Source organism: Acomys minous, assembly GCF_964271855.1.
Source record: "Acomys minous genome assembly, chromosome: 7".
In the NCBI taxonomy this organism is placed as follows: Eukaryota; Metazoa; Chordata; class Mammalia; order Rodentia; family Muridae; genus Acomys; species Acomys minous.
In genome coordinates this window covers 116,189,420-116,766,135 of record NC_140488.1, presented here as the reverse complement: position 1 = coordinate 116,766,135, position 576,716 = coordinate 116,189,420, and the positions used below count along the sequence as shown (strand labels likewise).

The following is a 576,716-nucleotide window of genomic DNA, read 5'->3' as shown; positions in this document are numbered from 1 at the left end:
CTTGTTTTGAATAGCTGGATAATAGTATTCCATTGTGTAAATGTACCACAGTTTCTTTATCCATTCTTAAGTTGAAGGACATCGAGGTTGTTTCCAGATTTCGACTATTACAGAAAAAGCTGCTATGAACATAATTGAGCAAATGTCCTTGTGGTATATGCAGTGACTTTTGGATATATGCCCAGGAATGGTATAGCTGGGTCTTTAGGTAGTAATATTTCCAATTTTCTGAGAAAGCACCAGGTTGGTTTGTAAAGTGGTTGTACAAGTCTGCACTCCCACCAGCAATGGAGGAGTGCTCTCCTTGCTCTACATCTTCACAAGCATGTGCTGGCACTTGAGTTTTTGATCTTAGCTATTCTGAAGGGTATAAGATGGAATCCCAGAATCTTTCCAATTTGCATTTCCCTGATGGCTAAGGAGCTGATCATTTCTTTAAGTGCTTCTTAGCCATTATAGTTTTCTCTGTTGAGAATTCTTTGTTTAGCTCTCTAACCTATTCCTTAGTTGTACTATTTGGTTTGTTGGTGTTTGATTTCTTGAGTTCTTTATATATTTTGGATACTAGCCCTGTCTCAGACGTGAAGTTGTTAAAGATCTTTCCCCAATCTTCCATTTTGTTCTATTGACAGTGTCCTTTTCTTTTCAGAAGCTTTTCAGTTTCATGGGTTCCAATTTATTAATTGTTGATCTTAGAGGCTGAGCTGGTGGTGTCCTGTTCAGGGTTGTCTCCTGTACCAATGAATTCAAGGCTCTTCCCCCATTTTCTCTTCTATTAGTTTTTGTGTATTTGGTTTTATGTTGAGGTCTTTGATCCACTTGGACTTGAAATTTGTGTAGAATGGCAAATATGGATCTATTTGTATTCTTCTACATGTAGACATCCATTTAGACCACTATCCTTTGTTAAAGATGCTTTGTTTTTTCCATTGTATGGCTTTGTCTTCTTTGTCAAAAAAAATCAGATGTACATAGGTTAGAATTAAGCCAAGATATTTTATATTATTATTATAAAGGATGTTACTTACCTAATTTCTTTCTCAGCTTGTTTAATGCTTGTATCAATTGAGGCTATCAATGTTTTTGAGTTAATTTTGTGTCCAGCCACTTTGCTGAAGATGTTTATCAGCTGTAGGAATTCTCTGGTAGAATTTTGGGGTCACTTCTGTGTACTATCATATCATCTGTGATTTGTGTCCCCTTGTACCCTATAGTTGTCATATTGTTCTAACTAGAACTTGAAGTACTATATTGAAGAGATATGGAGACTGGGAAATCTTGTCTTGTTACTGATTTTAGTAGAATTGCTTTAAGTTCCTCTCCATTTAATTTGATGTTGGCTATCTGCTGTATATTGCCTTTATTCTGTTTAGCTATGGGCCTTTTATTCCTGATCTCTCAAATACTTTTAACATGAAGGGGTGTTGGATTTTGTCAAATGCATTCTTAGCATCTAGTAAGACGATCATGTGGTTTTTTTCTTTCAGTTTGTTTATGTGGTGGATTACATTGATGGATTTTTGTGTGTTGAACCATCCCTGCATCCCTGGGATGAATCTTACTTGATCATGGTGGATGATATTTTTGATATGTTCTTGGACTTGGTTTTCAGATAGTTTATTGGGTATTTTTGCAATAATTTTCATAAGGGAAATTGGTCAGAAACTTTCTTTTTTTGTTGAGTCTCTGTGTGGTTTAGTTATCAGTATGGCTGTGACTTCATAGAATGAGTTTGGCAATATTTGTTTTGTTTTTACTTTGTGGAATAGTTTGAGGAGTGTTGGTTTTAGCTCTTTGAATGATTGGTAGAATTCTGCACTAAAACCATCTATCCCTGGGTTTTTTTACGTTGGGAGATTTTTATGACAGCTTCTATTTTCTTAAGGGTTATAGGTCTATTTAGGTTGTTTTCTTGATATTGATTTAATGATGGTAAGCGTTATCTATCAAGAAAATTTTCCATTTAATTTAGCTTTACAATTTTGTGGAATACAGCCTTTTGAAGTAAGACCTAATGATTCTTAAGATTTCCTCACTGTTTGTTATGTCCCCCTTTCATTTCTGATTTTGTTAATTTGGATATTGTCTCTCTGCCTTTTAGTTAGTTTGGCTAAGGGTTTGTGTATGTTATTGATTTTCTCAAAGAACAAGCTTTTGGTTCTATTGATTCTTTGCTTTCTTTTATTTGATTCTAATTTATTGATTTCAAATCTGACTTTGATTATTTCCTGTTGTCTACTATTCTTGAGGATGTTTACTTCTTTTTCTTCTAGAGCTTTCAGATGTGCTTTTAAATTGATGTATGGTGTTCTGATACAAGTTGTTATTTCAATTTTCTTATATCTGTTGAAGTTTCCTTCATGAACAACTATGTATTCAGTTTTGGAGAAGGTTCCATGATGTGCTGAGAAGGTTTATTCTTTTGAATTTGGATGGGATGTTCTGTAGATATCTGTTAGTTCCATTTGATTTATCATATCGGTTAGTTTCATTATTTCTGTTTAGTTTCTGTCTCATTGACTTGTTCATTGGTGAAAGAGGGGTATTGACATCTCTACTATTAATGTGTGGTATTCAATATGTGAATTAAGCTTTAGTAATGTGTCTTTTATAAATGTGGGTACCTTTGGATCTGGAGAATAGATGATATGCTCAGATATCTTGGTAAATTTTTCCTTTGATGAGTATGAGTATCTTTCTCCATCTATTATGATTACTTTTTCTTGAAAGTCTATTTTATTAGATATTAGAATTGCATCTCCAGCTTGCTTCTTGGATCCATTTGCTTGAAAAACCCTTTTAAGCCCTTTACTCTGAGGCAATATCTATATTTATTGCTGAGCTGTGTTTTTGTTGGCAGCAAAATGGTGGATCTTGTTTTCATATCCATTCTATTAGCCTGTGTCTTTTCATTGGGGAATTGAATCCATTGATACTAATGAGCAATGACTATTAGTTCCTGCTATTTTGATTTTTGTGGTGTTAATGTCTCTGTGTGTTTCTCTTCTTCTGTTTTTGCTTGTGTGTAATTATTTTTTCCTGTGTTTTCTTGGATGTAGTTACCCTCGTTGGAATGGAGTTTCCCTTCTAGAATTTTCTGTAGGGCTGGATTTGTGGACATATATTGTTTAAATTTGGTTTTGTCTTAGAATATTTTGCTTTTTCCATCTATGATGATTGAGAGTGTTGTTGTGTATTGTAGTTTAGGTTGGCATCTGTCATTGCTTAGAGACTGCAAGACACCTCTCCAGGTCCTTCTAGATCTCTGTTGAGTAACTCAGTGTAATCCTGATAGGTCTGTCTTTGGAAGTTATGTGGCCTTTCCGCCTTGCAGCTTTTAATATATTTTCTTTGTTCCTTGGATTTAGTCTTGATTGTTATGTGGTTGTAGGAGTCTCCCTTCTAGTGTAATCTAATTGGAGTTCTGTATATTTCTTGTATGTTTCTAGCCATCTTTTTCTATAGGTTGGGGAAATTTTCTTCTATGACTTTGTTGAAAATATGTTCTGGACCTTGGTTCTGGGCCTTTTCATCTTCTTCTATTCCTCTTATTCTTAGGTTAGACCTTTTCATTATATCCCAGATTTCCTGAATGTTTTCTGTCTGGAGGTTTTTAGACTTAAATTTTCCTTGACTGTTGTATCAATTTCTTCTATTGTATATTCTATGCCTAAGACTCTGTCTTCCATCTCTTGCATTCTCTTGATGATGAGAATACATCATTTGTACCATCTTCTGTTGTGCTTGTTCTCTTCCCTCGGTTTTCCACCTCTAGGATTCCCTCAATTTTTGTTTTCTTTGTTGCTTCTACTTCCGTTGTCAGGTTGTAAACATTTTGTTTATTTCATTTAACTGTTTAATTGTGTTTTCCTGTATCTCTTTACAGAAATTATTTGTTTCTTCTCTAAAGACCCTTACCTCTTTGATTGCATTTGCTGTATTTCATTTAGGGATTTATTCACTACCTCTTTAAAGACATCTATCATTGAGCTGGAGAGATGGCTCAGAGATTAAGAGCACTGGCTGCTCTTCCAGAGGTCCTGAGTTCAATTCCCAACAACCAAATGGTGGCTTACAGCCATCTATAATGAGATCTGGTACCCACTTCTGGTGTGAGGTAGACATGCATGCAAAACATTATATACATAATAAATAAATACATCTTTTTAGTTGGTGTTGGTGTTGGGCAAATGTTCTAAATGCAGGACTCCTCAGGGAGTCAGGCACAGCCTTGTGCCTGACAGTGGAGCTCAGGGAAGAACCTGATGCTCACCTCTGGTAGCTGTGCCTCAGGTGGGCCTGAATCTTGCTGGGGTCCTGCAGACCTCTGATCTGTTGGCTATGCCCCAGGGGAATCAGAAAGATAAGGAATATGCAAGAGAGCTCTATGATGAATGCTGCTGGAGACCCCCACAGGCCTCCTTGTCATGGCAGAGATGAAGATCAGAAATAACATGTAGTTCACCTCTGCTGGCTGTGTCTCAGGTGGATCAGGGGGGTAGGGATTTCTTAACTGCAGTTCATTTCATGTTTCAACTTTGGAATTTGCCTGAATTCCCCTCACAGCACCAAGCAGATATACTCAGACCACATCACACAAACCATTGAGGCCTGCTCAGATACAGCACTGAACCTCCAGTATGTACTTTTAACCACTGAGTTATCTTTTGAACCCCAACACTTTGTCATTAATGAGTAGCACCATATGCTTTAGAAGTCTAATTCAGAAGTGCAAGTATCAAATCCAAGTTTTTCAAACTTTTGCAAAAGAAGTATGATTCATGACTGAAAAAGAAAGTTTTCACTGTAGGAATTTGGCAATCTGTTTACTTCCTGTTCTAAATTATGCATGTTAGAATATGTTTAAAATCTTGGGCCTCTTTAGAGTCCTGTTTTCGTAGTTCCTCTGTTTATTTTAAGGTCTCATTTTCAAAACAATATGGTAGCTTGAAAAGACTTTAAAAATTACATTTTTAGGCCTACAGTATATTATATATTACTCCTTTAAAAGAAACTCTTTCTTTTTTAACTCTTCTAGGACTAGGGATGACAACAATGTACAGATATTGATTATTACCCTCCCTCTCAGAGGCAGGTAATTTGCTTTGGGCAAGCCAATTTAAAAGTTATAAGCCATACCATGAATGTAGCAAACTGATACTTCTTAGGACACAAGAAATAGGAATACAAGAAAATATATTTATATATTCATAGCAGTAAATTTGCACATGTGAATTTAATAAACCATATCCTGAAAATTTTATGTTTCTAGAAACAATGTACTGCAGGAGGATATGTGTAGTTTCTATGAAATTATCACACTCTTTAATGGAAGGAACATAAATATCTACTAATTCCTAAAGCCATTTCTATTTTGTCTTCATCCTGATAAGTGATTGTATACATATTCAATTTACAGACAATGATATTTAGACTATTTGGATTCTGAAAATTTTTAATCTGCAGTCTTAAAGTAATACCAACAAATGGACATGAGCATTGATCATTGAATTCTGTAAATATTTAGCAACACCTACTAAGTGCAAGGAACAATGCCAGGTACTAAGGAGAAATAAAATTTCCCTGAAGAAAATCTCTTCCTTAAGGTTTCTATTGTTGCAAGAAACACCATGACCAAAAAGCAAGTTGGGAGGAAAAGTTTTATTTGGCCTATACTTGAAGACCACAGTCCATCATTGGAGGATGACAGGACAGGAACCCAAACAGGGCAGAAACCTGGAGGCAGGAACTGATACAGAGGACAAGTAGAGTAATATTTACTGACTTGCTTCCCATGTCTTGCTCATTCTGGTTTCTTATAGAACCCAGGAGAACCAGCCCAGGGATTGTACCACCCACCATGGTCTGGAACCTCCTCCATTAATTTGGATCTCATGGAGACATTACTTCCACTGAGGCTTCTTCCTATCTGCTAACTAGCTTGTGTCAAGTTGACATACAAAACCAGCCAGTACAACTGACTCTTTGTCAACTTGACACACAAACATCACTATTAAGACTCAACTCTCCATGGATAAAGAAACCATGGCACATTTACACTATGAAATACTACTCGGCTATTAAAAATAAGGAAATCCAGAAATTTGTGGACAAATGGATGGGACTAGAGATGGTCATTCTGAGTGAGTTAAGCCAGAAACAGAAAGACTCACATGGTATATACTCACTTATAATTGGGCACTAGCCCAAAAGGCATGTCCCATGAAAATCTTCACTTACCAGGAGATTGGAATAGATGTGAGGACATCCTACTGGGGCTCTAGGTAAGATGAATATAGGAAATGGGGAAATACAAGAACCCAGAGGGTCCTAGAAACCTACAAGAAGAACATCATGATGGGTGGATCAGGGCCCAGTGGGGTCTGCTCAAACTATTGCACTAACCAAGGTCAATACAATAGCAAACATCAAACCTCTACTCTGATCTAGCCAATGGACAGGACATTCTCCACAGTTATGTGGAGAGGAAGGACTGACTTTGACATGAACTCTAGTGCTCCATATTTGACTACCTCCTCTTGGTGGGGATGCCTGGTGGCAGTCAAAGAAAGAATAAGCAGGACATCAAAAGACTCAACTTTTCCTTTCTTATTTATCCCCAAGATATCACATTAAAAACATAAATAACTAGTTCCATAGTCTTTACAAATTCAAACACGTTAAAATTCCAGTCCCTTTAAAATAGCCAATCTCTTAAAATCTATTTTTTTAAAGTTCAAAGTCTCTCAACTGTGTGCTCCAGTAAAACACTTTCTTACTTCAAGGGGGGAAAATCAACACAGTCACAATCAAATCAAAGGGAATTCAAGCTCCATGTCTCTAATGTCTGGGATCCACTCATGATCTTCTGGACTCTTCCAAAGGGCTTGGGTCAAGTCCCTTGCTCCATTCTCTGTAGCACATACATCTTGGCTTTTAGGCTTTACCTGGTGCCATGCCACTGCTGATGATTTCTTTGGGTCATCACCACATGGTACTAGCATCTTGAAAAACTGGGTGCTTCCTCTGCAATTGGGCTGTACTTTCACCAATATGCCAAGGTGCCAAGTGTAAACTTCTCTTCAGGACCCATTCAGTCTTAAGCTTTCAACTGCCACTGAGGCTGCACCTTCACCAATGGTCTCTCCTGGCTCAGCTGCTCCCTGTGACCCCTTCGTGCCTTCAAAACCAGTACCACCTCATGATTCTTACACATTACCAAGTTTGGTTGCCAGTATGAGGAACAACATTGGCTGCCTTGTGCTCTCAGAAAACACTTCCCAAAAGATTTTGCCTCATTGATGCAGGTCTCTTCTTAATCACTGCTAATTTCTTATCTCCAGCTCACCAGCATCAATTGTCCCTGTAATGTGAAGGTTTCACTTTAGTAGTTCTGGTTTCATGATAATCACAGCTGATTCTTCAGCATCCAGCTAACTAGAGCCACAGAATCTTACATCAAAATAGTAAACATCCCTAGTAGAGTCTTTAAACTTGCCATCCTCTGCACTGCTCTCAACATTCTTATCTTCCAAGCTCCCACAGAGCATCCCACTGAGCTCTCAACATGCAATGGCTTTTTAAGTTCCAAAGTCTTTCCACAATCCTCTCCAAAGCAATAAGCCTCTATGCTTCCACCAACTTTTGTCTTAGTTAGGGTTTCCATTACTGTGAAGAGACACCAAGACAACTGTTACACAGAAAACATTTAATTGAGGTTTAGTCTATTATCATCATGGTGGGAAGCATGGTGGCATGCATTCAGACATGATACTGGATACGCTCAGTGTGCTGCATCTTGATCCAAAGGCAGTCAGGAGAAGACTAAATTTGTTTCACAACTTGAACATACATATGACCTCAAATCTCCACCTCCACAGTGACGTACTTCCTCTAACCTGGCTATAACTCCTCCAATAAGGCCATACCTTCTAATAGTGCTACTTCCCGTGGGCAGAACATTCAAATACATGAGTCTATGGGGGCCAAACCTATTCAAACCACCACACCAACTATCCTCAGGTCTCAGTTACTGAAGAGTTAATTACTCCAATTTAGTTAGCAAGTGTAGGAAGGCTAGATGATGGTTCAGTGATCTAGACTTCATTTATTCTACAGATCTATGTGATAGACTGTAGGATTCTTACCATCACTAATGTTTAAGATTACAGAGTAAGTGTACTGTTTCCTTTATGTTTCTGTGATAAGGTACTCTGACCAAAACCAACTTAGGGGAAGAGTTTTTCTGGCATACACTTCCAGGCTACAGTCCATCATTGAAGAATTAAGAGAAAGAATGGAGCAAGAACATGGAACAGAAATCATGACGGAATGCTGCTTCTTGGCTCACTGACACGTTTATGGTCATCTACCTTTCTCTCATTTAAAAAAAAATAAATTATCTATCTACTTTATATCCCCTCCCTCCTCTCTTGCCAGTCCCTCCCTCTCCTTTTCCCTCCCCCCATCTACCTCTTCTTCCTTTCTCATAGCTAAGGACCTCCTTCCTAGGGAATAGCACAGCCCATAGTGGGTGGGACTTCCGCTATCAGTTAACAATTAAGACCATCCTCCACTGATACTCTCACAGGCCAATCCAATCTAAGCAATTCCTCAATTATAAAAGTGGCAGTTAAAGTAAGGTAGGAAAATTAGTCTGGGCACATTATATAGTAGTGTGCTAAGTTTACACAGGCTCACAAAAAAACAAACAGCAGTCCTTTCCAACTCCAAGTTCAGAGACATCACATTGGTAGCTTAAAAGTAGCTAGAGTGTTAGAAAATGTATACCATGGAAGCTAGCAAAGACTCAAACGTAAAGCTTTGTGTTTTGTTTCATGTGAAGATGTAGAGATCCATATGCAAATACTGACCTGCATTAGCTTTGTATATGAGGTGATATTGCAAACAATCCCAAGGCCTCAGTGCCTTGATACATTAAATTCTTATTTCCTCCTCATATGACAGTGTATGCCATCTTGATGGGTGGTGGCACTCATCTCTAGTCAGCAAATCGGGGACAAAATTTCTTTTTCTTTCTCTTCTTTTTTCTCTTTCTTTCTTTCTTTCTTTTTTCTTTTCTTTCTTTCTTTTTTTTTCTTTTTTGAGACAGGGTTTTTCTGTGTAACTTTGTCTGTTCTGAAACCTACTTTGTAGACCAGGCTGGCCTTGAGCTTACAGATATCCACCTGCTTCTGCCTCCCAAGTGCTGGGATTAAAGGAATGCACCACCACTGCAGGGCTCCAATTTTCTTTCGTTGTGAGCCTCCACTATCTTCACATGACTTCATACTCATCTTGAACCATCTACTCACAGATAGGATGCAGGACAGAACACAGAGAAGGTCTACCACTTCTTAGTTGCTTAAACCTCAGAATGAAACATCACTTTCATATGCTTCCAAAAATGAGGCTAATCACAAGACTCCACATGGATCCAACAAAGAAAAACAATGTTTAGCAGTGAAGGGCAGGGAAGGAAGTAACCCCTTAAAATTATAGAAGGGCCAAGCAATTTCCTTCGGGTTTACTGCAATGTGAAGAGTTGGCATCGAGACTCTCAAACAGGCTTGCTAAGCAGACTACTACTGAACAGTACCCCTAGCCATTGAGCAAATCTTTCTCTATAATCAGACAACCTACTTTCAGGAAATACCCATTATGTTGAACAAACACATTTCATGCCCTTTAAACTTGATCATTTGACCAAAATAAGTCACAAAATCATTCCATTTTAAGAGGAGGGCCAAGAAAGTTTACCCATGAGTTCAAGAAGCAGCAGAACCATATTGCAAAGAAATGTGGACACAGGGAGACATGGCCCATGAAAGAACATCTTTGATAATCTACTAAAACCATCTACAAGCAAAATCCTAGCAGCCTTGCCTACAGTTTGTTCTTCCATGTACCCTCTCTCCTAGCTTTTTTTAAAAAATGACTTTGGTTGTACATCATAGTGGCCATGGAACTTATTGTAAATATGAGCTCTAAGACTTGCATAGAATGTAGACTTCATCAACTTAAATCTGATCTAGTTTGGGCTCTCTAATAAGGTTTTTCTTCTTATCCATAGCTATGGGGTTACATGGTCTGATTAGGTTTTTATGTGGGTGCTAGGGATTTCAACTCAAGTCTTCACACTTGCACAGTAAGTATTGAGCCACCTTATCAATCTCCATAGTAGATATTTTTGGAACAACAAGAATGAAATATCAATATTTTAAAATATTTTTGTTCTTTCTATTTTCCCCATTTATGTATTGCTTTATTTATTTAATCATTTTATAGCCTGATCCCAGACCCCTCCCTCCTCTTCTCCCAGTCCCGTCCTCACTACCTCTAACTCATTTCCCTTCTCCTTCTTTCTCAGAGAAGGGGAAGCACTCAAGGGGTACCAATCTTTGCACCTCAAGTCACAGTAGGACTGAATGCATCCTCTCCTACTAAGGCCAGAAAAGGCATTCCATTTCTGGAAAGGGATCCAAAATCAAGATAAAGAATCAGAGGCAGCCTCTACTTGCAGTGTTGGGGGCCCCACATGATGGATGAGTGTGCCGCGCATATGCTACATATATGTAGGGGATTTGGGTTCAGTCCATGCAAGCTCTTTGGTTGGTAGTTCAGTTTCTGTGAGGCCCCATGAGCCCAGGGCAGTTTACTCTGTAGGTCTTCTTGTAGTGTCCTTGACCATTTCTGCTCCTTCAATCCTTCTTCCCACTCTTCCACAAAACTCCCCGAACTCAGCTCATTGTTTGTCTATGGGTCTCTGCATCTGTTTCCATCAGCTGATGGATGAAGCCTCTCAGAAGACAGTTATGCAAAATTCCTGTTTGCAAGCATAGCAGAGTATCATTAATAGTGTCAGGGGTTGGCTGTCTTCCATGGATTGAGTCTTAAATTGGGCCAGAAATGGTTTGCCATTCCCTCAATCTCTTCTCCATCTTTATCCCTACACTTCTTGTAAGCTAGACAAATTTTGGATAAAAAGTTTTATAGGTGGGTTGGTGTCCCCCTCTTTCCACTGGAAGTCCTACCTGGCTACAGGAGGTGATGACTTCAGGCTCCATATACATTACTGCTAGGAGTTTCAGTTAGCATCATACCATAGACACCCAGAAACCTTCCCCACCAATTTCTTTTCTCTCTCTCTGTGTCCTCCCTTCCAATTCCCCCACTCTTCCCCACCTAGCTAATCCCCACCCAGCTCCATTACCCACCCCACGCACTCTCTTACCCAGTTCCCTCCTTCTATCTACTTGATGTCTGCTTTATTTTACCTTCTGTGTGACATTCAAACATCTTCCCTTAGGCCATTTCTAGCTTCTTTGGATCTGTGGGTTGTAGCATGGTTATCCTGTACTATATGGCTAAAAGCCACTTATAAATGAGTACATACCATGCATGTCTTTCTTGGTTTGGGTTACCACATTCAGGTTGATCGTTTCTAGTTCCATGCATTTGTCTGAAAATGTCATAATGCCTTTTTTTTTTAAATAGCTGAGTAGTATTTCATTGTGTAAATGTTCCATATTTTCTTTACCCATTCTTTGGTTGAGGGACATCTGGGTTGTTTCCAGATTGTGGGTAGTATGAATGAAGGTGTTATGAACGTAGTTGAACAAGTGTCCCTACAACATGGTGGAGCATATTTTGGATATATGCCCAGGAGTGGTATAGCAGGGTATTTAGGAAGTGCTATTCTCATTTTTCTGAGGACGTGCCATCTTGATTTCTAAAGTGGTTTTACAAGTTTGCACTCCTACCACCAATGGAGGGGTGTTCCCCTTTCTCCATATCCTCACTGGCATTTGCTGTCACTTGACTTCTTGATCTTAGTCATTCCGATGGCTATACGATGTCAATATTTTTAAATGAGCAAACAGCATACAAGAACCATGAGGGGGCTGGAGAGATGGCTCAGTGGTTAGGAGCACCGCCTGCTCTTCCAGAGGTCCTGAGTTCAATTCCCAGTAACTATATGGTGGCTCACAACCATCTACAATGCAATCTCTTCTGCACATAAAGCACTCATATGCAATAAATAAAATAAATACATCTTTTTTAAAAAAGAACAATGAAAGAGAAGCAAAGCTCACCATTACCAAACCCCACACATTTCCTTTGCCTCACTTGGAGCTTGAAGTGACTGTGGATGATATTGATGGAGGGAAATCACAGCTGCTCTTGCTCTGTTCTGCTTGTTACAGTGCTGCCTTGTGACCATCATAGCTGAAAAAGACATGTGTCAATGCACTTGGTGCTAATCCAAATGCAACCTTTGCTTCAGATGTGCGCATTGACCTCCTTCACTCTGGTGACTACTCTGTGCTGATTCCAAAGTAAGGCAGTTTTAGATGAAGTCAAATACATCATGCACCCAGTTCCACTGGACATTCATGTGGTTTTGATTTCTCCTTTTTCTCAGTCCTACTTATGACTTGGGGAATTAGACAAGTTTCTTTGTCTGCTTGTCTGTAAAAGTGTCCTAATCATTTCAAATGAGAGAGAATACTCTGTAAAAAAAAAAAAAAAAAAACCCTGAGATCTTCCTTTCAGAGGTGAACCAGCTGGGGTCAGATTTGGAGGTCACTTGCATTCTCATAGGCTGAAAGGAGATTGTGGAGGTAGATTGTCCTCTGCCCTAGGCTTTTCTCTGGTATAAAAACAGCCCATCATCTTTCTTCTAGATTATTCTTGTCTAATTGACTGCAATGGATGCAGTGCTTACTTCTCAACCAAAATTTCTATGTTGAAATTCTAGCACCCTTGAGATCTCTCCTTGGAATATACCCAGAAGATGCTCCAGCACACAACAAGGACATATGCTCAACCATGTTCATAGCAGCCTTATTCATAATAGCCAGAACATGGAAAACACCTAAATGTACCTCAGTCGAAGAATGGATAAACTGTGGAACATTTACACTATGGAATACTACTCAGCTATTAAAAACAAGGAAATCCAGAAATTTGTAGACAAATTGATGGAATTAGAAATGATCATACTGAGTGAGTTAACCCAGAAGCAGAAAGACTCACATGGTATATACTTACTTATAATTGGACACTAGCACAAAAGGAATGTCCCATGAAAGTTTTCACTTCCCAGGAGATTGGGATAGATGTGAGGACATCCTATTGGGACCCTAGGTGAGAGAAGTATGGGAGAATGGGAAAATAGAGGGACCCAGAGGGTCCTAGAAACCTACAAGAAGAACATCATGACAGGCAGATCTGGACCCAGGGGGTGTCTGCTCAAAGTATTGTACCAACAAAGGACAACACATGCAGTAAACATTGAACCCCTACTCTGATCTACCCAATGGATAGGACATTCACCACAGTTATGTGGAGAGCGGGGACTGACTCTGACATGAACTCTGATGCCCCATATTTGACCACTTCCCCATGGTGGGGAGGCCTGGTGGCACTCAGAGAAAGAATAAGCAGGCTACCAAGATGAGACTTGATAGCCTATGACTGTATAGTGGGAGAGGACGTCCCACTCGGTCTTAGACCTAGGGAAGGGGAATAGGGTGAAAGCATGAGGGAGGGAGGAACGGGTGGATACAAGTGAGGGGAAAACAATTGAGATGTAATCTGAACAAATTAATTAAATAATAAAAAATTTAAAAAGACATTCTAACATCCAAAGGGTTGATAGTAAGGCATGAAACATTTGAGAAGGGTATAAGTCTTGATGAGGACTGAGGTCTCAGAGACCCAGCTATCCCCATTCACCTTGTGAAGACATAGCAACACATGAGGAAATGGATCCTTACTAAATACCAAATTTGCCAGTGCCTTGATTTTAGGTTTCCCAGAGAAAGAAATAAGAGCTATGCATAAGCTAGGCGGTAAGACCTTGCCCATGGTTTACTTTGTTATTTTTCAGTTACTATTTTTGTTAGCTCTTTGGTCTTTTAAATTTTTTAGTCATTTGCATCTGAATCAAATACTGCTGCAATAAGTGAATGGATATCTATGAGAACTATTTAACAGAAACCATTCATTCTCAATGAAACAGAAAATAATTTTTGTCATTCAGCATCCAGCAGGTGGCCTGGCTTCTGTGTCTGGTTGGCCAGTCCAGGCACTGCTTGCTTCCAGATGAGAATGGATGGACCTTGAAGTCAAAAGTCCCACCCATTTCTCTCTGGAGCTACTAGAATGCTTTAGGGTGGGGCTATCACTCTCATGGGACAAATGATTTTCCACTGGGTGTTAAAGTTTAGCTCTTTTTTTTTTTTTAATTGAAATTGCTAGTACCAGTTGGCAGTGGAGACTTGGGAGTTCCACAAGCCCATGTTGATACCAAAAGTGTTACAGCCCTTTGTTAAACTGCTGTGCTAAGCATGACAGAGGAAGCAGGCAGATGTCAGACTGAAACTGGCTGGCAAGCAGGTCCAGTGAGATGCCCTGTGGTGTCTCACTGGCAATCAACACAGAGCTGGCAGTGATGGAGCAGGCTTCCTTGCCTGTCAAAGCAGCTCTGCTATTGCTGCCTTGACTGCCTTGACTAGCTGTCAAGCCCTGGGCATCCAGTGGCGAGTTTTCCCTAGAATAAATGGAGGCTCAAATGGTCACGGTGGAGGAATGGCCTGAGCACAAGAGAGCATGCCAGCCAGACTTTAAACCTTGGGCAGTGGGGAGGAGTTTGTGGGTGAATGTGTCTGATTAGCTGGGGTTTGGGGTGATAAGGATACTTAATCTACTTGCATTGGTACAGTACCTCACTTACACGCAGTAGCACGTGGTCCTATCCTAAGAGGGAAAACAGTACTTAACTATCCTATAGGTGGGGTAAGAACTTCTAGGTAAGATTAAAGGTCATTTACTTAAGGCTAGGAGCTCCTTAGCACAGGGTGGGGGTACTTCCTGAAATCCCCACTTGTTTCTTGAATAGTTTTTTGTCAGGAAAGGATCATGGCTGTAATTGTCCCTCATAGCTATGTGACTTTCCTCAGGGGATCTGGGGGTCTCCAGATCAGGGGAACAGAGAACCCCACTGAGAAACGGAGTCTGTCATGATATACCAAGCTCAGTTGGCTATCCAGATACACTGAACTTTAACCTTTATATAAATATAAATATAAATATAAATACAAATGTGTTTATATATATATGTAAATTTTGTTTTCATATATGTATATAGCCATGAAACCAGCTCTGTACCCATAAAAATGGGCAAATCCATCATTTCCAAACTTTCTCCCTGTACTCCTAACACTTAATTAGTGAATTTTTGGAGACAGTATCTCTGTATGTAGCCTAGCTTACCCTTAAATTTACAGTCCACTTAACCTTGCTTTTTCAGTACTGGGATTCATTGCCTGTGAACCTTGAAGACAGTTTTCACCACAACCTACATATTTTCATTATGCATGTGTCTATCAGTGCTCCGATGAATACTCAAGGAGAGGGGGCTTGCAGAGATCCTGAAGGTTCCGTCTTTTCTCAATGAGCTCTAGCTTCCTTGTTCTCTCCAGAGTCTTAGAACCATTTATTCAACAGAAGGAATCCTCTGGACCTCCTGAATTATTCTTCCCAGCACTGTAATCCTGACCCTCTTCATGCTGGTTGGTTTTTGTCAGCTTGACACAAATCTAGATATACCTGGAATCTTAACTTAGAAAATCCCTCCAAAGCTTGGCCTGCACATCCAAGCTAGGAGGACCAAGCCAGTAAGCAGCACTCCTCCATGGCTTCTGGTTCAGTTTCTATTTCCTGTTCTTGCCCTGACTTCTCTGAATGATGGAATGCAAGCTGTAAGGTGAAGTAAACTCTTTCTTCCTCGTGTTGTTTATAGTTATGGCATTTATCACAGCAATAAAATCTGTAACTAAGACAGGCATGGGTGGTGGAGGAAAGAGAGGAGAGGAGAGAGGGAGAGAAGGAGAAAGGGAGGGATAAGATTAAGATTCTATTATCCTTCCTCTGAGTGCCACCAGGCCTCCCTATCAAGGGAACGTGGTCAGAAATGGGGCCCCAGAGTTTGTATGAAAGTCAGACCTCACTCACCACTCAATGGTAGAGAATGTCCTGTCCATCAGCTAGGTCTGGGTAGGGGTTCAAAGTTTACTGCCTATATTTTCCTTGGCTGGTGCCATAGTTTGAGCAGGAAGGACCCCAGGACCCAGATCCACCCATCATAACATTCTTCTTGCAGGTTTCCCAGACCCTCTGGATCCTTCTATTTCCCCATTCTCCCATGCTTCTCTCACCTAAAGTCCCAATAGGATGTCCTCCCCTCTGACCCACTTTCCTGGTAAGTAAAGTCTTTCATGGGACAGAGGAAGGATAACAAGTCACCAAGAAGAGACTTGATACCCTATGAGCATATACAGGGGGAGGAGGTCCCCCTCAGTCACAGTCATAGGGGAGGGGAGTAGTGGGGAAGCAGGAGGGAGGGAGAAATGGGAGGATACAAGGGGTGGGATAACAATTGAGATATAATATGAATGAATTAATAAAAATTTAAAAAATAAATTAAAAAAGATTAAGATTCTAACTTTAAACTTTTGAAGGTAAATTTTATTTTATTTTATTTTTAAAATTAAATGTATGTTTGTTTGTTTCTGTATGAGTATGTACACATAAGTATGGATACCTAATTAGGCCAAAGGTGTTAGATGCCCTGGGACTGGAGTAACAGATGGTTCAATGTGACCATGTGAGTACTGAGAGCCAACCTCTTGCTCTCTGTAAGAACAGTGAATGCTCTTAACTTTGGGCTATCTTTTTTATCCCAATTTGAGATGCTTAAATGCTGAAAAATTTTAGTAAAGAATTTTGTACTTCAGATATCTGTCAAGCACCTATTCACATAGGCCATTTTCTAAGTATCCAGGTGCTGGATATAAATTCTCTCATAACATTCCTGTGGTGAACAAACAGATTTAAGGTTTTTTTTAAATCAATTCTGATGAATTCTAGAGTTATATCTAGCAAAATAATATTCTTTGGTGTAAATGACAAAGAGAAAAACCAGACAGAGATATATGTTCTCAAAGAGCTTCTAAGCAGTGACCACAGGAATAGCAAAGTCAGGAGCCAGTGTTGAGCCCTTTAAAAGCAGTTGCTATTTTAAGCTCATCTCTGATTTAAATATTCCTGATTCTGAATAAGCAGGGAACTCAGGGAAAGCCTGAGTCACCCTCACAGTCATAACTTAACTGGCTTCATAAACTAAAACATATCCAAGCTTGGCCATTTTAGGAGCTCATAAAACCCAAATATGTTTGAAGAAGAGGTGATTTGAGTTGACCTTCAAAAAACAGAAATTAAAACACTTGCCATTTCCGGAGAACTTCCTCCCAGGAAGTCCTGCCTCAGACAGTGGAGGTCCAGTGGCATTTTCCTCATGAAATGTTCTAATCATTGCCTGTGGCACTTATATTTTTGATGATCACATTTTTGGGTGTCACTGGTGAACAAATTTGTTAATGCCATGCCTGCCAGTCCAGAGCTTTTACAAAGTTCTTTCCTTCCTACTCAGAGGTGGTCACTCCACAATGAACAGAAAGTTCTGTGCATTTTGAAGACATACCTGGAAGTACTTTTTTTCCAGGCCATAAAATGTGCACAAGACAAAAATTTTCCTGAATGCTATTTTAGTTCCTCAGTCGTATATCCATCCACTCCATAATGTGGTCATCTAGTTTTTAGACAGAGCTTTGATGGGGTTTGTACATTTTAGGGAAGTAAACATCAAGAACTTTCTTGTTTTAATGTTCTCTGAGTTGAAATATTGCTTTAACAATAAATCTTTTGTTTGAGGCCAGTCTGGTATGCAAAGCAAGTCCACAATAGCCAAGGCTACACAGAGAAACTCTGTCTCATAAAAAATCTTTTTTTTTTCATCTGTGACAGGGTTTCACCTTTTATCCTAGGCTGGCCTCAAATTCAATATGTAGCCTAGACTGTCTAAGAACTCATAACAATCCTTCTGTTTTAGCCTCCTTGAGTGTTGTGATTATACACGTGAGCCACCATATTCGGCTGAATGGTTCCCAAATACATATCATACATTACACAAAACATTCAGGATTTGCAACCACACACATTTGAAACCTTGTTCATGTTATTGGAAATTGTCAGTGGAAATAAATTATGTGATGTTAGCTTTGCCCAGGAACCTCTAGGCTTGCAAACATAACCCTCAGAAGAAATAATTGTCCCAGAATATTTGTAAAATGTTTAATTAGATAGAAGTTGACCTTTTTGGCAATTCTCGGATGTGGCCTTAAGATGCAGATTTTCTGGCTTTGGAGAGGCATGCTTGAAAGCAATGGTGGATGGGAAACTACATGTTCCAAACCTACAGATGTATGGTATGAGGTTTCTATAATGAACCTTTTGACCAAAGTGCATATAGTGTTCAATGAAATAAGATAATGAAGACTTTAGAATCTAAAATTAATTCTGGAACAATAAGTCAGCTTGTTTGTGATGTGAAGGGTTAAAGAGCATGTGCTCACAATCAGAAGATCTCATGCTAAACTTCTACTAATCCCTGAATTTCTATCACAGGCTATGACTACTTTAGCTCTCTTTGAGACTTAAGCAAAGTATAGGTGCTTCCACTAGTATGTGAGTTAATTGAGGAGGAGCACAAAATAAAGCTATCTTTACTGATTTCTTTTGAGGTTAGGTCTATGTTTGTAGCATCAATTGACTTACAACTCAATATACAGCCAAGGCTCATCTCAAATTTAAAATTTATGTGCCTTGGCTTCTCCAGTGCAGGCATTACAAGTATATACCACTATGTACTGCTTAAAGGTACCTTCTCTTTTCACTTGTTTCTTGTTTGTTTTTGTTTTTGTTTTGAGGCAAGGTGTCATATAACCTAACTTGACCTTGTACTCAACTTATAGCTGTAGATGACCTTGACCTTGAACTTCCTGCCTGAACTTCCTGAGTACTGTGATTATTCGTCTATCCCATCATACTCACTTCATACGAGGCTGGGATTGATCCCAGGATGATCAATCTTTTGTGGATGCTAGGCACACACTCTGCCAACTGACATACATCCATACTGCTGAAAACTGCCTTCTTTATAGCTATACTTACTATTATAAGACTTTCTTTGTAGAACTCTTATGAGATATCACCCTAAGGTTGAGAATGCCTTCTAGTATATTAGTTGTTATGGCCATTTTATTTGTATATATAGCATATTTTTACCAGCTATTTTATGATTATTATCTTTTCAAAGATCCTGAGTGCTGAATATTACACCTATTTAACAAATAAGAAAACTAGGAGTCCCTGATAAGACTTAGTAGGATCACTAAAACTCAAACATAGCTTTGTAGAATTCCACTGTTATATTTTTCCTGGATTTTTTCTGTACCATTTATCAGCTGACTGTACTAAAATGAAGTACTATAGACAAAGTATCTTAAATAGATAACCTTTTTTCTGAAAGTCTGAGATCAATGGGCTTGCATGACCAGGTTATGGTGAGGGTCTTTTTCTTGCTTTGAAGAAAGCTAGCTGTTGACTGTATCCTCCTGTAGGTGAGGGGGAACTGAGAAAAGGAAGGAGTGGAAAGGATTGATGGATGGAGGGAGAGAGATATACAGAGAGAAAGCCAGAGATTCTTAATTTTGAGTTTTTTCTAACAAAGGTACTAATCCCATTCAAGAGAGCTATGTTCCTATGTATCTAATCACCTGTCAAAGGCCTTTGCCTGCTAAATGTTATCACTTCAATAATCAAGTCTCCAACATATAAATTGTTGGAGCATATTCAGCATAGAACATCAGTCATAACAGTGCTTTCCTCCTTATGTTTACAAATAAAACTGTGGCTCTTTCTCACATAACTTCAAAATGGTTATCCACAAGTGTTTACAGGATTAAACTGTATTCTCATCTGCTCTCTGTTGAGTTTATCCTACCTGGGAATCAAGCCCAACCCCATTAACATTTCCATACCTTTTGCTTTAGTGAAACAAAACTATTTCATGTTTATACACACCCTATAGTCACCAGTGTATATTCTGTTCCAAGAGAAGAAAGAAGGGATGTTACATAAAAATGACTCTTAACTTCTGTTCATTGTTGGGCCAGACAGAAAGTAAACACAGAGTTTGAAGGATGACTGTGTTAAACATGGGAAACACAACAGAGCTTCATGTCTATAACTATAGTGCTGGTATAATCCTGAAGGCATTTCTTTCCATAAGAGCAGTAAGGCATAGATACCAGGGGCCATAATAGACACTGGATATAAGCACTAGGAAGGTATATCATACTGATAGAAGAGATGTCAATTTGGCAAAGTAGACGTCATTGTTGTACTTCCACATTCTGAATAAAGACCAGAAAAAAAGAAAAAGAAAGGACAATATTTGAGTACATATGAAGCATCCCATGAGGCTCTGAAAAATAACTGGTGAAGGGATATTTTGGAATCTTGAGGTAAATGTTATTCAGGGCTATTATTCTCATAGCATGACCACATTCTTGTTTAAATAACCAGCTGGTGGAGTTAGACAAGACTAAATTATAGTCCATTAATTTGAGAAGTGAACCATCTATCATGTGCTGAACATGTGCCAGACACTTCAAGTCTCTGGGGATCCAAAGACAAGGCCCACTTCCTGCCTTTTGATGGCTTACATATGGATACTTCTTATCTGCCCAAGAATTTTATTTATTTTTATTAAATGTTTTTTACATATACATTTATATTATTACACATCTATACAATAAACTACCTACAGAATGAAGAACCATGACACAATCAGGAATTATATAAATGTTACATTCTTAGTGTTTTGGCTATTTGTATTTGACAGCCTTGAAGAAAACATCTTTCCTATCTTGGTGCATCTAAAATTCTGAATGTAAATCAATCTATATCATATCTCATCATTATCAACTTAAAGCATCTATCTATACCTAAAAACATCTTAACTTCTAAGCAACTAAGTTTAATTGGAAACCTAAACTGGCTGGTCTGGTCTTCAATCCCACCAGAGACTTTAAAAGGAATAAAATTAATTACCTAAGTATACGGGGAGTGCAGTTTAGCAGCTTCCCAAATAAGAAGATGACAGAGACAGTTTGCTACCTAAGCAGTTACCCAACACCCTCTATAACATTGGAGCATCATCTTCAGCCTTCTGGCCCAGTATATCTAACAGACATATTTGTGAGGCAGGAACTATTAAGGACTTGCTTACCCTTTCTTGGCAGAGTTTGACCATTGACTCTGCCTGCAATCAAGCTTTCCCATTTTTTAGGCAGAATTCTGTCTGTGGTAGAAATGGGGTCATTTTGCCCAGTGGCTTGTTTGCCACATTTGAAGCCATCTCCACAAGGATATTCTTTGATGCTCTTCATCTTCTTTGAGGTAGGCTGGGTATTGCCCGGAGTTAACCTGTCTCATTGTCAATTAATCTTTGGAATAATAAAAACATTTTAAATGCATATTCCATACACCTCTAAGGCTTTCAAAGACTATAGCTAACTATTTTACATTATCTTTCTATAGAATCATATATATATCTTTTACCTAAGATATATATTTTTTTGATAAAAATAGACTAGTAATTGATATGACCATGATTTGATCAATTAACAATTAACTTGTATAACTTATTTATCCTAAACAGCTTGTAATAGCACTTTCAATGTATTGAAAGTAAACCTTATATTATAATTGAGTTATATGGGTACAATACCACATATTAGAGTAAATATATATATAATGTGTGAAAATAATCTTAAATTTGAATTCTATACCACTGTATCTAAAATTAAATTTATTTTTCATCTATATACAAAATCCTATACCAGTGAATTAAAAATAACCTTGTGAGTAACAATTAAGGCACTGAGGAGTAGATTCACTAATATACTTTTTATTCTATCTTCCCTATATATTTCTATATTCCTCCTTCTTTCTTTTCAACCCCTAAATCCAAACCTAAGAACAGAAAATAAAGGAAAAGAGAGACATCCCTGAGTCCAACTTTGTTTTCTCTCTAAATAAGACTTGTAATAACTTATACTAAACTCTCTCCTCTAAACATACTTAGAATGCAGTAGGACAAAAGACAAAAGTGCTGTTTAAAACAATCGACCTTTTTAATAGTGAAAGACTCCAACTGAAATGGAGTGTCTGTGACAAAAAATTTCATTCAATACATTTTTCAAATTCTTGTAGTTGTTGACTCCCAAATATTTATGGTAATGACAACCAGGAAAAGTACAGATATTGGAAATATACCAAAGTAGATTAATTCTAACCACCTAATTCTATTAATCAAGTCTTCTGCAAAAGTGTCTGACAAAAAGATTAAGCCCTGCTAAGCTCAGTTTACCCCTTACAATTCTCCTGTCTGGGAGTCAATTTCTTGATTGGATCATTCTATATGAGGTCCTAAGCAGACTGATACTCTGATGCAAGGTAGTGAGCAAGAAATGTACTTTTCCCACAAATGCATGGACTGAGGGAAAAGGATGAGTAAAGAGAAGTAAGATAGAGTGAAGAAAAAGAAAGCAAGAAAGAGAGGAAGGAAAAGTAAAAAAGGAGAGATGAGAGTGGAGGAGAGAGGGAGAGGGAGGATATAGGAGCAAGGGGACTCTCTTTCTCAACATACCATTATTTAACTTTTTGGTACTTGATTGATGTTCAAGATGCTTTAACTGGCACAGGAGTCTGGGATACTCTGAAACTCTGACTAAAGGGATGGCCTCCCTGTGTAATATAAATTTAGTTTCTCATGCACAACCCTAACCACAAAGTTAAATTAGCACCATCTTCTTTTTTAACTTGATGAGTAAAAAGTGCACCAAAGCCCATTTCTGTTGCCAGAACTTCCTCAATATCTCCTTTCTGATAAATTATACACCCTAAACCAGGTAGTTGACTAAGTCCTTAGTCACAGAAACAGAAGTTTTTCATCCGAAGTTAGTCTTTTCTTCTCTGAGTTGTCCAGGCTGCCTGCTCCATCTGTTTTGGAACACAGCAGCCTCCTGAGTAAATTAGAAACCCAGTTTTAAGAATGAACTACTCAAAGAAAAACCCCCAGCATCCTGTGCAGTCTGACTGCAGCCTCACACAAGGACTTTTAGGACAGAAAATGCAAGTTGTTTGCCATAGACTAAGAACTGCCAGACTCTGTGGTCTGATACTAGGTTGTCTGGGAAGGCTGTAATGTTACCCACTTCTGGTTCTTGCCATGCACTGAGTGCTTCTTCATCAGTTTTCATCCATGTGAACATCTGCCATTGTACCCATCTACCACATTGGGTGGAGCTGTTTCCATTGCATGCTTTTCTTAGGATGGTGGACTGAAATCTCTCTGAAACTGTAAGCCAAACTAAACACCCTCTCCCATAAGTTGTCCCTGTCAGATATTTTGGTCATAGTTACATAAAAGCACCTAAAAACCTTCTTTAAGAAGGTTTAAAAATCTGAAAAAGCAGTTTCGTTTCTATGGGTGCTAAATCCACATGACAGTTGATTTAATCTGATCCTTATTTTCCCATATTTTTTCTTTCTTTCATTTTACTCCTTTCCTCTCTTTTTGCCTACAAGTGTTTATTAAACACATGCTACACAGTAAGCTTTGTTCTAAGCAATGAGACTATAATTGTAAATGAAAGAGATAAAGTCTCCATCACATGTAGCCTATATTCTAGTAAAGAAAACAAGTCAATAAATGTGTATCATAAACAATTTTCACTTTACACTGTTCTGATACACATGCATTTTTGGGACAATAATTTTATTCACTCCAGGCCACCCAACAGCATAGTTCAAATTTTACTTGACACCATATAATAATTATACATAATTTCTTTTTTTTTACATTTTCAATGATTTATTAATTTCAATTAGAAAAATTATCACATGTTTAGACATAAGAGCCAAAGACTATATAATAATAAAATGGTGTTTCTTCCCTCTCTCCTTCCTATTCTCTCACTCTTCTTCTTCTTAGACTACCACAGATGTCTATACATGTTTACCTCCATGTGTCCTTTTTTTTGAAACCAGAAGTAATAACTGACCGGTGTGCTACTCGGCTCCTGGCCTCTCCACTAAGCATATCCCAGGGCATATTCCCTAGCCACGCATGTGGATCTCGTTTATCAGTTTCAAGAACACAAAGTATAGCAGCACATAGATATGGAGTGAGTCAAACCACTTCCTTACCAACGCACACATGTGTTTATGAAAAAGCCTTTTACTAGCCTTTCACTGGCCTCTTAGTAGTGCGAATGAGGCTGATCTAGCATCTTTGGCAAATCTCTTTGGACAAATGGCCCCAATGGAATCCGAAGAGTAATCATTTTATTTTATCAAAAAGCAACCTTTAGTTTTCTTTCTTTTGACACAGACCTTATCACAATCCTATAGGAGACATAAGGCGGTTATAACCCACCACGAGGCTGTTCATTGTTCTTACTTCTGTCTAATTATACATAATTTCTTAACGTATGAAGGTCCACTACTGGTGTGGACCTTGTAAATGAGAAGTGCATGATAATCAACCAGTCATATCATATACTTCAGAGTGAGTCACTGATTGGTCACTGCACATGGTTTATAGTTCCCACACATTTAGCAAAGTTTGCATTGTCTTCTTATCTCCACGTGGGAGAAGAATGCTATAGGTAAAATAATTTAACAATTAAATCACTACTACCATTGCATAATGTTCCACGCCACTGTGGCTGTCCTAAGTTGAAACGTGAAGATTTGTTATTTATCGTCAGTACTTTATTCAGGTGCCCAATGGACCATGAATTTATTCTTCTTATTAAAAATTATAATTTATTCATATTACATCCCAATTGTTATCCCCTCATTTATTTTTTCTTTTTAAAAATAATTTATTCAGATTACAACTCAATTATTATCCCATCACTTGTATCCTCCCATTTGTCCCTCCCTCAGGCTTTCACAGTATTCCCCTCCCCTAGGTCTATGACTGAGGGGGACCTCCTCCCCCACTTTATGGTCATAGGCTATCAAATCTCATCTTGGTAGTGTGCTAATTCTTTTTCTGAGCGCCACCAGGCCTCCCCACCAAGGGGAAGTGGTCAAATATGAGGCATCAGAGTTCATGTCAGAGTCAGTCCCCACTCTCCACACAACTGTGGAGAATGTCCTGTCCATTGGCTAGATCAGAGTAGGGGTTCTATGTTTACTACTTGTATTGTCCTTGGTTAGTGCAATAGTTTGAGCAGACCCCCCCTGAGCCCTGATCTACCCATCATGATGTTGTTCTTGTAGGTTTCTAGGACCCTCTGGGTCCTTCTATTTCCCCATCTCCTATATTTCTCTTACCTAGAGTCCCAGTAGGATGTCCTCACATCTATCCCAATCTCCTGGTAAGTGAAGATTTCATGGGACATGCCTTTTGGGCTAGTGCCCAATTATACATGAGTATATACCATGTGAGTCTTTCTGCTTCTGGGTTAACTCACCCAGTATGATTGTTTCTACTTTCATCCATTTGTCCACAAGTTTCTGGGTTTCCTTGTTTTTAATAGCCAAGTAGTATTTCATCGTGTAAATGTACCACAGTTTCTTTATCCACTCTTTGACTGAGGGACACTTAGGCTGTTTCCAGGTTCTGGCTATTATGAATAAGGCTGCTATGAACATGGTTGAACATATGCCCTTGTTTTGTAGTAGAGCATTTTCTGGGTATATTCCAAGGAGTGGAGTATACAGGTCTTGAGGAAGCCCTATTCCCAGTTTTTTGAGAAAGCACTAGATAGATTTCCAAAGTAGTTGTACAAGTTTGCATTCCCACCAGAAATGAAGGAGTGTTCCTCTTTCTCCACATCCTCGCCAGCATGTGGTGTCACTTCAATTTTTGACCTTAGCCATCCTGATGGGTGTAAAATGTAATCTCAGAGTCATTTTGATTTGCATTTTATGACTAAGGACATTGAGCATTTCTTTAAGTGTTTCTCAGCCATTTGATATTCCTCTGTTAAGAATTCTCTGTTTAGTTCTGAGCCCCATTTCTCAATTGGGTTATTTGGTTTGGTGATGTTTAATTTCTCAAGGTCTTTATATATTTTGGATATTAGACCCAGTCTACAGTCTGTTGCTTTGTTCTGTTGACATTGTCTTCTGCCTTACAGAAGCTTCTCAGCCTCATGAGGTCCCATTTATTAATTGTTGACCTCAAGGCCTGGGCTGTTGGAGTTCTGTTCAGGAAGTTTTCTCCTGTGCCAATGTGTTCCAGGCTCTTCCTCACTTTTTCTTCTAACCGATTTAGTGTTTCTGGTTTTAGGTTGAGGTCTTTAATCCACTTGGACTTGAGTTTTGTGCATGGTGACAAATATGGGTCTAATTGCATTTTCTACATGTAGACATCCAGTTAGACCAGCACCATTTGTTGAAGATGCTATCCTTTTTTCATTGAATTGATTTGGCTTTTTTGTCAAGAATAAAGTGATCATATATGTGTGGATTCATTTCTGGGTCTTCGATTCAATTCCCTTGTTCCACCAGACTATTGCTGTGCCAGTACCATGCTGTTTTAATTACTGTTGCTCTACAGTACAGCTTGAGATCAGGTATAGAGATTCCTCCAGAGGATCTTTTTACTATATATATCCCCTCATTTATATCTTCCCTTTTCCACCACCTTCTCTCTTCTGCTCTATTCTCCTCCTCTAGACCTCTGACAGGGGAGTGGCCTCCTCCCCCACAATCTGACCACAAAGTATCAGGTCTCATCTGGATAGCCTGCATCCCCTTCCTCTGTGTGCCTGCATGGTCTCCCCACCAAGGGGAGGTGCTCAAATTGGGAGCTCCAGAGTTCATGTGAGAGGCAGTCCCCACTTTCCCTATAACCGTGGGGAATGAGCTGTCCTTTGAATAGATCTGAAAAGGGCATCTAGGTTTACTGCATGCATTGTCTTTGGCTGGTGCAACAGTTTGTGCAGGTCACCCTGGGTCCAAATCCACCAGTCTTGGTGGTCTCCTTGTGGGGCTCCTGAATCCTCTCGGTCCTTCCATTTCCATACTCTTCCATACCACTCTTATGGATTTTAAAATAGGACATATCACATTCAAATTATATGGCAGTAAGTAATAGCAAGTAGTTTGCATATACTATGGCAGAAACTTGTAGCACTGGTGTGTAGGTGCTTTTATAGGCTCCTTCATTTTTTATTCCTTTCTTTTTGGGGATCTTTCCATCTCTGCCTTATAAATGCTGAGATTATAACTAAACAACACTTCACACATCACATGTTTCTAGTTGAAGGTAAATAGAATTGTAGAAGAAATGGCTCTCCATGGGCATATGGACTCACTGTTCTTTAAGAGAGATTTTTTTTAGAGATTTTATTTATTTTGTATACAATGTTTTGTCTGCATGTACACCTGCAAGCCAGAAGAGGGCACAAGATGTCATTATAGATGGTTGTGAACCATCATGCGGTTGCTGGGAATTGAACTCAGGACCTTTGGAACGCCAGGCAGTGCCCTTAACCTCTGAGCCATCTCTCCAGCCCCAAGAGAGATTCTTGATATACATACAGCTAATGGAACTGAGCTATAACAGACTTAGACAACACATAAGTTAAGAAAGGTATTCTGGTGGAAAAGATGAGGCTGTAACACTGTACTTGATGTAAGACAACAGTTCACATTAACAGATCTCTCAGCTAGTTCATGACATTGAAAATGCAATAACTGAGTTACTAACTGCTAATCCAAACTTATAATGGGGGCCCCTATTCATCAAAGAATACAAAAAATGTTCTCTCTGGATAATTTTATTTTCTTTAAAAATACTTAAATTCATTTGTTGACAGTTATATGTGTGTACACACACACACACACAAACACACATGCTCATAATTAGTGAATTCTGATCACTGTCACCCCTATCTTCTCTTATGTCTCTCTCATCCTTCTTAGCCCTTTCCACTGGAAGTTCTTTTTCCATACTTTTTTTTTAATGTTTTGTGACTCATTGAGTTTAACTAGAGTCATCTATGTGATCATGGGTTTGGATCTGTTCATTGGTACCTGGTGGGCTTATCTCTTTAGTACACAACTGAAGAAAGTAGCTGCCCTTCTCCAGAATCCATAAGTAGCCAATAATTCTGCAGGGATAGGTAGAGACCCTGTGATCCCCTTCCTGATCTATGATTTATTGTTAATAGCCAAATCTTGCGCAGGCCATTTTAGATAGACACAGCTACTGTGAAATCATATGATCTTGGTTGTGTCATGCCCAGGAAATAGCATTTCACAGCCCTTTCCTCAATCTTTACTCTTTTATATTCTTTCTGTATTCTTTTCCATGATGTTTCCTGGGCCTCAGGATGGGTGGTAAAATGTTCCTTTACATTGATCATTCAAGTGTCATTTATTTCCAGGACCTTAAAGAGCCACGTATCTCTTCACTCACTGCCTTCACTTCAAAGAGAAACATTGCTGATTAGAGTTGAGAGTGGCAATTTTCTACAGATATAAAGATTAAATATTTAGAAGGCAGCTTGGTACTATGTAAATTTAGCTGAGCAACATTCATACATTTCTCCCTTTGGCCTAAAACTGTTTCAGAGATGGATTTTTGACTAGATTTATGTTACTAGGAATGAAATCCTTCTTGTGGAGGATGTCTCATTCCAAGCAGAGAACAGTTAATTATCACCATTAACAGTCAGGCCACTATTGTACTAGTGGGACTCTGCATCATTGTAGAATGAGAAGAAGAGCTGGAAAGATGATCCAGTGGTTAAGAGGGCCTCCTGCACTCCCAATGGGCTACAGATTAGTTCCCAGTACCCATGGTGGTGGCTTAAAGCCAGCTTTTACTCCAGCTCCAGGGGATCTGATGTTCTCTTTTGGCTTCTATAAGTACCTGCACACATATGGCACATACTCATGCAGACACACACACACACACACACACACACACACACACACACACACACACATATAAAATAAATAAACAAATAAATATTTTCAAAAATAAGAAGAAAGAGGCAAACACTACTTGAACTACATTATGTTCTGAGCTAGGGGTCTCCACCTGTAGTTGAGGATGGTTTCAGACTCATGATCTTCCTGAGTGCAGCTGTGTGCTGCCACAGTTAGCTCAAGCCACTTCTGATAAGCTGCTTCTTTTATTTCTGAGGAACTATGCATAAATGAAATTTACTAATTTAATCACTTTTGAAGGTACAGTTCATTGGTTTTAAATGCATTCATACTGTTGTGTGGCCATCACCACCGTGTATCTCCGAAGTTTTTCATCATCCTAAATAGAAGCTCTGTATCTCCTAAATACTAATTTCAATTTTCCTGGTAGCATCTGTTTAACTTTTTGTCTCCACAACTTTAACTCTTCTGATATGAGTATAATCATGTAGTATTTTCCCTTTTGTGTCTGCTTTATTTCACTTAGTATAATGTCTTTCAGGTGCATCCACATTATAGCATCTATCAGAATTTCATTTCTTTTAAAGAATAGACAGTTTTCAATTTTATGTGAGTACTTCAGGTTTTAAAAATCTTTTGATTTACCCAATTTTATTAATTTTATTAGAATGAGCATACAAACTAATGATGACATTTTCTTTTTTTCTTTAGTTTCTTTCTTTTTTTTTTTTTTTTGAGACAGGTTTTTCTCTGTATAGCTTTGGAATTCACTCTGTAGACCAGGCTAGCCTGGAACTCAGAGATCTGCCTGCCCCTATATCCCCAGTGCTGAGAGTAAAACTGTGCTCCACTGGGGCTATTTTTGTATTTTCATGCTTATTTTGTTTTAGCTGATCCTCCTCCCTTCATTGTCTACAACCTAAGCCAAGAGTCTCCTTTTTTCCTTACCCAAACAAATTCTGCCTGCAGGTTTCTTGTATACATTGATTTGCATTGTTTCCATATATTTATCCACTTTGATAAGCAAAAGGAGAAAAAAGAGGACAATGAAAATAAATTTCACCTACTTTGTAATTGGACTAAGGCTTCAAAATGAACAGAGGATCAAACACCTCTGGATGATCTGATGTTCTCTTGACTTCATCCAGCATCTGATGTGTATCACTGAGGCATTTGCTCTCTTGAATTTCACTAATACTCCCGGAATTTTCTAAGAAGCTTTCTGGCTGAGACTTGTAGGACCAAGGACATGGATGACAGAGAGTCCTAAATTAGAACTATTAGCTTATGTGGTAGCTTTGAAACTGCCCAAGAAGCAGTGGCCAGATTTCTCCATCATCCAGCTAGGTTCCTACAATCACAAGCCTGCAGGGAAGCTGTCATAACAAGGCTTTTGAGATAGCAAAGGTTCTCTTCTGCCTAAAAAAGATAGTCTCTAAGGTCCTGCCAGTTGTTGTTAATGAGAATGGATACGAGGGGTGTACGTCTTTAAGAGAAACAGAAAATCCAGGACGCAACCCTGATATTTTAGTAGAAGCAAGTATGTAGCACATCATGCAGGTTATATATAATTGCATCTTCGATCAGAAAATTCTATGGTCTTCTGTTATTTTGCATTTTAAAGGGATTTGCTCTCCCAAACACCCTTAAGAAAATGTCATTCAAAAAATCATCACAGATTTTCCAGAGAGAAATTACACTTAATTGAAAATCGGAGTGTCTTGTCACCTGTCAGTGACCTTTTAATTTCAGGTTTAATATATGTTGACCACTTTTGGAAAGCCAGCATTTCAAAAAAGCTCCTGATTTAGTAGAAGCTTCTGTATTATTTGGCTGACATTATTGAGCATCTATGTCTCAAAATTTTTATCTTAACATCCTAAAAACTCTTAAAGGCTATGGTATCTTTGTTAATATAGAGCATAAGAAATAGCTCCAATTGAAGATATTAATTCACTAAGAAAAAATATGCTTGCTGCATTCCACTTGTAGAAAATCAAGGGAGAAAAAAAAGCAAATAGAGAGTCCTATGATTAAAGGTTAAGTGCAGTTTCTTTGTGTTGAACTTTCCAGAAGGAGCTATTAAAATATTTGTAATATGCAGAAATCATGCACTTGCAGAATTTTTTGCCCTCCTAAAATAGCTCCGTATTTGTCTCAACATTTTAGTTTCTCTTTCCTGCTTTGAATTTGTTTCAAAGAAAAGAGAAGTTTACATAGGACATTGTAATTTGAGATTTTATTGTAACAAAATGGAAAATTATATCAATCTTTTGAGGTTCTTTTTAAAAATATTTTTGAGATATGATGGCAATTTAGTCAATTACTTAACTTAAAAACAAAATTTCTTATCTTAAAGTTTATGTGATTGTTATTCATATGAACATTTAAAAAAATAAAGAACTACTTCTTTACAGGATGTATATTATCTGTTGCCCAGTATTAGGTCAGAAGGAAATCCCAGCATGTTTGCTATCCAGAACCTTCATTTGATATAGCTAAATAGTCTCAACTTAATTATTTGTCTTGTGGAGGAATAGTTACATTATCTACTTGTTCAGTTTCTGTAGCAATAAAGGTTTCAGAGATGCTGGGAATGTTTATATAGTTCAAGGTGATGGATAGTAGAACACAGCACTTGAAGTTGGAGTGCCAAGCCTATCCCTAACAGGAATAAATTAATTCTCCAAGCAGTGATAGAAAAGGCTAGCCCTTCTTCATTCTTAAAAACATGTGAGACCTTTCAAGCACTCAGAAAAGAAAGACTGTCCCCTACCATATCCAACTTTGAAAATGTTTGCTCTTACCACATGTCCCATTAAGTCAGTGTATCTCAACTTTGTTAATGCTACCAGCCCTTAATACAGTTTCTCATGTTGTGGTGGCCCCCAACCATAGAATTATTTTCATTGCACTTCTTTAATAATTTGCTGTATTAGTGATAACGTAAATCTCTATGTTTTCCAATGATCTTAGACAACCCCTGTAAAAAGGTTGCTCGATTCCTAAAGGGATTACAACCCACATGTTGAGAACTGCTACACTAAGCCATTTCCTACGATGATAATCCCTTCCAATGCCACCTAGTAGATAACAATTCATTCAACATTGCAGCCCTTACATACCCTGAAGTTATCCAGTGAAAGGAGAGCTGTCTTTATATGGCACATAGCTTTGGAAATCAAACAAAATCCTATATTTTTACTGAACTCCGGTCTCGGAAAAACTAGCCATTCTGCAATACATTCTTTCTAGAACAGATATGTGGCCAAGGCTTGACACAGTTCTCTAAACAAAAATTCAATGTTACTTCATGGAAGTGAATCTGTACTTTGACTTTCTTATGTCTTTGCAAACAAATGTCTTGTGAGTTAGAAAATGGCAACTAGCAACCAGATGAGACAGAAGAAAACAAGATAGCAGAGCTGAGGCTATTGGAGAACATTGCTCTTTTTGGTATCTGTACATAGTAATGCAGAAATCAGTGTGTAAGGGCTGAGGACATGGCTCACCAGAACACCTGCCTAGCCTGCTCAAAGCCCTGGATTTAATTCCCAGTGTCACAAAGAAAAATAAAAAGAAAATGAGTATGTGAATTTAAGAAACATCATGAGGCACAGACTTCAAATTGTCCTCACAGTTCTTATTATGTGACATTAGGATAGAATCTGCACTACCATGAAGGTTTGGAAATCAGGCAGATGGTCTGAGTTTCCTCTTGTTGCTGCAACAAGTTACCATAAACTTAGTGGCCCCAAATAACACAAATGTATGATCTTATACCTTGAGAGGATATGCAACCACAATTAGCTTATTTGGGCTTGGTATCAGCAGGGTTGGTTCCTTTTTGAGGCTTTCAGAGAAAAATGTACCTCATTTTCTTTTTGAGAATTTTGAGGTTTCTTGAATTCTTTAGCTTCTTCCAACTTCAAAGCCAGCAACAGTGAGTTGAGTCCCCTTTGTGTCACATTGCTTTGATGCATGACATGGCTGCTTTCTCTTCTTAGCATCCTTATGATTGCATTGGAGCCATCTGGAGAATCTGAAGTGCTTTCCCTATCTCAAGGCTCCTAATGTAACCACATCTGCAGAACCTTCTTTGTCGTGTAACAGAACATATTCATTGTTTCTGGCAATTAGGTTGTAGATATAATCTGGAGGCTTTATTCTACCTACTACAGCAACCACACTATACATTTCTATGGAATCTGAGGGTGTCAGTTCAACCAATTAACACCGAATTCCTTTAAAATATCACATTGATCACACTTCAACCCCTAATCATCACCCAACAGCACTCAATATGGTGCTTACTCTTCTCTTTCATCTTTCTAGAACATTCACATAGTAGCTGGACTCCCAGATCCAGTTCCCCACTTTTACACAGACCACTGTCACCTCCTCCTTTTGAGAGAGCCTCACTATGTAGCTCAGGTTGGCCTTGAAGTTTCTATGTAAGCCAGCATGGGTGGACTTGAGCTTGCAATCCGCCTGCCTCTACCTCCTAAACACTGAGATTATAGGTGCTTGCTGTCACCCCCAGCTTCTAGTTCCTTCTTGTCTTTAAGTAGGTTAACTATACTGGGCATGCTTCATTTAATGTGCCCTCCATTAGATATCTAAGCACTTGATGTAGTAACAGTAAGTTTTGAATTTTGAGAACTAGAATTGGTTTGGGGGGTCAAGCCCTTTGGAATCACACCCCAGTTCAGCACCTATCATTGCCTGTATGATCATAGGAAATAGCAACATCCTCAGATGGAGGATAAGGATGATGATGGTGAGGGTGATGATGATGATGAGGCTGATGGTGATATCAGTTGGTCCTGCATGAACTGGCCTCTGCCAGTTCTCCAGCCTTACCTCTGGCTATCTTCTTCCCTTGCTTGCTGTGCATCAGATACATTTACCTTCATTCTGACCCTGAAGCACAACTCTTCCCCTAAGTAGCTAAAGCCACCTGTATCTCATTATTCAGTTCTTCAGTCAATTACCTTCTAGAAATTTCTTCAACTGGTCTAATTAGAAGTAAGAGGTAGTTCCACTTTTCCCAGTCACAACTTATCTTAGCTTTCCTTTTATTCCATTCATAGTTTCCTCTCCATTTCATTTCTTCAAAGCTGTGTTGTGGGTTTCTTTTTTCTTCTAAGTACATACATTATGTTTAAATAGAGTAAAGTCACAGAAACTTAGAAAACCCAAAGAATAAATGATTACTAGTGAAACTTTAGAGACCATTGTTGACCAATAGGAAACCACCTTGCTTCCCTAATCAAAAATACAACTGAAAGCTGAACAGATGACGTATGAATTAAACACACTTGCTGCTCTTCCAAAGGACCCAATTTCAGTTCCCAGTACTCACTTCAGGTGGCTCACAACCATGTGTAAATCCAGCTCCAAGGGATCTGATGCTCTCCTCAGGCCTCTGAGTAAAACTTCACACATCTGCCCATACCCTGATAAATATACATAATGTTCAAAAACCCAACAAAAGAGCTGGAGTGATGAGACATAGGTTAAGAGCACTGGCTGATCTTCCAGGGGACCCAAGTTCAAGTCCCAGCATCCACATAGCAGCTCACAGATGTCTGTAACTCCAGCCCCAGAGGTCCAACACTCTCATACAGAAACACATGCAGGTAAAACACCAGTGCAATAAACTAAATAAAAAACATTACTAACACCCCCCAAGCAACCATAGACCTTCCCTTCAGTGCAGGAGACAGGAGAGCCATAGACACCCACTTGCTGCTATGCCACACTGCAAGGATGGAGGATATTACCCATGGGCCCATCAGTCACATGGCCAAACTGCAGCAGGAGTCACCACAATGTTTGAGGAAGTGGTAGTCAGATGGAAGAGAGAGAAGTGGAACAGCCTGAGCATTATGAAGAGAGATGGAACTGGAGACTCAAGGGTGGAGAGAAGTAGCCTATTGTGAGTGGCACCTGAGGCCGTGATGAGGTCCCAGACCAAGCTACCACTTAGGGCCATGTCTGAGTCTGTGGCTATGTAGCGGCACACTGGGGACCACATGAATGTCCAGGAGTTATGAATAACTATTCCCACCCATTGGATGTGGTGCTCTGAAGAGCCGGACTCATCTCTCATCACCAGCAGCACTTTGGAGAGTTGGGCTCTGCACCTTGCACAGGCAGCAACAGGGAAGCTGGTCTTGGTGGCAGGGAGTGTGGGTGAGCCAGCCCTGAGGTAAAGAACACAGGAGAGCTGGCCCCACCAATCCTCTGCCATGAGTAGGCATGGGTGCGAGGGTGATACCTTCACCCACTTGATCCTCTCCAGCTGATGTAGTAGGGAAAGCTGGCTCTGGGGTCATGAGAGTGGGTGAGCTGACTCTGCCCCTCACAGGTAGAAACACTCAAGAGAGAGGACCCTATACCTTGCCTTGGCAGCACAGTAGTGTTGGTGCTTGTTGAAGGGAGCAGGTGAGCCAGAGTTGAGAGTGAGAATGCAGGAGAGCTGGCTCTGCCACTCCTCTGCCATGTGGTGGAGGTGGTGGGGGCATTGGGGTGATGTCTCCCCCTCCACTATGCACCCCCTTGACACCTGCAGCAGTCAGGAGAACTAGCCCTAGGGTCATGAGAGTAGGTGAGCTGGCCATGCCCCTTAGCACCTGCAGCACTCTGGGCAGCACAGTAGAGGTGGCCCTGGTGGAGAGGACACAGGTGATCCAGCCCTGAGGGCAAAAACATGTGAGCACTGACTATGCCACTTGTCTGAATTGAGGTGGCATGGGTGTGGAGGTGATATCATCTCCTTCTTCCTTGACGTCTACAATAGCCAGGAGAGCTGACTCTGGGGTCATTACAGCAGAAGAGCTAGCCCTCCCCAATTCACTGGCTGTAGCCCTTGATAGAGTGGGCCTTGCACCTTGATAGGGCAAGAGAGTTGAGCTGGCCCTGAGTGAATCATCCTCAAGGGTATGAGAGAGGCATGCTGATCTTGCCTCCTGTTGTGGTGGCATTGGGTGATCTAGCTGGAGCAGTGCTGGAGAGCATCACCCTAGTGATGGATAAGAGAAAGGCTGAGGGCTGACCCACTCAGCTACCACCCAGACTAAGATCCAGGGCTCTGAATGCCCCACCCCAAATTCTATATAATCTGTGAAGGGCTGGTACACATGAAAAGGCTGGCCCCGTTGTTTCAAAGCTGCAAGGTCTCTATGACACAGGGCAACAATAGGAAAACTGGGAGGAGTCCTGATGATGATCCAATATTGATAGTGTCACAGAAGCCAAAGATCTTGAACCAGACTCATTGCAATAAACATTTGCAAGTGAATATGTATGGACAGAGGGATACACTGTGAGATACACTATGACATACCACAGCCTCCATGATGAGTTTTTTTCTCTTTTGTTATTTTTGTTGTCTGTTTGTGTGTGTATGTGTTATATTTTATTGGGGGAGTTGCAAAGGCAAAGGGTAGATATAAAGGGATGAGGGGAGATGAGTGGGACTAAGATGCATGATGTGGACTCACAGAAAGTCAATAAAAAGTTAAAAAGCAAAACAAACAAAAAGTAAAACAAAAAAAAAAAACCCCAAAAATACAATTGCATGAATTTATAAGGAATTCTTAATACCATTAAGCATACTATGGTTGTGCATAAATTTATGTGACATGGTGGGGAGTATCTTACCTTTTCATAAAATCATGGCAAAGAGATGCAAACCAACAGCAATGAAGGAAGCTAAGAATCTTAAAGGTCCTGGTAAACTTCCCTCCCTCTTCCAGAATAAGTCTGACCAATGCCAGCTGATCTGAGAGTGGAGAGGAATCCACCTAAGGTAGGCTGGGCCTGGGAGACTATTCTGTTTCTAGGCCTGTTGTTTGGGATTTTTATGTGGCAGAACCATCAAGGATTCTTAAGAGCACTCAGTAGGACCAGGCAAGCTATCTTGGGGTTCCTGTTGAAAAGAAAAGAAACTCTATGGAGGCAGACAGAACCCCAGGGCTACAAAATTTCAAAATCAGAAACTCTCCTATTGCAAATTAAAATATTAGCTATAATAATCCAGTGCTAGATCTAGGATAGAGCCTAAGATTAATGGTCCAAAGCCTTCTGTTATGAAAGAAGAGAAATAAAATGCATAAGGCAGTTTTCTCCTCAACTGTCATGATTAAATAACAACAAAAAGCTAGATCAATAGCTATTTATGTCATACATTATTTTTTATACATTATATAAAACACACATCAAATTTTTAAGTTATTACAGCTTGGAAAATAGAAACATATTATTTTTGTTTTTGAGACAGGGTTTCTCTTTGTAGCCTTGGCTGTCTGAGAGACTCACTTTGTAGACCAAGCTGGTCTTGAAATCATAGCTATGCACCTGCCTCTGCCTCCTGAGTGAGTGCTGGGGTTAAAGGCATGCCTCACTCTGTCTGCTTGCTAAAAACATATTCTTAGCTTTCTGATTTTAAAATCCTTTCTTGTCTGTGTGTGGGAGGGTATGTGTGTGTATATGCTGGTGACAGAGAGAGATAGAGATAGAGAGGGAGGTGAGGGAGACAAGAAGGGAGGGAGGGAGGGAGGGAGGGAGATAGAGAGGGAGAGAGAGAGAGAGAGAGAGAGAGAGAACAACAAAGGGTGATGTCAGGTATAGTTCTACTGTGCTTGTTAATTTTTGTTAACTTGACACAAACTAGAAAACCCAAGATTAGAAAGTGCCTCCTTCAGACTGGCCTGTGATCAAGACTGTAGGGGTATTTTCTTGATGAATGATTGATGTGGGAGGGCTCAGGCCATTATGCGCAGTGACACTCCTTGGCAGGTGATTCTGGGATGTATAAGAAAGCAAGCTGAGCGAGCCATAGGGAGCAAGCCAGTAAACAGCATTACTTCATGGTTCTTACCTCTGCTCTTGCTGTGATGAACTAGGATCAGTGCCCCATATTCCAAACAAGGCCTTTCATCTTTCCAAGTGGCTGTTGGTCGTGGAATTTTGTTGCAGCAACAGAAAAGCTGCCTAGAATATCTACCCCGAACCAAGTTTTTTTCTTTTTGGAGATAAGTTCCATCCTTAGCTGGGGACTTGCTCATTGGGGATAGGCTGGCTGACCAGTGAGTCCTGGGGACATGCCTATCTATATATTCGGGACATGGGAATTTGAAGTGCACACCATCATGCCTGACCTTTTGTTTTTGTTTTGTTTTTTTTTTTTGCAACAGAGATTCTCTGTGTAGCCTTGGCTATCCTTGAATTTTCTCTGTAGCCCAGGCTGGCTTTGAACTCAACAGAGGTCTGCCTGCCTCTGCCTCCTGATTGCTAGGATTAAAGGCATGTGTCACCATTGTCCAGCTTGGTGCCTGAGTTTTAAAATGTGAGTTTTGAGGATTGAGCTCAGGATGTCATGCTAGCAAGGCAAATGCTTTACTGACTGAACCATCTCTCCAGACCTGGTAACAAAATTATTTTTACACAATATTTTTATTCGTTATTTGAGAATTTTACATCATGAACTCCAATCATACTCACTTTCCTTTCCTCCCAGGTCCTTCCCTCTACCCCTGTGGGCTTCCCCAAATAGACGATGATGAAGGAAGAGAAGGAGGAAGCGAAGAACTAGAGTTCAATTTATGCTGTCTATACACTCACTATCACATGGTCAAACTCCCAGTGGCCAGCCTCTTAAAGAAAACTGAGTTCTTCCTCACCCACACCAGAAGTCATCCATTGTGGAGAGCTACGTTCAGCATCCTTATTACAACTTTTTGAGAGTTCTCTTCAATGGCTTTCTAAGTTGTTACTTGGGGGAGGGGCTGGGGATAAGGGTTGTCACAGAACCTTTTATGCTATTGTTTCATGCATAGTCAGTGCTGTTGCTAGAAATTATGTGGAAGTCCATGATCTATGTTCCTGTTAACTATAAAGGGCAAGGAAACTATTTTTTGGAGTGGTGATGATGACTGCAGACTCATGGTTGAGAAAGAAGGACTTAGAAGAAGGTTGATATCAAAATATGTAACCTGAGAATAAGTGTTTATTCTCTACATGGGTATAAATCTTTACGGTGAGCTGATATTCTAAATGCTTTTTTCACCCCTGTAAATAGTAGCTGGTTTATTTATGCATGATAACATAGAGATTGGCATACTTCTGAATATGAGGCTGATGTGCAACAGCCTAGAACATATTTCAATAGGGCAAAATAGTATTGGCAATCACAATATTCTCTCTCTCTCTCTCTCTCTCTCTCTCTCTCTCTCTCTCTCTCTCTCTCTCTCTCTCTCTCTGGAAGGGTTTTGTATACGTGCCACGCTAGCCTGAACCTGACTATGTAGCTGAGACTGTCTTCGAACTCTTCATTTCCCCTGTTTTTGCCTCTCAGGTCTCTTGTTTCTCAACATGGTTCTTATCCTTGACATCTCTTCAGAGATCTGGAGCATCTAGTCTCCTGGGGAATGGAGTCACACTGCTCAGTGCTGAATCTCTCTGTTACCTTCAAAATCCAACCTCTGTAAACCAACGTGAACAGCAACTAAAATTAGCTTCTACACACTTCTTTACTCAGGAAATTGAATATAAAAATATTTTGGGCATAAATGGTTAAAAAGTCAGTTCCCTCTTATTTTCACAAGCTTCAAATATTTCTTTATTTTCTAGGGGTTCAGAGGGTAGGAATACTTTGCTTAGTATTAATTTTTCATTGTTTGATGTGTTTGTGTGTGTGTGTGTGTGTGTGTGTGTGTGTGTGTGTGTGTGTGTGTGTGCCTGTGCATCATGCATGTATGTTTCTCACATCAAGAAAACAAAAGATGAGATTCCTTACCCACCATGGAACAAATGTAACATACAACCCTATCCCTTCCTGAGAAAATGGAAGGCCAAAAGCAGGCAGCTTAGATGAGGGTGATGAGGAACTTTTGTCATTTCCAGAAGGAAGCATGAGTCACAGTGTGTGACATTTTGGAGGACTGAATCAGAGCTGTCAAGGAAGTGAGTTCTCGGACAATTTAACTTAGAATCACAATGTAATTTAATTTAATGCCTGCCTTCCTAATTGTGTCTTTCTCTAAGATGGCTGCAGACATAGACTTTCCAATGATTTCTATTAAAGAACAGTAAGTAATTTAACAGCTGAAGAAGTAGTCTAATCCACTTTTGAGGCAGCCAGGCCTGAAGATTATAATTAATATATATGTTTTGGAAAGGAGAAAAGAATGTGGTTAAGAGAAAGAGGGAGGACGCTGTTAGAAATCTTATTAATAAATGAATAAGGATGAAGATAAGCTATAGTGTTAGAAAAAATAAATTATTATGGAAGGCTAAGCTTCTTAATAAACATTAGGTTTTTCTTTTGTTTGTGGCCACATGTACTTGAGAAAAATCTTTCTACATTCTGAAATTCCTCATGACAGCAAGACGTTGTTTTCTTGTACAAAGGCTCAGTAAGGTTCCAAAATGCTACTGAACACTCCACATACTATTTCAGAGGATTATAGCTATGACTGAGATCTTCAGAATAAAGAGAAATATTAATTTGAGCATCAGTGGAAGCAAGACACAGGTTTGGGGTAGTGTTATCATTTGAATAAGAAATGTCCTGTATGAGCTCATGTGTTTGAACTGTGGTGCCAAGCTGTTTGGGGAAATTTGCAGAATCCATAGAATATATGCCATGGCTTGTAGAAATTGGCTACTGGGGGGTTGGGCTTGAAGGTTGTCACTGTTGCTCCTTCTGGCTAAGTTGTGTGCTTTCTGACCTGCCAAGATCTGAGGAAATTATAGCCACAAGCCTTCACAGACCTAGTCACTTCACTATGACTTCCCCACATTGTGTTTGTGTTGAAATACTGTGACAGAAGCAACTTAAGAGAGAAAGGGCTTATTTCAGCTTGCAGTTAGTTTGAGGGTACAATTCATCATAGAGGGAAATAATGGGTAGCAGGAGCTTGAAGTAGCTGGTTGCGATGTATCTACATGCAGGAAGCAGAGAGTAATGAATGCTTATGCTCAGATCTCTCTGTGTCTCTGTCTCTGTCTCTGTCTCTGTCTCTGTCTGTCTGTCTGTCTGTGTCTCTCTCTCCCTCCCTCCCCCCTCCCCCCTTTCTCTGTGTCATCCACACTTCTATGATGAGTCTTCTCTCCTCTGTTAATCCATCACAACCATTGGCAAAAGCTAGCCTATTCTATATAATTCTTTGTAGGCATGCCCAGAGATTTGTCTCCTGGTAAGTGTAGAGCCTATCAAGTTGATACTCACTATTAACCACTACCACTGCCTTCCCTGAAACTGAGCCAGTGTATACCCTTTCTCCTTCTCTACCTTGTGTCAGGCATTTCGTCATTGCATTGAGAAAATTAACCAATATAGGTATGTAGCAAGCAGAGGAAATTGTGTCAAGATACCAAGAGGGGATGTGTTTTCAGGAGTGGTTGGGAACTATTACTATGAGAGTTGGGATAAAATTACTAAAGGATTGCTTCAAATTAGAAGCACAGAGTAAAAAAAAACTTTCATATTATTATTTCGGGGCCTACTGTACCCAATCTCCACTCTATCTTGAGGGCTATGAAGGGCTTAATAGAATGGCTGTTTCTTGTGCTTGGTTTGCCTCACAGTTAAGCACTTGCTGCTGTTGAGCTTGGAAAATCTGTCTGTAACACTTAAACTGAAAAGATCTTAGAAATACACACACACACACACACACACACACACACACACACACACACACACACACACACACACACAGGAAGAAAGGAGAGAGAAGAATGTTTATTTCACTTGGGGAGAAATTAAGGACACACACACAGACATAGACACAAACACACACAGACACACACACACACATTCATTCATTGTGGCCTTGAGATTTATTTGGGACAGAAAGGGATAGCAAGCTCCCTAGACTTGGCTGTATTACAAACTTGTCCGTCTGTCCCTATGGAGATATGAAAAGATATCACTGTCAGTATTCAAAAGACCCTTTAAAAGTTTCTCTCTGAGACAGGCTTAAATGGGACCAGGATATGTCCCTAGGACTTTGTATGTGGCCTTTTGTCCCATACAACTTCGAAATACTTAGCAGACCACACAACTTTCCCTCTTATGAGACATCCTGGTAGCATCACAGAAAGCATGGTGGGTAGAGTGGCAAATAGAAGATAACATGATACTTAATTTGAACACTTGGTTTCAAGTCTCTAGTTTGTCCCAGCAAGCTATGAACTTGGATATTCCCTGCCTGGGCTGCAGTGCTCCTTGCTAGAGGGAAGACCAGGGTAACAGAGTTGAGGAATGACTTAATGCCATTAGGCAATTAATGGGACTGGGAAGGTAACGCTATAGTGCTCTGAACTTTCCCACACATGTTGTAGGAGATTTCCTCCTTGTCTATAAACTGAGTACAACTCAAAGCTGCCTTCTTCTTTTTCTACCTAATTGTACCACTGCTTTAGCTATACCTTCTTCCTGTTTCATTTGAACTATTGTCTATTAGTAACTGCCCAACAGCTTCCAATTTATCCTTTAATTTTCATCTGTCTGTTCCTTCCGTGACTCTCCACCTGTGTCCATACTCCTTGCTGCTCCATCTGATCAAGTATTGGCTCTTTCGAGAGCCCTTCCCTGATCACGTGTCTACTCCCCAGTACCCAATCTACTTTATTCTTTTTTATTTCCCCACTAGCACTTAAAACAAATGTCTGTAATTATTTAATTATCTGAATGTGAAAAGTATTTTAGAATATTTTTAGATCTACAGGTCTAAAGGTGAAAACATAGTATATTCATAACCCACTTTCTCCTACTATTGGGGAACTGGATTACTATGGAGCATTTGTTATAACCAAGGACCCCAAAACTGATATACTACTAAGCAACACTAGCAACTTATTCAAACTCATTTAGTTTTTTTGTTTGTTTGTTTGTTTTTGTTTGTTTGTTTGTTTGTTTTGTCTATTCCATGGGCCCCTTCAGGCTTCCACATAACATTAAATAGATTTCTTTCATTTCTTCTCCTCCCCCACCTCCCGCCAAGTCAGGGTCTTACTATGTAGCTTCGGCTAGCCAAAAATTTTCTATGTAGACTAGACTGCCCTTAAACTCATAGAGACCTGCCTGCCTCTGCCACCCAAGTACTCGGATTAAAGGGGTATGCTACTACCCATGTCCTTTAGTTTTATCTTATCTGTGACACTTTTTCAGATTTTCTTTGGTTTTGATGAACATGACAGTTTGGAATACTGATCAGCTGTTTTCTGGGATGTCTCTCAAGTGGAATTTTCTTGGTTACACAGCCGCATGTGGTTTTGGGCAGAAGAATATACAGACAAGTTTCCTATCTTCTCATATTGTATCAAGGGCACAAACTACTAAATGATCTGTTACTGCTGGTGTTCACTTTGGTTACTCAAGACAAAGTCTGAAGTTTCTCTCTCAGAAAGTTTCCTTTTTGTTGTTGTTGTTTTTTGTTTTTGTTTTTGTTTTTGTTTTTCGAAACAGGATTTCTCTGTGTAGCCTTGGCTGTCCTGGACTCACTTTGTAGACCAGGCTGGCCTCGAACTCACAGCGATCTACCTGCCTCTACCTCCAGAGTGCTGGCATTAAAGACGTGCGCCACCACCACCCGGCCTTCCTTTTTTGTTTTTACTTTATGTTTTGTCCTCTGGACATAAATTCACCTTCACACTAAGAGTGTAGAGTTAAACTCTACCTCCTTATGGATTGAGTCTAAAGAAGGAGTGGGAGGAAGAGGGGAATCTGCCTAAACTCTTTTGGAATTCTGTACCAAAGATCTGTGCCTTTTCCATTTATGTCTTCAGCTACTGATTGATATGAGGATTGATTTGTGGGTATTTCTTTTATCCCCTGAGTTCTATTGTAATATTGTATTATGTTTTTGTTTGTTGGTTGGTTTGGGTTTTTTTTTTTTTCTAAAATCATTCTATCCATGGTCACTGGGAACATTAACTTGGCTCCTCTGTTCCACTGAGCACTTCCTAAACTTCTTGCATTATAAAATGCTCCAGTGTTATCTGATGTATTTTCTCCTCTAACCACAGAACCAAGGATTTTAAAACACTGTCTTCTTTTTTATTTGCTTTCAAAGTTTAAATAAGCTATGAACAATTATACATAATTATAGGACACAGTTTAATGATTCAGAGTATTTATGTCTTACGTAATAAGTGTCACAGGATGTTTAGGTTATCTATCAACTCAAACATTCACAATTTCTTTGTCAGAACATCCAGAACTTTTTATTTAGCTACTCGGAATTATATGGCATATTATTGTTATCTATACTTACCCTACTTCTCTGTAACAGAAAATCTAAACTCATTCTCTTACCTGCCTGACTTTAGCCCTGGTAACAAATCTGCCACCCTTTCTGCTCTGTCTCCGTCTATGGAGTTATTGTCTTCAGATTCCAGAATATTATAAGCCATGATCTGGACACTGCCTGTACTCATTACTCTTTGGAATCTGTACTTTTAGGTTTTCTTAGAGAAGAAACTTAGGAAATATACATGTAGATACTCATACTCATGTGTGGACTTACGTCTGTAATTATTTATGCACCTCTCCGTCTGTAGCTGCAGCAAGCTAAAATGTAAGTTCACACTGATGTTTCCACATCTATTTTGACATGGACTATTTCATTCTGCTTTTCTCACATTATGTGTCTGGAACCTCTCCTACCAACAGTGAGAAATCTAGCTCCTGCCATACAGTTTACTTAGTCATACATATCAGAACACAGATATGGCAATGTTATTAGAATTGTCTACCTGTTTGCCCCTAGAGGAGCAATTTTATCAATTAGAATGTAGTTCAATAGATAGTCCCTTCTGCTTTCAGTCTATATTGTATAGTGAAAATACCATTTTATATTACTAAGATCAATATGTATTTCATCCCCAAGTTCTTCAGCTAGGTCATATGTTTGATTTGTAATACCATTAGATTTTTTCTCACGGTCTGTATCTCATTCTAAATTCTTCAACTTCTTTTTTCAAAAATTGTTTTTTTTTTTACATATAAATGTATATTATTACACGTATATACAATAAACTACCTATTGCAAGAAGAACAATGACACAAACGGGAATTATATAGATGTTACATTCTTAGTATTTTGGCTATTTGTATTTAACAGACTTGAAGAAAGCATCTTTCCTATCTTTGGTGCATCTAAAATTCTGAGTGTAAATCAGTCTCCGTCACATCTTGTCATTATCAAGCTAAAACATCTATCTAGACCTAAAAACATCTTGACACCTAAAAAACTAAGCTTCATTGTAAAACTAAGCTACCTGGTCTTCAACTCCATCAGAGACTTGAGAAGGAATAAACTTGATTACCTGAGTGTGCCGGGAGTGCAGGTTAGTAGCTTTCCAAATGGGAAGATGACAGGGACAGTTTGCTGCCTGAAAACAGTCACCCAAAACTCTCTATAACATTGGAGCATCACCTTCAGCCTTCTGGCCCAATATATCTGACAGACATATTTGTGAGGCAGAAACTATTGAGGACTTGCTTACCCCATCTTGGCAGAGTTTGGCTGTTGACTCTGCCTGCATCCAAGCTTGTCCATTTTTTAGGCAGGATTCTATCTATGGTAGAAATGAGGACATTTTGCCCAGTGGCTTGTTTGCCACATTTGAAGCCATCTCCATAAGGAGGTTCTTTGATGCTCATCATCCTCTTTGAGGTAGACTGGCTATTTCCAGGAGTTTAGAGACATGTAGAACATGGCATTTAAAAATGTTTTTATTATTTTAAAGATTCAACTTCTTAGCTAATTTTTAAATTTGAATTCACCAAGCTTCATTGTGTTTACTGTTAAGGTCTGTGTGTTATGACAAATCTACACTTTGAAAAAAACTGTGCTTCCTGTAAACACAATTATTATGTGTCCCAAGCTTCCTGGCACACACAAGATAATAGGCTTCATAAAGGTGGAGATTTACATTTGTTGTTTGCTTGCTTGTGTTTTCTCTCTCTCTCTCTCTCTCTTTTTTCTGAAACAGGATCTCACTATATACACTTGGATAACCTGGAACTTTCTATCTGAACCAAACTGGCTTTAAAATTAACTAGCCCCTGCTTCCTGGGTGCAGAGGTTTAAAGGAATGTGATACTGTGCCTTACTGGAAGTGCATTTTTGATTGCTTGATGTGTGTGTGTGTGTGTGTGTGTGTGTTCTAGTTCCATAGGAGTACTCCAGACACATAGTATGTGCTCAGTAAATATACTTGTAGAATGAGTGAAAGTCTTTTGTTTTTCTACTCTCCCTTACACATAGGAAAGTTTATAAAAGCCAAGTAGGAACACATTTGTCCCAGGCCTTTGTGCAGGTCCTTGCCAGCTTCTCTTTACAAGGATAGGTTATACATCCCACCCAATAGAATATGCATTTGATGTATAGAGCTCTACTATAGTATATTAAACTAGTTTCTATAGTAATTTCTTTAGCTTTCTTGCTCTGTGTTCATTTGATACAGTTTTAACTATATATAGAGGGTTTTTTTTTTTATATTTCACCTTATAGGAACTAGAAGAGGAATAGGTTATGTACAGTTTCTTTATGGGTCTTATGCTGTTAAGCAGAAAGTCGTTTTATTTTACTTTTTGTTTTCACTTATTTTATTTTTACAATAATAAAACAGGGAAATAGCCCATCTATCTATCTATGTATCTATCTATCTATGTATCTATCTATCTATCTATCTATCTATCTACCAATCTGTCTCACATATATATTAGTATGTGTCCATTTCAGGGTATTTAACCCACATCCTCTTATAATTCCAAAACGTAAACCTTCAAAAGGGATGGGATAACCATTGAGATGTAAGAAGAATAAATTAATAAAATAAAATTTAAAAATTTTTAAAAAAATAAAAAAATAAAATGAAAAAAAATTCAAGAGCTACAGGAATACAGACAAGGAAATCTCAACAAAATGTGTAACTTAAGGCATGCTCCTAAACCTTTAGAATGCTTCCAAATTACTTGGAAAGCTTTTAGAAAAAAGCTTTTCATTGCATTGAAATTACCTGATTCAGTACCTTCATATGAGACCTATGAATGCATATCTCTAACAAGTTCCCATGTGATAATAATGGTGCTAATCTGAATATCACATCACTGTTTTAAGCAAAAGAAGGAAGGTGTTTAAATTGGCAATAAAATCCCTGACAGAAACCAGTGTGAGATAAAAGGATGTGTGGATAACCTCAAAGATCATAAGAGGGCAAAACATGTCTATAATAACCAAATCAAATGTTTAAAGAAGCCTAACCTCCAACTTGAATAAGACTCTTTTGGCTAAAGACAGGACAATTTCTTCTTCAAAAAGGGTAACTATCAGAATCAAGAACCATTAAGTATGTTTAAATCCACATGTTTCTAATGTTCTAGTGAACCGTTGGTCAGCATCAGGATATAATGAAAGGGGAAAACATGCATTGATTTTGATTTTAATACATCAACCCTCTCCCTGAGTAACAATTATAAAACAGAGGCAATATATTTTTATAGAAATATTTAGTCATAAAATAGGAAGTAATAGAAATAAGATGTCATTATTTTATATCTTCTCAATTACTTAGCAGATCCAAGCAATGAGCAGAACAGCAACTAATATTATAAAAAAAAAGAGAGTCATACTTTGGGACTTTATCAATGAGAAAAGAAAACATCACCTACAATATTTAGCCAACTGAGATTTTTGAACAGCATGGCATTTTACTTCATCTCTCAGCACAAAGCAGAAAACAGAGATTCTGATTGCATATTGCTTACTATGCATAGGTACTAATTGCAGATGCTACCTCCTTAGTTAGCATTTTATTGCTGTGAAGAGACACCATGATCAAGGCAACTCTTACAAAACAAAGCACTTAATTGGGGCTGGCTTACAGTTTCAGAGTCCATTAGCATCATGGTGGGAAGCAAGGCAGTGTGCAGGCGGACATGGTGCTGGAGAAGGAGCTGAGAGTTCTACATTTTGATCCACAGCAAGCATTGGACATAGTTTGAGTATAGGCAAAACCTGTCCCCACAGTGACACCCTTTCTCCAACAAGGCCACATCCACTTCGAAAAAGGTACAGCTCCTAATAGTGCAACTCTCTATAGCCAATCATTCTCTCTGTCTTGTAAATAGGAGTATCCTTGATAAGGGGTGAGGGCTACACTTATCTGTACACATAAGGACAAGTATAATTTCAAAAATAAAAGAAGTAATAAAAAAAGAATTAACATAGGGTGCTATCCTTCCTCTGAGTGCCACTAGGTCTCCCCATTCAGGGGACGTGGTCAAATATGAGGTACCAGAGTTCATGTGAAAGTCAATCCTCACTTTCCACTCAACTGTGGAGAATGTCCTGTCCATTGGCTAGATCTGGGTAGGGATTCGAAATTTACTGCACATATTGTCCTTGGCTGGTGCCATAGTTTGAGCCCATCATAATGTTCTTCTTGTAGGTATCTGGGACCCTCTGGATCCTTCTATTTCCCCATTCTCCCATGATTCTCTCATCTATAGTCCCAATAGGATGTCCTACCCTCTGTCCCAGTTTCCTGGTAAGTGAAGGCTTTCGTGGGACATGCCCCTTGGGCTAATATGCAGATATAAGTGAGTATATACCATTTGAGTCTTTCTGCTTCTGGGTTAACTCACTCATTATGATCATTTCTAGCTCAATCCATTTATCCACAAATTTCTGGACTTCCTTGTTTTTAATAGCTGAGTAGTATTCCATAGTGTATATGTACCACAGTTTCTTTATCCATTCTTCTACTGAAGGACACTTAGGCTGTTTCCATGTTCTGGCTATTATGAATAAGGCTGCTATGAACATGGTTGAGCAAATTTTTTTGTTGTGTGCTGGAGCATCTTCTGGGTATATTCCAAGGAGTAAAATAGCTGGGTCTTGAGGTTCACAGTCATAGGGGAGACGAGTAAGGTGAAAATGGGAGGGAGGGGGGAATGGGAGGATACAAGGGATGAGATAACAATTGAGATGTAATATGAATAAATTAATAAAATATATTTTTAAAAACTTACAATAGGCAATTGGTATAATAAAATGAGATTTCCAAGTTTAAAAAAATCAACAAATGAAAAATACCAAAATGAAATACAATTCTTTATAAATTAAAAAATAAATTTTAAAAATTAAAAAAAAATGTACCCAGCCCACTGAAATATGCTCAGTAAGTGAAAACTACTTGACACTTGAATATTCTGGCTAATAACAGTTACTGTGATTCTCAGAGGCATTCTTGACATTGACTATGACTATCCCTGCTACTTGTCAGCAAACAACACATATTATCCAAATTCTTAGAGGATAATTGAACTTGAAAGTTTTAAGGTAGAAATAATTTTGTTATTTACATAAACACAGCACACATGTAGCGTGAAATAAAAATTTTCATAAACCTTCATTATAAAGTTTAAAATGTTCAAGAAATGTATCATTGAAAATGTAGCATTTTTGGACTCACACGTTGTTTCTCTCATTGTACGAGTTTAATTCTGTGAAGACAATGTTAATTTGAAATCCTTAGGTCCTCTAGCTTTTTTGGTGGGGGATTTGGTCCTTTTTTGAAGTTTTTTTGTTAAATATTTTTTATTTTTACATATATATCTATATTATTACACATACATACAATAAACTACCTATAGCAAGAAGAACCATGAAAGAATTAGAAATTATAAAATATTACATTCTTAGTGTTTTGGCTATTTGTATTTGGCAGCCTTGAAGTAAACATCTTTCCTATCTTGGTGGATCTAAAATTCTAAATGTAAACCAATATCTATCATATCTTGTCATTATCAACTTAAAATATCTGTCTAGATCTAAAAACATATTAACCCCTAACCAACTAAGCTTCATTGTAAAACTAAACTATCTGATCTTCAACCCCATCAGAGACTTACGAAGGAATAAACTTGATTGCCTGAGTACACCAGGAGTACAGGTTAGTAGCTTCCCAAATGAGAAGATGACAGAGACAGTTTGCTGCCTGCTCAGTCACCCAAAACTCTCTATAATGTTGGAGCATTATCTTCAGCCTTCTGGACCAAAATATCTGGCATATTTGTGAGGCAGGAACTACTGAGGACATAGTTATCCTGTCTTGGCAGAGTTTGGCCATCAACTCTGCCTGCATCCAAGCTTGCCCTTTTTAGGCAGAATTCTGTCTGTGGTGGAAATGATAACATTTTTGTCCAGTGGCTTGTGGTCCAGCACTTCAGACTGTCCCACACAGGACTCTAATTAAGCCTGGAATTTCTCAACATTTAGAAACTGGACCACAAATGCTGTTCCTAGCTTGTTTAACCATTTCCGCAATTTTATTTGGGCTCCTACAAAAGTATTATTAATCCCAAATCAGCTGGAAGAAAACTTAAGAGAACAATGCTCCATTTCCTTTAAGGAGGGTTGGGTAGATTTTTGGTTGCTTTCTTGAGCTATAGAGAGTTATTTTCAATGGGAGTTGGTTATAAGTTACTATTGGTCTTATTTAGAGAGAAAACAAGGCTGAACTCAGGGATATCTCTCTTTTCCTTTATCTTCCATTCTTAGATTTGGAGTTAGGGGTTGAAAGGAAAGAAGGGGGAATATAGAAATTCATAGGGAAGAGAGAACAAAAAGTAAATTAGTAAATCTACTCCTCAACTCAATGCCTTAGTTGTCATTCACAAGGTTATTTTTAATTCACTGGTATAGAATTTTGTATATAGATGAAAAATAAGTTTAATTTTAGATACAGAGGTACAGAATTTAAATTTAAGGTAATTTTACACACATTATATATATTTCTACTCTAATATGCAGAATTGTACCCATATAACTCAATTATAAGGTTTATTTCCAATACTTTGAAAGTGCTATTGCAGGCTGTTTAGGATAAGTAAGTTATACAAGTTAATTGTCAGTTGATCAAATCATATTCATATCAATTACTAGTCTACTTTTATCACAAGAATATACACATTAGGTGCAACAGATATGATTTTATAGAAAGATAAGGTAAAATAGTTAGATAAAGTCTTTGAAAACCTCAGAGTCACACAGAATATGGCATTTAAATGTTTTTTTTTTTAAGATTAATTGGCAATGAGACAGGTTCACTTCTGGCAACACCTAACCTATCACCAAGAGGATGATATGCATCAAAGAACCTCCTTATGGGGATGGCTTCAAATAGGGCTTCTGTTTTGTTGTCCCGATTTCAGATAAGATGGTCACAAAAAAGATAAGTACACTGGAAATGGTTTTCAACATTAACAGAAATAAGGTAGACATAATTATAATCAGAACATGGCCATATCATTGGATACATCATAGCAGCCCCATTATATTATTAGTAGCTGGTCTTTTTTTTTTAATGTGCTTTGTTTTAGTAGTGTGTGTGAGGCCAGAGGTTGACATCAGTTTCTTCCTGGATAACTAACTCTTCACTTTTTGTATCTAAGCAAGGTTTCTCATTGAGGATCAGAGCTCTCATCTTCAGCCTTGGAGAGCAACTATTTTATTTCTTGGGCCATCTCTGCAACTATGGTCAGTGCTGCTAGAAAGAAAAGAAAGGTTAGGTAGAAGCTTTGATATTTTCCTATAACCAGCCTGACTTATAAGAGATGAGGGGCTCATACACAAAAAGGAAGGAGAAGGAAACTTTAAAGAAGGAAGGACAGATTGAGCCACATGGAAGGCTACAGAAAGAGCATCAAGATGTGTAAGACTGAAGAAAGTGATTAAAAAGAGAATGATTTTGTGAAAAATAAAAACAGGAGAAAGTACTTTTGGAAATTGGGAACAGTTAAAAGAAAGCAATCAACAATAACAACAACAACAACAAAAACTAGACTCAACTATAGTCTTGTTTATAGCTTTATTGAACCAAATGGAAATTTCAAACTTTTTAATAATCTCATTTCATCAGCTAATGTGCTTAATTATACTTTACTAAAAATATTTGCATCTGAGTCAATGATCTTCTCTATAAAGTATATCCATGCAGGGGTAGAGACCAGTTTATGTATCTGGCTTATTTACGGGGTTTATGTCCTCAAAGTTCATCCATGTTTTATAATGTATTAGAATTTTATACCTTTTAAATTAATTGCTTGTAGTACAAAATAATAAGTTTCATTATGATATTTCCATATATATAAATCATTTTCTTTTGTTCACATACATCACTCATTTGCCCTTTTCATAACTTTTAAAAATTGTATAATATTCCACTATGTGGATACATTGAAGTTTGTTTAACCCTTCATATCTTGATGAATATTTGGGCTACTTCTACCTTTTATCTAGGTCAATAATGCTGCTATAAATCTTTGCATCTTTTGTCTTAGGAAAGTAGAAAGTTGAACTAGAGAAGAGAGGCATGGTAAGACTTTAGGATACTTTCTTTCTAGGTCATTGGAGCTAACTTTGCTTGGGTAAATGAACCAGTACTGAGTCCAGCCCAAGTTATTAGAGCTTCACACAGGAATTTGGAAGCAAAATCTCTATTGGTGATCAAGGCTATTTAGTGTCGCCTGCAAACATATTTGTTTTTGTCTCCTGAGGCTCTTAAAAGAAAGTAGGGCAGGTGAACTGAAGCAATTCCATTGTATTCCCTTTAGGAAGGGTCTCTTACTCAACATGGGGCTTACAGTTTCAGCCACATTAGTTAGCTAGGAAACCTCAGTAATCCTTCTGTCTCCAGCATCCTTTTCTGGTCTCTGCATGGATGCACATAGATACACACATGCCCCCACATACACATGCATACACAATATCTATAATGAAAAATGAATTTGATAGGAAACAATGTATAGAACAACATATTTTAAGACATGCACAATATGCAAGATGGGTGTTTTGTTGGTATCGAGAATTTTTCTCAGAATACTGATGGTTTCCTTACTTTTCTTTCTTTTTTTTAATGGTTTATTTTCTAAAGTAAGATGCACTTCTTAGAATTTAGAGAGTTTCTGTTGAGTTGAATTTACATAATGTATACATACACAGAAAAGCATAGATGGCCTTCATCTTGGGTGGTATTATATCTCTTTTCTCCAAATTCATGTGTTGAAATCCCCACCCCATGTAGAAATCAGTCTTTTGTCTAACCAGAGACCAGAGTTATCTATTGCTTCAAATTTCTCAAACATAAGCTTGGATTAAGGCATTTACAGAAAAATTGAAACTTGAATGTTATTTTAATTCTGTATGGAAAATTAGGGAATATGCATAAAGCTTTTCATGCCAAAAATGCAATAGTTGTCTCAAGCTAAAGTTCTTTATAGTTGAGTTATAATGTGTCCTACCTACCTTTATTTCACGGAAAATAATTTTTACTTAGACAAAGGACTGACAGACAAATCATGATTATTTGACTAGTGTATTTGGTAGATATTTTCATGAAAATCAGCGAAATGTGCGTGCTATTTCAAGGAAAACAACTGACAGTATTTGTTGCCAAAGATAAAATTCCAGATTTCAATAAAAAGTTAGGATCTTGGAAAGCTTATATGTGCTACCAGGAGCTTGCCAGCTTCCCAATACTTAAAGATATTTTCTGAAGAGATTCATGTTGATATTAAGAAATATGATAAAAAGTTTCTTTTAAAAATAATGAAGTACATCAACATTGGGAAGATTCATCTAACACACCAAACTGATATTTTTACAGATGACCAATCCATAGTTTTATAAAATTACATATGAGTTAAAAAAAAAAGTACAAGACATGTCAGTGAATTTTACTGTAACAGAGAATAAAAGATCATTTATGTAGTCTTAGCTTCAATAAAGAAACCAACTATTTTTGTATATCAATATGTGTGTGGTGTGTATATACATGTGTACATGTGTACACATGTGTGAAGACTCAGTGTTAATGTTAGGTGGCTTCCTCAATTGCTCTCAATTTACTTATTGAGGTATGGTCCAAGTATCCCCAGGATCTGGCTCCTCTGCACTGGGATCAAAGGCTGGCTTCTGTGTTCATCTGGTTTGTACACAGGCTCTGGGATTTGAACCCCAGTCTTCACTCAGGATTGCATGCCAAGTGATAACTTTGTTGTGCAATGCCCCAGCCTTTATGTCAGCTTCTATGGAACTATCATTTGTCACTTTTTGGTATAATTTCTAAAGGGATCATCAACATTTTTCTAAGAGATTATTAAAATATTCCCCTCTATTTTCAAACTACACATTTGTATAAGATGAATATTATATTTCTGCAAAATTATGATGACTAGAATACAAAAATAGATATGAGAATCTAGTTATATTTTATTTAACCACACTATTAAAAGATTTGAAAATGTAAAACAATATTAATCTTTTCATTCTTTTTACTAAAATGTTTTAGTTATGCTAACTTATAGTTTTAATCTTGGTACTTTCAAAATGAAGTTGCAAATTAATATCTTAAATCTTTCAGTTTTACTGTAATATAATAAGTGCTTTATAACTATAACTCACATTAATTATGCTCATTGGAGCTTTCACATTTCAAGACTATAATGATGTTCTAGACTGCAAAATTCTAGAGTTTCTGCTATAATGCAAGTAAATATTTCTTTGAATAAGGTTAAAACAACTGCTTCAGAAACACATGAGCAGCTTTTTGGAAAATATATATTCCTGATCCTTGTTTTGAATTGACTTGGGGTTTTTAAAAGGCCATTACAAACTGGCCATACTTTGAAATTGCCAAACAAAACAAATTTTGACTTTAATACACTTAAGGCAGTTCATTGATAGTGAAGTCAGTTTTCCCATGTGAAATTATAGATAATCACACTCACATAGCGCCTCTTTTTCTATTCTGCCAAAGAACCGAACTTCCATATCTAACCAATGGACAGAGCATTCTCCACAGTTGAGTGGAGAGTGGGATATGACTTTCACACGAACTCTGGTGCCTCACATTTGACCATGTCCCCTGGATGGGGAGGCCTGATGACACTCAGAGGAAGGACAGCAGGTTACCAAGAAGAGACTTGATACCCCATGAGCATATACAGGGGGAGGAGGTTCCCCTTAGTCACAGACATAGGGGAGGGGAGGAAGGGGAAAATGGGAGGGAGGGAGGAATTGGAGGATACAAGGGATGGGATAACAGTTTAGATGTAATATGAATAAATTAATAAAATATATTTTAAAATGAATTATTGCAACTGCATTAGTGAAAGTTCTCTAGGCAGCTTTCCTTAGAAAACAACTTAGGTTCGGATAGAAGTTAACATATTGGAGTGGGATACATTTGAAAGATAGTGAAGGAGCTTAGCATGCTCTCTCAAGGCTTTTGACTTTTTATGATCTGGTAGAAAAGCTGGATCTATGGCGGCCATTTAATATAGAACAAAAATGTTGGGAGTTGATGCTGTGTGACTGAGTTGAACACAAAAGAACGGATCCTGGCAACTATGGCATACAGAAGCTGTTTTTCTGAAAAACCACATCTGGATCTCTAGGAATCTCATGTTTGATCTTTTGCCTCAGGCAAGAGGCCAACCATAAAAAACACATGGAGTATGAGGATATGACCACATGTTTGATTTGTCAGATATAGTAGCAGAAATGTAAAACACTTTGGCCATAGACATTAACATGTATACGCCTGCACCCTTACACGTATGTGTGAGGGTATATTAGGAATTTCAGTGTGTAACTTTGAGCAATGTCTCCATGTGATTGCTCTCCTACATAAAACCAGATGTGCTCTTTTGTGAAATATCAAAGCAGGCACCTATATACAGGCTAATTGTTGTTGGACTAGCTAAGTGATGCCGTGGGACAGAAGCCAAGGACTGGAAATAAGTTTTGGGTACATGGCACATGATTTCTCTTTTTTTGTGTGTGACATCCCTGTTATAGCTATGAGTAGGTTTTCACATACAAATGAAAGGCAATTGTATCCAATACTTTATATACAAATACAGAAAACGATTGTTTATAATAGCACTTGTCATTTTTCTGCCTTTTTCATGAAGTTCTGTGTCCACCTCTAATCCTTTTCCTAACTCTTGACTCTTGTTGCTGCCACACACATTCCAAATAGTCTTTTTCTTCCTTCCATTTTCTCCAGTTGACCTTTATTTGTCAAAGCTAGTTCTCAAAAAAGGCTCCTGAGTTGTATGCAGCATAACACATCAAGTACTTTGTTGTAGTCTTTCTATGAGGCAGAGCGTTTGCCTAATGAATCAGGTATGTGTTGTAGAAGCAATGCAGGAATTCAACATTGATTTGAACAAAGAAGTCAAAGAAATAGAATCCAAAAAGACAAGTCCACAGTGGCCCAAATATTAGAAGGACAAATTCGATTTGTATACTCTTAGAATATCAGTCAGTATAACAGGCTGTATTTGTGCATTGTTGTGGTGCCTGCCTCTTCCCTTAGTCCTTATGTTCTCCTACTGGCTGGGCTGTTGGCCAGAGAATGATATGCTCTGATTGTTCATGGTTACCCCTTGCCTTCCCCTTTCTATCTGACTCCAAGAGGTCCTGTGTGGTCACCTTCTACTTCAGAACCGTCCTGGAGTGCCAGAACATTATTCCCTCTTTGTTCTTAGATAAGATTTCTATTTAGATACCTTGCTCTGAGCTAGACATTTGTTATGGGTTTTTTATTCCACTTGGCTCTTGCCACAGTTTCATGAGGTAACAATTACCACCTCCTTTTCACATATAAATAAAAGAGAATTTCAGAGAACTGAGTTATTGGAAGCTACAAGAGCTAGTATCTACCAGAGCCAACTGTTTTGCATACTCCGTCAAGTGGACTTCTCATTGTCAGTCACTCCTATAATTTTGACTTGCCTTCATTTCCAACATGGATATAGTGAACTTGTGTAAGTATCTAAATAGTCAATACTGATATGCTCTCAATAGTCTCCTTATGGGAGAATTTGAATCTTGAAAGAAATGTCTTAGAAATGAGAAAGTTTTTGTTGGAATTCTCATGGAGTGGTGGCTGAAGGTAATAGTCATATGGGATGGTAGGGGGAAAACTCCCTTGGTATGTGAAAGTGTACCATGTTAAAAAAAAAAAAGATCCTAATCTTTCAGCTATTGTGCCATGTCTGGCAAACAGAAACTTTTTGTTAACCCCATATGGTGTTTTAATATTTACCAACAGTTAGATTTTTTTTTAATAAAAAAATTAGATGACTCAAGTTGAGAGTGGTGATGCATGCTTATAATCCTAGCACTCAGGAGGCTGAGGCAGGAGGTTAATGAGTTTAAATCCAGCCTGGGCTCTATTGATATTAGATAAGTGAAATCTTTTCTTAAACTAAGCATTACCACATGATTTTTAAAGACCATTAGAACTAGCTTTCGGGAAAAGGAATTTGGAAGATACTGGAGTCTTTATGAAGGAGCATCTGGAAAACACTAAACAGAGATTAGTTGGCAATTCTAGTAGGAGCTTAGATCAGAATAGTGATAGAAATGTACTATAGATGATAAAGGCTACACTCATGAGGTTATAGATTAGAAATGACATTCTAGAAGTTGAACAAGAAATAATTCATGTTGATCTGGAAAGTAATTTGTCTATGTTTTGTTCATGACCTGACAGGTTGAGGTAGCCTGAGTTTAAAGATGTAGCACCAATTAGTTTAATAGAGAAAGTTTTAAGTTTATTATTCCTGCCATGTCATAGCTACTTCTATCTACTTTTAGCCAAATTCCACAATGAGAATCAGAAGAAAAAAAAATAGAACAGACGGATTTGAAACACACGCAGTCTCTCCAGAAAGGGAAAGAGTTAAACATTATAGACAAAGAAAGACTGTTTGATAAAGACATTAACATCATTAAAATGAAGCCAAACACCTTGCAGAATTGTGGGCATCTCAGGAATTAGGCAGAATCCATCTATGAGTGAGAGACTCTAGAGTGTAAAATTATAAATACACTGGAAAGACTTTTTCTTGATATAGTAGAGTTGCCAGTCTATTATTATTGAATATGTCTCCCTAGGGAAGTGTTTGCCTAAGTTCAGAAATCATACATATTCTCAAAAGCAGTTGTAGTTGTGCTCCAAGGGGGCCTGGTTATTATTGAAACAGGTGGGATATCACAACACTGTCCACGTGGTACTGTTTTTGCAAGAGTTATAGGGTCACTGAAGTTAAACTCAGGTATTTAAGGAAGTCAGACAATGTCTGTCAGTGTCAAACACCCCATAGAAACTCCTGAGAAGGCAGTGATTGGAGCTATGAGAACAATCCATAAAGCTACAGTGAAGACCCTAATATCTAGATGTGGGTTCCTTTCTCCAGGAGGCCAGGCTGGGAATCTGGTCACAGAGTTTTCTTCAGCCTTCTGGAGGCTAGCTGAGGAAGGCTCTCTTGGGAGAACCGGTCATGAGGAAGGCCTCCTTGGCAGTGAGGGAGCTTTCTGGTCAGTTTCCCTAGCTTGAGAGATAGCGGGGTGGCCACCACTTAGACAGTATTGAGACAATGGAATTCCATGTCCCTTCCAGTGGGTGGGGAAAGGGAGCCTCAGACTTGTAAAAGGCCAGGTAACTGACCATGCTTGGTTAAAAGAAAGACAGTCAGGAGTCGAAGAGCTATATTTTTTGATTAATTAAACATTTTTTACATATACATTTATATTATTACACATCTATACAATAAACTACCTATAGCAAGAAGAACCATGACACAATCAGGAATTATATAAATGTTACATTCTTAGTGTTTTGGCTATTTGTATTTGACAACCTTGAAGAGAACTTCTTTCCTATCTTGGTGCATCTAAAATTCTGAATGTAAATCAATATCTATCATATCTCATCATTATCAACTTAAAACGTCTATCTAGACCTAAAAACATCTTAACACCTAAAAAACTAAGTTTCATTATAAAACTACGCTACCTGGTCTTCAACTCCATTAGAGACTGGAGAAGGAACAAACTTGATCACCTGAGTATGGTGGAGTGCAGGTTAGTAGCTTCCCAAATGAGAATAGTCACCCAAAACTCTCTATTATGTTGGAGCATCTTCTTCGGCCTTCTGGCCCAATATATCCCAATAATTCCTGCCTCTCAAATATGTCTGCCAGAAGAGCTAGATTTTAATTCACTAAGCTTAATGATAAAATAAAGACAAAGACTGGGAGCTACGGAGGGAGAAGCGGGAGAGTGGGTGTCCCCACTCCAGACCTCTGGGTTTTTAAACCAAGAGTATCTGAATTGCAGGAGCTGCACCCAGGCAGCTTGGATATGTATTTCTTCAAAGAACCAGCTTTTGACACCGTTTGGCCTAAGGACTTTGCTGTTTGCTTTGAAAGTGTCTCTGCAAGGAATTAGCCTTTAGGGTCTTATGGCCTGTTGCCAGCAAGGGGTACACTCACCTATTTCCTAGCACGAAAGTTACCGGGAGGGAGCTTCTGTCTCCTTCACCTATAGACAAAGGCCCACATCTAGGAGATGGCAGGAACTTGGAACATGTGCTGATTAAATTGACAGGCAATAAGAGGCTACTTTGGGTACAAATGGCAAAGCCCATAGGGATTAAGCTCCTTAATCCTTTTGGAGCTCACATCAGGATATCACATGTCTCAGATGCCAGACATGGAGCTACAGGATCCCTCCCAATGGATTTCAGTCTCACTTTGTTTTCATCCCTCCTCCCTATTCCTTCATTTTGGAATAGGACTATTACTCTGTGCCCTGGTGGATTGGAAATATGTAATATTCCTTGTGATATTTATGGTGGCTCACCGCTAAGATATTGCTCTGAGTCTCAGTAAAGACTTTTGAACTTGGCCTTTAAAATACATTGGATCTGTTCAGACATTGGGCACTAGAAGTTGAACTAAGCAGATTTTTGCATTATGACATAGTTATGAGTCTTTGGGATCCAGGAGGAAGAATGTTGTACTTTGAAGATGGAATTTCTTTCACAGGCTCCTGCTTTGAATACTTTGCCCCTGAGCTAGTGAGACTATTTGAGGAGGTTATGAAGACCTTAGGAAGCTGTACCTGACTGGAGAAAGTGGGCCTTTAAGGGAAGTTTTGGGAATATATTACCCTTGGCTTGTTCCTATCGCACTATTTTCTGGTCATCCAAGAAGTGAACAGCTTTTTTCCCCCCATTTACTTCTTCCATCATGGTGTACATGAAAAAAAGCAATCATGGACTGAACTCTCTGAAGTTTTGGACCAAACTAAATCTAGGTTTTAAATAGCCAACATTTTTATTTTAATAACCATGATTATAACCATAGCTTAAATCAACTCAGCTTTTACTTTACAGCAGATACTATGCTAATTTATTTCAATGAGATATTTTATTCAACTCTTATAACAATCTCAGAATTATTTATTTTTATACATTTTCTCCAGTCAAAGAAACACAGACCAAGAAGATTAAATAATTTGTCAAAGATCACAAAGATAAAATGTCTTAGAGTTAGAATTCATGCCTACATAGAAAGAGATAGTACTTATGGCAAAAGATAAGAGTCTTTTTTTTATTGGCTCAAAAATCTTTACTTTTAAAAATCTATATTAACCAGATAGGACACAGAGTCTTGGAATTTTGTCTTCTTTCTTTTTGCACCCAGTTCATACCATTTTTCTTGTAACTTTTGCTTTGCTTATGGTTGATAGTAGGCCATCTAGAATCCCAAAGTTATCTTGGAATTTCCTCCTTGCCTTCTTGGACTGAAGATCTTAAAAGCTATTTATTCCCTTCATTTTGCTCATTCCAATATGCATTTAATTTGGCTAAGTGATCCAAGAACTCACATCAGAACAAGAACACTTTATTTTCCATGTACCACATGAAATTTTTTGACTTGAGTTTGTTTGTTATGTGCTGAGAATTACATAGAGTGGAAAAAGTTGAGCAGACCTTGATTCTTTGCTAATGTTTAGATAGAAGCAATGATTGCCACTTCAGCTGGAAATGACTTATTTCATATAGGTGGACATGTGGCACATGCATGTGCCTGAATGATTTTACGCCATTTAAATAATACATAACAATAATGCAAATATATCTGTTATTCCAGTAGACACCATCCTTCTGTGTTACTTGGGACTCAATGGGAGTAGATATGCTCCATTTTCTTGTTCTCAAAGAGTTATATTTTAGCAAAAGGAAAACAGTATGATGTGTGTTGCTTTTGTTTTCCTGTTAGCAGAAAACAAAGGTGTAATTGCAAGTTTTTAAACCCTGAAGTCAAGTGGGTGGCTGTAAAATGTCATCGAAATCAACTCAATTAGACATTTGGATGGAAAGTACCATGATGCATGAGCACTGATTAGACTGGCTTTCTATATTCTGAAGCAACATAGTGTGAAAAGTGTATTCAACAGCATTATTTGAAGCAAAAACTAGTCCCAAACCAGGAGTGATCAGAGTAAGCATGTGGGATAAAAATATTTTTTCTGGATATAGGCCAGAAGTCAAAGGAAGGCAGGGATCAAGATGTCACATTGTATATTAAAGCACAGACATCATTCAATACTAAGTGGTAAAGCAGGTGTCCAGGGAAGGTGCCCCAAAGACTCATTATTAGCCACCATTAATACACCTATGGTATCAGGCTCTGCTACTGTGATCTCTAGTTTCTCTGTTTTCTGGGACTAGAGACATAAAATAAAGTAGGAGAGTGATGAGGAAAGAAAACATTAAGCAAAATAAAATGAAGAGCTAAACAGGTGCACTACACCAGAAAAAGAACTGACAATCAGGTAAGTATAGCCAGATGATGGAAAAATCCAATGTAACTCCTGGAAGGAATTTTAAAAATCAAGGAAGTCTGACTCAGGAAGCATGTGGAAAAGATTTTTCATATTCAGTGCACGGGATTTGTCATACTTGGTTGGGTTAGGTTTTTGTTTTAATAACGAAAAATGGTCAACTAAAGGAATTACCATTATTTGACCTTTAACATGAGACTACCAGGGATGAGATAGACCAATAAATTGGTACCATCTAAAAAGGAAAAGCAGATGCTCCTTCCTGTAGAGAGCCCAGAAACACTTCAACATCCCATATATCAGAAAAAGAATGTCACCCATCTCTTTTTTTGAGTGTAGGCAGCAGAATTTTGTAGACTTTACTGAAGCATTCACATTTCAGTCTTTCAAATGAAGCTGAGAACTCAAGAGGTAAATATCAGGGAAGGCTTCCGATGACTATGAATGAAAATAATCACTGGAAGACTATGTCAGAAACTGGGTCTAAAGAAGTCCTCCAAAGATGATAGACATTGCTGAATCCCTTCTATGCCATCACCAAAGGCCTGCCAGATGAGGTAAACAACCATAACAGAGTGTTTTAATTGCATGATCTCTAAAAGAGGAGTTCTAACTACATAAGCAAATCCAGAGAGTTATTGGTTTTTGAACTTACAATACCCAACAGTACAAAAGTGATATTTTCAAGAGATCTGAACCCTCAAAACATAAAATGGTTTGAGCAATTGGATGATAGGACATGACCATGAAATCCTCCATTGGATGAGACAGGGAGGTCATAAGTCTGGATACTAGTGTAGCTACCATTTATTGAGATTTTTTTTTTCAAAATGATGTTTGGACAGTTGAGGGCATCTATCTTAATTTCACATCTTGTCACTCTTCAGATTAGTGTCACTTTGAGGTCACTGTGTTTTCTAGTGGGTGACCAAAGATAAGTCAAAATGTAATAAGAGCAAGTGTGTGCAAAAATAATTGTGATCTGTGGTCCCTACTACCTTATCTATCTCAGTGATAAACTGTTATACATATACAAACAGTCATAGAAACACACAAAAAGTTCAGGGCAGGGAATATGATCATATCTGATTGGCTTTTTTTTTTCAGGAATTAGAATGAAGTTATTCTGCCTCATTGAAAAGCTGGTAAATTTTGTCTGCAGTTGGATCCCCGTTAAAGGATCAAGGTTGTAAATGTACTGATGTTTCTTAATATAGAAGAACTAGAGAGTTCAGTTGTATTTTCTTTTTGAGTTCTTAAATCCCTTGAGGAGCATTTTCACAATGGGTTGTGCTAAGGTAGTGCTAGTTCAGAGTACTGTTTTCACTCTTTAAGTTCCTAAGTGGTAGACTAAGGGAGGCCTTAACATTAGGTGGCCAAAGGCAATGCCAACTAATGACTAAACCAGGATGGAAAGAAGCTGTTTGGGAACTGTGATGAAAAATGGACTACAGAATTTTTTTCTGGATGGAGACTGAATTATAAGTTTTAAAACTTTTATATGTGTTGATTGGCTGGGACAAGAACGGGCCTTACATTTTAGTCATTAAGTAGACCACACATAGGTTTATCTTATATCTTTATTCCCAATGAGCTCAAATAACCCATCTGTGCAGCCTCCAAATTAATTTATATCACTTCATAAATATTAAAGGATCATATATTTGTACATATCTACAAGTATACTCTAGGTTGGTGATAACTTTAACATGACCAGCAGTAAAAGTTACTGGCATGAAAGTCTGTTATGCTATATGTATGTCTATCTTGTTCTGCATCTGAATGCATGCAGTTAATATTTTGTAGGTTTCTCCTTTTTCCTATTTGAGTACTTGATCCAGTATTTTTACTAACTATATATTTACATAATTTCCCAGTAAAGTTTTATGCTCTTTGAAGCCAGACTCTCCACGAGAAAGCTGATTTTATTTGGAACATTGTCCAGTAGTAAAAAAAAAAATCTTGTAGAAACTGCAGGGGGAAACCTGCAGTTCTGTTTGTATTGGGCTTCTTGTGGAGGCACTCAGAAGTCAATCCAAAATGTAATAGAACAACACTGAAAATGAGAGTGCCATAGGTAAGTTACCCAAACTCTTCAAATATTAGAAACATATTTGGAATGAAAATCATAGGTATTTACAGAGAAAATACCAAAAACCCAACAACGGGTTTATATTCAGAACAATGAACATTCAACAACAATAAACAAACAACCCAAATAAGAATAAGTTCTTCATCAAAGATTATATATGTGTGGCTTTCTCTCTCTCTCTCTCTCTCTCTCTCTCTCTCTCTCTCTCTCTCTCTCTCTCTCTCTCCCTCTCTCCCTCTCTCTCTCTCTCTCTCTCTCTCTCTCTCTCTCTCTCTGTTGGTGATTGAACCTAGGGCCTTTTGAATGCTAGTCAAATTCCTTACCACTGAGCTATATAACTAGCCCCAAAATGACATATGAATGGCAAGTAAGAATGTGGACAATATCAACAGTCATTAAGGAAATGCAATTTAAGGTCACAAATCATAAATTGTCATATGACAAAGAAAGCCACTATTTAGTGTTAAAGCACACAATTGATCAAGAGAATTTAAAGATGATATAAATATGCAGCATCAAAACACCTAAATATATAAAGGAAGTATAAGTAGTCATGAAGAAATGGAGAACAATTTGGCAGTAGTAGGAAATTTGGATACTCAATTTCACCAATGGATAAGTAAACCAGACAGGAACTGCATAAGGAAGTACTAGACTTGAACTGCACTTTGGACCAAATGTGCCTGACATGTGTGTGTAGAAGTTCACATCCTCTAGTAGCAGATTGTCCACTGTCCTTGTGCACACATGTCATATTAACTGGAAGAGAGAGAGAGAGGATGGAGGGAGATAGAGACAGAGATGGAGAGACACAGAGAAAAACAGAGACATAGAGACAGACAGAGACCATAAGAGTGAGATCATGAAAGGGCATTGTCAGGTAATTGGCCATGTAATGGTAATTTGGGTAGAGATCAACTCAGAGAAGCATTTGTTGGAAGGCATTAAAACAGCAAAAAACAAAAAAGCCTTTAGAGGACACAAGATGACTTCCTGACACTTGGCACAATACCTATGGAGAGGGTTTGGTGACTACTATGGATACCAACTTTAAGAATGTGCATAGGCTAATGTATATCTGCCACCACCATTAATATCTTCAGTCACTATAAATGGGAGGTGACACTGGTGAGAACGCAGATAGGCAGGAGTCAATGCACAAGCTTATGCTGACCAAGTTCAGGGCCACATGTTAATAGTAGATCATTAGCATCCCTAGAACTCTGAATTTGTCAGCACCATTGTGGTGCTCCAATCTTGCTGCTGTAGGTTCCTAACACCATAGGTTTAATTCTATCATAACTTGTGAGACTATCATCTGTAGGAAACCTGGGAATACCAGCTTCCAATTGCTGGGTTAGAAATTGTTACTGTAATTTTTAAAATATGAAAAATTTGAAGACCAATTTGACTTATTTGTTATGTGTCTCTTAGAACTGGAAGCTAAGCTGGTAGCTCTCAATACAACCTTAAGTCACAAATTCCAATGTTATCTTTTATATATTTATCTAATGTGCTAGATAAACAGAGACTAATGGAGAGAAACAGGGTAGACAATGTAGGTTCTAATTCAGGCTCACAGTATTCTGTTTATAATGCATTGCCATCTCTGAATGCTCTCAATTACCAGAGTGAAACCTGAAAAGAATTTAACACAGTAATGGCATCAAAAATACAGGATCTTCTCAAAAAAAAATTCTGCCTTCTCTAGAATAATAATGAGCAAATACAAAGGCCTTTTTTTCACACAGCGCTGGACAAATTATAAGGGCATGGTAAGTCTTGGCTGATTTTTTTTCCTTTTCAAGTACTGCTTTAATGAGAGTTTATAGTTATGCAAGAATTTACCTCTCTAAAAATACTGTTAGTACTAAGGAGGATGCGTTATAGATTTTAAAAAGGGAACTGGCCACGGGGATAGGACTTCCTTGAGTAGCACACCATACTCTAGAGTCCCTTTTGACCATTGCTACTTCTCAATCAAATATAGTCTTCAGGTTTTGCATTGAGTAGATGAACTAGTTGGCAGCTGCTTCATAAAAATTCTGACAAACTTGGTGGCATAAAATCTAGTTTTAGAGTTCAGAATCTTGAAGTCAGTATCGCTGAGCCAAAATCAAACTGTTTGGTAGAACAATGTTCCCCAGGAAACTCCAGAAAAGATTCCAGTCCTTGCTTCTTCCAGCTCTGGTGATTGCCAGCCTCCCCTGGCACACCACTCCTAAAGGCAAGGCCAATACGTTCACATTTCTTTCCATTCCATCTTCATTTTCTCTTCTTCTGTTTGTGTTTCAAATCTTCATCACACCTATACTATAGCCCCTGATGACTGCACTTAGGCCTCACATAGATAATGCAAGATTTTATTTTCATTTCAAGATTCTTTACTAAATCACACCTGTAATTGCCTTTTCCCAGCAAAAGAGTCATGTTTCCAAGTTCCAGAGATGAACTCCTGATAACCTAGCGAGGCATTATTTAATATAATACACTGTATTAATTTTATAGAAATTTAATGTATCTATATAAACATGTATGAGTGTATACATATATAAAACTAGGATATAAATTTATAAGATGAATGTCAATATTACATAAACTCAGATTGGTATTATCTTGTTGCTCACTCTCTTTTCTGTAGGGAACGTTATGAGAAACTCAGAACTACTGCTAGATGAACCTAGAAAAGACAAGAAGTGGAGGAGGGGCTTTATTCCAAATAATGCTCTCTTGAGCCCAGTATATTTTTTCCAGTGCAGGATGAACTATTAAAGTAGTCCAGATGTACAGGTTATCTCTCAGAATCTCTTCATTGCAAATATTCATGGAAATACATGGACACACATCTGTGTGGCTTACTGAGCATGCGCATAACATTTTTCATTAGGAAGTTTACCTAACTGCTACTGTTTGTGGCACCCAGGAGAGGTTTAATGGTGTTTCATAGGAGGCATGATGCATGGAGTGAAGGATATTTTCAACTCCATCTTTAAGTGAAGAAGCAATTCTTTCCAGTAGAGATCTACAATGTCACATTTCTGACAATAGAATAGTTTCTAGCCAAGAAGGTGAAGGTATTGAATGATGTTGCAAGGAACCAGAGAGAAATAAGTGATGAATAAATAAGTGAGTGGAGGAAGAATAGGAATGTTAGCATATGGAGCTCCCCTCCCAGGATAATTAGCAAAATCAAAAGCCCATATTTTGTAAAGCATTTTGCCTGGAGGAGTTCTTTATAGAAAATTTATGTAAACACATTTTTAAAATTACTGTTGAGAAGCTTTGTTTAATGGAAGGGCAGATACTCAAGCTGGCTCTGGGTGACTGGGAACTGAAGTCTGAACAAGCACAGCTACTGACTGAGTTTTAATGATTCACGAAGGGGCAAACAAGCAAAATTAGGTGGAGACAGGCAAAAAGCCCTAGAAAATTGCCCATGTATTCAAGGGCTTTCATTTTGGGGAACATATGGGCTTTACTGTACTTATCTTTCATCGTACTTTGTTTGCCAATTCAGTAATGATGTAAGATCTATGGAAAGGAAAATCAACTCCCACCTCTCTCTGTGAAAGCTCCTTTAGTTTCTCAGGCTTTACATTTTCATCCTTTTGCTAATGTATTTTAACTAGAGGAGGCATTTGACAGAGATTTTATTCAATTTGTTTTATTTTATTTGGTTTAAATGTTTCAGTCTCCCAAGACTATTTTTCCAAATTATATTTAAGTTTCTGATGTCTACTGGTATGACAAAACACTACCAACCCCACATAGACATATACATGCGCATATTCACAATAGGGCTTGAGGTACAGAAAGTGTTTAAGAATATCTCCAATTACCTGACTCTAAAGAAGACATATTTAATATATGTAAATATATATAGGTAAGAAAATTCTTTTTATTATAAACGGGATTCGTTTCAGTATACTAAAAAGTATACTTGACATATAAAATATTTTATTAGTGTTTAGCATTTTGTAGATACTAAAAAATAAACTGAATTATTTAATAGACAAAAATTATAATTGACATTTTTCATGAGCACAGCAAGAGATGGCTTCCTCTCTCCTCTCAACCTGGTGCCATAAAGTAGGCTGGCCCACCATCAACCCTAGTAAGAATTTATTACTGTGACACTTATCAGGCTTCACGCGTTATTTGACCTTATACAGTTTCCCCAAACCCTAGCTTGTAGGTGAAGTAACTTCCAACACCCCTTTTCTGGCCAATTGTACACAGCCACACAAACCTTGTTCCAGAGACCCCAGCCAAATCCCCCAGGGGCATTCATACCCTCTTCTCTTCCCAGTTAATTGAGCTGTCTCATTGAAGCTCTCTCCAGATAAGGCTGTTTCTCATGCTCTCACCACTGACTAGGATTCTGCATTGCACCCACCCTCCCTCTCTACATTTCCCTGCAATCAAGTTCAGGTCCCCAAGAAGCCTGGATATTGCAAGGAGAGAAGCCAAACTGGGGTATCACAGAAGATTTGACACCCTCTTCTGGACTCCATAAGAACCTGCATACACATGAGTCACACACACACACACACACACACACACAGAGAGAGAGAGAGAGAGAGAGAGAGAGAGAGAGAGAGAGAGAGAGAGAGAGAGAGACAGACAGACAGACAGACAGAGACAGAGACAGAGACAGAGACAGAGACAGAGACAGAGAGAAAGTTTAACAAAGAACTAGTTCAGTTGGTACTTTTACCATAATATGTTCGTTGGGGAGACGGTCTGATGTATTTTGATGCTAATTACTGGTTACAGTTTCTGTGACTTGCCTTTTGCTTAATAGCAGGGCAAAGATGGCTAGACTCTACCAAGACAGGGTAAGCAAGTCCTCAATATTTCCTGCCTCACAAATATGTCTGTCAGATATATTGGGCCAGAAGGCTAAAGATGATGCTCCAACGTTATATAGAGTTTTGGGTGTCTGCTCAGGCAATAAACTGTCTGTCATTTTTTCATTTTGAAAGCTGCTAACCTACAGTTCCTTTTTATTCAGGTAGTTAAATTTAGTCCTTCTCAAGTCTCTGATGGGGTTGAAGAGCAGATAGTTAATTTTAAAATTAATCTTAGTTGTTTTAAGAGTTAAAAAGGTACTTTTAAGTCTAGATAGATACTTTTAGGTTGATAGATTTGAGCTTTAATAGATGTTAATTTAGCTTCAAAACTTTAGATTTACCAAAATAAAATAAATAATATTTTCTACATGGTTACTAAATACACTTTAATTAAAAATTATGCATTTAAGTCTTGCCTATTATTTTTCATAATTGTACTTACTGTATATAAAAATGGCCTTTTTTATTTAGACAAAAAAGGAGAGGTGTTGAGGGATAATCTGATGTATTTTGATGCTAATTACTGCTTACCATTTCTGTGATTTACCTTTTGCTTAATAAAAAGCCACCCTACCTGGACAGGACAAAGGAGATAGGTGGGGCTAAGAGAGAAAAAAATTCTAGGAAAAAAAAAAAACAGCCACAAGGAGAAAGAGAGAGACCTGAAGGAAAAGTGGAAGACCAGCCATGGGTTAGATGGCACATGGCTGGTGTGGATGGAGAATCTGGCCCAGATAAAGAACATGAACAAGTATATGGGATTATAGATGAAAGGTAGTTTGATAGAAGTTATTAGAAACAGATGGATGGGATTGAGATAGGAATCCCATGCTTGAGGCCCTACTATGAAAAGTAATTTAGAGGATTGATATCTGCCCTGTACCAGGTTAACTAAGGCTATTTTAAAATATAATAAGTGTCTGTGTCTTAATTGATCACTAGTTGTGCCTACAGGTAATACATGTAATTTTAAAAACAATATATGTTTGTTTATTAATGTGGGTTTTCTTGTGTTTTGCCCTTTTGAAGTTTTCCATCCTGTCACATGTCACATAAGACTGCCAATGTCTTATGAAGATTCTAATACTGAAAAAATTAAAAATATAGAAGGATAGCTGAGTCTCGGAAATATCTAAAACACCAAAATCACATTTGTATATTGAATAGTCAAATGAAGAAAGCTCTATGTCATTAAAAAATTTTTAAGATAAATTTAACTGTGTGTATTTTGTCTAAAAAATGCTCTTATGGGATATATGGATATAGATTAAAATAGTATAATTATTACTATAGTGAAGGAAGGTAACTAATATATCATATCACATAGTTGATGTATTTTCTTGTAAGAACTATTAAAGTCTACTTAATATAAATCCTAGTGAAATACAGTTTTCTTGACTGTAGTTATCATGTGATACATTAAATTTACTTATCTCACATATCTGCTTTGTGGTATTCTTGGAGTACTTCTTTATTTCTTTCCCTCCTCATTTCCTCTGGAATCCATTGTTTAGTTAGTTGTTTGACTTATTTGAGACCTCAAGACATTAAGACACGAAAACATTAAGACCTCAAGCTCGTCTCAAACTCACAATCTTCCTGCCTCAGCCTTCTGAGAACTGCAAGTATAAGTACATATCAGCATTCTCAGCTATCATTATTTTATTTTCTATTTCTCTGTGGTTCAAATTTTACTTTTAGACTCTACTTATAAGGAAGGTCTGTGTTAAAGTTGATTTTATAGGTGATATGATGAGAGAAATGTAGAAAATGGGACTCTAATTAGGGAGGGAAAGGGCAATAAATACAGGAGAAAGGAGGAGGAACATCAATCAATAGTTAGGATTCCTGAAAAAAATAAAATAAATTATACTATTAATTACTTACTTAAAAAATAACATGTAATACAAAAGTTGGTGTATAAATCTGTATATAAAGTTTAAAAGACCTGGCAAGGCTTCCACCAAGAGCCAAAAACAGTATAACAAAACCTCTAACACTGGACAGGAGAAAGCCTCTTTTCAATTGTTAATAAAGACTGTGTAAAAGACTCCTAAAATATTAAGGGGTTACTGCTAGTGCCCTTGGTTGCCTTTCCAAAGAAGAAAAGAATTGCAATTTCTGAAAACACTATGAGCTTCAGACACAGGGTCCAGGGAACCCTGAGCTGAAATTAACTTGAAAGCCTCTTCCTTGAGGACTAGCTTTCGTGGTACCAGAAAGTACCATGTAAGCTTACAAAGAAAAGAAGCAACCAAATTCTCAAAAAAAAAAAAAGAAAGAAAGAAAGAAAAGAAAAGAAAAGAAAAACCACATGCACGCGCATGCACACACACACAAACTAAAAAAAAAAAAAAAAAGGTGGGAAATTATTCCTAGTAAACCTAGCCAACTACCCAGGACTACTGAAGTCCTGAATCTTGGAGGAGAGCCTACAACTGTAACTTTACTAAACCAGCATAATTTCTAACTACCTTGTAAATATTTATTCTTATACCCATTTATATACACAGATAAATGTATTTAGTCCTCACCTCTCATCAAGGAAAATTGTCTTTGCAACTGATGGAAACCATTATAGAAAATGAAAACTGATCAAAATACAGAGTTGTGGCGCTTAGGCCCTATCAATACACCTGCAACACAACTTCTACAGCCTAAGGCTCAGAGATTGTTATAGAAAGGGTGATAAGATTATAAAAGCCAGAGGATCAGGGAGTTTTCTGTAAGGAATTTCAGAAGCTACATCCTTAACATCTCAGCAACATGGACAGCCAAATAGGAGCTGAACAAGAATGATAACAGTACATATTCTAATGAAATAGGGTAAACCCCATTAGGCCTCAACCCTATATGAAGAACTACAGGCAAGTAAGAAATGCTGAGTTAGCCGGGCAGTGGGGGCGCACGCCTTTAATCCCAGCACTTGGGAGGCAGAGGCAGGCAGATTGCTGTCAGTTTGAGGCCAGCCTGGTCTACAAAGTGAGTCTAGGACAGCCAAGGCTACACAGAGAGACCTTGTCTCGAAAAACCAAAAAAAAAAAAAAAAAAAGAAATGTTGAGTTAGAGGAATAGTCTTCCCCAGAAAATGAGCACAACATTCTGTTATCCAATACCAAATAGCCCAGAAAACATATAAACACAAGTAACATTATAGAGACTAGACAGGTCGTACTTACATATTTCTGAATTTATATGTATTAAATAAATATAAATATATAAATGTGTGTATGTAGCAGTCAATGAAAAAAGAGTTCACGAATTTAAACAAGAGCAAGGAGGGTTATGTGGGAGGTTTTAGAAGGAGGAAATGGAAGGGAAAAGTGGTGTAACTGTATTATACTCTCAAAAAATAAAAGAAATAATTTAAAAGATGAAAATCCAACACCTCTTCATGATAAAAGTCCTCAGGAGACTAGGGATACAAGGAACATACCTAAACAAAGTTAAGGCAGTTTACAGTAATAGCCAATATTAAATTAAACAGATAGAAATTGAAAGCAATTCCACTAAAATCAACAAGACAAGGCTGTCCATTGTACCCATTTCTATCCTATATAGTACTTAAAGTTCTATCTAGAGTAATAAAAAAACTAACACATATCAAGGAGATACAAATTGGGAGTGAAAGTCTTATTATTTGCAGATGTTATGATGGTATACATAAGTGATCCAAAAAACTCCACCAAGAAATTCCTATAGTAGATAAACACCTTGGTGAAGTGTCTGGATACAAGGTTAACTAAAAAAACAAACAAACAAAAAAAAAACAGCATCCTTCCAATATACAAATGGCAAAACAGACTGAGAAATCAGGGGAAAACCCCTTTGCGGTGGTCTCAGATAACATAAACCATCTTAGGTAACCATAGCCAAGCAAGTGAAAGGCTTGTATGATAAAGATTTTAAGTCTTTGAAGAAAGAAACTGAAGATATAAGAAAATGGAAAGATCTCCCTTGCTCATGGATCACTAGAATAAGCATCATAAAAATAGTGACCCTACTAAGTTGTATTTACAGATTCAGTGTGATCACCTTCAAAATTCCAACAAAATTTTTCACAGTTCTTGAAAGGGCAATACTCAACATCATATGGAAAAACAACAACAACAAAAAATGAGGATAGATAAAACAATCCTGAACAATAAAAGAACTTCTGGAGGTATCACCACCCAATTTCAATTTTTTTCTACTGAGGTAGAGTAATAAAAACTGCATGATATTGGCATTAAAAAGACACACTGAGCAATGGAACCAAATGGAAAACCCAAACACAAATCCATATACCGATGGACATCTATTTTTTGGTAAAGAAATACATATTAGAAAAAGACAACATCTTCAACAAATGGTGCTGGTCAAACTGGATGTCAGCATGTAGAAGATTCCAAATAGATCCATAATTATCACTCCCTGCAGAAAACTAAAGTCCAGTAGATCAAAGACCCCAATGTGAAACCAGATATACTAATCCTAATAGAATAGAAAGTGGGGGATAGCTTTGAACTCATTGACACAAGAAAAGACTGTCTGAACAGAACATTAAAACAGGCACTAAAACCAAAAACTAGCAAATAGGACCTCAAGAAACTGAAAAGCTCCTATAAGGTGAAGGACACTGCCAATTGGACAAAGTGGCAGCCTATAGAATGGGAAAAGATTTTCACCAACCTCATATCTTATAAAGAGCTAATATCCAAAATGTATAAAGAACTCAAGAAACTATGCATCATCAACAACAACAATAAAAATCCAATTCAATTAAAACTGGGGTACAGATATAAATATAATTCTCAATAGAGAAATCTCAAATGGCTGAGAAACAAATAAATGTTCAATATTCTTAGATATCTGGGAAATACAAGTCAAAAATACTTTGAGATTCCTCTTAAACCTATCAGAATGGCTCAGATTAATAACACAAGTGATAGCTCATGCTGACAAGGTAGTGGAACCAGAGGAATACTCCTCAATTGCCATTGCTGGTAAATGTACAAACTTGTGCAGTCATTATGGCAATCAGTATGGTAGTTTCTCAGAAAATTGGAAGTCAGTCTGCCTCAAGATCCAGCTAAGTCTGTACACTATAATCACTAATGGGAATGTGGTGACCCATTGTTTTGCATTTAGGGATACACAAATGAAAATAATGTGGTTTTCAAGTCCCTAGTGATCTAATACTTAGCTTTCCTTCTATCCATTTCCCCCCTCATTTTCTGTAGTTCAGCCATACCAACATTTTTGGTACTTTCAATGGCCTCAACACTGCCAAAGGGCTATTGCATACACTGCTAACTGCTGGTGATAGTGTTTCCTTCTTCCATATACTTCAAACCTATGGACAGACTTCAGTTTCTGAGAAAATCCACATATAAATGCTTTTCACTCCAGAGAATTATCCAGAGGAAGACCCCAGGGGAAAAGGAAGGTATGTGCAGGATCTTTTTTATAGACAAGTGCTTAGTAGCTTTAATATGTATATATACATACATATATACATATATATACATACATATATATGTGTATGCACGCACGCGCTCGCGCGCACACACACACACACACACACACACACACACACACACACACACACACATACATCCCTCATCAGTTCCCCAGAGGTAAAAGCCATGTACTTAAAAATTTATCATGACCAAGGTCTGGTTGACAACTGACTTGATCTTGAAACATAAGTGAAAAGACTCAATCCTTTTACTGTTCCCTTGGTCCTGGTATCAAAGAGCTATTATTCTTACAGGCTTTGGAGAGTAGAAATGAACAAGCTCCCCATTTTAGCCCTCGTGAATACTCAACTTTAGGAGATGAAGGTTAGTTGAAAATTTAGAACTAACAAAGTTGCCTAGTTGGACAAATATACTATTCTCCCCAATCTAATATTTAGTGTTTATGTATTTTGTCCTATTCACAAACTGTGACAGACCTTAACTTTTGATCAACTTAGGATTTCATCACTGACTTGCTAATGCTCCCAAGCCATTCTGACATTGACACTTTCCAGACAAAGTCAGGACTGACTAATAGTCTGTTCACCAAAACTTACCATTTCCATCACAGTTTTCTGTTTTAGACTTCTCCTGCATGCTTTCTAACAGCTTAATATTTAAACTTCCATTTATGGGAACACACTTTGCTAAGTGAAGCCCTATTTGGAAAAGTCACATGAGTCACATAGCTAAGTTGTGACTACAACTTCACTTCTTGCAGAACTGCTCACGACAAGAAAATAAATGACAACAATCTTTTCCAGAAATGAGAGAACAGAGCGCAAAATCCTTAGACGTAATTAGATGTTAGGAGTCAACCATTTATGTTATGGGCCTTCCTTCATGATGAAATCACACTTTTGTAAGGCTATAACCACCCCAAACTTTCTGGGAGGACATGGCCAGAAGATAGTGACCACCTACTGTAGATTACCAGAATCTATGTATCATTGTATTAAAATTAACATCTATATTAGTTGCTTGGTGTACTACTTCAGTAAGTGCTATAAGCAACACATTTATAGCTATATTAAAATGCTTTAATGCTGGGCATAGTGGTGTATGCCTTTAGTTCCAGCACTCAGGAGGCAGAGTCAGGCAGATCTCTGTGAGTTCAAGACCTGCCTGGCCTATGTAGCAAGTTACAGGCCAGCCAGGACTACAGAGTGATATTCTATCTCAGAATTTCAAAAATGCTTTCACTAAACAGGTTAAGTTGTATCTCTGTTATATCTTATCCACTTTCTTTCATTTTAAAGCAACTGATGAATCTATGTATGTACCTATGGTTTCTATAACATTAGTCTGATATGTTTAGGATGATATTAAGCAGTTACATGTAAGGCTTTCTTTTGGACAGTTAATAAATGAGAGTCACTTATGACACATGGACTTTATTACAGTTATGGTTTATGTGTCATCCTCCGATGGAATGGCTGGCCTGAATTCAACTATGAACTTGCTTTTCTGCATTAACTGAAACATTCAGGCTAGATTCCTCATTTCTGACAAAGCCATACAAGTATGCCTGAAACACAGCATCTAAAATACAAGCTTCTTTAAACATGAAAGTGGATTATCAGTTTCCTTTAGTGTAGAGATTTCTGGGTGGGACTCAAACTTGTTTCTGCTTGTTAAGGTTTAGAGCTTAAATCTGCATGCTGCAATCACTTTCAGACTGAAAAGGCATTATCAGAATCTGGCATGAGAGAGTAAGAAATTATAGACAGAGTACTCCCAAAAAGTGTTTGCCAAGTCCTCACATACAGGTAAAGGTAATATAAATATATTTTCTCTGAAGGTAAGCTACTGTTACCAATGGCAACAGAGAAAACAAGACTGGAGTTGTTGAAGCAAATAAAGAAACAGGTAATCCTCACAGTGCCCATTGGAAGTGGAGATGGTGCCAAGCTTCAGGTTACAGATTTGACATTCTGTGAGGCCAGAAAGGGTGTACCATTGCTTCAGATTCCAATTCTGAGGACAGCTTTTAGAAAATAGAAATAACATCTTTTATATATTTAAATTTTGACTTGGCAGTGAATTTGCTTTTGGTTTTATACTGATTCACCCAGAATATGCCAAAGAATGTACCAGTAAAATATCTGAAGAGTCTATAATAAATCAGATAATGGAAAAGATTGGTTTGTGAGACTTTCCTGAGTGATTTCTACCTATTCTTCTTCAATTGGAAATTGAATGAATCTTCATTCCTTCAGACACTGGAGGTCAGGATAGACCAGCAATGACCTTCCCAGAAAATGAGTAATACTAACATCAAGGGACTAATTTCTGGAGGCCTAAAGGAAATCCTCATTCATGACTTTTAGGTGGGGTTCACCCTCTCAAAAAAAATTTCCTAAAGTTCCAGAGGCCCGTGCACATTTGAAATGAAAATAGCCATCCAATCAATGCAAGCTTGTTGTGATGGTTCTGCCAAGCTCTTTCAGCTCTCACCTAAGGTTTCTCCACTTAGAGTGGCTTGTCCTTTACATTTCTTCCCTCTAATTAATTTCTTCTCTTCCTTCCTTCCTTCCTTCCTTCCTTCCTTCCTTTCTTCCATTTCTCAAACGATTTCTCATTAATCTTAGTGCCCGCACCCAAACCTTCCAATTCTTATGAAAAGATTACTTAGAATGCTTCTTTCCTGGAAATCATGAAAGTCATTACTACCCACGTTCTTTATAAGAATATGAACAAGCTATAGCCAAGTACAGTTAAGACAATTTATGGCTACAAAGAGAACTTTTATAACTCATTAAAATTCTATGCTGTGTTTATAATAGGTTAGATGTTGAAATAAATTTAAAATGACATTGCTTTATTAATTCAAAACGCTTATTATGTTTCTACTATATGGCAGTTACGGTGATGAAAATATTATGATAATTCTATATCACTAATGACCTACAAATATTTTGTGGTTTTATGAAGAAGATGGTTCAGAAAGACATTAATAATTATATAGTGCTATGTAAATCTATGATTAGTTTGTGTTCAATGAGTAGTTAAAGCAGGTTGACATGAATTTGGTGTCATCTCTTGTAGTCTTAAATAAAAATCAGTGGATAGTGATGGGGACTTGGAAGATAGCCCAATCAGAAACACATTTGCCTTGTATAAGCATGGGGACCTGATTTAGATCTCTAGAACACATGCTGAAATAAAAACGTAGGTCTAACAATACATACTTGTAATCCTAATACTGTGGAGGTTTATGGGCCACCCATCCTGGTCTACTTCACAAGTGCAGGCCAGTGAAAAGACCCTAAAATATGGAAGGCACTTGAGAAATGACACTTAACATTGTCCTCAGGCCTCTAACATGCACATGCATACACAGAAAGTTAACAAGGAGACCTTGTGCCCTCTTCCCCCATTCCTAGTTTAGCTATACTTTGAATGGTTCAGTGTTTATCTTTCCCACTGGATTATAAGTTACATGAAGGATGGTTCTCTTTATCAAAGTAGGTCTATAATTCAGCTCAGTGCCTCACACATAGGAGGAATAGAATAAATACTGGATGAATTAGTGGTTAAAGGAATGTTAAATGTAAACACATGTTGCAAAAATTAGCCAGGAAAACAGTAAGAAATGCAATGCAAGTAAGTATATGTGGGATGAAGGAGGAACTGAAACTAGACGACTAAAGAAGGCGCTTTTTATTTAGTCTTTGTCTCTCTTTAGGGACTATAAACATTGTTAAAGCCCATAAGATGTTGTTATGGATATGTGTGTGCGTGTATGTGCATGTGTGTGTGTGTGTATATGTGTATATCTGTGTGTCTGTGTGTTTATGCACATGTATGCATGGGAGCACATGTACTTGTATATGAATGCCTATGAAGGCAAAATATAAACATCTGATGTTTTCCTTTATTGATCTCCACCCTTTTGAGACATAGTATCATACTGAAACTAGGCTTTACCAGTTGGGTAAGAGGACTGGCCAATGGACTCAAACGATATACCTGTCTCCTCTCTAGCACCAAGATACAGACAATGTGTGTATGCACACATGCGTGTGTTTGCATATGTGTGTGTGTGTGTGTGTGTGTGTGTGTGTGTGTCTATGCTTAGCTTTTACATGGGTGCTGGGGATCTGAACACAGGTCCTCATGTTTGTGGAGCAGGCAAGCTACTACCTGAGCCATCACTCTATCTATCATTGTAAATTTTAAACAGAAAAGTGACAAAGTTAGACTTATCTTGTTGGAAGACCATCTTTTTGGTATTGAGGAGGGAGATTGACAAAAGCAAGTGCTGTATGACAGTTACCAGGCTGTCTGCAATGTTCAGGAGAAGCATTCAAGGTAGCATCAGAGGGAAAGACTCAAAGGTTTTAAGAAATACTGACAAACTAAAATTCCAGGAATCTGGACTTCACTGAGTATGGGTGATCATGTGATGAGTGCAAGGCTCAAGAAGACTCCAACAACAATGGCTTGCTTTTTTTCTTATTTATAACAAGCATAGATGCTTTGGGGCCTCTCTACATTTCTCTGATCAACAGCAGACATTTGTGTCTCCCCTGCACAAAGGTGATTTGAAGGGCTCAGAATTGTGCTGAAAGTCGTCCTTATTTGAGGACAATGAGTGGGGTTTTTTCCTCCATGAAAGCATATATATATGTAATAGCATCTTTTTTTCTAACTCTGTAACATCAGCTATGCATCTTAACAGCTCAGTTCAATTTTCCCATTTACTGCACAGAGCTAGTTTTAGATTTCAGAGATTTAAGAGCCCATTCTCATGTAAATATCTTTACTTTAGATTTCACACTTCTAACTTGGTTTCCAAGTCTGAGATTTCTATGACTTTCCTTCTTAAGTGTCATGATTTAAGAACTCACAGAACTCGAAAGGCTGCAATGAACAGTCAAATAAAAAAGTATGTAGGATGAAGTCTATAAGGATACCATATAGCTGATGTTTTGGCTACTTTTAGGGTTCTTCTTTCTCTCTCCAACTGTTCTTCACCCTTTTTTATCTTTTCAAACCCTTAACACTAGATAGGAGAGAAAAAAGGATAGAGAGGAAAGTTATTGTTGGAAAACTTCCTCCTGATTAGAGGCATCAAGTTCCTTGGGGCAAATTTGATCTTCACTGCTGGGATATCAAATTTCTTCTCATGTTTTTTCTGTTCATGACTACTTGAAAAACCACAACCAACAGCAACCAATAGCATTCAACCATCAATCAGCCACCACCAGCAAAAAATAGCAACCCTGCCTCTCAGGGCCATAGAATTTATATATCCTCTGAAAAGTTCCCAGAATTCCCAGTGTCACACATTCACATTAACTATTTGTAGCTGGAAAAACTATGCCCCCACTAGAGAGCAAGGCAAATTATAGTCATCTTCTGTGAAGCAGCCTCTTATGCCCACACTTTGGGTTAAAACAAAAAGATGTTATATTCTTATAACATCTCTGAGGGTTTTTTTTAAAGAAACCAAAATTACAAAATTTTCACAAATTTCTCCAGTTCTGTTTTAAGCCATTAATTATGTTGGGTGTAGTGAGAAATTATAAACGGAGACATTTTCCATCAAATAAGCACTCTTTGAATCACTAGCCAAGGGTTTCAGGAGACCTCTTCTGCTCAATTCTAATCTTTATAAGTTTTGATAGCATCCACAGGTTTTCATTTCCTGTGGAGATATAAACAAGTTAGTAACGCCAACTAAAAACTTTTGCAGATTTCCATCTGATGTTAACACATCCTAATAGTTTATAAGCTTATTTAATTCCACAGTGTTTTTTCTATAACCTGAAGAATCTCAGTTGCTCTTGTCAGAAATGGCTGGTACTTTTTGCTATGGGACCTCAAGCCAGGCCCTCAAATCCATTTCCCAATGGTAAGAGATTGCCTTGGATATATCTCTTGGACCTACACTCATTGGTCTAATGGCAGCCCTTACCACATTGCCTGCACAGCCCTGGAAGCCTAGGCCTTCTTTCTGATTTATATTTAGAAATAACATTGGTGCTGGAAATGGCTTGTTTACTACTTTTCCAGTGCAAAGTGCCATATTTCTTGCAGTTAAGCACCAGGCATTTTGAAATCTGAGATTTTTAGCAGCCTTGTCACAGTCTCTTTCCAAATGACCCATTTTTTTTCAATTGAAGCATTTTGATATCTGAGACCTTTATCTATAGTTTGACCTATGATATTAGCATGGTACACATGGAAACCAATATCAGTCATTTTCCATATCCATTCATCCATAGGCAATGCTCATGCTTTTAACAGTCTAATAACCTTTTTATATTTGGTATTTGCATTTTTATACAAAAAGTTTTCTATCAAAACCTGTCTGGTATCAGGGTCTGATATGACTTTGTTCACAGCTGAGACTAATCTTTGTTAAAAAAACAAACAAACAAACAAAACACAAACCAAACCAAACCAAACAAACAAAAAAACCAATCAGTGAAGGTTTCTCCAAAGACTTGTACAATCTTTATAAATTAGGTAGACCCTTTATCAGGCTCCTCATTCTTGTCTAACCTCTTAAAGGTGTCATGCAACATTGTTCTATAGTAATAGAATCAAGTTGAATCTGTTCTTGAACATCGGAGTCCTACTTTTCACCCAGCAACTGATCATTTACTATCTTTATTCCCTTCACTCTATTGTGTTGTTCAATATTCTCAGCTTATTTCTTTCACCATGTTAGCCACTGTAATTGTGGAATGGCTTGTAGTATAACCGTAACCAATCACTTCTAGTCTTAGGGAATAATTCTATTTTGAATAGTCCAGTTATTTAGAGTTTATATCACAAAAGGTGAATGTATCCCATAAGAAATCTCAGCCTCTATAAATACCTTAGATCTAGAGGACGCCATCCTATCTCATCACAAACTTGTTCCACATGTTAACGGCATATGTTGTATGACTACTGGGAAAGCTGATGGTGATGGTCTTGTAATCCCGGGCTGTCTCTTCTACTCTGGTTGCAGCAGCACAGTTCCTTTGAGATTAACCCTTTCTCTCAAAATGGGCTATTTTATAATTTTGCTGATCCTGGCATTCTGCACATTCTCCTCCTCCTCCTCCTCCTCCTCCTCCTCTTCCTCCTCCTCCTCCTCCTCCTCCTCCTCTTCCTCCTCCTCCTCCTCCTCCTCCTCCTCCTCCTCCTCCTCCTCCTGCTTTTCCTCCTCCCAGTGGCCAACCAGGCTCCTCATGATGCCCAGGGGCTTCAGGAACTGGAAACTGAAAGTGCATGGTGCTAGGCAGGGCTGCAATCTGCCTTCCGCCCCAGTTTCTCCCTCTTCCATCCTGTAAGAAACTGCTGTTCTCTTGCTCAGTCATCTGTTCTGGGCCTTTTATTTCTCCTCTTTCCAGTGCGTCTCACTTCCCAAATGCTTCCCCCTCTACCCACAACTTTTCCAGTTGCACAACCAACTCTGCAACCCTTTCAGAAAAGAGAAAGCAGAGTAAACCCTTTTGTTTTCCAATTTCAGCCAGTTTTTGTGTCTCAGGTCCCTCCATTTCCACCCACATTTTTTCAACTACTCAGCCATTCTCCCAACATTTTTTGAGACAGAAAATAGGAAGAGAAAAAAACCAAAATTCATCTGAGGAGCAAATTGGAGGGTAATGCAGCAGAAAGCAGAAGCAGCAGCAATAGTTTTTTTCTTCTTTTTTGAAACAAATTATCCATTCTTTTGTACTCTGCTATCTCCTCTACGGCATTTGAAATCTGATTTCCCATTTCCCCTAGCACCTCATCTGGGCACCACATGTAGCCTGTATTTTGGCTACTTTGTGAGTTCTTCTTTCTCTCTTCCACCCTTTCAAACCCCTAACACTATAAAGGATAGAAAAAAAGGTAGAGAGGAAGGGGGGGAAACTTATCATTAGAAAACTTCCTGCTGATTAGGGGCATCAAGTTCCTTCAGGCAAAGTTGATCTTCACTTCCAAGATATCTAATTTCTTCTTCTCATTTTTTTGCATGACTACTTGACAAACCACACCCAATCTGTAGATTGCTGCTTCTTCTATCAACAGTGTGATTTCTGTGTTTTAAAGAAACAAAAATTACAAAATTCTCTCTACAGTACTCATTTCAGAAGCCTTTGTCATCATTGATTTGAGATGTCCTTCTTGCATGTGGTTGTGTGCAACAACCCAGAAGCTCTCAAAATACCTCTGTTTATGGCATTTTATAGAGATTCTACTAAGTAGACATAATTATTAAATTACTAGTCATTGGTGATTGATTAAAAATAATCAATTAATTAAAACATCTATTTCTTCTCTTCTCCCTGACAGTTTAAGATAGAGCTCAAAATTCCAAGCTTCCGATCAACTTTGGGCTTTCCTAATGATCATGACCAATTTTGAAACTATTTAGGCCCCACCAAGAGTCATGCTATTAGAACAAAAGACACTCTTGAGGCAAAAGAGATGGCTCTACTACTGTTAAGAATGCTTACTATTCTAGCAGAGGACCTGGATTTAATTCCTAGCACCCACATGGCAGCCCACAAGACCTGTAACTTCAGTTGCATCGGATCCAGCATCCTTTTCTTCCCTCTTCATGTTTTTACAAGCATGAAGACACACACACACACACACACACACACACACACACACACACACACACACTTGAAAAAGATATCCTATCAGCTGTAGGTAATCCACTAGCTCAATACTGAGGTTTACCTTTCTACCTGGGTAACTGGAAATAGAAGACTCTTAAAGAGCTACTCTTTTGGAAAGATGACTTTACAATCTTTAAAGAGTTTCTTTCACCCAAGTTTCCCTTTGAGTTTTCATTTTGAGTGAATGTTTTGTTTCTCAAAACCTCAGCAAATTCAAAAGTTGCTCTGATGGGAAATGAGAAAACTCTGCCAATGATTGCCCCCATTCCCCAAATATCTGAACCTATCTCTATATGGACAGTGATGCTCAGTATTTATATACCATGTTCATTTAGTGCCTTGGCCTTGGGAGTCTCTGAGCAGCATAGAGGAAATTAGTAATTATGAGCCTCCTACAAGGCCCTGAAGAGTGAAGCTACTGAGAGTTTATAACTTAAGCAAGTGTGTCCTTCCTTTGTGTACAAAAGTTCAAATTACCATCAAATCCACCTTCCAAAGCTCATTAAATATCAATATGAGTATATAAGCATAAAAGTGACCATCACCTATTCTGAAACTACTTAGATTCCACCAAGTTTGATCTCATTAAAACAAAAGGCACTGTTGAGACTGTAAAGGTAGTACAGTGGTTAAAAATAGTTAATGCTGAAAAACAAGACTCAGGCACAGTAGGTCTGCGGGGTTCAAAAGATGAGGTCCTAAATGCATTCTGAGGAGGATGATTGTGTTCCAGAGCTACACAGATATGTACACCCTTGAGAGTGGCCTGATTGGGAGGAAACACTTAGCGCAATGTATTAGCACAATGTATTAAAAATACCCAAGCCAAGATCATCCAAGATGGTGTCGATCGCACACTGTGTCTGATCCACAAAACAGCAGTGACTGCACAGCCACCAAAGGACCATACTGAGAGCTCCAAAACACAGTGCTGGTGTTTCCCAGAAAGAAAGAAATCTGGTCATGTGGATCTTCCATGCCCTCTGACCACAGGGCCACGGGACCATGCTCAGGTGACCTCCCAGGGACCCTGGGCCTTTGCTGCTGCTGCCACCACCACTTTTTGTGTTGTAGCCCAGCACAGTATGGGCCAAGGAGATGGCATTCGAGGAGGGGGTGCTATTCGAGTCAAGCCAGAGCAAGGACTGTACTACCCACACCACAGGCTTCAAGGACCTCCTCTCATGGACTAGGGCCATGCTCAGTGCCAAAAGCTGGATCATGCAGAGGTGGCTACTAGGGGCAGCACCAAGGCAGGGGGCCCATGGTGGATGGAGCATGTGATGGAACCAGAGACTTGGGAGACACGAATCAACAGAGCCACAAGTTCCCTGGGACAAGAAGCTGAGCTGGGCCAATATCAATGGTTTCTGTAAGCTACTCAAGGAAGACTTTGAGGGGCCTCCACTTGCCGCCTGCTTGATGACCCACAAGATCTAATTTCCTCTATGCTGCTGAGAGAATCCCAAGGCCAAGGCATGGATTGAACATGGTATATAAATACTGAGCATCACTGTCCATATAGAGATAGGTTCAGATATTTGGGGAATGGGGGCGATCATTGGCAGAATTTTCTCATTTCCCATCAGAGCAACTTTTGAATTTGCTTAGGTTTTGAGAAACAAAACGTTCACTCAAAATGAAAACTCAAAGGGAAACTTGGGTGAAAGAAACTCTTTAAAGATTGCCACCTGCTTGATGACCCCTTGATGGTCAGCAACAATCTAGTGAATTGAATGGGAGCAGGAGAGCTGGCTCCTAGGATACAAAAACAGGAGAGCTGGCCCTTAGGACACAGGAGCAGGTGAGCCAGCCCTGGGGACATGGAAGCCTGAGAGCTGGCCCTGCCTTGAGGACACAGGAGTTCTGGTAATGATAGTGTAGGCCTCCAACCTACCTGACTAGTAGCAATGAACATTTGAAAGTAAACATATGTTGGGGCTGGAGAGATGGTTCAGAGGTTGGGAGCACTGGCTGCTCTTCCAGGGGTCCTGAGTTTGATTCCTAGCAACCACATGGGGGCTCATAACCATCTGGTGCCCTCTTCTGTAATGCAGGTGTATATGTAGGCAGAGCACTGTATACATGATAATTTTTTAAAAAAGAAAGTAAACATACGTGGACAAAAGGCTATACTGGGTAATATACTACAGCTTCTGTGACGAGATTGCTTATTTGTCTGTTCGTTTTACTTTACTGGGGAGAGGAGAGAGATTTTGGTGCATGATATGTAAATTGTAGACATTCAATAAAAGTAAAAAAAAAATAAAATAATTAATGCTCTTGAAGAGGACTGAGGTTCATATCCTACTACCCACATGGCATATCACATGTAACTCTAGTGCCCTGGGATCCAACATTTTTTCCTGGCTTCATCAGGCACTGTACTCTCATGGTACATATAAATGCATGCAAGCAAAAATATTTGCTTTCTTTTGGGGGTGTCCCCAGTTTCTCCTCTTCTTTTACTCATTTGCTTCCTTCCAAGTTCTTCAGGAAGAATCAACAAATTCCATCACTGGGAGTTAAGTTTCATTTCTCAAAGGAACATAAACATTTCAGTAAATGTCATCGTCTTTATTAAAAAATGTTAATCTATAATGTTTGAACTAGGGAAAAAGATAGAAGAGACACTTGCTAGAATCCTTAGGTTCATCCCTACAGACAAACACCAATTCTGCCCACACACCTCATTCATTCAAAGGATGAGTCTGGTGTTTATAACAGGAAAAGGTGTATAACATCAATTTTATTTCATAATTCATAATGTAAAATCAAACAGTTACCTCAATTTTTAGCTCTGCCAGATGGACTTTGTGCTCACTGCTATATTAATAAGCAGACTTACCACACTGCATTTAGATATCATGAGTATAATGGCATAGATGATCTCAAAAGTCTCCAACTATGAAGCATAGAAAACATAGGGGAGGGGAGTAGGGGGGAAGCGGGAGGGAGGTGGAATGGGAGGATACAAGGGATGGGCTAACAACTGAAATGTAATATGAATGAATTAATAATAAAAATAAAAAGTGATGTTCCTATCAAATTCTACCTGTGATCTGAGAATAACATTAGCAAAATAAAAGAAGCATAAGTTTACTTGTTTATATTCAGCTACTATTCCATGTTGAATTACTGTACCATAATGTTATAAAAGCCATTGCATAATAAATTTATGAAATATGAAGTAAATCTTCCACCTACTTCTGAATTCTCTTCTCAGGGTTGACACAGTCAAAATATTCTTTTTATATCATTAATTTTTTAAAATCTACTTTTATTATGATTTGTATTTAAATGTATTCTTTGGTGGTTTCACATGTTTATAATGTATTTTGGTTGCTCTACTTGCCTCTATCTTTTCCAATCTCCCTCCCACTACTATAACCCCTCCTTTCTCTTGAAAAGTCCTTTTCTCACACTCATATTTTTGGTCTGGTTTGCTTTTGTGACCTACTGAGTTTAACCAGGGCTACCTGTGTGACTTTAGGTTTAGAACCTCTGTGGGAGGCTGGTGAGTACATCTGTGGTGCATGGCTAAAAACAATGAATGAATGACCTCTCCCAGAATCCATTAGTAGCCAACAAGTCAGCAAGAAGGAGTAGGAGCCGATAATCCCGGAAGAAGCAACTACTGTGAGATCATGGTTGCAACAGCTGTGTCATGCTCAGACGACAATATTTCACACTCCTCTCTATCTTCTAGCTCCTAGATTCTTTCTTTTGCAGTTTCCCTGAGTCTTAGACAGAGCATTTAAATGTTTCTTTTCTTGTTTATTCTCTTTTTATTAAGTTTGTTAATACTGGCATTGTATAAAGAGTTTGAAGTGTTGTATCTATTTCTATTTCATGGAATACAATGAGAAGCATTGGTTATAGTTCTGCCTTAAAAGTCTCATAATCTCTTCTGTGAACCCATCTAGAACTAAGTGTTTTCTAGTCTGGAGAAGTTTTTTTTTTTTTTATCCTGTTTCAACCTCCTTGCGTATTTAATAGGTCCATTTAAATTGTTTGACTAATCTTAGTTAAACTTTGTAGGTCATATACTTCTATAAATTCATTCTTTTATATTATGTTTTACTTAGTTGGCTCATACATTTATCTATAAATTTGTCCTTTTCTTTTGTGTTTATTTGATGTCTGTTGTGATATTTCTCTATGCATCTCTAACTTTACATTTTAATTAATTACTTAATTAATTTCTTTATTCATTTTACATCCCAATTGTAGCCTCTTCCCTCCTCTCCTCCTGGTCTCACCCTCCCTCTCTTTTCCACATATCCCCCTACCCCTAAGAAAAGAGGAGCATGCCCTACCTACCCGTGCCAGCTGGTCAAGTCACAACAGGATTGAATTCACCCTCTAACATGGTGGTCTGGCAAGGGAACTTTGCCAGGAGGAAGTGACAAAAAAAGCAAACAAGAAAATCCTTGTCAGAGGCAGCCCCTGATCCCCTTACAAGACATACACAAGATCAAGTTGTCCATTGGGTACATATATGTAGGGGGCCTAGATCCAGTCCATACATGGACCTTGATTGGTGTTTCAGTCTCTGCAAGCTCCCCTGGGCCCAGGTTAGTTGGTTCTGTTGGTCTTCTTATGAAGCCTCTGTTTCCTCTTGGTCTTTCTATTCTTCCTCCCACTCTTCCACAAGGCTTTCTGTACTCTGCCAATTGCTTGGCTGTGAGTCTCAGCATCTGTTTGGATCCACTGCTAGATGGGGCTTCTCAAAAGACAGCTATGCTAGGCTCCTGTCTGCAAGTATAGTGTCAGGGGTTGGCTCTCTTGCGTGGTATGGACAGGGATAAGTTGGACATTCCCTCCATCTCTGCTCTTTAGCCCCTCACATCTTCTAGGAAAGGCAAATTTTGCCTCAAAATGACTGTGTGTGGGTTGGTGACCCCCCCACTAGGAGTCCTGTCTAGTTAGAGGGTGGCCTCTTCAGTCTCCATGTCTGCTAATAGGAGAGGTCTCAGTTAGAATCACCCCATATCCTCCAAGGACCCTACTAGGTCATAAGTCATCAACCTGTCTCAGAGATGCACCAGGCCACAGTCTCTCTTCTTTCTGCAAGTCCTCTGTCCTGCTCCCGCCCCTACTCTCCCCACATCAGAATCCCACCCTCATTTCCCCCAGCATGCCCTCTCCTATCCTGTTCCTTCTCGTCCAACACTTCCTCTGTCTATTCTATTTCCCCTTCTCAGTGATATTCATGCATCTTTCTTTTGGCCCTTGTTACTTATCTTTTATGGGTCTGTGAATTGTAGTATGGTTATCCTGTAGTATAAGCCTAATATCCACTTATAAGTAAGTTCATATCATGTGTGTCTTTCTAGGTCTGTATTATCTCACTCAGGGTGATCTTTTCTAGTTTCATCCATTTGCCTACAAATTGAATGATTTCCTTGTTTTTAATAGCTGAGTATTATTCCATTGTGTAAATATACCACAGTATCTTCATTCATTCTTCAGTTTGAGGGACATCTAGATTGTTTCTAGATTACAACTATTACAAATAAAGTTGCTATGAACATAGTTGAGCAAATGTCTTTGTTATATAATGAGGCATCTTTTGGATATATGAACAGGAGTGGTATAACTGGGTTTTGTGGTAGAACTATTTCCAGTTTTCTGAGAAACTGCCAGACTGATTTCCAAAGTGGTTGTACAAGTTTGTACTCACACCAGGAATGGAGGAGTGTTCCCCTTTCTCTACATCCTTGCCAACATGTGCTGTCACTTGAGTTATTTATCTTAGCCTTTCTGACAGGTGTAAGATGAAGTCTCAGAGTCATTTTGATTCGCATTTTCCTGATGACTAAGTGCACTGACCATTTCTTTAAGTGCTTCTAGGTCATTTATGAATCCTTTGTTTAGAATTCTCCATTTATCTCTTTACCCTGTTTTTTAATTGGATTATTAGGCTTGTTTGTGTTTAATTTTTTTAAGTCTTTACATATTATGGATATTAACCTTTTGTCAGATGTAGGGTTCATCAAGATTTTTTTCCCAATCTGTATGCTGCCAATTTGTTCTGTTGACAGTATCCTTTGCCTCCCAGAAACTTTTCAGTTTCAAGAGGTCCCATTTATTAATTTTTTATCTTAGATCTTGAGCTATTGGTGTTAGGTTCAGGAAATCTTCTGTGCAAATGAGTTCAAGGCTCTTACTCATTTTCACTTCTAATAGATTTACTGTATCTGGTTTTATATTAAGTTTTTTGATTCACTTGGGCTTGAGTTTTGTTCAGGGTGATAAATATGGATGTATTTGCATTTTTTTGCATGCAGACATCCAGTTAAGCACCACTTGTTGAGGATGCTTTCTTTTTTTCCATTATATGGTTTTGGCATCTTTCGCAAAGATCAAATGTCCTCCGGTATGTATATTTATTTTTGGGTCTTTGATTCTATTCCATTGATCCACCAGTCTGTTTCTATGCCAGTACCAAGCAGTTTTTCTTTGACTGTTGCTTGTTAGTATAGCTTGAAATCAGGGTTGGAGATACCTCTAGAAGGTCTCTTCTTGTATAGGTTTATTTTAGTTATTCTGGGATTTTTGTTTTTCAATGTAAAGTTGAGAATTGTTCCTTTAAGGTCTGTAAAGAATTGTGTTGGAATTTTGATGGGAATTTCATTGGATCTGTAGATTGCTTTTGCTAAGATGGCCAATTTTGCCATGTGTATCCTACCAATCCATATGCATAGGAGATCTTTCCATCTTCTGATATCTTTTTAAATTTCTTTCTTCAGAGACTTGAATTTCTTGTTATACAGGTCTTTCACTTGATTGGATAAAGTCACACCAAGATATTTTATATCATTTGTGGCTATTGTAAAGGGCGTAGTTTCTTTAATTTCTTTCTCAGCCCATTTGTCACCTGTATAAATGGGGGCTAGTGGGCTCTTTTTAGTTAATTTCATATCCAGCCACTTTGCTGGAGGTATTTATCAGCTCTAGGAATTCTCTGGTGGAATTTTGGGGTCACTTATTTATACTATCATATCATCTGTACATAGCAATACTTTGACTTCTTCCTTTCCAATTTGTATCCTGTTGGCATCTCTTGGTTGTCTTATTTCTCTAGCTAAGACTTCAAGTGCTATATTGAAGAAAGGTGGACAAAATGGGTAGCAGCCATGTCTTGTCCATGAATTCAGTTTAACTTGATGTTGTCTACTGGCTTACTGTATACTGCCTTTTTTGTGTTTACATATGGGCCTTGTATCCCTGATTTCTCCAAAACTAAACATGAAGGGGTGTTGGATTTTTGTCAAATGCTTTTTTGGCATCTAAGGAGATGATCATTTTTTTCCTTCTTTCAGTTTGTTTATATGGTGGATTACACTGATGGATTTCCATACATTGAACCATCCTTGCATGCTTTGGATGAAGCCTACTTGCTTCATGATATTTTTTATGTGTTCTTGTATTCTGTTATGAGAATTCTATTGAGTCTTTTTGCATCAATGTTCATAAGAGATATTTGTCTGAAATACTCTTTATTTGTTGGGGCCTTGTGTGGCTTAGATATGAGGGTAATTTTGGCCGCATAAAATGAGTTTCACAATGTTCCTTCTGTTTCTATTTTAGGGAATAGTTTGAAGAGTACTGGTATTAGCTCTTCTTTGAAAGTGTGGTAGAATTTTGTTGTGAAACTGTCTGGCTCTTGGCTTTTTTTCCCTTTGGTTGGGAGACTTTTAATGACTACCTCTTTTTTTCTTAGGAGTGATATATCTGTTTAAATTTTTTACCTGATTTTGATTTAATGTTGGTAAGTATTATCTATCAAGAAAATTATCCATTTCATTTAGATTTTCCAATTGTGTTATGTACAGGATTTTGAAGGACAATCTAATGATTCTCTTTTTTTGTATTTAATTTTTATTTTATTCTTCATAATTTTTTTCTCCTTTATTAATTTATTCTTGTTACATCTCAATGGTTATCCCATCCCTTGTATCTTCCCATTCTTCCCTCCCTCCCATTTTCCCTTTATTCCCCTCCCCTATGACTGTGACTGAGGGGGATTACCTCCCCCTGTATATGCTCATAGGGTATCAAGTCTCTTCTTGGTAACCTGCTACCCTTCCTCTGAGTGCCACCAGGTCTCCCCCTCCAGGGGACATGGTCAAAGGTGAGGCACCAGAGTATGTGAGAAAGTCATCTCCCACTCTCCACTCTACTGTGGAGAGTGTTCTGTCCATTGTCTAGATCTGGGTAGGGGTTTAAGGTTTACCACCTGTAATGTCCTTGGCTGGTGCCTTAGTTTGAGCGGGACCCCTGGACCCAAATCTGCCTATCATAATGTTCTACTTGTAGGCTTCTAGGACCCTCTGGATCCTTCTACTTTGCCATTCTCCCATGCTTCTCTCATCTAGAGTCCCACTAGAATGTCCTCCCCTCTGTCTCAGTTTCCTGGTAAGTGAAGGCTTTCATGGGACATGCCCCTTGGGCTAATATGCAGATATAAGTCTTTAGATTTCCTCAGCATCTGTTATTTTACCCTTTTTGTTCCTAATTTTGCTCATTTGGATACTCTCCCTCTGCCTTTTAGTTAGATTGACTAAAGATTTGTCTATCTTCTTGATTTTTATCAAAGAACCAGCTTTGGGTTTGCTGATTGTCTTTGTTGTTTGTTTGTTTGTTTTTTGGGGGGAAGTTGGTAAAGATCTGACAATAATTTTATTTTATCTTTTCCCCACCTCTGAAATTGGTATGATAACATAAACCAAGGTCAGCATGCATGCATTCTATACTTAAAAGTTTTAGTTTGTAATCAATCTCACTGTTATTAACTGGATTACAACCAAGGCAGAAATAAAAGAAGATCTAGAATTCCAAGCCTAAAAAAAAAGTTTTACTTTGATAAGATTGTGCCATCAATGGCTTGATTAAAACTACACCCGTGACAGAGGAACTTAGACCTTACTTGTAGTTTTACACAATTATAATTTTCATGGCTCCAAGTGATTTTTACTTTTTCTTTTTTCAATTTTTTTAATTTATTGTAATTTATGCACAGTACATCCTGATTTTTATCTCTGAGTTCTTATTTTCCAGTTCCTACCATCCCTCCTTCTTCTGCCCTTTTCCTCTCCCCTAGACCTCTGACAAGGCAGGCTCCCTTTCCTCACTGTCTGGCCACAGCTTATCTGTTAAGCCCTGCTTTGTGGTTGAGTATGTGGTCAGTTTTGGAGATTCCATGAGGTGCTGAGAAGAAGATTCTTTTGTGTTTGGATGGGCTGTTCTGTAGATATTTGTTAGGTCCAACTGATTTATAACATCCGTTTGTCTTGTTATTTCTGTTTAGTTTCTGTCTCCATGATCTGTCCATTGGTGAGAGAGGCATGTTGAAATCTCCTACTATTAATGTGTGAATGTGTGATTTAAGCTATAATAATTTTTTCACAATGTAGGCACCCTTGCATTTATGGCATATATGTCCAGAATTAATATGTCATCTTGTTTGATGTTTTCTTTGATGAGTGTGAAGTGCCCTTTCCCATCTCTTTTGATTAATTTTGGTTGAAAGTCTATTTTTTAGATATTAGAATAGCTATTACATCTTGCTTCTTGTGTCTTTTCGCTTGGAAAATCTTTTCCCAGCCCTTTATTCTGAGACAATGTTTATCTTTCTTGCTGAGATGTGTTAGCTGTGTTTTCCTGTATTTCTTTAAGGGATTTATTCATTTCTTCTTTAAAGGCCTCTATCATCTTCATGAGACTGGATTTAAGCTTGTTTTCTTATTCTTCAGCTGTATTAAGATGCCTTTAATCTCAGCACTCACGAGGCAGAAGCAGGTGGATCATTGTGAGTTCAAGGCCGGTCTGGTCTACAAAGCGAGTACAATATAGCCAAGGATATACAGTGAAATCTTGTCTCAAAAAACAAAGATATCTAGGACTTGCTATAAAATTATACTTGGGTTATGGTGTTGACATATTACCCAGGTTCCTGTTGTGTTCTTGCACTGACCTTCAGCCATCTGGTTGTCTCTTATATTGGCTGGTGGTCCTTGAAGGTCTCTGACTTCCAAGAATGCACCTAAGTCTAATGTCCAACAAATGGAGGGTGAAGCTCACCTCTTCTGGATTTGCCCTGTAGTCTGCTGGTTCTGGAAGTCTGTAGGTCTCTGTCTTCATCAGATGACCACTGAGGGCCTCCAGGGATCAGGGCACTGGACTGGGAATGAGATGTGCCAGGACTGGGAGGGTCTCTCCACTGCTAGATTTGACAGGAGGATAAGGGAGACTGGGAACTGTGGTCCGTGTGGTCTCACCTGATGGTCCCTGGTGGCTACTGGCCTGTCTTGCTGAGGTGGCTGTCAAGGGCTTCCAGGGAATGAGGTGGTGGTCCCTAAGGCCCACTGGTTTCCAGAAATGCAGTTAGTGCTGAGGTCCAGTAGATGGGCAGCGCAGAAAGCTGTATATAGCTTACCACTGCTGTTTTTGTCCAGTGGCCTGGTATAAGCAGGGGGCTGGTTTAAAGAGATCACACATGTCTTCTCCATGTAGCCACCAAGCACCTCCAGGGACAGGGTACTGGACCCAGAATGGGATGCATGGGAAATTGGGCAAGTCTCTTTTCTTCTTGGTTTGCTGGGAAGATAGGGTAGGCTAGGAATTATGGTTCAAGGGGTCTAATTTGGTGGTCCCTGGTGCTCACTGGCCTCTGTGAATACAGGTAAGAGTGAGGTCCAGTAGGAGTTCAGGGATCTAGGTGGAGGTGAGCACTTCTGTGTTTGCCCAGTGCCCTGGTACAAGCAGGGGACTGGTTCATAGAAATCTCACCTGTCTTCCCCAGGTGGCTGACAAGGACCTCCAGGGCAAAAATGGGCACTGGACCCAGAAAGGGTTGTACATGGCACAGACACTTCTCTAATTTTATTAATTGGTTATTCTATCTTTCTTTTGGTTAATGTGGTAAATGGCTTGTCAATCTTGTTTATTTTTTTAAGAATCAATCTCTATTTAACTGATTTGATTTTAGTATCCATTTTAATAATTTGCCCTAGTTTTTTAAATTGTTTCTTCCTATCTACTGCTCTTTGGGTTTCTTTTACTCCATATTTTCTAACCTCTTGAGGCTCAGCATAACACTTATTTAGGCTTTTTCTGATTTTTCCCAGTTATTCACATAATAATTATCTCTATTGGGGAAAATGACATGAAATGAAATTAGGACAACTTAGGAAAATTCAAGCTATAAGGTTACCAGGATCAAGAAGTGGTAAAATGTTTCTCTTTTAGACAACTGTAAGTATCTCTTAGATCAGTACTGGAAATAATCCAATTAGAGGAGACACTATCATCATCTTCAAAAGATCATCAGGTGTATTATACTCTAAAGATTCTAAGGAGAAGTTCATCTTCCTTCCATTTTATTTTAAATTCTAATTGATGATCTGAAGCCAGATATCTTTAAAAACAGAGCCTTGTCATACTGTTAATAGAATCTTTGTGTTTAGTGCTGTATACTAGGAACCCAAAATGACTATGATTTGTAAAGACTTAGGTATTTACTTGAAGCAGTATCATAAGGTGGTTAATGTGTCTGTATCTCATAACTGGAGGATGGAAGGGAGGATATTCTGGAAAGTTCTAGGGATAAAAGGTAAGGATTTGATAGGGAATAACTTACTTCATTTATTCTTTAGCTAGGTAGTTTAGGGGCTTAATTTATTTAAAGCCATAGATTTAGCTTTAGCTTAGAAAGAAAGTGAAACTCATTATACAAGTACAAAAGGCAATGACAAATAACCTGGCAGAGTATATGTCCAGGCTGGAATATGGACAGGGGTCAATATGTGTCTGGCTATTGGCTTTACCAAGGCCTTTGGCAAGTCAGCATTGTAAGTTCAGAAGCTAAGCAAAAAGATGGTCAAAAGGATTCCTGTTTACATCTGAAGATTTGGGACAAGTAGGAACCACAAACAGCTGTGATGAATCAAAGCAACCTTTAGAAAATGGGTTTTCTAATGGGCTTTTAGCAGACTTGGTAACTGACAGAGCACCTTGTCTGGGAGCTGGTTTTGATGGTTCCTTAGTCTTGTTCAGCAGTTTATTGCCATCAAAATTATGGTCCAAATACACTTGAAGAGTGCTTGACAGCTTTGCTGTTAAAAATAACTGGAGGAAGCTCTTGAAATCCTAAGGTAAAATGACTATCCCTTTCTTGAGGGTACAACAGGTGGCTTCCACGGCTGGAACTCCTTGAAATTTCTTGCATTTTTTTGATTTCTTTATCTTCAAGTGGATCTAAGTTGGTGAAGGTGATGTCCTTTGGAAGGCTCTTTTCATCATGTCCCATAATTCCTGCATAGTCCATTTTTGAGTTTAAAAAACCCAAAAATATAATGATCTAAATCTTGTAATTGTGTCTTCTCTGTGTTCCATCCTATTGCTGATGTTTCACATTGATCTATATATTAGACTTATTGAAAACTTCATTTTCACCTTCATTTAGTTTTTCAATATTTCTATGTCTTTATTTAATTTAAATTGCATATCTTGCATTGTCATTATTTCATTCAGCCATTTATTTGTGTCTTCTTAGATTCAATCAGGCATTTAATTCTATGATCTTTAAGTTCATTCATGGCTTTGTTTCCCTTTTAAGCATGTTTATAATCATTCTTTTGAATTCTGTGTCCTTTGAATTCCATATTAGTTGTTCTTATTGGGGGCAATTATTATGGGGCTGATAATTTGGAAGCATGGGCAGGACATATTGTCTTGGGTTTGCTTGTTGGTTTGTTAGTTGGTTGGTATTACTTGACTTGTGAAAAGACCTGGGCATCTGGAGAGAGGTTGGTGATTTGTGTCTTTTAGTATAGTTTTAGTCCACTGAGCTGGAGTCCTGAGGTAGGGCAATAAGCTGGCAGCTTGAGAAAGCTTCTGAGAGGACAGGGATGAGGGGATCAGGCTTTTTATTAGGTTTGGCTGCATGGAGTGGCTGAGCATCTGCAGAGGGTTTTGGAATGGGATGAGCAGCATCTATGGGAAGATGAATTTTCACCAGATCTAGCCATGTGAAATGGCTGGGTGCTTGCAGAAAGTCCCACCAGTTAATTTTCAAAATTAGCATTCAAAATAAGGGGTTCATTCTGGCATTTTCACACATATATATGCAATGTTTCTATTCATTACCTTTCCCGTTCCCCACTCTCCTTCTCATGCTGTGTCCTGTCCTTCCCAGGAATGGTTTCCATATTCTTTTATGTTACATGCATCCCATTATTGTTGCCTTTACCTTACATTCCCCCGTTAAATCTTTTTCTCCATCATCATGGACTCTTTTATATATTCCTGACATACAGACATGTGCACAAAAATTTAAACTTAGATTTTTTTATGAAAGAAAATATATAGTTTTACTTTGTTCTGGTTCATTTTGCTAAATATAATGATCCTTAGCTCCTGTGAATGTCATGGTTTCACTTTTCTTTATAGTTGGATATATTTCCATTGTGCGTATGTGTCATATTTCATTTCACTTAGTCAATTGATGGATATCTAGGCTGATTCCATGTCTTAGCAGTGAACATGGATAGAAAATATCTATGTAACAGGCCATGTCATTCTTTGGATAAAACAATATACCATATATGGTAGCTCTAATTTTGTTTTTTAAAGTCTGCTCAACATTGACCTTAATAGAGGGTGCACACCTTTCTCTACATCCTAACCAACATTTATTGTTATTTTTCTCTCAATGATAGCTGTTATAACAGTGATTATATTATATTATATTATATTATATTATATTATATTATATTATATATTTATCTTCTAGGGCTATCAAATGTCTGAAATCTTGTCTGGCTTGTGAGTGCTGTCATAATTGCTGATAGGTTCATATGTACAACTGCCCCTGTTGTGCACAAAAAGCACTTATTCCTGGAAGTTATCTACCAACTCTACCTGTTACATTCTTTCTGTTCCTTCTTCAAGAAGATTCATGAGCCTTAGGGGAAGTGATATTATATATATATATATATATATATATATATATATATATATATATATATATATATAATAGGAGAGAAATAGAAACTCAAAGGAATTTTAATTTGCATTTCCCTTGTGTCTTAAGGATGCTGAACCCATTTTCAAAAATTGACAATTTATATATATTTTTAGAACTACCCATTCAGTTCATCAACCCAATTATTGATTGAGTGATTTGAATTTTTGTAGTTCTTTATGAATTGAAGATATCAGCCCTGTGTTTCATATATAACAGGTAAAGATTATTTTCACTACCCTGTAGTTTGTCTCTTCATTATTGTGACTGTTTCTTCACTTGACACTATTATTATTCTCTTACAGATCTCTGCAGGTATTTTGTTTTACAAAAATGAGTTTCAGCCTTTCTATGACAGAATACTTCTCATTGAATAGTATTGCTAAAAATAAGCACAAAGGATAACATATTCTATATTTTATTGTAGTTTATTATTATAGCATGCATCCTATTAAAACTTCATTTACTTTTAAAATATTTTATAAAATTTTAGAATTTCATATAATGTATTTCATATTCGCCATCCTTCCCCTTCCATATTCACCCCAAGCACTTTCATCTTCTTGCTTATTCAACTTCAAGTCCTCCTTTAAAAAATAAGTCCAATTTGTACTGCCTAAATACTCTTGGAAGTAAGTCTTGCCTTGGAGTGTGGTGGACCTACCAAGGGTTTACACCATTAACCAATACTCACTCTTCTACCTCAGCAACTATCAAATGCCTGAAATTTTATCTGGCTTGTGAGTGCTGTCATAATTGCTGTTGGGTTCATATGTGCAGCTGCCCCTGCTGTGTATAGAAAACACTGTTTCCTGGAAGTATCCACCGCCTCTACCTGTTACAATATTTCTGTCTCCTCTTCAAGAAGATCCCTGAGCATTAGGCGAAGTGATGTGATAAATAGATGTAATTTTTAAAATAGAATTATAAGCACTGCAATATTCCAAATCAGAATATTGATTTTTTTCTTTTACTGGTAGTTGAGCTCTTTTTCAAATCAGTTACTTTAACCATATGCACTTTTACATTCAATTAAATGTGAGCAAACTGGTAAGAGAAATGTATGCAAAATTGTATTTGTCAGGTGAATTTTTTACTCTGTGCTAATGTTTCATCAACTGAGTCCATATTATTTTATATAATATATAGTTTCTAAAAGTTCATCAGTGTTTCTGGCATGTCTTGTCAAAGATATAGTTATTTCAGACAGTAGGTGCCAGTCATGGTACTTTTTAGAAAGAAAAAATAAACCACTCTTTCCTTTAACTCTTCTGTTTCTCAAGAAGAACATTATGCTGGGTAGATCTGGGCCCACGGGTCCCGCCCAAACTATGGCACTAGCCAAGGACAATACAGGCAGTAAACTTCGAACCCCTACCCAGATCTAGCCTATGGACAGGACATTCTCCACAGTTGAGTGGAGAGTGAGGACTGACTTTCACACGAACTCTGGTTCCCCATATTTGACCACGTCCCCTGGATGGGGAGGCCTGGTGGCACTCAGAGGAAGGATAGCAGGCTACCAAGAAGAGACTTGATACCCTATGAGCGTATACAAGGGGAAGAGGTCCCCCTCAGTCACAGTCATAGGGGAGGGGAGTAAGGGGAAAATGGGAGGGAGGAAGGAATGGAAGGATACAAGGGATGGGATAACTATTGAGATGTAATATGAATAAATTAATAAAATATATTTTAAAACTCTTCTGTTTCTAATGAATAACAAATTACACAATCTTAAGGAAACATTGGAATGTCTTTAATCACAACTATCACTTAAGTTTTGAAGAGAAGAATTCAAAGAAACATGACCATTGAACTTACTGGAATTTTTTTCACAAAACATTTTTAGCCTTTCTTAAAACCTAGGCTCCAAGCTTAAATGCTAAGCTCTGCAACTCAGCCAGACTTCCTGCTGTGTAAATTCATCCTCTTAACTAGATAGTTGCTAAGTTTCCATTTTAACCTGAAATGGCTTGCCCATTCAGGGCTCATGGAACACTTAGAGACGAAAAGTTTAACACTTATCCAAAGTGTTGTACCAGCAATAAGGCATGTCTTTGACAATGGTACAAAACAGCTTGTTTGGATACATGGTGGTTCCTTTTCAAAATAATTGGAATGAATTAGAATAATCTTCTCCCCAAATAATTTGCTTAAATGTTTAATGCACGCAGATGATAAAATTAGGGCTTTGGTAATTCTAGTGCCCACAGGGTTTTTGTCTAGGGACAGGGTTTACATGAACCTACATATCTTCTAGAAGGTGTTAAACTAGAGGAAAATCAGGCAGGCAAACAACTTTGTTTTGTTTCTTAGGCCTTGTAATAGCTAAGCTACTGGATAAAGATGTTTCTACTTCTCAAGAAGGGTTTTACCCCTCAGTTAATCCTTTCTGGAAATGCCTTCACCAACCTGCCCATAAATGTGTCTGTTAGTTGATTACTGACCCTCTAAAGTTGTTAATCAAAGTTATCCTCCATAGTGACCAAGCAATTAGCCTGAAGTTCTACAGCTGGTTAATGGTGGAACTGGGATTAGAACTCGGATTTCTTCTTAGTCAGATTGGTGCCCCCTCCAAGGCCTGAAAACACTCTTACTGATGTGTAATATCTATTGAAGAGTTTCCATGTGTCTGTATGTGTATGAAACATTTTATATGTTCTAAGGTAGATCCTATTGTTGTTATATTATAATTAGCAGTGGTCAAGTAATCTGCCTAAAGTCACACAGCAGGTTAATGATAAAGCTTGGGTTTTAACTCAGAAATGGTTTTACAGACTTTTGTCTTAAGCATTCTATTACAAAAGGATGAGATATAGACTCAATTTGTTGATTAAAATGAATAGTTCATACTATATACCCAAATATAGACTATTCATATAGTATAGACTATTCATAATTAGAAACTATTCATATATTATATATAATTCATGGTATAGGCTTATTAATATACATATATATTTGAGACAGAGTCTCACTTTGAAGCCTTGGCTGGCTTGGACCTTACTATGTAGACTAGGCTGGTTTCAAACTCACAGAAATCTGTCTATCTTCCTCTTAAGTGCTGGCAAATGGTCTGATGCTGTGGACAATCTGAAGCAGCCCCATATTCCATACCTGGAATTAAAATGAAAAAATAGTCATATAACGTAACTGGGTGTTTTATTAATTTATTCAGATTTCATCTAAATTGTTATTCCCTTACTTGTATCCTCCTGTTCCTCCCTCCCTCCCTCTTTCACCCTACTCCCCTCCCATAGGTCTGCAACATAAGGTTTTTTAATGAACCAAAATTTCCCACTATACCAGGCATAGAGCCAGGAATAGCTGAGAGTTCAAGCAGAAAATAGAGAAAACTTGGAACGTGTGTGGGTATTGAAACCTCAAAGTCCAACCTCAGGGATATACTTCTTCCAGTAAGGCCATACCTCATAAACCTATCCATAGATGGCTACTAACAAGGGACAAAGTATTTAAATATCTGAATATATGGAGGATGTTTCATGGAAATCACCACAGTTTCCTTTTAAAAGTTTTATGAATTAGGTTATACTTAGGTTTATGTCCTCTTCAAGTTAATTTCACTTAAATGCACACAAGTATGTTTATAGCAGCTTTTCTCATAATTGTTAAGACATAAAAGTAATAAAAATGTTCATCAAGTAGGCAACTGAATAAATAAGTCTTGGCCTATCCAAACAAGAAAATCTTTAACACTAAAAGGAAACGAGCATCAAAATATGGACAAATCATGGAGGAACATTAATTCCACATTAGTAAGTAAAAAGAACCAATCAGAAAGTATACGATATTATGGAAAATATAAATTTGTGGGGACCATTAAAACACCAGTGGTTACCAGAGAATGGGAGAAGAATGAATAGCTGGAACTCAAGATTTTTAAGGTAGCAAAAATATTTCCTGTGAAGCTACTCTGATCGATACTTGTTATTATCCACATGTCCAATCCATATGCAACATCAAATGAGTTATCTAAACTATGTGCATTAGGTAAGAATAGTGTGGTGGTTTGAATGAAAATGGCTCCCATATATTCACAGGAAGTGGGACTATTAGGAGATGTGGACTTCTTAGAGGATGTATGTCACTAGAGATGGGCTTTGGGATTTCAAAAGCTCAAGCCTAGCCCAGCATTGCTCTCTCTTCCCACTGCCTACCAATCCAGATGTAGAACTCTCTGCTCCATCTCCAACATCATGTCTGCTTGCATGCTGTCATACTTACTACCATGACAATAATGGACTAAACCTCTGAAACTGTAAGACAGCCCCAATTAAATGCTTTCCTTATTAAGTGTTGCCATAGACAGCCAGTCAATGGTAGTACATGCCTTTAATCCCAGCACTCATAGGCAGAGGCAAGTGGATCTCTGAGTTTGAGGGCAGGCTGTTCTACAGAGCAAGTTCCAGGGTAGCCAAGCATACACAAAGAAAGCCTGTCTCATAAAGCCAAAAGCCAAACCAAACCAAAAAGAGTTGCCACCATCAAGGAGTCTTTTTCACAGCAATAGAAACCCTACCTAAAACAAATGGCATCATGACTTTTCAATGTGGCCTCAACAGTTGTCCACACATATATTACTTGGATGTGTATGTTAATAAGAATGGAAGGTGTGTGGGTGTATGTGTATGTGTGTGTGTGTGTGTGCATGTGTGTGTGTAACACATTTTTTTATCAACTTAAACACTATTGTGAATAATCAAAAGAAAAACACCATGGAAAACTAGTTATATATCATTACACATATATACAATAAACTACCTACAGCAAGAAGAACCATGAAATAATCAGAAATTATATATATATATATATATATATATATATATATGTTACATTCATAGTGTTTTGGCTATTTGTATTTGACAGCCTTGAAGAAAACATCTTTCCTATCTTGGTGAGTCTAAATTCTGAATGTAAATCAATATCTATCATATCTCATCATTACCAACTTAAAACATCTATCTAGACCAAAAAACATCTTAACCCCTAAACAACTAAGCTTAATTATAAAACTGAACTATCTGGTCTTCAACCCCATCAGAGACTGTAGAAGGAATAAAATTAATTACTTGAGTATACAGGGAGTGCAAGTTATTAGCTTCCCAAAAGACAGAAACAGTTTGCTGCCTGAAAACAGTCACCTTAAACTCTCTATAATGTTGGAGCATTATCTTCAGTCTTCTGCCCCAATATCTCTGACTGACATATTTGTGCGGTAGGAACTATTGAGGACTTGCTTACCTTGTCTTGGCAGAGTTTGGCCATCGACTCTGCCTATATCCAAGCTTGCCTATTTTTAGGCAGAATTCTGTCTGTGGTAGAAACTAGGAGGACATTTTGCCCAGTGGCTTTTTTGCCACATTTGAAGCCATCTCCATGAGGAGGTTCTTTGATGCTCACAATCTTCTTTGAGGTAGGCTGATATCTTAACAAAACTAACTTATTTTGGAGAAAGCATGCCGGGATTGAGTACAGGGCCTTATGAATGCAAGGCAAGCACTATACCTATAATTTCTACCCCATCCCTAAAACAAGGTTTTAGATAGTGCTGATAAGGAAGATGAACCAAGGGACAGCTCAGCAAGCCAAGAAAAATTCCCTTGGAAAAATGTTTATGCCCCTCCATATGGACCTCTCTCTTGGAACACCTACTACCTCCCCTCCTCTGGATGATATGGATTAATGCACTTCCTTGTAGGAGGAGAGATAAGAACTCAGAACTCTTGGTTCATATGTTTGTTTAAGTCTGTTCAATTTCTGTCAACTTTATTCTCTGAGTTCACTCTCACTTTAAATGAACATATAGCTTTACTAGTAGTTCTTTATGCCTTATCCAACTCATTGTTTGAGACACAAAAACAAAGACATTGGTAACATCATAAGTTACCCAAAGATCCCTCCAGTAATACTTTTATGCCAAGTTTAAAAAATAATCCCAAAGCTTCTTTTAAAAAAGATTAGTATGTGTTGGTTTAATTAAAATATAATTAAATGATTTCTTCCCTTACCTTTCCCTCTCCAATTTCTCCCATGTTCTCCTCTCTGCACTCAGTAACTCTCAAATGCAGGACCTCTTTTTATTTGATTACTATTGTTACACACAAGTGCATATCCATGTACACATGGATATACATATATCCCCCTGAGCCCATTTAGTATTGTTTGTATAAGATTTCAGGGCTGAAAATTTGATATCAGATAACCAATCATTTTGATGTAAATATTACTACTATACCTTTTACAGAGAACAAGAGAATATAAGCAACTTTTGAAAGATCACAGAACTAGTATGTTTGAGAGCACATATGTCTAGCTTTGTTGATATTTGATGAATGTTTTCATATTCTTTATTGGCTTGTAATGACTCAAATATTGTTGCTTAATTACAGCTAATTTGTGTAATGGTCGGTGATAGGTTCAGGAGATGACAAAAGTGTTTTCCTGACACTTTGTTGCAAAAACTGACTGTACAGCCACAAGTATGTTCCATGGAAACTCTTATCTCTCCAAAAGAAGTTACAGGCCAGGGAGAGTGGCAGAGGTACATATATATGCCAAGTGGTTTACTTTCAACATCATCTATCAGAAAATCTGAGTGAGGTCTGGGCAGAGGCCAGCTGTGTGACCCCAGAAAAGACATAAAACAAGTATACTGTCTCTGCCTAATAGACACATTGTATATAGTAGACCACAAAGTCCTTTAAAATTAGTAAATATGTAGTTGAAAGTATTCATTTACTTAGAATTGGTATAATAAAGTGAAAAGACACTGATTTAAGCATTGATGCATGGTAGGCCAAGCCCACTTAGCCTAATATATGATTGTAGCTATATTTTACTCGTTTGAGCCAAGAATTAACTTCTCTATCCAAAATTATGCCAACAAAATATCCGTTTTAGAGAGCCGGCATTCCTCTTTCTGTGCTTCCTGACTTCAGGAGCTAAGCTGATTTCCATGACTTCAGCCACCTCATGTTCCTGCTGCTATATCATGATGGACAGAAAAGCCTAAGCTAAACTAAATTCATTTTCCCTTACATTGACTTTCTAATATCGTTTGTCACAGGAATGAGAAAAATAACTAATCCAGAAAATCTGTACTGAGATATAGAGCCATTTTGTGATAAAACTGACAGTGTGGCTCTTAGACCTTTTGAAATGGCTTGTGAGAAGAATGTAGAAGAACTTGGAACCTCAGCTGAGAGAATCCCTACAATATTCTAAGCAGAACCAAGTGGGCAACTCTATTAATTGAACTGATTTTTATTATGTATATATGTATGTACGTACGTATGTATGTATTTATGTATGTATGTATGTATGTGTACATATGTACGCATGTCTGTCTGTCTGTTTGTATCTCTTTCTCTCTCTCTCTCTCTCTCTCTCTCTCTCTCTCTCTCTCTCTCTCTGTGTGTGTGTGTGTGTGTGTGTGTGTGTGTGTGTGTGTGTGTGTCAAAGGACAAGTTTGTTGAGTCAGTTCTCTATTTTTGCCTTTACATGGCTTTCAGGGATTGAATACAAATCATCAGGTTTGCATAACAAGTGTTTATGCTCACTGAGCCATTTTGTCTACCCCAATGATGAACCATTCTTGCAGGAGCCTAGAAAATGAGAATGCTTAAAGAAATGTATAGATTGGAGACTTACCTCATGAGATTTCTAAAGGGAGGAACGACTCCATTGGGAACTGTGCTATAGGTCATTTGTGTTACATTTTAAACCAAGGACAAAGAATGGAGTTGCATTTTATGAATGTCCTGGAATTTTGAGTGAGAGTGAATTCAAAATTAATATATTAAGTTGTTGGACAGAGGAAATTTGAAGACATCACAGCATCATTGTCATAGTTAATGTTCTGTGTTCTTAAGTTAGACCTCGGAGGGAGGAAGGAAGTGAGGGACAGATGGGAAGGCACAAAATAAATGTGCAGTTTGGTTAGGAAGAGATCATCGAGAAAAGCCAGCTCTTACTGTTGAAGAGGAAACATTTCACTTTGCACTAGTGTGGTAGTGAACGGGCCCCAAGTGTGAGAATACCACTAAGGAGAACCAGGGCTCAAAAATAACCACCTGAAGAAGTAAGTACATTCTCAGCATCAGGGACCAAAGCTCCCAGAGATCACTGCAATTGTGATAGAATTGGAGGGAGGTGCAGATTACATTTTGAGCAGAACATGGATGCATTGTTCACGTGGCACTGGCTTTGCAAGTTTGCAAAATGTAAAACTAAGTTGGTGGTGAATATTTGTACCAAGGTTCCAGAAAGCTGCTGAGTCTATGCTGTATGTGGCAGTATCAGGTTCCCTGCAAGGAAGCTCTGAGAGACCAATGCACAATTTTTTAAGGAGTGGAACCCAAGGTTCAATGCAGATACCAGGATGTTGGAGAAACCAAGGTCCAGGATTGTGGAACATTTTCTGTGGAAAACTTCAGGCATGGATGGGATATCTGATACATTCAGATTAAGTTGATTGGAGCCCAGATGATGTCATTAGGAGTTCCAGATTTTAGACATAGAGCTATAGGTTTTGTGTTTGTATTGCTTGATTTTGTCTCTTTTTTTTTTTTTTATCTTTCCTTATTTTGCCTTTATTTCTCCATTTTGGAATGAGAATTCTGTGACATTTGTGCCATGGTATGTTGGCAGAATATAACTTAAAAAAATATCTGAGTATGTTGGCACACGCCTTTAATCCCAGCATTAAGGAGGCAGGCAGATCTCTGTGAGTTCTAGTCCAGCCTGGTCTACAGAATGAGTCCAGGACAGTCAGGACTATAAGAGAAACCCTGTCTTGAAAAAAACAAAAACAAAAAATTGCATAGCTCTTTTAAGTATCAGAGGAGACTGAATTTTTTGCTTTCACAGCATTGCGACTTGTCATACTTAACATCAGCTGTCAGTCTGACACAAACCTAGAGTCATCAGGGAAGAACAAACTTTGTCTGCAGTTTTGCCAAAATCAGATTGGTCTGAGGCCATGTCTGCAAAACATTTTCTTAATTTTTAATTTATGTAGGTGGGCCCAGGCCACTGCGGGTAGCGCTATCACTAGGCAAGTGGACCAGGCTGTGTAAGAAATAGTTGAGCAAGCCAGGGAAGAAAGCCAATAAACAGTGTTCATTTATGATTTCTATTCCAAGCTTCTGCCTTGAGGTTCTGGCTTCCCTTGACAATAGACTGTAACCTGTAAGTCAAATAAACCCTTTCCTCCCCAAGTTGATTTCAGACTATAAGACTTTTGTTTTTGTTATTTTTTATTTTCCTATTTTTATGCATACATTTATATTATTACACATATATACAATAAACTACCTACAGCAAGAATCATGAAGCAGTAGGGAATTACATATGTTACATTCATAGCGTTTTGGCTACTTGTATTTGGCAGCCTTGAAGAAAATCTTTCCTAACTTGGTGAGTTTAAAATTCTGAATGTAAATCAATATTTATCATATCTCATCTCTATCAACTTAAAACATCTAGACTTAAAAATATCTTAACACCTAAACAACTAAGCTTAGTTGCAAAACTAAACTATCTGATCTTCCACCCCATTAGAGACTTGAGAAAAAATAAAATTATTTATCTAAGTAAACAGGAAGTGCAGGCTGGCAGCTTCCCAAATGAGACGACAGAGAAAGTTTGCTGCCTGAACAGTCACCCAAACTCTACATAAAGTTGAAGCATCATCTTCAGCCTTCTGGCCCAGTATATCTGACAGACATATTTGTGAAGCAGGAACTGCTGAGGACGTGCACAGTTTGCCTGTATCTAAGCTTGCCCATTTTTAGGCAGAATTCTGTCTGTGGCAAAAATGAGGGCATTTTTCCAGTGGCTTGTTTGCCACATTTGAAGCCATCTCCATAAGGAGGTTTTTTGATGATCATCGTATTCTTAGTGATAGACTGGGTATTGACAGGAGTTAACCTGCCTCATTGTCAAAGAACATCTTTAAATACCATATTCTGTAGGTCTCTTAAGCTTTAGAAGAACTTATCTATTTTACTTTATATATCTATAGAATCATATCTATCTGTTAAACCTATAATATATATTCTTGTGATTAAAAATAGACTAGTAATTTATATGTCCATGATTTGATCAACTAACAATTTGCTTGTGTTACTTAATTATCCTGAGCAGGCTACAATAGCACTTTCAAGGTATTGGAAGCAAACCTTATAGTTGAGTTGTATGGGTACAATACTTTGTATTAGAGTAAATATACATACATATATGTGTGTGTTTGAAGAATAATGTTAAATGTGAATTCTATACCAATGTATCAAAATTAAACTTATTTTGCATCAATATACAAAATTCTACACCTATGAATTAAAAATGACCTTGTGAGTAACAATTAAGGCATTAAGTTGAGGGGTAGAGTAAATAATCTACTTTTTGTCCTATCATCACTATATATTTCTATATCCCTCCTTCTTTCTTTTCAACTCTTATCTCCAAACTTAAGAATGGAAGATGAAGAAAAAGAGAGATATCCCTGAGTCCAACCTTGTTTTCTCTCTGAATAAGACCAATAAAAATTTTGATGTTGGAATGAATGAGTTTTACATTAGGAAATAGCTGTGAGAAAAAGGGGGAAATGTCTATGTTTGTGATGAGCGGTGTTTGGGTAATAAGTTAAGAGTTGGATTGTAGTTTCAGTTGCCACTGTGATTGGATTGAGAGCTACCTAGGGCACATCTTTAGGTTCCTCTATGAAGAGGATTTTAATCCAAAGGACAAGGTCCTCCTATTGGACAGCACTTTCCCATGATGTTGTGGGTTTACATTTTTTTTTTTCATTTGGAAGCTGCTAACTTGCACTTCTGATTTACTCAGGTTATTGAGTTTTATTTCTTCTCAAGTCTCTGATGGGTTTGAAAACCAAATAGTTTTGTTTTACAATTAAGCTTAGTTGTTTAGGGGTTAAGAAGTTTTTAGGTCTAGACAGATGTTTTAAGTTGATAGAGATGAGATATGATAGATACAGATTTGCATTCAGAATTTTAGACTCACCAAGATAGGAAAGATGTTTTCTTCATAGTTGCCAAATCAAATAGCCAAAACACTATGAATGTAACATTAATATAATTCCTGATTGTTTCATGGTTCTTCTTGATGTATGTAGTATATTGTGTTTATGTGTAATAATATAAATGTATATGTAAAAAAAGAAAAATAATTTTAAATATCACCTTCAAAAAATGAAAGGGAAAAATAAAAAAAAATGATCACCAGCTTTTTACTACCTTTTAATGTCAGACAGGGTGGTCAGCTTTCTCATACGTCTGCCACCATACCTTACTACCATGATGAACTGTATTCTCTTGTAGATTGTGAGCCCAAATAAATGTTTCCCCTTTAATTTGCTTCTGTCAGGCATTTTTGTCATTGTAAGAAGAAAATTTACTAATAAGGCCTGAGGCACCCAATGAAATTTAGGCCAAATTATTATCTTGCCATCCAAGCCTGACTCCTCTTAAGGGACATTTCTTTTTTTCTTCTTCTTATCTTTTAGGTAAATTGTGCAGATTCCCAGGAACAAGTCCAATTGAGCCACAATGGAATGATCGCAAGTACTCATTTGGAGGATAACTTCCCAGGAATCAGCAGTTGCATGAAGAAACCAATTAATTTTGTATTGTCATCAAAATGTTGAGGTTGTTGGTCACAAAGTTAAACCATTGTTTGATTACATTGTATTCTTACCTGTGGACCTTCTTTTTGATGGTATTATAAACTCTTTTAATTATTTGGGGGAAAAGAAACAAAACGTCCTTCACGAAGTGTAAAAACAATGGAAACAACTTTCTCCTCTGGTAAGAGCAAAAGGAAGAAAATTTTTTCTTAACATGATTGTATTCTTCTACATTTTATTACCTAAGATTAACTACCCATACCTTTTATGTAAAGTATGGAAGAAAAGAGGGAAGGAAGGAGAAGGAGAGAGGGAGGAGCGAGATATTATGAAGAAAGGAAAGAACTAACAAGGGAGGGAAGGAGGAAAGAAAACATGTCAGGTCTTTGTAGTCCCCTTTAAAAAGGTTTTCTGGAGTCTTGAGGATACAGGTCAGTGGTAGAACTTTTCACTAGAATTCCTAGCCCTGGACTCAAAGCTCATTAGCACAAAACAAAATGTTATCCTTCATTTAACATCTGTTTTAAGCAGAACACACTTATTCATCTGTTAAGGGACACCTAGGTTGTTTCCAATTTCTGGCTGTTGTGAATAGAGCAGCAATGAACATCTTGAGCAAATGTCTCTGAAATAGAACGAAGCATCCTTTAGGTGTATGGGCAAAAGCTGTATAGCTAGATCTTGAGCTATATCTATTTCCAGCATCCTGAGGAACTGCCATATTGATTTCTGTAGTGGCTGTGTGAATTTGCACCCCCACCAGCAATGGATGAGTGGTTCTCTTACTCCACATCCTCACCAGCATGAGCTGTCACTAATTTTTTTTTATCTTAGCCATTTTGACAGGTACAATATGGAATCTCCAAGCAATATTGATTTGCATTTCCCTGATGGCTAAGGATGTTGAACATTTCTTTAAGTGTTTGTCAGCCATTTGAGTTTCCTCTTTGAGAATTCTCTGTTTAGCTCTGTACTATTGCTCTGTGGCACAATTTATGATCAGGGGTGGTGGTGCCTCCAGCAGTTCTTTTATTATTTAAGATTATTTTTAGCTATAATGGATTTTTGTGTTTCCGTGTAACGCTGATGATTATCTTTGAATATCTACGAAGAAATGTGTTAGAATTTTGAAAGGGGTTACACTATATCTGTAGATTGTGGTAGGATGGCCATTTTTACTATATTAATCCTACTGATCCATGAGCAGAGGAATGCTTGTCATTTGTATGTAACTATTTGTTCAGAGTTTTTAATCTAAGTTGTGAGCTCTCAGAGAACATATAGTATCCTGGTTTGTCTTACTCCATAGACTCTGCCCTGCCTGGCATTTTGCTTTACAGTGGCTAATTGAAATATTCAATAAATAATTGTAAAGAAATTTACACTACACAGGATCGTGATTTAAAAAAAAAAAGTGACTTACATTAATTGTGCGATTGTGAAAATGTGATGCTTCCCCTCCGACAAATTCCTTCTAGCTGAGCACATATTTTTTCCTTTCTAGTCCTAATATACTCAATTGGTTTAATCTATGTTGTAAAACAGCCAATCAATTCATAGAAAAATACAGAACCACTTTTTGGTTTCCTGAGCACCTAAATTGTATCAGTAGCTAAGGCAAACACAATTAGTAAGTTGCATTGTGGAACTCATCTCAGACTTGATGGAAATATTCTCCCTGGGTATGATGATATCCAGCTCTAGTTAATGGCACCAGAAATCCTGCCTAGTCCAAGGACATGTCAAATAAAGCTGCTTGGGTAACCTTAATCTATAAGAGAAAATATGACAAAAATGAAAAAGTAACATCTTTTCAGTATCCAACTGTCCTAAAACTTAGGATTTATTCCCTTTAGGGCTGGAAACCTTTTTTTTTTAAGTTTAATTTTTATTATATATAGTTTAATTTAAAACAATTTTTAATTTTAAATATATTTTGATCACATTCTTCCCCTCCCAAAGTAAATGAAGAATTACTCTTTTGGTCCTTCTTCCCTTTCCCTGCAACTCACTATGGAACTATCCCAAAAAACTTTTTTTTTTTATCAAAGAAAGTGTGTCACATGCATTTAGCAATTAATGAAAGACAAAGGAATTTAATTTCTCTTGATTTTTTTCTAGGGCAAAATTCAGTACTTTCCAGACCATTGGAAATTCCCTAAATTGGCAATTGTTATGCGTTAGGCTTTTTTATTCCTCATGGTATGTGCACATTTTCTTACCCTTCATAAAGTTGTTATATTCTGTTTGTATTGTTTAGAAGAGTTGTTGGATCTTAAACTAACAGGAAATTTTGTGGTTTTTTTCCTCCAGAAAAACCTAAGCAAATCCTTTGGCACATTTTCTTCCCTTGTTGGATCCTCTACATAATATTGCAAATATTTGGTCACATGGGAGACTTTCTTAGTGAGAGTCATGATTCAGAGCAAACCATTTCCATTTTTAAAACTTCCATATGTTTCAATTGTCTGCTTTGCTGGGCTTTTATAAGAAAGTAGGTATGTGATAAAGTGGAAAGAAAAGGTAGAGTGAAGTAGGCATTCATACATGCAAATTTGTATAAGAAGAATAGTAGCTGCCCAACAGATGCCAATTCTTACTATTGCTAACCTGATTTTTATTATTTCATTATCCACATGTAATCAAGGCCTCCTTCATAAAACACACTCAAAATCACAGAACAAAGCTGAAGTCTCTGGTCTCAAAGAAGTGATGTTGGTTCCAAAGTAGAGTGAATGATAAATTACTTCCTAATCCCACCCCTCTCTTCTTTGTTAATAACTAAGTATCTGCCAATAAAATAGGGAACTATGTGAGCAAGAATGTTAAGTATTCTCAGTCACAGCTGAGGACATCTGGGTGTAACACCAAAATTAGACCTCACACTTGGAGTTTGATAAGAAAAAAATAATTTGAAGTTTAGGTTAGGATGAATAACTCTATACTTGTTTTTAAATGTTCCTAAGATTTACAAACAGCTATTGAAAAAGTATAGTCAGTAGATTCTATTTCATTTGTTATTCTATGAAATATTTTTGCAACAGTTTCTTAAAATAAAAAGTTGTTTCCACAAAAGAAAACCCAGAAACTACTAATTCATTACTATTCAACCTTCAGTAAAATTACAGCGAGGGGAGCAAAATAAAGAATTCTTTATGCTTTCCTATTTAAATGAGCTGAAAAAAATATTTAAATGATGAACATAAAATGAAGAGCATTCTTTTTTAATTGAGTTTTAAATTTCCCTTTATTTATATAATCACTTTACAGTCAGATCCCAGCCCCTCCCTCCTCTCCTCCCAACTCCACCTTCATATCTTCTCCCCTCAATCCCTCATCCCCCTCTCCTCAGAGAAGGGAAGGCCCGTAAGGAATGCCAACTCACCCTGGCATCTCAAGTTGCAACATCACTAAGCACATTCTCTCACACTGAGGCCAGACAAGGCAGCCCAGCTAGGGGAAAAGGATCCAGCGGCAGGCAAAAGAGCCACAGACAGACCCTAATCCCATTGTTAGGGGACCCACATGTTGACCAGGCTGCATTTCTGCTACATATGTGTAGATGGGTCTAGGTCTGTGAATATTCTTTTGTTGGTGGTTCAGTCTCTGTCAACCCCCATAGGCCCAGGTTCGTTTACTCTGTAGGTCTTCTTCTGTCCTTGACCCCTCTGGTTCCATCTATCCTTCCTCCCACTCTTCTACAAGACTCCCAAAGCTCATCCTATTGTTTGGCTGTTTGTCTCTGCATCTGTTTCCATAAGCTACTGGAAGAAGTCTCTCAGAAGACAATTATGCTAGGGTCCTGTCTGCAAGAATAGCAGAATATCATTAATAGAGACAGGGGTTGGGTTTCTCCCATGAGATGAGTCCCAAATTGGGCAGGTCATAGATTTATCAGTCCCGTAATCTCTGCTCCATGTTTATCCCTATACTTCTATTAGGCAAGACAAATTTTGCATTAAAGGTTTTATGGTGGGCTGGTGTCCCCCTCTCTTCGCTGGGAGTCCCACCTGGCTACAGAAGATGAAATTTTCAGGCTCCTTAACTAACACTACTAGGAGTCTCAGCAAGGGTCACCCATAGACAAAATGTATATCTTTGTTGCTGAGATGTGTTTCTTGTATGCAACAGAATGACAGATCCTGTTTTTTCATCCATTCTCTTAGGCTGTGTCTTTTTATTGGGGAATTTAATCCACTGACACTAAGAGTTATCAATGGTCAATGATTGTTACTTCCTGTTATTATGATGTTGGTGGTGTTAGTGTTTGTGTGTGCTTCCCTTCTTTTGCTCTTGCTGGTGTGGAATTATTTATTTCCCGTGTTTTCTTGGATATAGTTAACCTTCCTTGGTTGGAGTTTTCCTTTTAGTACTTTTCATAGGGCTGGATATGTGGATAGATATTGTTTAAATTTGGGTTTGTCTTGAAATATCTTCTTTTCTCCATCTATGGTGATAGAGAGTTCTGCTAGGTATAGTCCTCTAGATTGGCATCTGTGGTCTCATAGGGGCTTCAAGACATCTGTCCATGACATTCTAGCTTTTAGAGTCTCTGTTGAGAAGTTAAGTGTAATTCAGATAGATCTGCTTTTGTAAGTTACTTGGCCTTTTTCCCTCGTAGCTTTTAATATTCTTTCTTTGTTCCGTGGATTTAGTGTTTTGATTATTATGTGGTGGGAGATTTTCTTTTCTGGTCCAAACTAATTAGTGTTCTGCAAGCTTCTTCTATGTTTATAAGCATCTCTTTCCTTAGGTTAGGGAAATTTTCTTCTGGTTTTGTTGAAAATATTTTCTGGTCCTTGGAGCTGAGCCTCTTCACCTTCTCTTCCTATTATTCTTAGATTAGGTCTTCTCATAGTATGCCAGATTTCCTGGATGTTTTGTGTCAGGATTTTTTTAGATTTATCATTTTCCTTGACTATTGTATCAATTTATTCTATTGTATCTTCTATGCCTGAGATTCTCTCTTCTATCTCTTGTATTCTGTTGGAGATGTTTGTGTCTGTTGTTCCGGTTCTCTCTCCTAGGTTTTCCATCTCTAGGATTCACTCAGTTTGTGTTTTCTTTATTGTTTCTACTTCCATTTTCAGATCTTGAATAGTTTCATTTCCTTCACCTCTTTATTTGTGTTTTTCTATATTTCCTTAAGGGATTTGTTTCCTCTTTAAAGGTTGCTACCTGTTTGATTTATTTTCCTGTATTTCTATAAGGGATTTATTCATTTCCTTCTTAAAGGGATCTATCACCTTTAGAAGGTCAGATTTCAGGTTATTATTTTGTGCTTCATCTGTGTTAGGATATCCAGGGCTTGCTGTACAAATATAGCTGGGCTCTGGTGGTGCCATATTGCCTTGGCTCTTGTTGCTTGTGTTTATATGTTGGCCTTTAGCCATCTGGCTGTCCTTGGTGTTGGGCAAATGTGCCCAATGCAGGACTCATCAGGGATTCAGGCAACAACTTGGGCCTGACAATGGAGCTCAGAGAAAAACCTGATGCTCAATTCTGGTGGCTGTGCCTCAGGTGGACCTGAATGTTTCTGGGGTTCTGCAGGCCTCTGCTGAGTATGCCCTAGGTGGATCAGGCAGGTATGGAACAGGCAGAGAAGGCTCTACAATGAATGTCCTTGGTGCCTCTTTGGGATGGTGGGAGATGGAGGTCTGGGACAGAGTGCAGCTCACCTCTGCTGCCTGTGCCTCAGTTGTATCAGTGAAGTACTTTCTTTTTAAGATATCTCTCTCCAGTTTTATAACTGATAAATGCCTTTTCACTTTTATTTAATACCCTTGTTAAGTAGATATGGTTTTAGTCATCAATGTCAATAGTTAAAGTGAGAAAGTAAGTAATTTACCTTTCTGTGGATATCTCTATTACTAAATTATGCTGTGTTTTAAAATAATTTTTATTTTTTAATTTATTCATTTATTTATTAAATTTATATCCTAATAGTAGACCCCTCCCTCCTCTCCTCTTGATCCCACCCTCCCACCCTCTTCTCCCTATCCCCTCTCCCTTACTCCTCATAAAAAGGGAGTCCCCCAAGAAGCCTCCCTAGTACATCAAGTCATATCAAGACTGAGTTCATACTCTTTCCATGTGGCCTGGTGAAGCAGCACAGTCTCTTCTATGGTACAAACCAAACAGAGGTCAAAAGAGGGTTTTCACTTGCTCTAATCTTATGCATTGCACATAGTGGCTATGGAGATTTTTAAAAAATATTTATAGGACTTGAGTGACATTCTTGAGTTATCAGTGCTTACCTCTTCATTGCACAAATATTCTTTGGCAGGAAAAGAAATGAAGCCTATTAAATATAGTATGGAGATACCAATTCTATTCTCAAAACCATTTTTTTAGAGTCGGAATTATGCTCGGGCTGGTCAAGCCAGATTATAAAAACTATATTTATCTCACTGCCTTCCCCTGTTCATTTAAGATTATTATGCATACCCTATGAGTAAGTCACAAACGTACTGGATTTCCCAGAGTTTCCCATCAGCTCTCACCATAATTCAAGTAAGTCCCTTTGTGTTGTTTCTTTCATTGTCAATGATACCCTCAATATATATAGCAAACATTTGGAACAAATTAAATAGCCCTTAGAAATATGTTTCATACCTGCGATGTGAAGGCATTCATCACCAAACCAATGCATCTTCAAGAAGTATGGAGGCGTCAATAGATTCACTGGTAATCGCTAACCAAGGGGGAAAATGGGGGATGTTCCATAATCATGTGTGCATGTGGCTGTACAGTGTGGGGGCGGAGTGTGGGGGGTGAGTGGGTGCGCACACACGTTCACGTGTGCACCTGTGTGTGTTCCTATTCCAAGACATAGATCTCCTAAAACCCTTATAATTCTATGAGTATGAAGGTAATAAGAGTTTTTTTAATGACACCATCCTGTTGTGCAGCATAGGATGATTTTGAACTCATGAGCATTGTGCCTCAGGTTCTAAAATGCTGAGATCATAAGCATGAGTCACCATGCCTGACTTAGGAATATTTTTTCTTATAACATTTCATCTTCGTGCATGGATCCTGACACAAAAACTTCTAGACTCTCTGAAATTATAAGAATCTTTTTTTTTTGTGCTAGAGTTCCCTAGCCCCAGGATGGGAACTGGTCATCAGAAAAACAAAACAAAACAAAACTAAGGCATGGTTAAAGGATTAGAATTTTTCAGACCCATTTTTCAACTTCAGGGGGAGAATGAGTTTAAAGGCCCTCAGCAATAAACAATGATTTAGTTACCCCTGCTTATATTAATGAAACACCCATCTATACAAACTCTGTACAGCAGAACAGAACATTTCAAACTTGGTGAATACCTTGAAGTTATGAACGAGTGGCATACATACAAAGTGCATCAAAGTCCTGTACCCTCCTTACTGTTCTTTCCTTACCTGTCTCCTTTTCTTACAGCTCTTCCGAGACAAAAATAACATTGAGTCTTGCGAACCCTGGAAGCCTTGCGCTGCTTCTTGGCTTTGGCTTTGGAGGTTGACGGGGATGGTGCTTTATCCACCTTGGGCACTGGGGCCTTCCTGGCCATTCTGGTCAGTCTAAAGCTTTGGAGTAGATTGGACCACAGCACCTAGCACTGCTGCTTATCTACCCTGCCAGAACAATGGCGGGCCCCACCCCTCAGCCCTGATTGCAATAAACTTCAATATAAACCAGTAAAATAAACATTTCTCCAAATTATCTGAGACAACAGGGGGTAGCTATGTGATCCTCAATTGATAGTTGATCAGAAGTAAAAAGTAGCAGTGGTCACTTCTGCTTTGTAATTGACAGCAAGACTTTTGTTGTTGTTGTTGTTGTTTTGTTTTGTTTTGTTTTTTGAGACAGGGTCTCTCTGTGTAGCCTTGACTGTCCTGGACTCACTTTGTAGACCAGGCTGGCCTCGAACTCACAGCAATCCACCAGCCTCTGCCTCCCAAGTGCTGGGATTAAAGGTGTGCGCCACCATACCCGGCTCTTAACAGCAAGACTTAACTTTTGCCCATAGGGTCACAAAAGAGTGGTAGGATGCTCCTAGTGTAGAGACTTAGAAAACTGTGCAGTGTATCAAAACCCCTCACCAACCCTAGGTATTTGATACTACAGTGTTTTACTTAATTCTTTTCTTTTTAAATATTTTAATTATATATAAACAGATATGAATATCAAATTTATAACACAAATAAGTTAGGTACTAGCCTTTTGATATCGAAATCAATTGTCCTACAGTGCATCCAGTTCTATTGGTTGCTTTGTGTTCTGAGACAGGATCTCACTATGTGGCACTGGCTTTCCTGGAATAGACTGCATAGACCAGACTGGGCTTAAACTCACAAAGACTTGTGTGACTCTGTCTCCTAAGTCCTGGGACTGAAACCAAGTGCCATCCTGCTCAGTCACTGAATAATGACTGTTCAGTACTGTGCCAAAGTAAGTGCTGCTAAGCTCTGCCCTAATCCTCCTCCAAGTGTTGTTTCCTGTCTTCCTAGGGATTCCTAAATGAAACCTCCTTCTCATTCAACATCTACTAAGTAATCAAAGTAGAGCATGTCCTTTAGCTCAACCAACAACAGAGTTATGGCTACCACTGGCTAGTTTTGCTCAGTCACCCACCACTGCCATGTGAAACAGTTTCTAAATTGTCACTCAGACTATATATTTCTATTTGGGTTCTGTTTTAGCTTTCTAAAAGTATATGAAACATTTATTTTTCTTTTCTTTCCTTTTTTTTTTCTGAGACTGGGTTTTTTCTGTGTAATAGCCCTGGCTGTCCTTCATCTTGTTCTGTAGCCCAGGCTGGCCTCAAACTCATAGATCCCCACCTGCCTTTGCCTCCAAACTGCTGGGATTAAAGGTGTGAGCCACCACACCTGGGTTATTTTTCCTTGTTAGAGGAAAAATGCATGTGTGACGAACTAATGGCAGCTGTGATGAAGAGGTACAGAGACATGCTGCTGTAGTGAGGCCAATAGAATTTGTTATGGGAAACATCTTCTATAATGTTAGTACCTAGCAAAGCCATAAATATTCCCCAAATAGCCTCATTCACTGTAATAGCCTCGCCCCTTGCCTGTCACTCTAGAGACAGGGCAGCAGACAGTTAAACTCAGTTTGCAGAATAAGTTATTAACAACCTATCCAGCCAAGTACAATCCTTATTGAAAGTACAATCCTTATTTTTCCGCAGCACATCTGTTTGGAGCTCTGATTAAAAGGGCAGATTCCTACTCCACATTTGCCAAACCAGAAGCGCCATTATAGAATCAAGGAATTCATGTTTTAACCAAATTCAAGGAAATGTCCACTTACAGGAACATTTAAATTACTCTGTCCAAGTGGCAGTGGCAGCAGGGAGATGTAACTCTGATGGAGCATTGCCTCTTTAGGAATCTCCACTCACATAAAGCTAGGTTGTTACAAAAAAAAAAACTTCCTCAAATAGACTGAGCAAAGTTAGTGAGTTAATTAAGCAAAGCAAAGAAATAGCACATGATTCAGATTTAGATGAAGAGAGAGAGGGGGGGGGAGGGAGAGAGAGAGAGAGAGAGAGAGAGAGAGAGAGAGAGAGAGAGAGAGAGAGAGAGTAGCACACACATACAACAATGATGTTGGCTTCTTAAGAGAAAGTCATTCTTATATGGGACTTAACAATAGCCATATGTGAGTATATGACTTTTAATGTTACATTGCTCAAAGCATGTCACCTATAAATAGGTTTAAACATGAAGGAAAGTTTAAAAACCAAGTTAAAAGTTATGAGCCACTTTACTTATTTCTCTTAAAGACCTTTATTTTTTAAAAAGAAAATTATAAGGTCATTGTTTTGAGGTGCATTAGTCAGACTTATGGATGAGAAAGGAGTGCTGATAAATTCAAAGGTAACATTCTGACCTCAAATTAGTATAACTCATTTATTTTCTAACATCCTTCTTTGAGGTATCACTTGGGGAAGAACAATATTGTCTCTGAGTCAATTTTGAGTTTTATAGGTTTGTTCTTAAGGTTTTGATTATCAGACAACAGGAAATGCAAATTAAATCACAAGTAAGAGTCTTCTTTCTCTTCCCATCTCCCCTTTGTTTGCTGTTTTTCCACAAAAGTTTAGAGTGTTACTCCTATTCATTTGGCAATAGTTCATGTTGTTCTAAAGAGTATGACTAAAGCATTTCAAACTTATAATGTGGTAATACTACTGCTGGGGAACTAATTATATGCCTGAAAAAAGGACAGTAAGCCAAAGTGTTGAGTCTTTTTTTTTGTTAATTTATTCAGATTACAACTCAATTGTTATCCCATCACTTGTATCCTCCTGTTCCTCCCTCCCTCCCGCTTTCACCCTATTCCCCTCCCCCTAGGTCTATGACTGAGGGGGACCTTCTCCCCCACTATACGGTCATAGGCTATCAAGTCTCATCTTGGTAGCCTGCTTATTCTTTCTTTGAGTGCCACCAGGCCTCCCCACTAAGGGGAGGTGGTCAAATATGAAGCACCAAAGTGGTGAAGAGCCTGAAAGTGTTGAGTCTTTAAAACAAAATTAATGTGAGCATATGTAAATTGACATAAAGCTAATACTTCTTACCATTTCATACAAACTTAAAAAAAATGTGTTGCCTCTTGCTATGAACTAAATTGTGTCTCCTCAAAAATCACATGTTGATGCTCTTCTAGTGTAATGTCATTAGGAGATAGGAACTTTGGAAGGAAATTTGATGAAATAACAAGGGTGGGGCTTCCGTAATGGGATTAATACAAGAAGAGACATCATTTTACTCTTGATCTCTTTCTCTTTTCCATTCAACTAGACAAGGACATAGCAGCCATCTATGCCAGCTCTTGTTAGCACCCCACTCTTGGATTTCTCCAGAATTTTATGAAGAGACCTGTATCCAATTTAATCACCCAGCCGCCAGTATTTTGTTATATCATTTAGAATAAGCTAAAATACAGCTTCAGGCACATGTCTGATTCTCACTGACTTCTGAGTAGTTTGTTGAAATGTGGTAACTAGCCATCTTCCACTAGGTTTTCCATTTCCTGAATACCACATGCCCTTGATTATTTCCTATTTGTGAAGTGACTGTTAACCATGTTCAGAATAACCATCCCCCAAACCCAGAGTTATTATATTTTAATACTTTAGTTCATTTATTATCTATTCATTTTTGAAAAAATCTTAGAGATCTTCCTACCCCAACCCCATGAGCTAGATCTATAATAAGTGATGAAATTAATCAAATTTATGTGTTTTCTATCAGTGTACAACACTCAGCCTCATGAGAGGATGGTAAATCAAAAAACTTCTAGATTACCAGAAATCTTGGAGTAGAAAGAAGGAAGTCAGGAAGGACTCTGTGGTACTAAGATCATAGCTGTAGAAAACACATCAGATAGAAATACATGACTCTACACTTTCCTAGATGAAAAAGACTTTAAACTGAAAGACAGAGTGAAAGAATCCTAAAATCTGCTACCCAGATGCTTCTTCAGTAAGTGAGTTTCTCTCCGCTCCTGAGAGTATTAGGACAGATAATCTTTAATGTGAATACCTTCATGACCGCCTTCAGCTACAAAGGACCATGTTTGCACATGAATTATTGTAGGACGATAGGGTTTGACTAAATCATTTCAGAGAGGGAAAACTGAGAGAGAACCATTTCTAGCTAGAGGGTTTCCAGTACAATCAGCTAAGTCTATAATATCAGCTATGTGTGTTGTTGAGTTGATATTACAGCTTTATGTCTGCACATGCGTACTTTTTTCTCATCTGCACATGGATACCCTCTTCCCTTCCCTTCTTTTCCCTTCCCTTCTCTATTTTTCCATCCCTTTATAAAATGACATTCTACTAAATACTCTAAATTCAAGACAAGATAATTCCAAACTTGGTACATTCATTGCATTTAATTTTAAGTTTTGTTTGCTAGAAGCCTCTGAAAGGTTTTTTTTTTGTTTTTTTTTTGTTTTTTTTTTTTTTTTTTGCATAAAGGAATACTATACTGCTGCATGTCAGTCATGAAAAAATACCAGAAAACCCTAGTCAGAAGGACATTTGACAAAATAATTGATCAAAATTCCTCAAAAGTGTCAAGGTCATGAAAAATAAGGCAATAGTGAGGGATTTATCTATCTATCTATCTATCTATCTATCTACTTCTGTACTTTTTTATGTTTTAAGATGATAATATAATCATATCCTTCCTCCAAGACCTCCCATATAATCCTCCTTGCTTTCAAATTCATTATTGCTCCCTTTCATTCTTTGCTGTTACATATAAGTATATATAAACATATTTACATATATATTTACAAATATATAAATACAACTTGCTTTTGTTGTGTATGCTGTTATTTGTTTCTATGTTTTCCAGGCTGACCATTTGGTATTGAATAAAGAGTTGGTGGGATATTTCTTGTGTTTCCTAGTAATGCTAGAAGCTACATACATAAAGTCTCACCAACATGGCTGCCTAAACCTGAGCTGAACAAAGACAATAGAGGTAGATATGCTAAAGTGGTTGGAAAAGAACCCATGAACCCTAGACCTACACAAAGAACTACAGGCAATTAATAATACTGACAGCAGGACAGATTTTTATAGATGATAGGAGATGAAATTAAACAGAAATAAGAGGCAAATGTGATGTGTGATCTTGGCTAGGTTCCTAGAACAAGAAAAGGATAATAAAAAAAATCACTTGCTAACACACACACACACACACACACACACACACACACACACACACAACTATTGAAATTGGAACAAGCTTACTTAAAAGTATTGTATCAACATGAAATTTCTGGTTTTGCTAAGTCTACTATGGTTGCATGAGGTGCTAATAATTAGGGAAACCAAAGTAAGTGGAAGTATAGTATATCATTCCTTTCTTTTGTTGTTGTTGTTGTTTTTGAGACAGGGTTTCTCTGTGTAGCCTTGGCTGTCCTGGACTTGATTTGTAGACCAGGCTGGCCTCAAACTCACAGTGATCCACCTGCCTCTGCCTCCCGAGTGCTGGGATTAAAGGCGTGTGCCACCACGCCCAGCTCAGTATATCATTTCTTCAATCTTTATGTCAACTCAAACTCCATAATGTTACACAAATATCATCGAGGCTGCTACAGGAATAATAACTCATAAGAGTGCAAAGGTGAGAAATGAGGATGGAATAGTAGCTATTAGCTATATTAACCAACAGAGAGACATTTGACGGCAGAAAAAAAAGGAGAACTCTGTCAACTACATCTCCTCATTTCTGTCTGAGGCTTCTAACCTGAAGAATTCATAAACTGGGCTATAATGTTCTTATGGCTTGAGTTTGAATGTTCTCCATACGATTATGCATTTCAATATTTGATCTCAAGCTATTGACAGTCTTCTAGGGAAGTTGTGGAACCTTTGGAATATATAGCACAGATAATTGGAAGTAGATTACAGAGGTGGGTCCTAGGCTCCTTCTTAAATTTTTTTTTTAATCTCAGTCTAAGAACATGCAATGAACTTACTCCATTTTTACATTATAATTTGATTACAATGTTTTTCTTTCTTCTCTCCAAATTCTCTTATATGCACCTCTCCTTTTCCTTCAAATTCATGTATTTAAAAAACCTAATTGTCACTGCATGCATATATGTATATAGATATAGATATATAGATATAGATATATTCTTAAATATAACTGGTTGAGTCTTTATAATATTACTTATATGTATGTTTTCAGGGCTAACTATTTAGTATTGGAAAAACAATTGTGTTCCTCCCTAGTGACGATTACTTCTCCAACTCCCAGAATTTCTTAGTTGCCAGTAGTTCTTTGTGTAGAAAGTTTAGGCCTTGTGGTCTTTTCTCCATCCACTTTGACATGTGTATTGGTTATACATGTTCAGCTCATGATTGGGCACTCATGTTGGTGATGCTTTATGGGTGTAGCTTCTGACATTTCTAGGAGACACAATATCACAGCAAACTCCCTGGTCCTCTGGCTGTTACAATCTCTCTGCCTACTCTTCTGCAGTGCTCCCTGAGCCTTAGTTGGTGGAGTGTTTTGTAGATTTATCTATTGTGACTGGACTCTACAACTCTGCATTTTGACTGGTTTTGGTTTTCTATAGTGATCTCTATCTTTTGCCAAGGGAAGTTACCTCGATGAGGGGTAAAGAGTGTAATTATCTGTGGGTATAAGGACAACTGTTTAAGTTGTTGTTAGGGATTATACTGGTTTAATAAAGTAGCAGTTGTGGGTTCTCCTCCAAGATCTGTAACTTCACTAGCAATGAGTAATTAGCTAGAGTTCCAGAATCAGGCATGGTGTCTTCTTGTTGAGCAAATTTTACTTCTAATTAGAGAGTTGTTGGTTACCAACAAGATATGTGTGCCACTACTGCATCCTTAGGGTTATGATGGCAAGCTGGTTATTGATGTAGTTCCTAGGTATCAAAGTGGTTAGGAGTATCAGCTGCTTCCATTCTTTGGAAACTTTCATTGTACTTTCTAGTACCATGAAAGATAGTCCTTAGGGAGTCTGGACACACAACCTTGCTGTCAGACTTCCTCCTCCATAATTTTTCTACCTGGATGAACCTGTGAAACCATGAGCCAAAATAAATATTTCTTCCATTAAGTTGCTTCTGTCAGGCATTTTGTCACACTGGTAAGGGGAGTAACACATAGAAAATTGGTACTGGGAAGTGGGATTATTGTTGTGATGAAACTGGCCTTTGATTTCTATGCCACTGTAGATGTCAGAGAGTGTCTTCTAAAACACAAAATTCAAATGAGAAATAGATACTTGTAATAGAAAGTCCAAAATGTTCAAGTTTCAATAGAAAAAGCTCACCTGATATACTAGGTCCCAGGAAGATCTCAAGCTACATAAGAGAACAGCCAAAAGGTTCTAACACTACAAAGGTACATACTGTTATACTTATGAAAAAATGATTTTAATGTTTCCATCATAAAACATTTCAGTGATGACCAACAATGAGAAATTATGAACATATATGAATCACAGGGAAAAACCCTGGAAAGTTTTAGTGAGTAGATGGAACATCTTAGCAAAAATATAAAAAATATAAAGAAGGACAGAAATGAAGCAAAGATGTAAAAAATGTAAAAAATTAAATGAATATTTTAGAGGTGAAGATACAACAACTGAAATAAAATTCTTAATAGAGGGGCCTCACAAAAGAATAGACTATAGACTGGACAGATGAAAAAATCAGTGAATTTGGAGGTAGAAAGGGAGAAATTATTTAATTTAGGCAACAAAATTAAACTAAAAAAAATCAAGCCACAGCATCTGAGATGTATGCAACTTTCATGTTATTGAGTCTTAAGGGTTAAAAAAAAAATGCTTTGGTAGAAAAAAATTTAAAGAACTAAAGATTGAAAATCCCCCAAAGTTAGAAAAAAGAAAAAACTAGTCCTATAAATGACAGTTTCAGGAGAATGATCAAATGCTAAACAGGATGAATGCAAGAAAATGTATGTTCAGTCATATCACAGTCACATATCTGTAAAAAGACAAAAGTCTTGAAAGAAACCAGAGGCAAATGACACATTTCTCATTGGAGGCAAGCAATTTGAGTAACTATATATTCTCATAAAATACAATAAAGATAGAAGTGCCACAACATCTTTTTTTTCATTTTTTATTAATTTATCCTTGTTACATCTCAATTGTTAGCCCTTCCCTTGTATCCTTCCATTCCTCCCTCCCTCCCGCTTCCCCCCTTCTCCCCTCCCCTATGTCTGTGATTGAGGGAGACCTCCTCCCCCTATATATGCTTTTAGAGTATAGAATCTCTTCTTGGTAATTTGCTATCCTTCCTCTGAGTGCTGCCAGGCCTCCCCATCCAGGGGACGTGGTCAGAAAAGGGGCACCAGAGTTCGTGTGAGAGTCAGATCTCACTCTCCACTCAACGGTGGAGAATGTCATGTTCATCAGCTAGGTCTTGGTAGGGGTTCGAAGTATTCTCCTCGGCTGGTGCCTTAGTTTGAGGAGGACCCCAGGACCCAGATCTGCCTGTCATAAAGTTCTTCTTGTAGGTTTCCAGGACCCTGTAGATCCTTCTATTTTCCCAATCTTCCATGCTACTCTCACCTAAAGTCTCAATAGGATGTCCTCTCCTCTGACCGACTTTCCTGGTAAGTAAAGTTTTTCATGAGACGTATCCCTTGGACTAGTGTCTCCATATCAGTGAGTATATACCGTTTGTCTCTTTTTGCTTCTGGGTGAACTCACTCAGTTTGATAATTTCTAGATCAGTCCATTTGTCCACAAATTTTGGGAATTCCTTGTTTTTAATAGCTGAGTAGTATTCCATAGTGTAAATGTACTGCAGTTTCTTAGTCCATTCTTCTACTGAGGGACACTTAGGCTGTTTCCATGTTCTGGCTATTATGAATAAAGCAGCTATGAACATGGTTGAACATATGTCCCTGTTGTGTGGTAGGGCATTTTCTGGGTATATTCCAAGGAGTGGAATAGCTGGGTCTTGAGGAAGCCCTATTCCCATTTTTCTGAGAAAGAGCCAGACAGCTTTCCAAAGTGGCTGTACTAGTTTGCATTCCCACCAGCAATGAAGGAGTGTTCCTCTCTCTCCACATCCTCGCCAACATGTGGTGTCACTTGAGTTTTTGATCTTAGCCATTCTGATGGGTGTAAGATGGAATCTCAGTGTCATTTTGATTTGCATTTCTCTGATGACTAACGAGGACGAGCATTTTTTTAAAGTGTTTCTCTGCCATTTGATATTCCTCTGTTGAGAATTCTCTGTTACGTTCCAAGCCCCATTTCGCAAATGGGTTGTTTGGTTTTGTGGTGTTTAATTTCTTGAGTTCTTTATATATTTTGGATATTAAACCTTTGTTAGATGAAGAGTTGGTGAAGATCTTTTCCCAGTCTGTAGGCTGTCGTTTTGTTCTACTGACAGTGTCTCCTGCCTTACAGAAGCTTCTCAGCCTCATGAAGTCCCATTTATTAATTGTTGACATTAAGGCCTGGGCAGTTGGTGTTCTGTTCAGGAAGTTGTCTCCTGTGCCTATGTGTTCCAGGTTCTCCCCCACTTTTCCCTCTAACTGAATTAATATCTCTGGTTTTAAGTTGAGGTCTTTAATCCACTTGGACTTGAGTTTTGTGCATGGTGACAAATAGGGGTCTAATTGCATTTTTCTACATGTAGACATCCAGTTAGACCAGCACCATTTGTTGAAGATGCTATAGTTTTTCTATTGAATAGATTTGGCTTCTTTGTCAAAAATCAAGTGAGCAAATGTGTGTGGATTCATCTCTGGGCCTTCAATTTGATTCCATTGATCCACCAGCTTATTGCTGTGCCAGTACCATGCTGTTTTAATTACTGTTGCTCTGTAGTACAGCTTGAGATCAGGTATGGAGATTCCTCCGGAGGATCTTTTATTGTGTAGGATTGTTTTTGCTATTCTGGGCTTTTTATTTCTCCATATGAATTTGAGAATTGATCTTTCAATATCTTCAAAGTATTTTGTAGGGTATTTTGATAGGGATTGCGTTGAATCTGTAAATTGCTTTTGGTAAGATGGCCATTTTAACTAGCCACAACATCTTTTAAGTGCTGAAAGAAAAGGTCAACTAGAATTTTATGTCTAGTGAAAATGTTGTGCAAAAACAAAATGAAAGATATATTAAGATTGTATAAAACTAGGAAGAAATTACCAGGAAATTGACACAAAATAATTGCTAAAGAAAGTTATCTTATAGAATTTCCTTCCATTCCTGAGGTTTCTAAATGGTGCTTGAAATTTGACTAAAATTATAGTGATCAGTAGTATGACTTTTAATATCAAGAGGAAATATTTATTGGTGAAGAGTAAAGGGTCATAAAAAGATGATATTTTAGTATTTCACTGAAACTGGTAAAAAGTTGATACTAGTACACAAATACATTATTTACAGGTACTGTGAAACCTACAACAACTGGCAGAAGTACCACACAAAGATAACATAAAAGCACTGTAAGAAAATCAAATGTAATTCTAAGCTATATTTTACGCAAACTGCAGGAAAATAAAAACAGCAAAAACAAACAAACACTATAATAACAGACTTAAGCTTTGAAATACCAATAATTATAACAGAGAAGCTGCTTGAAGCATGAATTATAGGAAAATGTTTGCTGAGTGAAAAACATGATCTTATCAATTCAATGCAAAGGAAATGAAAACGTAATGTACAGCCACATAAAGAGGTTGGGATTGGCTACAATTATGTTAGATAAAGTAGACCTGGGAACAAAGGAAGTGTCCAGAGACACAGAGGGACACTATGTAATAATAAGAAGGTTAACCCACTCCTTCATCCTAATTGTGTAACCTCCAAACAAAAGCAGCAGGATATGAGGTGCAACAGTGCAGGAAGAAATATACAAACCCACGATTATAGTCAGTTTCAAAGAAACAAGCAAACAAAATATAAGGAAAGCATTTAATTGGGACTAGCTTAACGTTTTAGATGTTTAGCACATTATCATCATGGGGAGCGTGGCCTCACATAGTTAGACATGGTGCTGGAGAGGTAGCTGAAATTTCTACATCTGGATCTTCAGGCAGGAGAAAAAGAGAGCCACTGGGCCTGGCTTGGAATTTTGAAACCTCAAAGCCCACTCCCAGTGACACTTTCTCCAGCAAGGCTACAAGTACTCCAACAAGACCACACCTTCTAACCCCTTCCAAGTAGTGCCACTCCCTGATAACTAAGCATTCAAACATGTAAGTCTACCGGGGCCATTCTTATTCAAACTATCACACTACTTATTAAGGAAATGCAATTAGGACTATAAAAGCTGTATAAAAGAGTAAGCAGGCTACCGGGAAGAGACCTGATGATGGACTGTGACCATATGGTGGGGGAGGAGGTCCCCTTCTGTCATAGACCAAGGGGAGGGGAATGAGATGAAAGGAGGGAGGGGAACAGGAAGATGCAAGTGAAGGGATAACAATTGAGATGTAATCTGAATAAATTACATAAATAAAAGATTTTTTTAAAGCTGTTCTTACACATTTATTAAAGGAGCTAAAATAGTACAAATTCAAAATTCTAAGGCAAATAAAGAATCTAGCTCGTTTATACTTAGTTGGCAAGAATATGAAATGGCATACCATTGTGGAAAACAGTCTGGCAATGTCTTTTTTTACACATAAACTTACTATGTAATTCTGCAAACAACATAAATTTACACATAAAGATTACATTATTGTTTCATTCCTGCTTTCGATAATGTACTATATAAAATATATCTCCAAGAAGAAACTGAGTGAAGATTACATAAGACCCCCTCTAAATTATCTTTACAACATTTTATCAATTTACAGTTATCTGAATATAAAAAGTAAAAACTATTTTAAAAATCAGGAATCATCTTACTTTATAAGATACAGAAAAACCAAATAAAATTTAAAATTATTTAGTGTGTTACAATGCCATTCTCAATTTATTCAATATGTTAGTTTTACTGGTTTCTTTTAAATTATTTATTTATTTATTTGTATGTGTGTGAATCTATAGACACCACACACATCCAGGTGTCCTTGGAGTCAGAAGATGGCATTAGAGCCCCTGGAACTGGAGTTATCTCTGGTTGTAAGCCCATCCCCTATCTCCCACTCCCTTGCGGTGCTAGGGAGTAAGCTCTTCTGCAAGATCAAGGAGTATTCTTTACTGTTAAGCCATATCTTCAGCTCCTCTGTACTGGTTTCATTAACAGAAATCATATAATAAAAGTATAGACGCAGACAAATTGATTTTAGATTCTGGTACTCATCTGCAACCATAACTAGTGGAGCGTAAGTAAATGTTAAACAACAGCATTTGTTGGGCAAATAGGCCCTATCCGAGATGTTTACCTTTTCCACAACGCGATTACTTGCACTGTGGTCGATTTCAGTTTACCAATGTGACCATCAATTGGTATGTGACCTATCTGAAACTTTAATAATCACCTTTAGTGAACCGATATTAATTGGTTACAACACGCTAGTGAAAGTTGGGTAAAGGGTGCTTGTATATTGTTATCGAAAATTTACTTCATTTTTTAATTGTGTATATGAGTGTGTGTCTATGTGTGGATTATGCATGGGAGTTTGAAAAGGCCAGAAGAAGGCATGAGATTTCCCTGGAGTGGAAGTTACAGGTGATTGTGAGCCACCTGATGTTGGTGCTTGGAACTAAACTGTGGTTCTTGCAAGAATAGTATGTGCTCTTAACCACTAAGCCATCTCTCCAGCCCCTTTGCATTCAATCAAAATACAAATATTTAGTATTTATTCCTCTTTTCTAAAATTTAAGCTTTGTCACAAAAATAAATCTGTGACGTGAGTTCCTGGTAATTGTATTTGGATTAAGATAAAATGATCTTCTTAAATTTAACAATTGTAAAAATCTAAATAAAAAAGTTTCCTTTGATTTTTATCAGGTGCTCAAATAACTGTGAAATGGGGAGCATCAAAGCAAAGTTCATTATCAGAACTATTGAAACCCCATCATGCATTGGCTGAGTACCATTCTGTGCCAGAGATCTATTGTCGTGAGGACTAATTTCAGGAGAGGGATTTTCTATGTCCCTTTCATTAGCATCAGGAAGCTTTTGCTTAGACAAAAGGTTTTTTCAGTGTGCTGGCCAATTAGAGCCTCTACTGTTATAATGAGTTAAAACCAGATTCATCTAAAATTCTAACAGTAAAACAATGCTACCCCGGCATGGAATTTTTATGTCTGAAAAGGATTTTACAGGTCTGTTCCACAATCATTTAATTAGCTAGTTGATTTTCCCACTGGATGCAATTGTATTGTATTAGCCCTTCTTTAGAGATGCCATGGCAGAATATCTGCGATGGCATCAGTTGAATGCTAGATAAAAGACAGGACCTATAGCTGTCAGCCCCTGAGCCCTATTGTCACCTCCTAGTGATCACCAATTCAGTTGCCAGCAGTTCTTTGGACACCCACTCCTCCCTCTGCTCCTTAAAGAGAATGATTTGGGGACCTTTTATTCCAACCCTGGCTTCACCATTTTCCGGTACCTGATAAAGCTGCATTAGAAATGCCTTCAGATTTGCATTTTCAACTGTAAAAGCAGCAGCTTCCTGGTCTGTACTTTTGCTCACCCCCAGGACTGCTGTAAGGAGCATGTAAGAAAATGTGTATGAGAACGTGTGACACGTGAGGTGTGCTACATTCATGTGATTACAAATATCTCACAAGTGAGTTCTGCATCAGTTTCATCTCTAAGGAACCTTTTCTGGTATAAAACAACTCTCTCTGTTTCCTATTCTTAATGATATAATACAAGTTCTATGAGGTAGAACAATCATCATTCACTGCTGATTTATTATGTACTAAAACTTGCTAAACAAAAGTATCTCTCAATCCATATTCATCAAATAAATAAAATAGTGTTATTTAATTTGGTTGCGTGTTCATAAGCCATTCATAATACATATATTATCACTTCAGTCTCTTAAATGCAAATGTAAACAGTATATGGAACTGATTGGATTTGGTACAAGTAACAAACACTTTAGCATTATTACTATCAATAGCTTCTCTAAAGAAGAAATGGAGAAAAGAACAGCTTGTGATTGGTATTAATGTTTTCACTGACCACTGAATATTTTCTTTATTGTTAAGCATCCAAACACTGACTCTCCCATGAGGTGCATTGGCAGAATCTAGCACAATATTCTTTGCCTCAGATGAAGACAACATGTCTGGCCAATGTCTTTATAATCTCATCTCATCTCTTGCTGCCAGGAAGCTGCCCACAGCCTGCTTTCTTACAATATCCCTTTGCAGATAGCCTTTTGGGGTGGGATTGTTTCAAGAATGCTCTTCATGGCAAAGGCAAGAGTTTCCTTAACAGAAGATGGCAGTGTGGTTTGGCCCAATATAGACCCTTCTTTCAATGTCATGTACCCTTATAGACTAGTCTATTGGTATCAATTCTCACATTCATTCCCAAACTGCTGAGAAAACTCCAGTGTCCATCAGTTACCTGTTGTTGCATGCAAACTTGGCAGGTTAACACAACCCTGAACTTAATAGGCTAAAACAGTAGCTACTTTACTTGCTCAAATTTTCGTGGTGCCATGATTAGGAATGGGCTAAAATGGGTGACTTTCTGATGCTCTGGCCAGTGGTAGCTACTACAACTGTAGTAGTTTTGTGGATCAACTAGAATTGAACAGTCTAAGATGAACTTGATTGTACAACTGTAGGTGATATTAGATTCCAATTGAACCAAATATCTCTAAGTAACCCCTAGGAGCCTAGCTCAGGCTTCTACCTATTGTGTAGCATTCCAAGAAGTAAAGCTCTGCCTGCTCTAGAGAAGGCTAAAAGAATGCAATCATATCAAGAAAGAAAGTTTCTCTAGCGAATTAAGTGGGAGGGGAATAGGTCTATAGAATCATTTTGAGAAATCCAGTACAGCAGAAATTAGAGGACCTGTCTTAATAAAGCAGAAGGCAAATATCCAGTTCTGAAAGTTCTCTTACTTCCGCATTCATACACATATCCACACAGGTGCACCACCACCACCACTAGAACAAACAAAAACCTGTGGGTTGATTTCCCTGATGAATATAAGTGCAAAAGTCAACATAGGTAAACAGTGAATGCCGTAGCGTATTTGGAAGTTCACCTACTTTGATTAGGTGGGATTCACCCACAGCATGTAAAAATTACTGTATTGGCTGTGTCAGAGGCTCCCTGCTTGACTAGAGGCTATGCCAGCCTCGAGGACTCCAGGAAACCTGCCAACTCACAGACCCCAATCATTCTTTTAATACTTATCCACCCTACCCCCACTGCCCCAACATCTTCTAGTCTCTGTGTCCCAGCCCCCTACTCAGAAGCCACACTGGCTGCCAGAACTCTAGGTAGACCACCTGTCTGCAGATACCCTTCACTCCCTCAGTGCTCCCTAATACTATACCCAATTCCCCCTGCATTTCTCCTCCTTGCTGTGTCCCAACCCCCAACTCTAGTAGAGACTTCCCATGCTCCACCATAGGCCATTCCAGCCACCGCAAGTTTAGCCTCCAATAATGGTAGAAAACCTCTGATCATCTACAAGCCACACTGACCAGAAGACTAGAAAGGAAACAGAAACCAAGGAACAAAACACCCATCTAACAGACACAAACTGAGAAATTAGCACCTAGATTTATGATCACATCAAATCTACATGCCTATAAACCAGCACAATAATATGATCAGCAATAGCCAAGGCAATATGTCAACTACCAGAGTCCATGTATCCTACTACAGCAAGCCCTGAATAACCCAACACAGCTAACACAAAAAATATGACATTTTCTTGGAAAACCTTGTCCAGACCTTTACTCTGAGGCAATGCTTCTTGTATGAAGCAGAATATTGCATCCTGTTTACACATCTATTCTGTTTGCCTCTATCATTTTACTGGAGAGTTGAGTCCATTGATGTTGATAGATATCAGTGACCATTGATTATTAGTTCCTTTCATTCTGGTGTTGGTTGTGATAGTGTGTTTGTGTGCTTGTCTTTATTTGGTTTTGTTGTTGTGAAGTTATCTATATCTTTTGTTTTCTTGTGTGTAGTTGACCTCCTTGGGTTGGAATTTTTTTTCAAGTATTTTCTGTAGGGCTGAGTTGGTGTATAGATGTTCTTTAAAGTGGATTTTGTCATGGGATATCTTGTTTTCTCCCTCTATGGTGATTGACAGCTTTGTGGGCTATAGTAGTCTGGGCTCACCTCTGTGGTCTCTAAGTTTCTACATGACATCAGCCCAGGTTCTTCTGGCTTTCATTGTCTCTGTTGAGAAATCAGTTGTGACTCTGATAGATCTGCCTTTATATGTTTCTTGACCTTTTCTCTTTGCCTCTTATAATATTTTTCCTGCGTTCTGTAGATTTAGCTTTAATTATTATGTGACAGGGAAAATTTCTTTTCTGGTCTAGTGTATTTGGTGTTTTGTAAACCTCTTGTATGTTTAAAGGCATAGAATTAGAATGACTCTACTAGGCTCATATATTTGAATACTTAGTATTCATGGAGTGGCAGTACTTGAGAAAGATTAGGACAGCCATGGTTACACAGAAAAACTCTGTCTTAAATAACCAAACAAAGTGCAATCCACTCCTAGTATTTCTGTCTCCTTTTGCTGCCTGCAGATCAGGATGTAGAATTCTGAACTACTCCATCTCTATTACCATGTCGGCCTCTGTATCACCCACCACGTCCCCCCATCATGATGATAATAGACTAAACCTCTGCAGGCTCTAATGAAATGCTTTCTCCTATAAGAATTGCTCTTCAACTCTTGTCAGCAATATAACACTGACTGAAACAGAAGTTGGTATCAGGGATCAAAGTATTGCTATGATAGGCCTGACAGTGCTGCGTATTTGCAGAATGTAGAATTTGGAACTTTGAATGAGAAAAGCGCATGGATGCCTTAAGCTGGGCTTAATGGGTCACACTAGTGAAAGGATGTAATTTGAACTGTGGGGGGCCAGCTCAAAAAGTTTCAGAGAAGGGACTTCTCTGGTAGGTCAGTGACTGCAGAGCCTGTGAGTAATCTGGCAGCTGACTCCCAAACACAAGTATTTGTGTTTCCTGGGCAGGAATAGACATCCATGAAACTGGGGATGCATAGTAACCATGGCTGTCCCAGAAATCACTTTATAGACCAGGCTGGGCTCAAACTCAGATATTCACCTGCCTGCCTCCAGAGTGCTATGATCAAAGGCATGTGCCATTACCACTGGGCCAGCTTGCTCTTTTGAAACTTCAAAGTCCTTTCTGAGTGACACAACTTCCTCCAAAAAGGCCACACCTCCTAATCTTTCTCAAGTACAGCCACTCCATGAATACTAAGCATTCAAATATGTGAACCTATGAGGGCCATTCTAATTCAAACCATCACACTCCTTAATCACTTATTATCTCCATTTTTAACAGTTGTAAGTTTCTGCACTAACAGCCTGTCACTACACAAAGAAATTTCTATGATGACATCTGATACCAATACTCATCTACAAGTAGAGAGATGATTCAACTATAGAGGGTAGTCATATACTATGCCCATTTATTAAATTAATAATAAGTTCAGTCCTAGAACATGTGAATTCTACAGCCATGGATTCTTGACTACATCTTTAGTAGCAGGCATGTGTTTCTTCCTTTAGAGTAAGCCTTAAGTTTAATCAGAAAGTGATTGGTTACTCCCATAACATTCATGTCTGTCCCCATTGTACCTATTGGCCCATTTTATCATGCCTACATTATTATAACTCATAGGGCTCAAAGTTGTGTAAGACTCTTGATGATTTTCCTCATAGAAGCTTGCAAATCACCTTCTAGTACTGAGAACGCTAGCCAGCATGGAGAAAAGACGTTTCCTTGTCAGTACCAAGTTGATTTCTCCATGTTCTGTGACCAATATGAGTGAAACACTATTAGTGGGGGTACAAATGTGTACAACCACTGTGAAAACTAGTATTGGTGGATTCTCAGGAAACTAGATCTATTGTATAACCCAATCTCTTCTATATATAGTACTAGAATTAGATTTCCCATACACCACTACTGGGCATATGCCTAAAGGACTTTATTTCCTACTACAAAGGCTCATACTCACATGTTCATGGATGCTTTATTCACAATAGTAGGACATCAAAATAGTGAAGAAGTTCATCAGCTGATAAATGTATAATGAACACGTGCTACATACATACTATGGACTTTTACTCAGCTGTAAAAAAAAAATGAAGTTTGCAAGCAAATGGATGACACTGGAAAATATTTTGAGTGAGGTAACCTAGACTAAGAAAGACAAATGTCACATGGTCTCATTCATATATAAATCCTAATATCAAAGCTTAAATTTTTGCATTTGTCTTAGAAAACCCATACAATTCAGTAAACTAGAAAGTAACCATTAGCTGGGAGAAGGAACCAAGGTCTTAAGGTAGGGAATGTCCTAGTTAGAGTTTCTATTGCTGTTATGAACCACCATGACCAAAAGCAATTGGGGAGGAACGATTTATTCAACTTACATTTCCACATCATAGTCTGCCATTAAATGAATGACATGCTCTTCCTTAAAGTTTCTCATTCTGGAACTCCAACATGGATACTTTAGTAGTACTTCCCCAGCCATTTCTTCTGGATTTTATAAACACTTGACTAGACAATGTTATTACATTTTGTCCTCTTTCCCAATCAGACTAGTCTCATCATTTCTCCGGATGTTACAAGCTCTGGATTTGATGATGTTTTGTTATCTGCTGATTTTGTCCATCTGCTCTCTGCTTATTGTTACTTTTGTTTGTTAAAAACTTAATAAACACAATAATTTTAAACTGAAAATACAGCTAACGTATGGAACAAACTGCTAAGGACATTACACCTTTGAAAATGCAAGCCCACTCTACATCAATATTAATGTTTTTGTTCTTTCAACACCCACACTGCTACCTCTGTTTTTATGGAGTGAACTGCTTCTTTCCATCACTGGGGCTATAATAAATGTCTCTAGACAGGATGAATAAATAAGTCTTTTCCTTCTGTTACATTTTATGCAGAGGTGTCAAGTAGACATTTTTGCTATGAAGCATGTTTACTTTGCCAAATCCCTGGAGAAATGACTCTTGGATTTAAAAAAAATTGTCCCTATGAATAGCATCTTAGTGTGCCTCAGATAAACAGTTCACTGTCAGGAATACAACGAATGGTTGAACACAGTAAAATTAAAAGCTCACCTTAGCTTACAACTTTAAATTTACCTCCTCTTTTTTACCTTCCATAAGTACTTTCAGATCATCTGCTGTATTCTAGGGATTGCATTAAGTATTGGTGTTTGAAAGACACAGAAGACAGTTTCTGGCCATACAGAAACAAAACAAATACCAAGATGAGCATGAATGTGCAAGGAAATGGTTTGCCCATTAGTTGAAGCCCAACCTATGCTATATAGTGTATTCTAAGATAGAAATTAGCTTGAGTTACAAAGTAAATCCAGTTACCATTGAACAAACAAATATTACAAAACAAAACAAAACAAACATCAAAGACAAAGAAATGCTTTTGATGAGCGAATGAGTTTTTCCCCTTGTTTTTATTTTATTTATTTATTTAAATTTTTATTTTTATTTTATTAATTTATTCAGATTACAACTCAATTGTTACCTCATCACTTGTATCCTTCCATTCCTCCCTCCCTCCCGCTTTCACCCTATTCCCCTCTCCTAGGTCTAACACTGAGGGGGACCTCCTCCCCCCCTATCAAGTCTCATCTTGGTAGCCTGCTTATTCTGTCTTTGAGTGCCACCAGGCCTCCCCACCAAGGAGAGGTGGTCAAATATGGAGCACCAGAGCTCATGTCAGAGTCAGTCCCCGCTCTCACATAACTGGGGAGAATGTCCTGTCCATTGGCTAGATCCGAGTAGGGGTTTGATGTTTACTATTGTATTGTCCTTGGTTAGTGCAATAGTTTGAGCAGAACCTGCTGGGCCCCAATCTACCCATCATGATGTTCTTCTTGTAGGTTTCTAGGACCCTCTGTGTCCTTCTGTTTCCCTATCTCCTATATTTCTCTTACCTAGAGTCTCAGTAGGATGTCCTCACATCTATCCCAATCTCCTGTTAAGTGAAGACTTTCATGGGACATGCCTTTTGGACTAGTGCCCAGTTATAAGTGAGTATATAACATGTGAGTCTTTCTGCTTCTGGCTTCACTCATTCATTATGATCATTTCTAGTCCCAGTAAATGAGGTTTTGAAGAAAGTTTGTCATTCTAAGGTAAGATCCTGCTTTTCCTTAAAACTTTAAAGAAGAGCTTGTATACTCCAGAATTCATGTGGTAAAATTTTAATACTTGGTGTTACTGTGTTTGGAATGAGGAAATAATTAAGTTTAAATGAAGTCATCATAAGGTAGGATTCTAATCCTATATCATTAGTATCTTTATAAGAGAAGAAAACAAAGAACTTCCTTCTTCTATGTCACATGAAGATACAGCAAGAAAGTAGTGTTTTGCAGACCCAAAAGAATACTATTTCTGAAGAAAATTAACTGGTATTTTGATTTTGGACTGCTTGGGCTCTACAACTCAAGCAAATAAGTTTCTGTTACATAAGTCACACACTCTTTCATATTTTGTTATGGCAGTAAAACTTATCCCATTCTATTGCAGACACAAAATTATATTTAATTACAGAAATAAGATGTCAATTTATAATCAATGGTAGCATAAAAGGCAAAGTAATAAAAATGGTCAGACATTGGTAAAGGAATAGAACATAATAAAGAAGTAGACTTGATTATATATCTTGTAAAGAAATAATTAAAAACTGTGTGGTTAGGATAAAGATTGGCAATTTAGAACTATAATTATTGTATGCACTTCACAGAATTCATCAAAATGAATTGGAAACAGATTAAAAAGTTACACAAGTATGTGTAGTTCAAAGGTTTTAGGATTGTAGACGGGAAATAATGTTACAACTTGAAAGTATTAGAGGAAGTCACAGATATAATCAAATGTGTAGACATAGAAGCATCAGTTTGACCAAACACCCATCAGAGAATATACTGGGGTGAATCTTTTTTTTTAGTATTTTTAAATTAATTTATTCATATTACATCTCAATGGTTATCCTTTCCCTTGTATCCTCCCATTCCTCCCTCCCTCCCATTTTCCCCTTACTCCCCTCCCCTATGACTGTGACTGAGAGGAACTTCCTCCCCCCTGTATATGCTCATAGGGTATCAAGTCTCTTCTTCGTAGCCTGCTATCCTTCCTCTGAGTGCCACCTGGTCTCCCCCTCCAAGGGACATGGTCAAATATGGGACACCAGAGTTTGTGTGACTGGGGTGAATATTTACAGTAAGCATTTTCAGGAATGTTATTGGTAAAACAAGACATAGAAAATATACAAAATATCCAAAGTATATAAAGATCTTAAGAATCTAGATATCAAGAAAACATAACCCAATTAAAAATGGGGTACAGATCTAAACAGAGAAATCTCAAAAGAGGAAATTCAAATGACTGGCAAACAAAGAAATGTTCAATATCCTTAGTCATCAAGGAAATGCAAATCAAAACTACTTTGAGATTTCATCTTACACTTGTCAGAATGGCTAAGATCGACAAAAACAAGTGACAGCTCATGCTGACAAGGATGTACAGTAAGGCGAACACTCATTCATCGCTGGTGGGAGTGCAAATTTATACATCCACTATGGGATTCAGTATGGTGGTTCCTCAGAAAGTTGGGAATAGATATATCTCAGAATGAAGCTTTACCACTCTTGGCCATACATACAAAGGATGATTCATCCTACCACAAAGACACTTGTTCTACCATATTCACTGTTGCTCTACTCATAATAGCCAGAAATTGGAAACAATGTAGATTTCCCTCAGCTGAAGAATGGATAAATAAAATGCAGTACATTTATATAATGGAGAATTATCCTGAAATCTACAGGCAAATGGTTTAAACTATTAAAAAAAAAACCGAATGAGGTATTCCAGACCAAGAAAGACAAATGTAGTATATAGTTGCTTATATGTGAATATTAGCTGTTGGGTCCATGATAACCAAGCCATAATCCACAGAACCACAGAGGTTAGGTATAGGGTAATGGACTAAAGAAGGAATGGTAGATATCCCTAGAAAAGGGAAATAGAATAGATAGCTATATATGGATGGGGAAGAGCTGTAACAGGAGGATCAAGTGGGAAAGGGGATGAGACGGGGTTGTGAGATACAATACTTGGGAGAGACAGCTGAAATTAAGGGCTTTTTGAGGAGTTGTATAAAATCCTAATACAATACAAACATCTTACAACATACACATATATGAAGGTGATCTAAATGAAATCACCAAACAGTGGAGGAGATAAAACTCCAACTGGCCACCTTTTGTCACCAAATGAAGCTTCCAGTATTGGGATAGGGTTAAATCTAATCAGTTATTGGCCAAAGGGTCCCCATGAGGATCCCCAAACAATTCAGGTTATTGCTAAGACTATATGCTGCCTTCTCAAAACTGACAGCAAGGCCCTATTCCTAAAGACACCACCTACACAAATCATTAAACACAGAGATGTTGAGCCTACATCCTTACTTTCCAGTATCTTTTTGTACAGGAAGGTACTCTGAAGGCTTCTAACAGAGAAATATAAACACCAAGCTGGACACAAACCCTTCTCCAATGTTGCTCTTCCTATAAGATATGTTAGTGCAATGGTGGCACAAAGCTTATGGGAGTAACCAATCTATAACTGATTTGTCTTAAGGCCCACTCCACAAGATGAAACCTGTCAGTGCTTGGGTAAGCCTGAGAATAGATAGACAAGGGAAATAAGGTAAAGCCAAATACTACTGGTCTAAAAAAGAAAAAAGAAAAAGAAAAATGTAGTGATTAAAAAAACCTCCCAATGACATTCTGCTATTCTTATAGATTAATACCTTGCTAGGCCATTATCAAAGAAGCTTCCTTCTGTAGTAGATGGCACTAGACAGAAAGACACACAGGCAAATATTATGCACAGAGAATGAGAAACCTTGGAACACCAGGTCCTAAATGGGATGTCTCCACCAAATCCTTCTCCTCGGAGCTCAGGGAACCTTGAGGAAGAGGAGGCAGAAAGAATGTAAGAGCCATAGGATATGGAGGACACCAAAAAACCAAGAACCTCTAAATCAACATGAGCAAAGTTCTCATGAACTGACAGAGACTGAGGCAGCATGTAAAGGGCCTGCACAGGTCTGCACCAGGTCCTCTGTGTATATATTAGTGTTTTTACGGGCTCATGGGTGTTGGATCGAGTGGGTCTCTGATTCTTTTAATTCCTCTTGGGCTCTTTTCCTTTTGCTGATTTGCCTTGTTCTATTGTATTTTATTTTGTTATATGTAAAAATGGAGTGAATGAGTGAGTGAATGAGTGGATGAATGAAAACCTAGCCAATAGAGTAAAGGTTAACAATGGAACTGTCATTTGTACCTGTTGGGAGAGGGAACAATCAATTTTTTGGAATAGAGTGACACTGGGTATATCAATTACTCCAGGGCAGGCTTCATGTTCAGAAGTAGTTGACCAACATATGATGGATTCCACAATTGTGTGTTTGTGTGTGTGTGTGTGTGTGTGTGTGTGTGTGTGCTTTTAATTGTTTACAGTTTGTTGTTTGTTTTTCTTTTGGGGTGTTGTATTGTTTTGATTTTTTTAGTTTTGGGGAATTTTGCATTTTTATGGGGTTTTTTTGGTTTTTGAGAGAGAAATTAAAGTTGGGTGGATAGGGAGGTGGAGAGGATCTGAAAAAGATAGGAGGAAGGAAAGAATATGATCAAATATATTTAAATTTAAATATTGTATTAAACAATAAAGAAAAAGTAAACTGCAAAAAGGTAGCCAAAAACACAACTTTCATTGATCAACAGATAAATGGGATTTTTTTTTCACTTGTTTGGTAAATATATATGAGATGACTTGTGCAATTATAAACGTAACTTAAGACCTGCAAACAAAAATCAAGTGAAAAGACTGGGTTCTATCTATTAAATGAGTAAAATTTACCACAATTGACAGATGAACAGAATGTGGCAGCTCTGAAGCATTCTTGATGCTGTGGATATTGTTTGTAAGGAGTGTCACATCACCCACAGGGAAGATTACAGACCCTACCCTTTCCTGATAAGAAACCTGTTCAGCAAGCATCTCAGGATTCCAGGAAGTACTCCACCCTATGCTAAGGAGATCCTAGCCTTAAGCAAATGACCTTTAATTGTTTCTAGAAGTTCTTCCCCTGCCCATAGAACAATTAAGTACTGTTTTTCTTCTTGTGACAGGACCCTGTGTTACTGCATGTAAATGAGGCATTGTACCACTCTATGTAGATTAAGTGACCTGGCACCTCCAGCCCCATTGTGCTTGCATCATTCTTTCACTGTGACCCTCTGAGCCTCTGTTTATCCTGGGGGAGAATTGCTGCTGGATGCCTGGGGGCTTGGCTTCTAGTAAAGGCAGTCAAGGCAGCAATGGCAGAGCTTCCTTGGCTGCACATGAAGCCTGCTTCATCACCACCAGCTTGGTGTTGACTACCAGTAAAGGAGCAAGGGGCCTGCATCTCACTGGACCTGTGTGCAGACTCGTTTCAGACATTTACCTGTTTCCACCTGGCAAAAGGCTTTAACACTTTTGGTATTATCATGGCTTGTGGAGTTCTTGAGTCTCCATTGCCATCTGATACCAGCAGTTTCATTCTAAAAGTGATAAACTCTGACACCCAGTGGAAAATCATTTCCAACCCCCGCCCCATGAGACTGAGAATCTTGCCTAGTGACAGGCCTCACCCTAAACCTCTAGCCATTCCTGAGAGAGAAATGGAACCTTTGAACTCAAGGTCCATCCATTCTTGTCTGGGAGCAAGTAGCCCCTGGACTGGACCACTGTAAGTGAAACCTAGGCTACCCACTAGACCCTGAACAACAGAAAGGGAAGATCTTCAGTTAGCCTACCTGTTTTCCTGGCCTGCACATTCCCAGGGGATGCATGCTGGTTTTGGAAGCTGGGGAACTTGGATGAGTGAGGGAAATGAAATTTGGAGAAGAAGGTCTACATGATCCACTGGAGGTCGGGGGCGGGGAGGGGGAGCGGGGATCAGAGAGGAAAGTGGAGAGTGAAGTTCAGTGTTCTGTTACTGGAACTCTGGTACTCTGGAAATGAGATTGGGAGAGGGGGTCTTGCAGGAATGAAGGCAAAGATGTGCTATTGGCTTACCTGCGTCCCTTGCAGGAGTGGCCTTGTGGACTCCCAGGGAATGCCTGCTGGAGTTGAGGCTAGAATAAAACAGTGAGTGATGGAAAGCAAGTTTGAAGAGGAAGAAGATCTGTGGGGATCTATTGAAGATGAGGGAAGGTAGAGAAGGGAGGCTGAAGCAAGTATCCTCTGCAGAGCTGAGAATGAGACTTGGGGATTGGATTGGGAGGAATAGAGGGAGAGGTAACAATCTGCAATTAGCCTACCTTCTTCCCTGGCCTGCAGGTTTAAGAAAACAAGACCTTCTAAATCAGCATAACTGGATTGATACACATGTGAACTCACAGAGACTGAAGCACCATGCACAGGGTCTCCATGAATCTACACTAGTTGGGTCACTGGATAATAAAGGAAAAAGTGGACACATTCTCCCAATCCCTATCCCAGAAGCAATCTCCAATTTATAACCACCTACAAAATGAAAATTTAGTTTTTTCCAAGGTAGTTTCCCTAGGAAGAAAAATCTACACTTAAGGGTACCCAGAAGTAGATGGCCAACAGAAAATGAACTTGATGGCATCATCCAAGGCATATATTTCCCTACATATCCTCTGCACTTATATTATGGCTTCCACTTTAGTGTTTTATAGGACTTCTGAGTCTGTGAATGAGTGGATCTCTGGTTTTTGTGTCTTCTCTTAGGCACTTTTCCTTCTATTTGTCTTGTCTAATTTTGATGTGTTAGTTTTTGTTTTACCATTATATTATGTTATAGTATAGTATAGTATAATATAGTGAGAAATTGTAAAATTATAAAATGTAAGACGCTTGCTTGCCCTGCCTACCCAGAGGCTTCTCCCAGTTCTCGTTACTGCTAGCCTCAGGAGTTCCACCCTAGTTCTCAGAATAGCTACATGCGAGCTCCCGAATATCAGAGGTCCCATACGGATTCCAGTAACCACCCTAGGAACCCACACCCAAGTCCCCACAAGAGGTCTCCCAACGCCAGATGTCCTAATGTCCATATGGTCTAACTAGATAAGCAACCCCACCTGCTTTGTGGTTTTAGACTTTAAAACTAGCCTGTAACAGTCACTGGGGGTCCTTCACCTCCCTAGTGCTGAGGGACCCTGGTGCATCAGCAATAAACCTTTGCTTTTGCATCAGTGCGTTGTGCCTCATGCGGTCTCTCCCGGTGACCCCCTTCCCAAGTTGGGCGTGAGGGTCCAACAATAGTATAGTATATTTTATACTATATTAAATATATACCCATAGACACTTGTTTGTTTTCTGATGAGAGACAGAAAAGGGTTAGAGCCACATGGGGGTGTAAAGGGAGGAGCCAGGAAGAGTACAGGAAGGAGAAGCCAAAATCTGAATATATTATGAGGAAAAGAATTACTTTCAACAAAAGGAAAACACACACACACACACATACACACACACACACACACACACACACACACACACACAAAGAATCAAAGTGAGCAAATCCCATCTTGCATAATCTAAAATGTTAAACTCTTTCACTACTTTAGAAAATAAAATCCCTAAATCTACTAATCAAAATGGCTTTTCTGCTTTTTGGTATTATTTATTTTTTAAATTAATTTATTCATATTACATCTCAGTTGTTAATCCATCCCATGTATCCTCCCATTCCTCCCTTCCTCCCACTTCCCCCCTACTCACTTCCCCTATGTCTGTGTCTGAGGGGGACCTCCTCCCCCTGTATATGCTCATAGGGTATCAAGTCTCTCCTTGGTAACCTATTATCTTTCCTTTGAGTGCCACCAGGCATCTCCATCCAAGGGACATGTTCAAATATGGGGCACCAGAGTTTGTGTGAAAGTTAGATCTCCTTCTCCACTCAACAGTGGAGAATGTCCTGTCCATAGGCTAGTCTGGGTAGGGGTTCGAGGTTTACTGCCTATTTTTTCCTTGGCTGTTGCCATAGTTTGCGGAGGACCCCAAGGCCCAGACTCGCCTGTAGTTTTCCAGGACCCGCTGGATCCTTCTATTTCCTCTTTCTCCCAGGCTTCTCACACCTAAAATCTCAATAGGATGACCTCCCCTCTTACCCACTATCCTGGTAGGTACAGTTTTTCATGGGGACATACACCTTGGACTAGTGTCTCGATATAAGTGAGTATATACCATTTAGCTCTTTTTGCTTCTGTGTGAACTCACTCATTATGACAATTTCTAGTTCAATCCATTTGTCCACAAATTTTGGAAATTCCTTGTTTTTAATAGCTGAGTAGTATTCCATAGTGTAAATGTACCACAGTTTCTTTATCCATTCTTCTATTGAGGGACACGTAGGTTGTTTCCAAGTTCTGGCTATTATGAATAAGGCAGCGTTTTGGTTTTATAAGAAGCAATGTCATAATTTTTAAAGAGAGTACAGGTGTTTTATTAAAAAAAATCTCAATATTCAATCAAATGTTACAGCTTCTCTCAGTTGTGTACATCATCTAAGGAAGACCCAGAGTTATCCAGTGGATATAATACTATTGCAATATTGTGTCTTATTTCACTTAGTAGAAATAGACTGGCCATTGCTGCTATAATAACTGGCATTTTAACAGACATTACAGGAAACCTGGGGGTGTTCTGGGCAGCATTCATAAATTTTTAGGGGGACAAAAATAATCCATTTTCTGGGAAGCACTTACAAACATACACTGGGCTAGTCTTCTTAATGATGTGTTAATGAAGTGGCTGCAAAGGCCTACTGCTGTGGCCAGCCTGAGACAGCAGAGGCCTCTCATGCACTGACTTGTTTTTATGCCTTTTCTTTTCCTTCATCCCTTCTTCTGTGAATGGAATCAATACCTCTCACATCCTAGGCAAATGCTCGACTTCTGAGTGCCCAACCAGGCTCTTCTTTACCAGTTGTAAAAGAGAAAGAAGGCCTCTTAGACTTACTGTGTCACTAGTATTTTCTCCTCTGCTTTCCTCTAGACATAGACTACTCAGTATAGCTATAGAACATCTCTCTCCACAACTGAGCATGGAGACAATGTCTACTCTGATCTAGGAACCAGTCAACCTAAGTTGGAGTCTGGTATTGTTTTTAAATTATCTACATTATCTGTATTATCAGTATGCCTGGCTAGTGATCAATCAAGACACAGATACTTGTTATATTTTAAAATAGCCTTAGGTAACCTGGGACTATTTTTCATAGTGGGGCAGGTATACCTGCCCCAGTCCCATGCCATCTCTTTCTACTAATTTCTATCAAGCTACCTCCCATCCATAATCCCAAATACTTGATAATATTCTTCATCTGGGCCAAATTTCCATCCACACTGGCCATGTGCTTCTCCTCCTCTAACCCATGGTGGCCTTCCTCTCTTCCCTTCTCCTCCTTGGGTCTTTTCTTTCTCCTTCCTAGAATTCCTCTCTCTAAACCCCGGAACCTTAGCCACACCTATCTCCTTTGCCCTACCCAGGTGGGATGGCCTTTTATTAATTAGCATCAAAATGCATCAGACCACTTCCAACAGTCTGGTCTCTTATCTAATATTCACACTGATTGTGTGAATTCTTTATTTAGATAAGGTCTTGTTGTGTAGCCAAAGCTGGCTTTGATCTTATGATTGATTCTCCTGCCTCTGTCTCCCAGTGCTGGGATTACAGTTGTGTACCATCATGCTTGGCTGGTCTATTTATTTACTATCTGCCTCTATAAACACTATCCATTTATTTTTCCAGTTAAAGTGTTTATGATACTTTCATTTAGGAATATTTAGTCAATGCCAGTAGTTTTTACAAAACAATTTTTAGTATTAAGGGACAAAATTTACAAGGTATGAACAGCAACTCAGAAAATGAATCATTCTTTCTAATTTTATATTTCTTTTTAAAATAATTTATTTTCAATCCTGAATGTACATCTGCCTCAAAAAAAACCCTTAAAGTGCAATATTCTTTTGAGAATTTGAAAGCAGATATAATAATTATTCCTAAATATCACAGGAGTGAGCATATTAATTTTACTGATGACTAAACTTTCCCATATAGAAGTCAGAATGATAGTTGTTAAAGACACTACAACTCACACAAAGGTCATCCACTATCCCCAGGCTAACATCTATGTGATAGTTCTTGAAAAGCAGGTGGTATCATTTGTTGGTTCAGAATGTCAGGCTTAGACTTGTTCTTAAATCTTTCCTATACATTTATCAAGCATTAAACTCATGCCACACAGTAAGGAACACATATGACATGGCATGCTTTATTTGGAACACAGAAACTTACAGGTACCCCCTTGCAATATTGTCCTTTCCCCTGCTTAACTAGGCTGGAAAACCCATACATACTTTAGCTCTAAAAAGGAAATTCAATATTTTAGTCAAGCAGCACAACACAACAAATGGGATTTTACTGTGCTGACATGATGGGAATCACTCTTCCATGTTAGATTTCCAAATAAGATATCTGTAAAACTTTCCTTCTTATTCTATCATGGAGACTAGAAAAAATAATAAGATAATTAAGTGACTTTCTCCAGTTTTATTACAGTTTATTCCAAATATTTGACTGAACTTCTGTGTGTTTTCTTAAATTGGGATTGCCTTTTTTCTACTTTTTTATTAAACAAGTATCTTTTATTAAAAATCTTTTATTAAACAATAAACCATAACCTTTGGTTTCTTCTTCATTCCCCAATCTCAAATTAACATCTTAATATCGCAATATAAACAGTGTAAGATTGAGTCCCACAGTTTTTACAATTTCAGGACTTTAAACTGCCAAATTACAGTTTTCTTCCTCAGATCTTTTAGTAAAATTAAAGAGTAGGACTGATGAAAACTTACTGTAGATTCCAATTTTAGAATTCTCAGAGGAGAAATTTGATCTGAGCACTTTTATTCCTTTAAATAAGTCAGCCTGTTAAAAATATGCTTGAATTCTTTTTTTTTTTAATTTGTTCACTTTATATCCCAATTGTAGCCTCTTCCCTTGTCACCTCCCAGTCCTCCCACCTCCAACATCCAGCCTCCTCTTTCCCCTAGTCTTCAGAAAGGGGACCATCACCTCCCTATCATCTGACCTCAACCAATAAAGTCTCATTTGGACTGCCTGTATCTTCTTCCTCTTTGGCTTGGCAAGGTTGCCCAGACAGGAGGAAATGATCAATGTGTGGGCCCCAGAGTCCATGTCAGAGGTAATCCCTACTCCTCATATTATGGGACTCACAAGGATATTGTGCTGCCTATATACTACATCTGAGTAGAGGGGGTCTAGGTCCTTACCATGCATGGTCCTTGGTTTATGCATCAGTTTCTGGAGCATCCCTCCCTTCCCCAAAACATGAATTTGTTGGTCCCACTGGTCTTCTTCTGGAGTTCCCATCCCCCCAATTCTTCCATAAGACTCCCTGGGCTCCATCCCAAAGTTTGGCTGTGAGTCTCAGCATCTGCTTGGATTCTTTCCTGGGTAGAGTCTTTCAGGGTTTCTTCATGAGGTCCAGCAGTTTATAGATAGAGTATATGTTGGACTGGGCCAACTTAAAGCTCTGGATCTGAGCCTGGATGGTAGCTGAGTTGGTGAGTCTGCTAGTTCTTCAACACCCACATTATCAGAATGAGCTCTCTAGCAATGCCCCAGCTAGTTCACTCTATCCTGTAGCTGTCAAGGGTGAAAAGCGAGCTCTCCCACTCTAATGCCTTTGATGCTGGCTCACCTGTTCCCATGCCATCTGGACCAGCTCTCTTTCTCTCAGGACCCTGGGCCAACTCTCCTAGCCTGTTTCAGGCAGCAAGGATCAGGGAGAGGAGGATATCTTGCAAAGGCTTGCACTCCCAAATGCTGCACTCTTGGAGTCAGATCTCCTAAGATTCCCAGACAAGGGTCAGGCCAGCTCTGTACATCTCTCATACATCAACATAGCCTTAGGTGGTATCACCGGCACTCACATCTAGCTGTTTCTAAGTACCCTTGAGTTTCCAGTTCCTTCTATCTTCATTGTGCACAAAGGATATTGCCTCTCATTCTCTTCCATCTCTTCACCACTTACCTGCTCATCTTGATGGCTCCTGGAGTCTCTAGGTGTCTGGGGTCAGCTCAGGAGTGCTATGCCCTCCCAGGCCATTAGCTAGGGGTCATCTCAGGCTTGTGCTGGACTTGTGATTTTTAATAGTTAAAAAATACATTGAATCTGTATATTGCAATCCCTATAAAAATATCTGCACAATTTTTTACAGACCTTGAAAGATCAATTCTCAACTTCATATGGAAAAACAAAAAACCCAGAATAGTTAAAACAATCTTGTACAATAAAAGATCTTCTGGAGGTATCTCAATCCTTGATCTAAAGCTGTACTATAAAGCAACAGTATTAAAAAACAGAAAACAAAAAATGGCATGGTACTGGCATAGAAATAAGCAAATTACTCAATGGAATCAAATTGAAGACTCAGAAATACATCCACACACTTATGGACATTTGATTTTTGACAAAGAAGCCAAAACCATACAATGGAAAAAAATAGCATCTTCAACAAATGGTGCTGGTCTAACTGGATGTCTACATGTAGAAAAATGCCAATAGATCCATATTTATCACCCTACACAAAACTAAAGTCTAAGTGGATCAAAGACCTCAACATAAAACCCAGACACACTAAATTTATTAGAAGAAAAAGTGGGGAATAACCTTGAACTCATTGGCACAGGAGTGACCACTTCCTGAACCGAACACCAACAGGTCAGACTCTAAGATAAACAATAAATGGGACCTCATGAGACTGAATTGCTTCTGTAAGGCAAAAGACACTGTCAACAAAACAAAGCGGCCTACAGATTGAGAAAGATCCCTACATCTAACAAAGGGCTAATATCTAAACTATATAAACAACTCAAGAAATTAAATATCACCAAACCAAATAATCCAATTTAAAAATGGGGTACAGAACTAAACAGAATTTCCAACAGAAGAATATCAAATGGCCAAGGATCCCTTAAAGAAATGCTCAGTGTCCCTAGTCATCAGGGAAATGCAAATCAAAATGACCCTGAGATTCCATCAGAATGGCTATGATAAAAAATTCAAAAAAATTCAAGTGACACCACATGCTGGCAAGGATGTGAAGCAAGGGGAACACTTGCTGGTGGGAGTACAAATTTGTACAATTACTTTGGAAATCAATCTGGCACTTTCTCAGAAAACTGGGAATAGCTCTATCTCAAGACCCATCTATACCACTCCTGGGCATATACCCGAAAGTTGCTCCACCGTACAACAAGGACATTTGCTCAACTATATTCATACCATCTTTATTTGTAATAACCTGAATCTGAAAACAATCTAGATGTCCTTCAACTGAAGAATTGATTTTTAAAAAAGCCTATGGTACATTTACACAATGGAATACTATTCAGCTATCAAAAACAAAGAAATCTTGAAATTTGCAGGCAAATGGATGGAACTAGAAAAGATCATCTTGAGTGACATAACCCAGACTCAGAAAGACATGCACGGTATATCCTCACTTATTAGTGGATACTAGCCCAACATAGGTGTTGTCTGAGAGACTTCACCCAGCCAGGGTTTGGGTGGATACTGAGGTTTGAAGCTGGGCTCTGGATGGAGCACTGATAGTTTTAGGGACGATTTGGGGGTTGGAAGTTCCAGGAGGGTGCAGGAGCTCCACAGAGGGACTGTCAAGACCTGCATATCTGGACACAGAGGGGCCTGCACAAACTGATGCACCAGCCAAGGACAATGCACGTAGAGAACCAAGACCCTCTGATCGGCTAGAACTGATAGAATGCCGATTCTCCAAGTGGGGGTAACAGGGGAACTGCTGCTGAACCTCTGACATGCACTCTGGTGCCCATGATTTGGTTACTGCCCCTTGGCAAGATGGCCTTGTGGGCACACAAAGGAAAAAGATGCAGACTGTCCTGATGAGACCTAATAGGCTCTCGTCAGATAGTTGGGGTAAGAGGGCCCCCCATCAGAGGTTTAGGGGAGGAAAATAAGCAGAAAAGAGAGGGAAGGTGGATATGGGAAGACAAGAGGAAGGAGAGAAGAATCTGGATATAATAGGAATAAATTATAATAAATAAAATATACATTTTTTAAAATAAGGATAATTTCTTTGTGTATATAATGTGTTCAGTGATTAAATGATTCACTTGTTCAGGGTATGCCTTAGGGTATCTATTGCTGTGAAGAGACATCATGACCATGTCAATTCTTATAAAGGACAACATTTAATTGGGGCCGGCTTACAGTTCAGAGGTTTAGTCCATTGTCATCACGCCAGGAAGCATGGCAGTGTGCAGGCAGACATGGTGCTGGAGAAGGAGCTAAGAGTTCTACATCTGGACTGACAGGCAGTGGGAGAAGCATGTAGCACTAGACCTGGATGAGACCTCAAAGCCCACTCCCAGTGACACTCTTCCTACAAGGCCCACCCTACTCTAAGAAGGCCACACCTTCTAATAGTGCCATTCCCTGTGGACCAAGAGAGCTGTTCATATTCAAACCACCACAGGGTGGAATTCTATCTTATCAACTAATTGTGCTGTAGTCAGCACCAGTCTGATAGCTGAGTCCCTTCCATTTGATAAGCTTTTTAGACATTATACAGGACGAAATGGTGAAGTGTTAAAGGTTTTTTGTTTTGTTTTGTTTTTGTTTTTGTTTTTGTTTTTTTGTTTTTTTTTTGCTTGCTGCATTTGTCAACTTCACGTATCAAGATACTCATGAAAATCAAGTTGTAAGAAGGAATGAGTATGGCTCATAGTGGAGAAGTTTTAGTCCATGTTTATTTGGTTTCATTGCCTTTTGTCCTGTGGTTGGGCATACACCATGATTGGCACCAGACTGGAGGAATCTGTGTATTCCTAGTGCCCTGAAGCCTATGAGGCTCTCTCTCCTAAAAGCTCCACTATCTTTTCATAGTATCACAGGCTGGGACCCAAATATTCAGAGGACCCTAATACAAATTATAGATTTCGGTCACTTGTTTTAATAAATTTTTATGCTTCATAGTGCAAGGGTAGCTCTTGCACTCTTTACATGGAGTCACAAGTTGCTCACATTTTGACTCATCTATTTTTCTGTGTTCTATTTCGGTTCTCTTCTGTCTATCACATCTCTCTGTTCTATCCCCATTATTTTTCTGTATTATTCAAGGTTTTCTAAAGGAACAGAACCAACAAAGTTTTAAAGAGAGAAATTCTACTTACACAAATAGAGATTGTATAGTCCAGAAATGGCAGTGTGCATGCTGAGGAAGTAGAGAACTCATTTCACTCATGAAGAACATGGCTTGCCTACACACACTGGGTTCCTTTTTGAACTTTTCCACCTGGGTTTCCAGCCTGTTGAATGGAATCAACCCATGCAAGGCATGCCTTTCCTTCTGAAAATGGTTCCACAGAGGCACACTTGGCTAGCCCTAGCCACCATTTAGTCTAGTTAAACTGACAATCAAGGCCATGGCATTCTCAAGTGATAATAAGTTGACAACATTGAATCACTTTACCAAATACTTTGGTGTATATACCCTAATCACAGTACAACAATCAAAAATAGAAAGTTAATACTATTATAATGTTATTATTTAATCCACATTCCTTATTCAAATATCACAGTTGTTCCAATAATGACCTTCAGGGATACTTTTGTTTGTGTGGAATCTGATTTTATTCTATATCACACATTGCTTTTGGTCATTGTGTCCTCTTTGTCACCTGAAACAGTTCTTTAGCATGTTCTGGTCTGTTGTCTCTGTGTCATATAGCAGAGTACATGCCAGTAGCTTTGTAGGCTCTCCAAAACACTGGTCAGAATATCTTCCAGTAATGTTGTAATAGAGATGTGTGTAATAATTTTGGTCCCAATTTTGATGATGTTAAACTTTGACTACTCAGTTAAGGTGCAGTCTACCAGGTTCATCAACTTCAAAGTCATCATTTTTCTCTTTGGAATAAGTATGTTAGTATGTAATTTTGAAAACGCATTTTGAATCTGTTTAGGTGGCTTATTCTCCATCAAAATTTTAACAAATTGGAATTTTAAATGGCCCTAAAAATTGTAGTCAAATTTTGAGTATTGAGAATGGCCATTTCATTTTAAAATATGCTTTTATTTTTAACAGGCATATGGTGATTGTACATAATTGTGGGGTACAGTGTGACATTTCAATACATGTGTACAATGTGTAATGATCAAATCAGGGTAATTAGTGTACCTATTACTTCAGGCATATAATTATTGAGTGATGAAAACATTCAAAATCTTCTCTTATAGCTAATTTAAAATATTCAATTAACTATTATTATCTACAGTTATATTACTGTGCTTTACATCATTATGAATTCAAATGAACCCCTTTACCCATTAACCATCTTTAATTCATCCCTCTTTTCTCTGTATATTTTGCACAGCCCAGTAGCTACTATTTTTTTCCTTACTGTTGTGTATTGAATTTTGTAGCTTATACAATGCATCATAATTGTCTGTCTGTTCCATCTATGTTGTTATCAATTATATAATTTTATTCTTTTTATGGATAAATAATATTGCATTGTTTATATGTTGAATTTTGTAGCTTATACAATGCATCATATTTGTCTGTTCCATCTATGTTTTTGTCAATTAAATAATTTTGTTCCTTTTTATGGATAAGTAATATTCCGTTGTTTATATGTACCATGAGTTCTTTGTTCATTTATCCATCAGGGGAAACATAACATAGTCTCATAAACTGGCTATTATAGAGAGTGCTGCATTAAACACAATAGTGAAGAGTCTTTGAAACATACTAATTTCATGTGGAAATTGTGGCATGTGTCTGTAATCCTAACACTCAAGATTCTGAAACATAAGTATGCATTTAAGGCTAACCTCAGCTAGATAGTGAGTTCCAACTGCTACATTGAGCTACAACAGCTACAAAGACAGCATGGTATATGTATTAAGATCTTAAAAACAAGCAAACAAACAAATAAAACAAAGCAAAACAAAAAATTCAACTAACTAAACAATTTGCATCTCTGGAACATATATATTCAGTGGTGGGATTTACTTTGAGGATACTTCATACTGTTTTCCATAACATCCGCAGTAATTTACATTCCCACTCACAGTGTATGTGAGTTCTCCTTTCTCTGTATAGAATGGCTTTTTCTATAACCCACTAGTAACTGAATACTTCTGATACATTGTTTCAGTCTTTTCCTTAGATTCCTTGTAATTCTAACTTGCAACCTACCTGCTCCTCTCCTTTTTTCATTACCTGTTTTCTTTTTATATAGGAGACTTTTGCCTAACTTGTACATGTCCCCAGTCTTGCCTCCTATCTACAGCATGTAGCATGTGTCAGGCATGCATGATACTTTGTGAAAATTTTGTATGTCCAACGTTTGCCCCACATCTTTTTTTCTGAAGAATTTTCAGTCTTAGAAAGAGGTTGAGAAAAATCATTAAGTGAATATTTATATAGTACAAATAGTATATTGGCATTATTTCTTTCTCTTGCTTGGTATTATGCCATCTTGCTTCAAGTACTTCTGTAAATTATTAGGATGAGTCCTCAATAAAAGCTAAGGAGAATTCATTTATCTGTCTTTTTAAAATATCAGTGTTTTAAATCGCCTCACTTCTAAGTGATCATACATATGAAAAATAGCAGTTACACATCTTTATGTGCCCAGTTCATATTGTGTTTACTTAAAAATATAAGCACAAATGATTTGATACTTTTCCCTTTAAGAGAAAGAGCCTACTTACATTTTATTATTTCTAATAAACACAATAAGCTGTCAGCCCATGACTTTGGAGTCTGAGTTTTTGTTCCTCTTTCTGTCTTAGCTTTTTAATTCTGAAGATACTGTCTCATGTTGGGGGAACCGTCAAGGGACTTATCAAGAGGCCTTAAAACCAGAAACAGTTATCATAAGGCCCCACTCAAGTGTTTGCCTACTGTGATGGTTATTCTTAGTTGTCAACTTTACTACATCTATAATGAACTAAAACCCAAAATTAGAGAGGCACACTTGAAAGGAATTTTTGCTTAATTCTCGAAGTGGGAAAAGCTACTTCTGATCCAGATCTTTAAGGTCGGAAGACACAACTTTAATCCAGATCTCCTGAGCTGGGAAAATGAACCTGTAATCTTGGCCACACCCTTTGCTGGAAGCCTTATATAAGGATATGGAAGAAGGAAGCATTTGCTTTCTCTGTGCTTGCCCTCACCTTGTTAAAGCATATCCATTTCTTCACTGGCATTAGAGCCTACTCCTTTGAGATCAGCAGAGAAGATCAGCAGAGACATCAAGCCTTATATACTGAGCAACTACTGGATTCTTGAACCTTTAATTCATAGGCAGCCATTGCTGGATTAGCTGAACCACAGCCAGTAAGGCATTCTAATAAATCATCTTTATAAATGTATAGAGAAGTTAATTCCAAAAGTTCCGTTACTCTAGAACAATGGTTCTCACCTTCCTAATGTTGTGACCCTTTCATACAGTTCCTCATGTTGTGGTGATCCTCAACCACAAAATTATTTTTGTTGCTATTCCACAATTGTAATTTTGCTACTGTGATGAATTGTAATATAAGAATCTCTGTTTTCTGATGGTCTTAGGTGACTCCCAAAGAGGATATGACCTACAGATTAGTAACCTAGGACACCTAGCTTGCAAAAACCTTTTGGTTCAATGCTTCATGCCAGAAATGTACAAACACAAGAAGAAAGTCTCATGTCAAGGGAACAAGGCCTCCAGTTAATGGACGTGTGGGTGAATTTGGGAACACATCTTTTAGCCCTAGTCAAGTCATTAGATGATACCAGCCCTTGATACTATCTTGATTTCAATCATGTAAAAAATGCTGGGTGAAAGCCACTCAAATTCCTGACCCATAAAACCTCATGATAAATGTTTGTGGCTCTAACCACAATGTGGCAGTAATAGATAACTAATATCATATTTGAATTAGCCCAGTGTCACATTTAGCTATTGTTTTAAAACCAAAAACCACCCTACCTTTGCACATATGACTCACATCTTGTTGATATCTTTTAGAGTACAGGGATCCCTTGTTTACATGTTTTTGTAACACTGAGTTATTGAAGACATAAGGACAGTCCTTTCATTTTGTCTGTTAGATTTGTCTGGCCTCTTGAACTCATTTAACTCATTCTTTCCCTACTAAATATATTGTGTAAATTGAAGACATGTTAAGATTCAAATTAAATGTATTTTATAAGAATATTTCTTGAATTAATAAGTAATGGCAGAGTGCTATACTCCAGGCTTATAACCCCAGACCTCTGGAGGCTAAAGCAGGAGGATCCTAAGTGTAAGGCCAACCTGTATTGCATACACTATGTACTTTATATTGCATCACAAAAAGAGTGATAATTCCAAGTTGTCTCCCTATTGGTTATACTGAGTTTGACCAGTTAGTTGAGGTGACTAGCATCAGGAATTTCCACTGTAAAGCTGGCTTTTTACTTTTGCATTGGGTGAGTAATCTGTATACGGCCCTGCTTTGTCCATGTATGAATGACCTGTCTAATAAAAATTTTACCTGACTTTTTAAGTGTATGTTTGTGTTCTTTGTCTGAACTGATTATTACTTTAGGAGACATGATATTGTGTTTTTCCTAACTACAGAATGTCTTCTATACTTATTAAGTATCGTTATGTCTATAAAAAAGCTCCCTTCCATCTTTTCCTTCCTTCTTCTCTTTATGCCTTCTGCTCTTTAGAATCCTCATGTACTTAGATACTTGTCTTGCCCTAAAGGAAAAGTTCACAGGGTCCTACCCCTAGATAAAAAGCTACAGACAAGCAAGGACTGCCTGGAGAAAGAGAGTTAGCCTTTCCCCAGTAATGTACCCTCTTATTGATCAAAAGAAATTGGTCAGCCTTGAAACCATATACGCACAAATAACAAAAACAAACTTAATAATATATAGTCATGCACAAACATATATATGTACATATACATACATATATAAATACAATAAAAGAAAGAAAAAGAAGGTATCAACTACTTTTTTAAAGGAACAAAATGTAGGCTTTTTTTCTTTTACAATTTTAAAAATCTATACTTCTCTCATATATTACATTCCAACGGTAAAAAAGAACAATCCTTCCAGTGATATCAACCAAACATGGCATAACAAGTTACAATAAGACCAGGTACATATTCACATATAAAGGTTGGATGAGGCAACTCAGGTGGAAAGGGGTATCACAAGGTAAAAGAGTGGAGACAGCCCCCTCTCCCACTGTCAGGAGTCCCACAAGAATGCCAAGCTTCACAACTGTTACATATATGCAGAGGCCCAAGGTCTGTTCCATGCATGTTCTCTGTCACTTCAGGCTCTGTGAGCCCCTATGAGCCCAGTTTGGTTGATTGAATCTATAGGTTTTTTTGTGGTGTCCTTGTCTCTTCCAGCTCCTATAATCTCGCCCCTGCACCCGCCACCTCTTCTGCAGGATTCCCCGAGCTCTGCCTAATGTTTGTCTGTGGGTCTCTGCATCTGTTTCCATCAGTAGCTGGAGGAAGCCTCTCAACATCTTGAGAGTGGGAGACATGAAGGATTCGAGGGTGGGTAGTTAGAAGTGGCCAGAGGGAATAAAGCGAGGGGGAATTGATGTAATTCTACTTTAATTAAAAACACTTAAAACATGTATTAAAAGAAAACATTTGTCTAAAAAATGTATGCCTTAGCCTGAAAACCTAAGATTATAAAAAAACAAAGAAAACAAAACAAAACAAAACTAAGATTAAATAGCATTATGCCCCCAAAACACTTAAAAAGTCACTACACAGAGTTTAATTAGTATAAAATCTTTGAATAAAAGTAATTTATTCTGAAAAAAGTAAAATACAATCACTAATTTATTTGTGCTTAAATTGTCAAACTGCTTTATCCTGTAACATATACAAACCAAGCCAAATCTATTTATTGACTGTAAATGTACAAAAAATATACAAGCTTGTGTGTATTATGTAAGTATTCATAAGGTGGAATTATGGGAATGTAGCCCCATTGTAAGTAAAGCAACATCTATATATGCATGTGTATATATCATTATTTCCCACATTTTCCATAAGCAACATATAGAAAATCATCTAAATTACTGTGTCTTAATCTGTAATGTATATCAGTAATTAGCCCATTTTTATTCATCCAATTGCTCTCAATGTTTGATCGAATAGCATTTAACTGTGCTCAGTGCACTTCCATATTAACAGACATTGCATCATTTTAAACCTTTCATTATTATGAACAACATATGACTAACAGACCTATACATAAACCATTTTATTTTGTGGAGTTATGTGTTCAGTATTGCTTAGAAAAGAATAAATACATTTTAAGTTTTGTTCAGTATTGCCAAATTCACTTCCAAAAGAATTTTGCCATTTACACTGCCCACCAGCAGTACATGAGAGCATATGTTTCTGCCCAGCCTTGCCAATGGGGTGTTTTGTGGAACATTTTATTTTTTGTCAGTTTGATAAGTATAAAATACATCTGAGTGACGGTAGCTTCATTTCTATTATGAGTGATTTTAGACAGATTCCCATATGTTTAAGGGCTATTTCACTTTCTTAAATCATTTTTTTCACATTTTCCTAGTGGGCTTTGGCATTTTTTCTCTCAAGTTTTGATGGCACTCTATATATAACTCTCCATTTGTGATTGAAAAGATTTTTTTTGTTTTACTTTGTCAGTTTTTTCAACCTATTGTATTTTTAGGCAAAATTTTCAACTTGATCAAGAAAATAATTGTCAAATGCAAATTGTATATATTTAAGGTGTACAATGGGATGTTTTTAATGTACATATACATTGTGAAATGATTGACACAGCAAGATAATCAGCCATGCGTCATTTCACATCATTACTTTATTTTTTTTCTTTAAGCAAGACTATATCTACCTGCTCAGTAAATTTCAATCACATGTCCAAGACTGGTAAATGTTATGTTATTATGCTCTAAATGTCCAGACCTTATTTATCTTACATAATAAAGCTGTCTACTTTTGACCACAATCTCTACTTGGGCCTGCTGTCCAGCTCCTGAAAACCACCATGGTATTTCAAAAATTAATTTTTTTGTTTTTATGTAAAATTATTAATGTTTTTTTCTTTCCATTGTTTCTTGATTTTAAGCCACATCTAGACAGACTTTTTATACTCTCATGAAAGATTTCGTCAATTTTTAAAATAGCTGTTGTTTTGTTTTGTTCTGGCTGTGTGTGTGTGTGTGTGTGTGTGTGTGTGTGTGTGTGTGTGTGTGTGCATGTTGAAAAACAAGGTCTCACCATGCAGTTCTGGATGGACTGAAAGTTACCATGTAGACCAATGTGGCCTAAAATTCATAGAGAATTGCCTGCCTCTGCTTCCTGAGTGCTGGGATTAAAAACTATCATTCTTGGCTCATGACTTCTTTTAGTACTTAAATGATTGCTTTTCTTTCATTTAAAATATTTTCCAAATATGAATAAATTAATAAAATATATTAAAAATAAATGCAAAAGTAAATATAATATTTTTAATTTTTTCTTCTCAAAATGTCTAAACTATCATCCCTCTTTTAAGCTGAGTTTCCTAAAAGCACACCCTCCCTAAGTCTTCTTGTGAATGTCATTCATTTGAAAATTGTTTCAGCTTTTTTTTTTAAAGTAAATGCCTATTAACACAGAGACCCATGATTGGCCAACATGCAAAAAATAAGAGTCTGTACAGCTCTAAAGGAGACATCTATATTATGTTCCTTTCCCAGTCTCGGGAATATTGCAGAAATAGGATACAGAAAGTTTCCAAGAGCAAGAGGTAGCAGACATCCACAGCCAAACAATATTTACTGGACATGTGAGGGTCATTGCGAAATGAACTCAACAGTGGTTGTGACTGCATGCACAGACGTGCACAGGATTAAGCCAACCAAAATACAACATGGATGGGGAGGAATTCCTGAAGTCCAACCTCCAGCTGAAGAGCTATTGGCAGTTGGTGGCTGCTATAGGGAAAATAACCAATTTTCTCCAGGGAATGTGGCCCCCAAGAAGTTACCCATGCTCCAGGAGATAGTCTTACACCATGCACATAGTAAAGTGGGTGGGTTTCAAAAAGAAAAGTACATGAAATTGAGAGTGAAAAGTGGTAGGGAGAGTAGGAGAGGCATTGGAGGAAATGTGAGTTTCATCGAAGCACATTATATGCATATATGAAATTCTCAAACAATAAAAACAGTTAAAAATAAATTTAAAATGCCTAAAGAGAGATTAAGGTGTAGTAAACAATGATAAAGATAGAGAAGAGGAAAAGCTAGAATGAAATTTCAGGTAAGATCTGATTAAGGTGGGATGCAGCCTGAGCTTCCACATTGCTTGAACTCCATGCAAGGAAGCTGAGCTTTCACACTGCCACACTCATCATTCTCTGGCAAAATGCAGCCTCAAGGCAAAGAGTAGTCATCATAAAAAAGGGCTTTGGCATGTGGTCTTTAGAGGTGAAAAAAATCACACCCAAACCAGGAGAGGGGTAATCAAAAACAGAAAAGAGCTGAAGGAAGCTGAGTACCAATATCACTGGCACTGGAGCTGGCAAAGAACATAGAAAGCAGAAGGCAGTGGGAGGGGCAAGACGGGTGGTGGGAGGGAAGGAGAGGAAAAGAACCCAAAGACAGAATCACTTTGTGTCTTCAGTCTTTCAGAGCTCAGAGAGAAAGCCCTTGCTAAAGTGTTTCTGCATGCTTTATAGTAAAGTTCTTGGGGCAGATGTTTGCCTAGACTGAATTGCCCTTGACCTTGTAATTCTCTTGTTCCTTCTCTGAAAGTCCAGAAAAATCTCCTTCCCTCATTCTTCTGGAACTCTGGAAACAGGCAGCTGACCCTGGTCCAGGCCTCTGATACCAAGGGGACTCTTTAAACTTATGGCTAGATCTCAGACTTGGCCCAGCCTTTAAGGTCACCCACTCCATAACCACAGGTGCTTTTCTACATCAGTGTTCCTCCTTCCCTTACATTCTCTCATTTCAATCTTATTTAATGGTTAAGGGATTTATGTCTTGAAGTCAAATTTTAAAAATCTTCATCATTTTCCTAGATATGTAACCTCAAGGGAGTTTGGAAATGTCCTCAGTGCTGGTTTATTCATAAACAAAAGAGAAACGGCACGTACATTGCAGAGTAAGTGCAGTGATTAGATTCCATGTAGTAAACTTTTGGCATGGACGCGTGATGTGCATCATCACTATCACCCATCATTTCATTTTACCTGAATGTGCCTCACACTGCTGATTTTTACTCAGAGCTATTTCCTCAGAAACCCTCCCTCCACTGTGAATAGCCTTCCTCATGTCCTCAACCACTTCACAGTACTCCAGCTGCATGTTCTTCCCAGAGCATCCTTTCCCTGCAATGTCTGTGAATGAGATAGTTTTCTTTTGTTGTTTTAACACCAGGATTTCATGAGCTGTAGTTTCATCAGGTTTTCTGGCTCTTCGTTATAGTAAGAAGACTATTGTTCCTCAATCCTGGAGCAAGAAATACTCTAGCATTAAGATCTGTGCAATTGTATGTATATTCCATATATTGCTTCTTCAACTTGGCTTTGGAGTGCCTACCTTTTCCTCTTTTTTTCCCATTAGAACTTAGGATAGCAGTTCACTGTTTCTCTTTATGTGCTGCACTCATGCTCCTACGTAGTATCTATATCTAAATGAATTTTCAAAAGCAACAGGAAATTATCAGTGTCAGACGCTATACCTGTAATTTCCTTAGTCATCTAGCCATTGTCATATTGCAATTGCTCAGAATCTTTCTGCCTCTGAATCTTTATTATTTATTTTTATTACATTTGTGTATGCATATGCACACACACACACACACACACACACACACACACACACACACACACACGCACATGCACATGCACCATGCATATGGAAGTCAGAAGACAACTTAGCTCAAGGAAATCATTCTTCTTCTACTATATCTGGAAGTCACTCATGTCATCAGGCTTGACTTCAGGCATCTTTACCCACTGAGCCATCATACTGGCCCCTGTACTAATATTTTAATGCATTCTAAGTGTTATCCTCTCTTTTCAATCTTTTCATTCATTCTCACACAGAAAGACGTCAAAGACATTTTATTCTCTGCCCATCAGACTGGTTTGGATGTGATTCCTCTCCATACAAATTTCACACACACACACACACACACACACACACACACACACACACACACACACACACTATATTCACCCATGATACTACTGATACTACTACACTTAAAGCCTAAAACTGAGTCCATTGCCCTTCTTCCACATCTCTTCTAGAGTGTGCAACATTCCATACGTTCTGTCATTTCCATTTGTTGCTTCCACCTCAACTACTGTATACTGCTGAAGATGACTACATTCTTGAATGGTTTAGGGCCACCATATACTTGCATATACTTGTTCTTTCTCTCTCTCTCTCTCTCTCTCTCTCTCTCTCTCTCTCTCTCTCTCTCTCTCTCTCTCTCTCTCTTCCTGTCTCTGCCTCTGTGTGTGTTTGCATTTCTTTGAATCTTCTTTTCATAGAAAATTTTTCATATTTTTTTCTGACCAGGGTTTCCTTCCTCCTAGGTCTTCACTACCTCACCACTCATCCTTTCTTTCTTTCTTTAGAAGACAGACAGGCAAGCAAGGAAGCAAAATATATTTTTAAGAACCTACAAGAAATGTGCCCCCCAACACACACAGCATAAGATAATAACATTTAAAACCATGATATATACAAGTAAAATGTCATTAAGACAAAAAATGCCCAAAAGACTACAAATATACCATTTAATCCACTTTGGGTAGGGCATCTACTGCTGGACATAGGGCCTCCCCTTAAGTGTGGTTAATATACCCAGTGAAACTCTATTGGAGGGAACAAAGCTGGCTTTTGTTAGCCTTTGTCAATTGGAGATAGTTTCTGGGTTAGGAGTGGGCACCTGTGTCTACTTCCCCCTCTCAGCACTGGGATCTCATCTAGCTTGAACCTGTATATACCCTGTTCATGCCACAGTCTCAGTGGGTTCATATGTGCATCAGTTCCATTGTGTTTAAAAGGCACTGTTTGCTTGGAATCGTTCATCCCTTCTGCCTCTTACAATAATTCCCCTCCTCTTTCCCATAGCTCTCTGAGCCCTGAGTGGGAGGAGGTGGAAGCAGCTCATCTAGGACTGAGTGTTCCGTTCCAAAACTCCCCATGCTCTGCACTTTGTCCAGTTCCTGGACCTTTCTTGGCTTTTAGCATCCTTTATTAATTTAGTAATTTATCTCACTGGTTTCCACTTCCATTCCTCTGAATCCAGTGTTATCCAATGATCTCTAATTCTGTATGCATCCTATTCATTCTATTCTCCCAATGTGAGTAATCTTCCCTCTTACTTCACACATAGCATGAAGGCACTTGGATACATAACTACAATATGTATTAAAATATACCTTTGAGTTATTTTTAATCTGTACCTAAAGGAAACAGTAATAGGCTATAGAGGCTATATCTTGTCTCCTCCTCAAGGTGACCCTATGATGTCTCATATCCTACAGACTCAGGACTTTAGCCTCCATATTACTTATTGTTTCTCTTCTACATCCAGCTTTTCCCTTTTGTGGTTCTTTTCTGTAGCATTTAAATCTTCTAACAGCACACTATATTCTACTCCTGGTCTCTCCCTATCTCACCTTGTCTTTTCATATCCAAGATACAAAAATGTCTTTATTTCTGGCCTCCTGCTGGGCATTTTGTGTCCATTTTTCAACTTACCTGAGGCAGATTGTATGATCCAAATAGGGTGTCTTTTCTAGAGTCATCAGTGGCTTTATTGGTTGTCAAATCTATTAATTTTTTTCAGACTTATTCATAAATAGTTTGTACAGAAAGTATTGTATTGAATGTTTCTTCCCCTTTTCTCTCCCATACCACTCCAGTTTATCTGCTTTATTCATTATCTGCCCCATCCTTATCATATTATTTTGATATGTCCTTTGCAGTGGCTTGGATGAAGATCTCATAAATTATGTTTTCTAAGCTTCTGTTCCCAGTGTGGTACTTTGGGGAGGTTTGGAACCTTTAGGATGTGGAGCCCTACAAGGCATTAAAGGATATTGTCACCCTCTGTCATTATTTGCTTCATGAAACAACATATTAATGGTTAGCATCACGCCATTGTCATCTAGTGTCACTCAGCAGAATCCCAAAAGCAATGAGGAAACCTGGTCTTTAAAACCTCCAGAAACATGAGCTAAATTGAGAATTCCACCTTTCCACTTATGAGCTCTCTTTATTTTATACAGTTTTCTGACCTAAGTATGTACACATGTAAAATATATGCATAATCCCCACATTTACTGTTAATAAATCACAATTTTGTTTTTAAACAGTTCTTTAATGTACATAACAATTTCTCACTTATTAAAGAAGAAAAATGTTTACATGCTATTATAATATTCTTCATTTTTACATGTAGAACTATGTTTGGGTTGACTATTTGATGCTGCTAGAGGTAGACCTTCCTTGGCAAATTCCAGAGCTGACTGATACCTTGAGTTTATAGCTCCCAATGCTGAGAATGCTGCTTAAAAATATAGAATGGCTGGAGAAGTGGCTTATTGGCCAAGAAGACTTGCTGCTCTTGTAACCAACCTGGGTTTAAGTCCAAGTACTCTAGTGGTGGCTCACAGCTGTCTATAACTCCAGTTCCAGGTGATCTGAAGCCCTCTTCTTGCCTCTGTGAGCTCCAGGTGCACAAGTGGTGCACAGACATTTATGGAGGCAAAACACCTCAATATATACAAAAAAGTAACAATCTTTTGAAATTAAAAAAACCCACATATCACAGAATCTTAGAAATATCCTCAGAGCCATATCAGAAACTGTAGCAGATTTGTCCTAATCTCAAGCTTAAATTTATTTAATGATTTCCTTTATGAAAATGTTGTCAGCAACTTAAATAGCCATTTTAAAAACAAAATGTTCTAACACAATATAAATATGAAGATATACTACTTTGATGATTACATATGGAGTAAAGGTGGTAGGAAGATGCTTTTGTTTTCCATAATTAAACTATTATGTTTCCACAACAGCAGAAAACTTTGTGTGTACAGTAAAAAGACTGCAATTCCTAACCCAGAATAGTCTCAGATTTGAGCCAAAGTACTTCAGGCAGTGCTCATTAATGTTGCATGATATGACAACACGTACTGTGCATATTCAGAGGCAAGACTGCAGCAAAGCCACATAAAGCAACCTGAGTGATTCCTGCAAGAAACACCTCTGATTCATTTCACTTCCTGGGAATATTCTCAAAACAATGAATATACCACAGAGATACTTGCACATTGGTTTTTATTGCTGCACTAGTCATAATAGATAAAATACAACCACTCTAAATACCCATCAACAAATGAGTGGATACAGAAAAATTCAGTATATGTACATAATGCAATTCTGCTTGCTTATAAAGAAAATGAATTAATGATATTTGAAGGAAATGGATGGAACTGAAAGCATCACGTTAAACAAAACTAAACCTGCCTCAGAATACAAATAAAATGTTTATTTTCACTCATATGAAGAATCCAGATTTAAATCTCTACCCCCTCTTTCTGTCTATCTTTTTCTCTCTGTTTCTCTCTGTTTCTCTCTCTCTCTCTCTCTCTCTCTCTCTCTCTCTCTCTCTCTCTCTCTCTCTGTGTGTGTGTGTGTCTGTCAGTGTGTTTGTAGGCCATAAAAGTAGATATGGTTGTAAGACAGATAGATCATGAAAAATGCATAAATTATAAGAAAAGAAGAGCTCTTGTGGGATAGGTCAGAAGGAAATAATAATAATAATAATAATAATAATAATAATAATAATAATAATAACAACAACAATAATAATAACAACAATAATAATAATAACAAGAATAATAGAATACATATGACATGAAAACTTGGGAGATGGAAGAGGATAAGTAAGAGGAGAGGGCAAGAGGAATGAAAATCAGGGAAAGGTGAATAAGAACAAATTACAGTGATCGGCACATAAAAATGTCATTATAAAACCCATTATTTTGTGTGTTGACTTAAAAAACAAACCAGAAGTTGGAAAGAGGGCTCAGTATTTAAGAGCACTTGCTACTCTTGCAGAGGATCTGAGTTTGGTTCCTAGCATCTATGTTGAACAGATAACAACTGCCTGTAATTCCACCTGCTGGGACTTTGATGCTCTCTTCTGCCTCTGTTTGCTTCTTCATGTACATAAACATATACATACACAAGTAAAAATAAAATAAAATTTAAACACAAACAGAGTACTATATTTTCACTATTTGTATAGAATCCAGAGCTCCAAAATAAGCTAATACATCTATGACTAATTGATTTTCAACAAAGTTATCTAGACAATTCAGTGGGAAATTGATAGTGTTTAAAGAAGTGCTGAAAGAGGCTATCCCATGCAGAAGAAAGACATTATATTCCTAGCTATATAAATGGATGAAAGACACAAACATAAGAGCATACAGAACGAAACTCTTGAGAGAAAACCAGGATTAAATCATTAAGTACTTAGACTTTAAAAATAAACTCTTGGTTTGACATCAAAAGCAGGAACAATAAAAGAGAAATAAACCTTCTTCATATTACTTACTTTTAATGTTTATTTTATTTTAATTATGTGTATGAATCTGTGTCTACAGCTGGGTATATATGTGCATAAGTGTGAGTGCCAGCAGAGGCCAGAAGAGAGTGTTGGATCGCCTAGAGCTGGAGTTACAGGCAGTTGTGAGCCATCTATCTGACATGCATTCAGGGAAACAAACTTTGATCCTCTGCAAGAGCAGAAAGCAGTCTTAAGCACTGATCCTTGTCTCCAGTCCCTCAAATTAAAAACTTTTATTCATCAAAAGATACTATCAAGAGAATAAAAGGGCAGCCCTCAGAGTACAAGAAAATATTTGCAAATCGTATATCTGGTAAGGATCTAGTGTTCAGAGTTGTAACATAGGGAACTCTTAGAATTTGACAAGAAGATAAATAATTCAATTAAAGTGTGCAAGAGACTTCAAAAATATTTCTCCAAAAAATTCTACAAATGTCCAAGAAGAACATGAGAAGACACTCACCATCTCTAGTCCCTAGAGAAATGTAAAATCAAGCGATTGTGAGCCATCACCTCACACTTCTTATGATAGTTGTAAAAATAAATAAGAAATGAGAAAAGCTATAGAGGATTGGGGTCCTAAACATTTTTGGTGAGAATGACTATGGAAAGTGCTTTGGCACTTCCTTTTGACATCATATGAAATTACTATATAACCCTGCAGTGTTGCTCCTACTCATACACTGAAAATAATGTACATGCATTCTCATAGCAGCTCTCTGGACAATAGCAACGCAGTGGAAATGGGTGGCCATCAATAGATGAACTAATAAACATAAACAAACTGTAGGATACATGTAAAATGAAATAGTTCAGCCACTCAAAGAAATAATGTACCGACATATGGGCCAATGTGGGGGAGCTTTGAAAACACTACATAAAGGCAATGCAGCCGGAGGCAAGATTGTTTGGTATAATTTTCACGAAATATTAAGAATAATTTAAATTATATATAGAAAATGCAGATTATGTTTGCCAAGAGCTGGGAAGGAAAGCCTGCAGAAAATGTTCTCAGTGGGCACAGAGTGTTATTTCAATATGGTAGAAATATTTTAGAACCAAATAGAGATGACTGTCCTCCAACCATGTGAATGTACTGACTGCAACCAAAATGTTCATTTTAAAAGCCTAATTTCAGGTTTCACCTTAATAAGCTTATAATGTTTTTCACTTATACTTTTAAGACTTTGATAATAGCATCATTAATTCTATATTCATCCTAGTCAGAGATCTGAAAACAATTCAGAGTATCTTCTTGTTGAAATTGGGAATGCCCTATTGTGGATGGAGACAGCTTGGTATTGTATCAACTGATTTTTTTTTTTTTACATTTCTTCGTTTCACATCATTTATAAGTATCATCTTAATTTAGGTCATATACTATTTTTCAGTTTTGTCCTAGATACACATTTCGCTTTTCTTTCTTTCTTTCTTTCTTTTTTTTTTTTTGTTTGTTTTTCAAACAGGGTCTCTTTGTGTTAGCCTTGGCTGTCCTGGACTCACCTTGTAGAACAGACTGGCCTCGAACTCAAAGCAATTCGTCTGCCTCTGCCTCCCAAATGCTGGGATTAAAGGCGTGTGCCATCACGCCTGGTTCACATTTCTCTTTCAAATGTCAACTTTTCAAGCATGTTTTACACAGCAACAGAAATTATCTAAGATAGTGGCTATCAAATCACAAGAGATTCACACATTACCATGAGATTCTATTCTTATGGAGCTGGACTTGTCATAAGCTCCTCTGTGGTGCTCCTGCCGATAACTTAGAGGATAGTCAATCTTCGGCTTCAATGATCAATGACTTTCGAGTTTAAAATTCTCTTGTCCTCACCCTATGTTCCAGAGTATGTCTATTGCATATTTCTCCAGCTTCTCTCTATGCAAAATCCTCATCATATTTATATGGCCTTCACAATATATGTATATGTAATTTGTCTTTTTATACCACAGAAATCAACATGGACATGTTTAAGGAAAATGGAAATTTATTCAAATACCATCACAGACTTGATAAGAAGATCAGAGGATCAGGCAAAGCTAACAAGATTCAAGATGGATCCAAGATCTAGCTAGCAGTGACTAGACAGCAGAATATGATCATTTAACCATTTGCCCCCCGGGGAGTCAGTTTCAGAATGAATAAACTGTATCTGTTTTTCATCCTTGAATTAAATAATATTCAAAATACATGGAGGAATACCTTATGTCACACATGTGCTTGTTGGTACAGAGAGATTCTTATGTGTTCTTTATAATCTCTCTGAAACAACACAGAGGAAAAAAATGCACACAGAAAGAAATCAGGCTATAGTTACCAGATTACAGTGATAGTCTACTCAGAAACCTCCAAATCACCACCACTGTTTCCTTCTTTGTGCCCTTTTGTGCTTTGTACAAACTTCCATATTATTAAGGCCTCCAGAATCATTTCCATATGTGTCTTTCTACCTAATAGACAGAGTTTCTCAGCAACCAAAACCACTTTTCTTTCTTTTCTATTTCTAGAACTTAGCATAGCATGTGGCCCTAAGCAAATATTTAGTAAATGCTTATTGATGAATTAATGAATGGAAAAAAGGAAGAAAATTAAATGGATCCAAAATATAGCTGAATTACTGGATAAGAGAAGCAAGCAAACCCTTAAGAGATGCTAAGGAGGCAGGGAGTCATTTGAGTAGCTTGTACAAAGCTGAGGCACAAAAAATGCTGTTCCAGAGCATGCAAAATTAAAGTCACCTTGAGTAAAATTGCTGGTTTTCACCAGAAAAATAATTTTTCAGGAAGAGAAAGTGTGTGTGTGTGTGTGTGTGTGTGTGTGTGTGTGTGTGTGTGTGTGTGTAATGCATGTATGTGAGTGCTCCTGCCACTGTGTGTGCATATGGAGGCCAAGCTCATTGACACTGGGTTTCCTCTACTGCTCTCCACCTTATATTATTGAGATGGAGGCACACCATCTCCACTAGGCTGGCTGTCTGGACAGCAAGCCAGAGCATCCACATGACTCTGCCCACCCAGCACTGATATTACAGACACACACCACTATGTCTGAATTTTTGTATAATTCTGGGTCTTTAAATGTAGGTCCTCATGTTCACACTGCATGTGTTGTACCCCTTGAGCCATCCCCTCAATGCTACCATAGATATTTTTAACAGCTGAGTAGAGGTATAGCCAACATACAACAATTTCCATGTTTTAAGTGCTAAATTTGATAATTGCTTCTCCATGATGTAGATAATGAATATATCCATCACACTGACATTTCATTCACTCTACTTTAAAATTGCTATCTGAAATCCTTCCCTATAGCTCCCTGACCAATGTTTTCTCTCATTGTGAAATAGATTATATTTTCTAGAAGTTCATAGAAAACAAATATTACAGTATCTAGGTTGTTTTGTCATTCATTTTTTAACCCAGTATAATAATTTTGAGATTCACTTATGTTGTTTATATATACATACATACATATATTCACTCCATTTTATCACTATTCAGATACACCATGGTACATTTATCTGTCCACGAATATTTGGCTTATTATTACTTCAGAATATTATAACAATGCTTTTTAGATAAGATCTCAGTATATATCTTAGGTTTGCCTCAAGGTTGCAGTCCTCATGCTCCAGCCTTTGGAGTGCTGGGACTATAGCAATGTGTCATAAATGAGATCGTGAATGTGGTGTCACGTGGATATTGTGACTGGAAGACTGCAAATTTCAAAGCTGTACCGTCAGACTCTGTCTCCAACACCAATCAACAAACAACAAAAATCAAATAAAGGTGTGGAAAGAATTTTGATTATGAAGGTGTGCATATACATAGTTTTTCTCTAAGATAGATAACTAGATATGGAATGACTAAGTCTTAGGAAGGGCATAGTTTAAAATTTTAACAACTTCCAGATTCTATTCTGGAATGATAGTCTGAAGAACATGGATCTGCTCAGTTGGCCAAAACTGGTGTTTGGCAGCTACTTAAAATATCATGAAATTTTTCTAAGTCCATAAATCAAATGAAGGTATTTATTAGGGAAAATCTTTTTAACTTGATAAAAGTTCTAAGATCCTATAATATCTGACGCAAGACTGGTGTTTTCTTTCCCCCTCTCAAATCAGCAGGACTAAAGCTTTATGGATTAGTAAATATAGGTACAAAATAAAACATAGACTTTTTTCCTTCTCCCAGTGGAGAGGTATTTTCTCAGGAATGGTAAGTGTCAGTAATTTTTATTCTATCACCAACTCTAAGTGGCTAAGGTAAGATTCAAGTGCATGTGGCCAAAATGTTGGGGATCCCTTGTCCCTAGTTCCCAACCATGAGAGGAAAGCTATAATTTGTTCTAAATTTTCTTGTAACAACTCATAGGTAAACACTTGCTGATGACAAAGATGAAGCAGGGAAACTTAGGGCTATTGTTTCATGTATAACTACCAAACATTCAGGGGAAGTGTCACTCCAGTGTACCAGTTTTCATTACTCAACCCCAAGACATTTTCCCCACAGTAAGAGAAACAAAACAGGTTGTTGAGCACAGAGTCCCAACCCCTAATTTGAAGGAATTACTTCATTCAAGGTACTTGTAAAGAAGCTCAATCCCAAGGACACATTAAAAAAAAAATTCAACCACTTTTAATTGGGTTATTTGAATTGATAGTCTTTAATTTCTTGAGTTCTTTATATATTTTGGATACTAGCCCTCAGTCAGATGTAGGGTTGGTGAAGATCTTTCCACAGTCTGTAGGTTGTTGTTTTATTCTGCTCACAGTGTCTCTTGCCTTACAGAAACTTTCCAGTTTTATGAGGTTCCATTTATTAATTGTTTCTCTTAGATCCTAAGCTTTTAGCATTCTGTTCAGGAAGTTGTCTTCTGTGCCAATGAGCTCAAGGCTCTTCTCCACTTTTCTTCTAACAGCCTTAGCATGTCTGATTTTATGTTGAAGTTGTTAATCCACTTGGACTTTAATTTTGTGCAGGGTGATAAATAAGAGTCTATTTCATTTCTGAGGATGTGAAGAAAGGGGGACACTCCTTCATTGCTGGTGGGAGTGCAAACTTGTACAACCACTTTAGAAATGTAATTGGTGCTTTCTCAGAAAATTGCTGTTGAGACTCCAGATGAGAGTGGTATGGGAGAATGGGGAGATAGAAGGACCCAGAGGGTCAAGGAACCCTACAAGAAGACCATCAAGGCTGACGGATCTGGTTTTGGAGGACCTGAGCAAACTGCTGTACCAACCAAGGACAATGCATGCAGTAAACCTAGACCCCTTATTCAGATCTAGCCAATGGACAGTGCATTCCCCACAGTTGTGTGGAGACCAAGAACTGACTCTGACATGATCTCTGGTGCCCCATATTTGATCACTTCCCCTTGGTGGGGAGGCCTGGTAGCACTCAGAGAAAGAATCAGAAGGCTACTAAGATGAAACTTGATAGGCTGTGACCATATGGGGAGGAGGTCCTCTTCCATTACAGACACAGAGGATGAGAATAGGGTGAAAGAGGGAGGGAGGAAGGAATGGGAGGAGACAAGCAAGAGGATAAAATTTAGATGTAATCTGAATAAATTAATAAACACACAATAAAAATAAAAGTTCACTGTCTTTAAAACAAAAAAGAAAAAGAAAAAAGAAAAGAAAATTGGGAATAGTGCTACCTCAAGACTCAGCCATACCACTCCTGGGCATATATCTGAAAGATGCTCCACCATACAACAAGAACATTTGCTCAACTATGCTCATAGCAACCTTATTCATAGTAGCCAGAATCTGAAAATGACCCTGATGTCCCTCAACCAAAGAATTGATAAAGAAACTGTGGTACATTTACACAATGGAATACTACTCAGCTATTAAAAACAAGGAAATCTCAAAATGTGCAACAAATGGATGGGACTAGAAATGATTATCCTGAGTGAGGTAACCCAAACCCAGAGAGAAACTACACTACAATACAGATATTGGTGCACCAACCAAGGACTGTGCATAGTGTGGACCTTGACCCTCCGCTCAGATGTAGTAGATAGGCTGCACAGTCTTCTCATGGGTTCCCTAATATGAGAAGTAGGGACAACTTCTGGCATGGACTCTGGTCCCCATATGTTGGTCACTTCCCCTTGGCGGGAAGGCCTTGCCAGGCCACAGAGGAAGAGGATACAGGCAGTTCTGATGAGACTTGATTGGCTGAGGTCAGATGTTAGGGGAAGAGGGCTCCCCTTTCTGAGAACTAGGGGAGGGAGGGAGTGAAGAAGGGAGGGAGTATAAGGGAGGGAGAGTGAGACAAGGAGGCAATGAGGGAGGGGCCTACAATCAGGATTTAATGTGAACAAATAAAAAATAAAAAATAAAAATAATTCAACCATATGATGAAATGACATAAAGAGGAAAAGACTCATAAATTCATTGGAAATATGGGCAAACTTATTAGTTGGCTAGGATGTTGAGGAAAAAGCACTGAGAAGAAACCTCATGTAATCAGAACAAATCTTAACTATCCTTTCAAAGGAAGTCACACTTGCTTAGATTAGTATAGGAAGCACTTTGTGGCTAAGGATTGTTAAAAATGACAAAGGCTGCTGGTGTAACTTAAGTTGAGAGCATAGTCACAGAAAAAGAAAGTCAAAGAGAGATTGATCAAAGCTAGTGTCATTTATCTGAGACACAGCATCAGAGCTTCATGGGGGCAGGCATACATCTCCACAAAATAGTATTATTGCCATACAACAACCGAACACACACACACACACACACACACACACACACACACACACACACATATGAAAAACTGGAAAAGGCATTTCAGTACCCAGAGCTGAGGATATGTTTTTGAAGATGTCCAGTTACCAACATAAAATTACAGAAAATGGAAAGAAACAAGAAAAAAAAAACCACTTTAAAAAGTTACGCATTGGAGATTGCCTGAGATGAATATGATTCGCTATGTTTAGTACAAAAATTTTCCCAAAGAAATATGTGAAAGAAGGAAAGAAAGAAAGAAAGAAAGAAAGAAAGAAAGAAAGAAAGGAAGGAAGGAAGGAAGAAAAACTATGATTAATGAAGTGAAAGGGAAGGAATACTGGCTTGGTGGTGGAGTCCTGTAACTTCAGATGTTGGCATCTGGGCTCGATGCTTCTAGGTTTCTGCTCTCTTATCTGAAGAATAGTCTCACAGAGTACAAAAGTAACAGCGAAGTTTTATGTAAAGCAAAGCTACAGATCCAGTCAGTCTACACTGCCAGAGCAAAGATACTCAAGGCCCCTGACTGTTGTTTGCATTTTCCTTTAATGAGGTTCAAGAGGAGCATGTACTCAGTTATTAGAGTGTTAATGGAAAGTAATTCCATTTTACTTGATGAATTAGGTCGTATCATATTTCTACTGTGCATGTCCATTCTCATAATATACATGATTTTAATCATATGCGCACCCAATTTTGTATATGTATAAGATTATATGACAGGAGATTGCTTCTCAAAGATCACTTGAACACTGAGTTTTGACTTAGTGTGTAAGCCAGACCCAGATCCAATCCCAGTAGTGTCAAGGGGAGATAAGAAAATGGAAGTCAATAATTCAGGCCAGATCAGTAACCTCTCTTGGATACACACACACACACACACACACACACACACACACACACACACACACACACACACACACACACATATATATATATATATATATATATATATATATATATATATATATATATATCCACTTGGTTTAGGTTTTTATGTACACCATCATATTAATAATCTCTCTCTCTCTCTCTCTCTCTCTCTCTCTCTATATATATATATATATATATATATATATATATGTATGTATATATATGGGATGAGGTTGCTAGATGTACTGTTTGGAGGAGAGAGAGAGAGAGAGAGAGAGAGAGAGAGAGAGAGAGAGAGAGAGAGAGAGAGAGAGTTGCATGCCAATAAAGAAACCAGGCTGCCAACGGGATTATTAATATGATAGTGTACATAAAAACCTAAACCAAGTGGAGTTCCAGGTTATTAAGTATTTCCTATGTTGCCTGCATTACAGGTTCTTAGAAGGTTGACATAAGAGGATTACAAATTCAAATTCTGTCTGAGATGGATAGGGAGTTTCACCCCAGCCTGGGCAACTTAGTGAGACTCTGCCTCCAAAATATAGAGTGAAAAGAGGCTGGGAAAATAGTTCAAGGCAAGAGCACTTGCCTAGCATGTTAAGTCCTGGGTTCAAACCCAGTAGCATCAATTGTAGATTTGAAAATATAAAAATGATTATGAGATTGGGGAGGAAGGAGTCTAAAGGGAAGGTAGGAAAGAGGGAAGCAAGAAAGAGTCATGGGAAAAGAAGAACAACAAAATAGCATATTTTCTCTCATACTCAGAATATAAATTCAAGTGTGTGTGTGTGTGTGTGTGTGTGTGTGTGTGTGTGTGTGTGTGTGACATTAAGTTAGAATGATGACTTATGAGAGGAAGAAAACAATAGTGTGGGGGTAAAGTAGAGTCATGGGAGGACAAAATATGAAAAGTTGCAAAGATATCCTATTCAAACCATTACAGACATGAGGCACATGCCAATGGTAATGAAAAGGGATCCTCAGTTAAGCATATCTTTCTAGTTTTTGCATGCTTTTGGATAAAGTACTATTATGATTCTATCTTCACTTGACAAATTATTGTGTATGATGTTTGGCTATCACAGGCTAGACTCAATTGATAACCATCCATGTGTAAGTATAGAAACACTGATGTATCTCTTCATTTCTACCCTTAAAGTTCTTCTTGGTATCTGTGGTACCATTTACAAATATTATGAACCCTATAATTCATTCTTGTTAATTTTTCTTAAGCCAAGGTTGGCAAGCTACAGTTCATGAGTCAAATTCAGATCATTGTTTGGGTAAATAAAGATTATTATAAAATAATTTAAGTGTTGTTTATGATTGTTTTACTGTTCATTGAGTACCATGGCAGAGCTCATATGATCCAGAAAGTATAAAAAATTTGAGGGGTGGCATGCTATCTACTTCACAGTGCTGCTATTACAGATGTGTGTTACAACACCTGGATCATAAAGTTTGTTTGATCTTGCCCTTTACAGAAAGTTTGCTGACTCCTATTTTGGATAGCCAACTATCCATTAAAGACATTTAAATAATATTTAATCATTATAATAGACAGCCATGTAGTTATTAGTTCAGTTTTTTTCTCAGCATATTTGGTAGTATCAGTTTCCTCCTTCTTTGAGGAATACTTACATCTTTTTAAACATTCAGGCCTGCTAGTGACTATTTCATTTCTTCTTTGTCCAAAATTACTCATATTTTGCATTAATCAAAACATCTATTTTTGCTAGAAAGCATGAAAACCTTCATAAGTCCTGGGATCAAAATAGTCCTGGTGTTACTTTTACATACACTGACCAAAACAAGCTATGACTGAGTACAAAATTAAAGGTTACAAGAACTACAGGGTAGGAAAGATGAAGAATCACCATTTATGACAATCTGTCATGAGTAGCAAAGTGAAAATTTCCTGTTAATAGTTGAGACAATTTCATGGCTCAGCCAGCATCTTTAATCTACATGGTTATTGGTATTCTGAGCTGTGAGTATAAGTAATTTGTGATTCTGGAGAGCTTCTATGAGAGATCTAACCCTCCAAACTAGATTCATACCTATTCTATAACCATTCCTCAAGAATTCTTTGAGTGTTTACTCTATGTTAAAAATAGTTACCAGGATTAAAACACCATGAGAAACCCAGTCACTGCCCTGGTAGAATATAACATTTTACTACAAATAGGCAAAAACAGTGATTATCTGTAACAAATGCTATTAAGGAAATAGTGTGCTTATACAAACAATAAATGAGCTTTGAATGATAAAGTGGCTGAGAGAAGCATGGTATCAGACAAGATATTTTAAGCACAACCAGATCTCCTCCACAAAGGCTAAATGTGATAAGCCGCATACAACAAGTTGCTGCCTGATACTGCTGTGATCTGAATGCTTGTTCTTCCACCATTCATATGATGGTACTTTACTCCTCAGTGAAATTTTATTAAGAGGTGAGGCATTTGGGAGATGACTTACTTTATGAGGGTAGAATTCTCATGAACGAAATTGGTGTCATTACAAAAGAGGCCAGAGGGAACTTGACTGTACTGTATGCCAAATGAGAACATACAGAAGGCATTGTCTGACACTTGGGCCTCAGGCCTGTAAGCAACACAATTCTGTGATTCTTAAGCTCCCTAGTGTACAGTATATTGTTACAATGTCCTGTGTGGCTTAAGATGTATGTCACACCCAGCATGGGATGTTGGGTGCTCGGATGCCTGGTTACACTTTAAAAGAAAATATTATTTTTATTGGGCCTTAAACCTCACTTGGTTGCATTAGAAAAAGCCACTTGTTCTGTATTAATAGAATTCCCCACTTCTACAAGAGGCAAGCTCTAAGGGAGAGCAAATGAATTATTCTTCTAGTGTTTCTTGCCTATGCATAAGAACTATCTAATTTCCAGTGGTAAAAATTGAGTTCCCTATATCTCAAGAAATCAAAACTCCTTTCAATACCCACCAAGGAGAAGGATGAAGAAAATAAGGCAACAAGGTTTATGAGGATGGGCAAAGATGGAGTAGGTTGTATCAGAAAAGGGATGGGGAAAGTGAGAAAACTTCTTAACTTGGAAAGAGGCAACAGACAGGCGTAGATAGAAATCCAGGGAGGTGTAGATAGAAAGCCAACTACAAGGATGATGCCTCTGGGTTCATTTTGGAGCTAAGACCTGGGGATCTAATTTCATAGTCTTTGGGGAAAGAAACTGTTGCATAGTCAATTCCTTGAGCTTTTTAGACACGCACTACCTAAATTGTGTGCCTGACATAGGTTAGGCTAGGAAACGAAAACAGTGTATTCATCTACTAGCAAATAAGCATTTGAAACTAGAAAAGCACTTGCTTCAATCCTGTGCTTCTTCCTTCATTCTGTTTTGTGTCATGTGGCAGAGCACTTTCCACAAAAGTCATATAGGGAGATTTTGTTGTCTACTTTCCAAGGTTCTAAAGATATACTATTTAGTCACTTTGTTTGGGCCAGTGAGATGGCTCAGCAGGTAAAAGCACTTTACTGCCTAGCTTGACAGCCCAAGTTTGATCCCTGAGACACACAAGGTAAAAAAAATGAAGACCAGCAATTTGTTTTCTGACCTCCATGTGTGTGTGTGAGACCACACATACACTAGATTTTTTAAAAGGATTTTCTTTTTTTATTGTGATGTTTCTCTTTTTTATTTAATTAATTTATTCAAATTACATCTCAATTGTTATCCTATCCATAGTATCCTCCTGTCCTCTCCCTCCCACTTTCACCCTATTCCCTTTCCCTATGTCTGTGACTGAGGGGGACTTCCTCCCCCTCTATATGATCATAGGCTATCAAGTCTCATCTTGGGAGCCTGCTACCCTTCCTCTGAGTGCTACCAGGTCTCCCCATCCAGGGGACGTGGTCAAATATGGGGCACCAGAGTGCGTGTGAAAGTCATACCCCACTCTCCACTCAACTGTGGAGAATGTCCTATCCATTGGGTAGATCTGGGTAGGGGTTCAATGTTTATTGCATGTATTGTCCTTGGTTGGTGCCGTAGTTTGAACACAATCCCCGGCCCAGATTCGCCAGTCATAATGTTCTTATAGGCTTCTAGGACACTCTAGATCCTTCTATTTCCCATTCTCCCATGCTTCTCTCACTTAGTGACCCAATAGGATGTCCTCTCATCTATCCCAATTTCCTGGTAAGTGAGGTCTTTCATAGGACATGCCCCTTGGGCTAATGTCCAGTTTATAAGTGAGTATATACCATTTGAGTCTTTCTGCTTTCTGGGTTAATTCACTCAGTTTGATCATTTCTACTTCCATCCATTTGTCCACAACTTTTGGGATTTCCTTGTTTTTAATAGCTGAGTAGTATTCCATAATGTATATATACACCACAGTTTCTTTATCCATTCTTCTACTGTGCGACATTTAGGCTGTTTCCAGGTTCTGGCTATTATGAATAAGGCTGCTATGAACATGGTTGAGCATATGTCCTTGTTGTGTGGTGGAGCATTTTCTGGGTATATTCCAAGGAGTGGAATAGCTAGGTCTTGAGGAAGCCCTATTCCCAGTTTTCTGAGAGAACGCCAGATAGCTTTCCAAAGTGGCTGTACTAGTTTGCATTCCCACCAGCATTGAAGGAGTGTTCCTCTCTCTCCACATCTTTGCCAGCATGTGGTATCACTTGAGTTTTTTTATCTTAGCCATTCTGATGGGAGTAAGATGGAATATCAGAGTCATTTTGATTTGCATTTCTCTGATCACTAAAGATGTTGAGCATTTCTTTAAGTGTTTTTCAGCCATTTGATATTTCTCTGTTGAGCATTCTGTTTATTTCTGAATCCCATTTCTTAATTGGGTTTGGTGGTGTTTAGTTTCTTGAGTTCTTTATATATTTTGGATATTAGCCCTTTGTCAAATGTAGGGTTAGTGAAGATCTTTTCCCAGTCTGTGGGTTGTCGCTTTGTTCTGTTGACAGTGTTTTCTGCTTTGCAGAAGCTTCTCAGCTTCATGAGGTCCCATTTATTGCTTGTTGACGTTTATGCCTGGGCTGTAGGAGTTGTGTACAGGAAGTTGTTTCCTGTGTCAATGTGTTCCAGACTCTTCCCCACTTTTTCTTCTAACTGATTTAGTTTCTCTGGTTTTATGTTGAGGTCTTTAATCCATTTGGACTTGAGGTTTGTGCATGGTAATAAATATGGATCTAATTGTATTTTTCTACATGTAGACATACAGTTAGACCAGCACCATTTGTTGAAGATGCTATCCTTTTTCCATTGAATAGATTTGGCTTCTCTGTCATAAAATCAAGTGCCCATATGTCTGTGGATTCATTTCTGGGTCTTTGATTCGATTCCACTGGTCAACCAGCCTATTGCTGTGCCAGTACCATGCTGTTTTATTTACTGTTGCTCTGTAGTACAACTTGTGATCAGGTATGGAGATTCCTCCAGAGCATCTTTTATTATACAAGATTGTTTTAGCTATTCTGGTCTTTTTTGTTTTTCCATATGAAGTTGAGAATTGATCTTTCAATGTCTGTAAAAAATGTCTAAGTATTTTGATAGGGATTGCATTGAATCTCTAAATTGCTTTTGGTAAGATGGCCATTTTTACTCTGTTAATTCTCTCAATCCACGAACAATGGAGATCTTTCCATCTTCTGATGTCACCTTCAATCTCTTTCTTCAGAGATTTGAAATTTTTTTCAAACAAGTCCTTCACCTATTTGGGTTAGAGTTACACCTAGATATTTTATATTGCTTGTGGCTATGGTGAAGGGTGTAGTTTCCCTAATTTCTTCCTCTGTGCGGATGTCCTTTGTATATAGGAAGGTTACTGGCTTTTTTGACTTAATTTTACATCTAGCCATTTTGCTGTAGGTGTTTATCAGCTGTAGGAGTTCTCTGGTGGAATTTTGGGGGGTCACTTTTGTACTTTAAAGTTATTTTCAAACACTCTCTTTGCATAATCTCATGGAGCCTTTTTTCCTCCTTTGTAAAATGAGCATTGCAGTGAGGGCGCAGACAGAAGTTAATGCTGCCCAAACTGCAAGGGAGCAGAGCAGAAAGAAATTAAACCCAATATTCACTATTCCAACCAGCTTGCTCTATATCAAATGGTAACATGTTGCATATCCTGAGTTGTGTAGCTTCAAATGCAGTCAGAGTTAGTGACAATAAAACTAGATTTAGAAAAAAAAAAAAAAGAAATGCTATTGTGTTTTCCTTCCTTTAAACACAGCCATAGTTTACAAAATTCTCTGCAAATCAAGTGTTGTTTTTAATCTTTTTTCACCTGTGCCCAGCTTCCTTAGTGTAAGCTACCCCAATCAATCTCTTAGCTCAGCCAAATAGTTCATTCTGTTTTTCTGTGCACCATGCCTTTATCTGTGAAAAAAGTTGGATATTTTCCTCTCCATCCTCATCCTTGCTGCAATGCCTCATCTACTTGCTCATTATTTCAGCTGTATTCTCAGTGTTCTCTCATTTTTCCTCCTATGTGTCCACCCACATTTCCACCTACAGTGTCTATAATGTGCTTTCTATCTGCTGTAGCTTAATAAAAGGGAAATTATGCTAATTTTATTCAAACTTTTAAAAGTAAAACCTGTACCATTATAATTCTGCCCCTCTCTCCTTTTATTTATTCATTTCAAAAGAAAAGGTGTCTAATCATCTCAGAAAATTATACTTGTACAATGTTACCCACTTTCCTATTTTTCCTTTCAGTTATGTAGCTATTCCCAATCAAGTTTAGATAGAGTAAAAAAGCCAGTATTCTGAGATCAGGTGTTTTTTGTTGTTGTTTTATGGAATAAGAGGGCTGGGTCCAGGATAATTTGGGTGGCATTCATGAACTTGGTCCCTGAGAAGGACCACAGTTTCTATTTTAGTGCTTAGTACATGAGGAAAATGTTAGGGCCAAAACAGTGTAGCACATTAAGTGCAGCCATTGACAATCAACAATCTCTTCCTCTGGTTGATTCAATATCTAGAAGAGGGGTTTTTAGAAGAAGAAGAATCCAGTTTTGTTAAGGTAATACTTGGACAAGATACATGCATGGAAGGTTGAGTGTCTAAAACCCACAGCTCTCACTAAAAGAACAATCTATTTTATACAAAAACAAGTGACAAGCCCTGCTTGGAAAGGGCTTGGAAGGATGATAGAACCTGTGGCTGGAAACTCAAAAAACCTACTCAGATTAGGCATGGTTCCAATAACGGACATGGAAATAAAATCCAGTGTGTTGTTCAACCTCATTCTTCCCTATGGTTCCACAAAGTTCTTCAGAAAACTTGTACTAGTCAGTGTGGCTGCTTTTTGCAGATATCTGTTAAGGGGACAACTACTGATCAAGTGAAGCTGAGGGTAGAAGTACATTTGAGGCTCAAGGATGAGCACTACAGTCAGCACCTTCATTGTTTTTGTTTGTTTGTTTTTCATTTCCTAGCAGTCAAGTGGCATCAAGGCCTTTAAAGGTCTTGATGTGTGGAGAAAGTTTTGTTGTGGGCTGTACAGATGAATGATGTTAACATAGACAGAATTTACATGGTGCCAGGACAGTTAATTATATTCCCTGCTGAGAAAAGGGCAGTCATATCAACTACTGAACACATCCCAGAATAGAAAATACATTCATGTGTAATTGAAAATTTCTCATGTTCTCTACTTGTCTAAGGTTTCCTTCTGTTCCACCCATCACCTTCATTTTTCTAGATGTTTGATCTGAGAGAGCTTTCATTTCTTAGATGAAAACATAAAAGCTGAGGAATTTGCATAAGAGTAAGCCATTAGCTACTGATGAAGTAGCTCTGAACTTTGGGTGCTTTTCCATTCCCTTCTTATCCTTGTCCACAAATCTCCTCTTTGTATAAAAGTCTTTGCAGTTAGTACTGGCTAGGATGCAAGTATACAGCCTGGATTGAAACGAACTGAACCTTAACATACAGAAGTTTTAAAAAGCAGAATAAAAGAGGAGCAGAATAGAAGAGGAAACATGTTTTGAAGATCTTATGTGTCCCTACTATCACTCAATTGAAAGAGTATGCTATGAGGTGAGCATGAAAAAGCATACCTGTAAAGTTTTGATCTCTTGACCTATCCTAGACTTCACTTAACTTTTATCACAGACACATTAGAATCTACTATGTGTTATCATACCATGAGAGGTATTTTTTTCATGACGATATTTTTAATGTAAATTTTTAATGTTTTATCAAATGGGATAGTATTTGTCATCCTTATATCAAATAAACAGGGCTAAATGTCATTGTTGTTTCTTTCTAATGACACCTGTCTTGATTGGCTTAATCTGATCTTATTTGTTTATTTATTTTTAAATCTGAATAGATTACATCCTGGTTTTCCTCCCCTCACCTGTATCTTCCTCTTCCCCCTCCCTCTCTCTTTCACCCTATTCCCCTCCCCTAGACTTGTGACAGAAGGAGACCTCCTCCCCCACAATATGATCACAGCCTATCTGTTCTCATGCTGGAAGCCTGCTTATCCTTCCTCTGAGTGCCACCAGGCTTCCCCACCAAGGGGAAGTGGTCAGATAGGGGACACCAGAGTTCATGTCAGAGTCAGTCCCTGCTCTCCACACAACTGTGGAGAATGAGGTGTCCATTGGCTAGATCTGAATAGGCCTTCTAGGTTTACTGCTTGCATTGTCCTTGGTTGGTATAGCCATTTGTGCAGACCCCTCTGGGTTCAGATCCACCAGCTTTGGTGGTCTTCTTGTGGGGCTTTTGGATTCTCTGGGTCCTTCTATCTCCCCATTCTTCCATATCCATCTCATCTGGAGTGCCAATAGCAAGTCCCAGCATCTGTCCCAATCCCCCACTGAGTGAAGACTTTCAAAGGACATCCATTTGGGGCTAGTACCCAATTATAAGTGAGCATATACTATGAGTGTCTTTCTGGGTTTGGGTTAACTTACTCAGGATGATCATCTCTAGTTCCATCCATTTGCCTGCAAATTTCAAGATTTCCTTGTTTTTCATAGCTGAGTAGTATTCCATAGTGTAAATGTACCACAATTTCTTTATCCATTCTTCAGTTGAGGGACATTTAGGTTGTTTCCAGATTCTGGCTATTACGAATAAAGCTGCTATAAACATGGTTGATCAAATGTCCTTGTTGTGTGGTAGAGCATCTTTCAGGCATGTGGCCAGGAGTGGAATAGCTGGTTCTTGAGGTAGCCCTATGCCCAAATTTCTGAGAAAGTGTCGTATTGATTTCCAAAGTGGTATGTTTTATATATAATAGGACTAAGGTCTCAGTGGACAAAAGCACTTTCCACAAACCCTGCCTTTTCAGTTTAATCTGTGGGACCCACAGGGAAGAAAGGAAAAAAACCTGACTATTGCAAGTTGTATCTTCAATGTGCACCATGGCACATGCATACACACTCACGTGCACACACACAAAGAGAAGGGGGGAGAGATAACAAGTTCAATGAATGAATGCAAATCAACTACTTTTCTTCATTTTAACATAAAATATGGTAATCTATTTCAATGTAATATTGGACATAGAATTTCAGCTCCACTACAGCTTTTCCTTGGAGAACAAATGAATGACTTCTAAGTATGATATATAGACTATTCAAAAGGATTTAGAAAATAATAGAACATACTTCTGTAACACTAACACTAAGAGATAAAATTAATTTGTTATCTTTATTGCTCTTTAAAAAGCAGAGTTAAAGGGGCTGGAGATATTATTCAGTGGTTAAGAGCACTGTCTGCTCTTCAACCAGATCTATATTTTATTCCTAGCATCCACATGGTGCCTCAAAACCATCTGTAACTCCACTTCCAGAGAGTTTGAAACCTTCTGACTTCTACAGGCACTGGGCATATAAGTGGTACATAGACATGCAGGCAGGCAAAACATCCATACATGCAAAATAAAATAAAAGATACTGTTGGTGTCCCACACTCTTTGGAGATTGTTACTATCTCTGATTCCCATATAAAATTCCCATGATATTTCAGACTCTCATTAACTACTTACATATGTGTAAGCTGTGCTGTTTGTGTGTATTTGAAGCATACAATTATGGATAGAATTCTGTTACCCTCTTTAATTAATATGTTTAAGTCATAACTTCCATTACTTCAGAATGTGAATTTATTTGAAAATATAATTGCTATAGATGTAATGAGCTAAGATGAAGGGTATCATCAAGTTACCTCAAAGCAATTAAGATTGGCATGTTTATAAAGTGAAAATTTAGATAAAGGCACACACAAAGAAGAAATCCCATGTGAAGATGAATGCCACAATCTACAAACCAAGAACTGTCAAAGACTGAAAACAAACCACCATGCTATATGGGAGAGTCATGGGATGAATTTTCTGTCATAGCAAGTCCCAATCCCGATGGCATTCTTTAAATTTTTTTCTTTGTAATATATACTTTTTAATCACATTTCCCCTTCTTCAACTCCTCCTAGATTTTCCCCACCTCCCTTCCCAAACAATGACATATATTTAGCTCAGATATTTAGCTTCTAAAGTTGTATGATAAGTGTCAATATTTAAGCTGTTATTCTGTGATACTTTACTACACTAATGTACAAATGAACACACAAGACACATGAATACATAGCAGTGCTGAGCAAATGTTTTCTTGTAGATTTACATAGTATTTAAAACTTTGTGATCACATGCAGCCAACATGTTGTTTTTCCTATATGCCTTCTAGCACAGTGGTTTTCAACCTTCCTAATGTTGAGACCCTTTAATACAGTTCCTCATGTTATGGTGAGTTATGGTTAGTTATTTTTGTTGCAACTTCATAATGGTAATTTTGCGAGTCATGAATTTTAATGTAAATATCTGTGTTTTCTGATGGTCTCAGGTGACTCCTGTGAAAGGATTGAGAACCACACACACATGCATTCACACACACCATGCACAAACACACTCACACACATGCACACAGACACACACAGACACTCAGACAAACACAGATACACACAGACACACACTGTTGTGGTGGTTTTTCCTCCAAGTTCCAAGCTCCCAGAATAATGACTCATGAGACTCAAAATATATTTACAAATACCTAGGTCATATATAGCTAGGCATGTTCTCTCACTTGCTCATAACTAATATCTCACTTATACTAATCTATTTCTGCCACATAGTTGATGACTTCTGTTCAGGTACCATGAGCCTGTCTTCCTCACATCTTCCTGGTCTAATCTCCACACCTAGCTCTATTCCAGAATTCTTTGTGCCTACAAGACACCCTACTTTCTATTCTACCCTTTCCTATATGCCATAGTTTTTTTATTGATAAGTATTATTTCCATACAATACACAAGATATTCTCTCTCTCTCTCTCTCTCTCTCTCTCTCTCTCTCTCTCTCTCTCTCTCTACACACACACACACACACACACACACACACACACACACACACACTGCTTAGTTTTCTAAACCATATAAAACCACATGAAACAGATTTGACGCAAGATTGTAAAGCTCTGAACATATGTATTTACACACTGGTTCTTTACTACATGTTATGTTTTTCACGGCATTTAGCTTCTCAGTAGCTGCTTTATTATAGAAAGAACATGTGATTTTTATCATTTTATTAATAGAAAGTTAATTTATTTTCAATGGTCTTAGAACATACAATTCCATACATATAATAGGCATATACATACATATATATATATATATTTACCTCAAAGATTGCTATCCAAGATTTCCATTCACAGTCTAATACTAGACACATATTTAACTATAATGAATATATAAATATGTTTTAATATTTAAATATTTATATATCACCATGAAGTATATGTTATTTTTAATATTGTATTTTCATATTATAAATGAAATTCTTTCACTTTTATATGATGTATAGTATTCCAGTTGTACATATAAATGACAATTAAGGTGCCAGATAGCATAACAAGAGGAAGAATCCATTCATCTCCTTCTCAACCTCAGATGGAGGAATATCAACCAGGCACTGAGCATTGTTTTAAATGCTGTGGAGCCAGCAAAGAAAAACATATTCTGTCTTCAAGGATTTCACATTCTAATGGGAAGACACAATAAACAAACAAGTTTGCATTGTATCAGGTGGCCAAAGAGGTTGCCATGTCCCTCAGATTGGTATGTTCCTCCCATACCTTCAGTCAGCTGCTGCCTCAGCCTCTGTATAAATTTCACCCTATCTGAGAAATCTCCCCCTGCACCCTGTAAGACAATTTTGTTTCCCAAAGTTTTTCTTTATTATGTTCCTACAACCTGTATGACTATCTGATATATCACCAATTTTTTAACAGTTTTAGTAGTGTTTACAGAAAATATGTTAGCAGAGCACTAGAACTCAAGGGTTTTACAGAGAAGTGAAAAGGTTGGCTGTTTCCATCTTCTGGCTATTACAAATAAAGCTGCTATGAACATGATTGAGCAAGTGTCCTTGTTGTATGAAGGAACATCTTTTGTGTATATGCCCAGGAGTGGTATAACTGAGTCTTGAGGTATAACTATTCCCAATTTTTTGAGACGCCTAGATGTCCCTCAGCCAAAGAATGGATAAAGAAACTGTGATACATTTACAAAATGCAATACTATTCAGCTATTAAAAACAAGAACATCATGAAATTTGCAGGCAAATGGATGAAACCTGATACTATCAAATGATACTCTGCTATGCTTACACACAGGAGCCTAGCATAACTGTTCTCTTAGAGGCTCCAGCCAGAAGCTGATGGAAACAGATGCAAGACCCACAGCCAAAAATTAGGTAGAGTCTTGTAGAAGAGGGGGAAACAAAGGATAAAAGGAGAGATAGAGAGGTCAAGAACATACAAGAAAACCTACGGAGTCAACTAACCTGCAGATGTGCAGTGTCATCAGAATGCAGGTCCCTTAATTGGAGTAGGAACTATCTTTGACTCTGTTGCCTGCCTCTGGATCCCTTTTCCCTAGCTGAGCTGCTTTGTCTAGCCTCAGTAGGAGGAGGTGTGCCTAGTTCTACCTCAACTTGGTATGCCAAGGTGGATTGATATCCATGGGAGGGCTTCTCTGAGGAGAAAGGAGTGGATGATTGGGGAGGGGAGGGGAGAGGGATGGAGTAGGAAAATAAGAGTGAGGGTAAGCTGCAATTGGGATGCAAAGTAAATTAATTAATTAATTAATGGAATGAAAAAAATGCCTCCATTAAAAAAAAAGAAATGAAAAGCTTGGCTCAATTTTTGCTAGTTAATGGTTCTGGCATTCAGAGCTCTCTAACTATATTATAGTTGAAAATCAACAGAAATGGCCATATGAACAGATTATAACTAGAACTTTACTTTTTGTCTATGAGATGGAGAGGAGAGAGATATTAAGGACTTGGTTCATGCAAGTAAGATTGTGGCAAGCTGGAAAGGTTTGCAGTCTGAGTCCAAAGGGGCTTTGCTAGGAGAATTCTCTATGGTCAAGGTAAGCCATGTTTAGATTTATTCAAACCCTTCAATGGACTGGGCACACTCACACATGAAAGGTACCTGCTTTAATCCAAATCTAAAAGTCACTTTTGTAGAAATATCAGAACTGATGTTTGAGGGAGAGAAGATGGCAGATTAGAGACACCTAGCACTTGGTTGTGATCCATATACCAAAACCAAAATATCATGTGAGTAGTTACTTCACAAGTATGTGCATACTTGTGCAAATGCACCTACACATACATGAATGTACACACATAGCAACATGTGTACACATATATACTCCAGCTTTTTATGTGGGTTCTGAGAACTGAACTCATGTCCTCTTGTCTGCATGAAAAGTGCTTTACTGACTAAGCTATCTAAGACTTTGAGGTGAAATTTCTACTATTGTTTCCACTAAAAGTCCTACCATTGCAAGTGCAGATAAGGGATTAAAGATTGCTTAGTGCCACAGAAGTCATCAGATCAATACTCTCTCTCTCTCTGACACTGATAAATGATCAATCTGAATGAATGCTAAAGAATCATTGTGTGTTTTCATCTGTTATGCATAGTTTTGTATGGTGTATATTCCATTTGTTTACATGTGTGCTTGACTACAGTCATACTGTTCAGACAATATAAAATTATATTATGTATGAATGCTTTCATAGAATTAGCCAAAATTCTTTTATTTTACAGGACTAGAATAAATCTTTCACAACTAAGTCAATCTCTATTTATCAATAAGAGTGAATAAAACTGTCTCTAGTACTGGAAACATGTTTTGCCTGTTTATATATTTATAGCTTATGTACAGAGTCAATATTTTCTATGCTTCAAATACAGCTCCCTCATTTTCTTTAAGCTCAAAGTGACCTCATTTTGTTAAGGAGAAATAATTGTCTTCTGTATTTAAAAACTTATCACAAAAAAAATGTCAACCAGAAACCAGGTAGGAGAAAAATATAATATTTGGGTATGAATATATACTTGGAAGGCCAGGGAAAAAAGGAGACAGAGTAAAAAATCTTTTAGATGAAAATGGATTCTGTAGAAGGATCCAGCAGGTCCTGGAAAACTACAGGTGAGTCTGGGCCCTGGGGTCCTCCGCAAACTATGGCAACAGCCAAGGAAAATATAGGCAGTAAACCTCAAACCCCTACCCAGACTAGCCGATGGACAGGACATTCTCCACTGTTGAGTGGAGAAGAAGATCTGACTTTCACACAAACTCTGGTGCCCCATATTTGAACATGTCCCTTGGATAGAGATGCCTGGTGGCACTCAGAGGAAGGACAATAGGTCACCAAGGAGAAACTTGATACCCTATGAGCATATACAGGGGGAGGAGGTCTCCCTCAGACACAGACGTAAGGGAGGGGAGTAGGGGGGAAGTGGGAGGAAGGGAGGAATGGGAGGATACAAGGGATGGGCTAACAACTGAGATGTAATATGAATAAATTAATAAAAAATTAAGAAAAAAAGAAATGATAGTGGCAGATAGCCACTGGACTGAGGAACTTTGCTTATCTCTACTGCTGATGAAAGAATGACCATCTGATATGATTAAGCCTGATACTGAGAAATTGACTGCCTACCCTCGCAGAGACCAGGTGGGCTAGTTCTTCAGGATTCTTGCTTCAGAGCAGTCTCTGAGATGCTTTGAACTGGCTGGCTGAAGATGGGATGCACCTACCATGGAGAGAAACTTGTGACAGTCCAGAAACAGACTGTCAAATGCCTTGGGCCAGCTGGCTGAAGAGTGGATGCCCAACAATGGAGAAGGAACTTGTCACTGTCCAGACAATCAGCTCTCTGTCCTGTCAATACTTTTGGAAGTCACTTGCCTGCACTTCCTTCATATTAGATAGTTTTTCCTTCTGGGGTCTCTGATGGGGTTGAAGACTAGATAGCCACAGTTTTACTATAGGTTTAGTTAAAAGAATCAGTAGTATAGGACAGTGGAATAATTTCTTAAAAATTGTTAACTACAAATGGACTGGTCCTTATAAATGTTGACTTAATGGGCAATTCCTAGTTTGTTGTATATAGCTTATTTTATTAAATAGAAAGGGGATGATGAAGGAGAGAAACCTGTTCTTTAGGATCCGAAGTGTGGGACTGGAACAGTCTCGTGAGAGAACAGGTGATGTTAATTCACTAGAAGAGCACCCACCTCCTGTAGGAGCTTAATTGCTGCCAGCTGAAAAGATCCTGTGAACAGACTCTGGGAGGAGATCTATAAATGAGCCCAGAACTGGCGGCAGGGCAGATTGGAGACTTGGGATAGATTTGGCTGTTCATCACTGCCCTTCAAGACGCTCCTAGAGAAAACCGCTTGAGGGAAGGCTTCAGAGCTCAGGCTTCTGCTGAGGCTCTGGGGTCTGGTTACCCCAGGTTCCAGTGGAAGAAATCCTGCAGCTCCCGACCGGAGAATTGTTCCTTGGAACTGATACCCTTAAGGTTTTGTTGTTGTGTTCATTAATCCTTATTGCCTACTGTTTTGGTTAATTGGGTTATAATTGACGTAGGCTCAGTCACTAAGTTGTTAATAAAATATTCTGGTTAAGAAAACTGAAAAAAAAAAAAAAAAGAAAATGGATTCTGTGTGGTAAAATAGTTTTGCACTAATAGTATGGAAGTATTCCAAAATAGAAAGAAAAAACGGTAAAAACCAGAAATGTCACCATAGCGGGGTGTGAAAGATGAAACACTTAAAAAAGTATGTGTGACATTAAGTTAGCAATTTAGACATTTCCAAGGGTCATTTTTTTTTTTGAGACAGAGTTCCTCTGTGTAGCTTTGGCTGTCCTTGACTAGATTTGTACACTAGGCTGGCCCTGAAATCACAGAGATCTGTCTGGTTTTCTCTCCCTGAGTGTTGGGATTATAGGCATGTGCCACTGCACCCAGAAATGGCAGGGCTTTTTTGTTTTTTGTTTTTTTAAGAATTGGCTTTCTTAATCCTCATTGTTAACTTTATGTACATAGGGTAGTTGTAATACTGCTTGGTTATCTTTATCCATAGCAGTATACTTATGTGGTTGTTTGAATAAAATGCCCCCATAAGCCTGTAGAGAGTGGCAGTATTGGGAGGTGTGACCTTGCTGGAGTAGATGTGGCCTTGTTGGAAGTATGTAACTGGAGGTGGGGGGTTGAGAGCTTAGATGCTCAACCAGGCCCAATGTGGCACTCTCTCTTCTTCCTGCCAACCTGGATATAAAACTCTCCAGTCCTACTCTATTGCCATATCTACCTGCACACTGCCCTGCTTTCTGCCTTGATGAAAAAACTCTGAAAACTGTAATCCAACCCCAATTAACTGTTCTCCTTTATAAAAGTTGCCACCGTCATGGTGTCTCTTCATAGGAATAAAACCCTAAGACAGTGTGCAATGAACAATTTTGCTTCTGTGACTGGTGATTGCATATTCCCTGTTTGTATTTGTTAATTTGCTGGACCTTTGTCACCTTAATCTTCTGAAGAAAGATTTTACTTTATTGACTCTTTATTTTATGATTTGTTTGTGAGTTTATGTGTTGTGTCCTGCCCTATCACTCATCATCTTATTCCCTTGATACACGTTCTCTTATTGAGCCTGGAGTGAGGCTGGCAACCAGCAAGCCTCCATGATCCTCCTGTCTCTCTGTTCCTTACATCATTGGCATTACGGACTAGCACCTCTATGCCTGGCTTTTTATGTGGGTGCTAGAGATTTGAGTTCACATTCTCACTCTTGCACAGCAAGCACTCTTACCACTGAGCTAGCCTCCTAGGCCCTGTTTGTTTTTTACTTGAATTTAATTTTGTTCTGCCTCTTCCTTCTGCTGTAACTAGCTCTTGTAAGCTCCTTATACCTTGGCTCTCCTGTTATGATAGACTGTAATCTGGAATCATGGACTCAAAAAACATCTTTTTATGCCCACGATACTTTTTGTCAGTTTTTTTTTTACCACAACAGAAATGATTAAACATGTTATATGCTTTCAGCTTGAAACATCTGATAGGTTTGTTTAGGCCACATACGGTTAATTTTGGAGTATTTGGGAACCTTTGAAAATAATCTGCATTCTACCGTTGCTTGGCGGAATGTTCTACTAAATCATGTTGGCTGATATTATTGAGTTCATGATTCCTTCTGAGTTTCCCTTCTTGACATTGTTGAAAGAGGTCTTTTAAAGTGTCTAACTAAAAAGTCTGCAGCTTTTGTTGATTTGTTCAGTTTTTAAACCAATTTTTGCTACATATATGGTAGTAAATATCCCTTGCTTACTCCTAGGGCTCTTTTTTCACTTATTACTGTTTCTTTATAAGTCTTTAATTTTTATTTGTGCTTTCAACAAGCCATATTTGGGAGTTTTGTTCTCTATATTTTCTCTATTTCATTCATTTTGTTATTAGTCTAAGTTTTCATTTTTTTGTAATTAGTTTGAGATCAATTTTCAGACTTCTTTACTATGTGTTTGAAGATGCTGCCTCACCTGCATCTCACAAATTTAAATATATGACAGTAGTTTAGTTACTATTCAGTTAAATATTTTTTCATTAAAATTGTTATTTATCAAAAAATTCACTTTTTGTTATTTGATGCTGCTGAAGTCACACAAATGAGGCCTGTCCACCACAAACAGGCATTATGTAACCTCTTATCTGCTGGCCACTCTTGAGATCAATTCCTTTCCCAGCATCAAGGACACCAAGAAGACCCTAGGCAGTGTGGACATGGAGGCAGGTGATGACTAGTTCAACAAGGTCATTAGTGAAATAAATGGAAAAATATTAAAGATGTCATCACCCAGGGTGTTGACATCTTCCCAGTGTGCCAGCTGATGAAGTTGTGGCTATTTCTGCTGCCCCTGGCCCTATAGCTCCTGCAGCTCCTGCAGCTTCTGCCCCTGATGCAGCAGAGAAGAAGATAGATAATACATGGAGCCTGAGGAGTAAGATGATGATATTGGACTTGGCTTGCTTGCTTAAGTTCCTGGTCCTTGCAAATAAAGTCTTTATACATACATACACACACACACACACACACACACACACACACACACACACACACATAATGCATGTGTGTATGAATGTGTATATGTATGTATGTGTATGTATATGAATGTATATTGAAAATGTATATATACACATACATACATATGTATATATGTAGTGAAAAATAGTTATGTTTTGAAATTTTCATACAAATATGCAACCTTTCTTTTTAATTATTTATTTATTCTCTATACATACTGGCCATATCCCTATCTCTTCTCAACTCCTAGACCCACCCACCCTTCCTCTCCCTCATCCCCCTCCTCTATTCCTCAGAAGAGGGGAGGCCACCTTCCCATCCCTCTGGGCTCATCAAGTCGTATCAAGACTGAGTGTATCCTCCTCCACTGTGGCTTGGCAAGGCAGCCCTGCCAGAGGGAAGTGATCGAAAAGCCAACAAAAGAGTGCATGTCAGAGACAGCCCCCACTCCTATTACTAGGGAAACCACCTGAACCCTGAGCTGGGCCTCAGCTACATCTGTGTAGGGGGCCTTGGTTCAGACCATGCAAGGTTCTTGCTTGGTGCTTCAGTCTCGGCAGGCCCCTATGGGCTCTGGTTAGTTGGTTTTGTTCATCTTCTTGTAAAGTTCCTGTTACTTCCAGGTCCTTTTCTCCTTTCCCTCACTTTTCCACAAGATTCCCTACACAACATCCAACATTTGACTGTGAGTCTCAGCGGCTGTTTTGAAGTGCTGCTGGGCAGAGCCTCTCAGAGGACAGCTCTGTCTGCAAGCATAGCAGAGATTCATTAATGTCAAGGGTTCTTTCTCTCCCGTGGGGTGGGTCTTGTGTTGGGCTGGGCATTGGTTGGACCTTCAGGAGCATCTCTTTGACAAGCTGGTGAGTTAAGTCATAGTAAGCTTCCAGGGGTATATGAAAGGGACCCTAGCAGAGATTCCTAGTAGCAGCGGCCCTAGAGAGTAAAGAGTCTCCAAGTAGAGGAAGGGAACACCAACCCACCTACAAAAACTTTGACCCAAAATCACTCCACCCACAAGATGTGCAGGAATAAATATAGAACAGATATAGCTGAAATTGAGGAAAGGTCCAACCACTGCAGTATTTCTTGGTCATATCCATTCACAACCCCCTCCAAGTCCCCCCAGAAGGCTCCCCTATGGCATCTTTGTCTCAATGTCATGTTCTCTTTATTTTTCTTATTTTATTACCCACTGAGCTGCTCATATTTATAATTTTCATTATTATTTCTCCATGGACCAAGACTTACCACATCCTCTATTTAGTTTTTCAAGCACAATATTTTAATTATGTGTAAAACTATCTTTTTCTGTGTTAAATGTTCCTAAATTAATGGCATCATATCATTCAAATGCATGACCCCATCAACTATTGCTCTAATGGAGTTTGAGTTAAATCATCCCTATAATGAGTGTGATAGCCACTCAAGCCATTAGAGTCTCACATCTATTATCAGACCATCTTCCACTAATTTAGTTCTATTCTCTAAGACCTCTTAGCACACGTTTATCTCCATCACTTGTTTTTTCTTGGTTATTCTGGGGCCAGCCTAACCAGATCTACCTTCTTTACTGCCACCAAGAGTTTTCTTTCTGACAGCCAAATGCAATATTACCCTTTCCCTTTTAATTGATTCAAAAATATGTTAGGCTTTTTCTAAAACGGCAAATGCTCAAGCACTATCTTGAAGTTTTTACATATGGGTTCATTTATTCCTAACCACCTGCCTGGGATACTGGATAGAGGAAGGTATTTCCAAATAAGATTTCCATTTCCTTCTGCTATGTGTAGTACTTTGGGAGCATCAATTCATGGTCCATGTTTGTGTGTGTTTGTGAGTATGTTTGCATTTGCTTAGGCTTTCCTGGATAGCATGAGACATCTACAGATGACTTCTGACCACACCGTGGGACAAATTTATCACTATAAACTGCTAGGGAGGCCTTTTTCCATTACAGTTCAGACTGTGATACTGTGACAGTTTTCACTGTGATTTTCCTTAACTATCAGATAGATTGCTATCTTGTCTGTTTTCTCACCAAAGCATGAGACTAGTTTGATGCCCTGACTCTCCAACTTTTATGGGACCAAGCAATAGCTCTCCTGCCATGTGTACATTATTATAGTTTCTTTCTTTCCAATCTTCACTATGTCCAAGACAAATGTAGCAGCAGTGTGAGGCCTAAGCTCTGAATCCAGGAATGGAGGAGGGCCATTGGACACCAAATTGTTGATAAATGTATGCAGATAAGATAAATTTTATTCACTAGCACACAGACCTCTAGGCATGCAGATGCCAGCAGGCATTGAGCGATACTCTGGTGCACACTGGCTATACGCAGTTGGGCACAGGCACAGACATGAAGCCTGACACACAGGCTGCAGGTAGGTACACACAGTCCTAAAATGGCTGGCTTGTAAAGGCAAAGGCAAAAGCATTCACCTTTCACATCAAGCCCATATTTATATAAAGCCACACAAGTGAAATTTGCCATAAATGATAATACAACCGACCACATCATTACTTGATTTTGAGTGTCCTGGCGATCCAGAGTCAGCCATTTGGCTGACTTGGCCAGCAGTCACTGGATGTCCAACATTCACCATCTTGTCTCATATTGAATATCCATAAAGCACCATGTTGTCTAAACATACACTGGCCCTTACAGCCTTCTCTTCTCTACATCCAGATCAAATAACCATAATGATTTCTCATTTCTTTTAATAGCCACTAATCTGCTTTATGTCACTACAGAGCTGCTAATTATAGAACTCTTAAATAAATATAATCATAATAGTAGGCTTCCTTTTGTGACTTACTTCTTTCACTTAGCATAATAGTTTCAAGGGTCATCCATGTTTTAAATAGTTTGAATATTTAGTTCTTTTTTATAGCTCAATAATGTTTTTTCATTGTTGTTTTGATGTTTATTTATCTGATGAATGACAAAGAGGAGCATGTGTTTGTTGACCATATGTGTATCTTCTATGGAAAAATGTCTATTTAGATACTGTATCCTATTTAAATTCTGATTATTTTTCTTTTTGTTGTTGAACTCTATGCATTTTTTATGTTTTCTTGACTCAAATCCTAGTGAAATATTACTTTAAAATATATCACTTCTTGAATCATACTTTTTAACTTTGTCAATAGTGTCTTTTGAGATAAAAGTGGTTTTTAATTTTAATGAATGAAAACATCCCCTTTTGTGCACTTAGCAAGAAGTGTTGGCTAAATGCAATATCACATTATAGTTTTAACTATTAAAAATTTACACCATGATTTATTTGAATGAATAATTATGATGTGGGAAAGAGGTTCCAATTCATTCTTCTGCAGGTGGTTCTCCAGTTGTCTCAGCACTATTTGCTTAAAATATGTCTTTCTTCCAATAATAGTGCTGCTACACCTTTTAAAAGACTGTTTTGGCTTTGAAGTACTTTTAGAGTTCTTTGGTAATATAAATTTCCATATGAAGCTTGGATCAGTTTGTTAGTTTCTACAAAAAGCCAGCTATGATTCAGTAAGTACTCCATGTAATTTGTAGATCAATTGGGGAAGCAATTCTGTATTGATGATAGTAAGTCTTCCAACCAGCGTCAAGGATTGACCTTTTACTTATTTAGAAATTTTATATGAGTTCTGATGGTGATGGAAATGATGACCTTGAAAAATGCTAGTCAAGTGCTCTACCACTGATCTACAGGCCTGTTCTTGTGCTTTTGAGACATAATTTCACTTAATAGTTCAGCCTGGTTCATTATTTAGCTTATACAAGCTTTTAACTTACGATTCTCCTGCCTCAGTTTCCTGACTACTGGTTCCAGGCATGTACCACCATGCCCAGTTTAATTAGTATTTTAAATTTTTCTTTCAATATTGTTCCAAGTTTTGTGTTTCTTTTATTAAATATATTCCTAAGGATTTTATTATTTTGTTGGTATGATAAAAGTAATTGTGTTTATACTTACATTTCTGTAACTTTCCACTTTGTCAGTGTATAGGAATACAACTAACCACTATCTATACTATACCCTGAGACATGCTGAATTTTTTTATCTCTAGTAGATTTTGTAGTATATCCCTTAGAACTTTGGATAAAGAAGACCATGTTGCCTGTAAACAGAGATAGCTTTATTTGTTCCTTCTCATCTTGACACCTTTTTTTCTTCTTTCTGCTTCCTAAATATTTTGACTAGAGTTTTTTAGAGAAGATAGTTGTGATGAGAATCGGGCACATCTTGTTTCTTATATTAGGATTAAATTTCAGTATTTCACCATGTAGATGGGAATTAGTATATTCATTTTGGCATACAATAGACAATGTCACCATTTGGCATAAGATTATCTATCTGTCTTTAATTGTTTATTTGTTCTAAAGATGCTATTTTATTACCAGCTCATTAAGTCATTTTATCACACAGTGTTATTGAATTTTAATGGCTGCTATTTTGAAGTCTATTGAGAGAACTTTCTAGTTTGGCTTTTATGCCATTGATATGGCTCACACTTTGTAATGGACGTGAGCATGGTAAGCTACTGCACATTCCTAAAATACATTTTTCTTGGATACATTGCATAATTCTTTTAATATATCTATTTTGGACTATAATGTTTTTTGAGCTACATATAAGATATGAGGGGGGTAAACCTTGTGTGTTCAAGCTACTAATCATTAAGTCTTCTGTCTCTTGGAGTTAAACTAAATCCTAATTCATAGGATGCATGCTTGCTTATCTCCTTGAATATCTGTAACTTCAGTCAAAAAAATGGCTCATTTTAGAGAAGAAGCACAGGAAGCTTTTTAAAGTCTTCATAGTCCGTGCCAAGTGTCAGCACTTAGGAACTTATCCTTCCCACCTACTATACTACAAGTTTCTTACTAGCATTAACTGTTATAATCAAAATTATGAAACAGTGCTGGGTCTTTAAGAATATGCTTGATGCTAGACCACCTTGCCACACTTTCCCTCCTTCATCCACCGGTGCCTTGCCTTTGTGATTAGATCTTGGTTTAACCCAATGTTGTATCCAGAATACTGATGATCTCTGGAGCTACAGTTATATCAGGCAAAGATGAAGCACAAAGTGATGGACTCCAGGTTCTTTGTTTAAAATCTGGCTCTGTTACATATGAGCTGGGCAATCCTGAGCAAATTACTTAAACAAAAAAAGGCTTATTTCCTCATCGATAAAAGGGTGTAATAATGCTTCCATCACAGAATTGTTGTAAGAATTCAATTGTAATTAAGAGGTGACCTTCTCTAACAGAAATGAATGAACAGAGGAATGAATCTCAGGACTTGAAGGTACAATCATAGAACTCAAAACAACCATCATAGAAAATGCTAAATCTGAAAAAATTCCTGACACAAAACATCCAAGAAATCAAGGACACCATGAAAAGACGAAACCTGATAATAATAGGCATTGAGGAAAGAGAAGACGCCCAACTCCAAGGCCCAGAAAATATCTTCAACAAAATCACAGAAGAAAATTTCCCCAATTTGAAGAAGGACACGCATATAAACATACAAGAGGCCTACAGAACACCAAATAGAAGGGACCAAAAAAGAAAACCTTCCCACAAAACCTTCCTGCCACATAATAATAAAAACTCAACATATACAGAACAAAGAAAAAAATATTAAAAGCAGCAAGAGAAAAAGGCAAAGTAACTATCACATATTAAATGCTCTATAAATTGTTGATATTGGAGAAAAATACTAATTAGGTAAGTAAAGCATGAGAGTATCATGAGTTTAAGGACATCCTGGGGAATATATGAATTGTAGGGCTATGGAGTAAGACTGTACCCCCATGCCCAAATAATAATAGTAACTGGGCTTGCTCCAGTTTTGACCAGTTCCTGGCCAGGAGAAGGTAGCAGGATTCACCAGAAGGCAGTTGATTATGAGGAAGACATCATTTCTACTTTGCAAGAAACTGAGGCACTATTTACTTGGCTTTCAGCATTCACTTTTTAATAAAAAGCAGGCTTATTTTATGTGACCATGAATCATTGCATAACTGAACTTCCAAAAAGAATTGAAAAGGGGGTAACATAAAGAATGTGAGAAGTAATAACTGCTCTAACATCAAATACTTGCTAAAACACCAGGTGTTTACTAATTAGGTGTAAATGGATCAAAACTTCCACATAATTAGTTTCCTTTTTAATACAGAGAGGTTTGATAATGAAAGGATAGAGTCTTTACAAAATCTCAGTTCTTCTGCCCAAACCTAAATGCTTGCAAAGTGGCTTGTAGTAACAGGATTCTCCAAGATATCAATCCCACCCAGTATTAACTAAGTCCTTCAGAATGTGCTATATCTCTCTCCTACACCCTTCAAATGTGTAAAGAAGTTAAGAAAACACAAAAAGAATAAAATAAATAAATTTGCTTAAGTGCCTGAATCCCTAGTCCCAGAAATTTCTTAATAATATCTATTGCTAAAGTCCTTTGTATGTGAAAAGTAAGAAATTTTAAAACATGGTTCAATAAATCCTAACAACAGCCTACAGAAATGTGCTATGATTGCCTCTGCCTTTAAAATGAGGAAATTGAGTCTGATGGAGAGTAGAAAAAATTATAAAAACCCCATACACTGAACCCATGTCAACAAGGTGCTATTTCTCAATCACTAGAACCTCTACTTCCAAAAGTAGTTGCATTTGATAAAGAACTCTTGTGCCAGAATTAACGAGAAAGGCCAACTGAACCCAATTCTCATCTGCCTGTGAAAATTCCCTGGATCTCACACTGGGTTTTTTCTTAAGCCATGTGGTTGAGAGTATGGCTTCTCTTCCCAGCTCCATTCTCATATCCTCCCTAAATTTCCTGAACCATCTTTTACTCACTGACTCCCATTATCTAAGTCAAGGCAATAAACAAGCTTAACAAATTATTTAAAATATTGTTCTTTTGAATCATGTACACAGTTTACAGCAAATCATGGATGGGGTGAGTTTAACAGCTTTTGGAAGCTGTACATACTTGTGATAACTGACACAAAAATTCCATGGAATCTAGTATTAGTTTTTCCAGCAATAGTTTTGCCTCTGTCTTTCATCACAAATAGCTAAAGTTTAATGTATTCTAAGTTTTCAATACTTAGATATATGACCTTTTAAATAAAGAATTATTTACTTCAAATTTCAAATGCTGAATATGTTTCAAATATCAACGATTTCAGACCAAGGCAGAGGGGGGTCTGTTCATCATTTGAAATTCAGTTCTTAGAACGTTATAATTATTTTAATTCATAGACTTTTAAAAGATGACTGATACCTTGAACTCTTCATATGCATTTTAATTTATGCTAAGACCTGGGAGATATGAGGTTTTGGTCTACTTGTAAAATAATAAGCTACATTTGTATTGGTATTAGGGAAGGACACAAAAGTCCTAGGTCAGAAATGGGCAATTTATTTCAGGAGACAGCAGTAGGTAGGCTTCAGGCATATCTGTGAAAGTTTCCTGAGCAGGAGCTCTTACAAAGGTCTGGGAAGAGGGCCAGGTAACACCTGCTCATGGGAACTCTGAGCTTAGGAAATCTAAATCGTTTAAAGTGAAAAGCAAACTTTCTGGCCTTTGCCCAGGAGGAAAACACTGTTCACAATACAACTATCCTTGAAAATATAACCCAGAACAAACAACAGTCTTATTTTGCTTACAATATGTTCAGAAACAGAGAGACCTATGGAAATGTGTCCCTGAATAGGAGATTAAAGTGCGTAATGTCTAGAATGTGGTTCATGCAGGGAAATGGGATTTGATTGAATTAGACTGAGAAGTCTACTACAAGTGCTGTAGTAAAATGGCTGCAGTGAATTGAAAACAAAACCCAAGCTCAACTATATTAACAAAAATAACAGTTGAAAAGCATTCAATTATGAATTGTCTTATTCACCATTAACACCTACGTGTGTGTGTGCATGCGCGTATGCGCTCACCCATGTGCTACGTATATACATATGTGGAAGCCAGATGTCTATCTTGAATAACTTCCTTTTACACCATACTTTAAGATAAGGTCTCTCACTGAACCAGTTTAGCTAGACTGGCTGGTCAGTGAGTGTCAGAATCCTCTTGTTTCTCACCTTCCTAGCTCTGGGATTACAGGCACATACCATTATGCCCAGTTTTTTATGTGAATGCTGGGAATCTGAACTCATGTCTTCACACTTGTACAGCAAGCATCGCACTTACTGTGACATATTCCCAGCCTTAATTCCTACCAATTTTATACTGTTAGGCAGAAATAATTGTTTGATCACTCAATAATATTTAAATTGTTAAGTTTATAATACTGACTATTGTCTTAGTTCATTTTCTGTTGCTATGACAGAATATCAGAATCCGGGTTAGAGAGAGAAAATGTTTATCTTAGAATTCTGGAGGCTTGGGAGTCTGAGAGCTCTCAGTACCAGAGAACTCAGTTTCATATTAAATCCAGTCCCATGATAGCTCCTTAACATGTAAGTATAATATATTAAGAAGAGCAGAGACTCTATGACCAAATCACTTCCCAAAGTTCTTGCACTGGATAACTAATGTCTAACACACGGCATTTATGGATGTATTCACACCATAGCAGCTATGCTATGAATTTAATTGCTTTTGGTTAAATCAATGCTTGAGTTGCCCTGCTTCCTCAGTCCATTTTCAGGGTACTATTTATCAGATACAGCTCAGTCACAACTAGTTGTAAACTAAGGTGCAAAGTGAAAGAAAACATTTCCCCCTCTTTAGGGACATCTGCATTTTGGAAACGTAAATTGGAAAAGTCTTCTCAAGTCTTCTCAAATTTATTAATATGTATTTTGAAATATTTAGCTCTTAATTGATGTATATTTGAGCATATACTTGCTTCATAAACCGCTCACAAATAATAACACGCGCTACATTTTTTCAACCTAGTTGGAATCTCTATTTTGTTGACTTTCACCTTGATTCAAAAGCCCTGTTCAGTTATTTCTTCATTTTTAGCCAGCTTAGCTCTCCTGGTTCCTCACTGTACAAATTCTCTTGAAACTTTTTTTTTATTAATTCATATTACATCTCAATGGTTATCCCATCCCTTGGATCCTCCCATTCTTCTTTCCCTCCCATTTTCCCCCTACTCCCCTCCCCTATGACTGTGACTGAGGGGGACTTCCTCCCCCTGTATATGCTCATAGGGTATCAAGTCTCTTATTGGTAGCCTGCTATCGACTTTTGATCATCTCTTCCTTACTCCAAATGCTAGAACAGGTAGCTTCAAGTGTTTCCTTGCTTTGTGCCATACCCATGCAGCTGAGGTGTGCCTGGGAATTGTCCTATTAGATAAACAGCTGAACCTATAAACTGAAGGCTATCAACTCAAGGCTTGTAATAATGCCTGCTACCCCCTACAAAAAATCTTTTGTTTCTCTCTTAAAATGACTTTACTATAGCCCACAAGGATATTGCACATTTTATTTTTCCTGTCACCTTCAGGATGTCTCCTCCTGTGCAGAAGAGGTGTGTTGTCATTTCTGTGGGCCAGTACACTTTGGTTTCCATGGTTTCTTTCTTTATTAAAATATTCATAATTACATTTTACTACTGAGAGAATATAAATGTTAAATACAATTTATTTGAGTCATTATTACTATACATAATACTACAAATCTGCTTTTCTTCTGATTTCACAGGGCTAAAATTTAATTATTATTATTATGGGTCTGTAAAAGTAAATAGGATTGGGGCAGGCTCTATGACTACATACAGTTCAGCCACTACTCAGTCACTCTTCATGCTCTGAGCTTGTTATTTAAAATATTTGGAAAACACCTAAATGTTTCTCGACTTGAAGGTAAAGCTTGGGAATGAAACCTGGGTAAGAGATTAGACATTGAATGGGATTGGCTTTATATTGCAGGTTTCTCAACATGAAACTGATATTTGGAGCTGAATGAACTATGCTTTGGGAGACTGTCTTATACATTGTCAGATATTTAACAGAATCTCTGGGCTCGGGCTCTTTCTTCTTTAAAATATTTTTTCATTTATAAAGATGGCTTACAGAGTGATTTCCATATGGATTTTTCAGGCGTATTTAATTTTGTTAATGCTGTTCTGTCTGCTTTTCCCACCTTTTCTTTCCCAGCTGTTCCCTTTACTCCCAGTATTCCCCCCCTTTCTTTCTGTGGTTCAGTTACTTCACTTAATATAGTGGTCTCTAATTCCGTCTTTTTTCCTCCAAATTTCATATATCTTGACAGCCAGATAATACTCCATTTTGTAAATATATCACATTTTTGTTATTCGTCCATCTCTTGATAGGCAACAAAGGTTTTTTTCTACTTCTTTATCATTGTAAGAAAAACACCTATAAATATGATAGTGCAATATCTCTTTGAGACGATTCAAAATCTTTTAGGTATATGCCTAGCAGTGGTGTAGCTGGGTCATATACTTCTATTTCTAGCTGTCATTTTCCTAGTGGCTGCTCTAATTTTTATTCCCATCAACGGAAGATAAGTGTTACCATTTCCCCACATCCTTACCAACATTTGTCTTTCTCAGATTTCTTGAAGATAACCATTCTTATTGGGATGAGATTAAAAGTAAAAGTCATTTGATTTGTATCTGATGAATAGAGATGATGAATATGTTTTCACATATTTTATTGGCCCTTTGTAGTTCTTCTTCTGAAAGCTTTTTCTTTGGATCATTGGCCTATTCCTTGATTGGCAGGATATTTATGAGTTTAATTTTTTCAGTTCTTTATATATTCTAAATAGTAACCCCTTCTCCAAGATACAGCTAGTATACTGGGTGGTTTTATATCAACTTGAGACATGCTAGAGTCATTTTTGAAGATGAAACACCAATTGAGAAATTGCCTCCCCCAAACCAGAGTGGCTTGTGAGAAAGTTTGTGTTACATTTTATTGATTGATGATTGATGTTGGAGGGCTCAGCATACTGTGTGTGGTGCCATTCCTGAGCAGGTGGTGCTGGGTGCTATAAGAAAGAAGGTAGAGCAAGTCATAGAGAGCAAGCCAGTAAGCAGCACCCCTCTATGGTTTCTGCTTTACTTCCCATTCCAGGTTCCTGCCTTGAGTACTAGCCCTGCCTTCCCTCACTGGTGGAGTGTGACAAGAGGGCTGTGAGACAAAGTAAATTCTTTTTCTCCAAGTTGTGGTTGGTCATAGTATTTTATCACAGCAACAGAAACTGTAACTAGGATAAAATTTCTCTTTGATTCTGCACACTGAATATTTATTCTGTTGGTAATGTGTTGATAGCCATGAAGAGCCTTTTAAATTACATATAGTCCCTTTTAGCAATTCCTTTGACTGTTTCCTGTGCTAAATGGGGTTCTGAAATTTGTTGTCTATATCTATGTCCTGAAGTATCATCTTTGTGTCTTCCTTTATCGCTTTCAGTATTTCTGATTTTAAATGATAATTTCTGATACAGTATGAATTGATTTTTGTACAGGATAAGAGATATGGATCTAATTTCAGTCTTCTGCAGAACAATACCCAGTTTTTCCAAAATGATTTGTTGAAATGTTTTTCTAGTGCATATTTTTGGCTCCTTTGTCAAAAATTAGGTGTCTCTAACTGTGGCAGCTTTTTTTTTTTCTGGATCTTGTGTTAATTCCACTAGTCTATATATCTGTTTTTACCCCAGTGCCATGCTATGTTCTCATGATACCAGGAATTTTTCTCCAGTTATGATATATAAATGTTCTTATGACATTGCCAAATAAGCCCTGAGTGCAAAAATAGTCCTGGGTGAGAATCACTATTGTTTGGACACAAGTTGAAGCCATGACATTGGTTAAGTTTCTGGAGATAATTCATAAGAATAAGAGAAGGTATTAGGAAATCCTAAGATGTGAGGGAGTAGGATAATAAGAAAAGCCACTATAGAGCACCATCCCACCCCTAACCTGGGATGTAGGACTTAGAAAGTTCAACCATCTACTACCTTTCAGTGAATGAGATAGTTGAGCAAAAAATGTATACAACACTTCTCTGGACAAGCTTATGTGTAGGAGAGTTTTGTCACCCTGTAAATTACTGTCATCCCTATTGGAAGAATAAGTTTGGACATAAACAATACCTGCTTGTACTTGCCTGAACAGCCAGAGTCATAGAGCACATATTGTTCACCACTGTGAATAAGGGTCTGATTCAACAAAGATTAAGGTTTCTTGAATTTTCTTGAAGTTGAAGTTCAGATCTGTAATTTCTGTAGGTCATGTAGAATTCTGCAGATACCATCAAACTTTCCATCCACATTGGAATTACTTCCTAATAATCCTTCTGTGTTCCTAGATTGATTTTAGTATTTGCTTCACTGTGAATTCTACCAATGCAAGAGTGTAGTATATTTTTTTCTGTAATATGGAAAAAACATAAAGTAAGTATTATCCTCATAATACTGTGTCCTCTTGGTAAATACATGTATATGAACATGTCCATAATCATCTCCTTATACATGTATACATGCTAAGGAGTATGTGCATATAAAACAGTGATTTTATTTAAGATAGATTGCACAGCTATGCTTCCGAAGAGGGGACAGTGGCCCTTCACTCACATATTTTACTGCTTCATTTCATTTTTCACTTACATGAAGCCTGTTTAATTTCACTTCTGTTTGTGTCTCCTCATGAGATGAGTAAAGTTCCTTTTGACATTTGATGAAGATCATGCTTTGGGTATATGATCAAAACCCTAGGGCCCCTCTAGACTTTCAGGAATATTCATTAATGATGCCATAGAACTGTCTTTGTATGGCCTATTCAGCTGTGCTCCCTTTACACTGTGGATAGGCAACTAGATAGGTAGACACAAAGTCCATCTATAACTAGAGTTACAAAATAGCTAGGGCTATTGCTATAAGATGTTTACATCCCATATAATCTCCTTTCTTTGTGACCAAACAGAACTGGTGAGCTATCTGTAATTGACAGAATGTGGCAAAGGTGATAGCATGTCACTCTCTGAGCTAATTTGCTCACCGAAATACTGATCAGTATTGGAGAAGACAGCTGTAATAAATTTTGCCATGAGGAAATGAATTATTACAACAACCCAAGAAGACCTGGAAGCAGTTCTTTCCCCCAGTAAAGTGTTTGATGAGAATATAGTCTAAGTGACACCTAGGTTGCAAACTGCTCTGTAACTGCTGTCTTGACTTGTTGGTGATGTAAAATAATAAATGAGTATTGTTTTAAGGTGCTATATCCATTCTCCATAGCAATAGAAAAGTAACATTAACTGTCTAAGATTCTTGCTTTTCACTTAATGCTTATTAGAGGCTCTAAATTTCATTTTTTGTTTGTTTTAGAATAATCTTTTAACATTTTTATGGAAAGACATTTTAATACCACTTTCTTCAAACTATCAATAATAACTACAAAATATCCAAACCATTTATTATTGTGAAATTCTGTTGGTAAGATCCAGAATCCTATTAATTCACACTGACATTCAGGTTGACCTTGGTCTCTTAAATGTTTCATTTACATTTAGTGATGAAAAACAAAACAATCCAACTCATCACATAACCCTAAACAACATAAAACAGACATTGGGTGATTATTGATTTTACTGCAAGCCATCAAATAGTTGGGTAGTACCTTTTCACTGAATTCTCTACTAACTTGTATTTCCTGTGAGAGAAAATGATTTACAGATTTTACCCTTGAAAATGACTAGACCAGATTTATGATATAAGTAACAGAATTTTGTTTATTAGTGATAGAAAAGAAAATCATATGAGAGAAATGATTTTGTGGTGGTGTTATGGTTTATATCCCTCAGGAGAAGACTAGTTTGTTCTATTTTGTATGCAAAATCATTATCTAGAGTGACCTTTACTATATTTATGATATTAATCTGGATAATGTATAATGAATATATTTTAACATTTATTTGTGTAAGTTAAATCCTATTTTGTCTGTTATATGAAATGAAAATTATTCATGCTTTATTTGAAAGACTGAACCTGATTACTCAGAGGGTAGACTAAAGGCAGGACAAACTAAAGAGGTGTGACATGAACTATAAGTGCTTTGTAATCGATGTGTAAGCCTCTAGCAGTGAATTATTATCTCCATAGTTCGCTTCTTCTTTTAATCATTCTTTTAAAAATGGGAAATAGATGGCTACCTTTTAAAAAGTGTTTTAACATGCTTGTAATTGTAAAATTTCTTGGGGGAGGAGAATGCATATCAATTGGCATGTTTTTTTTATAACCTTTGATATGTATTCTTCTGTATTCTTCCTCATGGGGAGAGGCATTTATGGATTTAGAAAACTATTATTAAACGAGAGAACATCACATAACAAAGAACATTACCTCAAAAAGTGGCTTGGCATAAGAAACCACATTAGAAGAAGATGAAATGCTAGTGCATGGTGAAGACCTGTCTGTATGCTGAAGACTTTGCAATGCATCTAGAGAAGACATCACATGAAGAGAAAAATAGCCCATGCAACATTTTAAATGAAAATTACTCGAGAAGAAATAAATTCATTTATATGGAAGTTTAAAATGTCACCAGTGTTCTCCTTTTTATTCATTGTAAAAAAAAAAAAAGGAGAAAGAAAGAAAAAGAGAGAGAGAGAAAGAAAGAAAAAGTACAATTTAAAAGACTGTTTTAGGTTTAACATACTTCAACAAACCCAGGTCATAATTTGTGGCTACCCAGAACATTTGGACACCTGAGTTGAAGGCGTGCTCACAGTGTAGGAATCTTGCTTTCCCAACTTAATAGTCAAATAGTCACTTTTCTACACTTTCTTGCAGCTAGATTGTGAACATTTGCACTAGACTTGTTCAATGAGGTGTACCCATGTGATGTTTCAGCCAAAGGAGACAAATGTAAGGAAGCTGAAGCTGTGGAGACCATTATCTGAAGAAGGCAATGTAAAGGCAGTGGCTTTCAGTGAGCTGTTGTGGTTCAAAATCAGCCAGATAATCTGTAATGTCTACTCACAATACTGTCAATAGGGGGATACCTTCAGGGACTGTTCTGTAACATCATTTGGTTATTGTCTTTGATAATGTATCTTCAGGATTGGGTGCCTAGTACTTCTAGAAATTCTACTATACAAGTCTCTTGTTTCTTGCTTAACCAGCTGTAGCTATTTTTGGTATTTGTAACCCCAAACCCAGAGTGATGTGAACCCTTATCTAAACAAAATATCCATGGAAACTCTAATTTTAAAAAAGGACCATTCAAAGAAAACCTGTCTAAAATTGCTGAGATTCTGAGAAAAAATTTTAATTAGCAAGCTGGTATGTATTTGCAAGTCAATAGTATCTTGAAGATTGGGACATTAAAATGCTATAATTGAGTATGCTTGGAAAGTACAAGGGAAAACAGTTGGTATATTCTGTGTTAAATGGTAAAAATAAGATAATTGTATATATATATATATATATATATATATATATATATATATATATATATATAATGGACATGTATAAGAAGCTAGAATTGTAGAAAGATGACATTTACTGCATCTTGATGACAGGTATTCTCTTCTTGCTTTTCAATTTTTTCTTTAAAATTGCAAGAATTATAAACTAAAAAGTTAATACTAATTGGGAACATATATGTTTATATATGCTTACTATTTTTCTTCTTTTGAGACAATATTTTACTATATATGCCAAGTTGCCCTAGTAGATCAAGTTTACCTCAAATTCACAAACTACCCACCACAGCTTCTTTGGTGCTGAAATTACAGGAATATATCATTACACCCTGCCATAAAAGTGTTAAAAGTGGGAGAGAGAAATCACTCTAAGCACTGTTTAGAAATTTGAATATGAGTGTTTATGAGAAAATATCCAAAAATAAGAGATAAAGGCAAATTTACAGTAAACATAACAATTATTTGGGTCATCTTTCTCAGAACTTTCTGAAGAATGGTTCATAGAGTCCACATATGTCTGTCTCAGTGACTGCTGTGCACTGGCATTGTCCTAAGTGCTTGATCAGGAATTTAAATCTTTGTCCTCACAGTAAGAGTATCCTCTATGAGCCAGGCATGGTGGCACACATCTCTAATCCCAGCATTCAGGAGGCAGAGGCAGATGGATCACTGTGAGTTTGAGGCCTGAGTCCAGGACAGCCAGGGCTACACAGAGAAACCTTGTCTCAAAACACCAAAACCAAAACCAAAGAAAGCAAAAGAAAAAAGAAACAGAAAAAGTATCCTTTCTAGATTATCCTTAATGTCAATGGGTGACTTTTTTGCATATTTCCTGCCTACAAGCATGGTTATCTTATTGTAAAAGTTTGTACCTGTCTTGTGTGTTTGTTTCTCTAGTTTTAGAAACACTAGGTGTTGCAGTTAAAATGAACTTTAGATTTCATAAGTACAGTGCTGTGCCTCTGTGGGTCTTCTACAAGCTATATCATGTCTTATTGAGACTCAGAAAGAATAAGTGACTTCATCAAGTTGTTCTGCCCACTAGTAGGTGAACGAAGTCCTTCGTATTTGAGCTTTACTAGTCTTTCTGGCTATGGTTAACTGAAAAGACATGAACCCCTCAAAATGTACAATCTACGTGCAGTCTCCGTTTGCTTCTTGTGATTCCATTGCTCTCTACTGTCCTTATTTTCTCTCCTTCACTGATTTTAGCCTAATCATAGTAATGACTAAGATGTGCCTTTCTCTTAGGCACTAGCAACCTTGATACTGTTGTTCTTAACCATAATTCAGCTATGCTTCCACAATGCAAAGCATTTATTTACTCATCTTTGATATGTCCTACTTTCTTCTAAAAAGAAGTGCCGATCCTCCAGTTTGTGACATTTCAGACATCTAGGTATCCAACAATGAGCAAGAAAAAAAATACCTTCAATGGATGACAGTTGCACTGTCATATTAAGTTACTTCCAGATTCCCTCCTACTTCTTAGCTCCATAAAATACGGTCCAGTAAAAGGTACATGAAAGGGCATTCTGTTCCTGTAATCTCTGTGTTATATACACACTGTTGTTTCTCGCTTCATATCACCAGGTTCTAAAATATTGGAAATGCAGGCCATACTTAAGTACAAAAATAATTTGGCTACTGTGAGAGAGAGAGAGAGAGAGAGAGAGAGAGAGAGAGAGAGAGAGAGAGAGGGAGGGGGGGAGGGAGAGAGAGAGAGAGAGAGAGAGAGAGAGAGAGAGAGAGAGAGAGAGAGAAAGCATTCCTGTTAAGTCAGCTGATAATGCCTCCCTCCTTCTCATATTTAGATTATCTGCTACTGTAAAACAAATTCCCCAAAGTCTAGTGACTTAAACAGTATGTTATTAGGACCAATTATTCCACAGGTTAACTGGGCTCAATCAGGTGGTCCTTGGGTTCTCTCAGGTGATTAGAGTCAGATGGCAGCTGGAGTCATTAGAAGACTCAACTGAGCGAGACATCTGAAATGGCTTCTTTAGCCATGTATCTGTCTCACCTGCTGAGATGCAAGACACAGCTAAAGGCTTGCCAAGCATTTCTCTTCCAGTTTCTTCGTGTGGCTGCTTGAGCTTCCTCAAAGCGTAGTGGTTTGAGGGTAGTCAGACTTTTTACAGGACAACTGGCTTCTTTCAGAGCAAGCCTTCAAAGAGAATCAGATAGGAACAGCAAGGTGTTTTCTTTACCGCCAAAGCAAGGGACTTCACAAAGGTGTAAACACCAGGAGATTCAGAATATCAGAGATGGGGGAGCATTTCTGGTGCCTATCCCATGAAGGAAAGTTAGAATCGAGATAAAAGTCAAGTGTGCATTTCTACATTTGGCTAGTAGGACTCTAGTTTTTAAACAAGTAAAATTACCTAAAATACAACCCTAGTATTTTGGCTAAACATAGCAGATCAAACGTTTCTTTAGACTAAACAAGAGAGAGAGAGAGAGAGAGAGAGAGAGAGAGAGAGAGAGAGAGAGAGAGAGAGAGAGAGAGAGAGAGAATTTTGAACTTAAATAATCATCTGTAACTTGGCTTAATCTCCCATTTATTGGAGACTTGTGATAATAGCCAGGACTCTGCTCTGCTGTTGGCTAGAGGCAGACCTGCCACCATTCTAGGGCTGACAAACCAAAACAGGTGAGTCCATCTGGTATGACCCACCTTGGTAGCAGTGATTACCACTCAGCTCTGGACTGGCAGAGCAGCCCACCTTCACACACACCTGGGTTCACCCATGTCCTGAAACATTTCCTTGATTCTTTCAGAGATGGTGGACTGAGCACACACCCAAACTCTTTCCAGTGAGAGACATTTTGTGAAGTCTTTGGCAGCATGTTGGCTGGCAAATTCATCTGGCTGGCACACTCCTCCAGCATCAAGTTATGGCACTGCCACCTCTACTCTATAGAGTTTCGAAATTTCACTTTGCACACCCTGTACAATGTGAGTCATTCGGCTTGCAGAGGAGGAGGAGGAGGAGGCGGCCATCTGCTAGTCATGAGTAGATGACAAATACCCTGCACTGCGAATTTCCATCCTCATTTCACAATATTTAAGTCAACACATTTTGTAACCACTTTTTTCCCCCAGAGTTCCTTAGTGCTTGCCGTGGATTTCTTTTGTAAACACTATATGAAGCTACCTTTTCACTTTTCCTTCAAACAACTGGATTTATTCCTAAAACAGTGTTGACAGCAACCATCACAAAGTGCTGTCTTCTTGAATAGTCAGAACAAAAAGAATACACATTTGAATCACATGATTAAGCCCCATGCCATTTCAGAACAACTGTGGTGAGAGGCCTCTCCACCATGCACAGCTCCATGGTGACCCCTGCTGTCTGACTGCAAAAATCCCCCAACTCTTACTGCCCATCAAAAAAAAAGTTTCCAAATATGGTTTGTTTAGCATCTCTTTGCTACTTTACAGGCAGGAAGCAAATTGAAGAGAGAGAAGACAGACACTCTGTCCTTAAACTGCAAGAGACAGGTTCAATCTGGAAAGTGAGAGCTACTCTGAGGTCTCATTTTCTCTTAGTTTCAAGCCAGGCAATGTGGCTCCATACAGGACTGATTCAATCCTTTCTTGCCTTTGTTTGAGAATGTTAGCAGATAATAGCCCAAAAAAAAAAAAAAGTGAAAAATAAGAAAAGCAAATGTAAAAGTGTGACCCCAGGAACCATCAGAGCCTGAAGATATTCCAAGTTTGGCTGTGTACCCCCTAAAATCCAAGCGAAGTGCAGAGTGTTATCGCAGGAAAGTGTATCAAATTTCAAGTCTTGTTTCTTACAGAGTTTTGGTGGCATATCCCAGGTGGTACAAGGGCTGGCATGTCCTTAAGATTTGCACAGCCACCAAAGAAGGCTGTTTCTTTTAACATTGGTGATGAAAAACAGGGTGTGCCATTGAGAAATGAAATACATTTCTGCTGACAAGCAGAGAAAGTGAGAAATGAACCTGCTGGCAGCCAGACCATTATGTTCTCAACTCACAGAAACAGTGAAAATGGAAAAAATAAAATAAAGCCACTGGGCAATCACAAAAATAACTATATGTCCTCTTTCTCAGACTAACATTGAGTGACTATTGTTTCTTTACCCGTGACAACTTCTTTACTCATGAAACCTGTTGTGTTACCCACCAGTGGCTCTAAACCTTCCTAATGCTATGACCCTTTTATACATGTCCTCATTTTGTGGTGACACCAACCACAAAATTATTTTCATTAGTACTTCATAACTGTAATTTTGCTACTTTAATGAGTGGTAATGTAAATAACCATGTTTTCTGTTGGTATTAGGAGACCATTATGAAAGAGTCATTACACACACACACACACAACACACGCGCGCACACACACACACACACACACACACACACACACACACAGGGTAATGATCCACAAACTGAGAACTGCTACCTAACTCCATGTTGCCCCTGAGTTTTGAGAGTGTGTGTTCCTAAGTTATCTTTTCTTCCCCAATTCCTACAACAGGATCACTTATAGGCAAATAGGCCCTTGAGAGGCTCCTGTCTGCTCTGTCTTTCTAAGGGCTTCAGGACCTCTGGTGTTAACTCTCTTTTTCTGGAGTGGTCTTACAAATTTAACTTCTAAAACTCCTACAATGTTTATGGTAGGTGAGCTTTCTTAGAAAGAAGTGCAGCTCAGCAATGGTGTTTCTAAAGTGGCTTCAGTGAGCATGGACAAGGCAGTATTTCTGTCCCCTGTCTTGTTTACAGCAATGCTTTTCATGCAGGGGAATGACAATGTTTCGTTTAGATTGTCATATTCTTTCCTTGCATGGACTTTCAATACAAACTCACTTGTAGTTTTCTGAGGATTATACTCTCTTACAGAAGTCTCTAAGTGTTAATCAGCATTTTGTTCCTAGCTGAGCACAGTTCCAGGTCCCTTGGAGAAATATTTGACTGGTAAGAATATTATTTTCTTTTTCTTTTTTTAAATTTCAATTTTATTAATTTATTCAGATCAATTGTTATCCCATCACTTGTATCCTCCCATTCCTCCCTCCCCCCTCCCGCTTTCACCTTATTCCCCTCCCCTAGGTCTAAGACCGAGGGGGACCTCCTCCCCCACTATATGGTCATAGGCTATCAAGTCTCATCTTGGTAGCCTGATTATTCTTTCTTTGAGTGCCACTAGGCCTCAAGAATATTATTTTCTAACAAAGCAGATGTCATGATTTCTTCGCCTCATAACTGTCTTATTCGTTTTACTTCTCTAAGGACTTTTTTTTAGCATCAGCATCCTTTATTTTTCTAGCAGCCCTTAACAAACCTGGTGCCATTTTTGCAATATAGAGAACCTGAGAATGCCAAGGGTTGATGCTGGTCACCAGACCCTCCCTCTAGGTGATTGATGGCCAATGCTTGAGTTGTACATGGAAACCTTCAGGGTCTCTCAGCTGAGAATTGATCCTCTTTATAGCCTTTCTAGTTCCTAAGTTTTTTCCCATTTCCATACTCATGTACCCCATGAGGACTTAAGGGAACACATACAGAATCCTCTTATCAGGCTCTTCCTTTGAAGAACACAACCTACAATTCATACCAAGCCCTTCCTATATCCATACAAATTTGAAATTACATCTTTATTTTTCAGAGAAGGCAAAGTTCAGATGTTGTAAGTCTGTTCCATGGTCTGATAGTTGGTATATAGTGGGGTAGACCTGAATGAACCTGAAGTCTTCATTCAATCTTTCTTTTTAACTGTTTCCATACTCTTAGGAGTTTATGTCTGGTCTTATCCTCCTCTTGAATGCACAGAGTTTTCTGATGCATGGGGTGAGAAATAAAGGCTCAGATGCCATCTTCAAAGTACCTGATACATAATTTGGGGTCTATACTGGGCCTAAGTCATATATTTCCTGTTTGTAATAGACCAGGATTCATTGCTACCTCTTCCTCCTTGACTTCAGGACAGATCAACTCTGCTGCTTATGGTATGTCATCTTCCTTATCCCACTCCTATTCCTCTACCTTTCCACTGTTCATTCATGAGGCAACATTAAAGCCAGGGCTCCCAAGAATGCATGAATTTTGTCTATTCCATCACACAGAATAATCACTGTTCAGCATCTACATGGCCTTTCTACATGCAATACTATCAAAATTGGGTCACCTTTGGGAGTACCTCATACACAGTTACTTCCATTGTGAAAATCCCTTTAAAAACTAGAATTTACTTGAAGAAGCAATACTACATGTTACTATAAAACCATCCACTGCTAAGGTCACCCTTGTTCTTTATCCATCGGAGGCAGTCTTTCTCATGGGAAGGAGAGAAGGTCTATAGCATGTGCTTGTCAAACTCCACTGCCAGAATCACTCAGGAATGCCAGTCATTGGGACAGAATGGGGAGTGGAAGACAAGCCGATTCCTAGTATCTAAGGATCAGAAGAAACCTTAATCTAAGAACTATGCAGGTGCAAGAAGCTGATCAAGAACAATCAAAGGTTGCTACATGACTTATGACCAATAACTTCAATGACAATGGAGCCTCCATTCAATTGCCTGCTCCCATTCCAAGCACCCCTCACTGACAACAGAGTCTAGTCTGAGGAATTAGAAATTAGAATTGGTATATTTTACTTCCCCAAACTGTAATTATAACCACCACACTTCACCACTTTTCTAGGATTTTCTTTAAAAGCACATATAACTTTAATTATACAAAAATCCAAAAGACTAATAATTCAAGGTAGTATGCTCTTAGAGGCATCAGAGTCTTTACCAGTGACTGGGATTTCTAGTCTCCATTTATCAGATGGAGGATTTCCATCTTCCCATTAGCATAAGAAGAGCCACAAAAGAACTTACACTCATTGATACCTCAAAGTCCCATGATGATTCACTTGTCAAGCAGCAAACACAAAGCCAGATGCAAAACAAACAAACAAACAAGACACCACACCCCCACAATCTGGGAGGTAAAAGGAGTTGTTACTTGGTGGAAGACCATACCAGAAATTGGGGAGAGTGTAGCTGGAGGTCAGAGAGCAGCACGAACAATGCCAAGACCAGATTCGCACTCAGCTCCAGAGAGCTATTGAAAGGAAGCCTTGGTGAGTCCACAAAGCATATGGTGAGAGGTGGAGAGGAAAATGCATGGGAAGGGAAAGGCACAGGTTGAATTCCTTATCACTTCCTGAAGAAGCATGTAGGAAGTAAGAGTTTTTTCAGATGCATAGCAAATAACTTAAGAATTTAAGTTGCCGTCGCTTGATTAGTGAGACTAAGGCATATGTGTAGGGACAGAGTGGAAAATAATGCTGGAAAGAGCACTGGTATGTTGATCAGAAAAGCTCCCATGATTGGCCATGCAGACCTAACAGTCATTTCATCTTCCTAGACTCACTTCCCATATGATTAACAAAGAAATAATCATTATCAGTCTGGTGTTGTAGTTCAGTGATAAAGTAGTTCTCTCTTGTACTCAAGGTCCTGGGCCCCATCCTCATCACTGACAGAAAATGTAGTTGCATCAAGCTCAGAATTAGATGATGTATCTCACCCATAGGGTTGAAACAAGTACTGGCTTTTCAACTTCCAAGATGTCAGTGACCATGGTGTGCTGACTCCAAAACACTAACGTTGTGTTTCCTGGGTGGGAGGGGACATCATGAGAGCTGGGGACTCACAGTTCTAGGCCCCTGAGGCCATCTCCTGGGTCCAGGAGTTCTGTACTAGTCCCCGGTGCTTTCTGCCTATTCAAGAACCTGTCTGCAATTACAGGGGCGCTCAGCTCCAGCAACCAGGTCTCGGATTCCTTCCTTGAGGGCAGCACCTGGATACCAAGGTCAGGATCCTAACATCCAGTCCACAGTTCTACTGGTCTCTCTGTGGAGACCATCTGAACCATAGGAACATACAGGGTCTCAGTTCTAAAATGGCAGAGCCCAGCAGAATCTGAGTGCCAGGAGCCCAGTGTCTGCCTGGAAAACAGGCAGCTGCATGGTTGACTCCAAAATGCCAGCACCTGTTCGTGTTCCTCTGGACTTCCCCCACCATCCTGAAGATGACTCCAGACTTCAAAAGTATGCAGATCCAGACTTCAGCTTAGCTCTCCTAGCTGTCTTGATGAGACCTGCAGAACCTCACTGGATCATAAAGGCCCAGAACCTAGCAGGTTCTACCAACAGCCAACACCAAGGACAACAAGATGGCTAAAGGCCAGCACAAGAACTCAACCAACAAAAACCAAGACAATATGGCTCCACCAGAACGTCCAATAAACACTGGATATTCTACTGCAGCTGAAACACAAGAAAATTATCTTAAATCTATGCTAATCATGTTGTTAGAGGCATTTAAAGAAGAAACAAATAAATCCCTGAAAGAAATATGTTAAAATATAAGCAAAGAGGCAAAGGAAATGGATAAAATGGTTCAAGACCTGAAAAAGAAAATAGAATCAATTAAAAAAACATAAATCAATGAAATTCCAGAGATGGAAAAATGTAGAGATGAGAACAGGAACCACAGAGATAAACATCACCAACAGAATACAAGAGATAGAGGAGAGAATCTCAGTTGTAGAAGATATAATCGAAGAAATCAATATATCTGTTAAAGAAAATATTAAAACAAAAATAAATTCCTACACAAAAACTCCAAAAAATCAAGGACACCATGAAAAGACAAAACATAAAAATAATAGGAATAAAAGAAAAACTAGTTTCCAACCTCTAAGGAACAGAAAATATTTTCAAGAAAATCATAGAATAAAATTTCCCCAACCTAAAGAAAGAGATGCCCTTAAACATACAAGGGGATTTCAGAATACCAAATAGACTAGAACAGAAAAGAAATTCCTCCCACTACATAATAATCAAAACACTAAATATACAGAACAGAGAAAAAATATCAAAAGCTGCAAGGAAAAAAGACCAAGTAACATATAAAGACAGACCTATCAGAATGAGACCTGACTTCTCAACAGACTATGAAAGCCAGAAGGGTCTGGGCATATGTTATGCAGACACTAAGAGAACACAGATGCCAGCCCAGACTAACAGCAAAGCTTTCAATCACCATAGATGGAGAAAAGATATTCCATGACAAATATCAAGTTTAAACAATAACTATACACCAACCCAGCCCTACAGAAAATACTAGAAGGAAAACTCCAACCCAACAAGGTCAACTACACTCAAGAAAACACAGGATATAGATAACTTCACAATAGCAAAACCAAAAGAAGACAATCCCACAAACATATTATCACCACCAACACCACAATAAAAAGAACAACCATTGGTCCTTAATATCTATCAACATCAATGGATTCAACTCTCCAATAAAAAGACACAGGCTAACAGAATGGATGTGCAAACACTATCCAACATTCTTCTGCACACAAGAAACACTCATCAACAATAAAGGTAGATATTACCTCAGAGGAAAGGGCTAGAAAAAAGAGTTTTCAGTCCGACTTAAGAAGCAAGCTGGAGTAGCCATCCTGATATCTAATAAAAGACCTTTAACAAAAATTAATCAAAAGAGATGGGAAAGAATACTTCATTCTTATCAAAGGAAAAACCCAACAAGAGGACATCTCCATTCTGAGCATCTATACCCCAAATACAAGGGCACCAGCATTTATGAAAGAAACATTATTAAGGCTTAAATTGCAATTGGTCCCCACACATTAATAGTGGAGATTTCAACACTCCACTTTTACCAATAGACAGATCATTGAAACAGAAACTAAGTAGAGAAATAATGAAATTGACAGATGCCATGCATTAAATGGACTAAAAAGTTGTCTACAGACTATTCACCCAAACAAAAAACAATATACTTTCTTCTCATCACTGCACAGAACTTTATCCAAAATCAACCATGTAGTCAGTCACAAAGTAAACCTCAACGGATACAAGAAAATTGAATTAATACATTGCTTTTTTATCAGATTACCATGGATTAAAACTAGACCTCAACAACAGAAATAACAAAAAGCCTACATATTCATGGAAACTGAACAACACCCTGCTCAATGACCATTAGGTCAGGTAATAAACAAAGAAAGAAATTAAAGACTTCCTAAAATTCAATGGCTATGAAGGCACAACATAACAAAACTAATGGGACACTATGAAAGCAGTGGTAAGAGGAATGCTCATAGCACTAAGTGTCTTCGTAAAGAAATGGGAGATATCCCATACTAGCAACTTAACAATTAACCTGAAGGTTTTAGCACAACAACAAAAGAAGCAAGCATACTGAAGAGGAGTAGACAGCAGGAAATAATCAAACACAGGGCTGAAATCAATAATTTTTTAAATAAAGAGAACAATATAAAGAATCAATGAAATCCATTAAAATCAAGGACAAGTTGCTGGATACAAGATTAATTTTTAAAAAATCATTTTCTCTCCTGTATATAAACTGGTTAAGAAAGAAATTAGGGAAATCACACCCTTCATAACAGTGACAAATAATATAAAGTATCTTAGTGTAACTCTAACCAAGTAAGTAAAAGACCTGTGTCAAGACCTTCAAGTCTCTGAAGAAAGAAAATGAATATATTAGAATATGGAAAGATCTTCCATGATCATGGATCAGTAGAATTAACATAGTAAAAATGACCACTGTGTCAAAAGCAACCTACAGATTCAATGCAATCCTCATCAAAATACCAACACAATTTTTTACAGACATTAAAAAAATAGCTCTAAACTTCATATGAAAAAAAAACAAGAGCAGCTAAAAGAATCCTATAGAATAATATAAATTCTAAAGCTATCTCCATTCCTGACTTTAAGCTATACTACAAAGCAATAGTAAGAAAAAGGAAAAGAAATAATGCATGGTACTGGCATAGAAATAGACTGGCTGATGAATGGAATCAAATTGAAGACCCAGAAATAAACCTACACACTTGATTTTTGACAAAGGAGCCAAAGACATACAATGGGGAAAAAAAGACAGCATCTTCAAAAACTTGTGCTGGTATAACTGGATGTCTACAAATAGAAAATTTCAAATACATCCATATCCATCACCCTGCACAAAACTCAAGTCTAAATAGATCAAGTCTAAATAGACCTCAACATGAAACCAGATACACTAATTCTATTAGAAGAGAAAGTAGGGAAGAGCCTTGAACTCGCTGACACAGGAGACAACTTCCTGAGCAGAACACCAACAGCCTGGGCTCTAAGATCAACAATTAATGAATGGGATCTCTTGAAACTGAAAAGCCCCTGTGAGGCAAAGGACACTGTCCATAAAACAAAATGGCAGTCTACAGATTAGAAAAAGATCTTCATCAATCCTACATCTGACAAAGGGCAAACATTTAAATTATATAAAAAAAAAACTCAAAAAACTAAACACCAACAAACAAAATTACCCGATAAAAATAACAGCATACAGAACTAAACAGATAACTCTCAAAAGAGGAATCTCAAAAGCCGACAAGCAACTAATGGACTGCCTTGACAGATGAAGGGAAGGTGACTCAGTCCTGAGAAGACTTGATGAGCTGGGGTGGGTAAGTATTGGGGCTCCCTTTCCTGACAAATAAAGGAGAAGTAGTGAGGGAGGGAGGGTGGGACTGGGAAGAGAAGAGGGATAGGGCAATAACTGGGGTGTAAAGTGAATAAATAAATAAATTAATAAAATACTGACTTTTCAATAAATAAATGCCAAGTACAGCCACTGGGAAATCTATGGAAATTGGTAACAAATTAACTGAATGAAAAAAATCTAAAGAATGAAAATTTAGTTTAAATGCAACAGATGAGCAACAAATATTTAGTAATTAGTAACTGTCTTGCAGGTATTTTGTTAAGTCTTGCATAGGCATTCTTATTTAATATTAATAACTGCTAATAAAGTAGATAAATTATTATCCTAATGTTGTATATTAAGAAACTGAGGCCAGGCACCATGGCATGTGCCTGTAATCTCAGCTGGGGCGGAGGCAGAAAGATCATGACTTTCAAGCCAGCCTGAGCAACATAATGAGACTCTGTCAGAAGAGGAAAAACAAGAAAAGAAACTGAGACATGGAGACATTACATAACTAATCCACTCTCTCATAGCTACTGAGTAATAGGACCAGAGTTTAAACTGAGACTTGCAGAGTTGAAACTGCCAGTGTATTTTGTCACAGATGCTGAAGCCATTAGCAAGTACTGCAAAAGACAAACACTGGCTAGTGGCAATCATAACCATCTCAACACAAACCATTCTTTCTCTTACAAGAGATTCTATAGTGTTAAATACTTTTATCCACATTGTCATTAGCACACTAGCAAAAAAGACTGCATAGTATAGTGAGCAACGTGGGGAGGCTGATGTATATAGTTGTCTCTCAGGACCTTGGGAATACAGTATCAGTGCCTCCTACACACGGTTATTATGAATTGAACAAGTTAATATTTGGAAAGTCTTTAGGATAGCTTCTAGAATGTAACTAGTGTTTTGCATGCTCATTAAATACATGGTTACATTATAAATATAAAACTTAAAATTATGAATGTGATCAGCATACACCCAGGATTTTCTGTCTAAACTGTGCATGTAGGTGCTCTGCAGTTCATTGGTTGGTTAGAAGCTAGGTGTTCAACTTCTCAGTCCTCTCTCTTGCTTCCCTTACCAGAGACCCAGAAGTGACTACTCCCCCCTGGAGCAGTTTTCTCCAAGATCCTGCAATAGAGCCAGCTGCCATCTTCCCTCTCCTATTCTCTCAATTGTACAAAACCACTATTAGCTCCGCCTACCACTGTTCTGAATTGAAAAGCATATAGCAAGCTGAAAAGGCCATTGGAGTGGGTATGTAGCAAATTGCTGTGTCAATGTCTTTAGCTAGCTGTGGTTTCAAAAATAACAGAAAAAAAAAAAACTGCAAAGGGTACCACCACCAGACCACATGCTGTCATGGAGATGGGCAGAAACCTAGGAAGACAAGAACTACCACCAACATTGTAAAAGACAAGAGAAAACCACACCCAGATGTTTTTCTAAGTTTCTCTTGTGCCTACATGTACCTCACTCTTTCAAATATTGGCTTATGCTGAGTCATCAAACGCCCTGAAGCAGAGGAAACACCCAGATTTCCCAGGAGAATCATCACAGCAATGTCCACATCTAGGTCTTGCCAAGAAAGTTCCCACAAAGCACAGCTCTTGCGACCTTTCCCAGTCCAAGTTCTCCAATGCATCCATGATAGAGGTATTTGGAAGGAAGTGAAGGGAGCAGATCCTTTTAGAGATCTTACCCAATCCCGATTCACCCATACCATCATATTATGTCACCAACAAAGTTTAAATGAAGGCACAAATCAAAGCAGGAACTATTTTGGTCTCCCTCCCACTGAGACTGAACCTGCCCCATGAACTCTAGTGAATTTGGTTTCTACCGTTCTCCGTAGGACTCTTAGAGGAAGCCCTCTTACTGCCCCAAGGACCACCCTCCACTTGGAATTGCTTTCTTTGAATTGTTCTTGGAGAACTGTACATCATGCCCTGTCTCACCAGGTGTTCTGATCTATCCCACTAAACTCCATTCTACTGGAGCCTTCAGCTTCTTCCCGCTCAACAAGATGATAGCCAAGTAAGAAACAAAATAACTTATGAAAAATCTAATGCAGAGTAGTATGTTCTCATTCCAGGGGCCCTGTATTTTCAGGAGGGGGCGTCTGAAGCCCTGCTAATTTGTCTCACACCACGGGTAGCTGGTGTGAAATTTTCTTCGGTCTTGAATGTTGTTGGACTTCATAGATTGTGCTTGTTCTTTGAGAACAGGGATTGGGACCAGCTTTGGACTTTTTTTTTTTTTTTGCAAATTTTTCCCTTTTTCTTTCTCTTAAGGCTAGGCTCTCTAGGAATATATTCCTTCCCAATCCTGTAGAATAGGTGGATAACAGAAATTGGTTGGCTTTTATTTGTGTTTTATATAAGGATATAAGAGTTGGCTGCCATAAAGTCAGAAAACAGACTGCATATTCTTCTTATTCAGATTATTTTAGTTGGTGGTAACAGGAGTTCTTTGTATTCACCTCACTTTGGAATCTTGTCCTGACTGTCCAATATCTACGTGCCTTCAGTTCTAAAACTTCAGGTTGGTGTTTTTATCCATTACATTAAAAGAAACTTCAAAATCTTAGCTTAATATCAAATATCCAAGAGCAAAGCAAAGCAATAAAAGACTTACCTTACTGAGTGAATAAGGATTAAATAGGTGCCTGTTACACAATAGCTTTTCAATCAATAACTGTTGTGGGCTCAGCCATTATGGCATCCCTGACCTTTGTTGATAGTTTATAAGGATAGATACATAAGCAAGGCAGTCTAGGCAAAAGATTTTGTCTTATTCTCATCAAATTCATGCCATGTGGGCGGTGTGCCAGGTGCTTTTCACAAAGAGTGTCTACATTGCCATCAAGAACTCAGCTACCGTTTTGTTCTCCAATGAGGCCATTGTCCAGAGCAGAGATAGGAACAAGAATATTTCTTTGCTCGGATTTCCAAGAAAGGTGAAAAATGCCAGGACTAATTACCTGGAGATAAGAAAGAAGTCTATGTAAGCCATACTCAGAAGACTCCTCTTGAAATTAAAAAAAAAAAAAAAACAAGCTAATAATTTCTACTTTATAAATGCCTTTTCAAAAGTGCCATTTGACAGGAAAAGCTTTCAGATTTCATTTTTTCCAAGCTTGTGACCTCTCACCCACTTTGAATGATTCACTCAGTCTATTCACTCTTCAGGAATGTTGGCTTTGGCAAAGAACAGCAAGTCTCTTAAAATAAACACCACTGGGCTTTCATCTCACAGCCATCACTGCTGGCTGCATATTTCACACACTGTGTGGCAGGATATGTTAAATTAAAATCATAATCTTTCAAGTGAGATCCAGGTCCTGGTTAAGCCACTCAAGAATTACTCATGCATTAACTTCCCATGAAGAATATGAGTAAGACCTTCAGCCATTACCTCTCCCAGGTAATGGTCTCATCCCTTCCAAATTATCCCAAGCCACAGTAAATTGAATTCATCCAGAAAAATGGCATTTGGAAAGGAATTAAGCAATGCCAGTACTCTTTTAAATATGTACATTCTAAATAAATAGCCAAATTACCTTGTCAGTTTTTGAAAGCGTAACTCAAAAGTTAAATCTTACTAAGCCAATGTAACTAATCTATATGGAATAACAATATGTTCAACAACATGTAGATGGTCAAGCAAATAGAGGACAAAGAGCCCTTAGGAGCTTAAAGTCTTCCAGGATGAGCAAGACAAATATACACATGCAAAAAAAAAAGAAAGAAAGAAAGAAAGAAAGAAAGAAAGAAAGAAAACAACAACAACAACAACAACAACAAAAACCTAATAATCGAGGCCAGATGCATGATAGCCCTGCAGTGAGAGTAGTAAAAACATCTTTTCTCTGAGTGACACCAAGATTTCAATTCCTCCATGTGTGTTGACTACAAAGTAAATATCTGAACTTGTACATTATCTTAGTCTTCTCATCTAAAAAATACCACAAGGCATAATATGTCAATCAAATGACTGACTGCAGTGATTAAGTAAGATACAATGACAGAATCACTACGTGTGCTTAAAAGTCCTGTAATAAAACAATAATCTAAAAAGTCAGCTCAAAGAAGTTATTTCTATTCTTGGTGCTTTGCGATGAATGTAAACAGGTAACTTAAGCTGCCATTTTGATTTTTTAATTATGATTTATTCACATTACATCCAGATTGTTATCCCCTCACTCTTATCTTCCGGTTCCCACCCTCCATCCCTTTTCCTCCCTATTCCCCTCCCCTAGACCTCTGACAGGTGGGCTCATCCTCCCCCACCATCTGACCACAGCCAATCAGGTCTCATTTGGATAGCCATTTAATTCTTTAAACTTAAATGTTGTTCATATATTGTCCTATATCTGGAACATGATAAGTTCTTAATATACTTTGTTAGCTGAATAAGTGAACAGAATTCTAACTTGTAGTTAGATTAAATTTGTATATAACACAGTAATAAGAGAGACCTTTGTCTTGAGTCTCATAAGCTTCATTCTCACATATTGCCTAAAGAATTAATAAAAGCAAAAATCTAATACAGTAGGAGAACCCTTGCACTGTCAGATTTCTTGACTTTTGGTTAATAGCATGCCCCCGGGCACCACTAAATTTTTTTTCTGATCCAAAACAGAGCCATAGAAAAGAGCTTTCTTTAAACATAAAAAATAATCCTTAATGAGGAGATACAATGAAAGGGCCTTTGTGTTTTAGTTCAGCAAAGCCGTGAACTGAAAAATATAATAAGCTACCAGTATCTGAAGTCTACATCCACATTTCACAGTGAAAAGACTAGATTGTACAACAGCCTTAGTCCATAAAGAAGACCATCACCCAGCTCATGGTCACATGCACAAGCTTACTGTCTTGCTCAGGAAAAAGCCAACATGGAAATATGCAATGTTAAAATGGCTGTTTCCTTCTCCTACTTGGACTCTTCACAAAATGTGCTTCTATTTTCCTCTGGGCAACCATAAAGGAACAAAAGATACACACAATTTAGGAAATGACAGTCTTTTGAGAAACAGGAAAGCATAAAATACCCTAGCACTGAGTTATTTTCCCAGAAGGAAGCTTTACCCTCACCGGAGGAAACACAAGGTAGCAAGACCTTTTACTTTCAACAACAACCGGACTAAAATGTAGCCCCCCTCTTGGATGACATTTTGTTATGAAGATCTTGCCCTGTAGTAGAATGCATGGCATAAGCAAGAGCTCCTGTGGTGCACTGTAGTGGGAATGGAGGTTCAGAGAAGCATGGTTTTCTCTCCACTAACCTACTTGTGTATATCTTACACCTGCTTCTGTACATAGGGAATGGATACTGCTCTTGAAAATTTTGTCCCCAGTTGTGCTGAAACTTTCCCATTTCTCCAATAGATGGTATGATTGAGGTTTTTGCTCTTCGTCCACTAAATTTCCACAACACTGTATTTTACTTAATATAATTCACAAAACTGCATCAAGGTAGTCCTAGAGAAAGTAGCCTTCCAACTAAGGTCACATAGGCAACACATTTAAATTCAGAAGGTTCATATAAGACGGTTTTAAATAAGAAAGTCACCCACTGGGTATGGAAGAAATATGGAATGCAGTACACATGTAGATGTCCTTGCCATCTATAGGCCTGATAGAAAGGAAGAAGGACTTTGGGCATGTTTGTACATGGAGGAACAGACCACCCAGTGGGAGGTATGGCTATAAAAGATCTCGACCACTGTTTGAAGCCAGAGAGAACTACCCTTCTGTCCTACTTCATGCCTGTGACTCTGTGGACTGAACCTAACAAGAAGCATATTTGTATAGCTCATCTCCTTCCTCCAAGATCAGAGAAAGGAGAATATAGTAAGTTGGTAAATACTTAGTTACTAAACTGCTTAGCTGTGCTCTGCAAAATAGTCTGATTATAGTAGAGCTCATGAACAGCCCTACTGCATTGCACCCCTCAAAAGAAAGCAAGAGAAAGCAGCCTGAATTAGAATACTGCTGCCAAGGGTGAGCTCCTTATTGTTGCTTTTAATCCTCCATGCTGCCAGTTTTGATTTTCTTACTTCTTGCTTCTTCATGTAGAGCTATGCTTTCATATTTGTTTTGGTCCCACCTTCCTCCTGACCTCCCACTGAGAACGAATCTACACAATGAATTCTGGACAGGTTAGTTACTCTTCTTGATCCTGGGTTTGCTTCTAAGGATATAGGGTGTGGACCAGACTTTCTTCCAATCATAAAACAAAACAAATATATAAATTCCTACTAGTTCTTGCTTCTAAATATTTGAGAAGAAAGAATGATGAAAATGAGGACATGGAAGTGAAAATGTTTTAAGCTGAAAATTAAAAGATATGAAGCAATTGTTTCAAAATGTGTACTTTTAAAAACATTTCATTCTCTGAATATCTTTAAAGAAATTTTCAGTGTGAACATAGGGACCAAGAAACGAGGACCACTCATCAATAAAATCCATCATTTTTTCCACTCAACTTTTCCCAAGCATTACAATTTTTCCTAGAACAGTTAAACTATCAAAACTGCATGAGCTCAGTTATAATTTACTGGAGATTAGTTTCATTCACTATTGATCATAGCAGCTTCCAGCAAAGAAGCATAATAGTCTGCCTTTCTGTGATTCTGGAGATCTTATTTCATAATTACTAAAGGGAAAAAGAACTGCTTCAGTGATTCTTCTAGGGGAAGCAGAAAGAGCATAATTGGAGAAGAAAGGATTTGAGCATGCTTATCTTAAAGTCCTTTAAATTGCTCTACTATTTGCAGAATAGCTTAAAGACATAGTTACACTTATTTGTATAATATTGTATAATACTAATGGTCTCTCTTATGAATTCTTGAATTTTTGGCATCCCTTAACTGGGGAAATTTGACAGCATTCATAAGGTGTCATTATGTGTTTTGAGCACTCCCACTAGACTGGCTTAGAGGACACCTGATATGTGTCTTCTTCATATATCTGATAATTTCCCACTGGCAGTATGGGCTCTCTGAGAGCAGAACTGTGCCTATCTTGACTGTTGTACATAATGTCTAGCACCTAGTAGGATAATTTCCCAATGGATTTTGTGAACAAATGGAATGAATGAAGTTTTTTTGCCTTCTTCCCAAAGTATAAGTTCTCTTGAAATCAAGACTCCTGTTTCTCTAAATAACTTCCTTTGTTTTACCTTGGGTCACCCTTTCAAAACCTGTCAATAATGGTTCTATGCACATCCCACCTCTTGACATTATGACATAACATTGCTACTTATAAAGTTTACACCAAGAACTATGTAATCAAATTACAAAAAATTCATAAAGCCTATAATTTATGTGATAATTTTATATTGATCCACATTCATAGCTTACATATTCATGTACAAACCTAAGTTTTCAAAGTATAATGTCTTTACTTATGATTTTACAACTTTATGATGGTGTAGAAATGATATGCTTTCAGTGCTTTGGATTTTTAGGTTTGTATTTTTCTCTGGACTGGTGATAAGATGATAGACAGGAGCAATGAGCTGTAGTTTTTGCTCAGCCCTGATCACCAGAGGAAACTACTGACACTCTATAGGGTGCTATGTTAATGAGTGGGACACACAGCATGATAGGTATGTTAAATGAATTTTTTATTTACTGAGATTTTTTATTTATGATGGGCTCACTTGGATTTAACTCCATTGTAATTTGAAAAACATCTTTACACTTAAAAAAGTTTTAGGGAATATATACTATGTGTCAGGCTTATGTCAGATAGTACAAATAGATCAGTGGGTAAAACCAGGAAAGGTCCTTGATGTTATGAAATGTACATAGGGTTATTTTGGGAGACATGTTCTAACCAGATAGTTACACAAATAGTTACAATGGCAATCAGAAATATCGACTAAGCTGTTAAAGTAACAAAATTTAGACACCTAGATGATGTCAAGTATTGGTGAGGATATAAAAAACTGGAGAATTCTTATGTCTGAATAATAGAAGTATATGGTACAACCATTCTGGAGAGATATACAAGTATATAATCAAAGTAACTGCTTCTGCTTTGTAGTCAAGTAATTACCAGGCAACTTATTATATAGAGATCACAAGGAGATGGATAGACAGACAGTTACATTATTTATCACAATACAAGTTGTGTTAGAAAGCAAACTAAGCTCTCAATTCAACACTGGATAGGAAAATGTGGCCGATGTGCTCTGTATGCTACCAGAATGGACTTTTTCTCTGATCTTGTTTTCTTGGATGAAAGCATTCACCCAAGAGACACAGACCATTTTTAAAAAGATTTATAGCAAAGAGAAGTAAAGCAACAGTATTCCAGAGGACTTGGAGTAGGTTGAAGCAAGGGTGTGCAGAATGAGATATCTTGAGATTGTTGTGTAAGAGATTTTCATGAATATTCATGCTAGGGGTAGCATATTTACAAGGTAAAGCAATTCTTTTCTCCTTACCGAATCATAATGGACTGAGTCTCCGATTTCAGATGTTTCTTCCCATTGTTGGCTTGAAAATCCCACAAAAGAAGTCAAAACCACAATGTAACAATATTATAATGAAGCTGTGGCATTTTGGAGACTCAGACTCTTCATATTTCATCTGTGGAGCAATTGGGAATTATCCATGACAATTTCATTTCTGATACAGCAGAAGAAACCTAAATTTACTTTCAAGGACATTTTCTATAAGAGGGCATTTTAAACAAGACAATGAACCAAGATATAGTTGTAATTTCTTTAGTTACCTCAAGTCAAACTCCCTGCCTACCTTGTCTTATTGGGACATTACACAAAAATTGGCAACAATGAACTAGACAAGAAGTCTGTGGACTATTGTTCAAGTTTGATCCACCTTTTTTGGTCATTTTGTAAGTAAAATTTTATTGTAATATGAATACATATATTTGGCTCTGTGTTATATGTGTCTGTTTTCATACTAGAGTAAAAGACTGGGCTTGTAGCAGAGACTATATGACCAACAAAACAAAATTCATATAGTATCTGCTAGTTCTCTGAATCTTCTCTTACTTACTACCTTCTGGACTACATATACCTGTAGAAGCATAGATAAACCTTTAAACCTAGTACTGAGTTTAAAATGCAAATGAAAAAGAAGGAAAGAAAGAAAGAAAGAAAGAAAGAAAGAAAGAGAAAGAAAGAAGTAGTGATATAGCTCAGTTTATTAAAGTGTTTGTCTAGCCTGCAAGAATCCTTGGTTCAGTTCCTACCACCATATAAACTGGGTGAGACTTGAACACCATAATCTTAGTACCCAGGAGGTGGCAACATCAGGATCAAAAGCTCACAGTGATCAAATGGTGAGCTGGAGGCTGACCTGACTTAGATGAGAGCCTGTTTCAAAAAGACAACTGAAAAAAGAATATATATATGACAACTGAAAAAAGAATATATATATATATATATATACACAATATGTTATATACATATGTATACATTATACATTGTATATATAATATACACATATGCATTTATTATATATTGTATAATATAATGCACATCTGATATATATAAAATATACACATACCAAGATTAGGGGAATATTTATTAGACTAAAGAACATATACATATATATACATATACATATACATATACATATACATATACATACATGCATGCATACATACATACACACACACACACACACACACACACACACACACACACACATACACATGAAGTCAGTCATGGTGACTCACAGATATAAATCTAGCCCCTAGAACATGAGGCATGGGGTTTTCAGGTCTTTTGAAGCTAGCCCTGGCTATATAGTGAGACTCAGTCATCCTGGGCTGCAAACTGAAAACCTGCCTCACTTCAACAAAGATGAAAAAAATCATCTTATTGGCACAGTTTCCACATATTATGGTATTTAAAATACCCAATGATTAGCAAAAATATAAAAAAGGAAAATGTGGTTCATATTCAAGGAGAAACACAGTCAATAGTAACTGTTACAAAGAAGGTTTAGATTTTAAATCACAGCTCCAAGAACCAAAAATTATTTTTGACAAACTCATAGGAGAAAATCTCCCCAACATAAAGAAAGAAATGCCTATAATCATAGAAGAAACATATAGAACACCAATTAGATTGAACCAGAAAAGAAAACTCTCCTACCACAAAGTAATCAAACCTATAAACCCACAGAACAAAGAAAGAATACTAAAACCTGCAAGGGAAAAAAAGCCAAGTAATTTACAAAGACAGACCTATCAGAATTACACCCGACTTCTCAACAGAGACTCTAAAAGCTAGAAGGGCCTGGACAGATGTCTTGCAGCCTCTAAGATACTACGGATGCCAACGCAGACTACTATATCCAGCAACACTCTTACTCACCATAGATGGAGATAACAAGTTATTCCAAGACAAAAGGAAATTTAAACAATATCTATGGAAGGAATATGACTGGGCCCAAGGTGAAAGCAGTCTTATTGGGCTTTGCCCAGAGAAAGAATGTGACTTGGCCCCAGGTGAAAGCAGTCTTGGCTCAATCTTGGCAGGCTTTTGCCCCTTTGAGACACCACAGGATACCTCACTGAGACAAACATTGTGATGGACTGAGAGGAGCCATCCTGGGTCGGCATTAAGAGAAAGGACCCGTGACTCCAGCAGGATATTGTATTGCAAATCGACCATTGATGGGAGGAGGGAACTGGAGAAGAGACAGGGGGTTGTGGACCTACTTAAAGAAGGCAGACAGAGAGGCAAGAGAGAAGACTACAGGATCAGAGCAGGAGGGTGTGGATTGGTTCTATGGGGAGAGGATCTGTGAGCTTGTTTTCTTTAACCTCCTTTCCCTCTTAGAGTAGTTGGGTTGTAAAGAAGATACCTTTATTTAATAAATACATAATAAATCTAATTGTTAAGGAACCAGAGCCAACAAATATCTGTCAAATGCCACCCCTACATAAAATAATAGAAGGAAAAAAAATCCAACCTCAGGAAATTAAGCACACCCAAGAAAACACAAGAAATAAATAATTCCTTACCAGGAAAAACAAAAAAGAGAAGCACACATAAACACACACAGTAATACTGCCAACATCAAATTAACAGAAATTAACAGTCATTGGTCATTAGTATTTCTAAATATCAGTGGACTCAATTCCTCAATAAAAAGTCACAGGCTAACATAATGGATGAGAAAATGGGTCCATTATTCTTCTCCTTAAATGAAACACTTCTCAGAAACAAAGATAGACATTTGCCTCAGAGAAAAGGACTGAAAGGTTTTTCAAGCAAATGAATATAAGAAACAAGCTGGAGTAGCCATTCTAATAACTAACAAAATATTCAACCAAAATTAATCAAAAGAGACATGGAAGGACACTTCATGCTCATCAAAGAAAAAAATCCACCAAAAGGACATCTTAATTCTGAATATCTATGTCCCAAATGCACAGGCACCCATATTCTTAAAAGAAACATCATTGCTGCTTAAATCACACATCAAACCTCACTCTCAGCACTTGACAGGCAATCCCAACAGAATCAAATGGACCTAATGGATATCTACAGAACATCTCACACAAATACCATCTTATCAGCACCTTGTGGAACCTTCTCCAAAACTGAGCATATTAGTGGTCAAAAAAAGCAAGCCTCAAGAGATACAAATAATTGAAAAAACTCTTTGTATTTTAACAGACTACCATGGATTAAAGCTGGAATTCAACAACAACAGAAATGACAAAAAGCCTACAAACTCATAAAAAGTAAACAACTCTCTGCTCAGTGATCACTGGATCAGGGAAGAAATAAAGAAAGAAATTAAATACTTTCTAGAATTCATTGATAATGAAGGCATACCATACTCAAGGCTATGGGACAGGTTAAAAGCTGTACTAAGGGGAAAGTTCATAGTACTCAGTGCCTTCATAAAGAGATTGGATAGTTCTAATGCTAGCAAAATAAGAAATTGAAGAAACTACCATAAAGTGGAAATATCTCCCAGGATTATGGACTGGTAGGATTAACATAGTAAAAATGACCATCTTACCCAAAGCAAACTACAGATTCAGTGCAATTCCTGTCAAAATTCCAACATAACTCCTTACAAACCTTGAAAGAGCAACTTTCAATTTCATATGGAAAAACAAGAAACCCAGAATAGCTAAAACAATTCTGTACAATAAAAGATCTTCCAGAGGAATCTCTGTCCTGGATCTCAAACTGTACTACAGAGCAATTGTAATAAAAACTGCATGGTACTGACATAGAAACAGGTTGATCAATGGAATCAAATCAAAGACCCAGAAGTAAACACTTATTTCTAGAACTGAATTTGTTTTAAAAGGCAACAAAATGTCCTTCATCTCGTGTTCTGAAGCCAATGGCAGACTATGGCACATGCTTCACATAACTGTGGTTTTCTAAGGAAATGTTTAAAAAGCAGCCTGCTAACAAGAACATTTGAGGATCTATGCTTGGTTTTGAACATTAAAAGAAGTTCAAATTGCAGTGGTCAATGAGCGTAGGCACATACCACACTAGCTCATTTGCCCTTTATAATAAGAGATATGTGTCTCACAGACTGCCTTGGGGGGAAATGTTTTATACAAGACCACATTAAAATTTGAAAACTCTAGCATCATTTCTGAAACCTCACTCTAAAATAATTTAGTTGGTATTTAAATGTTTTTGCAAAGTCTCTATGTGTAATTATAAAGCTTGTAATGATAGTTTAGGTCAATTATTCTTACTGTGGTTGTCAGCTTATAATAATTAAGTAATTATCTGACATAATAACAAGGGTTCAGAAAACAGCAAAGAATTTTTGGGTAGTTTTTCTCTCTCTGCACCACTGTTGTTTGTGTTCTATGTCTCTGTCCGTTGTGCTGTGTGTCTCAGGAAGCCCTATGAATTGTACTTCCTTTCCAGTTGACTTTTAGGTTGAGTATGCTTATGGAAAAATTTATGAGGAACAGAGAATGCTAGGAAAGAGAGATTGGTATGTTTCTTCTTTTGACACAGCTGTGATCCTTTGTGACTGTGCCTCCTGTTGTGAAGCTTCCACCTCTGTCTTGTTCCATGACTCCATAATGTGGCATTTTTCTCCTTGCTCCTTCAGGCCTAAGAGTAATAATGGCTTTCCTCTGACACCACTATCTAAATGCTTCAACATCCTTTGTTGGTTTTCTCAACCAAACCCACATCTTTGTAATTAGTCTTTTCATTAAAACATGGGATTTGTGGAGTGCTGTTACCTGCCAAGATCCCAACTGACACGAACTGAGCTTAATGTATTTCTACAGTCTACTTCATTGCATGGTTGAGACAACGTTACCCTATTTCCCAAGGTAAGTATTAAATTAAAGTAGACAACAGCAAAAAGCATTCTCTATGACTCCCAAGGAATTACCAATAAAGCCCAAAATAAGAAGTACCATTTTGAAGCCACTTTAAGACTCTGTAATATCCAGGAATATAAAGGGGAAAATATGTCAGCATTTTAAATTAAAGGGCGTATCTACAAGAAGAAATTCCTTACACTAAAGAGGCATAAAAATGTTTTCCAGACTTTATATAAAAATGTGAAAACTTAGCTGGAAACCTAAATCAGAAAAGGCCTCTGGGAGTATATGAAGGGAACTATAACTGAGACTCTTAGTAGCAGTGGTCATGGAGACTAAAGAGGACACCCTCTAACTAGACACAACTCCTAATAGAAGAAGAACACCAACCCACCCACAAAAACTTTGATCCAGAGCTTACCCTGTCTACAAGATATGCAGGGATAATGATAGAAAGATAGAGAAGATTGAAGAAAATGTCCAACCAATGCCTGGCCCAATCCAAGACCCATCTTATGGAAGAGAGCCAAACCCTGACACTATTAACTATATTCTGTTATACTTGCAGACAGAAGCCTATCAGAGTTGTCCTCTGACGGACTCCACCCGGCAGTGGTTTGAAACAGATGCTGAGGCTCACTAACACTGGACAAAGCAAAGGAAGTCTAGTGGAAAAACAGAGAAAGACTACTTTTTGCTGCTCAGGCAGGAAGATCTGAGGTCTCTCACAAGAAGACCAACAGATCCATTTAACCAGGGTCCAGAAAGGTCTGTGGAGCTTAAAGCACCAAGCAAGGACCATGCGTGGATTTGACCTATGTCCTCTACATAGATGTAGCTGATGGATAGCTCAAACTTCATATGGGTCCACAAATATGAGGAATGGGGCCTGTGTCTGACATGGACTCTGTTACCAGATTTTTCATCACTTCCCCCTGATGGGACTGCCTTGCCAGGCCACAGAGGAAGAGGACTAACTTAGTCCTGATACAACTTGATGATCTGGGACAGGTGGGCAGGGGGCTCCCTTTTTTCAAGGAATAGTGGAGGGAGGATGTGGGATGGGGGTGAGACTGGGAGGAGAGAAGGGAGAAGTTACAACTGGAATATAAAGCAAATAAATAAATAAATTAATTAATTAGTAAAAAACTTTAGAAATGTGAAAACTTAATGCTATTTGTAGATTGGACTGCAGTGATATTTGTCTTTCTGCCCTGTATTATTGATTTGATGAAATTCAAGTCAATGGTTCTTTGAAAAAAAAACACAAACTTGCAAGAAGACTAAACATACTAATGAGCTTTACCTCATTATAACATCTGCTGAGTGTATGCAAACACAGGTGAGGAAATAGACTCAAGAGACCCGGCCTTGGGATGCCTGGCATAAGACCAGGAAGCTGAAGATGGAAGAATATTCATATTACTTATGTATTTCCAGAAAATTTCAAGCTAGGTAGAAATATGCGGGAAAGAATACAGTTTGGAGTAGGTCAAAATAATGGACATATGGGCAAAAAGATCCAGAAGGCAAATTTAATAAGATACTAAATGCCAAACTTTTACTTCTTATTCCATGAGGCTTTATATAGAAATGCTCATTGACTTATGCTTGGCATCTTCAGAGAATATAAACAAGATACCTCTAGCTCAAGAAACAACTGAAAATAAAAACTGAAGGTGTGGGTTATGAAAGATACAGATGGATTGCCTTTGCACCATTGTAAAGATGAAAAATCCTAAGTCAAGTCATCATAACTTGGGAACTACGTGTCTTACCATTAAAAGGAGAACAACAAATGCCAGTTATGCTAATTTGAAATATTGGTTTTAATAGTATGGAAATGTTATGATAAAGACAATACCTCATAAAAAGACTGAAAGATACTTTATGCCTGGAAAGACTATTGTAGGTTAGCTTATTTAATTTAAAAAATATGCATGCTTTTTTAGACTTTTCAACTTTATTTTTTAATCCAGGACTACATTAAAACAGGGTTTATAGGTCTTGCAGTTTGAGCTAGACATAAATTCTTTCTGAAATCTTAAGATACAGAAATGTTCCTTTAAAATTATAGAGAATAAAATAACCCACTAGTCAACATCTTTGTTTTCAAACAAAATGGAGGAAAAGCACCAGATTAATCTTCCAACTGAAATAACAAAATAATAGGTGAAATATATGGATAAGTAATTTTCAAGATAGCAGTTACCTAAAGCAACCATGGTCAGGGTTGTCCAGAGAAACAAAACCCACAGGGGATATGAATTTCCTTATATAATTATAGATGTCAAGTTGTCCCCGAAAAGTTTAAGAACCAGGAAACATAGAAATGTAACTCAGTCTGTCTGAAGACTGAACTCTGAGAACTGGGAGTATTCACGTCTGTCCAAACTCAACTCAATTTTACCCTTTTAACTTTTTGTTTGAGTCAGGCTTTAAATAGATTAGTTAATGGCCATGAACATTCATGAGGCAGATCTTTACTTAGCCTTTCTCTACTGACTCAAACGTTAGTGTCTTCCAGAAACACCCTCACACATACACTCAGAAATAGTGTTTTGGCAGATGTTTGGGTATCCCTGAGTCCACTTAGGTTCACGCATAAAATTATCCATTGCAGACAGATTCCAGCCTACAGGGCAATGGAGTGCAAGCAGACACAGCAGACTATCCAAACCAAGGAGACAGAACTGAGAACCCCAGAATACTAAGTTAACCACAGTTCTTAGAATGAAGTGCTAGAGAGGAAGTTGATGTACACAAACCCTGAGGGGGTGGTGCAGAAGCATCTCTTCAAGTATTTAGCTCAGTATTAATCTTTGCATACATGAAAGAAAACTGCCTCAGCCTGAGAAGAAATTCATCTTTAGAATTACAAATTATATCACAAATGAATAGTAAGTACAAAGAATAAAATAGATTAATTTGCATAATTTAATATATACACAAATAAGTATATATATATATATATATATATATATATATATAATTTTGTCAATTAAAAAGAAAAAGGGATTAAGGAGAATAAAATGTACTACACACTAAGAAAGAGAACAGAAATTGGTGTTGGTGGAGGGGGGCATCTGTGGGACAGAGGAAGCTCCAAGGTGACCCTAGCTGAGACTTCTAGCAGCAGGCATTAAGGAGTCTGAAGTGGCTACCTCCTTTAGCCAGGTAGGACTTCCAATGGAGGGAGGCAGACACCAACCCACACATAAAACTTTCAACCCAAAATGTGTCTTGCCTACAAGAAGTATGGTGGAAAAGATGGAGCAAAGATTGAGGGACTAGCAAACCAATGGTTGGCTCAACTTGAGACCCACTCCATGGGAGAAAGCCAGCCCCTGTCACTATTAATGATACTCTGCTATGATTGCAGACAGTTGGAACCTAGCACAACTGTCTTCCACCAACTGATGGAAACAGATGCAGAGACCCACAGCTAAAGAATATGCGGAGCCTGGGGAGTTCTATGGAAAAGTTGGAGGAAGGATAGAGGGAGCTGGAGGGGTCAAGGATACCACAAGCAGACCTATATGATCAACTAATCCAAACCCCATGGAGGCTCACAGAGACGGAACCACCAACCAATGACCATGTATGAACTGGATCTAGACCCCCTACACATATGTAGCAAATATGTACTGTGGTTAACATGTGGTTTCCCTAACAGTGGGATTAAATGTTGTCTTTGACTGTTACCTGCCTTGTCAGGCCCCAGTGGGAGAGGACGTGCTTAATTCTACTGTGGCTTGAGGTATCTGGGTAGGTTGATAGCCCCTGAGGGCCTCCCCTTCTCTGAGAACAAGGAGAGGGGGAATGGAGGATAGGGCATGAGGGTGTGACTGGCTGGAGAGGGGTCAGGGGAGGAACATGACAGGGAGATTTCCCTACTAAAGGAAAATAGAAAAATGAATGGATGGATGGATGGATGGATGGATGGATGGATGGATGGATAGGGGATAGAACAATATGATCAACTGGGGAGGAAGAAGGAAGAAAACATCATGGGAGAGTGTATGGGGAAAAATTAAGGGCCATTTGAGGTATAGGTAGTATGAAAGCCTAATATAAAGAAGTTTTCCAAAATTTATGCATATAAGAAGATCTAAATGAAATCCCAAAATAACAGGTGTTGCAGGATATTTGATCCCAGTGTGAACCCTGAGATAGTGAATTGTAAAATCCTGTTTCTTGTTTGGCATGGTTCAGCCCTAACACACACCTTTAATCCAAGAACTTTCTGTTTACTGTAAACAGGTGGTTATGGTTTGGTTCAGCTAGCCCTGGCACACATCATTAATACAAGAATTTTCTGTACACAGGATTTAATAAAACTAACCCTGGGTAAAGAGGCAGAGCAAGAAACTAACCTAAAGAGACTAAAGAGTAGGAGGGACTTTGAGTTGAAGGGTATTTAAGCAGCACAGATAGAAGGGAATTTTTGAGCTTTGAGCTAGCAAGCCTTTGGCCTTGGGATTTTTGGCTTTGCTTTCCATGCTGTCAGCTGAGCTAGTGTCTTTGGGGCATTATTTCCTTTGGAACATGATCTAAGTAGGAAGATCAGCTGGGTGCGTTCTGTGCCTCTCTGAGCTAGCAGGTTTTCACCTCAGTTTAGGCTCCTGAGTCTTTATTGGCAAAAATCAAACAATTGTGATTGCCATTCTTTATAACAATAAACAAGGAAGAGAAAACCTCAGTTTGCCATCTCTTTGACAACAAATGAACCTTCCAGTATAGGTATTTTGTTATATATGAGTGAGTTGTTGCTGAATTGTGTCCCATGGGAACTCCCAAATAGCCCAGGCTGTTATTAAGACTGTAGGTTTCTCTTCACAAACTGATGTTGATGCCCTATTGTTTCTTTGGTACAGGAAGGTACTCTGCATGCTTTCAATAGATAAAAGTAATTACCAAGTCAAACACAACCCCTTCACTTTACAGTGGTATCTTGTATGCAAGATATACTAGTACAATGATAGCATAAAGTTTGTAGGAGCAACCAGTCAATATCTTATTTGTCTTAAGGTTCATTTTTTGAGATGACACTCATATCCAACATTCCTTGGGTAACCAAGAACTTGACACTAGAAAGCCCTGGACCTAGGGTGAATGAAGCCAAATACTACTGTTCTTTTAAAAATAGCAATAAAATGACTTTTAATGATGTCCTGCTATACTCACAGTTCAGTACCTTGATCATCAGAGAATTTTCCTTCTGCAGCAGATGAGAATAGACACAAAGACCCACAGCCAGACCTGATGCAGAAGGTGAGAGATCTTGGAATACTAAACCCTGAAAGGGAAGACTTCACCAAATCCCTTCTCCCAGGTCTCAGAGAACCCCTTGGAAGAGGAGGCAGAAAGAATATAAGAGCCATAGGAGACAGGAGACATCAAGGACACAAAGTCCTCGAATCCAACAGGACTGATGCACATAGTACCCAAAGAAATTGAGACAGCATGCATAGGGCCTCCATATTTGTGTACCTATTATGCCTTCCAGTTTAGTAGCTTTGAGGGGAATCCTTGAGTGTAGGACTGAATGAGTCTCTGTTCTTGTGCCTTTTCTGGGGCTCTTTTCCTCCTGTTTTGTCCAATTCCAATGTGTTAATTTTTGTTTTATTATATTATATTATCCCATAAAAGCCTGCTTCTGTTCTAATGAGAGAAAGAAAGGGATGAATCTGTATGGTAGAGGAGGTGGAGAGGTTCTGAGAGGGGTAGAGAGAGTGGAAGCCCAGTTATTATATATGAGAAAAAGCAATTTTATAAGAGAAAAGTAAAAATTAAATTGAAATTGTAAAAAACTTTATAAAAACAATTGTAAAAGAAAGGCATGAAAGAAGTTGCTCTGTAAGTGATCTTGAAAGAAGTATCTGAGGCAAAAAGTAATACTTCATGATTTTGTTTTCATTTATTTATTTATTTATTTATTTATTTATTTTTATTAATTTATTCTTCTTACATCTCAATGGTTATCCCATCCCTTATATCCTCCCATTCTTCCCTCCCTCCCATTTTCCCCTTACTCCCCTCCCCTATTTGTGGATACTTCATGATTTGAAATATGGGTTTGTGAAATAGAATAATGAGCAAAGGAAATGGTAACCACATGAGTAACCATGTGATATTATTTACATTTCTCTACAAGATAGTTGATTAAAAGAAGAAGAACAGAGCAAAGAGATTGTAATATAATTAACATCCATGATACCAAGAGCTCAGGGGATGAGGTTGTAAGAGAAATGGAAGTATGCTGTAAAGTCCTTTTAATACATGTGAAATAGTAGGATGTCACATGAAAACAGACTGTAATGGGGTAATGATGTCACTAAAATCCTGAAGCAACTATTAATAAACTACCAGTGGAAAGAAAATAGAATACTTTTTGAAATTATAGATTTAAAAAAAGGTAAGAAAAGAAAGAATACTCAGAGTTAACAAATAGAACACAAAAATAAGATGACATCAGATGACATATAAGAGGTCTGAATGTGTCAGAAAAACGATATTTTCCCACACCGAATTGGAAATAAATAATATATGATTGTTTCCTATAATGATACAAAAAGGGTAAAACTAAAATAATGAAAATATGCTAACACTAATGAAAATAAAAATGAGGTAACTGTATTAATATTAGACAAATTACATTTATGAACAAAACAATACGAGATATAATTAAGGCCATTTCAAAATTATTTAGAAGTGAATTTATTAAGAGAAACTTACAGCCTAAACATTTTTCATTTAATAATAAGATTAAAATACATGAATTTTAAAATGCCTCATGCTGATAGATAGATAGATAGATAGATAGATAGATAGATAGATATACACTGTAGCTCTTATAACTGGTAGATCAAGTAAAACAATTAACAAGTATATACCTCAAGCTGTCAAACTTGATGGCAAACAAGTACTTTCATATGCTGAGCCATCTTGCAGGTCACAGGTATAACTTTTTTTAAAAAATCAATTTTGTTTTTCTTATTTCTTATGTAATAATAAGAATAATATTATCTTTTAAAAAATCAATTTTGCTTTTCTTATTTCTTATGTACTAATAAGAATAATAAGAATTATTATTTGTTTTTTTATTTTGTTTTTTATTTTGTTTTTCTTATTTCTTATATAATAATTGTTCATATTTATGTGGTACAATGTGATCAAAACCAGTACAACGTATCGTGATTAGGTTATGGAAAGTAACACATCCATTGCCTAATATACTTACTGTTTCTTGGTATTTAGCCTATGTAAACATGCCTTCTTACTTTTCGTAACATATAGAAGAGGGTTTAAACATGCTATGCATGTCAAGATGATATCATTCTGAATTAGCAAATGGGCCTCAGATCCAATGGCAAGTATTCTCATAAGAGCCAGAAGTTAAGGAGCCATTCACAAGGGCAAGCTGTGTAAAGACAGAGCAGAAACATGCTTCCAACCATGTATCAACAGCCACTGCATCCAGGAAAAAACAAGGAACAGGGAATGTTAGGTGAGAGGAAGCCCTTTCAACACCTTGATTCAAGACTTCCAAAATAAAGAACTATTTGAGAACATACTTTTGTACTTTTAAGCAATGGTTTCTGTTAATATCATCTCTGTTGCTCTAGGAAACTAATTTGTGTATCAAATCCATCCACAGGGACTGCTATAACATGCATGACAAGCTCCATAGCTGAATCAGCTTGAATCCCAGGTTTTGCTGCCACCCTGGGGATTGCACTTTGAGAATAACTGTTGTTCAGGACCTCACATATGTACTCTAGCTTTAGGGAAGCGAAGCTAAAAGTAATTTTGTTGGATTTGAAAGAGATTAATGGAGTCTACGTAAGACTTACCAACTGTTACCCAGCATTGTGCTTGGCTGGAAATATTGTCAGGAAAATGTCACTTCTTAATTGGAAATAAGAACTTGAAGACGTTTATTTCTCTGTGTATGTAAAAACATGCAGCCTTACTCTTCTTTTTAAAATATTTTTACATATACATTTATATTAAACATATATACAGTAGTTTACCTACAGCAAGAAAGACCATGACACAACCAGGAATTATATAAATCTTACATTATTACTCTTCTAACCATGCTTAATTAGAGTGTTCAGGATCTTTGGGGTCTTGCTTTCATCATACTTGTCACAAGTTAATTTCTTCAAAGAGCTTCCCAGGTAACTAGCAAATGTGAGGAAATCTTGGCTACGCAGCATGATTAGTGGGCAACATGATGCCCATATCACTTACCAGATTTTCTATATGAATTTCCTTTACAGGTCAATAAATGGGTAGGAGGCAGAAGAATTAGAATTAGAGATATTCTTTCTTTCTTTTTTTAAAATCCTGTTATTCACCCTTAGTGAAACTGCAACCTACAATGATTGAGTCATGTGCAGAGGAGATTCCAATATAAGCCAAATTAGTGGATTAGAGCTGATTTTTTTTGACTTTATGTCTTCAAAGAACTTGTTGTATAATAAAATGAAAAGTTAATTGGAGTAAGCAAAAAAGCCAAATACGTACATTTGAACACTATATTTATTCTTGCTGCCTTACCTGACAGTAGTGAATGCTTTCACCCCCAAATAGTAAAACATATTCTTCTCAAATGAAAGTAGAATGTTAACCAAAGTATATCCTATTTCTACTACAAAACAAATCTCAGCTAATTTTAATGGATGCAAGTCATTATAAGTATATCTTCTCACTACAGTGGAATTTCTTTGAAATTTAATACTGAAAGGACCTCTGAAAAAACCCTAAAACTTTAGTAACTGAGTAATACTCTTCTGGATAACTCCTAGTTCAAAGAAGCAACCAAAACAGAAATCAAATTGTATTTTGAAAAAAAATGAAAGTGAAAGTATTATATATAATAATTCATGCCAATTACTAAGAAGGAAGGTCTCAAATTAACAATTTTAGTTTCTGTTATAGATAAATAAGGGAAGAGAACATATCAAACTTAAATTAAGCAGAAGAAAATTAAATAAAAAATAATGAGGAAAATCAATGAAACAAATTTTAACACAGGAAAATTAAATCTAGCTATTTTAGTATATCAATAAAAGATGTTTTAATTTGATTAAGAGGAGATATGATAGATATTCATTTACATTCAGAATTTTAGATATACCAAGATAGGAAAGATTTCTTTCAAGGTTTCCAAATACAAATAGCTAAAACACTATGATTATAAAATTCATATAATTCCTGATTGTTTTGTGGTTCTTCTTGCCGTAGGTAGTTTATTGTATATATGTGTAATAATATAAATGTATGTGTAAAAAAATAAAAATAAATAAATCTTATATTTTAAATAAGTGAATAAATAAATAAATAAATAAATAAGAGATCCAAGATGGCAGCACTGATCATGCACTGTGTCTGATCAGCAGGACTGAGCTGAGGGACCAGGCTAGGAACTATAGAGCACCGGAGCTGGAGTGCCTTGTGTGAGAGGGGTCTACATTGTGTGGAGCACAGGTGGGTCTGGCCTTGGGCCATCCAGCTGGTCTATGGAGAACTCCCTGGGTCCCTGCAGATGAGCACCCAGTCCCCAGAGTCTGGAAACATACCTGCTTGTGAGCTGCATTTGTGCTCTGTATCTCGGACTCTATGTCACAGACTAAACTGCTCTGCAGAGCACCAACATCTAGGTCTGCTAGCCGAAGGGAAACCGTAGGGAGTAGAGGATGGGTGGATCTGACTTTGGATCACGCCGTCAATCCACAGAAGGATCCAGGAACAAGGTGGGCTTGGATATGGTCAACAAAGCTTAGCCACACACTGGCCAGTGCCCTGCACCTGCACTTTTTGTCAGACTGAACTATGCACTGCAGTGGAATAGCATCTTGGACTGATAACCCAGGGGAGACCACAAGGTGTGGAGACACCCAGCCAAACCACAGAGTGTTCCTGGGTCCAAGCAGGCACAGGTTCCAAAGCCTAGCTAGCTACATGCCAGCCAGTGAGCAGCATCCATGCCCTGTGTTTCAGACAGAACTGTGAGCCACATGGCAACAGGGTCTGGGTCTTAGAGCCCAGACGAGACCCTCTGATATAGAACACAAAGGATCTGACCTCAGGGCATAGGGCCAATCCGCAGAAAGTTACTGGATCTGAACCCAAGTCACCCACATGATCCACAGAAGTGTTGCTTTATCCCCACAGGTGAGGGGTCTCAACTTATAGCCACTCAACTAAGCGCTGGTCTCAACAGATAATGAAGGAAACCAGAAACTCCCATTCAATGCCAGAAACAGCAAGATGACTAAAGACCAGCATAAAAACACAACAAAAGCCAAAATAATATGGCATTTCCAGAACCAGATTAACCAAAAGCAATCAGTCCTGGAAATTAAAACACAACTGAAAGATAAGAAAATTACCTCAAATCCTTCATAATGAAGATGATGATGGAGGAAACTAATAAAATCTATAAACAAATATAGGAAGATACAGACAAATAGACTGATGACTTTAGAAAGGCCATGACAGAGGCATATAGAGAGGAAATAAAGAAATAAGTGGAAGAAATTCAGAAAAGTGCAATCAGGTGAAGAAAAATCATTAAAATGGTTAAAGATCTGAAGATCAAAATGGAAACAATGATAAAATCACAAATGGAGGAAATTCTTCAAAGAGAGAACTTAAGGGAGAAAACAGGAACTGCAGAGGTAAGCATCACCAGCAGAATACAAGAGATAGACAAAAGAATCTCAGGTGTAGAAGAAATTCAGAAAAGTGCAATCAGGTGAAGAAAAATCATTAAAATGGTTAAAGATCTGAAGATCAAAATGGAAACAATGATAAAATCACAAATGGAGGAAATTCTTCAAAGAGAGAACTTAAGGGAGAAAACAGGAACTGCAGAGGTAAGCATCACCAGCAGAATACAAGAGATAGACAAAAGAATCTCAGGTGTAAAAGATACAATAGAAGAATTTGATGCAACCATCTAAGAAAATGTATATAAAAAATTCCTGACACAAAAAAGTCTAAGAAATCAAGGAAACCATGAAAAGACCAAACCTTAGGATAACAAGAATTAAGGAAAAAGAAGATGCCCAGCTCCAAGGCCCATAAAATATTTTCAATAAAATCATAGAAGAAAAATTTCTCAATTAAAAAAAAGACATGCATATAAACATACAAGAGGCCTACAGAACCAGAAAATAGTATACAAGAAGAGAAAATTTTCCCACAACAGAATAATCAAAACAGGAAATGTACAGAAAAAAGAAAAAATATTAAAAGTCCCAAGGGAAAAAGTCCAAGTAACATATAATGGCAATCATATCAGAATCACGCCTGACTTTTCAGCAGAAACCATAAAAGCTAGAGGGTCTGGGCAGAGGTTCTGCAAACCCTAAGACACCATAGATGCCAGTCCAGATGGCTATACTCAGAGAAATTTTCAATAACCATGGATGGAGAAAACAAGATATTCTATGACAAAACCAACATCAAACAGTGCCTATCCACAAATCCAGCCCTACAGAAGTTACTAGAAGGAAAACGTCCACCCAAGGAGGCTACCTACACCATGGATAACATGGGGAACGATAACTTCACTTTATCAAAACAAAAACCAGACAAACACATAAACACACTACCACAACCAACCTCAAAATGAAAAGTCCTAATAGCCAGTGGTCATTAACCTCTGTCAACATCAATTATCTCAACTCTCTAATACAAAGACACAGACTAACTTAATGGATACATAAACAAAACCCAGCATTCTTTTGCATTCAATAAATACTTTCCAGCCACAAAGATAGACATTACCTCAGTGTAAAAGGCTGGAAAAAGGTGTTCCAAGTAAATGGACACAAGAAGCAAGCTAGAGAAGCTATTTTAATATCTAATAAAATAGACTTTCAACCAAAATTAATCAAAAGAGCTAAGAAAGGACACTTCACACTCATCACAGGAAAACTCACCCAAGATGATATCACAATTTGGGTCATCTATGTCCCAAATACAAGAGCACCCACATTTGTAAAAGAAACATTAATAAAGCTTAAACTACACATCGGTCCCCACACATTAATAGTGTGAGACTTCACCTCCCCTTTCACCAAAGCATAGATCAATGAAACAAGCTAAACTAAGAAATAATGACACTAGCCAATGTCCCTAACAAATATCTACAGAACTTTTCACCCAAACACAAAAGATTATACCTTGTTCTCAACACCTCACAGAATGTTCTCCAAAATTGACCATATAGTAGGTCACAAAACAAGCCTTAACAAATACAAAAAGATTGAAATAATACCTTGTATCCTATCAGACCTCCATGAACTTAATATGGACCTCAAAAACAACAGAAAAACAAAACCATACACATATTTGGAAACTGAACAACTGTCTATTCAATGATAACTGAATCAGGGAAGAAAAAAGAATTTATGGACTTCCCATAATTCAATGAAAATGAAGGTACAACATACCCAACTTTGGGGGATACATTGAAAGCAGCACTAAGTGCCTTTATATAGAGATTGTAAACATCTCATACAAGCAACTTAATGATACATCTGGAAGCGCTAGGAAATAAAAGGAGAAACACCCAAGATGAGTAGATGGCTGGAAATAATCAAACTCAGGGCTGAAATCAATAAATTAGAAACAAAGAAGAATTCAAAGAATCAACAAAACAAAGAGCTGGTTCTTTGAGAAAATCAACAAACTAGACAAACATTTAGTCAAACTAACTAAAAGGCAGAGAGATACTATCCAAATCAACAAAATCAGAAATCAAAAAGGAGACATAACAACAGACACTGAAGAAATCCAAGGAATCATCAGGACTTACTTCAAAAGCTTATATGCCACAAATTTGAACATCTACAGGAAATGGACAATTTTCTTGATAGATTCCACTTGCAAAAGTTGAGTCAAGATCAGGTAAACAAATTAAATAGTCCTTTTTCTCCTACAGAAATGGAAGCATTCATCAAAAGTCTAACAACAACAACAACAACAAAGCAAACAAAAAACCCTAACCAAACAAAAAAACCCAGGGCCAGATGGTTTTAGTGCAGAATTCTTCTAAACCTTCAAAGAAGAGCTAATACCAATATTCCTCAAACAATTCCATAAAACAGAAACAGAAGGAACATTGCCAAACTTATTCTATGAAGCCACAGTCACCCTGAGACCTAAACCACATAAAGATTCAACAAAGAAGGAGAATTTCAGACCAGTTTCCCTCATGAACACTGATGTAAAATTACTCAATAAAATACTTGCAAATATAATTCAATAATCATGATTAAATAGGCTTCATACCAGGGATGCAGGGATATTTCAACAAATGAAAATTCATCAATGTAATCCACCACATAACAAACTGAAAGAAAAAAATCACATGATCATCTCATTAGATGCAGAAAAATCATATGACAAAATCCAACACCCTTTTATGATAAAAGTCTCATACAGATCAGGGATAAAAAGCACATACCTCAACATAATAAAGGCTATATACAACAAGTTGATACCCAACATTAAATTAAATGGAGAGAAACTCAAAGCAATTTCACTGAAATCGGGGACAAGACAAGGCTGACCACTCTCTGCATATCTCTTCAATATAATACTTGAAATTCTAGCTAGAGCAAAAGACAACTAAAGGAGATCAAGAGTATACAAGTTGGAAAGGAAGAAGGCAAACTACTTCTGTTCACAAATGATATGATAGTATATGTAAGAGACAGCTAAAATTCCAACAGAGAACTCCTACAGCTAAAACAAAAAATACCTTCAGCAAAGTGGCTGAATGCAAGATTAATTTTTAAAAAAGTATCAGAAATCCTCCCATATACAAACAACAAAAAGGCTGAGAAAGAAATTAGGGAAACTACACCCTTCACAATATACACAAATAATATAAAATATCTTGGTGTATGTCTAAGCAAGCAAATCAAAGATCTGTATGTCAGAACTTCAAATCTCTGAAGAAAGAAATTGAAGAAGATATCAAAAGATGGAAGGATGTTCCACGCTTATGGATCAGTAGGATTAATAGAGTGAAAATGGCCATCTTACCAAAAGCAATCTACAGAGTCCATACAATTCTCATAAAAATACTAACACAATTTCTTACAGACCTCGAAAAAACAATTCTCAACTTCATATGGAAAACAAACAAACAAAAAAGAATAGTTAAAACAAACCTATACAACAAAAGAACTTCTAGAGATATTTCTATCCTGGACTTCAAGCTATACTACAGAGCAATAGTAGTAATGACACATGGTACAGCCATAGAAACAGACTGCTTGCAATGGATTGAAATGAAGACCCAGAAATAAACTCATATACCTATGCACACTTGATTTCTGACAGAGGAGCCAATACCACACAATGAAAAAAAGGAAGCGTCTTCAACACATGGTGCTGGTCTTACTGGATGTCTATATGAGAAAAATGCAAATAGATCCATATTTATCACCCTACACAAAACTCAAATCCAAGTGGATCAAAGACTTCAACATAAAACCAGAAATACTAAATCTATTAGAAGAGAAAGTGGGAAGAGCCTTGAACTCATTGACACAGGAGACAATTTTCTGAACAGAACACTAACAGGTCAGGATCTAAGATCAACAATCAATAACTAGTACCTCACAAAACTAAATAGCTTCAGTAAGGCAAAGGAAACAATCAACAGAGCAAAACAACAGCCTACAGATTGTAAAAAGATCTTCACCAACCCTACATCTGACAGAGGGCTAATATCCGAAATATATAAAGAACTCGAGAAATTAAACACCATCAAACCAAATAATCCAATTAAAAACAGTGTATGGAGCTAAACAAAGAATTCTCAACAGAGGAATATCCAACGGCCAAGAAGCACTTAAAGAAATGTCCAATGCCCTTAGTCATCAGGGAAATGCAAATCAAAACAGTCCTGAGATTTCATCTTACATCCATCTGAATGGTTAAAGTAAAAAACACAACTGGCAAGGATGCTGAAAGTGGGGAACACTCCATTGCTGATTGGAGTGCAAACTTGTACAATCACTCAGGAAATCAATCTGGTGCTTTCTTAGGAAACTGGCAATATCTCTACCTTAGGACCCAGCTATGTCCACCTAATGCCTGGCCCAACCTGAAATCTACCCATGGGAGACAGACAACCCCCGGTACTATTGACTATACTCTGCTATGCTTGAGGATGGAAGTCTAACATGACTGCCCTCTGAGTGGCTCCACCAAGCAGCTGATGGAAGCATGTGTGGAAATCTAGTGCCAAACATGAGGTGAAGCACACCAAGTTTTGGGGAAGAGTGGGGGAAATTATGAAGGAAACAGAGGGGACAGGAGTTCCACAGGAGGACCAACAAAGCCAACTAAACAGGGCCCAGGGGGGGCCCTGTGGAGACTGGAGTTCCAGCCAGGGACCATGCATGGGGTAGACCTGGGCCCTCAGTACAGATGAAGCCAGTGAACAGCTCTGTCATCATATGGGTACCCTAGTAGGGAAGTGGGGGCTGGCTCTGACATGGACTCTACCGCCTGCTGTTTTGTTGCTTTCATTTGGTAGGGCTGCCTAACTAGGCCACAGGGGAAGGGAATGCCCTCAATCCTAATGTGATTTGATATGCTGGGGTGGGAGTTTGTCCTTCTCTGGGCAATAGGGAGAGAAAGGGGAAACAGGAATGGAGTGTGGGAATGGGGGAGAGGAGGAAGGGGCCTATGACCAAGATGCAAAGTGAATAATTAATTTAAAAAAGAAAAGAAAAGAAAATGAAAATCCAGAGTTCTAGATACTTGACACAACACCTAAGTGGACATTTGAATATGTTCTCAGCTAGCTAAAATAAAGGTTTTAAGTTGGCTATAAAAATCAATAAAGGCAGAAGGATGCACTGCTCTGCCTAGAACTCAAGCTAATGTGAACCAGGGGCATAAATGAAATAGTTAAATAACACTGGATTTCCAGTATGTTAAAAAAAAAAAAAAGACAAACATTACTTTTAACTATCACAAATTTCTAGTAGCATGTCCACCCCTCCAGGCAAACTCCTTCCGAGCTCTTATTTCTTATGCTATTCTTTGCAAAGTTATAAAAACCACAGAAAGTTGAATATGGAAGGAACCTTAGAGAATAGCTTACCTAAGAATCTCATTTGGAAAGCAGAATTTAGGCTTATGAAAATAAAGCAATTGAAATTTGAAAGAATAGGCTTTCCCTACTCCTAGTCCATTGGTGTATCCATTAGGCCATTCTGAGACTGGAAATGAAAGAAAAAATATTGTAGGAATCAGTGTATGATGATGAAATGCTAACTTGAAAGTCATCTATGTTAGTTATTTTTACAAAACTGTGCTTGTTTTTCTTAGTTTCTCTTAAGCCAGTTACTACACAAATAATTGAGATTCTATTGTATTCTAGCTTCACAACACAATAACTGTGCAGTTATTACTTTATTGTTAACCCTCTAAACTAATATGGTGTCCTCCCAGCCATACTTGCACATTGTAACTTTCCTGCTCCAGCTCCTTCTCCTGATGTCTCTTGGACCTCAGCCTGTGGCTCAATCCCTTCCTTCCTCCCCTAACTTCTCTTCTCCTGGATGCAAGAAGTCCAGTCCTATTATCTCCCCCTGCTTAGCAATTCGATATAAGATGCTTTACTGGTATATTAGGGGACAACTGGGGAGCAGTGTTTACACACATTGAGACAGGAGATTCTCAGAACAAGGATTGCAACCAGACATGGGGAGGTACAGAAATCAGCATTTGAATTATACAATAACCTTATGCCTACACACCTATGCTATGGACTTGAAATCTTCCCTATTCCTAAGAATTGCCCTCACTACATCCTTTAATGACATCTTGAAAATGGGAATGACATCCAAAAGAAAAGTAAACACCCTTTTACTGCTTTTCTCTCATCTATTTAAAGAATTTTGGAGTTTACAAGGGAGTAACAGCTGTTTTCTGGGTCTATGCATGGCACACTAATCTTAGAAATAGCTCCTTTAGGCTTCATCTTCAAGGGGAAAATATGCACAGGCCATATGCTTTCTCCATTACACCAAGACACATTTATCCACTATGTGTTTGCAAGAGAGAGGACAATAGATGTTTTGGCCACTGCTACTGTATAAAACCAAGCAGAGGGATTACATTCTATGACCTGAGTCATATGCAGAAAGAAGGGGAGCAGCAGTCCTGATGCAACTTGATGTGCTGGGGTGGGTTGATGTTGGAAGGATCCCCTTTTCTGAGAATAAAGGGAGAGGAAAAGGGGGAAGAGGGTGAGAGGGTAAGACCAGGATAGGAGAGAGGGGGCTTTGTTCTGGAATTAAAGTGAATAATAAAAATTTATAACAACAACAACAACAACAACAACAACAACAATAATCAAAACAGAAAAAGAAAGAAGAGGCGAAGAAGATGAATAAAAAACTGGATGAGCTGGTAGTCTGTGGTCAGACGATGGGGGAGGAGGACTCCACCTGTCAAAGGTCTAAGGGAATACAGTGGAAAAGGGAGGGAGGGTGGCAACAGGAAGATAAGAGCGAGGAGATAACAATCAGGAAGTAATGTGCATAAATTATAATAATAAAAAAGTCATCTGGTGCTATGAAGGACAACTTTCTGGAGGCCTTTTACTTGATCCTTAACCTTGTCTCTTGCCCTTCTACTCTCCTTCCTCCTTTTCATTTTCCTTTCCTGTTTATTTGCATTTACTATGGTACGTATATGCAAATAGTATTTTTTGCTGCCCCAAAACAGCCTTGACATGCTTATCATGCCAACCCAAAGAGGGCACAGTACTAGAACCACTGATTGTTAAGAGAGTGTAGTTGGTAACAATTTCACTCCTGTCTCAGAATTTCCTAAATACCCCTTGGCACTGACCTCTCATCCATTGCAACAGAGAGACCACAGCAGTATAGCCACCTCCAGTAAGGTATGCAAGACTGAAAAGGCACCCAGTTGGGTTTACCCTCTTCCATATTCTATGTTCCTTTAAAGTAAAAGGAGATGTGGCCCTTTCTGATATCAGGGCACATTTATTTTCTCATGTGATTTCCACCAAGCATTGTAATGATGAGGTTATGAGAGCAGCACTCCCTTTTCAGCTATGGCATAAAGGAAAAGTGACTGACTTACCCAAGGTCAAACAGCTAATAGGCAGGTGAGCTGTGCCCCACCTCCTCCAGGCATAGCTCTCCATGTGCCTCATTGCAGAGTCTTTGGATGGGGGCTGTTGTCTGATGTCATGACATGGTAAATGAGCCTGGTGTCATCTGCTTTATAAAGCTGAGTGTTGTTAGGCCTGGTTAGTACTTGTATGGAAGGAATAAGACATTGTCCAAAGTCCAGACACTGATTTGCACCAAGACCAGGTGTAACTTATTATGTGGCTTTTGGGATGAAAGTGGAAGAGGCTCCTATGATTATCTTTTCCATGTCATCCTGCCATATCTATAACTACAAGAAAATAACCCTAGAGACCTATTCTGATGCTTCCTAACAAGCTAGCTTTTGGCATTACTAAGAACAAAGGTCTCCAAAGAAGATTTTTGCTATTATCATTAGTAGTTGAGGAGAAATCGAGATTCTGATCACAACCATGTAGCACGCTCACAAATTACAGAGGGCTGGGATGTCTCTGGTAAAAATCATACCTGGTAAGCCTTGGCAGGGAAGCAAATAGAAGGTTCAAACTGTGCTCTATAGTTTCTCTGTGGGATATGACCCACAAGCTTCATTATAAAGAGTGTGAATATTGTTTTACCTGCTGTTCAATAAGTAATTCACTCTTAGTAAAAAAAAGATTGTGGATAAAAATGTCCTGTGTCTTTGAAATTCACAGTCTGCTGGACAATAGTTTCCCAGCAATGTGCACACCACAATGAGAACAAGCAGTCCTTGGGCCTCCACTTCTGTTTTTCCTCCTCTCCCCCCACCACTCTGTTCTTTCCACCTGTCCTTCCAACTGCCTCCTAGCCCCCAAGACTGCTTTTGTGCTACTTCCAGCTGCCTTTGTATAAAATGTCCTGCTATCACTCACAGACAATGACCAGTGTCACAGATGAAATCTCAGCCACCTTGACCTGCTGGGCTCCAACTTGCAAAACATGCCAATTTCAGAAGCCCTTCTTTTTAATCTTCCTACAAGGGAATCAGATGTAAAATCGTGCTCTTTTTTTCATGAAAATGTTCCTAATCTGTGGGAGTCAACAGAGTCATTCTGCTACCTCCCACAGACCTTGACTAAAGAGAAAACTGCCTCAGCAGCAAAGGACCAATTGCCTGGAAACTTCTCACCCACCAAAAGTACTGTCACCTTCCCTGTCTGCTTAAAAGGGGGAAGGGGCATTTTTTTTTTCTGGAGCTGTAGTTAAGAGCAAATGAGTTGGATTTACTACCATCTCTTAAAACCAGTGAACTTGACTCAAATAACGTGCAATGTTTGAAATGGGCTTAATCTTTCCAAACCAGCAGTTCTCAACCTTCCTAATGCTATGACACTTTAATATAGTTCTTAATGTTTTAGTGACCACAACCATAAAATTATTTTTGTTGCTACTGTAACTTTGCTACTGCTATGAATCTTAGTGGAAATATCTGTGTTTTCCCATGTTCTTAGGCGACCCTGTGAAAGAATCATTCAGTCTCCATACCCCCAAATTAGTTATGACTCACAGGTTGAAAACCACTGCTCTAGAACATGTGTGTGTGTGTGTGTGTGTGTGTGTGTGTGTGTGTGTGCATGTGTATGATTTATTAAAATGACTTATAGGCTATGGTTTAGCTAGTCCACTAATACCTGGCTATAAATGGAAAGTTCAAGAATCCAGTAGTTGTTTAGTCCACAAGGCTAGATGTCTCAGCTGGTCTTCAGTACACATGAGAATAACAAAGTAGGCCCCAATGCCAGTGATGGAATGGCTGCTAGCAAGCAAGTAGAGCAAGGTTCCTTCCTTCATGTCCTTTATACAGGCTTCCAGCAGAAGGTGTGGCTCAAGATTACAGGGGGGGTCTTCCCCCTTCAACGATCAGGATTGAAGGTGTGTATTCCTGCTTCAAGAAAAGATTTGGATTAGAAACGGATCTTCCTATTTCAAATTAAGCAAAAAATCCCCCACAGCCGTGCCCTCCATTTTTAGGTTTTAGTTAATTCCTTGTATAGTCAAGCAAACAACAAAAAATAGCTATCACACTCTTGAAGGAACTGGTGTTTTTAATCAAAATATAAATTCTGTGATTGAGGCCTGCGATTGTTATCAGGTCCCAAAGAAACCCAGGACAAATAGCTAACTGTGATATTTATTAGTACAACAAAGCTCACCATGGTCACCAGTGTCACTACTCAGTACCTGCTGTTATGCTTTGCTTTTCTCACCTGTAGCCCTAAATCTCTCCAGCCCAGAGGTCTTTGCTCTCCTTCCCCCAGCTTTTCTTCTTTCTTTCTTTTCTTTTCTTCTTCTTCTTCTTCTTTTTTTTTTTTTTTGTTTTTGGTTTTTTCAAGACAGGGTTACTCTGTGTAGCCTTGGCTGTCCTGGACTCACTTAGCAGAACAGGCTGGCCTCGAACTCACAGCAATCAGCCTGCCTCTGCCTCCCAGAGAGCTGGGATTATAGGCATGTGCCACCACTGCCCGGCTCTCCCAGCTTTTCATTCCAATATAAATCTCTGTCATTTCAGCCATGTCTTCTCTTGGCTCCATTCTTGGATTTCTCTTGGTCTTCTTTTGTCTATCTCTCCTCTAACTCTTCCCTTCTCTTTCTCCTATCAAGGCTGGATGCAGTTTGAACACTTCCAGGTGCCTCTGGTTGTGCCTCACATCATCAACAAAATCTTTCTCCCCAATCATACCTTGAGCAGTGTTGTCCTCATTTGTATTAATTGTTGTCTTTCTAAAGTGAGTAATGTGCAAAATTAAGAATCCATGATTGTCTCATGGTTCTTCCTATTGTATGTAGTTTATTTTATTCATGTGTAATAATATAAATGAATTTGTTTAAATTAATTTTAAAAAATCACATACACACACACACACACACACACACACACACACACACACACACACACAAAGAATCCATGAGGCAAAATGTAGCCCCCACTAGCAATGTAATTTATGCCTCCAAACGTGTTTGGGGCATGTTTGTCTCTTTTGTTTTGTTTCTGGCAGGGTTTCTCTGTGTGGTCCAGAATGTCCTAGAACACACTCTGTAGATCAGGGTGGCCTCCAACTCAGAGATCTGCCTACCTCTGTTTCTCTGGCTTCAAGAAAAGTTTTGGGTTTTTGTTGTTGTTGTTGTTGCTTTTTGTCTAGAACAATACTTTACTTCTCTAATTTCTTCCACACCTAGAATTGTGTAGACCATAGGTACCCAAGAAATTCTTATATTCATTCATTTAAAAAGCTACTGATTAAACCCATGGAAATACAAGCACAAATCTAAGATCCATCTCATCCTACAGTTGACTAATTGAGGAATCTCAGAGGAGAGAAAGGCTTTAAAAACATAGGCAACTTTCTGTGTTTTCTCCCTATAACTTTTCTTAATTTAAAACATCACATGTCCTATCATCATGGATGTCTTAAATACAAATCACATAATCAGCAAAGACAGATGCTCAGGAGAGACTTAACTTACTATTAAACAGAATTTCTTAACATCTCTGCCTCATTTCCACATAATATTCCTTGGCCAACAGACTGTCTTTGAGCTTATTTCTAAGACCTGATTTCTGAGCATTTAATCTTATCCCAGCTCCATGCTTTAGAGATGCAGATCCACTCTCTTCACTTCCTATCATTCTTCCAAGAAGTATTTCTATTAGTTTTTGTCTTTATTTGGCAGCAATTCTCAAACAGTAATCTAAGGTCCTCGAGGACCCTTTCAGGAGATTAATGAAGTGAAAACAATTTACCATATTAATGTTTCATGAATATAAAATGAGATTTGAGGGAAGCAATGTAAGAATTCATGATGTCATCACTCTCTTGACTAATAGAATGTATTTTTTGTGTATGTATGTTTTATAACTTTCTTTGTTCTAATGTCTAATATAGTAAATATAAATAGATATAATTATCATAAAAACTCTGTCCAGTTATACTTTCATCAGATTAACAGATCTTGATAAAATACTTTGAGAACTACTGCTATAAAAACGGAGTCACAAGCCGGGCGTGGTGGCACACGCCTTTAATCCCAGCACTCGGGAGGCAGAGGCAGGTGGATCGCTGTAAGTTCGAGGCCAACCTGGTCTACAAAGTGAGTCCAGGACAGCCAAGGCTACACAGAGAAACCCTGTCTCGAAAAAACAAACAAACAAACAAACAAACAAACAAAAAAACCGGAGTCACTCTTCTGTTATGATTGGCCACATATAGTATACTTCTAGTCCTTAATCTATGCAGTAGGCACCCATCTTTATTATGTTGTATTAGTGAGTTTCTACTATGTTCTAGCCACAGCACATATTGCAGTAGAAGAAAGAAAGAGAAGAGTGAGGCTGGAAAAAGGAAGGAAGGGAGAAAAAGAGACAGGACAGGAAAAGAAAAGTATAAGGGGCACTGAAGTCCTTATGCTTGTACACAAGCCGCTAGAGAACCTGGAATGCTAACCTTACAGTGTTGGTCCTTTGAAGGAAGGGATGCATAACCTCTTATGCCCCCAGAAGACTGGGAATAGATGTCGTTAAGAGCCTTGGTGACCTTTGTGCTATCTGTGAAGCCAGAGACTATACTAGATCCTCTCCCAGACAAGCATGAGCTTGTTTTTCTCAGTCACTCTATAGAATTCATATTTATGGAAGAATTCACATATACTTTATAATGAGTTTTGATGTGGTCATGTCTGGGTCTTAATTTATCTTAATTTTTCTCAAAATTTATACACACTTTATTATGCACATGAAATTGAGCTAATTATGACCACAAACGTGTTTAATCAAGTGTGCTATGCTTAAATGTGCCTCAAATAAACTTCTCATGGTCAGACACCTGATGTTTGAAGCAACACTGGCTACATAGTCATTTTGAACTAAACTGCCTTCTTGTCTCCCAGAGATTGTTACTCTGCTGGACTTGGTGGTTACAGAAAGTGAAGAAAGAAGAAATAAACATAGATAAAGGAAAAAAGAGCTAAGAACTCATATCCAAATCACTCATTCACTCACTCATAAGTAAATATAGCTCCCGTTCTGTGAAGCAAACTTCTACTCTTATCTATAATTATATTTGTCTTCTTCATTCCCAGCACCAATATTCTAAGTGTATACAGATCAGATCCATCTGCTTGTATATGCATTATTAGAGTTTTATTATCAGAACTAAACACATCACATGAAGTCAGTGATTTTTTTTATATACTGTGTCATAGGCAAGTCCACTTCATTTTAGTTGGCATGTCACCTTCTATTTGTGATCCTACACTTGATTGCTAAAGGATTTCCACATCTCCCTCCATTAGAGTTGAATGCTGTCCTTAACTCCGTAATCAAATACTTTGAGATTAGCCTTTGAATAAGTCAATTATAGAAGTATATAAAAGAGTCAAGAAATTTGGATATAACACTTGTCCTTTTTTTATGTATGATAACAGTTAAGGCAGTAGAAATTTGTTCTTTTGGCCCTTTTGTAAAGGACTGCTCAACTAAATAATAAAACTGAACTCTACAGTATAATGCAACTTGGAGAGTTCACATAAGGCACAGTTTCCACTTAGTAATAATTCGCTGAACACATCTTATGATCCCTGTGAAAGCCACTACAAATTATAGACAAGTTAGGCCCAAATCCTGCACTTACTAAGTACCTACCTGGTGATTCAGATGCATAAGTCATTAACCATAATATGTAGAATGAATATTAGGCTTGAGGAACATACATGAACAAACTATCTTTTATCCTTATCCTTGTGAGAAGAGTAGAGGATAAAGATAATGGTTTAAGAACACAATAGAAAAAAAAGTGATACCTAAATTGGTATTTGAAAAGTGAGCAGGAATCATCTGGAAGAGTCAGAGGGAAGAAACAGCTAATTAGATCTGCTTTTTAAATTTGTTATATTCAGATACTAGGAGAACTGTAGAGGTGGAGTGCTTGATGAAGTCAAGGGTGGCCTTGGTATCACTTCCATAAATGAAAATATTTATATCCCCCAGATTTGTTTTATTCATTATTCTGTTATAGCTAGTCATAGTTATAGCTATGGCTGAATGAAGTCCAGGTGACCTTTGCTTAGGATTTACTTTCTATGTAATACTCTTTAGGGACCTTATTTTGCTGATACATTTCAAATATAATTTTCACTATTGGGAATTTGTGATCTGATTGTTTTTAGCTCATTCTGTCTCATGTTAGTGGAACAAACATCATTGAAAGTTATGCTTATCAAAATCAAAGAATGCAGAAAATAAGGAAGGCAAGGGTTAAGAGATATAACTGGGTAATACCATTGGTCCCAAATGAATTCTAAATAAAATATATAGGTGCATTAGAGGAAGTGTGATAAAGAATATATAGATTTTTGTTATAGTCTGCTGTCTGTTGCAACATTTGCACATTTGAGCATACAAGAAAAACATAATCAAACTACCAGGCTCTAAATATAAATCCTCAAGGAAACAAAACTGATCAGTCCAGCTTCAGTCAGGTCTTTAGTCCACTGAAATGGAGACCCCCCTCATATAAACCACTATCCATTTAACAAGAAGTGGGAGAATCTAAAAAAGAAAGAAAGAGATATGGCTTCCAGTAAAACTAATTAACATGGGTGTATTATACCATCTCTTTGCCTTACAGCTTGATACTTATCTGCTTCCAAATAGGTTAAATACATTTGGAAAAGAAGCACAATGAATGTAGTTGAAAGCCCAAACCACATAGAAGAATTAAAGTGGGCAGACAAGGATTGGGGAAGAAGGGGACAATATGCTATCTGAGAATGAGATGGGTCTAAGAGTGACATGAACAGAGAAGGAAAAACACTGTTGACTAGCTTGAGTCTCAAAACCCACACTACTGCTCGTGTCTGTCTTGGTGTAAAAGGACAAGGCGGCTGTATTACTTTTCTCATAGCTGTGACCAAGTAACTAACAGAAGCAACTAAGGGAGTAAAGTTTACTTTGGTTCACAAGTTAGAGGGTACAGTCTACTGTGTCAGGGGAAACATGGCAGCTGGTGTGTGGCTCAGTGATAGTGGCAAGAATTTGAAGCTTGGATTGCTTGCATCATGACAGAGTAGGAAGAAGTAAGTGAGCTTTGGATGACAGTAGAGCAAGAAATACAACCTTCAAAACCAGTGGCTCCACCTCCCCGAGGTTCTACAGCCTCTCAAAAAAAAGCACTGCTATCTGGAGACCAACTGTCCAAACATGAGCAAAATATTAAAAAATTAACCTGTGGGGGAACATTTCACCTTTAAAACATGACACTATTTGAGCTTTATCACCAATGAGTTCCTATTAAATGACCCTTCCATCTTTGCCTTACTCATTGCTTGCTCTTTGGGGTCTCTGTGCAGTCTTCCATTTGAAAGACAAAAGTTACCAGTTGAAGTCATCATCCTAATATTTGATCCTGAGAATGACTTTACACAGTAGTATACCAGTTGGACTTCCACAGCCCCTTGCTCCATGCAGTCACTTCACAATTATGATCTTAAAGATCAGTATTACATTGGGGCAAGAAACATGTGGAACCACAGACACCTAATGACCTTTTCTTTGCTCTATCAGGTTTTCCATGTGTGTTGGCTTTAGAAGTAAGTGGAAGGCTAGACCTGATCATGGTCAGATCTAGCTGTCTACCCACTCTCTTTCCTCAATCTAGGTTGCCCATTAGCATCTTCACTTCAGAAAAGAGTTCTTGGTGTTTCACTAATGTTCCTTTGCCCCTAAAGCTATGCTGGTGTAAGCAATTGAGCATAGCTTGTGCTAAGTAGTGCCCAGAGTATGGTCTTCTGAGAAGCACCATCTCCATCATCTGAAAGCTAGCTCCAAATATACTCTCAAGCCTACACTATAAATCACCAAGTCAGCAACACAGTCATCTGCATTCTGTGAAGTCTTCTAGGTGATTCTCCTGGAAGCTAAATTTTAACAAGCATCACTTTGAGAATGGATATATTATTCACTTCAATATTTTAGCATTTTAGCCAGAAAACACTTATTATAGCTTTATTTATGCTTTCCAGATACCAAGATGGCCCTGCATAACTTTCTAGTTCAGCAAAAAGTGATAACATGCAGATTTTGCTAAAAATCTAGGAAAATAATACCAGTAAAAGTAAAAGACTTTCTTAGCAATCTCTTTGTGGATTGTGATATACTTTTCTGTTTGTACTAGAATTGTAATTAAAGACAAAAATAAGACAATTTTGAGTTACTGGCATAAATTGTGCCATTTATTGTTATGTTGTACAATGTCCATATGAAATGAAATATTGGAATATTTAGTTGATATGTGCAACCACCAAGACATATTTTTTATTTTGTTGATCATCATTTCTAGCTGGCTGGAATAGATCATACAAATAAGATTTGGGATGTAGAAAGGGAGAAAGATCTGGTTGAGAGAGTACTCCATGGCAAGTATACCCATAAGATAGGCAAAAAAGCTTCTAGGTGCTTGAATCTGCTGCCTTGCTACATGGTAGCTAACAAGTCCCTTCCCACCAGATGTTGACCAACACCTCCAACAGAGAGGAGCCTGAGAATGTGTAGTCATAGTTTTCTTCTGTACAGTCTACCATCTTGAACTATGGCAAATGGATGCTCTAAAAGAAACTTTAAAATCTCCATTTCAGGATACACTCACTCTGGGTATACTCACCCCTCAGATCAAGGGTGAGCAAAGGGCTTGGGTCCTCTGACGCAGATGTCCCTCCTAAATATCACAGTTCCATAGCAAAGAGAACTATGGCCTGCCCATTCAAGGATGCCATGGTATACATGTATAGATATTGCCCTCTTCACACTTGACAGGGACAGAGGGTATCAGCTGTGGTGGCTGAAGCTAAATATGTAATGGAATACCAGAATTAGAGGACCATATCACTGAGCATCTATGGAAATGGCAGGAAAAGATTCCTTCCCTGAGTTGACAGGCACCAATTCTTGCAAACGCTCAGTCATCCCTTTGGATATTGTTTACAGAACACAAACTCAAAAATAAAATATTAAGCTTTGGAAAATTGTGGCCATGTACAATTAAAATTTAAGGATGGAGTCCTGGGTATAGGTACTGGACACAGGCCCATGAAGCCATCCCCAATACCTACTCCCAAAAATAATCAGGGTAAAAGCTAACCAGATTCATATTTTACCTATTCAGGCTCACACTACCTTAGGAACAGTGGCTGTCCTCTATTAGTCTTATGAGATTCCTCAGAATCTAGCTCTGGATTATTTCTCCAGACTTCTCTCTATATGTCAATAACTCCTGATGACAACTATTGGCTCTAACCAAATTGAACTTTCTAGCAGTTATTTCAGAGAATAAGGCTCTTTTTCAACTGTCCTTTTTTTTTGTCTGCTTCTGCTTGGAATACTTCCTACTTTCATTACAGGCTACTATCCTCCTGTCTTTCTTTCCTTCTTTCTGGAACTAACTCCATCTTGCAGGTTAATGCTCTGGATGCATTCATCTCAGCTGTGGGAATTAAAGTTCCTTGTTTATCTGCCTATCCCCATGATAGCAACAAACTCCAGGAAGGCAGAGCTGGAGTCTTATTCACTAGCTTTAGTGCTTGACAGAATACTGGCAAGTGGAAAAGAACAGTGATACTAATTAAATGGATTACTGGTCTAAGCTGCAAAATCACAGTGTGCTTTCACTGGAAAAGAATCAGCTGTCAAAGTTTCTTATGATGAAATGCTATAATCTTTTATTCTCTGAGTCATACATAATACCATTTCCTTTTTGAAAATAATTTTTATATCTGTCAGATAATTCTGAATGGTTGAAGTTTATAGAATTTTCTTCAGATGAAATGAGTACTGGCTATCACAGCAAGCTTTTTTCTTCAGTTGAGGTTGTATTTTATAGCTTAAGAAGTCCCTTTTTTCATATCCTTCATTAGTTCCAAAGGAATTTGCAATAATCAAAAGTACTGGGGAGCCCAAACTATGGCTCTCAATTATCTCTGGATTTGGGCACAGGCTATTGCAAGCATGACTGTGTTGTGGCTCTCTATGCAGGGTTTAGAAAGCCTTTAAATATAAGAATCAATAAAAGGAATATCTGCTCCCACTGGGCATTAAGACATAAAATTTTCTTTTTCTGTGAACTAGAAAAATAAATCTTAGGGTTCCACAGAGTCATTTGTAATTGATTCTTAAATTGCTAAGAGAGAATGGTGGGTGGGATACAGTTTTCTTATCCCCCGTTCCCTTCAGGGCTGGGAGCAGGCATTCTGCTTTGTCACAATGTTGAAAGGTTAGAATCCAGATCCCCAGGAAAGGTGCAGCACCACCTAACACTCACACTACTTAGCTTTGAGGCTAACAATGGAAAGCTAGCATTAGAGTTTTCAAACTGCCTTATATAAATTTATTTGGTGTCTGGGGGCTATTTTGAAAGTATATTTAAGTGTGGCTACAGTTGTGAAATTACTGATGTATAACAATTTAGTTGGTTTCACAAGTACAGCTGGAAATAATTTGCTTTTTATTTCTTTTAAAGCAACACTGTATTTGTAGGGTTTTTTTTTTTTTTGCCTCAGTGATTGATCCAAAGTGTGCATAGTGGGTCCAGGTGCTGGAGTAATTTATCATGCCATTTCTTTATATTGCTTTGACAAATTCAGACATAAACCACTTAAAGGATAAAAGATTTATTTTGCTTATGGGTTAGAGGTTTCAGCTCATCATGGCAGGGAAAGTATGGCAGAAGAGTGCAGTTCACATCTTAGATGCTGGCAGGAAGGAGCTAGAGCGAGATAGCCCTCAAAGACATGCCCTCACTAGCCTATTTTCCCACTAGGTTCTACCTTTCACAACTCATCAATCTCTCAATGGCCTATAGAAAATTTAAACCCATCAGAGAATTGAAACATTCATTAGGTCTGAGTCCTCATAGTACATTTGTGTCTGGATAAACCTTTACAGAAAGACCCAGAAGTATATGGTAACAAAATCCTAGGCACTTCTTAACACAGTCAAATGCATCATCAAGATTAAACACCATAATATAGCGGCAATTTTGTTACAGGAATAGATGCACAGATGAGATTAGAATAGTTGTGCTGTACCTATCTTTGCCCCTTCCCCAAAGCTGAACAGCTCAATGTCAAGAGAAAGTCCCTTATTACAGGATTCTTCTCAGAGGAAAAGGGAAGGGTACCATGAGTGAGTACACAGCTTAGTAAATCAATGTGTGGACCAAGATAAGAGATGTTGCCAATGAAGCTCACTTCTCTCTCATCCCATCTGGAATGCTGGAGTTATTGGCACAGCTGTGTGGCTTGAGGAAGTTGGGAGCTAGAAAAAGAGACCGGATTCAAAGAATCCATGGCTGTAACTCAACAGATTCTACCAACTAGTCTCTCCACAGATAACATCAGAAAGCCCAAAGGTGCTTCTTTTTGTAGTGAATGTAAACATACTTTTAGCTCTTAAACTAAAACTTATATAATAGTATGACTATCTAGTCTTCAACACCATCAGAGACTTAAGGAAATATCTAATATGAAGAAGTGCAGGCAAGCAACTTCCAAAAGTATAGACAGGACAGAGAGAGTTGACGGCCTGGACAGTCACAGGTTTTTCTCTATAATTGGGGCATCCAGTCTTCAGCCTACCTGCCCCAAATATCCAACAGACTTCTGTGAAGCAGGAATTTTGTAGGACTGGCCCATCTAGTCTCTGCAAAGCTGGACAGCCAATTTCTCAGTGTCATGCTTGACCACAATTTGGACAGTCAGCCAGCTATGAGCAATAGACAGAAGAGCAGTTCCTCAGTCCAGTGTCTATTCTGCCACACTTGTTTCTTTGATGACCATCATCTTCATTAGAGTAGATTGGAGGTTTCTCTCTGTCACAAAAGCCCTTTATTATTAAATGCCATATTCTGTTGATCTCTGAAGTGTTTGAAGACCATCTATCTATTTACTATAGTGCATAATCTTATCTATGTATCTATTTTTCAACCAATCGATGGACTTATCTTTCTCAGTATATCTTAATAGAAAAGCACTGCTTGTTTTTAGCTATGCCCTACCTGCTTAACCTTGAAAACATATACAAGAAACTAAATAAAGCTTTTTTTTGTAATTAAGTAAACTAGTATCTCACAAGACTACAAGTAAGATTTGTAAGTATCTAACTACTAACTTGTATCTCCAACCATCCTGAACAGTTTGTAATAGTTAGCTCTCATAAGACTATCACTTTACATTATATTTTTAAATGAGTTGCATATGTATGATACATTAAGCAAATGTTGAACAAATTTATCAATATACAATAGGTACAATACATAAAGCAAAAGTTGAACAAAGTAATCTTAAATTTCTATTGATCTACAATACCAGTGTAAAACATTTGAGCCTAATAAATTCAATAATCTACCTTTTATCCTATAGTTCTATATCCTCCCCTTTTATCATTCCCTTTTTCCCTCCTTTCCCCTAACACTAGATAGGATAGAAAGACAAAGAGAAAGAAGGATGGAGGGGAGAAAGAAAGAAATCCCTAAATGTAACATTTACTAACTTATAACCAACCCCCCTAGACAATAAAAAACATTGGTAACCCACCAAAAACCACCCTACCTGTTGGGAATAGGGGTATCATGTTCTCAAAATTACTTTTTGCTGTCTGGGAGGTAAAAAACATCTTTTGAGTACCCTTAGAAAAATAAGATATTGGCCAAGTGCTTGAAAAGCTAGCTGTATTTATTTCTGTCCAGTCATTTTGGGATCTATCCTTGGACTAGTTTTTTAAAAGTTGATATTCATGCAAATCCTTTGGGAAACAGTAACTGAGGTAGTCTTCAAGGCTTAATCACCTGGACTACCTGCCTTGTCTTCATTATTGTGTGGCCTTTGTTGTATAATTATTGTAATTATTTTTATTGTGTATACTTTGTCTTTTTTTAAAAAATATAAATGGGGATTTGTAGTGGATGTAAAGATCATTTTGATCCCAAGTGTGGGATGGGGAACAGACTTGTGAGAGAATAGGTGATGTTTATCCACTTAGAAATCGAACCACTTCATGGCGGGGGGAGGGGGGCTTGACTGTTGCCAGCTGAAATGCATCCTAGTACAAACTCTGAGAGGATATATATATATATATATATATATATATATATATATATATATATATATATATATATATATATATATATGCCCACAGAGGAGGTTGGGGCTTTTTGGGTCTTGGTATCGCTCTACTTCAAGACACTCCTAAAGAGAACTGCTCCAGCAAAGACTTCGAGGCTCTGGGATCTGGCTGCTGTTCCAGGTTCCAGCAGCAACTTTGGTAGAATTGCTGGTCTGCTGAAATCTTGCCAAGTAGGCCAGGAGGATGGCTCCCAGGAACTGAATTCAACAAGGTCTTCTCCTGTTCCCATAAATCTCCTTTCTCTCCTATCTAGGGTAGGTGAGTTGGAAGGGAGGTATAAGCATTTAAAGAACCCCAAATAAAGTAAGTTTGGAAAAGGTGAAGCCTACATCTTTTCTTAAAAGCCATTTTTATTTATATGTGTATGTGTGAGGTTGTACGAGTTTATGTGCATCACTTACGCGCAGGTGTATGCAGAGGCTAGAGGGCAACCTATCTCCTAGAACTAGAGTTACAGATGATTTTGAACTGTCTTATTGCTTAATATTGCTCCCCAAATAAGTGAATACATGTTTTATGTCATTTTATAATAATAATATGTGGGTGATAAGAACTGAGCCTGGACCACTTGCATTGGCAGTAAGCACTCTCAACCATCTCTCTAGCGCCAAGCATGAGCTTCTTATAAAACCTGATATGAGTAAGAACCTCTTAACTGTACCACCACACCACTGATTTATGTGAGTCAACATGATTATTATTTCCTTACAAGTCATCAGCAGATGGAAAATCAGAGCCTCTGCTAACAGCTCATAGCATAAAATGGGAGATGCCTGTCTGAAAGCAAAGGAATAGGAAAAGATACTTCATGCAAGTAGAAACAAGACAGCGAAAGTTATTGTACATAATCATGAAAAATATCTGTTCAGTCTGAAACTGCATGATAAGACAAAGATGTTAATTATATGAGGTCAGTGAGAAGGCTCAGCAGTAAAGTTGCCTCCACCAACACTGACAATTCCCCAAATGCACATGCATAGTAGAAGCAGAGAACTGACTCATGCAAATTATCCTCTGATCTCCACAAGAATATTGTGTTTATTATTGCTCTCCAAACAAATTAAGAAGTGTTTTAAAGGTCATTTTATAATAACAAAGTGACTGATTTATCTACAGCACATAATGAGTTTTATGCATCCATACTGGAACACCTTGATATTAGCAATAAATATTAACAGACCTGAGGGATAGACAGTGATACAACAATAGCAGGATACGTCACCATTTCATTTCGAATTTGTGATCATCTAGATGGAAAAGCAAATAGGAGCCCTTGGGTTGGAACTACAATTTAGATCAAATGAACCTAAGCCACATATACAGAACATTCCATTCAAAACAGCATGCTTCTCAGGAGAACAAAGTGGCACATGTTGGACTGCAGAATAAGACTTAATTTGCTTAAAAAGATTTAAATCATATCAAATATGATATGAGACCAGAAATCAGTAACAGAAGAAAAACTGCAAAACTTACAAATATTTGGAAATTAAACTACAAACTCAACAACAACCAGCGTGTCAAAGAAGTATATCAGAAGAGAAGTTAGGATCTTGATGAAAATACAAAATAAAACTTCTAAGATACACACACACACACACAGACACACACACACACACACACACACACACACACACACACACACAGACACACACACACACACACACACACACACACACACACACACACTTATGAAAATAAGACTTGTAGTGAGAAAGCATCGATGAAGAAAACTGTTTCAAATAAATAACCTATGATGACCCTCCCAGGAATACAAAACTTAAGAAATCAGACTAAACATTAGCAGAAGGGGTAAATACCAAAGATCTGAGGCAAAGTAAATGAGTTAGAATTGAGAAAACCAAAACCAGTAAGACTTAGTTGGTGTTTTAAAAAGATAAACTAAATGAACATGCTTTTAGCTAAACTGAAAATAAGAACCTTTAAAAATAAACTCAGAAATGAGGAGAATTTATAATTGATAATCCAGAAATACAAATAGATCAAGACAGAATTCTGCATAAACAACTATATACCAACAAAATGGATAACCTAGAAAATTTAATACATCTCTAGAAATGTACCTACCAAAGCTGGACCATGAAGAGATAGAAAATGTGAACAGACCAATAGTAAAAAGATGAAGCCAATGAGTACAGTCGTTCTATGAAAGCAACCTTGGGCATTACTGTTAAATGATACCAAGTCTTAAAAGAAGAATTAATATGAATTCTAAAGTTCTTCCAAATTTGAGAAGGATAGAACACTTTCAAATTTATTTTGCAAGGTGATACCAAAGCAAAACGAGGACAGTATAAGAAAAGAAAATTGTAGGCCAAAACGTCCTAAGAGCATAAATGCAAATTTTCAATAAGACATATATAAATCAAACAACAGCAACTAGAAAGAGCCATTCAGAATGATTCAGTGAGATTTTTCCTGGGGATTCGAGGACAGTTTAGCATAAATTTGCATTGTGAAAGGAGAGACCATATTTTTTTATTAATTTATTCATATTACATCTCAGTTGTTAGCCCATCCCTTGTATCCTCCCATTCCTCCCTTCCTCCCGCTTCCCCCCTACTCCCCTCCCTTATGTCTGTGACTGAGGGGGACCTCCTCCCCCTGTATATGTTCATAGGGTATCAAGTCTAGGAGAGACCATATTAACAGAATGATTATAACAGCCATCTGATCATTGTGTTGGTTTGATTAAGATGGTCCTTAGGTTTAGAAACTAGAATGCTCACTATCCAGTTGGTGGGACTGTTTGGGGAAGGATTAGGAGCTGTGACCTTAATAGAAAAAAGGTGTGACACTGGGCTGAGATTTAAAGTTTCAAAAGCCCATGCCAGGCCCACTTAGCTCTCTCTCTTTGCCTCCAATTTGAGGATAAGATGAAAACACTCAGCTACTGCTCCAGCACCATGCCTGCCTGCCACCATACTCTCCACGGTGATAGTCATTGACTCATCCTAATTCTTTCTTTTATAAGTTGTCTTGTTCATGGTTTTCTCTTCACAGCAATAGAAAAGTAATTAAGAAAATAATAATGATGCAAAAATATTTTTTAAAATTCATCATTGTTCCATGATACAACTTGTAACAAGTGAGGTAGAAAGGAAATCCAGCTCTACAAAATAAATACCATACAGAGGAAGACAAAGGTAGCATCATGGCTAATGGTAAAAAGTCAAAAGCTTTTTCTCTAAGGTCAAGAAAAAGACAAAGATGTCCATGCTTATCACTTCTGTTCAACTTCATAGCAGATCTAAATAAGAAGGCATACAAATCATACCGAAAGAAGTTGAATGGTCTGTTTTTACACAACATGATCTTATAAACCCAAAGACTGCAATAAATCTAAATAAATCAACCCTAAGTTTTCAGAGTTTCTCAATCATATACCAATCAGATTTTTATGCATAAAGATCTATACAAAAAGGAATTAAGAAAATAACTATAATTTACGACAACATCAAAAAAAGTTAAATGTTTGGAATAAATTTACCCAAGAAAGTAAAAGATCTACAATCTGAAAACTATAAACTACTGATGAAAAATCATTAAAAAGTAAAAAAGAATAGAAAGCTATTCTTTGCTTATGACTCTTTGTTTTGAAATAGTTAATATTAATATTACTTAAATAACCATACTACTAAAAACAATCTTCAGATTCAGTGTAAGCACTATCAATTTTTTAATGACATTTTTCAAAGAAATAGAAAAGATACCTTAAAATCCATGTAGAACCAAAAAAGACTCCACAGCAGTACCACAGGATGCAGGTAGCTATCAGTCTCCAGTGAGAGTCTTCCAGAAGTTCATACTCAATATGGAAGCATATCATTGGAAAAGGCATATATTCTGTTCCAGGAAGAAAGTACCTCTGAACAAAAAAAGAAAAAAACGAAAAGAAAAGAAAAAGAAAGCACCTCTGGGGCAGAATGGGGCATCAGCTCAATGAGGGAGGAGAGGTTTTTCATATATCAATGTTAATGCAGGCACAGTACATGCGTTGGAAGCCACAGTGTCAGATGCAGGAAGAAAAGTGTGATTGTAGATTGAAAATCATAGAGACCCATCTTTTTGAGAGAAATCTAATACTACAATGTTTTGGATTTGGTGAGTCAGTTGTAAGAAACAGGTAAGTGGGCCTCTTAATGATTCCAGCCCTGGCCAACGACTAGGTGTCTGTATCCAGGTAAAATTGAGACTGACTGAGAAGAACAGAAAGCTATATAAGTACTCTATTCTGTCTGTACAGAAGCAGCATCACCTGTCAATAAAAAGCATGAGCTCTCAATAATAATGACCTTTTAGCTGAGGCAAGAAATAAAGAGATGGGAGTGCTGGAGAGAGACGGGGGGGGGGGGGGGGGGGATGTTCTGGGAGATAGTCAGAGGTTGGAATTCACCCAGTGATCTGAAGAAGATGGACATATGAAACTGAGCAGAGGTAAACAGCCATGTTGACCTAAGCTTTTATAAATATATTTAAGCCTCAGAGTCATTATTTTGGGAGCTGTGGTGCAGGAGGAAGACATTATTTTACTCCTAGCTCCTCATTCATCACTGTCTACTACTTTCCAGAGATCAAACCATCATAAGTAATCAGGAACTCACCTTGAACTTGAAGACTTAATGAGAATTCATGGTGTTTTTCTCCAGGGCGTATCCTCCCCAGGTGTAATGAAAAGAAACCTTATGAAATCTCTGCCATGGGGAGAATGGCAAATTTGTGTACAGAGCAACTGTTTGCTTTTTACCCAAGAAAAGAAAATTATCTTAACTCTGAGAAGGTGCCATACTATAGTAAAAACAATAACTTTGCTCAAATTTAGCTAAACTCACAATGATCACCTGTTTCCTAAACTTTGTATACTTTGTGGTATATACTGTATCTCCTCAAGGTAAAATAGTTCTTGTTAGTTGAAGGTTAAGTTTCACTGAAGGAATCTCTTAGTTTAGTGCTAACTTCTGTCCTATTATTCCATTGATTGTTATATTTCTCCTTATAGCACAATGCTATCTTGGTTATTGTAGCTTTTAAGTTTTGAAAGAAGGAAGTTAGCCCTACACCTTGTTTCTTTCTTTTCAAATCATTCTAGTTACTGAGACTTTTGATTCTACAAAATAAGTTTAAGACAGGCTTCTAAAATTATGCTAAGATGACAGCTCTTTTGTTCTGGTTTTCACTGAAGAACCCATGTGCTGTGATATGCTAGGCAACTGCTGTTACACCCGAAACCTACAACTGTTGCTTTGTGAGGGATCACATGAATCTGTACATCAATTTTAGTAATATTTCCATCCTGAAAATATTGTGTTACAATTTATGAACATGCTATATTTTCCATTTTATTTAATTTTCCCCAATTGTCTTGTAATTACAGAGTATAAGTTTAATACTTTTGTTAGGTCTGTAATACTCAACTGTTGCTCTTCCTAGTTGTTTTCTTATGGAAAGTAGGATTTGTACTCTACATCTTTATTGCTAAGTATTTTTTATTAGTGCTCACATGTCATTCAAGCAAATAAAAGTTGCAACCTTCACTATCCCTTTCTATATTATACAATATCTTAAGACTTGTGAATCCTCTTTGATTCCGTGGATCAGATGGTATTTGTCCCCATGAAATTCGAGGCAAACTTTATTGCCAGTACAATGCCAGTTAACTGAGCTATGACTGTATTTTCAGCTACTCTGGAGGATAAAATGAGAAGACTGCTTGAGACAGGAGTTTGACAATAGCCTTGGCAGCAGAATGAGGTTCTATCTAATAGCAAATTGCTAGGGATATAACTCAATTTGTAGTGTGCTTGCCTGGCACACACAAAGCACTGAATTTGATCACCAGAATTACATAAAACCAAGAATGATGGTACCTACCTGTAATCTCAGGACTGGAGAGGTGGAGACAAGGAGGATAAAAAGTTCAAGCTCACCTCCTTATGGAGATGGCTTTAAATGTGGCAAACCAGCCACTGGGCAAAATGTCCTCATTCCTGCCACAAGCATAATCTGCCTAATAATGGGCAACTTAGATGCAGGCTCTGTCAAGACAGGGTAAGCAAGTCCTCAATAGTTCCTGCCCTGTGAATAAGTCTGGCAGAGATATTGGGCCAGAAAGCTGAAGATGAGGCTCCAACATTATAGAGAGTGTTGGGTGACTGTTTAGGCAGTAAACCATCTAAGTCAATTTGTACATTTTGGAAGCTGCTAACCCACACTGCTGGTTCACTCAGGAATTTAAGTTTTATTCCTTCTCAAGTCTCTGAGGGGCAATGAAGGACAGATAGTATAGTTTTACAATGAAGTTTAGTTGGTTAGGGGATAAGATCATTTTAGATCAAGATAAAGAAGTTAAGCTATTAGAGTTGAGATAAGATAAATATTGAATTTCATTCAGAAATTTAGACCCAACACGGCAGGAAAGACATTTACTTCAAGCTGGACAAATACAAATAGCCAAACCACTATGAATGTAGCATTTGTAGAATTCATGATTCTCATGATTGTCACATGGTTCTCCCTGCTGTATGTAGTTCCTTTTATACATGTGTAATAAACATGTGTAATAAAATAAATGTATTTTTTAAAAAAAAAAAGAAGTTCAAGCTTGTTCTGTAACTTAGCGATTTTAAGGTCAGCATGGGATATACGAGACCTTGTCACAAAAACTAACTCTTTAAAATCATTAAAGTATTCCTACATCAGAAACTGGATGTGATGTTTACATGCTATTTTCCAGCACCAATTCTCAGTATAATACCAAACATGCCACATTTTTCAGGTAGCCTATGGCAAGTTGGTGTTCAGAGGTTGCTTCTCCATTGAATCTTCCCCAGACTAGGGACCTTCTCTAGTCCTGACTAGTCCACAGAGAAGCAATGCGTGGTATGCTCTCTTCTCACACTGGGCACTGCTTAAGGGATATCTTGCCACATGAAAGTCTTTAATATGAAAGAAAATTATGTTTTAAAATTCTCAAAGAAAGCTATACTGAGGACAAGATGGTGCCACCTAGTATGTACCATGTTTAGAGAGCACAGGAACAGAGGCTGGGAAATGGACTGAAGGGAACAATCCAGGAGTACCAGATTCCCCATGTCAATCCCAGCCAGAAACTCCTGGTTCAGAAGGCACAAACTTCGAGCACCCTGCACTCCTCCAAATACTACAATGAATGTGGGCCCCTGAGGAGCAGAGAATCAGCAGCACAGCAAAACAGATCCTTCCAAGAATTACAGGAAGATACAAACAAATGAACAGAAGCCATCAAGGAGAAACAGAAAACTAGAATCAAACAAGTGAGGAAACAAGTAAAGCTGTTCAAGACATGAAAATGGAATTTGAATCAATGAAAAAACACAAACCAAGAAAAACTTGGAAATGGAAAATTTAGAGATTAGGAATTGAACAGATAAGTATTGCCAACAGAATTCAACAAAAGAAGGAAAGAATCTCAGGGGCTGAAGATACAATGGAAGAAATTGATACATCTCTCAATGAAAATATTAAAACAGAAAATTAGTGACACAAAACATCCAAGAAATCAAGGACATCATGAAAAGGCCTACCCTCAGGATTATAGGAGTAGATGAAAAGGAGGATTCAAAGTCCCAAGGACCAGAAAATGTTTTCAATAAAATCATAGAAGAAAAACTTCCTAACCTAAAGAAAGAATTGCCCTTGACCATTCAAAAGGACTACAGAACACCAAATAGGCTAGACCAGAAAATAAATTCCTCCTGCCATGTAATAATCAAAATACCAAATCTACAAAACAAAGAAAAGATATTAAAAGTAGCAAGGGGAAAAGACCAAGTAATATATAAAGGCAACATCAAACTAAATGGGGAGAAACTTAAATCAATTCCACTTAAATCAGGGGCACAGCAAAGCTGTTGCTCTCTAGTTCTCTTCAAAATAGTACTTGGTGTCCTAGCTAGAGACAACTAAAGGAGATCAAGGGGATACAAGTAGGAAAGGAATAAGCTAAAGTATCACTATTCTCAGGTGTATGATAGTATAAATCAATGAGGCCAAAAATTCTACCAAGGAACTCCTACAGGTGATAAACATCTTCTTCAAAGTGGCTGGATACAAAGTCAACTTGAAAAAGTGAGGAGCCCTCATGTATACTAATGACAAATGGGCTGAGAAAGGAAATTAAGAAAATAACACCCTTCACAATAGCTACAAATGATATAAAGTCTCTTGATATAACTCTAACCAAGCAAGTAAAAGGCTTATATGAAGAAAACTTTGTCTCTGAGGAGGAAAATTGAAGAAAATATCAGAAAATGGAAATATCTCCCATGCTCATGGATTGGAAGAGTCAACATAGTAAAAATGACAATATTACCAAAAGCAATCTACAAATTCAATGCACTCCCTATCAAAATACTTACACAATTTTTTAAAGACATTGAAAGATCAATTCTCAAGTTCATTTGGAAAATAAAAACCCAGAATAGCTAAAAACAATCCTGTAAAATAAAAGATCCTTAGGAGGAATCTTCATCCCTGATCTCAAGTTGTACTATAGAGCAACAGTAATAAAAATGGCATGGTACTGGCATAGAAATAGGCAAGTTTACCAATGGAATTGAATTGAAGACCCAGAAATAAATCCACACACGTATGGTGATTTGATTTTTGACAAAGAAGCCAAAGCCGTACAATATGGAAAAAAGACAGCAACTTCAACAAATGGAGCTGGTCTAACTGAATGTCTACTTGTAAAAAAAAAAATGCAAATAGATCAGTATTCATCACCCTGCACCAAACTAAAGTGCAAGTGGATTAAAGCCCTCAACATAAAACTAGACACACTAGATCTGAAAAAGTGGGAAAGAGCCTAGAACTCATCAGCATTGGAGACAACTTCCTGAACAGAACACTAATAGCTCAGGGTCTAATATCAACAATTAATAAATGGGACCTCATGAAACTGAAAAGCGGCTGTAAGGCAAAGGACACTGTCAACAGAACAAAGTGTTAGCCTACAGACTGGGAAAAGTTCTTAACCAACAGTATATCTGATAAACGGCTATTATATACAGTGTATAAAGAACTCAAGAAATTAAACACCACCAAACCAAATAATCTAATTTCAAAAAATGGGATACAGGGACATCCAAGATGGCAGCACCTAAAGCACACCTTGTTTGATCAGCAAAACAGCAATGACTATTTAGTAACCTAAGGACTGATCTGAGAACCACAAAACACCAGGTGAGAGGGGTCCAAATTGTGTGGAGCAAGGTTGATTCCAGCCTCCAGCAAAATGGAAAAACCACAAAGTCCTGGGTACACACAGAAATGGGTACACAGTCTCCAAAGGCTAGCACCACATGTCTAGCTGGTGGGTAGCTTCTGAAATCCAGGTGCACAGAGTGAGCCTTGGCTTAGAAAAACACCATCATCTGTGGGTTGTAGCACTGAGCAGACACAACAGTCAGGATCACAAGTGGATCTGACCTCAGGTCACCCAGAAAAGCCACAGAAAGTTCCTGGGGAGATCTAAGCAGCCACCAACAAAGGGTTAATATCCCAACTATATAAAGAACTCAATAAATTGAACACCACCAAGCCAAATATCTCAATTTATAAATGGGATACAACACCAAACAGAGATTGCTCAACAGAGAAATATTAAATGACCAAGAAACCCTTAAAAATATGCTCAATGTTCCTAGCCATATCAGTCCTGAGCATACTCCACCATACAACAAGGACATTTGCTTAACTATGTTCATAGCAGCCTTATTCATAATAGTCAAAATCTGGAAACAACCTAGATGTCCCTCAACTGAAAAATGGATAAAGAAACTGGTACATTTACACAATGGAATACTATTTAGCTATTCAAAACAAGGAAATCTTGAAATTTGCAGGCAAATGGATGGAACTAGAAATGATCATCCTAAGTGAGATAACCTGTGGGTTCCTTTCTCCAGGAGGCTGGGCTGAGAATCTAGTCACAGTGTTTACTTCAGCCTTCTGGAGCCTAGCTGAGGAAGGCTCTGTCTGGAGAGCCGGTCATGAGGAAGGCCTCCTCAGCAGTGAGGAAGCTTTCTGGTCAGAACCCCCTAGATAGAGAGAGTGCAGGGGTTGAGACAATAGGAGTCTATGTCCCTTGCAGCAGGGAAGGGACCCTCGGACTTGTAAAAGGCCAGGTAACCTACCACACTTGGTTAAAATAAAGACAGTCAAGAGACAAAGAGCTAGATTTTAATTCACTAAGCTTAATGATAAAAGAAAGACAAAGACAGTGAGCTATGGAGGGAGAAATGGGGAGTGTGTGTCCCCATGCCAGACCTCTGCGTTTTTAAACCAAGGGTATCTGAATTGCAGGAGCCACATGCAGGACACCTCCCAGGGCTGGTCTCCAGGGCAGCTTTGATGTGTGTTTCTTCAAAGAGCCAGCTTTTGACACCATTTGGCCTAGGGTCTTGTGGACCAGGCAGGGGGAACACCCACCTATTTCTGAGCACTAAGCTTACCTGGATGGGGCATCTCCTCTACCTACAGACAAAGGCCCACAGTAACCTAGACCCAGAAAGACAGGCATGACATATATTCACTTATGAGTGGATATTCACCCAACATAGATGTCCTCTGAAAGATTCTACCAAGTGGAGGATCAGGACAGATAAGAGAATTGAAGCTGGACTCTGGGCAAAACGCTGAGAATTGTAGGGAGGGGTTGGGGGATGGATGGTATGGGAGGGAGGAGAAGCTCTACAGGGAGACCATCAAGGCCTGCAGATGTGGCACAGGAGGGCCTGTATAAACTGATGCACCAGCCAAGGACAATGCATGCAGAGAACCAAGACCCCCTGTTCATCTGGAACTGATGGAATGCCAATTCTCCACATTGGGGGGAAGGGGGACTGCTGCTAAACCTCTGACATGCACTAGAGTGCCTACAATTTGGCCTTGGCAAGACGGCCTAGTGGGCATACAGTGGAAGAGGTCCCAGGCTATTGTGATGAGACTTAATAGGCTGTTGCCAGAGATCTTGGGGAGGGGAATAGGCAGGAGAGGGAGGGAGGGTGGGAATGGGAAGTTAAGAGGAAGGGGATAACAATTGGGAGGTAATATGAATAAATTATAATAAATGAAATTTCATTTAAACAATCAAGTCTCTGATGGGGTTGAAGACCAGATATTTTAGTTTTACAATTAGGCTTAGTTGTTTATAGGTTAAGATGTTTTTAGGTCTATATAAATGTTCTAAGTTGATAGAGATGAGATATGATAGATATTGATTCACATTCAGAATTATAGACTCATCAAGATAGGAAAGATGTTTTCTTCAAGGTTGCCAAATACAAATAGCCAAAACACTATGACTGTAATATTTATATAATTCCTGATTTTTTGCTAGTTCTTCTTGCTGTACATAGTTTATTTTATTTATGTGCAATAATATAAATGTATATGTAAAAAAGAAAATATTTTAAAAAGGAAAACTATACTGAAATGTGAAATTCTGTTTTTAAGACAGAGGTGACTTTTTTCAATTTTGATATGCCTTTGTTGATCAATATAGTATAACCAATATGGACTTTGACTTTTTGGGGGAAAGGTTTACATAATTATGGAATATGGTAGAAAAAACAGTATTTAATACTCTTCTTTGCATAGTCTTGGAGAAAAGAGCCAGAAGTCAATTCTCTCCCTGACTACTAATCATTTATTTGTTCAATATTGTCATCTGAATACATGTGGAAAATCTTCCATCTGGAAAGGTAAATGTTGTTATTGAAGAATTATCTATTTGTATTTTTCCTAATTCCTGTCAGAAGAAAAGGGTGATATTCTATTCATCCTAGTTACACCCAAAGTATAAGTTAAGAATATATCTAATATTGTTGATACCATTCAGAGTACCTGCCATAACAGTGCCTAGCACACAGTAGGTAACAAATTATTTGATATTGAAATGGTGACACACATTTTGGTGACAGACTTTGGAACATCCACCCTTAATGTGCCATCTGTTTCTTAGGTACTCTGTTCTTACACATTAGTGATTATTTTATCTGACATACATTTTCAAAAAGTGTTTTATCTATAATTTTAATATCCAGCCAACTGTGTACAGTGTTTAATGACATCCTATTAACAAAGAACCTCCAGGATGTTCAACTGCTGCTTTTCTCACCAGCACTTAATACAAAGTTTCTTCTCAGGGGGCAACTTGTTGACAGCTCTTGATCAGTTTCATTTGTCCATAGATAGTCTCAGAAGGTAATGTCTTTCACTAGCTGCTGTTGCTCATAATTATAGTGAGGCTGGCTTTAAGCACAGTAGAAACAAGGCAGTACTGTGGAAGCCATGAAATCCCAGACCATGCTGTATTGAAAACCATTTTTACTTTGGATCTGCCCATGTCCGGGGAAAGATTCCTGGTCGGTGGGTTTGCTTTGTATTAGGTTTCAACTCCCCCAACCCAGAAGCAGTTTCCATGTACTTTGATAGTGAAGAATTTAGTCAATAAGACAGATGTAAGAATCTTTTAAAGAAAAGGTTGGAAGAGTGAGAGTGGGTAGTGGTATTGTTTTTATTCTGTTATCAATGAAATCTTGAAAGCCAACAATGAGGACAAAGTTAAAGCATCACAGTAGATACATTTGGCTTTTGTTTCCAGTTTTACTTCTGACTAGCTGTGTAAGCCATTGAACATTTCCCATCCTGTTTGTTTGTAAAATACCAATTTATAAGACTACCTGTGCACATTTACAACTGTTGCTGCAAGAAATTGTTTCAAATTTAGAGGCTTAAAATTGTAGAAATTAAAAACAAGCACGTCAAGATCTCATTAATGTGTGGAATCAGCATAAGTTTATGTCATAGAAATTGGTAGCAGAATGTTGGCTGGAGACAGTAAGAGTGGAGGGAGCGAGGAGAGGTTTGATCAGTGTATACTAACAGAGTTAAAAGAAACTTTAATGTAACAAACACTAGGGAGAATATAGTTAGCAATAATGTATGTTTTTTTTAATAGAGGAAAAAGTAATTTTAAGTATTTTTGCTGAAAAGACATGATAAATGTTTGAAAATAAACATTGAAAACAAATATTTAAATTTGAACATTATATCAAGCATTGTGATTTTCTGTTTCTAAACTGATAAGTTTAAAAATGAAATTTCATGGGCTAGAAGGATGGCTCAGCAGTTAAGAACACTTCCTGCTCTTTCAGAAGAGCAGGGTTTGGATTCCAACATTCACATGTGGTGGCAACAAACATCTGTAATTTCACCTCCAAAGGATCTAATATCCTGCTGGACTTCAAGCATCTCTCTCTCTCTCTCTCTCTCTCTCTCTCTCTCTCTCTCTCTCTCTCTCTCTCTCTTTCTCTCTCTCTCTCTTCCTCTCTCCTCTCTCTCCCTCCCTCTCTCTTCCTCTCCATATATATGCATATTTATATACATAGTGATAGTATGTATACTAACACTCTAGATACTAACACTATCAAATATATAAGTGGTAAATATTTTTTTCTCATTGTGATGGTGGCCACTTTGCTTGAATGCCACTGTCCTTTATGTACAGAAGCTTTTCGGTTTCATGAGGCCCCATTTATTAAATGTTGGTCTTAGTGACTGAGCTGTTCAAGAAGTACTATCCTGTACCAATGCATTCAAGCCTAGTTCCTACTTTCTTTTACATTCAGGGAATCGAGTCTGATATTAAGAGGTCCTTGGCCTATTTGGAGTTAAGTATTGTGCAGAGTGTTATATATGGATATATTTTCATTTTACTAACTGAAACTATAAGTTTGTCAAGCACCATTTCTTAAAGATATAGTTTTTTGATGTAGACATCTTAGAACTGCCTCCATTTTGACATATAGATCTGAGTATGTTGTGTTTTCATTTTTCATTCAATTTTAAAGAGTTTTAGATTTCCTTCTTGATTTCTGTCTTGATTCAATTTTTATTCAGGCATGAATTGTTTATCTTTGATAAGTTTGTAAGTTTTCTATCATTCCTATTGTTGCCGATATCCAGCTTTAATCTATGGTGGATAGATAGGAAACACGCCATTATTCCTTATATATGTTGAGACTTGCTTTGTTTCCTAATATATGATCAATTTTGTAGAAAGTCCATGAGCTTCTAAGAACAAAATATATTCTTTAGTATTTGAGTAGAATGCTATATGTGAGGGTCAATAGCTATAATAGTGTTACTTCTAAAAACTTGGGTATTGTGTTTGACACAAGCACTTGAATTGTTATGGGCAAAATATTCCAGATACAGTTGAAGGTAAGTACACATTAATAAGCAGGAAAATTCATAGTTTGAGTGATAAAAGCATTGAATTCATGTTGACACTGAGATCAATTAGATATTCAAATTATCTGACAAGAATTTAAAGTTAATAATCATACAAATGATTTAATAAGCCATTGAAAATCACAATTAAAAAGAAAAATAGTATTTTCAAAGATCCAAGTAACAAAAACAACTTAATAGAAATTAAGAACTAAATTTTATGAGAAAAATAAAAATTAATTCAATTAGCTCAACATTGACTAAACTGGCAAAAGGTAAAATCAGCCAGTCCCTGAGTAACCCAACATGATTTATCTAATTTTAACAACATGAGAGGAAATAAACAGAAAATAATTTAATAAATCTTCACAGACCTAGGGAACAATAAAATATATAACTAATATTCTTACTGTTAGAGTCACAGATGAGGAAAATTAAAGAGATTAAGCTAAAAAGTTAAATGAGTATTAAAGAAATAATATTAACTAAAATTAACAGTGGAAAACATTATAGATTCAGTAAACTGAGAAAAGCCCAAATATGATATGCTTCCAAGGCTGATCCATATAATTATAAAATTGTGAACTACCAAAAAAGAAAAATTCTTGAAAGTAAGAAAGAACGCATATAGAAGTGATAAAATTCTTCTGAAACCATGGAAGGCAAGAAAGAAAGAGCACAATATTGTTTGAGATGAGGAAAGAAAGGAATTGTCAACTATATAATAAATGTTTTCAGAATGAAGGAGAAATAAGCTGGACCCAGGGGTCTGCACAAACTGATGCACCAACCAAGGACTTTGCAGGCAGAGAACTTACACCCCTTGCACAGATGTAGCCAATGGAGAGTTCACACTCCACGTGGAGCCAGGGGTATAGGGACTGCCTCTGACATGAACTCTGGTGCCTGTGATTTGATCACTCTGCTTGGTGGGGAGGTCCAGTGTGATCACAGAGGAGGGGATGCAGGCTAGTCTGATGAGATCTGATAGGCTGTAGTAAGTCAGTATGGTAGGAGGCTTCCCCCATCAGAGGTCTAAGGAGGGGAAATAGAGCAGAAGAGGGAGGGCGGGTGGGAACAAGAAGATAATAGCAAGGGGATAACAATCGGGGTATAATGTGTGAATGAATTATAATAAAATAATATTATTAAAAAGATTTAATTTTTTCTATTCAATAACTGTATCTGATTGTACTTTAAAGTTGAAGTAAATTTTTAAAATTCAAAAACAAGACAGATACCCACATACTTTACTCAAGGGCATAAAAGCTGTCACTAAGAAACTCCAGGAAAGAAGGAAATATATATTTGGCACTTAGGATGAAAGCTAGAGCTCCAGAATAAAGCTTGGAGACTCAGCTGAGGAAGCCAGAATCAGAACTATGATATTAAATAGGCTGGTGTGTGTACTCTGTGGATACTGTGGGTCTCCATAGCTCTCTTGTACAGCATATCAAGGGTGATATGACACTTGGGGAACCTATTTGGGAGAACGCATTTAAGCACGTTGAGAAGGGAATGAGCAATTTCAAAAGTTGGAAGGGGTACACACACACACACACACACACACACACACACACACACACACCTAGGCAAGAGGGATGCTTCTTGAAACTTCAAACTTAAACTTAGGTACTTTTATCACTTTGGACCAACATGACTGAACCAGAAGGAGAGACTTCCTCTCCTGTTCATAAAAACAGAATCTTCTCTGTTGCCTAGATATAGAGACACAGTCCATTACAAGGTTCATTTGAGACAAACCACAAACTATCAGTCCTCAAAATCCTCAAATTCTCCAACTTGGTTTAGGACTCAAGGGAATCAGTTGGCAGTGGAGTTAGAAAGTGAGAGCCTTTCTGGGGAAAATAAGCCCTTAAATGACAAGAATGCTTTCCAAAATGAGAAACCATACTTGGAACATGGGTTTGGGCTCAATACAGGCCTCTGCTGATGTGGATCTTCAGAAACAGAACCCAGAATTCCTGACATGACTACTTTTATTTCCAAACCATGACTGAGTTTTCTCCTGCTTCATGGGAATGTTATTCTAGAAAAGGGAGAAATACACATACATTTTTGCTGGGCTGAAGAGAAATGTTGTTGGTAAAGGCAGATTTGGCTCCAGCAATAAAAAATTGCATTGGACACTGCTCTCTGTTATTTCACAGGACTTGTGTGTATTTCCAGGAGAGGTAGTACAGTCCTCTTGGTATGAAAAGACAAAAAAGTGACATTTTTCCAAATTGAATAGATGTTTCTTCAAGACCAAATGACATAAGAAGTATCTTCCTCCATCTAAAAACAAAACAAAACAAAATAAAACAAAAACAAAAAGTAAAACAAAAAACAAACAAACAAACCACACACACACACACACACACACACACACACACAAAAACACTTCTCCTGTTGAGATAATATTGTTAGGTAATATGCTTTTTAGAGACTGTGTTTGTGTATTATTTTTTAATTTGTTCAGTTTATATCCTGATTGTAGCCTCCTGCCTTGTTGCCTCCCAATCCCACTTCCCTTCCTCATCCCCCCTTACTCCTCCCCTAGTCCTCAGAAAAGGAGAGCCCGCCTCCTATACCTTATGACCTCAGCATCTCAAGTCTCATCTGGACTGCCTTGCCTGAATGCTCTTCCCCTTGAGGTCTAGGGAGGCCACCCTGCCAGGTGGAAGTGATCAATGAGTGGGCACCAGAGTTGACATCAAGTAGCCACTACTTCCCATATTATGGGACTCACAAGGAGACTGTGCTGCCTATCAACTACATCTGAGCAGAGGGTCTAGTTCCTCACCATGCATGGTCACTTGCTTTGTTAAAGTTACACCAAGATACTTTATGTATTTTGTGGCTATTGCGAAGGATGTTGTTTCCCTAATTTCTTTCTCAGCCTGTTTGTCTTTTTATAAAGGAGGGCTATTGATTTGTTTCAGTTGATTCTGTACCCAGCCACTTTGCTGAAGGTGTTTATCAGATGTAGGAGTTCCTTGGTAGAATTCTTGAGGTCACTTGTGTATGTGATCATCATCTGCATATAGCGATGCTTTGACTTCTTCCTTTCCAATTTGTATCCCTTTCATCTCCTTTAGTTGTCTTATTGCGCTAGCTAGCACTTCAAATACTATATTGAAAAGATATGGAGAGAATTTGCAGCCTTATTTTGTCCCTGATTTCAGTGGAATTGATTTAAATTTCTCTACATTTAGTTTTGTATTGGCTATAGGCTTGCTGTATATTGCTTTTACTATGTATATGTATGTGTCTTCTATCCCTGATCTTGCTAAGACTTTTAGCATGAATAGGTATTGGATTTTGCCCAATGCTTTTGAACTTCTAAGGATATGATCATGTGGTTTTTTCTTTCAGTTTGTTTATATGATAGATTACAGTGATGGATTTCAATATATTGAATCACCCCTGCATGCCTGGGATGAAGTCTACTTAATCATAGTGGGTGATATGTTTACATGTTCTTAAATTTGGTTTGCAGGCAATTTATTGAGTATTTTTGCATCAATATTCTTAAGGGAAATTGGTCTGAAATTCTATTTTTGCTGGGTCTTTGTATGGTTTAAGTATCAAGGTGATTGTGGCCTCATAGAATGAGTTTGGTGATATTCCTCCTGTTTCTATTTTATGGAATAGTTTGAAAAGAATTAGTATTAGCTCTTCTTTGAAGGTCTGGTAGAATTCTACCCTGAATCCATCTGGCCTTGGGCTTCTTTGTTTGTTTGTTTGTTTGAGCCTTTTGAAGACTGCTTCTATTTCTTTAAGAGATATAGGACTATTTAATTTGTTTGTCTGATCATTCAATTTTGGTAAGTGGTAGCTATCAAGAAAATTGTCCATTTTATATAGATTTTCAAATTTTGTGGCATATAGGCTTTTGAAGTAAGAGCTAATGTTTCTTTGTATTTCCTCTGTATGTCTTCCTTTTCATTTCTGATTTTGTTTATTTGAATACTCTTCCTCTGCTTTTAGTTAGTTTGGCTAAGGGTTTGTCTATCTTGTTGATTTTCTCAAAGAACCAACTCTTGCCTTTGTCAATTATTTGAATTGTTCTCTATGTTTCTAATGTATTGATTTCTGTCCTTAGTACAATGATTCCCTATCCTCTACTCTTCTTTGGTGCACTTGCTTTTTTTTCTTGCTCTAGCTCTTTTAGGTGCATTGTTATGTTGCTAGTATGGGATCTCTACAATTTCTTTATGAAGATACTTAGTGCTATGAACTTTCCTCTTAGCACTGCTTTCATTGTGTCCCATTATGTTAAGTGAAATAAGCCAGACACAGAAAGACATTATCTCATGTTTTTTCTCATATTTAGTATCCATATGTGTGTTTATATGCTTGTATATGATTGTGTGTTTCTTATGAAAAAAGAAAGGGAGCCATGAGAGCAGAAGAATAGATCTTAAAATAAGCAATAGGAATAAATGAGAGTAATAGAATATGTGTGACATGAAAATAGAAGAAGGTACTATTTAGCAATAAGAATGGGACGAGAAAAAGAGGGAAATGGTGAATGGGGTAAGTAGGAAGGTAATAAATTAGAATAAAATGTAATGATACACATATAAGAAATGCCATAATAAAAACTACTATTTTGCTGGCCAAAACCTTGAAATTCAACTTCTGATATCATGAATAGACAGCCAGTTATATTATGCCAGACTTCTCACCTACAGATTTATGTGTTATCTCAAGTTGATAAGTGTATGATTGTTTTCTGCAACATCCAAAACTTTATACCTAATTTATTGTAGTTATCTTTAGCTACCAACTTGATATAGCCTAAGATTGCCTGGAAGGTAGTCTAATTGAGGGATTTACTATATCAGATAACCATGTGGGTATGTCTTTGGGGCGTTGTCTGGATTATTAATTATTCTAGAAGTACTCAGGCCTCTATGGGTTGTCCTATTCCTTGAGTAGATGATCCTTGGCTGTATAGGAAAACTATCTCAACATTAACCTTTGAGTAATGCTACAGTATACCCCTATGCCTCTGCTTTAAGCTCTTGTTTGAATTCCTGTTATGACTATTTTCAATGGTGGACTGTAACTGGAAATAAAATGAACATTTTCTCCAAGTTTCTTTTGGTCATGCTGTTTTTTACAGTAACAGAGATCAAATTTGAACAGTAATTAGAACCAGAAAAGATAGGTATTGATGTAATGAACCAGATCATATGGCTTTTACTCCTTGGCCTATTTTGTTGGAGTATTGTAAAAACATTTCAAACTTTGAACTGGAAAAGTCATTGTGTTCTCAGAGCTTAACAAACTGTTCAAGTGAAGGCTTAGGAGACATCAATGCTGATAGAAATGTGAGCTGTGGAGGTCTGAATCACTCAGTTTCAGAAGGAAACAAAGTCTTAAGTAATAATTGGTCCAGTAAACATTTACATTGTATTTTGAATTATAAATCTACTTTTGCTGGGAAATCTGGGGCTGACAAACCATCTGTGATTAATAAAGTGATCAGAACCATGGTGATGTTAATGAAAATGGCCCCCAAAGACTGGTAAGGAATAGCATTTTTGGAAGTATGGCCTTGTTGGAGGATATGTGTGATGGAGGTGGGATTTGAGGTTTTAGAAACCAGGGCCACAGCTCTCTTCCTACTGCTTGCCTATCCCAATGTAGAATTCTCAGCTACTTCTCCAGCACCATGTCTGCCTGAATGCTGCTGTGCTTCCCACCATGGCAATAATGGACTAAATCTCTGAGCCTGTAAGCCAGCCCCAATTAAATGTTTTCCTTTATAAGAATTGCCATGGTCATGGTGTCTCTTCACAGCAATAGAACCTTAAAACAAGCACCATTGAATGAAACCAATTGTGATTTATTGAGACAAGAGGAAAATAGTTCCTCAGGGTCAAGACCACATTTCCACCTGGAAGCCAAACTTGACAATATGTTAGAATCCCGATGTGGTATTTGTTTTGAAAATATGAGAAATGCAAGATTGAGGTGGTTATGGAGAACAGATGAAGCCTGACACTTTGGAACAGGGATAAAATCAATAAGGAGATGCCAGGAGAAGTCATTGATGAAGGTTAAGCCTCAGTCGTAATGGGGACCTCAGGAGCTACAGATGTCATGATGGTTAAACATGTGTCAAGGACAGTGGCACACATATAAGGGAGCTGGTCTGGGCCTATGAATTATAAACTTTGTATATATGGATGGCATATCAGGATATTTGGAGCTTTCTAAATTCTTTGAAACTCAGAAGGTCATGAGTAAGTATGGGGGTTTGAGTAGGAATGGTCCCCATAGGTTCATATATTTGAGTGCTTGGTCATTAGGGTGTGGCATCACTTAACAGAGATTAGGAAGTATGGCTTTGTTGGAGTAGGTGTGACCTTGTTGGAGGAAGTGTGTCACTGAAGGTAGGGTTTGGGGTTTCAACTGATCAAGCCAGGCCCAGTGTGTTTCTCTTTCTCTGCCTGCCACTTGCAGATCAAGATATAGAACTCTCAGCTATTCTCCATCATCATAGCTGCCTGTGTGCCACCATGCTACCTGCCATGATGACAATGGATTAAACATCTCTGAAACTGCATCTAGCACCATTTAAGTGTTTTTCTTTATAAGTGTTGCCATGTTCATGGTGTCTCTCTAGAGTAATAGAATACTGACTAAGACAGGAAGTTCCAGACATCAATTATTCATCTATAAAATTTAGTTTTACAATGTTTTCTTATTGTGATTACTTTTATTCCCTACTTATTTTGCAGACACTAACAGTTAAAAGACTGAATTTTAAAAGCATGTTGGACATTTCTTTCTTTTCCTTCCTTCCTTCCTTCCTTCTTTCCTTCTTTCTTTTGAGACCTTGGAATTTTAAGGTATTAAAAATACGGAAAACCTGAGACTAATTTGTTTTATCATGGAAGGTTTTTATTTCTACTTCAATTTTTAAAAGATATATTTGCTGGGTATAATATTCTGGGTAAATAGTTGTAATCTTTCAAAGCTTCTTTCCAGACCCTTCTACTTTTAAAAGTTTATATTTAGGAATCAGATGTTATTTTGATGAGTCTGACTTTATAAGTAGCTTGACTTTTCTCTTTTGGCATATTTTTTTTAGCCATTTTCTTGGATTCTTATATCTACAACTCTTTTCCACCCCAATCCCTTCCAACATCCCAACATCAGGTAGGAAAGGTGAAAGATTATAGTGGGGATAGCGTGTTGAGATCTTTTTACACTACTTCCTCCTGATTAGGGGAATTGAATTCCCTGGGGCAAGTCTAATCTTCATCACATCAAGACATACACTTTGTATTGTAGCTTTTCTCACAACTACTTGGCAAACCAGCAACAGCAGCAGCAGGATCAAGAACCAGCAGTAAAAACAGCTCTAGTCTTTTTATACCCTCTCTAGAGTCTCTAGAATTAAACTATCTTCATCTGTTAGAATCACACCCCTGCCAATGCATGCATGAGGCAATAAATAGTCTACTGCTGTGGACAATCTGAAGTAACACCTTATCCCACACCTGGGATTAAAATAAAAACATGTCAAGATGTGCAGTAAACTTCGAACCCCTACCCAGATCTAGCCAATGGTCAGGACATTCACCACAGTTGAGTGGAGAGTGGGATATGACTTTATCACATACTCTAATGCCTCATATTTGACCACATCCCCTTGATGGGGAGGCCTGGTGGCACTCAGAGGAAGGATAGCAGGCTACCAAGAAGAGACTTGATACCCTATGAGCGTATACAGGGGGAAATAATCCCCCTCAAGAACAGTCATAGGGGAGGGGAATAAGGGGAAAATGGGAGGGAGGGAGGAATGGGAGGATACAAGAGATGGAATAACCATTGAGATGCAATATGAATAAATCAATAAAATATATTTTTAAAAACCAAAAACATGTTTACATAATGTAACTGGAGTTTCTAAGACACAAACATTCTCACTACATTTTCTCTTGAATATTTCAATATTCTTTCATAATTCTATACTGTTAAATTTCATGAAAATTTTTTATGATTTTGTTCATATCCTATACTTTATTGGGTATCTTTTATTCCATAGATTTTTTTTCTATTATTTTACTGAAAATATATTCTATAGACTTTGTTATGGTACTCCTCTATTTTTCTTATGCCCCTAAATCTAAAATTTAAATCTTTTCATAATTGTCCCTACACTCTGCTATGTAATTCTGATGAGGTTGTATAAATTTGTCATTGACTATTTTAACTGATAAAATTCATCTACCTTATCTTTTAGCCCTGATATTTTGTTTTGTGGTCCATTCTGTTAGTGAAACTTTTTTGATTATGATTTTAATTTGACTTATTTCAGTTTGGTTTTTTTCTTCAGTAATTCTATCCCTTTATTGAATTTTATTTTCATATTGATTTCTTGTTTCATTGTGTCTTGTTTTTGTCTTCTTGAAATTTTGAACATTGTTCTATTTTTTATTTTGAATTATTTTAAGTCCTTCTTATTGGGATTAATTACTATGGGATTAGTAATTTTTGGAGTATATATATTATCTTCGGTTTTCTTGTGGCTTCTTGTCAGTTGAGTTAGAATGTGAGCCTGGGGTTTATGTTGTTTACTTATTAGTGCTAAGAGCTAAAGTAACTGCAGAAATATGAGGAGAGTATTCAGAGTTTTGAATCCCTTTTGGAACTGGACAGATTGCATGGTCTGGGCCTGCTGGATCCTTATTTATTTATGTCATGAGCTGAGCAGACTGAGAATGTGGCTATAGATATTTCAGTATTGTTAAATTAACTCCCTCTTAATTTGTAAAGGAATAAGAAGCAGAAGTTAATTTATACTTAACTTGCCAAGTAATATCCATGAATAGACTGGCAACACCAAAGCAAACAAACCAGCGAACAACAACAACAAACTGCAAAATAAAAAACTCAACCAGGGGCTGGAGAGATGGTTCAGTGATAAAGAGCACTGGCTGCTCTTCCAGAGGTCCTGAGTTCAATTCCCAGAAACCACATGATGGCTTATAACCATCTATAATATGATCTAATGCCACCTTCTGGCATGTAGGCATACATGTAGTGTATGAGTACTATATATATAATAAACAAATAAATGTTTTTTAAAAATCTCAATAAGGTAGAGTTTATTCCAGAAATGTCATGATTATTTAGTATCAGAAAATTTATTGATATATTTCGTAAAAATAAACAATATATACTTTACCTTTTTCTACCTGACACACTAAGCTAAGAAGCTCCTAGTCAAGAAATCACTAAAATCACTCTCCCCACAAAGAAATTATAAGTATGTTACATAATGTTATGCCAATTGACCTCATTTATTTATTCCATAATGTGAGTATGTGTTGAAATATCATATTATCCCTTATAAATACATACAATTATTATCTTTCAATGAAAAATTCTGAAATTGGAAAAAGCAGTCTCAGGCTGAGTACATTTAAGGAATTTTAAAAGAGAAGAAAATTTAAAACTATAACTACACCCATCCTCAGTATGGTCCATACCATTTCTGTACAATAAAATTCCCCTCCCTTTGTACCCAATAGGAGTTTACAATAAAAATTTACAATGAAAGTTGAAAACATGACTACCATGGATCAACATAAGAAAATTCTAGATATTGAAATTACATATTAACTACCTAATAATGTTATATTAATCAAGGAAATCAGAAATTAAAAATATGAAAAAAATTGACTTATTAATAAAAATAGAAAGATGAAATAAACCTTATAGAAATAAATATATGGTACTTGAACTTAACAACTGAAAACATATGCTAAACAACACACTAGTTGTGTATAACAATTAACTACATAAAGGAATGCTAAACTGAAGAAAGATACCTAAAATTGAGTGTAAAGGAACAGGAAATGAAATCTGTAAAAGCAGTATTCACCATATCTGTAATATAAGTCCCATAAGAAGAGAAAATAGTGTACAAAGAGTCATAATATTTGAAGCAATAATGATATTAGGAACCGAGACAGCCAGGCAGATTGTCATAAACCTGTAATTCTAGTACTTAAATAGCTGAAGGAGAAGGACCACAAGTCAAACCATACCTAATATACATAGTGAATTTGAAGCCATACTAAGATACATAACAAAACTTGGCTCTAAAATCAAGCAAGCAAACAAAACAAAACAACCAAAAACCAAATGACTTTTAAGGCCTTGAAGGTATGGCTCAGCAGTAGGTCATTTGTCTGGTGTATGAATCTTTGGGTGATACCCTTAGAGCCATAGAAAAATAAAATGTCAAGCTAGATAAATTGATGGAAACCAAGTAAATATAGCTAGATACAAATTGAAACTATGGTAAGCAAATGCCAAGAGAAAAATTTTAAAGTTCTAGAGAAAAGCTGGCAGATTACAGATAGACTCATCTGTTGTGTTGTGACTTACCTAAAATAGTTCAGCAAAGAAGTCTTTATTAAACACTAAAAGGAAAATTGGTACATCCAATTACCTAGCTTTCAATGTCAAAAGAGAATTGAAACAACACCAAATTCATCAAACATATATACCCATGAAGGGCTTTGTACCTTATGAACTCCTTTTCAACTTTTCAACCTACAGTTGAGAATTTCACCTTCACTCACTTTGCATTTGTGTCTCATCCTTTTTCATGTTTTTTGAGACGGCTGTGCTTTTGTTTTCTTTTTTACATACTATTTATCTCTGTTAAATGTTTAGCTTAATGTATTATCCTGATTAAAAATCTCCTATTTTGGTACCCCACAGAAAAGAGGAAGGAAGGACCATTGTAACCAAAAGGGTAGAAGACACCATGAGAAGTTGGCCCGCAGAATCAACTATGCAGGACTCATACAGACTAACAGAGACTGAAGCTACAAACACAGACTCCTGTGTGAGTCTGAGCTATGTCTTATGAATATATGTCACTGTTATGTAGCCTGGTGTTCTTGTAGGAATCCCAAGATTTCTTGGAATCCCAACATCCTGTGTTTAGGAGATGTTTCTCACTATTTTGCCTGCACAGGGGACCTTTTCCCTCCTACTTGGTTGCCTCAACAGGCCTTGGCATGAGGGCTTTTGCCTAGTCTTATTGTAACATGTTATGCCATGTTTGCTAGATATCCCTAAGAGGCTTTCTCTTTTTTAAAGGGGAGCAGAATTGATCTGGGGGAGAGGGAAAGTTAGGGAGATGCATGGAGGGAGGAAAAATTATGGTCAGGATATAATGAATAAGAGAAGACTAAAAGGAAAAAATAAATCTATCATTTTCTGATAATCTCATAGCAACTTCCATATGACTTCCAGGTGATTTTATTTAAGGTGTGTGTGTGTGTGTGTGTGTGTGTGTGTGTGTGTGTGTGTGTGTAGTCAGTTTTGTTTCCAAAAGATGATAGACCAATCCTGTGCCAGTAACTTGATCATTCAGTTGAATTTGGCAGTAATAACTTCCTATAAAAGTTTTTAAAAGTTCTTTTAAAATTTTCATTTTATAGAATAGTTACCTATGGTATTTGATTAAATTTGAAAAGTTTCTTTGTGTGTCTTTGAGTCTATTTCTACCTGATTAATAAAATCAAGGCATTGACTACAGTTCCTTCGAGTAATAACTGATATTAAAACACAAAGATATCACAGAATACTCAATATACACTCAAATATGGTAGACTTTTTCATACTAATAAAATGGTTTTATTTAATTAAAATTTTTTCATTTTATTTTTATTATGTATATGTGTGGTGTAGGAATTGTCTAAATAGATGCCAGTAACTAAAGATACCAGAAAATGGTATTTAATCACCTGAAGATGGAGTTACAGGCAGCTGTGAGGCCCTCAACATGGATTCTAAGGATCCAGCTTGAGCCCTCTGATGGAGAACCAAGTGTTTTTAACCACTTAATCACTGAACTGTCACTCCAGACCCCAAAGGGGTTTTGTGTTCTTGTTTGTGCTTTTCAAAAAAATATATTTAATGCTTTAATAATACCAATAAAAGTTTTTAATACATAAGGTTAAAGCAATTGCAAAGAAATAAAACAAAAATTACCACATAAAGAATAATATAGAGGTGTTTGCAGGACCCAAACCCTATCATCCTCTATCTTGAGGAGGCCTGTGTCTGGCCTAAGCAACACTCAGCTTTAGAGCCCTCTCTAATACTGACTCCCTCTGTCTGACCCACCTACAACACAGACAGCAGTAAGCCTGCAGAACGAAGAGGTGAGCTGCTGGTGGGACCAAACCCAAATCATCCTCCATCCTGAGGAGGCTCATGACAAGCTAGTAACATCTGGCTTAAAGAGCTCTCTGCTGCTGACTCCATCTGCCTTGAGCCACCTGGGACACAGATAGCAGTGAGCCACCAGAGCCAAAAGAGGTGAGCTCTTTTTGGGACCCAAGCCCCAATGTCCTCCATCCCAAGGAGGCCTGTGTCAGGCCCAAGCAATATTCAGCTTAGAGCCCTCTCCCCTGATAACTCTATTGGTCTGACCCACCTGGGACACAGACAGCTGACATTAGGAAGTGACATCAGTGAGTCAGCATATCCAACATAGACCCACTTGAGACATGAACAGCAGAAATCCAGGAGGAGAGGCAGCAGAGGTGAGCTGTGCTCAGACCTAATCCCCACTGTCCTCCATGCTGAGGAGCAACATTCAGCTCAGAGCCTTCTCCACTGCTGACTCCTGATATGACAAACCCACCTGGGACAGGGACAGCAGAGGGTCCACTAGGCCTGCTAACACCAAAGACAGAGAGATGTCTAAAAGTCAGCATAAGAACACAAGCAACAAAAACTAGGGCAATGTGATATCACCAGAAACCGGCTATCCTACCACAGCAAGCCCTGGAGATACGATAACACCTGAAATACAAGAAAATGAGCATTAATCTGAGGTTATGAAAATGATAGAGGCCTTAAAGAAGGAAAATAAATCTTTCAAAGAAATACAGGAAATACATTGAAACAGATGCAGGAATTGAATAAAATCCTTAAAGAAATAGAGGAAAATACAATCAAACAGGAGAAGGAAATGGATAAAACTCTTCAAGACTTAAAAATGGAAATAGAGTCAATAAAGAAAACACAATCTGAGGCTATCCTAGAGATGGAAAACCTAGGGAAGAGAACAGGAACTAGAGACATGGGCAGTACTAACAGAATATAAGAGATGGAAGAGAGAATCTTGAGTATAGAAGATACAATTGAAGAAATACATCAGTCAAAGAAAATGTTAAAACTAAAAAGTTGCTGACCCAAGCATCCAAGAAATCTGGGACACTATGAAGAGACCAAACTTAAGAATAGTAAGAATATAAGATGGAGAAGACTCCCAGCTACAAAGCCCAGAAGATATTTTCAACAAAATCATAGAAAAAAACTTCCCCAACTTAAAGAAAGAAATGCCTGTAAGCATACAAGAAGTATACAGAATACCAAATAGATTGCACCAGAAAAGAAAATGTTCTGCCACATAATAATCAAAACACTAAATATACAGAATAAAGAAAGAATATTAAAAGCTGCAAGGGAAAAAGGCCAAGTCATATATAAAGGCAAATCTATCAAAATTACTCCTGACATCTCAACAGAAAATATAAAAACTAGAAATGCCTGAGCTGATGTCATGCAGACACTAAGAGACCACAGATGTCAGCCCAGCCTACTATACCCAACAAAACTTTCAATCACCGCAGATGAAGAAAGCAAGCTATTCTACAACAAAAACAAATTTAACAGTTCCTAAGCACAAACCCAGCCCTACAGAAGATACTAGAAGGAAAGCTCTAACACAAGGAGGCTAAGTATACCCAGGAAAACAGAGGAAATAAACCCAAATATGCAAAACCAAAATAAAGGAAGCAGACACACCCTCTAAGACAACGAACATCAAAATAACAGGAATTAACAACCAATAGTTATTAATATCACTCAAAATCAATGGCCTCAATTCCCCAATATAAAGACACACGCTAACAAAATGGATGAGAAGACAGGACTCATCATTCTATTGCATCTAAGAAACACACCTCAGCAATAAAGATAGACATTACCTGAGAGTCAAAGGGTTAGAAAAAGATTTTTTCAAGGAACAAGGTGGAGTAGCCATTCTAGTATATAGTAAAATATACTTTCAAGTATAATTAATCAAAAGAGATGGAAAAGGACACTTCGTACTCATCAAAAGAAAAATCCACCAAGATGAATCTCAATTCTGAACATCTATGCTCCAAATGTAAGCACACCCACATTCATAAAAGAAGCATTACTAAAGCTTAAATCAGACATTAAACCCCACACAATAATTGTGGGAGACTTCAACACCACACTCTCACCAATGGACAGATCATTGAGACAGAAACTAAGTGGAGAAATAAGGAAACTAACAGATGTCATGAACCAGATGGACCTAACAGATATCTACATAGCATTTCACCCAAACACAAAAGAATATATCTTCTTCTTAGCACCCTATGTAACCTTCTCCAAAATTAAACATATATTCACTTATAAACCAAGCCTCAACAAATAGAAGAAGATTGAAAGAACATCTTGTATATTATCAGACTGCCATGGATTAAAGCTGGAACTCAACAACGGTGGAAAAAGAAGAATGCCTACAAACTCATGAGAACTAAACAACTCTCTACTCAATGAATATTGGGTCATGAGAGAAATTAAGGACTTTCCAGAATTCGATGAAAATGGAGGCACAGTATACATAAACCAATGGGATACTATGAAAGCAGTGATGAGAGTTCATAACACTAAGTACCTTCATAAAGAAATTGGAGAGATCCCATACTAGCAACTTAACAGCACATCCGAAAGCTCTAGAACAAAAAAAGAAGCAAACACACCAAAGAAGACAACAGGAAATCATCAAATTCAGAGCTGAAATCAACAAATTAAAAACAAAGAAAACAGTACAAAGAATCAATGAAATCAAGAGATGGTTCTTTGAGAAAATCAACAAGATGGACAAAATCCTAGCCAAAACAACAGGCACAGATATAGTATCCAGATTAACAAAATCAGAAATGAAAAAGGGTAGATAACAACAGACACTGAAGAACTCCAAAAATCACTAAGTCTTACTTCAAAAGCCTGTATTCCATGAAATTAGAAAACCTAAAAGAAATAGATGATTTTCTTGATAAACTTCACTTACAAAAGTTAAATCAAGATCAGGTAAACAGTTTAAACAGTTCTATAAACCCTAAGGAAACAGAAACAGTCATCAAACGTCTCCCAAGCAAAAAAAAAAAAAAAAAAAAAAAAAAAAAAAAAAGCCCAGTGCCAGACAATTTTAGCACAGAATTCCTCCATACATTCAAAGTGGAGTAATACCAATATTCCTCAAGCTATTTCACAAAATAAAAACAGAAGGAACATTGTCAAACTCATTTAATGAAGCCACAGTCACCCTGATACATAAACAACAAAAAGACTCAACAAAGAAAGAGACTTTAAACCAATTTCCCTCATGAACATTGATGCAAAAATACTCAATAAAATACACCAAATATAATCCAAGAACATATCAAATACAGCATCCCCAAAACAAGAGGCTGGGCTTTTTTTGTCTTGGAATCATTTCCTATTGTTTGGCTGTTCATCCCTCCACTTTGAGATGTTTCTAGAAAGATCTTCTCCAGAGAACACTTAGAGGTTATGAGTTCTGGCTGCTGTTCAAGATTCATGAAACTGTGCTTGCAGTCACCTTTGCTGAACTGCTGGTTTGCTGTTTAACAGGTCTACTGGAATATTGATAATGAAGAGTGAAATACCTCCAAGAAACTGAGTCTAAAATGGTCTACTACTTCTGTTCCCATTAACCTCTTTTCTCTCCTCTCTAGGGTAGGTGAGTTGCAAGGGATGTGTATGCACTGAAGAACCCCAAACAAAGTAAGTTTGAAAAAGTTCAAAGCCTACATCAAATGGTATTATGGAGCAACAGTAATAAGAACTGCTTGGTACTGGCATAGAAACAGATTTGTGGATCAATGGAATTGAATCAAAGACCCAGAAATAAGCCCACACATCTACAGACAGTTGATTTCTGACAAAGGAGAAAAATCCATACATTAAAAAAAAAAGAAAGCATCTTCAACAAATGATGCTGGTCCTATTGAATGTCTACATGTAGAAAAATGGAAATAGGTCCACATTTATAGATCTTGCACAAAATTCAAATCCAAGTGGATTAAAAACCTCAACATAAAACCAGACATACTAAATCTGTTATAAGAGAAAATGGGGAAGAGCCTTGAACTTATTGGCACCGGAGACAACTTCCTGAACAGAAAACCAACAGCTCAGGATCCAAGACCAACAATTAATAAATGGGACCTCTTGAAGCCAAAAAGCTTCTGTAAGACAAGGGACACTGCCAATACAATGGAACAACTACAGATTGGAAAAAGATATTCACCAATCCTATATCTGACAAAATACATAAGATACTCAAAACATTAACAACCAACAAACAAAATAACCCCAATTAAAACTGGGGCACAGAGCTAAACAGAGAATTCTCAACAGAGAAATCTTGAATGGCGCAGAATCACTTAAAGAAATGTTCAACATCCTTAGTCATCAGAGAAATGCAAATCAAAATGATTTTGAGATTCCATGTTACACGCATAAGAATGGCTAAGGTAGGGGCTGGAGAGATGGCTCAGAGGTTAAGAGCACTGACTTGCTCCTCCAGAGGTCTTGAGTTCAATTCCCAGCAACTACATGGTGGCTCACAACCATCTATAATGTGACCTAATGCCCTCTTCTAGCATGCAGGTGTACATGCAGGCAGAGCACTGTATGTATACATAATAATAAACAAACAAATTTTAAAAAGAATGGCTAAGGTGAAAAAAAACTTCAAGTGACAGCACATGCTGTTGAGGATTGGAGAAAGGAGAATATTCATCCATTGCTGGTGGTAGTGCAAACTTCTGAAACCACTCTGAAAATCAATCTGGAGCTTTCTCATGAAATTAGGAATAATTCTATGTCAAGACCCAGCCATACTACTCCTGGGTATATGCCCAGAAGATGTCCAATCATACAATGAGGACAGTTGTTCAACTATGATCATAGCCACTTTATTCATATTTGTCAGAATCTGAAAACAACCTAAACATCCTTCAACCAAAGAATGGATACAGAAACTGTGGTACATTACACACAATGGACTCAGCTATTATAAACAAAGAAATCATGAAATTTGCATGCAAATGGATAAAGCTAGAAAATATCATCTGGAGTGAGGTAACCCAGACCCAGAAAGACACACATGGTAATGTATTCACTTATACATGGACTTTAGCCATTTAGTACAGGATAAACATACCACAATGCACAGACCCAAAGAAGATAAGTAACGAGGAGGATCCAAGGGAGGTTCCTTAAGTATCATTCAGAAGGGGAACTAGAAAAGACAGAAGTAGTAGTATAGGAGAAGGAACAAGGTAGGAGAGAAATGAGAGATATGAGAGTGGAGATCTGACCTGGGGAAAGGGGGTAAGGAGGACAGAAGAAGGCCTGCAGAGAAAAGAGAAACTGTGACCAGGGGCATCTCTGTGACAAACTGGAGAACTAAGTCAGGGTAAGCTCCTGGGAGAGTATGAGGGGGATTCTGGCAGAAACTCATAGTAGCAGGGGCCACAGTGTCTGAAGAGGACACCCTCTAACTAGACAAGACTCCTAGTAGAGGGAGAGAAGCATGAACCTATCCACAAAAACTTTGTCCCCAAATTTACCCTGCCTCCATGATGTGAAGATATAAAGATAGAGCAGATAGAGCAGAGATTGAGGGAATGTCCAACCAATGCCTGTCCCATCCCAAGACCCACCCCATGGGAAAGAACCAACTCCTGACACTAGTAAAGATAGTCCACTATGCTTGTAGAAAGGAACTCAGCAGTTGTTCTCTGAGAGGCTCCACCCTGCACCTTGTTCTAACAGATGCTGAGACTCACAGCCAAACACTGGGCAGTGCACAGGGAGTATTATGGAAAACTGATGGAAAGAGAAAAAGGACCTGGAGGTGACAGGAGCACCACAAGAAGACCAACAGAACCAACTAACCAGGGCCCAGAAGTGTTCCTCAGATGGAAGCACCAACCAAGGACCTTGCATGCACTGGACCTAGGCCCCCTACACAGATGTAGGCAATGGGCAACACAGGCTTCATGTGAGTCCTCTAGCAAAAGGAATGGGGACTGTCTCTGACATGGATTCTGACTTCAGCATTTTATCACTCCTCCCTAGCAGGATTGCCTTGCCAGGCCATAGGGGAAGATGACATGTATAGCCCTGATGGGACTTGATGGGCTGGGGTGGATAGGAAGGGGGCTTCCATTTTCTGAGGAATAGGAGAGAGGAGAGGAAGAAAAGGGAGGTTAGGTGGGACTCTGAGGAAAGGAGGGATGAGGCTATGACCAGGATGTAAAGTGAATAAAAATATTTTGAAAGAAAGAATAATATATAACAAGCTAAATCCTGATCATAGAGAAAGCTCAATCATTCAACCTTAAAACAATGCCAATATATTCAATTCATCAATATATTTCCATGTAGCATAAACTAGTACTCTAATGGTACTTTTAATTCTATAACATTTCAAAACCATTCCTTAACAAATAATCTGAGTAAATTACCCAAGTATACCTTGAAAAATTGTTTTTCAGTTTTGGGTTCGTTTGTTTTTGATTTTGGGTTTTTTGTTTTGTTTTGTTTTGGGTTTGTTTTGGTTGGTTTTTTTGTTTGTTTGTTTTGCTTTTGTTTTTGTTTTGTTTTTGTCAAGACAGAGTTTCTCTTGTGTAGCCTTGGCTGTCCTGGACTCAATCAGGCTGGCCTCAGACTCACAGAGATCCACCTACCCGTGCCTCTCTGAGTGCTGGGATTACATTGGTGCTTGTGCCACCATGCTTGGCTACCATGAAAATTTTGTACCCTATTTCTATATACTCCGTCTCTGACATAAGCTGCTGCAAAATTACTGAAGTCTTATGTAAAATGAGATAAATGAATTAAAATGTAAAGAAGATATCAACGAATATATTTTAAACATGATCTTTGCAATAAATAATGTGCTGTTAATTGGAATTACACAAAACACACGTTAAGAAATTCACTTACAATATATTAGAGGAAAATTAACATTGCATTTTAAAATTATTTAAAAGACAGTGTATCATATATATTTTGCTTTCCTCAAACTTCCTACATATCTGAGGATGACCTTGATTACCTCTATTTACGTATAGAGTGCAAAGATAACAGGCATGTGCCACCACATCCCATTTTTCAATGGTGAGTATATAACAGCGACTCTTGCATGTTGAACAAACATTCTAACAATTGAGCTACAATCCCATAATTTTGATATTGTTTTTAGTGTATTAATATTATCAATGAATACACAAATATGTATGGGCCTTTTTGAACTGTTAAATTTAATTTTGTCTTGGTGTTATAGCATCCTTTGGTGATCTTCTGAAATGCTATTTTTAAATTCGCTCATACTCTACATTCTGACCACAGTTTTCCCACTCTTCACTCCTCCCAATTCCACTACTCACCTCCTCTCTCTACCTGAACTACTCCTTCTCTGTTTCTCTTCAGAAAAGAGCAGAATTCTCAGGGATATCAACCAAACACAGAATAACAAGATGAAATAAGACTAGGCACAATCCCTCATGTCAAGACTGAGCAAGGCAATCCAGTAGGAGGATATTTAATATGAATTTCCTCACTGATTGTGGACTTATAGCAAATATACCTTTCTTTGACTAGTACTGATATATGGTCAGGATATTGAGTCTTTCTGATCTGCTTAAAATTCAAATTTAATAGTAAACAACGTCTTATGTACCATATCCCACTATCCTCCAAATTCCAAGTAATGTAGCATATGAAGTCATTTGAAACCCTTAGAGCACAGAGGACACTGCATACTCTTCTAGAATCACCATACATATTAATACAAGACAGTCTCTAAAAACTCATGCAGAAAGTAATTGTCATCAATTTTTGCTTAATTTAATGCAGCACTTTCTATTCCTAAAAGAATATAAGAACCTTTATTATTATTTCTATTTATTAATAAAAATATTTAAATATTCTAAAACATTATACATTACAATAAACTTTGGGTGTTATAATTTTATGAGACTTGTCATTGAACTTTAAATTAGTATGTATAAGCAATATTATACATACATATTCTCTTTTAGATAATATAATCACTATTGTACTTACCTATTACACAAATCAGGAATCTGTGACATCATACAAACCATATTGTTTAAGAGAGCTCTGCCACACTGTGGCCTGCACTATGGACCCCTACAAGCAGGTCCAGAAGGGCCCCCTGAAGCTGAAAGGCGTTGCGGAGCTTGGTGTGACGAAGCAGAAGAAGAGGAGGAAGGAAGAGAAGGAGGAAGAGGAAGAAGAGGAAGAGGAGGAGGAGGAGAAAGACAAAGACAAGGCCAAGATGCTGGAGGCCATGGGGATGAGCAAAGAGAGTGAGGAGGAGAAGAGACGCTGCCTGGACAAGTGAACCCTGGCACACGTGGCCTTCGAGAAGATGCAGGAGAAGCAGAAAATGGAAAGAATCCTGAGGAAGGCATCTAAAACCCACAAGCACAAAGTGGAAAACTTCAACCAACACCTGGACACACTCACTGAGCACTGTGGCATGTCCCCCGCCAACTAGACCAAGTAACCTGCCCCTGCTGTGAAAGGCAGAAGGCCAGGTTGACTGTGTTGGTCCCCTCCGTGTTTTCTTGAATGCTTACAACTAGCTGGTGCATCTGCTGAGACCAGGCTTCTGACACTCGATAAAAGTCATGCTCTTCTTTTACTGAGTTTTGGTGTCTGTGTAGTACCTGTGCCTATTTAGACTGCAATATTGTGACTTGACAGGGTGAGGTCATTTCTGGGTAAGGGCCATGGTAGGAGGGTCCCCTTTCCACCCCTATTGCAGCATCTGTCTTCACCTGTACCACAATGCCAGACAGGAAGCTCCTGCCTGTTGACGACCACAAAAGTTCCCACAGTGCTGCTACATTCTGGACCACCTGGGCATACGATCACATCTATAACAGCCACCTGAAGCAAGGATGGGACACAGATTTCCAGCATATAGTCTGTCCTGCTGCCATGGACGTTGCTAATCAGTCTCAGTTCTCAGTGATGACACCTAAGGCTCTAAGCATAAAGCCATGTGTCATTAACCTGCTTAGCATTCCTAGTTTAAGGACACCAAACTCCAGACATGGCCAGGGCAAAGTGCTAGCAGACATAGCGTAATGATGAGATGACCCTCTTGTAGATGCTACAGAGGTACGGCATCTAGGGGTCTAGGTAGACTACTATTGAGAGAAGCAGCTTCGGTTGCCATGGATACTGAATGACAGAAATCCTAAAAGCTGACATGTAGAGAGTAAAGCAAATGCCAGTCATGGAAAAAAAAAGAATATTTTTAAAAATATCTTTTCATTTACTTATGATACAAAAATTCTATGTTAACATCAGCCAAAGTAAAAGTAAGAATGAGGAAAAATTTTAAGGCTAAACTGACATTCTATCCTGGCATCATAATTTTAAAGGCATGCACACCTGTTTTTACTTTTTATTGTTGTGATAAAAATGTCATGACAGAAGAAACTTATAAAAAGAAAGCATTTAGTTTGTCTTACAGCTTCAGAGAGTTAAGCCCATGATGTCAAAGAGAAGGAACAGTTGAGAACTCACATTGTGATCTAAAGCCATGATGCATAAAAAGAACACGGGATGGCATGGGCTTTTGAAACCTCAAAGTTGGCCCCCAGAAACACATCTCCTCCAGTAATGCCACATCTTATCCTTCCCAAAGAGTTCTAGCAACTAGGGACCAAATACTCTAATATAAGAGCCTATGGGTCTCCTTTTCACTCAAACCTCCACAGCACAAAACAATAGAGATTCATACACATGAACCAAATATTACTGGAGCTGATAGGAGAAATGAATACATTTAAAATTGCATGTGGCACTACCACGCAACAGGGACATATGCTCAACCATGTTCATAGCTGCCTTATTCATAATAGCCAGAACTTGGAAACAACCTACGTGTCCCTCAATAGAAGAATGGATAAAGAAACTGTGGTACATTTACACTATGGGATACTACTCAGCTATTAAAAACAAGGAATTTCCAAAATTTGTGGACAAATGGATTGAACTAGAAATTGTCATAATGAGTGAGTTCACACAGAAGCAAAAAGAGCTAAATGGTATATACTCACTTATATCGAGACACTAGTCCAAGGTGTATGTCCCCATGAAAAACTGTACCTACCAGGATAGTGGGTAAGAGGGGAGGACATCCTATTGAAACTTTAGGTGTGAGAAGCCTGGGAGAAAGAGGAAATAGAAGAATCCAGCGGGTCCTGGAAAACTACAGGCGAGTCTGGGCCCTGGGGTCCTCCGCAAATTGTGGCAACAGCCAAGGAAAAAATAGGCAGTAAACCTTGAACCCCTACCCAGACTAGCCGATGGACATTCTCCACTGTTGAGTGGAGAAGGAGACCTAACTTTCACACAAACTCTGGTGCCCCATATTTGAACATGTCCCTTGGATGGAGATGCCTGGTGGCACTCAGAGGAAAGATAATAGGTCACCAAGGAGAGACTTGATACCGTATGAGCATATTCAGGGGGAGGAGGTCCCCCTCAGACACAGACTTAGGGGAGGGGAGGGGAGTAGGGGGGAAGTGGGAGGAAGGGAGGAATGGGAGGATACATGGGATGGGCTAACAACTGAGGTGTAATATGAATAAATTAATAAAAAAAACGTCAAAAAATAAAATAAAATTGCATGTGGAAACTTTTGACACTTGATTATCTCATAAACAACTATGCATAAATTTAATATGGATATAAAAATCTGACCCAAATTGCCAATAACCTGGTGTTTATAATGAATTTCACCCAAAATAAGATTTTCAATTTTTCTGAAGTGTTTGGAACATTTATTAATGGAAAATACCAAGTTTCTAATGAAACAAACATTATCAACTTTAACAACTACTTGAAATAATCCAAAGTATGCTCTTTGACAATAATGGAATTAACTAGAAATTAATTTCAGAAAGACATCTTGAAAATTCTCCAATTGTTAGAACTAAAACAGCAATTACTTTAAGTAATCCATGGGTTACATAGTAAATCTCAGTTAAGATAAGCAAATATTCTGACCCCAAGAGAAAGTCAAACTACAGCATATAAAATATGTATATAATGCAGGCAAATGGTCTAAACAACCCAACTGAAAGTAAATTAGTTCTGTAAATAGACTGTAATGATTATAACAGCTATGATCAGAGAAAAATATATATTGTTATCATTAAATTCTTTTATCAGTAAAGAAGAAAAGTATTGACTACACACTTTTAATCTCAGAAGGTGGGAGGTTGAGGCAGGATAATTCTATGTCCTATGCCAGTCAGAGCAACACAGTGAGCTTCTACACACACAAAAAAAAACAAGTACATTTAAAATGAAGATGAGAAAAGAAATGGAAGAAAAAGAAGAAAGGAAGGAAAGGAGGAAGGAAGGAAGGAAAAGAAAGAAAGAAAAAACAAGCAAGCAAAGTACAGCAACATTGAAGTTTTGGTAATAGAAAAGATTTTCAAGCACATCACTTTATTTCAAGCTACAATTTTAATACTTAGTTTCTACTTTTAAAATTAACAAATTGACCAGTAAAATCCATGGAATCCCTCTAATACAAGCTTTAGGATAGTGGATCAAAATTAGCATGATTGGAGGATGGTGGTGGTTAAGGTTGTCAACTTGACAGAACCAGAATCACCAGGAGACATGCCCGTGAAGGATTACCTCAGTTAGGTTAATTTCTGTGGGAAGACCCACCGTCAACTGCCAGAGAATTAAAAAGGAGAAAGGAACTGAGCACTAACACCCATTGTTTCCTGCAGACACAATGTGACCAGAGGTCTAATTTCCCACTGACATGATATAACTTTCCATGGTATGTGTTCTGAAATTGTGAGGCAAAGTAAACCTTTCCTCCCTGAAATTGCTTTTGTCATGTATTTTGTCACAGAAACAAGAACTGTAACTAATATAATGGTCTTCCAGGAAAGTATGCACACTGAGTATAGCACAGATCAGTCTCAAACAGAGACGGACTAAATGTGGCATCCAGTGTCAGTCTGGATATTAGCTCATCACACTTCATGGATTCTCTTATTCTTAAAGAGAAAACCTCCAGAATTTTCTTTCCATGCAAATTTATAATTTTATGTGCTTCAACTCAGAAGCTAGTCTAGAAAATAAAGTGGCTAAAGGATCTACTGAGAAAGTAATTTTACTTCTGAGATGCTCCCATGCACTGTACTTAACAACTGCCAAAATGCACAAAGGCTAAAGTGAAGTGATGCTGTTTCTGAGGCTAAAATAACTCTTTAGTGAACACACTGGATTTTGTAAAGTTGACAAGTAGGTGTCTCCTTGTGTGTTGTGCTGTGACTATCTTCTAAATACCACACTCTAGTGTTAGCTTGATATTTATAACTAGCTGGCCACACTCCCCTGCCATCCATTTTTCTGCACTGTTTTACAAGAACCATGACTTCTCTAACAGACATATTGATCCCAAGGAAATTGTTTTTCACATTTTGCTGAAACATAAAAAGTATATTTACCCTAGATTCAAAAGAGGCAATACCTAGTCTCTGAAGAAAACCTCATTTTTAATATTTTTTCTAAACAAAGTTTAGAGTTCCATTTTTGTTATTCAGACACTTTCAGGGAAGTTGGCTGTTTGTGTTTTTTGTTTGATAGTTTGGGATCATCCTCTGTTGCTAGGAGATTTTCATATGTCTATTACCACTGCCCTTTTATTCCACAAAGAATCATAATTAGATATTCAAAGAAAATGTTTGTTCTCTTTGCTTTAACAACAGTAAGATCCCAAGTCTAAATGTTAGGCAGAATCTATTACTACAAAAAGTAATTTGATTCAATATTCAAAGTGGCAATGCTCTATTACAGCTTGAATTTTATTTTAAAATTCTATATATTGTCCCTAGCATGGAAGGAATAACATTGTACAGTATTTTATAATGAAAATATTTTTGTCATAAAGTCTCTCTCGTGTATGAATCCAAGCAACAATGGAATAGATGAGCCTGCGAGTTAGAGTGAGGACAAGCAGTCAAAAAACCCTTAGCTTTTCCCATGAGCTTTTTTGTGGGCTGGTCCTGAAAAATGCCACTCAGGCTTTGGATCTTCCTGCTTCAAATATTCTGATTAGGAACATCCCCCACCGGAGAGCTCAGCATCTTGGGTCTTACTTTACTTCATATGTAGTCAAGCTGATAACCTGTATTAGCCATCACATAGCGGCTGTGGTGAGGAGTGTCACTTTTTTAAATGGTGTAGCCACTCTTAAGTTGCTACATGCTCACAAAAGGCTTAAAAGGTAGGAGGGCACTTGATACAAAGAAGGGGGTTCTCAGTAAGAAAGTTAGAAGAAATGAAACAGGATAGTACAGGATGAAAAGGACTAAAATTCATTATAAACCTCTATAAAACTCTCAAGGAATACTAAACAATGAAACAAATCAATCAAAAGGGGAGCCAGGACTCAGAACTGAGTGGTAGCTGTTATGTATACTTCCCAGCAGAGGCATCTAACCAGATATACTAATCAACACCATATCAGTGCTGGTTACCTCTGTGCAAGTAGTAGTAGAAAATTCCATTTATATTGGGTGGTGGTGGTATATGCCTTTAATGCCAGCACTGAGGATGCAGAGGTAGGCAGATCCCTGTGAGTTGAGGCCAGTTTGATCTAGACAGTGAGATCAGGGCTACAAAGAGAAACTGTCTCAAAAACAGAATCAAACCAAACAAATACACAAAACCCAGAAAACTCTACTGTGTCTACTTCTGTTATGTCTCTAGATGGAGAACTTCCAGGTGTAGCCTCAGACACCAGAACATTGTCCCAGAAAGAAAGATGCTGTTACCACAGCACAATTTAACAAAGGGCAGGTAGTAGTTCTGACATGCCTAGGACTCTAAATACCGCTTAATTTGATCTCAAAGCTCCTGTCCATACCACGGCAATGGAGAGAGATAACTGCCACAGACAATTTTGGTAAAGAGAAGGGGTAGTTCTGCTACACATAAGTGCTTAAATAATGTTCAACTCAGCCTCAAAGCCCAACCTCAATACCCCCTTAGCCAAGGAAGATTTTGTTTTGTTTTGTTTTTCAAAACAGGCTTTCTCTGTGTAGCCTTGGCTGTCCTGGACTTGCTTTGTAGACCAGGCTGGCCTCGAACTCACAGCTATCCGCCTGCCTCTGCCTCCCAAGTGCTGGGATTAAAGACATGTGCCACCAGGGGAAATATTTAAACAGTACATTTCTACAGGCCATATCAGCCAGCTCTATGTATTCCAATAAAAAACTCTGCCTAAACTTCAGACTTAGAAAACATTTCTAACTATGGAACTAAAATAGTGTTACCACTTGGCCAAGGAACACATTGTGTGGCCAGGCAGTGTCTAGGTTGTGGGGAAGGTCAAGATAATCCTTTTGGGGGCCCATAGATAAGGGCAAGTGAAGTGTCAGTGGCTCCTAAGACTCATCAAAAGATCCTGATCCATTGCACACAGTGTTGATCTACTAGGGCCTCCTATCATACTGTTGAAGTCTCAAAATGGATCCAAGGCTAGGGTGATGACTGCTCCACTCTTCTTTACAGAAGTCTCCTGAGGTGACTCTGCCCCCTCCCACCTCCTTATAGCTACACCAACCTAATAAATTGCTATTGGTGCTTGGGTCTAGCATGGGATGGGATGGTTGGCCCTTCAATTGTGTAAAGGTCTGTACATTGCACAAGAAAGTTAGATCTCTATCTTGAGTTTGATCTCTGGAGTCTGATTCTTGGGATTCTGCATGTGCTTGGTCACCATTCATCCCTGTTCTACACCTTTGCCCCACTACCCCAGCCCCTGGTTCCTGATCCCCACATTAAACATCAGCTATGCCTGATTTAGAACTGAGCCAGTGGTCTATCCTGGCAACAAAGTTCAACCAATAGCTCTACATAATGCATTAGACTATTAAACTACTAGAAGGAAAATAAGGGAAGACTGAGGCTGGTCTATAATTTTTTGTTTGTTTGTTTTGACATCAAAATTTCAGGTAACAAAACAAAAGTAGACAACTGAGATTACACTATACAAAAAAAGCTTCTGCAAAACAAAAAATTATTAACAAAAACTAAAGAACGGAAGAAAGTATTTGCAAGCTACAAATCTAAAATGGGTTAACATCTACAGTGTATAAGGAACCTAATTCAGAAACAAGAAACATAAAACCCGATTGAAAAAAATGGCAGCTGACCTTATGATGGTTAACCTTAATGGCTAAAACAATGGGATTTAGCAATTGCTGAGGAGTCAAATCACTGAATATATACATATCTAAGGGTGTTTTCAGAGACTGAAGTGAGAAATGCCACCATGATTAGGAGCACCACCATCCCAAGACCTAGAGACCCAGATTGAATAAAAAGTAGTGAGTGGAGCACCAAACGCTCACAGTTTCTTGACTGTAGAATTAACAATTTTTAATTTACTACCACTAGTATGGGCATATCTATGGATTATAGTTGCTTCTGTAGCTAATATTCTGCTTTTTAGGTAGTGCTGGAGATAAAGTTCAGAGTCCTAAGCATATGGGCTGAGGTTTTATGTATTGAGTTTTGCCTTGTAGGCCAAAGGAGAGGAATATCATCTCAGCATTATTACAATTGAATCCCGCTTAACTATTCCAAATATTTGCATTGAAAATAGCTAAGTGACTTTTAAAAATTCAACTAATGATCCCAGATGTACAGAAATACAAGACAATTTAAAAATCAAGACAGTGTGAGTCCTCCAAAAATCACTAATTCCACAACAATGAGCTCCAATGAGAGCAAATAAGAAGAAATTCCAGACAAATAATTCAAAAGAATGATAATAAGAATTTTCTACAAAACCAAAATAAATACCTGAATGAATTAAAAGAGAACATATACAGCTGTATAAAATAAGAAAGTAAATAGAGGATGTGAACAAAGAATTAAATATAGTGATGCTAATAATGGGGGAAAACAAAATTGAAGTTATAGAAGTAAAAAGCTCAATAAAGTGAATTTTGAAACTCAGTGGAAGACTTACCAATAGTATAGATTGGGCATAAACAGACAATCAAGGGCTGAAGACAAAATAAATTAGAAAATCATGATAATGAAAAAAAACAAAATCATAATAAAGTACAATGAGAATATAGAAAATCTATGAGAAATCATTAAAAAAATTCCTGAGATGGGATCAGGTACATTCAAAGCAGGATGGCCATGTAAAACAACATAAAGGAGGAAAGGGGAATGATGTAGGAGAATGAGGAAGCAGGGTAAGGAAGGGATTATGAAGAGAGAGAACTAATAATAAAGACATTTCAAAAGGCCAAATGGAAAACTACTAATATAGAAGCTTTCTAAAATATATATGCTTACACCTACACATACACCTACACACACATATAAAAGGAGCTCAACTGTAGTTGCTTTATAATAGGAAGATGATGTCTGTCTTAGACACCATAAACTATCAAATAAAAATGCCAGAGTCAGGTCTATGCTATGGCTTTTCCATTTGTTGGTCAAGTTTCATAGACCCTCACAAAATTACAGGCTATTGTCAACTATTTTGATTGTCCCCCAGAACTTCATGGTAATATCTATTGTTTAAGATACCACATACATACCTAGGCAAGGAGCTTTTCGCAATTGATGGCAGCTAGGGGAGAAAGGGTCTGTTTTCTTTAATAATGTAAGCCCTGAGATGCTGCACATGCTCCAATAGATGATTCCACACCCAAGCATAGCAGGCAACACTAAGTGGACTCATGTAGTCCTTGAACTTTTTCAAACCTACTTTAATGTTTATGCCTCCCTTCCAACCCACCTACCCTAGATAAGAGAGAAGAGAGGTTAATGGGGACAGGAGAAGTAGACCTTTTTAGACTACATTCCTTTGAGCCATTCTACACTTCATTGTCGGGATTCCAGCAGATTTGTTAAACAGTAAACCACCAATTCAGCAAAGGTAACTGTAACTGCAGCAGTTGGAATCTAGAACCTCAAAGCATTCTCTGGAGCATTTTTTTTCTTGAAGTGGAGCAGTGAAAAGCTGGAAGTGATGCCAAAACCAAAAAGTCCAGCCTCTGGTTTGGGACACACACACACACACACACACACACACACACACACACACACACACATACACACACACACACACACACACATATATATATATACACACACATATATACACACATATATATGTGTGTGTGTGTTTATATATGTGTGAGTATGTATGTGTGCAGTATGTGCATGTGTGTGTTTATGTGTAGATAGATAGATAGATAGATAGATTCCCAGAGTCCATACTAGGATGTTTATCAGTTAACAAAGACCATATTCCCACAAGAGGTGGTTCCTCTTCTAGTGGACCAACACATGTCCTCTCATAAGTCTGTTTCCAGAGGACAAACACCAAACACCCTCCCACAAGTCTGTTTCATATCCCACACTTGGAATCAAAACAAAAACATGTTCACATCCACTAATGACTCAGATTTTTTTTTAACACACATGAAGTTTTGAGGTAAAAGTGGTGGTAGAGAAAAGAGAAGATTTTTGAGGGGGTAGAGAATTTAGGATGGACTTGAGAAAACATGTTATATGTATATAAATTTCTGAATCAATAAAGAAAAAATTTAAAAGATGAACTAACACAATGAAATACTGCTCATCAATAAAATGAGTAATACATATAAAAGTTCTATGAATTGTTAGCATAAAAGAGATACAGAAAGAACTCAAGCTAAAGGAATACAAAATATATTTAATAAAACACTAGAAGAAAATTTCCCAAATCAAGGGAAAAGCTGGCTATATACATACAAGAGACATTTAAAATACTTTAACATAGAAAAACTTCTCATACCATATTATAGTTAAAGTATTAAGTCTACAGTTTAAAGAAGGGATACTCAAAGAGAGAGAAGTACCAAGCCACATATTAGAACAAATCCTTTAGAATAACTGTTGATTTCTCAAAAGAAACTCTACAGTCCCATGGGTCTTAAAATAACATATTTAAAGCTCTGAAAGACAATTACTGGCAACAGAGATTATAACATTCTGCATGTTATCCTTTATCATGAAGGAGAAAGAAAAATATTCTATGTTTAACACAAACTAAAAGAATTCATGATCACTAAGCCAGCATCATAGAAGTTAATTGAAGATAACGCACACACTAAAAGAAATATTCAAACATCAACAGCAAAGAATAAAATATGTTAGAAAGCTAGAAAGGTACACAAGAACTAGGAAAATACCAAATGTTACAAAAGAACAAAATGATAGGAAATAACATATTTGCTTTCAATAATAACTAAATATTAATGGTTTTAATTTTCTTATAAAAAGACAGACTAATAGACTGTATTAAAAATAAGACCAGACTAGCATGTTGGTGGTACAAGCCTGTAATCCCAGCACTTGGAGAGGCAAAGGCAGGCAGATATTTGTGAGTTCACAGACAGCTTGGTCTACAAAGCAAGTCCAGGACAGCCAAGGTTACACAAAGACACCCCATTTCAAAACAGAAAAAAAAACAAAGCAAACAAAGAAAGCAGGACCTACATATTTGTTCACATGGTTAATGCCTACATTAAAGGAGGGAAACCTCAAATAAATAGCCTAATGGTGACCTCAAAGGCTTAGAAAAATAATAAGGAACCAAAGCTCAAATCCGTAGATGAAGAAACTAAATAATAAGTCAGAAATAAAAATGAAAAGAACAAATAAAGATGGGGTGCTTCAGCTGGGCAATGGTGGTATAAGCCTTTAATCCAAGCACTCAGGAGGTAGAGGAGGCATATTTCTGAGTTCTAGACCAACCTGGTCCACAGAGTGAGTTCCAGATCAGCCAGCTCTATACAGAGAAACCTTTTCTTCAAAAAAAAAAAGTAGTTCTGCAAAAAGATAAACAAAAATAACAAGCCCTTAACCAAGATAACAAAAAGAAGTCCAAAATTAAAATTAGAAGTGAAAAGGAAAGCATTACCACAGACACCTATGAAGTTCAGAGGATTATTTGGGTATAGCCTTGAAAGCATATATATTGAAACAAATTGGTAAGTATAGAAGAAAAGGACAAATTTCTAGATACATATGAACTACCAAAATCAAAGCAAGAAAATATTAATATATTAAATAGATCTAGAAAAAGCAGTGAAATTAAAGCAGCAAACAAAAGTCTCCCAATTGGAATAAAAGCCAGTCCCAGATGTATTCACTGCTGAATTACAGGGGGAGGTAATCCCCCTCAGGAACAGTCATAGGGGAGGGGAATAAGGGGAAAATGGGAGGGAGGGAAGAATGGGAGGATACAAGGGATGGGATAACCATTGAGATGTAACAAGAATAAATTAATAAAAATAAATAAATAAACTAATATTAATGTTCTCTAAAATATTTTGTAAAATGGAAAATGGAAAAAAGCTACTAAACCAATTTTATAAAGCCAGTATTACACTAATACCCAGACTAGATAAGTGCACAATAAAAAAAGATTGTCATAGAGAGATTCAAACTAGTCAGAATGTAGAAAATACGTTACTGTGGAGTGCCCAACCATGATTGCCATCTACAATAGAAACCCTACACCTAAGGCTCAGGATACATTATAGGAGAGGGAGAAGAAATGAAAGATGGTAAGACCCAAAGGGCAAAAATGCCTGTTGTGAAACAGTGCCTTCTGGATATGACAAGGAAGCTGTACTCATTAAATCTTCATAATAAACTTGCCTAAACAAGACCTGCATGACAACACCAGTCAGCATGCCAATCTGGATAAGAGAAATTTCACAAGGACCCCACCCTCTAAATGCATAGCTACAGGCAGAGACTACTGAAAAATGCAGTATCAGTTTTTTTCTGATAGGCTATTCAATTCCAAGTGATCATCCCTAAACACATGTACATATGACCAATCTCTCTCTGTCTCTCTCTGTCTTTGTCTCTCTCTGTCTCTGTCTCTGTATCTGTCTGTCTGTCTGTCCCTGTCCCTGTCCCTCCTTCCCTCCCCCTCCCTCCTTATCTGTTCTCTCTCTCTCTCTCTCTCTCTCTCTCTCTCTCTCTCTCTCTCTCTCTCTCTCTCTCTCTAGCAATAGTTATAGAAGAAGAAACCATGTATTTGAGAGGCAGTATGGGGAACACAAGAATAGAGGGAAGCAGGATAGAATGAGGTACAAATTATGTAAATGTAGTATTCACGTATGCAATTCCTTTCAATTTTTTAATTTAAAAGTTAAAGGCCAATTGTGAAAATGTATTTATTTATTCACTATACATCCCTGTCAGAGCCCCTCCATCCTCTCCTCTAGGTCTCATTCTCCAGCCCCCTTTCTTCTTTCCCTTCTCCTTCTCCTCGGAAAAGGGGAGCCCTCCCACCTGGCACAAACCAACCCCAGCACATCAAGTCACAACTGAACTATAGGCATTCTCTTTCCCTGAGGCCAGACAAGGCAGACCAGTTAAAGGAAAGTGATCCAAAAAAGCAAGCAACAAAATCAATATCAGAGACAGCCCTGCTGTAATTGCTAGGGGACTCTCATGAAGACCAAGCTGCCCATCAGCTACATTTGTGTAGGAGTCCTAGGTCCAGTCCATGAATGCTCTTTGGTTGGTGGTTCACTCTCTGTAAGCCCCCATAGTCCTTGCTTAGTTGTTTCTGTTGTCTTCTTATGGAGGTCTTATTCCCTCCACAGCTGTTTGTCCTTCCCTCAACTCTTCTACAAGACTCACTGAGTTCTGCCTAATGTTTGGCTGTTGATCTCTGAATCCATTTTCATCCATAGCTGAATGGACCTTCTCTGAGGACAGTTATGCTAAGCTTTTGTCTGCAAGCATAGCAGAATATCCATAATAATGTCAGGGGTTGGCTCTCCCCAATAGAGTAGGTTTCAAGTTGGGTCAGTCATTGTTTGGCCCTTCCCTCAATCTCTGCTCCATCTTTATGCCTGCATACCTTGTAGTCATCATAAATTTTGGGTCAAATGCTTTGTGGTGGGTTGGTGCCCCACTCCATCCAATGGAAGTCCTGCCTGGCTATAGGAGGTGGCCATTTCATTTTCCATATTCCCCTCTGCTAAGAGTCTCAGAAAAAATCACCCCTATACCTTCCCAGGAGCCTACCCTGTCACAGATTACCAGCTTGTCAGAGTCTCCCTACCTCAAAGATTCCCTTTACTCTCCCAGCCCTCTCACTTCCCACCTCTACTCTATGTTCATTTGATCCCCTCCCTCATTCCCATTATCACCTCCTCTCCTACCCAGTTCTCTCTTTTCATCCACTTCTGATGTCTATTTTATTTCTCTGTGTTGGATTCAAGCATCCTCCCTTGAGCCCTCCTTGTTGCTTAGCTTCTTTGGGTCTGTGGATTGTAGAATGGTTATCCTGTACTGTATGGCTAATATCCACTTATAAGTGAGTGCATACCATGTGTGTCCTTCTGGGTCTGGGTTACTCAGGATGACCCTTTTCTAGTTCCATCCATTTGTCTGCAAGTTGAATGATTTCCTTGTTTTTAATAGCTGAATGGTATTCCATTGTGTAAATGTATCATAATTTCTTTATCTATCCTTCAGTTGAGGAACATCTAGATTATTTCCAGTTTCTGCTATTAGGAATAAAGCTGCTACTAACATAGTTGAGCAGCTATCTTTGTGGTATGGCAGAGCATCTTTTGAGTATATTTCCTGCAGTGGTATAGCTGGGTCTTGAGGTAGAGCTATTCTCAATTTTCGGAGAAAGCTCCAGATTGATTTCCAAAGTGGTTATAAAAGTTTTTACTCCTATCAGCAATGGAAGAGTGTTCCCCTTTCTCCACATCCTCACCACCATGTGCTGTCACTTGAGTTTTTGATATTCACATTCTCATAGGTGTAATATGGAATCTTAGAGTCATTTTGATTTACAGTTCCCTATTGACTAAAGATACTGAGCATTTCTTTAAGTGCTTCTTGAGAATCTTTTGTTAAGAATTCTCTATTTAGCTCTGTATCCCATTTTTAGTTGGATTATTTGATTTTCTTAAGTTCTTTACATATTTTAGATATTAGCTCTTTGTTGGCTGTAGGGTTGGTGAAAATCTTTTCCCAATATGCAGGCTGATGCTTTGTTCTGTTGACAGTGTCCTTTGCCTTACAGAAGTTTTTCAGTTTCAAGGAGTCCCATTAATTAATTGTTGATTATAGAGCCTGAGGTGTTGGTATTCTATTCAGGAATTTGCTTCCTGTGCCAGTGAGTTCAGGGCTAATTCCCATTTTGGCTTCTAATATATTTAGTGTATCCTGTTTTAGGTTTAGTTCTTTGATCCCTTTGAACTTTAGTTTTGTGCAGGGTGACAAATAAGGATCCATTTTTCTACATGTAGACATGCAGTTAGACCAGCACCTTTTGTGGAAGATGCTATCATTTTTCCATTGTATTGTTTTGGCTTCTTTGTCAATAATCAAGTGTCCATAGGTATGTGGGTTTATGTCTGGGTATTCGATTTGATTACTTTGATCAACCAGTCTGTTTCTATGCCAGTACCATCCAGTTTTTTTATTACTATTGCTCTGTAGTGCAGCTTAGAGTCAGAAGTTTTATTATTGTGTAGGATTGTTTTAGTTATTATGGGCTCTTTGTTTTTTTAATATGAAGTTGAGAATTGTTCTTTCAAGGTCTGTAAAACATTGTGTTGGTATTTTTGTAGGAATTGCATTAAATCTGTAGATTGCTTTTGGTAAGATGGTCATTTTTACTATGTTAACCCTACCGATCCAGGAGCATGAGAGTCTTTTCCATGTTCTGATGTTTTCTTCACATTGATGAAATCAAGTAGGAAATGCATAAGGTGAATATACACCTGATTGATGTCCAAGAAAACACAAATATAATAGTGATAGAAATGACAAAGACAATCCAGAACTTGAAAAAAGAATTCAATAAAGAGATTGAAACATTGGATAGGACTCAAGTTGAAATGAAAATGGAATTGAGAGACACAGTAGCTCTAATATAAAACTCAAAGGAAATCCTTACAAATAAAATGAATCAAGCAAAAGACAGAATAACAAGTCTAAAAGATAAAATAAAAGATCTAGACTAACTAAACAAGGAAGGTAAGTTAAAAACAGAAGAAAACAAAACATAGGGTGGCTGGGTTCCTCAGGGCAAAACCAGCAGTATTGAGGTCTGACCCTTGCCCTTCATGGTCTACTTCCTGGGCCCCATCTCTACCTGAGACCCCAGTGGTGGCAGACATCAGGGGCTATTAGGTGAGATCACCTCCCCCAAATCCTTGCCTGAAGGGTTCCTCTGGGTAAACTCAGAAGCAATGAGATCTGCCCTGACCTTCTCCCCTGACCACTTCTTAGGTCCCAGCTCCATCTGCAATCCCAGAGGCTGGTGTGCATCAAGGAATACCAGGTAAAACCCCCCTCCCCAATTTCTTGCCGGCTAGGTTTCTCTGGAAAAACCTAGGAGTGGTGTGATCTGTAATTTCCATGATTGTCTCAGATTGTGTTTTCTTTATTGCATCTGTTTCCATTTTCAGATCTTGAACAGTTTTATTCATTTCCTTCTCCCATTTGATTGTATTTTCCTATATTTCTTTAAGGGATTTATTCAATTCCTTCACTTGTTTGATTGTATATTTCTATACTTCTTTGAGTGATTTGTTTTCCTCTTTCAGTGCCTCTATCATTTTCATAACATCGGGATTAATTTCATTTTCTTGTGCTTCCAGTGTGTTAGGGTATCCAAGGCTAGCTGAAGTAGGATGGCTGGGTTCTAGAAGTTCCATATGGCCCTGGGTTTTATTACTTATGTTCTTACACTGACCTCTAACTACCTGGTGGCCCTGGTGTTAGCAAGCCTGGTGGTGCCTGATGTCCTAGGCCTCTAGGATTGTAGGTAGAACTGGTAGCCCCAGATGGTGCAATCTTCTTATTTTCCTGGGTGGTAGCAGGTCTCCAGAGATACAGGGAGAACTGGTAGTCTCTAATAACTGTTGGTCTCCAGGATTTCAGGTTGCTATGGGGGCACACAGAGCTGGAACACAGAGCATGCTGGGGAATTGAAGCTTGTGGGTCCCCAGGTCTTCCTGTATTTCTTTAAAGGATTTATTTGTTTCTTCTTTAAAGGCCTCTAACATCTTCATAAGGTAGGCTTTAAGGTCATCTTGTGCTTTGGCTGTGTTGGGATCAGGCAGGTCGGGAATAGGCAGAGAGGGCTCTATGCCAGATGCTGCTGCATTAAACAAGTTGAGAACAGACAGAGGAGGCTCTGTGCTGAGTGTCGCTGGGGTCTCCCACAGGCATCTTTGGGATGGCAGGTGATGGATTTTATATTTAATAATTAAAGCAATGATAAATCGAAGGTACCAGGCAGCAGATATTAGGTTGTAGAGGGGTTTATTAAATGAGCATGGGGGGAAGAAGGAAAAGGGAATGGGGGGGAGAGTGAGAGAGGAGAAGGGAGTGGAGGGGTAAAAAGGGTAGAGGGGAGTCACGTGGAGGTTTGTCCTTTTATATGGCCCTGGACAGGGTTGCACCCCTGTGGCAAGTAAGCTATGACATCACAAGTAGTCAGACTGAAGCAGGATTGTAACAATGAGGGTCTGGGATACATGTCGCTCATCTCTGCTGGGTGTGGCCCCAGATGAATTAGGCAGGTAGGGAATAGGAAGAGGGGCCTCGGCTATAAGCCAATTTTTATAGATGCAAAAATTCTCAAAAAAAATTGTTGACCGAGCCCAGTTACACAAGAAAATTGCAGACCAATTTCTCTGATGCAAAAATTGCCAACTCTTAGAAATCTTTTAAACACATGCAGACAAATAGCAGGATACAAAATCAGCATGTGGAAGTAAGTTGTTTTTCTGTATATCAATAAAAGACTTGAGAAAGAAATCAAGAAAACAGTCCACTCACAAAAATGTCCAAAAGTAAAATACTAAGGAATAAACCTAGCCAAGAAAGTGAAAAATTGGCACAATGAAATTGTTAAAGAATACAGTAGAAGACAGAAAATGTCCCATGCTCCCATACCAGCAGAATTTATACCATCAAAATTATTCTATTACCAAGAGCATCTACAGATTCAATGCACTTGATGTAAAATCAGTTTGAAATGGATCAAAGATCTTACTGTAAGGCCTGAAACTCTAAGTAGGCAAAACCTTTCAGTGTGTAGATATAAGTGAAGGGTTTCTGAAAATGCATCTGTACCTCAGGAAGCAATATCAAGAAATGGTGATGTATATCAAAACACTAGTCCAAGGGATACGTCCCATGAAAAACCTTACTTACCAAGAAAGTGGGTCAGAGGAGAGGACATCCTATTGAGACTTTAGGCGAGAGTAGCATGGAAGAATGGGGAAATAACAGGACCCACAGGGTCCTGGAAACCTACAAGAAGAACTTTATGACAGGCAGATCTGGGTCCTGGGGTCCTCCTCAAACTAAGGCACCAGCCAAGGAGAAATAGGCAGTAAACTTCGAACCCCTACCAAGACCTAGCCGACGAACACGATATTCTCCACTGTTGAGTGGAGAGTGAGATCTGATTCTCACGTGAACTCTGGTGCCCCTTTTCTGACCATGTCCCCTGGATGGGGAGGCCTGGTGGCACTCAGAAGAAGGATAGCAAGTTACCAAGAAGAGACTCAATAATCTTAGAGCATACATAGGGGGAAGAAGTCTCCCTCAATCACAGACATAGGGGAGGGGAGAAGGGGGGAAGTGGGAGGGAGGGAGGAATGGGAGGAAACAGGGGAAGGGCTAACAATCAAGATGTAATATGAATAAATTAATTAAAAAAAAAAAAAGAAATGGTGATGGGATTATATAATATTTAAAATCTTGTGGAAGGGAAATAAAATAATTAATTGAGTGAAGAGATTCCAACAAAGTGGCAGAAAAATATTTACTCACTATATATAAAACAGATGATTAATATCTAGGATATATAGAGACTGTTAAAAACCAACTAAATATCAAAAAACAATCCAATCAGTAGACTAATGAAATCAATAGATTTTTAAATCTTTAATTAAAAAAACTTTTTATTAAATACTTTTGCATATACATTTATATTATTACACATATATACACTAAGCTACCTACAGCAAGCATACATTTTTTAATTTTTTAAAGATTAAAGTACTATATTGACTTCATTTCTCCATTTCTTCTCTTCCCTCCAATACCTTCTGTGTCCCTCCAATTCCTTAAATTTATATTATCTTGCTCTTTAATAATAATTGTTCCATATATTTATTTATAAATACATTATACTGAGGTCATTCAGTATCATTTATATGTGTTTTCCAACTGGCCTTTTGGAATTGGTTAATCTCTTATAACACTCATCCCTGGAGAAGATTCTCCCTCTCTCAGCAACCATCAGTTACAGGTAGCTCTTATTCTGGGGGGAACCTTATGAAAAATTCCTTCATTGACATTATTGTTGAGACTTTCTGGGTACACTTTCCCTGAAATATATAGATGGCACTATCCTGTTCTGGGTATTTGGTTCATATAATCCTTTTTCCTTTCTTCTTTTATGTTACCTGAGCCTTAGCTTTGAGGGTTGTGCTGTGTTGTGTTATAGATGCATCTACTGGGGCTGAGCATCTCCCTCCAGTCTGCTGTTCTCTACATTTTTAGCAGTTCTGACTTTCTGTAAATGGTTTCTGTCTGCTGCAAAAAAGAAGCCTCTTTGTTGAAGGATGAGAGCTAAACTTATATGTGGGTATAAGGTAAGTATTTAGAATACAGATAGGAATCATACTAGTTTAGTGATGTGGCAATAGTAGGTTCTCTTATAGAGTCCATGGTTCACCAGTAATGGGCTAAGTTTACAGTGCCAAGAATAAATTTCCTCTCACCAAACAGGTTTGAATTCTAGTTAAATGGCTGACTGCTGATAAACCCCAGGATGTAAATGCAACTTTGTACCCTTTAGGCTGTCTTGCCATTTGGGTCATTGTTGTTCATAAACATTACAGCTTGATCAGACTATTGATTATATTTTTCCCTTAGCAGTTTGCAAGGTCCTTCCAGTACTATGAAAGCTAGTCTTAATGGATGAGGGTTTCAAGTCAGTTCCAGATTGTTTCCTCCACATATTCTGTCTGAAGCATATGCTATCTTCAGCAGTAGGGTCTTACCTTTAATGTATTAACAAAATGAATAGCTATTTCTTTAAAACATAAGTATAACTTGTCTATAACCATATAAAAATTTATTTCATATATTTAACTGTCAGTAAATGCTAATAAAATCATAGTCCATTTTATCCCACCAAGAATAGCTATCAAAAATAAAACAAGTAACAGCAAATATTGGTGATGGTATTAAGAAAAGGAAGTCTTACATACACATCCAGTCATTACTGAAGTCAGTATGGTGGTTCTTTGCAAAACTTACCATATGACTTAGCCATATTACTTCTGAGTACATAATCAAAGGATTTTAAGTCAATATACTTTAAAAATACTTGCACATCCATGTTTACTACAAAATTATTTACAATAGCAAAGTTATGGAGTAAATTGAGGTATCCATCAACACATGAATGGTTTAAATTCCATATGTATATAATGGAATATATATAAATCATATATGTATAATGAAATTATATTCTTCCATAAAGAATAATGGAATTGTATAGATTTCTAGAAAATAGAAAGTCAGATCATTATGATAATATTATGTTATATGAAATAAAATAGCCTTAAAACCCAATACTGCATGCTTTCTCACATTTTGTGTATTCTAGGTTTCAAATAGATACATAAATCCATATATACAGACAAACAAATACACAACAGACATATGTGTAGAGGATGACCAACAAAAGAGGAAAGTAACAAAAGATAAAGAGGAAGTTTGGGGATTGTGAATATGATTAATTTCCACTGTATTATATGCATTCATGAAATCATGAAATAAAAATTTAATACATGTATATGATTAAAAGTCAAGTCATAAAAATTAAATAAAAATAATAAAAAAGTAAGTGGTATTATAGATATCTGTGGAGAGCTCATATTTTTTCATAAATATTGTTAAATCTTCAAAAAGTTAGGATTAATTATACACATTAAAGTACATTTTATACAGTCCACCTGTGGCAACAATTTTGTGACCTACACAAACCACTGCATTTTGTGTCTTGAGAACTTGAAATCTTGTGGAAGAATTTGGTTTTACCATGATGGAAGGTGCTAGACTCTTCGTGACAAAGGCCTACTAGAAGCTGATGGCTCAAGGGGCCTTCTATGTTTTCCTTAATATATAAACCATTCTGACCTGGAGATGTAGCTTATTTGAAAAGCACCATCCCTCAAGCTGAAGGAACTTGGGGTGAATCTTGATCACTACAAATAAACAAACTTTTCTAAAAATGAAAATAAAAATAAAATATAAATAAAGTGCATTTTATATGTTAACATGACTTAGACATAATGTTTATATCTTTTTCTCAAACATTTTTGTTATTTCCATAAAGATGATTTTGAATGAGTGGCAATTTTTGTTTTGTTTTCAATTGTGTAGGGGCAGAAGGATGTACTTGTCTGTGTATGCATGTATGGAGGTGATAACACAGAGATGCATGACTTCCTCAATTGCTCTCTACTGTATTATCACAAACAGTATCACTTATTGGCCTGGATCATGAGCTTTCTAGTAGACTGACTACTTCTGAACCCTGGGATCTGCATATCTCCATTTATCCTCCAACCCATTCTCTAGTGCTAGGGATACAGAGATGTGCTACCATGTCTTGTTTTTCTATGGATGCTGAGATCCACTCAGGAGCTCATGTTTACAATTTTATACACTGAGTCATCTCCCTAGCCCTTTAGTAAGATTAACATTTAAATCAGTAGATTATGAGTAAAGCAGATCTTGCTTCACTAAATTGAAGGCCCAAATCGCATAAGGATTGATTTTTTTCCCCCTGAGCAGAAAGGAATTTTTCCGGCACCTGCCTTTAAGATTCTAACTTTATAAATAACAAGGAGGATGTTTAATTCTCATTTAGAAGGGCAAAAACAATAAACACCGGAAGTGATTGAAGAGAAGGAACAGGACTGGAGCATAGGCTCCAGCCAGCAGGGGATCAAAGCAGATGTTGAGACTCGCAGCTAAACTTTGGGGTGGAATGCAGAGAGGCTTATTAGAAGAGTTGGGAGATAGAAGGACTGGTGGAGACAGGAGCCCCACAAGTAGACCAACAGAGGAGTCAACAAATCTGGACAAGGGAGGGGGACTGCCGAAACTGATTCACCAACTAAGGACCATGCATGGAGAGGACATAGACCCTCTGCTCAGATGTAGTGGATAGCCAGCACATTCTCCTTGTGGGTTCCATAGTATGGAGAGTAGGGGCTACCTCTGACATGGACTCTGGTGCCCACTTGTTGATCACGTCCCCCTGGCAGCCCAGAAAAGACTTGATAGGCTGGAGTCACATGATAGGGGAGGAAGGCTTCCCTTTTCTGAGGACTTGCGGAGGGAGGCAGTGGGGATGAGGGGGAAGTATGGGCCTGAGAGGAGAAGAGAAAGGGGACTACAATCAGGAATAAAATTAAAAAGAAAAAACAACAGTCCCTGCATCCAAGCCATGCTACAAAAGAGATGAAAAAGTCTGATTTTTGTTTTAGAAACTGTGGTTTGATCAGACAGAAGAAGCCTAGTGATGGATTCCTTTATGCTCTGCTTGGCTCTCCATGGTCAGATGAACAACAGAAGCACTAGGAAGTGCCAGGGCTGAAAGCTAAAAGCTATTTATAAACACTGATACCCTGTGAAACTCAAATAAAAAAACATCAACTTGGGGCTTTGAAAAAAATATATTTTAGATGTAACTTTTCCAAAGGTCTTTATCTTGTCAGTCTACTGAGACTGAACTTACAAAGTCTTCAGAACTGTGATTCAGTTTCTTAAAACAAATATCTACACACACACACACACACACACACACACACACACACACACACACCACACACAGAACAAACTCCTGTGTTTTTCCAGATCCCTAGAAAATCCTAATAAGACTCAGAGACTCAGAAATTAATATTTCCAGTACCATCACTTAAGGAGCCGCCATCTCTGACATGAAAAAACTCCCCAAAATAAAATTTCTCTGTCCCAGTATTCTAACTTTGTGTAGCACAACTATAGGCTGATACTAAATAAAGATGACAGACCCGAGAAGGTTGCTCTCAGACTGTCACTTTTTTTCAGTAATTTTTTAAGGAAATCCCAGAGATCCTTAGATACTGTTGTGAAGAAATTAAAATCTTAACAGTAAATTGTGCATTGTGATTGACAGATGGGGAAATTAGAATCCTAACCTATTTGGGGAAAGAAGAATCCTGCCTTTTGGTTTCATGCAAAAGATGCTTGGCTGCTGCTTTTGAGATTACAGGGCACAGTTCAGCTCTGACAAGCTCTGCATTGGTAGTCAGTTATGAAATCAAATATGCAGGACCCTATATAGAATGAAAAACCACCAAAACCACTCCAATTTGAGCCTTTCCTGTGAGAAGATAGTGCAGTTGTATACAACCTAAGGAGCCAATGGTCCCTACATATTTAAGACCAGAACAAATGGCACCTTCAACCTCAAAGAACCCTCAATACCTGGAGAAGGCCTAAAATTATCTTTATCTGTGTGTATAAGGTAGGTAAGACACAAGTATTTTGGATTAAGCAAGACTCAACCTGTATTTTACAAATGAGGAAACAAATTTCAGAGCAAGGTGACTTTCTGAGTGCCTCACAGCTGCTTAGTAAAGGATACAGGACCCCACGCTGTCACTTACAAATGTTACTTGCTCTTAACCCCAGAGTACACAGACAACTTTAGGAGAACACTTCTATATTAATGCACCTTCAAATTTCATCCCCCCTTGTCTTCCGTCTGAAACCTTTAAAAAATTAACTTACGGGAGGTGGCAGTCAGAGAACAATTTATGTAAACCAGTTTCCTTTTTTTCAACACTTGGGTCCAGAGGACTGAAAAATCATTTTTCCCGACTTGGCAGCAAGCACCTTTATTTGTTGAGCCATCTTGGCAGCATTCATCTGAAACATTTTGAAGTGAACTGAGCATGCTCACAGATATTTCTATCCACCATTTTAGCCTTTTGAATATGTGAACAGAGTATGGTCTTTACTATGACCACTGCTAAAGAACTTTCTTATCTGAATATTCATAGTCTCTGTAAATAAAACTTCCATGCTTCCTTTGTTGGGAGAGCATTACTTTGGAGCTAGGGAGAAAGCACAAGCTGTTCTTCCCAACTGCAATTAATATATTTTCCTCGATTATTATGTCTTGGCCATGCTTGGTTTTGGTCTTACTTTCATCAAGAAGCTAACCTGTTGCATTCACATTTGCTGTAACAATGGAAAGTACAGTGTAAAACATAAGACCATATGAAATACAAATACATATAACTGTAAAATTTAGTATCATAAACATAAGTTGCATAAACTACTAGAAGTTATGAAACTAAAAATATGTTGAAGATAATTTGAGAGGGTTCTAGGGACTCTAAGAGAAAATTCACATTTTCAGTTCAAGTCTAAAATAAGATGATTGCTTATTTTATTTACCCATTAAGAAAACTGTATCCTTCTAAGTTTGTCAAGGCTGATGGGCTTGGCTAAGTTCCTCCAGCCTGCCAAGAAAATTGCATGCATTCCCTATGATAAACATCACAAATATAACATTAAGAGTCATTGTTTTTAAGAGTTAATAAAACTGTGAGAAAAGCAGGGCAAAAGAAACAAAATCCTATGTCAAAATGAAAAGGAAATTGTGACTACTGGGAAAAAATCATTGTTTTCATTTTATAGAGGAAGTCATTGAGAGACAATGGGCTCAGTGTTGGTACATAGCAAGTACATAACAAGAAAGGCTCAAAATGACCCCTGTCTAACTCCAGAACACAGGGACTTGCTTTGCTCCCTTGGCAGAAAAAAAAAAAAAACATCCTTGATGGCCATGACCCTTAAGTATGGCAATGCCTATAACCATGGAAAGATTTGTTTATAGATAACCATTCTTCAGTACCCATGTGATGTTGATTTCAGTACCCCTGTAGATACCAAAAAATAGCACATGTATAAGTCTTTTGTATAAAATGGCATAATACTTTCATATAGCATAGATTTTTTCTCCTATATACTTTAAATCATCTTTAGATATGTGTAGTAGCATTTACAATGGAAATTCTTTGCAAATGACCATCATACTATACTGATAAGGGAATAACGGCAAGGAAAGAAAGTTCTATAGAGAAACTACCTATGCTTCCCATCTTCAGTTGGTTGAATCCACAGCTTCAGGGCTCATGGATATGGGGGGTTTAGCTGCAACCAACTCCTCACCCTACCCTTTGCTCTTTTGAGGCCCCTATCATTTTTGTGTTTCTTGTATCCATATTTTTCTGAAATAGAAACAATACACAAATCTCTCATCCCAAAGAAGTGCCTCTGCTTTAGACTTACATGTGGAAATGTGGTGTAAGAGTAAAGAAACCAATCTCACAACTCAGAATTTGAAGGCTATCTAGCAGTTCCAGATGATTATGCTAAGGCTAATACAGGCAAGAATATCCACTCACAGATCAGTTAATTACCAAGAAGAAGAGGTACTTTAACAATAGCACTTCCTTAAACAATAATCAAATATAGACCTTTCTATGATGAGGCACACTGATACTACTTCTGCATCAGGAAATAAGGACTAAGAAGCAGATGTCATCAACACTTAAACGGAAATGTTTCTAAAAGTTGTCTGGATCATGTTATATAGAACAATCCCACAAATATAGATTATAGAACATGTTTTAAGATCACTTGTCTATACTATTAAAATGTCAGTGGTAGGATAGATAAGACACCTAGAGAACTCTCTCATATTGAAGGAAAATGAAGAAAATTCATAAGTTAGAATTCGTAAGATCCTTAGGTAGATCCCTCATCTAGCAAGCACAGACACAGACAATATTAGATAAAGGTCCTTATCTAAAGTCAAGTGCTATAAACTAGATGGCTTAAGAGGAAAAAAGAAAGAAAAGTTGCTTCACTGTTCTGGAGGCCAGAAATCTAGAATTAAGGTATGCATAAGGAAAGAGACACACTTTCTCTGAAACCCACAGGGCAATCCTCCCTGCATCTTCCTAGCTTCCAGTGAGTAGCCAGAAATCTTGTTGCTCCTTGGTTTAAAACCTCATCATTCCAATCTCCACTTCTTGTGGCTATATGGCATTGTCACTGCACACCCGTCTTCACACAACTATTTTCTTATTAGAAAGCCAGCAATGTTTAGTTGAGGACAAGTATGGCCTCATCTTAATTCCATCTGCAATGATGTCACATTGATGTACCGGAAATTACAAGGAATCCTTTGTGTATAGAAAGGAGACATAATAATATAATATAGATCATATAATTACATATGCTAGAATTCTATCAATGCTAAATTTCCTAAATTGATAGCTGTGTGTGACTATACAGAAAAGTGTTCTTATTCTTATGCCATACTATCTGAAGTATTAGCACAAAAAGTGACATTATGTTTCCAACTGGCTCTGAGAAAAATGTTACAAAGTCTTAATAATGGGTAGATCTAGTTTTAGGTGTCCATCCACATATTCATTACAACACTCTTGCAACTTCTCTGTTCACTTGACAACTTTCCAAGTGGTTTTCACAAAACAAAAGAAGAGGCCTGGGTATACTATAGTAGAGTACTTGCCTATCATGGTACAGCAACCTGTATTCCATCCCCAATATCACAGATAAAAGGGGAAAATCCTTTCAAACAGCTTTGGAGCACATCCTTTTGTAGAATGAGCGTCTTCTGGAAGGTGATTTTCCTCTGTTCTAAGTAGTACCAGTTATTGTACTTAGACTATCTTTTATACATGCTTCTTATTGGGCTTTTCCCACATGCCTCTTTCATGATGTTTCTTCATTTTCTGCAAGGAATGATCTCTACACACCCACCATTCACCTTCTTCTAACAAGCTGTTTAAAGCCTGAGGGATGCTATCAAGCAGCCTTTGCTTCTTCTGAGCTCATATGCAGTTGGAAAACTATTGTAGCTACTAGGCATTTGCTTGTGATCATAAGAAAGGACTTGAAAACTCTCTCCTTAACCTACCCTTCTCCTCAGTTAAAAATAAAATGATGGGGCTGCACATTGTGGCACATGCCTTTAATCTCAGCCACAGGAGGCAGAAGTAAGCAGAAATCTGTGAATTCCAGACCAGCCTGATCTACATATTGAGTCCCAGGACAGCTAGAGCTACATAGTAAGACCCTGTACCAAAAACAAACAAACAAAAATGACAAGAAGCTCTCATTGATAAAAACAGCATCTATACAACTTATTGAACATGGAGAAGTTGAGCTAAAGCCTTCACCACTATTGACTAATGGTCATAGTACTGGTAAATACCATGTATTCTAGTAAAGGAGAATAATAAACACCAACCCAGCAATAAATTTTTTGATCTACAATGGTGACCTGCCTGGATGATACATTGTTACGACAGTAGCAGAAAACTTGTGTGTGTAACCAAGATCTGATTTGACTAAAGGCCGACTCCAGGAAACAGAATCCATACTTGACATTGATTGGGTGACCTACAACCTGAGACTAGATAACCCAGAGACCTAGGGTGAAAGTAAATACTACTGTTCTTAACAAACAAAGTAACAATAAAATGACTCCTAATGACATTCTTCTATACCTTCTATACCTTCTATACCTTCTATACCTTGCTCAGCCATCATTAGAAAAGCTTCCTCCTGCAGCAGATGGGAAAAGATACAGAGACCCACAGCTGGACAATGTGAGGCTTGTGAGAAACCTTGGAACTCTCAGCCCTAACTGTGATGTCTCTATCAAATCCCTTAGAAGATGAGGCAGAAAGAGTATCAGGGCCAAAAAAGGTGGAGGATGTCAAGGAAATAAGGCCCTCTAAATCAAAAGGATTAAAAAAAAATAAAAATAAATTAAAATAAAGAAATCAAAAGGATTGATGTATATATGAAGTCTCAGACATTGAGGCAGCACTCACAAGGTCTGCACAAGTCTGGATCAGTTATAATCCTAGAGCTGAAAGAAGTGGACACATGCCCCATCTTTAACCCAGAATCAATATCCAAGTAATAATCATTTGCAAATGAAAAATTAGTTTTCTCATTCGAAAAAAAACCCAAGCTACTCTTAAGGGTAGGCTGCATGCCCAGCAGAACATGGCCAATAGATAACAAGTTCAACAATATCTTTAGAGGTTCTGTTTCATGATGCTTTATCAGAACATTTTTAAACCTTTACACATATAAAACAAAATAAATCCTCCTATATAAAATTAAGAGTATGTCACTTTTGTTTCTCTAAATAATGAAAATATTGGGACCTTCATAGACAAGCTTATATTATAGCCACTGGAGGCCCACATTGCCCACCTCAAGAGTATATTGTTTTGTGTTCCCCCTGAAAGTCCTAAACACCATCCAGATATAAATTCTCTATTGATCTGACCAGGAAATTCTGTTCAGGAATAACCCTCAGATCCTTGACACTTAACTCAAGGAGATTGCAAGTATCTTTCAGTGCATTCTTTACAGAGCCATGTTGAGACTTTCTCTAGGTATGAGATAGTCACAAACCAAAGGGCCCTGATCTTGGAAGCTTCAGCCAGAAGAATCTTGTTTCTATTCCAACTATGTATGGAATTGATCAGGATCCAAAGCTTGTGTCATGGAGTACTGGGAAATTCACACACACAAACACACACACACACACACACACACACACACACACACACACACACAATGCTTGAGGCTAAGTTTGAAAGGCAGAATGAGAAAATAAAAGGGATTTTCTTTAAGATGTCTTAGTACATACTTCCTATGTGACCCAGAAGACCTGATTTTGATCCCTAGAACATAGAAAGTTTATGTGTAGTGGCATTGGTCTGTCATCACAGCACTCTTGTAGTGAGATTGGAGGCAGAAAGAGGAATATCAGCTAGTTTACAGACAAGCTATCTTGGAGTACAATGTACAGTAGAAACAAGAAATCCACTTCTCAACAAGGGGGGAAGCAAGAACAAACTCCCCAATGCCTTCTAAATTCCTCACATGAGCTGTAACATGTATGTGCCTATGTGGACACACTTCCACACAAAGAGAATCAATCAATCAGTCAATAAAAGTATGGAAGACCTTGCACCAAATCTGTAAGATAGGCTAGTGCATGAGAAGAAACCAGTAGATCTACTCGCTAAACATTCAAGATGTTTTATCTCATCAAGTTTACATAAGGGGAGCTGTTTGAATAGGATCTAGAAAAATATTGCCACAGACCCAGCACCAAGGGGCCATTCTGAGTTAGCATCTGTCAGGCTTGTCCCATCTGCTCCTAGGACTCCAATACCAAAAGCACAAGGCAGACACATCATGGCAGCAGATTTCATTCCCTAGGATGGGAGTTACCCTGTACTCTTATTGCTAACTTGCATCATCCAAGTCAGCTGAAGTCAGAGAGCACAAAGAATATAGAATTGTAGACTCTGGATAGAAAACACTAGTTTTTCAGATGCTTCACATATTTCTATCTGTTCATTTTTTAAGAGACATTCAGAGTGTCTTCCTTGAAGCTGACATAGGTGAAGCACAATTCCTTTGAAATCACTTGAACACTTGTGAATAGCTTACACTCTATCTGAGTGAGACTCTCGGGATGCTGGTATTAGAATGCTAGCTCATGGTCATTCTGGCAATGCCCTTTTGTTCATCACCCATGATTATGGCTTTGGAGGTCAAGCTATAGGAAAAGAAGTTGATGGGATGGGGAGAGAGGAGACACTCTCAGCAAGAATGCCAGGGTAACAGTAACCATGGAAAGGAGGAAGAGCAGCAACAGATGCAAGCAAACAACAATGAAAAAGACAAGTGTCTATATCTAGAGAAAATCAGCCACCTATATCCTCTGGCTATTCTATCATCATCACTGGCTCCTCCTACTTTGTATGATGGTGGAGGAAACACCTAACAACCAGGAGTGACCTCACAAGGTCTGAAGAAGTATGAATGCAGTTTAAAGAATGTGTTGTGGTTTATGATGACATTTATTGAATATCTTAATATTTCCTTCTTAGGGTGCAGAGCATAAATAAGAATTCTTATGTGGATGATTTGTTTGGAGACTGTTCTTAGGAGAACATGTCAAATGAAAATATAATGGACTGGAAGTCCATGGAGTTGGCAAGAATGTGGGCTTAGTGGATGACTATCTTCAGTCTGGTCACATGAGGAAGCTCTGGAACAAACATGGCACCATACATTCAACCATAACTTGAAACAACAGGGCTGCCTTTGTGCTTGCTTATGGGTTATTCATTGACTGAGATTTGAGGGACAAGTCTCTAGATAAGGTGGCATCTGAGATTTGCCAGCAGCGAAGGGAATGAGTATGGGAGAAAGCTAAAGCAAGACTAAGAAAAGCTCCAGTTCATCTATTAGACTTCTTTCCTGCCTAGTATACTTCAAAAGGCAAAAGATAATAGCAAGGCATGATCAGTACTGTACTACAGTTTAATAAAGAAAAGGGGAAGCAATCAGCTCTGTGGAAGCTAGGGTGAAATTGTGACTTTCATTCATTTGTAGAGATACAAAATTGTAGTCATACAAACTCTGGTGCCCCATATTCGACCACTTCCCCTTGGTGGGGAGGCCTGGTGACACCCAGAGAAAGGATAAGCAGGCTACCAAGATGAGACTTGATAGCCTATGACCATATAGTGGGGGAGGAGGTTCCTTCAGTCATAGACCTAGAGGAGAGAAATAAGTTGAAAGCAGGAGGGAGGAAAGAATGGGAGGATACAAGTGATGGGATAACAATTGAGTTGTAATCTGAATAAATTAATTAAATAAATTTTTAAAAAATGGTAGTCACCTTGGAAAATCTATTCGTAATTCTTCTTTAAAGGTTTAATATGAAAATTCTGTCACTGCACATTCACCTTGCACTCTCAGTATTCTTAAGGGATGCATATCTTTGCAGCCTACCTCAGTCATTCCTTTGGGCCTCTGAAATATTTCCAGAAGTAGATCTTTTCAAGTGAGTTGATTAAAGTGAGGTAGCAAGTGACATGGTTATTACATGACAAACTGCCTTATTGAACTGTGAAAATGTGGCAGCTCCATAATAAGATGTTGTTAGAACTCAGAGACTTTGGCCAATGATAGTAACAGAGCATTCTTTTTTTTAAAGAGTCAATTTACAAAGAAGTGAATGGAGCTCAAACAAAATTATCTAAGCTATGTGGTGAGGTTCTTTGTGTCAGAATGTTTTTAAATGCTGTAAAATGATTCTCATGATCTGAATGTTGTATACTTAATTTTAACATGCATATTTTTATGAGGAATGTTGCTTATGCTTCCAAAGAAGGTTCATAATTTTTTATTAATTTATGCTTGTTACATCTCAGTGGTTATCCCATCCCTTGTATCCTCCCATTCTTCCCTCCCTCCCATTTTCCCCTTATTCCCCTCCCCTATGACTGTTCCTGAGGGGGATTACTTCCCCCTGTATATGCTCATAGGGTATCAAGTCTCTTCTTGGTAACCTGCTGTCCTTCCTCTGAGTGCCACCAGGTCTCCCCCTCCAGGGGACATGGTCAAAGGTGAGGCACCAGAGTATGTGAGAAAGTAATATCCCACTCTCCACTCTACTTAAGCAACCCCTGTGAAAGATTCACTTGACATCCCTGTGAAGGTGTTGTGACCCAAAAGCTATAAACCGATGCCTTAGACACTTGGTTATTTTCTAATGAGAGAAGAAAATGGGGTGGATCTGGTTTTGAGGTAAAGAGGAGCTTGGAGGAATAGATGAAGGAGAAACATAAATAAAAAGAAAACAATCCCTATATAACGACTTTCTTCTCTTCAGCTCACATACTCTTCTCAGAAACTTCAGAGATAAATATATTTGTGCTTTTCCAAATTGTTAGCCACAGACTTCCAAAAAGGTGTGAGATAATTTCCATAGAGTTGCTTTTCAATGAAAGGATATTGAATAGTACACAAAATACCATACACACTAGAGATACTATCATGGAGAAGAAACAAAATCAGATGGGGTTGATGTGTGTTAGTCAGCTTTCTATATTATAATCAAATTCCTGAAACAATCAACTTACAAAGTTCAAAGCTTATTTTTGGTTCTCAGTTTTGCAGTTTCTAGTTTATGATTGGGTGACGTCATTGCTTTTAGGCACTGCAGGTAGGAGTGGAAGATGGCAGTGGCAGAAAGTGTCATTTGCATGTAACAATGCAAGATCATTTGACTCATGGACAGAAATAAAAGGAGGATGAGAAATGAGCAGAGTCCAAGATTTTTCTTCAAGCACATGTACCCAAAGATTTAACTTCTCATGATGCCTCAGCTCTTTAAATGTTCTACTCTTATCCAATAATGCCACCTGGGTAACTGAGACTTTAACAGACAGGCCTTTGGGAGAGGCATTCAGATACCAAATCATGTAGGAGAAGAGTAACAGCCAGACTTAACTAAGGAAGGATCTAGTTAAGAAATGTTCCCTGATGCCTGGTCACTGGGCATCATGCTCCTGCCAGTTCCTGCAGACTCAAGAATGAAGCTGGAATTTCTGCCTCTCATCTCAAGTGAGAGCACCTCAGATACAAGAAGGGGTTAATATCTTTTTCTTTTTAAAAAATAATGGTAATGCACAATTAGAATATAAAAATTGATGCATTTTGTTTATTAGCCAAATTAACATATTTTAGTAAATCATAAGACAATCACAAAAAAATGTGATCAAGAAACATCTAAGCTGATACTACTGCTGACCAGCAAAGTTGATATATAATGTAAATCAACACAGTGAGGATGATATAAAATGTTAATCATCTTTTAAATATGTACCTGTTAAGTGGTTTTTGTTTGTTTGCTTAAAAGTTTATAGACTGTTAGGGAATGTGGTCGAGAAGAATGACAACCATTCTCCATATGTAACATAGATATCCCTGTTAAGTGTAATACTGCAGAGCAAAGTCCCAGTCCTTCCTAGCCTTATGCCATGGGGATAGCTACCAGTGGTCTGCTTCCCCAGGGATAACACCATGCAAGAAACACAATGATGCTGAACATGCAAGAGAGAGAGAGAGAGAAGAAGAAGAAGAAGAAGAAGAAGAAGAAGAAGAAGAAGAAGAAGAAGAAGAAGAAGAAGAAGAAGAAGAAGAAGAAGTAGTAGTAGTAGTAGTAGTAGTAGTAGTAGTAGTAGTAGTAGTAGTAGTGTATCTGGCTAATGTAGGCCTGAGAAGAAAAAGACAGTGGATGCTATAGCTTCTAGGCCCAGATCAGCAATGCAGATAAGAAGAAAGGACACTGAAGAGGAGGAAGTGACCCTCCTTTATCAGTAATTTGTCTGCTGCATCAGATTGAAGGGATAGGTCTTATTAAGCAAGTAACTGATTTGTCAGTGTACATTTCAAGTTCCAAAGCTTCATTTTCTATGTAGAAATTAAAAAGAAAAGACTATACTCATCAGGTAAAAATAACTACCCAAACCATTTTTCTAAGTATATTTCAGATTATATTCTGATTTTTTAAAATTTGAGGTTGAGTTCTATATGTAGGACAAGAAAGAGCATTTCTGGTATGCTTTTATAGATGTGCAGGTTAGTTTAGCTTCCTTAGTATGTTGTCTCTCTGTCTTAAATGAAGGATTTCACCTTCTAGGATGTTCAGCATGATTATAGTTCTGCTTACCTTCCCATTTCACTTTGTGACAATACTAGAGTGTGAGGCCCGACTCTGCTCACTTTGAACCTCATATGTGGATATGCAACTATAACTTGGCCATATTTTCACATCTCTCTGGCAAACAAACTGGGCTCAATTGCTCCATATATCTCAGGAGCCCATATAGTCACACACAGATCACTGGAAAGCCTCTCCTAAGAAGAGAGGGGGAATTTTGATTTAAACTGGGTTTGAAGCTGAGACTTTGGATTGAGGATAGATTGTTTCACTAGGAAAGAGATAAGGACTTTTTATTTTTCAATTTTTTTATGATGGACATTTTTTCTGCATTAACCATTACCCTTTATACTAAGAAGCTTCTCTGATCAAGCATGAGGGCAGCACAAATCTATAGGTACAGACATAAATATTTTAAAGGAGTCTGACAACATGACCAGTGAGCAAAACAAAACAAAAACAACAAAAAACCAAAACAACAACAAGAAAAATCCAAAACCAACCAACCAACAACCAAATAAACAAAAAACAGAACCTATACAACAACATATGATGGACATTTTTTAATGAACAAAAGCTAAAAGGGGTTATATAGTGACTACATGGACAATCCCGATTGATTCCATATTTAACATGTTGGTCCATTTCCTTTATCTCATTTCTCTCTATATATCCATCCTTCTATCATTTATCAATCCATCTTACTTTTTTGGACTCATTTCAAAGTAAGCTGCAGAAGTCAGTACACTTTTTTCTCTGAAACACTTAATCACTTCTAACATTAACTATTCTGATCTGAGTTTTAGAAATCCAAATAACAAGAAAAACTTGGAATTGACCCAATATATCATTATGGAATGTGAATGATATCAAAACCAGCATGATTGAAGTCAATTACTGTTTAGAAAACTAATAAAGCCCTAGAATGGAAAAATTAAATGTCAATGCAGCTTATGATGCAATTTGTTCTTTCTTTAAAGAAGTTACTTTAATGTTCACATTTAGTTATTATGTACTATCTAAATTATCACTGGTTAATGTGGATATTCATTATTTTTAAACATATTTATACATTATTCAGCAGTAATATAAGGACTTTTTTATTACACGTATGTGTGTGTGTGTGTGTGTGTGTGAGAGAGAGAGAGAGAGAGAGAGAGAGAGAGAGAGAGAGAGAGAGAGAGAGAGAGAGAGAAAATAAGAAGAAGAAGGAGAAGGAGAAGGAGAAGGAGAAGAAGAAGAAGAAGAAGAAGAAGAAGAAGAAGAAGAAGAAGAAGAAGAAGAAAGGAGAGGAAAGGAGAGGAGATAGGCACAAAGAGACAGAGAGAGCCATTAATTTACAGATTAATGTTGCAGTTGATGTAGTACCAACCACTAGAGAAAGCTTTAAAGTATCTTTGCCCCTGTAACTTTCAAAGAGTATACTTCTCTCATCTTTCATGCTTACCTATTTTTCTCCTTGCTTCTCAGTCTGCAGTATAAACTTCATGGAAACTATCCATGTTCCTCTCCTCTTCTATCTCAAAAATGTGCTGCAAGCTAAATCACTTCATGACTTTGACACACAGCCAACACAGCCAAGTTTGGACTTGTGAACCTAAGGCAAATGGCATACCATTTTTGTTTTATAAACCCTACTACCAGCATTTCTCTAAACTGTTGTGATGTCTATTCATCACAGAAGCTAGCCCTACATTCCTCACACTTTAGTCATGATAATTAGCCAATCTACTTCATGACTGCTTAATAACAGAGTCTACACTTGACACTTGATTGGTTTTGTCCACTCAGTAGCTATTTTGTAGACTGCTTCTTATGTGATAAGCACTAACTTCAGCTTCAAGTGACTATATAAAGCTGAAAGAAGGATGCAGGATTATGTGATTTGTCAGCAGTACATGACTACTTAAGTTGTAATTGGGACAAATGTTAGTGTATTTTCTTTTAAAAATAGTTACTTGGGGTGGATTAAGCAGAGAAAGAATTTATGTAGCTTGTGAAGGTAGCACAGACAGAGGAGTGAGATATCTAGTTCATACATAGTCCTTGGTATTTAATCTCTGCAAGCCTCCCTGGGGCCAAGCTAGTTGACTCTGCTGATCTTGTGGAGTTCCTGTTCCCTCTGGGTCCTTCTATACTTCCTCCCACTCTTCCACAAGGCTCTTGATGTTCTGCCCAATGATTGGCTCTAAATCTCAGCATCTGTTTTGAACCATGGTGGTGGAGCCTCTCAGAGGGCAGCTATGCTACACTTCCTTCTGCAAGCTAACAGAAGTGTCATTAATAGTGTCGGGGGTTGGATTTCTTGCATGGTGAGGCCAGGCCTGAGTTGTATACTCCCCTGACCTTGAGTTTTTCTTTATCCCTGAATGTCTTGTAGTCAGGGTAAATTTTGGGTTGAAGTTTTTGTGAGTGAGTTGGTGTTCTTCTCACTCTACTAGGAGTACTGTGTGGACAGACATTTGCCTCTTCAGTTTCCATGTCATGTGCTAATATAGGTCTCAGCTAGAGTCACCCCCATATTTTCCCAGGAGACTACACTGTCCTAGGTCTCCAGCCTGTCTCAGAGATACCCCAGGACATTGTTTCTTTTTATCTGAAAGTCCTCTGTCCTCCTGCCCCTCCATGCTCTACCCATGTCAGATCCTCACACTTATTTCCCTAAGCAATCACTCTCTTATCCTGTTCCTTCTCTTCAACCACTTCCTCTGTCTATTGCATTTCTCCTTTCAGTGAGATTCATGCATCCTCCCTGAGGCCCTCCTGCCTATTTAGCTTCTTTGGGTCTCTGAATCGCAATATGGTTATCCTGTATTATATGACTATTTTCTGCTAATAAATGAGTTCTATGTGCTAATAAATAAATGCCATGTGTGCCTTTCTGGGTCTGGGCTACCTCCCTCAGGACGATCTTTTCTAGTTCCATCCATTTGCCTGAAATTTTCAGGATTTCCTTGTTTTTAATAGCTGTGCAGTATTCCATTGTGTAAATGTACCAGTTTCTTTATCCATTCATCAGGTAAGGGACATCTAGGTTGTTTCCAGATTCTAGCTATTACAAATAAAGCCACTATGAACATAGTTGAGGAAAAGTCCTTGTTGCATGATGAGGCATCTTTTGGGTATATGCCCAGGAGTGGTATAGCTGGGTCTTGTGGTAGAGCTATTCCCACTTTTCTGGGAAACCTCCAGATTGATTTCCAAAGTGGTTGTACATGTTTGCACTCCCACCAGCAATGGAGGAGTGCTTCCCTTTCTCCACATTCTCACAGCATGTACTGTCACTTGAGTTATTGATCATAGCAATTCTGCAATTCTAATGGTTGTAAGAGTATCTCAGAGACATTTTGATTTGTGTTTCCTTGATGACTCAAAGCATTGAGCACTTTTATGTCTATTTTATTATAATTATTTCATCTTACATCCCAATTGTTATCCCTTCACTCTTATCTCCCCATTCCCATCCTTCCTCCCTCTTCTTCCTATTGCCCGCCCCTAGACCTCTGATGGGGGACCCTCCTACCCCAATGGTCTGGTGACAGCCTATTATGTCTAGTGCTTCTTGGTCATTCAGAATTCTTCCATTGAGAATTCTAGGTTTAGCTCTGTACCCAATTTTTAATTGGGTTATTTGGTTTGTTGGTGTTTAATTTCTTGAGTTTGTCAAATATTTTGGATATTGGATCTTTATCAGATGTAGGGTTGGTAAACATCTTTACCCAATCTGTAGGCTACAGTTTTGTTCTGTTGACAGTGTCCTGTTTATTAACCTTTATTCTTAGAGCCTGAGCTCTGTTCAGGAAGTTGTCTCCTGAGCCAATGAGTTCAAGGCTCTTCCACACTTTCTCCTTGAATAGATTTAGTGTTTCTGCTTTTATATTAAGGATCCACTTGGACTTGAGTTTTGTGCAAGGTGATAAATAAGTGTTTATTTGCATTTTTCTACATGTAGATATCCAGTTAGACCAGCACCATTTGTGGAAGATACCATCATTTTTCTATTGTATGATTTTGTCTTCTTTGTCAAAATCAAGTGTCTCTCAGTATGTAGATTTATTTCTGGGTCTTCAATTTGACTCCTTTGATCCACAAGTCTGTTTCTATGCCAGTTTCATGCAGCTTTTATTACCGTTGCTCTATAACATAGCTTGAAACCAGGGATGGTGATAGCCCCAGAAGTTCCTTTATTGTAGGTTTGTTTTAGCTATTATGGTTGGTTTTTTTTTTCATATGAAGTTGAAAATTGATTTTTTCAAGTTCTATAAAGAATTGTGTTGGAATTTTGATGAGAATTGCATTGAATTTATAGATTGTCCTTGGTAAGGTGGCCATTTTTACTATGTTAATCCTACTGATCCATGAGCATGGGAAATTTTTCCATCCTCTGATATCTTCTTCAATTTCTTTCTTCAGAGACTTGAAGTTCTTGTCATACAGGTCTTGTACTTGCTTGGTTAGAGTTACACCAAGATATTTTATATTACTCATGTCTATTGTGAAGGGTGTTATTTCTCCAATTTCTTTTTCAGACAATTTCTACTTTTATACAGAAGGGCTACTGATTTTTTCAGTTAATTTTTTATCTATCCATTTTGCTAATTCTTTGAGAAAATCAACAAGAGTGACAAACCCTTAGTTAAACCAAATAAAAGGCAGAGAGATAATATTTAAATTAACAAAATCAGAAACAGAAAGGGGGCTATAACAACAGACACAGAGGAAGTACTTGACAAAAGGGAACAGGATAGGAAAGGGAGTGCTGAGAGAATTGAGGATGGGGACCAAGTTTGCAGAGGGGCATAGTGGGCAGGACAGAGGGCTAACAGAGGACCACAACATGAGAAAGAGCCAATCCATGACACTATTAACAGCACTTTGCTATGCTTGCAGACAGAAGCCTAACATAGCTGTCCTCTGAGAGGCTCTACCCAGCAAGGGATTGAAATAGATGCTGAGACTCACAGCCAAACACTAGGCAGAGCGCAGGAGCCTTGTGGAAGAGTTTATCATTTGTATAAAGTATAGCTACTGATTTTTTAGTCTTTTTTTATCCAGCCACTTTGCTGAAGGTGTTTAATAACTTTAGGAATTCTCTGGTAGAATTTTGGCATCATTTATGTATACTAGCATATCATCTGTGACTAGTGATACACTGACTTGTTCCTTTCCAATTTGTATCCCTTTGATCTCCTTTAGTTGTTTTATTACACTAGCTAGAACTTCAAGTACTATGTGGAATGCATATGGAGAGTGGACAGCCTTGTCTTGTCCCTGATTTCAGTGGAATTGATTTAAGTTTTTCTCCATTTAATTTGATATTGGCTAGAGGCTTGCTATTTTCCTTTATTGTGTTTAGTATGTGCCTTGTATCCCTAATCTCTCCAATACATTTATCATAAATGGTGTGTTGGATTTTTTTCAAATGCTTTTTCAGCTTCTATTGAGATGATCATGTGGGTTTTTTCCTTTCAGTTTGTTTATATTTATGGTTGTGAGCCTAGCCTTTAATGGCTAACCCATCTCTCCAACCCTCAGTTTGTTTATATCGATGGATTTTTGCATGTTTAATCATCCCTGCATCCCAGGGAAGAAGGATTCTTGATCACGGTAGATGATGTTTTAGATGTGTTTGTAATTATGTTATTGAGTAGTTTTTCATCGATGTTGATTATTGGTCTCAAATTGTATCCTTGATTGACTCTTTGGTGATTTAAGTATCAGGGTGACTGTAGAATGAGTTTGGCAATGTTTCTTCCACTTCTATTTAGTGGAATACTTTGAATATTACTGGTTTTTTTTTTCTTTTTTCTTTTTGGTTAGGAGACTTTAAAAGACTGCTTCTATTTTTTTAAGTTTTATGGGTGTATTTAAATTGTTTACCTCATCTTAATTTAATGTTGGTAAGTGGTATCTATCAAAAAAATTGTCCATATTGTTTAGATTTTTCAATTTTCTAGAAAAGGGGACGTTTGAAGTAAGACTTAATGATTCTTTGGATTTCCTTATGTCTGTTGTTATATCTTCCTTTTTGTTTCTGATTTTCGTAATTTTAGCACTGTCTCTCTGCCCTTTGTTATCTTGGCTAAGGGTCTGTCTACCTTGTTGATTTTCTCTATGAGCAGGTCTTGGTTTTGTTGATTTTTTGTATTGTTATCTTTGTTTCTGATTTTTTTATTTCATCCCCGAGTTTGATTATTTCCAGCTATCCACTCCTCTTGGGAGTGTTTGCTTCTTTTTGTTCTAGAGCTTTCAGGTATGCTATTAAATTGCTAGTATGAGATCTCTCCAATTTCTTTATGAAGGCACTGGTGCTCTGAACTTTCCTCTTAATACTGCTTTCATTGTGTCCTATAAGTTTCAGTATGTTGTTCCTTCATGTTCACTGGACTCCAGAAAGTCTTTAATTTCTTTCTTTCTTTTCTCTCTGAGCTAATGGTCATTGAGTACAATGTTGTTTGGTTTGTGTGAGTTTGTAGAATTTGTGTTGTTTCTGTTGTTGTTGAAGTCCAGCTTTAATCCATGGTGGTCTAATAAAAACTGTTATTTCAGTTTTCTTGTATCTGTTGGGGCTTGCTTTGTGACAGACTATATAGTCACTTTTGAGAAGGGTCCATGAGGTGCTGGAAAGAAGGTATATTCTTTTGTGTTTGGATGGAATATTCTGTAGATATTTGTTAGGTCTATTTGATTCACGGCATCAGATAATTTCAATATTTCTCTCTGTAGTTTCTGTCATGATGGCCTGTCTCTGGTGAGAGAGAGAGGTGTTGAAATCTCCCAGTATTAATTTTGGGGGTTTAATATATGATTTTAGCTTCAGTAATGTTTTTATGGATGTGGGTGCCCTTGTATTTGGGACATAGATATTCAGAATTAAGATTTCATCTTGGTGGATTTTTTTCTTTGATGAATATGAAGTGTTCTTCTCTGTTTTTAAATTAAGTATGATTGAAAGTCTATTTTATTAAATATACTACTCCAGCTTGCTTCTTCTGTCTGTTTGCTTGGAAGACCTTGTCCCATCCCTTTACTGTAAGGAATGTCTATCTTTGTTGCTGAGATGCGGTTTTTGTATGCAGCAGAATGATGGGTCCTGTTTTCATATCCATTCTGTTAGCCTTTGTCTTTTTATTCAGGAATTGAGTCCATTGATGTCGTATCATTGATATTAATGACCAGTGACTTTTAAATCCTGTTCTTTTGGTGTTGGTGTTGGTGGCAGTGTGTGTGTGTGTGTGTGTGTGTGTGTGTGTGTGTGTGTATGTTTCTCTTCTTTTATTTTCTTTTATCTCCTGTGGAATTATTTGTCTCCTGTGTTTTCTTGGATATAGTTAAACTTCATAGGTTGGAATTTTCCTTCTAGTATTTTCTGTAGGGCTGGATTTGTGGAGAGACATTGTTTAAATTTAGTTTTGTCTTGGAATATCTTGTTTTGTCCATCTATGGTCATTGAAAGTTTTTCTGTGTATGGTAGTCTAGTTTGGCATCTGTTGTTTCTTAGAGGCTGCAAGACAACTATTTAGTCTCTTCTAGTTTTTAGGGTCTCTGTTGAGAAGCAGGTATAATTCTGATAGGTCTGCCTTTTGTAAGTTACTTGGCCTTTTCCCCCTGCATGTTTTAATATTCTATCTTTGTTCTGTAGGTTTATTGTTTTGATTATTATGTGGAAGTAGGATTTTCTTTTCTGGTCTAATCTAATTAGTGGTCTGTATAGTTCTTTTATGTCTTTAGGCATCTCTGTCTTTAGGTTATGGGAAATTTTCTTCTATGATTTTGTTGAAAATATTTTCTCATCCTGGGAGCTGGGATTCTTCACTTTATTCTATTCCAAATATTCTTAAGTTAGGTCTTTTAGTAGTATTCTAGATTTTCTAAATATTTATTGTCAGGAATTTTGAGATTTAGCATTTTTTTTGACTGTTGTATCTATTTCTTCTATTGTCTCTTCTCTTGGATTCTATTGGTGATGCTTGTCTGTTGTTCCTATTCTCTTCCCTAGGTTTTCCATCTACAGGATTCCCTTACATATTGTTTTCTTTATTCTTCTACTTCAATTTTCAGTTTTACTCATTTCCATTACCTGTTTAATTGTGTTTTTCTGTATTTATTTAAGAGATTTATTCATTTTCTCTTTAAAGGCCTCTATCCTCTTTATAAAATTGCATTTAAGGTCATCTTCTTGAGCTTCAGCTGTGCTCAGATATCCATGGATTGCTATAGAAGGATAGCTGGGCTCTAGTGGTGTCATATTTCCCTGCCTCTTGTTGATTATGTTCTTAAGCTGGTCTTTAGCTATCTGGGTGTCATTGGTGTTGGCTTAATGTTCTTGATGTATTACTCCTCAAGGAAGTAGGAAAAGCTTTTGGCTTGACAGGAGAGCTCAACAAACAGCCTGCTGTTCATCTCTAGTAGCTGTGCCTCAAGTGGACCTGAATGTTCCTGTGGTCCTGCAGGATTCTACTCTGTTGGCTGTGACACAGGTAGTTCAGGCAAGTATGGAAATAGGCAGAAGAGTCCCTGTGCTTAATGTTTTTAGGGACTCCCAAAGGCCTTCTCAGGCTGATGTGTGATGGGGGTCATGGACAGCATGCAGCTCACCTATTCTTGTTGTGCCCCAGGTAGATCAGGCAGGAACAAACTAGGCAGAGATGTCTCTACATTGATAGTTGTTGGGATCCCCCACAGGCTTCCTTAAGATGGTGGGTGATGGAGGTCAGGGCCAGCATACAGCTCACCTGTGCTGGCTGTGCCCCCAGTGGATCAGGCAGTTAAGGAATGCACAGAAGGATGCTCTGAACTGAATGTTGCTGGGCCACCCCCCACTGGCCCCTTCAGCATGTTGGTCAATGGGGGTCTGGAAAAAGTGAAGTTCACCTCTACTGGCTCTCCTGGCTGTGTCCCAGGTGGACCAGGCAGTTAGGGAATCTGTTTTATCCATTTTGCTTCAGTAGGTACTGTGATTAATGATGTATATTTTTAGTTTTAGAAAATTTGTTCTCAAAAATTTTTACTTGGAAATAATATCATACAGATGGACATTTTTGAAAAGAAAGATTTTCATATTTGAGATAGTTTAAATATAAAAATTGTAGTTTGGGCCATAAAATTAGTCCAATGTTCTGGTTAATAAAAGTTTCTTATTCTCTTCTGAGATTATAATATTATTATATTCCTCCATTTCCTTTTGTCTCTCAGGATCCTCTTTGTTTTCCTTCAAATTGATGGCCTCTTTTTCACTAATTGTTATTGTATGCATATATGTACACATATGTATTCCTAAATATAACCTGCTTAACGACTAAGCCATCATTTGTATAATTATACTTGTATGTATGTTTTCAGAGTTGAAAATTCCATGTTGGACAACCAATTAGTGTGCTCATATGTGTGGCTTTGTGGGAATTAATATTGATCTAGGTCCTGAAACTGCAAAGGACCAATGGGAAGGGAAAAACAGCTTTTAAAGAAGAGATAAAGAAAGCAAGAGAACACGTGTGACATATAAGTTGAAAAAAGAAAACTGGAAACAAAGGGGAATAAAGGGTGGCCAGGAAGATGGAGAAAAATGGAATGTCAATCCACAAAAGGGTATATATAAGTATGTCATAAACAAACCATCAATTTATTTTATGTTAATTTTAAAGATTTATTTTCCTTATTTGTGTGTGTGTGTGTATGAGAGAGAGAAAGAGAGAGAGAGAGAGACAGACAGACAGACAGACAGACAGACAGACAGATAAAGACAGAGAGACAGAGAAACAGAGAGAAAAAGATAGAAGGCAGAAGAGAGCTATATATTCTCTAAAGCTGGAGCTATACACAGTTGTAAGCCACCCCAACATGGATGGTTGGAATCAAATTCCAGGTCCTCTAGAAAAGCAATACATGTTCTTAACTGCTAACCCATCCCTCCAGCACCATATGCTAAATTTTTTAAATTTAAGTAATTTATTCAGATTACATCTCAATTTTTATCCCCTTACTTATAACTTCCCATTCCCCCTCCCTCACTCTTTATCCTATTCCCCTCCCCTAGGTCTGTGACAGCAAGAGACCTCCTCCAACACCATATGATCACAGCCTATTGGGTCTCATCGTGGTATCCTGCTTACCCTTCCTCTGTGTGTCACCAGGCCTCTCCACCAAGGGGAAGTGGTCAAATAGGGGGCACCAGAGTTCATGTCAGAGTCAGTCCAAGATCTCCACACAACTATGGAGAATGTGCTATCCATTGACTAGATCTGAAGAGGAGTTCTAGATCTACTGTATGCATTGCCCTTGGTTGGTACAGTAGTTTGAACAGACCCACCTGGCTCCAGATCCACCAGCCTTGATGGTCTTCTTACAGGTTTCTAGGACCTTCTGGATCCTTCTATTTCCCCATTCTCCCATACCTCTCTCACCTGGAGTACCAATAGGAAGTCAAAGCATCTATCCTGACTTCCTGCTAAGTGAAGACTTTCAGGGAATATCTCTGTTGGAGTAGAGCCCAATATAAGTGAGTAGATACCATGTGTATCTTTCTGGGTCTGGGTTAACTCACTCAGGATGATCTATTTTGCCATTCTCCCATGCTTCTCTCACCTAGAGTCCCAATAGGATGTCCTCCCCTCTGTCCCAGTTTCCTGGTAAGTGAAGGCTTTCGTGGGACATGCCCCTTGGGCTAATATGCAGATATAAGTGAGTATATACCATTTAAGTCTGTCTGCTTCTGGCTTAACTCACTCATTGTGATCATTTCTAGTTCAATCCATTTGTCCACAAATTTCAGGAATTCCTTGTTTTTTTATAGCTGGCTAGTATTCCATAGTGTATATGTACCACAGTTTCTTTATCCATTCTTCTACTGAGGGACACTTAGGCTGTATCCATGATCTGGCTATTATGAATAAGGCTGCTATGAACATGGTTGAGCATATGTCCCTGTTGTGTGGTGGAGCATTTTCTGGGTATATTCCAAGGAGTGAGATAGCTGGGTCTTGAGGAAACCCTATTCCCATTTTTCTGAGATAGCACCAGATAGATTCCCAAAGTGGCTGTACTAGTTTGCATTACCACCAACACTGAAGGAGTGTTCCTCTCTCTCCACATCCTTGCCAGCATGTGGTGTCTCTTGAATTTTTTATCTTAGCCATTTGGATGAGTGTAAGATGGAATCTCAGAGTTGCTTTGATTTGCATTTCCCTGATGACTAAGGAGGTTGAGCATTTCTTTAAGTGTTTCTCAGCCATTTGATATTCCTCTGTTGAGAATTCTCTGTTTAGTTCCAAGCCCCATTTCTCAACTGGGTTATTTGGTTTGATGGTATTTAATTTCTTGAGTTCTTTATATATTTTGGATATTAGACCTTTGTGAGATGTAGTTTTCTCAGTGTGCAGGCTGTTGCTTTGTTCTCTTGACAGTGTCTCCTGCCTTACAGAAGCTTCTCAACCTCATGAGGTCCCATTTATTAATTGTTGACATTAAGGCCTGGGCTGTTGGTGTTCTGTTCAGGAAGTTGTCTCCTGTGCCAATGTGTTCCAGGTTCTTCCCCACTTTTTCTTCTAAGTTACTTAGTGTCTCTGGTTTTATGTTGAGGTCTTTGATCCACCTGGATTTGAGTTTTGTGCAAGGTGACAAATATGGGTCCAAATGCATTTTTTTACACGTAGACATCCAGTTAGACCAGCACCATTTTTTGAAGATGCTATCCTTTTTCCATTGAATGGATTTGGCTTCTTTGTCAAAAATCAAGTGACCATATGTGTGTGGATTCATCTCTGGGTCTTCAATTCGATTCCACTGATCAACCAGCCTGTTGCTGTGTCAGTGCCATGCTGTTTTAATTACTGTTGCTTTATATTACAGCTTGAGATCAGGTATGGTGATTCCTCCAGAGGATCTTTTATTGTACAAGATTGTTTTAGCAATTCTGGGTTTTTTGTTTTTCCATATGAAGTTCAGAATTGAACTTTCAATGTCTTTAAAAAATTATATAGGTATTTTGATAGGGATTGCATTGAATCTGTAGATTGCTTTTGGCAAGATGGCTATTTTTACTATGTTAATTCTCCCAATTCATGAGCAAGGAAGATCATTCCATCTTTTCATGTCATCTTCAATCTCTTTCTTCAGAGTTTTGAATTTTTTTTCGAACAAGTCTTTCATTTGCTTGGTTAGATTAACTCCTACATATTTTATATTGCTTGTGGCTAACATGAAGGGTGTGGTTTTCCTAATTTCTTCCTCTGCATGCCTGTCATTTGTGTATAGGAAGGCTACAGACTTTCTTGAGTTAATTTTGTATCCAGCCAATTTGTTGAAGGTGTTTATCAGCTGTAGGAGTTCTCTGGTTGAATTTTGAGGGTCGCTTATGTACACTATCATATCATCTGCAAATAGGGATAATTTGACTTCCTCCTTTCCCATTTGGATACCTTTGATCTCCTTTTGATGTCTTATTGCTCTGTCTAGAACTTTGAGTACTATATTGAAGAGCTATGGAGAGAGTGGGCAGCCTTGCCTTGTTCCCGATTTTAGAGGAATTTCCTTGAGTATCTCACCATTTAATTTGATTTTGACTATTGGCTTGCTGTATATAGCCTTTATTATGTTGAGGTATGTGCCTTGTATCCCTGATCTCTCCAAAACTTTGAACAAGAATGGGCATTGGATTTTACCAAATGCTTTCTCTGCATCTAAGGAGATGATCATGTGCTTTTATACCAAATTTTATGTTTTTATTGTATGGTTTGGGAAAAAAGCTAACCCATTACTGGAATAAATCAGTTTTCTAATTTAAGCATCTGATATCATTGATTTAAATGGGTATCATTTGGCTTTGTACAAAAGATCTCTTTTTCCATTAATGAAGCAAACCCATTAACAGTTACCACTTCACTCCACCATATATTCAAAGGAAAACAAAGAATTGAAAACAAATAAAATTAATTTAGAGAAATGATCATTTGACCTGATTGAAAAGCCATGCTTCACAAGATACTATGTAAACACTTTCTGCATCTGTTTTTTAATTAGATGCAACTGTTTGTGAAGATATATATTTTCTGCTTTCTACCTGGCACATGGTATGACTATGATATCTAATTGGGTATTAAATGTTGAAAGTGATGTTGTGCAAATTTTATATTCATCATCTTTTTTATTTCCTTTAAGAAATAGAAATTCAGTATCCATTCACATAACACATATTCATCTTCTCATTTCCACTGGCAATTAATCACTATAGATAATGCAAATTGGTAAAGTAAATGGCTTTATGAAATTGAAAATCAAATAGGTAGTTATAGATGTATTCTTACATGGAAAGCATTTACACTATTTTCTCCATTTCCCACATGCTGTAGTTAACTCATAGTCACTGACATTTCCTCCTTATCATCTGAAATGATGACTTAGGAATTTATGCATTCAGTTGCTATAGAATGTTCCAAAGAGACTGATTGGCCTACAGCACCAAGTGTAAACACACTGCCTGAGAACAGGGACTAGCAGAGGAGGGGAGAGGGGGGGAAGGAAGAGGGCCTTGACTTTTGTTTTGTAGAGAAAAATCTCATCTAAGTTTCTCTCCCTGATAAAAATAAGTGTAAAAAGTTCTAACAAAAGTATTGCAATACAGATTCAAGGGCACACTAAGAAGAGAATAGAGCACATTAAGAGGAGAATGCAGCATGATCTAGTTGCTTTCTTGCTAGAGTTTCAAGGTTATTTCAGCATACAGAAATAAATTAATAGAATAAAACACATAAAATAGTCTTATGGACAGAAATCATATGAAGGGATTGACTCAATTGATGTAGAAAAGATCTTATATCTTGTGCAGAGGTGTGTGTGTGTGTGTGTGTGTGTGTGTGTGTGAGAGAGAGAGAGAGAGAGAGAGAGAGAGAGAGAGAGAGAGAGAGAGAGAGAGAGAGAGACTAATTGGAGTTACCCTACACAAAGAATTATGCTCATTCCAGAATCCATAGTTTGTCCAATAATGAGCCCATTGCCAGATATAGGTTACTTCTCCCAGAGTTATTGATCAGAGATGTCCTAAAGATCCCCCAAACAACATAATCTGTTCTCGGCATTGCCCACCAGAACATGGTGGACCAATCTTATTGCTGAAGATATCACACACAATGGTCACAGTGTACAGAGAAATCAAGTCAGCTCAGATCATGAAGCTCTTTTCCTGTTAACTAGATTTCATAATACTGTAAAATGTGATGTATCCTGCTGTGGGGCAAAGCTCTCAACAGTCTTACCCAGCTATGAACCCTTTGAATTATAATAATGACCAGCATGACTACATATGTCCATGGGTAAAATAGAAGCACAGTTGGAACATGGATAATCAATCACTTTATGATTGGATTTAAGACCCAAAACCAATTGAATACGGACTAGAGAGGTGAAAGGCTGCTATAATTAAAATTTTAACACACTGAATAAAGAAACTAAACAATATACCAGAATATTGAAGCATCTTCCATGTTCATGAGTCAGAAAAGATAATATTGTTACCAAAAGTAATTGCCATCAAAATCCCAGCACCCTTCTTCACAGAAGTAAAAGCATATTATAAATTTTTATATAAACAAAAATCACCCTGAATTCCCTAAGCAATTCTGAACAGGAAAAACAATTCTGGAGGTATTACAATACTTGACCTCAAATAATACTACAGAGTTCTAGTGACAAAGACAGGTACTAGCACAGATACTTAGACCCATTGATTAGAATAGAGGACCCATAAATTAGCTTATAGAGCTATATCCACCTAATTTTTAATAAAGGGACTGAAATATGCATTAGTAAAAGTTGATTTCTTCAACAAATGGTTCTGGGGAAAGTAGATATACACATACAGAAGAATGAAATAGGATGCATATATTTTACTCACCATAAAAATATATCCAAATGGATCAAAGATTTCCAATATAAAGACTGAAATGCTGAACTTTCAAGATATAGGCACAACAAACTTGACAGAATAAAGTACATGAGGTCTCAACCCTACACAAAGAACTATAGGCAACTGAGAAAATCTGGGAATGTGAAAGGTAGACTTCTTCTGAGAAAGTCATACCAATTAGTTGTACAGTGCCAAATGGTCAGCCCTAAAACATACATATAAATAACATTATGCAGATTATATTTCAGAATATATGTGTATATGCATATACTTATGAGTGCAATAAAAATTAGTTTTTAAAAGAGGCAGTGAATTAAACGGATAGCAGAGAGGAGTCTATGGGGAGTTGGAGGGAGGAAAGGAAGAGGATAAATATTATAATCAAATTATAACATCAAAAATGTTTTAAATTAATATGTGAGAACTTTCTTTCTGAAAAAAGATCTCAATAGCACAAGGAGTATTTCTAAAGATTGACAAATGGCATTGCAGAAAATTAAACCACTTCTAAACAGCAAAGGAAGCTATCATCAGAGTAAAAAGACAACTTATAGGATGAAGAAATAGTTGTCAACTATACTTCAATGGGGTTAATATCTAGAATATATAAATTACAAAAAATAACACCAAGAAATTCAACAACTAATCAGCTAATCAGCAGATTGACTAATAAACTAAAAAGACAGTTCTTGAAAAAAGCACAAATGGCCAATATATAGCTGAATAATGTTCCTTATCTTTAGCCATCAAGGAAATGCAAATTAAAACATCTCATCCCTCACAGGCAGAATGGCTATCTTCAAGAAAACAAGAGGCAACAAATGTTTCAGAGGATACAGGAAACAGGGAAAGCCTTATTCACTATTGATGTAAATGTAAATTAGTTCAGCCTCTGTAGATATCAGCATTCCAGTTCTTCAAAAATTAAAATAAAATGAGAACTACCAAATGATCTGAGATAGCACTTCTGGATATATACTCAAAGGAATCTCAGCCAGCACACAGCAAAGACACCTCATATCCATGTTTATCGCAATACTAGCCACAATAGTCAAGATATGAATTCAGCCTTCCTGTCCATCAGTAGATGAATGGATAAGCAATATTTGGAGCATATCATAACAGGGTTTTATTCAGCCGTAAAGAAGAATGAAACAGTGTTACTTGCAAGAAATTAATAGAACAGGTGATGAACATGCAAACCAAAATAAAGAGGCTCAGAATGTCTTCTCTCATATGTATTTTTAAAAGAAAGTCTCAATCGTATAATTTACCAATGAAGACTTGGAAAATAGATGCTGAGGTGAAAGCCTGCTAGCTCAGAGAGGTAGAGAAAGCACCCAACTGAATTTCCTCAGATGACATTCTAGCAGGAAAAGGCATGCTCCTTTTCCACATTGTCTCAAAAACCCCTCAAATTCAATGTCCCTCTCTTCTTCTTCCTGTGTATTTCTCTATCCATCCTCCTGACTTCCTCTTACTCTCTATGTTTTTTCCTTATGTTGTCACTGTCTACAGGTTTCTTGCACCATCTCTTGACCAATGGTTGATTTAATTTAATCCTGGTTACAATACTGAAGCAGAAAGCTCTTGGATTAAAGATGTGTGCTATGACTGAGCCACACCACAATTAGAAAAAGATTTTTCCAATAAACAACACAATCTGAGGATTCACAGTGTGATCAAATATCCTGAAACATGTATATGTGGAATCTAGATGCTGTTTAGACACGAAAGTAGAAAGAGTTCTTAGGAAGGAGAGTCTAGATTAGAAGGAGTGAAGAAGCATGAAAGGATAACAAAGGGGAACATACTTGTATGATGTCACAAAGAAACCCATTATTTTCTACACTTAATATCTGCTAATAAAGCAAGTTAAACAATAACTAAAAATAGAATCAAAGCAATAAAATTGTTAAAATGTAAATAGGCAGCCTAGATGTGTGGCACACTCTTCTAATCATAGCACTTCAGGAGGCAGAGGCAGACAGATTTTTGTGAGTTTGAGGACAGCCTGGTCTACAAAGTAAATCCAGGGCAACCAAGGCTACACAGAGAAACCCTGTCTCACAATACAAAACAAAAAAGCAAAACAACAACAACAACAAAATGTAAATAGGTAAGTAGATTATACCAATGTTGATTTCCTGGAAGTGATATTATACTTTAGTTATAGGGCATAATCATAGATAAGCTGAAGATACTAGATAAAGGTTGTTAATAGCCTTTATTTTTTATTATTATTATTATTATTATTATTATTATTATTATTATTATTATTATTATTATTATTTTGGAGAAAGTGTTTCTCTGTGTAGCTTTGGCTGCCCTGAACTCACTTTGTAAACCAGGTTGGCCTTGAACTCAGAGATCTGCTAGTTTCTAACTCCCTGAGTTCTAGGATTACAGGTATGCACCACCACTCCCAGCTTCTATATTATTTCTTCATACAATTGTATAGTCTTCATAAAATAAAATGTAAACACAAAACAATGTACAACTTCTCCTAATAGCATAGAGTATGGTAAATTCCATAATCAGCCTAGTTGTCATTTATGATTCAAAAAAGGTTGTAGACTGGGCTGGTCAGTTGATTCAGTGGGTAAATTTCTTGCCCTGTAAGCCTAGAAACCTGAGTTTGTCTCCACAAAGTTGTCCTCTACCACTACACGCACACTATGGAACCTGCACCCCCTACTCTGTAGACAGAAATACAATTTTACATAAAAATACACGATAAAAGTTTAGAAAGAGGAGACAAAAGGGCTGAGAGGTAACTGGTAAAAATTCCATTCAAAAACTTTCATTATAATTGAAACCTTTACTTTCCAGAAAGGATTACCCAAGAAAATTTGCACCAAGATGCCTGATGACTTTAATCATATCTAAGTAATTTTAGGCCCAGTTTTCCCATTTCTCTTTGACCATATATCTGTTTCTCATTCTGAATTAAAAAGATCATCTTCTACTCAAATACTTCCCATACCTAGAGCTTACTATGTTGCTTTATTGTACAAAGAAGGCTTTTTATTACTCTTGTTCCTGCATTACCATTCATTCTGGAGACATACTGAATATTCTCATTGGATATTTTTTAACACCAAGATAAATATACCATCCTCATCAAATGTCTAAGGAATCTGTTCTTCTTTCTTGAGACTATTTAGCATTGTACAACCATTTGCATATATTCTTTAATTGCACGTCTCACCACAAGTCCAGCAGCAATTTTCTTTGACAGGAGTGACCACCACAGGGACAAAAGTCCAAGAAAGTATCTACCACATGTAATCTCATCTGCAAGTAAAATCCAAGAGCTCCCTCATTAGTTCTTCAATAAACATACAGGTTACATGCCTAAATATAAAACCAGAACTCCATCTTACTGCTTCTCTTCTTCAGAATGGTCATGTACTTTTGTGTCAGGGACATTTACATCAGTACATCAAATTCCAAAGTGCGTCAGCTTATAATGAGAAGTGCTTTGTTTCAGCTCAGAGTGTTAGAGGTTGTAGTCTATGTGTGCTGGTCCAGTTGTTTTCAGGTTTGTTGCAGCATAACATGAAAGAAATATGTATCAAAGACAAACCACTTAGCTCAGGTCCAGGACATGAAGGAGCAAGGCCTGACCCCAATAACCTGAAGAATTCACACCTAGATTTTCCTATAAGCTTTCTATTACCCCCCAACCCTCAGTTCCACCTAGCTCAGAATATAGTCTGTAACACCTTCTGCAAACAGTTAAGCTCCTACTTCTATGAAAATAATGTTGTTGGGAAAGGTGTTTATGAAGGTCAAGCAAATTCTCAACCATCATCTGAAATCTTCTGGGAATGACTTTCTTGAAGTCTCAGGTCCCAACATTCCCCCCAGATAACTGAGCAGGTATTTTTCTGTCCTGCTGTCTCTACTCAGCATAAGTTATATGACATTGGCATTTGCAATCATGGTTTAAGCACACCTGATTCAATTAGACATCATGCCATGTTAGTAGACAGTTAGAAGGAAAAAGCTGTAATTGTTCTGATAGGAATAACTGACAAAAGTTGTGAAAATTCTGGGTGACTACAACCCTCTTGGTAATGTATGAATAGCTTATCCCTTCTAAATTTTGAGTAGATGTGCTCTGTGAAACTTAGAATTTTTACTCACACCAGCTCCTTTTCCACTGTACCTAGGTCCTTTAATGATATTACCCACTGTCGCTGTCTTCCTTCCCCAGCACTTCTCCATGTGAGCAAGAGAGACCTTTGTTCAGTCAGAAAGCCATGGGAATCTCTGCCACCACCAGCAAGCTCACATACTGGGTTTCCAGGTGTAAATGGAACTCTGCCATCACCTTTTGCCTTCACCTGTTCCTTTTTTTTTTCAAGAATTTTAAAAATTATTTTACATATACATTTATATTATTAAACACACACACACACACATACACTAAACTACACACAACAAGAAAAGCCACAAAACAATCAGGGTTATATAAATGCTACATTCACAGTGTTTTGTCTATTTGTATCTGACAGACTTGAAAAAAACATCTTTCCTATCTTGGTGAGTCTAAAACTTTAAATGTAAATCAATATTTATCATATCTCATCTCTACTTAAAGCATCTATCTAGATCTAAAAATGCCTTAACCTCTAAACAACTAAGCTTAATTGTAAGACTAAACTATCTGGTCTTCAACCCCATCAGAGACTTGAGAAGGAATAAGATTAATTACCTGAGTAAACAGGAAATTCCAGTTAGCAGCTTCCAAAGTGAGAAAAAAAATGACAGAAATAGTTTGCTGCCTGAACAGACACCCAAAACTCTCTATAACATTAGAGCATCATCTTCAGTCTTCTTGCCCAATATATTTGATAGACATATTTGTGGGACAGAACCTACTGAGGACTTGTTTACCCTGTCTTGGCAGAATTTGGCCGTCAACTCTGCCTGTATCCAAGCTTGCCAACTTTTAGGCAGAATTCTGTCTGTGGCAGAAATTAGAATATTTTTCCCAGTGGTTGATTTGCCACACTTGAAGTCATCTCCATAAGGAGGTTCTGTGATGCTCATCTTCTTCTTTGAGATAGGCTGGGTGTTGCTAGGAGTTAACCTGTCTTGTTGACAATGAATCTTTAAAATAATAAGACATCTTTAAATGCCATATTTTTAGGTCTCTGCGGTTTTTGAGCAACTTATCTACTTTATCTTATCTTTCTATAGAATCATAACTATTTGTTAAATCTAGGATATATATTCTTGTAACAAAAATAGACCAGTAATTGACATGACCATGATTGATCAACTAACAATTAACTTGTATACTTGTATAACTTACTTATTGTAAACAACCTGCAAGAACCCTTTCTGAGTATTGGAAGTAAACCTTGTGTTATAACTGAGTTGTATAGGTAAAATACCTCATATTAGAGAATATATATATATATATTGTGTGTGTGTGTGTGTGTGTGTGAAGAATAATCTTAAATTTGAATTCTATGGCAATGTATCAAAATTAAACATATTTTGAATCAATATACAAAATTCTATACCAAAGAATTAAAAATAACCTTGTGAGTAACAATTAAGGCCTTAAGTTGAGGAGTAGATTCAATAATCTACTTTTTCTCTTATCATGCCTAGATATTTCTATATTCTTCCTTCTTCTTTTTAACCCCTATCTCCAAACTTAGGAAAGACAGATAAAGGGGAAAAAAGACATCTTTGCATCTAACTTTGTTTTCCCTCTGAATAACACCAATAGTAACTTATAACCAACTCCCAATGAAAATAACCATCTATATCCCAAGAAAGTAATAAAAAACCTACTCAACTCCCCTTAAGGGAAATGAGGTTTCATTCTCATTTGGTGTCTTCCAGCTGATATGGGACTAATAATACCTTTGTAGGGGCCCAAATAAAACTGGGGAAAATAGCTAAACAAGCTAGGAGTAGCGTTTGTGGTCCAGTTTCTAAGTGTTGAAAAATTCCAGGTTTAATAGGAGTCTGGTGTAGGACAGTCTGAAATGCTGGACCAATTGGGATCAGAAGCTTTCTCCTAAGCCGTCCTGGGAGCTGTCCTGTTCTGATGAGTAACAGCAACTGAAGCACTTGGTGCTGGAACATGCAGGATGCAGGATGTCAATGTCCAGCATGCTGAGAGGAAAGAATTCTGTCAGGTCTGATCCAGATTTAATGTCTGGTTCTTTTGTTCTGAAACCATATAATTTCTCACAACATTATACAGTCCTAAAAATATAAATGTATGAGGTATATGGGATGCACAGAACAATTAAGGCTGGTTCTCAGGTTTTTGTATGAGCAAAAGAAAGACATCTATAAATCTTCATTTATGCCATATGAAAACAAAAAGCATTGTCTATGAATAGATATTTATGTCTCAGCCAATCTCCCATGTTATTCCGATGTAGGGATTAGCAATATAAGTTACCTGCTTGTTCTGCAGTTTGAGTTCTTTACATACCGATTGTAGCTCCCTCCCTCATTGCCTCCTGATCCCTTCCCCCCTCCCTTATCATCTTTCCCTCCCTCCCCTAGTCCTCAGAAAGTACAGCTCTCCTCCCCTAACATCTGACCTCAGCCTATCAAGGCTCATCTGTACTACCTATATCCTCTTTCTCTGTGGCCTGGCAAGGCTGCCCTGCCAGGGGAAAATGATCATCGCTGGGGGCCAGAGTCCATGTCAGAAGTAGTCCATACTCCCCATATTGTGGGACCCACAAGGAGACTGTGCTGCCTATCTACTACATCTGAGCAGAGTGTCTAGGTCCTCACCATGCATGGTCCTTGGTTGGTGCATCAGTCTCTGCAGCAACTCCCTCCTCCACCTGGATTTTTTAAATGTATGTTTTATTTATTATATTTTTTTCATATTACATCACAACTGTTATCCCCTCCTTCTTATCCTCCCATTCTTACCTTCCCTCCCATGTTGGAGGAAGAGAGCGACTGCTGCTGAACCTCTAACATGGACTCAGGTGCACATAATTTGGTCACTGACCCTTAGCAAGACAGCTAGTGAGCATACAGAGGAAGGGGATGTAGGATATCTTGATGATATCTAATAAGATGTTGACAGAGGTCTACATGAGGTGAATACACCTGTCTTCTTTGAGCTTGGCATATCACAACTCTGCTAGCAAAAAGATTAATCTCTTAATCCAGTGAGGTGAATTTCCACCTGCCTGTGCCCCTCCTATTCCCTGCTTTCTTCTAGTCCCAACAGTCCCCTATCCCCACTCCCACACACAATCTAGAGATAGCAAAGGTTTGTTGTTGCTGTCTTAGCTCCCTTCCCATTGGAGCAGAATTTCACACAAAGATTGCTTGCGGTACCTGTTAATTGAAGTCACTGAAGAAAGGCCATTTCAAACAATGCCTAACAGAAGAGAGAAAGGACTAAATTGCTCTTGAAAATCTGATTTTGTGTGTGAACTAGGAAGACCTAATAGGCTTAGAGAATAAGGAGACTAATTAATTACAAAGTACTGAATTTCCATTAAGGATACAAATAAAGCATAAGGGCAGTACTTAAAATAACCCACAAGATAATTCATAGGGCCACAATGATTAAACCCAGAGGTCAGACATCAAGAACAAAAATTATTTCCTAAGTTGAGTAAATGAGATCCTTCCCTCCTGGTTTTAGTTTTCAAGTGGAAAAAAATCACACTGAATCAGAATGCTTGGATGAAGAATGCGACCTCCTTATTCCATTGTTCCCAGGATTAAATACTAAGTCCAAGCTGACTAAAGCGGGAGTTGTAGAAAGCTACAGCTGCCGGTTGACCATGTGCTGGATGAGGTTGCATCTCAGAGATTCTGCAGTAAAAGAAGAAGAAGAAGAAGAAGAAGAAGAAGAAGAAGAAGAAGAAGAAGAAGAAGAAGAAGAAGAAGAGGAAGAAGAAAAGAAACAGCTAGGCTTCCCATTGGTCAAGAGAGGAGGGGCTTTGAAAAGCAACACCCCTGTTCACAGAGAATGACAAACGCCTAAGACCAGCATACTTGACCAATATGCCCAGAGTTCTGCCACAGTTCTCAGCCATACAGCTTGTCACACCAACTGCCTGGAAAACAAGCCCTTCTTTAAAATTTGAATTTGCATTGTCTGACTTTCAACCAAGGAGCTCTTGGAAAATCCATGAAAATGTTGCCAGAGATCTATAGACTCCTTAACATTGTTATGGAGTTCCTGAATCCTGGGAGTTGAGGAAAGACCATACACTCAATGTTATTATAATTAAAAGATTTATTGATTACTGCCAGCAAGACAACAATCTCTGAGACAAAGGTGAGATTGATATGAAAAGGGGTATGAGGGAAGGATTTGGGGGGAGGAGAGGTATTTTTAATTTTTTTATTATTTTTTCTTTTAACTATACATTTATTTATATATATTTAAATATACATATATTATTACACATATATACATTAAACTACCTATGAGGGAAGGAGTTTTTTAAATGAAAACTACAAAAAGACCTTGAGTGTCTGTCTGCACAAGCAAACCAAGAGTTGTTTTTCTCTGCCTAGATTGGGTAGTCAAGGCAAACTGAGTATGTCTGTATAAGCAGGTTACCGAAGTCAAAAAGCAGTTAGTCATGACATAAACAAGTAGATGGTCACAGCTATACATTTCTAGGGGGAGGGCACTGAGTCGGGGTTACTGGGAACTTACATTCCAGGGACTGGACTCAGAGCCAAATGGTTAGTGGGTATCAAGATAGATGCCTAGCATAAAATGGAGTTTTGTAGCCATCACAAATACTTTAAGCAAATCTTCCAGGGAATGGCATTTTTCTGAGAAAACGGTCTGAAATTTTCAGATGATTCTCAAAGGAGACATTGGCTTTCAAAAAATGTCAAGACCATTAGAGTAGCCTTGAAGACACTCTGTAATCTTCCTGCCATCATAATTTCAGGAAAAGATGAGTCATGAACTTGAATTTTAACCTGGGCAAAGTCTAAATTTATAGTTCTAGTTGCAGAGGGAATTTATTCACTGTCTACAGAGCCAAATCCATGGTGTCCACTGCTGTAGGACTCTGATGTTTAAAGTGAACAGGCAGCTAAATAACTGACTTTGGTCCCAGGGGCCTTAACATCTGCACTGCTATGACTTTCCATCTTCTAGAACTCACAGATCCAGTGCTATTGAATAAAATGAAACAGTTGAATAAAAGAAAATAGAAGATGTACTCATAGGAGTGTGAGAGAGGGAACAGAAGTAAAGGAAAGAATGATTCTTGGTAAGAAGGAAGGCATAAAGAAAGAGGGTACATGAGAAAAGAAGTATGGAGAAGAAAAAACATGGGTTGTAAGGAATAGAAATTGACATGAAGAATGAAAAGCAGGTATTGGAAGTAGAGATAAAAGGAAGAGAAGGATGAGAGCCAGAAAGGGGGAAATCTAAGAGGCTTGGGGGAGAAAAAAAAAAGAAAGACATGAGAAATCAAATGAAAAGATGAAAATATCTTTAACTTATACGATATTATTAAATGTAATGAGTTATATGACATCACCCAAAGTTAAGTCTGTGCTACATATGATATATGATATGATGTGGTATATTGTGATATCACTTACCCATAATGTGACAAATGAGCTTACACAACCTACTAGAGAAACTGTGAAATGTGACCATGACCCACCTACCAAAGAGAAGAAAGATGACTGGGGATATTGGGAAGAGCGCTACTGTCTGAGACAAAACTACCCAATGCATAAGAGGCCTTGGAAGAATCACACCAAACCATTGTACATCTTAAGCTGTTATCCAAGGCTCCCAGTTTCCTATGTCACACAGGCTGCTGGGGACAGTTCCTGTATTGGATTACTACTTTGGGCAGGAGGGTGAATTACACTCAGGGCACAGAACAGTCCTGTAAACAAGGACTCATCTGCCCATATGCTGTATCTGATAACATATGGCTCCATAGGCCAAAAAAGGTTAACACAGGAAGGAAGAATGTATCCATTGTTCTGGGCCTGATCTACAGCCATAGGCACCACATGTTAATAGTGTATATGGCACCTCCACAAACAAAATGTCTTATTCAGTGTGCAGCCTGAACATGCTACCTCACAGTGACCATTCAAAGAAACTCTGTTAGTAAGCACCAACACTGGACACCTTCATGTATTTTCTCTGATTCTTAAGGGATTGGGATAGCAATTAGGCTAGGAAACCAGTCAAGGAAGAATAGCTAGGAAGCATAGCAAATGCTAAAGACCTAGCTCTTTCCACTACATGGCAATATCTTTCTCTCCACTGCCCTTCTAGGAAGCACCCATCCAGGACCCCAGTGGCTCATACTTGATGCTTCCTTGTGCTTTAGCTCCTTTCAAAGAATAAAAATAAGAACTTACTAGAGCTAAAGGAACATTACTCAATTTTCAACCTGCACATCTAAAATGTAAGATGGGGTTTTCAAGTAGGAAAATTGTATATTTTATTAGAGAAATCAACAAATTATTTGTCTTCAGAAATTTCTTACCTTGCTGATTTTATCCTTTAGAGCAAAAAACAGATGGAACTTGAATCTGAAAACTCCTACATCAGCCTGCCCTTTTGGATTGCCTGACTCTGATGAAAGTTTTTGAGGTAGGTAACACAGTTTCTTCCTACCTTCTGCTTTCCCCCATGAGAACTGCAGCCAACCTTCCGTGACCAGCAACTCCAACTTCCCCTGTATCTGTCTAGTTTACAGATTGTCAATTGTTTCAAAACTTTGTGGTTCAAGGGCTCCATCTTGAGGCATGTTCTGTTCCTCCATGGTTAGGAAGACAGCGTAGGCAAAATGAAGAATTTTGCTATCTAACACAATTGACTTGTATTTGTTGTGTTTTCTTGTTTACAGTAAAATTTATAACTACAGACAGCAATTTGGGCTTGAATGCACATGATGAGTTTCTCTGCATTTGATGGCCCCCTCCTAAAAATATTTAAGAGTCAGTTAACAATAGCTTAGCATAATAGCATCTAATACATAACTTAAGATTTATAACAAGATATTTCTCCAGTTGTTGGGAACAGTTTTCAGATGCCACACTATTTGGATAGCTGGGTTCTAAATGAAGATACAGACATCTGTAACCGCCCAAAATTCTCTGTGTGACCTTTCATAGGATCCTAATACAAATGGGTCAAACAGAAATATAGGCTAGAACTCAGCTTTTTAACAACTATGTGAGCATGTTTTGTAGTAGCACACCCATAGATCAACTAAAAACCCCACTGTGCCCTGATGGTGCTTTCTTAAGTTGTTCTTTAGGCTCTTCTAATATATCTATATTATTTCATCGTTGCCACTACATTTCCTCAAACAAACAACCTGGTATAATGTCTTTCTTCCTGACTGTCCTCTGATTGACATAGTTTTGAGGCTCTATTTCCTTACCTTTAAAATTCTGACATATACATATATATTCATATGTAATATAATATATACAAATAAATTCTGATATATATATATATATACATACATACATATATTGAGGAGCATCTATAGTAAGCATGGAAGTCTGTGATACATCTGATTTAACAAAGGACTAAACTCTGTGTAAAAAGACATGCCAGAAGCAGTATAAAAATCCTAGATTTGTGGAGAGTCAGAAGAATCTCAAACATAACCAAGTGAACATTGCCAAGTAATAGAGAGTTTGAACATCAAAGTTTGTTGTAACTGTCAAACTTTATCCAACAAAGTGGAAATGCAGAAAGAAGGCCTGAGTGAAAAAAGAAAGGAGAAAGTGGCATTGGAAATTATGTTTCTAGAAATATCAAATTCTTAGACTGATGACTTCAAGCTGAGGGGTAATTTTCAGCTCAGCCCTGTAAAGCAAGACCCAGGCAGAAGTGAAAATACCTTCAACTAAACAGCAATTCTCAGCACACCACAGGGAACTCTGTTCCCACAAAGAATAATACAGGAGTAATAACCTGCCCCCTGGAACAGTGGGGAAGACATTCAGAAGAGCCTGGAATAAAATACATCCTGGGAGTCAGCCCAACCTTTGAAAGCCAGAGGGAAAGACAGTTGGATAATAAAGAAAATTTCTTATCCTTGTTCAAGAAATTATATCATTTTCACTTTGATTTTGAAATAATATTTTTTGTGTTTTTGAGACAAAGTATCTCTGTGTAGCCGTGCCTGTCCTAGACTCATTTTCTAGACCAGGCTGTCCTTGAACCCACAAAGATCAGCCTGCCTCTGCCTCCTCAAGTGCTGGGATTAAAGGTGTGTGCCACCACACCCTGTTTCAGGAGGTATAGACCACCTCATTTTAAAGCAAAATTTCTAATACAAACAAAAATGAACCTTGGAGCCATACCAGAAAAGAAAATCCACCACATAATAATCAAAACAATAAATATGCAGAACAAAGGAAAATATTAAAAGCAGCAAGGGAGAATGGCCAAGTAACATTCAATGGCAAACCTACCGGAACTGTACCCAACTTCTCAGCAGAGACCATAAAAGCCAGAAGGGCCTGGCCCCAGGTATTGCAAACCCCAAGAGACCAAAGATGCCAGGCCAGACTACTATACCCAGTAAAATGTTCAATAACCATAAATGGAGAAAACAACATATTCTGTCACAAAAAAAAAAACAAATTTAAACAGTACCTATCTACAAATCCAGCCCTACAGAAGGTAGTAGAAGGAAAAGAAAGGTAAACATTTTAAAAACTCAGAGTATTTAAGGACGTTAGAAAATATTGATAATTTGTTGGTAAATTTAAACAAGTGGAGTCGGGTGAAGCAGGAATGAAGGGTTAAATTTTAAAATGTTTAAAGCCTTACATAACTATCTTCTGAGAAGCTTCATCCAGAATCTCATGGAAACAGATACAGAGATCCACAGCCAAACAATAGGTAGAGTTCGGGAGTTCTGTGGAAGAGTTGGAGGAAGGATAGAGGGACCTAGGTCCCCTACACATAGGTAACGAATGTGCAGCTTGGTCCATGTGCAGCAGTGAGTCCCCTAAAAATGAGAGTAGGGCCTGTCTCTGACTCTGTTGCCTGCCTTTGGATCCCTTTTCTTTAGTTGGGCTGCTTTGTCTGGCCTGAGTGGGAGAAGATTTGCTTAGTCCTGCCATGACTTCATTTTTTTGGGTGGGTTTTAGGGGCCTCCCCTTCTTTGAGAATAAAAATGGGGTGGAGCAGTGAAATGGGGAAATAGAAGGACCCAGAGGGTCCTAGAAACCTAAGGGGAGAACATCGTGATGGGTGGATCGGAGCCCGGGGGGGTTGCTTAAACTGTTGCACTAACCAAAGACAATGCAAGTAGTAAATACCGAACCGCTACTCTGATCTAGCCAATGAACAGGACATCCTCTACAGCTTTGTGGAGAGCGGGGACTGACTCTGATATGAACTCTGGTGCTCCATATTTGACCACCTCCCCTTTGTTGGGAGGCCTGATGGCATTCAGAGAAAGAATAAGCAGACTACCAAGATGAATCTTGATAGCCTATGACCATATAGTGGGGGAGGGAGTCCCCCTCAGTCATAGACCTAGGGGGAGGGGAATAGGGTGAAAGTGGGAGTGAGGGAAGAAAGGGAGGATACAAGTGATAGGATAACAATTGAGTTGTAATCTGAATAAATTAATAAAATTAAAAAGAATATATATACATATGAATATAATAGCAAATAATGAAAATGAGGCCACAAATTTGAAAGAGAGCAAGGAGAGATATTTGAGAAGATTAGGAGAGAGGAAAGGGAAAAAGGAAAATGATGTAATTATATAATGTCAAAAAGAATAATTTAAAAAATTATTTTGTCAATTTTCTGTTACAGTATGTGCCTTTACTTCTGTTAAAGTAGAATTTCTTTGTTGTACTTAGAATAAGTATATTTTGAATTAATGTGTCATTTGCCACTTCATAAATAGCCCTTTTAATTTGCTTATTGTGTATTTTGATAAATGTAATTCCTTCACTTTTATATAATACTACTTACTTGTTTTGTGTTCATGGTTTGTGCTTTCATGTCCTGTTTAAGAAAATTTTACCTATCACAAATGTTTACCTTTAGTAAAAGTTACTGTTTTATATTTCACATTCAAATCTGCAATCTATCTGGATTTTTTTTTAGGAACAGAGAGTGATGTAAGAGCAAGTTGCACTTCTTTTCATATGGCTATCCAAACCAATCAATTAATTTCTTAAAATAAAACCCATCTTCATTGAACTGAAGTGTTGAATGACTGATATTTCTTAGCATTTTTTCATGGAAACATCATTTTACCTAGGAACTAATTGCATTTGATAAAAGTAGTGAGTAAAATTCATCTAATATTTTAGTAAGGATAGATTGTTCTATGAGAAAAAGATTGTTATTCTGTAAATGGAACATAATTTGAACTTATGTTTATAAATCCAATCTGTATGACAGTGTAGCATAGTTCAATGATGTTTCTCAAAGTCATTAGGAGTTTAGTTAAGCTAACATTATTGCAGCCATATAACTTTATTTCAAGTATTTTATCTAATTTCAAGACCATATTCACATGCTGCATCTCTGTGAATTTGGTGTGTAAATAGGGTGCTTACATAGCTAAGAGTTGAGAAAGGGAACCAATAAACAGGTAAGCTGTCTACTTATGTGTACAGGAGTCAGAAATGAAGAAAAATTCTTTAGCTGGAGGAGAGGGGAAAAGAGAAAGTAATGGAATTCGTGCAACATGAAACAGAAGGGAAGGCTGTTGGAGGGGAGATATTAGACCAGTAAGAGGAGTAAGGGTAGATGGGATAGGGCAGTGGAGAAGAGAGAAAAGTGAAATATCAGCTGAAGAAATGGCTCAATAGATAAGACACTTGCTATGCAAACTGGGAGTGGGGGGAACGGATCAAGTTCAGATCCCTAGGACTCACATAACTGTAAATTCTGGACAGTGGTTGCCTATCTGTCATCCCAGAGCTCTGGAGATGAAGATGGGGGTACCATAGAGCATGCTAGCTAAGTTGGTAAACTCTGGGTTCAAGTGAGAGATCCTGCATCAATATATACTGTAGAGAGCAATTAAATAAGACATCCAATCTGTTCTCCACATGCACAGGCACAAATATACATGCACACCTATCCACATCCAATGAAACTTTCACACTGAATGCACTACACACATGAAAGATAGACAGACAGACAGATAGAAGATAGGTAGATGATAGATGATAGGTAGATAGACAGATAGATAGATAGGTAGATAAATAGATAGATAGATAGATAGATAGATGATAGATAGATAGATAGATAGATAGATAGATAGATAGATAGATAGATAGAAACAAGCAAGCTACAATAATAATTTGCCTGACAAGATAGAAAAATTGGTGTCGTAGTGGAATAATTATTATGGGAATAAGTAATTACCTTCTGATTGTATTTATTTGAGGCCTGCTCCACAGACAGGAACTCCTGCTTAGTACTATAAACCCAACAAAGAACCCATACTTGGGGAAGCCATAGGCCCTATAGAAGGACTTATTATTGTTATTTTACTACATGGAAATTGTGTCAAACTGTCTTCTATATACTAATCTTTATAACATAAGTTAGTGCTACTCACAGCCTTCACCAGAGAAGCTTTTATTTTGCAGTTAATTCTAGTGAATGTAGAGACCTGTGGCTGCTCAAGGTGCTGAGAATAAAGGACCGTTTAGTTCTAAGTCCAAAATAGTGCATCTGTATTTCCCTCTCCAAGGCTCTGAAAACATCTTAGAAGAAGAGGATGGAAAGAATACAAATGCCAGATATTGGAGAGTAATGCTGTAAAACAATGTCTTCTGAATATGGCATGATCATTACATTCATGAACTCACTGCAGCTATAGTTACCTGAACAAGACTTACACAGGGCTGACCCCAACACTATTTCATCATGAATGGGGGAGGATATCATGATGTCCCACCTTCCACTAAGTGTCTACAAATCAAAAGAAAAAAAGAAGTTCAAAGTAAGAAGGGAAATGTTGGGAAGTAGAAAAGTTTGACATGAGAGAGGTAGTGATGCGAGAATGTAATGTGTGATGAAAATGGGCAAAATTCAGTACTCATGTATTAAATTGTCAATGAAAAATAAAAATAAAATATTAAATAAGTATAATAGCAAATATTATGAAAATGCAATAGTGAAATCCATCACTATGCTAACTTAAATTTAATAAGTAAAACCAAAAAAGGTGGCTTTTAAAGAGGCAACCAATGAATGTTAACTCCCCACATATGTACATATAACAGGTTCAGTACTTCCTGGAAATAGTAATAAAATTTTTAGAGATCATATGGTATTACATCAAGCTAAAAATAACCCTAAAATTTCTACCACCTCTCAATAGTGCCACTCTAAAGGCCAGGCCTTAATACGTGGACCATTGAAGAAAATAAAATAATAGCCAAAGACATAAACACAAATGTTTTACTTATAAGAATAGTAATAGCAATTTTTATTTAGCACTGATTATTTGAATATATAAATGCATAAATAGAAAACTTTTAAAATAACACCACGCTATTTGAATTGTAAATTATTTTCTTAAATATTCAATGAGGAGAATATTAGATGTATAATTTTAATCAAATAAAGCAAGACATGTCGTGGTATTATTGGTTTGATTCTATATTTGAGAAAAGGAAAAATCAAAAGATAAGATACACATTTGTGTGAAAGTGGAAGTTTGTATGTAGAAAAAGTTAGATGGAAACATAATGAAATATTAACAGGCAGTTTCAGCATTTCAGCAGATTTTTTTTCCTGAAGAGGAAACCATGTAAAGACATGGTTTTCTATACATTTCCAAGCTTTCTCTAGTGAATCCAGTAGAGATATTTAAACATGCATTTTTACATTATTACAAAGTTCATAATATAATTTGCAGTGATCCAGAGGTCTGATGATCTATGTTTACAAGCACTGACCTTTGACACACTAACCACTATCGTACTTTTCCTGGCCAATCGGTCATTCATGCTAGTCTCACCTAGAGACTCCTCCTTGCTCTGTAAATCTTACACTGGCCTTCAGCCCACAGCAATAAGACCTGATCTGAACTGACCTAACCTGACCTCCAAGTTCAATCAGTGATAATGAAATGAATTTATAACATTCAGAAAAGTGGTTTTTTTCCTTCCTAACATAATACTTGCTATTGTTGAATTTCTATCTACATTACCACATTATGTTGACCATTTCAGTCTAACTATGAAGATACCTGTTGATCAGAACATGCTGTCTGTTAATGCTAATGTATTATGAAACCTATATATTACAAATAATAACTACATAAATGAAATGCCAACCTTCATAAATATTAAAAGAATCATGCTGCTCATGGGCCAGCAGACTTCAACATGTCATTACTCATTTCTTTCCCTTGGGCCCCCAAAGCTGAGTTAATCATATACAGGTCAAAAACAGATCAAATGACACTGGAGGCTTGTGAATAGCTGTGTAAAATAGAAATAATAAACACTTCACTGTTTCTTTCTTATTATGGATTATGGGAAGCACCTGTAGCTCTAAATATAGAATCCATCTCTTATTTCCAGCACTGACTTCTGTGATCATTTGATCACTGAATGTTATTATGTAGATTTTAGCAAGCATCACTCATTCACAGATATTTATTGAGTATCAACTAGTATTGAGCACAGTTCTAAGTGGCTTAGTAAATATTATCAAACAGATAAAGATGACAAGTGACACCCACACACTGACTGCTAGAATCTCTGGGTGATAAACTGAGAATAGGTGAAGAGCAGCTATCCTTATGAGATGGGTGACAGCAGAGAAACACTAGTTTTGGGTAGCCAAGAAGGAAAGGAAATTTTAGAAACAGAGCACCAGGAGAGAAAATGTCCAGAGTCTGTTCTAGATGTCATAGACCCATTAATAGTGCTCTACTCCAAGAGATGAGTGAGTGAAACTTCTGGAGGTTAGAAACGCTGCTAAGACAAAGAAAAAAAAACTTTAGAAAAGGCATTCGCCAAGCTCAGTACCAGCAGATACAGAGACAAAGACAGATAGAGAGAGAAGATGTGGGGGGTGGGGAGGGGGGTGAGAGAACAAAGGAAAGGCATAACAAAAAAAACTAAAGAGCCTGAAAACCATGATGAGCACTGGATGTGTCACTGAGTACACCTGCAATCCCAGAAACCTTGGAGTCTGTACACCATATAGAGACAAAAAAAAAAGTCCTCTGTTCCTGAAATTCAGCCAGTGCAGTGACAAAAAAGCTTCTTGATAAAATATCCCTGCTGATTTGCTAGTTAGGCAGCAATAGAGATAAGTGATTCTCCCTGCGTGGTCCACTCTGGGAACTCAGGACAAATGTCAGGTATAATATCTCTACCTAAAGAGGGAAGTCTTTAAGTCAGAACCATTTCATAGTTCATGTGTTGAAATGCTAGGCTGAGACATAGACTATGGTCAATCTCATTCAATTCCTGCAAGAGAAATGAACAATAGCAAGCACTTACAGGTGCTAAGGTCTAAGGCATATGAGGAGACAACTCCTCTGCAGTTCTTCCTAGACCCAAGAGATTGACATGTATATCTACATATAATACCCACTCTCTGGTTGTGGGGCAAGTACCACAAAGATCAACACAGGAGCATAATATTACAAAGGTTCTGCACTCATTAGAAGATACCAACTCAAATAATATGACATATAAAAGCAATATGGCATAGAGATAGCCTTTGCAGTTGCCCCTGGGCAACGTGTCACACGGAGACCTTCTCACATGAGTTCTGGTAAAAGGCCACATACAGTCTGCATATATGGCCACATAAATGACCACAAAGCAGCAGTCTCCACTTATGCTCAGATGAATGACCATATAGAGATGTACTATCTCATTTTAATTTTGTACACCAATCTGTCCTACACTGTTTTCTATCTCTCTGTTTTCTTTCTTTTTATCATCTTTCTCATTGTACATTTAAGCTGAGATGCTCAGCTCCTTCTTCTTTACTCTTCTCCCTTCTATATATTTTCTCTCCTCTATTTTACCACTATCACTCTAACACTAATTGCTAGTCTTACTCAGATTATTTTCTTTCCATCCATACTGTCTGTATACTATACTAACCCTGTTACTTTATTACACAAAACTGATTGGCGACTATTTAGGTTGGTTATTACTGTATTTTCAAAGCATGCTTAATCTACTGCCTTTTAGTGATGCTGGAAATTGAACCAAATACCCTGGGAATGCAGGATGGGAGATTAGCTACCAAGCTCTACTGCAAGTCCAGTGACAAAGAATGACATCTCAACCCAACACATTCTAGTTCCACCAGAACATTGCAAACACTTTAATTGAAAAAATGGGCTAATTTAAACAATTCAATAAATGGCCTAATTCCAGATGTATAAATCCCATTGCAGAAACATGAAAATTCAAGGCAACTTGACTCATTAAAAACTTAACACTTCCAGTTAATGCATTCCAATGAGCGTGAATTTGATAAAATCCCAAGGAATTTGAAAGAATAACTATTCCAGAGTGCAACATAACAAGAAAGATACAAATACACTCCTGAATGATTTAAAGAGAATACAAATGAACAGCTAAATAAAATAAGGATATCAGCACAGGGTATGAAACAGGAATGCTATCAAAGACATAGTGGGGAAAAACATTTTGAAAATGAAAAGCTCTATAAACCAAATGCTAAAAATCATAGGAAAGCCTTTCCAACAGAAAGGACCAAATAGAAAATGGAATATCAAGGCTTGAAAGATGTAGTAGATGTATTAGAGCATTCAGTGCTGTTGGGGTTTGAAAAAGATTGGTCCCCAGAGACTCATATATTTGAATGCTTCATCATCAGGGAATGGAACTCTTTGAAAGGATTAGAAGAATTAGGAAGTGTGACTTTGTTGGAGGAAGTGTGTCACTAGGGGTGAGTGTTAAGGTTTCAAAAACCCATACCAGGCCTAATCTTTCTCTGCCTGCTGCCTGTGCACCAGGATGTATCTCTCAGCTACTACTTCAGTGCCATGCGTGCTTCCTTGCTCCTGACCATGATGATAATAAACTAAATCTCTGAAACTGTTAGCAAGCCCCCAAAGAAATGCTTTCTTTAATAAGATAAGGGTTGATGTAGTCATAGCGTCTTTTCATAGCAACCCTCACTAATACAGGTGACAAATATAAAATCAGAGGGTATGAACAGAACATCTGAGATCTAAAAGACACAAAAGACAATATTTACAAATCTTGTACATAGAAGGAGAAAAGCTCTAAGATAAAGAAATAAAAATCAAAAGTAAAATCTTTTAATCATAGAAGAAAAATGTCCAAAACTCAGAAAAGAGATGTCAACCAGAAAAAGAAGGCATTTAGAACATCAAACAAAAAAGACTGGAAAACAACGTATTCATGACATATAATTTTTAAAATGTTGAAAGTTAAAGAACAAAGAAAGTACACCAAAAAGTCCATGAAACACCAAGTTACATATGAAGGTGAACTCATCAGAATGATGGCAGAAACTCAAAAGACCAAAAGGTTATGGAATGATCTATTTTCAGCTATAAAAAACAATAGTTAATGAACAAGTTACTATATCCAGCAAAGCTATCTTTCATAATAAAAATAGAAAGAAAAACCTTCTATGCTAAATGTAGACCAAAAGAATCTAGGATTACTAAGAAGAGACTGAAGTGAAAGATAAGTGTGTCTATGAAGTTATAGAACTGAATAAGCTACATTAGAACACCAGATGAATGAGCATGCTTTAGCAAAGTCTTATCAATACAACAAAGTGACAGGGGTTGATGCATATCTTTCCATAATACCTTTAGATGTTGACAGTCTCTGTTTTCCAATAAGAAGATAAAAGACTAGAAGATTAAAAAAAATAGATTCTAAGATACACCTCACTGACAAAGAAAAATACAACCTCAGACTCAAAAGATGAGAAAAAGGCATTCCAAGCAAAAAGAACCAGAAATCAAGTAGGTGTGGGTTGTAATAATGTTTTATGAAGAATGTTTCAAAACAAAATTAGTAAGAAGAGGTTTTTTAAAAAAGTCATTTCATAATGATTGAGGAAACAAACCATCAAGAGGATAAAACATTCTAAACATGTATACATTCCAAACATAAGTACACCCAGTTTTATAAAGCAAATTTCACTCAATGAAAAAATGCAGATTGACCTTAGCACAATAGTGAGTGACTTCAATATCCCACTCTCTCCAATTCACAAGTCATCCAGACATAAAATCAACAAAGAAATATTAGAGTTAGAGTTAGTTCAGAATATAAGTCACATAGACTTAACACACATCTATAGAACACTGTACTCAGCCCCTGTGGAATACAATTTTTCTCAACAGCCTCTAGAACTTTCCATAAAATAGGCTATATTTTATGACATGGAACAGATCTTGCAAACACGGAAAATAAGAAATGATATATTATATTCTACCTGATCACACTGGAACAAAACTAGCAATCAACAGCAAAAGAAACTACAGAAAAAATATATATGGGGGATGAGTAATACATTATTGAATGAAAAATGGGTCATTGAAGAAATCGAGCAAGGAAACTAAGTGATTCTTAGAATCAATTGAAAATGAAAACAAATTATACTGGAACCTGTGAGAATACTATAAAAGCAGTTCTAATAGGGAATTTTGTGACTATAAAGGCCTGCATTGGAAAATCAGAGAGAATTCATATGAAGAGCATAATGATAGATCTCAAAGTATCGAAAACAGAGAACAACCTAAACCCCAAGAAATATTTTGAAAAGACAAGGCAGAAATTATTAAAATGGAAATGAAAATAACAATATACAGATTCAATGAAACATAAGTTTGTTTCTGAAAAAAAGATAAACAAAATTAAGAAACCTTTAGCCACACTAAAGAAAAGGCCCAAACTAATAAAGCTATAGATGAGAAGAGATGATACAACAGATAGCAATGAAAGTCACGGGGTAATTAGGGCGTACTTTGAATATGTATACAATAATAAATCAGAAAATATAAAATAAACACTCAAAAATTTAAATTTAAGTACATATGATCTACCAAAATTAAAATAGAAGGATATAGATGACTTAATCAGATCTATAATAAAATGATTAAAGTAGTAATAAACAGTCTCCCCACTAAAAACACAAAGTTCTGATTAATTCACTGCTGAATTCTAGCTAGCCTTTAAAGAAGATCTAACATTCCTCAAGCTATTATATAAAATAGAAAGGGTAGGAATGATACCAATCCATATTATGAGGCTAGTGTTACCAATACTCAAACTGGATAAAGACACAATTTTTTTAAAAAGCTGTAGAACAATCTCTCTGAGGAGCACAGGTGGAAAATACTCAATAAAACAATTGCAAACAAAATCATCCACATCGATCCAATTGGCTTCAGTCTATGAATGCAAAAACAGTTTAACATACATAAACCAACACATGGAATACATTATATAGACACAAAGTCTCAAACCACATCTTAATAGATACAGAAAAGGCCTGTGAGAAAGTTCTACATCCCTTCTTGATTTAAAAAGAAACCTGAAACTTTAGAATTGGAAGAAGTACATATCAGATTAACAAAAGCTATATGTGTCAATCTATAGCCAATATTCTACTAAGTATTCAAAGTATTTCCATTAAAATAAGGAATAAAATAATTGTGTCTATGTTTTCCACTCTTATTCAATTTATACCACAACTGTTAGCTAGAGCAATAAGACAAGAGAAGTGAGACTGGAGAGATAGCTCAGCACTTAAGAATATTTGCTCTTGCAAAGGATCCAGGTTAAATTCTCAGCAGCAACATGGTGGCTCACAAGTGTCCTTAGATCCAGTTCCAAGAGATGCAATGCCCACATCTTACCTCTGTGGGTACCAATACACATGTAGTGCATATATGTAAGCAAAACATTCATACTCATAAAATAAAACAAATTAATCTTTTTAAAAGACTAGAGAAGCAAAAAAGGAAACAAATAAAAAGGAAGGGGTCAAATTATCATTATTTTCAAATAATAGAATTCTATATAGAACATCATGAAGACTATACCACAAAACCCACAGAATTGATATAAAAGAAGGTTTCAATAAGGGAACAAAATAAAGAATCAACACACAAAATCAGTGGATTTTTTAAAGATTCCAATAGCAAAAAAGCAGAGAAAGAAATAGGGACCACAGTTATATTCATAACACTTCCAGAAATAATGCTCCTAGACATAAGCCTAACCAAGAAAGTGAAATATGTCAACAAGGAAAATTTAAAACACTAAAGAAATAAATTGATAACGCTAAAAGATGGAGCAATTTCCCTGTGTTTATTGATCAACAGAATTAATATCATGAAAATAACTATACTACGAAATGTGACCTTAAGATCCAATGAAATCACCATCAAATTTTCAATGCCATTTTTTCAAAGAAATAGAAAAAACTCAACAAAAATGATAATGCTAGAAGTATAATAATACCAAAAGTCAAGTTATACTATAGAACCATAGTAACAAAACTACTATAGTCCTTTAATAAAAATCATGTAGGCCAATAGAATAGAATACTGGACCCATGAGCAAATTAACACAGCTACTGGCACATGATTTCTGACAAGGATGCCAAAAATATACATTGGTGCTGAGCAATTTGGATATCCACATGTAGAGAGTAAAACTAGTTTTCTATCTCTCACCTAGCACCAAATTCAGGGTTTTTTTTTTCTTTTTGGTATTTCCAAGACAGGTTTTCTCTATGTAGCTCTGGCTGTCCTGGACTCATTTTGTAGACCAGGCTGGCCTCAAAGACACAGAGATCTGCCTGCCTCTTTCTTTCAAGAGCTGGGATTATAGGCATGTGCCACTGTGCCCTGCTGGGTCAACATCGTAATGTAATATCTTAAGCTCTGACGTTGTTATAGGAAAATACAGGTAAAGTAATTCAAGATATATGCATAGGCAAGGACTTTCTGAAGATGACACCCTCAACAGTGTAGGAGATAAAGCTAAGAGGTAACAATTTACAACAAAGGAAACCATTAACTAAGTAAAAAGACAGCAATCATGGAAATGAAAGGTAAAAGTACATTGAATTTCCATTTTATCTTAGACAGAATAGGATTATTAATAGAAACCAGCAAGAAATGCTGGTGATGAGGTAGGATAGAAGAAACCCTTGTATGTTGGTGGTGGGAGTACAAACTGGTCTAGTCATATAGATATAACTATGAAGGTTTCTCATAAAACTAAAGAGACATCTATCATATGACCCATCTATACCCTTCTAGACATTTACCCAAAGGAATCTTATGTCAACATGCCTCAAAGATACTTACATATAAATATTTATTCAGCACTATTAGCACTATTCAAGTTATGGAATCACCTAAGTTACTGCCAAAAACATGAATGGATAAATAAAACATTTATGTATATTTATTCTAATGGAGTTTTAGTCAACCATAAAGAAGAATGAAAATATATTATTTTCAGGAAAATGATATAACTGGATATTATCATATTAAACACAATAATTCAAACTCTGAAAGATAAATATTATGTGTTTCTGTCATTTTTAGATCCTAGATTTTATATAAGTACAAAATATGAGAGGGGAAGAGGATAAAGGGAGGCATTGAAGAATAAATATAGTAAAAGTAGTTGATACAGTTGAAAGAAAATGTTTTAATGGACAGCACCACTATGTACAATGAATATATGTCAGTAAAAAGCATAGCATATTAGTGTGAGAGGCCCCACATTTCTCAGAAACCAGTATTATGCTGCTTTCAACTGAGATCAGAGAAGTTTTTTTACTACAATGCGTAGTGGTTAATGAAAAGACTCTCATAACTATTCAGCATACTGAGGAAAAGTAACTGTCAGTGCTCAGCCATAAATGAGACATTTATGTAGCAACACAGAAGAATGGGCAGAAAAAAACATAAGAGTCAGAGGGTAGGGAGAAATGCTGTAAAATGCTATCTTTTCGATATGGCATGGCTATTGCACATATGAAATCACAGCAGCTGTGGTTTCTTGCACAAGATAAAGCCAGTTAAAAGATAGCATGGAGTGGGGAGTGGCTCCCAAGGCTCCATCCCTGGCTGAGAGCTATTGTCAGTTAATGTCTGCTGAGAGAAGGAGAGTCATTTTTCTTTAGAGGTGGCCTCTGGTGGATTACCTAAACCCCAGTAGATGATCCTACCCCCATACATATACGAATGGCACTTATTGGACTCAGTGGGTTATACAAAATATAAGAGGGTATGCAATTGGAAGGAGGGAATATTTGGTGGGGAGATGGAAGGAGTTGGATGGAAGGAGTAGAATAGATATGATCAAAATACATTTTATACATGTATGAAATTTTCCAAGAATAAATAAATAAATGAAATAGTGGGGAAAAAAACCCACTGCTCTCCTTATTCCTACATTCTAGTTGAGGGAGACCAACAAAAAAACATAGTAAGCCAATGCTATAGTTTGTTATATTATGGTTAGTGCAGTGAAAAAAAAGTAGAGGGAGATCATAGTTTTCCAGAAATAAATAGTGTGGTAAGAATAAGATTTCAAGAAGATGATTATGGTAGCCATGTCATATCCAGATTTTCCTCCAAGAATTTATGTCTGTCTCTGGAAATGCTAACAATACCTTCATGGCATTCCTCAGCTGCACAGAGCCACTGTCATCCAAGGACAGTCCTCATAGAAGAGGGAAGAAAAAAGAAAGGCAAATATAAACCTTTTGGACCAATGGAGGACAATCCTGTGTGTCCTTTTGCTCTAGGGTGGAAACAGTCAAAGTTGTCATCAATTCTGTCCCAGCTTGGTATATTCCTTCCCTACTTGTACTTACTTTCAGTTTCTTCCACACCTGTTGGTTACAAGAGCATCCTCTGCTAAGGGCTCTGTATGCTAAACATCATTTTTTAGACTGTTTCCCATAGAGCTCAATTCACAGCCATAAATAGTAAATAAATACTCTAACTTGATGGGAAAATAGAGTGAGTCACACATGTATTTGAAAAAAGTGCATTCTGGGGCATAGCCAGTGCAAAGGTCCTGAGATTGGGTTATGCCTACAGTGCTCAAGGAACATGAAGAAGACCAATGATGTGTGAGTAGAGTGAATTCTAAGGACATCCTACTAAAGAAGGCCTTTTACATTTATTTAAACACGAACTCTGGTGCCCCATATTTGAACATGTCCCCTGGATGGAGAGGCCTGGTGGCACTCAGAGGAAGGGTAGCAGGCTACCAAGAAGAGACCTGATACCCTTTGAGCATATACAGGGGGAGGAGGTCCCCCTCAGTCACAGTCATAGGGGATGGGAGTAAGCGGGAAAATGGGAGGAAGGGAGGGAGGAATGGGAGGATACAAGAGATGGGATAACAATTTAGATGTGATATGAATAAATTAATAATATATATAATTTTAAAAATGAAATGGAAAATCATCGAAGAGGCATAATGTGATCTGGAACAAATGTCTAAGACATTCATGGCTTCTGGCCACTATGTGGAGGACACACTATATAGAAGACAATATGGGCCTAAGAAACCATGCAAGAATTTCAGGAAGCCAGGCACGGTGGACAGCCTTTAATTCCAGCACTCAGAGAGGCAGACACAGTTGGAGCTCTGTAATTTTGAGGCCAACCTGGACTATAAAACAAGTCCAGGATAGCCAAGACTACACAGAGAAATCCTTTCTCAAAAAAAAAAAAGAAAGATCAGTAATAAGTGAAGATGGCTTGGACAAGGGAGTCAGATTCTGTCCTAGAGGCATTCTAAAGATAATGTATGTTTTTTAGTGTTTCTCATATTATGTGGAAATGCTATAACATATATCTGAGTTAATATTTAAGCATTGATAAACTGGGGTCATTTTTCCTCGTTAAGTGGAGACAACTAGTACATAGTTGATACTAAATCCTCACATCCAGGATCAAGATCAGGAGACAACATGGTACTTAAACCCTTCATATAGGATGAAGCCACCAAAGGGATGAGAAAAGACATGGAAGAAGCTCAGGAACAAGAACATTCCAATGTCAAGCTGCTGGGGGAAGAGGGAACCCCATGAAAAGGAGCAAGTACTAAGGATGGAGGACTGAGAGTACAGTGTTCTGGAAACTACATTTTTATTTTATTTTATTTTATTTTTCCTCCTTTATTAATTTATTTTTGTTACATCTCAATGGTTATCCCATCCCTTGTATCCTCCTATTCTTCCCTCCCTCCCAATTTCCCCTTATTCCCCTCCCCTATGACTGTTCTTGAGGGGGATTACCTCCCCCTCTATATGATCATAGGGTATCAAGTCTCTTCTTGGTAACCTGCTGTCCTTCCTCTGAGTGCCACCAGGTCTCCCCCTCCAGGGGACATGGTCAAAGGTGAGGCACCAGAGTATGTGAGAAAGTAATATCCCACTCTCCACTCTACTGTGGAGAGTGTTCTGTCCATTGGCTAGATCTGGGTAGGGGCTTAAGGTTTACCGCCTGTATTGTCCTTGGCTGGTGCCTTAGTTTGTGCGGGACCCCTGTGCCCAAATCTGCCTATCATAATGTTCTACTTGTAGGCTTCTAGGACCCTCTGGGTCCTTCTACTTTGCCTTTCTCCCATGATTCTCTCATCTAGAGTCCCACTAGAATGTCCTCTCCTCTGTCGCAGTTTCCTGGTAAGTGAAGGCTTTCATGGGACATGCAAATGTAATGAGCCACCATTGCTGGAGGTTCAAGGCTGAGGACCAACATCTGCTATATAGAATATACTGGCATATTGACAAGAGAAGTTGCAAAATAGGATGGAGATCATTGGAATAAGGGAAGGATTTTTAAAGTCTCATTGTTTTCTCCTTTTTTGGTAGGAAGTTACATTTATCCTTGGACTGAAGCTGTAGTTCAATGGTAGGGCGCTAGCCAAATACACTTACATGCACAGAGAATGAAAAAAATATTCCCACAAAAAACTTGTTCAATAAAAGGTATTAGCAGTCCTTATTTCCTTCTCCATGAGACGCTCCTGTACCTTTCCATGGGATACCATTCTTCATTAGGAGGCTAGAAACATTAATGGAGCTCTTAACTGATGTACTTCACAGAGACCAGCTTTGTAAAAATAGACCCAGATGCAGCTAATCTATAGTCATAATTGCAAATCAACCAGGAAGTGAAACTCAACTAACCCAAGCAATAAACAAAACTAATGATTAGCAGTTAAGGATTCTGCTTTTTCTCAGCCACTGACCCATATACACTGAAGCAAACTGCACATATTTAATTGATGACAAGCTAACATTTTAGCTCCAGTGGCTCCATCTATTTGCCTCTATTCCTTGTGTCCTTCAGTAGTCTCATCCTACATAACTTTGACCTAGTTAGTTCCCACACCCTCTGTAATTTTAATTTCATTGCCACTGCACACAGAATACTTTCTGAAATACTACACCATTTGAAATCTTATCCTTACTTACAAGCCCAACTTGAATACTCACTTGTCCTGGTTTGATTTTCATTGTTATGATAAAGCATCGACAAAAGCCAACATGGAAAGGAAAGTCTTTATTTAGCTTATAGGTGTGTGATCAATCATCAAAGGAAGCCAGGGCAGAGACTCAAGACGGGAGCTTGAATCAGAAACCAGTGAATGAGCAGTGTTTATGGCTTGTTCCTCTAGCACTTCTTCAGTCAGCTTTCTTATACAAAACCCACCTGTAGGCATTGCCTACAGTGGGCTAGGACTTCCTACCTCAGGTAGTAATCAAGAAAATATCTCAGTAAATAAGTTCACAAAGTAAAACCGATGGAGGCAGTTCCTCCCTCGTTTTCTCAGGTGTGTCAAATAGACAGGCGAAATTGGCCATCACACCATTCTTCTGCAACACTTATCCTCACTTAACTTGCCTCTAGGCTTTCAAAATATATTGCATGTCTGTTATGAACAGATGCTATAAGTGAGCACTTGCTATATTCAACTAAGATTACTGTATTTCTCAGCATCTCCTATTTGTTTGTTAATACAGTAGCCTGCATTAAAGTCTGCTTTAATACAGCTCTAGTTTACATTTGTTGCCCTTGAATAATTACTGTCAACACTTCCATGGCTTTAAAATGATGGCATGGATTTGGTGATGAATGATATAGTCACACAATTAATTAGTATTTTGACATTCATACCTAAGTTTATTCATTCATGTAATTTCCTCAGGACCTCACAGCACCACATGTACAATGGTTGATTAATAAGTATGCAAGGATAAGCTGTACAACTAAATGTTTCTGTTGAGAAGTGTGTGGTTCTTTTTTCTCTGTTATCAAACAAAAGCAGTAGATATCTTGGAACCTGAGGAAGGAATAACCACCTTTCAATGTCTCCCCCTCTTCCATCATAGATGCAAATTACAGAGTCCCAGACTGGACGTAAGGGCTCAGAAACCTCAATCTAACTGTGGGGATTTTGTTTGTTTGTTTGCAGGGGCATTCTTTTCTTTTGGTTTATGTTTGTGTTTGTTTTGTGAGGTAGAATGGAATGAAAAATACATGTAGATATCTCTATGATACTTTATTAACCAACTGGAAAATGGATTTCCTCTATGAGAACAGTGCCCTTGGACCAGGAGTCAAGATATCTATTTCCAACTGAGCCTCAATCAGTTCCCACAGTAGTGTCTGACACCATCCTTTTTATAAGCACAGATGTCTAAAGGTAAGAAACTTTGCTTCTCTATCTCAGCATCTAAAAATGAGGAGGCTGGGACAAGGACATATCCCAGGTCCCTTCTAACTCTCACATTCAGAATGACCCAGACAGAACTCTAAATTATACAGATAACATAAGTATCTTTCCTGGTTTCAACCTCTGAGCCAAGACCCCATGGGCATGGCTGGAATACTTAAAGCACAATTTCAAGGGACTTTAAATTCTTAGAAAGTTATAAATGTTCAATTTTGAAAAAAACAGTTGTCTTCCAGAAAAGATCTAATGTGCCTGATATGAGCCCTTATTCCAAATGATTTTCAATATGAGAACACTTGATAAAACAGTTAATTATACAAACATATGTAATAAACTGTATTTTTCCATGCATTTAAAAATATATAGAACTGAGCATGTTGGCACATGTTTAAAACCTCATCTGTCAAGTGAAAGATGTAGGAGGACCTAAAATTTAAGGTCATCCTCAGCAACATAGTGAGTTTGAAACTGGCCTAGACTACATAAGACCCTGATTCAAAGAAAAATTAAAATCAAGATTCTAATGCCTAAGTTTGTGCTGGGGTGTCCAGAATGCCCATTTCTAATGACTTCCCAGGTAATGCTGATGCTGCTCGGCCAGGCACACTCTTGGAAAAAATCTCAGATATTATATTGTGACCCACCCAAAGATAATATCTATGGGAAAATAAAGAGAAAAGCAAACATACACAGATATTCAACATAAAAAAGTCCTGTGAACAGGTTTTTAGCCTATATCTAGTTTAGTGTTGTGTCCTGTTTCCTTTCCAGAGCTATCCACTTGGAGAGGGCTCTTGTTCCTAGATATCCTGTACCCAGCTGGGAAAGGATGCTTTGTTCAGAGGCATCTTCTTTTCTTCCTCTCATAGCTCTTATGTGTTGCTCATAGGTTTCATTAGCCCTAAAAATGAGTCCCAATTTAGCATCAGCTGCAAATTTAATTAATGCTCTGTGTAACCCTTCTGCACAGCACTGAGGACAACACTAATTAAAGGCAGAGACAGACCTATTCTGCCTATTGCTCCTGCCCTGTCTGCCACTACTGGCTTGAATTCTTGGCTGTTCTTAGGTGATTCCAAACGCTAAATAAAATTCTACTTTCATAAGATGCATTTTGAAATGTTTCATTTTATTTATTTATTTACTTACTTATTTACTTATTTACTTACTTACTTACTTTACATCTCTATCACAGCCCCTCCAGCCTTTCCTCCCAGTTCCAATCTCTCACCCTCTTACCTCTTTTCTCCTTGGAAAAGGGGACCCCCTGCACATCAAGTCACATCAGTACTAAGCACATCCTCTTTCACTGAGGCCAGATAAGGCAGCCCAGCTGGGGGAAAGTGATGCAAAAGCAGGCACCAGAGTTCATGTCAGAGACAGCCCCCCACTGCACTTGTGAAGGAACTCACATGAAGACCAACCTTCCCATCAGTTACATATGGGTTGGGGTCCTATGTCCAGTCCATGAATGCTCTTTGGTTGGTGCTTCAGTCTCCGTAAGGCCCCATGGGCCTACATCAGTTGACTCTCATGATTTTCTTACGTACTTGTTGTGCCCTGGGGGTCCTTCTATCTTTCCTCCCATTCTTCCATAAGACTTCCCAAGTTCTGCCTACTTTTTGGCTGTGGGTCTCTGCATCTGTTTCAATTCACTGCCAGGTAGAGAGTCTCAGAGGACAGTTATGCTAGGTTCCTGTCTGCAAGCAAAACAGAGTATTAGTAGTAGTATCAAAGATTGGCTCTCTTCTATAAGATGAGTCACAGGTTGGGCCACACAGTTGGCCACTCCCTCAATCTCTGCTCCATCTTTATTGCTGCACATCATGTAGGCAGGGCAAATTTTGGGTGGAAGGTTTTGTGGGTTGGTTTGTGTCCCCATCCTCTGGAAGTCTTGCCTGGCTAGAAGGTGCCAACTTCAGTCTCCATGCCCTTCTAGGAGTCTTATCTAGAGTCACCCCCATATCCTCTCAGAAACCTACCCTGTTGCAGGCCTCCAGCTTATCTCAGAGATACCCCTCCCCCTCTTACCTTTTTGTCTTCTATACCTCCAACTTCCCACCCCTCATTCCCCTCCCCACACCCTCACCCACCCAGTTCCCTCACTCTATCCTATGTCTATTCTATTTCTACTTCTGTGTGGGCTTGCCTTGATACTTAGCTTCTTTGGGTCTGTGGATTATAGTATGGTTATCCTGTACTATATTGCTAATATCCTCTTCTATGAGGACATACCATGTTTGTCTTCTTGGGTCTGGGTGGCCTCACCCAGGATGATCTTTTATAGTTCCATTCTTTTGCCTGCAAATTTCATGATTTCCATGTTCTAACAGCTGAGTAGTATTCCATTGTGTAAATGTACCACAGTTTCTTTACCCATTCTTCAGTTTGGGGACATATTCTAGTTTCTGGCTATTACAAATAAAGCTGCTATGAGCAAATGTCCTTGTTGTATGGTGGAGAATATTTTGGGTATATATCCAGGAGTGGTATGCTGGGTCTTTAGGTAGAACTATTCCCAGTTTTCTGAGAAAGCGGCAGATTGATTTCCAAAGTGGTTGCATATGTTTGCACTCCTACCAGGAATAGAGGACTGTTTCCCCTTTCTCAACATCTTCACCAGCATGTGCTGTCACTTGAGTTTTGTATCTTAGACATTTCAATGGGTGTAAGATGGCATCTCAAAGTTGTTTTGACTTGCATTTTCCTTATGACTGAGGACATTGAGCATTTCTTTAAGTGCTACTCCACAATTCAAGAGTCCTCTGTTGAGAATTCTTTTTATACCTCATTTTTTAATTGAATTGGTGGATTGTTGGTATTTAGTTTATTGATATATATATATATATATATATCCTCTGTCAGATGAAGGGTTGGTGAAGAGCTTTTTTCCAATCTGTTTTGTTCTAAACATATTGTAGGCTCTGATCTTTTTTTAACCTACTTTATTTTTTGTAATGTGTACACCTCCCTTCCAACCCACCTACCCTAGATAGGAGAGAAAGGATGTTAATGGGAACAGGAGAATTAGAACTTTTTAGTCCCTTGGAGTGACTCCACTGATGTAGTCAGCAGGATTCCATCAGAACTGTTAAACAGCAAACCAGCTATTCAGCAAAGATGCCTGTAACTGCAGCCTCTGGAACCTGGAGCAGCAGCCAGAACCCAGAACTTCAAAGCTTTTTGCTAGAGCAATTCTCTGTAGGAGCATCTTGAAGTGGAGTGATGAACAGCCAAGACCAAAAAGCCCCACCTCTTGTTTTGGAGATATATGTATATCTCCTCTCAGATTCCATACTAGGATATTTGTCAGTTGGCAAAGATCATGCTCCCGCAAGAAGCAGTTCTTTTTCTAGTGGACAAATGTTACCTCTTCTCTCACAAGTCTGTTTTCAGCAGAAAAACACTACAAACCCTTACACAAGTCTGTTTCACATCCCACACTTGGGATCAAAACAAAAACATGTTTACATCCACTATGTAATATTACTTACTTTTCAGGTTTCTGTGATCAACAACTGAAGGAATGAAAGGTTTATTCTGGATTGCAATTTAAGAAGGGTTGGGATCTCTCATGGAGATGGAGGCATGGCAACAGGGGCTTGAGGCAGTTGGTCACATTTCACCTATCCACAGTCAGGAAACAGAGAGGTGACAGGAAATAGGGCCAGACTATAAAATCTATAGACTTTCTCTAGTGATCCACTTTCTCCAGTAAGGTTCCACTCCCAAAGATTTCACAACCTTTCACTAGCTGGAGACCAAATAGGCAGCACACATGAGCCTAATCAGAGGACATTGTATACTCAGTCCACAACACTAACAAAATGAATGAAGCTTCTCATTCTATCTTAAGCACTTGTTTTTTATGGTTAGGTGTTCAGGATCACACCCACTGCATTTAATTAAAAGATTGGCTAATAGTCTAATAGGCAACTGTGGTTTGAATAATTGTTTCCCTACAAATTTCACGTTGAAACTCAATCCAAGGGTTAGGTTATACCTCAATGGTACAGCACCTGCTTAGCATGTCTGTGGCTCAACCTTCAGTGCCACAAATCAATAATGATGACAACAACAATGATAATGATGATGATGACAACAATGATGATAGAAAAAGAGGCACTTAATTCTCAGACTGGTGCAGTCTCCAGGAAATAATTAGACCATGGATGCTGTTGATCACAGATCATATTAATGTCTTGTAAACAGGTTTGACGAGACAAGTTTGCTATTTCTATTCTGTCCATTCTGGAAATCTCAGAACTCGTTTCTCTCAGAAGACACCACAAGGTGTCATATCATAAGTGCAGATTGGTTCTTCAACAAATGCTAAACTTGGTATTCCTTGATCTTGGATGTTCCAACTTCCAGAACTGTTAGAAATGCATGTTGATTGTGCATAAATTCCCAAGTGTTAAATATTTTCTTATAGTTGCACAATAAACTGAGGCCTAGGGTAAATAATGGGACACAGGTTTTGTGAAAATTTTCAGCATTCCACCAAAACCTTACACTCAATCTTCTGAGTTTGACTATTTGATTACTTTCTTCCCTTGCAACCACCTAATCCAGTTGGAGCCAGGAGCTCATGAGTACCAAAATAATCATTTTGTTCCTGGAAGCTAGTCATCCCTCAGACTTCCCCTTTAGCCTTGATCCCTGCTCTCAGGAGGATTGCTTGGAAAGAGAATTGAGGAAGGAAATGTGACTGAGCCAGCACATTTACAGGCCAGCTGAAACAATAACCCAAGTGTGGACCCTAACTTCAAAGACAAAGATGACTTCTGCTTTCATTCAGCTGTGGCCTCTCTGTTTAAATATAACCACTGCCTTTCAAATCATTTCCCTTAGGAGATCCTAACAACAACAAGAATCTATACAGAATACAAATCTTTTTGGTTCCTGTTGTGGACTGAATTGTGCACCTTAAAAATTCATAAGTTCAAACCCTAACCTCACATTGCCTCAGAAAAAAATCATCTTATTTGGGAATAGAGCTGATGTAGATGTAAAATGATTGCTGTCCTTATAAAGAAAGATTTTCTAGACAATCACACACAAGGAGAAGACCATTATTTAAACTGTATTAAATATAAAAACATTATATTTAAATATAAATTTAACCAGGATTAAAAATGCTACCATGAACTATTTAAAGTATTCAAAAATACTAACCTGTTGGTGATTAGACTGATGCTTCTATCAGCCAAGAAATGCCAAAGATTGGCCAAAACCATGAAAATCTTGAAAAGAGGCAAGGGACAAGACTATAAATGAAAAATAAAAGACAGTAGCAGCATGACCTCTGACTTCTATTCTCTAGCACTGTGTGATAACACAATACTGTTACAGTACTTATCATGGCTGGGGCAAGCTAGCCCAGTTTCAAAGGCTCACAGATCTATGCAAAGATATTGGTCTTAAATGCTTATGTGTGCTCAAATGCCCCACTTATTCTTCGGAGGTCCACTCAAAAACAAAGATTAAATTGATCTTTAATCAAGTGAAGTGTGTGTGTGACAGACAGAAAGGGAGAGAGATGCAGACTGCTTATGTGAGTGCCTACATATGCCAGAAATGTGAGGTCCTCTGGAGATGGAGTGATGTGATAGGCAGTCATAAGCCATCTGCTATGGATGTTCGGAATCAAACTTAGGTCCTCTGGAGGAGTAATATGCATCCCTAACCACTGAACCACCTCTCCAGCTCCATGAGGTTTACTTTGGATTCTATATTCTTCAACCCTGGACCATCTGTCACTGCACTTGATATATTTATGTATTTTCAGGGTATGGCTTAGCAACCAGGAGCCCAGCCTCAAAAGCCAGGCTGAGATGAGTATCAGCTCTCTGATCCCAAGGAAAGGTTATTTAACCTCTATGTATGTCAGATTCCTTGTGCCTGGATAGGACTAAGAGTAGCACCTTTCCACAAAGCTTAGTTAGAATTGAATTACTATGTATAATGTATCTGTAAAACTACTATGCAAATGTTATCATTATTAAGAACAAGAAGATATTGCTAATTTTATTCAACCATGCACATCTAATTACATTAATATTGCTCAGTAAATGAATGTTAGGTGATGGCTTTCATGGACCAACGGATTAGTACTTTCATCTAATAAAGTCTCTGGTTAGAAAGTTCACTGTGGTCCGTTCATCATTCAGGGGCTTAAAAAACACTGACTCATTAACATACTCCACTAACCATTCCAGAGATGAAAGCTCAGAAGCTGCACTCTTCTGAACCTTAAGTCTAAAGCACACATCATTCAGCCTTACAAAGGTTTGTCTGTTTGCCTACCCACAGAGGCTTGCAATTTAAGTTGAACAAGTAACAAAGACCACAAATTCATATTTAATTCATCTTAATTTGAGAATTTTGGAATTTATGAGCTACCAATTTTTCACACATTTATAAAATTTTCATGAGTATCTTTTTGAACTTCCATTTATTTTCAAATCTTCATTCAAATTAAGCTAATTATTCATCAATATTTCTTCTAAAAATCTAGCTAAGATATACTCAATTATTTCCCAATGAAAATGATAGCTTAGCCTATGTAACTAGATGAATGAGGAAAACATATGCATTAGTGGCTAAAAGAAAAGAGAGAGAGAAATGGTTCCTAACATTTTTCCCTCAAAAGAGGCCTGTGGGACCATATTGGAACACTCTGGGTGAAAATAATTGATAGAAGTCTGTTTCAGACCTATAACCTTGATAATCCTGCTTTGGAGAAAGGGTCTTTTGCTGCATAACTTGAAACTAAGTTAATGATGTTCATGAAACATTTCCTGACTTTTGGGGCTAGAGAGATGGCTCAGAAGTTAAGAGCATGTACTGCTCTTCCAAAGGACTCCAGTTGAGTTCAAAACAGTTGTATTTGGTAGGCTACAACTGCTTATATCTCAAGTTCCAGGGAGTCTGACACCTCTGGCCTCTGAGGGCACCTGGAATCACATGATCATACACACACACACACACACACACACACACACACACACACACACAGAGGCAATACCAGTCCCCTTTGAGTTATATAGCAAAACATGCAATGGGTGACCACAAAAATAGAAACTATATTAAATACGCACAGAATTCTATGACTCCAGAGTCCTTGGAATGCTCTTTGCCATGTTGTTACACATACTGACCTAATTTCTCCTCAGAACCAGCCTTGGGTCTCAGTAACCCCCTGTTCCACTACTGTTTCACCAGGATCCTGAGCTGCTGAAGCAAGTCCCTATGTGAACTGATAACATTGTCTGGATGACTACACAATGTGCTCAACACCTGGGGCAAAATGCTGGGAGATGTAGAGAGCAGGAGCACAGATAGACATGTGTCCAGTATGACAGGAAGAGTGCTGAACCCTTTATCTACTCTGCAGAAAATGGATTAAGTGGGAAGAGATGGAGAAACAAACAATTGGAAAGCTTGGAATGGGAACCAAAGAATTACTAAAACCCTGAAATTACAGCTGGGTTTGCTCCTAACTTCAGGGCTACAAAGTAGGTCTATCTTTATTACCTCTATATTTTTTGTTTCTAAGGGAAGAGTAAACAAGTTATGCACATCCTGTTACCTTTGACTTCATCTTGGTCTCATGGGGTACAAAACTACTCCATAATACACTGAACAAACTCTCCTGAGTTAGCCTCCTAAGGTCAGGGTTTGGTGGAAGCATATAGTCTGAGGAATAGAGTAGTGACATCCTATGTAAGTGGAATCAGCATATTGGGGACTTAGAATATGGGAATTGACCTAATATTTATGGGAGACAAGAATAGACAACATTCTCCTAGCCATGATTCACATCACTATAGGAGTATAAAATATCAGCAGCAGTGGCAGCAGCAGCAGCAGCGGCAGCAGCGGCTGAGGTTTGCAGCTGGGAACCCTCTGGCAGAGGTGATTGGCATGGTAACCACTGGGAATTGCTGCGGGAGAGGGGACTCGGTGCAAGATTTGGGTCCTGTGACCCTAGCTGAACTCGAAGCGCAGTTTGGGCCCCATGACCCAAGCACAACTCGGCATGTGGCTTGTGCCCAGAGACCCAAACTGGACTTGGAGTGTGGTTCAGCCGCTGAGACCCTAGCAGAGCTCAATGTGTGGTTTGGGACCAGAGTCCCTAGCTGAGCTTGGTGAGCAGCTTGGGCCCTGAGACTCTAGCTGAGCTTGGCATGCAGTTTGGGTCCAGAGTCCCTGGCTGAGCTTGGTGTGCAGTTTGGGCCCTGAGAACCTAGCTGGGCTAGGCATGCAGTTTGGGCCCAGAGACTCTAGAAGAACTTGGTGTTCGGTCCTGGCCCTGCAACTTTGACTGGACTAGGCATGCAATCTGGGGCCCAGAGTCCCTGGCTGAACATGGGGGGCAATTTGGGCCCAGAGTCTCTAGCTGAATTCAGCAGGTGGTTTGGGCCTAGAGAATCTAGCTGGACTCGGTTGTCAGATTGGGCCCAGAGTCGCTAGCTGAATTTAGCATATGGTTTGGGTCCAGAGTCCCTGGCTGAGTTTGGTGCACAGTCCTGGCCCTGACACTCTGCTGAATTCAGTGGGTGGTTTGGGCCCAGAGACTCTAGCTGAGCTCAGTGCTCAGTTTGGGCCCAGAGTCCCTCGCTGAACTTGGCGGGCAGTGAAGAGTCTGAGACTCTGGCTGAGCTCAGTGCATGGTTTCAGCCCAGAGTCCCAAGCTGAGCTTGGCAGGCAGTTTGGGACCAGAGATTCTAGCTGAGTTAGGTGTACGGTACAGGCTCTGAGACTCTTGCTGAACTTGGCAAGCTAAGTGTGCGGTTTGGGCCTGAGACCCTGGTAGGACTCAGTGCTAACTGGACTAAGTGCTTGGGATAGGCCCAGAGACCAGTTTGGGTCCAGAGACCCATTTGGGTCCAGAGACATGAACTGGACTCAGCGTGTGTGAGGTTTGGGCCCTGTGACACTAACCTGGACTCTGTGAGTGGTCTGGGACCTGAAACGCTACCAGTAACCACAGAGCAATGGAGCATCAAAGCTCTGGGACTAAGGAAATCTCAGGGAAACAGGGAGTAGAGTGGCCAGTAGAACACCTCCGCCCAACCTGCTTCAGTCCCTGGAGAGCTATGGCTGTGCAGAAGGCTGTGGACACTTTGGCCTCACCCAACACACATTCAGAGACCCAGAACGATTACAGGACCCACAGTACAGGGGAGCTAGGGATCACTGGCAGTGAGAGACCCAAACTACAGGGCTAGCCTCCTGTCATTCAGACCAGTGAAGCATCAGAGCTTCCAGCCTAGGGAAATCATGAGAAAACAGGTAAATCTATCCCTAGACTCCTTCCACCCAACTCTGGAAGCTACCTGCCAAAAACAGAGATGGCAAGATGCCTAAAGGACAGCATAAAATCATATACAAAAAACCCAAAACATTATGACATCTCCAGATTCCAGTGATCCCAAAGAAAACAACCCAGAGAACTAAAAAACAATAGAAATACAAGAAAATGACCTGAAGTCCTTAGTAATGGGGATGATAATGGAGGAAACAAATAAAATCCATAATCAAATACAGAAGGATGCAGCCAAACAGGTAGAAGACATAAAAGAGGACTGTTGAGAGGCACTGGAATTTTTTCAGGAAAATAAATGATGAAGAAAATAAATAAAACTCTTCAATCTCTGAAGGCCTATAGTCAATGGAAGAAACTCAGGAATATACAAACAATCAATAAAACAGTTCAAGACCTGAAGATGAAAATGGGTTCATTTATAAACACACAGACAGAAGAAAAACAGGAATGTGAGAGCTCAGAGAGGAAGATGAGCAACACAGAGGCAAGCCTTTCTAACAGAATCTAAGAGATGGAGGAACAAATCTCAGATCTAGAAGACACAATCGTAGATTGTGAAACAACCATTAAAGAAAATGCTAAATCTGGAAATATCCTGACACAAAACGTCCAAGAAATACAGGACACCATGAAAAGAAGAAATCTGAGGATAATAGGCATTGAGGAAAGAGAAGATGCCAGACTGCAAGGCCCAGAAAAATATTCTCAATAAAATCATAGAAGAAAAGTTCCTCAATCTGAAGAAAGAGATGCCTATAAACACACAAGAGGCCTACAGAACACCAAATAGAATAGACCAGAAAAGGAAAACTTCCTGTCACATAATAATAAAAACACAAAATATACAAAACAATGAAAAAATATTAAAAGTTGCAAAGGAAAAGGGCCAAATAACATTTAATGGCAAACCTATCAGAATTATGCCTGACTTCTCAGCAGAGACTGTAAAAGGCAGAAGGGCCTGGACAGTGCTCCTACAAACCCTAAGAGACCACAGATGCCAGGCCAGACTACTTTACCCAGCAAAACTATCAATAACCATTGACAGAGAAAACAAAATATTCCATGACAAAAATAAATTCAAACCGTACCTATCCACAAATCCAGCTTTACAGAAGGTACTATAAGGAAAACTCTACCCCAAAGGGACAAGCTACAACCAAAATTACACAGGAAATAGATAGCAACACCACTGCAAAAAACATAACCACACAAGTGCTCTACTGGAACCAACATCAAAATTAAGACTCTTAACAGTCACTGGTCATTAATATCTCGCAACATCAATGGTCACAATTCTCCAATAAAAAGGCACAGAATAAATGAATGGATGCATGAACAAGAACCAACATTCTTCTGCATTCTAGAAACACAACTCACCCATAAAAATGGACATTATCTCAGGATAAAAGGCTGGAAAAAATATTCCAAGCAAACAGTCACAAGAAGCAAGCAGGAATAGCCATTTTAATATCTAACAAAATAGAATTTCAACCAAAATTAATCAAAAAGGATGAGGAAGGACATTTCAAACTCACCAAAGGTAAAGAAAACCAAGATGACATCACAATTCTGAATATCTATGCTCCCAATAGAAGGGCACCCACATTAGTAAAAGATCTAATAATGAAGCTTAAACCACACATTGATCCCCACACAATAATAGTGGGAGACTTCAACACCCCAGTCTCACTGAAGGATAGGTCATTGAAACAGAAACTAAACTGAGAAAAAACATCACTAACCAATGCCATGAATCAAATGGATCTAACAGATATCTACAGAACTTTTCACCCAAACAAAAAGGATTATATCTTCTTCTCAGCACCCCATGGAAAGTTATCTAAAATTGATTACATAGTACGCCATGAAGCAAGCCTCAACAAATACAAGAAGATTGAAATAATATCTTGTATCCTGTCAGATCACCATGGTCTAAGGCTGTACTTCAACAACAGAAATAACAAAAAGCCTACACACAAATGGAAAATAAACAACTCTTTACTTAATGACACCTGGGTCAAGGAAGAAATAAGGACTTCCTGAAAGTCAATGAAAATGAAGGAACAACATACTCAGCTTTGGAGGACACAAAGAAGGCAGTGCTAAGAGGAAAATTCATAGCACTAAGTGCCTTTAGAAAGAAATTGTAAATATCCCACACAAACAACTTAACGACACATCTGTCAACCCAAGTAATGCAGCCTAATAGCAGTCATCAATGCTTCTTTCTCTCCTCTCTCCTCTCTTCTTCTATCCTCCTCTTTTCTCTCTCCTCCTCCTCCTCTCTCTCTCTAATACACACACACACAATCTCTCTCTCTCTCTCTCTCTCTCTCTCTCTCTCTCTCTCTCTCTCTCTCTCTCTCTCTCTCTCTCTCTCTCCTTTCTCCCTTGCCCCTCTCTTACATACACACAGAAATACTTTCTCTTCCCCATCCTCCTCCTCTCCTACTCATCCTACTCCCCTCTTCCTTCCTCTACTGTCTTCTCCTTCCACTCCTTGCAATCCCATTCTCTTCTCCCCTCCTCATTTCCTTTCTCCTCCCGCCCTCTGTTCCTCCTCTCCTTCCTCATCCCCACCCTTCCCGTTCGCCCTGCCTTTTCGTCCTGCTCCCCCTCTGTCTTAGAGTTTCTGTTGCAGTGAGGAGACACCATGACCACAGCAAGTCTATACAGGAGAACATTTCAGTGGAGCTGGCTTACAGTCCAGAGGTCTGGTCCATTATCTTCGTAGCAGGAACCTTGGCAGCATACACATCAGCAAGCCGCAACAAGAGAATGGGACGCACTACTCCAACAAGGCCGTACCTCCTAATAATGTCCCTTCCTATGGACCTATGGGGGACAATTCTTTCAAAGCACTACATCCTCTTTTCCTGCTCCTCCTTTCCCTCCTCTTCCTTTCTCCTCCTTGCCCTCCCTTCCTCCCTGTCCATCCTCATTCCCTTCCTTCATCTTCCTGTTATCTCATCCTATCCCACCTCCTCCCCAACCTCCCCTTCCTCCCCATCCCTCCATTCCTTGCCCCTCCTCAAATTTCTTCTTCTTCCAACATTTTTACCACCCCTCTTCCTCCACCTGGTCTACCTTCTCCTGTGTTCTTTCTCTTGTCTTGCGGCTTCTTTCTCCTGCTCTTCTTCCCTCTCCTCACTTTCTCCTTCCTCTAGTTCTCGGTTCCCTGTTACCCCTTTCCTTCCTCTATTTCACACCTTTTCCCTCCTCCTCCCTCTTCTCTTCATCTTCCTCCTGCTTCTCCTCCATTTTGTTTTTCCCCATCTTATCTTCCTTCCTCTACCCTCTTTCCCTTTCTCCTTCCCCACATCCCCTTCTTTTCCTCTTCCCATTTCCCTCCTCACTGTCGTGTTCCTCCAATCCTTTATTCCTCCTCTTCTTCCTGTTTTCCTTCCTCCCTGCCTTACCCTTTCTTCCCTTCCTCTGTCTTCCTTTTATCTCTCCCCTCCACCACCACCCCTTCCTCTCTCTGTTATACGTCTCTCCTTATTTTCCTCCTCTTTTGGCTTATTCTCCCCCACTCCTTTCTCTACCCTTCTCTTCTGTTCTCTTCTCCTTTTCACCACCCCCATGTTCTCTTCCTCCTAGCTTTCTTCTTCCCTTCCCCACCTTCCCTCATCTCCCTTCTCACTCCTTATTCCTCACCTAGTCTTTCTCTCCTCTCCTCCCTCCTCGCATTGTCCTACCTCACCTTTACTCCTTTCTCTCCCCTTCTCCTCTTCCTATTATTCCTCTTCCCTCTCCCACTTGCTATCCTTCTCCTGCCTTCCCTTCATCTCGTCTTTCTCCTCTCCTCCTCCTCTTTTTCCCTTCCTTCACCTATTCTCCTCCTCATCTCTTCTCCTTTTCCTCGGTCTACCCCTTCTGTCTTTGGCTTCTCCCTCTCCTTCGACTCCCATTCCGCCTCCTTTTCTGTTCACCTTCCTGTTTTCCTTCCCTTTATTGCCCTCCTATTCCTGCTTCCCTCTCCTCCACTTCCTTTCCCCCCTCTACTGTTTACTTTCTCTACCATGCCTTTCCTCCTTTTCACCCTTTTCTTCCACGTCCATCTCCTCTCCTTCCTTTTCACCCTCCCCTTCCTCCTCTTCTAGTCTCCCTCGTCTCCTCTCCCTCTCTCCCCACACACCTCTTTTCCTCCCCCTCTCTACCTCACCTTCCTCCTCTTTCTCAGTTTCCTCCTGTGACTTTCTCCTCATTCGCCCCTCCTCCTCTTCCTCCTCTTTCTTGTCCTCTTCTTCTTCTTCCTCCTCCTCCCCCATCTCTTTCTCCTTTAAACTAGGGAGAAAAGCTAGGGCCTTCTTACATACTTCTATAGACTCATTAAATTTTTAAAGCTGTATTAAACTGTGTGTGTGGATGTGTTTGGTGCATATCCAGTTTGTTGAACTTTTGGCACTGGGAATGAGGGCATTTTATCACGTCATATGAACACCTAGTAAATACTCATGAGATAGAAGGGATAGAAGCACCCACATTCAAGCCATGTACAGTAAGCAACACAACTTTATGGTGAACATTTATTTGCTGTTGAATTGTAGCTTATGATGGTAAACCAGCATTTAATTTTGTCTGTTTACATTATGCAAACTGCAACATCAAACCCTGTTGCATCAATGAAAACAATAAACAGAAATGTTTACTCATGCAACACTGGAGTGGTCAGCCGACCCTGGCAGGGCTTTGCAACAATACTCGACCGAAGCCACTGTGTAGTTGCTGGCACTGAACAGAGAGGTGGAATTCTCTTCCAGGTATTCAAGGAGACCATGCAGATAGCTGGACACTAACATAATGCTCTGGCTATCACAGGACGACTGGGACAGTGTATCGCCAATTATCACAAATAATCTTAGGAGATGTGGAGCCCCATACACTTGAGACATTGGAATATCAGGATAAGCCAGGTGAATTTCTTCATATTGGGGTTTTTCAAATGGGCAGAGCAGCTGGGTGCTCAGCATCGTGTTGAAATACGCCCTTACTCCATATGCAAGCTCATCGACAGAATACTCTCTGTTATCACCCTTCGACTGTGATTTCACAAAGGTCACATACTCTGCGAGAATGGTATCAATATTCTTTTGAGCAGGGAGTTGGAATAAGTGCTTATGCTTAGTTACCAAGTCCCAGTCCTCAACAAGACAGCGCTTGAGTTTTGCTGGAACCGTCACTTCAACTCTTGTTGGGACAGGCCCACTCACATTTTGCTGAGGGACCTGGGCTACTTGTCTGGTGCCACTGACAAGCCTATTCTCTGGAGTGTTCTGCATGTTCGTTGGCACTGTCGCCTCAGGCATGGATCCTGAAGAGGCTTTCTCTACAGGGCAGCCTTGCTCCAGGGAGTCATGATCTTTCTCTACCAAGCACGCGCCCTCTACTGTGCTGCCTTTCTCATTAGAGATGCCACTCGGGGGAGAGTGAGCTATCTCCCTAGCATGGTCTTCCTCAACATAACAACTCTCCTCTGCCCTCTGCACTTTCTGGGCAGAGAGCTGTATCTCTGCAGGGCGCTTTTTCTTAGCCAGGTGACCTCTCCCGCCAGAGTAAACTTCCTGTGGAGAGGGAAGACTTTTCTTCCCACGGAGACTTTTCTCCACCCGACGACGTTTTTTAGGGGGGCAAGCTCTGTCGGCAGATAGATGATTCTCTGCAACTTGCCTTTCTTTCGGAGGCCGACCTCTCCTGGTGTTACTATCCTTGCCTTCAGAGGGTCCCCTCTGTGCACAGTTACCACTCTGGACTGACTGACCCTCCTGTTGGGGGTACCTTTTCTTCGGTGGCCGACTTCTGCCTGGGCGCCCATCTTTTCTGGCAGAATGTGCTCTCGCAGCAGGGTTAGCCCTTTCAAATGTGCCACCCGCCCCTGCAGAGCACCTTTTCTTCGGGCTACTTCTCCCTGTGTGGTGACCGTCACCTGCAGAGGGTCTTCCCCCTGCACCGTTGCCCCTCTTAACTGAGCCATCCACTTCTGCGGGGCACTTTTTTTCCCCTGGATAGAGTGCCCTCTCAGAAAAGCCGCCCTTCTGGGCTGAGCGGCCTGCCTCTGCAGAGGAGCTTTGCTTCCTTTTCTTCGGAGAATAAGCTTTGCATGTGGGGCATGCTTTATGCCCAAAGTGTGCCCTGTCTGCCGAGTCACGCCTTCTGACCCAGCGAAACTCCTCTGCCTGGAAGCTTTTGGGCTGAGGCCCACCTCTGCCTGTGGAGGAATCTTTCCCCACCTGGGTTTCCTCTGCCCAGTTAGCCCTTCTGATGGATTCAAAGGCCTCTGCAGGGCGGACTTTCCCAGGGCAACCTCTCGCGGTGGTGTTAGCTTGTGCTGCAGAGGGTCCCCTCCGGGTAGGAACAACAATTCCTGCTGAGCCACCCACCTCTGCAGAGGAAGTTTTCTTTGGAGACCAATCTCCACACGTGGGACACTTTTTCCTTCGCAAGGGTCTTCTCTCTGCAGAATTGCGCCTTCCGCTGGAGCTTTGAAGCTCCTCGGCAGGGTGCTTTTGGTTGGGCCAACCTCTCCCGATGTTGTTAACCTGCCCTGCTGAGGGTCCCCCCTGTGTAGGGTCAACACTCGCTGTTGGGCAACCCACCTCTGCACGGCGGCTTTCCTTTGGAGACCAGTCTCCACACGTGGGGCACTTTTTCCTTCCAAAAGGTCTTCCCTCGGCTGAATTACGCCTTCTGGTGGAGCGGAACTCCTCTGCAGGGTGGCTTTGGTTGGGGCAACCACTCCCGGTGCTGTTCTCATGCCCTGCAGAGGGTCCCCTCTGCGTAGGGTCAAGACTTGTGCCTGAGCCACCCACCTCTGCAGAGCGCCTTTTCTTTGGAGACCAGTCTCCACACGTGCGGCACCTTTTCCTTCCAAAAGGTCTTCCCTCGGCTGAATTACGCCTTCTGGTGGAGCGGAACTCCTCTGCAGGGGGGCTTTGGTTGGGGCAACCTCTGCCGGTGTTGTTCTCTGGCCCCGCAGAGGGTCCCCTCTGGGTAGGGCCATCACTGGTGCCTGAGGCACCCACCTCTGCAGAGCTGCAGAGCGTTTCCTCTGCCGATTTAGCCCTTCTGATGGATTCAAAGTGCTCTGCAGGGCGGACTTTCCTAGGACAACCTCTCCCCGTGTGGTTAACTTGTGCTGCAGAGGGTCCCCTCTGCGTAGGGGCAACAATTGCTGCTGAGCCACCCACCTCTGCAGAGGACGTTTTCTTTGGAGACCAATCTCCACACATGGGGCACCTTTTCCTTCCAAAAGGTCTTCCCTCGGCTGAATTACGCCTTCTAGTGGCGCGGAACTCCTCTGCAGGGTGGCTTTGGTTGGGGCAACCTCTCCCGGTGTTGTTCTCTTGCCCTGCAGAGGGTCCCTTCTGCGTAGGGTCAAGACTTGCGCCTGAGCCACCCACCTCTGCAGAGCGCCTTTTCCTTGGAGACCAGTCTCCACACGCGGGGCACCTTTTCCTTCCAAAAGGTCTTCCCTCGGCTGAATGATGCCTTCTGATGGAGCGAAACTCCTCTGCAGGGTGACTTTGGTTGGGGCAACTTCTGCCGGTGTTGTTCTCTGGCCCTGCAGAGGGTCGGCTCTGTGTGGGGCCAGCACTGGTGCCTGAGGCACCCACCTCTGCAGAGCTGCAGAGCGTTTCCTCTGCCGATTTAGCCCTTCTGATGGATTCAAAGTCCTCTGCAGGGCGGACTTTCCTAGGACAACCTCTCCCCGTGTTGATAACTTGTGCTGCAGAGGGTCCCCTCTGCGTAGGGGCAACAATTGCTGCTGAGCCACCCACCTCTGCAGAGGACGTTTTCTTTGGAGACCAATCTCCACACATGGGGCACCTTTTCCTTCCAAAAGGTCTTCCCTCGGCTGAATTACGCCTTCTAGTGGAGCGGAACTCCTCTGCAGGGAGGCTTTGGTTGGGGCAACCTCTCCCGGTGTCGTTCTCTTGCCCTGCAGAGGGTCCCCTCTGCGTAGGGTCAAGACTTGCGCCTGAGCCACCCACCTCTGCAGAGCGCCTTTTCTTTGGAGACCAGTCTCCACACGCGGGGCACCTTTTCCTTCCAAAAGGTCTTCCCTCGGCTGAATGATGCCTTCTGATGGAGCGAAACTCCTCTGCAGGGGGGCTTTGGTTGGGGCAACCTCTCCCTGCAGGGTACTGTTTCCCTGCAAAGGGGCCTCTACTACCCCTCTCACCTGACTGACCCTCCTCTGCAGGGCTACTGTTCTGAGGTCGACCTCTCCCTGCAGGGAGAGCTTTCCCTGCAGAGGGCCCTTGGCCTGCACAGCTACCTTTCTCAGCTGAGCGACCCTCCTCCTCTGCAGGGCACCTTTTTTTCCGAGGCCGACCTCTGCCTGTGGGGTGATCTTGTCCCCCAAAAAGCCTGCTCCCAGAAGAGCTACCCCTTCCAGCTGAGCAACCATCCTCTGCAGGGCTGCTTTTGTTAGGGAAGCCTCTCCCTGAAGGGAGATTATTCTCAGACGAGGGCCCTCTCCCTGCGCAGCTACCCTGCTTTGATAAGTAGCCATAGCTCTGTGTGCTATGGGCCTTCTTTGGAGCCCGACCTCTGCCTCTGGGACAACGGTTCTCCATAGGGGGTCCCCTCTTGGCATAGTTACCCTTGTCCTTGTCGAGGGAGTGACTTCCCTCTGCAGGCCGCCTTTTCTTGGGTTGACTTCTTCCTGCGGGGTAATATTTACCGGCAGAGGGTTTCCTTTCTGCACAGTTACCCTGGTCGGCTAGGCGACCCTCCTTTTCAGGGTGGCTTTGGTTGGTATAAATGGTCCCTGCAGGATGATCTTTGCCTGTGGAGGGTTCTCCAGCACTGCTGTGCTTCTCAGCTGAGTGACCCTCCTCTGTAAGATGATATTTCTTCGGGCGACCTCTCTGTGCACGGCCAGCTTTCCCTGCAGATGGTGCCCTGTCTGCACACCTACTTTTCTCCGTGTGGCACAGTTGACATTTTTTGGCGGCCCAACCTCTCCCTGAAGGGCAGTCTTCCTCCACCGAAAGTCGTCTTTTGACAGAACGACTTCTCTTCACTTGGCGATCCTTCCCAGCCAAGCATTCTTTCCCAGCAGGATGGCTTCTCTCGGCATAGGGACTCTCGGCCCAACACATTCTCTCTAGAGAACGAGCTTTTTCCGTGCGGCGGCTTTTCTTGATAGAGCGGCCTCTCTGTGAGCGATGATCTTTCTCTGAAAAGCGATGCTTCGCAGATGAGTGCCTTTTCTCTGTGGTATCTTTCTCGGAGACATGACGACTCTTGCCAGAGAGGTGCCTCCTAGCAGAGGAGCTTTTCTCTGGGGTACGACTTTTTTCAGCAGGTGAGTTCTTACAGGCAGAAGAAATTTTCTCTGCAGTAGGACCTTTTTCAGCGGACCGATGCTTCCTGGCTGATAAAAGCACCTTGGCTGAGGGGTGTTCCACTGAAATACACAGCTTCTCAGCAATGGAGTGGCTACCTGTAAGACCAGGCGTCTCGATGGAGGGGTTTTCCTCTTCCAGGCAGGTATTTTCACTAGTGTGCCCTCTCTCCACCGAATAACTTTTTTTGGCAGAGCGGCATGGAGGTCTTCCAGGAGGAAGTGACTGAGGCCGCCTCCGTCCGGCTGACTTCTGTCTCGAGGAGCCATTTCTCATCTTCCTAACCTTCCTGCCGCTTGCCGCTGGCTTCGTGAAGTCATCTCCTTCAACAAACTGTTGGCCACGCACAGGAGAAGCTTTCTTTCTGGAAGTCATTTAAGCAATCTTCATGCTTTATCGTCAAAGGACTGTCAAATTCCCAGAGTTTTATGGGAATGTCTGGGACAATCAACAGGGAATACAACCCAGAAGTCTGTAGTCCGTATTAACTCTGGAACCAGGTTCGAATTTCACAGTTAGTTATCAAATCCAACTCTTTTTCAGGGTGGCGGAGGAGCGGCAGTGAAGAGCGTCACTGCTGAGCATCCAACCGCCAGCAAAGGGTGGGTTTCTCTGGCAACTTTCCCTACACAAACGTCATCGTGAGGGCGAGCTTATCCACTTTAACCAATCGGTAGACATATGTAAATTGCACCGTGTTCCATAGCCAAATGATTGGACCACCACCACTCTGATGTCACATGGATGACACGTGGTGAGGAAGGGTCTTCCGGTTTTTCTTCTCTTTCTTTCTTTCTTTCTTTTTTTTTTTTAAAGTGTCTCCTCATACCCCTGACCTTCTCCCCAGCAGGCAGGATTTCTCTGTGTAACCTTTGCCGTCTGGGGTCACGTTGTAGACCAGGCTAGCCTGGAACTCGGAGATTAACCTGCCCGTGCCTCTGCCTCGTGGAACACTGGGATTGCACGTGTGTGCCACTGAATCTGGCTCTCCAGTTTTTTGTTTTTTCTTTTAAGACCAGGTTGTCCTCAAAGTCACAAAGATCCCTGAGCCCCTTCTGAACAATTTGACACTTTTAAAGTAGTAAATACAGAAGGGCTCAGCAATTCCATGGCTAAGCATACATAAGGTAAACTGAATATACACAGCTACAGGAAAACTCATACATGCATATTTATAGCAGTGCTTATTCAGAATAGCATGAAAGTCCCAGTAATACAAATGTCTATCAACTGATGAGTGAATAAACCAAATCTAGTAAATCTATATAGTGGGGTATTATCAAGACGTGGAAAGGAATGGTGTTCTGATGAGTGCTACAACATGAATCTACTTAAGATTATACTAAGGCAAAGGTGACAGCTGTAAGAAATAATCTTTTATGGGTTTGGAAGTCCTCTCTACAACCACCCCCTCACACAGGGACACTCTTGTGCTACTGCCCTAGAAAATACATCACTGTCGTTGAGTTATATTTTCTATAAAACACTTCTTTGGGGTGGTGTGAATACATAGACAAATGGGGCTCTGGAAGCTCCCTATCTGGCAGGTAGATGGGCACATAAGTAACCTCCTTAGTAGCCAGGAACTAGACCTCAGACTTTATGAATACGGTCAGATGAAAATCACCCACTGAACGAAAATTCAGCATGAGATAGAAGAAGGTGGCCATGTGGAAAAGACGCCCAACAAACGGTTTCTAACTGGGCTGTGCATTGAGGTACTTAGAAGCTATTAGAGTCCCGTGAATAAAAGGCCAGCCTGCAGATGGAGAGGCTGTGTACCTGAAGCAGGCTCTGTTCTTTGCAGAAGGTTACCATCACTGGGAGGCCTTCTCCATGAGAATTCATGTGTCTTTGACTTCTGGTCTAGTAGGTAACTCTTCTCTTCCAACTTACTGTCTTTTTCAGACCTTAGCATGTACATGCCCTAAAGACACATCCAATGTTTAGAGCAAGAAAACAAGAAAAGATATTCTGCACCAAGTTAGGACGAGTATAATAAGATATTTATTAAAATACAACAAAACAAGGAAATATTAAACATTGTTAACAGGAGGAAAGACTTAGACACTCAGGCATTCTTCTAATTTTCTGGAGACACACTTCATCACTAGTGGCAGAACTTAGGAAGCTCAGTTGCTGACAATCACTTGTATCGCTTTCTTCTCTGTCTTCATATATGCCATTATCTTCAGTTCCATCTAAGGCATTGCTGTGCCACAGTTTTTGAATGATCATACAACGATTTACTCCTTCGCTGACTGCCATGATGTTTTAACCGAGTCACAAACTTGAGTGATGGTGGGCCTCTTCATTCGTCCTGTTGGAGTCAGATCATGACTCCCAGCAGCCATCCATCTGTTCCACTCCTCTCTCATAAAGACTTTAAATGGTTTGTTGATTGAAACATCGAGAGGTTGCAACTTGCTGGTAAGACCCCTAGGAATTACAGCTAGATAAGTCTTCACCCCTTTAAATCTCTTTTTTGACTTTCCGCTAATGTGTGCTCTGAATCAGTAAGGCACTAAGAAAGCAGATTTTTTACAGAAGCCCTCCAGGATGTTTCGAACACATTTTTTTCCCCAATCTATCTGTCATCTCACATACGCGGAAGGAACAATGCCAGGCTGGGAGCTACAGACCACCAGAGCTGGTATGCTCTGTGTGAGAGGGGTTACACTGTGTGGAGCACAGATGGGTCTGGCCTTGGGCCATCCAGCTGGCCCACGGAGGAGTCCCTGGGTCCCTGGGTGTGGGTGCCCAATCCCCAGAGTCTGGACGCATACCTGCCTGTGAGTTGTATCTGTGTTCTACATCTTAGACTCTGCGTCCTGGATTGAAGTGTGGGCTGCAGAACAACAGCATCTGGAACTACTAGCCCAGGGGATACTACAGGTTGGATCTGCCCTGGGATCACCCTCTCAATCCACAGAAGGGCCCAGGGTGCAGGCACAGTTTTCAAGGCACAAACATAGGCTAGCATTCTGTCTCTAACCAAGCAGTGGGCTGTAGAGCACCAACATCAGGGTCTGCTGGCCCATGGAGCCCCCAAGGTGTGGAGCATAGGTGGATCTGTTTTCAGGTCACTTGGCCAATCCTCACAGAGTTTACAGGTCTAAGCAGGCACAGGAGCAGTCCCCAGTCTTAGCTGCACGACAACACCCTCATTCTCTGTCTCTGACCGATCAGTACCCTGAAAGGTGGCACTGTCTGGGGCTACTAGACGAGAAGAGACCACGTAGTGCATAGCACAGGAGGACCTGCCCTGAGGTCACCCAGCCAAGCCACAGAGAGTTCCAGAATCCAAGCAGGAGCAGGAGCAGGAGCAGGAGCAGGCGCAGTCTCCCAAGCCTAGTTACACACAGCAAGGCCTCGAGCAGCACCTGAGCCCTGTGTTTCAGGAAGAACTATGGGCCGTAAGGTGACAGCCCAGAGGTGATCTCGCAGTATAGAACCCAACTGGATGTGACCTCAGGCCACCCAGCCAATCCACTGAAAGTTCCCAGATCTGAACCCAGGTCACCCCCCTGATCCACGGAAGAATTTGCAGGTGAGGGGTTTCAACCTATAGCCACTCACATAGGACCTGATCTCAAAGCCCAGTGAAGGACAACAGAAACTACCACCCAATGACAGAAGAAGCAAGATGACTAAAGGCCAGCATAAAAATATGAACAGCAAAAGCCAAGATAATATGGCATCTCAAGAACCCAGTTATCTCGAAGCAATTAGACCTGGAAACTTAAAGACAAGTGAAACACAAGAAAATGACCTCAAACCCTTCATAATGAAGATGATAATAGAGGAAACAAAAATCTACAAAAACAGAAAGATACAGCCAAATAGATTGAGGACCTTAGAGAGGCCACAACAGAGGCCTATAGAGAGGAAATGGAGAACTCGCTGGAAGAAATTCAAGAAAATGCAAATGATCAGGTGAAGGAAATCAATAAAATGGTTCAAGACCTGAAGATGAAAATGGAAACAATGATCAGAACACAAATTGGCAAAGCCAGAAAACAGGGAACTTAGAGAAGAAAACAGGAACTGAGGGGTAAGCATCGCCAACAGAATACAAAAGGTAGTAGAAAGAATCTTGTGTGTAGAAGATTCCAGGGAAGAATCTGATGCACCCATCAAAATTTGTTAAAGCTAAAAAATTACTGATTCAAAAACATCCAAGACATCAATCAAGGACATCACGAAAAGATGAAAGCGGTAGGGAGGGAGCAATAGGAGGATATGAGGCATGGGATTTCAAATGAGATGTAATCTGAATAAATTAATTAAATAAAAAATTCCTTTAAAACTAATCCAAAGAGATGAGGAAGGACACTTCATACTCATCAAAAGTAAAGTTGACCAAGATTACATCACAATTCTGAACAGCTTCACCCCTAATATAAGGGCACCAACATTTGGGAAATAACTATCAACAAAGCTTAAACCACACACTGTTCAACACCTCACTTTCACCAAAGGATGGGTCAATGAAACAGAAACTAAACTGAGAAATAATGACACTAACTGATGTCATGAATCAAATGGATCTAACAGAATTTTACACCTAAACACAAAAGATTATAACTTCTTTTCAGCACATCACGGAACCTTCTTCAAAATGGATCATACAGTAGGTCACAAAGCAAGCCTCAACAGATACAAGAAGATTGAAAAATACCTTGTATCCGATCAGATCACCATGGACTAAAAGTGGATATCAACAACAACAGAAATAAGAAAAAGCCTACACACACATGGAAACTAAACAGCTCTCTACTTAATGACACTCGGGTCATGGAAGAAGTAAATAAAGAAAGTAAGAACTTCCTAAAATTCAATGAAAACGAAGGAACAACATACCAAAATTTATGGGGCTCATTGAAAGCGGTGCAGAGAAGAAAATTCACAGCACTAAGTGTCTTCATAAAGAAATTGGAAACATCTCATGTAGGCAACTTAAAGACACATCCAGAAGCCCTAGGGAAAAAAAAGAAGCAGAAACACATAAGAGGAATAGATGGCTGGAAATAATAAAACTCAGGGCTGAAACCAATAGATTAGAAACAAAGAACAATTCAAAGAACCAACAAAACCAAGAACTGGTTTGAGAAAATCAACAAGACAGACAAACCGTTAGCCAAACTAACTAAAAGACAGAGAGACACTATGCAAATCAACAAAATCAGAAATGAAAAGGGAGACAGAACAACAGACACTGAGGAAAGGCAAAGAATCATTGGGTCCTATTGCAAAGGCTTATATGCCACAAAATCTGAAAATCAAAGGGAAATGGACATTTTTCTTGATTGACTCCACTTGCCAAAGTGGAATCAAGATCAGATAAACAAATTGCATAGTCTTATTTTTCCTACAGAAATAGAAGCAGTCATTAAAAGTCTTCCAACCAAAAAGAGAGCCCAGGGCCAGATGGTTTCAGCACAGAATTCTACCAGACCTTCAAACAAGAGGTAGTACTGAACTCTTCAACCTACTCCACAAAATAGAAATGGGTGGAATGTTACCAAACTCATTCTGTGAGGCCACAGTCACATTGATACCTAAACCTCACAAAGACTCAGCAAAGAAAGAGAATTTCAAATCAATTTCTCTTATGAAATTGATAAAAATTTTCAATAAAATACTCACAAACTAAATACAAGAACACATCAAAGATATCATTCACCATGACAAAGTTGGCCTCATTCCAGGCATACAGGGATGGTTCAATACATGGAAATCCATCAATGTAATCCGCCATATACACAAACCGAAAGAAAAAAAAAACCCACATGATCATCTCCTTAGATGCAGAAAAGCCATTGGACAAAATCCAATACCCATTCATGTTTAAAGTTTTGGAGAGATCAGGGATACAAGGCACATACCTAACCATAGTAAAGGCTCTATACAGCAAGCCAATAGCCAAAATCAAATTAAATGGACAGAAATTCAAGGAAATTCCTCTAAAATCAGGGACCAGACAAGGCTGCCCACTTTCTCCATATCTCTTTAAATAGTTCTTGAAGTTCTAGCCAGAGCAATAAGACAACAAAATCAGATCAAGGGGAACCAAATGGGAAAGGAGGAAAGTCATATTATCCCTATTTGCAGAGGATATGATAGTGTACATAAGTGACCCCCAAAATAGCACCAGACAACTCCTACAGCTGATAAACACCTTCAGCAAATTGGCTGGAAACAAAATTAACTCAAATAAGTCAGTAGCTTTCCTGTATACAAATGACAATTGTGCTGAGAAAGATATTAGGGAAACTACACCCTTCACAATAGCCACAAGCAATATAAAGTATCTAGGAGTAACTCCAACCAAGCAAGTGGAAGTCTTGTTTGGAAAGCACTTCAGATCTCTTAAGAAGGAGATTGAACCTGACATCAGAAGACGGAAAGATCTCCCTTGTTCACAGATCAGGAGAATTAACATAGTAAAAATGGCCATCATACCGAAAGCCATTTACAGATTCAATGCAATCCCTATCAAAATACCTACACAATTTTGTAAAGACATTGAAAGATCAATTCTCAATTTTTCCTATGGAAAAACAAACCACCCAGAATAGCTGAAACAATCTTGTACAAAAAAAGATCCTCCAGTGGAACCTCCATAGAGCAACAGTAATTAAAACAGCATGGTACTGGCATAGAAATAGGCTGGTTGATCAATGGGATAGAATTGAAGACCCAGAAATAAATCCACTCACCTACGGACACTTGATTTTTTACAAGGAAGCCAAATCTATTCAATGGAAAAAGGACAGCATCTTCAACAAGTGGTGCTGGTCTAACTTGATGTCTACATGTAGAAAAATGCAATTGGACCCCTATTTGTCACCATGCACAAAACTGAAGTCCAAGTGGATTAAAGACCTCAATATAAAACCAAAGACAATAAATTGGTTAGATGAAAAAGTGGGGAAGAGCCTTTAACTCATTGGCACAGGAGACAACTTCCTGAACAGAACACCAACAGCCCAGGCCTTAGGGTCAACAATTAATAAATAAGACCTCATGAGGCTGAGAAGCTTCTGTAAGGCAGAAGAGACTGTCAACAGGACAGCCTACAGACTGGGAAAAGATCTCCACCAACCCTACATCTGACAAAGGACTAGTGACCAAAATATATAAAGAGCTCAAGAAGTTAAACACCACCAAACCAAATAACCCAATTAAGAAATGGGGATCAGAGCTAAACAGACAGTTCTCAACAGAGGAATATCGTATGGCCGAGAAACACTTAAAGAAATGCTCAACGTCCTTAGTTGAAATGCTTATCAAAACAGCTCTGAGATTCCATCTTACACCCATTAGAATGGCTAAGATCAGAAACTCAAGTGACAGCACATGCTGGTAAGGATGTGGACAAAGGAAGGGGAGAGAGGTATTGGAGAATGGAGAAATAGATGGATCCAGAGGTTCCGAGAAACCTACAAGGAGACCATCAAGGTTGGCGGACCTGGACCCAAGCGGGTCTGTTCAAACTGCTGCACCAACCAAAGACAATGCATGCAGTAAACCTAGAAGCCCTATTCAGAGCTAGCCAATGGACAGCACATTCTCCACAGTTCTGTGGAGAGCAGGGACTGACTGTGACATGAACTCTGGTGCCTCCTATTTGATGACTTCCCCTTGGTGGGGAAGCCTGGTCACACACAGATGAAGAGTTAGCAGGCTACCAGGATGATGCCTGGTCGGGGAGGAGGTCCCCTTCTGTCCCAGGCCTAGGGGAAAGGAATAAGGTGAAAGAAGGAAGAAGGGGGCAATGGGAGGATAGAAGTGTGGGGATAACAATTGAGATGTAGTCTGAATAAATGACAAATTTTAAAGAAAGGAAAATAAATGGAGTACGAAATGTCCCAGTGGGATTCACTGAGAAAAGGAATTTCAGCCTTAGTGTATAGCGCTTTCATCTTCCAAATGCAGGAGAGGATGACTGTCACATGAGGATCTTCAAGAGGTAAAGGAAAGTTTTGCTAGTTTTATGGCCTGCATTAAGGGAGAGGAATTCTAATTTCCTTGGGCCATCTTAAGGAAAAAAATTACTGTTTTATATGCCTCATTTAGGGAGACAGAGCAGAGAGGCAGAGACGGGAGCCGAAACATATTTTGCTTCTGAGGCCTTGTCAATCTCCTTCAGTTCAAAGTATCTAGCATATGAAGTGAACACACTTTGAGAGGCTTAAGAATGTTATATATTATCCCTATGGCTTTTTTCTTGCTTTAGAATTTGTTCATTGAGTTTATAAATCAGGTATAATGGATATTATATACTTTGAAAACATTCTTGATCACTATGCTTATAAACATTTGGTCTAAAACTTTTGGATTAAATTCATTTTCTTGCTTTTCACACCATAGACATAAACAATTCTCCCTTTTCAGTTACATTATTCTTATTATGAACTCTTGTCAGATCTTTGGCTTTTGAAAGTTCTCAGTAGCAAATTAAACACAGCTGCTTCAAGTTACTGTCATCCCCAGACAGGTTTGTTGCTGTTTTATTCTTATGCTTTGATGAAGGTTCTCCAGCCAGCAAAGGCCAAACCTCTTGCTTTAACAAAGAAGAAATATCTCAGAGCCCTATGAATAAGAACTGCATTGAATATTTCAAAGAGCAGACTCTTCATTAAGTCTTAACCAGGTTTTTGTCAGGTTAATCTTCTATATTCTCTTCCCAATAAGACCTTAACTCTGGACTTCCTTTTCTGTCTTTGCATTGCCTATTTTAATCAAGAATCCAGGAAGTTAGTGTGTTAGTTACTTTTGTATCATCATGACAGCATGTTTGACAGCAATAACTGAAGGAACAGGCCTGCTTATTTTGGCTTATACTTTCAGTATTTGTCTATCATAGTTTGAAAAACGTGGTAGGGGCTAAGTAGGTAAAAGCACTTGCTATAGAAACATGAGAACCTGAGTTCTCATGCCTGGAATCTGAGTAAAGGCTGAATTATAGCACAGGTACTTGTAATCCCTGCACCCATATTTGGAGAAGGGAGGCAGAGATAGGAGAATCCCTGGAAGCTTGGGGGCTAGCTAACCCGGTGTATGCAGAGAACTCAACAATAATAAATGGACCCTCTTCTAAACAAGGTAGAAGGGAGAAACAACATCCAAGGCTGTCCTATGATTGCCATGTTGTGGCACATATGTGCCCATAATCGCGTACACAAGTGCACCTGCACACATTAAAGACATATCACACACACACACACACACACACACACACACACACAACACCACCACCACCACCACCACAAAAGAAAAATCCATTGTGAATCTATTTAGTGTAAAAGTATTTTTTATTAGTCTGATGTAATTATAGTCTCGGAGGTTTACTGCCTCCATCTGCTAACCTAGGCCTAGTCCTGGAAGCTTCTAGCCTCTGTCCATCTAATCTAGGCCTAAAATGCTTTCAGCCTGAGTTTTATGCAGAATAATCTCACCCTCTGAGCAGAGAAGTTAGTGTTATAATGAGCAAAGCTTACTCCAGGTTCCCAGAAGGAATGAGTCCCTTTTAAGTTGTCTGAGGGCCTTACCCAAAGCAGCAGCAGCAGTGACAGCAATATGAACTCTGTAGAAGCACTCCCAGGCATTTAAAGGGGGCAGCAGGTTTTTTCATTACCACTGAGATAACTAGCTCTAGTACTATGTTCTTCAATTTCTTATAGAACACACCAAGTGCATAAGCCTCGAAACTCCTATTACCACAATCAACAAAGCCATCCCAGAATGATTTTAAGTTGGGTTTAATCATTGTGTTCCTTCAATGAGACTTTCCCATCTTACTTCCCCTGTATCTAGCAGTATCAGAATTGCTTCAAGTGATGTTAGGAATCCAGCTAAGGGGAAGCTAAGTTGGGAAAATAATCTATGTCTGGTGACTTATAATTACGTATTTCTTGGTCACTTTGTCAATAAAAACATATCTGGACTCACCAAGGTAGAACTTTACTAGAAAGGCATTATTAGCGCCAGTTGGAAAAATTTCAAGGGTTAAACAAAACAGGCCATTTCCCCCCAACAATGGGCAAGTAAACAAGGCTCAAAAGAACCATGAACTGGGAAATAGGATGAAGCATGCTTTGAATTGATCATACATGAGAGAGTATTTGTACCATTATGTAAGCTTATTTTTATGAGCGACTGTTGACTGTGGGACAAAGTTCAGAGGGCTGGAGGAAGGAGCGATGCTTAACTCAACATTTTGTTTAAAAGTGCCCTGCCACCTGTCACTGGGGTGAGACGATTCAGCTAATCATCCAGGAGGCAAATCATGGAACAGTCTGTCTGGCTTGGTCTGAGTCTCATTCAAGTCACAGAAGGAAGGCTGATTAGTTTCCACCAAAGCCAAAGAGACCATGGCATTTCTTAATTATCATTAGTCTGTAAGAGCATAGGGCTCTGGTAAAATTCAACATTGCTCTTTATACATGTTTAGGCTCCTTTTAGTATCCACAGAAGACTGTTTCCAAGACTCTGTAGATATCAGAATCCAAAAGCTGCAGGTGCTCAAGTTTCTGCTATTATAAGGTATACTATTTGCACAGAGCTATTTGTATACTCTGATAAACTTTAATGTAACTGTAGATTGCTCCTGGTACTCGATACACAGAAATTGCCATGTTAGTAGCTATGAGACTGTGTATTTTGTGGACTAATAACAAGAAAAGAGCTCTGTGTGTTACACACACACACACACACACACACACACACACACACGCACACACACACACATACACACCTTTAGAAATTTGTAGCACTTTTGTAATAAAGAGAATAACCGCAAGGACTAATTATTCCATGTACAGTATTGACCCATGAGACATCATGGAACAAAATTCAGGGCCACCTGGAGGAGAGATAAACCTGTTTTTTAGGATTCCAAGTGCGGGATCGGAATGTTCTCTTGAGAGAACAGGTGAGGTTAATTCAGTAGAAGAAGAATCGTTCCTCGGAACTGATAACCTTAAGGTTTTGTTATTGTGTCCATTAATCCTCATTTCCTTTTGTTTTGGTTAGTCGGGTTATAAGTGATGTAGGCTCGGTCACTAAGTTGTTAATAAAATATATTGGTTAAAATAATTGAGCCAACAAGTAGCGCCCAGCGTGCTTTGACATCATGGGTAAGTTAACTTCTAATGGTGTGGAGGAAGATAATGGTTTTCAAGAGATAGTAATGCTTTTTCAATGTGTCAGCAAAATCACAGCTGCTGTTACAATGCCCTTTCCTGCCTTATACCCAGATGGATTTTTTTGTTTCTTCTTGGTCTTTTTACTGTATAATATATTTAAAACGTTTGGGAGAAAGACCGATAAGATGCAAAACCCAGAAGAATCGGTAAGCTCTATCCCTTTGGAAAGAATTACTGCCTTGACTGAACAAATGGGCAAAATGCAGGAAAGAACTGAAAGGGCTGGAAAACAGAAGGCACTTTTGGCTAAAAATGGTGGAGAAGGGCAGAAACTGAAGTAAAAGGAAGGCAAACAACAGAACAAAGGGTCTTTGGAGGAAAATGTCCCAGTGGAGGACACCTCCAGAGTCGCCCAGACTCCTTCAGCTGTTCCAGTCACTGTAAGACATGTGCCAGCACAAAATGGTGCTGAGTGTTACGACGACATGGCCTGGTGTCCTGTAGATATGATGGATTTAAAACATGTTAAGGAATCCGTCGTCAAATATGATATGCACTCTGCCTTCATTAAACAAATGTTAAAAAGCTGGGGCATGCAGAATAGACTTGTTCCCCAAGATTAGAAAAATTTAGTTTCCGCGGTATTGGAAGCAGCACAACAATTACAGTGGTTATCATGTGGCGAACAGAGTCTGTAAGAATAGAACAAGAAAATAGGACATCGGGAGTAAATATTAATAGAGATCAATTGCTCGGTGAAGGACAATATACTAACATAAGAGAAAAAAATCAAGCCGAAGATAGAGTGATTGAACAATGCCATAATGCAGCCTTGAGAGCTTGGGAGCTGGTAGAGGAACCTGGGAAAACAACTATTCCATTTACTAAAGTATTCCAAGGACCTCTGGAACCTTTTACAGAAATTTTGCAAAGATTAGGACCTGGTATGGATAGGGGGTTGCCAGATTTTGACACCAAACAGGGCATTAAACCTTATCATGGCTCATGAGAATGCAAATACTGAACGTAAGAGTGTGCTTAGACCATTGAAGGAAAGAAGTGCTCCATTACATGACTGGCTAAAATAGACAGTTAATATTAACTCTCAGGAATATCAAAATAATATTGTGGGACAAGCTTTAGCCAGAGAGCCCAGATACCATAATACTCTGTGTTTTAATTGTGGTAAAATTAGTCATGGGCAAAGAAACTATAGAGATAGAAAGCACAATAACCCAGGAGAAAACAACTCATAGGAGAAAACGAGGAGCTTCTGGCAACAATGGTAATGAAGTACCAAGACTTGCAGGGTACTGTAGTCGCTGTGGGAAAGGGAAACATTGGTCTCCGGATTGTGAGTCTAAGAGAGATGTGCAAGGCAATATCTTGCTGTCGGAAAATGGCAGGAGGGGGACATTGGCTTTGGCCCCCATAAACAATGCCAGCCGAATTCCTTTGCCAGTCCAGAAGTGACAGACCCGCAGGAAAATGGGAACTGAGTATTAGTGATCTAATGCATGCCACTGAAGGCAGTGCAACCTTGGATCTGGCTTCAGATATGTCTCTTACCCTATCTTCCCACGTTGAATGTTACAAATTAAATACTGGTGTTTTCGATCCTTTGCCTTTAGGCACAGTAGGAATGGTTCTGGGAAGAAGTAGACTGACTTCTTCTCAGGGTTTTATTGTGCATCCCGGTATTATAGGTGGAGACTCTAAGGAGGAAATAAAAATCATGGCACGTGTAAAAAAGGAGATGAAAATCAATGCCAGGGATAGAATTCCTCAACTCCTACTGTTTCCTTACATTAAGGCCAAAGCCGCTCCAATGGAAAGGACTGGTGCATTCAGAAGCACAGGGACACGTGTGTTCTGGCAAACAGTAATTAATGATCAGAGACCTAAGTTAATTATACACTTGAATGGTGTTAAAATAGAAGGCTTGGTGGACAGTGGAGCCGACGTTTCTATCATGTGTCAGAAGTGTTGGAACCAAAATTAGCCACTTAAGAAGTTTTATATAGGAATTGGTAAGTTATCTCAAAGAAAACAAAGTGTGCAGTGGCTTGAGTGTATGGGACCAGAAGGGCAGACAGGGATGCTGAAACCCTATGTGGCTGACATTCCCATAAATCTATGGGAGAGAGATCTCTTACAACAATGGGATACTCAGATTACTATTGCTGCAAATACAGAGATAAACAATGTTGAAACTAGGGGTGAATTGGTACGCCCTTCTGGGGAAGAGATTAATGTAAGTGGATCAGGGGTGACCACAAGCTATGCCCACTGACCAACCTCAGAACTCTTCAGGTTTAGAATGTCAAAATATATGAGGGGCCACTGCTGAGATACCAACAGCCTTGCCCCTAAAATGGATTTAAAACAGACCTGTATGGCAGGAGCAGTGGCCCTTAACAAAGGAAAGTTGCAGGTGCTTCACTGTTTAGTGAAAGAGCAGCCGGAGGCTCAACACATCAAAGAATCTTCCAGTCCCTGGAATTCCCCTGTGTTTGTGGTAAGAAAGAAATCAGGTGGATGGAAAATGATAACAGATTTGAGGGCCATAAACAAGGTGATTCAACCCATGGGTTCATTTCAACCTGGAATTCCTTTACCTTCCTGGTTACCTAGGTCTTGGCATATATTTACAATTGATTTAAAAGATTGTTTTTTCACCATACCTCTACATGAGAAGGACAGGGAAAGGTGTGCTTTCTCAGTACCTACTCGGAACATTAGTGGTCCAATGAAGAGATATCATTGGAAGGTACTTCCACAAGGAATGTTGAATAGCCCAACTTTATGCCAGTATTTTGTGCAACAACTTTTAGAAATAATTCATACGCCGTTTCCTTGATCTATCATATACCATTACATGGATGATATTCTGCTGGCTGATTCTGATCCTAGTGTTGTAGAAAAAAATGTTTCAGGAAGCACAAAGAATCTGCCATGCTGGGGATTACAGACTGCTGTGGATAAAGTACAAAAAGGAGATTCAATTACATGTTTAGGCTATAAAATAACTGAACAAAAAGTTCGACCACAAAAGGGACAGATCCGTAGAGAGCAATTACAAACTCTTAATGACTTTCAAAAATTATTGGGAGATATTAAATGGTTAAGGGCTACAATTGAGTTACCTACCTATGAGTTAAGTAAGTTGTTTCAAACATTACAAGGGGATTCAGATTTAAACAGTCCAAGGTGTCTAACCGCTGAGGCAGAAAAGGAGTTAATTCTGGTGGAGCAAAAACTTCAAAAGGCATATGTAGATAGAATTGATCCTGAACTCGGTTGCATTCTGGTTATTTTGCCATCAAAACATTCTCCCACTGGGCTTCTTATTCAGAGGGAAGACAGAATCATAGAATGGATATTCCTGGCAAAGAAACAAAGCAAATAATTGAAAACATACATAGAGAAAATTTCTGTTGATTACAAAGGGAAGAATAAGGTTGCGCCACTGTCAGGGATGGACCCCGTGGAAATTGTAGTGCCTCTTACTGATTCTGAGATTATGTCATTATGGGTAATTAATGAAGATTGGCACAAAGCTTGTAGTAACTATTTGGGAGACACTAACAATAGACAACAAAAAAGCAAATGTATACAGTTTATAAAAAGAACTAATTGGATCCTTCCAAGTACTGTAAAGAGGTCACCAATCTCAGGGGCACCCACCTTCTTCACTGATGCAAGTAAATCAGGTATGGCTGGTTATAAGTCTGAGAAAATGACTAAGGTGATTAAAAGCCCATTTACATCAGTTCAAAAATCAGAATTATATGCAATCCTTATGGTATTGTTAGATTTTCCTGAATCTCTTAATATCATTACTGACTCTCAATATGCTGAAAGAGTAGTTTTGCATATAGAAACTGCTGAATTTACTCCTGATAACACAGAATTGACTACATTATTTATAGAATTACAACAGGTCATCAGAAGTAGAAATCATCCCTTGTATATTACTCATATTCTATCCCATACAGGTTTATCAGGTCCACTGGCACAAGGAAATGAAGAGATTGACAAATTATTGATAGGTAATGTATTCGAAGCCTCAAATTTCATGAAAAACATCATGTCAATGGTAAGAGGTTGAAGAAAAGATTCTCTATCACTTGGCAACAAGCCAGAGAAATAATTAATAAGTGACCTACATGTTCCTTATATACTCAACTACCATTACCTGCTGGAATTAACCCTAGAGGTAACAAAAGGAATGAAATTTGGCAGATGCATGTGTTTCATTTTGCAGATTTGGAACAATGAAGTATGTGCATCATACCATTGATACATATTCAGGTTTTCAATGGGCAACTGCCTTAAGTTCTGAAAGGGCTGACTGTGTGATTACTCATTTGCTGGAAATAATCGCATTTATGGGAATATCTGCACAAATTAAGGCTGACAATGCTAATCCATACGTGTTCCTTAAAATGAAAACCTTCTTTATGTATTATAATATAAAAGATGTTACTGGGAAGTTCCAAGATGGCAGCGAGCAGCATGCACCTTGCTTAGATGCCAGAGAAACCTAGGCAGAAAATTGGACTTATTTAGTAAGGAGGAACACCAAGCTCCTCACCGCACTACAGCAGGAGAAACCATGGTACACCAGGAACAAACTAGGGACAATCTTTTTTTTTTTAAGGTGGAACAAAGTCCTGTACTTTATTATTTCAGATTTTTAAAAATTTATTCTTGTTACATCTCAATGGTTATCCCATCCCTTGTATACTCCCATTATTCCCTCTCTCCCATTTTCCCCTTCTTCCCCTCACCAATGACTGTTCCTTAGGGGGATTACCTTCCCAATATATGCTCATAGGGTATCAAGTCTCTTCTTGGTAACCTGCTGTCCTTCCTCTGAGTGCCACCAGGTCTCCCCATCCAGGGGACATGGTCAAATGTGAGGCACCAGAGTACGTGAGAAAGTCATATCCCACTCTCCACTCAACTGTGGAGAATTTTCTGACCATTGGCTAGATCTGGGTAGGGGTTTAAAGTTTACCACCTGTCCTTGGCTGGTGCCTTAGTTTGAGTGGGACCCCTGGGCCCAAATCTGCCTATCATAATGTTCTACATGTAGGTTTCTAGGACCCTCTGGATCCTTCTACTATGCCATTCTCCTGTGCTTCTCTCATCTAGAGTCCCAATAGGATGTCCTACCCTCTGTCCCAGGTTCCTGGTAAGTGAAGGCTTTCGCAGGACATGCCCCTTGGGCTAATATGAAGATATAAGTGAGTATATACCATTTGAGTCTTTCTGCTTCTGGGTTAACTCGCTCATTATGATCATTTCTAGCTCAACCCATTTATCCACAAATTTTGGGAATTCCTTGTTTTTAATAGCTGAATAGTATTCCATAGTGTATATGTACTACAGTTTCTTTATCCATTCTTCTACAGGTGGACACTTAGGCAGTTTTCATGTTCTGGCTATTATGAAGAGGGCTGCTATGAACATGGTTGAACAAATTTTCTTGTTGTGTGCTGGAGCATCTCTTGGCATGTTCCAAACCAAATAACCCAAGTGAGAAATGGGGCTTGGAACTAAACAGAGAATACTCAACAGAGGAATATCAAATGGCTGAGAAACACTTTAAAAATGCTCAACCTCCTTAATCATCACGGAAATGCAAATCAAAACAACTCTGAGATTCCATTTTACACCCATCAGAATGGCTAAGATAAAAAATTAAAGTGACACCACATGCTGGTGAGGATGTGAGGAGAGAGGAACACTCCTTCATTGCTGGTTGGAATGCAAACTAGTACAGCCACTTTGGAAATCTATCTGGTGCTATCTCAGAAAAATGGGAATAGGGCTTCCTCAAGACCCAGCTATTCCACTCCTAGGAGTATACCCAGAAGATGCTCCAGCACACAACAAGAAAATTTGCTCAACCATGTTCATAGCAGCCTTCTTCATAATAGCCAGAACATGGAAACAGCCTAAGTGTCCCTCAATAGAAGAATGGATAAAGAAACTGTAGTACGTATACACTATGGAATACTATTCAGCTATTAAAAACAAGGAATTCCCCAAATTTGTGGATAAATGGATTGAGCTAGAAATGATCATAATGAGTGAGTTAACCCAGAAGCAGAAAGACTCAAATTGTATATACTCACTTATATCTGCATATTAGCCCAAGGGGCATGTCCCACGAAAGCCTTCACTTACCAGGAAACTGAGACAGAGGGGAGGACATTCTAGTGGGACTCTAGATGAGAGAAGCACAGGAGAATGGCAAAGTAGAAGGATCCAGAGGGTCCTAGAAGCCTACAAGTAGAACATTATGATAGGCAGATTTGGGCGCAGGGGTCCCGCTCAAACTAAGGCACCAGCCAAGGACAATACAGGTGGTAAATTTTAAACCCCTACCCCGATCTAGACAATGGACAGAACATTCTCCACAGTAGAGTGGAGAGTGGGATATGACTTTCTCATGTACTCTGGTGCCTCACATTTGACCATGTCCCCTGGAGGGGGAGACCTGGTGGCACTCAGAGGAAGGACAGCAGGTTAACAAGAAGAGACTTGATACCCTATGAACATATACAGGGGCAGGTAATCCCCCTAAGGAACAGTCATAGGGGAGGGGAAGAAGGGGAAAATGGGAGGGAGGGAAGAATCGGAGGATACAAGGGATGGGATAACCATTGAGATGTAACAAGAATAAATTAATACAGGAGAGAAAAAAAAAGAAACATGAAACCACAAGTAACCAGTTGAAGGATTTAAATAAAACAATTCAGTACATGAAAACAGAATTAGACAATATTAAAAAATCGCAAATTGAGAAAAAAAGTGAAATGGAACAATTAAAAAAGGAAGCAGGAATCCAACAGACAAGTATAACTAACAGAATCGAACACATGGAAGAAAGAATCTCAGGTGCTGAAGATACAATTGAAGAAATTGATACATCTCTCAAAGAAAATCTTAGAACAGAAAAATTAGTGACACAAAGCATCCAAGAATTCAAGGACACCATGAGAAGGCATAACCTCATAATTATAGGAGTCAATGAAAAGGAAGATGCAAAGTCCCAAGGCCCAGGTAATGTTTTCAAGAAAATTTTACAGGAAAACTTCCCCAATCTACAGAAAGAGATACCCTTGAACATACAAGAGGCCTACAGAACACTAAATACGCTAGACCAGAAAAGAAATTCATCCCGACAGATGATAATCAAAACACTAAACCTGCAGAATAAAGAAAAGATCCTAAGGCTGCAAGAGAGAAAGGCAAAATAACATATAACGGTAGCCCCATCAGAATTACACCTGACTTTTAAACAGAAACTATGAAAGCCAGAAGAGCCTGGTCTGAGATTATGCAGACTCTAAGAGACCACAGATGCAAACCTAGCCTACTGTATCCAGCAAAACTTTCAATCAACATAGATGGAGAAATCAAGATATTCCATGACAAAACCAAATTTAAACAGTATCTAAACACCAACCCTGCTCTACAAAAGAATAATAGAAGGAAAACATCATCACAACGAGAACAGCCACACCCAAGAAAATGCAGCATACTGATAAGTACACATCTGCAAAACCAAAACAGACATGCCACACATAATCACCACTAACTCCACAATAAAAGAATCCAGTAACCACTGGTCAATAATATCTGTCAACATCAATGGTCTCATCAACAATGGGAACTGAACAATCTTCTACTCGATGACAATTGTGTCAGGGATGAAATAAAGAAAGAAATCAAAGACTTCCTAGAGTTTAATGAAAATGTAGGCACAATATATCCAAATCTTTGGGACACAATGAAAGCAGTGCTAAGAGGAAAATTCAGAGCACTAGGTGCCTTCACAAAGAAACTGGAGACATCGCATAAAAGCAACTTAATGGAACACCTGAAAACTCTAGAAAAAAAAGAAGCAGACACATCCGAGAGGAGTAGAGGGCTGGAAATAAACTCAGGGCTGAAATCAATAAGTTAGAAATGAAGAAAACATTTCAAAGAACCAATGAAACCAAGAGCTGGTTCTTTGGGAAAATCAACAACATAGACAAACCCTTAGCCAAACTCACTAAAAGGCAAAGGGAGAGTACAAAAATTAACAAAATTAGAATTGAAAAGGGAAAAATAACAACAGATACTGAGGAAACCCAAAGAATCATTAGGTCTTACTTCAAAAGCCTATACGCCACAAAATATGAAAATCTAAAGGATAAGGACAATTTCCTCAATAAATTCCCCTTTCCAAAGTTCAATCAAGATCAGGCAACAAATTAAACAGTCCTATATCCCCTAAGGAAATAGAAGCACTCATCAAAAGTCTCCCAACCAAAAAGAGCTCTGGGCCAGATGGATTCAGCATTGAATTCTACCAAACCTTCAAAGAAGAACTAATTCCAATACTCTTCAATCTATTCCACAAAATAGAAACAGAAGGAACTCTTCCAACCTCATTATATGAAGCCACAATCACCTTAATACCTGAGCCACACAAAGACCCAATGAAGAGAATTTTAGACCAATCTGCCTTATGAACATAGACGCAAAAATACTCAATAAAATTCTTGCAAACCGAATACAAGATCACATTAAAAATCTCATCCATCCGGACCAAGTAGGTTTCATACCAGGCATGCAAATGTGGTTCAATATAAGGAAATCCATCAATGTAATTAATCCTATAAACAAACTGAAGGAAAAGAATCACATGATCATCTCTTTAGCTGCAGAAAAAGCATTCAACAAAATCCAATACCCTTTCATGTTTAAAGTCTTAGAGAGATCAGGTATACAAGGCACATACCTAAACATAGTAAAGGCTATATTCATTAAAACCTATTGCCAACATCAAGCTAAATGGTGAGAAACTTAGGTCAATTCTACCGAATTCAGGGACACAACAAGGCTGCCCATTCTCTCCATTGCTCTTTAATATAGTACTTGAAGTCCTAGGTAGAGCAATAAGCCAGCTAAAGGAAATCAAGGGGATACATATAGGAAAGAAAGAAGTTAAAGTTTCCCTATTTGCAGAAGATATAGTAATATATATCAGCGATCCCCAGAAGTGAACAAAAGAACTCCTACAGCTGATAAACAGCTTCAGCAGAGTGGCAGAATACAAAATTAACACAAAAAAGTCAGTAACCCTCCTGTATACATATGACAAAAAGGCAGAGAAAGAAATTAGGGAAACCACTCCCTTCACAATAGCCTCAAACAGCATAAAATATCTGGGTGTAAATCTAACCAAGCAAGTGAAACACCTATATGAAAAAACCTTCAAGTTTCTACAGAAAGAAATTGAAGAGGATATCAGAAAATGGAAAGATCTCCCACACTCATGGATTGTGAGAATCAACATAGTAAAATGGCCATCCTACCAAAAGCAACCTACAGATTTAAAGCAATCTCTATCAAAATACCAACACAATATTTTACAGAACTGGAAAGGTCAATCCTCAACTTCATATGGAAAAACAAAAAAACTCAGGATAGCTAAATCAATCCTATACAATAAAAGATCTACTGGAGGAATCTCCATCCCTGATCTCAAGTTGTACTATAGTGCAACAGAAATAAAAACAGCATGGTACCAGTATAGAAATAGGCCAGTTGACCAATGGAATCAAACTGAGGACCCAGATATACATCCACACACATATGGCCATTTGATTTTTGACAAAGAAGCCAAAACGATACAATGGAAAAAAAGAAAGCATTTTCAACAAATGGTGCTGGTCCAATTGGATGTCTACATGTAAAAAATGCAAATAGATCCATATTTATCACCTTGTACAAAACTAAAGTCCAAGTGGATTAAAGACCTCAACATAAAACCAGACACGCTAAATCTGTTAGAAGGAAAACTGGGTAAGACCCTAGAACTCCTTGGCACAGAAGACAAATTCCTGAACAGAACACCAACAGCTCAGGCTCTGAGATCAACAATTAATAAATGGGACCTTATGAGGCTGAGAAGCTTCTGCAAGGCAGAAGACACTGTCAGCAGAACAAAGTGACAACCCACAGATTGGGAAAAAAATTTTACCAACCCTACATCTGACAAAGGGCTGATATCTAAAGTATATAAAGAACTCAAGAAATTAAACACTACAAAACCAAGCAATTAAAAAATGGGGTTCAAAATTAAACAGAGAATTCTCAAAAGAGGAATATCAAATGGCTGAGAAACACCTAAAGAAATGCTCTACATCCCTACTCCTCAGGTAAATGCAAATCAAAACGACCTTGAGATTCCATCTTCCACCTATCCAATTAGCGAAGATCAATAACTCAAATGACAACACATGCTGGAGAGGAGGTGGCACAAGGGGAACACGTCTCCACTGCTGGTGGGAGTGCAAACTTGTTCAACCAGTCTGGAAAGAAATATGGCGCTTTCTCAGAAAGTTGGGAATAGCTCTACCCCATGACCCACCTATACCACTCCTGGGCATATACCCGAAAGATACCCCACCATGCAACAAAGACATTTGTGCAACTATGTTCATAGCAGCCTTATTCATAATAGCCAGAACTTGGAAACAACCGAGATGTCCTTCAATTGAAGAATGGATAAAAAAAAACTATTGTACATCTACACAATGGAATACTATTCAGCTATTAAGAACAAGGAAATCTTGAGATTTGCTGGAAAATGGATGGAATTAGAAATAATCATCCTAAGCGAGATAACCCAGACCCAAAAAGACACACAGGGTATATACTCACTCATGTGTGGATTTTAAACCAACATAGACATCCTAGGAGAGACTCCACCCAGCAGGACATAGGGACATTGACAGAGACTTAAAGCTGGACACTGGACAGAGCCTCGAGTGTGTAGGGTAGTCCTGTGTGGCCACAGAGGAAGAGGTTATATACAGTACAGGAGATACTAGAGAAACTAAGATTAGATGGTAGGGGAGGAGAGCTCCCCTATCTAAGGACTAGGAGAGGGAAGGAAAGGGGTTGAGAGAGGGGATGGGATAGGGGGTAGATGAGGGAGGGGGTGGGAACAGGAGGGGAAAAGAGAGGGATCCACAGTTGAGATGTAAAGAACTCAAACTCCAGAACTATCAGGTAATTTATATTCCTAATGCCACTACATGGGAATAGTTCTGAGACTGGCAGAGATATAAATGTATAGGCAAAGAGTGGCCTCATGTGGACCACAGATTATCTGTGACTTACTATTAAAGGCCATTACTAGTAAGGCAAGAAGGAAGATTTTTAAATGCTTTACGTTGACCCATACAATGACCAGAAAACTAGCTTTCATTGTTCTGGGCATCCCGCACACCTCATACAATTATAATGTTAGAATTGTATAATACTTGTGAGAGATTATGCTATCAGAACAAAATAACCAGCTGGATCAGACCTGACAGGAATCATTCCTCCTAGCACGATGGACACTGATATCCTGCATCCTCCTAGATCCAGCCCAGGATGATTCTTTTCCTTTTACTCATCAGAGTTGGACAGCTTCCTGAACAACATTGTAGAAAACTTCTGATCCAATTAGGACCACCATTGCAATCTCCTACTAAGCCTGGAATCTCTCAACATTTAGAAACTGAACCACAAATGCAATCACTAGATTCCTTAACCATTCTCTCCAATTTTGGGGGACCCACTCCAAAGTATTATGTGCCCCAATTGAACCTGAAGAAACCGTAAGAGAACGGTGACCCATTACTTAAAAGGGGAGGCAGTTGTATATGTTGCTGTATGTTTGCCTGATCTACAAATGCTTAATCTCATTGGGAGGCGGTCATAAGTCATTATTGGTCTTATACAGACAGAAAATTAGGGGAAACATAGGAAAGTCTCTCTTTGCCTTTATCTTGCATACATAGGCAAGGAGATGGGAGCTGAAAAGAAAGAAAGGGAGATTTAGGAACATAGAGGGAGGATAGAGCAAAAGCTAGATGATTGAAAATTCTTCTTAACTCAAGGCCTTAATTGCTACTTAAAATGAAGGTTACATCTAAGTCATTGCTATAGAATTTAATATACTGATACAAAACATGGGCATGTCAAAAAACTGGCAGATTTTAACACAAGAATATGTATCCTAAGTCTAACAGATAGATATGACTCTATCAATCTATGAGGTAAAATAATTGAATAAGGTCTTCAAAAGCCTCAGACATACACAGAATATGGCATTTAAAGTTGTTCTCACAATCCTAAATTTCTTCTACAAAAAGACAAGTTAACTGCTGACAATACCCAGCTGACCTCAAAGAGGATGATAAGCATCAAAGAGCCTCCTTATGGACATGGCTTCAAAGGTGGCAAAATAACCACTGGGCAAAATGTCCTCATTCCACCACTAACAGAATCTGCTTAAAAATGGGCAACTCAGATGCTAGCAGAGTCGATGACTGTACTTTGCCAAGTCAGGGTAAGCAAGTCCTCAATAGTTCTTGCCCTGTCAACAAGTCTGGCAGAAATATTAGATCAGAAAGCTGAAGATGAAGCTCCAACATTATAAAGTGTATTGGGGGACTGGTCAGGAGGTAAACTGTCTTAAGTCAATTTGTACATTTTGGAAACTGCTAACCCACACTCCTGATTCACTCAGGAAGTTAAGTTTTATTCCTTCTCAAGTCTCTGAGGGGCATTGAAGACAAGATAATATAGTTCTATAACCAAGTTTAGCTGGTTAGGGGACAAGATTGTTTTAGATCAAGATAAAGAAGTTAAGCTATTAGAGTTAAGATAAAAAGATGTTGAATCTCATTCAGAAATTTAGACCCAACAAGACAGGAAAAATACTTCAAATGAGACAAATGCAGAAGGCCAAGTCACTCTGAATGTAACATATGCAGAACTCATTATTCTCATGATTGTCACATGGTTCTCCCTGCTGTATGTAGTTTGTTTTATACATGTGTAATAAAATAAAAGCATAAAAAAACATGTTCCTGGTATACCTCAAAACCCCACAGCACAAGCAGTTGTGGAAAGAGCTAATCGTACCCTAGAAGACATGCTTATTAGGATCCAAGATGGCAGCGAGCAGTGTGGACCGTGTTTGGATGCTCCAGTGAACAATTCAGGGAATTGCACAGATTTCTGAGCCAGGAACACCAAGGTCCCCACACCACGGCAGCAGGAGTGCTCCATGGTTCAGAGGGAGCAGGGTGTGGAGGACCTGCATGCCCATGCACATGGGAGGAGCACAGATTTTCTCAGATCGGAGCAGCAGGGCAGAGGCAGCAGCAGCAGCAGCGGCACCAGCAGCACCAGCGGCACCAGCGGTGGCAGCTGAGGTTTGCAGCTCAGAGCCTTCCGGTGGAGGCGATTGGTGTGGTGGCTGGTGGGAGTTGCTGCGGGAGAGGGGACTCTGGACAGGATTTGGGTTGCATGGTGCCTTGAGACCCAAACTGGACTTGGTGGACAGTTCAGCCCCAGAGACCTGGGTTCGCTCAGTGCGCTGTGCCATGGAGACACTGGCTCAGCTCAGCAAGCAATTCTGCCTGAGGCACTACCTCAGTGCATCCACAGCTCCCCTGCTGTGACGCAGGGTGGGCGGAGCACTCAGTTCCACCAGTGGTGCTTGCTTGGCGCAGCCGCAGTTCTCCCGTTGTGACGCAAAGGGAAGCTGAGGATCACTGGCAGTGAGAGCCCAAAACGACAGGGCTAACCTCCTACCATCCACACCAGTGAAGCATCAGAGCTTCCAGCTTATGGAAATCGTGGGAAAACAAGTGAATCTATCATCAGACTCCCTCCATCCAACTCTGGAAGTTACCCAACAAGAACAGAGACGGCAAGATGTCTAAAGGACAGCGTAAAAGCATATGCAAAGAAACCCAAAACAACATGGCATCTCCAGTTTGAAGCTATCCCAAAGAAAACAACACAGAGAACTCAAATACAATGGAAACACAAGAAAATGACCTCAAATCCTTGGTAATGAGGATGATGATGGAGGAAACAAACAAAATTCGTAATCAAATGCAGGAAGGTGCAGCCAAACAGGTGAGAGACATAAAAGAAGCACATAGAGTGGAACTGGAAATTTTTCAGGAAAATGCAAACAACCATATGAAAGAAATAAATAAAATGGTACAAGCTCTGAAGACCTGTAAAGCGACAATGGAAGAAACTCAGGAATACACAAACAATCAGATGGAAGAAATCAAAAATTCTGTTCAAGATCTGAAGATGAAAATGTATTCAATGATAAACACACAGACAAAAGAAAAAAGAGAACGTGAGACCTCAGAGAAGAAGGCGAGTGACACAGAGGTGAGCTTTTCTAACGAATCCAAGAGATGGAAGAACGAATCTCAGGTCTAGAAGATACAATCACAAATCTTAAAGCAACTGTTAGAGAAAATGCCACATCTGATAAACTCCTGACACAAAACATCCAAGAAATTAAGGATACCATGAAAAGAAGAAATATGAGGATAATAGGTATTGAAGAAAGAGAAGATATCAGATTCCAAGGCCCAGAAACTATTCTCAACAAAATCATAGAAGAAAATTTCCCCAATCTAAAGAAAGAGATGCCTATACACATACAAAAGGCATACAGAACACCAAATAGAATTGACCAGAAAAGAAAAACTGCACGTCACATAATAATCAAAACACAAAACATACAGAACAAAGAAAAATATTAAAAGCTGCATGGGAAAGGGCCAAATAACATTTAATGGCAAACCTATCAGAATTACACCCGACTTCTCAGCAGAGACCATCAAAGTCAGAAGGGCCTGGAAAGAGATGCTGCAAACCCGGAGAGACCAGAGATGGCAGGCCAGACTACTTTACTCAGCAAAACTATCAATAACCATTGATGGAGAAAACAAAGTATTCCATGACAAAAACAAATACAAACTACCTATCCACAAATCCAGCTTTACAGAAGGTACTCGAAAGAAAACTCCATCCCAAAGGTTCAAGCTACAACCAAAACTACTCAGGAAATAGATAACTATACCATAGCAAAAACACAACTACACAAACGCTCAGCCTGAACCAACATCAAAATTAAACCTCTTAACAGCCACTGGCCATTAATATCTCTCAACATCAATGCTCTCAATTCTCCAATAAAAAGACACACACTAACTGAAGGGGTGCATAAACAAGATCCAACATTCTTCTGCATTCAAGAAACACATTTCACCCACGACGATAGGCATTACCTCAGGATAAAAGTTTGGAAAAAATATTCCAAGCAAATGGTCACAAGAAGCAAGCAGACATAGCCATTTTAATATCGAACAAAATAGACTTTCAACCAAAATTAATCAAAAGGGATGAGGACGGACACTTCATACTCATCAAAGGTAAAGTCAACCAAGATGACATCACAATTCTGAACATCTATGCTCCCAATACAAGAGCACCCACATTTGCAAAAGATCTGCTAAAAAGGCTTAAACCACACATCGATCCCCACACAATAATAGTGGGAGATTTCAACACCCTGCTCTCACTGAAGGATAAGTCATCAAAACAGAAACGAAGCCAAGAAATAACATCATAACCAATGCCATGGGTCAAACGGATCTAACAGATATCTATAGACCCTTTCACCCAAACAAGAAAGAATATACCTTCTTCTCTGCACCCCATGGAACCTTCTCCAAAATTGATCACATCGTAGGTCACAAAGCAAGCCTCAACAGATACAAGAGGATTGAAATAATACCTTGTATCCTATCAGATCATCATGGGCTTAGGCTGCAATTCAACAACAACAGAAATAACAAAAAGCCTACACGTACATAGAAACTAAACAACTCTCTGCTAAATGACACCTGGGTCAGGGAAGAAAAAAAGAAAGAAATCAAGGAGTTTCTGAAATTCAATGAAAATGAAGGAACAACATACCCAAATTTGTGGGATACATTGAAAGCACTACTAAGAGGAAACTTCATAGCACTAAGTGCCTTTAAAAAGAAATTGGAAACATCACACATACGCACCTTAACGACACAACTGGAAGCCCTAGAAAAAAAAAGAAGCAGAAACACCCAAAAGGAGTAGACGTCTGGAAATAATCAAACTCAGGGGTGAAATTAACAAATTAGAAACTAAGAAAACAGTCCAAAGAATCAACAAAACCAAGAGCTGGTTCTTTGAGAAAGTCAAGAAGATGGACAGACCATTAGCCAAACTAAGTAAAAGGCAGAGAGACAGTACTGAAATCAACAAAACAGAAATGAAAAGGGAGACATAACAACAGACACTGAAGAAATATAAAGAATCATAAGATCCTACTTTGAAGGCATATATGCCACAAAATTTGAAAATCTAAGGGAAATGGACGATTTTTTTTTAACAACTCTCTTCTTAATGACACCTGGGTCAAGGAAGAAATAAAAGAAAAAATAAAGGAAGAAATAAAGGACTTCCTGAAATTTAATGAAAATTAAGGAACAACATACCCAAATTTGTGGGACACAATGAAGGCGGATCTAAAAGGAAAATTCATAACACGAAGTGCCTTTAGAAAGAAAGTGGAAACATCCCACACAAACAACTTGACCACCCATCTGGCAACCCTGGAAAATAAAGAAGCAGAAACATCCAAGAGGTGCAGATGTCTGGAAATAATCAAACTCAGGGCTGAAATCACTAAGTTAGAAACAAAGAGAACAATTCAAAGAATCAACAAAACTAAAAGCTATTTTTTTAGAAAATTAACAAGATAGACAAACTGTTAGCCAAACTAACTAAAAGACAGAGAAATACTATCCAAATCAACAAAATCAGAAATGAAAAGGGAGACATAACAACAGACACCAAAGAAATAAAAATAATGATAAGAACCTACCTTAAAGACATTTATGCACCAAAATTTGAAAATCTCAGGGAAATGGACAAGTTTCTCAACCAATTCCATTTGCCAAAATTGAATCAAGATCAGATAAACAAATTAAATAGCACTACTTCGCCTATAGAAATAGAAGCAACCATTGATAGTCTCCCAACCAAAAAAAAAAAAAAAGCCCAGGACCAGATGGCTTCAGTGCAGAATTCTACCAGTCCTTTAAAGAGGAGTGAATACAGATAATATTCAAGCTATTCCAAAAGATAGATATCGATGGGATATTACCAAATTCTTTCTATGAGGCCATAGTCATGTTGATACCTAAACCCCACAAAGACCCAACAAAAAATGAGAATTTCATACCAATTTCTCCTATGAACATTGATGCCAAAATACTCAATAAAACACTCACAAAATGAATACAAGAACACATTAAAGCCATCATTCACCATAACCAGGCAGGCTTCATTCTAGGCATGCAAGGATGGTTTAACATATGGTAATCCATCAATGTAGTCCACCATATAAACAAACTGAAGGAGAAAAACTATATAATAATCTCCTTAGATGCAGAAAAAGCATTTGATAAAATCCAACGCCCATTCATGTTTAAAATTCTGAAGAGATCAGGAATACAAGGCACATACCTAAATATAATAAAGGCTATATACAGCAAGCCGATAGCCAACATTAAATTAAATGGAGAGATACTCAAGGAAATCCCTCTAAAATCTGGGACCAGACAAGGCTGCCTACTTTCTCTATATATCTTCAGTATAGTTCTTGAAGTTCTAGCCAGAGCAATTAGATATCAAAAGGAGATCAAGGGGATCCAAATGGGAAAGGAAAAAGTCAAGTTATCCCTATTTACAGATGATATGATAGTGTATATAAGTAACCCCAGAAATTCTACAGAGAATTCCTACAGCTGATAAATACCTTCAGCAAATTGGCTGGATACAAAATTAAGTCAAAAAAAGTCAGTAGATTTCCTATATACAAATGACAAACAGGCTGAGGAAGAAATTAGGGAAAGTACACCCTTCACAATAGCCACAAACAATATAAAATATCTAGGAGTAACTCTAACCAAGCAAGTGAAGGACATATTTGAAAAAAAAAAATAAAACTCTGAAGAAAGAGATTGAAGATGACATCAGAAGATGGAGGGATCTACCTTGTTTGTGGATTGGGAGAATTAACGTAGTAAAAATGGCCAGTTTACCAAAAGCAATCTACAGATTCAATGTAATTCCTATCAAAATATCTATAAAATATTTTGAAGATATTGAAAGATCAATTCTCAAATTCTTATGGAGAAAAAAAAGCACAGAAGTGCAAAAACAATCCAATACAATAAAAGATTCTCCAGAAGACTCTCCATACCTAATCGCCAGCTGTACTATAAAGCAACAGTAATTAAAATAGCATGGTACTGGCAAAGCAATAGGCTGGTGGATCAATGGAATCGAATTGAAGACCCAGAGATGAATCCACACACATTTGCTCACTTTCTTTTGGCAAAGAATCCAAATGTATTCAATGGAAAACAATAAAATCCTCAACAAATGGTGTTGGTCTAACTTGATGTCTACATGTAGAAAACTGCAACTAGACCCCTATTTGTCACCATGCACAAAACTCAAGTCCAAGTGGATTAAAGACTTCAACATAAAACCAGAGACATTAAATCGGTTAGAGGAAAAAGTGGGGCAGAGCCTGGAAGAGCACAGAAGACAACTTCCTGAACAGAACACCAACAGCCCAGGCCAACAATTAATAAATGGGACCTCATGAGGCCGAGAAGCTTCTGTAAGGCGGGAGACACTCTCAACAGAACAATGCGACAACCTACAGACTGGGAAAAGATCTTCGTCAACCAACCCTTCATCTGACAAAGGGCTGATATCCAAAATATATAAAGAACTCAAGAAATTAAACACCACCAAACTGAATAACCCAATTGAAAAATGGGCCTCAGAACTAAACAGAAAATATCAGTCTCAACAGAGGAATATCGTATGGTTGAGAAGCACTTAAAGAAATGCTCAGCCTCCTTAGTCATCAGAGAAATGCAAATCAAAACGACACTGAGATTCCATCTTATATCCATCAGAATGGCTAAGATCAAAAACTCACGTGACGCCACATGTTGGCGAGGATGTGGAGAGAGAGGAACACTCCTTCATTGCTGGTGGGAATGCAAACTAGTACAACCACTTTGGAAATCTATCTGGCACTTTCTCAGAAAAATGGGAATAGGTCTTCCTCAAGACCCAGCTATTCCACTCCTTGGAATATACCCCGAAAATGCTCTACCACACAACAGGGACATATGCTCAACCATGTTCATAGCTGCCTTATTCATAATAGCCAAAACCTGGAAACAGCCTAAGTGTCCCTCAGTAGAAGAAGTGGTACATATACACTATGGAATACTATTCAGCTATTAAAAAACAAGGAATTCCCAAAATTTGTGGACAAATGGATTGAACTAGAAATCATCATAATGATTGAGTTCACCCAGAAGCAAAAATTGACAAATGGTATATACTCACTTATATCGAGACACTAGCCCAAGGGGCATGTCCCATGAAAGACTTCACTTACCAGGAAAGTGGGTCAGAGGGCAGGACATCGTATTGGGACTTTAGATGAGAGAAGTATGGGAGAATGGGGAAATAGAAGGATCCAGAGGGTCCTGGAAACCTACAAGAAGAACATTATGACAGGCGAATCTGGGTTTTGGGGCCATTCCTGCTCAAACTATGGCACCAGCCAAGGAAAATATAGGCAGTAAACTTCAAACCCCTACCCACGCCTAGCCGATGGACAGGATATTCTCCACCATTGAGTGGAGAGCGAGATCTGACTCTCACATGAACTCTGGTGCCTCTTTTCTGACCACGTCCCCTGGATGGGGAGGCCTGGCGGCACGCAGAGGAAGAATAGTAAGTTACCAAGAAGAGACTTGACACCCTATGAGCATATACAAGCGGAGGAAATCCCCCTCAGTCACCAACATAGGGGAGGGGAGTAGGGGGAAGTGGGAAGGAGGGAGGAATGGGAGGGCACAAGGGATGGGCTAACAATTGAGATGTAATATGAATAAATAAATTTTTTAAAAAAGAAAGAAAATGGAGCCAACAGCCACCCTTTGTGTGGCAGAGACGAATGATTAATATGAAAGCCATGAATAGGATCGCTAAATATGTAATCCAATCAACAAAGAGGAGAAGCAGTTGAATGAGAATATTTAAAATTCTTTTGAAGGAAACTTGATATAGGGCCCGATGGCTTAGTGGTTATGAGCACTTGCTTCATGACCATGAGGACTGGAATTTGTATCCCAGATCTCATGTACCAAGCTAGACCTCACACAAATACCTGTTATTTCAGTTCAGAGGGATCTGATGCCCTCTTCTGTTCTCCATGCACACGTAGGTCTGTACAGCCATATGCACATGTATGCATGTGCTCACACAAACACATACATACACATAAATAAATAGATTTATCTAAATAAGAACCTTGATGGGAATTTTTTTCAATTTTGGTGAATGTCCCTGTCCTAAAATTTTTGTACATTACTTGGAATTATGAAGCTGAAAATGATATTACCAAGTAATCAATAAGAAAACATTTAATTTTGATGACTTGGACTAAAGGGACATTATTTATTATTGTTTATATTGAAATTATACTATCAAATAACTATGTAGAAACCATGAAGAAAATAAAAAAGCATTGCAGCAGATATTCAGAGCAATAATGCCCAAAGCACCAAACCTCCCTATTTGTGACTATCTTAGCAAAGTGATATTACAAAGAGCATCTGTAGCTCTTCTGAGGAAAGATGGCTTCCATTTCCCTAATTCCCCAAATTATCATTGGCTTTATGAGTTCTTTTCATGAGTGAAATATAAAAGATGTGATCCATCTTCATAGGATGCTCCCCATGAGGTGTAGGAGAGGAAACTAAGAGGTATGAAACCATTTGGAGAAAGACACTCAGCCTACAACTAACATCAAGGCCCCATGTACATGGATGAAGTTATCTTGGTCCATTCGCTGTTTTTACTTGCCTCCCCATCTTAACTGAATAGAACTGCTTAGATGAGATTCACAAGAAAGGCTCCAATCTGAATTCTATTGTAAATGTTTATATAAAGGCCGTGGGTTGAAGGTTTATTCACTAGCCTATGGTACTACGAGCAGAGGAACACTGAAGAGGCATGCCACATAAAAATATGTTAGATATTTGGAGAGTACGATACTGAAGGGGATTTTGGAAGCCTAGCACATTTTATTCTCTCTTTAGGTTTTTCCAGGCTTCCTGAAGGTGAGCAGCTTTACTGCACTATTCATCACCCACCACCATGATTGGGGTTTAGTCTATATACCAAGCTACTGAAATCTCCGGAATGGTGAGACAAAATAATCTGTCCTTTTTATGGGTCAATTATCTCAGGGGTTTTTCATTTTGTCATAGTAACAAAATATGATGAACATACAATTATAGAGTTATGAAAGAAAATAAATCTTTGTTTTAAGCTATGCTGTTTTGGAGTTCTTTACTTCTTGGTAGAAGATACCTGATGGAAATAGTCATATATTACCAACAGATCTGGCCAATTCCTGACATATCATGTTGAATGTTGAATTTAAAGCTTTATTTATTGCTTTTTTCACTGATGTGCCAAAATCAATGCAGGAGGGAAATGTCTATTTTATCTTATAGCTTGAGGTTGCTGTCTATCTTGGCAGAGAAGACGTGGTGGCAGGAGTATGAAGCAGCTGGTCACACTGTGTCTGGAGTTAAAAAGTAGAGAGAAATAAATTCTGGTACTCAGGGATTATTGCTGTTTCCTTTTTATTCAGGGGAGTGCAGACCATGAGATAGTGATGTTCACATTCAGAATGGTCTTCTCTCCTCAGTTACACATTTTTCATATACATACTCAGACATGTAGGTACAGTTTTCTTAACTAATATATTTTATTATGAACTTATTAACCGAGTGTATGTCCCTTATAACCCGACTAACCGAAACAATAGGAAAAGAGGATTAAAGAGTAACAAAACCGTAAGGATATCAGTTCCGAGGAACGATTCTCCTGGTGTGATCAGCAGGATTTCTTCAGCTGGAACTTGGAGTAACCAGAACCTGGAATCTCAGCAGGAGCCAGAGCCCTGAAGCCTTTCCTCGAGTGGTTCTCTCTAGGAGCATCTCGAAGTGGAGAAATGAACAGCCAAAACTGTCCCAAGTCTCCCAAGGCCCTGCCTCCAGTTTTGGGCTGATTTATATATTTCCTACCAGAGTCTGTTCATGGGATCTTTTCAGCTGGCAACAATCAAGCTCCTTGGTTTGTCTTCTAGTGGATTAACCCCACCTGTTTTCACAAGACCCTTCCGATCACACACTTGGGATCATAACAAAAGCAGGTTTATCTCTCCTTCACAGACATGCTTCCTTGGTGATTCTAAAGCACATCAAATTGGCAATCAAGATTTTCCATCACATTACCTTTACCATCATTAATCTGAAAAATAAATATAGTCATGTATAAGGAAAGCATATGGTAATCTCCCAGATAGAGCTGAGAATGTTCAGATCATATAAAATTCCTTTGCAGAATAAGAAGTAACTTCATTCATCATGAATAAGACATAGAAGGAATGAGACTATAATTTCTGACAAACAATAAGAAGCCATGATATCCATGATTTGGTAAACATATAGTACAGAGGTTAGAGCCAATGAGGAGAAGGAGGAACAGACTGAAGCCAGGAGTGGTAATGTGTAACTGAAAACACTAGACTGCTTGATGAATGCTGCCTTCATCAGTATGATGGCAAAGGCCTGGAGCCTGGAAATATTCCTTGGTTTCTCTTTCTGTGGTCCTTAGAGAGACGATGGAAGTCTTAATGAGATGTGATTACAGGGGAGCCTTTTGAGTTTTTCTTAGTAGAAAGAAGCATGCAGAAAATGGCTTTGCAGATTTCACAGTGAATAGTGGGGATTTGGGAGAACTGATAAGGTATACTATGTCCAGAGGCAGGCTTTGCCTCACTTACTCGAGGCTTCCCAGACAAGCCTAGACTATAAACAAGGAAATCAAGGTTAACACATTAGGCTGTCTGAGGTTACAGTCTAACATGGCAGAGAAGATGTAACAGCAAGAAAAACCAAAGTATTTTTTCCGATTCTTTCACTCAACAAACAGTACAGAAAAGTTCTGTGAGAAAGCAGAGATGACTTCCCACAACAAGCACCCAAGCTACTTGTTGCATCCTAAGTGTCCTCCTAAGTGAATGCTATGGGTACTCCTTTTAGACAGTACAAAGCCCATGGGCAAGACCGGAACATATAAGAATGGAGAAAGTTTCATGACCTGCAGCCAAAGGATAGCACTTGAGTTCCACCAGAATTCTCTTGAAAAGGGGAAATGGAGATTTTATTTGCAGAGTCTATATAGCTTTATATAAGAAACCACCTTAGGGCCAGACATATTCTTGAGCATGCTCAGATTAAGTTACATCTTACTATAAGCACACTCTTAAGGTAATAATAAAAATAAACCAAGATGATTGGCATAGTTTTGGGAATGCTTACATCAAAGTCACACAACTGCTTTAAGAAATATTAAGTGTTTGATAGGACCAGGGCTGAGAATGTTCAGCTGCCTCACAAAGAGATCTTTGGACATATTTGCATTGGATCATAAAGATGGCAGACTACTGGGCACGATGACACACACCTGTAATCCCAGCATTTGGGGAGGCAGAGGCAAGTGGATCTCTGTGAGTTCGAGACCAGCCTGGTTTATAAAGTGAGTCCAGAATTGCCAAGGCTACACAGAGAAAGCCTGTCTTAAAAAGAAAAAAACAAATATGGGGCACCAGCGTTCGTGTGAATGTCAGACCCCACTCTCCACTCAACTGTGGAGAATGTCCTGTCCATTGGGTAGATCTGGGTAGGGGTTCAAAGTTTCCTGCATGTATTGTCCTTTTCTCATGCCATTTTTGAGCAGGACCCCTGAGCTGAGATCTGCCCATCATAATGTTCTTCCTGTAGGTTTCCAGGACCATCTGGATCCTTCTGTTCCCCCACTCCCCCATGCTTCTCTCACTTAGAGTCCCAATAGAATGTCCTCCCTTCTATCCCACTTTCCTGGTAAGTGAAGACACTCATGGGACATGCCCCTTGGGCTAGTGTCCAGATATATGTGAATATATACCATTTGACTCTTTTGGCTTCTGGGTGAACTCACTCATTATGATCATTTCTAGTTCAATCCATTTGTGCACAAATTTTGGGAATTCTTTGTTTTTTTTTATTAATAACACATTTTTATTGAAAAATAAAATAATTCATATTACATCTCATTTTCTATCCCATCCCATGCACCCTCCATTCCTCCCTCCCTCCCACTTTCACCCCAATTCCCCTTCTCTATGACTGTGGCTGTGGGGGACCACCTCCCCCTGAATATGGTGTTAGGGTATCAAGTCTCTTCTTGGTAGTCCACTATCCTTTTTACGAGTGCTATTGGGCCTCCCCAACAAAGGGACATGGCCAAATATGGGGCACCAGAGATCCTGTGAGAGTCAGTCCCCAGTCTCCACTTAACTGTGGAGAATGTTCTGTCCCTTGGCTAGATCTGGGTAGGGGTTTTATGATGACTGCACATTTTGTCCTTGTTTGGTGCCTTAAATCATGCAGAACCCCGGGCTCAGATCTACCCATCATAATGTTCCTCTTGTAGGTTTCCAGGACCCTCTGGATCCACCTGCTTTCCTATCTCCTATATTTTTCTCATCTAGAGTCTCAATAGGATGTCCTCACTTCTATCCCAGTTTCCTGGTAGGTGCAGACTTTCATGGGACCTGTCCCTTTGGCTAGTGTCCAGTTATAAATGAGTATGTACCATTTGAGTATTTCTGCTTCTGGGTTAGCTCACTCATTATGATAATTTCTAGTTCAATCCATTTGTCCACAAATTTTGGGAATTCCTTGTTTTTAATAGCTGAATAGTATTTCTTAGTGTAAATGTACCACAGTTTCTTTATCTATTCTTCTACTGAAGGACACTTAGGCTGTTTCCATGTTCTGGCTATTATGAATAAGGCTGCTATGAACATGGTTGAGCAAATCTTCTTGTTGTATGCTGGAGCATCTTCTGGGTATATTCCAAGGAGTGGAATAGCTGGGTCTTGAGGAAGCCCTATCCCAATTTTCTGATATTTGACAATGTCCCCTAGATGGGGAGGCCTGGTGGCACTCAGAGGAAGGATAGCAGGCTGCCAAGAAAAGACTTGATACCCTATGAGTATATAGAGGGTGAAAAGGTCTCCCACAATCACAGTCATAGGGGAAGGGAGTAAGGGGAAAATGGGAGGGAGGGAAGAATGAGAGGATACAAGGGATGGGATAACAATTGAGATGTAATATGAATGAATTTATAAAATATATATAAAAAGAGTATAAAATCTCTCTCTCTCTCTCTCTCTCTCTCTCTCTCTCTCTCTCTCTCTCTCTCACAAACACACACACAAACACACACACACACACACGCACACGCACACGCACACGCACGCACACACACACACACACACACACACACACACACACACCTGTTTTACAGAGAAGGCATTTAAGATCTTACTAGAATCACTCAGCCTCAGGCTGCCTCCTTAAGAAAGAAGTGACAAGATCTTAGTACTCTGTGAAGTTCCCAATGTGTGACACCCAGACATAGAGAGTTCTATTCCTAAAAAAACAAACCTATGACAGGTGTAGAGCAGATACCTAGCCATTAACCTGAGTAGGAAGTTCTGTGTTTTTCTAGAATATATTAATACTATCTCTGCCCTTATTTGACACATTCATATAAAACTTATGTGCCGATAAAGATGTCAAGATAATTCAATGATAAGAAAATTATATTTTTAAATGACACTGAAACAAATATGTATATAAAAGAAATAAGTTGAGGGCTGACAAAATGATTCAGTGGGTAACAACCTAAGCTCCATCTCTGAGACCTACATGGCAAAAGGATAGAATCAACTTCTGTAACTTCTTCTGACCTCCACTACCACATCATGCATACATACAAGAAGTAAATGAATACTATTAATTTTTTCTTTTGGTTTTTCATGACAAGGTTTCTCTGCATAGCCTTAGCTGTCCAGGACTTACTTTGTAGACCAGGCTGGCCTCAAGTTCAGAAAGATTCATCTGCCTCTGCCTCCCCAAGTGCTGGGATTATAAGCGTGCATCATCACACCTGGCTACAATTAAATATTTTTAAGAAAATAAAATTGAACTCCACAAATCAGAGAATTTGCAAACATTACTATAATCGTAAGCCTAAAATTGATCAGATAATACTGTAAAATTCTTAGAAAAAAACATTGGGATATATTTCCATTACCTTGTATTAGACAATGTTTTCTTATATATGACAACTGCAGAAAAAGTGAAAAGAGAAAAATAAGTTAGTTATTGCATAAAAATTAAAAACTCTTCAACTTCAAAAATATCATCAAAAGGATAAGTCCCTTAGAACTGAAAAATTGTCCATGACATTTACATCTTATGAGAGAATTCTTCACCAGAAACAATTACAAAGCCAATGATGCAATCAGTAAAATGTATGATGAATTAGATGTGAATAAAAGTACACAAATAACCAAAGATCAAATAAGAGAGTAAATATTAGGGGAATTCAAATCAAAACTATAATGACATACGACTTTATACATACTACAATGGCTAATATTTAAAAGATAGACAATGTAAAGTCTTATTTGAGGATATGGAGAGCTAGAATTATTGTGTAGTCATCAGATTGTCAAATAATGTCACAAATAAATGCCATTTTGGAAAACAGTTTAATAATTCCTCAAATTGTTAAACATAAAGTTACTATGTGACTCAGAAATTTCAATTTAGGTATATGTCCAACAGAAATGAAAACAAGAATTCACATGAAATTTTATAGACAAATATTGATAGTATTATTTACAATAGCCAGAAAGTAAAAATAACTCAAAAGTCCCTGAGTGATGAATGAGTAAACAAAGGTGATGTATCTTTGCAATGGATGACTGCCAGTAGAGAATGAATTGTGGTTACATGGTACAACTTGATAAATTTGAAAACATTATGCTAGTAAAAGAAGCTTTACGTATGCCTGGTGATACAGACCTATATTCCTAACTACTCAGGAGTCGGAAGCAGCAGGATCACACATTCAAGGAAAGAACTGGGTTACAAAGTGAGTTCAAGGATAACCTGGACAACTTAGTTTGACCTTGTTTCAAAATTTAAAACTTTCAGAACAAAGAGGGCTGTGGATATGGAGATCATTGACACGGTGATTGCCTACAATGTTCTAAGTTTAATGTCAAGTATGGAAGGAAGGAAGGAAGGAAGGAAGGAAGGAAGGAAGAGAGGAAGGAAGGAAAGTAGAAAGAAAGAAAATTATGTAATTTGGCTTATTTGAAATATCTTGAGTAGAAAAATATGCAGAGACAAAACAAAGATTGCTTATTTTTAGGATGGGGGAGTAAGTAACAGAGGACAACAGGCATAGTAGTGATAGTTGCACAACTCCAGATAGTATTATTTACAATAGCCAGAAAGTAGAAAGAAAATAGGCTGCTCATCTCAAGGCAGCAAGGAAGTAAAAGGGATCCAAATTCTAAAAAAAAAAAAAAAAGAGTGAGTCTCAAAATAACAGCACTAAACACCAAGGAATCTGCAGCCTTGATAAAATACAACTTAGATTTTTTCTTTATGATTGTCTTTTGTTTTTTTTTTTAACACTGGAAATAGCCGTGAATTTTCTTAATAATTGATATACAGAATGAAACAAAAGGAAGGACAAAAGAAACAACTATCTTGAAAGCAGGTTTTCCTCGTATGAATATGCAATAAAGATGATCCACATTTGATATTTGTGTTGAATTAGTAAATTTTCTTTTTTGTGAAGATGTCATTTTTTTATTAATTTTTCATATTACATCTTGATTGTTAGCCCTTCCCCAGTTTCCTCCAATTCTTCCCTCCCTCCCACTTCCCCCCTTCTCCCCTCCCCTATGTCTGTGATTGAGGGAGACCTCCTCCCCCTATATATGCTTTAAGAATATCGAGTCTCTTCTTGGTAACTTGCTATCTTTCCTCTGAGTGCCGCCAGGCCTCCCAACCAGAGGACATGGTCAGAAAAGGGGCACCAGAGTTCGTTTGAGAGTCAGATCCCACTCTCCACTCAACGGTGGAGAATATCATGTTCGTCGGCTAGGTCTTGGTAGGGGTTCGATGTTTGCTGCCTATTTCTCCTTGGCTGGTGCCTTAGTTTGAGGAGGACCCCAGGACCCAAATCTGCCTGTCATAAAGTTCTTCTTGTAGCTTTCCAGGACCCTGTGGGTCCTACTATTTCCCCATTCTTCCATGCTACTCTCGCCTACAGTCTCAATAGGATGTCCTCCCCTCTGACCCACTTTCTTGGTAAGTAAAGTTTTTCATGGTACGTATCCCTTGGACTAGTGTTTTGATATAAGTGAGTATATACAGTTTGTCTCCTTTTGCTTCTGGGTGAACTCACTCATTATGATAATTTCTAGATCAATCCATTTGTCCACAAATTTCGTGAATTCCTTGTTTTTAATAGCTGAGTAGTACTCCATAGTGTAAATTTACCACAGTTTCTTAGTCCATTCTTCTACTGAGGGACACTTAGGCTGTTTCCATGTTCTGACTATTATGTATAAAGCAGCTATGAACATGGTTGAGCATATGTCCCTGTTGTGTGGAAGAGCATTTTCGGGGTATATTCCAAGGAGTGGGATAGCTGGGTCTTGAGGAAGACCTATTCCCATTTTTCTGAGAAAACGCCAGATAGATTTCCAAAGTGGTTGTACTAGTTCGCATTCCCACCAGCAATGAAGGAGTGTTCCTCTCTCTCTGCATCCTCGCCAACATGTGGTGTCATTTGAGTTTTTGATCTTAGTCATTCTGATGGGTGTAAGATGGAATCTCAGTGTCGTTTTGATTTGCATTTCTCTGATGACCAACAAGGACGAGCATTTCTTTAAGTGTTTCTCAGCCATTTGATATTCCTCTGTTGAGAATTCTCTGTTTAGTTCCAAGCCCCAGTTCGCAATTGAGTTGTTTGGTTTTGTGGTATTTAATTTCTTGAGTTCTTTATATATTTTGGATAGTAAACCTTTGTCAGATGAAGGGTTGGTGAATATCTTTTCCCAGTCTGTAGGCTGGTGCTTTGTTCTCTTGACAGTGTCTCCTGCCTTACAGAAGCTTCTCAGCCTCATGAGGTTCCATTTATTAATTGTTGACATTAGGGCCTGGGCTGTTGGTGTACTGTTCAGGAAGTTGCCTCCTGTGCCTATGTGTCTCAGGCTCTTCCCCACTTTTTCCTCTAACTGAATTAATGTCTCTGGTTTTAAGTTGAGGTCTTTAATCCACTTGGACTTGAGTTTTGTGCATGGTGACAAATAAGGGTCTAATTGCATTTTTCTACATGTAGATATCCAGTTAGACCAGCACCATTTGTTGAAGATGCTATCATTTTTCCATTGAATAGATTTGGCTTCTTTGTTAAAAATCAAGTGAGCAAATGTGTGTGGATTCATCTCTGGGTCTTCAATTCGATTCCATTGATCCCCCAGCCTATTGCTGTGCCAGTACCATGCTGTTTTAATTACTGTTGCTCTGTAGTACAGCTTGAGATCAGGTATGGAGATTCCTCCGGAGGATCTTTTAGTGTATAGGATTGTTTTTGCTATTCTGGGTTTTTTATTTTTCCATATGAATTTGAGAATTGATCTTTCAATATCTTCAAAATATTTTGTAGGTATTTTGATAGGGATTGTGGTGAATCTGTAAATTGCTTTTGGTAAGACGGCCATTTTTACTATGTTGATTCTCCTGATCCACGAACAAGGTAAATCCCTCCATCTTCTGATGTCATCTTCAATCTCTTTCTTCAGAGGTTTGAAGTTTTTTCGAATAAGTCCTTCACTTGCTTGGTTAGAGTTATTCCTAGATATTTTATATTGTTTGTGGCTATCGTGAAGGGAGTAGTTTTTCTAATTTCTTCCTCTGCCTGTTTGTCATTTGTATACAGGAAAGCTACCGACTTTTTTGAGTTTATTTTGTATCCTGCCAATTTGCTGAAGGTGTTTATCAGCTGCAGGAGTTCTCCTGTGGAATTTTTGGGGTCACTTATATACACTATCATATCATCTGCAAATAGGGATAATTTGACTTCTTCCTTTCCCATTTGGATCCCCATGATCTCCTTTTGATGTCTTATTGCTCTGGCTAGAACTTCAAGAACTATATTGAAGAGAGATGGTCCCGATTTTACAGGGATTTCCTTGAGTATCTCTCCATTTAATTTAATGTTGGCTGTTGGTTTGCTGTAAATAGCTTTAATTATGTTAACATAAGTGCCTTGTATTCCCGATCTCTCCAGAACTTTAAGCATAAATGGGTGTTGGATTTTGTCAAATGCTTTTTCTGCATCTAAAGAGATGATCATGTGGTTTTTCTCTTTCAGTTTGTTTTTATGATGGATTACATTGATGGATCTCCGTATGTTAAAGCATCCCTGCATGCCTGGAATGAATCCTACCTGGTCATCGTGAATGATGTCTTTGATATGCTGTTGTATTCGCTTTGCGAGTATTTTGTTGAGTATTTTTGCATCAATGTTCATAAGAGAAATTGTTCTGAAATTCTCCTTTTTTGTTGGGTCTTTGTGAGGTTTAGGTATCAATGTGACTGTGGCCTCATAGAAGGAATTTGGTAATGTTCCGTCCATTTCTATCTTTCAGAATAGCTTGAACAGTATTGGTATTAGCTCCTCTTTGGAGGACTGATAGAATTCTGTGCTGAAGCCATCTAGCCCTGGGCTTTTTTTGGTTGGGAGACTATCAATGGTTGCTTCTATTTCTATAGGCGAAATAGGGCTATTTACTTTGTTTATCTGGTCTTGGTTCAATTTTAGCAAATGGAATCGGTTGAGAAATTTGTCCATTTCCCTTAAATTTTAGAATTTTGTGGCATAAATGCCTTTAAAGTAGGTTCTTACGATTCTTTGTATTTCTTCGGTGTCTGTTGTTATGTCTCCCTTTTCATTTCTGACTTTGTTAATTTGGATAGTGTTTCTCTGTCTTTTAGTTAGATTGGCTAATGGTTTGTCTATCTTGTTAATTTTCTCAAAGAACCAGCTCTTGGTTTTGTTGATTCTTTGGATTGTTCTCCTTGTTTCTAATTTATTGATTTCAGCCCTGAGTTTGATTATTTCTAGGCGTCTACTCCTCTTAGGTGTTTCTGCTTCTTTTTTTTCTAGAGCTTCCAGATGTGTTAAGTTGTTTATGTGGGATGATTCCATTTTCTTTTTAAAGGCACTTAGGGCTGTGAATTTTCCTCTTAGCACTGCCTTCAATGTGTCCCACAAATTTGGGTATGTTGTTCCATCATTTTCATTGAATTTCAGGAAGTCTTTAATTTCTTCCCTTATTTCTTCCATGACCCATGTGTCATTAAGTAGAAAGTTGTTTAGTTTCCACCTGTTAGTATGCTTTTTGTTATTTCTGTTGTTGTTGAAGTCCAGCCTTAGACCATGGTGATCTGATAAGATACAAGGTATTATTTCAGTCTTCTTGTGTCTGTTGAGGTTTCCTTCGTGACCAACTATGTGATCAATTTTAGAGAATGTTCCATGGGGTGCTGAGAAAAAGGTATACTCCTTTGCGTTTGGGTAGAAAGTTCTGTAGATATCTGTTAGATCCATTATATTCATGACATTGGTTAATGAGGTTATTTCCTGGCTTAGTTTTTGAATCAAAGACCTATCCTTGAGTGAAAGTGGGGCATCGAAGTCTCCCACTATTAATGTGTGGGTATCAATAAGTGGGGCAAGCTTTGTTAATAACTCTTTTACAAATGTGGGAGCCCTTGTATCCGGAGCATAGATGTTTAAAATTGTGATGTCTTCTTGGTTGACTTTACCTTTTACAGTACAAAGTGTCCATCCTCATCTCTTTTGATTAATTTTGGGTGAAAGTCTATTTTATTAGATATTAGATTGGCTACCCCAGCTTGTTTCTTGTGACCATTTGCTTGGAATATTTTTCCCTAGCCTTTTACTCTGAGGCAATGTCTGTCCTTGTGGTTGAGATGTGTTTCTTGAATGCAGAAGAATGTTGGGTCGTGTTTATGCAACCACTCCCTTAGTCTGTGTCTTTTTATTGGAGAATTGAGACCATTGACGTTGAGAGATATTAATGACCAGTGATTGGTAAGTCTCTTCATTTTTGGTATTTGTAACAGTCAAGATTTTGTGAGGTTGTGATTTTGCAATGGTATAGTTACCTATTTCCTATGTAGTTTTGGTTGTAGTTTGACCAGTTGGGGTGAAGTTTTCCTTCTAGTAACTTCTGTAAAGCCGGATTTGTGGCTAGTTACTGCTTGAATTTGTTTTTGTCATAGATTATCTTCTCTTCACCGTCAATGTTTATTGATAATTTTGCTGGATTTAGTAGTCCTGCTTGTTATCTGTGTTCTCTTAGGGTTTGCAGAACCCCTGTCCAGGCCCTTCTGGCTTTCATGGTCTCTGCTGAGAAGTCAGGAGTAATTCTGATAGGTTTGCCTTCATATGTTACTCGGCCTTTTTCTCTTGCCACTTTTAATATTTTTTCCTGGTTCTGTATATTTTGCATTGTTATTACTATGTAGCGGGAAGATTTTCTCTTCAAGTCTATTCTGTTTGGTGTTCTGTGGGCCTCTTGTATGCTTGTATGCATCTCCTTCTTCAAATTGAGGAAATTTCCTTCTATTATTCGATTAAAGATATTTTCTGGACTGTGGAGTCGGTTGCCTTCTCTTTCCTCTATCCCTATTATTCTCAAGTTTCGTCTTTTCATGTTGTCTTTTATTTCATGAATGCTCTGTGTCAGGAACTTTTCAGATTTAGCATTTTCCTGGATGGTTGATTCCAGTTCTGCGATTGGATCTTCAAGTCCCTATATTCGTTCTTCCATTTCTTGCAATCTGTTAGATAAGGCCACCTCTGAGATCCTTGCTTTCTTCTCTGATGCCTCTTGATCACGTTTTTCTTCTGTGTGTTCCTGTATCATAGCTTCCATTTTTATCTTCATGTCTTGGCCTGTTTTAATGATTTCCTTCATCTGGTTATTTATATTTTTCTGAAATTCTTCAAGTGCCTCTTTATATGACTCTTTTAATTCTTCAGCCCTCTTGTTTGCTTCCTCCTGCAATTGTTTATAGATTTTAATTATTTCTTCCTTATCATTGTCTTTACTAGGGCTTTGAGGTCATTTTCTTGACTATCCATTGCTGTTAGGTTCTCCAGGTTGTTTTCATTGGGAATGCTGGGATCCAGAGATGCCAAACTGTTTTGGTTTTTGTTAGCGTTCTTTCGCTGTCCTCTTGTTATTTTGATGGCTCTGATGTTGGAAGATATTTTGTAGTGACCTTCGCTGGTTGAGAGTGGTTAATTGATGACTGATTATAGGTCAGGTGCTCTTGCCCGTGGGGGTCAAGGAGTATTTCTGTGGAACAGGTAGGTGATCTGGTTTCCCTCCTGGTGATTTTCCTCTGCATCGTGGGCTCCAGGCTGAGTCAGCCAAAGTAGATTTCTGTTTGGACTTTACTGCTGTAATTCAGATCAGCAGTTTTGGGACCTAGACTAAGGCCCGCACACAAATGTTCTGGTTGTGTAGTTTGATCCCAGCTGCCTGTCCTTCCTGTGGCTTTGCAGTCAAGACCCCAGGTAAATCAGATCTTCTGGAGGTGTAGCTGTCTTTTAGGTCTATCTCTATACCCTGTAGAGGTGTTCAACCTCTCCCAGAACTATATGCCTGGAGGGACCTAGGTTGCTCTTGGTCAGCAATTAGACACTGCGAACATGACCCACGTTTTGTCTCCCCATAATGTGAGAGTGCCTGCCTTGGTTGGGCCAAGAGCCCTGGGTAGGCTCTCTAGTTCAGGGAGTGCAGGGCCAGTGCCTTATGGCTGGCTGGGTAGGCACAATAGGGTTGCAGAGCTCTGGAGGAAGCCCGCGGAGGATCGGAACCAGATCTTCCCGCTGGGCTCTGATGCTCCACTAACGCTCTAGGTCAGCAATTAGACACTGCGAACATGACCCACCCACGTCTCGACTCCTGATAATGTGAGAGTGCCTGCCTTGGTTGGGCCAAGAGCCCCAGATAGGCTCTCTAGTTAAGGGAGTGCAGGGCCAGTGCCTTATGGCTGGCTGGGTAGGCACAATAGGGTTGCAGAGCTCTGGAGGAAGCCCGCGGATCGGAACCAGGTCTTCCTGCCGGCTCTAGGCAATACCCATGTCTCCCGATAGGTCCGTGGAAGCAGTTCCAAGCTGACTTCTCACTGCAGCTGTTTGCAAGCTCAATCTGCTGTGATTGGTGTTAGGTTGGGCCCCGGATGGCCAGCGAGCTGCAGTCCCACTTAGCTGTCTCTGCTGGGACCCTCCGCCTGTGTTTCCACTTGCCCTAGGCAGGTGATCTCTGCACTTTGGGGTGGTGTGGAAGGAGAAATCCTAGGGCAGATTCACCCTCTTCATTGAGACTCCTCTGGCTGGGGACTCCGGAAAATCCCCTGCCCAAACAGCGAGTCTGTGCTTTATATGCAGGCTGTAGTTTGCATGTGGATTCCGTTCCAAAGTTTGGGGAGTGCGTTTTGCACCTCCGGGATGTTGCTTGTCCCAGGGGGGTAGGCCCCCTGTTTGGACTGCGGGCTTTGGGGCCCCACTCACCCACAGTTCTCAAAGTCCAGCAATCTGTTGCTCCATATGTCCCTGGTCTCCTTGGAGTAGATCAGATACGCGGCTTATTGGTCGGCGCCATCTTGGAATCCCCGATTTTTTTTATTAAGTTAAAAAAGGTGTCTTTTTCTGTAACCTCCTTTCTCCCTTCATTTGATTGAGGTTACTATATGTATTACCAGAGGGTAAAACAAATAGTTGAGTGTGGAGATGAGTAGATAGACACACAAATGGAATGGATAGGAAAGAAGAGGTGGGGAGGGGAGGGAGAGAAGAGGAGGGGAGGAGGGGAAAGGAGTTGAGAGAGGAGAGGAAAGGAGGGGATGGGGAAGAGAGAATAAGAGAGGAGGGGAGGAAAGGAGGAGAGAGATGAGGGAAAGAGGGAAGAGGAAGGGAGGGGAAGGGTCCATAATAAAGGGCAACACTATTTTCTCCATTATTGGAAGAGATGTTACTCCCTAACAATAAACAAACCAAACTAAACAAAATAAAAATAGCAAACAATGAACCCAACCAAAAACTGTGAAATCGTTGGTGGTTTTGTCTAATATCATGTTTCTGCATGCTCATTTATTGTGTTATATCTACATGTGTTTCAGCGTGTATATTATTTGTATGGTATCAAATCAGCTTACAGTTAAGTGTGTGATCACATAAATTAAAGTAATTAAATTAGCCAAAATATCATTTAGTTGATTTATGTAAGGCTTTCAGGAATAAATGTGTTAGGAAAGTAAAAGTGAAAATTGTTTAACATGTGTTTTTGTCTAGGTTGCTAACCAATAGAGATTATGCTTGTTTCCATATTCTATTTAAGTAGCACCACTAGGGACATGGCTCTATGGGTAAAATACCTGCTACAGAAGCATGAGGATTTGAGTTCATACCCCCAGCACCCATGTAATATAAAACTTTGGGCATGGCGAAACATGTCTGTAATCTTAGCATGTCAAAAGAAGAGACAGGAACCTCCCCAGAACTCACTAGCCAGCTAGTGTTGTTGAATAATTGAGCTCTAAGTTCAGTAGCAGATACTGTCTCAAAAATATATATAAGGTAAAGAGAAATAACAGAAAAGAGCCTTGATATTGACCACTGCTCTTCAAATGAAGTCACACATGCACACAAACACAAACATACAAATGGTGTTTAAGGCATAGTGTTCATTGCCTTTTATGCTTCAGTAAATTAACTTTTGGAGTTTTATCTTTACTAATAAATAATAAAATACTGAGGAGGATTCTGATAGCTCTTTTTTCCATGGGAAACCTAGAACTAACTGTAAGAAGTGAATTTATTCATCTCCTCTTTAAAGTTCTTGAACGCATTCATAACTCTTATTTTGAAATCTTTCTTTTGCACCTCAACAATACTGCATTTCTCTGGTGAAAATATATTGTCTTGGCTGTTTGTATCTGTGATCTTGTGCTGGTGTCTAGACATTTTAAGTTATGATGATTGGTGTGTTTCTAGCTGTTGATATCTGTTCTTGTCTTAGTTGGGTAGGTGTTCCACTCTTTAACACTGTTCATACCCTCTCTGGATCCTTAGCAAGTGTGGTGGCTTTAGGGTCTCTGGGAGAAAATGTTTCTGCAAGTCAGTGGGTAATAGAAAGGAATGGAGACAGGCTAAAAGGAAAAGTTGAGAAGAGATGTGGGAAAGAGATAGAGGAATCCTGTCCACACAGAGAGGCAGGATCCCTAGGCATTTAGAGAAATGTTGGGAGGAGTTGCACCTACAAGGAGTCTGCTGCAGATCAAAGAATCTTTCTGGAATAACAGTCTTGAAAGGTCTAGGGAGACCATGGGTCTGAAGCAAGAGTTGGAGTCTCCAGTGAATAGAGTTGGGGGTATGAGAGGCTCCCCCAAACAGGTTGATACAGGACTAAGAGTAAGCCTAGAGAAAGCATAATGGAAGACAGGAAGGATAATGAAAATTACCTACATGAGTCGTCTCATCCCAGTGTGGATACTGGGGTTCCTGGTAAAAAATGATTTTAGGTATCTGTGGATGACACAAAGAAATGGAGGTACACTAGAAGGAAAAGTGAAGAGAGCCAGCAGGGAAAAGATAAACTGGATCTGCACCAGGGGTAGTGATTTGAATAAAATTGTCCCCCTGTAGTCTCATAAATTTGAAGGCTTAGTCATCAATTGGCAGACTGTTTGAGAAGGATTAGGAGTTAGGAGGTACGCACTTCTTGGAGTAGGTGTTCCTTTTTAAATATATTTTATTAATTTATTCATATTATATCTCAATTGTTATCCCATCCCTTGTATCCTCCCATTCCTCCATCCCTCCCATTTTCTCCTCACTCCCCTCCCCTATGACTGTGACCGAGGGGGACCTGCTCCCCCTGTATATGCTCATAGAGTATCAAGGGGACTGACTTTCACATGAACTCTGGTGCCCCATATTTGACCACGGCCCCCTGGATGGGTAGGAATAGGTGTTTCTTGTTGTGATATCTTGGCAATGATGTAACTGGGTTTTGCCCTTGCCCTAAAAATCTACATGAAGCTAAATTGAAGAGTTTTGTATTAACGGCATTGGCAGAATAGCTATCAAGACAGCCTAGTATTGAGTGTCATGTGGTTATTAGTGATTACCTATGCAGACCTCCAATAAAAAGGAGTGAGCAGAGCAATGAAAAGTGCAAAATGTACAGTTTGAGAGGAAAAGGAGCACCAGAAAGTGTAATGGATCTAAGCCCAGTGCTCCAGAAGATAAAAACTTTAAAGAAAAGCTTAATTGTACGTAAAATAAAGGAAGTGGTGACCTCAGGGCAAGACTTCACCGAGCTAAGATTTCAACTTTCAAAAAGGAATTAAAGCAATTATAATACATAAACTGATTTAGGTAACTCCATAAGATGAAATAGTAACATGTTCTGAGCCCCCTCTCACAAGAAATTCCTAGCCTCCTTAAATTTTTCTCAAGGCTTAAAGCCTTGTCTGTCTTCGGCTGGTCCTCAGTATTTGTATCTTCATGGAACTCTTTTGCCTTATGTCATTCTTTGATTTATGTTTTTTGGCCTACTGTAGTGCTGTGTTCAACGCCACTGCAAGGCACTGCACTGGAAGTGCAGACACTCCTTGTGCAAATCAGTCCAGGTGATGTTGGCTTCTGGGTGGGAACGGAGGATCCTTGGGATCAAAGGTTCCTCTTCTCTCAGGCATGGCTAGAATGCTCAGAGAAAAGCCCATGTGCAAGGCTCCCAAATCTCAATGGGGGTGTGGAAAAGAGTTTCCCACTGTGTTACAACTCCCCCTTCTTAATGAGATTGTGTGCATCTGATGGCAGTGGAAACTTAGGTGTTCTAAAGCTGGTGATGATGCAACAGTGTTATAGTCCTCAAGTTAAGCTGCTGTGCTAACAACTATGGATGCCCAAAACCATCCTAAACACAGGTTCAGTCACTGCTTCGTCAGTGAGTGGTTTGCTTCTGTGGGCTTCAATGACTGCTGAGGCAGTATCACTGTCACTGTCTAACCAGCAGTCAAGCTCAGGGATTCAGCAGTGAATTCTTTTTTTTTTTTTTTTTTTTTTAGTTTATTTTTTATTTTTTTAATTTAAAAAAAAAATTTATTAATTTATTCTTGTTACATCTCAATGGTTATCCCATCCCTTGTATCCTCCCATTCTTCCCTCCCTCCCATTTTCCCCTTATTCCCCTCCCCTATGACAGTTCCTGAGGGGGATTACCTCCCCCTGTATATGCTCATAGGGTATCAAGTCTCTTCTTGGTAACCTGCTGTCCTTCCTCTGAGTGCCACCAGGTCTCCCCCTCCAGGGGACATGGTCAAAGGTGAGGCACCAGAGTACGTGAGAAAGTCATACCCCACTCTCCACTCAACTGTGGAGAATGTCCTGTCCATTGGGTAGATCTGGGTAGGGGTTTGAAGTTTACGGCCTGTATTGTCCTTGGCTGGTGCCTTAGTTTGAGCAGACGCCCTGGGCCCAAATCAGCAGTGAATTCTTTAGGGAGGAAGGAAGTCCTACTTTCTCCCAAGATGAATGACAAGTCTAGGACAGTCATGGTGGAATAGATGATAGCAGTTCTCTTTATTTAGTGTGAAACAAGGACTAATAAACCTTGGGGACTGGGAGGAGTTTTGAAGGTGAATATATTTGATTCCCTGGGGCTAAGGGTGCCAGGGATACTTCATTTGCATGCAACATCACAGTCCCATCATAAGAGGGAGAACACAGTACTGAATTATACTGTGGGTGGAGGAAGAACTACAGGTATGTTTAGAGGTATGGAAAGAGGTCATTTCTTGAAAGTGTGGGTACCAAGACATCTCATTAGCATGGAGGGTGTTTCCAGGAATCCCCAGGTGAACATTAAATGGGTTTCTTATCAGGAAAGGTTTAGGCCTGTAATCTCCCTGAGGGCAATGTGACACTCTTTTACAGGATCTGAAGTATCCCCAAATCAGATGGAGAGGAGAGAATGCAACTGAGAAAGGGACTTTGTTATTTGGAAGGAAGCTCATAGGCTATCCAGTAATGCCAGACTTCGACCTTAACAGCCTACTTTTGTTTCTGTTTCTCCAAACCTGGAAAATACTGCTTGTATCATCAACAGCATTTCAGGTTGTCTACTTCCCATCTTCAGGAACACATGCTACTGTGTATAGGTGACACACATAGGCTATGTCGATCACTAGGTTTAGTTTAACAGAGTTACAAGTATCTTTTGGGTGTGGATAAAATTGAAAAATTGTTTCATGCAGATCTGCTCCATAACCAGGTATTCCTCCAAAGTCTCTGTCTTGGGTCAGGCTGGCAATTTGATTCTGTGACACAGAGAAGAGCAAAACAAAGCACCACAGGAAAAGACACTTTGTTTTGAACTTCAGAACAACTAAAAAGTAAACTATTTCTCATATGGATTATAAATGGCAGCTCTCCAAATACCACCCCACCATCCTTTCCTTGCTTTTCTTTACTATCATTAAAGCTTTTGTTGAAATGTTAACTTACTGTATTTAGGCTTTGTAAATTTATTGGGTGTGGTCTTTAAAGGATCTTCGAAATTAAAGGTTATCTTTAAAATCTGTTGTTAATCCCACCATGTGAGAATAGGAACACTGCCACAATTTTTGAGGCAAATATGAAGCAAGCTTTATTAAATACTGTCAGGGTCCATACCCAAGATTCCCAGATTATCATGCTGAATTACATTAGATGGGGGTTTATAAAGGCAAAACCCACAAGGTCACCTTTGTCCAATAAGGGGCAAGAAAATGTCTTGACCCATTTCCTGGCTTTCTTTCACCTACATGTGATTGAGCATACATCCTATGCAATTAGGGAAACCAAGCTTGTTTATGAAGCAAAAACACTTGGCTTGTTATCTTATATGAACAGCCCCCAGCATTCCAGGAAGATATCTATCCTTGGACAAATATGGCTTATAGGTTAAAGACACTATTGTTTTATAGATCTCCTAAACACAGTAATTTAAGCTTAAAACATAATTTAGGATGTCTAATGGCTTAGAGCTTTCTGAGGCTGGGAAAGTACAGTATGAGGTGAACTGGAGCTTTTTAATTTCATGACTGAGGGACCTCTTTTCACAGACCTGCCAGTTTTTATTAAAACATAATCCAGGATTTAGCCATCTTATTGTAACAAAAAAGAATTGATGGCAAAAATTTTAAGTATAATCTTAATTTGCTATAACATATCATGTATATAACTTGGACTCAACTATTGTTTAGGAAAGGGATGTATGCCTGATGGGCTCACCTTGGAGTATCATGTGCCTTGCTGCCATCTTGGCACCTACACTCACACTGGAGTAAATTAATAACCCTGTGGCTTTCAGTCATCTTGGCAGCCATATGAGTCGACCATCATCTTTACTAAAGTTAAAGAAAGGGACTTTGTGTGACTTCACTGCCCTACTGTTAAGGTGGCCGTGTAGTATACATCAACTAAGGCAGTATCAATAAAGCAACTAGGCACACTTACCCACCACCCCCGATTATCATTGTATCTCCCTTTATTAGACTAAGTATGAAATACCTGGCTTCCATGGTGGTTTGTTTTAAAACTCAGACACATATAAAAAAATATGTAAAAGTACATTGTACAAGGATCAGGGAAATAAGGTTCCCAGTCTGTCTGTAGAGTGTGTTTATCATTTAAAGTTTATTTTTACACTAATGAATCTTTAACATAGGAATTATAACTGTTAAGGCTCAAAGTTACAGGGATAAGATTAGAAAAACCTTACTAAATTATTGTAAACTTTTGAAGATAATTAAGACATACAAGTTAATGGTCAGTCATACTCAGTAAATGTGTAATGTATTTACAAAGACAAGCTTAGAGGGAAATATCAGTTTATATCCCCCACAATATTGCCTTCTTCATAGGTTGTCAAAAATTAAGCCTAAAGCTCATAAAGCAAAACAAGTTTTTAGTAAACTTGAAGCTTGTTTGATGTAAAATAATATTCAAAATTAGGTATATAAAATGTAGTTATGAAAGATTGAGTAAAATGGGTTAAATTTACAATACACTCACTTGTCTGGAAATCCCTAGGCTCAAGCAGTTCCCTTGGAATGGATCACAAGTTCCCTTGCATGGAACTCTGTCTCACCAGAGTAAGTTGAATGCTAGTGTCACTATGGAATAAGGATGCATGGCAAATAAGACCTACCAGAAATGTGCTGCTTCTGACTCTAGCTGCTTAAGCCTTACCAGTTCTTTCCAATCTCATGTCTTCTCATGTCTCACATGATAGGGGGATAGATTCTCTTGCCCAGTGGAGGACCTTGGAGTTTTAACCACATCCTAAACACCTCAAACAACAGATAGGCAAATAGCAATTACTCTGCCCTCAGCATCTCCTGAACTGACATATGAGGATGCTGTGAACAGTGAAACCTTGTACCTAACCCTACTACTACCTGACTCGTGTGGGACCTGTAGGCTAGTTCAACTGGTTATGTCCTTTAACCTAACATTCAGTTCTTTCTCTTAGAAAAAGTGAAGTCCATCATCTATATCCTAACTACCCATGTTCTCTCATTAAAGAAGGATTCCAGCTACTCAGTCATCAAACTTACATCTTTGGAAATGTATTCAGGATATCCAAGCAATATCATTGACAGTGATAATTTGCTTGCTCCTATCAGTATGTGGTGACCTAAAGATTTGTCCATCAACAAAAGGAATAAAGAATTAGATTTAGCCTTCTATGGTAATTTGGTCTATCATGTAAATTATTTATTACAGATTTGATATGACTGACTAGTTTCACCTTTCATCTGTTGGCTCACTTAGTAGCACTAATTTTAGAAACCTTGTTAAATGAGTAATTTACCTTGACAAGGCAGACATTGTCTCTGGGTGCCTACTTTTTGAAACTAAAAATAACCTTTTTGGGAAATACAACTTACAATTAAATTGTCTCTTGGTATGTAGGTATAACAATTTGATGTCAACAAAAATATGTATTGCCATGCTTTCAAATACTAGATATGGCCACTTTATATAATAGGTTCAATCTTTAAAAACTCTTCTTTTTCAGATTGTTTCTAACAAAAAATTGTTTACTTAATATACTCTGGCTCAATTCATTAAATAATAGCTGGTATTGTTAATATTTTAATCAAATACACAAGATTCATCGTATGCAAAAACAAGGAATACACTTAGAAACTTTCTGTTCTCTCAGACATGGTGGGTGGGCCTGAGTTCCATCTTGTGAGTTGGTTCAGGAACTGTTTGCCTCTGGACATGAATGAGCAGACCTCGGGATCAAAGATCCCAAGAGCCAGTTTCTCACTCAGGGGTGGCTACAGTACTTTAGGGTGAGGCCTGTTGCCTGGGTTCCCTGTCTCACTGGAGGTAAGTACCAAGCTGGTACCAGTGGTGGAGCAAGCCCCAGTGGCTGCACAGGCAACTCCACCATTTGCTACCTGAACACAACGTGTCCAGCAGTTGTTGGTGCCCTCCCCCCACCCTCACCCCCAAGAATAAATGGAGTTTCATACAGTCGTGATGGAAAAATGGCAAGCAAGAGAGTGAGTTCTTCAATCATACCATTCAGCCTTTATTTATAAACTTTTGGCAGTGGAGAGGGGTTTTGAGGGTGAATGTGTCTGATCACTAGGGCTAAGGGTGCCAGGATGCTTAATCTATGTACAATGATACAGTAACATGGAGGTCCTATCACAAGGAGAAAACAGTACTTAATTATCCTATGTGTAAGGGGATAACTTCTTAGTAAGATTAAAGGTCATTTGGTAAAGGCTAGGATCTCCTTAACATAGGGTGGGGTACCTCCAGGACTTCCCTGTGCTTGTTGAACAAGTTCATTATCAGGAAAGAGCCCTGCCTATACTCTTCCCTGAAGGCTTTGTGATGCTCCTTACAAGATCTGGAGTTACCAGATCAGGTGGAGTGAGAACACAGCTGAGAAAAAGGACCAAACACAGAACAGCCATCCAGAGAAGTCAGACTTCAATATCATCCAACAGAGTCCCACACTGTTCAGATTCATTCATACCTTGGATGCTGACTTTAACTGACTTCTACAAAGCTCCCAAGTTCTTGTGCCTTTTGCAGGAGTCTGATGTAAACACACTGCTGATTACAGTTCCCTTGTCTTTCTATAGCTCTCTGGTACATTCTTCAGCCAGGTGTACAATTGTATTTAACTCATGTTAACCTTCATCTAAGTGTCTTCCTCCTGTAACTCTGTCTCTTAATGTTGCCCCACAAAGTTGTATGGTTATCACCGCCTTGCTTATATTCTGGATCCTTGCCATCTGTTGAAGTTTATCACAGCCCCTTTGATGACTTCATTCTGAGGCACTAACTGCTGTACTCCTCACCTTGATGTGGTTACTGAGAAACTGATGTCCCCAAACCCTTAAAAACAGTTAAGACAACCTCTAAAAGAGAACTGATGGCCATTCAACTCATCCCTCTTCTTTCCAGTCTGAACATTGTTTTGGGGACTCAGAAATAAAACAAATGGACTGAAACTTTCTTTGCATCAATTAGCTCCTCAGTCTTACCAGCTCAAAGCAGTTTAACAACTTTCAGAACAAGCTTGACTCCTTGACTGCTGCAGTACCCCAATATTAAAAAGAGCTAAATCTACTGCTAAAGAAGGGATTTGTGCCCTCTTTGAAAATTCCTGCAGCAATGCCAACAAAACTGTTTACAGTTTCACATGGAGCATAAAGATATGATGACCAGACAAAATTTTCCTCAGGTTTTCTTCCACTCTGGCTCCTCCCCTTGGTCACTCTTTCCTCTTTCTTATCCTTATTATCCTCATATTTGTATTTTTACCCCATCTTTAAATATTTTCCTCTGAACTTCACTATATACCCAAACAAAATATTCCATACAAGATCTCCCAATATCTCTTACCCTACAACAAGCTCTATTTGTTCCTGATACATCTGCAAAACGGTCTTTTAGATGCTGTGGGAAAACTCTGGCTAAAAGGGACATTCATCCCTTTCACCCCAGGCTGTGGGAAAGATTAAGCTTTGTCACAGGTGGAAGCAGTCTTGGCAGGCTTTACCCTTGGGGCACCCCATGAATACCTTGTGACAGACTGAGTGGAACCTTCCTGGGCTTGGAATTCAGGAAGCAGACCTGGGAACCCCACCTTGCTTATTGTTTTCCTAATTGACCCACAACAGGAGAAGGAGACCGCCCTTTCATGTGACTCAGGCAGGTGGGGAGGAGAGAACAACAAGTTCAGCCTGGGCGAGAGCGCGTGGGGAGCAGCGACCAGGCAGGACCAGCACGCGGGCCAGAGAGGCACCTAAGGACCCGTCCCATGGAAAGGATACCGGAAGGCTCACTCTTTTGTCCCTTTAACCTTTTTTCCTTTTTGTGTAAGCTAGTTGGGTTGTATAATAAAGTTTAATTGTTAAGAAACAGAGCCAACATCCAGCGCCCGACGTGGGGCCCGATGGGTTCCACAGTCTCTAATGGTATGAGGGAAGATTCAATATTCGAAGGTATAGAAATGCTGTTTCAGAGCATCAGCAAAGTTGCAACTGCTGTTGCAAAACTCTTTTCTGCATTATACTTAGAGGGAATTCTCTGTTTTCTCATTGTCCTTTTATTACAATATTTCATGCTTACAAGGATTAGAAGACAGGCTAATGACATAGAAAAGCCAGAAGGGTCAGTAACTTCTATCCTTTTGGAAAAGATTGCAGATTTGACTGGACAGATGGAAAGGCTGAGGAAAGAAAATGAAGGGATGGGAAAGTGGATAGAATTCTTGGCAATTGGTAGTGATGAAGGACAGAAAATAGAGAGACCAGAAAGCAAGAAAAACCCAGAAGAGTCAATAAGCTCTATCCTTTTGGAAAGAATTACTGACTTGACTGAACAAATGGGCAAAATGCAGAAAAAACTGGAAGGGCTGGAAAAGCAGAAGGCACCTTTGGTTAAAAAGGGTGGAGAAGGTCAGAAACCAGAGGCAAAGGAAGCCAGACCGACCAAAAGGTCTTTGGAAGTAAATGTCCCAGTGGAGGATACGTCCACAGTCACCCAGACACCTTCAGCTTTTCCAGTCACTGTAAGATATGTGCCGGAGCAAAATGGTGCTGAGGGTTATGACGAAATGGCCTGGCGTTCTGTAGACATGATGGATTTAAAACATTTTAAGGAATCTGTCATCAAATATGGTATGAACTCTACCTTCATTAAACAAATGTTAAACAGCTGGGCCATGCAGAATAGACTTGTTCCCCAAGACTGGAAAAACTTAGTTTCAGCGGAATTGGCAGAAGCACAACAGTTACAGTGGTTATCATGGTGGCAAACAGAGGCTATAAAAATAGAACAGGAAAATACGACCCAGGGAATAAATATTAACAGAGATCAATTGCTTGGTGAAGGACAATATACTAACATAAGAGAACAAATTCAAGCTGAAGATAGAGTGATTGAACAATGTCGTAAGGCAGCCTTGAGAGCTGCCTTTCTCCTCCCCATCCTCCTCCTCTCCTACTCATCCTACTCCCCTCTTCCTTCCTCTACTGTCTCCTCCTTCCACTCCTTGCAATCCCATTCTCTTCTCCCCTCCTCATTTCCTTTCTCCTCCCGCCCTCTGTTCCTCCTCTCCTTCCTCATCCCCACCCTTCTCCTTCACCCCCCCTTCTCGTCCTGCTCCCCCTCTGTCTTAGAGTTTCTGTTGCAGTGAGGAGACACCATGACCACAGCAAGTCTATACAGGAGAACATTTCAGTGGAGCTGGCTTACAGTCCAGAGGTCTGGTCCATTATCTTCGTAGCAGGAACCTTGGCAGCATACACATCAGCCAGCAGCAGCAAGAGAATGGGACGCACTACTCCAACAAGGCCGTACCTCCTAATAATGTCCCTTCCTATGGACCTATGGGGGACAGTTCTTTCAAAGCACTACATCCTCTTTTCCTGCTCCTCCTTTCCCTCCTCTTCCTTTCTCCTCCTTGCCCTCCCTTCCTCCCCGTCCATCCTCATTCCCTTCCTTCATCTTCCTGTTATCTCATCCTATCCCTCCTCCTCCCCAACCTTCCCTTCCTCCCCATCCCTCCATTCCTTGCCCCTCCTCAAATTCCTTCTTCTTCCAACATTTTTACCACCCCTCTTCCTCCTCCTGGCCTACCTTCTCCTGTGTTCCTTCTCTTGTCTTGCGGCTTCTTTCTCCTGCTCTTCTTCCCTCTCCTCACTTTCTCCTTCCTCTAGTTCTCGGTTCCCTGTTACCCCTTTCCTTCCTCTATTTCACACCTTTTCCCTCCTCCTCCCTCTTCTCTTCATCCTCCTCCCGCTTCTCCTCCATTTTGTTTTTCCCCATCTTATCTTCCTTCCTCTACCCTCTTTCTCTTTCTCCTTCCCCACATCCCCTTCTTTTCCTCTTCCCATTTCCCTCCTCACTGTCGTGTTCCTCCAATCCTTTATTCCTCCTCTTCTTCCTGTTTTCCTTCCTCCCTGCCTTACCCTTTCTTCCCTTCCTCTGTCTTCCTTTTATCTCTCCCCTCCACCACCACCCCTTCCTCTCTCTGTTATACGTCTCTCCTTATTTTCCTCCTCTTTTGGCTTATTCTCCCCCACTCCTTTCTTTGCCCTTCTCTTCTCTTCTCTTCTCTTCTCTTCTCTTCTCTTCACTTCTCTTCTCTTCTCTTGTCTTGTCTTCTCCTTTTCACCACCCCCATGTTCTCTTCCTCCTAGCTTTCTTCTTCCCTTCCCCACCTTCCCTCATCTCCCTTCTCACTCCTTATTCCTCACCTAGTCTTTCTCTCCTCTCCTCCCTCCTCTCATTGTCCTACCTCACCTTTACTCCTTTCTCTCCCCTTCTCCTCTTCCTCTTATTCCTCTTCCCTCTCCCACTTGCTATCCTTCCCCTGCCTTCCCTTCATCTCGTCTTTCTCCTCTCCTCCTCCTCTTTTTCCCTTCCTTCACCTATTCTCCTCCTCGTCTCTTCTCCTTTTCCTCAGTCTACCCCTTCACACCTCTTTTCCTCCCCCTCCCTACCTCACCTTCCTCCTCTTTCTCAGTTTCCTCCTGTGACTTTCTCCTCATTCACCCCTCCTCCTCTTCCTCCTCTTTCTTGTCCTCTTCTTCTTCCTCCGCCTCCTCCCCCATCTCTTTCTCCTTTAAACTAGGGAGAAAAGCTAGGGCCTTCTTACATACTTCTATAGACTCATTAAATTTTTAAAGCTGTATTAAACTGTGTGTGTGGATGTGTTTGGTGCATATCCAGTTTGTTGAACTTTTGGCACTGGGAATGAGGGCATTTTATCACGTCATATGAACACCTAGTAAATACTCATGAGATAGAAGGGATAGAAGCACCCACATTCAAGCAATGTACAGTAAGCAACACAACTTTATGGTGAACATTTATTTGCTGTTGAATTGTAGCTTATGATGGTAAACCAGCATTTAATTTTGTCTGTTTACATTATGCAAACTGCAACATCAAACCCTGTTGCATCAATGAAAACAATAAACAGAAATGTTTACTCATGCAACACTGGAGTGGTCAGCCGACCCTGGCAGGGCTTTGCAACAATACTCGACCGAAGCCACTGTGTAGTTGCTGGCACTGAACAGAGAGGTGGAATTCTCTTCCAGGTATTCAAGGAGACCATGCAGATAGCTGGACACTAACATAATGCTCTGGCTATCACAGGACGACTGGGACAGTGTATCGCCAATTATCACAAATAATCTTAGGAGATGTGGAGCCCCATACACTTGAGACATTGGAATATCAGGATAAGCCAGGTGAATTTCTTCATATTGGGGTTTTTCAAATGGGCAGAGCAGCTGGGTGCTCAGCATCGTGTTGAAATACGCCCTTACTCCATATGCAAGCTCATCGACAGAATACTCTCTGTTATCACCCTTCGACTGTGATTTCACAAAGGTCACATACTCTGCGAGAATGGTATCTATATTCTTTTGAGCAGGGAGTTGGAATAAGTGCTTATGCTTAGTTACCAAGTCCCAGTCCTCAACAAGACAGCGCTTGAGTTTTGCTGGAACCGTCACTTCAACTCTTGTTGGGACAGGCCCACTCACATTTTGCTGAGGGACCTGGGCTACTTGTCTGGTGCCACTGACAAGCCTATTCTCTGGAGTGTTCTGCATGTTCGTTGGCACTGTCGCCTCAGGCATGGATCCTGAAGAGGCTTTCTCTACAGGGCAGCCTTGCTCCAGGGAGTCATGATCTTTCTCTACCAAGCACGTGCCCTCTACTGTGCTGCCTTTCTCATTAGAGATGCCACTCGGGGGAGAGTGAGCTATCTCCCTAGCATGGTCTTCCTCAACATAACAACTCTCCTCTGCCCTCTGCACTTTCTGGGCAGAGAGCTGTATCTCTGCAGGGCGCTTTTTCTTAGCCAGGTGACCTCTCCCGCCAGAGTAAACTTCCTGTGGAGAGGGAAGACTTTTCTTCCCACGGAGACTTTTCTCCACCCGACGACGTTTTTTAGGGGGGCAAGCTCTGTCGGCAGATAGATGATTCTCTGCAACTTGCCTTTCTTTCGGAGGCCGACCTCTCCTGGTGTTACTATCCTTGCCTTCAGAGGGTCCCCTCTGTGCACAGTTACCACTCTGGACTGACTGACCCTCCTGTTGGGGGTACCTTTTCTTCGGTGGCCGACTTCTGCCTGGGCGCCCATCTTTTCTGGCAGAATGTGCTCTCGCAGCAGGGTTAGCCCTTTCAAATGTGCCACCCGCCCCTGCAGAGCACCTTTTCTTCGGGCTACTTCTCCCTGTGTGGTGACCGTCACCTGCAGAGGGTCTTCCCCCTGCACCGTTGCCCCTCTTAACTGAGCCATCCACTTCTGCGGGGCACTTTTTTTCCCCTGGATAGAGTGCCCTCTCAGAAAAGCCGCCCTTCTGGGCTGAGCGGCCTGCCTCTGCAGAGGAGCTTTGCTTCCTTTTCTTCGGAGAATAAGCTTTGCATGTGGGGCATGCTTTATGCCCAAAGTGTGCCCTGTCTGCCGAGTCACGCCTTCTGACCCAGCGAAACTCCTCTGCCTGGAAGCTTTTGGGCTGAGGCCCACCTCTGCCTGTGGAGGAATCTTTCCCCACCTGGGTTTCCTCTGCCCAGTTAGCCCTTCTGATGGATTCAAAGGCCTCTGCAGGGCGGACTTTCCCAGGGCAACCTCTCGCGGTGGTGTTAGCTTGTGCTGCAGAGGGTCCCCTCCGGGTAGGAACAACAATTCCTGCTGAGCCACCCACCTCTGCAGAGGAAGTTTTCTTTGGAGACCAATCTCCACACGTGGGACACTTTTTCCTTCGCAAGGGTCTTCTCTCTGCAGAATTGCGCCTTCCGCTGGAGCTTTGAAGCTCCTCGGCAGGGTGCTTTTGGTTGGGCCAACCTCTCCCGATGTTGTTAACCTGCCCTGCTGAGGGTCCCCCCTGTGTAGGGTCAACACTCGCTGTTGGGCAACCCACCTCTGCACGGCGGCTTTCCTTTGGAGACCAGTCTCCACACGTGGGGCACTTTTTCCTTCCAAAAGGTCTTCCCTCGGCTGAATTACGCCTTCTGGTGGAGCGGAACTCCTCTGCAGGGTGGCTTTGGTTGGGGCAACCACTCCCGGTGCTGTTCTCATGCCCTGCAGAGGGTCCCCTCTGCGTAGGGTCAAGACTTGTGCCTGAGCCACCCACCTCTGCAGAGCGCCTTTTCTTTGGAGACCAGTCTCCACACGTGCGGCACCTTTTCCTTCCAAAAGGTCTTCCCTCGGCTGAATTACGCCTTCTGGTGGAGCGGAACTCCTCTGCAGGGGGGCTTTGGTTGGGGCAACCTCTGCCGGTGTTGTTCTCTGGCCCCGCAGAGGGTCCCCTCTGGGTAGGGCCATCACTGGTGCCTGAGGCACCCACCTCTGCAGAGCTGCAGAGCGTTTCCTCTGCCGATTTAGCCCTTCTGATGGATTCAAAGTGCTCTGCAGGGCGGACTTTCCTAGGACAACCTCTCCCCGTGTGGTTAACTTGTGCTGCAGAGGGTCCCCTCTGCGTAGGGGCAACAATTGCTGCTGAGCCACCCACCTCTGCAGAGGACGTTTTCTTTGGAGACCAATCTCCACACATGGGGCACCTTTTCCTTCCAAAAGGTCTTCCCTCGGCTGAATTACGCCTTCTAGTGGCGCGGAACTCCTCTGCAGGGTGGCTTTGGTTGGGGCAACCTCTCCCGGTGTTGTTCTCTTGCCCTGCAGAGGGTCCCTTCTGCGTAGGGTCAAGACTTGCGCCTGAGCCACCCACCTCTGCAGAGCGCCTTTTCCTTGGAGACCAGTCTCCACACGCGGGGCACCTTTTCCTTCCAAAAGGTCTTCCCTCGGCTGAATGATGCCTTCTGATGGAGCGAAACTCCTCTGCAGGGTGACTTTGGTTGGGGCAACTTCTGCCGGTGTTGTTCTCTGGCCCTGCAGAGGGTCGGCTCTGTGTGGGGCCAGCACTGGTGCCTGAGGCACCCACCTCTGCAGAGCTGCAGAGCGTTTCCTCTGCCGATTTAGCCCTTCTGATGGATTCAAAGTCCTCTGCAGGGCGGACTTTCCTAGGACAACCTCTCCCCGTGTTGATAACTTGTGCTGCAGAGGGTCCCCTCTGCGTAGGGGCAACAATTGCTGCTGAGCCACCCACCTCTGCAGAGGACGTTTTCTTTGGAGACCAATCTCCACACATGGGGCACCTTTTCCTTCCAAAAGGTCTTCCCTCGGCTGAATTACGCCTTCTAGTGGAGCGGAACTCCTCTGCAGGGAGGCTTTGGTTGGGGCAACCTCTCCCGGTGTCGTTCTCTTGCCCTGCAGAGGGTCCCCTCTGCGTAGGGTCAAGACTTGCGCCTGAGCCACCCACCTCTGCAGAGCGCCTTTTCTTTGGAGACCAGTCTCCACACGCGGGGCACCTTTTCCTTCCAAAAGGTCTTCCCTCGGCTGAATGATGCCTTCTGATGGAGCGAAACTCCTCTGCAGGGGGGCTTTGGTTGGGGCAACCTCTCCCTGCAGGGTACTGTTTCCCTGCAAAGGGGCCTCTACTACCCCTCTCACCTGACTGACCCTCCTCTGCAGGGCTACTGTTCTGAGGTCGACCTCTCCCTGCAGGGAGAGCTTTCCCTGCAGAGGGCCCTTGGCCTGCACAGCTACCTTTCTCAGCTGAGCGACCCTCCTCCTCTGCAGGGCACCTTTTTTTCCGAGGCCGACCTCTGCCTGTGGGGTGATCTTGTCCCCCAAAAAGCCTGCTCCCAGAAGAGCTACCCCTTCCAGCTGAGCAACCATCCTCTGCAGGGCTGCTTTTGTTAGGGAAGCCTCTCCCTGAAGGGAGATTATTCTCAGACGAGGGCCCTCTCCCTGCGCAGCTACCCTGCTTTGATAAGTAGCCATAGCTCTGTGTGCTATGGGCCTTCTTTGGAGCCCGACCTCTGCCTCTGGGACAACGGTTCTCCATAGGGGGTCCCCTCTTGGCATAGTTACCCTTGTCCTTGTCGAGGGAGTGACTTCCCTCTGCAGGCCGCCTTTTCTTGGGTTGACTTCTTCCTGCGGGGTAATATTTACCGGCAGAGGGTTTCCTTTCTGCACAGTTACCCTGGTCGGCTAGGCGACCCTCCTTTTCAGGGTGGCTTTGGTTGGTATAAATGGTCCCTGCAGGATGATCTTTGCCTGTGGAGGGTTCTCCAGCACTGCTGTGCTTCTCAGCTGAGTGACCCTCCTCTGTAAGATGATATTTCTTCGGGCGACCTCTCTGTGCACGGCCAGCTTTCCCTGCAGATGGTGCCCTGTCTGCACACCTACTTTTCTCCGTGTGGCACAGTTGACATTTTTTGGCGGCCCAACCTCTCCCTGAAGGGCAGTCTTCCTCCACCGAAAGTCGTCTTTTGACAGAACGACTTCTCTTCACTTGGCGATCCTTCCCAGCCAAGCATTCTTTCCCAGCAGGATGGCTTCTCTCGGCATAGGGACTCTCGGCCCAACACATTCTCTCTAGAGAACGAGCTTTTTCCGTGCGGCGGCTTTTCTTGATAGAGCGGCCTCTCTGTGAGCGATGATCTTTCTCTGAAAAGCGATGCTTCGCAGATGAGTGCCTTTTCTCTGTGGTATCTTTCTCGGAGACATGACGACTCTTGCCAGAGAGGTGCCTCCTAGCAGAGGAGCTTTTCTCTGGGGTACGACTTTTTTCAGCAGGTGAGTTCTTACAGGCAGAAGAAATTTTCTCTGCAGTAGGACCTTTTTCAGCGGACCGATGCTTCCTGGCTGATAAAAGCACCTTGGCTGAGGGGTGTTCCACTGAAATACACAGCTTCTCAGCAATGGAGTGGCTACCTGTAAGACCAGGCGTCTCGATGGAGGGGTTTTCCTCTTCCAGGCAGGTATTTTCACTAGTGTGCCCTCTCTCCACCGAATAACTTTTTTTGGCAGAGCGGCATGGAGGTCTTCCAGGAGGAAGTGACTGAGGCCGCCTCGGTCCGGCTGACTTCTGTCTCGAGGAGCCATTTCTCATCTTCCTAACCTTCCTGCCGCTTGCCGCTGGCTTCGTGAAGTCATCTCCTTCAACAAACTGTTGGCCACGCACAGGAGAAGCTTTCTTTCTGGAAGTCATTTAAGCAATCTTCATGCTTTATCGTCAAAGGACTGTCAAATTCCCAGAGTTTTATGGGAATGTCTGGGACAATCAACAGGGAATACAACCCAGAAGTCTGTAGTCCGTATTAACTCTGGAACCAGGTTCGAATTTCACAGTTAGTTATCAAATCCAACTCTTTTTCAGGGTGGCGGAGGAGCGGCAGTGAAGAGCGTCACTGCTGAGCATCCAACCGCCAGCAAAGGGTGGGTTTCTCTGGCAACTTTCCCTACACAAACGTCATCGTGAGGGCGAGCTTATCCACTTTAACCAATCGGTAGACATATGTAAATTGCACCGTGTTCCATAGCCAAATGATTGGACCACCACCACTCTGATGTCACATGGATGACACGTGGTGAGGAAGGGTCTTCCGGTTTTTCTTCTCTTTCTTTCTTTCTTTCTTTCTTTCTTTCTTTCTTTTTTTTTTTTTTAAAGTGTCTCCTCATACCCCTGACCTTCTCCCCAGCAGGCAGGATTTCTCTGTGTAACCTTTGCCGTCTGGGGTCACGTTGTAGACCAGGCTAGCCTGGAACTCGGAGATTAACCTGCCCGTGCCTCTGCCTCGTGGAACACTGGGATTGCACGTGTGTGCCACTGAATCTGGCTCTCCAGTTTTTTGTTTTTTCTTTTAAGACCAGGTTGTCCTCAAAGTCACAAAGATCCCTGAGCCCCTTCTGAACAATTTGACACTTTTAAAGTAGTAAATACAGAAGGGCTCAGCAATTCCATGGCTAAGCATACACAAGGTAAACTGAATATACACAGCTACAGGAAAACTCATACATGCATATTTATAGCAGTGCTTATTCAGAATAGCATGAAAGTCCCAGTAATACAAATGTCTATCAACTGATGAGTGAATAAACCAAATCTAGTAAATCTATATAGTGGGGTATTATCAAGACGTGGAAAGGAATGGTGTTCTGATGAGTGCTACAACATGAATCTACTTAAGATTATACTAAGGCAAAGGTGACAGCTGTAAGAAATAATCTTTTATGGGTTTGGAAGTCCTCTCTACAACCACCCCCTCACACAGGGACACTCTTGTGCTACTGCCCTAGAAAATACATCACTGTCGTTGAGTTATATTTTCTATAAAACACTTCTTTGGGGTGGTGTGAATACATAGACAAATGGGGCTCTGGAAGCTCCCTATCTGGCAGGTAGATGGGCACATAAGTAACCTCCTTAGTAGCCAGGAACTAGACCTCAGACTTTATGAATACGGTCAGATGAAAATCACCCACTGAACGAAAATTCAGCATGAGATAGAAGAAGGTGGCCATGTGGAAAAGACGCCCAACAAACGGTTTCTAACTGGGCTGTGCATTGAGGTACTTAGAAGCTATTAGAGTCCCGTGAATAAAAGGCCAGCCTGCAGATGGAGAGGCTGTGTACCTGAAGCAGGCTCTGTTCTTTGCAGAAGGTTACCATCACTGGGAGGCCTTCTCCATGAGAATTCATGTGTCTTTGACTTCTGGTCTAGTAGGTAACTCTTCTCTTCCAACTTACTGTCTTTTTCAGACCTTAGCATGTACATGCCCTAAAGACACATCCAATGTTTAGAGCAAGAAAACAAGAAAAGATATTCTGCACCAAGTTAGGACGAGTATAATAAGATATTTATTAAAATACAACAAAACAAGGAAATATTAAACATTGTTAACAGGAGGAAAGACTTAGACACTCAGGCATTCTTCTAATTTTCTGGAGACACACTTCATCACTAGTGGCAGAACTTAGGAAGCTCAGTTGCTGACAATCACTTGTATCGCTTTCTTCTCTGTCTTCATATATGCCATTATCTTCAGTTCCATCTAAGGCATTGCTGTGCCACAGTTTTTGAATGATCATACAACGATTTACTCCTTCGCTGACTGCCATGATGTTTTAACCGAGTCACAAACTTGAGTGATGGTGGGCCTCTTCATTCGTCCTGTTGGAGTCAGATCATGACTCCCAGCAGCCATCCATCTGTTCCACTCCTCTCTCATAAAGACTTTAAATGGTTTGTTGATTGAAACATCGAGAGGTTGCAACTTGCTGGTAAGACCCCTAGGAATTACAGCTAGATAAGTCTTCACCCCTTTAAATCTCTTTTTTGACTTTCCGCTAATGTGTGCTCTGAATCAGTAAGGCACTAAGAAAGCAGATTTTTTACAGAAGCCCTCCAGGATGTTTCGAACACATTTTTTTCCCCAATCTATCTGTCATCTCACATACGCGGAAGGAACAATGCCAGTCTGGGAGCTACAGACCACCAGAGCTGGTATGCTCTGTGTGAGAGGGGTTACACTGTGTGGAGCACAGATGGGTCTGGCCTTGGGCCATCCAGCTGGCCCACGGAGGAGTCCCTGGGTCCCTGGGTGTGGGTGCCCAATCCCCAGAGTCTGGACGCATACCTGCCTGTGAGTTGTATCTGTGTTCTACATCTTAGACTCTGCGTCCTGGATTGAAGTGTGGGCTGCAGAACAACAGCATCTGGAACTGCTAGCCCAGGGGATACTACAGGTTGGATCTGCCCTGGGATCACCCTCTCAATCCACAGAAGGGCCCAGGGTGCAGGCACAGTTTTCAAGGCACAAACATAGGCTAGCATTCTGTCTCTAACCAAGCAGTGGGCTGTAGAGCACCAACATCAGGGTCTGCTGGCCCATGGAGCCCCCAAGGTGTGGAGCATAGGTGGATCTGTTTTCAGGTCACTTGGCCAATCCTCACAGAGTTTACAGGTCTAAGCAGGCACAGGAGCAGTCCCCAGTCTTAGCTGCACGACAACACCCTCATTCTCTGTCTCTGACCGATCAGTACCCTGAAAGGTGGCACTGTCTGGGGCTACTAGACGAGAAGAGACCACGTAGTGCATAGCACAGGAGGACCTGCCCTGAGGTCACCCAGCCAAGCCACAGAGAGTTCCAGAATCCAAGCAGGAGCAGGAGCAGGAGCAGGAGCAGGCGCAGTCTCCCAAGCCTAGTTACACACAGCAAGGCCTCGAGCAGCACCTGAGCCCTGTGTTTCAGGAAGAACTATGGGCCGTAAGGTGACAGCCCAGAGGTGATCTCGCAGTATAGAACCCAACTGGATGTGACCTCAGGCCACCCAGCCAATCCACTGAAAGTTCCCAGATCTGAACCCAGGTCACCCCCCTGATCCACGGAAGAATTTGCAGGTGAGGGGTTTCAACCTATAGCCACTCACATAGGACCTGATCTCAAAGCCCAGTGAAGGACAACAGAAACTACCACCCAATGACAGAAGAAGCAAGATGACTAAAGGCCAGCATAAAAATATGAACAGCAAAAGCCAAGATAATATGGCATCTCAAGAACCCAGTTATCTCGAAGCAATTAGACCTGGAAACTTAAAGACAAGTGAAACACAAGAAAATGACCTCAAACCCTTCATAATGAAGATGATAATAGAGGAAACAAAAATCTACAAAAACAGAAAGATACAGCCAAATAGATTGAGGACCTTAGAGAGGCCACAACAGAGGCCTATAGAGAGGAAATGGAGAACTCGCTGGAAGAAATTCAAGAAAATGCAAATGATCAGGTGAAGGAAATCAATAAAATGGTTCAAGACCTGAAGATGAAAATGGAAACAATGATCAGAACACAAATTGGCAAAGCCAGAAAACAGGGAACTTAGAGAAGAAAACAGGAACTGAGGGGTAAGCATCGCCAACAGAATACAAAAGGTAGTAGAAAGAATCTTGTGTGTAGAAGATTCCAGGGAAGAATCTGATGCACCCATCAAAATTTGTTAAAGCTAAAAAATTACTGATTCAAAAACATCCAAGACATCAATCAAGGACATCACGAAAAGATGAAAGCGGTAGGGAGGGAGCAATAGGAGGATATGAGGCATGGGATTTCAAATGAGATGTAATCTGAATAAATTAATTAAATAAAAAATTCCTTTAAAACTAATCCAAAGAGATGAGGAAGGACACTTCATACTCATCAAAAGTAAAGTTGACCAAGATTACATCACAATTCTGAACAGCTTCACCCCTAATATAAGGGCACCAACATTTGGGAAATAACTATCAACAAAGCTTAAACCACACACTGTTCAACACCTCACTTTCACCAAAGGATGGGTCAATGAAACAGAAACTAAACTGAGAAATAATGACACTAACTGATGTCATGAATCAAATGGATCTAACAGAATTTTACACCTAAACACAAAAGATTATAACTTCTTTTCAGCACATCACGGAACCTTCTTCAAAATGGATCATACAGTAGGTCACAAAGCAAGCCTCAACAGATACAAGAAGATTGAAAAATACCTTGTATCCGATCAGATCACCATGGACTAAAAGTGGATATCAACAACAACAGAAATAAGAAAAAGCCTACACACACATGGAAACTAAACAGCTCTCTACTTAATGACACTCGGGTCATGGAAGAAGTAAATAAAGAAAGTAAGAACTTCCTAAAATTCAATGAAAACGAAGGAACAACATACCAAAATTTATGGGGCTCATTGAAAGCGGTGCAGAGAAGAAAATTCACAGCACTAAGTGTCTTCATAAAGAAATTGGAAACATCTCATGTAGGCAACTTAAAGACACATCCAGAAGCCCTAGGGAAAAAAAGAAGCAGAAACACATAAGAGGAATAGATGGCTGGAAATAATAAAACTCAGGGCTGAAACCAATAGATTAGAAACAAAGAACAATTCAAAGAACCAACAAAACCAAGAACTGGTTTGAGAAAATCAACAAGACAGACAAACCGTTAGCCAAACTAACTAAAAGACAGAGAGACACTATGCAAATCAACAAAATCAGAAATGAAAAGGGAGACAGAACAACAGACACTGAGGAAAGGCAAAGAATCATTGGGTCCTATTGCAAAGGCTTATATGCCACAAAATCTGAAAATCAAAGGGAAATGGACATTTTTCTTGATTGACTCCACTTGCCAAAGTGGAATCAAGATCAGATAAACAAATTGCATAGTCTTATTTTTCCTACAGAAATAGAAGCAGTCATTAAAAGTCTTCCAACCAAAAAGAGAGCCCAGGGCCAGATGGTTTCAGCACAGAATTCTACCAGACCTTCAAACAAGAGGTAGTACTGAACTCTTCAACCTACTCCACAAAATAGAAATGGGTGGAATGTTACCAAACTCATTCTGTGAGGCCACAGTCACATTGATACCTAAACCTCACAAAGACTCAGCAAAGAAAGAGAATTTCAAATCAATTTCTCTTATGAAATTGATAAAAATTTTCAATAAAATACTCACAAACTAAATACAAGAACACATCAAAGATATCATTCACCATGACCAAGTTGGCCTCATTCCAGGCATACAGGGATGGTTCAATACATGGAAATCCATCAATGTAATCCGCCATATACACAAACCGAAAGAAAAAAAAAACCCACATGATCATCTCCTTAGATGCAGAAAAGCCATTGGACAAAATCCAATACCCATTCATGTTTAAAGTTTTGGAGAGATCAGGGATACAAGGCACATACCTAACCATAGTAAAGGCTCTATACAGCAAGCCAATAGCCAAAATCAAATTAAATGGACAGAAATTCAAGGAAATTCCTCTAAAATCAGGGACCAGACAAGGCTGCCCACTTTCTCCATATCTCTTTAAATAGTTCTTGAAGTTCTAGCCAGAGCAATAAGACAACAAAATCAGATCAAGGGGAACCAAATGGGAAAGGAGGAAAGTCATATTATCCCTATTTGCAGAGGATATGATAGTGTACATAAGTGACCCCCAAAATAGCACCAGACAACTCCTACAGCTGATAAACACCTTCAGCAAATTGGCTGGATACAAAATTAACTCAAATAAGTCAGTAGCTTTCCTGTATACAAATGACAATTGTGCTGAGAAAGATATTAGGGAAACTACACCCTTCACAATAGCCACAAGCAATATAAAGTATCTAGGAGTAACTCCAACCAAGCAAGTGGAAGTCTTGTTTGGAAAGCACTTCAGATCTCTTAAGAAGGAGATTGAACCTGACATCAGAAGACGGAAAGATCTCCCTTGTTCACAGATCAGGAGAATTAACATAGTAAAAATGGCCATCATACCGAAAGCCATTTACAGATTCAATGCAATCCCTATCAAAATACCTACACAATTTTGTAAAGACATTGAAAGATCAATTCTCAATTTTTCCTATGGAAAAACAAACCACCCAGAATAGCTGAAACAATCTTGTACAAAAAAAGATCCTCCAGTGGAACCTCCATAGAGCAACAGTAATTAAAACAGCATGGTACTGGCATAGAAATAGGCTGGTTGATCAATGGGATAGAATTGAAGACCCAGAAATAAATCCACTCACCTACGGACACTTGATTTTTTACAAGGAAGCCAAATCTATTCAATGGAAAAAGGACAGCATCTTCAACAAGTGGTGCTGGTCTAACTTGATGTCTACATGTAGAAAAATGCAATTGGACCCCTATTTGTCACCATGCACAAAACTGAAGTCCAAGTGGATTAAAGACCTCAATATAAAACCAAAGACAATAAATTGGTTAGATGAAAAAGTGGGGAAGAGCCTTTAACTCATTGGCACAGGAGACAACTTCCTGAACAGAACACCAACAGCCCAGGCCTTAGGGTCAACAATTAATAAATAAGACCTCATGAGGCTGAGAAGCTTCTGTAAGGCAGAAGAGACTGTCAACAGGACAGCCTACAGACTGGGAAAAGATCTCCACCAACCCTACATCTGACAAAGGACTAGTGACCAAAATATATAAAGAGCTCAAGAAGTTAAACACCACCAAACCAAATAACCCAATTAAGAAATGGGGATCAGAGCTAAACAGACAGTTCTCAACAGAGGAATATCGTATGGCCGAGAAACACTTAAAGAAATGCTCAACGTCCTTAGTTGAAATGCTTATCAAAACAGCTCTGAGATTCCATCTTACACCCATTAGAATGGCTAAGATCAGAAACTCAAGTGACAGCACATGCTGGTAAGGATGTGGACAAAGGAAGGGGAGAGAGGTATTGGAGAATGGAGAAATAGATGGATCCAGAGGTTCCGAGAAACCTACAAGGAGACCATCAAGGTTGGCGGACCTGGACCCAAGCGGGTCTGTTCAAACTGCTGCACCAACCAAAGACAATGCATGCAGTAAACCTAGAAGCCCTATTCAGAGCTAGCCAATGGACAGCACATTCTCCACAGTTCTGTGGAGAGCAGGGACTGACTGTGACATGAACTCTGGTGCCTCCTATTTGATGACTTCCCCTTGGTGGGGAAGCCTGGTCACACACAGATGAAGAGTTAGCAGGCTACCAGGATGATGCCTGGTCGGGGAGGAGGTCCCCTTCTGTCCCAGGCCTAGGGGAAAGGAATAAGGTGAAAGAAGGAAGAAGGGGGCAATGGGAGGATAGAAGTGTGGGGATAACAATTGAGATGTAGTCTGAATAAATGACAAATTTTAAAGAAAGGAAAATAAATGGAGTACGAAATGTCCCAGTGGGATTCACTGAGAAAAGGAATTTCAGCCTTAGTGTATAGCGCTTTCATCTTCCAAATGCAGGAGAGGATGACTGTCACATGAGGATCTTCAAGAGGTAAAGGAAAGTTTTGCTAGTTTTATGGCCTGCATTAAGGGAGAGGAATTCTAATTTCCTTGGGCCATCTTAAGGAAAAAAATTACTGTTTTATATGCCTCATTTAGGGAGACAGAGCAGAGAGGCAGAGACGGGAGCCGAAACATATTTTGCTTCTGAGGCCTTGTCAATCTCCTTCAGTTCAAAGTATCTAGCATATGAAGTGAACACACTTTGAGAGGCTTAAGAATGTTATATATTATCCCTATGGCTTTTTTCTTGCTTTAGAATTTGTTCATTGAGTTTATAAATCAGGTATAATGGATATTATATACTTTGAAAACATTCTTGATCACTATGCTTATAAACATTTGGTCTAAAACTTTTGGATTAAATTCATTTTCTTGCTTTTCACACCATAGACATAAACAATTCTCCCTTTTCAGTTACATTATTCTTATTATGAACTCTTGTCAGATCTTTGGCTTTTGAAAGTTCTCAGTAGCAAATTAAACACAGCTGCTTCAAGTTACTGTCATCCCCAGACAGGTTTGTTGCTGTTTTATTCTTATGCTTTGATGAAGGTTCTCCAGCCAGCAAAGGCCAAACCTCTTGCTTTAACAAAGAAGAAATATCTCAGAGCCCTATGAATAAGAACTGCATTGAATATTTCAAAGAGCAGACTCTTCATTAAGTCTTAACCAGGTTTTTGTCAGGTTAATCTTCTATATTCTCTTCCCAATAAGACCTTAACTCTGGACTTCCTTTTCTGTCTTTGCATTGCCTATTTTAATCAAGAATCCAGGAAGTTAGTGTGTTAGTTACTTTTGTATCATCATGACAGCATGTTTGACAGCAATAACTGAAGGAACAGGCCTGCTTATTTTGGCTTATACTTTCAGTATTTGTCTATCATAGTTTGAAAAACGTGGTAGGGGCTAAGTAGGTAAAAGCACTTGCTATAGAAACATGAGAACCCAAGTTCTCATGCCTGGAATCTGAGTAAAGGCTGAATTATAGCACAGGTACTTGTAATCCCTGCACCCATATTTGGAGAAGGGAGGCAGAGATAGGAGAATCCCTGGAAGCTTGGGGGCTAGCTAACCCGGTGTATGCAGAGAACTCAACAATAATAAATGGACCCTCTTCTAAACAAGGTAGAAGGGAGAAACAACATCCAAGGCTGTCCTATGATTGCCATGTTGTGGCACATATGTGCCCATAATCGCGTACACAAGTGCACCTGCACACATTAAAGACATATCACACACACACACACACACACACACACACACACACACACACACAACACCACCACCACCACCACCACAAAAGAAAAATCCATTGTGAATCTATTTAGTGTAAAAGTATTTTTTATTAGTCTGATGTAATTATAGTCTCGGAGGTTTACTGCCTCCATCTGCTAACCTAGGCCTAGTCCTGGAAGCTTCTAGCCTCTGTCCATCTAATCTAGGCCTAAAATGCTTTCAGCCTGAGTTTTATGCAGAATAATCTCACCCTCTGAGCAGAGAAGTTAGTGTTATAATGAGCAAAGCTTACTCCAGGTTCCCAGAAGGAATGAGTCCCTTTTAAGTTGTCTGAGGGCCTTACCCAAAGCAGCAGCAGCAGTGACAGCAATATGAACTCTGTAGAAGCACTCCCAGGCATTTAAAGGAGGCAGCAGGTTTTTCATTACCACTGAGATAACTAGCTCTAGTACTATGTTCTTCAATTTCTTATAGAACACACCAAGTGCATAAGCCTCGAAACTCCTATTACCACAATCAACAAAGCCATCCCAGAATGATTTTAATTTGGGTTTAATCATTGTGTTCCTTCAATGAGACTTTCCCATCTTACTTCCCCTGTATCTAGCAGTGTCAGAATTGCTTCAAGTGATGTTAGGAATCCAGCTAAGGGGAAGCTAAGTTGGGAAAATAATCTATGTCTGGTGACTTATAATTACGTATTTCTTGGTCACTTTGTCAATAAAAACATATCTGGACTCACCAAGGTAGAACTTTACTAGAAAGGCATTATTAGCGCCAGTTGGAAAAATTTCAAGGGTTAAACAAAACAGGCCATTTCCCCCCAACAATGGGCAAGTAAACAAGGCTCAAAAGAACCATGAACTGGGAAATAGGATGAAGCATGCTTTGAATTGATCATACATGAGAGAGTATTTGTACCATTATGTAAGCTTATTTTTATGAGCGACTGTTGACTGTGGGACAAAGTTCAGAGGGCTGGAGGAAGGAGCGATGCTTAACTCAACATTTTGTTTAAAAGTGCCCTGCCACCTGTCACTGGGGTGAGACGATTCAGCTAATCATCCAGGAGGCAAATCATGGAACAGTCTGTCTGGCTTGGTCTGAGTCTCATTCAAGTCACAGAAGGAAGGCTGATTAGTTTCCACCAAAGCCAAAGAGACCATGGCATTTCTTAATTATCATTAGTCTGTAAGAGCATAGGGCTCTGGTAAAATTCAACATTGCTCTTTATACATGTTTAGGCTCCTTTTAGTATCCACAGAAGACTGTTTCCAAGACTCTGTAGATATCAGAATCCAAAAGCTGCAGGTGCTCAAGTTTCTGCTATTATAAGGTATACTATTTGCACAGAGCTATTTGTATACTCTGATAAACTTTAATGTAACTGTAGATTGCTCCTGGTACTCGATACACAGAAATTGCCATGTTAGTAGCTATGAGACTGTGTATTTTGTGGACTAATAACAAGAAAAGAGCTCTGTGTGTTACACACACACACACACACACACACACACACACACGCACACACACACACATACACACCTTTAGAAATTTGTAGCACTTTTGTAATAAAGAGAATAACCGCAAGGACTAATTATTCCATGTACAGTATTGACCCATGAGACATCATGGAACAAAATTCAGGGCCACCTGGAGGAGAGATAAACCTGTTTTTTAGGATTCCAAGTGCGGGATCGGAATGTTCTCTTGAGAGAACAGGTGAGGTTAATTCAGTAGAAGAAGAATCGTTCCTCGGAACTGATAACCTTAAGGTTTTGTTATTGTGTCCATTAATCCTCATTTCCTTTTGTTTTGGTTAGTCGGGTTATAAGTGATGTAGGCTCGGTCACTAAGTTGTTAATAAAATATATTGGTTAAAATAATTGAGCCAACAAGTAGCGCCCAGCGTGCTTTGACATCATGGGTAAGTTAACTTCTAATGGTGTGGAGGAAGATAATGGTTTTCAAGAGATAGTAATGCTTTTTCAATGTGTCAGCAAAATCACAGCTGCTGTTACAATGCCCTTTCCTGCCTTATACCCAGATGGATTTTTTTGTTTCTTCTTGGTCTTTTTACTGTATAATATATTTAAAACGTTTGGGAGAAAGACCGATAAGATGCAAAACCCAGAAGAATCGGTAAGCTCTATCCCTTTGGAAAGAATTACTGCCTTGACTGAACAAATGGGCAAAATGCAGGAAAGAACTGAAAGGGCTGGAAAACAGAAGGCACTTTTGGCTAAAAATGGTGGAGAAGGGCAGAAACTGAAGTAAAAGGAAGGCAAACAACAGAACAAAGGGTCTTTGGAGGAAAATGTCCCAGTGGAGGACACCTCCAGAGTCGCCCAGACTCCTTCAGCTGTTCCAGTCACTGTAAGACATGTGCCAGCACAAAATGGTGCTGAGTGTTACGACGACATGGCCTGGTGTCCTGTAGATATGATGGATTTAAAACATGTTAAGGAATCCGTCGTCAAATATGATATGCACTCTGCCTTCATTAAACAAATGTTAAAAAGCTGGGGCATGCAGAATAGACTTGTTCCCCAAGATTAGAAAAATTTAGTTTCCGCGGTATTGGAAGCAGCACAACAATTACAGTGGTTATCATGTGGCGAACAGAGTCTGTAAGAATAGAACAAGAAAATAGGACATCGGGAGTAAATATTAATAGAGATCAATTGCTCGGTGAAGGACAATATACTAACATAAGAGAAAAAAATCAAGCCGAAGATAGAGTGATTGAACAATGCCATAATGCAGCCTTGAGAGCTTGGGAGCTGGTAGAGGAACCTGGGAAAACAACTATTCCATTTACTAAAGTATTCCAAGGACCTCTGGAACCTTTTACAGAAATTTTGCAAAGATTAGGACCTGGTATGGATAGGGGGTTGCCAGATTTTGACACCAAACAGGGCATTAAACCTTATCATGGCTCATGAGAATGCAAATACTGAACGTAAGAGTGTGCTTAGACCATTGAAGGAAAGAAGTGCTCCATTACATGACTGGCTAAAATAGACAGTTAATATTAACTCTCAGGAATATCAAAATAATATTGTGGGACAAGCTTTAGCCAGAGAGCCCAGATACCATAATACTCTGTGTTTTAATTGTGGTAAAATTAGTCATGGGCAAAGAAACTATAGAGATAGAAAGCACACATTCCAAGATGGCGCCGACCAGTAGGCACCATAGCTGATCTTCTCTGAGGAGACCAGGGACTTGAATGGAACCACAGACTGCTGGATTTTGAGAACTGTAGGTGAGTGGGACCCCAAACTCCGCAGACCACCAGGGGGTCCAACCCCGGGACAAGCGACAGCCCCGAGGGCTAAACGCACTCCCCAAACTCTGAAAAGGAATCCACAATCAAGCTGTAGCCAGCACAAAAAACCCAAATTCGCCATTTGGGGAGGAGATTTTCCGGAGCCCCAAGCCTGAGGAGTCTCAGCGAATAGGGTGAAACTACCATTGATCCTGTACATCCACACCGCGCCGAACTGCGGACGGCACCTGCCTAACCCGGGTGGAAACACAGGTGGCGAGTCTCACCAAAACCAACTAGATCTGGGGACCGCGTCCGCGTCCTGCGCTCAAGCTGAAGCCAGACACAAAGGTTTGACCCTGCAAACTGGGGCAGTTAGCAACCGGCGTGGTCTGCTCCCACAGCCCAGTGGGTCCGCCCACGTTATAGGGAGCCGAGGGTCACGCTTGCAGGGACTAACTACTGCCCTAAAGGGAACTGGCAGTACTCCGCCAGGAGATTCACGCCAGCGGTCTGAACTGCCTTTGGCGCCAGCTGCGTGGCCCGACTGCCGGCAATCCCCAAACAACTGAACTAACTGGGCCCATCTTTGTGGGCCCGCGACAGATCCACCCAGGTTATCGGGAGCTGTGGGTCTTACTGGCAGGGAATAACTGCTGCCCTAAGGCGACGCACGCTGCCTTTCTCTAGCAGAAAGGGAAAATACAGGAGATTTGTCGCCAGCCGAGGGGAGGGGCTGCTGGCTCTGACTGGGCTCTACCTGATCAATAGACCTAGCAGGGGTCATTCTTGCGCACCCTCGTTAGGACCGCCCACTTTATCCGGAGCTGTGGGCCCTGCTGGCAGGGAATAACTGCTGCCTTAAAGCGTCTGGGAGCGGTCTAACCTGCTTTTGTCCCCAGCCACGGGGACGAGCTGCTGGCTCTGACTGGGCTCTACCTGATCAATAGACCTAGCAGGGGTCATTCTTGCGCGCCCTCGTTAGGACCGCCCACTTTATCCGGAGCTGTGGGCCTTGCTGGCAGGGAATAACTGCTGCCTTAAAGCGTCTGGGAGCGGTCTAACCTGCTTTTGTCCCCAGCCACGGGGACGAGCTGCTGGCTCTGACTGGGCTCTACCTGATCAATAGACCTAGCAGGGGTCATTCTTGCGCGCCCTCGATAGGACCGCCCACTTTATCCGGAGCTGTGGGCCTTGCTGGCAGGGAATAACTGCTGCCTTAAAGCGTCTGGGAGCGGTCTAACCTGCTTTTGTCCCCAGCCACGGGGACGAGCTGCTGGCTCTGACTGGGCTCTACCTGATCAATAGACCTAGCAGGGGTCATTCTTGCGCGCCCTCGTTAGGACCGCCCACTTTATCCGGAGCTGTGGGCCTTGCTGGCAGGGAATAACTGCTGCCTTAAAGCGTCTGGGAGCGGTCTAACCTGCTTTTGTCCCCAGCCACGGGGACGAGCTGCTGGCTCTGACTGGGCTCTACCTGATCAATAGACCTAGCAGGGGTCATTCTTGCGCGCCCTCGTTAGGACCGCCCACTTTATCCGGAGCTGTGGGCCTTGCTGGCAGGGAATAACTGCTGCCTTAAAGCGTCTGGGAGCGGGCTAACCTGCTTTTGTCCCCAGCCACGGGGACGAGCTGCTGGCTCTGACTGGGCTCTACCTGATCAATAGACCTAGCAGGGGTCATTCTTGCGCGCCCTCGTTAGGACCGCCCACTTTATCCGGAGCTGTGGGCCTTGCTGGCAGGGAATAACTGCTGCCTTAAAGCGTCTGGGAGCGATCTAACCTGCTTTTGTCCCCAGCCACGGGGACGAACTGCTGGCTCTGACTGGGCTCTCCCTAGCTGTATCCCACAATATAGGGAGCTGAGGCTCATATGTGCAGGGTATAACCGCTAATTTATAGCAAGCTGGGAGTGGCCTGGCATACAGGGGCGTGGAAACTGCTACCTCCTCAGATACTGCCAGTGGCCTGAAACCGTATGGTTACAGGCACAGATCCTGTAATCTCCAACAGGCAGATCCTAGCTGTGTCAGCTCCTGCAGACCCAGCAAGAACTCCCAAATTCATGGGAAAGGCTGAACGCTCCTAAGACAGCTACAACCCAGAAGATCTGATCCACCTGGGGTCTTGGCTACAAAGCAACAGGAAAGACAGACAGCTGGGATCAACCTACACAACCAGAGAGCTTGTGTGCTGACCTTACTCTAGATCCCAATACTGCTGACTTGAGATACAGCAGTAAGGGGAAAAGGCCCAAACAGAAACCTACTTCGCGGGACTCAGCCTCGAGCCTAAGGTGTTGAGAAAAATCTACAGGAGTAGAATCTGAATCACCAGCCTGGTCCAGGGAAGTACTCCCTGTTCCCCACAGATAAGGGCACCCTACCTATAAGCAGACATCAACTATCCACTCCCAAACAGGGAAGGTCACTACAAACCACCTCCCAACATTAGAGTCACCAAAATGACAAGGGGACAACGAAAGAATGCTAACAAAAACCAAAACAGGATGGCATCTCCAGATCCCAGCAATCCTAATGAAAACAACCTGGAGAACCCAACAACAATGGATATAAATGAAAACCACCTCAAATCCTTAGTAAGTAAGATGATATTGGAAGAATCAAATAAATTTTGTAAACAAATGCAGGAGGAAGCAAACAAGAGGGCTGATGACTTAAAAGAGTCATATAAAGAGGCATTTGAAGAATTTCAGAAAAACACAAATAACCAGATGAAGGAAATTATTAAAACAGTTCATGACCTGAAGATAAAAATGGAAGAAATCATAAAAGAACGCACGGAAGAAAAACGCGATCGAGAAGCATCAGAAAAGAAAGCAAACATCTCAGAGGTGGCCTTATCTAACAGATTGCAAGAAATGGAAGAACGAATATCAGGACTTGAAGATACAATCGCACAATTGGAAACAATCATCCAGGATAATGCTAAATCTGAAAAGTTCCTGACACAAAGCGTTCATGAAATAAAAGACAACATGAAAAGACGAAACTTGAGAATAATAGGGATAGAGGAAAGAGAAGGTAACCGACTCCACAGCCCAGAAAATATCTTTAACCGAATAATAGAAGAAAATTTCCCCAATTTGAAGAAGGAGATGCATACGAACATACAAGAGGCCTACAGAACACCAAATAGAATAGACCCAAAAAGAAAATCTTCCCGCCACATAATAATAACAACACAAAATATACAGAACAAGGAAAAAATATTAAAAGCGGCAAGAGAAAAAGGACGAGTAACATATGAAGGCAAACCTATCAGAATCACTCCTGACTTCTCAGCAGAGACCATGAAAGCCAGAAGGGCCTGGACAGAGGTTCTGCAAACGCTAAGAGAACACAGATACCAGGCAAGACTACTATATCCAGCAAAATTATCAATAACCATTGGAGGTGAAGACAAGATATTCCATGACAAAAACAAATTCACACAATACCTAGCAACAAATCCGGCTTTACAGAAGTTACTAGAAGGAAAACTCCACCCCAACCGGTCAAACTACAACCAAAAATACATAAGAAATAAATAACTACACCATTGCAAAATCACAACTTCACAAAAACTCGATTGTTATAAATACCAAAAATGAAGGGACTTACCAATCACTGGTCATTAATATCTCTCAACATTAATGGTCTCAACTCTCCAATAAAAAGACACAGACTAACAGAGTGGATGCATAAACACGACCCAACATTCTTCTGCATTCAAGAAACACATCTCAACCACAAGGACAGACATTGCCTCAGAGTGAAAGGTTGGGGAAAAATATTCCAAGCAAATGGTCACAAGAAACAAGCTGGGGTAGCTATTCTAATATCTAATAAAATAGACTTTCAACCAAAATTAGTCAAAAGGGACAAGGATGGTCACTTCATACTTGTCAAAGGTAAAGTCAACCAGGAAAACATCACGATTTTGAACATCTATGCTCCGAATACAAGGGCTCCGACATTTGTAAAAGAGTTATTAACAAAGCTTGCCCCATTCATCGATACCCACACATTAATAGTGGGAGACTTCAACACCCCACTTTCACTCAAGGATAGGACTTTGATTTCAAAACTAAGCCGGGAAATAACTTCATTAACCAATGTCATGAATCAAATGGATCTAACAGATATCTACAGAACTTTCCACCCAAACGCAAAGGAGTATACCTTTTTCTCAGCACCCCATGGAACGTTCTCTAAAATTGATCACATAGTTGGTCACGAAGCAAACCTCAACAGATACAAGAAGATTGAAATAATACCTTGTATCTTATCAGATCACCATGGTCTAAGGCTGGACTTCAACAACAATAGAAATAACAAAAAGCATACCAACACGTGGAAACTAAACAACTTTCTACTTAATGACACATGGGTCACGGAAGAAATAAGGGAAGAAATAAAAGACTTCCTGAAATTCAATGAAAATGATGGAACAACATACCCAAATTTGTGGGACACATTGAAAGCAGTGCTAAGAGGAAAATTCATAGCACTAAGTGCCTTTAAAAAGAAAATGGAGTCATCCCACATAAACAACCTAACAACACATCTGGAAGCCCTAGAAAAAAAAGAAGCAGAAACACCCAAGAGGAGTAGACGCCTGGAAATAATCAAACTCAGAGCTGAAATCAATAAATTAGAAACAAAGACAACAATCCAAAGAATCAACAAAACCAAGAGCTGGTTCTTTGAGAAAATTAACAAGATAGACAAACCGTTAGCCAATCTAACTAAAAGACAAAGAAAAGCTATCCAAATTAACAAAATCAGAAATGAAAAGGGAGACATAACAACAGACACCGAAGAAATACAAAGAATCGTAAGGACCTACTTCAAAGACATTTATGCCACAAAATTTGAAAATTTAAGGAAAATGGACAAATTTCTCGACCGATTCCATTTACCAAAATTGAACCAAGACCAGATAAACAAATTAAATAGCCCTATTTCGCCTATAGAAATAGAAGCAACCATTGATAGTCTTCCAACCAAAAAAAGCCCAGGGCCAGATGGTTTCAGCGCAGAATTCTACCAGTCCTTCAAAGAGGAGCTAATACCGATACTATTCAAGCTATTCCGAAAGATAGAAATGGATGGAATATTACCAAACTCCTTTTATGAGGCCACAGTCACATTGATACCTAAACCCCACAAAGACCCAACAAAAAAAGAGAATTTCAGACCAATTTCTCTTATGAACATTGATGCAAAAATACTCAACAAAATACTCGCAAAGCGAATACAACAGCATATCAAAGACATCATTCACCATGACCAGGTAGGCTTCATTCCAGGAATGCAGGGATGGTTTAACATACGGAAATCCATCAATGTAATCCACCATATAAACAAACTGAAAGAGAAAAACCATATGATCATCTCTTTAGATGCAGAAAAAGCATTTGACAAAATCCAACACCCATTTATGTTTAAAGTTCTGGAGAGATCGGGAATACAAGGCACTTTCCTAAACACAATAAAGGCTATATATAGCAAACCAATAGCCAACATTAAATTAAATGGAGAGATACTCAAGGAAATCCCTCTAAAATCAGGGACCAGACAAGGCTGCCCACTTTCCCCATACCTCTTTAATATAGTTCTTGAAGTTCTAGCCAGAGCAATAAGACATCAAAAGGAGATCAAGGGGATCCAAATGGGAAAGGAAGAAGTAAAATTATCCCTATTTGCAGATGATATGATAGTGTATATAAGTGACCCCCAAAATTCCACCAGAGAACTCCTACAGCTGATAAACACCTTCAGCAAATTGGCAGGATACAAAATAAACTCAAAAAAGTCAGTAGCTTTCCTATATACAAATGACAAACAGGCAGAGGAAGAAATTAGAAAAATTACTCCCTTCACGATAGCCACAAGCAATATAAAATATCTAGGAATAACCCTAACCAAGCAAGTGAAGGATTTATTTGAAAAAAACTTTAAACCTCTGAAGAAAGAGATTGAAAATGACATCAGAAGATGGCGGGATCTACCATGTTCGTGGATTGGAAGAATCAACATAGTAAAAATGGCCATCTTACCAAAAGCAATTTACAGATTCAATGCAATCCCTATCAGAATACCTACTAAATATTTTGTAGATATTGAAAGAACAATTCTCAACTTCATATGGAGAAACAAAAAGCCCAGAATAGCAAAAACAATCCTTTACAATAAAAGATCCGCTGGAGGAATCTCCATACCTGATCTCAAGCTGTACTATAGAGCAACAGTAATTAAAACAGCATGGTACTGGCACAGCAATAGGCTAGTGGATCAATGGAATCGAACTGAAGACCCAGAGATGAATCCACACACATTTGCTCACCTGATTTTTGACAAAGAAGCCAAATCCATTCAATGGAAAAACGACAGCATCTTCAACAAATGGTGCTGGTCTAACTGGATGTCTACATGTAGAAAAATGCAATTAGACCCCTATTTGTCACCATGCACAAAACTCAAGTCCAAGTGGATTAAAGACCTCAACTTAAAACCACAGACATTAACCCAGTTAGAGGAAAAAGTGGGGAAGAGTCTGGAACTCATAGGCACAGGAGACAACTTCCTGAACAGAACACCAACAGCCCAGGCCTTAACATCAACAATTAATAAATGGGACCTCATGAGGCTGAGAAGCTTCTGTAAGGCTGGTGACACTGTCAAGAGAACAAAGCGACAGCCTACAGACTGGGAAAAGATCATCACCGACTCTTCATCTGACAAAGGTCTAATATCCAAAATATATAAAGAACTTAAGAAATTAAACACCACCAAACCAAATAACCCAATAGAGAAATGGGGCGCAGAGCTAAACAGAGAATTCTCAACAGAGGAATTTCAAATGGCTGAGAAACACTTAAAGAAATGCTCGACCTCCTTAGTCATCAGAGAAATGCAAATCAAAACGACACTGAGATTCCATCTTACACCCATCAGAATGGCTAAGATCAATAACTCAACTGACACCTCATGCTGGCGAGGGTGTGGAGAAAGAGGAACACTCCTGCATTGCTGGTGGGAATGCAAACTAGTACAACCACTTTGGAAAGCTATCTGGTGCTTTCTCAGAAAAATGGGAATAGGGTTCCCTCAAGACCCAGCTATTCCACTCCTTGGAATATACCCAGAGGATGTACTACCACACAACAGGGACATATGCTCAACCATGTTCATAGCTGCCTTATTCATAATAGCCAGAACTTGGAAACAACCTACGTGTCCCTCAACAGAAGAATGGATAAAGAAACTGTGGTACATTTACACTATGGAATACTACTCAGCTATTAAAAACAAGGAATTTCCAAAATTTGTGGACAAATGGATTGATCTAGAAATTGTCATAATGAGTGAGTTCACACAGAAGCAAAAAGAGCTAAATGGTATATACTCACTTATATCGAGACACTAGCCCAAGGTGTACGTCCCCATGAAAAACTGTACCTACCAGAATAATGGGTAAGAGGGGAGGACATCCTATTGAATCTTTAGGTGTGAGAAGCCTGGGAGAAAGAGGAAATGGAAGGATCCAGTGGGTCCTGGAAAACTACAGGCGAGTCTGGGCCCTGGGGTCCTCCGCAAACTGTGGCAACAGCCAAGGAAAAAATAGGCAGTAAAAACCTTGAACCCCTACCCGGACTAGCCGATGGACATTCTCCACTGTTGAGTGGAGAAGAAGATCTAACTCTCACACAAACTCTGGTGCCCCATATTTGATCATGTCCCTTGGATGGAGATGCCTGGTGGCACTCAGAGGAAAGATAATAGGTCACCAAGGAGAGACTTGATACCGTATGAGCATATTCAGGGGGAGGAGATCCCCCTCAGACACAGACATAGGGGAGGGGAGTAGGGGGGGGAAGTGGGAGGAAGGGAGGGATGGGAGGATACATGGGATGGGCTAACAACTGAGATGTAATATGTATAATTTAATAAAAATGTATTAAAAAAAAAAAAAAAAAAAAAAAAAAGAAATTAAAAAGACTGAGTCCAAGAAAGCACAAACATTCTGCCTGAGTCACCAAATAACTCGGATTGCTGCGCCCAGGCAGTCTGGCTTACTGCTATCCTGAGATGTCACTTTTTCTGGGTTTAACATGGTCAGATCTAATAGCCTTCAAGCTTTTGGGGGAAATAAATCCATATAATTCTTACAAAAAAAAAAAAAAAGAAATGCTTAATGTACTTAGTCATCTGGGAAATTCAAATGAAAACAACTCTAAGATTTCATATTACACTTATTAGAATGGCTAAGATCAAAAACTCAAGTGACAGCACACGCTGGCGAGGATGTGGAGAAAGGGGAACACTACTTGATTGCTGGTGGGAGTGAAAACTTGTACAACCACTTTGGAAACCGATCTGGAGCTTTCTCAGACAACTGGGAATCGTTGTACCTCAAGACCCAGACATACCATTTCTGGGAATATACCCAAAAAATATTCCACCATACAAGAACTACATTTGCTCAACTATGTTCATAGCAGATTTATTCGTAATAGCCAGAATCTAGAAACAACCTAGATATCCCTCAACAGAAGAATGGATGAAGAAACTGGGGTACATTTACACAATGGAATATGATTCAGCTATTAAAAACAAGGAAACCTTGAAATTTGCAGGCAAATGGATGAAACTAGAAAAGATCTTCCTGAGTAAGATAATCCGGTCCCAGAAAGACATGCATGGTATATACTCACTGATAAGTGGATATTAGCTGCATAATACAGGATAACCACACTATAATCCACAGACTTAAAAAAGCCAAATAACCAGGATGACCCTAGGGAAGATGCTTAATTCTCATTCAGAAGGACAAAAAGAATAGACATTGAAAGTGGCTGAAGAAAAGGAACAGAGTGGGAACCTACCATAGATGTCCTTTGAAAGACAACACCCAGCAGGGGATGAAAACAGATGCAGAGACTCACAGTTAATCTTTGGGGTGGAGCACAGGGAGACTTATAAAAGAGTTGGGTGATAGAAAGACCTGGAGAGGACAGGAGCTCCACAAGGAGACCAATGGAGCTAACAAATCTGGGCCCAAGGGTGGGCCTGAAGAGACTGATGCATCAACTAAGGACCATGCATGGTGAGGACCTAGATCCTCTGCTCAGATGTACTCTATAGAAACCACAGTCTCGCTGTGAGTCCCATAATATGGAGAATAGAGGCTACCTCTGACATTGACTCTGGTGCCCACTCATTAACCACTTCCCCCCTGTAGGGGAGACCTTGCCAGCCCACAGGGGAAGAGGACATAGGCAGTCCAGATGAGACTTGATAGGCTGAGGTCAGATGATAGAGGAGGACTCCTCCTTTTTGAGGACTAGGGGAGGCATGTAGGGGTGGTGAGGGAGGGGGGGTGGGCCAGGAGGAGATGAGGAAGGTGGATACAATCAGGATGTAAAGTAAATAAAATAAAAATAAAAATTTAAATGAAAAGAAACAAAAAAAAAAAAAAAAAAAAAAAAAAAAAAAAAAAGAAAGCACAATAACCCAGGAGAAAACAACTCATAGGAGAAAACGAGGAGCTTCTGGCAACAATGGTAATGAAGTACCAAGACTTGCAGGGTACTGTAGTCGCTGTGGGAAAGGGAAACATTGGTCTCCGGATTGTGAGTCTAAGAGAGATGTGCAAGGCAATATCTTGCTGTCGGAAAATGGCAGGAGGGGGACATTGGCTTTGGCCCCCATAAACAATGCCAGCCGAATTCCTTTGCCAGTCCAGAAGTGACAGACCCGCAGGAAAATGGGAACTGAGTATTAGTGATCTAATGCATGCCACTGAAGGCAGTGCAACCTTGGATCTGGCTTCAGATATGTCTCTTACCCTATCTTCCCACGTTGAATGTTACAAATTAAATACTGGTGTTTTCGATCCTTTGCCTTTAGGCACAGTAGGAATGGTTCTGGGAAGAAGTAGACTGACTTCTTCTCAGGGTTTTATTGTGCATCCCGGTATTATAGGTGGAGACTCTAAGGAGGAAATAAAAATCATGGCACGTGTAAAAAAGGAGATGAAAATCAATGCCAGGGATAGAATTCCTCAACTCCTACTGTTTCCTTACATTAAGGCCAAAGCCGCTCCAATGGAAAGGACTGGTGCATTCAGAAGCACAGGGACACGTGTGTTCTGGCAAACAGTAATTAATGATCAGAGACCTAAGTTAATTATACACTTGAATGGTGTTAAAATAGAAGGCTTGGTGGACAGTGGAGCCGACGTTTCTATCATGTGTCAGAAGTCTTGGAACCAAAATTAGCCACTTAAGAAGTTTTATATAGGAATTGGTAAGTTATCTCAAAGAAAACAAAGTGTGCAGTGGCTTGAGTGTATGGGACCAGAAGGGCAGACAGGGATGCTGAAACCCTATGTGGCTGACATTCCCATAAATCTATGGGAGAGAGATCTCTTACAACAATGGGATACTCAGATTACTATTGCTGCAAATACAGAGATAAACAATGTTGAAACTAGGGGTGAATTGGTATGCCCTTCTGGGGAAGAGATTAATGTAAGTGGATCAGGGGTGACCACAAGCTATGCCCACTGACCAACCTCAGAACTCTTCAGGTTTAGAATGTCAAAATATATAAGGGGCCACTGCTGAGATACCAACAGCCTTGCCCCTAAAATGGATTTAAAACAGACCTGTATGGCAGGAGCAGTGGCCCTTAACAAAGGAAAGTTGCAGGTGCTTCACTGTTTAGTGAAAGAGCAGCCGGAGGCTCAACACATCAAAGAATCTTCCAGTCCCTGGAATTCCCCTGTGTTTGTGGTAAGAAAGAAATCAGGTGGATGGAAAATGATAACAGATTTGAGGGCCATAAACAAGGTGATTCAACCCATGGGTTCATTTCAACCTGGAATTCCTTTACCTTCCTGGTTACCTAGGTCTTGGCATATATTTACAATTGATTTAAAAGATTGTTTTTTCACCATACCTCTACATGAGAAGGACAGGGAAAGGTGTGCTTTCTCAGTACCTACTCGGAACATTAGTGGTCCAATGAAGAGATATCATTGGAAGGTACTTCCACAAGGAATGTTGAATAGCCCAACTTTATGCCAGTATTTTGTGCAACAACTTTTAGAAATAATTCATACGCCGTTTCCTTGATCTATCATATACCATTACATGGATGATATTCTGCTGGCTGATTCTGATCCTAGTGTTGTAGAAAAAAATGTTTCAGGAAGCACAAAGAATCTGCCATGCTGGGGATTACAGACTGCTGTGGATAAAGTACAAAAAGGAGATTCAATTACATGTTTAGGCTATAAAATAACTGAACAAAAAGTTCGACCACAAAAGGGACAGATCCGTAGAGAGCAATTACAAACTCTTAATGACTTTCAAAAATTATTGGGAGATATTAAATGGTTAAGGGCTACAATTGAGTTACCTACCTATGAGTTAAGTAAGTTGTTTCAAACATTACAAGGGGATTCAGATTTAAACAGTCCAAGGTGTCTAACCGCTGAGGCAGAAAAGGAGTTAATTCTGGTGGAGCAAAAACTTCAAAAGGCATATGTGGATAGAATTGATCCTGAACTCGGTTGCATTCTGGTTATTTTGCCATCAAAACATTCTCCCACTGGGCTTCTTATTCAGAGGGAAGACAGAATCATAGAATGGATATTCCTGGCAAAGAAACAAAGCAAATAATTGAAAACATACATAGAGAAAATTTCTGTTGATTACAAAGGGAAGAATAAGGTTGCGCCACTGTCAGGGATGGACCCCGTGGAAATTGTAGTGCCTCTTACTGATTCTGAGATTATGTCATTATGGGTAATTAATGAAGATTGGCACAAAGCTTGTAGTAACTATTTGGGAGACATTAACAATAGACAACAAAAAAGCAAATGTATACAGTTTATAAAAAGAACTAATTGGATCCTTCCAAGTACTGTAAAGAGGTCACCAATCTCAGGGGCACCCACCTTCTTCACTGATGCAAGTAAATCAGGTATGGCTGGTTATAAGTCTGAGAAAATGACTAAGGTGATTAAAAGCCCATTTACATCAGTTCAAAAATCAGAATTATATGCAATCCTTATGGTATTGTTAGATTTTCCTGAATCTCTTAATATCATTACTGACTCTCAATATGCTGAAAGAGTAGTTTTGCATATAGAAACTGCTGAATTTACTCCTGATAACACAGAATTGACTACATTATTTATAGAATTACAACAGGTCATCAGAAGTAGAAATCATCCCTTGTATATTACTCATATTCTATCCCATACAGGTTTATCAGGTCCACTGGCACAAGGAAATGAAGAGATTGACAAATTATTGATAGGTAATGTATTCGAAGCCTCAAATTTCATGAAAAACATCATGTCAATGGTAAGAGGTTGAAGAAAAGATTCTCTATCACTTGGCAACAAGCCAGAGAAATAATTAATAAGTGTCCTACATGTTCCTTATATACTCAACTACCATTACCTGCTGGAATTAACCCTAGAGGTAACAAAAGGAATGAAATTAGGCAGATGGATTTGTTTCATTTTGCAGAATTTAGAAAAATGAGATATATACATCATACCATTGATACATATTCAAGTTTTCAATGGGCAACTCATTTGCTAGAAATAATGGCATTTATGGGAATACCTGCACAAATTATGACTGACAATGCTCCTGCATATGTGTCCCTTAAGATGAAAAACTTCTTTATGTATTATAATATAAATCATGTTACTGGCATAACTCACAACCGCACAGGAGAAGCAGTTGTGGAAAGAGCTAATCGTACCTTAAAAGAAATGCTTATTAAACAAAAGGGAAGGGTAAAGCCACCCACCGACCAATTAAATAATGCTTTGTTGACTCTAAATTTTCTTAATGTGAATGACGAAGGGAAGTCAGCTGAGGAGAGACATTGGGTGATAGAAAAAACTGAGGAGTTGGGACAACCAATATTCTACAAGTACTTGTCAAGTATGAAATGGAAACCTGCAGTAGTTTTGAGATGGGGTTGTGGGTATGCGTATGTTTCCACAGGGAGTGAAAATATATGGCTACCAACTAAACTTATAAAGATTAGATCTGACCATATAGCAAGTGAATCTTAAGAGCTACTTAGTTCTTAACAACTTGACATTGTTCCTTACAGCTTGGAGAACTAATACCCTCTTCTGTCCTGTTGGTGTATATGCAAGTAGAACCCTGTATTTGCAAAAAGCAGGACAATGCCGAAGACGAAGCAGGCAGCATGTGTGATTTAACCCCAAAAGCATGCCTCTGGCACCTCGAGCAAGATGCCTCAACTGATGTTTCCTTGAAAATTTATATATGTATTAACATACCTGTACTAATGATTTCAAAAGTCTGCTTACTTTCAGAGCAGAAAACAGGACAATTATGAAGATCGAACTTCTACCTCTGGCAATACTGCTTCTTCCAGAAATTGCATGCATATTAACAATAAATCGGCTAGCCGAAAGGATCGATCCCAAAAGGACTGGACAAAAACAGCTAGCTTTTACAGTGCTTGGCCAATATATTATTTTTCTAGGGTACCCAAAAAAATTTTTCTCCTAAACAGCATAAAGTAATTTTGAGAACACGACACCCCCATTCCCAGTAGGTGGGATGTGTGGTTTTGGTGGGTTACCAAAGCTCATCTTTGCCTAACGGGGTTAGTTACATTTAATAAAAGTTCAATTGGGGATTTCTTTTTTCTATCTTTCTTTCTCTCTTACTTTCTATCCCTTTTAATATTAAGGAAAAGGGGGGAAGGAAGGGAGGATACAGGTTTGTAGAATAAAAGGTAGATTATTGAATCTACTAACTTCAAAAATCCTACATTGGTATTGTAGATTGATGAAAATTTAAGACTTTTGATTGATGGAAATTTAAGACTTCAACTTTTGCTTCACATTGATATGAACTTAAATTGTATATTGTCATTCATTTTTGCCTTATGTATTGTATGTTATATGTCAACAAAATATTATATATTGCATGTTAGAAACTTAAGTTCATTTTGTTCAATGTTTATTTAATGTATTATTCGTGTACCACTAATGTCTTATGAAAAACTGTTCAGGAACATTGGGGATAAAAGTTGGTATTTAGTTACATAGAAATCCTACTAGATACTCACTTACTTTGTTATAGAGCAGGTTTGTTTAATTCCTTGTATATGTCTTCAAAGGAATAGATTGATAAGATTGAATAGATAGTAAGAATAGATAGAGTTGCTCTTCAAACTCTTCAGAGATCCACAGAATATGGCATTTAATGATGAGGGCTTTCCTGACAGAAAGAGACATCCGCTCCTGGCTGCTTCTCCATTTGCATCATTGAAGATGGGGGCTTCAAGAGATGTGGGTGACAGAATGGTCACTGAACTAAAGAACTGCTCTTATCTCTACTGCTGATGACAGGCTGACTGTCTGCAATGATCAACAGTGATGCTGAAAAGTTGACTGTCCAGCTTTGAAGAGACTAGATGGACCAGACCATCAGATTTCCTGCTTCCAAAAGCAGTTTGTTGGATGTTTTGGGCCGATAAGGCTGAAGACTGATTGCCCCAATGAAGGAGAGAATCCAGTGACTCTCCAGGTGGTCTGCTCTCTCTGTCCTATGCAACTTGGAAGTTGCCCGCCAGCACTTTTTTTATTAGATAGATTTTCCTTCTTGGGTCTCTGATGGGATTGAAGACTAGATAGCCACAGTGTTACTAGAAGCTTTAGTTTAAGAACTAAAAACACATTTATAGATTGATAATTGCAATTTCTCATGAAAGAAAAGTACTCTCTTTGGTAGGATAGTGGAATACTTTCCCTCAGGTTAACAAGTATAAAAGGACTTTGTTATGTAGTTGATACCTGATGATTATGTATATATGTATATGTGTGTATATAGTTCTTAATTTTTTTAAAAGAGAAGAGGGATGTATGGGAAAGATTAAACTTTGTCACAGGTGGAAGCAGTCATGGCAGGCTTTACCCTTGGGGCACCCCATGAATACCTTGTGATAGACTGAGTGGAGCCTTCCTGGGCTTGGAATTCAGGAAGCAGACCTGGGAACCCCACCTTGGCTATTGTTTTCCTAATTGACCCACAACAGGAGAAGGAGACTGCCCTTTCCATGTGACTCAGGCAGGTGGGGAGGAGAGAACAACAAGTTCAGCCCAGGCGAGAGCGCGTGGGGAGCAGTGACCAGGCCAGACCAGCACGCAGGCCAGAGAGAAACCTAAGGACCCGTCCCATGGAACGGATACTGGAAGGTTCACTCTTTTATCCCTTTAACCTTTTTTCCCTCTTGTGTAAGTTAGTTGAGTTGTATAATGAAGTTTGATTGTTAAGAAACAGAGCCAACACCAGGCCAGATACAATTCTTTATATTAGTCCTCTATTTTCTCTGGTTCCCTTGCTTTCATGCTCTGCTGCTCTATGTTACTTCTGCTTGTTCATTTTGGTCAACAGGCCTGGCAATGGGACCAGTCACTGTCACCCTGTATTAATTCTATGTCCACTTCCTCTCATTGGTCCACTTGTTCTCTCCCACCTCCATTCATCCCACAACTCTCACAGGAAAATTCACTTTACTATGTAGCCAAGTCATCTGTCTCTATCCCTTTAATAGTTATTTTCCAAGTCTCTTCAGGAATATAGAATGGCAATCACTTGAGTTGTTGCAGCTGATCAAGACTCTTCCACAGCTACAAGGACCCATTCTTCAATGGACCTAGAACTACCCTCTCTGACAAAGATCCTCCTCATCAGAAAACAGCCATAAACCTCTGCGCTGAATTTGTTATACCATCTCATAATTAGCAATAATAGTTACCTGCTGAAAGACTACATCTTCCAGCTTCCCTTGAGATTTAAGAAAGTCACTTCTCTTCACCAACCCTACATCTGACAAAGGTCTAATATCCAAAATATATAAAGAACTCAAGAAATTAAACACCACAAAACCAAACAATCCAACTGAGAAATGGGGCTTGGAACTAAACAGAGAATTCTCAACAGAGGAATATCAAATGGCTGAGAAACACTTAAAGAAATGCTCAACCTCCTTAGTCATCAGGGAAATGCAAATCAAAACAACTCTGAGATTCCATCTTACACCCATCAGAATAGCTAAGATCAAAAATTCAAGTGATACCACATGCTGGCGAGGATGTGGGGAGAGAGGAACACTCCTTCATTGCTGGTGGGAATGCAAAGTAGTACAGCCACTTTGGAAATCTATCTGGTGCTATCTCAGAAAAATAGGAATAGGGATTCCTCCAGAACCAGCTATTCCACTCCTTGGAATATATCCAGAAGATGTTCCAACACACAACAAGGAAATTTGCTCAACCATGTTCATAGCAGCCTTATTCATAATAGCCAGAACATGGAAACAGCCTAAGTGTCCCTCAGTAGAAGAATGGATAAAGAAACTGTGGTATATTTACACTATGGAATACTATTCAGCTATTAAAAACAAGGAATTCCCGAAATTTGTGGACAAATGGATTGAACTAGAAATGATCATTATGAGTGAGTTAACCCAGAAGCAGAAAGACTCAAATGGTATATACTCACTTATATCTGCATACTAGCACAAGGGGAATAGCCTATGAAAGCCTTCACTTACCAGGAAACTGGGACAGAGGGGAGGACATCCCATTGAGACTCTGGATGAAAGAATCATGGGAGAATAGCAAAGTAGAAGGATCCGGAGAGTCCTAGAAACCTACAAGTAGAACATTATGGTAGGCAGATTTGGGCCCAGGGGCCCTGCTCAAACTAAGGCACCAGCCAAGGACAATACAGGCGGTAAACTTTAAACCCCTACCCAGATCTAGCCAATGGGCAGAACACTCTCCACACTTGAGTGGAGAGTGGGATATGACTTTCTCACGTACTCTTCTGCCTCACATTTGACCATGTCCCCTGGAGGGGGAGACCTGGTGGCACTCAGAGGAAGGACAGCAGGTTACCAAGAAGAGACTTGATACCCTATGAGCATATACAGGGAAATGTAATCCCTCTCAGGAACAGTCATAGGGGATTGGAATAAGGGGAAAATGGGAGGGAGGGAGGAATGGGAGGATAGAAGGGATGGGATAACCATTGAGATGTAATAAGAATAAATTAATAAAAAAAGAAAGTCACTTCTGCCTCTTTAAGAGGCCACACTCCATCTTTCCCTGCACACACATGAGTGACAAGATATCCTCTTGCCATGAATAAACATGGTCCTACCAAAGGTCAGACCAAGCCTTTTTTTCTTTCAACCTACTACAACTACTGTTTTAAAACAATGTAACAAAAAGTCTGTGGGGACTTTTCAAGTTGAACTGAATGTATTTTGCACTGATATGGCCTCAGACCTATGGGAGCCAGTGAGTGTAATGTGATGGTTTGAATGAGATTGTCCCCCATAGGTTTATATATTTGAGTGCTTAGCCATCAGTTGGTAGACTATTTGGGAAACATTGGGATGTATGACCTTGTTGGAGTGTGTGTGTCATTGTGGAGATGGTGTATTACTGGGGAGTTGGTTTTGAGGTTTCAAAAGCCCATGCCAGGTCCAGTCTCTGTCTCTCTGCCTGATTCCTGGGATCAGGATATAGCTCTCAGCTACTTCTCCTGCACCAGGTCTGCTTGTGTGCAGCCATGCTCCCTGCCATTTTTAGAGTGGACTAAATCTCTGAAACTGTAAGGAATGCCACAATTAAATGCTTCATTTTATAATAGTTGCCTTGGTCACAGTGTCAACAGCAATCAAATGCCAACCAGGCTGAATGTCAAATTGAGTGAATCTAAAGACATGTCCAGCAGACACCCCCTGTGTCTGCTACAAAACATCAACTGCATATTCCCCTTCCCCACCATGCATGCCTCTTATGGATCCCACAGACCATCCTCTGCTGTACTTCCATTCCCAACTCACTGCTGTATCCCAGCCCCCAACCAGTGTGGACACCCCTTGCACAACCATGCACAGGCCATGCTTTCCAGAAGACCAAGTAGGCTGTCCCCAAAGCTTCCCCACTCTCTCAATTACCATTAATTCATAGAGTTACCCTTAGCACTGTAACAGAACACCCAGGTGAAGCTTCGTTTCCACCCTATCTATGCCTGCTAAGTATCCCTTAGACCATGTCCCCCAGAACTCCCATTCCCTCAGCCTGCAACAGCAGTAAGCATTCCCCTAAGTGTACCAGCACAATAGGCCTGTAAAACAGGCAACACACTCTCTGGTAATCCAAAGAAGAAAGAGAAACCAAGTCATAAAACTCACACTCAATAAAAACAAACCCAGAAATCAGTACCAAGACCTATATTCACCCCAAACCCAGATGCCTAGATGCCAAAGTAAGACCACACTCAATAAAAGCCAGGGCAGTATGTCACAGTCAGGGCCTGAATGTTCCAACATAGCTCTCTCTCTCTCTCTCTCTCTCTCTCTCTCTCTCTCTCTCTCTCTCTCTCTCTCTCTCTCTCTCTCTCTCTCTCTCTCACACACACACACACACACACACACACACACACACACACACACACGCACACCACTTAAAACAATTTATATGAAGATTATAGAGATTATTTTTAAAATTAATTTATTCAGATTACAACTCAATTGTTATCCCATCACTTGTATTCTCCCGTTCCTCCCTCCCTCCCACTTTCAACCTATTCCCCTCCCCTAGGTCTATGACCGAGGGGGACCTCCTCCTTGACTATATGGTCATAGGCTATCATGTCTCATCTTGGAAGCCTGCTTATTCTTTCTTTGAGTGTCACCAGGCCTTTCTACCAAGGGGAGGTTCTTAAAGAGGAAATTAATAGGTCCCTTAAAGAAATGCAGAAAAATGGAAAAAAGCAGTTAGAGGAAATGAATTAAGCCCTTAAAGAAATCTCAGAAAAACAAAGTAGCTGTGGAGGAAAACAAATAAAACTGTTTAAGAGCTGAAAATGGAAATAAAACCAACCAAGAAAACACAAACTGAAGTAATTCTGGAAATGAAAAATTTAAGAATTTGAACAGAAACTACAAAGGGAAGTTTTAATATCAGAATACAAGAGTTGGAAGAGGCCCTGTCAGGTATTGAAAAGAAATGAACACATTAGTCAAAAAACATTAAATCCAAAATTCTCCTGACAAAAAATATCCAGGAAGTCATCTGGTCATTATGAAAAGACCACATTTAGGAGCAAGGAATTCCAAGATGGTGTCGACCAGTATGCACCATATCTGATCTACTCTGAGGAGACTAGGGACTTGAATAGAGCCACAGACTGCTGGATCTTGAGAACTGTAGGTGAGTGGGGCCCCAAACTCCGCAGACTACCAGTGGGCCTACCCCCAGGACAAGCAACATCCCAGAGGTGCTAAACGCACTCCCCAAACTCTGAAACAGAATCCTCATGCAAACTGCAGCCAGTAAATAAAACACAAACTCCCTATTTGGGGAGGGGATTTTTCTGGAGCCTCCAGCCAGAGGAGTCTCAGTGAATAGGGTGAATCGGTCCTTGGATCCCTCCATCTACACCACCTCAAACAGCGGAGGTCACCCGCCCAGGCTGAGTGGAGACACAGGTGGTGGGACCCACCAAAGACAGCTAAAGTGGGCCTGCAGGTCACTGGCCACCCTAGGCCCAACCTAATGCCGGACACAACGGACTGAGCTTACAATCAGGGGCAGGGAGAAACCAGCTTGGACTGCTTCCACAGGCCTATTGGGAGATGTGGATCTTGTTTGCAGTGTCTAATTGCTGACCTAGAGCATTATAGGAACCTCCCAGCCATGCAGGAAGAGCAGGCACCTCGGGCAACCGCCAGAGCTCTGAAACCCTATTGTCTCTGGCCACCCAGCCACAGGGCACTGACCCTGCACTCCCAAAAGGAGAGATCTTAGCTGGGCAACTGGCCCAGCCAAGGCAGGAACTCTCACATTATTGGGTGATGAGACGTTGGTCACGCTTGCAGTGTCTAATTGCTTACCTACAGTGATCTTGGACCTCCAGGCTTATAGTTCTGGGAGAGGCTGGACACTTCTACAGGGTATAGAGATAGAGATAAAAGACAGCTACTGCCCAGAAGATCTGATCCACCTAGGGTCTTGGCTACAAAGTGACAGGAAGGACAGGCAACTGGGATCAACCTATACAACCAGAGCACTTGTGTGCTGACTTCATCCTAGGTCCCAAAACTTCTGATCTGAATTACAGCAGTAAGGTGAAAGGGTCCAAACAGAAATCTACTTTTGATGACTCAGCCTGTAGCCTACGGTGTAGAGAAAATTCTCCAGGAGTGGAAACTGGATCACCTGCCTGTTCCAGGGAAATACTCCCTGATCCCCATAGGCAAGAGCACCAACCTATAATCAGTCATCAAGTATCCACTCTCAACCAGCGAAGGTCACTACAAACTACCTTCCAACATCAGAGTCACCAAAATAACAAGAGGACAGCGAAAGAACGCTAACAAAACCAAAACAATTTGGCATCTCCAGATCCCAGCAATCCCAATGAAAACAACCTGGAGAACCTAACAACAATTGATAGTCAAGAAAATGACCTCAAGTCCTTAGTAAAGAAGATGATAATGGAAGAAACAAATAAAATCTGTAAACAACTGCAGGAGGAAGCAAACAAGGGGGCTGAAGATTTAAGAGAGTCATATAAAGAGGCACTTACAGAATTTCAGAAAGATATAAATAACCAGGTGAAGGAAATCATTAAAACAGTTCAAGACCTGAAGATAAAAATGGAAGCTATGATAAAGGAACACACAGAAGAAAAACATGATCAAGAGGCATCAGAGAAGAAAGCAAGCATCTCAGAGGTGGCCTTATCTAACAGATTGCAAGAAATGGAAGAACGAATATCAGGACTTGAAGATACAATCGAAGAACTGGAAACAACCATCAAGGGATATGCTAAATCTGAAAAGTTCCTGACACAGAACATTCAAGAAATCAAAGACACCATGAAATGACAAAACTTGAGAATAATAGGTATTGAGGAAAGAAGACAACCGACTCAAAAACCCAGAAAATATCTTTAATAGAATAATAGAAGGAAATTTCCTCAATTTGAAGAAGGAGATGCATATGAGCATACAAGAGGCATACAGAACTCCAAATAGAATAGACCTGAAAAGAAAATCTTCCCGGCACATAATAATAAAAACTCAATATATACAGAACAAAGAAAAAATATTAAAAGCAGCAAGAGAAAAAGGCCGGGTAACATATGATGGCAAACCCATCAGAATTACTCCCAACTTCTCAGCAGAAACCATGAAAGCCAGAAGGGCCTGGACAGAGGTTCTGCAAACCCTAAGAGAACACAAATGTCAGGCAAGATTACTATATTCAGTGAAACTATCAATAACCATTGACGAAGAAAACAAGATATTCCATGACAAAAACAAATTCAAACAGTACCTAGCCACAAATCCAGCTTTACAGAAGTTACTAGAAGGAAACCTCCACCACAAAGGGCCAAACTACAACCAAAACTACATAGGAAATAGATAACTACACCATCGCAAAATCACAACCTCACAAAATCTCGACTGTTACAAATACCAAAAATGAAGGGACTTACCAATCACTGGTCATTAATATCTCTCAACGTCAATGGTCTCAATTCTCCAATAAAAAGAAACAGATTAACTGAGTGGATGCATAAACATGATCCAACATTCTTCTGCATTCAAAAAACACATCTCAACCACAAGGACAGACATTGCCTCAGAGTAAAAGTTTGGGGAAAAATATTCCAAGCAAATGGTCACAAGGAGCAAGCTGGGGTAGCCATTCTAATATATAATAAAATTGACTTTCAACCAAAATTAATCAAAAGAGATGAGGATGGATACTTCGTACTTGTCAAAGGTAAAGTCAACCAAGAAGACATTATGATTTTGAACACCTATGCTCCGAATACAAGGGCTCCCACATTTGTAAAAGAGTTATTAACAAAGCTTGCCCCACTCATCAATACCCGCACATTAATAGTGGGAGACTTCAACACCCCACTTTCACTCAAGGATAGGTCTTTGATTCAAATACTAAGCCAGGAAATAACCTCATTAACCAATGTCATGAATCAAATGGATCTAACAGATATCTACAGAACTTTCCACCCAAACGCAAAGGAGTATACCTTTTTCTCAGCACCCCATGGAACGTTCTCTAAAATTGATCACATAGTTGGTCACGAAGCAAACCTCAACAGATACAAGAAGATTGAAATAATACCTTGTATCTTATCAGATCACCATGGTCTAAGGCTGGACTTCAACAACAACAGAAATAACAAAAAGCATACTAACACGGGGAAACTAAACAACTTTCTAGTTAACATAGTTTGTATTCTTTCGTTGTCCTCTTGTCATTTTTGTGTCTCTGATGTTGGGAGGTAGCTTCTGGTGACTTTCACTGGTTGAGAGTGGATAGTTGGTGAATGATTATTGGTCGCGTGCTCTTGCTTGTAGGGATCAGGTAGTTTTCCTCCTTACACAGGCAGGTGACCTAGTTTCCACTCCTGGAGACTTTGTTCTACACCTTATTCTCTGGGATGGGTCAGCAGAAGTAGGCTTCTGACTGGTTCCTTTCACGCTAGTGTTGTGATTCAGGTCTGCTGTTGTGGGGTGTCAGATTGAGGTTGGCAAGCTCTGAATGGGCAAGCTGTTCTCAGTTGCCTGCACTACACACGGACCTGTATCTCAGACCTTGTACCGCTCAAACACACTGAGCTAAATGCGCCTTTTAAACCAATATATACACACTTCTGGGGTGTCCAGCCTTTCCCGAGGGGGTTTGAGATCCTGTCTATGCTGTGTGTAGTGTCCACACTAGGTTCTGACAGCTGAGATCTGCAGGCTCAGGCCCTGCGCTCTGTTCCAATATGGGCCCAGTATGGACCCGCTGGCTGCACGCTGCTATCTCTGAGCCAGCTGACCCAAGCCGCTTAGTCTCCCGTGCACTGTTCCAAAGTGGGCAGGGTATGGCGCCTCTGATTGGGCGCCGCTCTCTGTGAGCTAGGCGAATCCAAACAGCTCAGTTTCCTGCGCACTGTTCCAAAGTGTGCCTGCTTTGGCGCTACAGGTTGTGTGCACTCTCTCTGAGCTAGGCTGATCCAAGCCGCTCAGACTCCCGCGCCCTGTTCCAAAGTGGGCAGGGTATGGCGTCGCAGGCAGGGCGCCGATCTCTCTGAGTTAGGTGAATCCAAACAGCTCAGTTTCCCGCACACTGTTCCAAAGTGTGCCTGCTTTGGTGCCACAGGTTGTGCTCCCTCTCTCTGAGCTAGGCTGATCCAAGCCGCTCAGACTCCCGCGCCCTGTTCCAAAGTGGGCAGGGTATGGCGCCTCTGACTGGGTGCCGCTCTCTCTGAGTTAAATGGACTCAAGCAGCTCAGTATCTCGCGCTCTGTTCCAATGCTGGCACAGTTTTGCGCTGCCGGCGGCGCGCTGCTCTCTCCAAACTAGGTGTACCCCGTTGCCTGTGTTTCCACGCGGCGTGGGGTCCTCGGCAGATTTGCGTGTGGCAGATGTATGGGACCAAGGGCAGCTTCCCCTGTTTCCCTGTAACTTCCACCGGCCAGGGACTCCTGTACCGATCCGCACTCTGATTCCGGCTTTATCTACCAGCTGCAGCCCGCAGGTGGGTTCAGTCAGAGCGTCCGGAGAGTGGGTTCAGGGCCTCCGTGGACTGATACTTGACTCGGGGCAGGGCCGCCGGTGGTCTGCACTGTGCGGGACCCAACTATAGATCTCTGGATTTAACAGTCTGTGGCTCCATTCAAGTCCCTGGTCTCCGTGCAGTTCATCAGATACAGTGCTTGCTGGGTGCCGCCATCTTGGAAAAAAAAAAGATTATACCTTATAATAGCAGAAACTTGAGCACCTGCAGCTTTTGGATTCTGATATCTACAGAGTCTTGGAAACAGTCTTCTGTGGATACTAAAAGGAGCCTAAACATGTATAAAGAGCAATGTTGAATTTTACCAGAGCCCTATGCTCTTACAGACTAGTGATAATTAAAAAATGCCATGGTCTCTTTGGCTTTGGTGGAAACTAATCAGCCTTCCTTCTGTGACTTGAATGAGACTCAGACCAAGCCAGACAGACTGTTCCATGATTTGCCTCCTGGATGATTAGCTGAATCGTCTCACCCCAGTGACAGGTGGCAGGGCACTTTTAAACAAAATGTTGAGTTAAGCATCGCTCCTTCCTCCAGCCCTCTGAACTTTGTCCCACAGTCAACAGTCGCTCATAAAAATAAGCTTACATAATGGTACAAATACTCTCTCATGTATGATCAATTCAAAGCATGCTTCATCCTATTTCCCAGTTCATGGTTCTTTTGAGCCTTGTTTACTTGCCCATTGTTGGGGGGAAATGGCCTGTTTTGTTTAACCCTTGAAATTTTTCCAACTGGCGCTAATAATGCCTTTCTAGTAAAGTTCTACCTTGGTGAGTCCAGATATGTTTTTATTGACAAAGTGACCAAGAAATACGTAATTATAAGTCACCAGACATAGATTATTTTCCCAACTTAGCTTCCCCTTAGCTGGATTCCTAACATCACTTGAAGCAATTCTGACACTGCTAGATACAGGGGAAGTAAGATGGGAAAGTCTCATTGAAGGAACACAATGATTAAACCCAAATTAAAATCATTCTGGGATGGCTTTGTTGATTGTGGTAATAGGAGTTTCGAGGCTTATGCACTTGGTGTGTTCTATAAGAAATTGAAGAACATAGTACTAGAGCTAGTTATCTCAGTGGTAATGAAAAACCTGCTGCCTCCTTTAAATGCCTGGGAGTGCTTCTACAGAGTTCATATTGCTGTCACTGCTGCTGCTGCTTTGGGTAAGGCCCTCAGACAACTTAAAAGGGACTCATTCCTTCTGGGAACCTGGAGTAAGCTTTGCTCATTATAACACTAACTTCTCTGCTCAGAGGGTGAGATTATTCTGCATAAAACTCAGGCTGAAAGCATTTTAGGCCTAGATTAGATGGACAGAGGCTAGAAGCTTCCAGGACTAGGCCTAGGTTAGCAGATGGAGGCAGTAAACCTCCGAGACTATAATTACATCAGACTAATAAAAAATACTTTTACACTAAATAGATTCACAATGGATTTTTCTTTTGTGGTGGTGGTGGTGGTGGTGTTGTGTGTGTGTGTGTGTGTGTGTGTGTGTGTGTGTGTGTGTGTGTGATATGTCTTTAATGTGTGCAGGTGCACTTGTGTACGCGATTATGGGCACATATGTGCCACAACATGGCAATCATAGGACAGCCTTGGATGTTGTTTCTCCCTTCTACCTTGTTTAGAAGAGGGTCCATTTATTATTGTTGAGTTCTCTGCATACACCGGGTTAGCTAGCCCCCAAGCTTCCAGGGATTCTCCTATCTCTGCCTCCCTTCTCCAAATATGGGTGCAGGGATTACAAGTACCTGTGCTATAATTCAGCCTTTACTCAGATTCCAGGCATGAGAACTTGGGTTCTCATGTTTCTATAGCAAGTGCTTTTACCTACTTAGCCCCTACCACGTTTTTCAAACTATGATAGACAAATACTGAAAGTATAAGCCAAAATAAGCAGGCCTGTTCCTTCAGTTATTGCTGTCAAACATGCTGTCATGATGATACAAAAGTAACTAACACACTAACTTCCTGGATTCTTGATTAAAATAGGCAATGCAAAGACAGAAAAGGAAGTCCAGAGTTAAGGTCTTATTGGGAAGAGAATATAGAAGATTAACCTGACAAAAACCTGGTTAAGACTTAATGAAGAGTCTGCTCTTTGAAATATTCAATGCAGTTCTTATTCATAGGGCTCTGAGATATTTCTTCTTTGTTAAAGCAAGAGGTTTGGCCTTTGCTGGCTGGAGAACCTTCATCAAAGCATAAGAATAAAACAGCAACAAACCTGTCTGGGGATGACAGTAACTTGAAGCAGCTGTGTTTAATTTGCTACTGAGAACTTTCAAAAGCCAAAGATCTGACAAGAGTTCATAATAAGAATAATGTAACTGAAAAGGGAGAATTGTTTATGTCTATGGTGTGAAAAGCAAGAAAATGAATTTAATCCAAAAGTTTTAGACCAAATGTTTATAAGCATAGTGATCAAGAATGTTTTCAAAGTATATAATATCCATTATACCTGATTTATAAACTCAATGAACAAATTCTAAAGCAAGAAAAAAGCCATAGGGATAATATATAACATTCTTAAGCCTCTCAAAGTGTGTTCACTTCATATGCTAGATACTTTGAACTGAAGGAGATTGACAAGGCCTCAGAAGCAAAATATGTTTCGGCTCCCGTCTCTGCCTCTCTGCTCTGTCTCCCTAAATGAGGCATATAAAACAGTAATTTTTTTCCTTAAGATGGCCCAAGGAAATTAGAATTCCTCTCCCTTAATGCAGGCCATAAAACTAGCAAAACTTTCCTTTACCTCTTGAAGATCCTCATGTGACAGTCATCCTCTCCTGCATTTGGAAGATGAAAGCGCTATACACTAAGGCTGAAATTCCTTTTCTCAGTGAATCCCACTGGGACATTTCGTACTCCATTTATTTTCCTTTCTTTAAAATTTGTCATTTATTCAGACTACATCTCAATTGTTATCCCCACACTTCTATCCTCCCATTGCCCCCTTCTTCCTTCTTTCACCTTATTCCTTTCCCCTAGGCCTGGGACAGAAGGGGACCTCCTCCCCGACCAGGCATCATCCTGGTAGCCTGCTAACTCTTCATCTGTGTGTGACCAGGCTTCCCCACCAAGGGGAAGTCATCAAATAGGAGGCACCAGAGTTCATGTCACAGTCAGTCCCTGCTCTCCACAGAACTGTGGAGAATGTGCTGTCCATTGGCTAGCTCTGAATAGGGCTTCTAGGTTTACTGCATGCATTGTCTTTGGTTGGTGCAGCAGTTTGAACAGACCCGCTTGGGTCCAGGTCCGCCAACCTTGATGGTCTCCTTGTAGGTTTCTCGGAACCTCTGGATCCATCTATTTCTCCATTCTCCAATACCTCTCTCCCCTTCCTTTGTCCACATCCTTACCAGCATGTGCTGTCACTTGAGTTTCTGATCTTAGCCATTCTAATGGGTGTAAGATGGAATCTCAGAGCTGTTTTGATAAGCATTTCAACTAAGGACGTTGAGCATTTCTTTAAGTGTTTCTCGGCCATACGATATTCCTCTGTTGAGAACTGTCTGTTTAGCTCTGATCCCCATTTCTTAATTGGGTTATTTGGTTTGGTGGTGTTTAACTTCTTGAGCTCTTTATATATTTTGGTCACTAGTCCTTTGTCAGATGTAGGGTTGGTGGAGATCTTTTCCCAGTCTGTAGGCTGTCCTGTTGACAGTCTCTTCTGCCTTACAGAAGCTTCTCAGCCTCATGAGGTCTTATTTATTAATTGTTGACCCTAAGGCCTGGGCTGTTGGTGTTCTGTTCAGGAAGTTGTCTCCTGTGCCAATGAGTTAAAGGCTCTTCCCCACTTTTTCATCTAACCAATTTATTGTCTTTGGTTTTATATTGAGGTCTTTAATCCACTTGGACTTCAGTTTTGTGCATGGTGACAAATAGGGGTCCAATTGCATTTTTCTACATGTAGACATCAAGTTAGACCAGCACCACTTGTTGAAGATGCTGTCCTTTTTCCATTGAATAGATTTGGCTTCCTTGTAAAAAATCAAGTGTCCGTAGGTGAGTGGATTTATTTCTGGGTCTTCAATTCTATCCCATTGATCAACCAGCCTATTTCTATGCCAGTACCATGCTGTTTTAATTACTGTTGCTCTATGGAGGTTCCACTGGAGGATCTTTTTTTGTACAAGATTGTTTCAGCTATTCTGGGTGGTTTGTTTTTCCATAGGAAAAATTGAGAATTGATCTTTCAATGTCTTTACAAAATTGTGTAGGTATTTTGATAGGGATTGCATTGAATCTGTAAATGGCTTTCGGTATGATGGCCATTTTTACTATGTTAATTCTCCTGATCTGTGAACAAGGGAGATCTTTCCGTCTTCTGATGTCAGGTTCAATCTCCTTCTTAAGAGATCTGAAGTGCTTTCCAAACAAGACTTCCACTTGCTTGGTTGGAGTTACTCCTAGATACTTTATATTGCTTGTGGCTATTGTGAAGGGTGTAGTTTCCCTAATATCTTTCTCAGCACAATTGTCATTTGTATACAGGAAAGCTACTGACTTATTTGAGTTAATTTTGTATCCAGCCAATTTGCTGAAGGTGTTTATCAGCTGTAGGAGTTGTCTGGTGCTATTTTGGGGGTCACTTATGTACACTATCATATCCTCTGCAAATAGGGATAATATGACTTTCCTCCTTTCCCATTTGGTTCCCCTTGATCTGATTTTGTTGTCTTATTGCTCTGGCTAGAACTTCAAGAACTATTTAAAGAGATATGGAGAAAGTGGGCAGCCTTGTCTGGTCCCTGATTTTAGAGGAATTTCCTTGAATTTCTGTCCATTTAATTTGATTTTGGCTATTGGCTTGCTGTATAGAGCCTTTACTATGGTTAGGTATGTGCCTTGTATCCCTGATCTCTCCAAAACTTTAAACATGAATGGGTATTGGATTTTGTCCAATGGCTTTTCTGCATCTAAGGAGATGATCATGTGGGTTTTTTTTTTTCTTTCGGTTTGTGTATATGGCGGATTACATTGATGGATTTCCATGTATTGAACCATCCCTGTATGCCTGGAATGAGGCCAACTTGGTCATGGTGAATGATATCTTTGATGTGTTCTTGTATTTAGTTTGTGAGTATTTTATTGAAAATTTTTATCAATTTCATAAGAGAAATTGATTTGAAATTCTCTTTCTTTGCTGAGTCTTTGTGAGGTTTAGGTATCAATGTGACTGTGGCCTCACAGAATGAGTTTGGTAACATTCCACCCATTTCTATTTTGTGGAGTAGGTTGAAGAGTTCAGTACTACCTCTTGTTTGAAGGTCTGGTAGAATTCTGTGCTGAAACCATCTGGCCCTGGGCTCTCTTTTTGGTTGGAAGACTTTTAATGACTGCTTCTATTTCTGTAGGAAAAATAAGACTATGCAATTTGTTTATCTGATCTTGATTCCACTTTGGCAAGTGGAGTCAATCAAGAAAAATGTCCATTTCCCTTTGATTTTCAGATTTTGTGGCATATAAGCCTTTGCAATAGGACCCAATGATTCTTTGCCTTTCCTCAGTGTCTGTTGTTCTGTCTCCCTTTTCATTTCTGATTTTGTTGATTTGCATAGTGTCTCTCTGTCTTTTAGTTAGTTTGGCTAACGGTTTGTCTGTCTTGTTGATTTTCTCAAACCAGTTCTTGGTTTTGTTGGTTCTTTGAATTGTTCTTTGTTTCTAATCTATTGGTTTCAGCCCTGAGTTTTATTATTTCCAGCCATCTATTCCTCTTATGTGTTTCTGCTTCTTTTTTTCCCTAGGGCTTCTGGATGTGTCTTTAAGTTGCCTACATGAGATGTTTCCAATTTCTTTATGAAGACACTTAGTGCTGTGAATTTTCTTCTCTGCACCGCTTTCAATGAGCCCCATAAATTTTGGTATGTTGTTCCTTCGTTTTCATTGAATTTTAGGAAGTTCTTACTTTCTTTATTTACTTCTTCCATGACCCGAGTGTCATTAAGTAGAGAGCTGTTTAGTTTCCATGTGTGTGTAGGCTTTTTCTTATTTCTGTTGTTGTTGATATCCACTTTTAGTCCATGGTGATCTGATCGGATACAAGGTATTTTTCAATCTTCTTGTATCTGTTGAGGCTTGCTTTGTGACCTACTGTATGATCCATTTTGAAGAAGGTTCCGTGATGTGCTGAAAAGAAGTTATAATCTTTTGTGTTTAGGTGTAAAATTCTGTTAGATCCATTTGATTCATGACATCAGTTAGTGTCATTATTTCTCAGTTTAGTTTCTGTTTCATTGACCCATCCTTTGGTGAAAGTGAGGTGTTGAACAGTGTGTGGTTTAAGCTTTGTTGATAGTTATTTCCCAAATGTTGGTGCCCTTATATTAGGGGTGAAGCTGTTCAGAATTGTGATGTAATCTTGGTCAACTTTACTTTTGATGAGTATGAAGTGTCCTTCCTCATCTCTTTGGATTAGTTTTAAAGGAATTTTTTATTTAATTAATTTATTCAGATTACATCTCATTTGAAATCCCATGCCTCATATCCTCCTATTGCTCCCTCCCTACCGCTTTCATCTTTTCGTGATGTCCTTGATTGATGTCTTGGATGTTTTTGAATCAGTAATTTTTTAGCTTTAACAAATTTTGATGGGTGCATCAGATTCTTCCCTGGAATCTTCTACACACAAGATTCTTTCTACTACCTTTTGTATTCTGTTGGCGATGCTTACCCCTCAGTTCCTGTTTTCTTCTCTAAGTTCCCTGTTTTCTGGCTTTGCCAATTTGTGTTCTGATCATTGTTTCCATTTTCATCTTCAGGTCTTGAACCATTTTATTGATTTCCTTCACCTGATCATTTGCATTTTCTTGAATTTCTTCCAGCGAGTTCTCCATTTCCTCTCTATAGGCCTCTGTTGTGGCCTCTCTAAGGTCCTCAATCTATTTGGCTGTATCTTTCTGTTTTTGTAGATTTTTGTTTCCTCTATTATCATCTTCATTATGAAGGGTTTGAGGTCATTTTCTTGTGTTTCACTTGTCTTTAAGTTTCCAGGTCTAATTGCTTCGAGATAACTGGGTTCTTGAGATGCCATATTATCTTGGCTTTTGCTGTTCATATTTTTATGCTGGCCTTTAGTCATCTTGCTTCTTCTGTCATTGGGTGGTAGTTTCTGTTGTCCTTCACTGGGCTTTGAGATCAGGTCCTATGTGAGTGGCTATAGGTTGAAACCCCTCACCTGCAAATTCTTCCGTGGATCAGGGGGGTGACCTGGGTTCAGATCTGGGAACTTTCAGTGGATTGGCTGGGTGGCCTGAGGTCACATCCAGTTGGGTTCTATACTGCGAGATCACCTCTGGGCTGTCACCTTACGGCCCATAGTTCTTCCTGAAACACAGGGCTCAGGTGCTGCTCGAGGCCTTGCTGTGTGTAACTAGGCTTGGGAGACTGCGCCTGCTCCTGCTCCTGCTCCTGCTCCTGCTTGGATTCTGGAACTCTCTGTGGCTTGGCTGGGTGACCTCAGGGCAGGTCCTCCTGTGCTATGCACTACGTGGTCTCTTCTCGTCTAGTAGCCCCAGACAGTGCCACCTTTCAGGGTACTGATCGGTCAGAGACAGAGAATGAGGGTGTTGTCGTGCAGCTAAGACTGGGGACTGCTCCTGTGCCTGCTTAGACCTGTAAACTCTGTGAGGATTGGCCAAGTGACCTGAAAACAGATCCACCTATGCTCCACACCTTGGGGGCTCCATGGGCCAGCAGACCCTGATGTTGGTGCTCTACAGCCCACTGCTTGGTTAGAGACAGAATGCTAGCCTATGTTTGTGCCTTGAAAACTGTGCCTGCACCCTGGGCCCTTCTGTGGATTGAGAGGGTGATCCCAGGGCAGATCCAACCTGTAGTATCCCCTGGGCTAGCAGTTCCAGATGCTGTTGTTCTGCAGCCCACACTTCAATCCAGGACGCAGAGTCTAAGATGTAGAACACAGATACAACTCACAGGCAGGTATGCGTCCAGACTCTGGGGATTGGGCACCCACACCCAGGGACCCAGGGACTCCTCCGTGGGCCAGCTGGATGGCCCAAGGCCAGACCCATCTGTGCTCCACACAGTGTAACCCCTCTCACACAGAGCATACCAGCTCTGGTGGTCTGTAGCTCCCAGACTGGCATTGTTCCTTCCGCGTATGTGAGATGACAGATAGATTGGGGAAAAAAATGTGTTCGAAACATCCTGGAGGGCTTCTGTAAAAAATCTGCTTTCTTAGTGCCTTACTGATTCAGAGCACACATTAGCGGAAAGTCAAAAAAGAGATTTAAAGGGGTGAAGACTTATCTAGCTGTAATTCCTAGGGGTCTTACCAGCAAGTTGCAACCTCTCGATGTTTCAATCAACAAACCATTTAAAGTCTTTATGAGAGAGGAGTGGAACAGATGGATGGCTGCTGGGAGTCATGATCTGACTCCAACAGGACGAATGAAGAGGCCCACCATCACTCAAGTTTGTGACTCGGTTAAAACATCATGGCAGTCAGCGAAGGAGTAAATCGTTGTATGATCATTCAAAAACTGTGGCACAGCAATGCCTTAGATGGAACTGAAGATAATGGCATATATGAAGACAGAGAAGAAAGCGATACAAGTGATTGTCAGCAACTGAGCTTCCTAAGTTCTGCCACTAGTGATGAAGTGTGTCTCCAGAAAATTAGAAGAATGCCTGAGTGTCTAAGTCTTTCCTCCTGTTAACAATGTTTAATATTTCCTTGTTTTGTTGTATTTTAATAAATATCTTATTATACTCGTCCTAACTTGGTGCAGAATATCTTTTCTTGTTTTCTTGCTCTAAACATTGGATGTGTCTTTAGGGCATGTACATGCTAAGGTCTGAAAAAGACAGTAAGTTGGAAGAGAAGAGTTACCTACTAGACCAGAAGTCAAAGACACATGAATTCTCATGGAGAAGGCCTCCCAGTGATGGTAACCTTCTGCAAAGAACAGAGCCTGCTTCAGGTACACAGCCTCTCCATCTGCAGGCTGGCCTTTTATTCACGGGACTCTAATAGCTTCTAAGTACCTCAATGCACAGCCCAGTTAGAAACCGTTTGTTGGGCGTCTTTTCCACATGGCCACCTTCTTCTATCTCATGCTGAATTTTCGTTCAGTGGGTGATTTTCATCTGACCGTATTCATAAAGTCTGAGGTCTAGTTCCTGGCTACTAAGGAGGTTACTTATGTGCCCATCTACCTGCCAGATAGGGAGCTTCCAGAGCCCCATTTGTCTATGTATTCACACCACCCCAAAGAAGTGTTTTATAGAAAATATAACTCAACGACAGTGATGTATTTTCTAGGGCAGTAGCACAAGAGTGTCCCTGTGTGAGGGGGTGGTTGTAGAGAGGACTTCCAAACCCATAAAAGATTATTTCTTACAGCTGTCACCTTTGCCTTAGTATAATCTTAAGTAGATTCATGTTGTAGCACTCATCAGAACACCATTCCTTTCCACGTCTTGATAATACCCCACTATATAGATTTACTAGATTTGGTTTATTCACTCATCAGTTGATAGACATTTGTATTACTGGGACTTTCATGCTATTCTGAATAAGCACTGCTATAAATATGCATGTATGAGTTTTCCTGTAGCTGTGTATATTCAGTTTACCTTGTGTATGCTTAGCCATGGAATTGCTGAGCCCTTCTGTATTTACTACTTTAAAAGTGTCAAATTGTTCAGAAGGGGCTCAGGGATCTTTGTGACTTTGAGGACAACCTGGTCTTAAAAGAAAAAACAAAAAACTGGAGAGCCAGATTCAGTGGCACACACGTGCAATCCCAGTGTTCCACGAGGCAGAGGCACGGGCAGGTTAATCTCCGAGTTCCAGGCTAGCCTGGTCTACAACGTGACCCCAGACGGCAAAGGTTACACAGAGAAATCCTGCCTGCTGGGGAGAAGGTCAGGGGTATGAGGAGACACTTTAAAAAAAAAAAAGAAAGAAAGAAAGAAAGAGAAGAAAAACCGGAAGACCCTTCCTCACCACGTGTCATCCATGTGACATCAGAGTGGTGGTGGTCCAATCATTTGGCTATGGAACACGGTGCAATTTACATATGTCTACCGATTGGTTAAAGTGGATAAGCTCGCCCTCACGATGACGTTTGTGTAGGGAAAGTTGCCAGAGAAACCCACCCTTTGCTGGCGGTTGGATGCTCAGCAGTGACGCTCTTCACTGCCGCTCCTCCGCCACCCTGAAAAAGAGTTGGATTTGATAACTAACTGTGAAATTCGAACCTGGTTCCAGAGTTAATACGGACTACAGACTTCTGGGTTGTATTCCCTGTTGATTGTCCCAGACATTCCCATAAAACTCTGGGAATTTGACAGTCCTTTGACGATAAAGCATGAAGATTGCTTAAATGACTTCCAGAAAGAAAGCTTCTCCTGTGCGTGGCCAACAGTTTGTTGAAGGAGATGACTTCACGAAGCCAGCGGCAAGCGGCAGGAAGGTTAGGAAGATGAGAAATGGCTCCTCGAGACAGAAGTCAGCCGGACGGAGGCGGCCTCAGTCACTTCCTCCTGGAAGACCTCCATGCCGCTCTGCCAAAAAAAGTTATTCGGTGGAGAGAGGGCACACTAGTGAAAATACCTGCCTGGAAGAGGAAAACCCCTCCATCGAGACGCCTGGTCTTACAGGTAGCCACTCCATTGCTGAGAAGCTGTGTATTTCAGTGGAACACCCCTCAGCCAAGGTGCTTTTATCAGCCAGGAAGCATCGGTCCGCTGAAAAAGGTCCTACTGCAGAGAAAATTTCTTCTGCCTGTAAGAACTCACCTGCTGAAAAAAGTCGTACCCCAGAGAAAAGCTCCTCTGCTAGGAGGCACCTCTCTGGCAAGAGTCGTCATGTCTCCGAGAAAGATACCACAGAGAAAAGGCACTCATCTGCGAAGCATCGCTTTTCAGAGAAAGATCATCGCTCACAGAGAGGCCGCTCTATCAAGAAAAGCCGCCGCACGGAAAAAGCTCGTTCTCTAGAGAGAATGTGTTGGGCCGAGAGTCCCTATGCCGAGAGAAGCCATCCTGCTGGGAAAGAATGCTTGGCTGGGAAGGATCGCCAAGTGAAGAGAAGTCGTTCTGTCAAAAGACGACTTTCGGTGGAGGAAGACTGCCCTTCAGGGAGAGGTTGGGCCGCCAAAAAATGTCAACTGTGCCACACGGAGAAAAGTAGGTGTGCAGACAGGGCACCATCTGCAGGGAAAGCTGGCCGTGCACAGAGAGGTCGCCCGAAGAAATATCATCTTACAGAGGAGGGTCACTCAGCTGAGAAGCACAGCAGTGCTGGAGAACCCTCCACAGGCAAAGATCATCCTGCAGGGACCATTTATACCAACCAAAGCCACCCTGAAAAGGAGGGTCGCCTAGCCGACCAGGGTAACTGTGCAGAAAGGAAACCCTCTGCCGGTAAATATTACCCCGCAGGAAGAAGTCAACCCAAGAAAAGGCGGCCTGCAGAGGGAAGTCACTCCCTCGACAAGGACAAGGGTAACTATGCCAAGAGGGGACCCCCTATGGAGAACCGTTGTCCCAGAGGCAGAGGTCGGGCTCCAAAGAAGGCCCATAGCACACAGAGCTATGGCTACTTATCAAAGCAGGGTAGCTGCGCAGGGAGAGGGCCCTCGTCTGAGAATAATCTCCCTTCAGGGAGAGGCTTCCCTAACAAAAGCAGCCCTGCAGAGGATGGTTGCTCAGCTGGAAGGGGTAGCTCTTCTGGGAGCAGGCTTTTTGGGGGACAAGATCACCCCACAGGCAGAGGTCGGCCTCGGAAAAAAAGGTGCCCTGCAGAGGAGGAGGGTCGCTCAGCTGAGAAAGGTAGCTGTGCAGGCCAAGGGCCCTCTGCAGGGAAAGCTCTCCCTGCAGGGAGAGGTCGACCTCAGAACAGTAGCCCTGCAGAGGAGGGTCAGTCAGGTGAGAGGGGTAGTAGAGGCCCCTTTGCAGGGAAACAGTACCCTGCAGGGAGAGGTTGCCCCAACCAAAGCCCCCCTGCAGAGGAGTTTCGCTCCATCAGAAGGCATCATTCAGCCGAGGGAAGACCTTTTGGAAGGAAAAGGTGCCCCGCGTGTGGAGACTGGTCTCCAAAGAAAAGGCGCTCTGCAGAGGTGGGTGGCTCAGGCGCAAGTCTTGACCCTACGCAGAGGGGACCCTCTGCAGGGCAAGAGAACGACACCGGGAGAGGTTGCCCCAACCAAAGCCTCCCTGCAGAGGAGTTCCGCTCCACTAGAAGGCGTAATTCAGCCGAGGGAAGACCTTTTGGAAGGAAAAGGTGCCCCATGTGTGGAGATTGGTCTCCAAAGAAAACGTCCTCTGCAGAGGTGGGTGGCTCAGCAGCAATTGTTGCCCCTACGCAGAGGGGACCCTCTGCAGCACAAGTTATCAACACGGGGAGAGGTTGTCCTAGGAAAGTCCGCCCTGCAGAGCACTTTGAATCCATCAGAAGAGCTAAATCGGCAGAGGAAACGCTCTGCAGCTCTGCAGAGGTGGGTGCCTCAGGCACCAGTGCTGGCCCCACACAGAGCCGACCCTCTGCAGGGCCAGAGAACAACACCGGCAGAAGTTGCCCCAACCAAAGTCACCCTGCAGAGGAGTTTCGCTCCATCAGAAGGCATCATTCAGCCGAGGGAAGACCTTTTGGAAGGAAAAGGTGCCCCGCGTGTGGAGACTGGTCTCCAAGGAAAAGGCGCTCTGCAGAGGTGGGTGGCTCAGGCGCAAGTCTTGACCCTACGCAGAAGGGACCCTCTGCAGGGCAAGAGAACAACACCGGGAGAGGTTGCCCCAACCAAAGCCACCCTGCAGAGGAGTTCCGCGCCACTAGAAGGCGTAATTCAGCCGAGGGAAGACCTTTTGGAAGGAAAAGGTGCCCCATGTGTGGAGATTGGTCTCCAAAGAAAACGTCCTCTGCAGAGGTGGGTGGCTCAGCAGCAATTGTTGCCCCTACGCAGAGGGGACCCTCTGCAGCACAAGTTAACCACACGGGGAGAGGTTGTCCTAGGAAAGTCCGCCCTGCAGAGCACTTTGAATCCATCAGAAGGGCTAAATCGGCAGAGGAAACGCTCTGCAGCTCTGCAGAGGTGGGTGCCTCAGGCACCAGTGATGGCCCTACCCAGAGGGGACCCTCTGCGGGGCCAGAGAACAACACCGGCAGAGGTTGCCCCAACCAAAGCCCCCCTGCAGAGGAGTTCCGCTCCACCAGAAGGCGTAATTCAGCCGAGGGAAGACCTTTTGGAAGGAAAAGGTGCCGCACGTGTGGAGACTGGTCTCCAAAGAAAAGGCGCTCTGCAGAGGTGGGTGGCTCAGACACAAGTCTTGACCCTACGCAGAGGGGACCCTCTGCAGGGCATGAGAACAGCACCGGGAGTGGTTGCCCCAACCAAAGCCACCCTGCAGAGGAGTTCCGCTCCACCAGAAGGCGTAATTCAGCCGAGGGAAGACCTTTTGGAAGGAAAAAGTGCCCCACGTGTGGAGACTGGTCTCCAAAGGAAAGCCGCCGTGCAGAGGTGGGTTGCCCAACAGCGAGTGTTGACCCTACACAGGGGGGACCCTCAGCAGGGCAGGTTAACAACATCGGGAGAGGTTGGCCCAACCAAAAGCACCCTGCCGAGGAGCTTCAAAGCTCCAGCGGAAGGCGCAATTCTGCAGAGAGAAGACCCTTGCGAAGGAAAAAGTGTCCCACGTGTGGAGATTGGTCTCCAAAGAAAACTTCCTCTGCAGAGGTGGGTGGCTCAGCAGGAATTGTTGTTCCTACCCGGAGGGGACCCTCTGCAGCACAAGCTAACACCACCGCGAGAGGTTGCCCTGGGAAAGTCCGCCCTGCAGAGGCCTTTGAATCCATCAGAAGGGCTAACTGGGCAGAGGAAACCCAGGTGGGGAAAGATTCCTCCACAGGCAGAGGTGGGCCTCAGCCCAAAAGCTTCCAGGCAGAGGAGTTTCGCTGGGTCAGAAGGCGTGACTCGGCAGACAGGGCACACTTTGGGCATAAAGCATGCCCCACATGCAAAGCTTATTCTCCGAAGAAAAGGAAGCAAAGCTCCTCTGCAGAGGCAGGCCGCTCAGCCCAGAAGGGCGGCTTTTCTGAGAGGGCACTCTATCCAGGGGAAAAAAAGTGCCCCGCAGAAGTGGATGGCTCAGTTAAGAGGGGCAACGGTGCAGGGGGAAGACCCTCTGCAGGTGACGGTCACCACACAGGGAGAAGTAGCCCGAAGAAAAGGTGCTCTGCAGGGGCGGGTGGCACATTTGAAAGGGCTAACCCTGCTGCGAGAGCACATTCTGCCAGAAAAGATGGGCGCCCAGGCAGAAGTCGGCCACCGAAGAAAAGGTACCCCCAACAGGAGGGTCAGTCAGTCCAGAGTGGTAACTGTGCACAGAGGGGACCCTCTGAAGGCAAGGATAGTAACACCAGGAGAGGTCGGCCTCCGAAAGAAAGGCAAGTTGCAGAGAATCATCTATCTGCCGACAGAGCTTGCCCCCCTAAAAAACGTCGTCGGGTGGAGAAAAGTCTCCGTGGGAAGAAAAGTCTTCCCTCTCCACAGGAAGTTTACTCTGGCGGGAGAGGTCACCTGGCTAAGAAAAAGCGCCCTGCAGAGATACAGCTCTCTGCCCAGAAAGTGCAGAGGGCAGAGGAGAGTTGTTATGTTGAGGAAGACCATGCTAGGGAGATAGCTCACTCTCCCCCGAGTGGCATCTCTAATGAGAAAGGCAGCACAGTAGAGGGCACGTGCTTGGTAGAGAAAGATCATGACTCCCTGGAGCAAGGCTGCCCTGTAGAGAAAGCCTCTTCAGGATCCATGCCTGAGGCGACAGTGCCAACGAACATGCAGAACACTCCAGAGAATAGGCTTGTCAGTGGCACCAGACAAGTAGCCCAGGTCCCTCAGCAAAATGTGAGTGGGCCTGTCCCAACAAGAGTTGAAGTGACGGTTCCAGCAAAACTCAAGCGCTGTCTTGTTGAGGACTGGGACTTGGTAACTAAGCATAAGCACTTATTCCAACTCCCTGCTCAAAAGAATATAGATACCATTCTCGCAGAGTATGTGACCTTTGTGAAATCACAGTCGAAGGGTGATAACAGAGAGTATTCTGTCGATGAGCTTGCATATGGAGTAAGGGCGTATTTCAACACGATGCTGAGCACCCAGCTGCTCTGCCCATTTGAAAAACCCCAATATGAAGAAATTCACCTGGCTTATCCTGATATTCCAATGTCTCAAGTGTATGGGGCTCCACATCTCCTAAGATTATTTGTGATAATTGGCGATACACTGTCCCAGTCGTCCTGTGATAGCCAGAGCATTATGTTAGTGTCCAGCTATCTGCATGGTCTCCTTGAATACCTGGAAGAGAATTCCACCTCTCTGTTCAGTGCCAGCAACTACACAGTGGCTTCGGTCGAGTATTGTTGCAAAGCCCTGCCAGGGTCGGCTGACCACTCCAGTGTTGCATGAGTAAACATTTCTGTTTATTGTTTTCATTGATGCAACAGGGTTTGATGTTGCAGTTTGCATAATGTAAACAGACAAAATTAAATGCTGGTTTACCATCATAAGCTACAATTCAACAGCAAATAAATGTTCACCATAAAGTTGTGTTGCTTACTGTACATGGCTTGAATGTGGGTGCTTCTATCCCTTCTATCTCATGAGTATTTACTAGGTGTTCATATGACGTGATAAAATGCCCTCATTCCCAGTGCCAAAAGTTCAACAAACTGGATATGCACCAAACACATCCACACACACAGTTTAATACAGCTTTAAAAATTTAATAAGTCTATAGAAGTATGTAAGAAGGCCCTAGCTTTTCTCCCTAGTTTAAAGGAGAAAGAGATGGGGGAGGAGGCGGAGGAAGAAGAAGAGGACAAGAAAGAGGAGGAAGAGGAGGAGGGGTGAATGAGGAGAAAGTCACAGGAGGAAACTGAGAAAGAGGAGGAAGGTGAGGTAGGGAGGGGGAGGAAAAGAGGTGTGTGGGGAGAGAGGGAGAGGAGACGAGGGAGACTAGAAGAGGAGGAAGGGGAGGGTGAAAAGGAAGGAGAGGAGATGGACGTGGAAGAAAAGGGTGAAAAGGAGGAAAGGCATGGTAGAGAAAGTAAACAGTAGAGGGGGGAAAGGAAGAGGAGGAGAGGGAAGCAGGAATAGGAGGGCAATAAAGGGAAGGAAAACAGGAAGGTGAACAGAAAAGGAGGCGGAATGGGAGTCGAAGGAGAGGGAGAAGCCAAAGACAGAAGGGGTAGACTGAGGAAAAGGAGAAGAGACGAGGAGGAGAATAGGTGAAGGAAGGGAAAAAGAGGAGGAGGAGAGGAGAAAGACGAGACGAAGGGAAGGCAGGAGAAGGATAGCAAGTGGGAGAGGGAAGAGGAATAATAGGAAGAGGAGAAGGGGAGAGAAAGGAGTAAAGGTGAGGTAGGACAATGCGAGGAGGGAGGAGAGGAGAGAAAGACTAGGTGAGGAATAAGGAGTGAGAAGGGAGATGAGGGAAGGTGGGGAAGGGAAGAAGAAAGCTAGGAGGAAGAGAACATGGGGGTGGTGAAAAGGAGAAGAGAACAGAAGAGAAGGGTAGAGAAAGGAGTGGGGGAGAATAAGCCAAAAGAGGAGGAAAATAAGGAGAGACGTATAACAGAGAGAGGAAGGGGTGGTGGTGGAGGGGAGAGATAAAAGGAAGACAGAGGAAGGGAAGAAAGGGTAAGGCAGGGAGGAAGGAAAACAGGAAGAAGAGGAGGAATAAAGGATTGGAGGAACACGACAGTGAGGAGGGAAATGGGAAGAGGAAAAGAAGGGGATGTGGGGAAGGAGAAAGAGAAAGAGGGTAGAGGAAGGAAGATAAGATGGGGAAAAACAAAATGGAGGAGAAGCGGGAGGAAGATGAAGAGAAGAGGGAGGAGGAGGGAAAAGGTGTGAAATAGAGGAAGGAAAGGGGTAACAGGGAACCGAGAACTAGAGGAAGGAGAAAGTGAGGAGAGGGAAGAAGAGCAGGAGAAAGAAGCCGCAAGACAAGAGAAGGAACACAGGAGAAGGTAGGCCAGGAGGAGGAAGAGGGGTGGTAAAAATGTTGGAAGAAGAAGGAATTTGAGGAGGGGCAAGGAATGGAGGGATGGGGAGGAAGGGAAGGTTGGGGAGGAGGAGGGATAGGATTAGATAACAGGAAGATGAAGGAAGGGAATGAGGATGGACGGGGAGGAAGGGAGGGCAAGGAGGAGAAAGGAAGAGGAGGGAAAGGAGGAACAGGAAAGGAGGATGTAGTGCTTTGAAAGAACTGTCCCCCATAGGTCCATAAGAAGGGACATTATTAGCAGGTACGGCCTTGTTGGAGTAGTACGTCCCATTCTCTTGCTGCTGCTTGCTGATGTGTATGCTGCCAAGGTTCCTGCTACGAAGATAATGGACCAGACCTCTGGACTGTAAGCCAGCTCCACTGAAATGTTCTCCTGTATAGACTTGCTGTGGTCATGGTGTCTCCTCACTGCAGCAGAAACTCTAAGACAGAGGGGGAGCAGGATGAAAAGGGGTGGTGAAGGAGAAGGGTGGGGATGAGGAAGGAGAGGAGGAACAGAGGGCGGGAGGAGAAAGGAAATGAGGAGAGAAGAGAATGGGATTGCAAGGAGTGGAAGGAGGAGACAGTAGAGGAAGGAAGAGGGGAGGAGGATGAGTAGGAGAGGAGGAGGATGGGGAAGAGAAAGTATTTGTGTGTGTATGTAAGAGAGGGGCAAGGGAGAAAGGAGAGAGAGAGACAGAGACACAGAGACAGAGAGAGAGAGAGAGAGAGAGAGAGAGAGAGAGAGAGAGAGAGAGATTGTGTGTGCAAAAGAGAGAGAGAGAGAGAGAGAGAGAGAGAGAGAGAGAGAGAACGAGGAGGAGATAGAAAAGGAGAGGACAGAAGAAGAGAGGAGAGAGGAGAGAAAGAATCATAGGTGACTGCTATTAGCCTGCAATATATGAACCACAGGTAATCAGGTTTGTGTCTTTCTACAGCCAATAAATTCAAAATGTTAGAGGTTTCTTTTTTCTTTATTGTTAGGGCTTATTTTGCTTGTTTCTAGTCTTTTTTTTTTTTACAACTCAATTGTTATCCCATCTTTGTATCCTTCCATTCCTCCCTCCCTCCCGCTTTCACCCTGTTCCCCTCCCCTAGGTCTACAACCAAGGGGGACCTCCTCCCCCACTATATGGTCATAGGCTATCAAGTCTCTGAGTGCCACCAGGTCTCCTCACCAAGGGGAGGTGGTCTAATATGGGGCACCAGAGTTCATGTCAGAGTTAGTCCCCGTTCTCCACATGACTGTGGAGAATGTCCTGTCCGTTGGGTAGATTAGATTAAAGGTTCGATGTTTACTACTTGTATTGTCCTTGGTTAGCACAATAGATTGAGCAGGCACCCCTGGGCCCTGATCCACCCGCCATGATGATCTTCTTGTAGGTTTCTTGGACCCTCTGGATCCTTCTATTTCCCCATCTCCTATATTTCTCTTACCTAGAGTCACAGTAGGATATCCTCACATCTATCCCAATCTCCTGGTAAGTGAAGACTTTCATGAGAGATGCCTTTTGGGATAGTGCCAATTATAAGTGAGTCTTTCTGCTTCTGGGTTAACTCACTCAGTATGATCATTTCTAGTTCCATCCATTTGTCCACAAATTTCAGGATTTCCTTGTTTTTAATAGCTGAGTAGTATTCCGTGGTATAAATGTACTACATTTTTTCTGTCCATTCTTCAAGTGAAGGACATTTAGGCTGTTTCTAAGTTCTGGCTATTATGAATAAGACTGCTATGAACATGGTTGAGCATATGTCCTTGTTATGTGGTGGAGCATTTTCTGGGTATATGACCTGGCCTGCCAGGGTTCGACTAATGCTCAGGAGAATTTTCCTCTATAGGGACAGAACAAGACAAAGACAAGACAAAATAGGGGCAAGTCTGGATTCTGATCAAACCCTGTTTATTGGAAATTTTCACAGAGTTTTTATAGGCACAGAGGCATGGGGATTTGCGTAAGCAAGGGTTGCTATGGATACCTAACTCTGGAATGCTCTAGCAGGTGTCTACCTTTACAGCTGCTATAATTACAGAAGAGAGAGAAAATCCAGAGAGATAGGGAATTTGTGAAAGATCTGGTTAGTCAGGAAAAAGTTCCCAGAACTGCTGATCGCAGGCAGCTGGCCTTTAATCTGATCTTACCAGTAGTCTTACTGGAAAAGCTAGTTTATAGCCAGAAAGGAGTAGCTCGGGGGTCTTAGAATGACCATCCCCCACAAAAAAACACAACAGGTATCTAATGGCCGAACCACAACAGGGTCAGCTGGTTTCTGGTAAACGACAGAATGCTGGAGAAATAGGAACCTAGGCTCTGACAATATGGCTGAACATTGGCCATATAGCCCATCCCCAACAGGTGTATTCCAAGGAGTGAAATAGCTGAGTCTTGAGGAAGCCCTATTCTTATTTTTCTGAGAAAGTGCCAGATAGATTTCCAAAGTGGTTGTACTAGTTTGCATTCCCACCAGCAATGAAGGAGTGTTCCTCTCTCTCCACATCCTTGCCAGCATGAGGTGTCACTTGAGTTTTTTATGTTAGCCATTCTGATGGGTGTAAGATGGAATCTCAGTGTCATTTTGATTTGCATTTCTCTGATGACTAAGGAGGCTGAGCATTTCTTTAAGTGCTTCTCAACCATACGATATTCCTCTGTTGAGACTGATATTTTCTGTTTAGTTCTGAGCCCCATTTTTCGATTGGGTAATTTGGTTTGGTGGGTTTAATTTCTTGAGTTCTTTATATATTTTGAATATTAGACCTTTGTCAGATGAAGGGTTGGTTGATGAAGATCTTTTCCCAGCCTGTACGCTGTCGCATTGTTCTGTTGAGTGTGTCTCCTGCCTTACAGAAGCTTCTCAGCCTCATGAGGTCCCATTTATTAATTGTTGACCTGGGCTGTTGGTGTTCTGTTCAGGAAGTTGTCTCCTGTGCTGTTCCAGGCTTTGCCCCACTTTTTCCTCTAACTGATTTAATGTCTCTGGTTTTATGTTGAGGTCTTTAATCCACTTGGACTTGAGTTTTGTGCAAGGTGACAAATATGCCTGCACTTTCCACGCCCCTGTAAGCCGGGATGCTCAAAGATCCCTCTAAGTCAGCAATTAGACACTGCAGGCATGACCCACGTCTCGCAATAGCATGGGAGATCCTGCTGGGCCTGTGGGAGCTGACCCAGCTAGGTTCTGTCTTTTGGAGAGTGCAGGATCAGTGCAAGGCAGGCCCGAGACAAAACGGTTTCAGGCCGCTAGTGGGATCCAAGGTGCATGCACTTTCTGAACCCCTGTAAGCCGGGACCCTCTGAGATTCCTCTAGGTCAGCGATTAGACACTGCAGGCATATCCCACATCTCCCGATAGCGTGGGAGATCCTGCTGGGCCTGTTGGAGCAGTCCAAGCTGGTTTCTAACCACCCCTGATTGCAGGCTCAGTCCGTTGTGTCCAGTTTTATATAGGGCCCAGGATGTCCCGCAAGCTGCACACCCTCTCTAGCTGTTTTTGGTGGGCCCTGCCGCATATTTTTCCACTTGGCCTGGGTGGGTAACCTCCAAAGTTTGGCATGGGGTGGGTGAAGGGATCCAAGGGCAGTTTCACCTTATTCCCTGAGACTCCTCAGGCCAGGGGCTCTGGAAAACCACTTCCTCACACAGCGAGTTTGTGCTTTATATACCGGCTGCAGCTAGCATGTGGATTCTGTTCCAGAGTCTGGGGAATGGGTTTAGCATCTCCAGGCTGTTGCTTATCCCGGGGTTAGGCCCACCGGTGGTCTGCGGAGTGTGGGACCCCACTCTCCTACAGTTCTCAAGATCCAGCAGTCTATGGCTCCATTCACGTCCCTGGTCTCCTCTCAGTAGATCAGATACTGTGCATACTGGTCGATGCCATCTTGGAAACCCCCAGTGTTGGATTTTATCAAACCATTTTTCTGCATCTAAGGAGATGATCATGTAGTTTTTTTTTCTTTCAGTTTGTTTCTATGGCAGATTATGTTGACGGATTTCTCTGCATTAAACCATCCCTGCATGCCTGGAATGAAGCCTGCCTGGTCATGGTGAATGATCTCTTTGATATGTTCATGTATTCGTTTTGTAAGTCTTTTATTGAGTTTATTTGCGTAAATGTTCATAACAGAAATTGGTCTGAAATTCTCTTTTTTTGTTGGGTCTTTGTGGTATTTAGTTATCAACGTGACTGTGGCCTCTTAGAGAACTTGGTAATGTTCCATCCATATCTATCTTTTTGAGTAACTTGAAGAGTATGGGTATTAGCTCTTCTTTGAAGGTCTGGTAGGATTCTGTGCTGAAACCATCTAGCCCTGGGCTATTTTTTGTTGGGAGATTATCAATGATTGCTTCTATTTCTATAAGAGAAATAGGACTATTTAACTTGTTTATCTTATCTTGATTCAATTTTGGCAAGTGGAATCGATCAAGAAAAATGTCCATTTCCCTTAGATTTTCAAATTTTGTGGCATATATGCCTTTAAAGTAGGATCTTATCATTATTTGTATTTCTTCAGTGTCTGTTGTTATGTCTCCCTTTTCTTTTCTTATTTTGTTGATTTGGATAGAGTCTCTCTGTCTTTTAGTTAGTTTGGCTAACGGTTTGTATATCTTATTGATTTTCTCAAAGAACCAGCCCCTTGTTTTGTTGATCCTTTGAATTGTTTTCTTTGTTTTTAATCTATTGATTTCAGGCCTGAGTTTGATTATTTCCAGATGTCTACTCCCCTTAGATGTTTTTGCTTCTTATTTTTCTAGGGCTTTCAGGTGTGTCATTAAGTTGCTTATGTAGGATGTTTCTAATTTCTTTTTAAAGGTACTTAGTGCTATGAATTTTCCCCTTAGCACCACTTTCAGTGTGTCCCAAAAATTCATTTTCATTGAATTTCAGGAAGGCCTTAATTTCTTTATTTATTTCTTCCCTGACCCAGCTGTCATTAAGTAGAGAGTCGTTTAGTTTCCATGTGTGTGTAGGCTTTTTTTTAAATTTATGTTGATGTTGAAGTCCAGCCTTAGACCATGGTGATCTGATAGGATACAAGGTATTATTTCAATCTTCTTGTACATGTTGAGACTTGCTTTGTGACCTAGTATGTGATCAATTTTGGGGACAGTTCTATGGGGTGCTGAGAAGAAGGTATAATCCTTTGTGTTTGGGTGAAAAATTCTGTAAATGTCTGTTAGATCCATTTGATTCATGACATTGATTACTGATGTTATTTCTCAGCTTAGTTTCTGTTTCAATGACCTATCTTTCAGTGAGAGCGGGGAGATCCTTCCACCTTCTGATGTCATCTTCAATCTTTTTCTTCAGATATTTGAAGTTTTTTTCAAATAAGTCCTTCACTTGCTTGGTTACAGTTACTCCTAGATATTTTATATTGCTTGTGGCTATCGTGAAGGGTGTAGTTTTCCTAATTTCTTTCTTTGCATGATTGTCATTTGAATATAGGAAGGCTACTGACTTATTTTAATTATGTATCCAGCCAATTTGTTGAAGGTGTTTATAAGATGTAGGAGTTCTCTGGTGGAATTTTGGGGTCACTTATGTACATTATTATATCATCTTCAAATAAGGATAATTTGACTTCTTCTTTTCCCATTTGGATCCCTTTATGCCCTTTTGTGGTCTTATTGCTCTGGCTAGAACTTCGAGAACTATATTGAAGAGATATAGAGAAAGTGGGCACCCTTGTCTGGTCCCTGATTTTAGAGGAATTTCCTTGAGTATCTCTCCATTTAATTTGATTTTGGCTATTGGCTTGCTGTATATAGCCTTTATTATGGTTAGGTATGTGCCTTATATCCCCAATCTCCCCAAAAACTTTAAACATGAATGGGTGTTAGCTTTTGTCAAATCGTTTTTCTGCATCTAAGGAGATGATCATGTGGTTTTTTCTTTCAGTTTGTTTATATGGCAGATTACATTGATGGATTTCTGTACGTTAAACCATCCCTGCATGCCTGGAATGAAGCCTACCTGGTCATGGTGAATGATATCTTTGATGTGTTGAAGTTTCCCACTATTAATGTGTGGGGATCGATGTGTGGCTTAAGCTTTGTTAATAGTTCTTTTACAAATGTGGGTGCCCTTGTATTGGGAGCTTAGATGTTCAGAATTGTGATTTCATCTTGACTTATCTTTTATCTTTGATGGGTATGAAGTGTCCTTCTTCATCCCTTTTGATTAGTTTTTGTTAAAAGTATTTTATTAAATATTAAAATGGCTACACTAGTTTGCTTCTTGTGACCATTTGTTTGGAATATTTTTTCCAGCCCTTTACCCTGAGGTAATGTCTGTCCTTGTGGATGAGATGAGTTTCTTGAATGCAGAAGAATGTTGGATCTTGTTTATGTATCCATTCAGTTAGTCTGTGACTTTTTATTGAAGAATTGAGACCGTTGATGTTGAAAGATATTAATGACAAGTGACTCTTAAGTCCTTTAACTTTTGATGTTGGTTACAGGAGAGAGTTCGTGTGGTTGTGTTTTTGTGATGGTGTAGTTATCTATTTCCTGTGTAGTTTCTGTTGTGGCTTGTTCCTTTGGGGTGGAGTTTTCCTTCTAGTAACTTTTGTAAGGCTGGATTTGTGGAAAGGAACTATTTGAATTTGTTTTTTCATGGAGTGTTTTGTTTTCTCCGTCAATAGTTATTGATAGTTTCACTGGATATAGTAATCTGGTCTGGCATCTGTGGTCTCTTAGGGTTTGCAGGACCTCTGTCCAGGCCCTTCTGACTTTTATGGTCTCTGCTGAGAAGCCGTGTGTAATTCTGATAGGTTTGTCATTAAATGTTATTTGGCCCTTTTCTCTTGCAGCTTTTAATATTTTTTCTTTGTTCTGTATATTTTGTGTTTTGATTACTAAGTGACGGGAAGTTTTTCTTTTCTGGTCTATTCTATTTGGTGTTCTGTAGGCCTCTTGTATGTTTCTAGTCATCTGTTTCTTTAGATTGTGAAGTTTTCTTCTATGATTTTGTTGAGAATATTTTCTGGGCCTTGGAGTCTGGCATCTTCTCTTTCTTCAATTGCTGCTATTCTCAGGTTTCGTCTTTTCATCGTGTCCTTAATTTCTTGGATGTTTTGTGTCAGGAAATTTTCAGATATAACAAATTTCTTTGATAGTTGTGTCAGGTTCTTCAATTGTATCTTTTACTCCCAAGATTATTTCCTCCATCTCTTGAATTCTGTTAGAGAAGCTCACCTCTTCAATTCCTGCTTTTGTCTCTAGTTCTCTCATTCCTGGATTTCTTCTATCTGTGCATTTATCATTGTTTTCATTTTCATCTTCAGATCTTAAAATGTTTTATTTATTTCCTTCATCTGATTGTTTGTATTTTCCTATATTTCTTTCAGTGATTTCTTCATTTCCTTTCTATAGGCCTCCTAAATGTCCTCAGTCTCTTTGGCTTCATCTTCCTGCATTTGTTTATGGATTTTATTCATTTCCTTCATTATCATCTCCATTACTAAGTATTTGAGGTCATCTTCTTGTGTTTGAGTTCCCAGGGTTGAATTCTTTGGGATAGCTGGGTTCTGGAGATGCCATATTGTTTTGGTTTTTGTTGTTTGTCTTTTTACACTGGTCTTTAGTCATGTTGCTGTCTCTGATGTTGTGAGGTAGTTTCTGGTGTCCTTTACTGGTTGTTGAGAGCAGTTCATTGGTGAGTGTCTATAGGTCGAGAACCCTCACCTGTGGGGATCAGGGAACCCTTCCCTAGATAAGGCAGGTGACCTGGTTTCAGCTCCAGGGGACTTTTCTCTATACCCCGGGCTCCCCACTGAGTCAGCAGAAGCCAGTGCTGGTGCTCTGCAGCTCAAGAATCAGTTTGAGGTAGTGTAGATAAAGTCTGTTATCCTGCCTTTGCCTGGCTTTGAAAACCCTGCCCTTGGGCACTAGGGCTTGGGGTGGGGGTCTAGGCTCAGTCCACCCTAGAGTGCCGGAACCCCTGCTGGCTTGTGGCAGTTCACTAGGCTTCTGCCCAATCTGTTCGGTCCTGTTCAGTCCCATCCAAGAGTGCGGGAATCCTCAGTGGGTTGTGGCTGCAGATTAGACTTCTGGGTAATCTGCTTAGGCCAGTTCAGTCTAGCCCAAGTATGTGGGAACAGTCTGCTGGGGCAGCTGGCTAGGTTTCTGCCTGATCTGTTCCGGCTGTGTCACCTTAGATCAGTGGACCTGAGAGTGCGGCTGTGGAGCTGTAGCTAGAGAATGTATCCGCAGCCGCCTGGGCCCCCAAGTAAACCCTGAGTCCCTCCGTAGCCTGGCAGGGTGATCTGAGGTCAGATCAATCCCAAATACACAATTTCTGTTCCCCTGGGCCAGCAGACACTGACGTTGTTTCTCTGTAGCCCACAGTTCAGTCAGAGATGGAGAGAGAAAGAGTGCAGGTACAACAGGACACTACATGCTGCACTGGGCTTTTGATATCATGCCCTTGTGGTTTCTGGCCCCTGGGGCTCTCTGTGGACTGGTGAGATGGTCTGAAGTCAGATCCACCCGTTTCCCGGGTTCTACCCAGGCCAGCAGATCCAGACTCTGGTGCTTCACCACCCACAGTTCAGTCCTAGATACGGAGTCTGTGATATAGAGCATGGCTGCAGCTCACAGGCAGGTGCCGGTCCAGCCTCTGGGCCTGGGCACCCGTCCTCCATGGGCCAGTTGGATGGCCTGAGGCCGAACCCACCTGTACTCTGCACTGTGTGGACCCCTCTCACCTAGGGCTCTCCAGGTCTTGCTGTCTGTAGCTCCCAGCCAGGTACCTAGTCTACAGATCAGATCCTGCAGATCAAATACCATGGGTGTTTGGCACCACCTTCTTGGATCTCGCCTTCTTACTCCATTTCTACCAGCTGTCTATTCTTCATTGAACCTAAACTAAAAACCTAACTCATTTCTCTGAGCTTTTGTAAGGCTCACATATCACATAAAGCTGTCATTAAGAATATTCTATGTTTCTATCTTCACAATATACCTGTCTTTTGTTTTAGCAATGTAAATCAAGACCTTTACAAAGATAAGAAAAGTGTCACAATTTTCTACCACCATAGCAATATAGTGCAATGGTAATTTTTTTTAAAGTTTTGAGAAATAGGATAGACAAGCCCTAGGATACTAATAAACAGCTTAATGGGAAATTCTGGTTGGCACTCAAAGTACCATAGTGCTGACAGAGTCAGGAAAGTAATTATGTACTCATGAGGTTTTTAGATAAGACTAAAGATCCTATTAAGGTTTGGACTGAAGAATGTCTGTGTGACAACCTGACAAACATTTCTCACATTTTTGTCCATATCCTGAGACTTTGTAAGATCTTAAATGTGACAGCTTAATTAATCTGGTGTAGTAGTTTTCAAGGCAGTTTGGCACACAGACTATAACCTGATTATTAATAATCACTTTAAGTATATAGGTAGAATTGTGAGCAAAAAAAACTAATTTTACCGAGAAAAAGCAAAAACAAAACACTTCATGAAGTTGGGGACAATGATGTGCTGAAAAGATGAGGATAATTAAAAAGAAGTTAAGTAAATTACACCAGTCGATAGTAAAGATACCCTGAGGCCAGCTCAGAAATTCACCAGATAGCAATCATTGCAGGCTTCAGCACATAAAATTTTTAAAGCATTGATAATTTTGTGCTTTGAACTAGATGTCTACCTGCAAACCCAATACTTAGAAGGCTGAGAAGAAAAGAACTCAAGTTATAATCCAGCTTGGTCTGTATATCAGGTCTATCACTAAGCAAATAAAAACAAAAGACTTTCCTTTAAAAAGAAAGTTTTATGGCCTATTGCTTACACAGAGAAGCCTGGGGGGTGCTTCCCCATGCTCACCTACCTAGGCACTCACACTCTGCTGTGTCCAAGTTCAAGTCAATACAGCTACTGCTTGAGCTTTCCAGGCCTTTACCTCATCTAAAGTATGTGTGTTTTTAGGTATGCTAAATGCAAATGTTATGAGGCTGTGGAGGTGTAGCAGTTAATACTGTCAACTTAACAGGGTCTAGAATTACCTAAGAGACAAGGCTCTGGAAAAACCCTGTGAGGGGTTATCTAGACGAGGTAAATTTAAATGGGAACATCCACCTTAGCTGCTGATGGCAGCATTCCATGTACTGGGGTCACAGACTGAATGAAAGAAAGAAAGAAAGAAAGAAAGAAAGAAAGAAAGAAAGAAAGAAAGAAAGTCAGCACAAGCATTCATCACTCTGCGTCCTGTCTTCAGATATGACTACCTCAAGCTCCTATAGGCATGGCTTTCCCATCACAAAAGCTTGCAACCTCAAACTGTAACTCACAATCGCCCCCATTTTTCTCTATATTGCTTTTGTAAGGTATTTTTGTTATAGCACAAGATAAGTAACTAATAGCACCTAGACTTCATAGAAGAGCCTGAAAGATAAGGCAATGTATGACAGGGTCAAGACCACTAGAGGTAGGTTCTGAGAGGTCAATGCATAAAACCGTGGGGATAAAGCCTAATATATAGTGGAGATTCTAGGCCCAGGAGATACCAAGAACATAGATGATCTGTAGTGGAAAGCCACAGAAAATAGACAGATCAATTCCAAGAGAGAAGCCCTATGGATTCTGCTACTCAAATCCCTTGCAGCTCACATTATGACACAATGAGTTCCAGGTTCTGGACACTGATATGTAGGATTTCATGTTTACCCTGTTGAGTGTCAGTCTTGCTTTGGTTTATTCTTTCTTCACTATTGTCTTATTCTTCCTTTTAAGAAGAGAATGTTTACTCTCTGCCATTGCTTTTTATTTTATAAGCAATTTGTCTTAAGTCTCAGAGGAAATTTTGTTTATTTTCTTTTTTAAAAAACGTATTATAATTTATTCAGATTACATCCCGATTGTTATCCCCTCACTTGTATCTTCCTGTTCCCACCCTTTCTTCCTCTTCCGTTCTATTCCTTTCCCCTAGACCTCTGACTGAAGGGCTCTTCTTCCCTCACTATATCACCACAGCCTATCAGGTCTCATCCAGAGAACCTGCTGCTCCTTCCTCTGTGTACCACCAGACCTCCCCACCAAGCAGAAGTGATCAAATTGGGGGAACCAGAGTTCATGTTAGAAGCAGTCCATGCTTTCCCCACAGTAGAGGAGGACAGTTCATTTTCAGAGGAAATTTTGAACTCAGCCTTTTTACACAATGTTTTAATTGTTGAACACATGACTCTTGCACATAGGCTGAATGCAGTTTGCATTATAAGATAGACTTGAGCCTTTTGGAGAGTACTGTTTAGGGAGAAGAACCTGAGATATTAATAAAGTATATGTCACTCTCTTGTCATCTTCGTGTGTGTGTTTGTGTGTGTGTGTGTGTGTGTGTGTGTGTGTGTGTGTGTATAAAAGAGAGAGATAGAGACAGAGACAGAGAGACAGTGAGAGATACAGAGACAGACAGACAGAGAAAGATAGACAGAGATAGAGACAGAGACAGAAACATGAACAGAAACAGAGACGGAGATGGTATTTGTAAACATTTAGGCTGTTTCTCCACATCTTCTCCAGCATTTGTCTATTGTTTTGCTGCCACTCTGACTGGGGTGAGATAGAAATCTCAAACTAGTTTTAATTTATATTTCCCTAAATTCTTAGGATGGCAAACAGTTTGGGGGTATTTCTTAGCCAGTTTTACTTCTATTAAGAGCCCTCTGTTCAGATCCTATTCCTAGTCCATTTTTAATTGGGTCATTTATTTTCTTGACTCTGCATATCTCAGTTCTTTGTATTTTCTGGGCAGTAATCCTTTCACAGCTGTATAGTTGGCAAAATGCTCACCATTCTACAGGTTTCTTTTCCTCTTCACTGATTGCTTTCTTGGCTGTATAAAAATTTTTTTTTAGTTTTATGAAGTCCTACTTGTCAACTGCTGATCTTAACTCTAAGGCAAGCGTAGTCCTATTCAGAAACACCTATATCCTGTAGAGCACTTCTTATGTTTTCCCCTAGCAGTTTCAGGCTTCACATTCAGATCTGTGATCTATTTGGAGTTAGTTTTTGTGCAAGGTGATAGATATGGGCATGATTTCATTACTCTGCATACGGACATCCAATTTTTCCAGCACCATTTGTTGAAGATTCCTTCTGTTCTCCACCTTATGTTTATGGCATCTTTGTCAAACAGTAAGTGCCTGAACTTACATATTTGGGACTTTGACCTTGGTTTCACTGGTTTACATGTTTGTTTTTATGCCAGTACAGTACTTTTTTGTTTTATAGGCTCTATAAAGTTAGGAGGTGGCATCAGTTATTTAATTCCTCTAACTAGACTAACCTCATTTTCTGAGTTCCTACCACCTCCTGATAGGACCACTGAGACAAGTTCCTGTCTTCAACACACATCTTTGGAAGATATCCCACATCCAAAGTGTAATGGTGACAATCATTATATTTTAAATATATGTATTTCAACATTGTCATGATTTTTAGTTTCTTTAAAGTGTGAAGCTTTTTTTCATTTTCCTATATATTCAGAAGCATAATAAAATCAATGTTTAGCATAGAAAATTGTCATCTAAGCAAAACAGAGAAGAAACCATCTGCACTGTAGGTGAAGGCAAAGAATAAATCAAGACTGTCACCCACCAGAACTAAAAAGGTTGCTAAGCTTTCAACATATTTCACAGATTTTCAAGCTCAAGCATTATAAACAAAGGCGATTATATTTCACTTTTCAAGTTTGTGCGTATTCTGGAACAGAACATCATTTTAGGACAACTCTCCTACAAGGTCACAACTATTTTAATTATAATACTCAACTGTTACTAAAATATAAAATGTATTATCATTGCTGTCTTCAAATGAATCAATATATCTTATTTTAATTTTGAAATGATAAATAATGATAACAACAACCCAAATAAATAACAACAATATCTTCTTCATAATTTCCAATAGATCTGGAGAATGTGAAAAAATTTTGGAGATCTAAACAAAACAACATAATTATGTGAGACTTTTTCTTTTAAAAACAAACTATGCATTCCTTAAACATTAGAAGCATGCCACAAGTGTACTTCTTTATGACAAATAATCCCAAACACAACCTTCATTGAACATAAAATTCCATTACAAGTATTGACCAAAGTTAACTTATATTTCTCAGAAGAAAATAGAGGAATGGATAATTAAGAACTACATGTCACACATCAGCATTTCCTTTGAATTATGAAATTCGGACTTACAAATGGGACAGTTTTCCAGAACCACATATACTCCTTATACAAGGTTACCAAGTAGCAAAAACAAACACATTCCTTCCCAGACCCAAAGATAAGACTTACTCATAGCACACAGAAATAAGAAACAAAAGCATATGAATTTTAAAGTATGATTAACAATCAGTGTTTCAGTATTTTAACTTAAATATTTTTCTAAATATCTAAAAAAATATCCACTAATTAATATGTTGACAATATAAAGTCTAAATACTCTAAAAATTTTAGAAATACTCAAGTATAATTTACTGCTATATTAAAAATTGTCAGAACAGTTATTCAGTTTAGTTGAACACAACTTTGTATTCATCATTATCTTAATATTAAATAGAAGTATTGCTGGTTTATTTTATGAGTAAATCTCTAAAAGGAAGGCAGGACATATCTGTATGAGTTATTTTCCTTTTTGCTATGAAAAAATACCTAATATAAGCAACTTACAAGAAGAAAGATTTATTTGGCTCATGGTTTAAGGGGAATACACAGTCAGTCATTACAGGAAGACATGACAGCAAGAGTGTGAGGCAGCTGGTCAGACTGTATCTGTGTTTAGGAAGCATAAAGAGGTGAAGACTGGTGTTCAGATGGCTTGAATGTTTTCCCTTTTTACTTATCCCAAGACTCAAAATCCTGAAATTGTATACCCACATTCAGAGTAGGTCTTGTTTCAGTTAAACTTCTTAGGAAGCATCCAATAAATAAATAAATGCAAAAAGCCCACAAGGGTGTGTCTCTTGGGTGATTCCAAATCTAGTGAAATTGATAATGAAGACTAATCATGATCTGTCTCCTCTTTATCAGCTTGACACCTAAACACCTCACTTTAAATTATAATTTCTACTTCTGTCCCCTTAAGTCTCGTGTCATCTCATTGTGCAAAGTGCATTTAGTGCGTCTCTAAGAGTCACCAAATCTATCTTACAGCCCCCAAACTGTTCAAAAGTCTAAGTTCAAAGTTTCTACTGGGACTTCTAAGGCAATTTTTTACTGTGAACATCTATGAAATAAAAACATAATTACATACTTCTAGTATACAATGCACAGAATAAACATTCATATTCCAAAATGGAGGAATGCAAGAATACCAAAGAACGAGCACACCAATCCCAACAACGAAAATACCCTATCTTTCATCTAGATTCGCAATGGGATCATTCAAGCTCCAAAATCCTTGGGAAGCCTAGCCTCTCAGCTTCTGCAACCTGAAGCACATTTAACCCCTTTCTTTGGTTGGTTCTACTATGTATGTATGTATATGTGTATATATGTATGTGTGTGTGTGCATGCATGTATGTATGTATAAGAATCCTTGGCAGATGTCCCATGGTCCTGGCATCTCCAGTAGTCCATATTGTCTATTTCAGCATAGTTTCACCTTCACAACTTCATTCAATCGCCTCTCATGGGTGCTGCTTACATGTCATCTGATCCTGTCGTACACTGTCCAGTCTCAGCAGCTTTCTGAAACCTTAGTGCAAGTCTCCATGACCCTGTAACTCTTCAATTCTGCATTCCTGAAAGTTCAGCATCATGTAAAGAGAAAGTTCTGCTGCTCCCTTAAAATGTAGTCAGGTCTCTTCCTACTTGTGGTAGCTTGAATGAGAATGGCTCCCATAGGCTCATGTATTTGAATGTCTGGTCCTTCGTTGGTAGAACAAGTTTGGGAAGGATGAGGAGATGTAATCTAGTTGGAGGAAGTATGTCACTGGGCGTGGACCCTCCTGTCCCCACCTCTGTATATGTCAGTGTGTAGCTATGTCTTTCTGTCTGTCTTTGTCTCTGTGTGTGTGTCTGTCTCTCTCTGTGTGTCTGTGTGTGTGTGTGTCTGTCTGTCTGTCTGTGTCTGTCTCTCTCTGTCTCTCTGTCCCTCTCTGTCTCTGTCTCTGTGTGTGTGTGTGTATCACCCTCCCTCCTTCCTTCACTCTACTCAGCCTCTACTCAGGCTTTTGGATCAGATGTGAGCTCTCAGCTACTGCTCAAGTATCATGCCTGCTGTCCTGCTTCCCACCATGATGATCATGGACTCACCCTCTCAAACTGTAAGCCAACCCCCAATTAAATGTTTTCTCTTATGAGATGCCTTGGTTATGGTCTCTCTTCATAACAAGATAAACGTAACAAAGACACTACCAAGGATACGATGGCCTCCGTGTGCCTGGCAGCTGAAATTGGGGAAACACTTCCCTAGAGGTGTTTTGAGGAAGGAAACCTTTAGTAATATTCTCATTTCCATCTCTTTCCTTTCAAATAAAATTTCACTTTTACAAACTGAAGCCTTCAATAGGTGGATTCTTGACCTCAAGGCATCATTCATTTGTTTTGATGCAAAGTCTCCTTAATGGCATTAATCCCTTTAATAGTTATAACCACTTTTTCTACACTAACACTGCCCTCAACTCTACCTCTATCCAAGCTCCTTTCCTTTTTTCTTGCTCCACTTCCTGCCCTCTCCAAAGGTAAATCTGAGATAGTGCAGCAAGCTATAACAGTTCCATAGCCTGTAAATTATGTTTCCTTGAAATTTCCTCTGCAGAACAACTTAGTTCATTAGGTTTTGTTTTGTTTTGTTCTTAGTTTACCTTCATTCAGTCCTTCAGGACATAGGCAGAATGCAGCCAGAGGTTTTGTCAGAATGTGATATGAATGGATTGTACCCCATTTCCTGGGAAACTCCTTGTTTCCTTCTAAAACGTATGAGCCCAGCCTTTATTGTATGTATTCCCAGCAGCTTTCTGATCTTCTAAACAACTACCTCAATGGCTCAGTAAGCTTGGCATGCTAGATTATAAAGCTTCTCTAACTCACACCTTTCAACTCTTCCATATTCCTCTTGAGAATCACTTCCAAAACCCTGCTCATTACATGATCAGGTTTGTCACAACAATGACTCTACTTCTTGGTACCAATTTTCTCATTGATGTGACAAAATATCTCACATAAGAAAATTAAGGGATAGATCTGGGTAGGGGTTTGAAGTTTACTACATGTACTGTCCTTAGCTGGTGCCATAGTTTGAGCAGGACCCCTGGGCCCAGATCCGCCCATCATAATGTTCTTCTTGTAGGTTTCTAGGACCCTCTGGATCCTTCTATTTCCCCACTCTCCCCAGAGGAAGGATAGCAGGCTACCAAGAAAAGACTTGATACCCTATGAGCATATACAGGGGGAGGAGGGCCGCCTCAGTCACAGTCATAGGGGAGGGGAGTAAGGGGAAAATGGGAGGGAGGGAGGAATAGGAGGATACAAGGGATGGGATAACCATTGAGATGTAATATGAATAAATTAATAAAATATATCTTTAAAAGAAAATTAAGGGAAAATTATTTTTAGCTCATACTTTATGAAGGGATTCAATCCATCTTAGCAGGAAGGCTTAGCAATGGAAGCCTGAGATGGCTGGTCACATTGTGACTACAACCAGAAAACAAAAAGAATGCCTATGATAATCTCACTTTCTATTTTTCTGTATTGATTTGTCTTGAGATCTAGCTCATGGGTTAGTGCCTTCCTTCAGTTACACCTCTGTGGAAACTCTCAACAACCCAGAGGTGTTACATCTAAGTAATTCCAAACCCTGACAAATTGACAGTGAACATTAACAATAGTAATAGTAATAACAATAGTAATAGCTGAGTATGTATTCATACTTAACACTGACAAATCAAAGAATATGTAGCTGCTTTATGAGATCAAAATAATAAATGTATTTTTTGTTTAAATTAAGCAAATGGATGCTGGAGAGATAGGTCAGCAGTTTAGAACACTTTTGCTCTCCCAAAGGACTGAAGTTTGCTCCCAGCACTTTTGTCAAGCAGGCCATAACAGCCTATAACTCCTCCTCCAGGGTGTCACATCTGATACTCTCTTTTGGCCTCTTTTGGAACATACACATTTGTGAAAGAAACAAATAAAAAATAAATCTTTTTCTTAAATAAAAAAATTGTATTTTTTGAGCCAACGTCTCTCACTCCATAGCTTAGATTAGCTTCAAACTAATGATGTTCTTGCCACTATCTCTCCAGTTCTACTATTAATATTATATACCATGATGACTGGCTAGTAATTGCATCTTTAATATTTTTAAAGTTAGATTCTATACAACTCTTTATTTTCACACATATAGACTATTATAAGTTCAATTTCCCTAGTTTTCTTGGAATTTATAAGAAATGTTCAGTTTGCATAACTGTTTATAAATTAAACAAGACCAAGACTTTAATTCAAATTTTCATAATTTAATATTAAAACTAGCTGGAGATAGGGAAGCATACATTCACTCAAAGTAAAAGAAAGAACTTTCAGGATAATAAATATACAGATGCAGAGAATACTTATAGCTTCAATTATACCATTGCATCCAAGGAGTCAAGAGTAAAATGAGAAATACAAAAACTTGTGGATTCAAATGCTATGGAATTGTTGTCCTTCCCTAAAGACATGGAGTCTTAACTGACTTGAACTTGAAACAGGCAAATAAAACAAATCTGGCAGACACACCAGTTTCTATCTTGCACACAACAAAGACCATGAACATCTATGAACCATTGACACACAAAGCTTTCTAAATTGTCATGCTATAAAAATAAATTCCCAGTCTTTGCTGCCAGCAACTTGAAATAAGTCATCTTCTCAAAACCAAGCATAAAATTAATTGAAAGTAAATAAAAAGCCATCAGGTGTCTTGATAGACTTCTAAAATAGTCAAAAAACAGTTCTCTTTTTTTAATTGTTATTTTTTTTCACTTTACATCCTGATCAAAGCTCCCTCCCTCCTCTCCTTCCAGTCCTGCCTACCCACACTCTTCCCCCTTACCCCCATCTTCTGCTCAGAAAAGGGAAGCTTCTCCCACCCCCTCATACCAACCCACTCTGCAGATCAAGTCACATCAGGACTGAGCACATCCTCTTCCACTGAAACCAAACAAGGCAACCCATCTATGGGAAAGTGAGGCAAAAGCAGGCAATTTTCAATTTGCTCCTCCTGCGACTATAAAAATAAGCATAAGTTAGACACTTTCTCTCACTCAGTTAGGCACCCAGGCAGATGTTATAACTGACTGGAAGGAAAAGTACAAAAGTACAAATTTATGTGGAGTGAAAGAATGTTGAAATGCATATGCAGAAGATGACATGAGAAGATGGAAGGATATACCTTGCTCATGGATAGGGAGAATTAACATAATAAAAATGGCCATCCTACCAAAAGCAATCTACAGATTCAATGCAATCCCTATCAAAATACCTACACAATTTTTTAAAGACATTGAAAGTTCAATTCTGAACTTCATATGGAAAAACAAAAAACCCAGAATAGCTAAAACAATCTTGTACAATAAAAGGTGCTCTGGAGGAGTCTCCATACCTGATCTCAAACTGTACTATAAAGCAATAGTAATTAAAACAGCATGGTACTGGCACAGCAACAGGCTGGTTGATCAGTGGTATCGAATCAAAGACCCAGATATGAATCCACACACATATGGTCATTTGATTTTTGACAAAGAAGCCAAATCCATTCGATGGAAAAGGGATAGCATCTTCAACAAATGGTGCTGGTCTAACTGGATGTCTATGTGTAAAAAAATACAACTGGACCCATATTTGTCACCTTGTACAAAACTCAAATCCAAGTGGATTAAAGACCTCAACATAAAACCAGAGACACTAAATCACTTAGAAGAAAAAATGGGAAAGAGCCTGGAACATATTGGCAGAGGAGACAACTTCCTGAACAGAACACCAACAGCCTAGGCATTAATGTCAACAATTAATAAATGGGACCTCATGAGGCTGAGAAGCTTCTGTAAGGCAGGTGACACTGTAAAGAGAACAAAGCGACAATCTACAGACTGGGAAAAGATCTTCACCAACCCCACATCTGACAAAGGTCTAATATCCAAAATATATAAAGAACTCAAGAAATTAAATACCACCAAACCAAATAACCCAATTGAGAAATGGGGCATGGAACTAAAAAGAGAATTCTCAACAGAGGAGTATCAAATGGCTGAGAAACACTTAAAGAAATGCTCACCCTCTTTAATCATCAGGGAAATGCAAATCAAAACAACGCTGAAATTCCATCTTACACCCATCAGGATGGCTAAGATCAAAAATTCAAGCAACACCACATGCTGGCGAGGATGTGGGGAGAGAGGAACACTCCTTCATTGCTGGTGGGAATGCAAACCAGTACAACCACTTTGGAAATCTATCTGGTGCTATCTCAGAAAAATGGGAATAGGGCTTCCTCAAGACCCAGCTATTCCACTCCTTGGAATATACCCAGAAGATGCTCCAGCACACAGCAAGAAAATTTGCTCAACCATGTTCATAGCAGCCTTATTCATAATAGCCAGAACATGGAAACAGCCTAAGTGTCCCTCAATAGAAGAATGAATAAAGAAACTGTGGTACATATACACTATGAAATACTATTCAGCTATTAAAAACAAGGAATTCCCCAAATTTGTGGATAAATGGATTGAGCTAGAAATGATCATAATGAGTGAGTTAACCCAGAAGCAGAAAGACTCAAATGGTATATACTCACTTATATCTGCATATTAGCCCAAGGGGCAGGTCCCACGAAAGCCTTCACTTACCAGGAAACTGAGACAGAGGGGAGGACATTCTAGTGGGACTCTAGATGAGAGAATCATGGGAGAATAGCAAAGTAGAAGGATCCAGAGGGTCCTAGAAGCCTACAAGTAGAACATTATGATAGGCAGATTTGGGCACAGGGGTCCCGCTCAAACTAAGGCACCAGCCAAGGACAATACAGGTGGTAAACCTTAAGCCCCTACCCAGATCTAGACAATGGACAGAACACTCTCCATAGTAGAGTGGAGAGTGGGATACTACTTTCTCACATACTCTGGTGCCTCACCTTTGACCATGTCCCCTGGACGGGGAGACCTGGTGGCAATCAGAGGAAGGACAGCAGGTTACCAAGAAGAGACTTGATACCCTATGATCATATAGAGGGGGAGGTAATCCCCCTCAGGAACAGTCATAGGGGAGGGGAATAAGGGGAAAATGGAAGGGAGGGAAGAATTGGAGGATACAAGGGATGGGATAACCATTGAGATGTAACAAGAATAAATTAATAAAGGAGGAAAAATAATAATAATAATAATAATAAAGAAATGCATATGCAAATATAAGCAAAACTGTTTTGTCTACAGTAGTTAAGGAAGTCAACTGAGCCTCTACCACATAAGACAGAATTTGTAGCTTTAGACAAGAATTTTTTTACACTGATTTCAGTTATCTAAAATTTAGTCCCTACATCAGAAACTTAAGATATAGACTTTTGCCTCCTAGACAATGCATAGTAATCTACTGAAGGACACAATCTTCCCTGCCTGCTGGAAAAATGCCTTAATTATACAGAGCATAGAGTTGAAGTGAATCAAGTAGTACCCCTCTAAACTCAAACTACTTGTAACTCACCTCAATATCTTTCTAGTTGGGTTCTCAAAATTCCAGTGCCCATGCTAACACAACTTAACATGATGGGAAGTTGTTGGTGCCTTTTTGATTTGGTTTTCTTGTGCTTCTAGCTCCCTACTCTACCCCAACACCAGTTAGGAGAGAAAGAAAGTTAGTGGGGAAAAGGGATGTAGTTCTCTTTAGCTACCTATTAGGTTCCTTGGGGCAAGTTCAATCCTTATAGTAAGGATATCTCCAGCTTCTTCTTGTCCACCAGCCCTTCTTTCTAGGAGCCCCTGTCTTTTTCCTGGCTCTGGCATCTAATTCCCTCTCAGAGTACTCAGAATTAAACTATCTGTCCATTGGCTAGATCTGGGTAGAGGTTTAAGGTTTACCACCTGTATTGTCCTTGGCTGGTGCCTTAGTTTGAGTGGGACCCCTGAGCCCAAATCTACCTATCATAATGTTCTACTTGTAGGCTTCTAGGACCTTCTGGATCCTTCTACTTTGCCATTCTCCCATGCTTCTGTCATCTAGAGTCCCACTAGTATGTCCTCCCCTCTGTCTCAGTTTCCTGGTAAGTGAAGGCTTTCGTGGGACATGCCCCTTGGGCTAATATGCAGAACACTCTCCACAGTAGAGTGGAGAGTAGGATATTACTTTCTCACATACTCTGGTGCCTCACCTTTGACCATGTCCCCTGAAGGGGGAGACCTGGTGGCACTCAGAGGAAGGACAGCAGGTTACCAAGAAGAGACATGATACCCTATGAACATATACAGGGGGAGGTAATCCCCCTCAGGAACAGTCATAGGGGAGGGGAATAAGGGGAAAATGGGAGGGAGGGAAGAATGGGAGGATACAAGGGATGGGATAACCATTGAGATGTAACAAGAATAAATTAATAAAGGAGAAAAAAATAAACTATCTGAAGGTGGCAAAGATTTCACTTCTCTCAGAGCCTGCACAAGGCAAATAGTCCATTGCTGTGGACAGTATGGAGCAGCCCCATATTCCACACCTGATATTAAAACAAAAATATATGTTTACAAAATATAACTGAGTTTTTAAAGTCACCAAAACTTCCACTACAAGAAGTGAAACATAGCTATGTAAGTTTGGGAATAGTGTGATATTTTTACACTGAGTTAACAGCTTACTAGATTGTAAACTTTTTATAGGTAGGCTTTGTTTCTTTCCATATACTCAGTATCCCATAAAGTAAAACCTAAATAAGCATGTATAAATAAAGAAAACAGTATAGAATGTGGCTTACTTCAGTCAACCTGAATTCTCAGCTTTCTAAAGCTTCACTACTACTTTTCACTATACTCCCCAATCCCTGTACCTTCCATTCTATTTTCTTTCCCCTTCTATATTGCCATCACCACCTAAATATACTCATCCACTGTAGTTCTCAAACTACCCTTAATGGAGTTGTGTAGAATAACAAGAATCATTTATAATGTCTCCCTGTTTGAGGAATAATTGAGCTTAGCTCAGTGTTTTCTCAGTCAATATCTCTCATAGAGCTTTAGACAGGTGTTCCTGGAGATGGGATTATCTTAAAGGCCTTTTCCTTCATTATTTTGTGCATCAGTTCAAAATATTCTGACATCTGGGACCCAAATAACTGTGTCCTCTCAAAATCTCTCCATATATCTATGTGGTCCATCCAACAAGGTGGCTCCAGAGTAGCTTAACTTCTTATGTAATTGCTCAGAGATCCTAAGGTGTAGGTCCAAAGAGAAAAGAAGCAAGAATCCATATGGAATTTTATCACTTAAATTAGAAAGGAACACTATCCAATTCTTTATAACTGAATAACAAATGCCTACCTTTATCCCAGGGGAATAAAATTAATATCTCTCTCTCTCTCTCTCTCTCTCTCTCTCTCTCTCTCTCTCTCTCTCTCTCTCTCTCTCTCTCTCTCTCTCTCAAAGAGGGTGGAACCAAAGAGTTAAAAGAGATACAGAGAGCCTCATTACAGTGTTTGGCTAGAAATGAACCTAGTTAGAAAGCTGCTAATGGCACTTCAGGATCAAGCTTCAAGACCATGGGGTTGAATGGAATTGCAAGGGCAAGTCATAGGACCATAGAAGCTATGGACATGAAGTGCATGGCCTCAAGACCATGGAAAGGAGGTATAAGAACAAGTTCTAGTGAACAAATGGATTGACAAAAAAGCAATTCATTAACAACATTATCAGTAGGGATTATAGAGCGGAATTAAAAACTCCAGGGTGAACAAGAGTTCTCTGCCTGTTTGTCCCTGAACACACAGAGTAGTCAGATGGCAGCTTCACGGGGGCTGTTACCGTCATGATATTAGACGTCTGCCTCTCTATAGGGTCCAAGTAAGGTTGTCACACCCTTTCTCAGGCTGGTGTGTTTGATAAATTTTTAGGTTCCTTTGGTCCCAATCTACTTTAATTTGTGCATGCGCTGGAACTTTTTCATTTTTAGAAATGTTACTTATCAGTTTGTGCTAGTGGTGTTGGACATGTGGTGTGTCTACATGCACACAAGGTGCAGGGCTTCCTTCGATGCATATGTACACAAAGTGGAGCCAAATGCTCTAAAATGTACTTACCCCGAAAGCAGGACACAGCCTGCTCTCAACAGCAAGAAAGTTAAAGAATTCCAAGATACGTTTTCAAGCCATCATGCTACCCCTTGCTCAGTCTCGTAGGGCACAGGTGGCAGAAGGCTACGCCAATCTTTCTCATAGTGGCATCTTAACTAAAAACCTGCTTTCCTCCCAACCATTCAGCCTAACTAAAGTACAACAGCCTTTGGAAACCTTTCAAGGAATGAGACATCAGCACTTCTTATGAGCTTGAGATTCAGCACAGCATAGGAACTCTGGGGCTTTTCCCTTACGAAAGTCATAGCCACACCAGGCTCACATGGATGGCACTCAGCTCAAATATCATGCAGATGAAAGTTCTTAAAAAGAAAAAAACATTCTCATTTAAATGTAAACTAACTTGCTAAAACTCAGGAAGAATAATTACATGGACTAAAATGTTATTCACATGTATTCCAGAAACAAGAGGTTTAAGGTGACCAGATAACCTGAGATCTTAAATTTCTTCAGAAACTCTCCTGTAACATTAATTCCACTGGACTTTTGTTTCCTTCTGAGGGCATCCTTCTGTGCCCAGATGAGACTGACAGAGCTGGTGGGCTATGTCCTTCAGGTCTGCAAACACTTCAAGCAATGTAGAATTTTAATATTTTTCACATTTCTTCTTTTATTTATATTTTGGCAGGGAAGGCTAGCATGTGTGCCATGGCACATATGTTGGGGGCAGATGAGAACTTGCTAACATTGACTCTCTCCTCCACCATGTGGATTCTGGGCATTAAACTCAGGTCCTCAAGCTTGACAGAAGCACTTTTACCCACTGAATCATCTCACCAGCCACATTATGGAAATGAATCTTCCCCAGAGCCCAACAGTGACTAACTTGTTCCCCTGTGATGTACAGATGAGGAGATGCAGTTCAAGGAGTTTAGATGAGCCTGTTTGTGCTCAGATTTTTCTGACTCAGCTGAAGAGGACTTCCTTTCTTATCTGACTCTGTTATTGACATCCTGGAGCCATCTTAACAAACTACCACAAAGCTGGCAACTTAAAATAACAAAACCTTATGAGCCCACAGTCGTGGACTTCAGAAATCTGAAAGCAAAGTGCATATGAGGCCATGTCCCTCTGGAGGTTCAAGGTGAGAATCTTGTAGCTTCTTGTGGATTCAGATATTATTTGACTTGTGCTTGCATTACTCCAGTCTTTTCCCCTTCTGTCTTCTCACAGCCATCTCTTGTCCGCTGCCTCTGTGCCTTCTCTCATCTCTTATAAGGGCACTGGCCACTGGATTTAGGGTGAACCCACACAATCCAAGATAATCCCCCATCTTAAGACCCACAATTATATCAGCTAAAACTGTTTTTCCAAATAAGATCATATTCACAGATTCTAAGAGGAGGCAGCCGTTCCACCCATTACAGGATCCTTTGCACACTGGCCAAGCTCCTAGCCTTCAGCAGTAGGATGAGCTAAAGGGCATGTGAAGCCTCTACCAGAGGTCACTGCTGATGCTGCTAGACAGAACTAGTGAGAACCTCACTATGTCCTGCCATTGTGTGACTCTGGGAAAGTTTGTTAATCTTCCTGTGTGTTGGTTTACATTTTCTAAAACACAGGATTAGTCTCATTTTCCTGTGCTGCTAAGACAATGAAGTGGGCAGATGCTGTTTCTGTCTCCAAATCTAGCCTTACTTCCTTTAACCTTCCCAGTTACCACTCTGAGGAAGCTAGCCCCACCTATCATTCTAGATTCTTAGCCCAGCCTCCTCAGTGATCTTCATGCTTAGTTCTTTCTCTCCCTATTGAAAACCAGTCAGAAGTATCTTCCTTAAACCATGGGTCAGATCACAACCGTTATCTGTTTAGAGCCTTCTAATGGAACCCAGTTCACTCAGAGTCAAAGTCAACAATTCCCAATCTATATAAAGTCCTACAGGTCCTGGCCATTTGGTGCCTGTATAATGTCTTCTACTACTCTGATTTTATCTGTTCTCCTCTAGAAAATGAACATCTTTGATACTCTTGATGTCTACCAAGCCTGATCCTGCCTCTGCACTTATAATTCCTCCTGATAGCCACATGACTGACTCTGTATTACTTTTTCTACCTATCCAGTTCTATGTGCAAATGCTGCCTTACCAGAAAAGACATCTACCTATGAAAAATTTAATATTATACCGCTTGTGAGCTTAGCGGCACCCCTAAAATTATTTGTTTTGCTCACTAATGCTATTGCAAGTGCTTAGACCAATGTCTGTCACAAACTAAGTGCACAACAGGTAATTTTTAAATAACATATTATGAATAATGCCAGCAAAGTACAGCATGTGTTCAAACCACAATACATTCTCAGTAAACGAAAATTCTTACTCATATTGCTTTTGTACTCCCCAATAGGTCCCCTTTTCTCAGATAAATGTTTCTCTTCACATACAGCTTTCTAACTTATCAGACATTAGCCCTCAAATTTCCTCCAGAATAACCTAATAGATTGTAGGTTTAGTCCAAAGCAAAAGATTCAGCATAATTTCCATAAAAATTCCAATGACATTTTTCATTGAAATAGAAAAAACATTAAAATTCATATGGAACCACAAAGATTTAAAATAATCAAAAGCAATCTTGAGTTATAAAAACAAAACTGAACATGTCATACTTCCTAATTTTAAAATATTTTACAAAGCTACAGTTATCAAAATACTTTGATACTATCATAAAAACAGATATACCTATGGAACAGGATGAAAAGCTCAGAAACAAGTCCATAATGTAAATAAATAATTATAATTATGTGAGATGGTAGATGTATTAACTTAATACATGAAATAAATTCATAATGGATACATATATAAACATTATATGTTACAATTTTTATTAGTTCTGTGAGAGTTTCATATATGTTTGAATAGTATTCACATCCCCAATTCCAGATCCAAACTCAAAAAGAAATACCAAAATTTTCTCTCACATACAGATATGCACATGAAAGTATAAGGGAAACTATTTGGTCAGTAGAAGAAGAGTAGTGGGAACAGGGAAGGATGATCCTATCTGCTTGACTTTATGTCTTTTTTTTTAAGTCATCAAGACCAATTTGTGCTTCACAAATGGCCTTGAATATGTAGTATTCCGTAGGAGCATGGTAGTCTCACCAGGGGACTATAGTCTTAGAGAAAACTCTCCCTCCCTCTCAGCAGCTATCAATTGCCAATAGCTTCACAGTTAGAGATAATTCATACCCAACACCTATCTGTATGCTAGGATTTAATCTGGCTTGGGTATGTATAAGATTTTGTGCATGCTGTTGCAGACACTGTAAATTCATATGTGCAGCCACCCTCTTTTGTCAACAAGACAGTTTTCTTGGAGTCATTCTCCATCTCTGGCTCTTATAAGCTTTCTTCATCCACTTCTCCAGTGACCACTGAGTCTGGGAGGAAGAATACAATATATATGCCCCATTTAGAGCTGAACATTTTTTATTAATTTATTCAGATTGCATCTCAATTGTTATACCATCACTTGTATCCTCCCATTCCTCCCTCCCTTTTACTTCCACCCTATTCCCCTCCTCTAGGTCTATGACTGACGGGGACCTCCTCCCCCACTATATGGTCATAAACTATCAAGTCTCATCTTGGTAGCCTGCTTATTCTTTCTCTGAGTGCCACCAGGCCTCCCCACCAAGGGGAAGTGGTCAAATATGGGGTACCAGAGTTCATGTCAGAGTCAGTCCCCACTCTCCACATAACTGTGGAGAATGTCCTGTCGATTGGCTAGATCTGGGTAGGGGTTCGATGTTTACTGCTTGTACTGTCTTTGGTTGGTGCAGTAGTTTGAGCAACCCTCCCTGGGCCCAGATCCACCCATCATGATGTTCTTCTTGTGGGTTTCTAGGACTCCCTGGATCCTTTTATTTCCCCGTCTCCTATGTTTCTCTTACCTAGAGTCCCAATGGGATATCTTCACATCTATCCCAATCTTCTGTTAAGTGAAGACTTTCATGGGGCATCCCTTTTGGGCTAGTGTCCAGATATAAGTGAGTATATACCATGTGAGTCTTTCTGCTTCTGGGTTAACTCACTCATTATGATCATTTCTAGTTCCATCCATTTGTCCACAAATTTCGGGATTTCCTTGTTTTTAATAGCTGAGTAGTATTCCATAGTATAAATGTACCACAGTTTCTTTATCCATTCTTCAACTGAAGGACATTTGGAACACATTGGCACAGGAGACAGCTTCCTGAACAGAACACCAACAGCCCAGGCCTTAAGATCAACAATTAATAAATGGGACCACATGAGGCTGAAAAGCTTCTGACAGAAGACACTGTCAACAGAACAAAGAGACAGTCTACAGACTGAGAAAAGATTTTCACCAACCCTACATCTGACAAAGGTCTAATATCCAAAATATATAAAGAATTCAAGAAATTAAACATCACCAAACTGAATAACCGAATTAAGAAATGGGGCTCAGAATTAAACAGAGAATTCTCAACAGAGGAATATCAAATGGCTGAGAAACATTTAAAGAAATGCTCAATGTCTTTAGTCATCAGAGAAATGCAAAAAAAATGACTCAGAGATTCCATCTTACATCCATCAGAATTGCTAAGATCAAAAACTCAAGTGAGAGCACACACGAGGATTGCTGGTGGTTATGCAAACTTGTACAACCACTTTGGAAATCTATCTGGCTTTTTTTCAGAAAACTGGGAATAGGGCTTCCTCAAGACCCAGCTATACCACTCCTTGGAATATACCCAGTAAATGCTCCACCACACAAGGACATATGCTCAACCATGTTCATAGCTGCCTTATTCATAATAGCCAGAACCTGGGCTGAGCATTTTTCAGTCACATTATTTCCTCTCCTGGGTGGATGTTACTGTTTTACATTGAAATGGAATTATATCACTTTCCCCACCCTTTTCCTCCTTCCAGCACCTTCCAGTTATCCTGCCTTGAACCACTCACATAGCCCTCGACTTCCAAGTGGGTAGCTTCTTTTTCTCTGATAATATTTGTTTCATAGGTATGTGTTTATGTATGCTGAATCTATTTTTGTTGTTTTTGTGTATATATGGTTTCAGGGATGACCCTCTCTGTATTGGAAAACCAATAAGAGGGTTCACTCCCAGGAGAAGCTAATTTTCCTTCTCCCAGTTGTCAATATTTCCTACAGTTCTTTGTCTAGGTATGGGGCCCCACTAAATTACCATCCTTCTATGTTAGCATGTCTATTGCTACTGCTATCATTCCAGCCTTGTTTATGCAACCATTTCTAGGCAAGACTACTTTGCAGCAGGCTTTCTGGTCTTCCGGCTCTTACAATCTTCCCCAGCCCCTCTACTGTAATGTTCCTTGAGCCATATGCAAGAGCTGTGGTGTTATCTTTGAATTTTTAGATATGTGTGTTTCATTTGGAATACCCATAAAGATCAATGCATCTGTTAACCATTATCTGTAAAGCTTTTGTTGGCAGTGGATGGTGATTAGCACAGAGATCCTCACTGTATATTTTAAATATATGAACTTTTATTTATCAGCTATATCTTAATAGATCTGAAAAAATAATTCTTTTAAAGTATGGCATGATTTACTCAAAAATTAATCAAGGTGGAAGAGGAGGAAAAAGAAGGAATCTAGGCAACAGTATAATTCTAAACAGTAAATTCTAAAATTCACTGAGTGTAAGCTCCAACTGTTTCTGGGATGTTCTTGCACATCACCACAGAAGTTTTTTTTAACTAAGTTAAATTTTACAATTTCACATACATATATAATGTATTATGATCATATTCACTCCTGTTACCCTCCATTATCCCCTTCCCACTCTTGATGTTTCCCATTTTTCCAAATAGTCCCCTTCCAATTTTCATGTCCTTTTTGTGACCCACTGAATGTAATTAGGACCTCTTAAATGAGCATGGATGCAGCACTATTTACACAACTAACCTATCAGTGACTACACCACTGAAGAAAATGACTACCCCTTCCCCAACCAGCACATCATGCCAAGGTTTTCTCATCTACAATAGAGGCCTTATGAATCCTTTGCCCATCTGTGTTGTTGCAGTTCTTGTGCAAGCAACCACAGCTGCTATATGTTCAATAGCCACATCATATCCAGAAAATGGCATTGCACAGCACTTCTCCCATCCTATGTCTCTTACATTATTTCTGGGACTTGTATTGGGTAAAATTGGTGTGTTGTTTAGGAATACACACTCAATAGTCACTTATCCAACAGTTTGCTCATTTATACTTTCTGCATTAATAACTGCCCACTGTTAAAAGGAGATGCTCTAACAAAGGGTAATATGAAAACTAATCTGTGGCTATAAATATAAATATTTAGAAGGCAGTTTGACATGTCCATTTAATGAAATAATAGTAGATCCCCCAAGGACATTAATCATTATGTACACTTAAGGGGAAAAAAGGAAAAGTAGGATCTTTCTCTCCATAAAACTATATATGGAGCCAGCTATCTTAAGTCAGTTTGCCCTAGAAGCAGACCACAAGATAAGGAATTATGCATGAGTTGCTTCTTACAGAAGTGCTAACAGAAAAAGCTAGTAAGGTTATGGAGGAAGCAGAACAAGAAAGTGAAAAGTAAAAATGTAATAAAAATAAATGAACAACTGCAAAGGAGGAGGAAGAGAGGAGGAGGAGGAGGAAAAGGAAGGAATCGAGGCAACAGTATAATTTCTTGTGAAATACCAGGCTCATCTTCTTCCCCCAAGAAGATTTGTTACACAAATGACAGAGCTGATTTTGTGGACAAGTGAGCTAGCTGTGTCTTGTATTTTCATGTCATGTCATTGCTTATCTTCCTTGTTATGACAAGAGTTGGAATATAAATCCAGTTTGTCATTATTCCCAACTAATAATTCAGTAATGTCACATTGGTACATTGAAATCAGCCACAGTGGCTATATTTTCACCATAGAAAATGGTTGATATTGTAAACCAGGATGTTAGAGAAGTTTTAGGGAGGCAGTTGTTCAACATTTACCAGCATGCCAGTGCTTTTTATAGGAATAAGAAAGGACAGTGAGCTCCTTCCTGACTAACATAAAAGGTAGACACCCCTATAACAAAAGACAAGCTAACAATAAGAAAATATAACAAGTTGATTTTATGATAATTTACATAACACAAAACCATTCAGATTGAAGACCTAAAGACACAAACTTAACTACCCATTTTTATGCTATGAATGATGGAACATGGGTATCAAGCTGTCTAGAAATATAATATGACCTAAAGGATAATCCAACAACAGTAGACCAAGAAAGGAAATCGAGTGTATTGGTCACCTGTTTCATTGATGTGACAAAATATCCAACAAGAACAATGTAAGGAAGGAAGAGCTTATTTTGACTTACAGTTCCAGGGGATTTAGTCTGTCATGACAGGAAAGACATAGTACAAGGAGCAGGAGGTGGTCTATCACATTGCACTCAGGCAGGATGCAGACAGTGATGAATGCTGATGTTCAGCCACCCTTCTTTTATTCAGCCCAGCACATAGCATGGTGCCATCCACATTTAGGTTGGATCTTGCCACATCAGTTAACCTAATCTAGATAATCCTTCATGTGCATGCTGTGCTGGCTAGTTTTGATGTCAACTTGTTATAGTCTAGAGTCATTTTGGAAGAAAGAACCTCAATTAAGAAAATGTCCTCTCTCCTCCAGACTGGCCTATGGGCAAGTCTGTGGTAAATTTTCTTGACTCATGATTGCTGTGAGTGAGCCATACCATAGGAGCTGGTGCCTTGATGTTATTGGATAAAGCATAAGAAGCAAGCAAGTAAACAGAATTCCTCCATGGCCTCTGCATTAGTCCCTGCCTCCACTTTCCTGCCCTGACTTCCCTGCATGATGGACTACAGTTATAAGATGAACTAAATCCTTTCCTCCTCCTAGTTGCTTTTGGTCACAGTGTTTTACCAGAGCAATAGAAAGCATCGCTAAGACTCATGCCCAGAGACTTCATTCTTTGACCACTCCTAGGCCTGTCAACTAGACAAGATCCATCATATTTAGCAAGGCCTATCTACATGTCCAGCTTCTTTTCGGGCTCTGTGCAGCATTCCTTCCTTCTAGATGCTGTCTTCATTACAGACACTTAGAAGTTGCTTTTGCAAAAGAAAAAAAACATTATTGACTTCTCATTTGGGCCCTTTGGTAGTTTGAATGAGAAATAACCCCCTTTAGGTATTTGATAACAATTGTCCCCAGGCAGTGCTGCTGTTTGAAAAGGTTTAGACACACTTGAGGAAGTATGTCTCTGGAGCTTAGAGATTTGAGCCACTTCCAGTTTGCTCACTCTGTTTCATGCTTGTGAATGAGAATGTGAGCTCTCAGTGGCCTATTCCAGCTGTCGTGCCTGCTGTTTGTTGTCACATTTCTTTGCTGTGGTAGACGCTTATCTCTCTGGAACTATAAGCCAAGTAAACTCTTTCTTCTGTAAGTTGTCCAGTCATAGTATTTTTTATCATAGCAACAGAAAAGTAACAGTAATATGGGCCCACAAGGTAAGTAAAAGTAGAATGATAATCTGGTGTTTCTGCTTCATTTATTGTTTGCCTCTCTACTCAACCTATCTCATTTCTTTCTGAGGCTAAAGGCAGAAAAGTGCATCAAAATCCCAAATGGAAATTACCTAAGATTACAAGAACAACAGAGCCTCGGAGGTCAGACCCTGACCATACACACAGTAAACTGAAGATAGTTTTCTGTATTGGTGAGGCTGCTTCCTGGAACAGAAATGACTATCTAAAAGGAATGAGATTGAGCCCCTCAAGCAATCATCATGGTACAGATTTATTACCTAGTAGTACCCAGAACACCAGCACATACCTCCTCTGCTGGAATATGGGCCTATCCTGAGTTACTTCTTCCAGAGATTTTGATGTGGAACAGGGTACATCTCCATTTCTGAGTATCCAGACTACACTGTAGGGTGGGAAAACTGGATCCACTCTGCCCCACTCAACTTCTGCTGTTCCTCAGAGGCACCAATTCACAGGCTTAGTAGCAGTAAAAAAGTGGGTCTTTCTTTTGAAAACATATGAAATTCTCTCTGCTGGACCCATTCATGACAGGTGTCTGGGGAGGTTTCACAAAGACAGTACCTTGTCCATTAACAAAGATGAAAAATAGAAATCAAAGCATTTTCCTTCCATGGAGAAAAGAACAAAAAGCAGCATCCAACTGTTGCAGCCACTGACTTAGAGGTTGGTGGCTGGCTCCATTTCCATGGAAACAGCAGAACAGGAAAAAGAAAAGCTTTTTAGAATAATAGAAGGTTTTGTGTTATGAGTTGCTTTTTAAAAACTAAAGCCAGCAATGTATTTCTAGTCTTTCAGCCTTGACCTCCACACTAATCTCCAGAGAAGCCAGTAGGCTGCAAGGCAGAGTGGCAAGAATGTACCTCTCCACCCACCAGGACACCCATCAGCCAAACCAGTAGCAGACTGAAGACAGAGAGACAGAACCTCAGAAGAAAACAAAAACAAGAACCAGTGAGGAGAGAGAAGCTTATATAAGGCTTTTTATGTATCCTTTTGACTTGAAAATAAATCATACATGTGGAAAACTCAAGTGTCTTGGAAGAAAGTTGTATCTCTCAAGATAACATCTTGAAATTACAGTAAACCATTAAAGGTCTATGACTGCACCAACCACCACCTCCCCCTCTCCTGGACACTTTGGGAAGTGATGGTGAGAGTGACTGGCCTTGGAGATATGGGTGTTCCATTTTATATCTTGGCTTTACTGCAAAAGTCAAAGCATCTATGAGTTCTAAGCCCTTATTCTAGCCTGGGTACAAAGAGCTCAGCCTCCTAAGCAGTGAAAAACATAACTGATTGTCTTCTTGCAAGTCTCATTGAATGCAGCCATTTTAAGAGAAGTGACTAACTCAACAGTCCATGTACAACTGCCATAGAATGAGAAAGTGGGAGCTGAAGCAAAAAGGCACAAAGACAAGTGATGAGTGGGGTTCTCTCTTCTCAGAAAGTTTAGTTTGCCTTGGTAACCATATCTTACAGTTGCTATGGTGATGTATGCAGTTGCTAAGGAAACCTGATTTTACAGGCAGAGCCATTTTTTAAAAAGAAGAGGAGGGGGAGGAGCTGGAGGAGGAGGAAAGAAAATCCAGAGACAAAGCTCCCATGAGTTCTTAAGTTTGGGCTCTTAAGCTTGACTCAGCAGTAGTTTCTTCTGGAAATAGTCTCTGAAGTGAGTGCATAGATAGGATTTGTTTGCAAAGAATGCAGTTTAGATAAAGTGGGAAGACAGTAGAGGAAGAAACCACATATGGTTGTAAGTTTAGGTGATACTCCTCATATCAGCCGGTCATGCAAGGAGCATTAAATCAAACAGTGCTCTTAAAAGTTTGGAAGAGAAAAAAAAAAGTTTGGAAGATCTGAGGACCAGCACAACTGGATTTTTCTCATTCTTCACCTGTTTACCTTTGCTAAGGGTCACTGCAGGAATATGAAGCCACAGACAGCAGGGTCAGAAACTCAGGACCAAGTAAGCCGATCTGAGAGATGCCAAGGCATACACTCAGAACATACATTAGACTGAGGAAATGGGGCTTTTTAGACACTGCCAAGCCATGTACTTAGCAACAGGAAAACAAATCCTTAACCCTCCCCACCTGCCATACCCTTCCTTCTGAAAATGATCAGTTTCCTTAAAGTCTTACTCAGGTAGCCAGACCAGGATGAGGCAAAGGAAACATTTGCCTCAGATGAAAAATGTAAGAGAGCATCAAAATCTCCAGCAATCAGCAAATTGAGTCTGGAAAGATGGCACAACACAAACAAGCACTGACTGCTCTTCCATTCCCATCACTCAAACAACAACTCTTAACTTCAGCAACTGCAGTTCCTGGGGATCTGGCGCCCTCTTCTGGCCTCTTCAGGAACCACAAAAGGTACACAGCAAACAAACAAGACCCATACACATTAAAAAAAGTTTTTTTTTAAAGGTAAGCAATAAAGGCAAATCATATCAGCAGCTGGCAGTACATCTCAGCACTCAGAAGGCTGAGGTAGAAAGATCACAAGTTAAAGATCAGGCTGAACTCCATAGCAAAACACTGTCTTTAGCAAATAATGAATTTGTACACTTTACAATAAAAACCAGTGCAGAAAACAATGTCCTAATTTAAAATATATATAAAACATGGATGGTAAAATGACTCACTGGATAAAGAGTCTTTCTATGAAGTCTGAAGACCAGAGTCTGGTCAAGACCAGAGTCTGGTCCCTGCAACCCACTGAGAAGAAGGACAGAATAGGTTCCAGCAAGTTATCCTCTGACCTCCACACTAGATAGATAGATAGATAGATAGATAGATAGATAGATACATACATACATACATACATACATACATACATACATATACATACATACATAGATACATAGATGATAGATAGATAGATAAACAGACAGACAGATGAATATAAGAATATATTTTACATAAAGGTAGAGCTTCTCCTGTCTTATTTGCCTCACTATAAACTAGAATTTTTGTTATTGAAAAATAAAGCTTGCGAATTTTTTAACTACATAGCTAGGATTGGTGATGTATGCCTGTGATTTCATCTATTCAGGAGACTGGAACAGGAAGCTTATAAATTTAAGACCAGCCTAGGCAACTCTGTCTGAAAATAAAATGTCAGTCGAGGTCTGGAAGTGTAGCCCCCTGGTGGAGAGCTTGCCTAGTATGTGTGAAGACTTAGATTCAGCATCTAGAGATACAAAAAAATCCACTGAAACACCACATCTCTGTACGACATGGTTTTACAAGCCTACAATCTCAGCTCCTTGAGAAGCTGAAGGCAGGGTTGGACCAAGTTCAAGGATGATGTGGACAACTTATGAGGACTCTGTTTCAAAATAAAACTAGGTCTAGTAATGTAGATCAGAGGAAAGAGTACTTGGTAAGATGTACAAGATTCTGGTTCAACCCCAATTCCACCAAAAGCATTGTGTATACAGATTGTTGAGAGACATCTAAGTTTCCAGTTTCTGGCTGTTATGAATAAAGCTGCTATGAAAATAGTGGAACAAGTGTCCTTACTGTATGCTTGAGTGACTTTAGGTGTAGGTCTGAGCATAGCTGGGTCTTGAGGTAGAGCTATTCCCAATTTTCTAACAAAGCACAAGATTGATTTTCACAGTATTTCTACAAGTTTGCACTTCCTCCAGCAATGGAGAAGTGTTCCGCTTTCTTCACAGCCTTGACAGCATGAGTTGTCATTTGAGTTTTTAATCTTAGCCATTCTGACTCCTGTACATTGGAATCTCAGAGTTATTTTTATTTGCATTTTCCCTGATGACTAAGAACATTGAGTAGTTCTTTAAGTGCTTCTTGCCCATTGAGATTCATCTGGTTGAGAATTCTGTTTAGCTCTCGACTCCAAAATTTGATTATTTGGTTTGTTGATGTTTCATTTCTTGAATTCTTTATATATTTTGGATATTAGATCTTTGTCAGATCTAGGGTTGGTGAAGATATCTTCCCAACCTGTAGACTGCTGTTTTGTCCTATGGACAGATTTTGAGTTTCATGAAGTCCCATTTATAAATTACTGATTTTAGTGCCTGAGCTGTTGGTATTCTGTTCAGGAAGCTGTCTCCTGTGCCAATGAATTCAAGGCTCCTCTCCACTTTCTCTTCTAATAGATTTAGTGTATCCAGTTTTATGTTGAGGTCTTTAATCCACTTGGATTTGAGTTTTGTGCCAAATGATAAACTTCACTATGTTTGCTTTTTTCTACATGCAGACATCCAGTTAGACCAGCACCATTAATTGAAGATGCTTTCTTTTTTTACATTGTATGGTTTGGGCTTCTTTGTCAAAAATCAGGTGCCCATACATGTGTGGGTTTATTTCTGGGTCTTCAATTCCATACCATTGATGAACCTATTTCTATGCCAGTATTATGCTTTTTTTTTTTTTACTTTTGCTCTATAATATAGCTTGAAATCAGGAATAGCTATACCTCCAGAAGTTCTTTTATTGCACAGAATTCTTTTAGCTATCCTAGGTCTTTTACTTATCTATATGAAGTTGATGGTTGCTCTTTCAATGTCTGTAGAGAACTGTGTTGGTATTTTGATGGGGATAGCATTGAATCAGTAGATTGTTTTTGATAAGATGGTCATTTTTACTATGTTAATCCTATGGATCAATGACCATGGGTGATCTTTTCATCTTCTAAAATCTTCCTTGATTTCTTTCATCAAAAAACTGAAGTGCATGTGTCATAAAGGTCTTTTACTTGCTTAGTTAGGTGTTGTTTTCTAATTTCTTTCTCAGACCATTTACAAATTATTTAAAGAAATACTACTGATTTTTTAGTTAATTTTGTATCCAGCCACTTTGTGGAGGTGTTTATCAGCTATAGGAATTCTCTGGTGGAATTCTTGGGGTCACTTATGCATACTATCATAGAGATACTTTGACTTCTTCCTTTCCAAATTGGATCCCCTGGATTTCCTCTAGTTTTCTTATAGAACTTCAAGTACTGTGTTAAATAGATACAGAGAGAGTCAGCAGCCTTGTCTTGCTCTTATTTTAGTGGAATTGCTCCAAGTTGCTTTCCATTTAATTTGATATTGCCTATAGGCTTGTTGTATATTGCCTTTACTAGGTTTAGGTTTTGTATCCCTGGTCTCTCCAAGACTTTCATCATGAAGCAGTGTTGGAATTTGTCAAATGCTTTTTCTCAATCTAGTGAGATGATTATGTGATTTTTTTTCTTTCCATTTCTTTATGTGGTAGATTACATTAATGGATTTTGTATGTTGAACCATTCTTGCATCCCTGGGATGAAGCCTACTTGATCATGGTGAATGTGTTCTTGGATTCAGTTTGCAATTATTTTATTGATGATTTTTGCATCAATGTTTATGAGGAAAATTGGTATGAAGTCAACTTCTTTGTTGAGTCTTCATGTGATTTAGGTATCAGAGTGACTGTGGAAAGGTTGCTTCTGTTTCTATGTTGTGGACTAGTTTGAGGAGTACTAGTATTAGCTCTTCTTTGAAAATCTGGTAAAATTTTGCATTAAATTCATCTGGCCCTGGGATTTTGGGAGGAGGACTTCTATTGACTGTATCTAGTTAAAATGCTTACCTCATCTTGACTTAACATTTGTAAGTGGTATCTATCAAGAAAATGGTCCATTTCACTAAGATTTTCTAATTTTGTGGCATAAACATTTTTTAAGGAAGATCTAATAATTCTTTGTATTTTTTCAGTGTCTGTTATTATGTCCCCCCTTTCATTTCTGATTTTATTCATTTGTATACTGTCCATCTGACTTTTAGTTTGGCTAAAGGGTCTTCCATTTTGTTGGTTTTCTCAAAGAACCAGCTATTGGTTTCATTGATTCTTTGTATTGTTTTCTTTCTTTCTAACTTATTGAGTTTGATTTTTCTTGGTGTCTCCTCCTCTTATGAGTGTTTGTTTCTTTTTGTTCTAAAGCTTTTAGGTATGCTTCTAAATTGAGAGTATGAGAACTCTCCAATTTATTAAGGCACTTAGTGCTATAAACTTTCCCCCTTAGCACTGCTTTCATTGTGTCCCATGAATTTGAGTATGTTGTGCCTTCATTTTCATTGAATTCTAGAAAGTCTTTAATTTCTTTATTTCTTCCTTGACTCAATGGTCATTGCGTAGAGAGTTGTTCAGTTTCTGTGAGTTTGTAGGCTTTCTGCTGTTTCTGTTGTTGACGTCTAGCTTTAATACATAGTGATCTGATAAGAAACAAGGAGTTATTTCAATATTATTGGATCAGTTGAGGCTTCCTTTGTGACCAGCTATGTGGTCAGTTTTGGAGAAAGTTCTGTGAAGTGCTCAGAAGATGGTACAGTCTTTTGTATTTTGGTGAAAAGTTCTGTAGATATCTGTTAGGTCCATTTGATTCATGAGACCCATTAGTTTCATAATTTCTCTGTTTAATTTCCATAGGTTTTGATTTTTTGAAACCTGCTTTATTTGGTGTTCCTTACCTCTCTCTCTTCTCCACCCCAACCCATTCCAACACCCCAAAACCGGGTAGGATAGAAATAAGATTAGAGGGAGAAGGAGCAAAGTTCTCTTTGACTACTGCCTACTGTTTAGGGTCCTCAGGTTCTTTGGGGCAGCAACAGCAAATGCAACAGCAGCCTTCTCTTTCTTCTCCAACCATCTCCTCCAAGTGTTCTTCACACAGCCCTCCTTCCCCTCTCCCCAATTCCCCATATTTTTCCAACTGGCAAAGACCATGTCTCCACACAAGGCAGTTTCCTGTTGACAAAGATCATGTGCCCTCTCACAAGACTGTTATCAATTGTGGACAAACTAGAGCATCCCCCATATCCCACACCTGGGATTAAAACAAGAACATGTTTAAATACCATAACTGAGTTTTTAAAGAAACCAAAACTTCCACAGCAAGTTTCTGTCTTGATATCCTGTCCATTGATGAGAGAGGGGTATTGCAGTCTTCCACTATTAATGTATGGGATTCAGTGTGTGATTTATACTTTAATAATTTTTAAGAATGTGGGTGCCCTTGTATTTGGGGTATAGATGTTCAGAATGGAGATGTCCTCTTGTTGGATTTTTCCTTCGATGAGTATGAAGTGTCCTTCTCCATCTTTTTTGTTTGTTTGTTGAAAGTCTATTTTATTAGATATTAGAATGTCTGCTCTAACTTGCTTCTTCTGTTCATTTGCTTAGAAAATCGTCTTCCATCCCTTTACTCTGAGGTAATGTCTATCTTTGTTGCTGAGGTGCATTTCTTGTATACAACAATGGATCCTGTTGTCACAATGATTCTGTTAGCCTGTGTTTTCTTATTGGTGAATTGAGACCATTGAAGTTGAGAGACATTAATGACCAATGATTGTTTTTTGGTTGGTTGGTTGGTTGATTGGTTGGTTGGTTGGTTGGTTTTGGTTTTTTCGAGACAGGGTTTCTTTGTGTAGACCTGGCTGTCCTAGACTCACTTTGTAGACCAGGCTGGCCTCGAACTCACAGCGATCCATCTGCCTCTACCTTCCCAGTGCTGGGATTAAAGGTGTGCACCACTATGCCCAGCTATGACCAATGATTGCTAATTCCCATTATTTTGATGTTGTTGCTGTTTTTGTGTGTGTGTGTGTGTGTGTGTGTGTGTGTGTGTGTGTGTGTGTGTTTCCATTCTTTTTCTTTTGCTGGTATGGAATCATTTATTTCCGGTGTTTTCTTAGATGAAGTTCCCCTCCTTCTGATGGAATTTTCCTTCTAGTGTTTTCTGTAGGGCTGGATTTGTGGATAGATATTGCTTAATTTGGTTTTGTCTTGGAATATCTTGTTTTCTCCATCTATGGTTATTGAGAGTTTTGCTGGGTATAGTAGTCTAGGTTGGCATCTGTGGTGTCTTAGAGGCTGCAAGACATCTGCCCAGGCCCCTCTAGCTTTTGGACTCTGTTGAGAAGTAGGGTGTAATTCTCGTATGTTTGCCTTTGTACATTATTTGGCCTTTTCCCTTGCAGGTTTTAATATTCTTTCTTGTTCTGTAGATTTAGTGTTTTGATTATTATGTGGCAGGAAGATTTTCTTTTCTAGTCCAATCTAATTGGTGATCTCTATGCTTCATGTATGTTTGTAAGCATCTTCTTCTGTGATTTTGTTGAAAATATTTTCTGGTCCTTGGAGCTGGTACTCCTCACCTTGTTTTGTTCCTATTATTCTTAGGGTTTTTTCATAGTATCCCAGATTTCCCAGATATTTTATATCAAGAGTTTTTTATATTTAACATTTTCTTGAACTGATATATCAGTTTCTTCTGTGGCATCTTCTATGCTTTAGATTTTCTCTTTCGTCTCTTGGATTTTGTTGATGATGCTTGTGTCAGTTGTTCCTGTTCTCCTCCCTAAGTTTACCATCTCCAGGATTTCCTCAGACTGTGTTTTCTTTATTGCTTCTAATATCGTTTTCAGATTTGGACAATTTTGTTCATTTCCTTCACCTGCTTCATTGTGTTTTCCTAGAGATTTATTCATTTCCTCTTTAAAGGCCTCTACCTATTTGATTATATTTTCCTGTACTTCTCTAAGGAATTTGTTCATTTCATCTTCATAAGTTTGTATTTAATGTCATTTTCTTATGCTTCAGCTAAGTTGAAATATGCTGGCCTTGCTGTAGTATGGAAGTGGTGTTCTTATGCTGCTATATTGCCCTGGATCTTGTAATTTGTGTTATTACTCTTACCTTTAACCATCTTATTGACTTTGATGAGATTATCAAAAAAGACATTGGATTGTAAACTAAGTGTGGTAGTACATGCCTTTACTCCAAGCACTCAGGAGGCAGAGGCAGGCAGGGAAGCTACTTAAGATGCAGTTTTTAAAAAGATGGTGACCAGCAAAGAACCTCCTTATGGAGATGGCTTCAAATATGGCAAACAATCCACTGGGGAAAATGTCCTCATTTCAACCACTGACAGAATTCTGCCTAAAAATAGAGAAGTTTGGATGCAGGTATAGTTGGCAGCCAAACTCTGACAAGACAGGCTAAGCAAGTCCTCAATAGTTCCTGCTTCACAAGTATGTCTGTCAGATATATTGGGCCAGAAGGCTGAAGATGTTGCTCCAACATTAGATTTATGGGTGACTGTTCAGGTAGCAAACTGTCTCTGTCGTTTTTTTCAATTTAGAAGCTGCTAATCTGCACTTCCTGTTTACTCAGGTAATTATTTTCATTCCTTCTCACATATCTTATGGGCTTGAAGACCAAATAGTTTCGCTTCATAGTTAAGCTTAGTTGTTTAGGAGTTAAGATGTTTTCAGGTCTAAATAGATTTTTTAAGTTGATAGAGATGAGATATTGATTTACATCCAGAATTTTAGACTCACCAAGATAGGAAAATGTTTTCTACAAGATTGCCAAATACAAATAGCCAAAACACTATGAATGTAACATTAATATAATTCCTGATTGTTTCGTGGTTCTTCTTGTTCTATGTAGTTTATTTTATATATGTATAATAATATAGATGTATACATAAAAAGTAAAATTTATTATAAAAAAGAATTATATGTACCATAGCATTAGTACTTACCAGGAAATGGCTCATTCTCAAGTGTTAGATTAAAATGTACAGCTTAAAAAAAAGAGGCAGTTTTACAGAAAGGAGTTTTTTGCCAGAACAGTAATACAGAGATAGTTTGCAGAGGGAGAACTCAGGTGAAGACAGAATGAGCCATCAAATGTGAAGAAGCCAGAAAATTAGAGCAGATTACTGAGTCGATGTGAGGCTAAGTAGAGCAGTTCTGGGGCAAGAGAGAAGCCAGATTAAATTAGTAAGATAGGAGAAGAGTTTGAGCCAGAACAGCTGAATTGAACCAGCCAGCCTACAGCTCAGAAAAAAAAGTAAATAAGTGTAAGCTTATTCAGCAGTAAGTCTCAGAGACTGAAAACATTCTAGGCCTAGATTAGATTGTACAGAGGCTAAAAGCTTCCAGGACTAGGACTAGGCCTAGGCTAGCTGAAGAAGGTAGTAAGCCTCCCAGAAAGCAATTGATCCAGGAGAATGAAAGTTACTATAACACTCTAGTATTGGCAGGCCTCGGGTAACACATGCCCAGTTGTGGGCCATAAAATGGAGTGTTGGGGAGAAGGTACAGTTTACATCTGTTAGGAGCCTTTTGTGGAACCAGTCTTTTGCAGGGGGTACAAATCTTACTTGATGGTCCCTAATGGTCCCAGGCCTTCAGAAATGCACATAAGGGTATGATCTGGGAGATAGAGCTGGCAGAATGGAGGTCATAGCTCACCGCTGTTGTGCTTACCCAGGGGTCTTGTACACATAGAGGTCTCACTTGTCTGTCCAAGATGTATTGCAAGATATTTGATCTCACTGTGATCCCTGAGACTGTGTACTGTAAATCCCTGGGGGTTTTTGTTACCAAGATACATACCCTCCTCCAACAAGAAACCCTGAGGTTAGTGTCTAGTACTTTGACTGAGATTTCCTTCAAGGAACAGGAATGAGCTGCAAGCTTCTAAAAGTGTAGCCATTTTCTCCCTATCCAAACAGAGAAAGCATTTCAAGAACAGAACCAGGATTTCTGGTGGGACACAAAAGCATCTCCTCTGCTCATGGGACACACATATCTAATATTGACAGCTCCTTAGAAATCTTTCCTGCCAAACAAATCTAGGTTGACCTTTTAAGAAGTAGTGTGAAATTTTTCAAAGCCTGTGTAGTAGACCAGTCTTCCCATGGTGGTGTGTGCATGCTGCTATGCTCATGCACTTCCCATCAAAGGCACAGTTCATGTCTGGGATATCTGTGTAAAGACCACAAGGCTTAATATGATGTCCCAATGATATGTTCAGGTGTCCAGCAGTATCTGTCATTTCTATAGCTTTGGAAGTTGCTTGCTCTGCACTTCCTGTTTCTTCAGATCATATTTATCCTTCTCATGTCTCTAATGGGGTTGAAGACAAATAGTTATAGTCTTAAATTAAACTTAGTTGTTTGGGATTTAAGAAGATGTTGTAAGTCTAGAGATAGTTTTTGATTGGTAATGTAAGATTTTATAGAAAGTAATTTAGGTACAGTACTTGGACTCATCAAGATAAGATAGATAGTAGAATGCTTTCTTTAAAGTTGCTATATAAATATGGACTAGCACCATGCACAAAACTCAAGTCCAAGTGGATCAAAGACCTCAACATAATGCCAGAGACACTAAGTCACTTAGAAGAAAAAGTAGGGAAGAGCCTGGAACACATTGGCACAGGAGACAACTTCCTGAACAGATCACCAACAGCCCAGGCCTTGAGGTCAACAATTAATAAATGGGACCTCATGAGGCTGAGAAGCTTCTGTAAGGCAGGAGACACTGTCAACAGAACAAAGAGACAGCCCACACACTGGGAAATAATCTTCACCAACCCTGCATCTGACAAAAGTCTAATATCCAAACTTTATAAAGAACTCAAGAAATTAAACACCACCAAACCAAATAACCCAATTGAGAAATGAGGCTCAGAATTAAACAGAATTCTCAACAGAGGAATATCAAATGGCTGAGAAACACTTAAAGAAACGCTCAATGTCTTTAGTCATCAGAGAAATGCAAATCAAAACAACTCTGAGATTCCACCTTACACCCATCAGAATGGTTAAGATCAAAACTTCAAGTGACTCCACATGCTGGTGAGGATGTGGAGAAAGAGGAACACTCCTTCATTGCTGGTGGGAATGCAGACTAGTGCAACCACTTTGGAAATCTATCTGGTGCTATCTCAGAAAACTGGGAATAGGGCTTCTTCAAGACCCAGATATTCTACTCCTTGGAATATACCCAGAAGATGCTCCAGCATACAACAAGAAAATTTGCTCAACCATGTTCATAGCAGCCTTATTCATAATAGCCAGAACCTGGAAACAGCCTAAGTGTCCCTCAATAGAAGAATGGATAAAGAAACTGTGGTACATTTACACTATGGAATATTACTCAGCTATAAAAAAAAAAAGGAATCCTGAAATTTGTGGACAAATGGATTGAACAAGAAATGATCATAATGAGTGAGTTAACCCAGAAGCAGAAAGACTCAAATGGTATATACTCACTTATAACTGGACACTAGCCCAGGGGACAGGTCCCATGAAAGTCTGCACCTACCAGGAAAGTGGGATAGAGTGAAGACATCCTACTGGGACTCTAGGTGAGAAAAATACAGGAGATAGGGAAATAGATGGATCCAGAGGGTCCTAGAAACCTACAAGAACACTATGATGGGCGGATCTGGGCCCAGGGGTTCTGTTCAATCTAAGGCACTAACCAAGGACAATACATGCAGTCATCATCAAACCCCTACCCAGATCTAGCCAAGAGACAGAACATTCTCCACAGTTAAGTGGAGACTGGGTACTGACTTTCACATGAACTCTGGTGCCCCATATTTGGTTATGTCCCCTTGATGGGGAGGCCCAATGGCACTTGAAGGAAGGATAGCAAACTACTAAGAAGATATTTGATACCCTAGCATCATATTCAGGGGGAGGAGGTCCCCCTCAGTCACAGTCATAGGGAAGGGGAATGAGATGAAAGCAGGATGGAGGGGGGAATGAGAGGATGCATGGGATGGGATAACAATTGAGATGTAATATGAATTATTTTATTTTTCAATAAAAAATGTGTAAAAAATAAAAATAAAAAAATAAATATGGACTAGACATTATGAATATAATTTTTACCTAATAGTATGGAATTTGTTGATGTTAGAGAAAAAGCCTTTTATTTAGACAAAAGGGGGGAATGTTGCAGGATAGTTGGTCCCACTGCAATCCCTGAGATTGTGAATTCTAAATTCCTGTTTCTTGTGGTTGAACTCTAAAACACACCCGTAATTCAAGAACATTCTGTTTATTGTAAACAGATAATTAAGGTGTGATTCAGACAGTCCTAGTACACACTTTTAATCCAAGAGCTTCCTGTACACAGTATTTAATAAAGTTAACCCTCATTCAAGATGCAGAGCAAGAAACCAACTGACAGATTAAAGAATAGGAGGGACATTGAGTTAAAGGGTATGTAAGACAGTGTATAGAAGTAGAAAGGGCTTTTAGATTTTAGCTAAGCTCTTGAGCTCTTCAGCTCCTTGGCATTTGGCTTTGGGGGATTTGAGCTAGTAAGCCTTTGGCCTTGAGTTTTTTGGCCTTTACTTCCTGGACTGTCAGCTAAGCTACTAAGCCTTTTTCATCTTTTCCACTGGAATGTGAGCTGAGTAGGAAGGCTAGCTGGGTACTTTTTCTGCCTCTATGAACTAGCAGGTTTTCACCCCAGCATCTGGCTCCTGAGTCTTTACTGGTAAAATAGAGTAATTGAGATTTTCTTTTTAAACAACATGGGTAGCTAAAATGGGCCTCCAGGGACAGGGCCTGTGCTATGGGCCAGGAATAGGGTGCTCAGAGGACAGGGCAGGGGTCTCCCTGCTAGGCTTGCTGGGAAGACAGGGAAGGCTTGGAGTTGTGGATGAAGAGGTCTTTACCTGGTGGTCACTGGGGGGTCTCTTGCCTCTGGGAATGCACATAGGACTGTGGTCCAGCAGATGGAGCACACAGGGGCAGGGTGTAGCTCAGCACTGCTGTGCTTGCACAGCGGTCCAATTCAGGCACAGAGCTGACGTGCAGAAATCTCATAGAGCAACAGAAATAAAAACAGCATGGTACTGGCATAGAAATAGGCTGGCTAATCAATGGAGTAGAATCAAAGACCCAGAAATAAATCCACATATCTATGTATGCTTGATTTTTTACAAAGAAGCCAAATACATAAAATGGAAAAAATATAGCATCTTCAACAAATGGTGCTGGTCTAACTGGATGGCTACATGTAGAAAAATGAAAATAGATCCGTACCTATCACCCTGTACAAAACTGGAGTCCAAATGGATTAAAGACAGCAACATAAAATTAGACACACTAAATCTGTTAGAAGAAAAAGTGGGAAAGAGCCTTAAACTCATTGTCACAGGAGACAACTTCCTGAACAGAACATCAACAGCTCAGGCCCTAAGATCAACCATTAATAAATGGGACCTTATGAAACTGAAAAGCTTCTGTAGGGCAAAGGAAACAATCAAGAGAACAAAACAACAGCCTACAGACTGGGAAAATATCTTCACCAACCCTACATCTGACAAAGGGCTAATATCTAAAATATATAAAGAACTCAGGATATTAAACACCACCAAACCAAATAATCCAATTAAGAAATGGGGTTCAGGGCTAAACAGAATTCTCAACAGAGGAATAATGAATGGCTGAGAAACACTTAAAGAAATGCTCAACATCCCTAGTTATCAGGGAAATGCAACTCAAAATGACTGAGATTCCACCTTACACCTGTCTGAATGGATAGGATCAAAAACTCAGGTGACAGCACATGCTAGCAGGGATGTGGAGAAAGGGGAACACTCCTTTATTGCTGGTGGAAGTTCAAACTTGTACAACCACTTTGGAAATAAATCTGGAGCTTTCTCAGGAAATTGGGAATAATTCTATCTCAAGACTCAGCCATACCACTCCTGGGAATATACCTGAAAGATGCTCCACCATACAACAAGAATATTTGCTCTACTATGTTCATAGCAGCTTCATTCATAATAGCCAGAATCCAGAAACAGCCTAGATGTTCCTCAACTGAAGAATGAATAAAGAAATTGTGTTACATTTATGCAATGGAATACTATTCAGCTATTAAAAAACAAAGAAAGCTTGAAATTTGTAGGCAAATGGGTGGATCTAGAAAAGATCTTCCTGAGTGAGGTAACCGAGACCCAGAAAGACACACATGGTATATACTCACTATTAAGTGGATATTAACCACATACTACAGAATAACTACACCACAATACAGAGACTGAAACATCAAGCAAGGACCATGTATGATGTGGACCTAGACCCTCTGCTCAAATCTAGTAGCTCAGTCTCCTTGTGGGACCCACAATGTGGAGAGTAGGGACTGTTTTGGACATGTACTCTGGCCACCGAACTTTTATCATTTCCCCTTGGCAGGGCAGCCTTGCCAGGCTACAGAGGAAGAGGTTACAGGTAGTACAGATAAGACCTGATAGGCTGAGGTCAGATATTAGGGGAGGAGGGCTCTCTTTCTGAGGACCAGGGGAGGGAGGAAGAAGGAATGGAGGAGGGAGGAGGCAGGAGGGATCGGGGGTGGATGAGGGAAGGGAATGAGATGTGAAGAATTTAAACTGCAGAACAAGCAGGTAACTTATATTGCTAATCCCACTATATGGTAATAGCTCTGATACTGGTTGAGACATGAATATCTAGGCAAAGATAATGTTTCTTGTTGGCTACAGAACTCCTGTGAATTATTATTAGATGTCATTCTTCATATGGCATTAATGAAGACTCACAGATGTCTTCTTTCTGCTCATACAAAGAGCAGAAAAACAGCCTTAATTGTTCTGTGTATCAGGCATGCCTTATACATTTATAATTTTAGGACTGTATAATGTTTGTGAAAAAATATGTGCTTTCAGAACAAAAGAACCAGACACTGACACTGGATCAGACCTGACAGGATTCATTCCTCTCAGCATGCTTGACACTAACATCCTGCATCTTTCATGTTCCAGCACCAAGTGCTTTAGTTGCTGTTCCTCACCAGAACAAGAAAGCTCCCAGGGCACCTTTGAAGAAAGCTTCCAATCTCAATTGGTCTAGCATTTCAGATGGTCCCACACAAGACTCTAATTCAGCCTGGAATTTCTCAACACTTAGAAACTGAACCATAAAAGCTATTCCTACCTTGTTTAACCTTTTTGCCAATTTTATTTGGGCTCCTCCTACAAAGGTATTATTCATCCCAAATCAGCCAGAAGAAACCTTAAGAGAATGATGCCTCATTTCCTTAAGGGAGGGTCTAGTAGGTTTTGGCTGCTTTCTTGGGCTATAGAGGGTTATTTTCAATGGGAGTTGGTTACAAGTTATTATTGGTCTTATTTGGAGAGAAAATAATATTAGACTCAGTGATGTCTCTCTTTTCCTTTATCTCCCATTCTTAGGTTTGAAGATAGGGATTAAAAAGAAAGAAGGGGGAATATAGAAAAATATAGGGAAGATAGAACAAAAAGTAGATTAATGAATCTACTCCTCAACTTAATGCCTCAATTGTCACTCACAATTCACTGCTCTAGAATTTTGTATATAGATGCAAAATAAGTTTAATTTTAGATACAGTAGTCTAGAATTCAAATATAAGATTATTCATCACACACATTAGATATATTTCTATTCTAATATGAGGTATTATACCCATATAACTCAATTATAATACAAGGTTTACTTCCAATACTTTGAAAGTGCTATTGTAGGCTGTGTAGGATAAATAAGTTATACAAGTTCATTGTTAGTTGATCAAATCATGATATTAATTACTAGTCTATTTTTAGCACAAAAGATAGCCATGATTCTATAGAAAGATAAGGTAAAATAGTTAGACAAGGTCTTCAAAAACCTCAGAGACACACAGAATATGGCATTTTAAAATGTTTTTATTATTTTAAAGATTCAATGACAATGAGACAGGTTAACTCCTGGCAACACCCAGCCTATCTCAAAGAGGATGATAAGCATCAAAGAACCTCCTTATGGAGATGGCTTCAAATAATGCAAACAAGCCACTGGGAAATATGTCCTTGTTTCTACCACAGAGAGAGTTCTGCCTTTAAAAAGGTCAAGCTTGGATGCAGGCAGAGTCAACTGCCAAACTCTGCCAAGACAGGGTAAGTAAGTCTTCAATAGTTCTGCCTCACGAATATGTCTGTCAGATATAGTGGGCCAGAAGGCTGAAGAAGATACTCCAACGTTATAGAGTTTTGGATGACGTCTCAGGTAGTAAACTGTATGTCATCTTCTCATTTGGAAAGCTACTAACCTACACTCCCGGTATACTCAAGCAATTAATTTTATTCCTTCTCAAGTCTCTGATGGGGTTGAAGACCAGATAGTTTAATTTTACAATTAAGCTTAGTTGTTTAGGGGTTAAGCTGTTTTAAGTCTAATTAGATGTTTTAAGTTGATAATGACCAGATATATGATAGATATTGATTTACATTCAGAATTTTAGATTCACCAAGATAGGAAAGATGTTTTCTTCAAGGCTGTCACACACAAATAGCAAAACACTAAGAATGTAACATTTATGTAATTCCTGATTGTGTCATGGTTCTTCTTGTTATGGGTAGTTTATTGTAATATGTGTAATAATATACACAGGAATGGGGTGATGATTTGATTTTATTGAGACAGAGTCTTACTACGTAAAATCAACTGTCCTGAAATTCCATATGTAGACCAGGCTTGCCTCAAACTCACTGAGATCCACCTGCCTCTGCTTCTGCATGCTGGGATTAAACATGTCCCCCACCAATCCCAACTAGAGTAAGAAAGTTGTTGTTTTGTTGTTGTTGCTTAATAACTTCTTTCCATTTAAAAAATGAATATACATTGTACACATCTGAAATTTTTCCATCCACTGGGAAACACATCTCCTGCATTGATCATACCTTCCTGGAGGGACTTAACTCTCAGATCAGATGATCCTGATTTCAGCACTGTAAACCACAGCTACCTCAGTCCATGCCAATCAATTTGGTTGCTTATCCTGTTTACAATGTTGCTTCCCTAGCAGAGACTTGTGCCTTTTCTTTAGATTCTAGACCAAGAAGAAAAACTCTGTTACAGTCACTACTATGGCATAGCTTTCCTGCCTGACATGGTTATGTCCAGTAACAGACATGGAGTATTTTGAACCAATGATATGAGAATTAGTCTCTGCTCCCAGTTTCTAGAACTTTAGCTTGGACAATTTAGATATGCTGGATGTCTAGAGCATCTCTTTATGTGATCATGTTACCTGGTAACCAGGTCAATAATTTATGGCCTACAGAATATGAATTACAAAATATATGTCTCCATAATAGAACCAATTAACTGGCCATTTTCAGAGAGGAAAGAGGTATGAACCTCAGATTGCCTCTGTTCTGTTATAATGGCCATTCTTTATTCAAATATAAGCTGAGGAAAATGGGATTATGTAGATTCATCATTTTATGGATTTATTTTTATTTTATTTATGTGACTCTATGTGTGTATATTCCACATGTGTGTAGGTCAGCAAAGGGCATCAAATCCCCTGGAGCTGAAATTAGATGCAGTTGTTAGCTACATGGTGTGAGGTGCTGGCTACCAAAATCATTTCTGAAAGAGAAAAAAAAAGTCAAGATTTTGTGGGGTGTAAAAGTCCCTCTCACTCTAGGCATGTCAGGGTTCTTTGCTCCTAGATCCTGGATGGATGTAGAGTGGAAGCCTATACCACAAATTCCTTTCTTCTAAGTATTCCTTCTTACACTAGGGCCTTAGAGTGTGGTCATGGTCATGGTCTCTGCATGAGATGCTCCTTCTTTTTGTTTGTTTGCTTGATTAGTTGGTTGATTGGTTGGTTGGTTGTTTTTTGTTGTTGTTGTTGTTGTTGTTGTTGTTGTTGTTGTTGTTGTTGTTTGAGGCAGTGTTTCTTTGTGTAGCTTTGGTTATCATAGAACTGCTCTGTAAGCCAGGCTGGCCTTAAACTCAAAGAGATCCACTTGCTTCTGCCTCCTGGGATTAAAGTGCTAGTATTAAAGGCATGTGCCACTATTCCATGTAGCATGGGCTTTTTTAAGGTCTCTAAGATAATGACAGCTTCTTCCAAGAATGAGAATCCAAAAACACTCAGAGCCAAATGCAGAACAGTTTTTTTTAATATGGAAAGTGACATAGGATCAATTTCTTCATAGTCAGTTTGAGAGATTAATTTTCCTCCTTTAAGACTTCTATTATTTTTATCACCTCATATTTAAAGCCCTCTGTGCAGTTATCAGCCTATCACCTTTTCTCTCTATTTATAAAATTAGTATTTTCAGTAGGAATAAAGTAATATAGAGTTTAAAGCTCATCTCCAAGGAAATGACATAAAGGGTATACCTTATATGACTTTGATTTCCTTGTTAAAGCTATTTTTAAAACAAAGTACACACTTTGCTCTATATTTCATGTCTGAGTAGTGAGGGGAGAGAGCACCCCATGATGTGGTATAAGAATAGCAACTACAGTGAATCAGCAGAGGTGAGTTGGGTGAGAGCCACAACCCACATTATCCAATATCCAGAGGAGGCCTGTGGAACACCAAAGCAGTTTGGATCTCTCTCTCCAGCTGCTCCCACTGACCGAGCCCATCTGGTACACAGACAGTGAACCAGCAGAGGTGATTTCAGTGAGGGCCTCAACCAACATTATCCACCATCCCAGGGAGGCTTGTGAGGCACCCAAGCAGCTTTGGGCGCTCTCTCCCTCCCCCCTCCTCTGTCTCTCAGCCTTGCTCACTGGCGTGGCCTGTCTGGAACACAGACAGTGAACCCAGAAGAGCTGAGCAGGGCACGGGAGGCTCTAACCCCCATTGTCTGCCCTCCTGAAGATACTTGTGGGAAGCCCTAGCAAGCAAGCAACCTTTGGCTTGAAGCACTCTTTATCTGCTCACAACCTGCCTGACCCACCTGGGACATAGACAGTAACCCCTATGGAGGGATCTGCAGGCCTGCTAACATTGGAGACAACCAGATAGCTAGAGGCCAGTGTACAAACACAAGCAACAAAACTCAGAGCCAGAAGACAGCACCGGAAACAAGTGGTCTTACTAACACCCCAGACAAGCATGAAAAAGATTTTAAATCTGAGGTGATAAAAATAATAGAAGTCTTAAAGGAGGAAAATTAATCTCTCAAAGAAATACAGGAAAATGCATTCAAACAGATGAAGGAATTGAATAAATTCTTTAAATAATTACAGGAAAATACAATCAAATGTGAGATCTAAGAAGGGAATTAGAAAGAGAATGCAATCTGAGGCAATCCTGGTGTTGGAAAATCTAGGGAGAACAGGAACTACAGACACGAGCATCATCAACAGAACACAAGAAATGGAAGAAAGAATCTCAACTGTAGAAGATATGGTTGAAGTAATCAATACATCAGTCCAAGAAAACATTAAAACTAAAAAGTTTCTGACACAAAACATCCAAGAAATCTGGGACACTAAAAAGATCAAATCTAAGTATAATAGGAATAGAAGAAAACTCCAAGCTTCATGGCCTAGAAAATATTTTCAACCAAATCAAAGAAGAAAACTTCCCCAACCTAAAGAAAGAAATGCCAATAAATATACAAGAAACCTACAGAACTCCAAATAGATTGGACCAGAAAAGAAAATCTTTCCACCACATAGTAATCAAAACATTAAATGTACAGAACAAAGAGTATTAAAAGCTGCAAGAGAAGAAGGCCAGGTCACATATAAAGGCAAACTTATCAGAATTATACCTTACTTCTCAACAGAGACTATGAAAGCCAGAAAGTCCTACATGGATGCCATTCATACACCGAGAGACCACAGAAGTCAACCCAGACTACTATACCCATCAAAACTTTCAATCACCATAGATAGAAAAATGAGGTATTCCACCACAAAACCAAGTTTAAACAGTACTTAGCCACAAATCCAGCCCTAAAGAAAACACTAGAAGGAAAACTTGAACCAAGGGAGGCAAACTACAACAAAAAATAAATAAGTCCACATCTAAAAACCAAAAGAAAGGAAATACACACACACGCACACACACATACACACACACACACACTACCAGCAACACAAAAAAACATGAAATAACAACCACTGATCAACACTCTCAACATCGATGGCCTCAACTTCCCAATAAGAATAACAACTAAAGTAAAAAGATGAAGAACGGAAAAGCAGGTCTCATTGATGATTTCTACAATTTAGAATTCTCAGGAGTTACCTAAAATGGACCACTTGCTCTTCTTATATTTGATTCAGACCTCATTAAAATAACAAAGCTTGGCTGGGCATGGTGACCTTTGCAGCACTGTCTTTGCCACTCTGGAACTCACTATGTAGACCAGCCTGGCTTTGTAGAGAGACCCTTTCTCAAAATAAAATAAAAGATTTTCCCAAAGAAATAAACGAACACCAAACCCTACCTGTTTAAATGTAATACTAGTTGTTCTTTACTTTTGATTCCTATAGTGGGAATTTTCCACTGAGATAACAGCGTAGTGTAAGTAACTTGAAAGATGACTGCAAATTTTGTCTCTCTCATCATACACATCAATGAGCATCGATAGCAGGGGTAGGGCCTATTTTTTTTAATTTGTTGAAGCCAAGCTGGTCATTTGGCTTGCATTATCAAATGCCACAAGTAGTATTCATGAAATAAGAGAGTAAAAATGAACTTGCAAGGTAAAGTTTCTTTTGAAAACTAGCCTGTACTTATGTATGCAAGCCATTCTCCAGAAGAAAAGTCACTAGCTTGACTTTTCCTGGGGATATATGAACAAGCATCTGCTCCCCTCAGATATGAAAACAACAATTGCAAGATTCCACTCTAGTACGGTTTGGTTAATTCAGGTTAATTACAGAAAGATGGCTGATTCATAGACATCTGCATCATCAAAAAGCCCACTCCAGCATGCATAATAACTTGAGAATGCTTCATTTCTAGATTGCTCAACTTGGAAGAGTCTTCTCTTCCCCAACAATTGTTTGATGTCTGTATTACCTTGGGAAGAGGGCTCATGAATCTTGAAATTTTCTGTAATTTCTGAGACTTGTAAACCTGGGTCTTGGGAGTCTCCCCTTCCTTCAGGTCAGAATGGTTTAAATTGGAAGAAATGTGTGCATACTAGTTAATGCAAAGCCAACTACAGATGTATTAGCAAGTTTAAATGAAACTAAGAATTGTTCAGCTGAGCCCAACCCATATTCAGATTACTGACCCACATTCTTGTTAGATAAATTATATGTTTAACAACCGTCATGTGGAGTGGTCTGCTATACAACAATAGCAAACTAGAACACATATCATCTTATCTTTTCATTACTCTTCAAATCTAGATGAATTTCTTATTAAAAGAAGTAACAAAAGCTACCTGTATCAAATATCAATGCATATTTAATCTTAGGCTCTTTTCTGTGCCCATGACCATTGGAAAACAACCTGTATTGTCTTCCGTCCTGAACCCTTTCCCATAACAAAGCAACACAGTGTTCAACAACAATGGCCCAGGGCCACATCATGGGTATGGATCCAGTGAAGTGTCACATAACCTCTCCAGTTACAAAAATGGTCTGTTCTGTGAGAAGCTCACATAGCTGGCCTCACTGCTTAGCCTGCCTCCAAGGTGGGTTCTAGTGTCTGAGAACTTGAATTTTGGCAGGCTCCCCCACCCTTTTCTCACTGATAAGACTGTTCATTGTGCCAACACTGTTTATGCATGGTTTATGCTGAACATCTGCCTTCCCAGAAGTTTGGACAAGTGCCAGACAGGGATGCCTATGTGACCAACCCCAGTAAAAACCTGAGTGATGAAGCACTATAAGCTCCTATCATTACGTATGTGTTGTCCCGACTTGTTTGTGACTCCACTAAGAGAGGACACTTGGAAAAAGCTGCTGTTAGATTTTGTCGTATTTGTCCATTTATTTACCCATTTATTTATCCATTATCGGGCTGTGCTTTGTAGCCTTTGGTTGTGATAGACAGTCAACAGAACTTACATAAATGAGAGAAGCAACTGCACAACGTTATCCTCTGACCTACACACACACACACACACACACACACACACACACACACACACACACACACGGAATGAGGATATATCCCAGTAGTATAGCATCTGTCTAGCATGTAGGAAACTCTATCCCTATGTAGGAAACAAAACAAAACAGTAGGGGAATCCCAACTTGGCTTCCACCTAGCACTTACTGCTCTGGAGTTACCAACTTAGCATGCTATATTTTATCTTTGAGTTTTGTTTGTAACTGAAGTCAGATAAGACTTATCACCAGGTGATATGACCTACCCTGGAGAAATTGAAGCAGAAGAATGCCTTAAGGGCATAGCAAAATCCTGTCCCAAGATAGCATGCTCAAAAGACTTGGAACCGCTCATACTTATGCTCCCTAGATAGTTTCTGCTGCCCTCCCCCCACACACACACACACACTCCAGAGTCACATCTAAAATCGGCAAAGAACAGGGCTTTTCTAGGCAAGAGCAACAGCTTCACTGTACTACCTGAACATTTAATACCTGGCTCTCTGGAGACCAAGCCCTTCCCAACTCCCAAGGGCAGAAATCCTATATATAAATACCCCTTTTGTATCTGCTGGGGTACAGTAGACCCACTGAAAGAGGAGATAACCTGAACAGACTTTGCCAGCATTGCCAGTCTGGCAGCTGGTGGAGGCCCAGTGACAAGGCCAAGTTCCCAGATATCTGATCTGGAGGAGATATCTGCACATGACTCATCCAAGGATCATTAAATAGCAAATGCAAACAGAGGAAAAGCACTTGTCTCTAGCCCCTTGAACAACAGGCTTTTTCGCTTTCCACTGAGCATGGAAAATTCTGCAGTCATACCTAACAGCAGCCAGATGTTGTGACTCCTGACTCCTTTCATCCTCACAGCTGTCTGAGATGCTTTTCAGCTGATATCCCTGTGACTTTTATTTGACTTGTTCAAACCACATCACAAAGCATACATAAACAACTGTTTCACTAAGTAATACTGAATGTATATAAAATAGAATAAAAACATAACAAAGTTCATACAACATGATTTTTGAACACTGAATTACAACATTGATATGTGAAGCAAAACTCAGGAAAAATAAATTTAATGCAGCTTTTTATCTCAGATCACAAGATAGCAAGGCTGCATGGAAGTTTGTTTCTAGACATGTTTTGTTTAATTTTTAATTGATATATAATAACTGCATGTCTTTAAGTAAAGTATGATACACGTCAGTATACATCTCATCCCACACCCTGCCAGACTCCGCCCACACACTTCCTAGGCCATGCCCACACACTCCTAGACCACGCCCAGGAGCCCACCCACTTCTGTGGCACGTCCACGCCTCTGGGACTCTACCACATTCTCCTGAGCCCTCAGAGTGGGCAGAGCCAAACACAGGGGCAGAGCATAACCAGGAAATTACATCAAACAGGGGCGGGGCGTGTCCTGGAGATGACATCAGAGTGGGCAGAGCCAAACAGCACGGGCAGAGCATAACCAGGAAATGACTTCAGGGTGGTTGGAGCCAAGCAACACAGGGGCGGGGCATAGCCAGGAAATGATGTTAAGCATGGGCTGTGTGTAACCAGGAGATGATGTCAGAGTGGGCAGAGCCAAGCAGCGCAAGAGCGGAGTGCAACCAGGAAGTGACATCTAACAGGGGTGGGGCGTAGCCAGGAAATGACGTCATAGTGGGCAGAGCCAAGCAGCGCAGGGGCGGAGGGTAACCAGGAAGTGACATCTACCAGGGGCGAAGCGTAACCAGGAAATTACATCAAGCAGGTGTGGGATGTACCTAGGAAATGATGTCATAGTGGGCAGAGCCAAGCAGAGCAGGGGCGGAGCATAACCAGGAAGTGACGTCTAACGGGCTGAGCTTAGCCAGGAAATGACATCAAGCAGAGGGCAGAGTAGCCAGGAAATTACGTGTTACAGGGACGGGGCGTAATCAGGAGATGATGTCAGAGTGGGCAGAGCAAAGCAGCACAGGGGCGGAGCATAGCCAGGAAATGACTTCAGTGTGGGCGGGGTCAAGTGCCACACGGGCGGAGCTTAACCAGGAAATGACATCATAGTGGGTGCTATGTAAATGATGCTGGTGATGTCATAGTAGAGGCGGAGTTTAGCAGGCAGGTGATGTCATAGTGGGCGTGGTTATGGTGCTGGGGCAAAAAAAAAACAAAGAAAATTTTATAAAAAGGAAAAGAAAAAAAACACATTAGTACACAGACACCAAGTGAGAGACATCAAGGGAGACACCAAGAGAGACACAAATGAGATATAAATGAGAGAGATAACAAGTGAGACGAAGTGGGTGGAGCTTAGTGTACTTGGTGACATCACTCTTAATATTAAATAAATAAATTTTTAAAAATTATTTTATTAAAAAAATAAATTATTTTATAAAAAAATACATTATTTTATGATTAAATTTGGGTGATACAAATATCTGTCACCTCAAATAATACTGTCCAGCCATAAAACGTGAAGAATTCCTGTCATATTTAACAACACAAATGGTACTGAAGATCATTGTGCTAAGTGGCATGTCAGATGAGACATGATTTAACTCATATCTCAAATATACATAGACATTAAGGGTAAAACCACTGGGGGCTGGAGAGATGGTTAAAAACACCATCTGTTCTTCCAAAAGTCCTGAGTTCAATTCCCAGTGGTTACATGGTGGCTCACAACCATCTATAATGAGATCTGGTGCCTTCTTCTGGCATGCAGGTATATACATAATAAATAAATCTTCTTTTAAAGAATAAAACCAGAGAATGGGGATGGAAATCCATGAAAGCAAAGTTACAGTTTCGACGTACATAACTTAACCCAAGTTCACAACATGCAATTAACACATCACTTTCTGTTATCTGAATGTCCCCCAACATGTAAATCATGATTAAGTGTGCCACAACAAAAAAGGTTATGAGGGTAAAATCTGTTTTTAAAAAAAACTGCGTATGTGCTAACTTCCTGGAAATTCAAAAGGCATATTAGCAATGATTTCTTCAGCAGAACCACACAGTAATAAAGAAAGAAATACCAAATTACCTATGACAACTGTAGTATATAATCTTTTCTATGTCAAATCTTTTCTAGGTCAAATGGAAAATAAAAACAAATATGTGAAATATTCAGAAGGGGAAATAGAATAGACAGCAGAAGGGCTTGAAGAGAGGGAACAACATCAGATAGGGAGTATGTGGAGGAAATGAGGGTGAGGATCGGATGTGGAGGAGGGGCAAGAAAAAAAACACAAATCACATATCAAGGAAAATCTATCAGAATAACAGCTGTTTTTCAGTGGAAACTTTGAAAGACAGAAGAGCCTGGAGCAACACATTCCAAGTCATAAAAGACCACTCTGGCCAAAGACTACTACCTAGCAAAACTCTCTACCATAGTTGAAGTAGAAAAAAAAACTTTTTCACAATATAAACAGCCTTTGAAAGGTATATCCAACAAAATAAACCGAAAGAAAATACAGGAAGTAATATTTTCTGTTTAAGAATTAAATGAGCACAGTCAAGAGACTGAAAAGATACAAAGTTGTATTTTCTAAAACACAAGATACAATTGAGAACACATAATAACAATACCAAAAATCAACAACACCATGGCTGAAGTGAACAAATGCTTTTTAGTAGTTAATTTAACCCTTAATGGCCTCAAATCTCCAATCAAAAGACACAAGCTGTCTGAATGGAACAAAAGACAAAAAGCCATCTATCTTCTGTCTACAAGAAACATATCTTAGCTTTTTAAAAATTTTTTATTATTAATTTATTCTTGTTACATCTCAATGGTTATCCCATCCCTTGTATCCTTCCATTCTTCCCTCCCTCCCGTTTTCCCCTTTTTCCCCTCCCCTATGTAGGCTTCATTCCAGGCATGCAGGGATGGTTTAATATACGGAAATCCATCAATGTAATCCACCATATAAACAAACTGAAAATTTAAAAACCATATGATCATCTCTTTAGATGCAGAGAAAGCATTTGATAAAATCCAACACCCATTCATGTTTAAAGTTTTAGAGAGATCGGGGATACAAGGCACTTTCCTCAACATAATAAAGGCTATATACAGCAAGCCAATAGCCAAAATCAAAGTAAATGGTGAGATACTCAAGGAAATTCCTCTAAAATCGGGAACAAGGCAAGGCTGCCCACTCTCTCCATATCTCTTCAATATAGTACTCAAAGTTCTAGCCAGAGCAATAAGACAACGTATCTTAGCTTTAACGGTAACTCTAGGTATCCTATATGAACATAGCACAATAACATTTAAAGTTAAAAGAGAATAAATCTCTAGTAAGTATACAAACTCATGCAGAATACACAACTCAATACTGAAAGATAAAAAAGTCAAAGAAGAAAAAAACAAAAATTTATTGGAATTAAATGATAATAAAAACCTAACACAACAAACGTCTGGAACAGATTAAAGCAGTTATACAAGGGTAATTTAAAGCTCTAACTGCCTACATTTTTATCTTTAAAAAGTCAGAAAGAACACTAATGGAACACAAATATTTGGACAAGTAAAAACAAACTAAATCCAAATCGTCAGTGGCAAGAAATAATGAAAATCAGACAGAAATTAATGAAATAGAAAAAAGAAAACAATACATAGAATACATACATCTAAGAGTTGGCAAGTTAACAATATAAACAAGATGGACAGACCCTTGACCCAATTCATCAAAAGGAAGAGAGTGCACAAATAAACAGCATCAGAAACGAACAGGGATACATTACAACAGGCACCAAAGAAATTCCAAATGTTAAAAGAGAATACTTGTTAAATCTTTACTCCACTAAGTTGAAAAACCTAAAAGAAAATGACAAATTTCTAGATTCAGCCAAACCAGCAAAATTAAGCAGAGCCATCAACAATCTAAACAAACATAGCAAGGAGATTGTAGTAGTAATAACAGAAATCCAGGGCCAAGTGGATTCTCGGCAGAATTCTTCCAGACTTTCAAAGAATATTTGCAGCCAACCCTCCTTATACTATTTAAAAACTATATGAACAGAATGAAAGCTTGCAAACTCCTTCTATGTAAAGGCAAAAATCACACGATCCTCTCAATAGATGCAGGGGAAAAAAACCTTTGACAAAATCCAGCATGCCCTCATGATAAAAGCCCTAGACATAGTAGAAATAGAGGCAACACAATTCCACATAATTTTAAAAAAAACTATATGGAAGAAAACCGCTGACAACATAATCCTAAAGGGAGAAAAACTTAAAGCATTTCCACTTGTATCAGTAATGAAGCAGGTCTGGAGCATAAAGCAGGAGAAGGAAATTAAAATGATACAAATAGGACATGAAGAAGTCACAGTATCCCTATTTGCAGATGACATGATTTTATATGTAAGAGGTCCCAAAATTTCTGTTTGAAAACTTCTAATATGGGGATGTTTAAGAACACTTGTTGCTTCTGCAAAGAACCTGGGTTGGACTCCGAGCACCTACATGGAAGTTCACCACTTCCACAGGCATCAGGCATACATATGTGCAGGCAAAGCCCTTGTATTAATAAAATAAATCTTAAAAAAGAAAACTAATATGGATAAACAATTTCAGTAACAGGTCTGACTACTGAATCAATTTGCAAAAATCAGTAACTTTTCTGTACACCAACAACAAATGCATAGAGAAATCCTGGAGTAAATGCAGAAACCAAGAAAATAAAAAGGGAACCATTGCTGGGATAAGAAAAAAACAGAGAGGAGAATAACAAGATATAGATGATCTGAGGGGAACATAGGGCATTTTAGTTGGGGAGGAGTGAATGAGATAAATACAGGAAAAGGAATGAGGGTGAAATGACAGCAAGGCTGTCTGAAAAAGTCAGAAGGAATCCTATATTTATCTGTCTACAATCTACCTAAAAATCCTTTAATACATGTAAGTCTATGTGTACATAGTTTAAATGAAATTTTCCCATCTGAGTTGACAAACTCCCTCCAGAGAAGAGCATAGACTATCCAACAAAAACCTTAACACAGGGTATGAGAAGCCGTCTTTTGGCATATTGATCAACGCTGTCCAAGCGACTACTGAAACATTGTAGACTATTGCTGTTGCCTCCCAGAGTGGAAGCTAAGTCCCTATTGCTGGAAACATCATGCACTTTGGACACAGGACACAATGGAACAGAGCTGGAACTTATTTGAAAGCCTCCTCCCTGAGGACTAACTTTCATGGTATCAGAAGATGCCATGCAAACTTCCAAAGGAGGAAATCAACCAATAATCCTTCTCAGCTATGATGCCTATAAACTACAAAAATGAGCAGTATGGCATGAAGGGGTGAGGTAGTAGTATGCATACTAAACATTTATCTGTACATCTACAGATAAATATAGTTCTCACCCCTCATCAAAGAAACCTCTATTTGCAACAGAGGAGTCATAACAGAAAACCATAACCAATTGAAATGCAGAGTTGTGTGGAGCCCAGTCCCAACTGACACATCTACAGCACAACTCTTGCACCTAAGGCTCAGGGAACACTGTGGAAAAGGAAGTTGAAAGATTATAAGAGAGAGAGGAACAAGAAGTTTGCTGTAAGATTTTCTCTCCTAGAAATGTCAGAGAAACTATACCCACGAACTTACACCAGTATGATGGCTTCCTAAACAAGAACATAACAAGGACAATACAATAGACATGCTAATATGCACCAGAAAAAACTAAAGAGGCCTCAGTCCTAGACAAACAACTATAGGCAACCAATGAATGCCGACATCAGGAAAAATAGTCTCCCATAGGGAAGAGCACACCAATTGGTTATCCAGTACCAAATGGTCAGCCCTGAAAACTTATATAAACTTATATATACATGTGTGTGTGTGTGTGTGTGTGTGTGTGTGTGTGTGTGTGTGTGTAACATTATATTAACTGATTTATTTAAATATTCAGGAATGGGGTGGTATGTGTGTGTGTGTGTGTGTCTGTGTGTGTAGAAAAAGCAATTAAAGAAACAGAGGTCATGGATGTGAGAGAAAGCAAGTAGATGGTACATTGGAAAAAGTGGAGGGAGGAAATTATACATTTTTATTATTTCAAAAATAAAAAATATATAATAAAATAAATACAATAGTATAATATGCAGCAGAGTAATCACTGTATGGATTATACATTTTATAGCATACAAATGGAAGAGAAAACATATATAGATCCATAACAATAAATAATAGAGTTTTCAAAGAAGCTTCAAAGTTAGACAAAGAGAACCAGATTGTTTTACCACCCACCCTATTACTATGCTCTAGAAATTGTTTCTGGAAAAAGAAAACAATAGTTAGAAATCAAAACAATTTCTATTTTGTAATTAGTATAAATTCGACACTAATCTTACAAATATAAATAAAATTCTATAAACAATTAGTACTTATAATTTTAAAAAGCTAAAATGCATAAAACCATAAATAAAATTATGGTCACCTGAAGTTGCCTCTGCCTGTACCCAGGTGGGACTTCTAGTGGAGAGAGGACATCAACCCACCCATAAAACCTTTGAAACAAAATTTGTCTTACCTAAAAGAAGTGTAGGGACAAAGATGGATCAGAGATTGAGGGAATTGCAAACCAGTGACTAGCCCAACTTGAAAGACTCACCTCATAGGAGAGAGCCAATCCCTGACACTATTAATCATACTCTGCTATGCTTGGAGACAGGAGATTAGCATAATTGTCTTCTGAGAGACTTCATCCAGCAGCTGATGGAAATCGATGCAGAGTCTCACAGCCAAATAATAGGCCAAGCTAAGAGAGGTTTGTAGAAAAGTGGAAAAAATGATTGAGGGAGCCAGAGGGGTCAAGGATGCCACAAGAAGACATATAGAGGAGACTAACCTGGGCCTATGGGGGCTCACAGAGACTGAACCACCAACCAAAGAGCATGCACAGACTAGACCTAAACCACCTACATCTATGTAGCAGATGTGCAACTTGGTCATCATGTGGGTCCCCTAACAATTAAAGCAGGGGCTATCTCTGATTCTGTTGCCTGCCTTTGGATCCCTTCCCCTTAGCTGGGCTGCCTTGTCTGGCCTCAGTGGGAGAGGATATGCTTAGTCTTGCTGCAACTTGAGGTGCCAGGATGGGTTGATACCCCTTGGTGGGAAGGAGGTGTCAGTGTATGGCTTGGAAGGAAGGAGGGATGGGGCTGGGATCAGTCTGCAAAGTGAGTGATTGAATAAATAAATAAATGGAAGAAAAGATAAAGAAATCTAAATGTATAAGTAATATAAACCATAAGTAAAATTAAATGCATAAATAAAATACATAGGAAATATATTAAAATAAGAACCTACCACAGCCACACCTAAAGATTATGCTAAGCTTTCAAGATAACTGATAGTAGAAAATCTATAACTAGAATATGTTTCTTGGATTAAATAAAATTCATCATAGACTTGGATCATACCTTTAACTCCAGCACTCAGAAGGCAGAGAAATCTCTGAGAATTTGAGGCAAACCTGCTCTACAAGTAAGGTCTACACAGTGAGATCCTGTCTCAAGAATAAGAGAGAGAAAGAGAGAGAGAGAGAGAGAGAGAGAGAGCTCCATCTCCTAATTTGTTAGCTCTCTTCAACCACTACCTCTGTCTATTCTATTTCCCTAAGCATCCTCCCTTAGGTCCTCCTTAGGTTATTTACCTTCTTCATGCCTGCATTGTAGTATGTTTATCCTGGACCATACGGATAAAATCTGTTTATAAGTGAGTATATACCATGTGTGTCTTTCTGGATCTGGGTTGCCTCATTCAACATAACCTTTTCTAGTCCCTTCTATTTGCCTGAAATTTTCAGGATTTCCTTGGTTTTAATAGCTGAGTAGTATTTCATTGTGTAAATGTATCACAGCTTCTTTTTCCATTCTTCTGTTGAGGAACATCTGGGTGTTTTCAGATTCTGGGTATTACAAATAAAGCTGCAATGAACATAGCTAAGCAAATGCCCTTGTATGATGGAGCATCTTTTGGGTATATGCCCAGGCATGGTATAGCTGAGTCTTAAGGTAACACTATTCCCAATATTCTGAGAAAGCGCCAGATTGATTTCCAAAGTGGTTGTACAAGTTTACATTCCCACCAGCAATGGAGGAGTGTTCCCGTTGCTCCACATCCTTGCCAGCGTGTGCTGTCACTTAAGTTTTTAATCTTAGCCATTTTGGCAGGCGGAAGATGGAATTTCAGAGTCATTTTGAGTTACATTTCCCTGATGACTAAAGACAATGAGCATTTTAAAGTGCTTTTTAGTGATGCAGACATGTTTTTGATTTGAGCCCAAGTGTAAGATGTGAAGCAGATTTGTGAGAGGGTGTATAATGTGTGTCCACTGGAGACAGACTTGTGAGAAGGCACATGATGTTTGTCTGCTAGAAGGGGAACTGCCTCATGTGTGGGCATGGTCTTTATCAGTTGCAAAACATCCTGTATGGAGTATGGAAGTGTATACATAGTCCAAATAGCAGAGATCAATCACTTTTGCATTGTTCTGCATTGCTTGACTTGCTCCACTTCAAGATGCTCCTAGAGAAAGAGACTCTCCAGAGAAGGCTTCAAAGGCATTGCTGTGTTTGCTGTTGCTCCCACTGCTGCTTGTTCCTGTTGTTGCATTTGCTCTGGAATCCTGAGGACAAAGAGTGAAATTGTCCCCAAGGAACCGAGTCTAAAAGAGGTCTACTTTTCCCGTCCTTATTAACCTTCTTTCTCTCTTATCTAGGGTATGTGGGTTGGAAGGAAGGTAGAGGCATTAAAGAATCACAAATTAAGTACGTTTTTAAAAGATCAAAGCCTACAGTGTTTCTTGGACATTCAAGATTCCTCTGTTGAGCATTCTCGTTTAGCTTTGTGCTCCATTTTTTAAATTGGGTTGTTTGGCGTGGTGGTGTTTAATTTTTTTAGGGTTTTTAAAAAATATATTTTAGATAGTAGGCCTTTGTAAAATGTAGGATTAGTGACTGTCTTTCCCCAATCGGTAGACTGCCATTTTGTTCTACTGACAGTGTCCTTTGCCTTAGAGAAGCATTTCAGTTTCAAGATGTTCCATTTATTAATTGTTGATCATAGAGCCTGAGCTACTGGTGTTCTGTTCAAAAAGTTGTCTCCTGTGCCAATGAATTCAAGGCCTTTCCCGACTTTCTCTTCTAGTAATTTTAGTATATCTGATTTTATGTTGAGGTCTTTGAAAGAAATGAGGGTGGGGATAAGACCTGGGGAAAACAGGGCTGGAAGGACAGAAAGCCTGAAGACAAAAGAGAAATTGTGGACGGCCGTATCTCTGTGACAAGCTAGAGACCTAAGTCAGGGTAGGTTTCGGGGATAATATGAGGGGGACTCTAGCTAAGACTCCTAGTAGCAGGGGCCATAGAGACTGAAGAGGACATCCTCTAATGAGACAAGAACCCTAGTGGAGGGAGGGAAACATCAGCCCACCCACAAAAAAAAAAAACTTTAACCCAAAATCTACCCTGCCTATAAGATGTGCAGAGATGAAGATAGAGGAAATGTCCAACCAATGCCTGGCCCAACCCAAGACCCACCCCATGGAAGAGGGTCAACCCCTCTTAATAGTAATGATACTCTGCTTTGCTTGCAGACAGGAGCCTAGCAAGGTTGTCTTCTGAGAGGCTCTACCCAGCAGTGTTTCAAAACAGATGCTGAGACTCTCAGCCAGATATTGGGCAATTCACAGGGAGTCTTGTGGAAAGGTAGGGGCAAGAAGGATCTAGAGGTGGCAAGCTTCACAAGACCAATGGAGCCAACTAGCCAGGGTCCAGAGGGGCCCATGGAGTCTAAAGCACCAACCAAACACTATGCATGGACTGAACCTAGGTTCTCTGTATAGACATAGCCGATGGGCAGCTCAAGCATCATATGGGTCCTCTAATACCGTGATCGAAAGCTGACTCTGCCATGGACTCTGTTGCTGCTTTTTGATCACTTCCCCTTGGCAGGACTGCCTTGCCAGGCCACAGAGGAAGAGTACTTGCTTGGTCCTGATTTGACTTGATGAGCTGGTGTGAGTGGGTAGAGGGGCTCCCCTTTCCTGAGAAATATGGGAGGTGAAGGGGAAGAGAGAGGGAGTGGGACTTGGAGGAAAGGAGGAAAGAGGAAAGGGCTATGACCAGGATGTAAAGTGAATAAATAAATTAATTAAAAGGAAGGAAGGAAAGAAAGAAGGAAGGAAGGAAGGATCATCACTATTGAGAATGTTTTTAAAACATTCTAATTCCAATTATCTTGTGGGTATTTTGTTTAGTTATCTTTTTTTTCTTCTATTAAAAACATATTTTCTTTTAGGCTGGAGAGATATCTCAGTGGTTAAGAGCACTGACTGCTCTTTCAGGGGACCTGAATTCAAACCCCTATACCCACATAGCAGCTCACAACTGCCTGTAATGTCAAGATCTGACATTCTTACATAGACATGCAGGCAGGCAAAACACAAATGCACATAAAACAAAGGTAAATAAATTTTTAAAAATAAAAATTAGATATTTTTATACAATATATCTTGATTTGGGTTTCTCCTCCCTCTATTCCTCTCAGTTCCTCTTCACTTCCCATCTCATCCAGACCCAACCCCCTTCTTTCTCTCATTAGAAAACAAACAAGCATATAAAATAAAATATAAGATAATTCATAACAGTAACTAAAATACAGTTATTAAGTAGCAACAAAATAACTTTATGGTTAGGGTCAGCACAACATGAGGAACTGTATTAAAGGGTTGTAGCATTAGAAAGTTGAGAACCACTGCCAGACCACTTGTATAATTTTCATCCCCAGCAATGTATGAGTATTTTCTGTATTTTCCATATTCCTCAACACTTGACCTTCTAATCATAGACATCCTGAATAGAGTAAAATGGCATTTTATTGGTTTTTTATTTGCAAAGTAATAACATTGAGGATCCTTTCAAGCACAACCCTTTGATGCACATTTTTTCACTTTTATAAAGTACAAACTATCTATTTATTCTATTTTCTGCTTGTGTTTTTTATATCATACATAAGAAACCAGTACTAAGAGCAGGTCATTGTTTTAGTCACTGTTCTCATTTATGTGACAAAAACAACTTAAGGAACAATGGATTTGCTTTGGCTTACGGTTTGAGGAGGATAAAGTCCAACATCATAGGGAAGGCATGGCAGTCAGTGACAC

The 576,716-nt window shown here is 39.1% G+C and overlaps 1 pseudogene across 1 annotated transcript; it reads left to right on the top strand.

Moving 5' to 3' along the window:
- The first annotated feature begins 297,255 nt into the window (after positions 1-297,255).
- Positions 297,256-297,633, top strand: LOC311601275 (protein FAM32A-like; annotated as a pseudogene). The gene is made up of 2 exons: positions 297,256-297,340; positions 297,392-297,633. The product of its transcript is annotated as a protein FAM32A-like (transcript).
- Positions 297,634-576,716: the final 279,083 nt, after the last annotated feature.